General features: G+C 39.9%; 4 protein-coding genes, 1 long non-coding RNA gene, 2 other non-coding genes and 1 pseudogene across 17 annotated transcripts; 5 read left to right on the plus strand and 3 right to left on the minus strand.

The window, feature by feature from the left end:
* Window positions 1–81,938: 81,938 nt before the first annotated feature.
* LOC111181485 (uncharacterized) lies at window positions 81,939–105,220 on the plus strand. The gene is made up of 3 exons (XR_002646506.2): window positions 81,939–82,237; window positions 93,627–93,761; window positions 99,788–105,220. It is a non-coding gene; the product is annotated as an uncharacterized LOC111181485 (long non-coding RNA).
* A 5,586-nt stretch (window positions 105,221–110,806) lies between these two features.
* On the minus strand, window positions 110,807–186,961 carry SS18 (SS18 subunit of BAF chromatin remodeling complex). Of its 6 annotated transcripts, none has more exons than XM_022586869.2 (11): window positions 186,794–186,961; window positions 183,851–183,927; window positions 175,000–175,084; window positions 149,405–149,558; window positions 145,167–145,388; window positions 132,671–132,838; window positions 131,888–131,992; window positions 128,955–129,047; window positions 128,118–128,240; window positions 125,682–125,815; window positions 110,807–112,583 (listed from the first exon to the last, which is right to left on the minus strand). In XM_022586869.2, the coding sequence occupies exons 1-11, from the start codon at window positions 186,860–186,862 to the stop codon at window positions 112,557–112,559; spliced, it is 1,257 nt and encodes a 418-aa protein (XP_022442577.1). In that variant the 5' UTR covers window positions 186,863–186,961; the 3' UTR covers window positions 110,807–112,556. The 6 variants fall into 6 exon arrangements, with proteins under 6 accessions (XP_022442577.1, XP_089751142.1, XP_089751145.1 ...); XM_089895016.1 differs by lacking the exon at window positions 186,794–186,961 and adding an exon at window positions 186,114–186,202; XM_089895019.1 differs by lacking the exon at window positions 131,888–131,992.
* PSMA8 (proteasome 20S subunit alpha 8) lies at window positions 185,600–230,087 on the plus strand. 2 transcript variants are annotated; one of them, XM_022586873.3, is made up of 7 exons: window positions 186,409–198,729; window positions 212,638–212,764; window positions 217,399–217,568; window positions 220,956–221,078; window positions 226,466–226,585; window positions 226,701–226,763; window positions 228,993–230,087. In XM_022586873.3, the coding sequence occupies exons 1-7, from the start codon at window positions 198,628–198,630 to the stop codon at window positions 229,095–229,097; spliced, it is 810 nt and encodes a 269-aa protein (XP_022442581.1). In that variant the 5' UTR covers window positions 186,409–198,627; the 3' UTR covers window positions 229,098–230,087. The 2 variants fall into 2 exon arrangements, with proteins under 2 accessions (XP_089751146.1, XP_022442581.1); XM_089895020.1 differs by lacking the exons at window positions 186,409–198,729; window positions 212,638–212,764 and adding an exon at window positions 185,600–186,171 and having other exon boundaries at window positions 217,444–217,568.
* LOC115802326 (U6 spliceosomal RNA) lies at window positions 205,536–205,637 on the plus strand. The gene has a single exon (XR_004022753.1). It is a non-coding gene; the product is annotated as a U6 spliceosomal RNA (small nuclear RNA).
* Window positions 230,088–241,318: 11,231 nt separating the features above from the next.
* TRNAA-AGC (transfer RNA alanine (anticodon AGC)) lies at window positions 241,319–241,390 on the plus strand. Its single transcript has one exon. It is a non-coding gene; the product is annotated as a tRNA-Ala (tRNA).
* An 8,500-nt stretch (window positions 241,391–249,890) lies between these two features.
* TAF4B (TATA-box binding protein associated factor 4b) lies at window positions 249,891–375,154 on the plus strand. 4 transcript variants are annotated; one of them, XM_022586876.3, is made up of 15 exons: window positions 249,891–250,721; window positions 261,646–261,791; window positions 263,271–263,378; window positions 268,403–268,564; window positions 268,672–268,794; window positions 270,654–270,743; window positions 273,568–274,182; window positions 282,342–282,474; window positions 283,137–283,239; window positions 302,618–302,787; window positions 306,766–306,896; window positions 311,780–311,905; window positions 317,409–317,465; window positions 343,364–343,474; window positions 374,490–375,154. In XM_022586876.3, exons 1-15 carry the CDS (start codon window positions 250,379–250,381, stop codon window positions 374,496–374,498), a joined length of 2,427 nt encoding a protein of 808 aa, XP_022442584.1. In that variant the 5' UTR covers window positions 249,891–250,378; the 3' UTR covers window positions 374,499–375,154. The 4 variants fall into 4 exon arrangements, with proteins under 4 accessions (XP_022442584.1, XP_089751148.1, XP_022442583.1 ...); XM_022586874.3 differs by lacking the exon at window positions 374,490–375,154 and adding an exon at window positions 361,863–364,905 and having other exon boundaries at window positions 249,893–250,721; XM_089895022.1 differs by lacking the exons at window positions 268,672–268,794; window positions 374,490–375,154 and adding an exon at window positions 361,863–364,905 and having other exon boundaries at window positions 249,892–250,721.
* A 46,419-nt stretch (window positions 375,155–421,573) lies between these two features.
* On the minus strand, window positions 421,574–511,010 carry KCTD1 (potassium channel tetramerization domain containing 1). 2 transcript variants are annotated; one of them, XM_022586879.2, is made up of 5 exons: window positions 510,839–511,010; window positions 465,741–465,919; window positions 441,923–442,067; window positions 425,712–426,017; window positions 421,574–421,756 (listed from the first exon to the last, which is right to left on the minus strand). In XM_022586879.2, exons 2-5 carry the CDS (start codon window positions 465,902–465,904, stop codon window positions 421,598–421,600), a joined length of 774 nt encoding a protein of 257 aa, XP_022442587.1. In that variant the 5' UTR covers window positions 465,905–465,919; window positions 510,839–511,010; the 3' UTR covers window positions 421,574–421,597. The 2 variants fall into 2 exon arrangements, with proteins under 2 accessions (XP_022442587.1, XP_022442586.2); XM_022586878.3 differs by lacking the exon at window positions 510,839–511,010 and adding an exon at window positions 508,682–510,832.
* A 289-nt stretch (window positions 511,011–511,299) lies between these two features.
* On the minus strand, window positions 511,300–512,897 carry LOC149747614 (uncharacterized; annotated as a pseudogene).
* Window positions 512,898–576,716: the final 63,819 nt, after the last annotated feature.

Genomic DNA, 576,716 nt, shown 5'->3' on the forward strand with positions numbered 1-576,716 from the left:
TCCTCCTCTGCTGAATATCTTTGTACCCTGGTCACTTTTCTGATGTAGTAACTCTCTTAGTCCCCCTGTAACAAGCAATATGCACGGCTATGTTTCCTTTCCCCCTTTTTAACAGTCTAGCCTGGTATTTCAGGTGCTTGCCAACATCTTTGAACAAGACCCAATGTGTTTCTTTTAAAACAGTCAAGGACGCAGACATTTCAGAAAACTAGTAGACATAGAGACCACAGACCAGTCTCTATAGGTCTGAACCACTGACTGACTCAGAGACCAGTCAATACATGGTTTGTTACCACCATCTGTCCTTGACTCTACACAGACTACACAACATTTCAATATTACTCACGGGTTTTGGCCTTTTGCTTGTGACATGAATGCTTTCAAACACCCACACAGTCTGAACTCCCTGTTCTTTGAGGGGAGCAGGCATGGAGGCCTGGTCTACATACAATCGACCACTGCTACAAAGCAGGGCAGCAGGTGGGTGTGCTTTGGTCCTCTTAATAAAATTTCTTGGGCTAGAAATGATTAGCAATGATGACAGTCAATCATTTGAGGTAGGTTTTATAGACTGACCTCAAAGATCAAACTACTGCAGTTTTTGAATACATGGCCAACATTATATAGTTTATATGTTGTAATGATATAAAATTTCTCTTCTGGGAAAAATACACACAGATTTTGATGCGACTTAACTTGAGAACAATAGCTACCTCTCCCAGTGTAGCACTTCTTTCTTTCTCCACAAAAAAGGGATGACTGAATCATCAAATATATGGTGGGAATTAGGGGGGTATCAAGCCTGCAGAGGAGAATTTGAAAACAACTAAACAACTGGCCTCCAGGATCTCAACATCTTTCCTCCTTTCAGATCTCTCTTACCTGGCCTCCAAGATCCCAATCTTTCCTTATGATCTAGTAGATCTCATTTTTCCCTTTCCCATCTCTGTAGCTTAAGCTGTTCAACCTCAATCTTTTTTTTAAGGAAATTCTTCTTTTCTTCCGTGAGTCGAATCAAAATGGCTACTGTTCCTACTTCAGATGAAAGCCTCTGCTTTGAATCCTACCCAGTTCCTCCAGGAGAGTCTCAGCAAACCTGATTCCCAGAGATCTACATAAGGTTTTTTAATTTTTTCTTATTAAAAAGATGAGATTACAATAATTATATTAATTCCACTGAGTTTTTCTTCCACCTAACTTAAGAGGATGACCTCCCATTCTTCTTTACAGATCAACTAACAAAATTCTGCCTGTGTCTGAACTACACAGGCTGGACTCATGAAATCTACAAGCACAACAGGAGGTTACCTACTTAACAAAAGAAAGTCAATTTCAGACCAAGCTGGGTAAGGAAGGCGCACTGGCTTCAATAGCTCATGAACAAACCCCATGATACCAAGGAGATGGTCTTGCCACTGCCCCCAGTTTGACCCTAGAACTGGTTACAGGGCAAAACAAGTTAAAGAACAGGATCTGAGATAGCCAATCAATGACTGCTCCCAATCCCTTTACAATTTAAAGGCAAGAACCATACACACCAGTGTTGCAAAATCCTGGCCTGCAGAGAAACATGTCAAGAGAACAAAGATGTTTCCATTTATCAATGCCAAAAAACCTGTACAAACCCAAAGATGCTTTTATTTTATACCTAGTGCAGCTGCTAAGGTCAAAAACAGCAACCCAGCTACCATAGCTTGTGCCTGATAAAAATAGCCACACAGCTGTGACTACCAGCAGTAAAGATGTCACAGATAGTAAACAGAAACCCGAGAGACCCACTCTTTCCAAAGACCTCCTCCACACCGCACCAGCATCCTTAATCTCCTTGAGCAATATTTAGGTTCCTGAATGGATGTCCAGTATCCGTTCTTGAAGTTTCCAGACTTTACATCCTACATAGCGATTTGTGGAGGCTACTAACTTGCACATCCTCTCTATTCTGAGATCTAAATCAATGTAAGAGTCAAAGATGAAAATACCAATAATTTTACAGTACAAAGAATGAGGCAGCCCAATATTTACTAAAAAGGAGCAAGCTCCAATACACATAGTTAAATTTTAAAAGCTAGGTGTATAATTGTACATGGTATATGTCACCCTTATGTGTGCATGTACGTACACATGACCAGAGACCAAAACAGGCTTTCTACACCATCCCATGAAGTCTGTATTTTAGACTCTTTACATGGGAAATTTGGGACAACAGAGTAGATAATTTACTAGGCAGTCACTTAAAAAACTATGGCTCAATTTACCCCCTGTTGAGCACAAAGTCCAGAATTAAGAGAAGCCATACATATGTAGCCACCTGTAAGCTACGTGAAATAGCTTCCATTAGTGAAAGAGTGGATATTACACCCTTGCTATCTGACCATTCACATGTATCTATTATTCCTATGGAAACCCACTAGTGAGAGGGATGGAGAGGAGACAAGGTTACTTCCCAATACTGCTACTTGCTACATAGGGGAGCTAAACAGGTGTGTAATAACAGATATGAACTTAGTTGGTACAAACTAGTCCTTGACACGAGGAGCCAGGTACAGGCATCTCCGAACAAGCATGGTGGTTCAACTGATGCCTAGCTATACAGTCTAACCCAGGGATGGGTGAATTTTTTCTTAAAGAGCCAGGTAATAAATAATTTAGGCCTTATGGGGCATTCAGCCCCTGTCACAACTACTCAACACTGTCATTATAGGGTAAAAGCAGCCACAGATAATACATACACGAATGGGTGTCGTTCTACTCCAATTAAACTTGATTTACAAAAACAGAAAAGCAATAGTTTGCTGACCCATGGTCTAACCTATAAAGCAAGGCAACATCCCTTCTTAACCAAAGTAATTTGGTGCAAAAATACAAAAAAATAAAATTGCCATAGCCTGGGCCCTCACCATCTCTTACCCAGACTACTGTAGTAACTTCTAACTGATTTCTGGCTTGCTTTTTACCTACTCTGATTTATCTTATGCACTGCACCATAGTTTTATCTCCAAAATTCAATTCTGATTACATGACTACCCTGCATAAACACTTCCCATGTCTCATAGTCTCTTCAAGAATGAAATTCAATCTCTTCATCATGGCTTAGAAAACAATCCCTGTCTGGTTCCAACCCACTCATAAAGTCTTTCCTCCATATGCTAACCTGCAGCTCTACTGAAGTGGCAAACATTCTCTAGATATGCCAGACTCTACTACTCTCCAAATCTTTTCCCATACTACATTAGTCAGAGTAATTAATGCCAACTACCACAACAGACAGGCTTAATACAGTAAAATGTTTCTCTCTCCAATGAAGCAGGATGCCGGTCTGAGGAGGCTCTCCTCCGTCCAGTGACTTAGAGATCCCAGGTTACTCCATCTTGTGACTCATCCATTCCAACACGTTACTACCAAGTATGTGGCAGCAGGAGAAAAGAGAAACAGAAGAGGCACCACAAGTCTTAGGTGCCTAGCATCATTTCTGCTTGCACTCTCATTCACTATGATTCAGTCACATGAATCCAATCCAACTGAAAGCAATCTGAGAAACACAGGGTAGCACAGGACAGTTAGTGAGTACAATTTGTCTCTGCCATGTATATATCATGTCCTTTGCTTAGGTATCTTTTCACTTCTTCTCTTCCTAGTACACACCGTCTCATCTTCCAGGCTCTGATCATATGTCACCTTCCTCACCTCTTAAGGCAATATTTCCCATCTCCTGTGCTCCCATAAGTAATATAAATATCTACTGTGTGTGTATCATCCTACTTTACAATTATTTGTCAACACATTTAACTCCAATTCAGAAGATAAGATTACCTTTCATCAGTGACTTCCCAGCACCATGCCAGGCACCTGTAACACACATACTTAATATATGAATGAATGAATGAATGAATGCACCCACCAAGATGGGCTCTAGAAACATTTTCCCATGGAAACAAAAAGAAAGCAAAGAAAATTTACTTTCTCACAAGTCCTTGTCATGGGTCTGAGTTACTAGTTAAGTACAAAACTGCCTATGGTAAATGAGCTCTCATAAGGATGATTCCTGGACCAAATTCATTATAGTTGAAGATATCTAAAAGAGCCACATGATTATAGTGTACCCTATAAAGTTTAAAATAATATAGTATTTTGGCTCTGGAACTGGAAGACTTGACAAGTTTCCAGCTGGGAACAGGAGCTGTTGTTGAGACTCACTGTCCTAGGGCTTTCCTCTGAGAAAACGGGAGAAGCAGATGGGTGGTGCCAATATTTCCAGGCGGCCAGCCAAGTTAGTAATCCAGGCATGTGTGTGTTGTGAGACACACTGTCCTTCTCTCAAAGCTGACATTCGAGTCCCCTCCCGTGTCTAATCAGGTCTTTCTTATATCTCTAAAATAAAGACCAAATTCAGAAAAAGACAGTGGAGTCCATCCTATTTCCAAAGCAGAGAAATGTTGGGAACTGGAAGTCTCTGCCTTGCATTTTTGGTAGCCTGCTGCATTCTGATTGAAGTTAGGTAACCATAACAAAAAGCAAAACGAATGACTTCAGTGAAAAGTTTGCCCGGGGCAAAGCCAAGAGGTATAATATTTCTCTTGGATTACAATCAACCGAAGCACTTAAACTGAGGTCGGTATTGTTCAGAATTCAGGAGATAAGTGTAATACATTTAAGACTTTTTAAGTTTTTTTCCAAGTTTTTGATATTACAGTTGAACAGTTTGCTTGGCTGGCTTCTATACCCCCTACCCCAAAGAATTCATTAAGGAATCTTAGTCATGAATTTAGGTCTAGTGCAAAACAGCTGCCTTAATATCAGTGCTCCGTGGTTTATAAGCTCACCATTTTGCTGGGAGGATCTAGAATCATATTAGCTATGACTCTGCTAAACACATCTCTCAATGAAACCCTGACATTAGCACCAAAAATTTCAGCCAGCTGACTAGCTGTGGGCAACATCTCATCTCGCTGACAAAATCTGCCATCAGCCTCGATTAGTTTGGAGAGCCTGTCTCATCAGAAAAGCTCCATGACAAATCTACTTCTGGTGCCGACATTAAGGCGCTGCCATCAGGACAAAGGTCAAAACACATTTGAGTTCTGGACTCGTGTGAAAACTTATTACTGAAGTAGACTCCTTGCTGAAGGACAGGAGATGCCCTGCACTGAGAGTGAAAATTGGCTGCGTGGGGAAAGCTTCAAAGCCATTTCGGCCGTTAAAATGTGACTGCACATATCAGGAAAACAGGAGGGGTTGAAGCAGAGTGTGGCGATGCCATGGGGAGCTGGTAAAGAACTTGCTCGAGAAAATGGCCCAGTGACCATGTATTCATTCTTGGGAGCAAGAAGCATTGGGGCCAGAGCCTCATTACAGATAGGCTGTTTAACACAGCAGTTATTGGTGTATTTATAACATTTAGACTGATTTTATGTCAAAAGTTAGTAATACCAAAGTGAAATGCTGTTCTGAGATGTGCTAAAACTTGCTACCCAGAAGGAAAATAAAGATTCTGTAACACTTTAAATCTGTTCATCAGAGTGAGAAACAGAAGCTGCTGGAAAGCTTTGTAAAACGAGAGAAGGCTCAACTGCTTCCAGATATAAGAATGGCTTATCCAATGCAGCAGTTCTTGGGGTGTGGTCCCCGAGTCAGCAGCATCACCATCACTCACAAACTTCTTAGAAATGCAGAATCTCTGGCCACAGCCCAGACCTGCTGATCCAGAATCTCTGGCAGTAGGACCCAGCAATCTGTGTTTTAAGGAGCCTCGGGGTGGTTCTGATGCTCAAGTCAGAGAACCATTGCTCTGGAGAAGAGAGAGGGATCTTCACAGTCAGCTCCTAACTCAGCCACCCATTCAACTGGTGACCTTACGGAAGTCACTTAACATTGCTATCCTTCCATCGCATTCCATCTAGAACAGCAGTCCCCAACCTTTTTGGTACCAGGGACCGGTTTCATGGAAGACAATTTTTCCATGGACGGTGTGGGGGGATGTTTTCGGGATGATTCAAGCGCATTACATTTATCGTGCACTTTATTTCTATTATTATTACATTGTAATATATAATGAAATAATTATACAACTCACCATCATGCTGACAGCAGATGGAGCTCAGGCGGTAATGCAAGCAATGGGGAGCTGCTGTAAATACAGGTGAAGCTTCACTCACTCGCCTGCTGCTCACCTCCTGCTGTGCGGCCCGTTTCCGTTAACAGGCCACGGACCAGTACCAGTCCATGGCCCAGGGGTTGGGGACCCCTGATCTAGAAAGCAGTCATTTCAACCACTGTGGTCTAAACCTGCTACTTCCCTCCATGCCCCTGGCTAGACAGTCAGAACACCTCTGTTTCTTCTGCAAAGGCTCTGGAGTTGCCAAGATGTATTCAGACCTCATTTTGTGTAAATCTATGTCCTCTGAGGAACTAAGAAGAACATTTTTTTTTTTTAATTTGCCCTGGGTTTGGAGGTGGAAAAGACTAAAATATTCCAGGCCAGAGTCTGTCTAGATCAAGGATTGACCAAATCTGGCTATATGCCTATTTTTGTAAATGACCTCTTATTGGAGCATAGCCACGCCCACTCACTACACACCGTCAGGAGCTACTTTCCAGCTGCAACAGCAGAGTTGAGGAGTTGTGACAGAGACCCAATGGCCTGCAAGGCCTAAAATATTTACTCTCTGTCCTTTTACTGAAAACATTTTCAGACCACTGGTCCAGATACATAATCAGCCCACATTGAAGCAGGAGAAGAGGAGATGACAGTTATGGGGTTGTGAACTGGGGAGGAGCAGGGGCTTCAGGGATGATAGCAGAGGGGTCTCCGCCGGACAGTTCTCAGGTGACTGAGAGCCCCAGGCCTGACTCTAGGGACAGGTGCAGGGCCTTCAAAAGGTAGCTGACTTATAAAAAGCCCCTCTGGTGATTCCACACAAACTAGTCCACAGACCACACGTTGAGAAATGGGGAATGATCTGGCTCTTCAGACGCATGAAGGCATAAACCCTGGTACTCTTAGAAAGTTCACCAAATAAAAATCTGGTTTAAATCCTCGGTTGCAGCTTTGATTTTTTTGCACTTTCTAACAAATTTGGCAGAGGGTGGGAGGATAAATTTAAACTTCCAGGCTTGTTTAATTAATTTAGCTTGGAATGTGTGTGGTTGCTTATTTAATCTTCAAATTTATACTGCTAATACTCTAATTCCATACCTGTAAAAGACAATTTTAAATTTATATAGAACTCCACTTCCAGTAGACCAGAAAGCTCAATGAAGTTTTAACTGGTATCATCACATAAACAAATGCTTGTTCCAAATGTAGCCTTCAGGCATTTTGGAATTAGGAAGTTCTAATCCCTCAAAAAAGCAGATGGGCGGAGAGCTTGCACATGTCAAGGGAATTTTCAGGATATAGTGAGAAGACCAATTGATACTTCTAAGACGACAAAGGAAATTTTGAAAATTGTCAACTTTACAAACAAATGCAAAATTTTTTTAGAATTCTAGAATAATTCTAAAAAGGACTTAAACAAAACAAAAAGAACTTTTGTTCCAAATCTTAGATAATTTTAATGTCTTCTTTTTATTACAAAAACTACATAACCCCATTATAGAAAATGTATAAAGAAAATTCACCCATGGTCCCTAACACAATTACTAACACACATCCTAACACAACCACTGTTACTAAAAAAAGAAAACTCTTGAAACTTAAAATTAGAAAGAATCTTTTTTTCTGATATGGAAGTAACTGTTTCTAAATTGTTGAAAAGCTAGTAAGAACTTCAAAGGCCAGTGATAACAGGGAACCAGTACCCAACTAAGTATTAGTCCCTCATGGTATCATCAACATACTCTCCACAAAGCCTTCTCCTACCTCAGCCTTCAAGATTTATCCCCAGTCCTTTTCTTCCATTCTGTTTCTTCCCCCAATTTCTCTTTCTCTCTTGCTTTCTTAATTAGTAGTAATGCAGTATTAATTACTGCTAATCCTATGCTGAGCACTTTACATGGATTATTTCATTTCATTTTCATAAGAATCCTGCAAGTAGATACTATGATACCCTCATACTACCCATGAGAATCTGGGAACTTAGAGAAGTAGTGTGGTGGATTGTTGCTATTACGGTCTTAAATTTGGTCACAACTCCCTACATGCATGCCTGTTCAAGAACTAGAGCTTATGCTCTAGTCCCTAAGCTTTAAATTGGGGCTTGGTCACGTGACTTGTTTTAGTCAGTGGGACAAAAGTAAATATGATACAAGTCAAGGTTTGAAATATGCTTGCTCCTTGGAACTTACCCTCTCCTGCTGCTGGGAACTTTCGGCCACTGTATGAAGAAACCCAGGCTAGTCTGTTAGATGAAGAGAGATTACATGGAGATTACATCCAAGGCCCCAGACATATAAGTGAATGCAGCCAATATTATGAGGAACACACATAAGCTGTCCCAGCTAAGCCCAGTAGAATTGTCAACCCATCAAATCATGAGCAAATACATGATGATATTTTTAAGCCACAAAATTTGGGGATAGTCTATAACACAGCCCAAGCTAACTGACACAAAATATTTTGCCCAAAGTCACAGAGGCAGGACAAAGATTCAAACAGATGGTCTTGACTCTATAGCCCAAATACTTAACCCCATGTTATACTGTGAAACTCCCAAGAAACTTGTCGGCACCACTGGGTAAAGTTAATGCTTAATGGTGATACAGTATCCCCTTAAAAATAACCAGAAAGATGAGTTATCTGTCAAGCTGGGCACAACGATGGGCCCTTTCCACATGTTGCCAGTAGTAGCTTATTTCTAAATTCAGACCAGAGGCACCTGGGAAATAATTAGGTCCTGTGTTGCTGTCCTCCCATAACAAATTTGAGGGCAACTCTATTTTTGCTCAAGTTAAACAGTTTGTGGCACACATGTTACTTAACACTTTTCTAGGAATAGAAATGTATTTACTTTTAATCAGTTGGGGACTCATTAGTGAGGCTGTCTTTATCTCCCTGAGCTTTTGCCTTCTTTGCTTAGGTTTTTTTTTTCAGCCCTGTATTAGTGTTTTGTTTGTTTTCTACAGAACTCTCAGAAATAAATTCTGATGGGCTGAACAAATCAGGAGGAGAGTAATGTCAAATGCAACATAAGAGCTAACCCTTATGACCTACCTCTTTTCACAATCCTTCCCTAGGCCTAACAGAAATGAATAACTGATTATTAAAAATAAAAGGCAGTTATTCAACTAATCGAGCTATACAAAGCACTAATCTGGTGCAGAGCTACTAATGAACAATTCTGGTGAAGAATATATACCAAAGCATTTCACAGGAAGCTTTTAAAATATTTCTGACAGTAACAGACTCTTAAAAGATTTGCAGATGCATGACTAAAGTAAATAAAATATTTTGATGCATAATAAACAAAGGTCATATAAAAAGCATATCTGGGATACCAAATTTGAGAACAATTTTCACTGCAGTTGAAGTAACTACTTCTAATATTTTCCTCTTATTTTCTCCACTTGTAAAATGGGTCCTGCAGCCTTTCTTTTGTGGAATGATCAGTAACAGTGTTTCAGATAGCATGGCTTAGAAAAAGTATTTCTTTGAAATTCCAATGGTTCTTAAGCAGTTATGAATTCAGGGTCTGCCCAGAATCCTACCATCTACCTTGCCACACACAAACACTTTCAGCGGCATCTGTCACCTGCACAGAGAGCTCCCCTTGGCCCCTGCCTGATCAGAGAGCCAATTCTGGTGGTACATTTGAGGCCTTTCCCATCAGCAAATGAAACGTGAACATAGTCTGTAGCTCTGGGCTCATCTGGTGTGCCTTGAGGCAACCAGGCACTTTGGGGAACATCTGGCGAAGCTTCCTCTGCTTACCCCCTCTGTATATGCCCTAACTAGCCCTTTTGCCCTGGTTTCTGGTGTCCAGTTTTCCCTCTAGATCCCAGGGAGGAACTAGAACCTACCCCTTCACTGCAAATAGTAGGCTGAAGTCTGACCCTCTTACTGGGTTCTTGCAGCCTCGAGCTGGTCCTCATCTTCTTATTCACATATAATCTCTGATCTCCTTCTGGGATGATCTAGATGGGTTCCCATCAGATGGTAAGAGATGAGTCTCTCATCTCTCAGAAGTCTTTCTTTTTCCATCAAACCCTTCTCCCCCACCTTGGATTTTAATGTGCTCCTACCAAGGACTTAAGTATGTTCCACCCATTGGGATTCAGTATCCTGGATAGTCAGTCATTCTCTGGGAGGAAAATTGGGGCTGGACCCATACAAATTTCCCCTGACCTCTTCCATGCACTGGTTCCAGTGGTTCCAGCCTCATCCACTCCCACGTGTCTGAGAGGTGGAAATGTTACACCATTTAAGGGGGAGAAATCTGTTCAGAAACCCTAAGAACTATAAGGATTGTCTAATGCAAGTGAACCACCTCCAGACTGTCAACAAAAAGAAAAGAGTATTATTTACCCCTTGTTTCTTTATCTTAATTGTCTCTGGCACTTCCCAAGGAGAAAAGGCTATTTGGATGAGGAAGAAACTTACTTTTTCTCTTGACAATTTTTCTTCTGACAGTCCTTGCCAATCATGTGTTTCTTTGCATCTATATATTATACAGATCTTTCTTATGCTCTCCCTCTCCCTCTCCCTCTCCCTCTCCCTCCCCTCCCCTCCCCCTCTCTCTCTCTCTCTCTCTCTCTCTCTCTCTCTCTCTCTGTGTGTGTGTGTGAGTGAGTGAGTGTGTATGTGTGTGTGTGTCCCCAGTAAACAAGAGAAGGTAGGGGCCTGGATTGAAATCTGCATTGTATTTAATCATAAAACTGCATTGTTTGCATTCCCTTCCATCACTTGTGCATCTAAACGAGATGGGTACCTTTCACTGGTTTATTCTTCAAACTGTTATCTCATAATCAGATTGTACATCTTTTAAAAGAGGATAGTTGAGTCATTAAGGATACATCCATTTTTCTTACCCCATTTTCTACCTTTCCCAGTCTCATTCGGAAATGGAAGATGGATGAGATCAGCTTGGTCATTGAACTGCCTGGTCCTATCAACTGTGCTTTGTGCATTTTCCCTACAAAGTAGGTACACAGATCCTTTACACCTTAAAACCCAGAATCTAATACCTATTTCTCAACCATAACCTATAAAATACTCAAGAAACCATCATCTTGTCTTCTCACTCAAGCATACCTTGGCACTAGCAGAAACTCTCTCTTAGAGACAAATTTTCCTTTAAGCTCAATTTACATGGAATGAAGAGCCTTAGGCAGAGGGCTGTTGGAATTCATTCAGTACCATGTTTGCCTGCAAAAGGGCATTTACACTTGACATTTTTGAAGATACTCATTTTACAACCCAATTTTCGCACTCAAATAATCACCATCTGTGTTGTCCAGTTTAAAATGATCATAGAAAGCAAGTTGTTTTTCTCTGCATTTAGTTGTTTTGTTTGTTTCTTACGTTTTGTTCTAATTGATGGGAACATAATTAAACTTAGGCCTTCATTTCTAAGTACTGTTGATTTATACAAAAAGAGGGAGGGAGGGATAAAGGGAAGGAAGGAGGAAGGGAGGGAGGGAAGAAGGACACCTGGTAAAGAGTAAAATGCACTAAGCCCTAGCAAGCTTTTTCTAATAAAATATTATCATTATTTCTGTTGTGTTACTGTACCACTTTTGTATGCATTGCACCATAATCTACCAAGTCAGAAAGAGAATCAATCTTTATCCCAATTTGAGATTCTTTAATGCCTGAGAGTCAACTTAATCTACATATTACATTTAGTTTATAACTCAGTACACTTTAAAAATACTCTACTAGCATGTTGATTTTTGTAACATTCCTGAGTCCTCCCAATCTGAGGAAGACATCTCCAAATGAAGCAACAGATATCCTAGAAGCCTGTATGTAGAGTCCTGAATTTCTCCTTTTGTGACACTCATCACATGTAAAATTATTTGTTCTTTCTACCTGTTAAGTTGTATTATAGCACGTGCCATGTCTGTTTTATTTCCTTCTGGAGGTACAGGGCTGCCTCACTTTATGTTTTACACTTTCAATGTGCCGTAAAAGCATTTATTAATTGAATTAAATCAATGAATGAATGTTGATTCCTCTTCCTTTTCTTTCATAAAAGGGAATCTGAGCCCATCATGCCAAAAAAATCTCCATCACATGAATTATTATCCCTCAAAGTCCACAAAAGGAGAACACACAAAATATTTTGTACAAAAGAAGTCAGAATGGTTTCCTGAAAAATACATTTTTCATATTAAAGTTCATACTGAAAAAAAAAAGCATAAAAGTCGGGGGGTGGGGGTGGGGACTGATATTCCAAGCAATTACAGAATTTCTTGAAACTTTTCTGTCTCAGCTAGTCTGATAGTATTTAATAAGCTCAGTCTGGTCAAAAATATTCTTCAATGACTTTGTGTTTATTTTAAGATGGTGCTAACACAAGCTGAAGAGAAAAGAGCAAATATAAAATTCAGTCTATTACCACTCTGCAGGTGTTCACAGGACGTGGTGCCCATTCCACAGTAAACAGATATCACACCAAGGCAGGCAAGACGGAGACGGAAACCATATGGGTTGGTAGTAGAATAACACAGTTTAACTCCGCAGGTGAGAGGAAGTGCCGATGGGGGTAAATACTGTATGCCACTAAATTTAAACCAAATACATATTAAGAGCTCTGTTTTGATCTTTGTTGGAAGAAAAACAAAGATGTTGGACAACTGGAATAAGTAAGCACCTCTCTGTTCTCCGAGGGGGAGCATACTGCTCCATTTTGATAGACTCCTGTAGGAGCACATCTGGAGAGGCAGAGCAGTTTAACATCTGTGCTTCTGAAAATTGGAGTTATTGTTGAAAACACTCAGTGACCATGCATGGGTTTCTATTAACAAACCACGTGACTTATTGAACTATTATTTTTATTATCTTTTACCTAGGTCAAGACTTCCCTCCCAAACGCAAACTCTGGTGATATCAGGTCTCTAAGTAGTACTGGCACAGGTACCAGCTAAATCTGGAAAAGTATAAAAGATTCAGAGGAACTGGAATTTGTAGCATTCCTTCATAAGACAAAAGCAAATGCCTCAAGTTGCAAAGTTTGGGCCCATACTGTACTAATTCCATACAGACATTCTACACATGGACTCACAATGTCAACCTCTGTAACAACACAGACATCAGAAAAAATGCATGGATGCACTAGGATTTTAAAATACAAATTCTTACCATGAAGAAGGTATCCATTTGCCAGTTTTTATCTGCCATTTTTAGGGCAAGATGAAGATAATGCTTAAGTGCAAAGGTGACAGTATGGAAATGAAAATAGTTGACCACTATTTCTTAAATTAGGGTCTGATGGTCTCAATAGCCTTTTAGGACAGTCTATACCATCTTGTATTATGAATGTTCACAGTAACAAAATATCTATGCTTTTTTCCTGAACTATTTATTCATTTAAGATATAAAAATCAGACACTATCTTATTGGTGTATTAGGGTCATGCTGGCTATTGTGATAAAAAAAGTTCCAACATTTTAGTTGACTGGACACAAAAGAATTTATTTCTCATTTATCTAACAGTCCAGTGAGGGATCTGTTGGTCATTTGGGTGGTTTTCCTCCCCACGGTGATTTAGGAATCCAGGTCCTTCCTTCTGTATTGCCACCATCACTGAGACCTTGGCTTTCAGACAGAGTAAGAGGAAAAGAGAGAGCAGAGAAACCCCTATGAACTTGAAAGTCTCAGCCTGACGGTGACTGCATATCCCCTTTACTCATGTTTTATTGGAGAGAACCAGTCATGTGGCCACTTGTGGATACAAGAGAAACTGGACAGTGTCTCCTGGTGACAACTCTGCATTATCAAAGGGAAGACACAGATATTATTTTGATAAACAGTCTACACTATGGTGTCTAATGTAAATCAATCCTGGTCTCCTCATTAATTCCCAAGAGACTTACATTTTGGCAGAGTCACTTGGGAGCAGGGACTCTGGAGTTTTTTGTCTCCTGTTCCTCTACCCACAAAATGTCTTGAGGACCAGATTCATTTGGAAACTGGTAGTCTAAGTAATGATTCAGAAAGTGATCAGATGTCCAAATGTACCTTTACCAATTTCTGCTTGGCTGCTCTTTAGAACCCTGGAATAACTTCTGTAGTTAAAGTTATAAATTTTACATTGTTCTATACCTGAACTTGGAAGCCCTTGCAATGACTACTTCCTGTAAATAAAAAAGGCATCATTATTTGTTGGTTTAGGGTCACTATACAGAAAAGGTACTTGCTTTTACATGGTTCCACAAAAAGGCTACTCAAGCCCTAATGTCACTTGGCCCAATTAAATATGTAAATGACAAGGGGCCAAGTTAATTATAGCTATAGGGACTCGGACTAGGCCAGGCTAGAAACAGAGCAGCAGGAAAAATGGCCAAAGCTTACACTTTGCTTTGAGTCCAAACAAAGCCTTTGCCTTCACTTTCCCTTGAGGGGAATATTCTGATCTGGATGTAAGGTGGAAGCATCCTGAAGAGCTTTGGCTCTTGATCCTTATTATGGAAAAATTGGATGAATATTAACCAAACCCGAAAAGAGGGCAGGCTGAAATAAGGCTCGTTGTAGTGTTTGGAGAGGGAAATACAAAATGTTAGCCATTCAAAATCTTTTTTTTTTTTTAACTATTTTTTTCATGATTTTAACTGATTTTATTTATTTTTAATTTTTATTTTGTATTGGACTATAGTTGATTAACCATGTCGTCTCAGTTTCAGGTGTACAGCAAAGCGATTCAGTTACATACATACATGTATCTATAAACTCTTTAAGCCCCCAAAGAAAGGTCTCAGAGAGTTTCTGAGTGAGCCCCTCTCCTAGAAGAGTGTAATGATGTATAAGGGATATTTACATTCAAGCAAACACTGATCCTTTCCATCTGGCTAAAGGCTCCTGGAGAGCAACTTGGAAGTCCTGGCCCCCACCCCTTCTGCTGATTAGGCTGCTCTGTGCATCAAGAGCTCTGCCCTGGAGGAGTGTCAGCAAAGCAGTGACTGCGTCCAGATGTGGACACTTCCTTAAAGGTGAAGTACAACAGGGGGAAGAGATTAATCTGCAATGTAGTAAAGTCAGACTCTCAGTAACCTGCAATGTGTTAAATGAAAAGGAAAAGATGCTGTTGAATTTTATCTCCAAGCGGTATCATTATTTCCCACTAACATACTCCTTCAGGCAACCCAGATAGTTTGTTTTCCTGAAGCTCTTTTCCTAAAGTTGCACACGCCCTCCTCTTGTTGGAACCCAGAGAGGAATGACAACAGCTGAAAAAACATTCCAGTCCCGGGGAAAGGGAAAGAAGGGCTGGTGATTACTGAGCGGGTAAGGCTGGCAGGTCGTCACACGAGGCGCTTGGCTCAGTCTGCGTCGGGGATGGGGGATTGGGGTTGGGGGCGAAGGCCTTTTTCCTGGTTCTGTGAGTCACAGGGGGTTAAAGTTCAGGGAGATTTTCTTGGAAAAGCAGAAAATAAAATTCTTAATGCTATGTATCGTGCAGCTGGAATGTGATATTTCCTTCCACTTGTTAAATTGGGATTTTTGCTTTACGTGCTTCGGATTTAGCTCCTAGGTACTCTCAGCTTAGTTTAAAAGGGTTTCCATCTCCACATTGTCATACATGGAAAAAATATACTGAGGCAGTGCACCATATCTCGTGACTTCTATTTTGCTGTCAGGCTGCAAGTTACAATATGCCTGTGTGCATCAGAGACTCAGGGGCTTTAAAAGGGGGAAGGATCCCTTCACATGTCCTACAAAGAGAGATACAGCCCTAGAGGGAAGAGCTGGAAACGGCCGCCTTCTTACGTGCATCAACCACATATCCCAGGTTTCAGTAACAGTTCCAATCGCCTGTCACTACATTCCTTTCAATAAAAGGCCATTTATTAAAAATACAAGTAAAAAGTTTTTGGCCGACGGCATGGACTGATTTGGGGTTCATTCAGAAAACATACTCATCATATGTATGTAACAGCCAGCCATAAGTTTTGAGTGGCTTGGTGGTTTTTTCAGGAGCCAGGATAGACTTTCCCGGTCCATTGACATTTAAGGCCCTGGTTCCCCATGAGGCCAACAGCAGGTTTGCCCAGCAGCTGTCACAGAGAGGGGTGCTATCAGACCCCAGACCTAACGCCTAAAACTCGCCATGTGCTTACCACCAGAACAAACGGCTCCACATAAACATGGCATTGTGTCTGGGGACTTGACAAGATGCTGCCCAAGTCTGGAATTTTTTTTATTATTCTAAGCCTTATACTAGCCATCCACTTAGCTCCTGGGGTAAGCAGCTGTGTTGAAGGCCAGAGTGCTCACTGACACCCAGAGACACTGCAGAAGCTGGAAACTACTCACTCCTCACCAATGAACTTTTGGCCTCTTCCCTCACAACAGGTAGAAGTAAAGGCTCAGTGTGGACTTCAGGCAGCCAACCAGGGAGTTTAGTCAGAGATACCATAGACAGGGGAACAATACAGACAAAGCAGATCCCTGGCCACTGTGTGGAGACTCACTGGTGTGAAAATGAGGGAGTTAAGGGAGATGAATTCAGAGTTTAAACAAAAGAACGGGCCATCTGTCAGTCATCGAAGTTCATAAAGCCAACGTACAAGTAAAGATCCATGTCAGCTAGCAAGCTACAAGTTTTCTGTTCTGTAATAAGGTTTTCAGGAAGATAACTATTTGTAAGGAGAGACTGAGAGAGAGAGAGGAAAGAGAGAGAAATGAGAGAAAGCCCAAGTCAGCTGAAGCAAATGGAATAGTGAGTGGCAATGGGAGGAAAATATGGGTTTTAAAAAACTATATTTATTTATACTGAAAGAGGGCCTTAAACTTATTTTATACATCTTTCCTTTGGCTTTGGATTCAAAGGTATGCAAAAGAGAGAGCAAAGCCTAGTGCAGAGCTGAGAGTAGTTTTATTTACACCACCAGGCTGTTTAGAACTCTCATTTTATTCTTGGTAATTTGATTGTTTGGTCCCGCCTCCTAATAAGTGAAATGTTACACTGGAGTATTTGTTTAAACCTTGCAGCTTCAGATACAGTAAGTTGCTGAATGATGTTTGCTAATGGCACACATTCGATAATTCCTATAATGTGAAATCTCAGCCAGATTTAATGTTTAATTTCCCTGGGATTCACTCTGAAATTATTACAGACATTATGTATTCCACTTCCTGGACTTGGAATTAATTTCAAAACAGAGTAAAAGTGCATCCATTTGGGTGCCTTGGGGGAGTTCAGATCGGTAACATTCCATTTATCCTGAAGTTTCTAAAGTTTAAAATACCTTTTCACTTTATTGCATTTGATCTGGGTTCAGTAGCTACATGGCACAGTCGCCCAGCACCGCATTTTTTTTGTTTGTGATCTTGGATGTGCCACTGCTTGAAGAGTTCATACTCTTGCAAAAACTATACTGACCTTCCAAGGGTTTATCTGCCTAACTAGAAGAAACCTTTGTGTGGTTATAGTGATAGGAAACTACTGCTAACTTGCAAGGATCTGGTTAAAAACGTCATTCAACAGCTACATCTACATCTTCTTTTTATGAATATCTGCTACAGAAACAGAATTCATGACATGCATTGCTTTGATTAATCAATCAATGCATTGGTTACGCTTCCAATACCTGGCCCAAGTAGAAAGCTCAGTGGCTGGAAAACCTCCAAACATTACAGAATAAAACAACCAGATCTATGTTAGGTTGTGATCCAAAAATTCCCAGACAATAAATCTTTAATTTGCTATCCTGGCAACTCTCACCAAATTTGAATTAAAAGAATATTTTCCACACAAAGCTTTGAAAGGATCTGCCTCCTGAACAGTTTTAAAAGTTTAACCTTTAGCTGAGGCACACTTCCTACAATCCAAAAGGAAAGCAAGTGAAAAAAAGACATCAAGGGATTAATTCACAAGTTTTACCCCAAAATGAATGACAGCTGTTTGGGAGTTCAATTGCACTGACGTCCCATTAGGTTCAAAACATCCTGGGTCTTGCAATTATCTCAAAGATTTAATAAAACCTTGTTAATAAAAACTTCAACTCCCCAGTCTGGTCTCAGGCACTGAACTCACACACTTATCCTATGTAGAAGTTCTTCGAATGAACTCCTAAGCAAGAAGGGAAGGCAAGTGGTTTGTTCTTCCCAGAATTTTTCATTTTTGTCAGATAGATCTTACTTTACCATCTCTCCCTCTCTCGCTTCATGCTGGGGGTAAGGGGATAAAAGGTGATGTCTACGGTTTTAGTTTCCAGGGAGCAGACCAGTGGATAGAGTGTGGCCCAGAAGCTTGCTGGAAGTGACAGAAAACTTGTAACTGCTTTATACCCACAGGCCTTAAAATGATGGAAGAATTTTAAAGCCTGAAGATACTTAGAAGTCTAATCCTCTTATTTCTCAACTAAAGGAAGAAAAACTGGTGACCAAAGTCGTGCAGCTGTGAGAGGCGGGGCAGGAGGGCGCTGGGATGGACGTGAGGGAGCAGTTTCCCCTGGCTGCCACTCAACCACTCTGTGTCTAACATTTCACTCAGTCCATTGGATGATTCCTATGTCTCGACTGTCTCCTCGGTGAGACTGAGCTCACAGACGGCCAGAACCATGTCTTTGTTGTCTCTGTATTGTCAGTGCAGTAACGATTTTTCTTCCTTTCTTTTTTTCCCAAATAAAAATAGCTTTGTCTTTCTCTTACTATATATATGCCTTATTAACATACATTCTCATAGTGTTTTTAAAAAAAGAAGAAAAGTTTAAAGAAAAAAATCAAAACTGCTGAAAAGTTCATCAGCCATATATGCCCATTGTTAGTGTTTAGGTTTTGAAAGGGCTCCCTGAATGCTGGATGCCTAAAAGTTAGGGATTTTCAAAACAGGGAGAATAGAGACAGGGCAATGAGACTTGAGAGAAATGATAAAGGGAATATATATTTAATGAAGACTTCCGTTTACTGGACATTTGGCTAGTTGTTGTGTATACATGGTATTTAATCCCACCATTCCAGCGAAGCAAGATTATTCCCAACTGACATTCATTCATTCAACAAATAATTATCAAGCATGAACTATAAATGTGTGGCACTCTTCTTGCTCCTGGAAATACTGCAAAAATCAAAACAGACAAAGTCCCTGCTTTCGTGGTGCTAACTCAGGGAACTTGGAGACAGATAACACATTATTAAAATGAATATATAGTTTAGCAGATGGTGATAAGTGCTGAGAAGAAAAGTAAAGCAGAGTAAGGGGATAGCAAAATATGTTAAGATCATACAGCCAGCAGGTGCCTAAGCTAGGACCAAACCCAGGGTCTGCCAGACTCCTAAGCCCCCGCTCTTCCCTGTAAGGTACTGCCTCCCTGGAAAACACATCCTACCTGACAATTCTGCCTGGTGTTACCCTGCCAACAATGCCCAAATACCCTAATGGGTAAGCCTTTGGTAAATTTAGCCTACTGTGATCAAGTAAAATCTATTTACTGGTAATTGTTCAGCATAATTGGGTTTTTGTTTTTCTCCCTTTTTTTTTTTGCCGTACGCGGGCCTCTCACTGTTGTGGCCTCTCCCGTTGCGGAGCACAGGCTCCGGATCCGGAGGCTCAGCGGCCATGGCTCACGGGCCCAGCCGCTCCGCGGCATGTGGAATCTTCCCGGACCAGGGCACGAACCCATGTCCCCTGCATCGGTAGGCAGACTCTCAACCACTGCGCCACCAGGGAAGCCCTTTCTTCCCTTTTTAAAAAAATTTATAATTTAATTAATTTATTTTTGGCTGCGTTGAGTCTTCGTTGCTGTGCGCGGACTTTCTCTGGTTGCAGCGAGCGGGGGCTACTCTTCATTGCAGTGCTCGGGCTTCTCATTGCGGTGGCTTCTCTTGTTGTGAAGCACGGGCTCTAGGCGCAGGCTCAGTAGTTGTGGCTCGCGGGCTCCAGAGCACAGGCTCAGTAGTTGTGCCTCGGGGGCTTAGCTGCTCTGTGGCATGTAGGATCTTCCTGGACCAGGGCACGAACCTGTGTCCCCTGCATTGGCAGGCGGATTCTTAACCACTGCGCCACCAGGGAAGTCTCAGCATAATTGGTTTTTGCTTACACATGAATTCAAAGCTCCTTCAATTGTGATGACTTTCAAAAACAAAAAACTCAGCCCATTAGTGAAATAGAATAACTATCCCTGAAATTTTTGGAGCCCCAGACTCCACTAAGCAAGATCCATTTCCATTTCTGTAAAAAAGAAAACAAAAATTTGAACACACTGTAAACCCCAGTCTTATGAGGTTTTTGTTTTCCTTCTCCTTTTTTTTTTAAAGTATTCTATTAAAATAATTTTTCCCTATGCTAGGGGAAAAAAATTTTTGTGTAAAGACTAGGGAGGAAAAATGAAGTAAATGTTGGTATTTTGTTGTTCAATGCATCTTTAAATGCCTATAAAAATCCATCGTCAAAACAGCTCACCTACTAAATACAAGGCATTCAAAATACATGGTTTAAACCCATCAGTGGCATAATACCATTGAAAGGTCAGCCCACCTGGAGTTTCCAGCTTCTTTGTGGACAAATATGGCCTGATCATGAGCTGGGTGAAAGAATATAAGCCTCTACTGTATCTTAGCAAAGAGAAGAGCAGGGGCAAACAGAGAGAATATTAATTTTCATCAAGAGAAAATCAAACTTGTCCAAGAACTTTATTGGCAGAAGTGAAATTAGTTTTTCTATAGCAAATAGTTAGTGGAGTTGAGGGATTAGTCTATTGCCCAAGAAAGAAAGTAAACTCACAGGAATCCAGAAGCATCCTTGTTCTCTATAATGCATTTAACTCTCAAAAACAAATAAGATTTGTCTCTGCACTTTCACTTAAAAAAACACCTAAGACTAGATGATCTAAAATTCTCCCTTGCTAAAAATCAAATTATTAAAGCAAGTTTCCTAAACTCATAAAGCTCAAGACAATTGTTAATTTTGAATGTAAAGTGCCAGCCTGGGCCAAGTCTACCTCGATTTAAACAAAGTTCAATGTAGACTGTAACAGGCACAGTACTTTTCAACTGACACACTGCAGAATTTGGTTACTTTCTACTGTGGTCCAGGGGCCCAGTACATAGCAGCTATTTGTGTAGGGAAATGAAATAGGATTATTGTAGTAACTGAAAACTCTCAGGATTAAGCTGGTAGAAATGCTGTTGTAGAATGCCATGGCTTTAGACCACCTTGTTAATATTCCTGCAAAATATACCATCCCAGCTTTCGGTGATTTGAAGTACAGCGGTGGCCAGGTAGAAAGCAGTGTCAATTAAGTGGGTGGGGGAGAGAATGTAAAACCTTAATTGCCAGATTTCTAGTTAAGAGAGTCTGTGGATTTACCTGTAGTATTTTATGAGCCAGTGCTCCAGCCAATTAAAAAGAGCAATCATTAGACTCATCATGATATAATTATGGAAAATCTGAACTTGTTCTGAACTTTAAGTAAGTTCCATCAGAAAATCTGAGATCTCTACATTTCTTCTTTGTATCTCCCCTCATCCAAGTAGGTGACTTATTTGGGAAACAGGACAATGGCAGACAGAAAGGATCAGCAAATGATACACAGCTTGTTCAGTTAAAGAAGAGAATCTGGCCAGAGCTCTATTCTGTTAAGGGTTTTGCCAATTCCCTGGTGAAAAGAGATTGGAGTTGACTTCATAGTTACTTGATCATAATTGTCATTTATGATATATGTACTTAACTTTAAATTAACTGTTTGGTAATCTGTACACTGTGCACTCCAGAGAATGGGCTCTGCCAGTTTAAACAAATCCTTTTTCTCTTTTTCAAAGTTAGAGAACTCCTTCAGCTATTGTTAAAGGATTGGTTTGGTACTCCAAGTGGGCCATCAGGTTAGTAAGGATCTTTGCAAGGTGACTTAACATCTTTTTTTCATGCTTCTGTGTGCTACACTGAAGGGTACAGCTAAGATAATACATGTGAAAGGATTTTGTAAACTATAACAATACTTAAATATTGTTGACATGTTACTAATCCTCCTTCACAACATCATTTCCAAAGCTACCCAATTTCTGCTAAGAGTTGTCACATATTAAGGGACCTTACAAGCTCATCAACCAGATTCACCTTCCTGTAAATCAACCCCAATCACAATACTGTGTTTATATCTATATCAACTGAATATAGCCTGTCAGGGTAATATTTACTGGGGGTTATAAAAATAATAATGTACCCATCTGCAGTGACACTGATTCACCTTGAAGAACAGGCACACATAGACACAGACACACAAGTGCATACCTTTTTTTCAAAAAGAAAACCCTGATAATTTGAAAGCAGGTATTCAATAACTGCTGTGGGTTTTTTTGTCTTTATTTTCAGCTAGTTTCCTGCTTTAATTGCCTCCAAAGCAGTGCTCTTGTTTGATTGCACAGTTCTACCTAGCAAGGTTGTCCTGATAAATACAGCTGAAAGCAGTGGGCAGAAGTAATGAGTATGGGAATTCCTCATCTTATAACTAACCTCTTCTGTTCCTTTCTTGGGGTTTGAGATGATAGAATAGACCCCCAAAACTACAGAGAATAAATCATTATGAATGAACATATTAGTTTTGTTGGTATTTCTAGCACTGTGATCCACCAGTTACCCACAGTGGGATTTTTAAAAGTTTCTTCCAATAATTTCATTCTCCTTTGTCTCCCAAATGACTAAAGTGCAGTGCAGAAAAAAGTGCAAATGGGATTTTGAAATTTGTCCCCAAACCATACGATGAGAACAGCTCCCCTTTCCTTTGGTAAGCAATAGTCTTTTACCCCAGAGCAACTTAGGAGGCATGTGTATGTTTTTTCTCTCATGTGAAATGTCATTTTAACTTGACCTCATCTGATACGATGAAAAGGAATAGTAATTTATGGTCTGTTAGCGTAAGGAACACTGTATCACAGTAAAGACCTATGTAACTGTGGTCACACCTGCCCAGGGACAGAGTAGCTGATTAGTTTCCAGTTTCAACATGCAAGTGGAGGGAGAACAGCTGACTGTTTTTATTAGTATCACCTCTCACATTTCTGATTCCTTAAAATCTATCATCTTTATCCTAAGAAGGCAACATGCAGGCATACGAACTACATGTAGGTAGTAGAGTCTGGCTCCCGGGAGCCAGCCCATGTTGGATTCAGGAGAAAAATGTTCTCTCCAACTAAAAGGGAAAAATATATGAATATATATATAAAATTTAAACATATTCTACAGGAGTAATTTTAGTCCCATCCTAATCCCAACTGCAAAGAAAAAGATTTTTCTATTAAAATCCCAAATCTCTCTTCTAGAGTTGATGTTCAACTACTTTCCTTTCCTCACCAAGAGGTCAAACTCCTTAGCCTGGCGTTTAAGGCCTTCCATGATATGTCCCTAAATTTTAGTCCAACTTTATCCAACTCTTTCCCTATATGTATCATAATTCTAGTCAAGCTGAATTATTCAGGGCTTTAAAGGAAACCAAAGTATTTCCAAGTCTTTACACAAGTCATATTCACCACCTATCAGGTTCTTCCTTCTAGCTTTTCCTGTTAAAATTCTACACAAACTTTAAGGTGCAATTCAAATTCACCTAGTTGATGAAGCATTCCCTAATTCCCTGAATAGGAATTTTCTTTCTAAACTCCCATAGTAAGGCAAACAGCATCTTTTCTCAAATACATTTCCTCCTTTTTGCACGAGGTCAGACAAAAACAAACCTTGACATTCAGATGAAGAAAGGCAACAAACTATAGTTCTGTTCGTTGTTTTACAACTATCTCATTTAATCCCCATACAATCCTACAAGGCACGTATTATTATCTTGAGACTCAGTTTTTTCCCAACTTTCTTGAGGTGTGGTTGACCATACAGGTGGCATATATTTAAGGTGTACAACTGATATTTTGGTGTATATATATATATATATATATATATATATACACACACACACACACACATACATTGTGTAATGATTACCACAATCAAGCTAATTAACATATCCATCACCTTATGTATTCCCATCTTTGGGTTTGTGATGAAAACAGTTGAGATCTACTTTCTTAGAAAATTTCAAGTATACATTATTAACTATAGTAACCACTCTGTACATTAGGTCTCTAGAACTTATTCATCTTATAATTGAAAATTTGTACCCTTTAACTAACATCTCCCCATTTACCCCACACCCCCCCTGCCCCTGGTAACCACCATTCTACTCTCTGGTTCTATGAGTTCAATTGTTTAGAGACCACATACAAGTGAGATCATACAGTATTTGTTTTTCTGTGTCTGGCTTATTTCACTTAGCATAATGTACTCCAGGATCATACATATTGTCACAAATAGCAGGATTTTCTTCTTCAAGTCTGATTAACATTCCATTGTATATATGTGTGTGTATGTGTTTGTGTGTGTGTATATATATCATCTTCTTTATCCATTCATCCATCCACAGACACTTAGGTGTTTCCACATCTTGGCTATCGTGAATAGCGCTGCAGTGAACATTCAGATGCAGATATCTCTTCAAGATAGTGATTTCAATTCCTTCAGTTATCTACCCAGAAGTGGAATTGCTGGATCATGTGGTAGATCAATTTTTAATTTTTTGAGGAACCTCCATACCATTTTCCATAGTGACTACATCAATTTACATTCCACCAACAGTGCACATGGCTTCTATCTTCAAAGAAATTCTTTGAATGAAACCTTTGCCTGTCAGACTTAAAAGCACATATTTTCCACCAAACAACCCTGTATCACATGACTCATATTTATATGCTTTTAGATTATTGATCACATACTGCCCTGAATCTAGTTCTTGGCAAATATTTCTTTTCTCTTACTGGATCAGAAGTTTGTGGTGGTGGTGTTGTTATCATTGGTGGTGTTGTTGAAAGAAGACGCCATCTCTATTTCACCTCTGTTCCCCAACCCCCTCGCACAGTAAATTTCTTGCTCAAATATTTGTTTAATTAACACACAATCTTTCAGGGGGGAAATTTTTCAAAAGAAAAGTTTAAAGATAATATCTCTTTCTAACTGCTCATCTTAAGGATAAAGAAAAAAATTTAATAAGAAGAAATCTTAGAAATTGACTACTTTGACATTAGAAAATGAGGCAAATATTTTTGGTAATAACAGCAGCATCCATTTTTTGAACAACTGATTATGTGCCAGATGAGGAAAAACTACCCTCTTCCGCCGTAGAGCGCAGTAGAGTAATGTGACTGAAAATAAAGGAATTCTTTTCTCCGCCTGTCACAGCAACAACACCCGTCCTACAATCGGTACTTCCATGGTGTAAGTAGCCTGACCCCTAGTGGGTACCAGTGGTAAGTATGTAGATATTAGTACCAATACAAATACAAATACAGTGGTTCATCTTTAGTAGGTAGATAGAAAAATAAATGAAGATGTTGTAATAAGAGTTATATTAATTCATAAGGGCACCTATTTTTGTTGTCTATTAAACATGAAACAAAGCAAAGGTAACAAAATATTAAATATATTTTAAAATTATTGATATAGTAATATAATATATTAAAAATAGTAATATATTAAAATATAATATCTAGGAACCAATTCTAAAGTGTGTTTTTATATTTTCTTTCATTTACAACCTTTGGCTTCTATAACTCTTAATTAAATTCTCTCAATCTCTGACAACGTTTCTTCAACAAAGGTAACTTGCACAAAAGTGCTTTCAGGAAAGGATTAAAAAACAGTGAGGTTGGGACATTTTCAGTTTGTCTAGATAAAATACTCTCATGAATCCATCATTTTAAAACATCCCAATTCACACTCAGTGTTACTTGTAATTTCACCAATGTTTAATTTATTTTACTACATATTATAGTTTAATTAAACACCAGCATGAACTTCACTGGGATTGCTCCTTCTCTCTACCCAGCAGTGTTTAGGTCTTGTACTTTGAAGTCTAGCACCAAAAGTGGTAGTCAAAGGGAGAGTGAACTAGAGTGTGAACTCATTTCAGTAACTGGGCCATATTTATTTCCTTTTTATTACTGACAGACAATTTATATTAGTCCCACATCTCCCAACTTTTTTTCAAAAAAGTAAATAGTAATTCTTATTAATGGCAGTGGCACCTGCATGGAGTGGGCAAATCTGGTCACCAGCAGGTCCCCCTGCTGTTTTACTCAACTGGCAACATGCTCTCGACCCTGGCAGCTGCTCCTGTTTTGTTTTTTCCTCCCAGGCAAAATACGAAAATAGGAACTTCATGGACATTTAGAAATTCTTTTTTCTGAACCAAAACTTTGGTTTCAGAAAGTAGCAAGGAAATTCACAACGGATGATAAACTTGTATATATGCATTTCATTACACAAGAAATACATGAACACACTCCCATAAAAAATTTAAATATAGAAATGTCTAAACCATGAACACTCTTTCATATCCCAAGTCCCCTCCCATCTCACTCCTCCTCCCCAAGGCAAGAAGAAGTCGGGGCAACCCTCCACAGAATTAAGTATAAAATTGTATTAAAAACAATCATTTCTGATCGCCGGGAAATGACCAAAGACAAAAAGCAACTCACAACATTTGTTGTTTCCTTCTAATCCTTCAGTATATACACAAGTAAACAGTTTGGGTTTGTTCCAATTTACAAAAAAGGAACCCTCCTAACTGTGTCCTGCTGCAATTGTGTTTTTGCTTAACATTATATACTGACGAGAGTTCTACATTGGTACCTATATACCTCTCTCATGCTTTTTTTTCTGGGTCAGCCCAATTAATAGTTTATTTTTTTTATTCTCGCTTTTTAAAAAAATTTTTATTGGAGCACAGTTGCTTTACAATATTGTGTTAGTTTCTGCTGTAGAGCAAAGTGAATCAGCTATACATATACATATATCCCCTCTTTTTTGGATTTCCTTCCCATTTAGGTCACCACAGAGCATTGAGTAGAGTTCCCTATGCTACACAGTAGGTTCTCATTAGTTATCTATTTTATACATAGTAGTGTATATATGTCAATCCCAATCTCCCAGTTCATCCCAACCCTCCTTCCCCTCTTGGTATCCATTCATTTGTTCTTTACATCTGTGCCTCTATTTCTGCTTTGCAAATAAGTCCATCTGTATCATTTTTCTAGAGTCCACATCTCATGCTTTTTAATTGTTACACAGCATTGAACAACCAGATGTATCACCATTTCTTGGGTCATTTCCCTATCAAGTTAAGGCTGTTTCTAAACATTTTCTTATTACAAACAACACTATAATGAACACCTTGAACTATCCTGTGAACATATTCAAGTATTTTCGTTGACTAGATATGCAAAAGTGAAACTCTTGGACTGGAGGATGTGCTAATATTAAATTTTGGAAGATAGTGCCAAACTCTGTCCAAAAGGCAGGAATATTTAAGAAGTTATTGGGTCTTCAGAGCTAATCTTACATGTTGACACTGGAAGGATTCTTAAAATTGTCCAGTCAAAAAACTTTTATTTTCTAGTACAATAATGAGGCTTCTGGAACTGGTGTCACTGGTCTGGGGTCATGCAACCAGACTCCAGTCCAGGTTTCCTGGTTTCACAGCCCAATACTTTCTTTACTATAATATGTCTTACAGGGCAAAAATTAGACTTGAATTTTGGAGTAATCCTTCCCAGCAAAATAGAGATGTTTTACAAATAATCAAAAACATCTTTTCTTCCTTTGGATTTTTCCATAGTATCGAGAACAATTAGGATTTGTGTTATGCATCAAACATTCAGAGTGGAAATATAACTCTCAAAGCAAGCAGGCAGTTTCTATACAGAATACAATGCTGTAAGTGAAACATGCAAACGGAATCTGATTTCCTTATTAAACGATGTTAGAAAAGGAGGCTACAGTTCTATCCTCAGATGCCCACTATTTTACAAAAAGTATTCCAATTGCCATACTAAGCTACTCAAATTATCTACCACCACATAACCATCACCTCTGATTTAGAGGGAAAACACATCATTTTATTATATCCCCAATTCAGTGGGTCAGGAGTTTGGAAAAGGTACAGCAGAGGTATCTTGTCTCTGCTCTACAGTGTCTGGGAACTCATCTGGGACAACTCAACAGTGTGGGTGACTCAGCAGCTGGGCCCAGACCCATAGAAAGAAAGGCACACTCACTCTCACATCCGGAGGTGGGTGCTGCCTGTCATCTGAGATCCCAGCTGGGGCTGTTGGCCAGAGCACCCACACGCGGCATCTCCAGATGGTCCCTATGCCTCTTTACAGCATGGTGACCGGGTTCCAGAAGTAAATGTCCCAAGATTTGCCTTCTAGTAATGGTAGTGTGAGAGGATCAGGAGAGTCACTTCCACAGAAATAAGTATAAAACTGGACAACCTTATCAAAAACAACCATTTCAGGTCACTGGAAAGTAACCAAAGATAGACAAAAACTTGAGAAGTGTTTACTCATGAAAACTGTCACTGCATTGGGTAAGTTCAGTGACTCTTGGCTTTCTTGCCTAAGGGTATCCCCAGCTCAAGTAATAAAACCCTCAGCTTTACCTGCCGAAGGTGGTGGTCTGGGTTCAAGTTGGGCAGTAAACCAGCTAGAACAAGGCAATATTAGAAGTAAGAGAAGCTTAGAAAGGTAGAGATAAGTCTCCAACATATCTCTGGCTGACTGCTAACGCACAGATGCCCCCAGAGCCCCCATAGAGCCCAGCAAAATCTGCAAGCCCAGGGGATGTGTACAAGGACACAGGTAACTGTAGTGGGCCCTTAGAGACAATCTGAGCACCCCTCACTAAAGGAACAGATAACATAGTGGAGAATACATGTTCATGGAAGCCACAGTCTAGATGTACATACCACAAAACAGAGGAATCTTAAAAGCCTATATGAGGGATAATAATAACATCAACTAACACTTACATAGAACTTAGTAGGAGCCCCATGAGTCGGGGACTTTTCAAACATATTTCTATATATTAACTCATTTAATCATCATAACCCTAAAAGGAAGTGTATCAGCCCAGGTTCAATCAGAGAAGTATAACCAACAGGAGATGTAGTTATTAAAATATTTTTTACAAGGAACTGACTTACACAAATGTGGTGGCTGGATAAGCAAGTCTGAAACCCATAGTGCAGGCAGTCACAAAGGGAAGACCATGGGCACAGGAGGAAGTTCTCATCAACTGGCAGGTGGGAAGGGAAGAGCACAAGCAGGATGAAACTTCAGCTGTCATTCACAGGCAGAATTTCTTTTGTGAGTGTGATAGGCATAATTCTAAGAATGACCCCCAATGACCTTCACCCTTGAACAATCGTCTCCCTTCTGAATGAGAGAGATATGACTCCCGTGATGATATGATGTTACCTTATATGGCAAAGGGAAGGTTATCTGGATGGGCCTGATCTAATCACATGAGACCTTTAAAGACAAAGAGTTTTCTCTGGCTGGTAGCAGAAGACATTTTTGTTTGTGTTTTTTAGTTTTTGGGTTTTTTGGAATTTTATTTTACTTATGAAGTAAGACATTTGAAGTGTTAAGTGCTGGCTTTGAATACAGTGCAGGCCACATGCCAAGGCATACAGGTGCTCTTTAGGAGCTGAGAAAAGCTCTCATGCAACAGCCAGAAAAAAAGTGAAGCCTCAGTCCTTTAGCCACAAGGATCTGAATTTAGCCAACAATCTGAATGAGCTTGAAAGCAGATTCTTGCCCACAGCCTCCAGGTGAGACCCCAGCCCTGCAACACCTTGACTTCAGCCTTGTGAGGCCCTGAACAGAGAATCCAGTTGAGCCTGCCTGTACTTCTGACCTAAAGAACTGTGAGGTAATAAATGGGTGTGTTTTAAGCTGCAAAGCTGTGATAATTTGTTTGGCAGCATTATAGACTTAATGTTTGTGTCCCCCCCAAAACTCATATGTTGAAGTCCTAAACACTAGTGTGACTGTATTTGGAGTAAGGGTATAACTGAGGATAAATGAGGTCGTACGGGTGGACCCCTGATCCAATAGGGTCAGTGATCTTATAAACACCAGAGAGCACTCTCCACCCACCCTTCTTGCTCACTCCCTCTCTCCCATGTGAGGACACAGCAAGAAGGCAGCAGTCTGCAAGCCAGGAAGAAAACCTTCATGATGGTTAATTTTTGTGTCAACTTGACTGGGCCATGGGGCACCCAGATAGTTGGATAACCTTATTCTGGATGTGCCCGTGAGGGTGTTTCTAGATGAGATTCACATTTTAAGCAGTAGACTGAATACAGTAGGTTGTTCTCCCCAGTATGAGTGGGCCTTAGTCAATGCATTGGAGGCCTGAATAAAACAGAAAAGGCTGAGTAAGGGAGAATTCACTCTTTCTACCTGACTGTCTTTGAGAAGGGACTGACTGTTTTTGAGCTGAGACATTGGTCTTCTCCTGCCTTCAGGCTCAGACTAAGGCTGTAACTCACACCATCAGCTCTCCTGCTTCTCAGACCTTCAGTCTAGAACTACACCATCTGCTCTCCTGAGTCTCCAGCTTGCTGACTGCAGATCTTGGGACTTTTCAGACTCCATAACCAAGTGAGCCAATTCTTCATAATAATCTCTCTATCACTCTGTCTTTGTGTATGTATGTATGTATGTATGTATTTATAATTTAAAAATGCAAGAGTGGACCTCCGTGTCTTTTTCCCGATCTTAGAGAGAAACATTCAGTCTGTAATCATTAAATATGATTTGTTTTTCATAGATATTATTTATCTCATTGAGGAAGTTCCCCTCCATTCCTAGTGTCTTGAGTGTTTTTATCATGAAAAGGTGTTGAATTTTGTCAAATAATTATTTGTCAAATAATTTTTCTGCATCTTATAAGACAGCCATGTGGGTTCTGTCCTTTATTCTACTTACTTTAATTGATTTCAGATGTTAAACTGATCTTCCTTTCCTGGGATAAATCCCATTGTATTCTTTTGTTATGTTGCTGAATTTGGTTTACTAGTATTTTGTTAAATTTTTTGTGCCTATATTCAATAGAGATAGTGGTCTGTAGGTTTTTGTTTTCATTTGATGGCTTTGTCTCTTTTTTTATATCTTTTTTTTAATATTAGTCTCATAGAATGAGTTGGAAATCTTTCCCTCTTCTTCCATTTTTTGGAAAAGTTTTGGAGAATTTGTATTACTTCTTCTTTAAATGTTTGATAGAATTCACCAGTGAAGCCATCTGGACCTAGGCTTTCTTTGTGAGGATTTTTAAAATTTAATCTCATTTCTTGCCATAGTTCTACTCAGATTACCTAATTTTTTCAGTCAGTTCAGTAGTTTGTGCCTTTCTAGGAATATGTACATTTCATCCAAGTTACCTAATTGGTTGACCTAAGTTTATTTATAGTATTCTTTTATAATATTTACTTCTTTAAGGTTGCTAGTGATGTTCCCTCTTCCATTCCTGATTTAATAATTTGAATCTTCTCTCCTTGATCACTCTAGCTAGAGCTTTGCCAATCTTTTTATCTTTTTTCAAAGAATCAACTTTTGGTTTTATTGATTGTCTCTATTGATTTTCTGTTCTCTATTTCATTTATCTCTGCTCTATATATTCCTTCTGCTCTTCTTTTCGTACTCCTTATGGTATAAAGTTAGGCTATTGATTTGAGATTTTTTTTAATATAAGCATTTAAAGCTATAAATTTCTCTTTAAGCACTACCTTAGATGCATCCCATAATTCTGGTATGTTATGTTTTCATTCATCTCAAAGTATTTTCTAATTTCCATTTGTTATTTACGAGTGTGTTATCTAATTTGTATCTGTGAATTTTTCATATATCTTTCTGTTACTGATTTCTTTTTTATTGAAGTATAGTTAATTTACAATGTTATGTTAGTTTCAGATATACAGTAAAGTGATTCAGTTATATATATATACACACACACACATATATATACATATATATATTTATTGTTACTGATTTCTAATTTCCGTGTGTTTAGAAAACGTACTCTATATGATTTATTCCTTTTAAATTTGTTGTAGTTTGTTTTATAGCCCAGCAGGTCGTCTATCTTGAAAAATGTTCCACATGCATTTGAGAAAAACGTGCATTCCATTGGTGCAGGACAGAGTATTCTGCAGTCTAGTAGGGGTAGTTGGTTTATGGTGTTGTTCAAATCTTCTATTTCATTATTTATTCTGCTTACTGTTCTATCCATTAATGAAAGTGAGGAATTGAAGTCTCCAACTACTACTGTTGAAATTTCAATTCTGTCAGATTTTGCTTCATATACTTTGGGGCTCTGTTGAGCCCCTCAACAGATATACTGATCTTTCTATCATTAAAATATGTGCTTTAATTAAACATAATTATGTTTAATTGAACATAATTTAAAATGTCCATCTATCTCTCTAGTACCTTTTTTTGTCTTAAAGTCGGTTTTGTCTGATATTAGTATAGCTACTCCTGCTTTCTTGTGATTGCTGTTTATATGACATAAATTTTTCCATCCTTTTACTTTCAACTTACTTGTATCTTGAGCCTAAAGTGTGATCCTATATACAGCACGGAGCTGGATCTTGTTTTATATCCTGCCTAACAATCTCTGCTATTTGATTCTATTGTTCAATTCATTCTGATTTAATGCTATCGTTGATATGTTTGGATTTACATCTGCCACTTTTTTTGTTCCTGTTCCTTCTTTACTCCTTTCATTTACATTAAATAAACACTGTCTGGTGTAATATCTTAATTTTTAATGTTTTTCACTACATTTTTAGTTTTAGTTTTTTTAGTGCTTGCTCTAAGGCTTATCATATACATCTTAACTTATCAGAATCTACTTTAGATTTATACTAACAATTTCAGTGAGATACAGAAATATTGCTCCTATATATTTTTATTTCCATTTCCCCTTTTTTGTACTACTATTGTTATACATATTACGTTTTATATGTTCCAAACCCCAAAATACATTGTTATATTACTTTATATAATTTTATGTTTTTTAGAGAAGCTGAGAGAATAAATGAGAGCAAGTATATATTTATAGAGTTTGTTACATCAATTTTTATTTATCATTTCCAGTTCTTTTCATTTGTTCCTTTTGTTTGAATTATCATATGGTGTCATTTTACACCAACACAACTTCTCTCCCACCTACCTTCTTTGCACTATTATTGTTATATTACATCTTTCTATGTTATAGGCCCCATAATTCAGTATATGTATAATTTATACAACTGCTTTTAAATTAGTTAAGTGAAGGAAGGAGAAGAAACACACTTACAGTGTCTTTTCTAATTACCTACATAATAACTTTTACCTTTCTCAGTACACTATCTTTTTATGCAGAATTGAAGTACTGTCTGGTCACTTGCTTTCAACCTTAACAATTTTCTTTAGCATTGCTCTTAAGATGTGTCTAATATCAAATGGTTTTTGTTTGTCTGGAAATATCCTTCATTTTTGAAAGACAATTTTGCTGGATCTATTTTTGGTTGACTTTTTCTTTTATTGCACTGAGTATGTCATCTCACTGCCTTCTGGATTCCATTGTTTCTATGAGAAAGCAATTGTAAATCTTATTGGGGCTCCCTTGTATATGACATGTCATTTTTCCTGTTGCTGCTTTCAGAATTTTCTTTGTCTTCAGCTTTCAACATTTTTACAACAATGTGTATTGGTGCAGATCCCTCTATTTATCCTACTTGGAATTCACTGCTTCTTAGATGTGTAGATTGATCTTTTTCATCAAATTTGGGAAATTTAAAGCCATTATTCTTTTGAATATGTTTTCTGTCCCTTTCTCTTTGCCTCTCCTTCTAGTATTTCCCATTTTGCATGTGTTAGTGTGCTTAATGGTATCCATGTTTCTCTGAAGCTCAGTTCAATATTATTTGTTCTCTGTTCTTCAGATTGTGTAATCTCTATCAATCTGTCTTCAAGTTCACTGATCCTTTCTTCTTCCATCTGAAATCTACTGCAGAGCCCCTCTTGGTGAATTTTTCATTTTGGTTATTGTACTTTCAACTCCAGAATTTCCATTTAGTTCTTTTTATATAATTTCTATTTAAACTTCCTATTTGATAAGATCTTGTCATTGTACCTTCCATTACTTCTTTAACCACTATTTTCTTTAGTTCTTTAAACATATTGATAATAGTTGATTCAAAATCTTTGCTAAGTCCAACATCTGGGTTCTCTCAAAACCCAGATGTTGCCTGCTCTCTCTGTTGCCTGCTCTTTTTTCCTGCATAATGAATCACACCTTCCTTTTTCTTTGCACATTTCATCATTTTTCTTTGAAAACTGGACATTTCAGATAATAGATTGTAGTGGCTCTGCATATTGACTCTCCACCAACCCCTCTCTGGGTCTTGTTTTTATTGTTGTTTGCTTGTTTATTTGTTCAGTGACTTGACTATTTCTATGAAGTCTATTTCCCCCACAGTGTGCAGCTATTTCCCCCACACTGTTGCAGTGTCAGACACACTTACAGTCACCCTGTAACGGTTGTTTACAACAACTGTTAAGTGACAGTTGTTTTACCAGGACTCTCTTTAATTGTCTCCTTCTTTGGTCTCTTTTTTAGCTTCCTAGTCATCTGCCTCTGTTTGTATCACACCCAACTCTTAGCCTCCACAAACTGCTAGCTGATTTTTCTATTATGTTCATCAATACCCTGTGTCACAAATTGCTCCACAGCCCAATCCAATTAAAGTCAGACCTCTTTGCAAGGACAGTATTTGAGGTCAGCCTCTGAAGCTTGTTTCAATCCCAGGAGGGCTCTTTTAACTGTCTCTTTTTATAATTCTTTCAGTTATACTTCCAGCTGTTCTACAATTTAACTTGTTGCTATCATGGAATTACCAACCTCCTCATAATTATATACTACCAAAAATCTGTACTTTTTTTTTTGGCCGCACCACACAGCTTGTGGGATCTTAGTTCCCCAACCACGGATCAAACCACCCAGGGCCCCAGCAGCGAGAGCACTGAGTGCTAACCACTGGACAGCCAGGGAATTCCGAGAAGTCCATTGTTTTTGATAGCACCCTTAGGTTTGAACTTTACCACACTCTATTCCAAATAAAATCAATGCTCTTAGGGAGAACTATGGAGCTCTCTGTTCTTATAGCCTCTCTCTCTCTGGCAAAACCTGTGCCACTGCTCTTGAATTGGGACAGTGACAGGGGTTTGCTTCTTCTGGAGTGATATCCCTTCTTTGTGAGTGGGCCATTGGGAGAGAACAGTAGCCCTGATCTTCTTGGCTTGCTTCTCCTGACATGGAAACTTGAACCTATGAATGAGCAGGGGTAAAAGCCCCACTATTCTTGACTTGCCTGAGTTAGAGCTTCTGCAACCTGAAGCCAGGGATGGAGGATGAGAAATTCTGGCAGCTTGCTCCTCCAGGGAAGAAACTATAGACCTAGACTGGGGTCTGGCAGAAGTGGAGGCCCTTGTTGGCTACCCCCACCTAGAGTAGAATTTCCATCGCACAGAGCTGGGAGGGGAGGGATGGCCCATGGCTCATGTGCCACAGATTCATTGTTCTTACAGCGATTTAGTAGATTTTTCTCAAATAAATGTTTTTCCATTTGCTATGTACCCTTAGGAAAATTTCCAGAAACTTTAAATGGTTGTTTATTTAATGTTTCATCGGTTAGAGATTTGTAGCTGAGGAGAAGATCAGTGGAGCTCCTCAAACTGCCATTTTAGAAGTGTTCCTTCTCTATTTCTTTAACAGATGAGATTTGCCCTAAGGCTAAGACCCAGGAGAGACCCTTAGAAAAGGAACTCTGCCAAACCAGGAGACTTGAAGAGGAACCTAAGGTTGGAGGCCACCAGGACTAACCTACAGCATTGTGAAGACTGTATACTGTGCTCACCAAGCCATGTGTCCATGGAGCCCATGGAGCCTGTCAATTCAGAAGAAGTAGCACATTTTTCTAACATGTACAGGCAGAGGGACATTTTTTTCTAATTCACACAAAGGCACCAATGTACTTGCACAGCTCTAGAAGCTACAGAGAATCCAGCTGACAGGTTATGTAGGATGAGTCGACCATCCAGAGCAGCGGTTCCCAATTTTGGCTGCTCATTAGGCTCACTTGGGGAGCTGTTGAAAAATATCAATGTGAGGGTCCCACCTAGACCAATTAACTCAGGCTCTCTTAGGATGGGGCCCAGCCATCAGTATTTTTAATAGCCCCTCAGGGGATTCTAATGTACAGTCAGGATTCAGAACCACTGATCTAGAGCCTGGAGCCAGGGGAATGGGATTCTTTGTTCCCAAACACCTCAAGAGGATGTAGGCTGATGATGGAGTTCCAGTGCTGGCAGCTATAAAATGCTTTAATAGGAAAATTGGCAGAGCAAAGTTAGTCAAATTATAGTGAGTAATTTCTGTCCTGAAAGAAATCACTAAATCACTGTCCCCAAGCAGTAACAAAAACAGACAATGACACTGTAAACATAGTTTCCACACCCCCCACCATAGGTCCTAATTGCTATGGCTCTCCCAAGCCAGGTCCATTATGTCCCCTTGTGTCATAATGATGTCTACAGTGGCAGACCTTGCCCACTCCTTTGGCCACACTCTACTCCATGCTGTTCTTGGCATAGATATGGATCAGAGGCTGTCTTTATAAAGGCATTAGTTCCCAAATGACAGAAAATATGGTAACTTATCCCAGGGACAGACTGTCATGCTTTAAGAAAAGGGACTCTGCTTAGTTCCCAGTATTTTTTAGCCCCCCAAAAATACTACTGCATAGAAATAAATTTATGAAATGTTGAGGGGATTCTCTAGATCATTTGTGATTTCTTCTTCAAATCTTGGATGTTCAGGCTTGGAGGGAGTCCTCTCTGTGCTCCATAAATATTTCATTGCCTCTCTTCCTTCTTTCAGAGACTCATGACTCACTCCCAGAAAAATCATAGGACAGTAAAATTGGAAAGCTTGGTGGAGGAGATCTTCTAAACAAGGGAAGGCAGATACATGGCTTATATGACCCACTCCCCCATCCTTTACTGCCTCAAATAAAAGAGACAAATTCACATTGCTCTTTCCTGGGGACCCACCTCCAGGCAGCCACTCCAGAGTGGAAAAGTGACTAGAAACTTCTTTACCTCTGAAGCAAGCCAAAGACAACTTAGTACAGCGGGAAGAGTTTGTCCAAGAATCAGACATGGGTTCAAATTCTAGCCTAACTGCTCTAGATGTTGACCTTAAAAAGTTACTCCATCTCTCTGTATCTTGTCTGTGAAATGGCAGAACTAATGCCTACCAGGGTTATTGGATTAGTTGATCTCAATGATCCACCTGGCATATATCAGATACTTGCCCTGGTCTTGCCCCCCACCTCAACACACAGACACTCACGTGCACGTGCACGCATGCACAGACACACAACACACACTCCTTCCCAAGAGAAGAAAATGAATGAAGCCCTAGGGATGAAGTGACTTGCTAGTTAGTGACACACAGGTCAGTGACAGTTACTAGTATTCAATGAAGGGGACTCAGTTAATAAAAATAACTACCTCAACTCAGGATAAATGGCTTTTAAGTGTTACCTGGATTGGTCTAGTAAAAAAAAATATGTTCTTCCCACAAAACTGCCCGCTCAGAGAAGAAACACACTAGAGGCCATTGTGTGCGAAGATTCTGGACTAGGCAGGTTTTGCCTGTACAATACAAAGAAAAGCACTGGATTCCTGGGCCTGGTGATGAAGCTTCTTGGAAGGAATGTGTCACTCTTTAAACAATTAAAAAAGACATTTCTCTCTGTGGCCTTAGTTGGGTTTCCTCTCTTATCTTTCAGAGTGCCTGACACATAAGGAAGTGCCCCCAGGAATTTTAAAGTCATCAGGAGACCAGTGCAGATCTGACAACAGCCTTCCACCCTCATCCCCTGACTTACCCCCTGCATTTTTCCATCTCCCCAGCCCTCCTGTTTTCTGCATTTTTAAAAACTTCTTTATATTTATTCTAGTGGTAGCCTGCCATGCAATAAAAGAATGGGGAAAATCTCATTAAAATTATATCAAAAGGAAAAAGATGGAGTAGAGCTTGAAATTCCTGCAATCTACACACAATAACCTAATCAACTAGAACACACAGGTTAAATGGAGTCCACCCTATGGTGAGCCTGGATGATTAAACCCCCTCCCAGGGAACTGTAACCTTCAGGATACCTAGTGATGAGCCATATTAAAATGCAGCCATGAAAATACCTCACATTTAAGAGCACTTTTAACCTTCCCACTCACTTTCACAACTATTTATCTTACTGACTTCTGCACAAAGGCCCTGGGGGGGGCGAGAAAAGCTATTGCTATTATTCTGTTTTGATAGTTAAGGTAAAGGAGGCAGCGAGGTTTCTCTGAGGTCCCCTAGTTAGTTATGGGGAAGCTAGGCTAAGAGCTCAGTATTGGTTAAAACAGACCCAGGCCGAAAAGATTTCAGATGACTGACTTGAAAATTATCCTAGCATCTTCCTTTCCCTTGGCTTCTCATTTGAACTTGATATGAACCTGAATAAGTGGGAGAACACAGCATTTATCCAAAACTGAAAGTCAAGGGTCCTTAAATTCATCTTAGCCTGGAAACACAGGAGTAACAGGAAGATCAGAAACCCATATGCACACTGCCACGGTCAGTAAACTGAATAAATATACCTCTTAATAAATTTGTACTGATTTCTCTTAAAGTTAATTCATACTAGTTTCAGTCAGGGCAAATTTTCTCACAAAAAATATTAAAAGTAGAAATGTGTGGGGCAGTGGGGGAAATTTGAAAAAAAAATTTAGCCTTAAAAAAAGGCCCCAGGTTCTAAAGGGCTAGAAATCACTTCAGACTATTTCTTTGCCCACCCTCCACTCAAAATTCACCATTTCTGATTACCATTCCTACAGGGGTCTGCTCTCTGCTTTAAAATGATAGTAAACTAATATGATAATATAATACATATTAATAATTTAATGCTTACCCTTCCTAGGTAATATATGTGCATTTTAAATGGGTCTTTTTAGACAACACACTTTAATCCGAAGCAAACTTCCAAACCCATCATTCTCTAGCTCTGACCTCTCACCTGAGTTCCAGACTGTATATTCTTAGCTTACTAAACATCTCCACTTGAGCCTCCCACAGGCACTGAAACTCAATATGTCCAAAACTGATCCTCCACTTCCATTCTTTATCTCAGTAAGTAACAACACCAACCATCCATTTATCAAAGCCAGAGCCCTGGCAGTTATTCTAGGTTCTTTACTACCCCACCCCCAGTGTATAGCTGGGTCAATCCACGTAACTCAGTATTTCCCAAACTGTGTTCTATGAATATCCTGTCAATAGACAATGTAGTTTCCTTGATTAAATAAGTTTGGAAAACACTGAATCAGACAAAGTTAAACCTTTATTATAAGACTTAAGAGTTTCTAATACGTTGACTTACATTACAAATATTCAAAAGGAAAATATACCACTTAGTGTTTCCCAAACTCATTTGCCCAAGGAACACTTATCTTCCTTGCAGAGTATCTTACAGGATCTGTGTCTTATAGAACACACTTTGAGAAATACCATGATAAGATATATTCAAAATGTGTTTTATTATCATGAACTGTCTCGGGCAATGTCTGTGATGTAGATGAGTAATGTATGTATTTAAAAAAAAATCTGAAAGGCTGAGGCATTTTATGATTTGAAAGCCAGAAATGTGAAAGAAAATATGTCTTTCCAAATATTTATTGGGAAATTGTAGCCAAAAGAGCACCGATATTTTGAGGGCACTTCTTCACGAAATGAGTTTGTACCTAAGAATGGGAGAAAGTACGAAAGGATGGATACACAACACAGAGCAAATAGAAGTTACCTCTGGGCTGTGCTGTTAAAGAGGAAGAGGGACTTCCCTGGTAGTCCAGTGGTTAAGATTCCACACTTCCAATGCAGGGGGTGCGGGTTTGATCCCTGGTCAGGGAACTAAGATCCCACATGCCGTGTGGCCAAAAAAAAAAAAAAGTGAAGAGGAAGAGAGGGAGGTTGTCAAGGCATATTCTGCACCTGTCTATATGGTTTGACTTTGTTAGAGCAATCATATGTTACTTTTGTAATTTGTTTTCCTGAAAAATCAATACAGAAAAAAAAACCCAAATAAATGAAGTGCTTGGGATAGTAAATACTATTTTTAAAAATCAATCTGAAAGAATAAAAATGCAAGAAGAGCCAAGACGTTTCTTAAAAAGTAAAATAATTTGCAAGAACTTGTATTACTAATTATTTTAATGTCTTTAAAGTCACAGTCATTTTTAAAATGAGAGTGGTAAACACTCTCATAGACAAACAGATGAGTGAAATCAAATATAAATTCCACAAATAGAATCAAGGAGGTATGAAGTTCAGTGTAAGGTTAAGGTGGCATTTCAAAGCAGTGGAGAAAGATAAACTCAGTAAATTTTATTAAAACAATAGACTGCTATTTCCCAAATAAATATGCCTATATTCCTAAATTTTTATACCAAAAATGAATTTGATAGGTCAAATATTTTAAAGTTATCCATGAAGCCATGAAAATAATAGAAGAAAATATGTATAACTATTTTTATAATCTTGGTTTGAAGGAAGCCTCTTTAAACTTACAAAAAAGCCAGACATGATAAAAACAAAAGATCTTATTTGCATTCAAAAAATTATGCAACAACAACAGAAAAATTCTATAAAGCAAAAATCATGGCAAGGTTAAAATACAAATACTACATAGAGGAAAATGCAACATATATGACAGAGGGCTAACATCTTAAAGCATTAAAACCCCCTTTCAAATCAGTGAGAAAATGATGACTACCAGCAGACCCAAAAATTATAAGCCCCAATTTCTTAAACTTAGCTTTAATTAAAAGTAAAGTTAAAATCAGAAATCACAAGCTTTTCATAGCAGGAATATTGAGAAAATGAATCACTGAGCAAGGCTTTAACATTTTATTAAAAGGAAGAAAATTTAAAACTCTGATACTTATATTTAAAACTTAGATACTTATATTTAAAACTCAGGTACTTATATTTAAAACTCAGATAAAGATAGGGAAGAAACTTCAGGATATTTAAAACTCAAAGAAATTAAGAATAAAAATACTACCCAGGTTGGAGTGAAGTTGCTTTCTTACCATCTTAATACTTAATAAATAGCTTTACATTATAAAATTGAACCCTGGATAAGTCATTTGCAAGAAGCTCTCCTGTGAGGTTCTAGTTTATAAATAATATTTTATTATTATATAAACCTTTAATACTGAGATTAATAAGTATGCTTATTTGCTTGTTACAGGAAACTATTTACTCATTGTTCATTTGTTGTATAAAAAATGAATTTAATTCATCAGTGTAACATTTAAGTCACTGATTTTTACTGACATTTTAAATAATTCAAATAGGAAGGAAGGAAGGGGAGAAGGGAAAGAGAGAGAAAGGAAGGGAGAAGGGAGGGAAGGAGAGAGAGAGGAGAAAAAGAAAAAGAAAGAGAAAAGAAGGAAAGTCTGTTCCAATTTTCCTAGAGTTAGAAAATCAGCTTTTTTTCTTCCTGCATAAATTATAATGCAAATAAAAAAGAATGGTAATTACAGTTAGAACAATGCAAAATTTCAACTTTTTCCTCAACATGCTTTAATACAAAAATTGGCAAAGAACATTGTATCAGTCAAGATTGTTTTTGGCTGAAAGCTACAGAAAACCTAACATTGTCTAAGCCATAAATACATTTAATTACTTCAAAGCACAAGAAGTCTGTGACAGAAAATTCTAGGGATTGATTCAGCCTTTCACTAATGTCAACTTTCTAATCAATATCTCTAGAATCCTCTTGCAAAAATCACCTCCTTAAAAAAATCCAAAGCAACTAGGAAGCTTCTCCAGCTGGGAAGCCCCTGCCAACCCCTAAAGGCTGAATCATGTCCCCGCTTAAGCCCCCAATACACACATCTATCCTAGCACTTGTCACAGTGTCTGATGCTCACTTTTCACATCTGCCTTCACCAGGCAATGAGGGGGCTTCCTTCTGATTTCTAGGACCAAACAAGTGCCAGGTACACGTAGAGGCCCTCAATAACTGTTCTTTGGATGGATGAATACTAGAGACACCCTCTTAAGCAAGTGGAAACAGTTCCGGAGCCCATGGACTTTGATCATCCCTCAGACACTGTTCTGAACCTTGCAACTAAGTGGGACCAAACAAAAGGCAACCATGCCATTTAACAATAGGGAATTCTGTAAAGACGCAGACGTAGAGAATGGACTTGAGGACATGGGAAGGGGGAAGGGTAAGCTGGGACAAAGTAAGAGATTGGCATGGACATATATACACTACCAAATGAAAATAGATAGCTACTGGGAAGCAGCCGCATAGCACAGGGAGATCAGCTCAGTGCTTTGTGACCACCGGTGGGATAGGGAGGGTGGGAGGGAAACGCAAGAGGGAGGGGATATGGGGATATATGTATACATACAGTTGATTCATTTTGTTATACAGCAGAAACTAACACACCATTGTAAAGCAATTATACTCCAATAAAGATGTTTTAAAAAATAATAATAAGGGAATTCTGAAATTCTAAAGCCAAAGGCAATGGGATCGTTCAGAACATCAACTGGCAGGCCACACACCATGAGACTAGAAAGGGCAGAGAGACACTGGCCCTGCCAGGTTGGGTCCAGTTCTAACCCTGAAAAATTGAGCCCAAAGTTGCCCCTGCTGCCAGCACCACTTCTCACGTGCAAGAGAATGTGTAAAACATTTAGGGCAACCCTTCATTCTTTTCCTTCAGGTTTCACAGGAAATCCCTTTTCCCCAAAATTAGGCTTTCTCCCTTTTACTCCCCTTTCTTCCTTGCTAACCAGCCCAGGGGAGCCCTTTACTGACCCTCTTGGAGGAAATTCTCGCATCTTAGTCAGCATTGCCTCCACCATGAGAACTTTGCTCCTGAAGGTTTAGCACAAATTTAGACTTTGGAAACACAAAAACCAGAGACTAGATTCTACAGCAGATGGGGAGGCCCTGTCAGGGTGAGAAAGATGGAAATAGAAATAAACATTGGGGCAAAATGAGTCTCACTGCGTTTGTTGTTCTAGTAAGTCTTTGCATTCCTGCAAAGGAAGCTTACTCTTCCTCCAGGTGCCCCCAGCAAACTGGATCTCTGTCCGAAACTAGTTTTTCAGAATAGTAATTCCCTCAAGTAAAATATCCCATGGTAGAGTGGGCACTAGCTTCCTCGGGCTCGAGTTGCTGAGCCGCTTTTCAGAGCACATCTCTTGCCTCACTGAACTGGAGGTCACTTAATCTAGGAGACCCTCAGCTTCTCCCTTCTGCATCTACAGCCCCATCCACCAGAGGGAGTCTGGCCGCAGGTAAGACTATTTCATGTCAGAGTTTGGCTTCAAGACGGTGGGTACTGTGGCTGGCGGGTTCCCCAGCTCCGTCTGCTCCCTTCCTCCTTAGCTGAGTCTGGGAGGGTGCCTGGTGCAAGAGGTGAAGCAATTCTCACATGATTCTCAAGTCTCATAAGTCAAGAAGCCAAGAGTCAAGAGTCAAGATCTGAATCTGTCTCTCCTTTCTCAAGACCCCCTCAACCCTACCTTAGTTTTGTCATTATCAGCTGTGGTTCTCTATTGTCTGCCATGAAAAGTTCACTTATATCCTACAAGAAAAGGAAAGAGAGGGGAACTTGTGTTTCCCAAATTCTTGGAACTATTTTTAAAGCATTGCACTTCCAAGGCTGGGCAGCGTTCTGCAGACAGGGCACAGTCTCCCCCAGCTCATGGGCCCCAGGCTCCTGCAGCAAGCTGTGTGCCTGTTTGTGTGCTGTATGCTGGGCCAGCTCTGGGAAAGGGGAATTCTACCTGCCTTTCCAAAAAGCCCCAAAAGTGTCCCTTGGGACTTATCTGTTGTCCCCACCAGCCTTAACTGTCAGGAACTGTGGTGGAGCCATGAAGTTCACTTCTCCTTTCCTTTCTAGAAGATTCTCCTGAATATCAAATAATTTAATCTCTTCTGTGGATCCCATTAAGGCACCCTCCTTCTGCTTTCTACCCACCTCAACTCCTCCTCCTCTCCTTCTTCCCTCTGTTACCTTCTCTGAGTCTGTCCCTGAGGGTTAAAGCACCCTGTGACACTCTTAAACTCAAATTCTTCACAATCCACCTCAGACTCCATGGTTACTCCCAAGAGTCCACCTCATCTTTGCCCACCAATTCCCTGCCTGGGTCATGGCCTGTGCCTCAAAATGGTTATCCTCTAGTTTGAGGGAAAAAACAGTCTCCCATGAACTTCCTCAAGAGGCTTAGAAACCCTGGATTTGGCCCTACTCATGGCAAGCACAAATCGTAGTTTACAACTCTTTATTTTCATAAATTCTTTACTTTTTATATTAACTCACTTTATTTCTGTATTGATACCACATTCTTCCAGGCTGGTAGAAATTCAGTCTCACTTATTTTAGAATCCACCTTCTTTCCCCAGGGTTGTGTTTAAATTCTAAGGAGACCTCAGACAGTGCTAGCATGTTTAGTCCCCACAGGAAGCCATGACGTGTCTGTTCTTTATTCCTTTGTGCCCCCTTGGGCCCAATGGCTCTCTCCCCAGCTTCCATGGCACTTGCTGGGGCACAGGAACCCTTTGTTCTTTGGGTGCTACTTTGTGGCTCAGGAATTTCTGCAAAGCTGTGCACAGTCTTTGAAGACTGGCTGTCTCACCGCATCCCCCTGGAACTGTCCAAATCGCAGGGCACACAGCCCTCCTTCCAGCACCCATCAACATCTCTGCTCTCCTCCCTTCCCCAAGCAGTCCCCTCCACTCCCTGGCCCAAGGGAATCTTCCTTTAATCAAAGAGAAAACTCTCTCTCCTCAAACCCTATTCTACCAAATTCTACCTATATCTCAAATCTTCTGGATTCTTCCCAGGGCTTAGATTTTAGAAACCAAAGCTACTTCTTCCTTCTCTTTGACACATTTTCACATCCCTCCCTTGTGGCAATGACCCTAGAGGACTTACTTAATCAGGTGGGGCAATAGAAGAAAAGGGGAGAATAAAGTCAGGGAAGAAAGAAAGAGAAAAACATCAGTTAATATTTTTAAATGCCGTCACGTTTGCATCTGCTTTTACCTGATTTGGAACTGTCTTGTTCTTAAATCTCAGGAGATGTTAGTAATTGAAAGATGCCTTCCCTACAGGCTATTTCCCTTGTTCTCAGATCATGAGCCTTGCTCTTTCCTTATCCCCAGCCTGAAAGTATGTTTTATACCTTCACCAAGAAGCCCAGACCCATATTTATAACAAATACTTCTCTCTCTCCATTATTACACTAAGGCATTCTTCTCAGCTCCTGGACCACTTCACATTTCATTAGGTGCTTCATCAGGAAAGGAAGAAAGAAGTAGGTGAGCTCAGAATGACTGCCTTCATTTTCTGATTTCTTTGTTTTGTACCAGAAAGCATTTCTGCATCTCAGCTGGCATATTCAAGCACAGTCAAGAGAAACCCCTCCTGTCAATTCCAATTCCACTCCATTTACTGGCAAACACAGTTGAATGAGCTGTTTAAATGTGGTTGTTATGAAAAGAAATGAATTTGAATTTGCATTTCATATTCTTTCAATTATTTATGGGTTGGGGTAACCCATATCTATGACTTTTCCCCTCTACCCTCCTGAATCACCAAGAGAAAGCAGAAGGAAAAGTAACTCAGCACTTTCTTCAAAGCCTGATGGTGATTACTGCTTACTGTGCTGAATTGATTTTCATTAAGGACTCATACCCTGGCTTCTTACTATAGCCTTCAGACCTTTGAAGGTCTTTGGGTCAAGGGCTACCACTCTACCGAGCTAGAGGAGACCAAGTGTGATTTGAGAGGCCTCACCAGATACCAGGTGTTCTACCCTTCTGAAATCCCAAATATTAAAGTCATTTTTTAGGCTGCTTTCAGAAAAAGTCTTAATTAGTCACTATTTGAGTGATTCTTTGAGGGTTTGGAGTAGGCCCCTTAAAGGTCACTGTTAGAATGTTTATTTGTGACCTGTCTGCCATGGGGAGTCTCCCCTAATTTTCTCTCATTATCAGCTTAACTAACCATCACCTAAGAAGGCTCAGAGAATCTGGCCCTGCAAGGGAGACTTTTTGTAAAAACCTCAGGACTATACCAGGAACGGTGAAAGGATAGGGGCTGACTATACATTATTCAGCCACCTGACTATTAAGTTCATGCACAGACTCCAGGAGAATGTGCAAAACAGGCCCTTCCTCTAGAAAACAAACAAAATGTCTGCCTCTTCAACTAAAACTAGGAGGCTAAGCACAAAGGGGTCAAGGTAGTCACCCGCTCATTCCAGGGCTGGATTTAGTTACCAAACCCATATTGTTAAGCCAGTCTCCTCCCGATTTAGTCCATTCTTATACCACTTATTTCCACCAAAGTTTATGCAGCCATTTTGGTGATTTTCTTAGGTTGTTTTTGTTTGTTTGTTTGTTTTTAATAAAGAAGGGCTATATTGGAAAATGAGGGTGGTGCATCACTAAAAAACAAATACAAGATTATAAAGAACTGACATGGTAACTAAAAGTATATTACAGAAAAAAAGCCTAGAGAAAATGAACATAAAATTAAAGGGCAGCATTTGGAGGTCCTTTAATGGCATGGTAATTGCGAGTCAAAGCAGAATCTATGTAGAATCCACAAGGTCTATTAGGAGTCCAGAGGACCAATAGCAAGTCAACCAAAATTAGGAAAAGAAATCAGACTTTAATTGTAAACAGAAGACTAATCATTAGCTGTTCCCTTTCCCTAGAGTAGGTCATGGATAGCTGCCTGACATTTTACATTTTACTTTAAGTACAAAAAAAATTACACAAGTGGCCTGCTCATTAGCAGGTTTTTCTGTTAGTAGCCATCAGAAATCTAGCTAAAGCCCAAAATTAAAACACATCTTCCCAGTTCCTCCACAATAGTACACTCTTCAAATTGTCCCGTACCCACCCTAGGTCTACAACTGTGGACAGGGGACCACCTCCCCACTGCATGCATGCATGCATGACAGCTCACCTGTGGCTTCATGCCAAGTCACCGCCTGATATGCAGACCAACTACATGTATGTTGAAAATATAGTCAGTCAACCTAAAGACTTTTAGAAATGTGTCTCACTGCTAAGTTGCAAAGAACTCTATTCAACAGCTGACAGATTCATATGATAGAGGTAAATAAGGTCAGCATAAGCCATAATTACATACACATTGACATAGCATCAGTGAGCCTAAAGCTGATTACATCTTTTAATGACCATGCTTATTATATAGACAAATATGATTTTTAATACTTAATCTAGCCATAATACTTTAAATGTATTAGGGTTCCATTAGCCTAAAACATTAGAGCAAACTGTTGAGTTAGAAATGAAATTATGACATTGTTTAAATGGCAGATTATGCTGAAAGTTACCAACTGCTAAAATATGGAAAACTACCCCAATCTCTTACCTTTATTTGGTTTTACTTTAATACCCTACCGTTCGTTTGTCAGATCCATATACTAATCTGCTCTGTGTAGGTTCTAGGAACATTTCTGTGGTGTTAAAAAAAGTAGAACTAGGTCTACTTTTTAATTTTAGTTTACTAAATATTAAATTATTTATTAATTGGATTTTTAAGCTTTTTAGGGATCCCATGAAATTCATATCCCAAGGGCTTTTGTGTTACATGGTTTTAAAAAGACTGAATTAAGTCTTTCATTCATTTAATAAGCACCTGTTAGATATAAGGTACCATGATGGGCATTGGAAAGACTACAAAAATGTATAAAGTGGCATAGGACTAATATAATAAAACAATGCCATAGGAGCTCAAAGGAACAGAGATGGTTTCCAGGGAAAGGATCAGGAAAGATTTCATGGAGGTGACAGAACAAGAACTAGGCTGAGAAGAGTGAAAAGAATTCTGTTCGATAGCTGAGCAGATACCTGAGCAGATACTCCATTCATTTATTTAGTATATATTTCTTGAGCTATAACCTGTGCCCCAAAATGTCATGGGTGAAGAGGCAGAGGCAGATACACTCAAGAATACTGGCATAACTACCAGCAGACTGGCCATTAGGGCTGTGGTAAGAGAAGCTGCTCTCGAGATACTGATTGGACTTGAATTGACTCATGAAGGGCCCCGAATTCTGAGTCTGGGCTTCACTTCTGGGCAACATGAAGCCATTAGATAACCATAATTAGATAACCTAACCTCCTGGTTAGATTTATAACAGGGAGAGGAACGGTAGTCTCAGGTTTAACTTGGGTAAAGAGAGAAAGGAGTCAAGGAAAGAAGGCGTCTGCTGGAAATGCTTCTGGGCATGAAGATGCGTCAGAACTAGTGTTACTGATTTGGAAGTCACACAGAGATGGTATTTAAAGCCACCAATTTGCAAGAGATTACCTAGGGAGGATGACTATGTAGACTAGAGTGACAAGAGAATAAGATCAAAGAGACCACACTAGAAAATAGGAAACTGAAGGAGTGGACAGTGGTCAGAAACAGGAGAACTGTGGGGCAATGGTGTCTCAGGCATCCAGAAAGCAGAATTTCATGAAACAGGGAGTAAACAACCTACCTTATGCTAGAGAGAGGTCACATAGAATGGAAACTGTAAGTGAGCAATTAGGAGCACTTGATAAAACAAATGTGAGAAGTTTTGTAGTTTTGTGGGAGCCAAAGCCAAAATACTGTGGCTTTTGAAGAGTGAGTGAAAGGGAGGAAGAGACAAAAGCTAGGCAGAATACTCTTTCAAGAAATAGAGCTAAATGGGCTCTAGCAAGGGATAGCAGTATCTTGGCCAAGGAAAGAATTATTTAAGATAGGGGCAATCTGGGAGCATTTCTATGTTTTAGGGAAGGAGCCAAAGAAAGTGAAAAATTAAAGATACAGGTAAAAATTGAATAAACTGATATAGTGAGACTGCATAATCTAGGAAGTACTTTATAAGAAGCAATAAGTAGAGAACAAATGCCATGGTTTTCCCAGACCCCTAAAACCCACCACCACAGACTCAGGCACATGTTGAGAAAAAAAGACAAAGGAAAAAAATAGGAAACTCCAGTCAGGACCAGGAACATAAGAAATGAAACACAGTTGTCCAGCACTTGTGAGGAGAATCCTCACCCAGGGGGACCTGAAGAACATTCTAGGATGACATCTCTGTACATGCCTATTGCCTCTACTGCCAAAGCATTTTAGTTGTTCCTGGCAATCCAATGAGTCCTGAGAGGGATGTCAGGCTCTGTTTTCAAAGACTGGTGCTTGCAGGCACCTCTTGAAAAGGGCAGGAGGGATTTCCCAGCTGTGGGTTTGATGGATTCAGTGAAGTCTGTGAAAGTGACAGAAGAATGAGGAAGGGTCCCTTTATACCAAAAAAGCAGTAAAGGGTAGGCTGCCTTGGTTCACCTATTCTTGGCCAAAGCGGTATAATTCTTGATGGCATTTTAATTAGTTAAGTAGAGGAAAATTAATTAGAATGAGCAAGTAAAATTTAGCACATTACGTAAACGACTTCCAATAAATTCCTCAGAAAACAACCCCAAATATTTCACTGAGAGGTGCAGCAAGTTTACTGTTGAATTTCTAGGGTGAACACTTTGAGGAAAGCACAGGTCCCTACAAAATCTCCAGTTGCTCCCACTTTCTAAAGGGCATCTCCCTGCTGACCACAGAGCAAGATTATGTTGTAAAAGACTCAGGCTGAGGAGAGGCCTACAGAGAGGGCTACAGGTGTTACAAATTATCCCAGGGACTCTTGGTTTAGCCTATTAGAAGGTTAATCCTAATTCCTGTAAATGAACCAGATTTGAAAACAGGTGTTTAAGGAACAGAAGCAGCCCCAATGCCATGGCTCACAAAGCAGCCAGGCAAGTAGCATGTTCGGTGCACCGTTCAATGGTAATAGGTTTACTGATCGAAATGAAGCCTAAATTGGGGATAGGGGAGAGCATTTTACCCTATTTGACCTCTTAGGAATGTCACCCAGGGTGTCCTGGGGGAAGCAGAGCAGATAGGAGGAAAATGCGGACATGGCCCTCCCCCCACCTCCCCATCTGAGGTGGCTCCCTGTTAGGGAACTGAAATAGAAAAAAGAAAATATTTCCAATTACTTTTGCAATTATTTTATTTGTCATTATTTTATGTATTGGAGTAGGTCAATATTTGTCAAGTTCTCCTGCTTGGTCTCCACTATTAGGTCAGAGTGGAGCCCACAAACACTACAGGGGCAGCATCGCCTCCTCCAAATCTCTCCCAGCCCATATCCCTGAGGCCACCCTCTGTCTCCACAGACCACAGATACACAGGGACCCTCCCTAAAATGCTGACAACTCTTCTCAAGCATAGGCTGGGTAGGAAGGATGTGGGTGGAATATATCACAATTTTGGAGGTCTAAAGTTCCACATTCTATGGCATTGTTATTTCACCAACCCTAAATTTCTTTAAAAAAAAATATTTAAGTCAATCTGTCTATGGACAGAGAAAATTACATGGATTATTAATTCTGTTTATGCTTTTTTGCACAGAGATCATTGGGTTTTCAGACCACGGGTTCTGCACATACATACACACATCACATTTTACCAGCCTGCATGTGCTTCTTTACAAATGCTAATATGTCTTTGTTAATGGGAATTCTTGTATTGGGTGTATATATATGCACTATATACAGTTTTTGAGCGATTTTTGCCATCCTATTTCCCATTATTTTCTAAAATAACAGTTTCCCTACTTGAAAATGAAATACTTGTTTATTATAGAAAATTTAGAAAGTAAAGGAAAGCACAAAGGAGAAAATAAGAATCATTCATAAGCCCCTACCCAGGAATAAACACTCTCATTTTGGTATATATACTTCTAATCTGGTTTTCTATGCATAAATACACTTTTTTTTCCTCCAAAATAGTATTATACTATGTATACTATTTTATAAAGAGGTTTTTTTCCACTTAATATGTAACAGACATTTTTCTATATCATTAAATATTCTTCAAAGCATAATTTTCAGGGGATGCATAATATGCCATACTATGCATATGCCTAAAGTTATTCAACCATCCCCGATTGTTGGCTATTTAAGTTATTGCCAATATTTTGTTATCATTAGCCACATTATGTTGAACATCCTTTTATCCGTGCTTAAATCCAGAATTATTTCCTTAGGGTAAAATCTTGTAAATTAAGTTGCTGAGTCATTGGGATTAGTCAATTATTAAGGCTTTCTATATATTGTAAAATGGCTTTTCAGAAAGATTATATCAATTTACATTCCTACCAGTGGTGTATCAAAGTGCATTTTCCCCTATTTTCCAACACTAGTTTTCCCACTATTTTGACATTATATCTTTTTGGAATAGAACTTTTTCTGACCGTTGTCTCTAAACCGGTAAATGAACGGCATTAGACCTGTCAGGCAAAACTGGCAGTCAACATATTAAATCTGATCACTGACCACTGTTCTAATGCGCCTCCCATACTCTCACTTTCTATGGCTAATCTGTCCTTTTTCATCCACACAAAATGTTTCTGATCATATATCTAAATGCTCTTAAGTAAAAATAAAGGCAATTTCAAACAGTTGGGGATAGAGATTCCAAATATGGTTCTATAAAATGTAATGAGGTTTTGAATTGTAAAACTCTCAGTTGAGGGGAGAGTTCTCGGCAATGACTGTGATACTAACAGGAAGATCTAAAAAGTAAACAGCTCAGATCCCTGAACGGACCTCTGAGGAATGAAAGCTGGGTAAAAGCTAGCAGGAGTGAACAGAACAATATCAGAGTAAATAGACTGTACCGATTCCAAGAGATAAGACTGATGAAATCCAGTGTAGCACTAATATATCCCACCCACACAGTTATATAAATAGGATTGTGGAAGAGAGCTTATGGAAATGTGTGCCTTAGGGAAAAAAAAAGAAGGAAAGAGAAAAAAAAATGCAGGCTGTGTCAGGTCAAGGCAGTGGGCTTGCTTTGTGTAATGAACAAACTACCTCCCCAAAGAATCCTCCTAAAACTGGATCTGAGCCTGGTAGGGTAGTATAAAATAGGGTGTATTGAAAATAATTTCTTTTAACTAGTAATGCTAGTCCATATGAAGTCATGATCTACATCCAATTTCTCGTCTAAAATAGTTTGGAGCTCAATAATTAGTATGAAAGGTAACTTCTAGCAATGTTTGACAGAGAAACCCATTATTTCTGTGTGAGACTGCCACCTGGCCTCCACATCCACCAAAGTAGTAAATGAGTCCCAGAATGCTTAGGAAAAGCTGACACACTGAACTAATCTTTAATTTATTGATTTGCTACCACACTGAAAAAAAGTAGGATATCAATAAATGGCTTTTGTTAAGAAGTTAAGGTCCAAGAAGAAACAGTGAGGGTTTGCTGGAATACACTGAGTACAACAAGGTTTATAGAAAATAAAATCAAGGGCTTCTGGGAGAAAATTGATGTCTGGTAAGGACACAAGAGCATCAACCAATATAAACTTTAAGATCAACAAACTTGAAGATCTATTTTATTATGTCCTTCCTTTTTTTCTGCCCTCTTATTTGTACAAAATAAAAAACAACAATAAACTGGAAATTTTCAGATGAACTAATCTAAAGACAGTAAGTGAAATGAATAATTTAGAACTCTAGGATCCCACAAAAGATGACTTTGTAACTTATGACTTTATGCTTAATTATAATTATCAATTAAAGAAATCTCTGTATGAAAATTAAAAATAGGGAATCCTAAAATGATAAAACTAAAAAGGAAAGTAAAAGAGAAAAGGCAATGATGTAAAATAAAAATAATCCTTAACTCTGAAGTTGAAAAGGGCCCCTGAACACATTTAAATTACTTCTTGCTCTTGCAGTCTTATATTACTCTTTCATAAGAAGAAATTGTAAAATTTTCATTTATACACAAGAGAAAATGTTGTTGAAACATATTCTGAGCATGTATATGACATTAATAATTTGGAAATGTGCAAAATTATTTCTTTTTAATAAACATGGAAAGTTGATTTTGAATAAAATTTTAGGTAGATTTTATAATATATATGTGGTATAACTTTTGAGAAGTTTTGATTAATGAAGAGCAGACTGACTCATGATGCCATCCCTCAATACAGCTATGAAAATTTTTGTATGTTCCTTTCCAACATTTTTTATTTGTATTAATGTTTATTACATAGTTACCATAGGTTTCATAAAATTGGGTATCCTTTTTTCATTAACAGTATATCAGAAGCATTTTTAATATTGCTATATGAGAGCTACCAAATAGTTCTCCCAGTGTGTCATAATTTTTTATTGCTCATATTGGACATTGAATTACATTTATGTATTGCTACACTATAAAAACCATGGTGATGAACATCTTCATGCATAATGTTTTGATTGCCTATGCAGATTGATTGCAAAGATGACAGCAGTTCTTCCCCTTCTAGTATCCATGCCTCTTGCCCTGTAACTGTGAGTGCAGTGCCCCCTGCTCTGACTCTGAGCTCAGCCATGTGACTTGCTTGGCAAATAGGACATCAGAAACCATGATGCATGCAGGTGCTTTCACACTGGAGCTTGGCTCCCTTGCTCTCCTGGGAACTCTTGTCACCATATCAACAAGCCCGAGCTACCTTGCTGAATGATGAGACACATGGCCAAGTTGCTGCCATCCCTTCTGCAGACCTGCGAACCATCAGACATGTAAGTGAAGCCATCCTAGATCACCCAGCCACCAGTCAACTCTCCAACTGAACACTGAGATTTGAGCAAACCTTGCTGAAATCAGGAGAGCTGGCCCAAACAAGAAGTAACACCAGTGACCCAAGGAATCATGAGACATTATGAGTTATTATTTCAAACCACTTTGTTTTGGAGTGGCTCGTTATATAGCAAATACCATTAATATAGATTTTTAAAATTTCCTTATGCTACATTCCCAGAAATGAATTTACTAGGTCAAAGGGCAAGTACACTGACTTTAGTGTGATAACTTTAGTTATCACATTCAGTGATAACAAATTATTGTAAACAGTCTACCTTCTCAACATGCAGTAGCCCCAAGAATGAATTAGCCATCATGTAACTATTGTCTGAGTGGTTCCTAAAGTCTTCAAAGACTCTTCTTCAGTGAGCCAGAATGTGGTATTTGAGGTATTGATGGGCTAAAGGAGAACCCCTTGCCAGGATTTCCTTAACACCCAAAATTTGAACCTCCAACTCTGATAAAGAGACATGTCCCAGGTCCCAAATCTGCTAGTAAGGTGGGAAATTTCCTGTCCTTGGGCATCCTTACTCTTAGGCCTGATGAGGTCCACTCTAAAGCAGTGAAGCCATTCTATCTCTTACTTTCTTTCACTCATTCATTCAAAACATATTTACTTAGAGTTTATTAGATAATGAAGCAGGTGTTGGGAGGCAGCAAGAAAATGCCTCCTACCTTCAGGATGCTTAGTCTTCTAGAAGAGAGGATACATGTCTAACCACAGAGATCCTGGCAGCAATCTCCAAACTTTCTATTAACATATAACCTGAAACAATCTGCTCACAGCCACCCAGTTCCTACCTTGATCCTAATTTAATTTCTTTCAGCTTCAGTAGTAGAGTAAAAGTGATTTAGAATAAAAGTAATTTTTATATTGATTACCTGGTGAAATGATAATATCTTGGATATACTGAGTGAAATAAAATATATTATTAATTTCACTTGTCTCTTTTTTTAATGTAATTATCACTAAAATTTAATGTATGGCTCACATTTGCAGCTCACATCATATTTCTGTTGGACAGTGTTGCCCTAAATACTTTCAAAGCCTGGATGAAAAGGATGCTGATTTAAACCGAGCATTAAATAAATTAATTGAATGAAGTTAACTGCAATCTGGATAGGGGTGAAGACTCACATGAAATAACAAGAATGGGTCCAAGTGTGGATTTGAAGTTCTCTCCTTGATGTAGAAACTTGGAAGATTAGCTAACCCTTCGGTTGGTAATACGGAATCATCATAGATGCATGTAGCCCTCAATCCCCACATCCCATCTCTCACCTCTGATCACATCCTGGCCATGACTTGTTAACCCAATAACCAACTCTGCTCACCCACTAGAGGAAATATTCTAATGGGTAAGTATCAATATATTATCCAGATTGGGAAAGGTTTGAATGAAATAGAAATATAATGAAATAAATCAAGCCCATAGTATTAAAAATTTTGTGTTATATTCAGGAAAAAGTTCTACCATTAGGACAATCAGTATGTATATGTTATTGAAGTATTTTTAGAAGATTTGGTATATTAGGGATTCTGACAGGTTATTAAGCTTTGTGATTCCAACATAAAAAATGTGTAAATACTTTTAGAATTGTTTTGAAAGGATTAAGAGAATTTTTCAAAACATGCTAAATAATACTAGAATGTTTCAGAGAATTCTTCATGCTTATCATTTGTTTTACTATGCTTCCAAGTTAATGCAGTAGATTTACAAGAGTTTTTTAAGTGCTTGAAAAGTTTCCCCTTGTTAGAGTCAATCATTTGCCCTATCAGTATTCAAATTTGTATAAAAGAAAATAAAATCTATTAAATAATTGGTGCATTTTTAAATGCTTAAGAATTTGTTTAAGCTGGATTTGTAGATAGGACTTGTTTAAAGAGTCTCTGTTCTTTTCAACTTGAGTTAATTAAATAATCTAAGAAAAAGTAGAATTATTTGTTCTTATTTTAATAGATTTTTATTTTTAAAAGTTTAATAAAATATATTTCATTTTTTAAATTTTTATGAATTATTAATTTAAAACTCAAGTATTATAAGTGGTTCTTTCTATGCACAAAAGCCCTACTCAGGACATGAAAAAAACATGCACAGCAGCAAGGGAAGGTATCCAAAATTCTTGGGGGAAAGCCAAGTTCATCCTTGTATACAAATTATACTTGTTTATTGAGTAATATTTCCACTAGAGATTAAAAAGCCAATCTTATATGAGATAAGAAAGTTGTGTTGGATATCAACTTAGACTCCATATCTGCCCCAAAAGGCCAAACATCTCCATCCTTGGAAGCAGTTGCCTGGTCATGCCCAGGAAATGGCTGTGGGTTGTGGGCAAGCCCTCTGTGAGCAACCCTTCAACCAAGAGGACCACGTTGGTTCAGGGGTGCTGGATGGCTCGTACCGTGAAGCATTCCACTTTTGGCAAAGGCCTCAAACAGTATCTTCATATTGCCTGGAACTGGGAGTAGAAGGACAATAAAAACCATGTGAGGGGTCTCTTAGAGCCCTGAAATTGCTATCTCATTGTTATTAAGAGAACCAAAGTTGAGCCTATCCCAGAAAGAGGACTCATTTCTAATTACAACAATCCCTAAAATATATTCTGTATGCCCACCCTGGCAACCATGTCAAAATGCTGGTCCACATATGCCTCATTTGTTGATGCTCCATACTTTCCTTTCAGAGAGAAGCAGGAAATAAGACTGAAAACAGTTTGAGGCCACATTGTGGAGGGCCTTAAACAAAGACCAAAGAGCATTTACTCTGTTTAAAAGGCAGTGATGGGTTGGTGACGGTTTTAAAGCAGAGGATCAATCTTTTCCAGTAAGCACACATCCAGGGAGAACCTAGAGGGAAGAGGCCAGTTAAGAGGTATTGCAAGAGGGACTGAAGATCTGATCTAGTGCTGTGTAAGTTGTAGGGTGACTGTCTCATGGTCCTAATCAGGACACTTTTGTGAGTTAAAGAGGGTGTTAACAGGATGGGATACTGGGCGGGTGTAAATCCAAACTGTCCTGAGAACACTAGGGTTTATGGTTACTCTAGCCAGGGGGAAGGTAAAGGAAGAAAGATGAGAGAGAAATGTGAAGAAAAAAAGCAAAAAGGGTCTTCCCTGGTGGTCTAGTGGTTAAAATTCTGCGCTTCCACTGCAGGGGGTGTGAGTTTGATCCCTGGTCAGGGAAGTTCCACATGCGGTGAGGTGCAGTCAAAAAAAAAAAAAGGCTTAGTGATTTACCAGATTCAAGAGGTGAAGAGGAAGAGAAGAGTCAAACATGACACTGAACTCTGGATAACTTGGAGAATACTGGTACCGTTAACATAAACAGGACATACCTGGGTGCTGGGTAAAGGGTGGAGGTAATCAGGTAGGGATGTCAAGCAATCAACAAATGCTGGATTAAAGCCTGACCAGGTCTGGGTATAGAAATATGGGACTCAGCTCCATAAGAAGGAAGGTAAAAGAAGACAGAGAAGAGTTTTGGAAATATTGTCGGGGGAGAAAAGGAAGGGTAGGCAGTGAAGGAGTGGACAAAGGGGTCAGAAATATACAATGGGGAAAACTGAGCGTGATCATTACAACAAAGGCTTCCAAGCAAGTTTGGAGAAAACAGGAGAACAATGGTACGAGACACTACAGGAAACACCAGGCTGAGAAGAACTGAACCAAAAACTACTGGATTAGGGATCAGGGAGTTACCAGTGAATGTCAAGAACATCTCTTTAGAGAAATGGGAACTACAGCTAAATTGCAAGAAAGTAATGAATGGTGATGAGAAAATGGAAACACAGAGAATAGGCTATTCTCTCTTAAATGTTTGATAATGAAAAGAAGGATAAAGACAGAAGGGTGCTGGAGCATAATCCTACCCTGTACAGAAAACATATTTCCAACAGCTAAATTCAGGTTCTCTACCCAGGTAAGACCTACATGAAAACCACCTGATTCTCTTGGGCTCTGTATATTCATTTTGGAGAGAGCCCAACAAAGCCCATATAATAACCTACAGCATGTTCACTTCTGTTTGAAGTCTCTCAGTGACTGTAAATTCTGGATCAATTGTTTTGGTTGAATTCAAGTCAAGTGGTTCTTTGTGTTATTGGAATTTTGTCAAAAATCTTATATCTCATTCAAATTTCCATGTTATTGCTATTTAGAAGACTGTCAATTTAGGAATATTCCATCTTCTAAATACAATTTTAATTTTCAAGTTACCAAAGTAAAGGTTTACTTTCACCTTAAAAAGGTGGAAAGAGGGGACAGGGAGAGGAAGGTGGGAAGAAAATAGAGAAGAATGGCAGCTCACTATACTTTATTTATTTGTTTATTTATTTTATTTATTTATTTTTTTTGCGGTACGCGGGCCTCTCACTGCTGTGGCCTCTCCCGTTGCGGAGCACAGGCTCCGGACACGCAGGCTCAGCAGCCATGGCTCACGGGCCCAGCCGCTCTGAGGCATGTGGGATCTTCCCGGACCGGGGCACAAACCTGTGTCCCCTGCATCGGCAGGTGGTCTCTCAACCACTGCGCCACCAGGGAAGCCTCTATTTATTTTTTATATACTGTATATATGAAAGTAAAATAAGGTAAATAAAAATCTCTCTAGATTTGCTCATTTGAAGGCTGGGTCATTAATCAGGGCAGTACTCCAAGAAAATTTAAATTTACTTATATTACTTATTGTCCTGCCTCCTGCCCACCCATCCCCAATCTTTAGCCCCTTTTCCCATCCCCTTTCTAGCTCATGGTCACTTTCAGTTTACAGCTGAACACCACTCCCCATGGCCCTTCAAACTGGGTTAGGATAACATGACATATGTCACTTTCATAATCCTCAACATCCTTTATCTGCAATTATTTGTTTACTATCTGTCTTCCCACCAATCAATATTCTAAGAAGGTAGGAACCATGGCTGTCTTGTGTAAGCTGTGTCAGCACTCAGCACAGTGCCCAGCACAAAGTAGGTGCCCAATAATACTTAGCAAATGAGTAAACACCTAAAGCTCTGAAAAAGGTGATCATCTATTAAGCCTGGTTCTACCTCCTATTCCTGACAGGCCACAGTATTATTTTTTTTAATTCACAGAATCAAAGGTCATAGTACTTCCAAGCAATAGTGATACTTAAAGATGATCTGGTTTAAACATTTATTTTAAGCAATAGATCCTTTTAAAAAAACACACCATCTTATATAGGCTCTAATCTCTAAGTGAAGTAAAGGAGAGCTGCTCTGGTTGAAGCATGGTTGAGGGAACCAAGAGCCCTGCCCATTCTGCCTTTCATTTTCAGGGAAAAACACTCAAACACCTCACACAGCTCCATAGAAACTTGGGCCTCCATAGACAACAATTTGAAAACCACAGGACTAGATTAATACCAGTATATTAAAAGCACCTGGAAATCAATAAGAAAAATGACAAATTAACCGATAGAAAAAAGTATGCAAAAGTTATGAAAAGGAAATTCACTAAAGAAGATATACTAATGGTCAATAAAGATATGTAAAGATGAGGAACTTCTCTGCTAATTAGGAAAATGTAGATTGAAACAAGGAAAAAGACTTTACCCATAGCACTGGTAACAATGCAAATATTATCAGGAAGGTGAGAAACACTGCTATGGAAGTGGAAATTGGGCAGCAATTCTAGTTTTCAATTGTATTTGCCCTTTTACCTAGAAATACTACTTTTAGGAATCTATTCTACAGAAATCGCAGACATGTACATAAAGATAAACATCCTTGAACATATCTTTGTGCATTATTGTTAATAAAGAGAAACTGAAAACAACCTCAGTGACTACAGCAGAAGAAGATTTAAGTAAATTATAACATTCATACTATGGAACACTATTAAATTGTTTTTTAATGGTAGATAACAACAAAAACAAATAACGATAAAAGTAAAAGCTGATATAACACTATGTTAAATTGGGAGTTTTAACTGAGGCACCAAGATGCAGTGAATATAGTATACCAAAGTCTGATACCAGCCTAATTTTCAATGCAAATAATCCAAAAACTTGTTACTGAAATCTTAAAACATCTCTCCCTATTCAAAGATACAAAAGGATTGAGTTATGGGAAATTAAAAGGATCTGAGGAATACTTCTCTGAAAGGAACAATTTGCTGGAAGCCATTGATATACAATGAGTATACCACCAAGGGGGGGAGGGTTTGACGTGCTCCCTGTATATCTCAAGTTAAGAGGCAGGGACTCCAGAGAGACTACTTAGAGAAAGAAACAAACATCCCCTGAAGTTAGGGGGCAAGAGGGAGATACAGTGAACTCATGTCTGATCCCACCTGAAAAATGGCAAAAGAGAGACAGGCTGTCTCGCTACTGATGGATGAGCTGAAGGAGTGGTGGCTGTGCTGGGGGTGGCCCTCACTGCCAGAGCTGATGGAAGCAAAGAGACTTGAGCGATGCCCATGAGCCAGATGTGGGCTGCAGGGGAGAAACAAGCAGCTTGATGTCTTCTCGGGGCCTATCTAATTGGGCCATTTGAAAGGGTGGACCGACCTCAGCTGAAAGTAGTAGTGTATTTCTAGGAACTACATAGTGGGAAAGAAGTTCATCATTCTTATCAAGGGAAATACAGGTGGGAACTCCCTAGTAGCTGGGGATATCCCAAAAGAGCCCATGCAAACACTCACAGGAGAAAGAGTCCATTGTTAAAAACTGCCAGATTCAGAAAGCACAAAATCATCCAGTAACTTTCCTACCCCCTTACTGCTCTCCTTCCCTCTCTCCCCTCTCAAAGTGTCAGGGATCATAAAAGATGCCAGAAGAGGGATGGAAGGGGAAGATGGAGAAAGAACTTCAACTCAAACCACCTTTCCCTGGTTAAGCTTCCCACTTATAGCAGGTCCTAGCTGAAGGAGGGGAGAGGTTTGAGGTTTAACTGTAAATCATTGATTACATTTCAAAGAGATGGCTCCCAAGTCCTGAGGAAGACATTCCTGGGTCATAAAGAGACAGACAAGAGACTTATTTAGCTTCTAAAATGATTTACATACATTTCAAAGAGATTGAGAAAGAACTTCAGTGACAAGTTTTCTAACATAAATGCTCTAAGAGGAAGAAGAGGAGGGAAATCTCTTATGAAGGAAGAATTAAGCCTCTTATTTTTAATTTCTTCTTTGTCCTTACAGATTGAATGTTTTTACTTAGTGGTTTGTTACCTTAATTTATAACCTTTAGCTATTTAGACATACGTCATGTAGACCTCATTTTTCCTGCAGGAACTGCAAATGTTAGAGGCAAGTCTGCCAGCATATTGCTTGTATTTATTTTCTAACAACTTTTTTTGGTCATTTTTAAATGATATTTTTAATTTTTAAAAAAGGAACTGATCTAGGTTAGCTATTTAGTTTACAGATGAGGAGACTGAGTTTCGGAATCAATGAGCACCTTGCTCAGGTCACTCAGGAAGTCAGTGAGAACTAACCAGACCTCCTGGTAAAGCTCTGCCCTCTGTCTGTTGAATCATGCTGCTTCCCAGTCACTCAGATCATTTACTATCATTGCAGGCTATCCTGGCATATCTTAATTAGTCCTGATATGGCCTAAGAGCTAAACAGCTAAACAGGGACCTGAAGAAAACTGTGTTGAATTTGACTACTTGAAACTTGGTGGGGGGAAATATGTTTTTAGCACATAATTGTTGTCTAGGAAGCTAGTCTGAAATCAATATGTCAGAAGAGGTCATTTTGCACTTCCAGAATTAAAGATTTTTTTAAAAACTGACATGTCAGCTGCCCGCTCCCCATGCCCAAGATTCCTATAAATCCCTGAGGCTCACATTCCCCCAAGCTGCCTCTGGCTCTGACTTGCCTTCCTCTAACTCTCCGTTTCACTTGCACTGCTCCTCCCCAGACTGAACCGGGAGCTCATCCCACATTCAGTGAAGTCTTCATACCAGACTTTCTCGTCTTTCTCCTTGAAATCCAGCTCCCCCTCCTATTTCTCATTCCCCATTCACACACACAGACAAACACATACCTACTCACATCTGGGCTCAAGATTCTCATCCTCCCTCCCTGATCCTCCGTACTCTGGCCCCCTTCTCTCAAAACGAAAATCCTTTCATTTCATTATGTAAAGCAACTTAGGTCTCACCCACACCCCAGCTACCACATTTGCACTTCCAAGACTCTGGCAGGACTAGCTACTCTGGGATCCACAGTCACATAAAAGAAAGAGAAGAGACTTTGTAATTTCAATATTTTCTTTCTCCATCAGTGGAAGGGAGTACTAGAGAGATTTCTTTTTCCACTGTATAAATTAGAATGATTTCAGCTATAAGTATTAGATGACACAATTCAAACTGATTTAAATAAAAAGGGTTTATTTTATCATGTAACAAGAAGTCTAGGGTTTGGGAGATTTGGGGATTTATTTCAAGGACACAAGCCCCTCCATCTTTTTTGCTCTGTCATCCTCAGTTTACTGGCTTGACCCTTAGAGCTGTCTCCCTATAGTCACAATATAATTGCCATGGTTCCAGAAGTCAAATGTATACACAACGTCAGATTGAAAAACACATATATTTCCTCCCAGAAGTCTCTTTTTAACTGTAAGGAAATGCCATCCAGCATCTCATTGACTGAACTGGTCAAATGTATCCCCCTAAAATACTCTGGCAAAAGCCTTGAATTACCAAAATTGGCTTAAACTAATCATGATTCACCTCCTGGGACTGGCAAGGGGGCCATTTCCCGAGCACATTTATTCTCATTATCTATTATTACATGACAAAGTATCCAAAAATTTAGTGGCTTAAAATGATTTACTATTATCACTCATGGTTTTGTGAGTTGACTGGACTCAGCTGGGCATTTCTGGGGGCTCTTATGTGGCTACAGTCAGATAATGATGGGCTGGAATCTCCCGAAGGTACAACTGGGCTAGATGTTCTTCAAGACGGCTTCCTTGCTCACACATCTGGTTCTTCAGGATGCTTCCACACAGCCTCTCTTTCTAGCAGAGCAGCCTAAACTTCTTACATGGCAGTTATAAATGACAGGAGGCAGAAACTGCCAGTCCTTTTTAATGGTAAGTCTGGAACTAGCCATATTCTATTATGTCATACTCTTCTGCCATATTCTATGGGTCAAACCAGTCCAGCCCAGATTCTAGAGACTCCACTTCCAATGGGAGAGTGGCATTCCTGTACAGGAAGGGGAGAATTCATGCCAGCCATCTTTGGAGTCAAGTTACCACAGGATTTCTGACCAACATTCAAATAAAATTGGGAACCTGTTGACAAGGAAAAAGTGGAAAAATAGTTGAGTAGACAACCACTTTAGCCTTTCTTTGGGCAAACTGTCTCTGAGAAGAGGTGTGTTTGCAATTCTAATCATGAGTCTCTAAAGCCTAATCATAGGTCTCCATTATGAATCTCAAACCAGAACGACCATCCATGAAATAACTACATAGATTCCTTGGATGTGTCCAATCATTCACTCAGTTTTAACTATCATAATTTTTTTTTAGATCATAAGATATTTTAGCTGATAGAAATTCAGAGATCATTTTATCCAACAAATCATTTTGCAGGGATTACATGAAAATTATATGCTATGTCTCAGTAAATGGCAGAACCAGGACATTGACCACCAAGCCTTGGGCACTTCTCAGTCCCCCTCTCTGCCACTACAATAAAGTTCACATCTTCAGTTGGGTAGTAGAGTTAAAAGAGCACTCAATTAGGAGTCAGAGACCAAGTTCTATGTCTAACTTTGTGTGATATAGACTGTTCGTGCCTCCTCAATATTCAGCCTCACATTTTCCATAGTGAAAGACCTCCCAATTTCATTTAGAGCATGGGCTTGACTAAAAACACTGCATTTCCCAAACTTCCTTGGCAACAGATACAGCTATGTAACAAAGTTCTGGCCAGTAAGATTTAAGCACAAGTGTGTGCCTTCCAGGAAACCTCTTAACAATCTAACCTTCACCCATGGCCTTTGTTTTCCCTCTTCTTCCCCTTTCTCTGTTATGATGTCTGACTCCACCATGATAGCTAGAGCACTGGCAGCCCTGTGGACCACACAGACAAGGGCCACACCCTAGGGAAATGGAAGGAAACTGGGCTTCTGACAACTCTGCACAACCACCCACAAATGATTTTACTTTTCCCCCCAAATTTTCTTCCTGTCAGCTTCCAGTCTCCAGGTACAGCAATACTGCCCTCCTAGACACAAAACTACTCATAACTTTGGCATCACTTTCATCTCCCTTATTTCCGTCATCAGACAGCAAATCCCTCACCACATCTTTCTGATTCTTTCATCACTGCATGCTTTGGCCCTTCCCTCCTGGACTGGATCTGCCTGAGCAGCTACCTGATTGGTATTGATAGTGACAGCAGCAACTAAAGCTACTTGCCAACCTCCTAAGATGATGCTTTGCTCACTGACTCAGCTGTATCCTCTGTTTTTGTCAGTCACTGTCCATTTTGTTCTCTATGGGCAGTGCATCTTGTAAGCAGAAAAGAAATGTCAGGGTTAAGATTTTCCTCCAATGAATGTACAGTCCTACCAAAGAGAGTCTGCCATTCATTCATTCACTCAGTCAACTTTTATTATGTGTTTGTTTTGTGCTAGGACCTGAGCTGGTGCCAGAGGGAAAAAAAAAGGATGACTGAGACATAGCCCCTGCCCTCAAGGACCACAGCTTCCAGAGGAGAAGATAGTTTTATATAAACAGAAACCAGAAACAAATAACTAGGTGAAAATTTATTTTCAAGAAGAAAGTCCCAAAGCCAAGTTTCTGTTTGCTATTCAAGGAAGAACAATGCAAACACCACCCAGAGTCTCTTAGGCCCAGTCTACACATTTGAAAGAGAGTCCCATAGAGTCCATGCAATAACCTACAGCATGATAACTTCTGTTGTAATCTCTTAGTGGTTGCAAAATGTCCATCTATCGTTTTAGCTAAGTGGGATTTGGGTGATTACATTCCTTTCAGCTCTAAATTTCTATGTTCTATGAAATACATATCTAATGACAGTTATGGCTACCCACACACATATACATGAGTGCTTAGAGTGATACGAGTGTCTTGAGATGAGCAAGTTAATCTGTGAGGGTTTAACAGAGGAACTACCCACATAGGCATTCCAGTAGGAATGAGTGCTTTCCTGTCAACAATACTTCCAAGTGAATAGCAGCCACAATCAGAACCCTCCCCTATGCTTAATACAAAAGTTTACACATATATGATTTAGAAAATGAGGCAATATTATTAAATAAAATGTTATGGTTTCATTGCACATTTTTTATACTCCCACTGTTTCTAAAAACTGGATTTGAAATCACTTGTAATAAAATATATATATATATATATATATATATATATATATACACACACACACACACAATAGGAGAATTTTGTAATGGGTAAGAGAGCAAGAGACCTAGAAAACTAGAATGATGGAATTGACCAGAATACTGACCTCTGAGCTTCCTGATAGCTAAGGTAAAATGTAAAACATCTTGAGTTACATCATTCTCATTAACTGAAAAAAAGAAGGATATCAGTTTATCAGGATCTCTTTTTAATTTTTGAGAATTTATTGTATAGATCTTTATGAAAGGGACAATGAACAATTTGCAAAGAATATATTCAAGAGCAGGTTTTAAAATACCTTAAATCAACACTCAATAAAATACCAAAGCATGGAATCAAATTATATCCTGTGTAGGACAACCTAATATAAAGTTGCTGCTAACTACAGAACCCTATTTTTAGAAGGAATGAAGGTCCTGTCCTAGACTCTTGTGTAAAACTGAATATCCTAGGCTCAAATGCCCACCTGGATGAGCTGTCACTTTGCACAGACATACTTCTGTGTGACCTGGAACTTTGCAACAGGAATCCCCAACAAGGGTGTTCTCTGAATTCTCAGTCAGTACTTGCTGATCACTTGACCAAAGTAAGCCAAACCAGTCCACCAAGTCCTAGTATACAGGATCACAAAGAATTCTCTGAAACAGCCTTCATTCTCAGTGGGTTCATGCTGAACTCTGAGTGCCCTGGACTTCACTGAAAGCCACTGGCAGCACCAGATAACCTTCCCAAATGGACCAGGTGCATTTCTACAATGACAAGTGACCAACTAGGGCTGCTGATGCTTCTTTGCTTTCTTTCCAAAAATTCAAGAGCATGGATTCCTCTAGTCTGCTGGATGGATACTGGTTTGTCCCTTTGACATCTCAGGCTTGGTCCAACCTTGATCACCAGACATCTGCCCAAGGGCTACCTAGCTTCTCATCCCTAAGAAAGGAGCAGCAGTGCTCAGCACGCAATGCAGTTCAAAGAACAGGGACTTTGAAGACCATAAGCAGATGCTCTGGAGTAAGACAGGACTCCAACAACTACTTTCGAAACTCGGTTACCCAAGAGTTTTTTTTGGAGTATTTAGAACCCACTTCTTGCTCTGAAATCTTCAGACTCCCCTAGACCCACAAAGCAGATGCTGAAAGCCCCAGCAGGCTTTAAAGGTCTTTTCCTAAATCACTCTGGATCTCAAAGATCCCAAGTGCAGCCAGCAGAGGAAGGCAGGGTAGAAGCCTGGGACAAGTCCCTTTGCCTTTGCACATGCTCCTTCCTCTTGGATGGACCTGCCTCTCTCTTGTTCATCTGTCAGAATCCTATTAATCCTTCAAAACCACAGTCAGGCCTTATCACTTCTGTAAATATTTCCCTGACAACTCCATCTCTCCATGAGCATTAATCACTTCCAGCTCTGTACTATTTCTTTATTTGTATGGGCTTTACTGTTGCCTGTCTCATTCGTGTGTTTATTTCTCATGTTCAACTCTAAACTCCATGAAGGCAGAGATTTTTACCCCTCTTTGTAATCCTCAATGCTAGCAGAAAATGTTCTAGGGGCTTAATTAGGGTTTGTTGAACTATCTGAACAAGAGTTTTAAGCATGATTAAAAATTCCATGTGTTACATTAGGGATTTTTTCAGTCTCCAGGACTGCCTGGGTAAGGTATTCATATGTCCAGTGCTGTCTACCATACTTCACATTAGATTCTTAAGAGTTGTTAGAGTTCATCTTTAAAAACTCAAGACCTGTACTGGTGACAAGTTGGGATATGGAGGGATTGTGTGCTCAGTGAGGTTACAGAACATGCAGAAGGAAAATGTTTTGAAATGTTTGCCTCTATTGTTCCCTGTTTCTCCCCTTTCCTACCATGGGGAATTCTTCCACTTATATACTGATAACCTCTTTTCTCCTCAGCTCATGGTCAAAATTCTCTCACTCTTTGCCAGCTAAACTTTAACAAAGACAAACTTTAGTCAGGATCCTGAACCTTCTTGTAAGCCATCTGTGCACTTCTTGTAAAGTCTAGTTTGAGCAAGAACCCTGCTAAGTCAGTCTAATCAGAGGCCCCTCCCTCGCTATCTGAGCACCCTTGATATCTGATCAGGTTCCTCACCCTCCACCATCCTCCAGGTGATGTCTGATTACCCTGGCCTGTCTTCAACAAGGATCCTATCAGGTCGGTTTAGCTAGAAACCCCCATAGCTCTGATGGTTCCTCCTAGTAACTTTCCATCCACTGACCCCCACTCTGCTCCTTGGCAGTAAAATCCCACTGGTTTGAAGTTGAGCCCAATCTCTCTCCCCAATTGTAAAATCCCATTGCATAGGAATTCCCTGGCAGTCCAGTGGTAGGACTCCATGCTTTCACTGCTGAGGGCCCAGGTTCAATCCCTGATCAAGTAACTAAGATCCCACAAGCTGCGTGGCCAAAAAAAAAAAAAATCCCATTGCAGTGGTACCTATACCTATCACGATGGTCCTGAATAAAGTCTGCCTTAACATCTTTTACGTGCATCATTGAAAATTTTTTTCTTTAATAGAACCAGAAGGAAAAGCTTCAGGCACTTAACTATTTTGGGAAAAAGAAAATCTACTAACCTAAATCCAAGGAGAAAGATTCAAATGTATACTTGCAAGGTGTGTTTTTCTGTTCTTAGAAATAAGAAAATGTTCCCTTCTCAGCTTCGAATGGAGAGAATAAGGGAAAGGGATCACGATGGGGGGAGGGGTGGCAGGTTGAAATGAAAACTGCTGGAGCCAAGAGCACAGAGCCCACCCTCTCCCTCCTGTGTCTGAGGACCTGTAGCTGACAGCAGCCAACCCACTGCCCAGGCATTCTCTGGGTTGGAGTGACTCTCATAAAGACACCAGAATTTTCCTTACCCTCTTTTCCCCACCTATCCTCATACCACCCTCACCCCGTGCTGGCCTGGGACATAAGCTCCTCTCAGAATGGAGAGTGAATGTCTTCACCTTCAGGTGATGGCAGGAAGAGAAAGACTCCCAACGGGCAGGGACCATACGGAACCATTTGAAATCAGCCACCCATCAGCACAGTGGTGGGACACATTATCCCCATTACAACAGCCTTATAACTGTGCAATGTTCTGAAATATGGAACCTTCACACATGTGACATCAGGCAACTCAGATGTCAAGGTCCCTTGGTCCCGGCATGATTCTAATTAAATGATCTATGGTTTGAGGAGGGACCCATCGTCTGTGTCTCCAGGCCACATAGTTAGCCCTGTGTTTGGAATTACGAGGAGTCTTTTGGATCCTATCTTCCAGCTTCCAGCTAACACCCCAAGTGGTAACATTTTTAGTACTGGAGCTCACTACAAAAATGTGCTTAAAGTTAAAATCTAACCTAAAATATACATTTTCTTACGTGGTAACTGAGGCATGAAATGGATCATATGGGATAAGGAAGCAGCAGAGTAGAACAAAGAAAAAATACCAATGACACAGAAATTAGTGTTTTCTGAGCCCTGGGAAACACATGTTTGAGAAAGCTAATTCCCCAGGAAGTACTTGCTTCTGTGTTGTAGTTTTTTTTTTCTGTTGTACTCTACCACTTCCTTATCCCATGTGATTGTGTTTCATGGCTCAGTCACTGAAAAGAAAATGTATATTTTAATTCTGAAGTGCGAATTCTGAAACATCTTTGAAGTATGCGTTGGTGCAACAAAGCTGAATCCTAGTAGGCCTGACAGCTCAGCAACAGAGGTGAGCCGATTGAAAAGAAAGTTGAGAGCTCAAAACGTTGATTCAGCAAGAAAATTTGGGATGACATTAGGTGGCAAGAAGTAAAGAAGTGCCAAACTAACCTACTGTTGCTCAAAATCAGGTATATACTGAGACAACCAAAAAAATAGTTCACGTGCCTATGGAAGGCAGGTGGTAGCAATTAACAGGAGAACAAAGGGTTCTGTTTTTTTTCTGCATTGATTTTTCTGGAGAGAAGCATTGCAATGTTTGAGCCCAATTAAAAGAATTCTAATATTAATCGCTTCACTTGTAAAGAAGAATAAATCCAAAGGAAAGGTGTATACAATAGGTTATTGTTGTGTTTTTAATCAGAAGTACAGCATTTTAAGAGTCCAGTCACATTTTTTAATGGCAAAGAGGGCTACAATTGTTTTTCCAAGACAGTTATTCAATAATTCTTACACTGTTTGCTGTTATAGAGAAAATCTTTGGAGAGAGGGAATTGATGGTTGTAGAGGGACAAGACCTGCAGAAGTTCCAGCACAAAAATGCTCCTAACGTCCAGTTAACGGTTCTATCAAAGTCAACAGCCATCTGGGGCTTGAATGTCATTTGCTATTTGTGTTTCTAAAAGTTATTTATCATCATTTCTTTCTGCCTTTCTAAAAAAACAAAGAAAAAAATCAACTTTTTGTATCCTGGGAGATAAATTTCACCCTCAGTGGAAAAGAGCTTTATGCTCATATGTTTTCCTAACAATAACAACATTTGTGTTACCCAAGCAGCCTCCTCCTCAGCTCTACAATAAAAATCTATTGTTCAAAGAGAGACATGATTCCTGAGATAGTTGTCATGCTTCAGTTTATTTGCTGCACTGAAGGAGAAAGAATGCTGATCCCTCAAGTCCTCACTGCACTTCTGAGGGATCTCAAGGTTCCAAAACTTCAGTTGATGATTGAAAAAAAAAATCCTACAATGTTGTGTGTGGAAAGTCATGTTTACCTAACAGGCCTGAATGTTATAGAGTCACCAAAACAAAGACAAGACTGAAGAAGAGAAGTCTTGCAATAAAGAGACAAAGAATCCCTGGATAGCGATGGGCCAGCTGTCCCTCAAAAAAGGCCTTCAGTTCATGGCATATCTTTTTGGACTTTTTCTATAAACTAGTTCAATTATCTACTAAACCTCTCCTGAACCTTTCACTAGCAACTTTTCGCTCCTCTCTGTTACTTAAGACAAAGTGAGACAAATAGCCCAAACAGGAAAAAAAAAAAAACAAATCTATAGTAATGCTCTTACTAAAATCAAGAACTTAGAGTTTTTCCCTTAAAAATGCATTATAAATTTTTCAAGTCATGACTTTGGCCATTTACTATTTTTATTTCAGAACAAAGTGTACAGAGTCTGAAGAATGTACACACACGTGTACATTCCATGTGTGTACATTCCATTTGGCTCAGGAACCATATGTATAAATTCAGATTAAATCCCTTTAGTGTTTCACATATTTGAGCTCACATAAGTCAATAAATTTTGAAGTTATGGGTTTCTAGAACAACAAGAATTTTCCAACTCCTTCAGAGTAAATATTTTATACTTTTAAAAATATATAAGCAAACCCAAACTGAGAGACATTTTACAAAATAACTGAATTGTATTCTTCAAAATGTCAAGGTCATAACAAAGACAGACTGGAGGCTGTCCCAGATTGAAGAAGACTAAAAAGACTTGACAGTTGACTGCAATGCATCATCTGGGGTTTTCTCTTGCTATAAAGAAAATTATTGGGAAAACCAGCAATTTGAATAAGGTAGATTAGATAACAGTATTACATAAATGTTAATTTTGTAAAAGAATGTCCTTGCTTTAGGGAACATACAAGCATTGAAGAGTAGAGGGGCATCATGTCTGCAACCTGCTCTTCAAAATACAGTTCAGAAAAAACTAATAAAATGTATATATGTGCGTATATATACGCTATACACACATACACACAGAATAGGGGCAGTATAAATAAAGCAAATGCAGTAGTATAAAAATATGGAGACTGACTAAAGGGCATACAAGAATTCTTTGTACTATTCTTCTAAGTCCTCTGGAAATCTGAAACTCTGACAAAATGAAGAGCAAATAAAAAATATTTTTAAATAAAAATATATAAAATTAAAATTTTTACTGTAACACATGCACTCTTATACAACCTTTAGAAGTAGTTAAAAAGAGAAACATATTAAGGGGTCAAGACTCCTACTAGGGTGTATGAGGGAGCACTGTTTCAAGAAGGAAATATCTAGCAATAAGTTAAAAAACAAAAAGCTGGGATCATTACATTCAAAGCCTGATATCTGCAAAGAGACTTTAGAATGTGGACAGGTTACTCACAGGTTAGCAATAAATATATTTTAAAAGCTGAGGCTTACTTATTTCAGGAAAGGGAAAAATTATTGTCAAAGGAAAGAATGATCCCCCCCCAAAAAAATCAGTACCTTTTAAAAGAGGAAGATCCCCCCCTAATCCCTACTATACTAAATGTAGAGGAAGTTTGGGGAGAGGAAATTGATGGGAATGGAAGTAGCAATACCCACCACTGATAAAAGTCCCTGTGCAAATTGCTCTAAACTGGGTCCTAGGCTTGGGTTCACTGAATGATTGTTTAACAAATGCTTTACCAGGAGCATGTACGAGTTCTTCACCTTCTTTTACACCAATCAATGGATCCCTCTCTCAGAAGGATGAGATTCACTCTCCCTTTTATTTTAACTGATATAAAGAAAAATATCAGTGCAGATGAAATGTAGTTGGAACAAGAAGTCAAATAATGGCCCTAGACAATCTGTAAAATCCAGTGGCAAAACCAAGAAGAGCATATGCCTCCTGCATTATGTTTAATGTATTTAATATTAGTAATTTGGTCAGAAACTTAATGAATTTTTCAAATGTCCCTAGGCTTTTGTTTTTGTTTTTTAGGTAAGAAGTGGATTTATTTAGAGAGAAAAACACTCTACAGACAGGGTGTGAGCCATCTCAGAAGGCGAGAGGTCAAATGTCCCTAGTTTTTAGATTAACATCTAGGAGAGTGGGTTGCTCTCCTCACCCTCTTAGAAAAAGTTCTCTAGGCTAAAATAAGAGGAAATCATCATAAAATATGAATATTATGGCTACATTACTAATTTTTTTTTCAATTTCAGTAAAATTTCAAACCAAAGTGATTCATTTTCCAATCTAAACATTTTATTAACATATATATTTGCATTTAATTTTATGAGTATGAAAACTCCTGAGCAGAAAATAAAGCAAAGTTAAAAGTTAATGTGAATAGTGCCTTGTTTTAGCTTAACCTGGGTCTCTCTAAAAAGTCATATGAATTATCATGAATTGTCTAAATGTCTGGACACAGGCTTAAATTTTTAATATTCCCATCTAAAAAAACATGAACCATTTTTCTTCTAATCTGACTCCATTTTCTTTGCTCAATGAGAATGCTACTCACATTCAGTTTGAAGTTTATGGCTTCAGCTGTTTAAGTTATATAAGCCTCAAAAGGTCAGAGCATTTTTTTAGAGAAGAAAGTACGTTTTTTCACACTCACATAACTCAAATATGGCTAAAGTGACCCAGCAGAAGCTTTAAAAAGACTCACATACCTGTTGATTTGGAAAGTTTTGACCTAAGAGAACGTAATCCATAACCTAAAATGAGACTCTTCAGTAGCATGTGTCAGGGAAGGGGAAATTTCCCCTTCTACCCATGTTGAGTTCTTGTGGTTGGACTAATAATAAAATTGACACGACAGATTAACAGGGGAAAAAGTAACAAATTTTAATTCATGCACATGTAGGTCTTATAGATGTGGGACTTAAGAAGTGGCCATAGCAGGCAGCTTTTATACTTTTTAGATAAAGAAACAGTAAGTTTGTGAGAAATTGACAGGACAAAGAAACTTAGGTTTTGGGTGCTTAATGAGTGAACAATCTAGACAGAGTCTGGACTTGGAGTAGTAAATTAAAGAAATCACAAGGTTTGTTTATAAACACCCTATCTCTGGTGAAAAGGATATCTTTCTACCACCAGATTCAGGCAGTGCACTTTTCACATGAGAGATTTATTTCCTGCTTTCAAGGAAACAGAGAGGAGGGTCAGAGTGTCCCTTTTGCACTGACTGTTTCTTGAGTAACTTTAATTCAAAATAATCAATGCCATTAAGGCATATTTGGGGGCAGCCAAACATGTTCTCATATTACCTTGATTACATGTTCTGTAGTAACATATGCAAAGTCTTAAACTCACAAGGTTTAAGAACTTAACACAATTATTTTTATTTGGTTTTGCAGTACTTTTTCTAGATGTAAAAAGGCAATTTATTAATAGATTAATAAATTAATGTATTAAGTTAAACTGTTCATTCGAACAAATAGGACTGATGGGCATAAAACAACTATGTTGTCTCCCACTGTCCTTCAAATTAGCCCTGTCTGAAGCTAGTTTCTCCCACCTCCTTGGATGAAAATTAGGGCAGGTTCAAGAGCTTTTCTCGATACTCTTAGGTAAGAAACATTCCTCTGGTGATTCTGGTCCCCCCATCTCAGTTCATTAATAAAATGTTCACTCTCTGATACTTGTTAAATTTTCCAACAATGCTTAAAGTTACATGTTCTTCCGTTCTGCAGCTTGGCCTGATTCAGGCTGGACACTGACAGTGACAAAGATGAGCATGATGACTTCTTTATTACCCTACCAGCACTATCCCTTTCCTCCCCACCATTCCCAACTCAGCTCTAGCTGGGCCCTCAGACCTCTCAGGGTTGGAGGGGAGTGGGAGAGTAAGAGAGGTAGGAGCAGCAATATGGTGTGACACTGTTTTCTGGAAGACTTGCATAGCTGACTCCCTCTCCTGGGCTCTTCAGTGGGTTCTTGGGCAGTAGAGGACCTCTTACCTGCAATGCCGACATTCTGGAGAAGGTATCATATTAGGCTGAGAACTTACACCTTCTCCCTCAACTGCTATCTGTCTGTACTCCCCCAGAATCTTCCTGCCAAGGTCTCCTCGCCCCTCCAGCTGGACCTTTGGGGCAGATCTTGGACAATCCTATACCAGTTCTATTTTGCGGCCCACACTGGTTCCAGAGAAACCAATAGCATTTGTTGTTTCACAAATTCTGAGTGTATAGCCTGTCTCCTGCCCAGTACCAATATTCCCCCTTCTGCCAAAGCAAGCAACTAGGGTCAGTCCTGAGGCAGTATCATTCCACAGGCATGAGATGAGAGTAAACACCCCTTCCTCCTCTCCCTTTCTAACTTCCTAACTTTTCCCAAAGTTTCCTATTTCCAACTCTGCTCTTAGTCTCTTCAACAGCTCTTACAGGTTGGAGATGGGTGACCAGCTAAGGGTTACCAAACCAGTTCTCGGACAACCTCTTTACAATTCCTCCCTTGGTAGTCTGGAATTCAGTTGGTACCTATTGTCATGGGACCTGAGCCAGAACGGATCACAATTTTTAACATCTTGTTCTTAATACTTTTGCAATACCTGCCAAGATAATAATTAAGACACACTGGAATGTAGAAAAGCCAAGATTGGAGAATGCAGTAGTAAGCATTCAATTTATACTGTTTTAACACAATAATTTTAGACCCAGTATTACACATACAAGTAAATCTAAAAGGAAGGGAAAATACACGTTACATTTGTACACCAACATTAACGTGCCTGCAAGTTCCTATCATAACACAAAATTCTAGTGAAACTGTTAAAAGTGGCATATCCAGGTTTATGACTTCTATCTACAATTATCTCTGGGACCAAACGCATTCACATTCCTCCACATAACTCCACAAGACCACTTCATAAGGATTCATGGGCCCCAACATAGCACCAAATGAAAAATTTCCTTGCCACCAAAGATTCAGGGAATGAGCACAGAACTCCAAAAACTACTCTGAAGATGACTCTCTTTATGTTTATTCTCACCATTTTCCAATTTGTTTAGATGTAGCTAAATATGGTCTACAAGTACCTACAAAAGAAGCTGGCCATAAAATTACTTATAATAACACAGCACAATTTAGTTCTCTGCAAAATAAGTTAATATAATACTATTTGTTCCCTCCCATAGATAACTTTGGATTTGTAATATTTAATTTCCTTCACTTCTATTTTAAAAGAAGAAGAAACATACAATAGGGGTAGCCAAACTATTGCACGGAAATATTTATCCCTTACTTTCCCTCCACTTTACAAAACAAATTGTATGATTCTAACACTTTTAAAACAAAATAGACTTTAGGAATAATTTGTTCTAAACTACCTGTATAAGTTTCCTGTGGCTGCTGTATCAAATTACCACAAACTCTATGGCTTTAAAAGAAATTCTTTTCTCTCACAGTTCTGGAGGCTGTCAATCCAAAATCAGTATCACTGGGCCAAAATCTACATGTTGGCACGTCTGTGCTCCCTCCCAGGCTCTAGGAGAATCTGTTCCTTGACTATTCCTGGTGGATGCCAGCATTCCTTAGCTTGTGGCCACATCACTCTAATATCAGTCTCCATGGTTACCGTGCCTCTTCCTCTTCTGTGTGAAATCCTCCTCTGCCTTCCTCTTATAAGGACACATTTATAAGGATTACACTTACGATAATCCAGGATAATCTCCTCATCTCAAAATCATTAATGTAATCACATCTATCAAGACCTTTTTCCATTTCAGGTAACATTTACAGTTTCCATGGATGAGGACTTGCTATCTTTGTGGGCCGTTATTCAGCCTAATACACTGACCATTTTAGAAATGAGGAAACTGAGACCAAGAGAAGAGATGTACCCTAAAAAACATGCAATGAGTTAAAGTCAACATAAGAATATAAATGTCCTGATACCCAGCTGAGTGCAGCCTCCTTCATTACAATGGTTCCATGATATTTTTTTTACTTTTGCAGAATTACAAAATACATGTACACACGTATTTGTTTTTCAAAACTGGCACCATAATGTATATACTGTTTTTGCATAAACCCCTTTCCATGTCAATTATTATTTTTTTCACCTCATTTTTAATTGCCACGTAGTATTCTGTAGTAACAGTTCAGCAAAAAATGGTGAGATATATATATATATATATATATATATATATCATCATTCTTGTTGAAAATTTGGATAGTTTCTAGTTTGTTTTTCCAATGAATATCTCTGCACTGCAATGAATACGCCTTTGCATCTTTGCATTTTTGTATATATTTCTGATTGATTTCTAATGACAAATTTTAGAAACAGAATTGTACAGTGACAGAGTGTGCATGTTTTTGAGGTTGCCCTCCAGAAAGAACAAAAACCAGCAGTGATTTTGAGTGCTGTTTCCCAACACCCTTATCAATAACAAGAATTGTCATTCTTCTTAAACTTCACTTATCTGAAAAATTTTAAATTGTATCTTACTATTATTTTAATTTGAAATTAACTAATCTTTATCCATTTGTGTTTATTATCTGATAAACTGCCTACTCTCTTTTGCCTGTTTTTCTACTGGAATTTATCTTTTTGTTATTGATTTACAAAGCTTCTTAAATAAGTATATTAACCCTTAATCATATAAATTGCAAGTTTTTCCCCCCAAGTTTATCAAGGTTTTTTTAATGTTATTTAATGTGTTGCTTTTTTTTCTGACACAAAATGGTTTAAATTGTTTCTTGGTCAAATGTATCATTCTTTCCCTTTAAGGTGTTCACAGTTTCACTTGGTGCCCACAATTCTTAAAAGAGCATATGGCCTGATGTATTTGGAGGAAGAAAAGGGAGGAACTGGCTCCAGCAGAGCCATAGAGATTTCATAGTGGTGTTACTGAACTCAGCTTGGGTCTGCTTTGCCCAATTGGCAAAACAAAGCCAGTCTACTGACACCAGGTTGTGGTGAAAGATTCGTTGCAGGCATCAAGAAAGGAAAACGGGCAGCTCATGCTCAAAAAACCCAAACTCCCCAGTAACTTTCAGGGAAGGATTTTTAAAGGCAACATTTGGGGTGAGGACTGCGGGGTACATGACTACCTTCTGATTGGTTGGCTGTGAGGTAACAATGATATTTCAGGAATCGTAATGTCACCAGCAAAGTCCATTAACAAGTCCCAGGGAATAAAAATAGAATGTTGGTAATAAAATAAAGTCTCATCTTTCTTTTTCCCTTTATGCTTAGTCTAGTTTCACTTGCTCACAGGAAGTCGAGTGCAGGGCCTTTCACCCAGCACTTCAGATCACAGTTCCTACTGCAAAATGGCCACACTGATATCTCAGCTCAGCTGGCCAAGTTCAGAAGGCTGTGCAAGACACCTCGATTCAAATGGTGGTGGTGGGCTGTGTGCAGAGAGGCTGCACCTGGCACTGTAATTCCCCACCACCACCCCCATCCCCACCACGAGATCCCTATAAAGCAGCCCACACCTGTTGGGGAGAGCAAGTGTTCTAGCTCTGGAGCCAGCACCTCTCCATTCTTTGCTTTCCTTTGTTTCTGAGCTGAACCCGGTCTCGTTCTATCGGCTCAAATGACACTGGGCAAGGGGACACTTGATGGTGCCCAAAAGGGTCAGTAACAAATTTTGATGCCCCAGATGGGACAGACAGTGGCTTTTTCACCTACACCTATCCACTAGGCCTATTCACTAGGTTCTGGGCTCACTCCAGCTCTAGCAGGAGGACAGTGGAGGTTTGGGGCAGTTCGTGTAAGGATGATGGACTCTGGTCTTTGAGGACACTCTGACAGGGTAGAACAGGGGCAGCCTTCGGCTGAATTCAGAGCAGCTCTGCCCAGCAACTCGATACTCAGGTGTGGAACACACAGAGTGTAGCCCCCAGAGTAATCTGGATTGTATTCCCTTGAGGGGATTACACTGTGGCATCGCTGGGGATCCGAGAGTGAAACTCACACATGTCGTCCCGCTGCCTCTGGCTGGCCTTCCCACAGTACCAATGCCCGGGGACGGTGGGGATCTGTGGATGAGAGGGAGCCACGGCAGTCCTGCCTGCTGTCTTGCCATTAGTGCTGTTCTTTTGACCCTTGTACAAGGCAGTAACGGCGGCACCAGGGCTTTTGCCCTCCTCGCTGACCTTCAGGCATCATTATCATTATTCTCCATTGTCACTTTTGGTTTGGTAAAGTGGCCAGCCCCATGAGCCAAGAGGCAAGACCAGGAAAAGGCCCAGGTCATGAGGCCACCTGACAAAACGGAACGAGGACGCTAGATTCAAGTTTAGGAAAAGGCACCAGAGGACACCCGGGGACGAAAAGATCCCAATGTAGGTACGTAACCAGTGACTTGACCTCTGCTGGTCAGCACTAGTTTCTCTGAGTTGGGCTGGGGAGCCCTCTGAGCTCCTTGAAAGACCAGGAAGCCCATTATCGGGAAGCCCTGTGAGCTGCTGGCAAGAACAGGAAACACCCACCGCCCTTACTCTCCTCCTCCCTCTGCTTGTGAGGGGGACCTTAGGTGATTCTTTATCAACCGAGGTTCTGCAGGCTCTCCTCCTGAGATCAGCACAGAATACCAGCTGCCCCAATGATCTAGTGAGAACCCCACGGGCCTCCCTCGTGCTTCTAGCTCTCAGCCAGTAGGAAGTCCAAAAACTCCTTTTCAGCCAAAAGCTGTCCTGCCTCAGACAGCAATGCCACTCCCTAATGGACCAAGTTAGTCGGGAACTAACGTGGCTAAGCTGCTCTGGCCCAGAGGCCATCCTGTCTAACCTCCTGTGGGACATTCTGACTGAGGAAGGACTATGTCAACCACAGGCTGTTATAACTTCAAGGGAAACCCCCAACTGTATCAGAGCCCATGTCTATTGGGTCTCTTGAGGAATCCATTAACAGTTTGTTGCTCGTGCCAAATTTCCCAAATCAGAAATCTTATTTGAGTCAAATCTTGTGGTATTTGTATGCCAACAAATCACTCCAGTGACCCGTTCGGTACCCGGAAACAAATCCACAACAGGACATCTAAGTATAGGAAACAAACGTTCAACGTACTGAAGGATAGCCCATGAGGATGCATCTTGCAGAACTGGAAGTTTTTCAGGTATCATTGCCTGACCCCAAAACATTTAATCTTCCTGTATAACACAGCTTGGCCCCAATACCAGCTGAAAGATGGGGAAACGTGGCCCGTCAATGGGTCTACTAATTGCCAGCCAGGTCCAACAACCCACCAGGAAAAGTACTCCCTTTGAGGCAGGTCCCCAGTGGAGAAGGAGGGCTCATCCAGGTTTGTATAACTGGAAAATTCATAGTAAGGTGTTGAGGGAAGAAGATACATCCAGAGCCTCATGCTATTTTCAGACTAGGGCATCAAGTGATCCCAGATAACAAACCCAACTGGGACCACTGAGACAATGGAGAAGGGAGTAGAAGACGGAGGCCAACCCATTATAAAAATTTGATCCTAAAAGGGAATCTAGGCAGCAGGAAAGAAACTGTCGATTGGAATGAGATAAAGGAAATCAATCAGAAGCCAATGGAAACCCTTTGGCAATCCTAGAGCACCTAGGGAATGCCTACCACTGACCCTGAGTCATTGGAAGGGAAAACAATCCTGAGGTCATATTTCATTTCCCTAAGCACCCCCCCCACCCCGATATCAGGCATAAACTTCCTACCTCTCGCCTGGTCAAGGCTGCCTACCAGGTATTTAATAACAAGACATACAATAGCCAGGACATGGAAGCAACCTAAGTGTCCATTGACAGATGAATGGATAAAGAAGATGTGGCACATATATACAATGGACTATTACTCAGCCATAAAAAAGAACGAAATTGAGTTATTTGTAGTGAGGTGGATGGACCTAGAGTCTGTCATACAGAGTGAAGTAAGTCAGAAAGAGAAAAACAAATACCTTATGCTAACACATATATATGGAATCTAAAAAAAAAAAAAGGTTCTGAAGAACCTAGGGGCAGGACAGGAATAAAGACGCAGACGTAGAGAATGGAGTTGAGGACATGGGGAGGGGGAAGGGTAAGCTGGGACCAAGTGAGAGAGTGGCATGGACATATATACACTACCAAATGTAAAAGAGATAGCTAGTGGGAAGCAGCTGCATAGCACAGGGAGATCAGCTCAGTGCTCTGTGACCACCTAGAGGGGTGGGATAGAGGGATAGGTGACCACAAGAGGGAGGGGATGTGGGGATTTACGTATACATATAGCTAATTCACTTTGTTATACAGCAGAAACTAACACACCATTGTAAAGCAATTATACTCCAATAAAGATGTTAAAAAAAAAAATAACAAGACATAGAGGAGGATAAAAAAGCCCAGAGGCAAGCCTACCCACTGGCTGTTGCCCTCCAATGTCAACCAGTCAGCACGTGAATCTGGACTAACCACCCACAGAGATTCTTGACTCCAGTGAGTAATTCCTGGCTCCCATCAAAGGAGAGAAGCCAAGGAAACTTGGATCCAATCATGCGCCATATGTAAACAAGAGGGACACTGGGAAAGAGAATGCCCTCGCCGACCCGAAGGGGGATGTAAATGACAGATCCCAGCCACTACACTTGAACACAGATGGTCCAAATAGGTTAAGAGTGACGGGGCTGGGGGCTCCTAAGCTGGCACGCCAATTGACCTCCAAGGAGCCCCAGCTGACACTGGACGTAGGGGAAAGCCTGTTGAATTCTTAGTCGACACCAGTGCCACTTACTGGGTTCTGAAAACCAGATCGAGCAGACCCAGTCACAAGGGTTGTAAAACTAAGGGGGTATCAGAGAAAGCGTAGGAACAGGCATTCTTAGAGCCTTTACAGTGCCATTCCTTCCTGTTTGTACAAATTGGAGATTGGTGTCCCCTTCGACAAAGGGCACAAGATGATAACATTAATGGTTGAGAGCAAACCTCCTCAGACAGAGCAAGTCCATCTCCCTGGAGGAAATCCCGAGGTCTGAGCCCAGGGACGGGCGGGCTGAGCTGCAGGAGCCAATCCCATGATAGTCCATCAAAACCCCGGACATATATGGCCAACAGAAAAGAGCACCCCCTTTGTCAGGAGGCCTTATTGGGCACTGCCTAACTTACCAGGACCTTGTTAGATCAGGCCAGCTTGTCATCTCCCCAATCTCCCCGTAAAGAAATGTACTGGGGAGTACCGGGTGGTAAAGGACCTCAAGGCAGTCAGTGAAGCACCTGAGGATATACATCCAGTGGTCCCCAATCCCTATACCCTGCTGGCCGCTCTACGTCCACAGGACCTGGTATCTGTGTTTGATTTACCTGGAGCTTTTCTTCTGAAAAACAACAAGATAACAAAAACTACAATACACCAGGGATATTCAGGCCCCGGCAATGAGCCTCGACACCAGGGCACACTCGCGTACAGGCGACAAGATCGAGATACCTGCATTTTTAGGAAAAATTTGACATGTGACCATTATTCCTTTCCTAATATTTGGGCCATGCATCCCAAATTTTCTGGCATCCCCTGTCGCCAAAACGTTAGACAAATGGTGGTCGCTCAGAGAAACAAACAGTGAGGGCTGAGGTCTGGGGGCAAACAAACAAATCTAAAGGCAGCTGAGAAGGTCGGCTCCTCCACCCGCGGTTATGACGACGCCCACACTCAGCAGGCAGCGGTTACATAAGACGCACCTGCGCCCCTCAGCGTCCCTCGAGAATGAGGAGCAGGGCAAAAGGCAGAGGAGAAATTTGTCACCAGCAAAGATGATTAACAATTTCCGGGGAACAGAAATAGAATCTGGGTAATAAACTCTAACCTTTTTTTTTCCTTTGCGCTTAGGCTAGTTTCAGTGGCTCATAGGATGCTGCTGGCAGAGGCCTCGCACCTGGCCCTTCAGACCAGACTTCCTCATGCAAAATGGCTGCTCCGACAGCTCAGCTCAGCAGACCGTGTTCAGAGGCCGTGCGCGAGACACCTCAACCCAAGATGGCGGTGGCAGGCTGTGTGCCGAAGCACTGCACCCGGCACTGCAGTCTGGAGCCAGGAGCTGCGCAGCCGCGCCCGCCCTGCGAGAACCCCCTAGCCCCGCGAGAATCCCCTAGCCCCGCGAGAATCCCCTAGCCCCGCGAGAACCCACTAGCCCCGCGAGAACCCCGTTCCCCTGCCACGAGATCCCTATAAAGCAGCGCCGCCCACCCCTGACTGGGAGAGCGTGTGACCCGGAGCGAGAGTTTGCATCCTTCTGTTCTTTGATCAAGGGATAAAGGTTGGCTTGAAGGATACCTTGAAGGAGGACCCTTGTTGGGTCACGACTTGAAAGGTTTGGTAACATTAATTATCAGCCTTCTGTTTCCAACCAGTCTGGGGTCTTCCTGCTTGTTCTCAGCATGTAGCCAGCATCCTCCACCTGCGTGGGCGTCTTAGTTCTTACAGAACAACTGAAAGGTATGTGTCAAATTGTTATGACTATCCCTTGAGGAGAAACTAGGTCCTTGTTTTATCACTGAGCTCGTTTCTTGACTGCTTTTCCTTTGTTTCTGCATTCCCTCACTTCCCTAGAGAGTAACTCTCTTGCCTGCTCTTTGGTACTCAGGAAAGGCCTAGGAGACTAAAGGCTTTTTCCTGCAAACAAGAAACAGGGTACATGGAGGGGCTTTTGTACCCAGGAAGGTTCCCCCAGGGTCCTGCTCAGTTTCAGTCCCTTCTTTGCTTTGACACTTCTCAATCCTGAGGGGAACAGGGGTGGGACAAGAAAGGGAATGAAGTTTTGGATGGAGAGGTTCATCATCAACTCAGCAGGGGAACTTGGTTTTAGGGGGACTCGGTTTCAGTGGCAAGACACATAGACAGTTGGGGAATGTTAAAGCTGGCAGTGTCAAAGGTGACTATAAATATTATCAAGTTCAATTCTTTTCAAACTTTGGAAACGGAATTCCGAAGAAATGCGACCAGGAGTAAAGGGGAGACCGAGCATGTGACTCAGAACTTTCCACTTCAGCTTGAAATGGAACAGCTTAAATTTAATGTTTCATTATTAGGCTTCCGCAAAATGTTTCATAAATTGTTTAAAGGGTCCTCTGGGAAACAAAACCCTGCTCAAAAGCAGTATGCTTATTTACAAAAGCCACTAGATGGCCTTCACTTTCTTATTGCCCTCATCATCTTGGTCTGCAGAAGCAACTCCATAAATGTTGGTTGAATTAAGGCACTTGCCCAAGACAACACTGTTGGTCAGTACTAAGCTCAGACTGGAACCGAGGTCTCCAGATTCCCAGCCCAGGGTTGTGACTGCCATTGTCACACTGCTTTCAGTTATTGGGGTCCTAAGTATAATAAATACTTGCCGAATAATTGCACTAACCTGCTTCATGTAAAAATTGATGCACACTTCCAGGAAAATATATTCAGCTCCATCGTCATGGTTGGTCATGGCTTTTACAAGACCTAGCTTTGAGTTGAGATGGGACAGAGGGTTCCCTTGGTGGTGCAACTTGGAGAGGAGTGGCTATGGCAACACCATAGAGAACCCAATTTCCACATCTTTTTATTTTTTTAATTAATTTTTATTGGCGTATAGTTCCTTTACAATGCTGTGTTAGTTTCTACTGTACAACAAAATGAATCAACTATACGTATACATATATCCCCTCTTTTTTGGATTTCCTTCCCATTTAGGTCACCACAGAGCACTGAGTAGAGTTCCCTGTGCTATACAGTAGGTTCTCATTAGTTATCTATTTTATACAGAGTATCAATAGTGTATATATCCTGTTTATCACAGACTTATGTTCTTTCAGTACAAAATTTTGCATCATCAGAAGTCCCTTTTTCAAATGCAAATGTTCCTGGGTAGACCAATTCATTCAGTCCTTATCAAAATGAATTAGAACAGTGATTCAGAAAATTGTACACAGCCTTTATCTTGGGCTCTCCTTACAAAGCAACTTCTGCTTCAGTCATTCTGGGGTGAGGCCTGAGCTTCTGCATTTCAAACAAGATGCAGGTGCTGTGATGCTGCTGGCCTGAGGACCAGTCTTTGAAACTAAGCAAACAAGTGTCCAAAAAAGACCTAGGGGGAATAGAGCACAGGCATAAATCTGGTGGCAGAGCTTCTGCATGAGTTCCACATTCAGGAAGGCCAGGCCTTGGGGGCTTCTAGTGTGGGAGATTCTAAAAATTTTCTAAGAAGGGCCTGAGTGTGGTCACGAGGCGCAGAAAAGGCAGGGCACCAAAGACTGTTTTACTGGAAGCTGGCTAGTTTGAAAAAGAAAGTACAAAGCTGGGTTCAGCCAAGGGAATGGGTGAGTCTTATAATGAGCCATCTCTATGCTTAGCACCCACCTGGGCATCCACAAGAGCCTGGAGTCCTGGATTGTTTAATAAACCCCCTTCCCAGGCTCCCTCGACTTTCAGGTTAACACCTCACTGAGGTGACTAAGCTGTAAGCACGCACTGGAGTCTCACCTAGCTCTGCCGCAGCAGCAATATCAGGATTGGAGATGATCTTCATAAAGGCTGGGGGACGGGAGCACTTGCTAAGTTGGTTTCAGTGAGACTTTCACAAAACTCCTTAAGCAGTTTGCCTCGTAGCAGGCAATATCCAGTCTTCCTCCCTCTGTGGCGTTATGCAGGGGCTTGGAGTTTCCTTAGCCCCAGCTTAATTTTTACCAGATCCCTACTGAGCATACACAGAAGCAATTTTTTTAATTGGGCTATTTTTTTTAATATATTTTGTACTTTTCTTTCTTCTTCTTTTTTAAAATTTAAGCAAATACTGTTGCAAAAGGGAGATGAGTCATGGGTGAAGTTTGAAGTTTTGTCAGGATTTTTTCAAGGCATTATGGTAAATATCCTTTCTCTTTTAGACCTATACAATTTAGAAATATATCCATATTTTTTAAGGGTGGGGGATATCTTTGTATAACAAAATAAAAACTAGCTCTAAAATAATTTCCCAAACTAAGTTATATGTAAAATTACATCATTCATTCCTTTGCCAAATAAGGTGTAATTTTAATTTCTAGAAATGATAGTTATGTATTTTGTCCTCATCTTGAACACATCTTTTCTCTTATTGAACACATCTTTCTCTTATTTTATTAAAAAGAAACACCCCAGATTATCTTACTTATTTGTCAGCCACAAGCTTGAGACAAGCTGGAGCTAATCTCATTTTTAACTTTCTGAGTTTGTTGACACCACTTTGCATTCAATTAGTTAGCAGTTAGCCCTCCTTCTCCCAGAAAAAGAAAATTTTCTTGTTGGTGTTCAGTACGTTCTGCAGGGCTGTCTTCCTAGTTCTCATCTGCACTTACCATGTTGAGGAGTCTTCCTACTTCTTTTTTCTATCACTGCAAAGTTAATGTTATTTTAAAATGTCCCCCGTCAGAGCCTGGATTCTCCTGAGGAGCATATTCCTTTCCATGGAATGGGCATTTTCACAACTTAATATCTTATATTTGATTACCATCGGTGCATATTTAAATGTTGTCTTGCTCATCTTGTTTATTACATATATGTATTAAAAACTAATAAGAGCAAAATAAGACAAAAAATGAGCATTTCATTTTGGCATCCTCCCTACTACAAAACCCTGCAGATGTTTGGCTGCCTGTGATATATTTTGGAAGATGGAATTTGCAACTGTTATAATTAAGCAATGCCATTAAGTCACCCGAGAGTACATTAGAAAGTAAACTGGTGCTGTGTGCTCAGGAACCCAAGATTATAGGCTGAGATCTCTATTCAGTGTCTGAAGTCAGCTCCCTTCAAATTGATTCTGAAATAAAAGGTGTTATTTCTTTTCCCTACCTCCAGAATACATAAGTGTATTAAACATGTCCCTTATATTGATTTGGCATGCCAGTTGTAATCTTGAATTGTAGGGGAGGTTTTCGTAAACAGTGCTATTTCTATTTTGCTACTCCTGTTTCAGTGGTAATGGGCAAGAGAAATGCGTAGGTCTGGATTATTTCCAGGGATTTGGCTGAGATCCATGAACTCAATAGTGGTTTGAAAAAAAAGGAAAGAAAGAAATCAAGAGAAAGAAAGGAATCCTAGCACTTCCCATTGCAGTTAGAATTAGATGAAGGTAATGTCACATCTCAGACTTTTCCCTACATAATACCATCTGGAAAGAGACAATCAAATCCCAACAACCCAAAATACAAATCATCAGCAATCTGAATAGAACATTGATACAATAGTTGTTCTCCAAAGCAGCTTGAACAATCTATAATCCAATAAATTTAGAATATTAACAATTAAAAACTTGTTAATAATTACCTAACAAAATTAAGCTAGATAATCTTGAACATAGCACCATGCTAAACTCCTCTTCGACAGCAGTTTAAGCTGACTAAACTAAGACAGGTCCAGCCCCTTGCTATTAGCTACGCAAAGTGTGGTCTTAGGAACTCGCCCCTTGCTACTCCAGGTATGGTCTTTGAAGCAATATTATAAGCACAGTTAGGGAGCTTGTTGGAAATGCACAAGCTTAGCCCCACCCAAGACCTACTGAATCTGAATCTATATATATATATTTTTTAAATTACTATTTATTTATTTGGCTGTGCCGGGTCTTAGTTATGGCATGCAGGATCTTTAGTTGCGGCATGTGGGATCTAGTTCCCTGACCAGGGATTGAACCCGGGCCCCCTGCTTTGGGAGCGTGGAGTCTTAACCACTGGACCACCAGGAAGCCCCCTGAATCTATATTTTAACAAGATCTCCAGATGATTCATTCACATATTTAAGTAGGAGAAGCACTGATCTAAATCCTTGGCTTCCTACCTGTTTTCAGGGACCCAGGTCAGCCCAAATTCACAAAGCCTTTTAGTCGCAGGACAGGTACCACCTTTTTCTACTTCCCCACTGGTCAGTCATTTCCTTGACTTTAATGATGTGGCTGATCTCCCTAAAGTCACACTGCATTTTGGCAGTTTCCAAGAATGCTTTACAAATACCACCCGTCTAGAGGATTGGATCCCCCCTCTTTTCAGTAGAGCTGCTTTTACTGAGCTCCTCACAGAAACATTAACAAGATATCGATGCTATACATTTTCAATTTAGTCCTCAGACTGATCTTTCTGTACCTGAACTGTTGTCAGAATGGATTGCTTTTCTGCCCATACCTGACATACGCCTCCCCTGATCTAACAATCTGTTGCAACTTGGCAGCCTAAGTTTATCAAGTTTTCTATTCTTCTTCCAGTTTTTCTTCTATAGATACTACTCTGCTTTTCTTCTTCATTTGTCTGGGTTCAATTTGGTTTTGCTCTGATAGAATTGATGCAAAAGGAAACTCTTTGTAAAATGACATTGTCCTTTATAGATATGGCCTATCAGGAATGTGTCCTCCCTACAATGACTCCAAAGACCTGCTTCCATGGCCTTCTCAGGCTCCCACTTTTTCACTCTACCCATCAGCAGAGGTGGAACAGTGTTCCCATTGTGTGTGATTTTGTTGGAAGATTGCAAAGGATCTTGCATATGACCTGAGGACATATGCCCTCTAATGAACTTTAAGAAAAAGGAAAAACAGGAACTTTAAGAAAAAGGAAATACAAACCTAGCTACATGAGGTCCATTGCATCATGCTCATACAGATACAAAAAGATTTAACTATGGCAAAGTCCAATCAATCACTATGGTAACTAGTATATCAACCAAAAGGCCAAGGTCCGCTTTGTGCTCCAGATAGCCTCTAGATTCTTCTCCTCCCCCACATATACTTGCTTGTCAGTTGCCTTCATGATTACATTTAATCCAAGATTTTGCTACATAAGGTTTGCTTTTATTTCTACTTGGCAATTTTAGTTTTGCTTTGACTTCCAGAAACTCAACATTATGAATCACTTGAGCAAATAACGAGCCAATAAACACAAATCCAAGGGAAATTTCTACAAAGCTGTCTGACTCTATTTTCACACAGAGTGAAATGTTTCTTGTCATGGGATAATAATCTGAGAAACAACATCTGGCCAGATCCACAACTTCATTTCAAATTGCATACTATTTTAATATGTTAGAATAAACATTTCTTTATGCAGTCAGTATCTATTCAGTGCCTACTAGATGCAAGAACAAAAGAACAAAGGAAAAACTCATACAGTTAAATGATTTTTTTTCTTATTTCTTCAAGCCTGTTCTTCTCAAATCCATCAAAAGGGCCTCCTAGCTAATTGAAAGGTCTCCATGGCTTTCCGTACTCCTAAACAGCTCACATCAGCCCTGGGAGCACTATCAATTCAGAAGAGGCCTTGAACACTTTTCAACTCCCCATGGAGGCACTCTCGCAAGCATCTAGAAGAGAGAGCTCTTGATGGCAAATCAAACATAATTTTAGTTAATATGTTTCTTAGTCATCTCAGTTTAATTTTTGTCCTCCCCCCACATGAACCATTTTTCATACTACTTCCAATGGTAACAATTTCCCAGCCTCTTGAAACTACGTGCTTAGCACTGTGGGACCTAATCAGGTTTTCTAAGCAGCTCCATGCTGTGCTCTCAACACTCTGGGACAATGGAAGACAACTGAAATAAACTGGGGGAAATGTTTTTCTTTCCCTCTTCCCAAGTATGCAGTTGGTTCTCAATAAGTTTGCTTCTGATATAGTAGCCAGGCATAAAACCTTGTGATCATATTGAGAATCACTGCCCCCAAGATGCATCAAAAGGTGCTGAGAGACTTCTGATACCAGATGGGGGCTTGCACAAGACCAAGGAGGGGGCACTCAAGAGAGCAAGTCTCCATGCTGGATGCTGGATCTGTATGTCATTGGCTGAGCAGAGAGATGTACATGAGCAAATAAAATCTCATTTTGTTGAAAAGCCCTATTTGTTTCAGCTACCTGCTCCAATTTGGGCTGTTTTCCAATTGAGATGTCCTTTAACTTGGAAGAACTCTTCCTTCTATTTTCCTAAACATTCCCTGATAAATTCTTCTCTTTTGCATATGGTAAGTTTTTTGTCCACAAGGCTTTTCCTTCTAAGCTTCCCTGGAGCTTCACACAGCCTCTTTTAGGAGATACCGTAAGAGAAAAGGCAAACAGAATTATAAAGTTGAGACAAATGCTGCCTGATTCTAAAACTAAAAACAAGATTCAGCCATCACTATCTAGAAAAACAGACCCTATTAATAATAATATGATGCTTCTGATACATCCCCTACTTTATACTTTGTAAATTAGCCTGCCATTCTCATCAGTCTCCCCTCAGGGTTGGCGAGAAGAGCACTGGCGCCCCAGGTAATATTTTTTTGGCAACCCCTCCCCAAAACAACAAAGCCAGTCCCCCACTGCTCTCTCCTCTACAGTCCTCAGGTTGCCCCATCTCTCTAATTGGTATTCATCCAACGCGGAACAGTAGCTATCAGTACTTGATGATTAACAGCCTTGTGAGACCTTGTGGTAGCAGCAAGAGTTGGCTCTTGTATCCACCATTTAAAAGGGATACTTGAATGTGAGATTCTTGTTTCAAAGAGGTACAGATGGATGGCATTGTGTTTCCACCACCTGAATGGGTCATGGGAGCGAGGGATGTGTGGTGGAGGACGTACACCAAAATCCCTCTGTGCAGTGTCCCTCCCGACATGGCTATATTCTGGGGAACTTTGAAAGCTTGATCTGATTCTACAATGCTCAGACATTAATAAATCACTTGACTGTTTAGTCTTGAGACACCTGTTTGTATTTCAGAGGGCCTTCTGATCTTTATGTTTTCTCCGTATTTTTTTTTAATAAATTTATTTTATTTTTGGCTGCGTTGGGTCTTTGTTGCTGCGTGCGGGCTTCTCATTTCAGTGCCTTCTTTTGTTGCATAGCACGGGCTCTAGGCACGCGGACTTCAGTAGTTGTGGCGCACGGGCTTAGTTGTTCCGCGGTGTGTGGGATCTTCAGGTATCGAACCCGTGTCCCCTGCATTGGCAGGTGGATTCTTAACCACTGCGCCACCAGGGAAGTCCCCTCCCTGTTGATTTTTGTGCAGTCCAAACCTCTTGACCCCCGCCTCCCCCACCAACCCCAGATTTAGGATTCCTGACTCTCTGCATTCTGCACCAACTTCACTGAGTCATAGGAAATTGGATATTCATCTACATTTATGCTAGAGAGTAACCCAGAGTCACATATAGAATTAAACTCCTTTTCTGAAGGATCCTAAAGGTCTCTAGTTACAAAGAATTTTGCATGTCAAAATGATGATCCCACCATGTGGGGCTCTTGGCTTTGCACTGGACTTCGGCACTGGATTGCAGAAACATGTTTTGGGTCTCATGGAACTACCAAGTATGTTTAGATGGCACCAGACTTTATAAGCCACAGAGAAAATTGTAAATACTTTTGGATACTGGTGTACATGTTATAAATAATTCTGGCAGAGTTTTAATTCTTTAGGACTTGGGGGGTTTGTTATATTCCATTTTTCATTATTTGTTCATTTCCATGTGGCCTTATTTCTGCAAACACAATTTCTTGAGAAATGGAATTAGGTCCAGATTTAGCAAATACAAAAGGATGATTTGTGACATTTCTCTCATAAACTGGTTCTGAGCAAAGGCAAAATGAACTCATTTATACTTAGTGGAACATAATTGTAAATTTACACATAAAAGTTGAAGGGAAAATTGATACTTTGAATTTCACTGGTCTCTACAGTTGCTCTCCTAACCGCTTTAGGGTGATGAGGCCCCCCTCTTTCGGTCAGTCTTATGCCCAGAACCCCACAGGGCCCATCTACTGACTAGAGGAAGCAGTGACTAAGTGGCCCCGGAGACAAGTTCCTCTCAGTAGAACTATTTCTTTTTCGAATGCTTCAGACTCACCACTGTGCATTGGTTCTATAGAGTGACTCAAGGAGAAAGGAAATGGCTAATGTAAAAATAACTTTTTGAGCTATTCATATAATTATGTTCCCTCTGCCTAAAATACTCTTCAAGCAGCTTACAGGACACAATGGCTCACTCCCTCACCTCTTTCAGGTCACTCAATTGCCACCTTTTCAGGTAGGACCTCCCTGACCGCCTGTTTTACATTGCAGCCCCTCCACCCCCAAACCCTTATCCCTCTCTGCTTTTTCTCCAGAACCACTGTGCATGCACACAGACCATCAGACACACACACACACACAGGCACACACACACACACCCCACTAGGATGCAGGCGCCATGAGGAAAGGGATTTTTGGTTTTTTGGTCACTCCTCTATCCCCAGTTCCCCGAATAGTGCCTAGCGCAGGAGAAACGCTCTGTAAATATTTGTCGAATAAAAAAGGAATACAAATCCATAAACAACATACACATAAACACAATCTCAGCCACATTATCTGTGTAAAGTTCACACTATAATATTCACTTTTCCCCTAGACTTTGCCTCATTAGGACTGAGCCTGTACCTTTTAACCTGTTTTCCTCTCTATAGAAAGGTTTGAAGTGAGAGAAAATGCATTTCCTAAACTCTATACTTTACTGGAAGTAATTAGTTGACCTCCTTAAATGACTAGTCTATGCCTTTATTTCTTCAACAGGCTCCCTCTTCAACTCCTGAGTGCTGAATTCAGTCCCCACCACACCACATAACAACCCTGAAATTCTTCTCACTCAATCACTAAATCCAAGTGGATGAGTTTTCACTTTTGTGTGTGTCTCTCTCTCATGGAGACTAAGTGGCCTCCCTCATGGAGGTTACATGCTGGTGGGTCTTACCTCACTTTAATTCATTCTCCACAATGATGTCAGAAGGACGTTCCCAACTCTTTACTCGTCCTTCAGGTCTGAGCTGAAATGCCACGTGCTCAGGAGAGATTTTCCTCATCCTACAGACTGGGTTGGATGCCCAGGTCAGATGTCTTCCTGGTGTCCTGCCTTTCTTCATTATGGTCCTTACCACTCTTAAAACTGCTTAAGGATGAAGTTAAACCAAAGTATAATATGTGGCTTTTACTGCTCACTTCTGCCACGTGCTCACAATTCATCCCCATCGTGGCAACTTATCAAACCCCCCTCTCCCACCCAGTGCACTGCATGCTCTCAGCTCTCTGGGCCTTTGCTCACAACAGGAACTGGCATTTCTTGAGGCCTGTTATGAATCAAACATGCTAACAGGTGCTTTTAATATATTATCTCATTCAGGACTTAAAACAATCTAAGAACTTTTGTTTTAATGGCAGGCGACAGAAACCCTCACAGAAATTGACTTATGCATAGGGAGATTTGATTCATAATAGTAGAGTGCAGAAGCAAAACGGGGGTCAGGCCTGACCTCACTGGGGTGACAGTGAGGACCTTGGCACTCAGTTTCCCTGTTCTCACTTCCGAGATCTGCTTTCCTTATATTGGCATTTCTGTGGGATTCAGATGGCTGTAGAAGGTCTAGCCCAGTATAATTCTAGGTTCAAGCCTCCCCAGAAAAAGTAGCGAATCAAAAAAAGACTCAAAATTGAATCTTGCTGGCCCTCAAGTGCCCATTCCTGGACCAACCATTGCCATCGGGAGGACACAAGGCATTGAGTGGCCCAGGCTGAAGACACACATGTCTCCACTTGAAGCTGGGAGTGAACCCTGCCTCATGAGTCTCACCCAAAGATGAGAGACGGGTGGTTTCTCCAAAGCAAAATTAGCATACAGTTATAACAAGAAAAGGAGGTAAATAATAAATAACAAAAATAACTAACACCCAGTATACAACCCCATGATCATAAATAATGCTTCCCTCTTTTTTTTTTCTTTTTTTTTTTTTTTTTTACAGTTTTGGCAATAAAGGTCAAGCCACTTGGCCAGGATCACAAAGGCCAGGTCTCTCTAGTATGACCAATGCTTCCTAACATCTGTCTTCTCCCTTCGCCTAGAAGGTTCTTACCCTATTTCTTCACGTGCCTAACTCCAAGATGTGCTTTGAAACTCAGCTCAAGTGTGACTCTCTTTTGGAAGCCTTTAGAGATGCACCTTCTCTCCTACCCAAGCTGATAAACTGAAACTCCACTGAGCAATCCCCCTCCTCCCATAATTTCCTCTCTGTTCTCCTTAAGCCTTGACTTCTTATTTGTCTTCACCAGAAATCTGTAATTTATTCATCTGTAGAACCCAGTGCTTGGAGAAGTGCTAAGTTTGTTGAATAAAATTGAGCTATCAGGGTACTTTAAGTGTCACAAAACCAAATGAGATAGGTTATCAGCTCCATTCTATAGGAGGAAACTGGAGGCTCTGACAAGTTATGTGTAACTCACATCCTCACAGGGTCTTGGGTGAGCCAGAATGGGAACTAAGTCACCAAGGATTGGTGCTAGGGCTAGATAACTTAGTTCAAAAAGGCTAAGATTAAAGTGAGTTTGAATCTAGGTTCTAAAGAATGCTGGGAGTTAAGAGGGGAAAAAGATAGAAAATTAGGATACTTGGAAGCACATGGACATAAACCTAGCAAGAAGGGGTCTGGGTAATTGCCACACAACAACAGAGCTGTTCACATTATCTCCAAGATTTATATTTACTGGCGGTTGTGTGGGATTGGTATGAAAATGTTGAGGAAAGGACTCAAGTGGAGGTCCTCTTCCTCAAAGTCAAATGCCGTTAACATTGTTTTTTTATGTTATAAAGCTTTTGGTTTCCTTAATCCATTTTATGGATTGTAGATGTCATTCTCATCTAACAGCTTAATTAATAACTTCCTTGTGTAGCTCAATCTGGAAAGATGATTAGGAATCAGGAATATTTACTGAAGTAATTCATCTCCATGTTCATGCTAGTAGCAAAAGGGCAGGGGAGGAAGAAGAGAATTAGGATGTGTATGGCTTCAAATACCATGGCTAACGGGGGCACCCTGTGTTTTCTGGAATTCAACAGGGCCATCCTTTGCTGTCTAGTCTATTTCTGGAAGAGCCGCTGAAGAGCTAGCTGCTAACGTCAGGTGCATTAGTCTTACCAGGCTTTCCAAGAAGGCACTGATGCAGTGGGCAAGAAGACTGCCTTCCAGGAACGGTGAGTTACAGAGAGAAATGACCCTATGTTTCCTGGGAGAAGGTAAAAATGAGGGGAAACATGAGTAAATACAACACAACAATATTTGGGCCCACTAATAATGTGACTTGGAGGACTTTTATATGATTCCTGTTTTGGGGAAACTGTTTGAAAATCTTTCACTGGCCAAGGCAGACCTGGTACTGTTAGCTAGACCGGTTAATTTTACATCTGTTCTAACACAAATAGCCAACAGGCATATTATTTCCAGATTCCTAAAATTTGGTGAACAGCAGTGGAATTAATTCTTGATTACACATGAGAACATGCTCTCCCCCTACTTAAATCCCATCGTGTTTTTCTACTATAGATGGCACACAGCAGAGCTTCTTTCACACTCCTTGATTTCTTACTAAGAAAACCTGATCCTTTTGAAAACTTGAACTAAAAAGTTTTGGAGTTTCTATTATATGATTGCTATAAAAATTGTGGAATTCACCAAAACTGTGATCCTGGATTTGATTTAGATAAGCTCCCAATAACAGAGCTAAAGTTATTAGCTCTGTTAAAGTTTGGTTTTCCTCATGGAGTTTACTCTGAGACTAGATTCTCTATCCAAGTCTAACCCAACTAGGGGAAGGGGATATATATATATATATATATATATATATTTTAAGTATTTCATTTTGTTAGTTTAGCATTGTATTGAACACTCTTCAGATTGTAAGAATAGCAGAATATCACTGGAATTTAGGCCTTCAGAGAATATGAAGTTGAATTAATTATAGTCCCTGCCCCCAAGATGTTTATAATCCAACAGGAGGATAAGACAGCAGGCTTACATAAGAGAGCTTCAGACAAAATATAATGTAGATTCAAAAGAAAAATATGGGTTGAGAGCTAGAGGTTGTTGCATTTGAGAAGGTTCTTGAAGGATTTTATGAGGAATATATTGAGGTGAGGGAGAGGAATACAGAGTTGTGGAGGATATCTCAGGGAGCAGGAAAGCATGGATACTCCCGTCCCATTGCCCATGGTCCTGAACATTGATCTATAAGAACTGCATGACTTATTCTTCTCTGAAAAACCAAACTGAGTGTTAAAACTGCTCCACAGACTTTTAAAATTTTACTCTGTTTTAATCATCACTGCCTTTGATCACCAATCAGTAAGCAAATTCTTAATGTGCTCTGGGCATAACAATCAAAAGAACCAGAATAAATCAAGCTAATTTAATGACTAATGTAAATATACTGGATCTTCTATTCATGATTCACTTTGCTATTTGCCAGTTGACTCCAAAGTTGTGGTCCAGGAATAGACAACAGGTAAGGAGATCTCAGAGTCAGAACCTGGCTCTCAGGCCATGCAAAGGTACTGTTACATAAGGCCGCTGCCTCAGCTTGACCAACAGATGATGCAGCAACCGCTCCCTTAAGAAATATTTGGAGTGACTATTTGTGAAGTTCTGTCACCTGATGTTCATCTTTCCTTTCCCACCGATATATCTTTCCATCAGTAATGTGCAGAGTAAAAGCAAGCATAACATAATATACAAGATCGTAACCCAGCAGAACTAACTATAACCAAGGAGAGGGGCTTCATCTAGTATGAGAGATGCAAGGGCTTAACACTTGAACTCTGAGATCCTCAAGTGACCGCCTTCTATATCTCTCTGTGTTGCCCTGCCTATAAAATGGGGCTAACTCAGCTCACCTAGATAACTCACAGACATGAAAGGAAGATTAATTATTCAGGGTTCATTGACTGCTTTCAATATGAAAAGCACGATGTATGTCACAAACAGAGGGCTGTAACTTCAGGGGAGGGGAGACAGTCAGCAGGCACAGATGAACATTTAAAAAACAAAGGCCCTATTCTCATGTAAATACGCAATAATAAAGGCTATGGAAAGAAAGCTGCAGGAAATGTAAACAGAATATTTTCCATGAGGAGTCAGCAGATTTTATCAAGTTAATAAATTATTACAATAGAGTATATAAAATCAAACTCATGCAGAATCAGACCAGAGAATATCATGTGTGGCTGCTGGGATTATCTGGTGGGAAAGATCTCATTGATTTTTGTAGAGCATTGGATCTGAGAGATTTTTAAATTAGGTAAGGATGATGACCCAGTTTGGGTGGGAAAAGCTTAGAGGTTCCCAAGGAAGAATACAGCCCAAGAAGTAGTCTCTGGAGGTACAGTTATTTTTAACCTTTCAGACCTGCATGACATGAAGAGAATTCTGAAAACTGAATGCAAAAAGGAAACATTTTAAGAACTTCTGTATCCATTTCTCACTGTCATGATCTGAGCAAAGATTTTAAAAGGACAAAGTTTATTTACAATTAAATAGGGATTTAAGGAAAATAAAATTCAGGTTGCTTTTTTTATATTTACCAGTATGTGAGGGAACAAAGTTGGGTGAATTTTCTCTTGGCCTGTGATTTGACTAAGAAAGCCCTGTAGGAAATAAAGACTATAAGCATCAAATACAAAACGAGGTAAGTATGCCAAATTAAAAAATCAGTGGAGACATTACAGGAACACTAAAAACTTTAAAAAGACATTATTTATCAGTTAGCTATTGCCAAAATAATGCTGCATGACAGACAACCACAAAAACTAGTAGCATATAACAAGCACTTGCTCTCATGGTTCTTGGGCTGGTTCTATTTCACATACGAGGCTGGCCTGTTCCACATGTCTCTCATTCTCCTTAAACCCGTGAGCTAGCCAGGGCATGTCCTCCTCATGGTTCCAGACTTCAGAACTGAAACTTCCACTCTATTCTGCCAGCCAAAGCGAGGAATATTGCCAAGCCCAAAGTCAAGGAGCAGAATATTGCCAAGCCCAAAGTCAAGGAGCAGGGAAGCACACTCTTTGTGTTATGAGGAGCCAGGATGTGAATGCAAGGAAGGATGAAGAACTGAGCCCAAGAATTCAAGTAGAATTTTGTTCCAAAGTTATATATCAAAAAGCTCTGGAAACAAAAGAAGTCCAGAGACAGAGATCAAGGTGGACCTGAGATACAGAAGTACAACTTTTAACAAAATATTTATGAAATGATGACGTGTTCAATTTCTTTTCCATCTATGTGTATATGTTCACTTGGGCATATAATTCTAATGGCTGACATCAATCAATTCTCTTCTTACTGATAAAAAGTCTAAGGCATTTTTCTTTTTAAACTTAAAGAACTTCATAATGGCTCTATAATATGGAGAGCTTAGCTTCTTTGAGAAGCATTCGCCACGTACTGAAAGGTTTTGATAGTGTCATTTCTGTATATCACAAGTAAACTCTCAAAAAGTGTTCTACCAAGATACTGTCTTCAACCGTAGAGGTGAATTCCATCTCCACGAATTTTGGGAGAGTTTCAAACTAATGAGGAGTGGAGGTAGCAGCCCCAGATTTTCTAAACCATCTTCATCAACTCAATAAAATGTCCAACAGGCTCTCAGAAAAGTTAACTACTAAACACATTTTTAAACTCAACTACTGAGAGAATATTTTCCACTTGCAATATCAACTGTCATAATGTCAGTTTTCATCTTTTATCACCAGAATTGGTTTTTTAACCTTAAAATATAACTTTAACCCATCAGATAGAAATAGTGATAACGTTTTGTGTGGGTAAAGAAACAAGCACTCTTGTACACAGTTGACTGGGAAATAAACTTATGCAGATTTTTGGAAGGCAGTCTGGCAGTGTGTATTAGTTAATTAACTGGTATGTAAAATTATCAGGCCCTTTGACACAATAATTCTAGGAACTTACAGATAACTTTGATAACTTCTAGGAACTTACCTAAAGTAATTAACTAAGTAGAAAAAGGAGTATATATTGGATGTTCTTTATCATATTGTTTATAGTAATAAAAAAGAATCTACTTAAATTCTTATCAATGGGGAATTTGTTCAATATCATGAAATATTAGGTAGCTATTAGGGTAAAACTCATCATGTTAAAATATCCAAGATGTAGTATTGACTGAAAAGTAGTAGATTAAAGACCAGAATATTACATATAATATTTTGCACATATTCATATATACATGTAAATTCCATATGTGCTTACGTATGCATGAAAACTTACATACCAAACATTTACCAGTGATCGTCACTAGGAGGAAAGAGTTGCTTTGGTGCAATAGGAAAATGGTTACCTTTTGTTTTTCTTCACACACTCCTACGTTATTTGAGTTAGTATGAAGAATATGTATTACTTTGATAGCCGTATTCAACCACAGAAAAACCTTTTCAACTTTTTTTTTTAATTATTTATTTATTTTTGGCTGTGTTGGGTCTTCGTTGCTGTGCGGTGTGCATGGGTTTTTTCTAGTTGCTGCGAGCGGGGGCTACTCTTCGTTGCAGTGTGCGGGCTTCTCGTTGTGGTGGCTTCTCTTGTGGAGCATGGGCTCTAGGTGCACAGACTTCAGTAGTTGTGGCATGCAGGCTCAGTAGTTGTGGCGCACGGTCTTAGTTGGTCCGTGGCATGTGGGATCTTCCTGGACCAGGGCTCGAACCCGTGTCCCCTGTATTGGCAGGTGGATTCCTAACCACTGCGCCACCAGGGAAGTCCCCCTTTTCAACTATTTTCACTTTCTCTGGCCTCAAAAATGCCTTTTCTAGTGGTTTTCACTTTTTCTGGCCTCCATGCCACCTATATACAGTCCACCAAAATCCCCCATTTGCAGAAACCAAAATATTCAGTTGAGCAAAATGTGTTACTGTAAAGTTAATGAAAGGTCAGTGGAGCCTGCACAACTAACTAGCCACCAGTAGTTCTGGGTCAGGTGCTGAACCCAAATGTGCTTTGGTTGAGGTCTGGTTTGTCTACTAGTCTAGACAGTGTCTACTTTTGGTTTAAATATCAATAGCTACAATTCTGGGTTCATGTCTGGCTCGGATTTCAAAGGCAGTGCCAATAACCCCAGTTATCTCCTACTTAATTGGTATCCATTTCACAGCCACGGAAATAAGTCTAAGACACTACTGGGATGTGGCAACACACTCTTTTTACCACCCTGCTTCCAAAGATGAGGTTACCTGCCACTCCCCTGGCCAGGTCTCCATCCCAAACCATTGCCACCCTCTTGCCCCAGTACAAGAGACTTGGCCTGCCCCTCTTTGAAAATGGGGCTGAGTGAGGACAAAAGCCAATGCCAACCACTCTACCTGATTTTACTTACTGTGGGTACCTTGTTGCAGGCTTTACCATACTTCTAAATCACAGGTCTCTAACCAGATTGTGTTCATGCATTTTTTTCTCCATGCTTTTCCTACACTATCTCCTTTCATTTTCCCTCAGGGAGGTTTTTCTCCCCACTGGCCCTTCAAGAGGCAGTTCAAATGCAGTCTCGTTCACGTGAAAGTCTTTACTGAAGTTGTAAAAATTTACATCCTTAACTCTAAGAAAACGCTTCACTCTCTTCTCTGATCTTGCCCATACTTTCTACTTCCGTCATTGCGTGAGAACACACTGTCTCGTCCTGTAATGTATTGTGTACATTTGTGCCTTCACAAAAGGTAGTAAGAGCCTTCAGTAACTCTCACCATCATCCTCATGCCTCACCCTCTTCTGCTTGCATTACACTTATGCAGCAAAATCCCAACACTGGGTCAAGCCAGCCACCTGCCCTTGCACTCCTACACTGAGACTGCTGAGGAATGGTTAAATAGCAATGCAGAGTGCTGTCAGGGTCCAGTGCTGTCTCCAACAGTAACTGGACCCTGACACTGCCCAGGGCAGCCTCTCTCATACTGCCTACATGTAGTAGCTGCTCCAAAGCTTCCCACCCTAGTCAAGTTCTCTGCCCCCACCAGGATCCTGCCTACCCTCAGCAGTTAACTTGGATTGCTCTTAGAGAGAGAGCCCACTCACCAGGACCTGTCTCAATCTCTTCTCCCTGCCATCTCTCCCCACCTTACACCTATGCATGGATCCACACTACAGTGGAGGCTGTGGTGCCCAGATCCCCTTACTGGCAGGTGCTTTTGTCCCTCAGCTGCTCTGAGAGCTGGTTGTTTAAAATTCACAGCTATTGCCTTCCCTGGAGAACTGCCCTCGGACCAACAAGACACACCTAGTCTGGAAGGCTATGACCGACTCCCCTGGTGGGCAGACCTTAACCGATGAGTAACTGGCACAGGGGGAAAGGCCAGTCCCCTGCCTCAAGGTGGGTAACCTTGTGCTGTAGCCCCTCCTTCCATGATCAGACTGACATTAGTTTCCAGTCAAGATCACACTCTTGCTTAGCTTTCTTCCCTACCCCATAGAGAAGATGCAGAGTAGTATCAGAAGAGGAAAAGATCTTAGGAGAAAAATGAGTTCTGTTTTTGACATGTTAAGTCTGAAATGCCTATGGTATTAAACTTCACATGTTTAGTAGGCAATTGATATTGAAGGTTTCAAGAAGTGATGTGCTGGTAAACATATAACTGGCTCTTGGTGGGGAGGGGGAATACATGCACACATATGTACATTAGTTTTTATACATTTTCCTGATATGAAAGATGTGTGGTGCCTAATTTACAAGTAATAATAAAGTATGTAACACTCTATTGTAAATTCCATACCACCAATCAGTACTCACAAAATGTTTTTGTTGACTTTTACCAAGTGCTTGTTGTATCATAGACAGCCTATAAGTGCAATTGACAAATGACTGCAGTTATGGTCTATATTTATGTTTATTTTATTTTATTTTTTTTGTGGTACGCGGGCCTCTCACTGTTGTGGCCTCTCCTGTTGCGGAGCACGGGCTCCAGACATGCAGGCTCAGCGGCCATGGCTCACGGGCCCAGACGCTTCGCGGCATGTGGGATCTTCCCGGACCAGGGCACGAACCTGTGTCCCCTGCATCGGCAGGCGGACTCTCAACCACTGCGCCACCAGGGAAGCCGTATATTTATGTTTATTTTAAGAGAAAGTGAAACAATGAAGATGTGGGTCAGAATTTCTCTTGTTCATCAATGATAGGAGTAATTTCTTTGCTGAACTGGATAATAATTTTTGAGTATCTCAATTTTTTGGTGTTACAGCTATAGACATGACACACTATTAAGTTTAATCTGCATTAACATTTTCTCAATCACCTTCTTAAGTCTAGACAATCAACAAAACAATAAATTAAGCCCTGACTTGAAGTATTTCCCAATTTCCATGGCATAAATATTCTCACTGTGGCAGTTTTCAAGTTACCGAGATGGTATCACTGAATGCGAGTTGGAAGAGATGTGCAGTGATACACCACTATCGAGTCCTTTCAATATACAAATACAACAGACATCCCAAATCTCAAGAGCATTAATAGTTTTAAAATGTAGAAAAATTGTTAGGAAGTAATGAGTTTTAAGTATTTACTACCTCTGTTTTTACTATAATTTATTTTATCATAAATTTACAATAAAGGCTGGGTTTAGCAGCTGGCTCACAAAATTCCTGAAAATTGGTAGTTCCCTGGCAGTCCCGTGGTTAGGATTTGGCACTTTCACTGCCATGGCCCAGCTTCAATCCCTGGTCGGGGAACTGAGATCCCACGAGCCACACGGGTCGGCAAAAAAAATAAAAAATAAAAATAAATAAAATCCTGAAAATTTAACAGTCGGCTCTCCTGAGGTAGCACAAGCTGGCTGCCGCACACCACTGGTTTAAAGTGAAGTTGAGAGGTCCGGGCTGAGACGTTAAGTGTATAGATAGTCGTCAGACCAGGGATATGGATGAAATTCCCCCAGGACGAATATATTTAATAAGAAGGTAAGACAAAGTAGTGAGGATGAAACCCTGGAGGAAACCAGCGTTTAAAGGCAGGTAGTAAAAAGTGAGCATGGGGAGGAGATGAGAAACTATGAAGGAGTAAAAAGGGTAGGAAGCAGAGGGCGGTAGGGGCAGGGCAAGGGCGAAGAGTGACATAAGAAACGGGGTGGTCAGCGGTACGAGATGATGCCAACAGGTGATCACAAGGAATGAAAAGTACCCATTCATTCACGGGATCATTTGTTCACTCATGCACCACTGAGAATTCATTTTTGCTGAGCACTCTGGAGTGCTTGGAAATCTAATATATTAAAGTGGGATCTGTTAGCCTTACTTGAGGCTGAGGACCAAAACACACTCCAAATAAGGTGCTAGCCCCCTTAGACACGGTTGGGGGATGTAGCAGCCTGGTGGCTGACTCACGCCAGGAAAAAAGAGTACACGTGAGAGGCGGGCTCAAGTGGTCTACAGCCAGAGCAGGAGGCTATGTTTGAGAAGTAGAACCTCAGAACCATTGAATGCATCCTAAGAAGGTTCTGCCAGAGGGCTAAGCGGTCTCTGCAGAAAGGCTGGAGGTGTATGTTTGGATGCAGAGATTACAGCTACCCATTTACTGTATAAAATGTTCTTTCCTTAGTTTCTGTGACATTTCTCACATTGTCTCACTAATGCTCCGTATCCACCCACTCCCCCCTCTGCTTACCTCTTTAGGAGTTCAGTCCTCCTTATGTTACTGAGACTCCTCCATAAAATTATCTTCAGAAAGAAATACTACTTCCTAGTTTGAGCGGAATATACTATTTTCATCTAATCTAAGACTCATCTTAGATCTGAGTGTCCAAACTGAAGTGATGTAATACGGCTTATCCTTTTCAGCCTGAATTTGCATACATCTTCCTTTCTCCACTGTGGCAAACTTATTGATGCGTCAGCCCAAATATGAGTGTACAGATCCCACCCATGCTAACCGAGGTGCTCCAAGGAGCTCTTGCTATCTATTTTTCACAGAAGACAAATTATAAATAATAATAAAGCCATGTCAGAAGCCCATCACCCCTCATGTAAGGGAACTGTCTGCTAGAGGAAATGCTTAGAAGCCAGAAAATGTTAATAAAGGAAACAGGTCTAACAGGCAACTGGATTGAACATGGTTGAGTGAATATTACGCAGTAAGGAAAGCCATTTGGAATGTAACAGTATGTTTGTGGAGGGTGATACAGAGCGGGGGAGAAGCACGAGGAAATAAAAGGAGCATTGTTAAGGTAGAATTGCCATGCAGCCAAGGCTACAAGAGAGATGTGAAGTGGAGAGGCCGAAGGAACACATGATGATAAGATCATTATATGTATCATATAGTTGGCTGTATGGGTGAAGGAGCAAAATAGCACATATTTTCCTAGCAAGTTGTAGAATCCTAATGGTTTAGCTCTGGGCACAGAATAGAGGATAACAGAGACCAGTGAGGAATATTGTCATCAGTGTCATCATTCTTCCCACAAAAATAGACTCTCCTAAGGAGACTTTTTTTTATTAACAAGGGGAAATAAGACAAAGTTAGCTTTGCTTACCATTTTATAACTACAAAATTATTGCAATACTCTAATTCATTAATAAATCACCAGCATAACCAGGCAACTACCCCTAGCCTACTTAAAAATGAAATGTATCCTTCTGCTACACATCTTAAGTATAGACATTGAAACAGGTTCACAATCCCTTATCTGAAACTCCTAGGACAACATGTGGGCATATACAGTATCTTACATTGGCACCTCAAGCAGAATCTGAGTCAGATAAAGACAGACTATAAATAACCTCACCATAAGTCAGGCCAGGTTTTGCAGCCAGATGACCTCAGGATAGGTCAGGATGGGGGAATTGTGGAGAAGGCACTGTGGGTCTGTTAAAAACCTGACTTTTATTTTAACCCATCTGTTTTATCACTTCATTTATGATTCCTTAATTTCTGCATACATCCTAATTCATAACCAAAATTTCTGATACTCTTTCAACTAATTTTTATGGAACGCCCATTACATATTAAGCATTATTCCACGTACCATGTGACCAGCAGTAGATAAAACCAAAGTCTCTCACTTTGGGGAGCTGACAATGACTCCCTTTGGGCAATAGGAAAATTCATAGATGAGCTATAAGTGATTAAAGAATTCAGTTTGATTGTTAAATCTTGTCATGGCTCCTAAAGGGGCCAGAGACCACATCCCACATCACACCCATCATATTTTGTGGTATTAATGCCAAAAGTAAGAATTTTATGATTAGGCTTGCTATACAGCTTTTTTATAGTTTTAGCAAACTATTTGGAATATACACCACATTTGTAATCATACTTCTCTCTTTCTAAAACTGCTTCTTGTGCCTTAGTATTTTTTCTTTGTCAGATTATAGCTTTATTTTCAAGAATGCAGATTTGGTTCTTTTAGATCATCCTCTATTTTTTGCCTTATTAGTTTATGATCTTATCTTTATTATTCCCTTCAGAATTCTTCCTTATAGTTATATTGTTTTATCTGCATTTAGTTTTGGCTTCCTCATCCATATTCCTGAGTTGAATTTATTTTCCATTTTTTTTTGTTTTTACATGAAGGCACTTAAGGCTATCAGTTTACTTCTAAGAACTGTTGTATCAACACCTCACGAGTTTTTGATATTGACAGCTTTTATTATAGCTCAGTTCTAAATGTTTTAAATTTCCACTGCAATATTCTCTTTAACTACAGATGTTTATTAATAAATTTTGAAGGCTCCTGGCACAGGTACTGTTGTCAGATAGTGACTTCTATAATATTGATTCTTTAAAATTTGATCAGACTTTTGTAAATTAGCCTAAGGTCAGTTTTTGTAAATATTACATGTACTTGAAAAAAATGTATACTCTGTCAGGTATAGGATTTTATATTTACCTATTAGATTTTCTGCATCAAGACTATCCAGCATGGTAGCCACTAACCAGCTGGGGCTACTGACCACTTTAAACGTGGCAGGTGATGTACTGTAAATGTGAAATACAATCTAGATTTCTAAGACTCACTATGAAGAGAATGTAAAACATCTCATGAATCTCTTGAAATAGCATTTGGGGCAGTTTGGGTTACATAAAATATATTATTAAGTTTTCCTGTTTCCATAATTTTAAATGTAGCTACTAGAAAAAATTTTAATTACATATGGAGCTGACATTACATTTCTATTAGACACAATCGTTCTCTATCCTTATTGTTGTCTGTCTGAGCCGAGATTAAAATCCTTTCACTATGGTTTTGGAGTTTTACATTTTTGCTTGTAATTCTCGGTTTTTGCTTTATATATTCCAAAGTTATTAAATCTTAAGTGGTTTTCCTATTTAATTAACTTCAGATCCTTTTTTATTCCTATTATTGCTTTTGCTTATAAATTCTACTTTGATATCAATATGCCTGTTTATTTTCTACCTTTTTGTTATATTTTAGTAATATCTCAGTAGGAGTTTAGCAGGGTTTCCCAATTTAACGTCTTTTTTTTTTTAATGTCTTTATTGAATTTGTTACAGTATTGCTTCTGTTTTATGTTTTGGTTTTTTGGCCACAAGGCATGTGGGATCTTAGCTCCCTGACCAGGGATCAAATACGCACCCCCTGCATTGGAAGGCGAAGTCTTAACCGTTGTACCGCGAGGAAAGTCCCTAATGTCTTTTAATAAATAAGCTTAATCTGTTTATACTTATCGTGATTGATGTATTTATATCTAATTCTATGATATTCTTTTGTGACTTTTTGCCACTCCCCCCCCCGCCCTTTTTTCTTCCTTCATTCCTTCCTTCCACTGAATTCATACATTTTCTCTATTTCTCACTTTTTCCTCTTCCTCCTTCTTTCCTGGCTCTTAAACTTATAAAATATATTTGTCTTTTTAACATGATGACTCATATTTTTTATACTAACACTTTTAACATTACTCTTACAATTTCACCTTAAAATTTTCCAACAAAGTCTAAAGTTTTTCAGTCTTTCTATTCCCCTGAACATGAAAACCCACTTGCTTCCTATCTTGTATCTTGTTTTTGTATCAGCTACCTATTGTTACAACAATGCTGCCAAACAAAGAAACACACACACACAGTCAGGGGCATACAACAAAAAACATTTACGTAGCTTAAGAGCCTGTGGGGTCTAGCTGGTCTGGACTAGACTTGCATCTGTGGTCAGCTGGCTGGTTGGCTGGGGGTTCGGGGTTGTTGGCTGGTGTTGTCTATGTTGATTTGGCTTTGCCTCTTATGTCTCTTACATTCCTGGGCAGGTTATCCTGGGCAGATTTCCATGGCAAAGGTAGAGGTATAGAGTGGAAGCAGAACTGCACCAGTGCTTTTACAGGACTCTGCAAGTTACATCTGCTAACGTCCCACTGACAAAATCAAGTAACATAGCCAAACTCAGAATCAAGGAGGAAGAAAATTAACTCTGCCTCTTCAGTGAGGAAGTGCAAAATCACATGGCAAAGGTGCATGAACTCAGAGAGGGGTAAAGAATTGAGATCATGACTGCAACCAACCTATCACATTGAACTTTACCTTTCCTTTCCATCCCAAAAAGGGTGATGTGTTTCCTATGAATAAATATTTGACAAATTTTATGTAATCTTTTTTTTCATCCCACACCTTCTTCTGAATTATTTTTTTGCTGAAGTACATCTTCCATGGATGATAAACTCTCTTGGTCTTCGTAAGTCTGAAAGTGTTTCTATTTTGCCTTCACTAAAGAATGCTAGTTTTAGCTGGGAGTAACATTTAGGCTGACTTATTTTCCCTCAGTATCTGACTCCTCTGTTATCTTTTGATTGTTGCAGATAATTCTCTTGTCTAAATTTTATTTCCTTATAGGTAGTAATGTGTTTTTTCTCTCAGGTAGTTTTTACATGTTTTGCTTTTTGAACAGGATGATAATGTATCTGAATATGGATTCATTTTCCTCTGTCCTGATTGGATTTAGGGAAAATTAACAATCTGAGTATTAACAGACTGAATTGTGGAAAACTGTCAGCTTTTATTTATGTATAGCTTTTCCAGCAATCCCTCCATTGTTTTCTTTTGGAGCTACCTTATTAAAACTCTGCATTCACTTTCATATCTCGTCAATGTTCCTTCATTCATATATATTTCAGTGTTTTTCTTTCTTTGTGTTTTGGGTATGAGACAATTTCTCACACTGTCATCTAATTCACACATTTCCTCTTCAATTGTGTCCAGCCTACAGTTTACACCAGTTGAGCTTGTTTCAATGATTATATTTTTTACTTGTAAGATTCCTCAGTAGATTTTACATATGTTTCATTTCTCCATGTTTTTGTTTTGTAATTTCATATCCATTTCATGATGTGACTGGATATATTTCCTTTAGCATCTTAAACATTCATATTTTAAAATGTCAGACCGGTATACAAAATTTAATTTTATGTGCTGGGAATACATGTTCTGCCAAGAGATCCTGACATATTTTGAAATTTTAGTTCATGGGCTTAAAGTAGGTTTTAGTTGTATTTTTATTTTTCTCTCTTCCCCACCCTTCTTCCTGTACTTCCATTTGTACACCTGGACCCCTACAGGGAGTCCAGAACCGAATCTTTGAGAACTTCTTTCCCTTCAGTGATTGTTTTAGGACTATTTTAGACCTAATTACCAAGCTTTGGAATACCTTGGTTCTGCTCCATATTAAGATGCTAAATATGTATTTTCTAGCATCATTATACTTAGCTTCCTCAAAAGGAGGCCCTAGGTAGTGGTCAGCAGCAGCAAGCCTTTATGTGTGAACAGTTGGGAAGAGTCACATTCTAGCTGCCTCTGATGTCAAGCAGTTAAACTTGGCTCCAGTACCCAATCCTGTGTGATATTTCTAGTTTCTACTACTTCATAGGAACCAATTTCTTAAGTACCGCTATCTGCTTCTAGACTCAGAACCCAGGTTGTCCATGGTTTCAGCCTCACTCACCGATTTACATTTTTATTCTATTTTTGGTTCCACAAGATGCTTAGTTTGTTTGAGCCTGGCTGTCTCTGCTTCGGTTCACTTTTTTATTTAATAGTAGTAGTAGTACTAGTGTGTGTTAGGAGATAGTACATCAAAGCATGAACTATGCCTTCTTGATCAGAAGTCTACATGGAATGTTCAAACAAACACAAACCCACATATACTCACACACCCCAAAACAAACCATAAAAAACCCCATACACATTCTTTCTGGCCTTGAGTGACTGATCTTGTTCATTTTCTATTTCCGAAGAAACTTTTAAGTCAAATGACATATTTAGTGATACTAATGACTAAACATAAACTGTTACCTTCCAAAGACTGCTGTAAATTACGGTTCAAAGCCATTTAATCATGGGAACGTTTAGGTATATTTTATGTCAAAGAACCAAAGAGTTAAGTGCCACTGATTTGCAGCTTGGAATTCAATTTCTTCTTATGAAAATCCAGTTATAAGTTACTAAAACTCAAAATGCTTTTGGGGGGGCATGGAGGATGAATGACTTTCAGAATAGCCTGAGAGTCGTGAATAAAGAAAAACATTGCTGTGTTTATTTAGAGAGTATTACCCCTTGGAGCCAGCGTTTGCAGTAATGCATTTTACATTAGCGTGCCACATCAGGAAATCCTGACTTTTTTTGGTGCCAAGGGGGTAATTAATATCAGTTCATGTTCTCAAAATAGTTGTGTTTATGTGGGAATGAGGACTGAGCACTAACATGTTGAGCTTGAAGTATGAAAGCTTGCTGTGAAGCAAAATCTTGGAAAAGAATGGAATACTGAAATTAATGAACAGGAAATAGGATTTCTATGGATAGAATAATATTAGGACCGAAAAGAAAGCCACAGCCACACTTCCTTGTTCTTAATTTACTAAGCATTAACAGAAATAACTCCCTAGTATAGTCATATCAATAGAAGATAAAATCCTTGATAGCCATGAACAGTATTTTGATCCATGATATCAGGAGTCTTAAAAGTGAAAAAATTTGATGTGTATGAAAAAGTATATGAAAAACGATCACTATTCCAAAATATCCTTCCATAGCTAATATAGTTACACCTCCTGTAGACAGTAAATTCTTTATATTTGACCTGAAGCTGAATAATAAGAGCTACTACAGGTGTAAAATCAGAATGCTTTTACTATTATACATCTTTTTTTTCCCCCAAAAGAAAAGTTGGCATGGAAATTAGAATCAATGTACACACTTCATATAGTGAAAATCAGAAAACTAAGGAAATATCAAGAAAACATTAGAGAAAAAAGTCCGAAGAACAAGTTAAAGCAGAAGAAGCCAAAATAAAGTTAAAAACCCAAGAGATTTTATAAAGCCCTACCTAACGTAATTCTCAAAATAAGTACTTAGAAACTATAAAGATGCCAAAAAAATAATAGTATGTATATTTTTCCCAGTATTTTAAAATTAACTAAATCTATTGTTAATAAACATAGCATTCAATTAATTCACGTGATGGAAAGCAGAGGATGATCTTAAAGGAAATATAATGGATTCTGTCCTATTTCATTAGTCAAGAATATGAACTGAATGACCATGAAGTACACACCACACACAATACACTAATCTGTCATTCCTAAAAACTGTGACCCCAGACAGACTATGTCGTAGGGTAGTATGAACTGGCCCTCCACTACGTGACCCTACGTTAGAGTATGGGGTTTGCGGCTGTAACAAAGAGCCTAATGTGACAGAAGTGTTACTTCTCTCATGTCAACATCCAAGCAGATAGGCAGTAGGGAGATTCATGAGGATGGCCATTCAGGAGACTTTTCATTCTATCTAGCTGCACTGCCATTGTCTGGAGTATTTTTCTAATCTAGAAGGCCAGACCTCCCCATTAATATGTCATATGCCAGCCCTTGGGAAATGAGAAAAAGAATATGGAGCACACTTTTAAAAATGTAATCTAGAAGCTACACATATCACTCCAGCTCACATCCCACTGGCTGAACTTAAAGTCATGACCACACCTAGCTGCAAAGGAGGCTGTAAAATGTAGTCACTGGGTAGGCAGCCATGTGCCCACCCAAAACCTGGGGATTATTTTTAAAAGGAGAGGAGAATATTGGGGAATAATCAGTATTCCCTAACAGAGACCAAATATATTTGATATCTCTCAGAATATTTCAAGGTTCTTCATTCAGGTATTTTAACATCAAATAATTATTTATAATGTACCATCTCATGAAAAACCTCTCAGTAGGTTATCACAGTTAAAGATTATAGTCTAAACATAAATGCACTGATCATATCTAAGTTCTGAAACTAAACATCTCTATCAGGAAACAGATAAAAAAGAATGTACAGGCAACACAAGATTGGCCATGAGTTGCTAAGTGCATAAATTAGGTTTCTGGTACATGTGGATCTTTATACCATTCTCTCCACTTTGATGTATGTCTGAAAATTCCATTAAAAAATTAAAAACAAAACCGAAAACAATCTGTCACCACAACTCTACAGAATAATGCTAGCATCTTCTCAAACAACTAAACTAGCACAGTTAAATACTTTTAAATGTTGATCAATAATCACCCTGCTCTCTTCTTAGTAATATTTTGCTTCTGAAATTTCATGGGATGGTATGATACTTCTTCGTAATAATACATTTTGCTAAAATGAAACTTCCAGCTTTGGAATATATATAGTCTATATGGCAGTGTCACACTTGGTAGAAAGCTATTGGTAAAGTTATTCTTCTTACGAGGTGTCAAAGGAGTAAGGTAATTTTTGTCACCACCAATTAAAAACTTTTACGAAACAGGACTGTTATAGAACAATTAAACCTTGCAAATGCACTAGTCTCCAGGAAGAAAGTCCTGGAGGAAATTCTGCTTATTAAAATTGCAATTTTAGTTTCCATTAAAAGAGAATAAGACAACAGAAGATGGGCTGGCAAGACAAATTATTTCTTAATGTCAGTTGAGCTTATTTCAAATGAGATAGCATATCTACACCAGGTTGGGTTCAGTACAATTTTGTCTCTTCAACTCATTTGTCTAATTCAGTCATCTTGATTATGGCCTCATGGACTTCATTTTCAGAGAAAGAATTCTGTAACAAACAGCCCACACACATGCTGATTACTGAACAGTTAATTCTAATTAACTTGGGCATGACAGGAGAATTTTGATAAAGTCCTAGAATACAAATATAGTCTGCTTATACTAGGCTAACTTATATAAAAAACCCACAGCATAGTCTCCAGACAAAACAAGAGAGTCAAAGAGATCTAATTTAAAAAAACAAATGAGAAAATTAAAATCACAAATAATTTATTCTTCCGTTAGAGTTGATACAGTTTTAAATAGCAACAAAGTACACAGTGGTGGAAAATTGGCACAGAACCTAAAAGCGTTTCCATCACAATAAGGCTGTCCATGCTTTATGTGTTCAAACTTGATGTCCATTTTCTACTGACCATGTTGAAAAAAACCCTATTCTGACCTTAAAACACACACACTCTCTTTCATACACACACAGAGACACATTAAAATTTCTCCTTTTGATTACAGTATGTTGAGAACAGTACATTTTGCTTATTCAGATTTATCGCACCCCTTCTGTTTTGTTTCCAGTTAGAAGTGGGGAAAAAACAATTCAATTATAAAGAATATACCTTATTCCCTGGGCACAGGCAACTGTGATGAAAATAGCAACTTACCTTTGGGCTAGATCTTTTCAGATTATGCTTAAGTAACTGTGGTTATAAACTTCTCAATGCATGATTTCCTGCCCAATGCAATATCCCTGAAATCACCTAAAACAGTCAGGCACAGGACAGCCTCAAATATGATTTAAGTATACCATGCTAATAAACAAAGGGATCTGAAATGCAACCTCTGTGCTTTTAATACAGATCAGAATAAACATCATCAATAAGCGTTTTCCTAAACATCTCTATGTTATATTAACCAACATAAAAAAGGGAAAAACTTAGAAGTGTTCCTTCCTTTATAAATGGCATTATTTCCAGTCAATAAAGATTTGTAAAGTCTCCTGAACTATTCTTATCATACAAACCAATTATCCTTCTAATGTTAAAAAATAAAATTACTGAATCAACGTTGACTCTTCTTTGACATCATTTATAAAATGTTTTGATATTACTAAGTTCCCTGATGACTCAAACAAGGTAAAATTAACACTTTTCATTTTCAGTTATTGCTCTTTTAGGAGAGGATTACCACTTCATTTACATGAAACTGTTAGCAAGATTCTTCAGATCCAATATGAAGTAATTCTTATTGCCTCACATTTTAAAACTGTATTATAAATGATCTTTTATAAAAAGGTTTTAACCCACAAAACTGGAAAGCTTTTAAAAAATGTCTCTTTACTTAAAACTGTATCACAGTGCCCTTGATTATCTAACACATAAAAGGGATCCGAATTTCCTCTAAAGAACATAGCAGTGGACATATGGTGTGCTTTGCCTTCTCCCTCACCTTCAGCTTCACGGAACACCACTTTGAGACCAACACAGTCAAGCATCCACCATGCTCCAGTCCCCATTAACAGAGGACTTCTGATTCTGTCCAGTGTGTAGTGTACCTCCTTGCATATTCACCACATGAAATAAACATAATATACAAAATATTGCTGCTGTAAAAATTGTACATTTCCCTCTTCCCCTTACAAAAGAATCTGTGGAAAAGTATTAAATCCCCTTAACCTTCATAAACATACAAAGCTGTTCACACCTTTCAGTCTGTAACAGTCCATTTGAAATACTGTTCCGAAATCATTGCAAATTGGTTATGTCATTCTATTTTCTGTCCAATGTTGCCATCTAGAGTAGACATGTGAAATCAAGAGTATTTTTGCGCTACTAAAGCCTTTTATAACTAAGCCACAAAGGCTGTTTACTGATGAAACAGCCACTTATCCACAAGGTTTTTCCAAAAACTAGATGGAATGGAAGGGTCTCTTCACAGGAAGGTGTCCACAGTGCTGAGGCGACAATATGGCTGCTAACAGATTCTGGCTATTGGAATGTAAGTACTTTTCACTGCTGGTAATTTCCATACTGTCCCTAAAAGATAAATTTAAAAATATAATTAGATCATAGTTTGCCCATAACAGTTTGGCACAGAAAATTACAAATCAATCTTAACACTGTCATACTACAAAAGCAACTACAATCACAACAAACAAAAACCGTTACATATAATATTTAGGTACAGAGTATCTCTGTAATTTCTTCTGATATTACAGTCAACTGCAAATGGATTTCAAAGTCTATGAGCCTAGAACAGCACCTATCAGAGTGAGAACTTAGATGTTTGGTGAATTTTATTGAACGGAATCAAGAATGAGTGAAGTTCTGGTTCTAAATGCTGGCATAGCATATACTAAGTGTGTCAATTATATTCTAGTACAACAAGTTTGTGACTGTTTAGATTATTATAGTGAGTTATGAATTAACACCAAGGGTATCTGAGATAAGTAGCAAGGATGGACAGATATCTGGGAGATAAAGGAAAAAGAACCTTCTAGCCACACTATGGAATTTGGGCCTCTTCCCGAGGCCAATGAGGTATTCGCAGAGGTATTCAGACAGGCAGCTGGTACATAAAATCAAAGAAAGATTGTTTTTGATTTTGTTGCTTTTAGTAAGGTAGACTTGAAGGGCCTGTAGGCTGACAGGAAGGGAAAGAAAATGAAGCACAGGTATAAAAGAGGTAATGAATGAAGTAACAAAATTCTACAAGGGAGGTAAACAGTGTCCAGTATACAGCTGTTAAGGCTAGCTTTTGGAGAAGAGAAGGAACACCTTTTCCTTCAACAGAGAAGAAAGGTAGAAGAAAAGAGGAATGTACTAGAAAAAATTTATTTTAATAACAAAAATGTCTTAAATGTGTTTAAAATAGATGCTCATAAAAGCACTTGGGCACATAATCAGTTAACTGTTTCCTTTGGCTAAATATCCCCCTCTAAGTCAAATTAATTATTTTATATCAAGAAAGTATTCTATAGTTGAAAGCCTTCTGTACAATAAGAAATAGTACCCTAAAAGTTTACACTTCCACAGAAGTAAGATATACTTCAAAATCTGTTGAATACCACTGTATCTAATGGAATAATGCACTATAAGTAGAATTAAGGTATTTAAAAAATATTGATGTACTTAATTATATTCAGAAAAATTTTAAGTCAATGCTCATCCTGAAATATCTGTAGGTAAGACTTGCTTTAAAATACTCAATAAAATAGGGTGCGGGTATATAAAACAACATTGGTAAAATGCCGATAATTGTTGAATTTGGTTGGTGGGGTACACAGGGATTCATGATGCTCCTCTTTTTGCTGTCTCTGTTGAAAAATTCCTATAATACCAAGTTTAAAATAAGAAATGCTTAGCATACAGGAACTTACTGTTCAATTGTTACATTATCTAAATACTGAGTTTAAGTCCCAACTCTACTGTTGCCTTTTCATTTGAGCCCAAGGAAAGCTCTTTGAGATTTTCTTCACCTATAAGGTGGGACTGTAACATACCCATCCCTGGCTCTCAATTTTCTTTCTGTTTAAGGTTACACTAGTTCTACCTCATTTATTTGTTAGGACACTTAAATAAGAGAGGACATGAGAAAGAGCTTTCAAAAATTATAAAAAAGTATAAATAAGCAAGCCTCAATGCTGGAAGGAAACGCTCCCACAGTGAGTATGTGTGATGAGATATTAACGATGAAAGCGAGTTGCACATATTATGAATGATGTGAAAGCACAAGAGAGGTTAAGAACTGGTGTGCTATATAAATAAAAGCTATAATGTATCTACTATAGCATGAATTACTTGACGATAGGGACTAGGTCTTATCCATTCTTACGCCCCAAGTATTGAAGAGTGCCTGACACATAAGACTTCTTCAATAATGTACACCAAATATGATATTCAAGCAATTACAAACATTTATTGAGCAAATACTATATGCTCATCACCATAATAAATTTGAAAAACAGGGAAGGTAAGACTTACAAATAAAGTATAATTGCAGAACAATGTCTACAAGAGTTCAGAAAGGAAAAGGCTATCGCGGCTAAAATAATTTGAAAAATATTTCAGAGACTGTGAGAGCCTTAAGAAAATAGTGAAATTTGAATGGCAGAGAAAAGAAAAGGGGCACTTCAAACAGAAGAAACAGCTAAAGCAAAAGAATGGAGAAAAAATAGGTAAAAAATGCTTAGGGAATTGGAGAGTAAAAAAGAATATACAACAATCAGGACTAGAAGCTATTGATTATTTGTTAGCACAGAGCTTGAAGTAATGGATACGAGAAGTCTGGCTAATATCAACAATAGCCGACTCTTAATATATCTCAATAATATATCTCAACAATATATCTCAATAACTCTTAATATATCTCAGTAACTCGCACCATGTGTCAAACACTGTAACAAGTGTTTTGTGTCCATCTGTTACCTGTGCAGTAAATATGATATCCATTTTATGGATGAAGAAATTGAAGCACTGAGAATTTAAGTAACTTGACCCACACCGGATCACTTTGCTAGGACAAAATCAAATCACAAGCAAGCCTAAAAACATACTGTATATCTGCGACCATTAGCAAATTCCAGGGTTAAAAGTATGGGTTTGGGAAGCAGAAATCAATGCCTAGTTTTAATTCTCCCACTTACCAGTTTCTTGTCCTTGAGGCAAGCTATCTACCTTCCCTTTCTTGACTTTCTCATCCAACAAGTGAGGATTTCTGCTTCAAACAGTTGCTCAATAAGAAAAGCACGACAGCACTCTGCAAAGTGCTGGTGTGGCTGGAGGCAGGGGTGTCGTGAAGGGCCCAGTCCCTGGGTCTTAGCCACTCAGCTCGGCCCTGCTTACCCATCATCTTGGGTGGATCACTCCAACTCTCTAAGCCTCGGCTTCTCTCTCTCTCTCTGCTTCTTCAGCTTCTTTGTTTGTAAATTACAAAATTCCTCTGACTAGAGTAAAGAATAAATGGGAAAGGAGGCAAGACAGCATGGGAGGATCCTTCATCCCATCATGAACTTAGGAGATGTTAATGGTCTAAACAAAGATAAGGCAGTGGTCAGAGAGAAGTGGATGGATTCAAGAATGTTGAAGGACGTCAGGCTAACAAGATTTTGTCATTTATTAGATGGGGAGAGGGAGGAAGACTTAAGCATCAAATGTGGCACATGGCATTCTAGCTTGGCGATAGTGCCCCTCTCTCTAAGAGAGAGCATAGAAAGGAGGAATGTGTGGGTACAAAAACTATGAATTCGTTTTGGTTATGTGAAATTGACATGATATTTCCAAGTGCAGATGACTACTAGGCACCTGACTTTCAGAAGAGAAAGTGAGACTAGAAATAGAGGTTTGAGAGTCAACAGCATGGTAAATGAAAACCATGTGCGTAAATGAGATTTCCTAGGGAGTGTATGGAGTGAAGAGTCCCTAGACTGAGCAATAAATTTCTTTCTTTCTTAAAAGTATTCTGTCCCAGTACTTTTTAGGGGTTTCTTTCTCTATTCTTACAATCACCATTCAAATTTAGTAAGTGAAGGCCCTACGTATTCACTCACCAGTATTTATTGACTACTCAATGTGTTCTACTAGGTGATGGAGACTCAACAGTGATAAAAAACAGATGTGGTGATGTCTTTAAAGAACTGACATCCTAGGGGAAGAGGGTATGATAATAAACAATACATAATCTGTCACATGGAAATAAATGCTATGCTGAAAAATAAAAGCATCTAACACCATATTTCATGAAATTTTCCTTCTAAGATCAGGAACAAAGCAGGGATGTCCCCTTCTCACCACTCTTTTTCTACACTGTACTGAAATTCCTAGTTTATGCAATAAGAAAAAGAAACAAAGGTAAACAGATTGGAAAAGAAGAAATAAAACTGTCTTTGTTCACAGATGACATGATTGTTTAGGTAGAAAATCCCAAAGAATCAACCAAAGAAACTCCTGAAACTAATGAGCAAGGTTGCAGGATACGAGGTTAACACAGAAAATTCCCCTATACACTAGCAATGAATAAGTCCAATTTGAAATTAAAAACAATACCATCTACATAAGCACCCCCCAAAATTGAATAATTAGGTATAAATCTAACAAAATATATAGAGAGAACTGTATGAGAAAAACTAAAAAAGTAATGAAAGAAATCAAAGAACTAAATAAATGCAGAGATGTTCCATGTTCATGGATAGAAAAATCAATATTGTTGCGACGTCAGTTCTTCCCAACTTGATCTAAAGATTCAACACAATCCCAATCAAAATCCCAGCAAGCAAGTTATTTCTGGATATTGAAAAAGTAATTCTAAAATTATATGGAGAGGCAGAAGACCCAGAATACCCATACAATATTGGAGGAGAAGAACAAAGTCAGAGGAATGACAATATTCAACTGCAAGACTTAGTATAAAGCTACAGCAATCAAGACAATGTGATATTGATGAAAGAACAGAAAAATAGATCAATGGAACCGAATAGAGAGCCCAGAAATAGACCCACATAAATATAGTCAACTGATCTTTGGCAAAGGAGCAAAGGTAATACAATAGTGCAGAGATAAGTCTTGTCAACAAATGGTGCTAGAACAACTGGATATCCGTGTACAAAAAAATGAAATTTAGACACAAATCTTAACAATTAAGATTTTCTTCATTCAGAACATAAACTCAAATAGGACATTTACCTAAATGTAAAGTAGAAAACTATAAAACTCCTAGAAGATAACATGAAAAAAAATGTAGATGACCTTTAGTTTTGGAGTGACTTTACAGATACATCACCAAAGGCATGATCCATGAAAGAAATAACTGATAAACTGGACTTCATTAAAATTGAAATCTTCTACTCTGAGAAAGACAATGTCAAAAAAATGAGAAGACAAGCCAAGAAGACAAGGCAGTATTTGCAAAAGACACGACTGATAAGGACTGTTACCTAAACTATGCAAAGAACTCTTACAACTCAACAATAAGAAAATGAACAACCCTATCAAAAAATGGGCCAAAGACCTGAACAGACGCCTCACTGAAGAAGATATAAAGATGGCAAGTGAGCATACTGAAAAGGTATCTACATCACATGTCACTGGGGAAATGCAAAGTAAAACAACAACGAGATACCCCATAAACTTACTGGAATGGCCAAAATTCTGAACACTGATAACAGCAAATGCTGATGAGGATGTGGAGTTAACAGGAACTCTCATTCATTGCCGGTGAGAATACAATACGGTACAGCCACTACGCAAGACAGTATGGCAGTTTCTTACAAAACTAAATATACTATTACCATATAATCCAAAAATCATGCTCACTCCTTGGCATTTATCCAAATGAGTTGAAATTTTTTATGTTCACACAAAAACCTGCTCATGGAAGTTTATAGCAGTTTCATTCATAATTGCCAAAACTTGAAAGCAACCAAGATGTCTTTCAGTAAATGAATGGTATATCCAGACAACAGGCTACTATCCAGGGCTAAAAAGAAACACTTTATCAAGTCATGAGAAGACTTTAAATGCATATTATTAAGTGAAAAGCCAATTTTGTCATGCACATGATTCCAAGTGCATGACATTCTGGAAAAGGCAAACTATGCAGATCAGTAGGAAGGATAGAGGGATGAATAAGGGGAGCACAGAGGATTTTTAAGGAAATGAAACTCTTCTGTATGATATTATAATGGTGGATACAGGTCATTATATATTTGTCAAAATGCACAGACTGTACAACACCAAGAGTGAATCTAATGTAAATTATGGACCTGGGGTGGTAGGTTTATTGATTATAACAGATGTACCACTAGGGTGTGGGATGCTGATAATGGAGTAGGCTATGTATGTGTAGGGGTAGGGAGTAAATGGAAACTCTCTGTACTTTCTTCTCAATTTTGCTGTGAACGTAAAACTGCTGGAAAAAAAGTCTATTTTTTAAAAATTAAGTAGGTTTCTGGTCAAGACAGATTTATACTCCAGCCTGAAAAACACCCCAGGGCTTCCCTGGTGGCACAGTGGTTAAGAACCCTACTGCCAATGAAGGGGACACGGGTTCGAGCCCTGGTCCCGGAAGATCCCACATGCTACCTTGTGCCTGTGCGCCACAACTACTGAGCCTGCGCTCTAGAGCCCGTGAGCCACAACTACTGAACCCGCATGCTACAACTATAGAAGCCCATGCGCCTAGAGCTCATGCTCTGCAGCAAGAGAAGCCACCACAATGAGAAGCCCGCGCACCGCAACGAAGAGTAGCCCCTGCTCGCCGCAACTAGAAGCCCATGCGCAGCAATGAAGACCCAACGTGGCCAAAAAAAACCCCCAAAACTACAAAAAATATATGAAATACTTGTATTCAGGACACGGGACAGAAGGTAATAAAGAACAGCAATCTGTGAGAAATGGGAAACAAATGAGGCGAGCACTCTGATTACTGCATCTTACTGCACTGAGAGTTTCCACACTGCAGCATATGGAGAGGAAGTAAGGCTGGGTCTGAGGTAAGAAGATAAAGCTTAGAGTCTGAAGAGAAAAAAAGGAGCTAGAGTTCACAAGCCATAGTACCAAAGAGGAAAAAAATGCACAGAGAAAAGAAATGCACTGTGGAGATCTGCAGAGGAAACCTCTTGAGTATTCAGCATAGCACTGATATGCAAATGCATGCAACGAAAATACCCAAGTCCAAGGAAAGAAACACCCCAACGGATTAGAGGAAACAATTCCTGCACTCACAGAGGAATGGAAATAGTGTTTATTCCCACCAGCCAGAGTGGAAAACCTCATAATTCCAGGGCACTGGGTTGAGTACCCAAAAGGGTCTTATCTTACTAGTGGGGATATTTAGCCCAGGACTAAACACTGTCTGGTCCTGCCTAACAAATCTTCAAAGCAATCCCCAAAAGATCAAGCTGTTTTCAAATTACTAAACTGCATCCCAAAACAGAACTCAAGAATGTTTGTAGGAATACAAATATATCCATCACTCAACAACACAAAAGTAATATTTGCAATTTCTGGCGTTTAATCAAAGATCATTGCACATGGAAAGGATGAGGAAAATATGACCCAAAGCGAGGAGGGAAAAAAAACAGTAGATCAAAACTGGCCCAGATGTTAGAATTACCAGAAAAGGATAGTAAAGCAGTTAACGTACTTGTATTCCTCATGTTCAAAACTTTAGGCAGAGACATGGAAGATATGAAAAAGACCCATATCAAACACCTGGAGATGAAAAATACAATGTCTGCAATGAGACACATCTGGGAGTGGATTAAAAGCTGGTAAGACAATAAGCAAGATAAGATTATTGAACTTCAAAACACAGCTACAGAAACTACCCAAAATGAAACAGAGAGGAAAAAAAGACTTAAAAATTAAATAAACACTGAATTATGGCACAACTCTAAGCGGTCAAATACACATGTAACTGGAGTCTGGGGAAGAGAGATAGGGGTACAGGTGTAGAGAAAGGAAAAATATTTGGTCAAAATTTTGGTCAGAATTTTTCCAAATTTGATGAAAACCATAAAGTCACAAATTCAAGAAACTATACAAACCCCAAGCATAAGAAAACACTCAAATAATTTGATAAGGGGAAAAATCTTAAGAACAGTCAGAAAAAAACAAAATACACTAACAGTTTATCACCAGAAGACCTGCATTACAAGAACTGTTAAAAGGAAATCCTTCTGGCAAAAGAAAATGATACCAGATGGAAATATGGATTTATCATAGAATGAAAAGTACAAGAAACAGTAAGTACATTAGTAAATATGTGACTCTTTTCTTATCATTTAAGTATCTTTAAAGGATAATTGATATTTTAAACAAAACTAATTCCACATACTATGGGGTTTGTAATATATGTAGAAGTGGAAATTGTAACAATAACACAAAGGTTGAGAAGAAATGAAACTAAACTATTATACTTTATATGAAGTGGTATAATATCACTTAAAGGTACTGATACATGATACAATATGGATGAACCCTGAAAACATTATACTAAGTGAGAGCAGCCAATCACAAACACCACATATGCATGACTCCACTTAGCCTAAATGCTCAGAATAGGAAATTCCATACAGACAAAAAGTAAATCAGCTATTTCCTAGGGCTGGGTGTTTGGAGGGAAATAAACATACTTTAAAAAAAAAAAAAAAGAATGGTACATCTTAAAATGATGAATGGTATGTGAATTATATCTTAATAAAAACCATTTTTTAAAAACAGAAAAAAATTTAAAATAAGAAAATGAGGAAAAAGGACAAAGAACAGAAGGGACAAATAGGAAAAAATATCAAGATGACAGACTTAACCATTATCCATATTCACATTAAACATAATGTTCAAACCCCCTCCATTGAAAGGCAGAGGTATGGGCTTCCCTAGTGGCACAGTGGTTGGGAGTCCGCCTGCCGATGCAGGGGACACGGGTTCGTGCCCCGGTCCAGGAGGATCCCACATGCCGCGGAGCGGCTGGGCCCGTGAGCCATGGCCGCTGGGCCTGCGCGTCCAGAGCCTGTGCTCTGCAGCAGGAGGGGCCGCGACGGTGAGAGGCCGGCATACCGCAAAAAAAAAAAAAAAAAAAGGCAGAGAAAGATTGGGTAAAAAACAAAAAAACGCAAGTCCTAATTATACACTGCCTTCATGAAACAAACATAAAAATACAAATATGTTAATAAAAGATTAAAAATATATTATCATTCTAGTACTAATCCAAAGAAAACGATATTACTATTAGACAAACATATTTCAGAGCAAAGAATATTACCAGGGATAAAGAAAGTTATTACATAATGATACAGGAGAAAATTAATCAAGACATAAAAATCTCTAAAGCATATGCACCTTAAAAATGTAGCATTGGGACTTCCCTGGTGGTGCAGTGGTTAAGAATCCACCTGCCAATGCAGGAGACACGGGTTGGAGCCCTGGTCTGGGAAGATTCCACATGCCGTGGAGCAACTAAGCCCGTGCGCCACAACTACTGAGCCTGCGCTCTACAGCCCGCGAGCCATACCTACTGAGCCCATGCGCCACAACTGCTGAAGCCCACACACCTAGAGCCCATGCTCTGCAACAAGAGAGGTCACCGCAATGAGAAGCCCGTGTACCGCAGCGAAGAGCAGCCCCTGCTCACTGCAACTGGAGAGAGTCTGTGCGCAGCAATGAAGACCCAATGCAACCAAATAAATAAATAAAATAATTTTTTTTAAAAAAGTCACATTAAAATACATGAAGCAAAAATGAATAGAACTGCAAGAAAATATAGACAAACACACAGATATAGCCAGAGATTTAATATTTAATATCCCTTTCTCAATAACTAACAGAACAGAAAATCAGCTAAGTCATAGGAGACTTGAACACCACTAAGTGGCTTGATCTAATTGACATTTACAGAACATCCCCACAGACCATATTCTGAGCCATAAAAGAAGTCTCAATAAATGCAGAAGAATTCAAGTCATACCAAGTATGTTCTATCAAGATGATGAAATTAAATGGGAAATCAGTAACTGAAAACTATCTGGAAAGTCCCCAAATATTCAAAAACTATATACACTTCTGAATAACTCTTGGGTCAAAGATGAAATCAAAAGCAAAATCAGAAAATATTTTGAACTGACTGCAAATAAAGACACAACAGAAGAGGGAGCGGTAAATACAAAGGTTCTGAGGGAGAAACATGCTGGAAACAGGCCAGTGTGACTGAAGCAGAATGAATGAAGGCGGCTATAAATACAGAGGTGAGGTGGTGGGGTAGGGGCTGGGGACGTGAGCTGAGCATGGCCTTCTAGGCCATTATATTACTCTGGGCGGGAATGAAGTCGCCACACAGTTATGCGCGGAGGGGTGGCCTAATTGGACTGACGTTTTTAAAAGATCAGTCTAGGTCCTGTGAGGAGCACATCCTGTAGAGGAGCCAGGAGGAAAGCAGGAGACCAGGAAGCAGGACAGTGCAACAGTCCAGATGAGTGAGAGTTATAACTGTGACTTGGGTAAGGGCAGGAAGTTGTGAAAAATGACTATAGATACGGCATGTATTTTGAAGGAAGAGGTGATGAGATTTGCTGGCTGACTAGATGTTTGATTTGCAAAAAGAAGGGAGTCAAGGATGACTCCGGGTTTTCCGCCTGAGGAAGTGGAAAACTGAGCTGCTGTTCATGGAGATGGAAAGACTGACCCGGGTGGGGGTGGGGGTGGGGGCACAGCCCCTAACAGGATTCTCTCTCAATGCCCCTCTTTTAATTCATCCTGCATACTGCCACAAGAGTCACCTGCCTAAACACCACTATAATTAGATTTCTTTTCCATTGCCTTAACTATCTTGAAGAGTTGAACAACTTTCCCTAAAACGAAGAAACCAACAGGTGTTTGGGTTGGGGGAATCCATGAGATAGATGTGGGGAGGCTACTAACACTAGAGTAGCTAGAATGGTCCCCTCCTCATAGCCTTTTCTAATGGGGAAGAAGATGTGGCTGGCAACTACCCCAACATCACGGGTCTTTTTCTACTGTATAGTCCCCAAATTCCTGAGGACTTTAAAGGGTGGAATAATTATCATGATAGAAGAAACATATTATATATCTATTATATATGCCAGCCACTGCTATATACTTTAGATATACCATTTAAAACACTTTAAAGGCTCCACACTGTTATCAGGATAAAGCCCAAGCTCCCCAACACAGCTTACAAGAGCCCTCCTAATCTGGCCCCAATTCACCTCCACTCTTGCCTCTTCTTCCCCACACTCCTGCTTTACTGAGCCACACATCTTAACACGAGTCGTTTGTGAGTGCACTTCTTTCTGACCAGAATATCCTTCTCTCCTCCACAACCAGCTGGCTAATACCTACTCATCCTTGGGCTCTCACACTTATATAATACTTCCCAAGGAACACATGTCTGGGTTAGGAGCTCCCTTCCACAAAAATCTTGCCTTTCCTCATCCACGTACTTCTCACACTATATCGTATCATCTGCTTACTTGTCTGTTCCCACCTAGACTTAAGTTCACAAAGGCAGAGTCCATGTCGATCTTATTTCCCAATATAGCCCCATCTTAGGTACTTGGCATATAAATGTTGCTCGAGAAACATGTGCTTAAGGAATGATGTTAAGTTTAGGAGACTTAGAAATATGCTGATTTAGAGAGAAAATGATGAAGCTGAGGAAAATGACAAGACGTCCAAAGAGAGATGTTCTGCTCACAGCTGGAAAAATGGAGCTGAAGTTGGGTTGAGAAGAGTAGGCTAAGGATACTGAAAATGCAAGACAGGGTGAATATACAGACTGCGAAAAACACTAAGCCAAGGATTGATATCTGGGGAAAAGAAAGATGAGAAACAAGTAAAAAATAAAGAAGGAATCACTGAAAATGTAAGAGGAACAAAATAGTACAGTAATATAGAAGCTAAAGAAGACCACTTAAGAATGAAGACAGGAACAGGTGTCAAATGCTAAAGTGAAGTCAAGGAAGATCCAGATAGTTGCTCCATAAGCCATAAAGACCAGGTCTGTTTTACTCATCTAGGACATAATATAGTATCCAGCACACACAGAAAATTAATAAATATTTGTTGAATTAGGGAGTAAAGGACCACTTTTCAGCAGTTAACCTGTGGATGTGAAGGAGCCTACATTTTATCTGCTCAGGGATCTTGTCCTTAGATACTCACTAGTCAACACTTATTTTACTTTTAAAATTTAGATAAAACTTCTGCCTACTCCTTTGATTTAGTTCTAGTGTATTTTTTTTAGTATTACTTATCTGTCCATACATTTTTTTTTTAATTAATTAATTAATTTATGTTTGGCTGCGTTGGGTCTCCGTTGCTATGCGCGGGCTTTCTCTAGTTGTGGCGAGCGGGGGCTACTCTTCATTACGGTGGGTGGGCTTCTCATTGCAGTGGCTTCTCTTGTTGCGGAGCACAGGCTCTAGGCGTGTGGGCTTCAGTAGTTGCAGCACACAGGCTCAGCAACTGTGGTGCACAGGCTTAGCTGCTCTGCAGCATGTGGGATCTTCCAGGACCAGGGCTCAAACCCGTGTCCCCTGCACTGGCAGGCAGATTCTTAACCACTGTGCCACCAGGGAAGTCCTGTCCATACTTTTAAGCCTCTTATATCTCTTTTATATTTTCCACTTAACTAGAACGTGTCAGTACAGGGGGTTGTAGACTTGAGAGAGCATCGATGAGAGAGCTGCTTATGCCTTAGAGTCTAATCAGCACTGCATACACGTTGTTTCTCAAACCAGATCATCCCCACTGGTCCTGGAACCCTAACATTAAAAAGTAACCTATTTTAGGTAGCTTAAGCAGTGAAGAGATCAGATTCTCCTCACTAGAAAGTCATCAGACAAACCTGAAGTCAATTTAAAAAAACCTGCCAACATAATAAATCATTTTAATAATAATTTAGAGTATGTATGAGAAGATTCACAGAACAATGACTGTGGCACAGATTATTAAGTCTGAGAAATTTACTGATGAAAAGCAGGTAACACGAGGTTCAAGAGAATATAGTCATCTTAGGACGAGACACACTTATAGATTTCGGAAGGTAGTAGAAGGAAAGATAACAGGGGAGAAAGAAAGATGATTAATATCTGAGATAATGGATATGTGTATGGAAGGAGGCAACAGAGACAGGTGGTGAGTATGAGTTTAAAGAGAAGGGATATCGTGCATGTGAGGGGAGTAGGGTGAATATGCTGGAGTGAAGACGAGAGCCAGGAAGAGCACTGCCTCAGATGGACTCCACATTTCAATAGGTCAAAGCAGAGTCTTGAACAATAAACGTGAGGGACATCAGAGAAATTAAGGGCTTCAGAACACGGAATAATGTTTGGGATAGCGAAGGGAAGTATGCCTAGGGGGTAAAGCCCAGGGAGAGACTATGAATGAACAAACATGAACGAATGCTGGCGCTTAGAGATACGCCATGTTTTGCAGGCTACAGCAACGATGATTAACTGTGTCAGCGTTCTATGAAGAAGACTCAAGAGTAAGTAACCACTTTTTTTCGGTTAACACTATAAACAAGAGGCGGGAAAAATGAATCTTCAGCTGAGAAACGTGCAACCTAGTCGAGAGTGAGCAAACAACAGGGCAGTCCCGGCCACCCGGGTAACTCACCTGGTCATACCCGTAAGGCCTCTGCTGCGGGGGCTGGGGTGGCCCAGGCTGGGCTGGTCTGTAACCTCCATACTGCTGCCCTTGCCCCTGTGGGTAGTTAGGGTACTGAGGACCTGGACCACCCTGCGAAGGACCTGTAAAATAATCGGCACACACAAAAGCCCAGGAGAAAATACAGTAAGTCCCTAGAATTCCAGAAGCGGTTTAAGATTAGATGTTACCATATTCCCTTGCAGTCTGGTATCTCGATTTTTCTCAAATGCGTGTTGAAATACATTCCAAAAGTTATAAGAAGTAAAAATACCGTTAAGGACACTACCATGTACCAATATGCTCTGATTCAGTATAACTATTGTGCTACGTGTTAGCCATTAAGATTTTATATGTCAAAATGAGTAAAAGAGACTCAGGAGTTGTAAAGCAAGTTAACTCCATGATGTTAAGGAAATTCATCTATACCTCTAGTAGGAAGTTAACCAGTATAATAAGCAAGCGGTGGAAAGAAAAGGCAAGAAGCAGACTCAAATTGAAATACTGAAGTAATTTCTGAATAAAGTTTGGAAATCAGTGATAGTTACAGCTGTATAACTCTAAGATTTATACTTGCAATCACTAAAAGAATCACAAAGAATGATTTTACATGTAACTTCTAGATTTGCATTTGCAATCACCAAAAGAAAGCTTTATGTTCTGCACTGACAAACTCATTATCACAATATTTTCAAACAGAAACTAAAGAAGACTTGAAAAGCCACAGGCTGTATGTGGAAAAAACATGATTCAAAAGTTACACTCTCTGTACCCATCACCTTTAATATTAGCCCATATAAATGAATGATTTCAACTTCCAGAGATGACAAGGGACTAATTTGGCTTGCCAAACAAATACGTCTATTTCATAAACTCTACTCCTGTCTATTGTAAAGAATGCTTTATAAAGCATAAGCTGAAAAGCTTTGATACTTAAATATTTTCTATCACAGCCATTCAAATCCTGTCATAAAAAACACTGCAGAGAAAGATGTCAAAGAGAACAAGAAATTTTCAAGCTTAAATTCCACCAGTCTATTATTTTGTTTATTTAGTTATTATGCATCCAATTATTAAAACTGTATTTTTTATTAGAAGCAAGTCTGACAGCTGAAACCTACAGATAAGCAAAATGGGAACGTCTCCTTTAGGGTGCCCAACGATGTCTGACAAAACAGCATTTAACTACTTAAGCCAAAATCACTAAATTTCTTTTACTCTCTCTTTCCACTGAAAATAATATTTCCCTTAAATCAATAAACTTACCTGACTGATCCACATAATATTTGTTTTCATGCAAACACAATAAAACCAGAATACTCTATTTATTCAATGTACAAATATTTAATGGTCATGAAATGGAAATGCCGTTTTGAGAGGAGCAAGAAAGTCCCTTTGTAAAGTCAAGAAATGCATGGAGTATTTCTAAAGTCATAGCTGGAATTTGGGAACCAGAACTGATCATTTTGGGGAAAATTCCTGACACCCAATACCTGGCTGAATTCCAGTGCTTCTGTTGAAGATGCAAGAGAATTTCAGCCTGATCCTGGTTCTTAGATTTGCTATCACAGGTGGAAAGAGGTGCCCATAATAACAGCAGAGTTTAAACCAATGAATAAAAATAATAAGACATTACTAATGTTAAAAAAGAGGCCATGATGCAAAAGATGATGTCAGATTAAGCAGCTACTTCTCCTATCGTAGGAATCATATTTTCCTATATCTAAAATAGTTATTATAGAAGCTGAAAATTTAAGACTGAGACATCAGGTCTGTATTATTCCCCCCCTTCCTATCTCACAGTCAGATAGCCAACTAGCAGACATCATAGTGAGTATATAATAAGAAAAGATGGCTATACTTCTCCCAAAGTGTAAGATACATACCTGCAATAAATATACTCCTATGAATGTGTAAACTGCTATTTTAACAGAGGATGGCAAAGACATTTTCTTTACGCATTCCAAATAGATCTCCCTTGTACACTAAAAGATCAATGTTACTTTTCATGGTAACAGTCATTAGTTTTAGAAACAAATTTGCCAAGCAGATTATGTAGATGTTGTTAATTATCACCCAACTCATCAGTTTTCCAAGCACATACAAAGCTACTGGCTGGTTGTGGATGCCAAATAGGTTTAAGAATTCATTAAGGATTTCATTTTGAGTGACTACATACCTTACCTTTGGTCAATGAACCATCTCTAGTTTATGTTTCTTTTTAAATGGATTACTAGTTTAAGAACAACACTTTAAATATAAACACTCCAGTAACAAGCTAAGCTAAAACTGTGAATTTTCAAAAATAATTCTTAGAAAAATAAACATTAAATATCCACTTCTGTATTATGAAAGAGTAATCATCACATTTTTTGGTGACAAGAATAAACTGCAGTAAGCCATTACCATAGCCCTGCTGCTGTCCTGGGTAGCCCTGCTGCCCTGGGTACTGCTGCTGCTGGGCTGGATATCCCTGTTGGGGAGGTGGTCCTTGGTAAGCATCTTGCTGTTGGCCATACTGTGAATTCCCTACAGGATAATTGGAGAAGAGGAAAAAAAAAAAAAAAACTGAGAAGTTTGCTTAATTAACATTTTTCCTCTAAGATGCATAGCCAACAACACAAGAACAAAATAAAATGCCATATTGATTTTTAAAAGTTAACAAAACAAAGAAAAAACTCAAACCAAACAGAAGGATTTCGGCCAAACAAACTGCAGTTAAAGCCAATTGTGCAAGGTTGAACTGCAGCATTTTCAGCGTCTCTGCCATACGAGCATTACATTTACTGGAACATCACAGTCATAAGATCATGACTATGCTAAATAAAATAAAAAAGACAAAATTAAAGACAGCTACAAGAGCACACACTAGCTACACAAGATCAGCAAGCTGTTTCCTAAAGGCACTAAACTTATATGTAAAATTATACATATGTAAACACACACAAGAAAAAAAATTGGATTGATGGATTTATGTTCAAATAGAAAATTTCCACTGAGGAAAAAATTATTTTAAAATGTTTTAGTCTTTTTATTGTTGTTAGAAATGGCAAGTCATGGTTATACATTTTAAATATTTGTAAGGAAATTATTTTGATTGTTCTAGGCTCCCTGCAACTTTCAAGACAGCCAGCAACTAGTATTCTACGAGAGCTTTGCGTGGGTAGAAGTTGCCTTATGCAAGAATTTTCGTTCCTGTAGAAGGGGATATATATGTGTATGTGTGTGAAGGTATATAGATACCTCCTTCGTAGTAATGTTGTGAGGAATCCTCATAAGGCCTATCGTAGCCTTGTTCAGGATACGACGGTTGCTGATAACCGTAATCATTATGACCTACATCAATTCGACAAGAGACAGGAAGAAACGTTAATGGCCACTGAGTGAAAACCCTAAATATATTTAAACTTTCAGATAAAATTGAAAAAAAAGAAAAAGAAATGGAAATACATAAAAAATAATTTCAATTGCATTAGCCAAATATTTACCAAATGTGATTGTTTTCATATTGAGATAACGTGCAAATTTTTTTTAAAGCAAAAAACAGTTTTAGAAACATTACACTTAGTCTTAACTCTGACAATCCTCATCAAGGAGGGGAAAAAAAACTTTATCTTCAATTAAAAAAAAAGAATGATAGCATTTAGGACTTTCACATGTAAATAACTTGAATTAAATTAGAACGAACAAAGGAAGCAATTATATTTTGTCAAACACCTGTTCTGCTGGTCGCCAATTCCACGGCATATGCTAAAACAATGCAAAATATAAAAGAGCTCCATAAGTTTTTTTCCCCTAAAAGAAACTGAAACAAATTTTTCACATTTTCTATTAACTTGCTTAAAGTATATGTATCTCAAAGTATTTTCAGATGCAAAAATATATTGCTTAATCCTGCCATTCTAGGAGCCTTTAGAAAATATTTCTAGAGTATCATAAACATACACCTTCATAAAATTAATACTGTGTTAAGTGCTAGAGTACACCTTTAATTTTAAGGCACGATAAATTTACACCTGCAAGATGACCAGACTTTTAATGAAATCAATACTCTAGTCCTTTTAACTAAGATGCTCAAAGAAATCCCAGGAAATAACTTTTCAGTTAGGTAAAATCTGAACTAAATTTTAGAAAAATACCTAATTAAGTAAGGAGGAATATAGTTATAAATAAATGTAATACTCATTGCTCTAGTATTCCAATGTTCCCAAACCACCTCATAAATATCTATATTATGGATTGGCAAACTATGGTCTGCAGTCTAAACACAGCCAGTGGCCTGTTTTTGTAAAGAAAGTTTCACTGGAACAGTCATATCCATTCATATCTTCTATAGCTGTTTTCATGCTACCACAGGAGTTCAGTAGTTTAGACTGCGACCACATGATTTGCAAAGACGAAAATATTTATTTCCTGGCCCTTTACAGAAAAAAGTTTGCCAACCCCTAATCTACATATTTATTGACATAGTAGCTAAGCATAATAACAAAATATCCAATGCTGTTTAAGAAAAATAATTGTTGTTATAAATGGAATAAATACTCTATGTAAATGTCAGACAAATATATTAATACACAGCTATGCAAAAATGATACCACTGAAATTTTAAAATTCCATTATGTAATAAAATGAATTATTTATAGCAACCTTAAAGTTCTGCTATTTACAAAAATAACATCTCTATTTTGAATAGAAAGTTCATATTTATAACAATACAAATTTCACATTTCAGGAAATACTCAGGACCAAAATAACAGTGTTAAATTCAACTCAATTACTTAAAATGTATTTTTAAAATAAAAGTCATTTATTTTCAGCAGACTTCCTAACGTATAATATTTAACAACCTAGAGTTCATTTCTTTAAAATATCTATAGTCTATAAATGTAACTAAAGTTTTTCATTAAAAAAAAAAACTTAAATAATGTCTACATGTGAAAGGAAAAAGAAAAAAACCTCCAACATTCTAAATAATTCAGGGCAAGTAAAACATTAAAAAACAATGTTGTCTTCTAACCAGAATTATCCACACATATCACTGCCACTAACAGAGATTTTGTGTGCAAAATTCTACAGGTGTTTGTTCTGCTTGTGTAAGCAGAATCTTTGCAGGAAAAAGCCAACGTCCCTATACCACTTATGCTTTATACACTGATAAAAAGTGGTGGACAAAATTATTTTTTAAATACACCAAATTATATCTTCTTGCTAGCTTACATTAGCTTCTAGTCAAATGGTCCCAACACTTTAGCTTGAAGTTCTTAGTTTGCCCAAGTTTTCTGTTAAGCAGTTTACCTTAAATACATCAAGGGAGCTTAAAATAAATGAAGATTTTGGCAAGTCCTTCCAAACAAGAAAAATCTAACCACCTCTATATGATCAATTTTATTTGTTTGTATTATTTTTTCTTCAACATTGTATCATAAAGTTTTCAAACATACAGGAAAACAAAGAACTGTATGATGAAAGCCTGCTTGTATGCTTGTATTACTACTAAGCACAGTATATGTTTTACTGACCACTTTTTCACAAGCCACCTTCCCACTAAAAAATAAACATACCATTAAACTAAGTAACTAAAGTTAAAATCTGGTTTCCAAATGCCTTTCTATTCTACTAACTCTATTATAAACAGCTATATTATGGATATGATTCAGTCTCTAAAATCTTTCTCAAGTGCAAATGCTAATGTATATAAACATAGTTCTGTTCTTTGAGACATATGCAACATTAACGAACATGATGAAATTTGGAAGAATACTCAAAACTATATTCTCTTCGTATTTATACAATGCATAAAAGTAAACCAGTGGGTGAACTTTACGGTATATGAATTACCTCAAAAAAGCTTTTATTTAAAAAAGTAAATCAGTAACACTTGCTTTGGTTCAAATGAACAATTCCAAATATAAAAGGATCCTCTTTTATATAAGAAAGGATTCCAATGACAGAACATGATTCCTGATGGTACTAATATGGAATAACCAAACAAAATATACTTTAAAATAGATTATAAACGAATGCTACCGTTGATGCTTTAGATTACTGAAGTGTTTCTAAATTTGGAAGAAACACATTGTTAGTTTCTTCATTCTGATTAGAATGTTTTGAGTAGCTACCCACATTAATACTGGGCAGGGATAGAAAATGGGAAAGTTAACATTAGGAGAGATTACCATCAGGGTAATACTGCTGGTTCATGCCTTCTGGAGGACCTTGTCCACCATGACTGTACTGGTCCCCATAATAGTCTTCCTGGCCTGAGTACTGCTGTGGTGGGCCTGAAAAACCACAACCAGTCAAGATGTAAATAATTTGTTCTCCAGGTCATTCAAAGGCTTTCCGTCTAATCTGGTGTTATGAGAGATGATTTCTGTAGATTCCCCTCCCATGCTTTGGGGCATTTCAGATACTTTTGACTATTCGTATACACACACATACATAAACACACAGCAACACCACACACCACATTTCACAAAAATTAATGTTAAGACCATACATGCAGTATCAAACAATACCAACTCAAAAAAACAAACATTAACTTCCTAAAAAGAGATTCAAACTGGAAGAAAATTAATTTCTTTTTTATTTTGATATTAGAGCAGTTTGAAATAAATTAGGGTTTGTTTCTGATCATATATTTAGTAACTTCTCAAATTTAGTAACTTCTCAAAAATAAAACAGTATTTCCTGCTGTAAATTAGTAAGCTTTCAATATAAAATTTTGACGTAAACTTTTCCCAGAAAAGAATAAATAAAAGAAAGCTATAAACCAGGAAGTTCATATCCACTTTCTGTGACCCTTTGTACCTACTATACCCACTACCTTTTAAGAAAAATAATAAAATATGATTTTTAAAAATCAAGCAACAAAAAGCTCTGACTTTGCCTGTATGAAAAGTTCATTAAAATTTAAAGCCTTTCGACTACTGTTAAAAATTTTCCAAATGGAATCGTACCCTGTTGTGGTGGTCTATAGGGAGGAATCTGTCTCTGTGCCATCATATGATTGCCCTGGTTAACTTGACCCATCATTCCCATAGGTGGCTGCTGGCCTTGGTAATGCTGCCCACCTCCCTGCGGCATATTGTACTGTTGAGAAGGAGGCTGCTGGTGCATCATTGGACCTGAAAACAGACAAAACATTATGCACGTAATTTTTTGCATATAATTTTAACATCTTAAGAGAAATACAAAAATCTTTTATCATATAATCCCTAAACTATATAATTTATTGCAAGATAAACTGACTTCAAGTAATAAAAACAAATCTTTGAACTACAGTTCACATGCCTAAAATAATCTGCAAACAAGGGAAAACAAGTAATCCATGGTAGCTGATTTGAATTCCACTGGAGGAATACTGTAACAATTTCTAAAAAAAGAGTGGATACAATATATGAACATCCTGAATGTATATATTTTTTTATTATGTACTATATAGTATTTATCTATGCAATCTTTCTAGGAAAGATAGAATCCTTATGCTACATAAGAACATATGCCAAAACAAAGTAAACCACAAAATCACACAGCAGATCAGTAGTCGAACTAACGGAAAGAAATCTAATTTCAGTGTATCCATTTTTTTTTTTCCTTTTTCAATGCCCAGTCATTATATAATGGTAGACAGGGAAACTACAAACACATTTATGAATATACTCCTTATATTGGTGGAATTTCATAAACAATTTTAAAACAAAAATCTAAAGGTCTTCTTTCCTTTTTCCAACTTTAAGATTTATAAACTAAAAAGGTCTTCCTGAAATCAAGACTATACAATGCTTCTTAATAAGCTCTAACACACACATACACACTCAAAAACACCTAGGCAGAGAACTACAATAAGCCATAGACTTAGAAATCAGAACTATGCGGTTTCCAAAGTGAGTAATATCGAGGTAGCCCAACGACCACTGCTATAGTGTCACATTGGCAACAGTAAAAATATATCATATGATATAATGAACAATGGCCATAAAGTTCTGTGTTGTCATGTAAACATGTAAGCAGCTCTTCAGAGGTTCCCCAGGCTAAGTTATGGTATGGGGAGCTCATCATTCTACCATTATAACCATTACTATCTGAGAAGTATGTATGAGTCATCCCCCAGTTTACTGCCTAAAGAGGTACATACTCCCCGCCTTTACTGACTTGGGGAAAATTTAAGAAGAAAGTACAAAAGGCAAAGAACTAGAAAACTTTTACAGCCAAAAGCTCATTATTTATATAAAAATTCAAAACAAAACATGCCCACCTCTTTAAATATGTTGCTGACCTACAATAGCAGCAACAATGTAAGCAGAAAGAACTCACTCTTCCAGTTTGAAGAACTGGTTATCTAAAGAAGTATTTTATCAGAGCTAACTCTTTTTCTCCTACTTGCCTTCTTCTGTTCTTCTACTTCTTTTTAAATTCCTTTTTCCTTCTAATTTTGTCATAAATATAAACCTTTCAAAGGTTACTCTGGGACTTTTTTTTTCAACAATAAACTCCTAATAGTAGGGATAAGGTGGCTCAGTGGAGAGTGGAGGGGAAGAGAACTTGACACAGAATGCACTTAACACTACCAGACACGCTTTCACATTTATTTAATGTAAATCACTAACAACTACCAAAGGCAAGGATACTAATTGTCAAGTTTTTAGCCAAAGAATCCAAAGATCAAGATCATATAAGCTAATAGATATCAACTGGGAATCAGGCATAACTCAAGTTTGACTTCAAAAGCACATTTATTCTACTGTTCTTCACTGCCTCTACTGAAGCTATAGCAAACTTAGTAGTTCAGAAACAAATTATGCAATTTAAAAAGTTCCAAAACACTACTTTAACTGAGGTTACAATTTTTTAAACGTATTTTGTATATAATAAAGTACTGAATACTAGCATTCATAATATAGTAGGCAGCATGATTGGCCATTTATAGAATTCATTTTTAGTAAATGAAGGTTTTGCCTTGTCTTTCTTCTCTATCACTGATTAAAGACCTCTTGTCTTAACAGAAGATAACTATAAAATTAAAGCATATAATATGCACTGGAAGCAAAATTAAAAATAAAGGAGAAAGAAAGCAAAAACACAATAGCTGGGGGAAAATCCCAAAGGATACAATAACAACAAAATTCCAAGCTCTGCTGTAAAGGAGAAAAGTAATTCTAGTTTAAGCCCTAGATAGAAAAGACCATGCCACTTGTGCTTTATCTTTGGGGACTGTCAGCACTTCCAATCCCAAAGAGCTCAATTACCGCCCTTCTTTTATTCTCTGTCACTTCTCTCCCTCTAAGGATCCCTGACATCATTCAAGATCAAGCCTAAAACGGCAGAGAATGGAGGAGGAGAGCACTGCTAAAACATGGTACTTTTCATCTTTTCCCTTGAAGCCTTATCCATTAAAAAAAATTTCGACTTCAATTCTGATTGTTTAGGAAGCATATTATTTTTCTTACGATAATGAAATATGCTACACTGGCAAATAAATGTATGTTATCTCTTGAGATACTAATGGAAATAAGAGAGCTAAATCTCAAAAGGTTACCCCCAAAATAAGTTCTAAAAATTTGTGCTACAGAGTGAAGATTATAAGTCTATTAAAATCATTTTCTACAAATAGTGACCTCACACATTACTGTATGCTTAAAGGTTACTCTTTATCTTTTACATGAATCATTCTGATGCTAAGATGAACTAAAAAGTGTGATACAAAGATCCTACTAATGTCTTAATTATAATATGGTTTTGTAAAAGTGTTTTAAAAGGACATGTCACAAATGTACATCACCACATTATTTCTTTCCATTTTGAGTTTCACACCCTAACAGATATTCTATGGAAACAATGTCCTATATCTTAAACAGATGTAAAATATTCCCAAATCACCGTATTTTACATTACTGGAATTCTTTGCTCCAATGAGACAGTTAATACTTAGTTTTGTCTCAAGTTACTTGTTCAAAAAGAAGAATTTTTTTAAGACTCAACTATAAAGATAACAATAAGCTTTGCACAGCAATGGAGACCCAAAGCAGCCAAAACTAAACTAAAATAAATTAATTTAAAAAAATAAGCTTCAAATAATCTGTGAAGAATTTAGAACTATATAATTTTTAAAATTCTATATACATATAATATATACATACATGCATATATATTCATATCTTGAGATGCAAACCAATACACTAAAACTCTGTAAATCATACCATTAATCTATGAGTTATTTTAAGTGAAGGTTAAAAATGACAGCTAACAGTTAATGAGCACTTATTAAGGGCCAGGCATTAAGCTAAGAGCTTTTTTTTTTCTTGTTGCAGAGCACGGGCTCTAGGTGTGCGGGCTTCAGTAGTTATGGCACATGGGCTCAGTAGTTGTGGCGCACGGGCTTAGTTGCTATGCAGCATGTGGGATCTTCCCAGACCAGGGCTCGAACCCATGTCCCCTGCATTGGCAGGCGGATTCTTAACCACTGTGCCACCAGGGAAGCCCAAGCTAAGAGCTTTATGTCTATTATTTATCCTCCTCAAACCCTATGAAACATGTAGTATTGTTATCAACTTCACTTTACAAGTAAGAAAACTTAAGGCATACAAGCATGAAGAACCTTACCTAAAGTTGCATAGCTAGGAAATGGTGGTGAGAACTCTAAAGCCATGCTCTTAACCATTACGTGTACCTCTTCTTCGAAGTCAAATCATACTTCTCCCATGTAATATCTCCCAGGAAAACAGTTCTATGTAACATCATCACTCTAATAATAAAATCCTAGAATACAAGAAGTTTCTTCACTTCATCTATTATCTCTGTTATAGTGACCACGAAACCGCGTAGATAATACCTACTCCAAGCCTATTTTCTTGTTCATGTTTCATCATCTACTGCTCACATTTTACTACTTGTTCCTTAACCATTCAGTCTCAAACTAAACCACTTACAGCTCTCATTTGAATGTATTACTAATGGTTTATTTGCAAGAAAAAAAATCCCTGTATTCCAGTAAATTCAATTAGCTCACCCACCTATTAAATAGCCACTTAAAGCGAATAGGATTCTTTACTTACCAAAAACGTACATCTGTGCTTATCAAGAGTTTCAAGCAGTTCATAATAAGACATTTAGATATAACACCAAGGATAAAAGAACATGAGCCAAGTAACTAAGAAAATCCCAGCAGCTTAGTAAAGTCACTGTTAACTAGTACAAACTTAGCTGAATTTCCTAGAAACCAATGAAGAAATAGAACCATGATAGATTTTATCTAGTAAAAAGAACAGTCCATTAAGAGATGCAAACTTTTCATAACATGAAGTTTTTAGAGAAATCTCATGAAAGTATTCAAAAGTACTGAAACATAATAGTATCAATCAATAACTTCTGTTATTGTTAGTTTCTTCAGTAGCACAGACAATCCTTACATGTACTTCCTTACAGTAATTATTTCTTAAGGCTGTGATTTTCAACTGTGGGTGATTTTGTCCCCAGGGGACATTCAGTAAAGTTTGGAGCCATTTTTGGTCGTCGCAACTGGTGTGGGGGGTTGCTACTGTCACCTAGTGGGTACAGGGCAGAAATACTGCTAAATATCTCACAATGCACAGGACAGGCCCCAACAACAAAGAATTACGCAGCTCAAAATGTCAATAGTGCTGAGTTAAGAAGTCCTGGATTCTCAAGGGCATAATTCTAAATCACAGGCATCTCTACAAACTAGTCTGAGAATTAGATTATGTATTCAGTTTTCTGGTGATTGAAAATTGGAAAAGGGATGTGTTGTGGCTTAATAAATCCAGCAAAGTAAAAAGCTAGGCAATCTCTTAGCCAACTTCTCTTAATAGTTTCAACTATACTATACAATATTAATTCGAAAACAAAGTCACTGTTAAACATCTATTGTAGAATGAAAGGCATTCCACAAGCTCTAGATTTATGGGACACAAGTGACAATCTGTTGTGAAAGTAAGGTCCTATCTTGTCCAAGTAGAAAGCCATGGAGATGGGCTATATTAGAACATATAGCTTTGTGTCACTTAGCATGAAAGCTGAAAAGTTATGAGCCATCAGGTGCAGAAGAAATGATCCTGCCTAGAAAAAACTTCTGAGGGAATGGACTGTAAGTATGAACTTGGAATGTTTGTAAAACGTAATTTCCAAAATTTACCCCCAGAGTTTCTGATTTAGCAGGTATGGGGTGGAGCAGACAAATCTTGTTTTAACAACTACCCCAGATGATTCTTATCCCGGTACTCTTAGGATCACACATTGAGACAGAGGTGTAATGGAAAAGAAGTAACCAATTGTCCCCTTTTACCATAAAAGCAACCAGATTATAGTTCATGCAAAATGGTTAAACTGGATTAGAACTGCATCCCATAAGGGCACCTAGGATGTCAGCTGTAAAATGAATCCCAAGGAGTAAATGTTACAAATACGTCAAAACCCAGTGAATGACACACTTAAGATTGGTGCACTTCATTGCATGTAAATATTACCTAAAGAAAAAACTATTAAAAGAAAAAAGAAAAATTTTTAAACGTTGAGCTCTAATGATATGCAGACTAAAGTATTCATGGGTAAAGTGTACTAACATCTGCAAGTTACTCTGAAATGCATTCTGAAAAAGATGCTATTAATGGATGAGTAGATGGATGGACAGATAGACAGTTAAAAAATAATTCAACTAGAAAACGGGCAAAAGACATGAAGAGACATTTCACTGAAGAGGATATAGAGATGGCAAATAAGCACATGAAAAGATGTCCAGTATCAGTAGCCATTGGGGAGATGCAAATCAGGACCACAATGAGATGTAGCCTACTACACATTTTTAGAACAGCTAAGATAAAAAAGAAGAAAACTGACAATACCAAATGCTGGCAAGGACTTGGAAAAAGCAGATCTCTCACTCATTGCTGGTGGGATGGTAAAACGGTAGTTACTTTGGTGATCACTTCGGCAGTTTCTAAAAAAACTCAATATATAACTTATGATATGACCCAGAAATAGCACTCCTGGTTATTTATCCCAGAAAAATGAAAACTAATGTCCAAACAAAAACATTATCATGTACACGACTGTTCAGAGCATCTTTATTTGTAAAAGCCAAAAACTAGAAACTGAAATGTCCCTCAATAGATGAATGGTTAAACAAACTGTGGTACAGCCATAACATGGAATACTACTCAGCAACAAAAAGGAATGAACAACTGATACATGCAACAAGTTGAATAAATATTAATCATGCTGAGTAAAAAAAGCCAATCTCAAAAGGCTGCACACTGCATTATACCATTTATGTAGCATTCTGAAAATGACAAAATAATAGAAATGGAGAGAAGAGCAACAGTGGTTGCCAGGGCTTAAAGATGATTGAAAGGAGGATACACAGGATCTCTCTATATTACCTCTGCAACTTCCTGTAAACCTACAATTATTTCAAAATAAAAAATATTTTAAAATGAGTCATAATGAAACTAAGTTTATAATCTGTTGAATAGAAATTCATCTGGATTCTGTCTCCCAAACCGGAAAGGTTTTGGTATAACTGACCATCATCTGCTTCCTCTGACAGTACCTGACAGGTTCCCTCTTCGGTTCATTCATGGAATGACAGCCAATGGGTGACAATACAACAGACAAGGATGCTAGTTTTCTAATTTGTTACAGCAGCAGGAAATCTAGCTAATCTATCAGTTAACAAATAGGATAAAATAGTGAACAAAAACATGACACAGTTCCTGAATTCACAGAACTTAAAGAGTCTAGGGAAAAATAATAAAACAGATATTTACAAATAATTATGTAATTACAGGTACTCAAACTGTTGCTACAAAGAGCCTAAGTACAGGTTACTTACTATCCATAAGTGGACTGTACCCTGTCTGTGGAGTAATTTAAAACTTATAGTGCAAGATTATATAGGTGATTTTATTTTATGCTCTATGCTTTTCCTTCTTTTCCAAATTTTTCATATTAAATATTTTATAACCAGAAAAATGTCATCAGTGGGGGAAAGATTACAATCTTGAAAAACCCATCCAATATAGGAATAATGATCAAATGTTTAAACAAAGCATCTAGTCTGAACTACAATGTAATGGTTGTGTATACCTAAACTGTAACAAAAAGAAACTTGCAATATTACCAATGTTGATTTACCAATTTTTTTTTTTCCCCCGTACACGGGCCTCTCACTGTTGTGGCCTCTCCAGTTGTGGAGCACAGGCTCCGGGCGCGCAGGCTCAGTGGCCATGGCTCACGGGTCCAGCCGCTCCAGGGCATGTGGGATCTTCCCGGACCGGGGCACGAACCCGTGTCCCCTGCATCGGCAGGCGGACTCTCAACCACTGCGCCACCAGGGAAACCCAATTTACCAATTTTTACAGTGAAGAAAGATGAGTGTATGCACAGTTCTCACTCACTCAAATCCACTATGGAGGTACACATGATATTTCTATGGAATAAAATAGTTGAAATAATTCTTTCATTTGTAGATATTCTATGTTGTACTTGAAATTCAGTATAATATCACAGTGCTTTTTTATATTGAAGATTTACTAAATTTATTAAACTGAGGATTCCTAAAGCTCCTGAACCTGGTTGGCGGGAGCTCTGAATCATGCCCAGAGGGACCAGAGACTGGACACTGAGACAGACACCGTGAGCAATCAATCAATCAATCAATCAAATCTACATAATGGAGCCCCAATATAAACTCTGAACGTTGATGGAGGTTCGGGTGAATTCCCCTGGTTACCAATCTCTGTGTGTCACACACTGGACCAGGAGAGCAAAGCATCCTGACTGCATGGGAAAGAAACTCTGCATTCATACGTCTTCTGGATTCTTCCCTTGGCTGACATTAATCTGTATCCTTTCACTGTAATAAATCATAACTCTAAGTATAACAACTTTTAGTGAGTTTTGTGAGTCTTTCCAGCAAATCACTGAACTTGAGAGTAGTTTTGGGAACCCTAGACTTGTAACTGGTGTCAAATATGAAGCCAACCTTGGGGACTGTTCCCGGTAACTCTGCAGTGGGCTAGACTCAGGTGACAGAAGTCTTGGGGACTTTGACCTCAAACTCCTCCCAGCAGCTCAAATACATTGCTCCTGCAATTGTTCCTTTCCTCACTCTCTTGCAGCATCAATTCCCCTCTCTCCAATGGATCATTCCTATCAGTATACAAACATGATTTATTATCTTCCCATCTTTAGTTCAAAAAGATGCTAGCTCCAAATTGTCATGATGTAACTGATGATTCGGAGCTAGCGTCTTTTCTATAGCTTGGCAAATTGGCATATTCCTTTTTAAGTATAGACCAACTTCCAGGGCTTCCCTGGTGGCGCAGTAGTTAAGAACCCACCTGCCAATGCAGGGGACAAGGGTTCGATCCCTGGTCCCGGAAGATCCCCCATGCTGCAGAACATCTAAGCCCATGCACCACAACTACTGAGCCTGCGACTAGAGCCCGTGAGCCACAACTACTGAGCCCACATGCTGCAACTACTGAAGGCCACGTGCCTAGAGCCTGTGCTCCATAACCAGAGAAGCCACTGCAATGAGAAGCCTGTGCACCACAACGAAGAGTGGTCCCTGCCCGCTGCAACTAGAAAAAGCCCGCGTGCAGCAACGAAGACCCAATGCAGCCAAAAATAAATAAATTTTTAAAAAAGAGTGCAGATCAACTTCCAACGTTTTATCCTTTGCGCTTTCAATGTTATGAAATGTCTCCAAGACTTTCCTTAATACAAAATATTTTGCTAGTCTCGCTTTCTCTGGGACATCTTCGTTCTTTCATCACAGCCAGTTTCCTCATTTACATCAGCAAGTTCACCTTCACTGAGGACCTGCAATGCAGATCTAGAGTCTCTCAAATGGCAGCAGTGTCAACATTCCCAAGGTCAGCAATTCCTTCTCTAATTCTACTTACAAAGGACTTGGATTTATTTCCCGCAGTATTACTTTTCATTTCTTTGTTAAGACTTTTTTTTAATCTTTGTTGGCCAAGGCCCTCTTTGAATTATCTATTTTTATAAAATAACATGTATCTCTGGGAGCCAAGGAAGCAACACAACTCCATGCTTTGCTGTTATGTGCGTAACGGATGGATGCACAGTGATCAATCACTGACAGAATCTGAAAGTGACGTGAATGGTCCTCGATCATGACAATCATAAATACAGTGATTTGTGGACTGAGGAGACAGCAGCCAAGTCTGTGCTTTATGCAACTACTCACAGTTAATACACCATGGTAAGTGAACTCTGAACCACGCTGTTCGGCAACAGGTGTTATTTAACTAAATTGTGGTAACAGAAGTTCATGCATATCAGAACTTTGCAACAGCAGGCCTGCCTGTATTTCCAAAGGATGTGTTTCCTCATGCACGGAATGAGGATAATAACAGTAGCTACTAACCCAAAGATGTGTACAGCTCTGATCAGATAATAAACCACTGTATAATAAGAGTAAATATAACAGTCCTGGCTATGGTAATACATACTTTTTGCCCTTCATATTTACAATAATAAAGGTACTGAAAGAAAAATTTCCCACTACTCTAATTCCAAGCCTCTAGATCAGATCATTATCACTTGCAACTTATTAGCTAAATGAATCAAAACTTTCTTAATACTATTCAAACAAAATTAAAGCCAGAAATAAATTAGATCTTATGGTTAAAAAAGACAACAGCCAGTAAACTGATCTTGAGTTTTTATTACAAAAAAGAAAAACTACCTTGTTTATTCTAACTGATTTTATGTAAACTATACAATTACCGAATTAGGATTTTTAAATGCTATCATCTCACTTAATCTTACTTAAAGAAATTGAGTGAGTGAGTCAAAGATCCCACACACGGTAGTCTGTGGGGCCAATACTTGGATCCAAGTCTGAAGAATTATATACCATACCCGGAACTTGTGAAATACATGCTTTAACACAAATATAACAATTTGTGAAAATCGTTATATTTGAATATGGAATAAGTAAGTAAAATGGTGTTAAATGTGGAAAGCGATAATCAGTAATGCCTGGGAATGAAAACTGCTGATTCTACCAAATGCTATCTGTTGGTCCAGAAAGCCTTACTATTCCAATTTGACTTTTAAAGAAACATCTTTAAGGCACTAACTCTGTCTTTCCGGGTTATCATATAACATCTGGTTTCAGTTCCTATTCACTGAAGAGACAGATTGGTATGCCTACCCTCAGGTTTTGTTCTAGGCACCAGAACAAAACAGTGTGAACAAAAGAGGCAAACTTCTCCCTTTCTGGAGCTTTCTGAATTCCAGTGGAGCTTACGCTCTCTCTCCATGAGTGAGTAGATCCAATACATAAGAAGACAGTGATTCACTCTGAACACAGGTCTTACTCCTAAAGTTCAAAGTGATGGTCACTGAACTTTATCTGGGTAACAGTGAGAATAACATGGAAAGTTTGCTGGATTGACTATTTACAACATTTTCCTAGCAATTTAAGAAAGAAATTAACATTAAAAACTTGCTAAACGTTTCACCTAAAAGCAGTAGTCCTCATAAGAAAACTTAGAGGGAAATATTCTGCTAAAATAATAAACCTAAATGCTGAATTAAAAAATATTTCAGTTTTCTCAATTCACAGATATGTATAAAACCACAACTAAAAATAAATAAATAAAACTACAACTAAAAGTAGGCACCAATTACAATGCCACTGTCATCTAAACTCATTTTTCTTTTAAAGCTAAAAAAATAGTAACTGTTGAAATTTTTATAATGACCATGAACATAGTAATATATAATCAGTAAATTTAATAGGGCCAACTTTTTGAGCAGCTTTTTGAAATGACATGTTTTGTGTGGTAGGTCTACATGTTTTTATTATATTAGCCTTTGCATTAATACGTTTTTTTTTTTAATTTTTCACATAGGGAATACAGTCAATAATATTTAACCATTTTGTTCAATGACAGTTGGTAACTAGACTTATCATGGTGATCATTTCATGTGTGAAAATATCGAATCATGATGTTGTACACCTGAAACTAATATTGTATGTTAATTATAACTCAATAAAAGAAAAATAATTTTAGTTAAAAAAAAAATAGAAAGACTAGTTGGTCCCCATGTTTTGAACAAAAAATTCCTATAAACACTTCAAGTCCTTTCTCCAAAAACAGTTAACTATTTTATACATACACACTGCTGCATGCATTATTTTTTCTTCTTCAGATCTTATAATGTCATATCAAACCATGCTGCAGCAACATCCATTTTTGCGCACATCCCACCTTTCCTTAACTATACTTTGTAAGAAGTGTACCATAACTACGGCGGTTGCTGTAAAGAATCACTATCGATTTTTCTGCTTTTTCCTGGTAACCAAACTGTGCAGAGGAACATCTGAACCCCCTTCTGATCTAGCACTGACTGGATCTTGCTGTTGTTTTGAACCTTTAATTGACAGAATAAAAAAAAATACTCCACCATGGGCACTGAACAACTTTTGCGGGGAAAAATGGAGCAAGTGCCAGTTTTGTGAAGCTGCATCCATTGACAATTTGTTCTATTATCTCCCTTTGTCTCCGGTGTATTTTATCTAAATTACAGAAAATATCTTTATTAATATTTTAAAATTATAATATATTATTTCATCAAAAATCATGATCAACAGATTAACTTCCTTTTTCTGGGTGTACTCTGGTGATGTGTTTTTCATAAGCAAAATCTAGAAAATTTTATTGCAAATACATTTAATTCTGACTCTTAACCTCACCGCATTTAGTAACTGAAGTAGCTTTAGGCTGGCAACAGGCCAAATGTTTTCCCAGGCAATTAGCAGAACAGAGCACCACTTACTGGTTTTTAGTTATTATTCACAAGAATACTTAAAAGAGAAACATGATAACAATTTCATTCTCTGAGGCTGGTAATAAACTTTAATAGACTTCACACCACTCTAAGAATATAAGAATACAGCAGCACCTCCACTGAACATTCTAATAACAAATTATGTTAAAATTACCTTTAATGCTGAAACACAGCATCAGAAAACATTAAATCAAGGGAAATTCATAGAAATTAATATATTCTTCACAAGTAAAATGAACCACAGAACAGATGTTTTTTAAGGACTGTACTTACAAAGATAAAATTGTATTTTCTCAGTTTTCTAGCTCTAACCAAATGTTTGGTTATTCATTGATTAGCTTAAAAATCCAAAAATATAAAATCTCAAACTGTCCAAAAGACATAAAAATAAATAAGCTTAAAAAGCTAAATTGAGCATTTTAATTTCTAAATGTAAAAGGAAAAAATTATTTTAAGTTGGTTTCGAACTTGATGTTCCTTTTCTATGGGTATTATTGTTCCTCACTTCAAACTTGTAATTTTGCAAATCAGCTAACATTTTGAAAAAACTGTTTGATTTTCGAAGGCTAATGGAGCATCCTAGTCAAGAATTTTATAAAGCTTACTTACCTTGGTTTGGTTGAATATTCATATTTGGTCTGGGGCCATAGTTTCCCATTGGCTGCCCTTGACTCATGGTCATCTGGTTCTGTACCGGCATGCTCTGGGACGATGGCACGGAATGGCTGTAACCTCCCATGGACCCGTGGCTACTTGAAGGCATATTCATGGAACTGTTTGTCATATTGAGTTGATTGGGTCCAGGTCCCTGCATAGGCATATGGTTAGGCCCTTTGAAGAAAAGTGATCAGAACCAAAATATGAAAGTTAAACAGATGATCTATACAAAAGTACCTTAAAAAGCTTATTTATTCTTTTGCATTAATGTAACAAGAGCACAAACAATAACTTGAGTATTTAATCAATAGCAAACAAAGTAAATGCTTTACATGAATGATAGCAAATACTGTGAGGTAGACATTATTATCATTTTACAGATTAAGAAACTGTTGCTTTTGAAAAGCCAGGAACATCCTGGAAAAAAAAAAAAAAGAGTAATGAAGGAGGACTTGTTTTGTAAGAGACCAAAACATATAAAGCTGAATTAAAACTATGTAGTATTAACACATAAGTGAACTGATTAACAGATCAATAAACCTAGAACACAGTCTGAAAGTGATGGAAATGCATAATTTGGTAAATGACAATGGCACTGACATTAAGTATCAATGAACAAAAGAAAAGATAATTCAATAAATGATGTTTAACAACTGAGTAGATATCTGCAAAAATACAGGTTGGGTTCCTACCACATTCCTTCTACCAAAACTAAGTCCAGATGAATAAAAAAATTAAACATTAAAAAGAAGAAAAAGCAAAGAAATCATAACAGAGTATTGCAAAACGGAGAATTTTAAAAATAATCTTGGACTGTAAGGGCCTTTTTAAGTATGCCAAAAAACCCAGAACCATAAAAGATTTATAAAGTAGAGTACATAAAAATAAAACATTTGCACATGACCAACAAAAAAAAATTAAGTAATAAAAAGATAAACTGGGAAAAAATTATTTACAAGAAATATCACAGACCAAACTACTTACTTAACATATAAAGCAAGTAAAAGACCACCAGCAGTAAAAGGGCCAAGTATATGAATGATCACTTCACAAGAAAACTACAAAAGCGGTCATAAAACATGAGAAAATTGCTTGCTTTATTTAATATAATAAAAAGGCAAATTAAAACTATGAGATCCACTTTTCACCTTTTAGATTTACAAAGATCAAAAGTTTTGTTCCAATTATATTATGAAGAAAGAAGCACTCTCATACTTTGTTGAGAGAATATAAATGTATAAATAAGTCTACTATAAACTGGTCTACTATTTTTATGTAAACCAATATGGTAATAACTACCATATTTTAAAATACATATACCTTTAGGGCTTCCCTGGTGGTACAGTGCAGGGGAAGTGGTGCTAATGCAGGGGACACGGGTTTGAGCCCTGGTCCAGGAAGATCCCACATGCCTCCGAGCAACTAAGCCCATGCACCATAACTACTGAGCCTGCATGTCACAACTACTGAGCCCGTATGTCACAACTACTGAAGCCCGCGCACCTAAAGCCTGTGCTCCGCAACAAGAGAAGCCACGGCAATGAGAAGCCTGCGCACCGAAATGAAGAGTAGCCCCCTGAAACTAAAGAAAGCCCGCATGCAGCAACAAGGACCCAGCGCAGCCATAAATGAATGAATGAATGAATGAATGAATGAATAAAAATAAAATGCATATACCTTTAACCTAGCAATTTCAGTTCTAGGAACTTATCCTATAAATATACAAGTTTTTGTGTGTGTACGTATATGGATGCAAAATTTTAAGTTTATCTGTTTACTTATTTATATTTTACAGGCATAGTCACAAGAGCATAATTTTTAACACCAAAAGACTAGAAATAACCTATATTTCTATCAGAAGGGAACTGTCCAAGTAAATTAGAGGCATCCATAAAAAAGAATGTAATGCAGTCATCAAAAGGAATGAGGCAGCTCTTTATATACCGACCGGTCTCCAAAATATATGTTTATATACTCATGGTCTCCAAGAGAAACCTTTAAGAGGTAAAAAAATGATATCTAGTAATATCTACTATATGCTACCATTTGTGTTTTTAAAAAAAGAATAAGAAAATAGAATGTATACATGCATATGCATATGTTTTTCAAGGATAACTGGGTACCAATGCCTGTCTGGAACAAAGAGTCTGGGTAGGTAGGGGCTGTATGCGCCTTTTTGTACCTTTTTTATTTTGGTGCCATAGATACGTATTATCTAATTTTTTTTAATCCATTTTTTTTAAAAGGAACCTAAGACTAAGAGGATATACGAACAAATCAAACAGCATATAAGAAGCACTACAACTTACATTATAAAATAAAATATTAAGAACAAAACTAAAATCGGAAATTAAAAGCCTAGTTACAAACTTGTGTGCATAAAGAGGTTGGCTAAATACTATACAAAACTTATTAAATAAAGACAATATAAGTAACTGGACTTCCAATTTCTCCTACACCTAACTGTAAACTCTCTAATTATAAATTGTTTTAGAAGCTCTACGGTATTCTGGACAATCTAGGTCATAAGTGGTTGAAAATCTCTGGCTCATAAAGAGTATATCTTATTCCAGACAGCCTTACACAAAAACGAAAATGTCACGTTAACAATAATTATATTGCTGCTGCTTGCTTCCTCAGCCTTAGGCTTGAATGTTATTTGGAGAAGTTGAGTCAAAATCCTAATTAAAGATACCACCGGGCTTCCCTGGTGGCGCAGGGGTTGGGAGTCTGCCTGCCAATGCAGGGGACACGGGTTCATGCCCTGGTCCGGGAAGATCCCACATGCCGCGGAGCGGCTGGGCCCGTGAGCCATGGCCGCTGAGCTTGCGCGTCCAGAGCCTGTGCTCCGCAACGGGAGAGGCCACAACAGTGAGAGGCCCGCGTACCACCAAAAAAAAAAAGGTACCACCATAAAAAGTCACAAAACTCCTCTAACATGCTAACCTGCATTAGCACTACCCCACCAGTTTTAAAAACAATGTGTCCTAATGAGCTAGATGTGGATTAAGCAAGAAGCTTGCTTCTGACCACAACCAGACAAGTAGTTACCTCTTTATTCCTACCTCCACATGGTGGAGGGCCACTGGGCCATGACCGTGGAAGCCTTGGCAGGAAAGAGAAGGTTGCCACCAAGACACCACAGCCCTCCTACATGACCCATCACACATCAATCTCCTATAAGCCAGGCTATCTGGCCTCTTTTGCTCTGTGCTCTCTTTTGCTTCATTTTTTACACCCATAGTCCCTGGACACCAATGCTACCAACCAACATAATCAGTTAAGACAACACTATCCTAAGGATGCTAATATTACTAATTTAAAAAATAAATTGCTCTGTTATTTTAACTTACTCTCTTTATTGCTATTTGTTTAATACTTTCTTTTTGTTAATGAAAACAACCTTTGTCTTTAGAAAGTAAAAATATGAATTATAGGTATGGGTGTGACTGATGTTACAAAAACAAAATAGTTTAAAGATACTGATACTTTTCAGATTAAAAATTCAAACCAGCAAAAGGTAACTAAATAAGCATCCAATGGTCTCAAGGATATTTTAAGCGGCTCTAAACTTAAAATGGATAAATAGTAAATGGTTCATTATATAAGAAACCTGACACTTTTCAGCTTTTAATTTTGCTTCAATATCAATTTCCATATTTCTACTATACTATAAACATGTATTCATAAAAATGCATACTCAGTTTCAAAAGACCAATGAGGAAATACTAAATACATGAGCACTTTAGAGCCTGTTTTGTTTTTTCTCCCCATGTGTCTTTTCCAGCAATACTGTTTCTGAGACCAATAAATTTTTAAGTAAATACAAAACTCAGAGAAATGTTACACATTTTTATAAACAGATCTTAATTCTTAAGCTATGGCACAATGCCTTTTTCCCCCCAAAAGCTTCTAAAGCCAGCTGTATTGCATAGTTTCAGACAGACTAAATTTAGCCAGTTCTGTTCATCAGAGGAATGCTGTGTGTCAGCTACATCAAAGCCCAAGGGCAGCCTGATAAACACTGAATACAGGTCACGTAGCTCTGTAGCTAACAAACTCTAAGAGAGCTTGGACTCGGGGGCATTCAAAGCAGTTTTGTCATCAACAATCTAGTATCCCTTGAGCCCCCACGTCGTTTCAGTTGCTAAGCAACTCCGTTGTTAATGTCTTAGAGGAGAAAAACTTACCAGGCATCTGGCCGTTCATCTGGTTCTGCATGTGTGGTGCAGGAGGACCCCCAGCTACCATTCCATCTGAAGGCATGTTGTGTGAGCGTGGAGGTGGGGGAGGGCCGCTCTGATTCATCCCTCCAGGACCCATAGGCATATTCTGTGTGGGTGGCTGAAAGAAGACAGTTTAGTAAAATAAGAAAAACAGTCAGACTAATATACTAAAGATGCATATGGTATAACAGTTGCCTATACTATTCAGTTGAATAGGGACAAAAACACAAATGCATTTCAACTTTTTCTAATGCATTTTAATCATGGACTTAACCACATCATATTTAATATGCTTCACAAGATTCAAAAGACTTCACAAGATCGTCAGCATGAATATATCATCCGACCACCTTACACCAAAAGAACACCATGATTCAAGTATATTCTACTTTACAGTGAAAATTAAAACTTATAACATTCTATACAAAAAGAATTCTTATTTATTTATGTATAAGGATTTCTAATGTGCCCACTATTGTTGTTATTTAAATTATGTTTTAAAAATTAAGTCTCCTTTCATTATTAATATATTTGGATATATTTACTATTAATGATGAATTTTACCTGAAAAGATATAGTAACAAAAGACTAAGGACCAGAAGCTTCAAAATGTGATATATTTTATACTGTTTGAGGAGGGGGAGTGGTTTTGGAGGGGGAATGTTTTAAACCGCAAAGACTCAGCTCAGCCCAACATTTTTGTGCCGACTACTCCTATGGATTGGAAACATTACTGATGGCCTCCAAGGGTACAGAGACAGCTGCCTCAAAAGGATGCCTTTGGCAAATTTCCTAATGAAAGTGTGAAAAAAATCACTGACTAACCTTGAGAGTTCACAAAAGGGCGAAAGGAAAAACACAGATACAAGGTGCTCTATAACACCTGGCTCCCTTCTTGGGAATATTTGGGTAGAGAAAGCACATAGTTTCTTTCCAAACCCCAGTTTTTTAATCCTACAAGAGGATAGGGAAGTATTGTTCTTTATAAATCTATTTCTGCCTTCTTTCTCTACTTGTCTACATTTTAAACATAATGTCCATTCCTAGAACTTCAGTCATTCTCTTCCTCCGGTATGTTTACTGCGTCTACACCCAGATTTTGTGTTTACACCCAGATTTTGCGAACGCAATCCTCCCGGGCATACTTACCAGATATACATTGTTCTTTAGACATCACAGTAAACACTCAAATCTCCAACCACCTAATAACCACTAACATTTACAAAATTAACCAAGTACTACTCTAACAGCACTCGTTCCAAATTCATAATCTTAATTTCTTCACTACTAAATCCAATCCAATAATTGCTCATTAAATATTTTCTCTTCAATTCTTATCTTAAATTCTTCATCCAATTTGTATTCTTTAAACACTTTGTTCCATTTTCAAAAAACTTACTAAATATCAACTTAGTGTCACATATCTCACTTTAAATCATCCTTTACCATCCTTCAATATGGCTGACTTGGCCCTCTTGCTTGAAAATAAAATTCCTTTCCCCTATATCCTTGTCCAGATTTTCTCTTGAAAATTCATGCTCTCACTCTCAATAGGTATTAGTTTTTCATTTTCTTGTGATTCAATTCATGAAACATCAGTATGCGTGGTTCCCATCATAACAGACTAGCTTGTACCAAACCAACCCTCTTGCTAATAAAAGTTATAAAATCTAGACAAATGTAGAAACCATTTGAAGGCACTGAAGAGTAATGTACACAGAGAGGAACAAGAGGGGCTACAACTCTTTAAAGAAGGGAAAAATAGAAAATCAGCCCCATAATCAACTTGGCTTTTCCTTTACTTTGCTGTATAACAGGAAAATAGAGTCCAAGTAGAAAGTGGCAGTCCTACTAGACGGAGAGAAGACAGAATTTTTGGCTAACAGAGAGCTGGAAATTAAAGAACCAAGTTCCAGAGAGGAAGAAACACAAAGAGGGGTAAATTCAAGAAAACGAGCAGAAAACAGCAGTTTGGAAGCAAAAGAGCTGAAAAGAGATTTCAGCTTCTGCCCAATTCGAGGGAGACAAAGATTGGAGTGTAGGCCCCACCAAATCAGAAGGGCCTTCAAAAACAATTCAGTCTCTCTGTTGAGACTTCAAAAAAGCCTCTCCTTGGACTAAAGTAAAAATTGAAACAGATCAGCCCTAACAAGTCAATAAGCCCGCAATTAAAAGTTACAAGGCATTCTAAAAAAATAAGAATAAATGGCCAACACCCATTAGGATGGCTATAATAATTTTAAAAAAAAAAGAAACTACAGAAAGTAACGTATGTTGGCAAGAATGCAGAGAAAATCTCTTGTACATGCTGATGGGATTGTAAAAGGGTGCAACTATTGTGGAGAACACTAGCGGTTTCTCAAAGAGTTAAACATAGAGTTACCGTATGACCTAGCAATTCCACTCCTGGTATAGACCCAAGAGAACTGAAGACGTACATTCACACAAAACTTATACGTGAATGTTCACAGCAGCACTATTCATAATAGCCAGACGGTAGAAAAAAACCTAAATGTCCTTCAGCTGAATTGATAAACAAAATGTGGTAAATATCCACACAATGGAATATCATTCAGCCACAAAATGGAATGAAGTAGTGATACACGCTACAACATGGATAAATCTTGAAAACACTACGCTAAGTGAAGAAGTCAGACTCAAAAGGCCATACATTGTATGATTCCATTTATATCAACTGTCCAGAATAGGCAAAGCCGGAGAGACAGAAAGTAGACTGATCAGTCTTTGCCAGGGGACGGGCAGAGGGGAGAATTGAGGTTGACTGTCAATGGTCATGAGTTTTCTTCTTTGGGGTGATGGTGTCCTAGAATTAGATAATGGTGATGGCTGCACAGCACTATGAATATACTAACACCCACTGAATTTGTATACAGGGATTCCTCATTTTATTGTGCTTCACAGATACCATGTTTTTCTACAAATCAGAGGTCTGTGGCAACCCTGTGTGGAACAAGTGGATCGACACCATTTTTCCAACAGCATCTGCTCATTTCGTGTCTTTGTGTCACATTTTGATAATTTTCACAATACTTCAAACTTTTTCATGATTATTATATATGTTATGGTGGTCTGTGAGCAGTGCCCTTTAATGTTACTATTGCAAAAAGATTATCACTCACTGAAGGTTCAGATTATGGTTAGCATTTTTTAGCAATAAAATATTTTTTAATTAAGGTATGTACATTGATTTTTAGACACAGTGCTACTGCATACTTCACAGACTACAGTACAGTCTAAACATAACTTTTATATGCTCTGGGAAACTGAAAAATTTCTGTAACTAGCTTTATTGCAATATTCACTGTACGGTGGTGGTCTGGAACTGAATCCACAATATCTCTGAGGGGTGCCTGTACTTTTAAAGGTTAAAATGATGAACCTCATGTTATGCGAATTTCATCTCCATTTAAAAAAAACAAAAGAGCAGATGGACAACAAATAGAAATAATAGAAAACAGGAGAAGACACATAGGTCATTCACATTTTAGAGTTATCTGAGAGACTTTAAAAATGACTGATTGATATATTCAAGGCAAAAAACAAACAGGACAAATGGAGAATTTCAGCAAAGCCTAGAATTCTTAAGTCAAAGGGAGCAACAAACATATAGAAAATACAACACATCAAAAAGATATAAAGGAGAGAAAATATGAGCAGAAAATGTAAAGAAAGACATGTACGTCATGGTGAAAAGGCCTAAAACACATCTAACTGGAGTTACAAAAGTAGAAGAGAGGGAATTCCCTGGAGGTCCAGAGGTTAGGACTCCGTGCTCTCACTGCCAAGGACATGGGCTTGATACCTGGTTGGGGAGCTAAAATCCCACAAGCCATGCAGTGCAGCCAAAAAAAGAGAAAAAATGTAGAGAAGAGAAAATAACACATAAGCAATAAGAATACTGCTCAAGAATTTTCCAAAGCTAACAAAAGACATGAGTCTCTAGCAAACGTATGAAGCGCTACAAACCTCAGCAGGATATGAAGAAAACCATGGCTAGATACTTCAAAGTCCTAAAAACCAAAGTCAAAGTGAAAATCTTAAAAGTAGCCAGGGAAAATAAAACACATTACCTTCAGGTGAATGGCAATTAGACTAAAAACCTATTTTTTATCAGAAATAATGGAAATAGAATATTTAAAAAATGACATCTATAAAGTGCTAAGACAGAAAAAGAAAATAATCAACAACCAACCTAGAATTCTATACTAAGAGAAAATAACCTCCAAACACAAAAATGAAACAATAATAGTTTCAGATGAACAAAAGCTAAGATAACCTGTAACAAATGAAGAGAATTCATCCAGCTAAATGAAAATGGCACAGAACTAGAGGGATTAATAGGAATGGAAAGGTAAATATGTAGATAAATAAAAATATTAACATTTAAAATAATAGTGGGACTTTCCTGGTGGCACAGTGGTTAAGAATCTGCCTGCCAGTGCAGGGGACATGGGTTCGAGCCCTGGTCTGGGAAGATCCCACATGCCGCGGAGCAACTGAGCCTGTGCGCCACAACTACTGAGCCTGCGCTCTATAGCCCGCAAGCCACAACTACTGAGCCCACGTGCCACAACTACTGAAGCCCGTGTGCCGAGAGCCTGTGCTCCACAACAAGAGAAGCATGCGCACGGCAACAAAGAGTAACCCCCGCTCGCCACAACTAGAGAAAGCCCACGTGCAGCAACAAAGACCCAACGCAGCCAAAAATAAATTAATTAATTAATTTAATTAAATAATAGTAACAATGAATAGTATAGTTTAAACATATGTAGAAGTATAAAATATGACAAGACTAACATAAAGGACAGCAGAATTCATGAAGTTATATTGTTGCAAGTTTCCCGTATTTTTCAGCAACTGTTAAAAGTACAAATTTGAGCGGAATCTAATAAACCAAGGATGCATATTGTAATCTGTTAGGCAACTACTTAAAAATGCATATGCACCTATAAAAAATGTATAACTAAAAAACTAGAAGAGAGGAACAAATAATGCTTGACTAATTCAAAGAAGGACCAGAAAGAGACAAATAGGAAACTAGTATCAGGGTGATAGACGGAAAGCCTACTATATCATGTTCAACGTTAAATGTATATAGACCCCTCATTTCAATAAAATAACAAAATTATTTTTTAAAACGCTCAACTATATTCTGTTCACAAGAGATCCACTTTAAACTTAAGGACACATATGTGTTACAAGAAAAAGAATACTATGGGGGCTTCCCTGGTGGCACAGTGGTTGGGAGTCCGCCTGACGATGCAGGGGACGCGGGTTCGTGCCCTGGTCTGGGAAGATCCCACATGCCGCGGAGCGGCTGGGCCCGTGAGCCATGGCCACTGGGCCTGCACGTCCGGAGCCTGTGCTCCACAGCAGGAGAAGCCACAGCAGTGAGAGGCCCGCGTACTGCAAAAAAAAAAAATGAAAAAGAATACTATGTAAACTCTAATCAAAAGTATGGTGATGGGGCTTCCCTAGTGGCGCAGTGGTTGAGAGTCCACCTGCCAATGCAGGGGACACGGGTTCGTGCCCCGGTCCGGGAGGATCCCACATGCTGCGGAGCAGCTGGGCCCGTGAGCCATGGCCGCTGTGCCTGTGCGTCGGGAGCCTGTGCTCCGCAACGGGAAAGGCCACAACAGTGAGAGGCCCGCGTACCACAAAAAAAAAAAAAAAAAAAAAGTATGGTGATGTAACCATACATTAGATAGTTGACTTAAATCAAGACATATTACTGGGGGAATTCCCTGGCAGTCCAGTTAGGACTCTGTGCTTCCACTGCAGGGGGCACGGGTTCAATCCCTGGTCCCTGATTAGGGAACTAAGATCCCACAAGCCACATAGTGTGACCAAATAAACAAATAAAATAAAAAGGAATACTACTAGAAATACTAAAGGGATAGTTTATTATAATAAAAGGATCAATTCAACAGAAATGTAACAATCATAAATTTGCATACATCTCATAATTGCAGTTTCAAAATCTATAACGTAAAAGGAAAAACGGAATAATCCATAATAATGGTTGGAGATTTTAATATACTTCTTCTAGTAACTGACAGAACAAGGAGACCAAAAAAACAACAAACAAATGAAAAAGAAACCCTGAGAATATGAAAGATTTGACATCATTAGTAACAACTCGATGTAATTAACATGCATAGAGTACTATATTCAACAATTGCATAATACACATTCTTCTCAAATACTCAAGGAATATAGACCAAACTAGGTCATACACAGGACCACAGGGCAAGTCAACAAATAACAAATGATTGAAATCTTATGCTGTATGTTTTGAGCACAGTGAAATTAAACTAGAAATCAATAACAGAAAACCAATAACCTGTTAGTTAATGAAGAAATAACAATGGAAATTAGAAAATATGTTTAACTGAATGGTAATGAAAATGCAACATCAAAATTTGTGAGACGCAGCTACAGCTATGCTAAAAGGAAAATTTATAGCTTTAAAATGCATATTTAAAATTCATTTTTAAGAAAAGTTGAAAATTAATGATATAAGCTTCTACGTGCAGTAGCTAGGAAAAGACATCAGTCAAACCCAAAGTAGTATAATGAAGGACATAAAATAGACAAGTACTCAATGAACCATATACAATCTTCCAGAGAACACAAAAACGCAGAACAATTCCCAATCCTTAATGAGGTCACCAAAACTCTGACACCAAAACCTCAAAATGACATTACAAGAAAGAAATTTACAGGCCAATATTTCTCATGAACAGACACAAAAATCCTAAACAGAATTTTGCAAATCAAATATAGACTGTATTAAAGATGATACATTATATAACCAATGGAATTTATTCCAGGAGTGCAGGCTGATTTAACTTTTGGAAATTGATCATTGTAACTCACCAAATTACCAAAATAAAATTCATATAATCATCTCAATAAAGGAAAATGGTGTGATAAAATTCAATACCCACTAAAGACTTTAAAAAATTAATAGGAGCATCCTTAATCTAACAAATCTAGTTTACAAAAAAAATGTATACTCAATATCATCTTACTGATGAAATGCTGGACTTTCAGGAAAGAAAACAAGAATTCAGGAACAAGACAAGAATATCCATTAACACCAAGACTATTCAGCAAAATAAATAAACCAATAAACAAATCAGTAGTATAAAAAAAAAGTAGGAAAAAAATAAGAAGGAATAAAAGATTGGAAAAGACACAATTATTATTCAAAGATGACATGATTGAATGCATAGAAAACCCCAAGGAAATCTGTAACAAACTATGAGAATCACTAAGGTAACTAGAGACAAGGTCAATATATAAAAATCAACTGTATTTCTATATATTGCCAATAAACTAGAAAATTAAAATTTAAAAGATGATACCATGTATAATAGCATCCAAAAAAACTGAATAGCTAGGAACAAATCTAGCAAGATATGTGCAATACTTCTACACTGTGACAATGTTGAGAGAAATTAAGGAGTTTACTAAACAGAGGGATATGCCATCTTCATTGACTGGAAGACTAAATATCGTGGAGATATCAGTTTCTCCAATGTTGACTTAGAGATTCCATGTAATCTCAACCAAAATCCCAACAGGCTTGCTGTAGAAATTAACAAGCTGACTGTAAAATTTATATGGAAATACAAAAGACAAAACAGCCAGGACACTCAAAGAACAACACTATCTGCTGCTATAATTAAGATATTGGTTGGTGCAAGGACAGATAAACAAACCAAAAGAATAAAAAGACCAACAGAATACAGTTGAGGAACAGTGTAACACATACAGTCACGTTACAACAAAACGACTTATATTCAATGGGTAAAAACTGATCTTTCCAATAAATGGTACTGGATAAGTTGAATATCATATGAACAAAAATGAACCCTGACTCCTAGCTCAGATCATAAACAAATTTAATTTGCAATGAATCATGGATAGACAAACTTTTAGAAGAATGCATAGGCATATCTTCATGACCCTGATACAAGAAAATATTTCTTAGACAAGATACAGAAAAGAAATAAAAAAGATTGATAAACTGGATTTCATTTAAATTAGAAACTCTGTTCATCCAAAGACATCATAAAGAGAATAAAAAAGCAACTTTCGAACTGGAAGAAGGTATCTGCAATATATATAGCCAATAAAAGATTTGTATCTAGAATAAAGAACCCCTACAAATAAATTTAAAAAAAGAAAACCCAATGGAAAATGGGCAAAAAACAGGCATCGGAAAACTTTTCTGGAATGGCAGCATTGTTCTATATCCTGATTGTAGTGGTGGTTACATGGATTTGTCAAAATTAATCCATCTATACAATTTAAATGAATGAATTTTATTCTCTGTAAATTATACCTCAAATGTCATTTCCTCAAGGAAGACCACCAGAATCATCAGCCCCCATTATCTGCTCCCTTAGTCCTAGATGCCCTTCCTTCATAGCATTTACAATTGGCACTTAAAATGTTTGTGTAATTACTTAATGTCTGCCGACCACACTGTATGTTAACTTCTGTTAGGACTCAGTCCATAATTATATTTGCCTATCACTGTAGCCCCCAATCATCTAGTGTAAAATATGGTACTCAATAAAGATTTGTTAAATGAAAAAATGATTTTAAAATATAGCATTTCAAAATTAAATCAGAGGCCAGTATCTTTGTGGTAATTTTCATGTTTTTTAATTGTCAAAATTCCCTATTCTACCTCATCTCCATCTGGAAGTCTATCAGACATCTCAACTTAAAATCTACAACACTGACTCCCTGATATCTCTGCCTCAGCCTCAAATCCCTTTACCCAACAGTATCAGCTGATGGCAATTTCATCCGTCCAGTTGCTCTGAAAACCATGGGGTCATCTTTGACACTTTTCTTCTTACACTCTGCCCCCTACGTCCAATTTTCAACATATCCTTTGATCTCTACCTTTAACATATACTCAACAGTTTGACCACTTCTACCACTACCTCTTCTGCTACCACCCTGCTACCAGCCACCATCACCTCTCTCATGTTGATTACTGCAAGGGCCTCCTTACTGGATTTCCTGCTCCGACCCACGCTTCTCCATAGTAAATTCTCCACACAGTAAGCAGAATGAGCTTATTAAAATATACCAATTTCACTCTTCGGCTCAAAATCCTCCAAGGGCTTCCGATTTCAGAGTGAAAAAGTCCTTACAATAGTCTACACAATAGGTTCTGTTCATATAAACTCCTTATTCTGTCCCAGCCACAACAGCCTTCATGTTGTTCCTTCAACAAGCCAGGCACAGTTTCACTTCAGGAGCTTTCCACTGCTTCTTTCCTCCGCCTAAAACATTCTTCCTCAAGTCTTAGCTCAGATGTCACCTTCTCAAAGAGGTATACCCTGACCAGTCTACTTCATATTACAAATTCCATCCCCTGCCTCCAGTATTCCCAATACACCTCTCCCTCTCCTATTTGTTTTCCTTTTCCTTAGCTCTTTCCATTGTCCAACAGACTACGTGATTTAATTATTTGTTATGCCTGCCTCGTTTGCTAGAATATAAAACCCAAGAGAGCAGGAATGTTTTGCTCACTGACGTTTCAAAAACTATTGCCTGACACACAGTAGGCACTTAATGCTTAGTAAATAAATGAAGAAACCATCAAATTTAAATGATTTACTATAAAACTAAAAATAATTTTGACTATAAAATTATCTTCAATATTTCTTTAGAATATAAAAAAACTGAAAAATACAAATTTTAGTTTAACAATTCTTCATCTGTATAACTATCATTAGTATAGCTGTCATTAAAATAGTTCCCCAAAGGAGGCACTAAAGTGACATGTAGAAATAGGAGATTTAAAAATAAATTATTCAAAACAGGCTATACATATTTTACATATATAGATACATATACACAGATAAAATACTTCCAAAAGTTGATAAAGAGATGATCCCTATACACACACAAGACTCTTGATTAGTCAACCAAGACTGGATCCAAAAGCCCCATCTGTATCATATTTGCCTTACTTCCTAGTCCTAAAATCAGTCTCCCCAAAATGAATTTTACACATATCTGAAACAGTTTAGGAAGGTCTCCTCGATTCCTCATTCGTGCCTACAAGAAATTTCAGGATGCCACCATGGGTAGCCTTGAATTTATGCTGGCTTTTGACCTCACCAATTGATTTCTTCAATTTAACAATCTCATAAATTGTCATATGGCACCTTGTTCCAAAAAAGATAGCTAATATTCAGTCCTATCGTAAAATGTGATCAGTTTAACTTTCATAACTAATAATATCTCCCAGTTATTTTCACAGCATTTTGATTCTTCAACTGTCCTAAAGGCTTAGGCCCCAGAATGACTGACCTACTAAAAATACTCTCCCCAGTTTTGTACTAGGTTCCCCACTAAATTCAACTTTATGAAAGAGCAAACATTTTTACCATAACAAATCCAACATTACACTTTGTCTCAGCTCTGAAAAACCAAGTCTTCCAGACCCTGATGATGTTAACCACTAAACAATCACTCCAGAACCATATAATCTAAAGAACAAAAAGTAAATGTCTTTTTCTTCACAGACCAGAAGATTTCTCTAGAGTATTCTTTCAAAAGAAAAGAAAAAAATAAATAAACTAATCTACTCCGGAAATACTGGGAGATAGGACCCTAAGCCTTTCTCTTTTTTTTTTTTTTTTTTTCGGTCTCTCACTGTTGTGGTCTCTCCCATTGCGGAGCACAGGCTCCGGACGCGCAGGCTCAGCGGCCATGGCTCACGGGCCCAGCTGCTCCGCGGCATGTGGGGTCTTCCCGGACCGGGGCACGAACCCGTGTCCCCTGCATCGGCAGGCGGACTCTCAACCACTGCGCCACCAGGGAAGCCCTAAGCCTTTCTTAAAGTTGTAATAATACCACCCATTAAGAAATATATATTTGGCTTGGGACTTCCCTGGTGGCGCAGTGCCAATGCAGGGGACACAGGTTCAAGCCCTGCACCGGGAAGATCCCACATGCTGCGGAGCAACTAAGCCCATGCGCCGCAACTACTGAGCCTGTGTTCTAGAGCCCACGAGCCACAACTACTGAAGCCTGCGCACCTAGAGCCCGTGCTCCACAACGAGAAGCCACTGCAATGAGAAGCCCGCACACCGCAACAAAGAGTAACCCCTGCTCACTGCAACTAGAGAATGCCTGTGTGCAGCAATGAAGACCCAGCACAACCAAAACTAATAAATAATTTTTTTTTTTAAAATGAAGAAATATATATTTGCTTGATCTTGAATTTTTTAAATATTGTTTTTGTATCTATACCAGTCTGGCTAAATTACAAAAATAATGTGTAATCATTATAAAAATAGAAACAATACACACGGGAACCATTGCTAAAAGCTTGGTATGCACATCTCCAGAATCTTTTTCAAAATTCATATATATAAACATATATTTAGTTTTTAAAAGTAGGGTCACACTATCCTGTTATTAATTCTACTGTAGGTATTATCCTATATCAGCATATAATTCAATCTCATGCAAAAGTACAGAACTCAACTGAATAAGATATAACAGTTTTTAACCCATCCTCACTACTGACAGTTTTTCCTTATATTGTTTCATTATTTTGCCAATAAAAATAATGCTTAAACAACCCTGTACAAATACTTTTCTGTACTTATTCTGTGCAAATAAGAATAAATTACTTAATTTCCAACATTTAGGTTCTTTACTTTCTTAGCTATATGGCAAACAAATTCCGCTCTTTATAGAGGTGAGCTAGATACATTATTTTCAATTAATAACAAAGGGACAACCTTTAGGTTCTCTAGTACATTTATAAGCTTCATTCACTAATATAGTTCTGCAATAAAATTACACACACATTTGTATTTCTCGCAGTAAGATATATCCAATTTCTTTACATATTTGGACTCAGACAGTCTTCTGAATTTTATATATGCTATCCAGCAAACAGTTAACATGATTTTTCCTAGGATTCTAAAAAGACAAGATAGGCAACAACGTTGGCAAAATGCTCCCTATCATACATTAATGTAGAGAAATGTGTCCCCATAAATCAATTCTCTATGAAATACAGGGTTACCTCCTTTATGAAACCTTCCCTAATCCTCAACAGAACTAATTACTTCTATGTTTCAGATGTACTTTAAATATACATAATTCTAAAATAGCATTTAAGTGTACTATAGAATTACTATCTGCTGTCTTTAATATCATTTATAGAACTTTTTGGCATATAAAATACACATTTCAAAAGGCCATCTCACCTGTAGTCTTGCTTCTGTTTTTAATACCAAAATGTCTTAATTAGACACCTTTTATTTTGCAGCACTTTATTAGGTAGAAGAGAAAGAAGACAGCTGTGGCTGGTGAAAGAAAGGGGAGTGGTCTGAGATGATCACTATGTTTCTGACTAAAAGAACTCAGGGTTCCCACTACTCACTTGAGACAGGAAATAGCAAAATGGCTCTGCACTTTTTTTCCCTTTAACAGCAGGGAACAGAGGGGGAACTGAGACGGATGACTTTTGCCTACATTGTGTGCAGAGGCCTGTAAAATATCCAAACTGGTTATGTCAAGTGGAAGCTACATTCATGGGGCACACTTGGGCAAGAAGATACATATTTGGGAGCCAAGAATATGGAGGGGAACATCAAGTCAAGAATATAAAAAACCAGGAGTGTGGGTGAAATCTCCCAGGAAGAGTGTGTATAGTAAAAAGTTGTTCAAGTACAGATCATCAACATTTGATAGGCAGGTAAAACATAGGGAGCCGAGCAGCTAGAAAGGTAAAAAAGAAAACTATCACAGAAGTTAAAGAATACAAGTTTCAACATTATCACACTGACCAAATAAATATGATCATGTTCATCAAACACTTAAGACGTGCTGAAAATGATGACAATATTGAAGAAAAGTTCTTTCTATTAATTCTAAATAAGAACTTAAACCCTTTCATTAAAAAAACTGTAATAAAAAGACAAGGTACAGAACAGTGTGTATGGCAAGCAAGGTTCTACCTGCCTAGAAAAGAAGGGGAAAGTATGTATTTACATTGGCTTTTATTTGCATAAAAAGCAGGTATAAGACAGAGGTGGGAGTAGGCTTCTGTATGACTTTTTGTAGTTTTTAATGTTCTAACCACATCAAAGTATTACCTGTGCTAAAAATTAAGTTAAAATTTATAAATGAAATAAACTCTGCTAATCTTTAAAATGTTCCACAACGCTAACCACGTGTTCCTTCACTTCACTTGGATCACACCTGTAAACAGTAAATCCTATAATATCAAATTTTAGTCAGTGAAATACCTTAACAGATGGATGCTCTGCCAGCACAGTCACTGAACCTGAAGACAAATATATTATCGTTTTTACTGACACTTGTGTAAGGAAAGGCTGATCAAGTGCCCAATGCTAACTCAAAACATCAAGTGTGGTATCACCAAAAAATGAAATTTAGGAAATAAAAAATATATAAAATGTAAGGCTACTCCCTCTAACCAATTTTCATTAATAGTTAAGACTTTTATTTTTTGGACAGAACACCTATTAAACAAAAATGATCTTTAATACTTTTAAAATTCAAGTGTATCTGATTAAATTAGAGATTTCTTTAAACAATGCTCATAATGAATTAAGTGAAAAGCAAGACAAGTAATTCCAATCAACTTTCAGCCTTCTTTTAAAATTAAATGCATACCATAAAAAGAAATGAAATTGAGTTTATTTGTAGTGAGGTGGATGGACTTAGAGACTGTCATACAGAGTCAAGTAAGTGAGAAAGAGAAAAACAAATACCGTATGCTAACACATATACATGGAATCTTACCAAAAAAAACGGTTCTGAAGAACACTCAGGCAGGACAGGAACAAAGACGCAGACGTAGAGAATGGACTTGAGGACACGGGGAGGGGGAAGGGTAAGATGGGACGAAGTAAGAGAGTGGCACGGACATATATACACTACCAAATGTTAAATAGATAGCTTGTGGGAAGCAGCTGCATAGCACAGGGAGATCAGCTTGGTGCTTTGTGTCCACCTAGAGGGGTGGGATAGGGAGGGTGGGAGGGAGACGCAAGAGGGAGGGGATATGAGGATATATGTATACATATAGCTGATTCACTTTGTTATACAGCAGAAACTAACACACCATTGTAAAGCAATTATACTCCAATAAAGATGTTAAAAAAAAAAAACTTGATTCTACAAATATATGCTTTGCCTTCTTCCATACTGACAAAAGAAAATTAAATGCATACATACTCAATCTTAGGGAATGGCATTAATGTCACTCGAGTCTCCAAACTCCTTCCTTATCCTGCATATGTATTCAGTAACTGAAACCTGCTAATCTTCTTTCAAATTCTCCTTAATCGGACTTCTCTTTCCATTTACACATTCCAATTGCGTACTACCTTCATCTTCATCACCATCAATATTTACTGAGTACCTCCTATATACTGGACACCATGAATTGTCTGAATTAATCCTTCATTTAACAGCATTACAGAATAAGTATTATCTTTCTCATACTGTAAAAATGGCCATGGTACACATCAAATGAAGGTGATACTACAGAAATAGGAATCATATTTTTCCAAAGTTTTGCATATCCTCAAACATCACTGGATATTCCATTTAAAATGCGTAGCAATATAAAATCCTCAATTCCTAGTTACACAATAGAATCACCTGAAAAGCTTTCAAAATGTGCAGCCAAGGTAAAGAAACTAGTACTAGACTATGTGATTATCCAAGCTCCTTCCAGTTCTAAAACTTTTAATTCTGTAGAAATATTTCTAGACTGTATGCCTTCAAAATGAACTACCACAATAAAAAGACTATTTTCTCCCCCAAGTTTTTCCCAAAGAAAAATTAAATCAATGGATAAAAGCTTTTTTTTTAAAATTGTTCTCTCATAATTCTTTCTTAAATCAATGGTGCTTACTACTTCATAATACTAGCAGATGACAAAAATAAACTAACAATAACTAATATTAGCCTAAAACTTAGAAATGCAATTTCTTCAAAGTACATTTGTAGGAAGGACTTACATACACATAATATAGTCATATTTTCTACTGGCAAAATTGTTCCTAGTTCATATAATGAAAATAACTATGTCAATAGTTTATGTTGTTTCAGAAAGTATACCAACTCTGAAAACCAACATTCTAATCATGCCTCCAACAGTTACCAAGGTAGATAGGACCCTATATGCCTCTACTAAATGGAGTCAGAATAGTGTAAATTTTGAATTATGTCAGTTTTGTACAAATATTTGGTCTCTTTCAATGCCACCTCAGCTGTCAGGTACACTGCTTGTAAGTATGCCTGCCTATGGAATACACTCTCCAAGTTCTGATGTGTGATTTGCTGCTTTTTGGCTATGGGCTTAAAATTGAAAAAGCAAACTTGTTCAAATATGTGTAAGACTAAGAATAGCTTCTGTTACAAACTTACAAGGCCTTTGAAATAAGAAAAGAATACCCAGGGCCCAAACTAAGAAGCAAAATGCCTAAGTGTTAGTACACTGGCTTTATAAATTGTTTTTCTCCTTTTAGGTCTTTTTCCATTTATTCCTGGTTTTTTAATTCTTGACTTTCTTTCAAATAGGAGAAGTTTGCTAGATCTGGTCTTGTTCCAGATACATGAAATATTACTATAAATATATAATTCCTCTTTTGGGAGGACATTAAAAAACGTAAAAGTTGAGCATACGTATAATCATGAGCACATTACTAACCAGTTAAATAAAGTGAAAAACGCCGTTCTGGAAAACTTCAGTAAAATCACCCTAAAACATACAGTCCTTTTTCAGGGTCAAAATTTCTCAAACTACAGTTAGTAAGTAGTATATTTTATCCCTTTTGGCAGATTGGTAGTATGTATTCTACTATTCTAGTTTTCTCAAATTCACCTTTCTTCCTATTTCATTTCTAATCCAACTGCTTTCCTTCTTGCTGATTTTCCCCCTCTTTAGCCCCGCTTTTATTATTGGTCCAACTCTCTGTTGTTACCCCTACTGTGAGGATCTATTTATTTCTAGGCTTTCTAAAACCCCTCTTCCTTTGTTAACTTAGCTTCCCAAGCAACCTAACCTTCAAAATACCCATTTTTTAAAATGAAAATGTGATCACATATTTTATTTATTTATTTATTTATTTTTGCGGTACACGGGCCTCTCACTGTTGTGGCCTCTCCCGTTGCGGAGCACGGGCTCCGGACGTGCAGGCTCAGCGGCCATGGCTCATGGGCCCAGCCGCTCCGTGGCATGTGGGATCCTCCCGGACCGGGGCACGAACCCGTGTCCCCTGCATTGGCAGGCGGACTCCCAACCACTGCGCCACCAGGGAAGCCCTGATTACACATTTTAAATAAAACTTTGACCAATATTAAGAAGGAAAAATTTTATTTCAAAATACACAAATGGCAATAACTATATTCTTTAGTAAAATATGATGTAAAATAGTAACTGTGTTAAATGAATCTGAAACAATGGTAGGTTTGTAATGAAATGTGTGTCTTTCCTTTGTAATGGTTCTTAACCAGGTGACGGTAAAATAACATAATACTTTCCCTGAATATAAATAATAATAATTTTTACTGTCCTATTTGATTGGTAGGGAAAAATGTAAACTCTATAAAAAACAAATGAAAAAAAATTCAATAACAGTGTATAACTTAGCAACAGATGAGAATGGAATAGTAAATTCTGAGTTAGAGATTTTGCAGTACCTTAATGAATATCTATGGGAAGCTAAATTTTACCACACTGGCTTCTCAATAATTACTACCTCCTTGAGGAAGGGCAAGAGAAATGAGTAACTAAATCTCAAGATGTGTGGTATGACCCAACATTTTTGTGTTCTGCATAAAAGCTGGAGAGAATATGGGACATATCTGAGAAACTGTAATGCTTAAGACTTTAAGACATTTCCATATATTATGAAGACAATATTTCAAATCAAGACAAACTGACAAAATCCAGAATTGCACAGTACTATAAGTCACATAGAGACTCTCAACTGGTTGGGTAGAAGGGATACGGAAGGGTTAACAGAATCACCTGAGAACACTCTGCAAACTACCCTCATTCCCCAACCACCCACGAGACTCTAAGACTATCTGGAGGAGAACGTCCCCTCTTCACACTCAGTTCCCCTCTTCACACTCAGTGCCCTGACTTGAGAACCCCTGCGCAATGCGTTACTCTTTTGATGAGAACATGTTCACAATGTGTCACATCTTTCAGATGTACTAGAACAGGCGAAAAAAAAAAAAAGAGAGGGTTTCCCGGGTGGCGCAGTGGTTGAGAGTCTGCCTGCCAATGCAGGGGACACGGGTTCGTGCCCTGGTCCGAGAGGATCCCACATGCCTCGGGGCGGCTGGGCCCGTGGGCCATGGTCGCTGGGCCTGTGCGTCCGGAGCCTGTGCTCCGCAACGGGAGGGGCCGCGGTGGTGAGAGGCCCACGTGCCGCAAAAAAAAAAAAAGAATCACTGAGTTATAGGTCACCATGGTGATAATAAGCTAAATTCTTTTTTTTTAACATCTTTATTGGAGTATAATTGCTTTACAATGGTGTGTTAGTTTCTGCTGTATAACAAAGTGAATCAGCTATAAGTATACATATATCCCCATATCCCCTCCCTCTTGCTTCTCCCTCCCACCCTCCCTATCCCACCCCTCTAGGTGGTCACAAAGCACCAAGCTGATCTCCCCGTGCTATGCGGCTGCTTCCCACTAATAAGCTAAGTTCTTAACCTGCCTCTTAAATCTATAGTATAGTCCCCAAACTATAAGCAGACTCATTCATTTAACTTTATTTTTTAAACTTAACACCTGAGTACAGGAATAATGATAGACAAGAAAGAAACAAAAATGATCAAGGCATTCATTTCCGTAACAACACAGTAGAACAATCAGGACACTGCAGGTTGTAAAATTTAGATTCAAGCTCTTGAAAAATCTAGCCACGTCCTACCCTGATACACAAACTTAAGAGCAAATGGGTCAGACTTTAATTTCTATTCCATCCTAGTAGCAACATGACTTGGTATCATAATGCATGAACTGCTTTCAGTAAGGCCTGGGTTCAAATGCCATGCTACCACTTAGCAACTACAAGTCCCTAGATGCATTAATCACCCTGAGACTCAGTTTCCTCAACCATAGAATGGGACTAATATCTTAAAAAATTCTAAGGATGAAATAAAGTACTGAAAGGACCCAATACTTAGTAGTCCTTCTGCAAGTGTTTGTTCTCTCTCCAGTGAAACAGTCATATCTAAGAAGCCTTAAAAATAACTAATATTCTATGGATAGCAAAACAGAATTCTATTCCAATACTAAGGAATCACAGGTTAACAGCAAACTAGGTCATTCAAACCCTCCACTGCGGACAACAAAAAAAGCTGAAGAAAATACTTTTAAAATATGTTTAAAGATATGGAAGAGCAAAGTAGTTAGAAATGAACAGGCCAAGATCCAGAAGAAAAAAATTCTAGAGACATGGGCCCAAACTTGGGGGCTACATTTGCTGTGGGCATGTTAGCCAATATAGAAAGCCAGTTGAGAATCTTCCAAAACTGATATCAATCCACAGATTTCAGAAATCTCAACAAACACCAAGCAGGATAAATAAAAAGAAACGCACACCTAGAGAGATCATAGTAAAACTGCAAAAAACTCTAGACAAAGCAAAAAATCTTCAACACAGTCAAAGAAAATAGTCAAACTGCCTTCAAAATAGTAACGTTTACACTGACATTCAACTGTCAATAGATAAAAGCCAGACAACAGTAGAATGATTAATTTAATGTGCTCACATGCCAACCTAAAACCTGTCCCTGGCAAAAACATCTTTTAAGAATGATAGTGAAAAGGCATTTTTAGATCACCAAAAAAACAAAAACAAACAAAAAAAGACCTGAAGGTATCTGTCACCACCAAACCAATGCTAAAAGGAAATACTGAAATATGTTCTCTAGGGAGGAAAAAAGAAATGATCTGAGAGAAAAGGTTGTAAATGAAGGGAGGAATGAAAAGCATCAAAAATGGTAACAATGATAATCATCTAATGAAGACTAACTTTAAAAAAAAGTAAAAATCACTTGTGAGTAAACATCCACAGATTTAAAATGTGTAACACAATGGATAAGTCATTGAGGGAATGAATTGAAATAAAGTATCTGAGGGTCCTTGAATTGTTAACTATATAGTAACCTCTAAAATAAGTATGTAAGTATATAATTTCCAAACTAGTGGGGAAAAAAATTCTTTTAAATAATTATCAAGACAAAAAGAACAGAAAAAAAGGAATATAAACAGATGAGACAAAAATAAAGTGCATTCTATGATGGCAGGTTTAAATTAAGATATATAAGCAATTACATTCACTGTAAATGGATTTGATGTTTCAAGTAAATAACAAAGATTGCTGGATTGGATTTTTTTTAAAAAAACAACATGCTGTTCATAAGACACATATCTCTAACACAAAGAAATGGAAAGGTGGATACACCATGCAAATGCTAAAGAAAGCTGACTCAGCTACACAAAAACCAGACAAGTAGACATTAATACCAAAAGCATAATTAGAGATAAGGAGGGATACTTCATAATGACATGTTACAGAGAACCAGAAAGCTATAACATTTCTAAACATACATGCACTACAGTGCCTCAAAATGTAATAAACTCGAAAAGAGTTACAAGGAAAAACAGTCAATCCACAACTATACTTGGACATTTTAAACATACACCTCTCAGTAACTGACAGAACAAACACACAAATGAAACATCACAAAGTTAAAAAAAAATTCAGTAAGGCTATGCAGAAGATTCAAACAAGATTAACACTCTTGAACTAGTGAACATATACAGGACTCTGCACTCAGGGGCTAAAGAATACATGGAACATTTGTAAAAACTGACCATATGCTGGATTGTAAAACAAATCTCAAAGAATTCCCAAGAACTGAAATCATACAAAGTGTTACCTACCCACGATGCAATGAAGTCAGAAATGATTAAGAAAAAGAAAACAATAAAATCTCCCTATGTTTGCAAACTAATATATTTATCAACCTATGTAAAAAGAAGAAATAACAATGGAAATTATAAAATATTTGAAACTGAATAAATATGAATATACTACATAACAGAACTAATTAGACAGAAATTTACACCCTTCAAATGCATGTATTAGTATGGAAGGATTAAAACTGATGAAGAAGGCATTCATCTTAAAACTCAGAAAAAGGACAGCAAAATACACTGAAGGAAAATAAAATGAAATAATAAAGATGAGATCAGAAATTAATCATATCCAAAAACATACAAAAGAGTAATGGTCACAAACTCTGCTTCTCAAGATTCTTTTAGGGAATCTAAAAGGTCAAAACTATTTCCATAATAATACTAAGATGATGTTTGCCTTTTAGGCTATGTTAATATTTACAACATCATGGTGCAAAAGCAAAAGTGGATGTCACTGATGGAGCCTTGGCATATGTCAAGGTATCAAACTCTACTATAAATCATCGTACTATTGACTGCCCCAGACTAGCAGTTAAAGAAAGAAAAAGTCATTTTCACTTAAGAAAGTCCTTGACGAAGCAGTAAAAATTATTCATTTATTAAATTCTCCGTGTCAGTTAAATATTCTGTGTGACAAAATGTGAAAATAATAAACATATCTGCTGCAAATCAAAGTAAAATGAAAACACTTTGTGATTGTGCTGCTTGCTGATTTAGGCACTGTTTTCATGGAACACCAATTTTACTTAAAAGAACAATATCTAGGGCTTCCCTGGTGGAACAGTGGTTGAGAGTCCACCTGCCGATGCAGGGGACACAGGTTCGTGCCCCGGTCCAGGAAGATCCCACATGCCGCGGAGCGGCTGGGCCCGTGAGCCATGGCCGCTGAGCCTGCGCGTCCGGAGCCTGTGCTCCGCAACGGGAGAGGCCACAGCAGTGAGAGGCCCACGTACCGCAAAGAACAAACAAACAAAAGAACAATATCTACACAAATTATACTTATCCAGGCTTGGGTATTTGGCAGACATTTCCTCAAAACTGAACACCATGAGCCTGGAAAACAACTGATGGCATTTTCTGCGAATGATCAAATTTGACTTTTCAAGGAAGAATTGGGAATTTGGCAAACTTATATTTACTGTCTTGAGCTTGACAACATCCCAGTACTTAAGAGACCTTTCTGATTAGATTGGTGGTGATTTCAAAAAATCACCAATTTTTTGGTATCATATAATGAAATATATCAGTATTTGGAAAAGGTGCATAACTAAGTGAACTTATTATTTTCCAAATGACCAAAGCATGATGTTATGAAATCACACATGAGTAAAAGATCCATACAGAATGCAAAACAGACCAATGAACTTTAATGTACCAGAATAAGAAAAATGTACTGATATAATTTCAGATTCCATACTGCAACTAACCTTTAAAAAACACTTGCTGAGATCTGCTATACTATCACAGATTATCCACAACCTAAAAAGGCTAAAAATATTCTTCCCTTTTCAAATTCCACATCTGTGTGAGACTGGATTTTCTTCTACTTCAACCAAAACATGTGCTAGATTGAATCCAGAAGTAGATATGAGAATACAGATGTTTCCTATTAAGCCAGTTAAAAGAAATTTGCAAAATTATTAAAGTGTCATTTAACTCACTAAATTTTTTTTCAAAGATACAGTTATTTTTCCTTTAAAGAATGTTATTTATATTAACACGCAATGGGTTTACTGTTGTTCATTTTAAATGAATATTAGCATAATAAGTAAAATATAATCAATAATATCAGTGTATATAACTGACATGAAACTCCTCAGAGCGCTCAGTAATGTTTAAGTATAATATAATGGGGTTCTGTGAACAAAAAGTTTGAGAAATGCTGCAACAGGGAAAGATCAAAGTCAAAAACTGACGCTTTAAAAGAAGAAAATACAATAAATACGTGGCAACAGTGATCAAAAAAATTTTTTAACATGGAGACACAAATAAACCACATTAAGAATAAAATAAACTATCACTACAGATCCCACAGACGTTAGAAAAAAGAGATTATTTCACAAACTTTATGTCAATAAATTTGAAAATCTGGAAAAAATGTTAAAAAGCACAATTTACCAAAATAGCTATCTCATAAGATATAGAAATGTATAAACTGTTCTATAACCATAAAGAAACTGAGTCAGTAAATAAAAGCCTCACAAAGAAAATTTCAGATCCAAATGGCTTTTCTAAAGAATTACACCAATCATTTAGGAAATGGTTATACTCTGCAAATTCTTCCAGATAAGACAAAGTGGGAAAATTCTGCAGGTCATTTTATGAAGCCAGCATAACCTCAAAATAAAAAACAGACAAAGGCATTATAAGAAAAGAAAATTAAAAATCAATGACACTCATGAACAGCCATAAAAATCTTGATCAAAAATTTAACAAACCGAATACAGCAATTTTTTTAAAAAGACCATGACCAAGTGGGTCATGAAAAAGTAGGTTAATTACAAAAATCCAAGACTGACTGAGCATTGAGAAGTAAATCAATGTAATTCACCACATTAACAGATTAAAGAAAAAACTATGATCACCTCATTAGATGTAATAAAAGTATTTAATAAAATTTAACATCCATTCAATATATAAACTATTAGCACAACAGAAACGAAAGGGAATTTCCTTAATCTGATAAAAGGTATCCACAAAAAAACCTACAGCAAGCATCATACATAATGGTCAAACAGTGAAAGCTTTCCCTTTGTGATCAGGAACAAGATTTAAGATGTCCTCTATCACCACTTCTATTCAGGAATGTACTGGAGGTCCTAGCCAGAGAAGTAAGGCAAGAGAAAGAAATAAAAGGTGTAAGGATTGGCAAGAAAAAACAAAACTCATTATTCACAAATATGTTCGTGAATATAGAAAACTGGAAGTATCTTCAGAAAAACTGTTAGAAGTAAGAGTTGAACAAGGCTGTGAGATTCAAAATCAATTGAGTTTCTATGTAAACTGTAATCACAGTTACAAAATAAAACTTAAAAAACAACGATTCCATTTCAAATTGCCTCAAAAATACGGGGTACTTAGCAATAAATCCAGAGAGATGTGTAAATCTCTCTGCAGGAGAGAGATGTGTAAATTTCCTTTTCAGGAAAATCACAAAACTTTATTGACAGATAGTAAAGGACTAAATAAATCAAAATACATGCAATGATCATGATTTGAAAGACTCAGTATTGTAGAGACATCAATTCTCCCCAAACTGATTTATAGTCAAGTTCACCTTAATGAAAATCACAAGTGGATTATGTTGGACATGCTGATGTTTAAGTGTATATGGCAATGCAAAGGATCAGTACACAAGATATTCTTGAAAAAAATAAGGAATATAAGGAATAAGTAAAGAACTTCTCTAACATACATCAAGACTTACTGGACTATGACAACTGTGACAAGATAGTGGAATTTATAAAAACTGGCCAATGGAACAGAATAGAGAGATTAGACACAGACCCGCACATATATGGACACTTGATATATAATATCAAGTGGCATGACAAAATAGAGAAAAGATATTTTGTTTTATTTTTCTAACAGATAATGCTGGGAGAGAATTATCTACCTGGAAACCAATGAAATCAAATCTATTGCTCATACTAGCTGATAATGAAATCCATGGCAAAAAAATCACATTAACATTCTTTCAGATTCAAAACTAAATTTATTCATTATATATGCCTAGTGAGATATATCTAAGGACAAGCATATTATTGTTAGCGGCAATCTTGGTATTGTTATATTGAAATTATGTTACATATATAGTAGTATAAAGCAAACAAGTGACTATAATAATGTCATTGAGGTATCAAGATTTTTAGAGTAAGACAGAAGAGATACTAATACATAAAATCAAATAAAATCAAATCCGGCAATATCACTAATTTAATATTTTCTTTCTTTTTAAAAAGCGTGTTTACTACCTCTGTCTGCTGAAAATGCCAAGAAAAAATGAAAACTCAGTAATAATGAATGCCCAAACCACAATCCAAATTGTGGTTTCTAAATACCAATTCCCATAGGAAAAAGGCTGGTTGGAAAAATAGTCGGGGCAGAATAGTTCTGGGGCAGAAAACATAATCAGTCTGATCTCTCTCACAAATTCTGAAGCGAAGAAGCTATACAATACCGAAATCATGTCAGAAGGACACAGGAGCCAAATGAAGGGGTACCCACTGACCACAGGTGAGAAAACTTGAGTATCACAAAGAATGACTCAATGGATTTAAACACATTAAAAATATAAAAATGTGTAAGTTCAGATAATAAAAAAAAGACAAAATCCTTGGTCATCTTTTGCAGGTTGCTAGAGACCAACTGGTTATTCCGAAAATTGATAAAGGAATAGAATCAAGCCTTTATCATGACTTTCCTATAGAACTCTCTATTTCAGGATAACCAAATATTTGATTAAGGGAAATTTTCCTTTTTAAAAGAAGTACATTGCAGGAGGAACTGTAAAGTTAGAAACTCATTGTTCTTAGATCCTAAAATGAAACAACGAACCTGGTCAACAAGCACCAATGACTGCTAAAACCACTAACTGAAAGGTAGATGGGGAACTTTATAATGGACTGATCAGACCAGTACCAACTGTGTGCACTGATCAATCCGGACATCACTAAAAACGGGACAACAAAATATGTCCCTGCTAACGAGATACAACAGGCAACACAAACACGGGGCCACCAATGAAATAACATAAAACTAAACCTAATTCTAATGGAGCCTCTCAATCTATAAATTATCAGTTTAGAGGAAACAGAGATGAGATGGAGGAACACGTTAAAGAACCAGGAGGATACAATCAGCCAAATCCAAAATGTGAGAAGTTCTGCAAAATATGTGACCCAGTTTCTTCAGCAAATAAATGGAGAATAAAAAATATAAACTGATACAGATTAAAAAAAACTTAAGACACAGATCAACGAATGCAACAGGTGGACCTTGTTTGGATTCTGCGGCAAACAATCATTAAAACATTCGAGTTTTTTAGATAATTGGTGAAAACTGAAAACATCCTGGGTATTATAAGACATTAAGAGATTCTGGTTAATTTTGTGGTGTGGGATAATAGTCCTTATCTGCCAGAGATGCATATTAAATTACATATATGATGGCTGGGGATCTGCTTTAAAATATTACAGATTTGTTCCTAAATAATTTGTGCAATTACACATTTAAATAAATAAATAAATAGGTGGGTTAGTGAATAGATGGATGGATATAACTTCTTCAGTCAGGGAATCAATTCCAGGTGAATTAATTCAAATTAAATATGAAGGCAAAATAATAAAGCTTGTAGATCATATAGGAGAATATCTTCATGTTCTCAGAAGAGGGCAGGATTTGCTAAACAAAACTCAGAATCACCAAACAAAAATGTGTTATTCTGTAAAGAACTCTATAAAAATTATCTACTTCACACTATTTTAAAGGTACTTACTGCTGGTAAAAGAGACTGCATGTTTTGATTAGAATCTGCTATTGTAGCAAGGTAGACCAAGTTTGTATGCAGCATCTGTTGATACCTATTAAAACAAAACAAATATCAATATTAAAAAATAATTTTCTTCCTATCTGCTTACATATTATACAAACAGCATTTTATTCCTCAAGTTTAATAAGCGATTTCTGTTACCTGAACATCAACAGCACTTCAATTTTTCCTAGTTCCTCTGCAAAATAATTCCAAATAAGTATGTTCAAAGACAATAATAAACACGGAGCTCTTACCATGTGCTAGATATTGCTATAGTTGTTTTACATAAACATCCGATTTAATCCTCAAACCAACACTATGAAGTGAGGATTCTTATTTTCTCCATTTCACAGATGAAGAAATTGAGGTTTAGAAAGGTTAATAACTTGTACAAGATTGTACAGCGTAGTAAATGGAATAACTGAAACAGGTACTGGCTCCCCACATATAACATATGCAAAGAGATCTAGAGTGAAGGAATCAACAAAACTGATATGCTTATTCCCTTCCCTCTGCCATTTTCCTGTTGCCAAAAACCTCAAAGCCAAGTACAGTCAACACACTCTGCTAAAATGTCAGAAAGGAGGTGGAAACCACACATTTTTTCCCTTCTCATTCCTGCAGCAGTGACCAACAATCTATGCCTGCCGTGGTTATGCTGCCCATCTATCAGGACGTATAGAGAGGACAATAAAGAGGCATCTCCAATTACACAAAAAAGAAAAAAGTTATACGCTAAAGCACCGGGATGGAGGAAATAATAGGACACCAACAACACTGCAAATTAACTTTAAAAAATAAAGCAAATTCTCATTATCAGAGTCAAGTGGTTAAACATGTTTATTGTGATCTTACTTACCTATGAATTAGTTTTGCTAAGCCCCTCTTCATAATTTAAAAAATTAACTCAGATGAAACCAGATTGAAATTAGTAGTGATCCAATAACTAGTGCTGGTAAACCCACAAAATAATACAAATGTAAAACGTGCATCAAATTAAGCTTTTAGAATTTCATTTACTAATAAATACTATACAAATTAAAATAATGAAAATAAGTCAAAAGAACTTTATTCAGCTAAATAAAGTCTTCTAATATGGATCCCAAATGAAGTAATTTTCTAAGACAGACACCGTTAAGAGGAATCCTAGTAAATTCTTCGCTGCATTATTTATATCCTGCTGGAAAAACTGGTATCACTACTGTTTTCTTATTAGGGAGGAAAAAACTTATTTCTCACTGAACTTAAAGTTTCTTCACCAACAAGATCATACTTTTGTAGTTTGCTTGTTTGTGTTTTTATAAATTTATTGAGATATAACTGATATATATAAAGAACTTCACGTATTTAATGTGTACAATTTGATGAGTTTGGACATACATGAACACCAGTGAAAACATCACCATCATGGAGGTAACAGATATATCCAACACTTCCCAAGGTTTCCTTGTTTCATTGTTTTTGTTTTTTTGTTGTTGTTTAAAACCAAGTCTAAGTTCTTAATGCTCCTCCTCACATATACACTATGTTGCTCAATCAGACATGACATATTGTTATAGGGATCCTTAAACAAACAAGGACCAAGAATTATTATTTTGCACTGAATTATTCATAATGGTTAATTATGTCATTGAAATTCTTCAAACAGCACTAACAGGCACCACTAGCTGGAACTACTTCATTATTCCATAGACATCTTGAATGGAATTTAAGATACAGGATTCTACAACCTTGCCATTTTTAAAAAACCAACCAGCCATTAGAACATGTAACCCATTTCAAAGGCTGCTCTTTCAAGTTTTTCTTTTCTTCTGAATATTAGTATGGCTCTATCACATGTACTCAGATATGAGATTTGCTGACTGCCCTATCAAAAATAAAATTACCAACTTTACTCAGAGACTATGGCTTACTCATGACCCTTTAAGAAAATTCTAGTCATGCTTATTGGTCCTCGGTAAGCCAATGTTAAAATACTGTTTAATCTGCCACACGCTTGAGGCCTCATTTATAAAATAATGGCAGGAACTTCCCTGGTGGCACAGTGGCTAAGAATCCGCTGCCAATGCCTGGAACACGGGTTCGAGCCCTGGTCCGGGAAGATCCCACATGCCGTGGAGCAACTAAGCCCCTGCACCACAACTATTGAGGCTGCACTCTAGAGCCCGCGAGCCACAACTACTAAGTCCGCGTACTACAACTACTGAAGCCTGCGCACCTAGAGCCCATGCTCCACAACAAAAGAAGCCACCGCAATGAGAAGCACGTGCACTGCAACAAAGAGTAGCCCCCGCTCACCCCAACTAGAGAAAGCCCGCGCCCAGCAACAAAGACCCAATGCAGACAAAAATAAATAAATTTATTTTAAAAAATAATAACAAAATAAAATAAAATAATGGCAGTGAGGGTAGATCTCTAAAGTCCTTGTGGTTCTAAATATCTATAAATATAGCAACTTTTATGAATACTTTAAAGACATTTCCCCAACTATCAAATCTTAATTTTTAATCTTGAAATAATCTCAAACTTACAGTTTCAAGAATAGTATGAAGAACTCCCAAATATTTTTCTCCCACGCTCCCCAACTGTCAGCATCTTACATCTGTCTTATACTGTCTCTAAACACCTACACCAACATACACGTGCATGCAACGACACACTTTTTTCCAAAACCATCGAGAGTCAATTACCAGCATAATACCCCATTACTCCTAACACTTCAGTGTCAATTTCCCAAAAACAAGGACATTCCCCTATATAACTACAATACAACCATCATAACAAGGAAATGAATACTGATACAATATTACCATCGAATCCACAGAAACCAGTCAAATTTATACAATTGTCCCAAAAGCCCCAAATCTTTTTACCTAATGTAAGGGGGTAAGTAAAAATGATCATTTTTAATGGTCTTTTGTAACTTCAGTAGGGTTTCTTTTTGTAAAAACTGCATTCTTTTTACAGCACTCATCAAATAAGCTTATTCTAAGATTCTTCTACAAATATTAAACATTTTCCTGAGAAACTTTTTTTAAAATTCTATAAATACTATTAATTTGTCACTGAAGCAGTTTTTATATGCTTATTATTTCTAAAAAGTATACGTTAATAAAAGAAAACAGTATGTAAGCAAAGGGAAGATATAAAATATATTCGACATTTTATATTTCATGATGGTAACTTCCTCATAAATACTGGCAGATACTTCCAGATACCCTTAATTATTAACCTATTAAATGAGAGGCAGTTCACTTCCCAAAGATTCCACTAAGAGCCAATACATGAATTACCTCGAATAAAGTAAAATAACCACCATTAAATTTATTGATATAATTACAAAATGAATCCAAAAAAGTCAGATTTCATTTTGAAAAAGAAACTTTTACCTAGAAGCTATGAACAGTGTATTTTTAGGTCAACACAAATACAATTTATAGAATAAAAGTTAACTTCCTAACTAGAGATTTAAAACTAAATTCATTTACACTTTGATGAACAAAAATTTTTCACTTGATAACTGTTTATAACACACTCTGAAATAGGTGCACTCACCCTGAAATACAAAAAATAAGGGCTGATTTAAGCAAATACATGGGATGATTTAGAAAATGCTCAAACCAAACACCACAAGAGAGCAATAATATATTCTTACATATAAGTTGTCAGAATTTAAAGGGAAGAGGATCTGGGCATATGAGCTCTACAAGTGATTCACTGACTTATATGAGAGTGAGTGTGAGTGTGAGCGTGTGTGTGTGTGTAGATAAGGGTAGAGTAATATATCCAAAGATGTTACCAGTGAAAAATCTTTGGGTGGTGAGAATATGGTGTTCGTTCTCTAAATTTTAAGTATCTGTGTTTTCTAATTTTCTACAATGCCTATACTGCTTTCATCAAAATAAAGTTACTTTCGATTTTAAAAAACATTGCTTCAGGGCTTCCCTGGTGGCACAGTGGTTGAGAGGCCATCTGCCAATGCAGGGGACACGGGTTCGTGCCCCAGTCCGGGAAGATGCCACATGCCGCGGAGCAGCTGGGCCTGTGAGCCATGGCCACTGAGCCTGCGCATGCGGAGCCTGTGCTCTGCAACGGGAGAGGCCACAACAGTAAGAGGCCCACGTACCGCAAAAAAAAAAAAAAAAAAAACAAAACACTGCTTCAGGCAGTTATCACATCTTAAGGAACTGTTTAATTAAAGTTGAAATCGGGCTTCCCTGGTGGCGCAGTGGTTGATAATCTGCCTGCCAATGCAGACGACCTGGGTTCGAGCCCTGTTCTGGGAAGATCCCACATGCCACGGAGCAACTGGGCCCGTGAGCCACAACTACTGAACCTGCGTGTCTGGAGCCTGTGCTCCGCAACAAGAGACGCCATGACAGTGAGAGGCCCGCGCACCGCAATGAAGAGTAGCCCCCACTCGCCGCAACTAGAGAAAACCCTCGCACAGAAACGAAGACCCAACACAGCCAAAAATATAAATAAATAAATAAATAAAATTGAACTATCAATTCCCAGATGGCTGTCATCGATGTTTCTCTTTATTCTCCTTTCACTTCTCCTGTGAGAAACAAGAACATTTATTAATGTTGAGAGGAGAAATTTTTTTTCTTCACTCACAAACCAATTCTGACAACTTGAGAAAGAAAGAGTATATGAAGAACTCTAAGAATGAAATTAAATACAACAGAAAGGGCAAAATTTAAGATTCTACCTAAAGCAATTTAAGCCCCATTTATACATATATGTGAGCAAATGAGGTCTATGTCAATAGGCAGAGAAGGGGAAAATGATCACATACACAAAAAAGCTAAGACTATGAAGAATAAGACAGTATAAACTTTTGCCGTCAAGTTGGAAAAGTGGGTTCTACATCTGAACATGTCTTATCCCTGTCACGTACTGCTAGGGCCTATAGGAAATTGAACCAGTCCTATGCCCGTGGCTTTACCTGGCATTTTAAAACGCCACAGGTGTGATGACCACTTTGTAACATATAGATATGTCAAATCACTATGTTGTGCACCAGGAACTAGCATAGTGATGTAGGTCAGTTATACTTCAAAAACAAACGGACAGGGACTTCCCTGGCCGTCCTGCAGTTAAGACTCAGCGCTTCCACCGCAGGGGGCATGGGTTCGATCCCTGGTCAGGAAACTAAGATCCCACATGCTGCACAGTGCAGCCCCCCAAAAAGAATAACAGAATAACAAAAACAGACAAACTCACAGAAAAAGAGATCAGATTTGTGGTTACCAGTGGTGGGGGGAGGGGAAGAGGAGGAGCTGGATAAAGGTAGTAAAAAGAAGAAAAAAAGCCGTAAGTGAAAATAATTATTCTAATCAGTGCCTCTCAGTTGTTATTCCACGGCTGACATGAGGTAGTGATCTCCTAACCACTGATGATTATCCACAGTTGTAATTTCTTAAAAGAAATTTTCACATATAAAAAGACAAGATTCATCAAAGAAAATATACATAAAAGAAGTGGCAATGGTCACATAAAATGCAAAATGTACAAGTGATTAGAAATTAAGATATCCTAGCATCCAGATCTTAATTTCTAAATATTATTCTCCAAAAAAAGAACTAGGGCTTGGAGAAATGATTCCAGACTGGGGCACAAAAAAGTACAAGAGGAGCCTGGAACATTCTGTCATACAAGAAATTTTTTAAATGCTCAAAAAATAAGAGACAAGTCAAGAAACCAGCATGAGGGGCTCCCAGTGGCCAACATCTGGGACAATTTGAAAAAGAAAATAAATAAATAATACACTAACAAATTAAAACCCAGAGAATACAGTAAGAATCCATAAGTTCATTCAGATATAAATCAATGAATGAATGAATGGGGCAGGGGCTGGGAAATTTGTTCCTTACAGTAGGATTCCAAATAACTGTAGAAGGAAAGATGGGTTCAGTCACCTTCTGGCAACTGCCACAGTAATAACTGTTTTAGTCCAGAATCACTGGTGGATGTTAAAACGAATGTGTGGAAATAGGCTAAGAAACAGGGTTATGTGTGTCTCAAGGTATCTCCCCAACACATACACAGAAATAACAAAGGAAGAAATAGTAACTTTACAGTAGAGATCCTGGCAGGCACCACCTTAACAAAGTAGCCAAAGTTACCCTGAATATTGGGACAAACTGCTATCACATGGTTACTGAGGATGCACTGAGAAGGACGCAACATCTTGTCTGTGGTACTCCTGCCAAAAGTGTATAACATGAGTCTAATCAAGGAGAAACACCAGTCAACCCAAAATGAGGGACATATAACACGACAACTGGTCTGTACTCTTCAACAATGTCAACATCACGAAAGATAACAGAAAAACTGAAGGACAGTTACAGATTAAAGTATTCTGAAGACACAGACCTAAATATAACATCTGATCCTGCACTGGATCATGGAACTGAAAAAATACACTAACGGGACAATTGGCAAAATTTTTGAAAGGTCTGAAAATATGATAACAGTATTTAATCACTGAAGCACCAGGGAAGTCCCTGAATTCTTGATTTTAACAATTAGACTCTAAGAATTTGTGCTTGTTTTTATGAAATACACATGGATGTTACAAAGATAAGAGAGAATCATGCCTGCAACTTTTTTCTCCAATATTTCAGAAAAACGACATGGGGAAGAAGTGAATGACATAGTGGACTAATATGTTAACATTTGAGGCATTTCAGTGAAGGGCATACAGCAATTTCTTCTACTATCTTTGAAACTTTTTTATAAGAGTGAAATTATTTAAAAATAAAAGGTTTTAGAAAGAGATACCGCTTTTCACCAATCAGATGTGTAAAAAAATTTTAAAAGATGGCCAGTATCCATTGCTGGAAGATATGGTTGAAAACCAGGACTCTGAAACCTAGTGGGAGGAAAGCAAACCAATACAATCTCTTTGCAGGGTAATTTGGAGATTTAGAACGGTCTTTGACCCAGCCATTCCATTTAGAAAACCTTAATCTGTGAAAACTAAAATACCTGTCTGAATGTGTTTAGATAAATGTGAGCACATATTTGTAAATGCACAGAAAAATGTTTTGAAAGATGGGTACCAAACCATTGTAAGTAATTACCTCTGTGGAGAGAAGAGAGATATAAGAGTGAGAAGTAAAAAAGCGACTTTTATCCCTACAAACTTTTATGGTTTATAAGTTTCTTAATTCAAAAACAATTTTAAACAAAGGGGAAAGAGAAAAAGTCATGGAGAGGGACTCAAAACTAGGTAAAGAGTTAATCGGATGACAGCAGGCGACCAGCACAGCATGAAAGCCACGCAGAGAAAGAGCCAGGGTTGCTGAAAAAATCTTCCTGAGAGCAGACCAATGAGATCTCTAGGAAAGATAGATGTGTCCCAAAACAATGGTGAGAGTAAAATATTCAGAGCTGAGTTGTCCAATACGGTAGCCACTAGACACACTGAACTTGTGGCTAGTACAAAATGACATGTTAGTAGGGTAAGATGCACAATAGATTTCAAAGACTTATTATGAAACAAAAGAACAAAATAACTCATTAGTATTTTTATACTGATTACATATTGAAGAGATATTATTTTAGAAATAGTAAGTTAAATAAAATATATTATAAAAATTAATTTCATGTTTCTTTTTACTGGTTTAATGTGCCTACTAGCAAATGTAGAATTACTTATGTGGCTCCCAATATATTCCTACTGATAGTGTTGTTCTAGAGACTTTTGATAAAATATTCAATTTGTTCCACGATACCAGATTCTATTAGGGGATACCGTTTACTTCTGACACATCATCACTTCAGAGTAAGAAGTTCGGTTCTTATGAGTGGTAATCAATTCTGTACTAGACATAAACTTTGCGTTCTCAACCACATACAGCTGACCTTTGCACACAGTGGTAGGAGGGACTGAGCCCGGCGCAGTTGAAAATCTGAGTATAACTCTACAGTCTGCCCCCAGTATCCATGGTTCCACATCCACATATTCAACCAACCGCAGATCATGTAGCACTGCAGTACATCTTTACTGAAAAAAATCCACATGGAAGTGCACCTGTGTAGTTTAAACCCATGTTGTTCAAGAGTCAACTGTACATGGATGTAACTAAATACCTTATAAATGTGAAGATCTAACTTTTCCACAAATCAGACTATGCAAGTTTGAAGTCATTATTTTATAATGCAGGATAAGAAGTATTAGAAAAACACTGATATCCACTCCATCCCAAAGAACAAATTTTTTTTATAAAAAAATCAAGAAAAGTCACACAAAAAATTGCACACGAATGTTCACAGCAGCATTATTCATCATAGTCAAGAAATGGAACCAACCCAAACAACATCACTGATGAATAAATAAAATGTGGTATAGCCATGGAAGATTATTCAGCAATAAAAAGGAAGGAAATACTGATACAAGCTTCAACATGGATGAATCTTGAAAACGCTATGCTAAGGGAAAGAAGTCGGTCAAAAAAAACCATGTATTGAATGAATCCATTAATATGAAGTGTCCACAATAAGCAAATCTACACAAACAGAAAACAAATTAGTGGTTAACAAGGGGTGTGGGATCGGGAAGTGAGAACAGGGAGTGACTGCTAATGGGATACGGTTTCTTTTGGGAATGATGAAAATGTTCTAAAATTGATTAAAGTAATAGTACAACTCTATGAATATACTAAAAACCACTGAATTGTACACTTTAAAATAGGTGAATTATATGGTATGTGAATTATATCTCAATAAAGCTGTTCTTAAAAAGAAAAGTAAAAAATTAACCAACACAGAAAAACAAATACAAAAAAATTCATATCAGTCTTACTGAGAACACTCTGAGGTCTTTCCTTTATTCTGATAGTCCATTATACACTGAATAAGATGGTTATTTTCATCCAACATCTGAAATGAGAAAAAGTTTATTGTAAATCTAGTGCAACAATTAATAAAAAATTCAGATTTCTAGAAACATTTATCTCTACAGGAACTGAATTCACAGGACTTTTTTTATACATAGTATATAGCTCAGCACAAAAGATCTTATTTTATACCTTTGGAATGTTATCATGTTTAATCAACATTTTTAAATTTTTTTTTGGCAGTGCCGCCCGGCTTGCAGGATTTTATTCCCTGACCAGGGATCGAACCCACGTCCCCTGCAGTGGAAGCGTGGAGTCTTAACCAGTGGACCACCAGGGAATTCCCTAATATTTCTATTTCAATTATTCTCCCTCTGAATTACTACCTGAAGCTCAGCACAGAAAATTTGGAGTTTCTTTTCTGTTCAAACATTTAATTACCTCTACTATCTGAAATAGAAGTTTTAGCCTTACTAAGACTAAAAGTTAAGAGAGAATTCCCTGATGGTCCAGTGGTTAGGACTCTGAGCTTCCACTGCAGAGAGCACAGGTTCAATCCCTGGCAGGGGAGCTAAGAGCCCCCAAGCCGTGGGGTACAGCCAAAAAAAAAACAAACAATAAAGACCGAAAGTTAAGAGTCCAAGTTGGCTTTGCATCATTGTAATGCTTTGCCTTAGTGAAAAATAAATCTGTCTTTATCCAGAATAAGCTCATGAAAACTTCAACTCAGGAGGCTTAAGGAGATAGCTGGCTAGTTTCCAAGTTTTATACGGCATGGTTTTGTGATTCTCCAAATATGCAATAATCAATTACAATAATTTCTAGGTAAGTACTGTAATATTTATCGCAGACTCTATGAGCCTACCTTATAATTTAATTGTACCAAAAGTTTAAAAATAAGAAGCATATCAATCTATCATACTATCATCTTATAACAATTCAAAGCAAAACTAGCTTTAAGGGTTAAATAATTCATCTAAGCAAAGTGGCACTGAGGAAAAAGCACTGATGTAGCAATTAAAAGGCCAGTTAGTTTTAGTGCCAGCTTTGCTACCCTGTGAAAACCACTTAAGATTTCAGGGTCTCAGATTTATCAAGTGACAGGAGTAGATGTTCCTCCTAAAACTGCCCCACCCTTCCAGGATTCAATGAAAGCATGAAGTATACCATAGCCACTCTTTCTCACTAATTTAGTTAATGTAATTCTTTTAACTAAACACGAAAACCCATTGAACAGTATGACTTTTCTGCATATGAATCATATGCAGAAAAAAATACTGTGCATATGATTCATATCGCTGGAAAAAAATATTAACATGCCCTTCTAAAAAATGTAGTTTTCTTCTTAATCATCAGATGCCAAAAAATTTGTCTTTAAAATGTGTTAATACAATCTCCACTCTAACGGTTTCACAACCTATCTTCTCGGATTCTTCAACCTAATAAACTTCACCATTAGAATATTTGTCTCATACCTAACATCAATCCCTCACACTATAGAATGAGGCACTTAATTTGGAATCCTTTTTCTCTCCTCGGCTGAGGATGAAAACTTTAACTGATCAGCATCTCCTGAATTAATCACCCATGATAAATATCTTTAGATGTATGTAAGAAAACTCTTTACAGAAAAAAAAAAGAAAAACTCAGAACTTTTCTACAGGCCAAAAATAAAAAGCGAAGCCTTCCAGAAACACGTTTTGCCTATGTGTACTTGGAGCTGTTTGCCAGGCCGCAGACTAATGTAGCCCAGTACGCTACAGGAAAAGCACTGCATTTTCAGGCACTGCCAAGCCGGTTTGTTCATAAAAATAAAGCAACAGTTGGGCAAATGTCAAATGCCACACTACAAAGAACCTGAGAGTCAACAGAAGCCAATTAACATAATCTACCGGGCGTAGGATGGTATCCTGAGTGGTACTAGAAGTTGACTTCTCTTCAATTTTCACCTTTGTTCCGGTGCATAAAACAAAACCGAAATATTTAAGGTAAACTGAAAAATTTTCTAAGTAACTTTTCAAAGTCTGGTTAACTAAAACTCAGAACGCTGCCTTGCTCATAGGCAACAAGGGGTAGAGAATAAAGAACCTTTGTGTCCCCAACTGGCAAGTAACAGCAACGACAGCACAGCTCCCTGTGTATTTATCACTACTTCTGCAATTGGTCACGAGAATCAGACTGTCTTCACTACTCGACTGTAAGCTCCGTGAAGGCAAGGACCATGCTCACCACTGCAGCCTCGGCGCCTGCTGTAGGCGATCAATGAGTATTCGCTGCAGCTGTAGAGGTAAGGGGTGCATCCGGAAGGGAGGAGGGACTCCGAGAGAACCCCGAAATCCAGAGGGTTCTCCCTCGCCCGCCCCTGAGCCTCGACTAAGGTTCCCTGCCGCGTCCCCCAAGTTCTGGTGAGAGCTCCCCAACTCGGCCGGAGTTTGCAGCTCTGCGCGGGGAGACAGCAACGCTCCGGCTTCCCCTCGGGCCCCCGGCGACCCTAGGTGAGGTCTGCACAGAGCCGCCTCGGCGCGCGGGGCGGGGCGACGCCAAAGTAACTCCGGAGCGACGCGCGGGGGGCGCGGGCCGCGGAAAACAGCCCTTCTCGCGCGGCCGCCACCGCCGGGTGCACGCGCCCCGCCGCGCGAACGCCGCCCCATCCCTAGAGAAAACGGGCGCCAGTTGCTTGGGCTTTTGTGCCTGTAGGAAGGAGCCCAAACGCGCGCAAGACTCCTCGAGAGAACCGGTTCGCCCCCTTCCGCCACCCACTCGGGCGCAGCCCGCGGCTCGGGTTCCCACACCCACCCGCCTCCCAGCAGGCCCGCCTCCGCCCCCAGCCCGGCCGACTCCCGGCCCGGCCCCCGGGTCCCTCCCAAACGCGGGCAGGGCCTGGCATCTCCGACCCCACGCGGTTTCACCTTCTGAATCGCAGCGGGAGTGATCTCCCCCTTGCCGCGCTGCCTCGGGGCCGCGAACGCCACGGACATGTTGCCGCCGTCACCACTATCGGCAAGTGCCAAGCGCTCCGGGTGAACGGCAAACTGGGGGAAAGACGCCGGTCTCTCGGGCCGAACCACGTCGAGAGCGCGGGGAGGGGGGATGCTCCAGCGCCCGACGGGCAGCCGGCCGGCTCAGCCTGGACGGGGAACTCTGGCCCGTACTAGTCCAGTTTCTGCGCGGTACTTTGGAACCACAGCCCCGGCAGAACTTCCCTGCTCTTGATCGTCCTCCCGTTCCTCCACCTTTCCTTCCCCGCCACCCCCCGGCCCCCTGCGCTTGTGGTAGGGCCGCACCCCAGCCCTCCCTCCGTTTCAGCGATTCAGGAAATGGTCCCGCCGCCGCGGGAGAGGGAGCGGCTAGGGCAGCCCCTGTCACAGGAAATGCGAGCGCCCGAGCCGGCCCGCCCCTTTCGCGCGGGGCCGCTTTCCTCCCGCTCCGCACGCCGGAGCGTCCCTCCGGCTGCGTTTCGGCGCTCTGCTGTAGACTGCGTTTAGTTTTTCCAACTTCATCCTTACCCCCCTCCGGGGAAGAAGTGGCCTCCCCGAGCTGTCCGGGTACCCCGGAGATGGGAGGAGGGAGATCAGGACCCGGGACTTCGTGCCAACCCGTGGGGCATCTGCCAAGATGAGGCAGAGTTGGGAGGACGAGGGGAACGCGGATTCGCTGGTTTGAATGGCTCAGCTACGCCCCCAGTGCGCACCTCCGAGTCCACGGTCTCGCGCGCACACACAGTCGTTCTTAACAATTGGAAAGTAAGCGCGACGCAAAATTGGGAAACGAAGGTTGTTTCTTGCACTCGGGGTCAGTCGGCCAAGTTGGCTGGAAAGGCCACAGTTGAAGAGTTCACCTCTTAGGATAAACCCTTGTCAGAAATGTGGGTCGATTTCATCTGACTTGTATCTTCGGAGTTAACTTTTGAAATAGGGCACCCTTGCTCTTTTCTTTTGCAATATTTAGTGGCTTGTAAATTAGGCCCAAGCTACCAGGCTTCCAATCAGTGTGAGGCAAAAAGCCATAGCTTTCAAATTTTGTAAGGGACGTGGGCAAATGTGTGTAATGTGTTGGCGTGGGGTTTACTACCATGGTGTAAATTTAGACTTCCATGTAACACAAAGGAAAAGTTTAAAAGTGTTACCCAACATTAATGAGGCTCAAAAATCAATCCCTTAGTTTATGTATAAACTATATCAGAAAAAATAAAGGAAATTTTCATATTTTAAAATTTATGTTTCAAATAAATGCTCTTCACAAAAAGGTCATGAGTTTCATTCATTCAGCAAATTTGGGTGCATTTTATGTGCTAGGCTTTATGCTAGGCACCTAGGGTACAGCTGTGATAGAGCTGAGAGACCAGAAACAAGTAAACAAATATGTACGTATGTAAAGCACTAACAGGGACTTCTTTGGTGGTCCAGTAGTGAGGATTCTGCCCTTCCACTGCAAGGGGCACGGGTTCTATTCCTGGTTGGGGAAATAAGATCCCACATGCCACATGGCACAGCTAAAAAAAAAATTAAAGTACTAAGAAAGACTAGCAAACAGGGAACTGAGAGAGAGTGACAGAGGCACTCGTGTGGGTTAGGGTGGGAAGTCCCCTCGGTTATATTTAAACTGAGGCCTAAAGGATGAAAAGGCTCAAGCCATCCTAAGAATAAAAGTAAGATGATTTGTACTCCTACAAATAGTAGTTACTCTTAGGAATTTAATTGTCTTTCACTACCCTAAGCCTTGACAAAAATACTCTGGTATATTTGGACATAATGTAACACATCAATTTAGAAAACCTATACCTATTGAATTCAGAACAGAAACGAAATCCATCACTAAGTCTTTCAAGATGAAAGCCTGGCTGCCATCGTCTTGTCTTGATGTTTACACAAACGTGCCTTAGTAGTTAAAAACAATATTTCAGTAGGAGAAATGAAAAATACTCTTACTGCTTCAGTTCTGTCTGCTAGGCAGATAGCACAGAAATTTTAGAAGAACGACATGAACCAGTAGGAACACTGTCTGAATTACTAGATCCCAGAAAAAAAAAAAAAGTGCCAAGGGGACTCCTATTCCAAGGAGGTACCCAGAGATGGGTACATTTTTTGTCTAAATTACAGTTTCCCAACAGCAGGAAAGGAAATCAACAGAATGGGTAAGAGATCTGCTTAAGGTGTTTATTCCTTCAGAGTAGCATGCTAGAGCCTAGGGCACCCCGAGCCTCTAGGCATGGACCACAGTTTTCTCTGATACCATGTGTGCCATAAAAATACCAGTATTTTCTATGTGTCCATCACATGAAATCAGAGGGGTAGCACTGGTGTAAAGATCCATCCAAAAATACAAATGATCTCCCCAAGAGAAGACACCTTTTTTTCTTTTTCAGAAGACACTTTTTAAAAGGGACTTTATCTTACTCCTAAGCGTCCACTGTAAACCAATCAATCAGCTTGACCTGGAAAAGTGGAAAATTCAGAAAGTGAATGGAAAGTTCCTTATGGAACGTTGTAGCCTGGAGGAACTTTCTTAGAATTTTGGAGTCTTTATACCTGTAAAAGCCCTGAGTTAGAAAAAAGATAGAAGCATCTAGTAAATCCTGTCTCACCTCGCCATTAAGAGAGAGGAATCCCAAGGTACAGATTGAGTGGTATCAGAGCTGGAAAGAAAAGAATAGAGTCCCCAGCATTTAGTTAAGGAGAAAACAGAGAAAGAATACGAGCAGTTGGCCCAAGTTTGAGAAATGACTCTGGGAACTTAAAAATGAGCTACCCAGGCAACCAGAAAAATCAGTCCCATTATTTAAATTGTTCTTGGATTGAGACATCTGAAAAAGGAATTGAGATCACATAATGAAGATGTGAAAGGTTTTTTAGAATATACAAAGCTCAGAGTAAATAAAATAATCTGGATGAACAATTAAGTGTTGATTATTCACACTAATGAATGTAGTACAAACCAAAAAAAGGTAATAAGGAAATTATCCATGCTTGATTTTCAAATATGCTTCAATTTTTTATTTGTTTTACATGAATCTGTATTCCTTAAATGTATTTCACTGAAGTGATAGCTTGAAGTGCTGTAGGAATATGCTCAATATTTAGGGAAACTATATAATCATGGCATTAGAATTACCTTAATCCACAAAACAAATCATGAATTTGCACATAATTGAGATTACTTTCATACAAACATTTCTTTAATACTTATTGTTTTATAATTAGTAGAATCTCTGTACTATCAAATTAGCTGATATTTTAAGCCCCAGTGCTGCCATAAATTCTTATAATACATTGGGAAGGCACAGACCAAGCCTGTCTGCTTGTAATTGGGCTCATAGCAAAACCCCTCAGGTAATATCTTTCAAAATATTTCTCTGCTTACTGTCACCATGGCATTTGATGAGTCATTTTGAGTTGTGGCTTCCACAGATTTCAAGACTATAAGGTGAAGAGCATACATCTATATATATAATCATTATTCTAGGCAAGAACAAATCACCTTTTCCAATTCTTCATAAAAGACTTTATTTTCAATACTCCAGAAGATTTCATTCAAAGTAGACTATAACTTAGGCCTCTCTGGCGCATTTCCATTTCTTCTTATAGTATCAAATATTTAATGAATTAAGAAGGAGCTGAATCAATTGTATTGGGGGATTTAATGTCATAAGAAAGTATTGCTTCAAAAAAATTAGTTTCTATGGGAAGCTCTATGCAATCGTAACTCACTGTGATGGATGCCCAAGTTTGGAGTTCCCAGTTCGTCCACCTGTGGTATGATACTGGACAGGGCATTTCTGTATCTCATTCACCTTTCTAAAAAACAGTCGCCCTATTTAAAAGGCTATTAGAAATAATAAATTGTTTAATCATTTAGTTAGCATTTATTATGCACAGCCACTGTGCTAAGTGATAGTCTTACCTTAGATTCTTTAAGATTGTGTCAATTTTAACAGGTAAAATATGCAGAAACACGTGATATTGTAAATTACTAAACAAGGATAAGATTTGTACTTAATAATCTAATAAGAAGAGAAATACATACTTCAAGGCTAGAAATGGTCCCAAACACTTGGTAGTCTATCCTTGAGATAGTTTCTGGCAATAATTTAGAGACCATATGATTTTTTTTTCCTGTTTAACATGTTTCCTGACCTTGTGCATGATGTGCAGTTACTTTACCTTTAGTAAAAGAATATAACTGTTGAACTACTTCACAATTTATAGGATTTATAATTTCCCTATGAATTCATAGCTACTTTCCCTATGAATGGGTATGATAGGCACAATAATTTCATCCTCACAAAGATGACTACTTCCCAATCTTCAGAACCTGTGAATATGATAGGTTACATGGCAACATGGAATTAAGTTTCCAGATGGAATTAAAGTGGTTTACCAGCTGACCTTAAAATACAAAGATTAACCTGAATTATTTGAGTGAGCTCAGTGTAATCACAGATATCCCTAAAAGGAGAACAGTGAGGCTGAAGAGTCGTAGAGAGATGGCACCTTGAGAAAGAATTGACTGGACATTGCTGGCTTTGAAGATAGAAGGGGGTTATAAGCCAAGGAATGTGGGTGGCCTCGAGATGCTGGAAAAGGCAAGGAAGCAGATTCTCCCCTAGAGCCTCCAGAAGTAGCAAAACCCTGCCGACACCCTAATTATAGCCCAGTGAGACCCTTTTGGACATCTGACCTCTAAAACTGTAAAGTAATAAATTTGTGTTGTTTTAAGCTTTAAGTTTGTGATAATTTGTTCAAGTAGCAATAGGAAACTAATACAATGTTTATTCCCCATCTAACATTGATGGTTGAATTATGCAATGTGCACTAAAATATTGATGTTATTCAATACGTTACAAACTACTGTCCTAATTATATACTAAGCTAACTTATCAATCACATTTATTGTATATTTTCTATAAAAGAAAAATAATAGCATAATATTATAGTGCAGTCCTGTAGACACCATGATTTCAGCCTTCTGGCCTCCAGAATTGTGACAGAATAAATTTCTGTTTTAAGCCATCAGGTTTGTGGGAATTAATTATGGCAGCTATAGGAAACTAATACAGATGCCAAGGTAATTCAATAGAGAAAAGGTTGTTTTGGAACAACAATCCATGTTTCATCCATGTTTTTAAAAATGAACTTTGACCTTTTCCTCACATAGACACAAAAGTTAACTTGAAAGAGATTGTGGACCTAAACGTAAAAAATAAAACTATAAAACTTCTGAAACAAAAAATTGGAGAAAATCTTCATGACCTTAGGTTAAATATTTCTTAGACATAACCAAAAGCAAGAAGCATAAGAGAAAGATTGATAAATTGGATTTCAATAAAATTAAAAAATCTGCTCTTCAAAGGATTATAAGAAAATGTAAAGGCAAGTTATACTCCATGAAAAAATGTATGAAAACAAAGAACCTGTATCTAGAATATTTAAAGAACCCTTACAACTCAGTAAGAAGACAAACAACCCTATTAACAAAAATGGACAAAAGATTTAAAGACTTCATAGTAATGAAGTGGCCAATACATACATGCAGGTTTATTATGGGTTTTCTAAGCTGAATTTCTTTCACTTATCCTGCTTGTTGTTAATAGTTTTTCCTGAATCTGTTGCTTGATTCTTTTGTCAGTTTTGAAAATTTCTAAACAAACTATCTTTACGTGTTTCTGCCCTATTTTTCTATCTGCTATTGTTCTGGTACTGAAACTATACAAACATTAGGCTTTTCAGCATATCCAAAATGTTTTAAATTCTTTTTCAGTGTTCTCTATCCTTTTACCTCTCTCTACTTTGATATGGAGGGGGTTTTTTCTTTGTTTTTTTTCGGTGCATCCATTAGTTTTTATTTTCTATTTTTTTACTTTTTTTTTTACATCTTTATTCATTAGTTTTTATTTTTAATCATTCTTACTAGTAATTCACAGAGAAAACTTTGAATTTCCAAGATATGGAGATTTTATATACATATAAAACTATCTTCTAGTTCTCCACTTCTCTCTTCAACTATATCTACGCTGATTTTAAATCCATTTATTGAACTCTTAATCTCAATTAATGTAGTTAGTTTTCATTTCTACAATTTCCAGTATGTGCTTTATTGATAGTTCTAGTCCCTGCTGAAAATCTTGATCTTGTCTTTAACCCCTTGAACATAATTATCTTATTTGTTTTAAAAATCTGCATCTGATAACTCCATTATCTAGATGCTATATTGTCTGCTGTTTCTCTTGTTCTTTGGTCACACCATTTTTTGTGTGTGCCCGGTTATTTTTGATTGAGCACATGATATTGCAAATGAGAAAGTGTAGTAATTATTTGAGCTTCTACATGATCTTATCTTCCTCTACAAAGGATTTACTTTTGCTTCTGGCAGGTAGCTAATCATCTAGGGGCACTAGCAATGCTTTTTCCCAGTGCTTCCCAACTTTTTGGCCTTAGGAACACTTTACCCTCTTAAAAATTACTGAAGATCTCAAAGAGCTTTTGTTTATGTGGGTTATATCTATCAATATTGATCGTATAAGAAATTAAAACATTTTATTTATTAATTCATTTAAAATAGTAAACTCATTACATATTGACATGTATGTTTTATATATTTCTATTAAAAAAGCTGTATTTTCCCAAATTTGAAAAATTAGTGAGAAGAATGAGATTGTAAGTCTCATTCATGTCTGGCTTAATAAAATATAGTTGTATTCTTATATCTCTTTCTACATGCAAACTGTTGCAATATGTTATTTTGGTTGAAATATAGGGAAAAAACTCACAAAGATATGTATTAGAAAATAGAGGAGTATTTTTTATAGCCTTTTTAAATCACTGCACATCAATCATTCAGTGAATTTCAATCATTGGGTCTCCTTTGATACTAGTCCAGTGCTCAAAAGGTGATAGTTTCTTAAAGTTGGTTGAAACACAATTTAGAATCCTATGAGTGAACTTTGATTATTACATTAAAATCCATTGGTCTACAGCAATTTGAATGTCTTTTTTTAAAAAACAAATTTTATTTATTTATTTATGGCTGTGTTGGGTCTTCGTTGGTGTGTGCAGGCTTCCTCTAGTTGTGGTAAGCGCGGGCTACTCGTCATTGCGGTGCGTGGGCTTCTCCTTTCAGTGGCTTCTCTTGTTGAGGAGCATGGGCACTAGGCACATGGGCTTCAGTAGTTGCGGTGCATGGGCTCAGTAATTGTGGCTCGCAGGCTCTAGAGCGCAGGCTCAGTAGTTGTGGTGCTTGGGCTTAGTTGCTCCTCAGCATGTGGGATCTTCCTGGACCAGGGTTCAAACCTGTATCCTCTGCATTGGCAGGCAGATTCTTAACCACTGCGCCACCAGGGAAGTCCCAGTAAAGTTTTTAATTTTTTAAAAATTTATTTTATTTACTTATTTTGGGCTGTGTTGGGTCTTTGCTGCTGCACACAGTCTTTCTCTAGTTGTGGCAAGCGGCGGCTACTCTTTCATTGAGGTGCGCAGGCTTCTCATTACGATGGCTTCTCTTGTTGCAGAGCATGGGCTCTAGGCACACAGGCTTCAGTAGTTGTGGCACATGGGCTCAATAGTTGTGGCTCGTGGGCTCTAGAGCACAGGCTCAGTAGTTGTGGCACACAGGCTTAGTTGCTCTGCACCATGTGGGATCCTCCCGGACCAGGGATCGAACCCGTGTCCCCTGCATTGGCAGGCAGAATCTTAACCACTGCGCCACCAGGGAAGTCCCAGAAAAGTTTTTAATTATGGGAAAGTTGTCAAGTTCATGGTGATGTATACAAGTCTTCCAAAATTCTAATTTTTGCTTAAAAGCTTGAATTTTATCTTTTGAAACACATAGTGTTGTTTTCTTGAAATGACAGGCTAATTTTGTTCATTTTCAAGAAATGCCTGCCCAAATTATAACTCTGAATAACCGCAGTGTGTCAGTCATTCTTTCAAGTATAAATGGTGTTCAACAAGAAAGGGGGCTGGTTTGGTTAGCAACTCAAATATTTTAAAAAATGCTTTTTCTCAAGCTAACTATCTTACTTTGGAGGCAGCAGAGGTGCTTTATGAGTACTGCCCATTATGTCATTCTGAATATTAAAAAGACAGGTACTCAAGAGACAAGATTTAATAAAATTAATAATTTACTGCTTATTCAATGATACTCTCTAAAATGAAATTGGCATTTTTTTCCATAGGTGCTTAGTGGTAAAAAATACAATGTTGGGCTTCCCTGGTGGCGCAGTGGTTGAGAGTCCGCCTGCCGATGCAGGGGACACGGGTTCGTGCCCTGGTCTGGGAGGATCCCGCATGCCGCGGAGCGGCTGGGCCCGTGGGCCATGGCCGCTGAGCCTGCGCGTCCGGAGCCTGTGCTCCGCAACGGGAGAGGCCACAACAGTGAGAGGCCCGCGTACGGCAAAAAAAAAAAAAAAAAAATACAATGTTTACTAGCACAGTTTGGTACTACTGCCTTGATTTATTCTAAGGCTCTAGCAGTTTTACCCATTTCTTTTGCACTGTGAATGTAAATATCCACACTGTGAAAGGGCAAATACTGTTTTAGTGTTATCACTATAGGCTTGACATTGTGAATCCCTTGAAAGTTTTCTGGGTACCTCCAAGATCTCTGAACCACAGTCTGAGAAACACTGCTTTATTCCAATCATGGATTGAGATGATTCAAAGCTCAATGTTAGTCCCTGTGAGAACAGGTCTATTTTTGTTTCACTCTTACTTCGGGGCTGTGGCCCCGAGTCCCAAGCAAAAGCCTAGGTGTTTTTCATGACCTCTATACCCTGACAGACTTTGAACTCCAGTTTTTGTTTATCAAAGGTCTCCTCATCTAGTGAGTGCTTTGGAAATAGGCAAATACCTCCAAGGGAAGATGCTAGGCTTACTCTCTACGAGTTTTCCTTCTCTTCTGAATCTTGGCACCACAAACCCTAGTTGGAGTCAGCATACATAATTTTAAAAAAATACTTTGTTCAATATTTCTAATTGTTCTCAATAGGATATTTGGCTCAAACCATCAAGGCTGTCATTGCTGGAAGCCTCTAAGCATTAAACTTTCTCAATGTTGTTTTTATTGTTTAAGTATAAACTATGCTTGCTGTAAAATTTTTTAAATAATACAGTTATACATATAAAGTTTAGAACAGTAACTTCTCTTTCCTTACCATGTCTCCCCATTCTCCTTCCAATCCCTGGCCTCCTGCAAAGAAAACCACTTTTGTCAAATTGGTGTATGTTCTTTCACTCTTTTTTGTCTGTATACTTACAAATGTATATTTATACATATATACATGTTAAAAATATATAAATGGGTTCATGCTACATTTTTTTACTTTCCTAATTTCTCTCTTACAGAATAATCTTAACTTTTTAGTTAACTCAATGATTAGTAACAATAGTTAACATTTTTCAAGTGCTTATCTGTGTCAGGCACTGCCCTATGTGCACTAACACATTATGTCATTTGCTCTTCACAACAAGCTTATGAAGTATTATTACCCTTGTTTTACAGATCAGGAAACTAGTTTTTTTTTTGTTTTTTTTTTTTTTGCGGTACACGGGCCTCTCACTGTTGTGGCCTCTCCCGTTGCGGAGCACAGGCTCCGGACGCGCAGGCTCAGCGGCCATGGCTCACAGGTCCAGCCGCTCCACGGCATGTGGGATCTTCCCAGACCAGGGCACGAACCCGTGTCCCCTGAATCAGCAGGCGGACTCTCAACCACTGCGCCACCAGGGAAGCCCAGGAAACTAGTTTTTTGTGAAGTGAAATTTACCTGCCCAAAGCCACACTGTTAAGCTGCAGTGTCAATGTGAATCCCAAATGGGTCAATGAATCCTTGTCAACATTTTAATGCTATCGTATTTGTGAAATAAATGCTAAAATACATCATAACACTTTCAAAATGTCTTTCAATCAAAGCTATATACATATTTTCTACCAACATCAATTTCCTCATTCTGATATTGTACTATAGTCAATAAAATGTAACATATTGGGTAAACTAAGTGAAGGGTACAGGAGACCATTCTGTATTATCATTGTAACTTCCTGTGAATCTACAATTATCTTGAAATAAAAAGTTACATACTGTATGATTTTATTTATATAAAATTTTTGAAATGACAAAATTATAGAGATGAAGAACAGATTCGTGGTTTCCAGGGTTGGGGGAGGGAAGTAGGATGGGTATGACTGTAAGTGAACAGCACAAGGGAGCTTTGTGGTCATGGAACAGTTCTGTATTTGATTGTGGTAGTGTGTATACCAATCTACACCTGATAAATTGCATACAACTATGCACACATACACAAATGGGTACATGTAAAACTGGTAAAAGCTGAATAAGTTTGTACCAATGTCATTTTCCTGGTTTTGATATTGTACTATAGTTACGTTAAAATATTACCATTGGGGGAAGCTGGGTGAAAGGTACAGGGGACCTCTCTGCACTATTTTTGAAATTTCTTGTGATCTATAATCATGTAAAAAGAAAAAGAAAAAATCATATTATTCAGCAAGGACACCAAGACACTTTTTAAATAATAGCTTCTTGCAAATGTTGGTTTACCATAACATTGTAAATTTCAGAAACTCTTGAAACGTTAGCGTGAATTGGTTTGGTTAGGAATTTTTTTCTTTTTTAGTAAAACCAGACTTTTCAAGAGTTTCTAATATTAAAGAAAAAGATGGGGGGCATGGGGGGCTAAATACAAATTGCTTTTAGTAGTCAACTAAAACTCTGAATTAAGTATTTGGAATTGAGGGTATGGAGTTCTCTTTTGTGGGCACCCTTTTTTCTTTTTTTAGTTAAGGTTGGTTTCACCAAGCTTAAGATCCTCCCCGATGGAAAACAACATGGAAAGTAATAACAATACTTAAACTTACCTGGCTATTACTATCCACTAGGCACCATTTTAAGTTATTTATACCTATAAATACATTAAACCTCAGACGAACACTTTTCTACCAGTTTTTAAATATTCCCATTTTATTGATGAGGACAAAGAGACAAGAGTTGTTTCACAGGTAGTAATGTTGTACCAGATTATACAGACTTTTAGAACAGTTAAATTTGAAGATATCTTTCAAGTTAGCATAATTTGGGCTTTTAGAAAATTTCTTTGGTTAAAATAGTATTATCTTAATTCCTATCATTAACATTACTTTGATGGACTATTTGCTCATTTGCTCTATTTTGATCACAAGGCAGAAATGGACGAAAAAATTAAAAGAGAGAAACAGCGTGAGCAAGTGCAAGGACAAATGAAAATTCGAAAATTATAACTTATTTCTTTGGGTTAAAGTAATGTAAGATAACCAAGGATGGAGGGGAAGAGAAAGAGAGAGAAGGACATTTTAGAATTTGAATCCAAAAATAAGAGGTTGAAAATTAACTTACCACTGGTTCTCTAATAGGTTTGTGAAAACAAAAATACCTGATCTTTGAAGTTCTCACTATTAAGCCCTAATCTTTGAGGGTCATTTTAATAACCCCACTCCTGGAGCAACACCAGCGTGGGAAAATTGGGACACACGTGCCACGCACTAAGGATACCGGAGGAACACAGTCGACTCGCACGCACAGCCTCGAACCATTAGAAGGCCACGAGGACCCCTGAGCTGTCCCCGTGATCACTTCCGATGGCGTCTTGAGCATGCGCAAGCACTTCCGGGTAGCATGTGGCCGCAGGTGCGACTCCTCTGACCCCTCGACTGAGGCAGTGTGGGACTCAGCGGATACTGCGGTAGCCCTGCGCCAATGGCGTCTCAGTATGACCGGGCAATCACTGTCTTCTCCCCGGACGGACACCTATTCCAAGTGGAATATGCCCAGGAAGCGGTAAAGAAAGGATCCACTGTGGTGAGCGAGCAACTCTTCTTGACCACCCTTCTCTGCCCTCAGGCCTTCCTTACCCCGCTGCCCCAGCGCATCACTCAGTGTAAGGGGACAAGAAAAGAGTCTCCCACGTGTGAAAATTGCCCCCTTCCTTTATTGAGGGAGATGCGGTTCTGAAATGTGGGATGGAAGCAGTGGAGTTAAAAGTTGGTAGATTTCATAGGTTTCCGTTGTGCAACTGCCTTTAACAGTCACTGTAAACGTTTAACTAGGGTGTGTGTGTGTGTGTGTTGTAGCCTTGACTGTAGAAGAGAGATTAATGCTGTGTCTGACTTGTAAAGAAAGAAAAGACTTCTTTCAGCCTGTAACAGCCTGCCTGAATGCACACTGCCCACTTCCTCAGGATTTGGCAGACATATAGAAAAGTAATAATTACAGTAAAAATCAAACATGGCCGTCCCTGAAATGTGGCTTAAATCGATGTAAAATTAAATCTTTGTTGAGAGAATGGTTGAAAATACTAATCTACTCCAACACTTTCACCTTTTAAAAATAATTGTCCAAAAATTTACTCCTGAATATTTAGCAGCCTCCTAGAGGCTTTAAGCCCAAGAATCTCTGCTCTTTTGCCATTTCCACTTGTTTTGGTTTGGTTTTAAAATAATACTGGAATTCCTTGAGAGATTATACCCTCCTTTAAATTGATATATCCATATTTCTGAAAAACTTTAAAACATTCAGGGCAGCAGTAATGCTCCTGCCAAGTTTTAATTATATTTAATAATCTTGGTGATTTATAAAAATTTAAAAGGACAAAAGTGCCCTGGTGACCAAAGATATATTACCCCAAATCGTCCAGATCCTAGCCTTTGAATTCAGGAGGATCCAATTTTTTTAAATCTTTCAAATTTCATGAGCATGTTTGTTATGTATCTTGGAAATTGAGACACTAGCTATGACAATACGCAGTGCATTTCTAAGTCTAGTAGTATCTGTATTTTCTCTCACTTTCCATACCAACTTAGTTATGAAAGGAAGTAATTCACTTTTATCATAAATCTATCAAATGTAAAGCGGTAAAAAAAATAACACTAGAAAGAATCTTACCATTTTTTGAAGTATTTTTCTATTTAATTGGGCCCTCTAGTTTTACTTCTGTTTTGTAAGTAATTCTTTTGGAATTGTAAATTTAAGAAAAGCCTGATGTAGCTTAAACCAAAAGGGTACCATTTTGATAAAAACAAAAATTATATAATCCCCAGCATGCCATGAAGCATATGGTTAGAAAATAATGCCCGAGTTTTAGAACCTAAAATAAAGGGAGTAATGGGAGAAGACTGAGGTGTAATAAGAAACCACATTGGCTATTTAAAATGTTTTAAGAATGCTATAGAACTGATTGATGGTTCCTTTGTAATGAACTGTAAGAGGGTAAGGATATAAAAATACCTATAGTGGGCATTTTTAAAGACACATTGGAAGGATGAGACAGTTTTGTCTCAGGATTCTGAAATTATAATTTGCATCTTTGTATGGAGTTATTCATTGTGTTTCCTTGAGGGCACTATGACCTTTCACGTGGGGTAAAGTTTACAATGGCACTTGTTTATTAAAATTTGGCACAAAATATTCTGTCTATAAATGACAGTTGATATGATGAGTTATAAATAAGCTGAGGTTGGCCAGCTGTGACCAGTATGTAGATATGATATTATTTGGTAATACAAAAAGTTATATGGGCCACAATTAGAGTCCTTGGGTTCTGCTGCTTTCTTTTTTTTTTTGCGGTACGCGGGCCTCTCACCGCTGTGGCCCCTCCCGCTGCGGAGCATAGGCTCCGGACGCGCAGGCCCAGCGGCCATGGCCCACGGGCCCAGCTGCTCCGCGGCACGTGGGATCCTCCCGGACCGGGGCACGAACCCGTGTCCCCTGCATCGGCAGGCGGACTCTCAACCACTGCGCCACCAGGGAAGCCCAAGTTCCCTTTTATATAAATGAAAAATATGTTTGAATAACATTTCGAAGAGGTAATACTTTCTTTCTAGGGAAGAAAAAAATGAATCCTTCACAATATTCCCATGAAAAGGTTAAGGTTTATTATCCTTCCTCATTCTGTCCTTTCCCTGACCCCAAACTGTTATTAGCTCCATATTTCCTACTTTATCAAATCTCAGCTCCACAGTCTGGCCATGAACATCTTACATGATCCACATCCACGCTCTTTAATTAAGGAAGCAGTTTCATGGTTTTACCAATATATGCTTCTGCCTTGTAGGTGGGGAGAGTGAAAAACACCTCTCTGTCACTCTCCATCTTACTTATCCTCTAAGAGTCTCTGCACATTTCTTTCCTTTGTGGCCCTGTCTCTGATCCAGTCTAGTTATCATGGACCTCTTTCTTCTTCTGAATTTACCATCTGTACCACAGAGCAGTGTAGAGTATTTACTATTTAGCCTCATAGTCTCTTTAACTTCAGGTATTCTTAATAGTCTTCTCACACCAACTGGATAGTAAGATCTTTGAGAATCTAGATGGTGTAATTCCTTTTGTGCTTCTACTGCAAGATATATAGTGGATGAACTGACAAGGAAGTAAACTACCATTTAAGTAATACCTATTTTATACCATGTATTTCATGTACATTATCTAACGTTAAGAACAGTATTTAATCCCCTTTTTAATGTATGTGGAAACCATGATTAGGATGCTTCCATAGCTTGGTGAAGGTACCCAACTAGAAAGTGATAGAGTCCGTATTCTCACTTAAGTTTTTCTAGTTCCAAAGCCTCTGCTCTTTGCATTGCACCATGCAATTTATTTCATAAATTTTGTATATTACTTATCTGTCGACATCATGAGTGTGGAAGCTAGATATGTATCATGTAAAGCAATTCTCTAAGCTTCAGGGGTTTTTGTTTGTTTGTTTTGCTTTTTTTAATGTTGAGCCTTCTTTTAATTTATTTATTTTTATTTTTGGCTGTGTTGGGTCTTCGTTTCTGTGCGAGGCCTTTCTCTAGTTGTGGCAAGCGGGGGCCACTCTTCATCGCGGTGCGCAGGCCTTTCACTGTTGTGGCCTCTCTTGTTGCAGAGCACAGGCTCCAGATGCGCAGGCTCAGTAGTTGTGGCTCACAGGCCTAGTTGCTCCGCAGCATGTGGGATCTTCCCAGACCAGGGCTCGAACCCATGTCCCCTGCATTAGCAGGCAGATTCTCAACCACTGCACCACCAGGGAAGCCCAGGCGTTTTTTAAATAGTAAAATAGGCCTCGAAATAGTGCCTGCTTCATAGTGTTGATGTGATAAATGAATGAGGTAATAATGCACGTTCAGCGTCTTGCGCAGTGTCTGGTTCACAGCAAGTACTTAATAAATGGTAGGTATTATTCTTTACTATCCCTTTGTTTTCTCCTTTTCCTTCAATTGGGTTTGTATTTCTTCCAGCACTTTCATTTATTATTTCAAGACATTTTTGTTGAACACTTACATCTGCCAAATGTGGTGCTAGGTCCTAGGATTTCACAGTGGACAAAATAGACTCAGTCAGTGGCCTCAGAGAGCTTACTCTCTAGCAGGAACGTTAGATGACTATGAGTAGATAGTCCTAACAAGGCCTATCTGAGTATTATAATGAGAGAATATGAGGCATTGTGGGAACTCTAGGTGTTAGGTCCCCATGAAGATGTATGTAATATTTAAGTAGACACCTGAAAGAGGAAAGTTAGCCAGGTGAAAAAGTGGAAGGGGAAAGAGAAGAGTATTTTACACAAAAGAAATAGCGTATGGGAAGACCAAGAAGGAAAATATGACTATGGTTCACAAACTGGAAGGCATTCAGGATTGCTGAAGCAGTGGAAAAATGGGAAGAGATGAAGCTAGATACAGGAGCCAGATCACGGAATACTTTTAAAGTAATAAGAAGCCTTGAAGGCTTTTGATGTGACTATTGCTGTTCTGTCCTTCTAATAACAGACTGCGTTTGTCCCACCAAAGAGGTACTCACATGACCCGAGCGGAATCATTCATAGTTTCTGTCCTCCTGTGATGAGCAATGACAGAAATCTGGCAAATAAGTCCATCCTCAGGGCTTTTCTAGCTAGAGATAGTGGCAGCTTTTTTCCTCTGGGAGAACTGTTGGGATATGAGTCCAAGGTTGCTGGTGGCCATCTTTTTTTCTGTACAGATAAAGCCTCTCTGCATCAAGAGAGCAGGAAGGCTGATATGCAGAAGTAAATATTATAGTCCCTAGATCCTTTTGCCCCTAATCCATCTCTGTGTTGTCTTGGTTCGCCTAGTGAGAAATGTTCCCTACTAATACAGGTTTTAAGTAGAGGAATGCCACATTCAGATTTTCTTTTCTTTTTTCTTCATATTTTTATTTTTCAAAGACTTCTCAGACTGCATCGTGGTCAGTGGATTAGTGAAATCAAGACTGGAAGCAGGGAGACCACATGGGAGTCTATGGAAGTAGTCTAGATGAAAGATGATAATAGTTCTCCCTAAGGTTGGGCCCAAAATGGAAATAAGGCAGATTCTGGAGAAACTTAAGCAGCATAGTTGATACATTTGATGATTATTTGGCTGGTACTGGGGGTGGGGGAAGGAGAAGAGGAGGTACTGAAGAAGGAGGAGTTAGAGAGGGTGCCTCCATTTCTGGATTTAGCCTCTTAGTATATGGCACTGCCATTTTTTTAGGGAATATGAAGCACTAAGTATGAGGACAAGATAACTGAGGTTTGGACTTTTTGAGATTGAGATGCTTATAGAATCTGTAGTAGGCAGCCTCTAAAATGGCCTCTAATGATCCCCACCTTCTGGTGTTCATGCCCTTAAGTAACCCTCTCCCCTGGATGTTGGCTGAACCTAGTGACTTGCTTCTAAGGAATGGGATAGGCAAAAGTGATGGAACATCACTTCAGATATTACATTACAGATGGCGACTTGCGTCTTGTTCATCCTCACTCCCTCATTTGTTTACTCTGGTGGAACACAGTTGGCATGTTGTGATTTGTCATTTGGAGGGTCCTATGATGTAGCAAGGAACTGAGGGAAGCTTCTGTTAAAAGCCCAGTATGGAGCAAAACCCAGTATGGAACTGAGGCCCTTAGTCCAACAATCCACAGGAACTGAATCTTGTTAACAACTATAGGAGTGAACTTGTAAATGGATTCTCCCCCATGAACCTTGAGATGAGTGCAGTCCTGAGGGACAACTTGGTTGCAGCTTTGTGAGAGACCCTGAGCCAGAGAACTTTGCTAAACTGTTTCCAGATTCCTGATCCACAGAGACAGGGAGGCAGCTGAATATACACATTTGGAACTCAGGATATTGATCTGGGCTGGAGATAGTTATTGGTATTTTGAAGTGTATCCTTTCTCTCCCTTACTTAAAACCTATGTTGGGACTTCCCTGGTGGTGCAGTGGTTGAGAGTCCGCCTGCCGATGCAGGGGACGCGGGTTCGTGCCCTGGTCCGGAAAGATCCCACATGCCGCAGAGCGGCTGGGCCCGTGAGCCATGGCCGCTGAGCCTGCGCGTCCGGAGCCTGTGCTCCGCAACGGGAGAGGCCAAGACAGTGAGAGGCCCGCGTAGCAGAAAAACAAAAACAAAAATAACCTATGTTGAAGGTCAAGTAAATGAGTATTCTTGAGAACTCTTCTAAACTAGAGAAGGCAAAATTTAGACTATAGACTATGTAGACTGGGGTAGACTGCAACCTTAAGGGACCTTAATGACCCTATGTGTAGTCTACCTTGGCAAAACACTGGGAGGAGTGGGGTAGAAAGCAGGTTACTATAAGCTAAGAGTTGATGACAGTATTTGGCCTTGAAGTTGAGAGAGAGAAGCAGAATTGAAATGAAGTGGTCTTTAAGATTTTGTTTAAGATAAGAGAGACTTCAACATACATTTAAATGTTGGTGAGAAAAAGCCTGGAGAGAATGTTGAGGTTGATTTAACTTCAAAAGGTTATTTAAATGGCATTGTACAGTATGAAACCTTTTGGAATTTGGTTTCTTCCCTTGAGATTCATCCAAGTTGTTGCATATTATTGCAAGTAGTGTTCCATGGTATGGATGTACCACAGTGTTTAACTATTCATGTGTTGGAGAACATTTCAGTTGTTTCCAGTTTGGAGCTGTTATGAATAAAGCTGCATTCATAGCAGGCTTTTGTATGAACGTAAGTTTTTATTTCTCTGATATAAATCTCCCAAGTGTACAATTACTAGATTGTATGGTAATTGCATGTTTTATAAGAAGCTGCCAAATTGTTTCCCCGAGTGGCTGTACCATTTTACATTCCTACCAGCAATATGTTAGTGATCCAGTTTCTACACATCCTTGCCAGCATTTGGTGTTACTGTTTTTCATTTTAGCTATTCTGATAAGTGTGTAGTGATACCTAAGTGTGGTTTTAATTAAATTAGCCATTAATGGCTAATAATGTTGAACATATTTTCATGTGCTTATTTGCCATCTGTATACCTTCTTCAGTGAAATATCTTTCATGTCTTTTGTCCATTTTCTAACTAGACTGTTTAGTTTTTTTACTGTTGAGTTTTGACAGTTCTTTATATATTCTAGATTCTGGTACTTTGTCAGTTAAGTGGTTTGCAAATATTTTCTCTCACTCTGTACCTTGTCTTTTCATCCTCTTCACATGGACATCCACAGAGCAAAAGTTTGTAATTTTAATGAGGCCAAATTTATAATTTTTTTCCTTTTTATGGTTCATACTTTTGGTGTCAAGTAGAACTCTTTGCCTAGATCCCCAAAATTTTCTCCTTTTTTTTTAAGAGTTTATAGTTTTACATTTGACTCTATGATCCATATTAAGTGCTCACTTTGGCAGCACATATACTAAAATTGGAACGATACAGAGATTAGTGTGGCCCCTGCTCAAGGATGACATGCAAATTCATAGCATTCCATATTTTTCTAACAAAAATTAAATACAAAGAAAAATATTAAAAGCAACAAGGGAAAAGCAACAAATAATATACAAGGGAATCCCCATAAGGTTATCAGCTGATTTTTCAGCAGAAACTCTGCAGGCCAGAAGGGAGTGGCATGATATATTTAAAGTGATGAACAGGAAAAACCTTCAATGAATAATATTCTGCCCAGCAAGGCTGTCATTCAGATTTGACGGAGAAATCAAAAGGTTTACAGACAAGCAAAAGCTAAAAGAATTCAGCACCACCAGACCAGCTTTACAACAAACGCTAAAGGAACTTCTCTAGGAGGGAAACACAAGAGAAGAGAACAAAAGAGGAAGGGAAGAAAAAAGACCTACAAAAACAAGCCCAAAACAATTAAGAAAATGGCAGTAGGAACATACATATCGATGATTACCTTAAATGTAAATGGATTAAATGCTCCAACCAAAAGACATAGACTGGCTGAATGGATACAAAAACAAGACCCTTATATATGCTGTCTACAAGAGACCCATTTCAGACCTAGGGACACATACAGACTGAAAGTGAGGGGATAGAAAAATGATTTGCATTTCCATGCAAATGCAATTCAAAACAAAGCTGGAGTAGCAATACTCATATCAGACAAAATAAGCTTTAAAATAAAGACTGTTACAAGAGACAAGAAAGGACACTACATAATGATCAAGGGATCAATCCAAGAAGAAGTTATAACAATTGTAAATGTATATATGCACCCAACATAGGAGCACCTCAATATATAAGGCAAATGCTAACAGCCATGAAAGGGGAAACACAATAACAGTGGAAGACTTTAACACCCCACTTACGCCAATGTGTAGATCATCCAGACAGAAAACTAATAAGGAAACACAAGCATTAAATGGCACATTAGACCAGATAGACTTAATTGATATTTATAGGACATTCCATCCAAAAACTGCAGAATACACTTTCTTCTCAAGTGCACATGGAACATTCTCCAGGATAGATCACATCTTGGGTCACAAATCAAGCCTCGATAAATTTAAGAAAATTGAAATCATGTCAAGCATCTTTTCCAACCACAATGCTCTGAGATTAGAAATCAATTACAGAAAAAAAACTGTAAAAACCACATACACATGGAGGCTAAACAATGTTACTAGAGAACCAATGGATCACTGAAGAAATCAGAGAGGAAATCAAAAAATCCCTAGAGATAAATGACAATGAAAACCTATGGGATGCAGCAAAAGCAGTTCTAAGAGGGAAGTTTATAGCAATACAATCCTACCTCAAGAAACAAGAAAAATCTCAAATAAACAACCTAACCTTACACCTAAAGCAACTAGAGAGGAGAAAACAAAACCCAAATTAGTAGAAGGAAAGAAATCATCAAGATCAGAGCAGAAATAAATGAAATAGAAACAAAGAAAAGAATAGCAAAGATCAATGAAACTAAAAGCTGGTTCTTTGAGAAGATAAACAAAATTGATAAACCTTTAGCCAGACTCAACAAGAAAAAAAGGGATAGGACTCAAATTAATAAAATTAGCAATGAAAAAGGAGAAGTTACAATGGATACCACAGAAATACAAAGGCTCATAAGAGACTGCTACAAGCAACTATACACCATTAAAATGGACAATCTAGAAGAAATTCTTAGAAGGTACAACCTTCCAAGAATGAACCAGGAAGAAATAGAAAATATGAACAGACAAATTACAAGTACTGAAATTGAAACTATGATTAAAAATCTTCCAACAAACAAAAGTTCAGGACGTGATGGCTTCACAGGCGAATTCTTTTTTTTTTAAATAAATTTATTTATTTATTTATTGAGTTTTGTTGGGCTGTGTTTATTTGGCTGTGTTGGGTCTTTGTTGCTGCGTGCGTGCTTTTCTCTAGTTGTGGTGAGTAGGGGCTACTCTTTGTTATGGTGCATGGACTTCTCATTGCAGTGGCTTCTCTTGTTGCGGAGCATGGGCTTTGGGTGCAAGGGCTTCAGTTTTTGTGATGCGTGGGCTCAGTAGTTGTGGGCTCTTGGGCTCTAGAGTGCAGACTTAGTAGTTGTGGTGTATGGGCTTAGTTGTTCCACAGCATGTGGGATCTTCCTGGACCAGAGCTCGAACCCATGTACCCTGCATTGGCAGGCGGATTCTTAACCACTGCACCACCAGGGAAGTCCCCAAGCAAATTCTATGATCCATATTGAGTTAATTTTTGTATATGGTGTGAGGCTGAAGTTGAAATTCATTTCTCAATGGAGTATTATATTATATTTCCCCTGTAAATATTTCAGTATTTATCTCGATTGAAAAGGATGTTTTTTATTTTTATTTATTTATTTTAATATTTATTTATTTACTTCAGCTGTGCCGGGTCTTAGTTGCAGCACAGGGGATCTTTGTTGCAGCATGCAGGATCTTTAGTCGCGGCACGTGGACTCCTTAGTAGCAGCACGCGGACTTATTAGTTGTGGCATGCGAGCTCTTCATTGTGGCATGCGAACTCTTTGTTGTGGCACACATGCAGGATCTAGTTCCCCAGCCAGGGATCGAACCTGGGCCCCCTGCATTGGGAGCATGGAGTCCTACCCACTGGACCACCACGGAAGTCCCAAAAAAGATGTTTTTTTAAAACCATGATCACTCCCAATGAAATTAACAAAAACTCCTTAATATTTTGTAATAGTCTACATTCTAATTTTCCTTATTGCTTACAAAATATCTTTTTATAGCTCTTTTGTTTGAGTCTGAATCTAAAATCCAGGCATTGCAGTAAGCTGTTAGATATCTCTTTTATTCTTGAACAGCATCCCCCTTTATTTTCCTGCCTTGGACTTTTTTTTGTGTGTGTGGTACACGGGTCTCTCACTGTTGTGGCCTCTCCCGTTGTGGAGCACAGGCTCCAGACATGCAGGCTTAGCAGCCATGGCTCACAGGCCTAGCTGCTCCGTGGCATGTGGGATCTTCCCGGACCGGGGCATGAACCCGTGTCCCCTGCATTGGCAGGCGGACTCTCAACCACTGCACCACCAGGGAAGCCCGCCTTGGACTTTTTGAAGAGACTGGATTAATTGTTCAGTAGTATCCCCCATCTAGATTTGCCTGATTGGTTTTTTGGCCCTCATAGATTTAACGATTTGGAGAGGTAAGTATAATGAATAAATAATTATATATGTGTTGATTGCACGAACAGATACGTTGTTTAGAGAATAATACAGAAGGACTCCTTGAGGTGAGATTTAAATTGAGACCTGAAATAAGGGGAGAAGCATTCCAGACAGTGGGAATACCACATGTGAAGGCTCAGAGGAGGGAAACAGAATTGTGTTTGAGAAGTCTTGAAAGAAGGTAGTGTAGCTGGTGCTTGGTTAACAACCATTACATACTATTGTAGAAGTAGGCAGGGGTCAGATCATGCCCAGCTCTATTGGCAAGACTAAGGAGTTTGAAAAAAGTTTCTAAGGGCAGCGGAAGGATATTCAACTGGGGAGTAATCTGACCTTGTTGATGTTTTTAAATGCTCATGCTGGCTGCTTTGTGGAGACTAGATGGGGGTACAGTGAAGGGTGAGGCTGGAAGGAGGAAGGTGGGGAACAAGAGAAGAAACTGGAAAACCTATTAGGATATGCAGTAGTATGTAGTCCAGGCAAGAAATGATGGTTGCTTTTACTAGAGTGGTGATAGGAAGAAGTGGATAGCTTTTGCAGGTAAAATGGACAGAAACTTGGTGATTGCTTGGAAATGGATAGTGTGGAAGAAGGAATGATAAAGGATGTCAACCAGATTTTTGGCTTGAACAGTTGAATGGACGGTGATTCATATTCTGAGACGAACCTGGCTGCTGGTTTGTGATACTTTTAACAAGCTTTGAAATAGTTTTCACAAATAATCTTCTTCCTGCCTTTCTAGTGTTATTTTTAATTTAGGTATGGATGTTGAATTTTATCACGTCTTTGTAGTTTTATCGTTTACTTTTTATTTTTACTATTTGATTGTTTTAGTTTGTACTATTTCAGTTGCCAGTATCAGAAATTCAAATCAAATTAATTTAAGCAAAAAAAATAAATCTGTTGAGTCAAGTATCCAAAGGGAGCAGCGGTAAACCTTGCTTTCAGGTTCAACGATATGGCTGCTAGGGTATCAAACGATGTCAGCAGAACTGGTGTGTCTCTTCCTCCCTTTCTCTCTTTCTCTCTCCCCTTCTGTCTCTTACTTCCTCTCCCTGTTACTTTCACCCTCAGACATAACATCTCTACGTGGTGGCTCCCAGAGAGCCCTAGGCTTCAGGCTGCCAGCTCTAGGTACAGCAGAAGGAATTATCTTATCTTCCAAACACTTCCAGTAAAACTTTAAGGATTTATCATTTGGCTAGGCTGGGTTACATTATAGCCCCACCTAAAGACTCAGTATTTTTTCAAGAACAATTGAAGTTCTGTTCTCATCAGAAGGCCAAAAATAACAGATCTCCACTTACCCAGTGTAACATTTATATTAAAAGATTTACTTTTATTGATGTTCCTAAAACTCCTGGAATGAACCATACTATTTATGGTATATTGTTATTTTTCTGTACCTCTAGATTCTATTTATGAATATCATTTTGATTGGGCATCAGGTTTCCTAAGTGAAAATCATTAGTACTTTTTGCCAGATTTTAACATTGTTATGTAGCTTTCCCTAAAAGTATTAGGGGGACTTCCCTGGTGGCACAGTGGTTAAGAATCCACCTGACAATGCAGGGGACACGGGTTCGATCCCTGGTCCAGGAAGATCCCACATGCTGCGGAGCAACTAAGCCCGTGCGCCACAAATAATGAGCTCATGTGCTCCAACTGCTGAAGCCCGGGCGCCTAGAGCCCGTGCTCCGGAACAAAAGAAGCCACAGCAATAAGAAGCCCACACACCACAATGAAGTGTAGCCCCTGCTCGCCGCAACTAGAGAAAGCCTGCGCACAGCAACGAAGACCCAACGCTGCCAAAAATCAATCAATCAAAATAATTTTTTAAAAGCATTAAGAATATTTCAATTTTGATCTGCACCATAGAATAATTTAAATAGCATAGGAAGTACCTACAACAGATTAGAAAGAATTTATCCATGAACCTTCTAGGTCTGACACTTGCTTTTGAGAAACAGTTTTTTCCTGAAATTATCCCATGTTGGTTAGTGAGAGTGAGACTTCTATCTTTTCTTGAGTAAGTATGAGCAACTTTTAATTTTTCTAATCTGTCATCTTTTTTCAGTCAGGTTTTCAAATTTATTAACTAGGGTTTTTAAATTCCTACTTTTTCACATGTGCATATATTTATTTTATCCTTTCCTCCTCTTGGCTATATTAACTGTAATACTGCTTTTAATTATTTTTTTAAAAAAACATATCTTGAGGAGTCCGCTGGTGGTCTAGTGGTTAGGATTCAGCTCTTTCACTGCCGTGGTCCAGGTTCAATCCCTGGTCAGGGAACTGAGATCCTGCAAGCTGCTCAGTGCTGCCAAAAAAAAAAAAAAATTTTTTTTACATCTTAGTATTATTTATCAATTGTATTGTTTTCTCCCTAACCATTAATTTCTGCTTTTGCCTTACTTCGCCTCTTAAGTTTAGCTTAAGTATTTTTATTCCTTTTTGATCTTCTTGAATGAATTCTTAGTTTTTACTTGATTTTATAAAGTGAGATTATGAATTTTCTTCTGAGCTTAATTTCATCCACAGAAGACTTTAATATTAGGATTTTCATTATAAACATTTTCTAAATAGTCTGTTTTGACAGTTTTAATCACTTTATCAAGTCAAAAATTATTTAGTTGAGAGCTACATATTTTGTTCTCTTGTGACCAATGAATTGAATTGGATTTATTTCAATTTTGGGAAAACATTGAGATTTTTTTTGAGTCCTAATATATGTTAAAGTGTTATAATGTCCCATGGCTTGATAGAAAGGCATATTCCCTGTAGGGTATAAAGTTTGACATGTGTGTATTAGGTGAGGGTGGGATGTGGGGGGGGAGGGTAGCTGATGTTGGATAGAATGGTAAGAGAAGGACTATTGGATAAACGGACAGACTTGAAGTAAGGGAACAATAAAAGCAAAAGCCTTGATAAATTGTCTGTGTTTTACTTAACTGGAAGATGTAGTCTCAGATCTACTTCTATATATTTAACTTGTTCTATATTTTTACTTCAATAATACTAATTCAAGCACACCTTTTGCATAATTATATTGTATAAAACAGTACTAATACCACATTTGGTCACAAGGCAATCATAAAACACAAATGCCTCTCAAAATATTTACATTACCATTGTAATACAGAATTAAAATTCTCATAGATTACTCTTGAACCCCTGAGAAAAGGGTCATGTTTCCCAGAAGTCCCTATCTGAGAGCTACTACTCTTATACATTATTCTTTAAACTTTTTCCCACTTCCTTCCCAAGTGAAGGACTGGAGAGTGGAGCAATAGTGATTCTTCTTGTTATATTCATGTTTGCATTGAGGTTTTCCTTATCACTGATGTAGCGTGAGGGCATTTGGTCTTTCTCTTGGCTACTTATGGCCCCTATTCCTTATCCCTCCAAATTGTGAGATTCATGGGAGAGCTTTCAGGATTTTTTCTACTTGACTTTCTATACTACTTCTCCTACCACCAGCACTGGTACTACCCATTCCATAAGGAATTCACATGTATTTCCAGCATCTTCTTTCATTTGGGTTAATTTTTTTCTTTATTGAGATAGTACTTCTTTAGGTGTACTGTATGAGATTAGGACACTCACGTAGTTTCAGCATTGGTGGTATATTCTTCTAGTTTATACCTATTTGTCTTTGCTTTGAGTTTGGGAAATGAACTTCAAGTAAGCCTATACCTATGCATCTATTTTCTTAGAAGTCTCCTTTTCTCATTTTTATTGAAGGTTAAGGAAAAGCCTTTCTCCATAAGTCATATGTTAGAATAATTTGATTTTAGTGTTAAAACTGACAACTCGTTATGTTTTTTTAATGACTCAACAGGTTGGAATTCGAGGTACTGATATAGTTGTGCTTGGGGTCGAAAAAAAATCTGTTGCCAAGCTTCAAGATGAAAGAATTGTGAGGAAAATTTGTGCCCTTGATGACCATGTCTGCATGGCTTTTGCAGGTACTTAGGGACCTACAATAATGATAGAGTATCTTGGTGTAGTAGGCTAACAGTTGGCCCCTCTGTAGCTGTTATGCAATATTTATACAACATATAGAGCTAAACTCCATTTCTTATTAAACATAAACAGTATGCCTTATATTTTTTGGGAAATCACAACTCTAAACCAGCATTTCTGATAATGAGCTTTAATAAAACATAAATGTTAAAAGAAATATATTACCTTAATTATAACTTTAGGTACCTGTTTTCTTTTTAAACTTTTTACTTTGAAATAATTATACTTAGGAAGTTACAAAACAACACAGGGAAGTCCCCTTTACCCAGTTTCCTCCAAAGGTAACATCTTTAAAAACCAGTAAATTGACATTGGTACAAGCCACAGAGCTTATCCAGATTTCACCAGCTCTGTGTGCATTTGTGTGTGTGTGTGTGTGTGTGTGTGTAGGTTTAATAGATTTAACATGCGTACATTCATGTAGCCATCACCAAAATCAAGATATACAACTCTTTGGTCATCACAGGGCTACATCATGCTATTCCTCCTTCTTGTGTCTGACATCTGGCAACTACTAATCTATTCTCTATCTGTGTAATTTTGCATGAGAATGTTGTATGAATAAAATCACGTGGTATATAACCTTTTCATATTGGCTTTTCTTGTTCAGCATAATTCCCTTGCAGTTCATCCAAGTTATTGCATACGTCATTACTCCATTGCTTTTTATTGCCGAATAGTATTCCATGGTACGGGATATACCACACTTTGCTAACAACTCACCAATTAAAGGACATTTGGATTATTTCCAATTTTTGCCTATTACAAATAAAGCTGGTGTGAACATTCGTGTACAGTTTTTTGCGTTTTCATTTTTCTGGGATAAATGCTTGAGCACAGTTGCTGGGTCATATAATAATGCATGTTTAGTTTAATAAAAGACCGCCAAATTGTTTTCCAGAGAGGCTGTACTATCTTGCATTCTTGCTCACATTGTATGAATGATTCATTTTCTCTGCATCCTCATTAGCATTTGTGTTATTACTATTTTTTATTTTAGACATTTGTGTAGGTGTGTCGTGAAATCTCTTTTTGGATTTAATTTGCATTTGCCTCATAGCTAATGATGTTGAACATATTTTCATGTGTTTATTTGCCACTGTATAGCAAACAAGACATGTTTCTTGTCTTTTTTTTTCTTTTTGCTCCTTTTCTAATTGTTTTTTTTCAAAACCAAAATTTTGTATTGAAGTTTAAAAACTTTATTGAGCAAAAAATAGCTTTTACCTTACTATCTTATAAAAGGAATCATTTTGCCACAGAACAAGTCTTAATACATTTTAAAAGGTTGAAATCATACAAAGTATTTTTTCTGACCAAAATTGAATAAAACTAGAAATCAAGAGCAGAAGAAAAATGGAAAAATCCACAATATGTGGAAATTAAAGAGTACACCTAAAAAAACCCCATGAATCAAAGAAGAAATCACAAGAGAAATCAGAGAATATCTTGAGACAAATGAAAATGAAAACACAACATACAAAACTTACGGGATGCAGCCAAAGGATTGCTAAGAGGAAAATTTATAGCTATAAATGCTTACATTAAAAAAAAGAGGGCTTCCCTGGTGGCGCAGTGGTTGAGGGTCCGCCTGCTGATGCAGGGGACACAGGTTTGTGCCCTGGTCCGGGAGGATCCCACATGCTGCGGAGCGGCTGGGCCCGTGAGCCATGGCCGCTGAGCCTGCGCGTCCAGAGCCTGTGCTCTGCAATGGGAGAGGCCACAACAGTGAGAGGCCCGCGTACCGCAAAAAAAAAAAAAAAAAAAAGATTTCAATTTAGCAATCTAACTTTACATTAAGAACTAGTAAAAGAAGAACAAACTATAAACCCAAAGCCAGCAGAAGGAAGGAAATAATAAAGATTAGAGCAGAGATATGTAAAATAGAGAACAGAAAAACAATAGAGAAAAAGCAATGGACCCAAGATTTGGTTCTTTGAAAAGATCAACACTATGATAGTATTTTCAAGTTAAAGTTGTATAAATTTAAAAGCAACAGACTGAGGACTCATTTCTTCTATAGGTTACCTATTTATAAAGAAAGTGAAATCGCAATTTTCAATGTATCTTTAAATAGAAGTGGTTCTCTTTTTCCTAGCCATTTAGTATTGATTTGTATAATTGTTAGTTCTTATGTTAAAATCAGACACATATACACAACTATGTTACTCGTATGGTTTGACAAATTTATCACTTATTTTTTTCCTTGAAGTAGTTACATTACTACTTTCTAAGTATGATACTTTTATTTTTCTGTAGTTTTGGACCATATTTACAATGTAAAGGGGAAAACTGTACTTCAAAATCTCCTTTCTGATCATATTTTTAAGTTGAGTGAAGCTTTTAGTCTATAGGGTAGGATAAGTCAATCTGTTCCCATTTCTTTCTCTCAGATAACCTTTGCAAAGAGAAGAGAATCAGTTTCTCTTCTTTAACTGAGTATCTGATTATAATTCACACCCTACTCATGAATGTTAGAGTGTTCTTAACAGCGGCATATTCTGACAACGTCTTCATTGTTGGTTACTGTTAAGTATCTTCAGGAGCTGACAGTTCTTCCAGGTTTGTAGAAACACGTTTTGAAGTGGTGTGGAAGGGAAACAAGAGTCTGCGACTGCAGAAGACTGATGGTTATGTGGGAAACGGCTGTTTCAGAGATTTTGTGAAAGAATTTTTGGGGCAATATGATATTAAGAGAGTGGAGAAAGAAAGAAAATGGTGATGGAAATGTCAAATGCCAAAAAAGTTTTTCGTAGAAATGTTTGTAATTATTAGAATCCATTTTAAGTTTTTGGTCAGTTTGTTTTTCTTTTGATAGGAACACCTTCTATCTCCTTATTAGAAGTGTTGAGAATTCATCACATGATGTTTTGGTATGACAAAAGCAAGATGAAGTTTTTTTTTTCTTTCTTTCTCTTTCTCGGCCACATGGTTTGTGGGATCTTAGTTCCCCAACCAGGGATTGAACCCGGGCCATCGGCAGTGGAAGCACAGAGTCCTAACCACTGGACCACCAGGGAATTCCCTTCTTTTTCTGTTTTAACATTCCTGATTTTCAAACCCCTAATCTTAGACAAAAAGCTGAGAAGTGACATGTCACAGTTATACTGAATGCAGATTGAATTCTGTTTGTTAATGAAGTAATACTCATTGTTTTCATAAGAAGAAATCCAGCTTACTTCATGGTTTAGGTAATAAGTATTTTGGTTCTGGAATTAGGATAGACCATCAACCTTTGAACAATCTGCCACTGATACCTTCTCAAAAAAGTTTTAAAACCTAATAATCAAACCAGCTACAGTAAGTCCCCTACATATGAACCTTCGAGTTGAGAACTTTCAAAGATGCAAACGGGTCTTCACATGTCCAATCACATAAGTTAGTTCACGTGTCTGGCGTACATTGTCATGTGCGTGCATCCTCTACAAGTGGTTGTGCTTTTATATACTGTACAGGACTGTATAGAGTACAGTAGTACAGTGTCTTTATTTCAAGCCCAGGATATCTGGAAGCAAGGGTAAAAGCAGCAGTGATGTAGCTGGTACTGCTGAAGAACTGAAGAGATTCTCAATGCAAGAAATGACAAGGGGATTTTCTTTATTTGACAAGGCGCTGTTAGTTTTTGAGGACAGGACCTGAACATAGAATGGTACACGAAGGTTGCAGCAGCCATTCAGAATGCAGTCCAGTGCTACCGTGTCATCTATGACGAGAAAAAAAAAGCTACTACCCAGACATCACTGGATTGTTTTTTCAAGCATGTAGATAGAATTGAACCCAGCAAGGAACCAGAACCTGTGCCATCAACGTCAGGCATGAGTGAAACTGCAGCTTGCCCTCCATCTCCTATTGCTGACGATCCTTCAGCTCTACCATCTCCCACCTCCTCTCCCTCCTCCACTCAGTAACTCTTCTTGCCTGTTCACTCGATGGCAGCCCCTGTATGCCAGCTGTTGTACTGGACTACTGTACTTTTCAAGGTACTGGACTGTAAGATTAAAAATGTTTTCTTTATTTTTAGTGTTTTTTATGTATTATTTGTGTGAAAAGTATTATAAACCTATTACAGTACAGTACTATGTAGCCAATTGTGTTCGTTGGGTACCTAGGCTAACTTTGTTGGACTTAGGAACAAACTGGACTTATGAATGCACTTTCGGAACAGAACTCGTTCGTATGTAGGGGACTTACTGTCCTGTGAATTAAACCGTTTTGATATTTGGGAAATAGCTGACTTAACATTAGTGTTTAAACATTATTCTTTAAAACAATTTTCTTTAAAAAGTAAATAAGAATGGATCAGGGCTTCCCTGGTGGTGCAGTGGTTGAGAGTCCGCCTGCCGATGCAGGGGACATGGGTTCGTGCCCCGGTTCGGGAAGATCCCACATGCCGCGGAGCGGCTGGGCCCGTGAGCCATGGCCGCTGAGCCTGCGCGTCCGGAGCCTGTCTCCGCAACGGGAGAGGCCACAACAGTGAGAGGCCCGCGTACCACACACACACAAAAAGAACATATATTGGAAAAAACAAAGGATGTTACAAGAAAAATATCATGGTGGCCAAAACCCTTTTGACAAGAAAAAATGTCATCCTTTTTTTCTAATGTATCGACTACTTTTATAGGACTGACTGCTGATGCAAGAGTAGTAATAAGCAGAGCTCGTGTGGAGTGCCAGAGTCATAAGCTTACAGTTGAGGACCCAGTCACTGTAGAATATATAACTCGCTTCATAGCAACCTTAAAGCAGGTAAGCCAGTATTCCAACAGATTTCTTCAAGTTTTCTTCTTTTCCATCTTTATGGGTCCTGTCATGGGAATACTACAGTCACTCCAACCATTTAGTCTATTAAAACATGCTAAATTCCTTATTATTTCTCACACTTAACTTCAAACTCACATTCTTATTCCAGTGGAGTGGATTGATTTGATATCAGAAATCTCAATCAATGTCAATTCTGAGAATTATATTAAATTTTAAAAAATGAGTAACCTTTTAAGGAGATTTCTACAGTTGTACAGATTTCTACATCAGAGATGTAGCAGTAAAACACATGTTTTAAAGTTTTCCAAAGAAATACCCATGATTGTTTCACCTACAAAGCTAAACACAACTGATCAGGTTTAGATATGACTTCTTCTGAGTCCATGTGTAGAAACATGATTTGACATTTAGTATAATCATGATGTATACAAGTATTGTTTCATTTATTATCATTTTCTTTGTTCTTTAAATATGGCAACATCTCCTTATAATTACCATCCTTACGAACTATATAGTACTGTTTCTAGTTGCTATCTGGTAATTATTTAGGTTGTTTCCAGTTTCTTTCCTTTTCTCCTTTTCTCTCTCTCTCTCTCTCTCTCTCTCTCTCTGCCTTTCTCTCTGTCTCTCTATTTGCTGCTTTAATAACATTACTCTATCTTTGTCACAGCTTTTGTTTTTCTTTTTTGAATTATATTGTTAAATTAATTTTCAGTATGGAATTACTAGATTAGAGATTGTAATTAGTTTTAAGACTCTTGTTATACGTAGCTAAATTGCTTTCTAAAAAGATTGAACAAATTTTTATTGTACAACTAGCAATGCATAAATACATCCCTGAAGAATCATCAGCATTGGGTTTTTCATTTTTCTTTTATTTTGCAAATAAGTATAACATAGTACTGTAATAGTTGTTTTAATTTGTATTTTATAATTAGTAGTAAGGTCAATTTTTTTCCACATGTTGGTATGCTATTTTCATTTCTCCCAGTGTAAACTATCTTTCCTTTTGACAGGCACTCTAGTAGTTAAGAATGTACTCCCAGGAGCCAGAATTTTGGGATTTAAATGCTGGCTTTGCTACTTCCTAGTTAATGCCTTGGGAAAACTATTTAGCCTGTTTTGCCTCAATTTTCTTATTTATAAAATGAATGTTACAATAATGTTTGTTGAATTGCAGTATGGATTAAATGATTTAGTACATTTTAATGCATTTAGAATACTTCCTGGCATGGATTTTACCATTTGTCTACACAGAGATTTTTTAATAGGTTCTATATATTCTAGATATTAAAGTTTTAGATTACATATATGTATTTTTAATTTAATTCATGTTTCAAGAAAGTTCAACATTTTTATATTGTTCTGTTTTTCTTTTTTCTTTGCTTTGATTTCTCAGTAGTTAAAAGGTACTCACCAAAAAACAAGGTGTGGAACATTGTATATACAAGGTTCTCAAATGTGGATTTTAGGTTTTCTTTTGGAAATACAAAAGCTATTATGCATGGAACATTTATAGAAATATACATTGTGAATCTGTAACAGTGGGGTTGCTACTGAGGAGGAGGCTGAGGCTGTGGGACAAAAGAGTTATCCCCATGTACACCTTTTGTTCTTTTAAATTATTTTAAGTTGTGCATATGTTACTGTTTCATTAAAAAGTGGTTGATTAGGACTTCCCTTGAGGTCCAGTGGTTACGACTCCACGCTTCCAGTGCAGGGGGCGCGGGTTTGATCCTTGGTGGGGGAACTAAGTTCCCACATGCGGCACGGTGCAGCCAATACAAAACAAAACAAAAAAAGTGGTTAATTAAGCAAATAAGGTAAAAGTTTCTCTCCTCTAAAGTATATTTACAAAACATCTACTTCATACCTAGGTGTGAACTAGGAACATTAGGAAATACAGAGAAAAAAGACAAACCCTATTCTTTAAGAGTTTATATTGTGGACTTCCCTGGTGGTGCAGTGGTTAAGAATCCGCCTGCCAGTGCAGGGGACATGGGTTCGATCCCTCATCCGGGAAGATCCCACATGCTGCCGAGCAACTAAGCCCATGCGCCACAACTACTGAGCCTGTGCTCTAGAGTCCGTGAGCCACATCTACTGAGCCTGCGTGCCACAACTACTAAAGCCCACGTGCCTAGAGCCTGTGCTCCGCAACAAGAAAGGCCACCCTAATGAGAAGCCCATGCACCGCAACGAAGAGTAGCCACTGCTCACCACAGCTAGAGAAAGACCGTGCATCAACGAAGACCCAACGCAGCCAAAAATAAAAATAAATAAATTTATAAAAAATAAAAGTATGTTATTAAAAAGAAGAGTTTATGTTTTAACTCACTATTTGCATTCAAAATTTAAAGTGGTTTGGGATTCCCTGGCTGTCCAGTGGTTAGGACTCCATGCTTCCACTGCAGGGGGCCCGGGTTCAATACCTGGTCTGGGAACTAAGATCCCACAAGCCATGAAGCCAAAAAAAAACCCCAAAAAACCCCGAAACTTAAAGTGGCCTATAAATATAGATATAATACAATTAAAATTTAAAAACAGATATGTAGACAAGTCCAAGAAGAAAGCTAGTATAAAGCTATCTCAAGCCATAGAGTTATATACAGTTCCTACAGTTGCCTACAAATGTAGTCCTGAGTTTTCTGCCAGGGCTGCCTCTCTGCACAACTTCTGTGGATGCCAGTCTCAGAATTAGTGTGAATTCCACTCCCTAGAGCACAAATTCAGAAAGTTCCTGGCACTAAAGTAAAAAGAAATACCATTGGTTTCCAGTGCCCCACTGTCAGTCAGGAAAAAACTTATTTTTTCTTCAAGAGAAACAGAGGTTCCTTGTCTTGGTACTGAAAGAAGTGTCTTAGTTGGGTTTTTATATAGAGATAACTTGGTATAGTGAACAGAATATACCTGATACTAATAGTATCAAGTAAGAATACTTGATAATAACAAAGTGTCCCTCAAAGTAAACCAAGGACACGCTTCCAAAGCACAGCTCATTGAAATCAGCTTTATTGGGAACGAAAATGGTATGACACGCACAGTTCTCTGAAGTAAGAAAAAACCTTAAAGTCTAGTTATGTTACCAAACTTACATAAGGCAACGAGAAAACAAATTTAAGACCATACATAAGAAACTTACGATTTTATTTTACATATCGTGTACATTTATTTCTCAAAATTTTCATCATGGATTGTGGTTAGTACAAAAAAAGGAAGAGGATCTTGAAGTTATACACAATAGGAATTAATAAAGATCATATTATCAGGAATACTTTACTATTGGAATTTGTTATTTGATAAGTAATAGTGTTGTCCTTTCTTTAAAAGGCCTCATATAGAAAGTAGTCATGAAAACATTTTATTTTTCAGAAATATACTCAAAGCAATGGACGAAGACCTTTTGGTATTTCTGCCTTAATTGTAGGTTTTGACAATGATGGTATCTCAAGATTATATCAGACTGATCCCTCTGGTACTTATCATGCTTGGAAGGTGAGTCATGAATTTGTTAATGTATTTTAGAATTTGAGTAGGTGCTTTATCTCTTTCAGGGACATGACAACAAATTATGTTGTACTAAAATATTGATGGTAGTATAAACTTTATGTAACAATTTAGCTAGTCAGAAACTATGATGGTTTTTGATGGATAAAGAAACACTTTGGTTTATTAATCACAGGATCTTTACTTTTGAAAAATGTGACAAACCAAAATGTATATAAATGGCAAAGTAAGATAAATACCCAGTTTCTTTTCATCATTCATTCCTCCATATTAGTAGGATGCTTGCTTTGAGTAGAAATAGTCTTTTTGTTTTCAGTAAAGAATTAAATGAGCTTTTAAATCTCATGGTGAAATCTTTAATATATCCTCTATTCTAGGAGAGTCAAAGCACCCCAAACTATGAATCTATACCTATGTGTCAGTACCTGGCAGTTGTATCCACATAATTCCTGGAACATAGTTTGTTTTCCAGATAAGTTGTTACTCTTGTTTTAGTACCCAACTGCTAACTTTGTTTAATGGTAAACTCAAATCTAATACAAAAGTCTAGGGCTTAGGGAAACTAGTGACAGCTTGCAGAAGTGAATTTTTGTATATTCTCATATATAAGAATAAGACTATATATTATAGAGTCTAAGTGATTTTGACTTTATTAAAAGTTTAAACACTCAGGCTTTAAATAATTTTATAAAGAGCTTATTTTACTGTTATTAAGGGCCAAATAAATTCATGGGAAATACTGCCTTGGTCTTTAAACCTGTATTAACTAAAGGATTTGATTTTAGCTGACCATACTCATAAGACGGTTATGAGTTAACCAGGCCAGTAAAACAGTGGATTATATTCTTGCCACAAAGATCTGAATACTTGCGTTATTAACTGCACATCTTAAAAAGCTATCTGGACAATCTAATTGGTAACCAGAAACTATGAATTTACCTGATGCAAATGCCAGACTTTTTTTCTGCCGGCTAGAAATCTTTTACAGGTACTAGATTTCATGTGCCTCCCAAATCTATGCCCTAAACAAAACAAATTATTACACTCAATCTTTCTTTAAATATTTTGAAGTCTGCCATCTTCTGTTTACATTTATCATTACATCCTGACCTTTAATTTCAATATCATAACAATTTCCAAGTTTACATAATTTTCTATTTTAATTTGGTTGCTCCCTGGGGGTTATATAGAGAAGCATTTTTATTTCACTTCAAGGTCAGTCAGGAAAATTATGGAAATTTTTTTAATTGTTGGGGATTTCATTTATCACTCAGGTCTGAAACTGCTGCTGTGGTACTGCAAGCCCACGTGGTGGTGGGGAGGGTGTGAACAGCGTGAGCATGTGCACACACACACCTACACCCCGTTATCATCACTTTACTGATTTTACATGTTGTACTTTCTTATAAGATTTTGGTTGAATCATCAATAACAAAAAAGTCTTGAAAACTTTAATTTTACGTATTTGGTAAGACTCAGGAGTTAAGTGATTTTTTTTTTTTTAAGTTCACTAGTTAATAGCAAAACTGGAATTAGAACTCAGGGTCTTCTGCTTGTTAGTCCAGTATTCTGTCCACTACTTCATGCTACTTCCCTAGGCCAAAGGATTCTCTATACATTTTATATAAATTCTGATATTCAGTCTTTAAAGGTGGAGTAAAATCTTCCGGTTTTATTTTTATTTCTGGGGGGGCGCGCTATGGCACTTTAAACATAAGATCAAGTTTTTTTGTTTGTTTGTTTCTATGTTTTGTTTTTTTACTCTGACCTACTATACCACGTAGCCTGACAGGATGGTATAGAGGACTTGAGAACACAGCTCTGGTACCATGAGATGACAACACTGCAGTACTAGGCTGTAGTCTTACAGGGTACACATAGAGGACATGTGAAATAGATACTAGAGATTTTTGCTTATTAGAGTAACATGATCTGATTTATATTTTAAAAGTATCTCTCTTTTTTTTTTTTTTTTGCGGTACGTGGGCCTCTCACTGTCGTGGCCTCTCCCGTTGTGGAGCACAGGCTCCGGACGCGCAGGCTCAGTGGCCATGGCTCACGGGCCCAGCTGCTCCACAGCATGTGGGAACCTCCCAGACCGGGGCACGAACCCGTGTCCCCTGCATCCGCAAGCAGACTCTCAACCACTGCGCCACCAGGGAAACCCTAAAAGTATCTCTTTTATTGAGAACAGATTGTAGGGTAGAAGCAGGCAAACAAGTTAGGGGACTCTTAATAATTCAGGCAAGACCAGATTTAGATCAGGGGCAGTGGCCAGTGAAAGGTGGGGATAGATCCAGTCTATTCTGTAAAGGAGGAGAACCCAGAAAGCAATATCCTGGATCCTAAGTGAAAACAGTATTCTAAGAAGAGTTGATCAGCTGAGTCAGTGCCACTGATGGATCAAGTAAGAAGAGGACATGAAATGATTTAATTTGGTAACAGGTAAGTCATTGGTGACTTCGGCAAGGACAGCTTGGATGGAGCGATGGTGAAGAGCTTATAAGGCCAAGTGTTTTGCTGTTGTAGGTAACACTTTAAAACAGGAACAAAGTTAATATGTTGTATATTTCAGAGCAGTGTTTCTCAAAGTGTATTTCTTTTGATGTTAATAGGTGTAATGTAAACAAGCTCTTTAAAGCTAATTAACTTTGAGAGATGTTTTTCTAAAGAAATTTAATAAATTTTGTTACGTTCTGCATCTTCTAAAAGGCATTATAAATATTCTAGAAGCAGCTAAAGTAGTAGTCTCCAAGATTACTTGAATTTGGAACCCTTTTATCATAGATCCTCTCTCCACCCTGGTATTCTTTGGAAAATATTTTAAAGGTCATTTAACCATCATTTTTAGGAAGTATATTAGGAAGTGCTTTGGGGATCAGCATTTGTTGAAGGGAAGGGAACCAGATTAGGCTGAGGGAAAAGTTGGACTGCAGTGCAATCTCAATAAAGGCCTCATCAATCCCATGGGAAGCCCTGGATCTGGGGTAGCTCTTCAAAGTTGTTCCAAGTTGGGGTGAGGGGACTGGACATTAATAGCTCTTCATCAATCAGTCATTGGACTTGGGCCAACCCTAGATAGTACAAGACCTTAGATGAGGCAGCTCTTGTTAACAAAGGCACCTCTTAAAGAAAGTTAAGAGCTGAGGGCTGTGTGCCATTGGCACTTCCAGCAACTGTAGGAATAAGGCTTTCATTTCTGAAGGGGAGTGAGGCAGTATGTCACAGGATCTACTCAAAGGTGTATTCGTGAGTTATTGTTCTTGGCTCCTAACAACAGAGATGCGATGATTCTTCACACAGAAGGATTTATTTCTCCCACATAACGAGAAGGTTGAAATAGGCAGTTGCTTGTGTTTGTCTCTTTTATTATCTTAGTCTTTTCTCATGCTCTCAAGGTAGTGACTAGACCTCCAGCCAACATGTCTGCATTACAGGCAGCAAGGATTACTAGAAGTTTCACCCAGTTACTTCCACTTGTATATACCTTTTGGTAACAGAGGGTAGGACATGACATTTTTCAGCAGGCACATTGCCTAGAGTTCTGTTACAAAGGAAGAATGGACATTGGGGTTGGCAGCTCATATTGTTTGCCACAGAAAATCGTCATTAATCTGGATAGGCAGGCAGGAAAAACACTGCAAACCCATCAGAGTCTGTTGAAGTGAGCTGGAGTGGGTGATCGGGTTGCAGGGAGGGTAGGGGCATGAGTGTGGCAAGAAGCAGCTAGATTTTAGGAAACCAGTCAAATAGGTTAAGAGTTAAAGGATTTTGACATCAGCAATCGGAAGAGGTGGACAGGAACGTCACCAGGAATTTACAAGGTGACTTTTAAAGGCTCAGTGAGATTCTTGGACAAACCACTACCTTATGTACTTCCTCTCTGGGCAGCAACCAATTAGTTAACCAAAACAAACTAGAAGGTGATAAACTCCAAAGTCATACCAGGCTGAAGTCTTTACCTTTGATCTTAATGAAATTTCAAGGCCACAAAATGTGATTTAAAATTTCACAGCTATTTAGTTTAATCTTCTGAAATATAAAGGTATCAAAAAAGTTCTGTCAAGCAGCAGAACTATATACTCATGTAGTACAAAAGGTGTGTGTTCATTCTCACTTCCTGAGAGACTCCTTTGAGATCTCTTTCCAGTAATCATAATACCTACCAGTTGGAACTGAGACATCCCCCATTTCGTGCCAGAATCCTTCAGTGAAAGGATGGGCCTTTCTGCTGGTTCTTTTCTCTCTCTAGAGACATCACAGCAAGGGGCATGTGGCAGCATGGGGTATAGAGTTCAAAGCTTGGATTGGTGATTCCGTCTACTTGGTTTCAAAGCTCAGATCTTCTACTTACCCGCTATATGATCTTGGGCAAGATTACTTAAGCCAGTGGTTCACAATGGGGGTGATTTTGTCCCATCTAAGGGACACTTGGCAATGTCTAGAGACACATTTGGTTGTCACAGCTGAGGCCGGGGTGCTGCTGGCATCTAGTGGATAAAGGCTGCTAAACATCCTACAGTGCACAGGACAGCCCTCACAAGGGCAGAGCTATCCAGCCCAGGATGCCAACAGTGCTGAGGCTGAGAAGGCTCTTTTAACCCTGTATGAATTAGAGTAGTAACAGTTCCTATTTAATCGTTTTTGTGATGGTTAAGATGAGATAATCCATGTAAGGTGCTTAGCATAGTGCCTGGCACGTTAAGGGCTCTGTTAATATAAATTACTGTTATCATCATTATCATTACTAGTACTGGATACTGAGACTAAATGGAAAGAACATGCCATATACTACTTGTAGTCATGCAGCCAGGAAAATGCATTTACCTCTTCCCTTCATTTGATGAAAATTTCCAAAGAACAAAGAAAAATGGGGCATGGAACAGAAGCAGCCTTTCTTGCTTATAGTCGAAGGATATAATGAATCAGTAATTAGTATACTTATATTCTAAGTTCTAAGAAAATGATGCGCAGTCCTATCCACAGAAACAACTTTCTTCTTCACAGTGATGTCCTTTTTTTTCTTTTCTTCTTTTTTCATCATATTGCAAAGTTATGTCTCCTTTCCTCTTCACATCTTTTCGAGTTTCAACTCTTTTAATCTTTTCTGACTACTAAGGACTTTGGAGCCATTAAGGAAATAGAAAGCACTGGCTAGGAAAGCATTGGTATATTTGAAAGTCAGGCATGCCATCACCACAGATTATTCATATAGTAATCAGATGAGCTGTTGAAATGTTTGCTAAATCTTCGAACCTACAATCTTCATTTAGTAATTACGCTAAGAAATATTGGAGTAAGCTCTAAACCTCACTTAGTAACCATAAGTTCATTCATATTGCAGTGATATTAATAATTATCTTCTATCTTTCAAGGCAAATGCAATAGGTCGAAGTGCTAAAACTGTCCGAGAATTTCTAGAAAAGAATTACACAGAAGATGCTATAGCAAACGACAGTGAAGCTATCAAATTAGCAATAAGAGCTTTGCTGGAAGTAAGTGATCTAATAAAGCATATACAGAAAAGCATGATTTTTCCCCTCATTCAGTCGCCTTTTAAAACAGAGACTTTCCTGAAGTAATTCTAAAATTGCACTTGTTTTACATTAGGTTGTCCAATCTGGTGGAAAAAACATTGAACTTGCTATAATAAGAAGAAAGCAACCTTTGAAGGTAAGTCATTAACCAAAGAGGAAAAAATATCTGTAGTATAAAGTATTTTGACAAAATTTAATATGTTGTTGACACCTGTGAATCTTTTATTATAAGCCTGAAACATCCATTAGCATCCACTGACACTATGATGACTTCTGTTTTGTTTCTGTAGCCTAATAGTCACTAATTTGTACATGCTTATTACACAAGCAGTTATCTATTCCTAGCCCTCTGGGAAGACCTAGATGTGCTGAGATCTATATATAGGCCTACCCCATTTAGTATACGCTCTTATAAGTAGGAACCCCTACTGAGTCAGTCCTATATAGGGTCAGTGTAGCATATTCCTTACAAAGATTCATTCCTGGCACCATATAGAGAACAGTTACTCTTCCTGTCTTTACATCTTCTGAAATCAAGATTAGCTTCTAGCCAGTGTCATTCCGCTGCCATTTATATAATTGTTGGCCCTCTAGGCTTCTAACACAATGTTATCCTTCATTATGTCAAAAAACCACCCTTGGGCTTCCCTGGTGGCGCAGTGGTTGAGAGTCCGCCTGCCGATGCAGGGGACGCGGGTTCGTGTCCCGGTCTGGGAGGATCCCGCGTGCCGTGGAGCGGCTGGGCCCGTGAGCCATGGCTGCTGAGCCTGCGCGTCCGGAACCTGTGCTCCGCAACGGGAGAGGCCACAGCAGTGAGAAGCCCGCGTACCGCAAAAAAAAAACACAACAAAAAAAAAAACCCCACCCTTTCTTGATTGCCTACTGGTTTTTATCTATTTTCTCTACTTTTCATTTATGAGTGCCTTGAGCTTATGTAAGACTTGCATTTTAATATCTAGTGTGATAATCTTTCCATATTTCTTTATGGCAAGTCTAGCATTATTATTTGTACACCTTTTGTCAGCCATTATGTGTTAAAACTGCTAGACAGCAAAATAAAGTATTCAGAATGCTGTGATAAATTGTTCCAAATATTGTGATAGAGGACTCATTGGCTAAAGAGCATTTGAAATGTGTTTCACTATTGTTCATTAGGTAGAGCTTCACACTGTTTGCTAACTAGCTGTCCTTTAGCTGAGAGTATACAAAAGCACTTGCATGGGAAACTATATGAAAAGTGCGCTAAAAAGGATTATTTTACATATAACTTCTGTTTTAAAGAAAATATTTCAAGGGGAAATAATGTTAAAATCAGTGCTGTGTGGAGTAGTGGTTTTTGCTTTTGTTTCTGTTTTCTTGACAGTTTTTTTGTTGTTGTTATTGTTGTTTTGACACCAATGGATGGGGATGCAAGGAGAGTGCAGGAGCAAGTTTCAATGAATAAGAGAAATGGGGACAGGGTAGTTGGGTCTGCCTCTGCAAGGCTCCACATAAATAACCAGGGTGCTGAGCACAGAGTATGGAGATAGGAAATGGGTCAGGTTGTCACCCCTGCTGCCAAGGACTCAGGGACAGATGTGCCAACACCACAGGGACACAGAACCACTGAGTCCAGAGATATGTACACACCTGGACAGACACACACACACAGATATACATATAGTTTTATTTATGAGTGGTAGAATGGTATGTGTACTGGCACCAAAGTTACACTATCTTTCCACATATTTCACAATAGGCTGTGTAGTGAATAGAGCCTGTGCTTTGGAATTGGATAGATCTGGGTTTAATTTCCAGCAGATACATTTGTTTAACCATATGATCTGGAGCAAGTTGCTCCCAACTTTGATTTCAAATAAAATAAAATTGATTTAAATAAAATAAAAACTGTTTTGCTCTCTACTCAGTAGCTGTAAACAAAGCACAGTGTAAATCATCATTTTCCTGCCTTTGGCTAGTCCATGAGCTGATAAAATAGACAAACCTTTTTAAGAATCACACAGTGGGGTAGGGATAGGAGTTCAGTAATGAGTTATTTGCTCATGAATAGAATAAGCCTCGCATAAAAATGTTTTCAGAGTTATCATATATAGGATATGTAATGCAATGTTGCATTTGCCCAGCTTTCTATATTAGCACACGAGAGTGGAAATGTCATAGAGTTCTGGTTTTGTCCATAATTGTTACAAGTATGTTGCTTTTGAACCTTGTGAAATATTTCATTATATATTTGAAGTTATAAAATATAATGTTATAAATAGAACATAAAAATTTATAAAATATAATTGGGTTCCTTCACATTATAAATATTTAGAAATTATTGCTATAATTGAAATTTGCTTTTTAAATTTTTTTCTCTTTTCAGATGTTTAGTGCCAAAGAAATTGAATTACAAGTAAATGAAACAGGAAAGAAAAAGGAAGAAGCAAAGAAGAAAAAATCAAAGAAGACTGCCCAATTCTTAGGATAAACCCTGGGAGCTTTTAATATTTTGTTGTGCTCCTTAGAATTATTTAGTGAAATTTTAAGGAAATAAGTTAATTTGCAACATTACATTTAGTAGTTACGTGTTGTTTTGAGAGTGCCATATTTGTGGCTGTCTTCAGTCTATTACATGGACAAACATACATTAATATGAAGATTTTCTTTGAAAAGAGAGTTCAGTAATTGTTGAAAGCAGTCAAGCCCGAGACTATATAACTTGCCTTGTATGTTACTTTTTTCATACATGCAAATTTAATTAATAAAAATGTTTAATTAAAAATTAATAATTTGGTGCCATTTGAGCATAGACTGTCAGTTAAAGATAGCTATTCCAAAATAAACTGAATATACTATTGACTTGCATTTCTAGATGAATGATAAAAACATCCTTGTGTTGGTGAATTGCCAAAATTTTGTCAGAGCCTTTTAAAGAAATTTTAAAATATTTTGTTATATTTATTTTACCTTTGTTATTTTATAAGTTGCAGTACAGTCATCCCTTGGTATCCAAGGGGGATTGGTTCCAGGACCCCTTGTGGATACCGAAATATGCAGATGCTCAAGTCCCTTATACAAAATGGCACAGTATTTGCATTAACCTATACACATCCTCTTGTATACTTTATATTTTCTTCCACTTTTATTGAGATATAATTGACATACAGCACTGTATAAGTTTAAGGAGTACAGCATAATGATTTGATTTAGAAACATCATGAAGTGATTATCACAATAAGTTTAGTGGACATCATCTCATATAGATGCAAAATGAAATAAACAGAAAATAATTCTATTTCTTGTGGAGAACTCTTAGGATTTACTCTCTTAACAACTTTCATATATAACGTACAACAGCATGAATTATATTTACCATGTTGTACATTACATCCCTAGTACTTATTTATCTTACGCCTGGAAGTTTGTGCCTTTTGACTGCCTTCATCCAATTGCCCCTTCCTCCAACCTCTGCCTCTGGGAACCACAAATCTGATCTCTTGAGTGAGTTTGTTTGTTTTTTCTTTTTTTTTAAAATTTATTTAGTTTATTTTTAGCTGCGTTGGGTCTCTGTTGCTGTGCACGGGCTTTCTCTAGTTGTAGCAAGCGGGGGCTACGCTTCGTCGCGGTGCACAGGCTTCTCACTGCAGTGGCTTCTCTTGTTGCGGAGCATGGGCTCTAGGTGCATGGGCTCAGTAGTTGTGGCTTGCGGGCTCTAGAGCGCAGGCTCAGTAGTTGTGGCACATGGGCTTAGCTGCTCCATGGCATGTGGGATCTTCCTGGACCAGGGATCGAACCCGTGTCCCCTGCATTGGCAGGCGGATTCTCAACCACTGTGCCAGCAGGGAAGCCCCTGGAAGTTTGTACTTCTTAATCTCTCTCATCTATTTCTTTCCTCCTTGTACACGCCCTCCCCTCTGACAATCACCTGTTTGTTCTCTGTATTTATAACTCTTTCTGTTTCCTTATTTTTTGTTCATTTGTTTTGTTTTGTAGATTACATATATAGGTAAAATGCACTATTTGTCTCTTCTGACTTCTTTCACTTAGCGTAATACCCTCTATGTCCATTCGTGTTGTTACAAACGGCAGGATTTAATTCTTTTTTATGGCTGAGTAATATTCCGTTACACGTGCGCGTGCATGCACACACACACGTGTGTATATATTTTCCTTATCCATTCATCTACTGATGGATACTTTGGCTGCTTCCATATCTTAGCTACCGTATCAGTAAATAATGCTGAAGTGAGCATAGGGGTACGTATATCTTTTCTAATTAGCATTTTTGTTTTCTTAGGATAAATACCCAGGAGTGGGGAATTCCCTGGCAGTCCAGTGGTTAGGACTTTCACTCCAGAGGGTCTGGGTTCAATCCCTGGTCGGAGAACTAAGATCCCACAGGCTGTGCAGTGTGGCCTAAAAAGAAAAAAAAAATACCCAGGAGTGGAATTGCTGAATATACGGTACTTCAATTTTTAATTTTGTTGAGGAATTTCCATACTGTTTTCCATAGTGGCTGAACCAATTTACATTCCCACCATCAGTACACAGGGTTCTCTTTTCTCCACATTCTCGCCAACACTTGTTATTTGTTGTCTTTTGGATAATAGCCATTCTAACAGGTGTGAGGCGGTATCTCATTGTGGTTTTGATTTGCATTTCCCTGGTGATTAGTGATGTTGAGCATCTTGTCATGTGCCTGTTTTCAATCTCTATGTCTTCCCCAATGTCTTTGGCCCTTGTTGAACATTATAGTGATGGGAAGGCGCCACATAATTGTTGAATATATACTGCATGCAGGGTCCCTGAAAGTGGATTCAGACACTGGTTAAGTAAAAATGGGGGGACCTCCGGGAAGCGAGGGATGTGTTGCGATACCACACATGGCCCTGGGAAGCCTTCTCACGAAGGTGCATTCACCTACTCCTCATCCTCATAGAACGTTCTTTTCGTGCTAAGTACCAGAAACAAACGATATGGTCCTTGTCTTGAAGACATGTTTCCTATATGGGGCGAAATAGGGACACACCATCCAAATGATACGGTTGTAATTCCACCCCTTATTTTTATTAAACAACCACTCACATAGTGCTTACTACATGCCAGACACTGTTTTGAATTCTTTATAAACGTTAACTCACTTAATTCTTATGAGACACATTGTATAGTTTATGCCCGAAGTGCTGATGCTTATAGTGTTTACACCACGGCTATCCATCGAAATGGACACATTTCTGCCCAAATCTTCCTCACAAGGCTGTATCATAGGAGGCAGAAGCTTTTCTATCTCATTGGTTTTATTCTTCCTGTAACTGGCATGAGAGTCAGATTATTTTTGACTCAATTGCTTTGTTTTACTTTGGAAATCTAAGTATTGTTTTGGTCACGTTTCGCTGATCTATACAAAATGATTTTTTATTTAATGTGAAGTTTTAGCCAAAATATATTCAAACATTATTGCTATTTAAAATGTCAGTTTTACCTCTTTTACTGGAAAAATGCAATATGCAAGCACTTTGTGCTTTACTGGAAAAATGCAATATGCAAGCACTTTGTGCTTTTCCTCCCTTGTATCCTCAAGGTGAGATGATCACAAACATTTGTTTTTGGGAATCAGCTAAACAACTTCTCTTTCCATCATTAGGTTATCATTAACTATATAGTCTGCAAACAATCTCTCACTACAAGCAAAGAAATGCTGGATAAGATCTAATAAACATAACATATGCCCTTTAAATGCATAACTGAACTCACAAGAAGTAAGGGAAATCCCCAGAGGCCAAAAACAGAAAGGGGTTGAGAATCAGAGAAGGCATTAGAGCAGATGCCGGTGCTGCCCAGGAGAAAGCTGTACTGGCAGAATAACCAAAATAAGAATGAGACGATAAAAAGCCTAGAAACACAGCCACCCTCATTGGGATACTTGGGTTATGGCAGCTAGCACTGCGTATCTGTGGGTAAAGAATAAGTGCTTCAATAAATGGTGATAGGACAACTGGTTATCCATTTGGAAAGAAAGAAAATAGGACAACTGGTTATCCATTTGGAAAGAAAGAAAATGGAAACTCTACTTCACACCATTTTTTAAAAAGTCAATGTCAGATGAATTAAAGACCTAAACATAAAAGGTAAAACGTTTAGAAGACAATACAGGAAAATATCTTTAAGACCTTGTACCTAAACAAGCTACAAAAAGTGCTAACACTTAAGGAAGAGATTGATAATTCAACTCTGAAAATGTAAGCTTCTCTACATCAAAAGATACCATAATGAAAGTGAAAAGACGGGCCATAAATGGGAGAAGACGTGTAACATATAACTGATAAAAGGTGTGTGTCTGGAGTTTATGTAGGACTGTTGGTTCAAAGGAATAAAAAAAAACAATGCAAGAGAAAAATGGATGGACCATTTAAACAGGCAGTTCACAGAAGAGAACACCTGGATGATTTTCTCTTTATGAGGAGCTTATTAAGTAATGCTCTACCACACTAATCCAGGAAACACATATTAAACTATGATAAGACACTACTTCACAGCCATCAAGTTGGAAAAAATTTAAAATGACTGTGTAAAATTTTTTTTTAGACTATATAAAATGTTGGTGAGCATCTGGTGCCCAAGAAACTCCTATACTGCTATTGGACTTTAGGACACCTGCTCTGGGCAACAAGGTAGTGAGATCTAGAAAGTCAAAGAGGCAAGTGTCCTTCAGCCAGTAATTCCACTCTGAGGTATACAGCCTACAGAAACTCTAGTATATGTGCATAAAAACAATCACCTATAAAGGCATTGCTTGTGATAGCAAAAAAAAAAAAAATTGGAAGTAACCTAATATTCATCAACAGGAAAATGACTGAATAAATTATGATTTATTCATACAGTAGCATACCATATAGCAGGGAAAAAGAAGGCACTACAGTTACATGTACACAACAGGTATATGTCTCCAAAACACTGAGCAAAAACTAAAGCCAATTGTGAGAGAGTATACACAAAGGAATGTTTATAGCAAGCTTAAAGACCTACAAAGCTAAATATAGTGTTTAACAGATACAGTGAGGTAAAACTGAAGAAAAGCAAGGGAATTAGTTGTTGCAAAAGTCAGGACATGAGTACTTCTGTTGGGAGCCGGGGAGAGAAATGCACAAGAAAGGTAAGGCTTTTATAAAGCTGGGTGGTGAGCATGTGCATGTTCACTTCATTATTCTCTAAACTGTACATGTCAATTATCTATACTTTATTATGTATCTTACAATTATAAATCCAAAAAACATTCAATGCAGAAAAAGTGTAAGAAAGTTTAAACATGCATACCTTGCCCTCAAGAAGCACACTGCTTAAGAAAACTTAAAAGCATGCGTAACTATAATGTATTGTGTTGTCTATGTATGTATCCATATGTAGTAAAAATAAAAAGCAAAATCAGGACGGTTGGAAGAGAAGGGAACACACGGGGCTTCGACTGCACTTGACACATCATATTTCTTTATTTCTTGAATAGTGGATGGTATAAGAGTGGTCATTACAATATTCCCTTGTCTGACAGAGCCAGAGACAGCTTTGCTTCATTACTAAGGTTAGCACTTATTCCTTTCTAAAAGTTTTTTCCCTCATTCCTGGTCATCTTGAGGATGATGACCAAGTGAGTGAAGTAATGAAAGACATGACAATCTCACCATCATCTGAAGTGAAGTCATGACTAATTCTCTTAGGAAGCAGATCTGCAGTTTGCACAGTAAGTTTTAAAAGACACTTGGAAGCAAGTAAATTTCTAATTGATCTTTGGAAAAGGATGTGATTGAAATAAATACTCTCCAAGTTTGCAAAAAAACCCACTTAATCTCATATTTCATATTTCCTTAGGGCTCTTCATTCCAAGTATTCCCATGCTTTGTCTTGTTTAATTGAATACATATATAAGTATATCTATACATGTATATATATATTTCATACATTGACATTCCTTTAGAAAGAAATTAAGCAGTTACTTTATCATAACTCCATATAAATTTTCATTGGTTATTGAGGGGTCATAAAAATGCCTCATCTAATTAAAAATTATAAGAAGGTTTTTCACTGTTTTTTGTTTTGTTTTGTTTTGGTTTTTTTTGCGGTACGCGGGCCTCTCACTGTTGTGGCCTCTCCCGTTGCGGAGCACAGGCTCCAGATGCACAGGCTAAATGGCCATGGCTCACGGGCCCAGCAGCTCCACGGCATGTGGGATCTTCCTGGACCGGGGCACGAACCCATGTCCCCTGCATTGGCAGGCAGACTCTCAACCACTGCGCCACCAGGGAAGCCCTTCACTGTATTTTTAATAGAGTTATAAAGGTATACTGTGCTTCACCTATCATAGAGAAAACAGGTCACAAGAATATTTTCTGTAAGATCTTGATTTCAAGAAGCATATATCAGAAATAAACAGAAGAAATGCATGTAACAGCCTCATTTAAAGGAGACTCTCATTTTTAATAACTGATACATTCACGTGGTACACAAATTTTTAAAAAATTGTATAAATACTCCATCTCATTTTGGTCCCCCAGTAACTAAGTTTCTCTTCTTGAAGGTAACGGATGTTATCAGTATGTTTCTACTGGTATTTTCAGTATACTTCTATTGATATTCCATACATATACAAACATGAATATATCTTTTAATGCAAGTGGTAGCATACTGTACACTGTTCTGTATCTTGATTTTTTCACTTAACATATCTTTGAGGATCTTCCCATGAGAGGATCATTCTTTCCAACGTACAGATATAAGGTTAAATTCTTAACCAGTCTTCTACTGATGATCATTACTGTTCATGGTGTTGCTACTGCAAATAATGTTGCAATGAATAAACTTTTGTTTGTCATTTCCCATAGTTAGAAGTATATTCACAGGATAAATCACTAGAATTAGAATTTCAGGGTGAAAAATATGTTATACAATTATACAAATTTATGTTTCTCCTAACAGTGAGTGAGGGTCCCTCTGCTATACCTTTCCCATTGTAGTTGCATTGGCTTTGTATGGTATCAACTCAGCTAACCTTGGAACTATTTCCCAGAATTTTCTTTCCTATATGGCTGCAAGTTTGAGTTGGCCACAAGAGAAATTTGCACAGTATTTGAAAGGCAGAAGAGAAGTAGCTCCATATAGGGCACCAGCACTGTAGCAGCTCACAAAGGATGTTGGTTTGCTGGCTCACTTTATTGGTGTGGGGAGGCATCCAGGCCCATAGCTACTCTAGTTCCTCCAGATCTTACCGGATCTCCTCCTTCATATTCTTTGCTAACAGATTCTTTGCATGCAGCTTCATGGCAAAGGACACCAGCTTTTCCTGTAGGTCACCAGCATTGCCAAGGTTGCAGATGGTGAAAGATACATGAGGGCACTGTTTGTCCCCATGGGTTACAGTTTATTCTCACCCTCCCCACTTCACATCCAACTTTCCTTCCTGACTACCAGAATGAGCTGACACCAGCGACAACAACCTTGCACAGACTTCTCCATCAACTCCCACAATTGTGTGAGGTCTAATTCCTAGAGGAAGAAAATTGCTTATTTGATACCACAGTGGTTTTGCTTCTCTAATTGAACTCAAACTAATAAAACAGTGCTTCAAACTTTTTTGCCAATAAATAGGTGAAATCTCAATATATAATTTCATAGCTATTTACTTTGTATTTTTAAAAATTTACCCAAATAATTTTGATTTGCATTTCTTTTATGAATGATGTGGAACATCTTTATGTTTGTTTAAAAGTCTTTTGAATTTTCCTCCCATTGATTGTTCATATCCTTTGCCTAATTTTTCCAATAGGTTTTGGTTTTTTCCCACATAATTTGTAAGAGCATTTACTATATTTGTGAAATTACTTTTTGCTTACATGTTAAAGCAATGTTAAAGCAAATCTACTATAGTAGATGAGCCCACACAGTTTGCTTCTCTTTTTAAATTAAATTAAATTTAATTTAATTTATTTGGCTGTGCTGGGTCTTAGTTGCAGCAAGTGGGATCTTTGTTGCCGCGTGGGGGATTTTCAGTTGAGGCATGTGGGATCTAGTTCCCTGACCAGGGATTGAACCCGAGCCCCCAGCATTAGAAACGCAGAGCCTTAGCCACTGGACCACCAGGGAATTCCCCAGTTTGTTTCCCAATAACAAATCCCATTGTTGATTGCAATCCTCCAAGCGAAAATCTAGGAACTAAAAAAAAAAAAAAAAAGTCTAGGAGCCAAGACTCCTCCCATTTTGTGTCTCTGCCATCTTCAACATGCCATTTTCAAACACTCCCAAGACTTCTGTGTCCATTTAAGCTACCAAATGCGAAAGAATCTGAGGTATCAATTGTGATTTAAAAACAAAATACTCAGTATACTAGAAACAGAAGGGAACTTCCTCAACATGATAAGAACCCAAAGTTAACATCATATTCAATGGTGAAAGACAGAAAGCTTTTCCTCTAAAATCAGGAACAAGACAAGGACACCTACTCTCACCACTTCTATTCATCAGTGTATTGGACATTCTAGCCAGAACAACTGAGCAAGAAAAAGAAATAAAAGGCATCCAATTTGGAAAGGAAGAAGTAAAATCATCTTTGTTCACTGATGTTTATTAGTTCTAACATTTTTTAAATGGAATCTTTGGAGTAGAAAACAAAGTTCCAGGATAAAAAAATCAACAAACAAAAATTAGACGCATTTTATACACTAACAATGAACAATCCAAAAAGAAAATTAAGAAATTCCATTTACAACAGCATCAAAAAGAATAAAATTCTTAGGAATAAACTTAACCAAGGAGGCAAAAGACTTGTGCACTGAAAACTGCAAAACATTGCTGGAAGAAATAAAAGAAGACATAAATAAATGGAGAGACACCCTGTTTTCATAGATTGGAAGACTTAATATTGTTAAGATGTCAGTACTACCCAAAGCCGTCCACAGATGCAATGCAATCCCTATCTAAATCCCAGTGATTTTTTTTGCAGAAGTAGAAAAATCCATCCTAAACTGAAAATTAAAGAAAAAGTGCTGATTGTGGTTTCCTATGTCTTTGCTGACTAACATAAGCTAAACTAGTGTTTCTCATGCTTTAATGTATATATGAATCTCTGAGGATCTTTTTAAAATGCAGGTTCTGATTCAATCAGTCTGAGGTAGAGCCCATGAGTCTTTTCTGTCAAGCTCCCAGATGATGGATGCTTAGGATGCACTGGCATCACCTAAGTACTTGTTAGATCTCATTAACTAAGTATTTAGGAGACATCTACACGTAGCCCCTACTACAGTCTGTGTGATCTCCCTTCCCCCACCTTCCCCATACCTCTTTGCTTCATCTCTTGCCATTCCTGCCATTTCTGCCATCCTTCATTCACCTCAAGCCACGCTGGCCTCCCTGCTGTTCCTCATAAACACTAAGCAGGCTCCTGTCTCAGAGCTTTGAAACTAACTGTCCTCTGCCTGCAGTGCTCTACCCGTACTCTATGTGGACATGGCTTGCTCCTGTACTTCCTTCCATTTGCTGCACAAATGTCACCCTATCAGAGAGGTTTTCTCTGACCATCATTTATAAAATAGGACTCCCACGCCCCAAACACCTAACACCTGAAATATGTGTTTGTATGTGTTTACTGACTGCCCCGCCCCATTAGAATTGTAAGTTCCACGTCTATTTTGTTCGTTGGTGTATGGCCAGTGCCTAGAACAGTCTGAGCTTACAGTAGGTAGTTAATAAATACTTACTGAATGAATATTAGAGAGCCATTCATTTATATTACAACTTAAAAATCCAAAATCAGATACCAGTTGTTTCCATGTTTCTTACTTAAAATTACTGACTAAGATGAGATTGTTCTTTGCTTATCTTATTCTAGCATAATATCATATTTGTTGATAATGGATAAAGTAATAGGAAAGAGGTTTTGAAAAGTTCTCCAAATGATGTGTTTGGTGAATTATAATTCTGTCTTTGAAATACATATAACATGTGAGTGGATCACGTATATAAGGCTGGCCCACCTGCACTAGGAATTCAGGGACAATTCAAGGCCACCTTTTTTCAGACATGATATTTGCATTTTGATTGTGTCATGTTTTCTCTATGCCCACTTCAGTTGAGATCTTTTGGTTAAAAGAAACAAAGGTTCACTCCAGAAAGGATTCAAAGAAACAAGGGCCCTCATGGGGAATTACAAAACTGGGAACAACAACATCATTTTGCCTCCTAGGAATGGCAGCGTTAGAAATGTCAGCATCAGGAACTTTTGGATCTTAACTCTAACGCTGAAGCAGTAACAGGATCAGTTCCTTTCAGCACATCTGTTCTTCTCTCTTTACTGTCTGACTTTCTCGGTCTCATTTTCTTTCTTTAACTCACGGTTTATGCTAACTCATGGTTTCTTTTCCCTTATAACCTTCTAGCTCATACATGTGCATTATGGCCTCTCTAGCTTCTCTTTCCATTATAATCATGTAGCTTCAGCTTCCACAGTTAACTTCCCTTCTCTTTCCAAGGTTCCCAACTGCAATTCTACACGAGTAAATATGTTTGGACCAGCTGATATTTTTGCATCAGGCCTGGGTAGGGTCATTGTCGCCAAAGGAGTGGCTGCCCTTGGGCCAGCTTCCTGTTGCTTGTCCAGTCTGTGGTGGCCAGCAGCTTGGGGTCAAGTGGTTCCACCCCATGATGCCCTTTTTGTCAGTAAAGCAGCTCTATTGCAAGGGGCTGCGTATGTGACTGACCTGGGGAGCACACACATGCTTCCTCTCACAGAAAAGACTTTTCTCCTCCTCCTTTTCATCGATTGAGCTGACTCTGGAAACTTCTTATGACTCACCACAGGTAGCCCTCTCCAAGAAGCCTTTCCTCGGGCTTGATTAGAGGCCCAACCTCTGTGTCTCCAAGGTTCTTTGTTGTGACCTGTCTCATACTGTCTATAATTGTTTCACACTTGTATCTCCTACTAGAATGTGGGCATCTCTGGCTGAGAAAACTATAGTTATTTTTCATTTAAAATATTTATGGTATTATGTGTGCTAATTATCAATTTCTTGACTCTCAGCTACAAATCTGCCTTTCTTTGCCCTCTTTTGTGATAGCAGAGCTGGACCCTGGTAACATTTCTCCTTTGCCAGCTAATGAAATGTTACACTTCGCCAATAGAGGGCACTGAAGTCACACTGCAGAGCCACAGCAACAGGTAACTAACTATTTGGCTTACGGATTCTGGTACTCCGCTGTTATGAAGTACAGATCACTCCAGTTACACCCGCAGGCCATGCTTTCCCCACCTTCAGGGGCTTTATAGACCAGCAATGGCCCATTTCATCTGGCAAGTTTCTTCATCCCTGCCAGGCTGTGTGCTCCATGCCCCCTTGGAGGAGGTCTGAATCTCAGCCATGGGAACTGTCCCTCTCCTAATCCCTGGTTCTTTTAATGCCCACTCTCCCTCTAGCTGGAGGGTATAGATGCTTTTTTGCATCTGCTACTCTAAGGATGCCTTAGAGTCAGTCCTCTTCTACTCCTTTCAGTATCTAACCACCTTCTAGTAGCTAACAAATTTTTATATTAAATTTTAGCTCTTCAAAAAATTGATGTGGTATCTGTCCCCTGAATGGACCCTGGCTAATATAACATGTAGTGAGGCTTTTACTGGTATTTTTAAATGGACCCATAAATAAATAATTTATACTTTTCTCAGTTTTCATTTCTAACATGGCAAATATTGATAGATACAATCCACACAGACAAAAGATTTTAGGGGTCCTCAGTAAGTTTTAATAGTATTAAAGTTTCCTGAGATGAAAAAGTTTGAAAACAGTTGCTTTATTGCAAGTCTTCTAAGAGTTTTGATATACAAATGCACATTGCAAATCTGAATTTAAACCCAGATCTAACATACCTAAAGCTTTAGGAGATGGTGAGGTCGACAACTTTTAAGTCCTGAAAACCTGAAACTTTTTTCTCATTCAGAAGTTTCTTAAAAAATAAAAAAAGAAAAGAATCACACCTTATCAGTTAACAATGTAATTAAAATGAAATACATTAGTTGGGATTACTTGACAGTATAGGAAAGATATAATGAAGAATTTGTTGAAACTTAGAAGACAGAGTCTGTGGGAAGAATACCTGGAAACAGAGAGGTGATGGTGGGTGAAAGGTTTTAGCTGTTTTGCCTGGGACCTTGACTTCCTTCCTTCCTACCACAAAACCTCACGATACTGTGTCAGAAACTGCAGGTTAAACAGTAAAATAACAGACCTTTCTGAAAGAAACTTATAGAGTCTCAAGAGAAACAGGGAAGTAAGGAATATACTAGGAGAATCTACTAGGAGGATCACCCAAGAGGAAAACAAACATAATGGGGGGTTTTGCTGGGGAGGGGGTCAAAGAAGACTTCCTTGGGAAAGTTCTTCCCCCACCTCTTTGCCTGGCAAGAGGAGCATGGCACCACAAGAAGATGTGGGAAAAGGGAGGTGGTAGCCAGAAGTGATGCCAACCAGCGGTCACATCACGATGGGACCTCTATTCTACATTTGGGTTACTCCGGAGACACTGGGGGAGAGGAGGGGCATGTGGTGACGGGGTGGGGGGCATGGAAACTTACTAATGACGCAAGAAACCACAAATTTTTGTTTTGGAGAGGCAAACATCAAACAATTAAACCACTTGAGGAAACATTACATCAAGAACAAGACTAGGAACTCAAGGGGAGGTGTAGCTCAGTGGTAGAATGCGTGCTTAGCATGCACAAGGCCATGGGTTCAACTCCCAGCACCTCCATGTTTGATGGCAGCAAAAAACAAAAACAAAACATGGCCCTGAGCTGATGTGATGTCAAAGCCTTCATCTTGGGACTTTCCTGGCAGTCCAGTGGATAGGACTCCTTGCTTCCACTGCAGGGGGCACGGGTTCAATCCCTGATTGGGAAACTAGGATCCTACAGATCTGGCATGCTGCATGGCCAAAAAAAAAGAACAAGACTAGGAAGCATACCATTGTTATTATTCAACATTTTCCTGGACATTATATCTAATCAATGTGATAACACTACAGAAACACATGATCTACAAATTCATTCATTGAGTCAAAAATATTTATGAAACACCTACTATGGGCCAGGCATTGGCCCATATATATGGGTATAGCAGTGAACAACAACAAAAGATCCCTGTCTTCATCAAGCATCATTCTAGAAGAGGCAAATTGAAATGTGACCTCTCAGCATTTCACCTAGTTCAACACTTTTATCTTGGCTTCCTGACTTCACCTGTTTTGATTTTTTTTGCCTTGGCTTCCTGACTTCACCCTTTTTGGTTTTTCCCCCTATCTCTCCAGCCTCTCCTCCTTCTCTAGTTCCTTTTATTGGCTTCTTTTTCTATGCTACCATGAAATGCTGAGGTTTGATATGGGTTCTTCTCTCTTTACTGCACCTGCTCTCCTTCCATCATAACATTTACTCCCATTACTTCAAGTATAATCTATACTGTCAAGAAGTGCAGGTAGAAAGGTAATATAAAGCCTAGTTTTTGTTTCACTTTCAAGTTCCATTTGATCTTTCTTGAACTCTTGATCTTTTCCATCAGAGCTGCTCCATCTCCAATCTTCCCCATGACTGTGAATGCAATCACCATCCACCCAATATCTCAAGCTAGAAATGTTAGTCATTCTTAACACCTTCCACTCCCTAAGCTACTTTACTCAATTTACCACTAACACCCACAGATTTTTACCTCCAAGATATACTTCAAATCTGTCCACTGCTACCAACTTATTTCAAGCTGCCATCATCTCTCACCTGCAAGAGCCATCCAACTAGTTTCTTTGTTGCTTCTTTTGCCTTCCCCAAGTCCATTCTCCATATAATAACTAGAATGGTGTTTTAAGAATGTACGTTACTCAGAAAATGATGGGGGTACATCAAAAGGATACAGGAAACAACTTAAAAAGGAGTTCTCACTGTCCAAATCTCGGACAATTTGAGAATCAAAATAAGTCATGGCAATTACTGATCATAGCCCATTGACTAAAACAGAATGCATGAACCCATGCTGATACATACATGAGAGAAATGGGAAAGCTATTTCTTTCAGTAGAATGTCAAACAATAATGTAGAAGAAATGAGTTTTAAAAAATCACTATTTTGCGGCCACCATAGTAATAACTGATTCAGCCAAGTCATTAATGGATGCTAAAATTAATAAGACAAAGCTTGATGAAGAACAGCATATTTATATAGTCTCAAAATATGTCCCACCACATTACTTATTAAATACAAAGAGGAAAAACAGTTAACTTTATGGTGAGAAACTTGGCGTATACCAACACAGACAAGTGATCAAATTTAAGGTAAACAGTAATAACGTAAACTTACATAATGTATCTCCTAATGTGACACAGAGGACATAACATCACTCATGCAGTATTCCTGTCAAAATGCATAACCTGAATCTGATCATGAGGAAACAACAAACAAACCCAATTGAGGACATTCTACAAAATAAAGGGCCTGTTGTTTTCAAAAATGGCAATATCATGAAAAAGAAAGGCAGAGAACTGTTCCACACTGAAGGAGACTGAAGAGATATAAAACTGTATGCAATGAAAGATTCTGGATTGGATCCTGGATTAGAAAAAAATTTGCTATAAAAAACATTATTGGGACAAAATGGAAAAAGATCTGTTGATTAAAGATCTGCTGACTAAATAGTTGTATCAATGTTAAATTTCCTACTTTTGTTAGTTGTACTGTGGTTATATAAGTCCTTGTTTTTAGGAAATATAAACTGAAGTATTTGGGGGTAAGGGGTAAGTCTGCAACTTGCTTTCAAGTAGTTTAGGGGAAAAGTGTATATAGAATTGATTCTCATTATTTGTGGTGATTGTGTTCTATGAAGTTACAGAACACTGAATTAGCAAATACTAAAAAATCGTGACTAGGGAAATACAGAGTTAGGTTCCTCTAAGCCTCTGGTCATAACGTGTTTTTTTTTTCCACCCTTCAATGTATCAACATGTCTTATGTGTTTCTGTTTAAAGATACCTTATTTAATATATATTGTTGATTCATTAACATTGAACTCACAACCAATAGCACTACAACTCATGCCTGAAAGAAGCGTATCTAACACATATATTCTCTGTAAGGCATGTAACCTAGGAACACTAGACAGCACTTCAGCACTGTGCCTGAGCACCATTTTAAACAGTGACATCATCAACAAAAAGTACAAAAATATGAAAAACATGGCACTAAATAGGCTGCAAAAAGGATACTTGTTTACAGTATGAGAGCTAAAACAAGAAGGCAGAGCCTTGTTTGAGCTCACTTGGGAATGTGCACATTTGGCAACTAAAATTTTCCCTCCTCTGCAAATGTCTGCAAAAGACCTTGCAAGTACCACAGGGCATGAGGGGAGGAACAAATATATTTTAGGTAGGGGGTTTGGTAGGGGGTTTGAATTTGAATTTGCAAATACAGAATGTGTGAGTAATGAGGACCGAGTGAGTATGTTTACTATATATGCATACACACACACACTTATACACAAAGAGACAGAGCAAGTGATGAACAAATCAAAATGTTAAAATTGGTGAATCTGGATGGAGAGAATATGGGAATTTTAAGTACTATTTCTTGCAGCTCTTCTCTAAATTTGAAATTATTTCCAAATAAAAAGTTTTCAAACGTAAATTGATTCATTTTTACTCCTCTGCTTAAAATATTTCAATTGCTTTCATTTACACATCACATGACCTTTAAGCCCTGAAGGTGGTCAAGCCCCTTTTGGCCTCTCCAAAGGTCATTTAGGCCACCCTTCCCCTAGTTGTCTCACAGGCATTCTTTTAATTCCTGGAACACTTCCCTATCTCCATAGCGAAATTAGATCCTATCCATTACCCTCTTTTGAAGCACCTTGTTCTTTTCTTTCATAGCATTTATCATAATTTGTAATTATACATGCAAACAACTATGTGTTTGTATTTCATAAACGTGTAAAATGATCATTATGAAGACATTTTAGAAGTATGGAACTATGCAAGTGACTTGCTTTAAATGTTTAAGCATGGAAAATTATTTCGGCAAAGGTAAGTTCTATAAGTTATATACAAAATCATACTTCACAAGCAAACAATGGACAAGGATTAGAAAGTAATATGCAAAAATTAGAATTCAGCCAGAATGATAGAATTACAAATGGTTAAATATAGAAATTGTTTTCTTTTTAGGTTCCTTTCAGTAAGAAAGAAAAATAATCCTAAATCAAAGAATGATGATAATAACTCGCATGTTAGTGCTTAAAGGAACATTTTGGGAAAAAAAAAAAGTCTCTCTAATTGCAGACTGCAGAATAGAATGGAGGGGCAAGGCTAGAAGCATGGACACAGCACAGTTAGTATAATTTAAGTGAGTGCACTTGGGTTGAACTAGAAGAGTGATGGTGGGAATGAGAGAAGTTGATGGATCACAGAGATATTACAGATATGATGCTGGGATTGACAGGATCTAAGACTGATTGAAACAGGTGAAAAAGAGGGAAAACTCAAGGTCAGTTCCTAATTTTACATCTTAGGCAACTGGAAAGGGGTTCATTGGTTCACTGAAATAGGATCATAGAAGAAAAAGCAGGTTTGAAGATGGCAGAATAAGTTTAGTTTGAACCTGTGGGACATCCAGGTGAAGACAGTAGGCAGCTGTCTACATAAGTCTGGAAACCAGGAGAGAAACTGGGCCAAAGATAGATAGATCTGGAAGTCATAAACATATAGATAGAAATTAAGCCATGGAAGTGAATGTTATCACCCAAGGAAAGTATAGACTGAGAACAGAAAGCTGAAATATTACCCTCCTATTAGACACCAGGAATACACAGACAAGATAGAATTCCTGCCCCTGGTAGCCAGTCTAGAGGTTGGGATTGGAATAGGAGTCGGAGAAGTACTCTTTGTCTTTCTACTATGTATTAGATTCTCTCTTCTGGTTCTGAGATGAACATGACACAGTCTCAGCTATCAGGAAGTTCACAATTTAGTGAGAGAGGACAGACAAGAAAAACAACTCAGATACTACAGTGTGCTATGAGAGACGAAAGAGGCACTGAATTCATCCAGTGCAGGCTGTAGCCTGTTGAAGGCCAAATAGGAATTGGCCAGGTAGAACATGTTTCAGATGCGGAAGGTCTTTGAAGGGATGTGAACCAATGTATGAAAAGGCATAAAGTTGAGAGAAAGTTTGGGGGTATCTGGGAAATTCCCGTAGTTACATATGGGCCAGTGGAAGGTTCCCAGCTTGGTGAAGTTCAGTGAAGTTTCTTGGATGCTATGCGAAGGAGACTAGGGAGTACTTAGCTGTGTTTACAGATTTCAATTGTTACTAAGAATACATATTTTAAGAAAAAGCTTGTGTTAATTTTTGACTATGTAGATACTATTCATTCATTGTTAAAAGAATTAGAAAATACACAGAATTTCTTTTAAAAACGATCACTTAGTTAACTAATGAGAACCTACTTCATAGTACAGGGAACTCTACTCAATGCTCCATGGTGACCTAAATGGGAAGGAAATCCAAAAACGAGGGGATATATGTATACTTATAGCCGATTCACTTTGCTGTACAGTAGAAACTAACACAATATTGTAAAGCAACTATACTTCAATAAAAATTAAAAAAAAAAGGATCGCTTAGAGTATCTCCAAATAGAGATGTCCTCTGTTAAGGGTTTGGTGTATAATCTAGATTTTCTTCTGAGTATATATCTAATCTGCTTATTGATTAAAAATTTGTTTTAATTTACAAAAAAATGGAGTCATACTTTGCATACTATTTTATAACCTTTTAAAAATTTTAACAGTATACCATGATCAATTTTCCATAAATATACCTCTAAATGTGTAAATCTCTTTTTTTTAAAAAATAAATTTTATTTATTTATTTATTTTTGGTTGAGTCGGATCTTTGCTGCTGCGCGCGGGCCTTCTCCAGTTGTGGCGAGCAGGGGCAACACTTCGTTGCGGTGCGTGGGCTTCTCATTGCAGTGGCCTCTCTTGTTGCGGAGCAGGGCTCTAGGCATCTGTAGTTGTGGTACATGGGCTCAGTAATTGTGGCCCGCGGGCTCTAGAGCGCAGGCTCAGTAGTTATGGCACATGGGCCTAGTTGCTCTGCAGCATGTGGGATCTTCCTGGACCAGGGCTTGAACCAGTGTCCTCTGCATTGGCAGACGGTTTCTTAACCACTGAGCCACTAGGGAAGTCCCTAAATGTGTAAATCTTAATACTAATTAATATTCCATAGTGTGAATGGATCTCTTATGTTAGGATCATTCAGCTGCATTCACTTTTTCTAAGAGCAAGATTTCAAACACTAAAAATGTTAAAAAGTGTCTCAAACTTCACTGAATCTTTAATGAAGCCACCAAAACTGGAAATCATTCATAAAGTCAAAACTCTTTAAGAGTCTGGACCACAGGAATTCCCTGGTGGTCTAGTGGTTAGGACTCTGTGCCGGGAGCCCAGGTTCGATCCTTGACTGGGATCCTGCAAGCCACGTGGCGCAGCCAAAAAAAAGTTCGAGTCACATTCCTTTAAGAGGAAGGGAATGACAGAGTGGTGTTCTGTTGCAGAAAGTATTTAAATGCTCTGATGCAAAACACAGATACTGGGACTAGGTTCAAGGTATAGAACTTGAAGGCACACAGTTGTTCCTGGCTCGTTTTGAAGCTGAGGCCATAGCCATCTTAGTCAAACAGTTATGTTTTCTCCGGCAGATTTTTCAGCTGGTCTCATTTCACTGATAAAGAAGGCTTCCTACTTAAATTCTAGAGTAGTAAACTTTTATTCATTTTGTGAAGAGACTGTATGTACTTGTAAAATCAAGTGGACAATAAGAAAAACTTACATTGTCCACTCGGTAACTGTACCCTAGTTAAATTATGTTTGTGCGTTTGTATGTAAAATAGTAAAATATTCAGAACATAAATTTTATATTTGTTCAATTTTGTTTTATTACCTGAGTTGATAAGCAGAATATTTGGACAATTAATGACTGAGTCCATCATTTAGAAGTCGCTATAATCTGAATGTTTGTGTCTCCCCAAAATTCGTATTTTGAAATCCTAATTCCCAAAGGTGATGGTATTAGTAGGTGGGGCTTTTGGGAGGTGTAAAATTATGACAGTGGAACCCTCATGAATGGGATTAATACTCTGGACTAAGACAGAAGGTAAATGGATAAGTATTTTTCAACATCTTTAATTTTACAAATATTTTAACAGATAAATCTAATGAAATCAAGATATAATCTTCCCCCTACATTTTTTCTTTTCTTACATGGAGACAAAATGCATTTTGCCTTCCTATGTATCCTATTTTATTCTTATAAGTTTCTATAGGAAGGAAATGTACTAAACATAATTATTGCTAAACTCCAAATATCAGGACAAGTGCTGGGTAAGGAGGAGTATATTTTTTTCAACTAGAAAATTAAAGTTCCCATTAGCAAGGCAAATTATAAAGCAAACATAAAAGAAAAATGTTCAAGGTCACCTTAAAAAGAAAGTATACTTCCTCAATTCAAGCCTCTTAGTAACTTGATAGAGGTTATTTACATACCTAAATAAAGTATGTGAGTTGGAGGTGGGGTTTAATGGAAGTTTAAAAAAGGGTAGTTCTCAGAGCAAACGTCCGGAGCCTTCCTTCCTCTAGCATTCCCTGAACTATACTACACGGAGAGAGAAAAACCAAGGCTAAACAATTTGCCTATCTAGTAAAAAGCAGGTCTAAGATTCAAATCCACTAGATGGCTTTGCTTCACTGAAAATGTTGCATGGCTCCATTTAATTCATTCACTTAGCAAATTATTTATTAAATACCTTTTCTGTTCAAGGCATTTTGCCAGTGGCAATGGAGGATATAAGATGAATCAGACATTTGTGGAGTAGTGGAAAGAGATGTACTTTGGCTTCATACAGACTGGTTAGATTCCCAGCTTCATGGATAAATTACTCTTACAGTTTTTAAGTCAGTAAAATGAGGTGGTAAAGAAAGAAAGAGAGGGAGGGAGAGAAAGAGAGAGAAAGAAAGAAATAAAAAAAGAAAGAAAGAAAGGAGAAAGAAAGGTATCTCCTAAGACCAGCACGCAAAAGGTGCTCAATAAATTTAGTTTTCCTCTCTTCAACTCCACTTGGAGGGGTTTTCTGTAAGGTAAGTGATCAAGTAAGTCTTCATAAAATGGGGAATGTTGCGATTGATTTGGGTCATGAGATGGGTTCTTGATTTGGACTGGCTGAGATGTGGGAGATGGCAAATGCAGTGACGTGTGAGGACTGTGAGTAGATCCTGTCTGTTGGAACATACAGGGAGGGACAGAACTAGAAGCCGTAAAGGTCACGTTGCCTGCCTACCTGCATAATCTATCTCATTCAGTATAGTGTCAGTTCCTAAAATATATAATATTAGGACACCAGCCTTAAATCAAGGCATCTTCTCTGATTAGATCTCTAAGGGGCAAGTTTTCCCATATTTTACTTGTATTATTGATTCATTTGCCACACTCTTTTCACTTATTCAAAGAATATCTAGCATTGCACTTAAAATCTAAGCGCTAGAATCTGAGGATGTAGGAATCAAAAGACACTGTCCCACTTTTCTAGCAGACAGACATGTAAACAACTTAAATAAGCTCAGAGGTGACGGAGACATCTACAGCAACGCCAAGGAAGAAAGAGATTTTCCCTTGGGGCAGCTCAACCCTAAATTAATTATACGAAAATAGGCACATTTTACAGACTGTAAAATTATACGCCATGCTTAAACATTTAAAAGAAAGAAATGGAAGGTTTTTTTTCACAGTGTCAAATGCAATGCTCATTCTAACGACGCTATACAGCCAAGCCCGCAGAAAAACAGTGAGGAAGCGTGATTGAGTTCTTACTTTGTTACCGTTCTCTGAAATCGGTCTTCCACACTGTTTCCTTAAAAAGTAGAAGCCTGTGGAGCGTATAGTCCGGGCTCTTCAAGGAACACGCAACTGGGGATACCAAGGAGAGAGCAGAACGCGGATACCGCAGTTTTCCAAGCGCTGTCTGGCCTCACCACGTGGTAGATTTTTGGCAACTCGCCCCTCTTTCCTCAGGATCCAGAGGCGGATTCTAACGCCCTCTGGAGCCGTCCCTACTGACGTCACGAGCGCGATTCCAGTCTGTGGCCAATCACGCGGCCGGATTCTGGGGGAAGCCCGGGGCAGCGGCGGCAGCTGGTGCGCGTGCGCGGGGTCTCCGCGTGGCTATATAAACATGGCTGGCGTGGTCGCGCAGAGGGGCCGTGCAGAGCGCGCGTAGGGGGCTTTGGGGCACTCTGGGTTTGTAGTTTTGAAATTTCTGGCGGGGGAATCCGCCGCGCAGAGTTTTGGTGGAAGGTGGGAGCCGAAGTGACGCCCTTCCGGGAGCCGCGCCGCCGGGCTCCGCTGCATCTGGTCGCGAGACTGAGGGGCCGGGTTGAGCCGGCGCACGTGTGAGCGCCGCTGAGGAAGCGGCGAGCGGCCGAGCAGGTGTGGCTGCCGGCGGGGCCGCGCTGACTGGAGGAAGGTCCGGATCGCCGGGGTCCCGCTGTCCAGCCGGCGCCGGTCACTGACTCGTGTGGCGGCCCCGGCGCCTCTCCCTAGCGATGCTGTGGAGCCGGAACTGCACTGGAGTCGGCTGCCGCTTGTCAAGCGTCCCCTCGCCTGTGCTCCCGGAACGGCGGCGCCTCAGCTGCCGCTGATCCACCTGGGGATGCCCGCGGGCCTCACAGAACCGGCCGGCGCTGCTCCCCCAGCTGGTGTGGGCGCCTCCGGGACCGTGACCATGGCCCCCGCCGCGGCTCTGCCAGTCCGGGTGGAGAGCACTCCGGTGGCCTTGGGCGCCGTGACTAAGGCTCCTGTCAGCGTCTGCGTGGAGTCCACGGCGCCCCAGCCGCTGCGGTCCCCCGTGGGGACCCTGGTGACTAAAGTGGCTCCTGTCAGTGCTCTTCCTAAACTCAGCAGCGGCCCTCGTCTGCCAGCTCCTCAGATTGTCGCTGTGAAAGCACCCAACACCACAACAATCCAGTTGCCTGCTAATTTTCAGCTTCCTCCAGGTATGTCGCTCACCTTTTCCGGCTTATCCCTCGGGCCGGCCAGCGGTGACACGGGAAACGTCGCAGCCCGGGATTGCGCCTTTTCGCTGGGAGTTCTAAAAAACTCAGCCAAGAGAACCTTTCATAATCTTGACTTTGCGGGGCAGTGATTTGGCGTTACAATCAAGATAGCATCTTTGAGTCCTTACTGCATAGTTTTTCTTTTCCTATTTAAAGAGAGCATCTTTTCCCTTAAGTGACACAGGAAAAGCTGGAGCAGCCTATTCAGGAGGGCCTTTGAGGCACTGGCTCTTAGGTGCGGGAGGATAAAGAGTATCGCTAAAGTTTATTTTCATATGGAGAAAGGATCAATTTTTATATCCACACGCTTAGATTACTATGTTAAAAAAAAAAGTGTTTTTAAAAGGCTCTTGTGTGTTAAGACCGAAAGTGAATTTTAAATTTAAACAAGCCTAAGTAAGTTTACTGCTTAGAAATGAATAATGTTGCTTCCCGCACAATTTTCAGATGGGTGATGATTGTAAGTAACTTTGAGTTAGAAGGAGCCCTCTCACAGGGAGCAAATGCCAGAGTTGACAGGTCAGAGCCATGAGGTGGTTATTTGTGAAGCATTGTGTGAATGCTACCGTTAATGAGCCTGTGACTACTTTTTATACTAGAGTGTACTCTGTGGGGCTGTTTTTCATGACTGAGACAAAGGTTTTGCTTTGTGATCATTTGCATATTATAAATATGCAGAATGGTGTTGGAGCGTTCTACCTTGTTTTCTTTCCTCAAATGAAAGTCACTTGGAATTTCAGTGGGGAAAAAAAGCACGTGTTATCTTCTTCGGGAAAAAACTCTACTCATAATTTGATTATTTTCTATGTATTTTGCTGAGCAGCAGTGGGAACTCTGACCCCCAAAGGTGGTAAAGAAGTGGAAGCATTTGGTTCACGTGATGTCAGTTTCCCCTAGCAAAATGAGGGTGCCTCTTTTGTACCTAATGTTCTGTTGTAGCTGTGTTTTAGTTTTGTATTGTACACGAGGTACCTACACTTAAGGCTGTGTGCACCACTGGATACATTTTCTGCTGGTTCTAAATTGTCCTCCTACATGCACTCTTATAAAGTAGCTATGAATGTGTTTGAATGAAATTACTCCTAATTTGTTAAAAACAAAATTCCTATCTAGTCAGTGAAGTTGGTTTAGAAACAATCAAAAAAGTATTAAGAGAGAAGAACTTTCAGGAGTGGAAACTTGCTGGTAAGTGGGAATGGATCACTTATTGAGGGCGTACTGTGCTAAGCCCTTTTTTAAAAAATTGAGCTACAATTGACATACAACATTATATTGCTGGGCACTTTTCATCCATTATTATTTTTATACATTATTTATATTCTTTTGTTTGCTGGTCATAATAGATAGATAGCAAATAAGGAAAAAGGTCTCTGAAGGTAAAGAATTTGCCCAATGCCAGACAAGTCATAGATGTCAGAGGGAATTTGAATTCAGGTCTGTTTAACTCTATTCTTTCCGTAACACTGTGCTTACCACTTGGTGTGTGTACAATATGCCTCCTTGCGTAGCAATGTTAAAAGGCGATTTATAGCATTTTAGAACCTGATCTTTTTATTACACAGAGAAACAAAAACTGAAACTTGCTAGAGCAAAACAGCAGCAAACCAGGACCACAGCCTAAGTATGCACTACACTATAACTTGTTATGCTGTCGACCATGGATAAACTCCCACAAAATAGAGGGGATAAATTGCCTTTAGTTGTTATTTAGAGAGGAGGTGAGAAGTTACCTTGAAGAGCAGCTTTTGGAATTTCTGCTGAGGTGTGGCAGAAGGACATACTCATATTTGTGCTCTCACAGATGCACAATAAGATAACCAATACTTGAGGAATGACATAGAAACACTGATTAAAATAACATTTTAAAAAGGTCTTGTTCTACTTCTTTTATATACTGAGGATTAGCAGAGGATTGCTCAAGGATGCTTAAATTACATAGGAGTCAGCTCTGATTTTCCCAAGGTAATGAATACTTTATTTGATTTCTCTTTACTTCAGGATTTCCTCTGTGAACAGAACTAGTTTTTAAAAAATATGCATATGCACCACAGGTTTTTCCAGGGAGCAGGAGCTGGAAACAAAAAGGGGGGCATTGTGAGGAAATGAAAGAAACTGTAGCAAAGCCCTGAAGATTATTCTGTTGAATATTTTTGGTAATCTCTTCAGTCTTCTTTTTTATGAATTTGTGGGATTTAGACCAGACTGTGGCTCTTTCCTTTTTTGGTATTCTGTGTCTCTTCTATAATGTATTTCAGAGTGATGAGTAAGGACTTGATTGCTTCTTTTATATCATAGACTGTGCTTCGTAAATTCTGCTTCTCAGTCTTACTGTACAGAAGTTTGTGAAAAGTTGCTTGTGAAATGGTTCTGGTCCTTTTTCATCAACTCCTTCATGCTGAGACATGGTATAGGTTTTGCATTTCTCAAATTCCTGAATTAGTTCCTGGATAATCTTCGTGGTTCTTGTTTCCACCCTAGCTTTATCAAAGGAATATTACATGATCATCTGCTCCCACAGTTGTAACAGTGCTCCTGGACGTCATGAAATGAGAGGCAGTTGTCTTCGGTGCTCACCATATGCGCCCTCCACAGTTTGGATTTCAAAGGCTGTGAAGTCGCTTTAACTCATATTTGAGTTAGAAAGACTCAAAGGTTGTGGACCTTAAGGCATTAATAACAACTACCACCAATAACTTTAAAATTCATAAATTTGCTCATATTGTCTCATTTGATCCCTTTAACAGTCCTACAAAGCAAGTATAAGTCTCTCAGTCCACAAACATGGGATATCTTTCCATTTATTTAGATGTTTAATTTCTTTCAGCAACAGTTTGTAGTTTCCACAGTATTGCTTTTGCACTTATTTTGTTAAATTTATTCCTAAAGTATATTATTTTTGATGCTATTGTAAATAAAATTTTTTTTCTTAATTCCATTTATAGTTAGTCATTGGAAATGTATAGAAATACAGTTGATTTTTTTAAATTGATCTTGTATCCTCTTCCTAGCTGAACTTGTTTATTAATTTTAATGGCTTTTTTCGTGGATTTGTTTGGATTTTTATATAGAAGATCATAATATATGTGGATAGTTTTACTTTCTATTCTGGATGCCTTTTATTTTATTTTCTTGCTTAATTTCCCTGGTTAGAACTCTCAGTATAATGTTAAATAAAAGTGATAGTGATTGTAGGCATCTTTGTCTCATTCCTCATCTCAAATGTTCCTGATCTTAGGGGAAAAGCATTTAGTCTTTCACCACTAAGTATGGTGTTCGCTGTGGGTCTTAAACCAACCTTGCATACTGAGATAAATATCACTTGGTCATGGGGTATAACACTTTTTAAATGTTGCTGGATTCAGTTGGTAGTACTTTGTTGAGAATTTTTGCATTGGTATACATAAGACATTTTGGTCTCTAGTTTTCTTGTGATGTCTTTGTTTGGTTTTAATATCAGGGTAATACCGACCTTACAGAATGAATTGACACATGTTTCCTCTTCTGTTTTTTAGAAGAATCTGTGAAGGATTTATTTTTCCTTAGATGTTCGGTAGAATTCATCAGTGAAGCCATCTGGAACTGAGCTTATCTTGTGGATACTATTTTTGATTATTAATTCAATCTGTGTTTGTTAGAGATCTATTCAGGTTGCCCATTTTCTTAAGTTAGTTTTAGTAGTTTATGTGTTTCTAGGAATTTGTCCATTTCATATTATTTATCCAATTTATTGGTTTATAATAGGTCATAGTATTCTATTATAATCCTTCTTTCTGTAAGATTAGTGGTCATATCCCCTCTTTCATTCCTAATTTTAGCAGATTGAGCCTTCTCTCCTTTCCTCTTAGTTAATCTAGGTAAAGATTTGTCAATTTTGTTGGTCTGTTCAGAGAACCAACTTTTGTTTTGATTTTTCTCAGTTGTTTTTGTTTTTCTATTCTCTATTCTATTGATCCCTGCTCTAATCTTTATTAATTTTCTTTCGTCTTCTTGCTATAGTTTTTATTTTGCTTTTTTCCCCAATGTCTTAAGATAGGTTAAGTTATTAATTCAAATAATCGTTCTTTTATTTTTTTTTTGAAATGCAAATATAATAATGTCTCTCCTACTTGAAATCCTTCAGGGCTTCCCACATCTCCTCAGATCTTTTTTTTTTAATATATAAATTTATTTATTTATTTATCTGTTTTTGGCTGTGTTGGGTCTTCATTGCTGCACGCGGGCTTTCTCTAGTTGTGGCGAGCAGGGGCTACTCTTCATTGTGGTGCGCGGGCTTCTCATTGTGGTGGCTTCTTTTGTTGCAGAGCACGAGCTCTAGGTGCGCGGGCTTCAGTAGTTGTGACTCGCAGGCTCTAGAGCGCAGGCTCAGTAGTTGTGGTGCACGGGCTTAGTTGCTCCGTGGCATGTGGGATCTTCCTGGACCAGGGCTTGAACCCACGCTCCCTGCATTGGCAGGCAGATTCTTAACCACTGGGCCACCAGGGAAGCCCTAATCCTTCTTTTAAAATAGAGGGATTTACAACAACAGTTGACCTGTGTACAACACAGGTTTGAACTGCACAGGTCCACTTATACTCAGATTTTTTTCAATAAGTGCATACTATGCTACTACATGAGCTGCAATCAGTTGAATCTGTGGATGCGGAACTTCAGATATTGAGGGCCAACTGTAAAGATACATGCAGATTTTCAACGGAACAGGGGTGTGGGGCGTCAGTACCTCCAACCCCCACGTTGTCCAGGGTCAGCTGTATAAATTTTCCTTAAACACTACTTTAGCTGCATCACATAAATTTGGGTATGTTGTGTCTTCATTTTCATTCATCTCAAAGTATAGTCCAGTTTCCCTTGTGATTTCTTAACTGACCAACTGGCTACTTAGCAGTAATTAATTTCTACATATTTGTGAGTTCCCCTAATTTCTTTTTGTTACTGATTTCTAATTTCACTCCATTGTAGTTGGAGACCACACATTGTATGATTTCAGTCCTTTTAAATTTATTTAAACTTGTTTTATATCCTAGCATGTAGCCTATCCTGAGACTGTTCCACATACACTTAAGAAGAATGCTGTTGTTGGGTGGAGTATACTATTGATGTGTTTTAGGTATGGTTGGTTTATAGTGTTGTTCAAGTATTTGATTTCCTAGTTGATCTTCTACCTAGACATCTATCTTTCATTGAAAGTAGAGTGTTGAGGTCTCGCAAGTATTATTGTTGAATTCTCTATTTTTTTCCTTCGTTTATGTCAACTTTTCTTCATATATTTTGGGCTTTGTTGTATGTATGTTTGTAATTGTTAAATCTTCCTGATCCATTGGCTGTTTTATCAATTATAAAGTATCCCTCTTTATCTCCAGTGACACATTATGTTTTACTCTATTGTCTGATATTAGTATGGCCACTCCAGTTTTCTTATGGTTGCTGTTGGATGATATGTCTTTTCTGTCCTTTTACTTTGACCTTTTTAGTGTCTTTGAGTCTAAAGTGTGTCTTCTGTAGGCAGCATATAGTTGAATCCTATTTTATAATTGGGTATGACACTTTTTGCCTTTTGATTGGATTATTTAATCCATTTACATTTAATGTTACTGATATAGTTGGGTTTAAGCCTGCCATTTACTTTTGTTTCTATATATTTTCTCTTTTTTGTTCTTCCTCTGTTCCCTCTTTCCTTTGCATTAAGTGAATATTTTCTAGTGTAACATTTTAATTCCTTTATAATATTTTTTAAGAATATATATACTTTGGGCTTCCCTGGTGGCACAGTGGTTGAGAGTCTGCCTGCCGATGCAGGGGACACAGGTTTGTGCCCCGGTCTGGGAAGATCCCACATGCCATGGAGCAGCTGGGCCCGTGAGCCATGGCCGCTGAGCCTGTGCGTCCGGAGCCTGTGCTCCACAACGGGAGAGGCCATAACAGTGAGAAGCCCGCGTACCGCAAAAAAAAAAAAAAAAAAAAAAAGAATATATATTTTTTAGTGATTGCTGTTGGGCTTACAATATACATCTTATTAGAATTTACTTCACATTTATATTAACTTGTTTCAGTGAGATGTAGAAACATTTTTCCTATTTAGCTCATTTCCCTCTTTTTTATTTTTGTGCTATTATTGCTCTACATATTGCATCTAGATATGTTACGAAGCCAACAATACCTTGTTATAATTATTACCTTATGTAATTATATGTCTTTTAAAGATGCTGACAGAAGAAAGGAGCACAAGGATATATTTGTAGCATTTGTTTTATTACCTTCTTATTTACCATTCCTAGTTTTCTTCATTTGTTCCTATAGATTCCAGTTACCATCTGAAGTCATTTCCCTAGTGCAGTACAACTTTGCTCCTGACCACTTTCTTTGTGTTATTGTTCACAAATATGTTACATATCTAATATATTATAGGTTCAAGAATACAATTATATATATTGTTCTATATAGTTGTTTTTTAAACCCATTAAGACAAAGCAGTAATATGCATATAAATTATATAATTAACTTTACCAGTGCCCTTTTCATGTGAATTTGAGTTACTTTCTGGAGTCTCTTGTTTTCAGCCTGAAGAACTTCATTTAGTATTTCCTGTCTGGTTTGTCTGCTAGCACTCAGTCCTCTAAGGAGGATGTCTTTTTTTTTTTTTTACGTTTTTATTGGGGTATATTTGATTTACAATGCTGTGTTAGTTTCAGGTGTACAGCAAATTGAATCTGTTTTACATATACATATATCTACTCTGTTTTTAGATTCTTTTCCCATATAGGCCATTACAGAGTATCGAGTAGAGTTCCCTGTGCTATACAGTAGGTTCTTATTAGTTATCTATTTTATATATAGTAGTGTGTATATGTCAATCCCAGTCTAGGATGTCTTTATTTTGTCTCCTTTTTTGACAGATATTTTCAGGGAATGTCTGATTGTTGGTTGATAGTTGTTTTTTTTTTGTTTTTTCCCCAGCAAGTGGAATGTGTCATACCCCTGCTGTCTGGCCTCCATTGTTTCTAATGAGAAGTTAACTGTTAATCCTATTAATGCAGTGCTCTTGTACATTTTTCTCCTGGTGTTCTCAAGATTTTCTCTTTGTACATTTTTATCATATTGTGTCTTGGTGTGGATCTCTTTGCATTTATCTTACTTAGAGTTTGTTGAGCTACTTGGATGTTTAGATTATTTTTCATCAAATTTGGGAAATTGTCAGCCATTATTTCTTTGAATATTTTTTCTCTTCCTATCTCTCTCTCTCTCTCTCTCTCTCTCTTTCTCTCCCCCCCTCCCTCCTTCCCCTCCCTCCCCTGCTCTTTCTGGTACTCACATTATGCCTACGTTGGTGCGCCTATCATTGTCCCGCGTTTCTATGAAGCTCTGTTCATTTTCATTCTTTTTTCTCTCAGTTCTTTGGATTGCATAATCTCTATTGAACTATATTCAAGTTCACTGACTTATCTTCTGTTCATTCAAGTCTGCTGTTAAGCCTCTCTAGTGAAATTTTTATTTCAATTATTGTACTTTTTTTTTTTTTTTTTTGCGGTACGCGGGCCTCTCACTGTTGTGGCCTCTCCCGTTGCGGAGCACAGGCTCCAGACGCGCAGGCTCAGCGGCCATGGCTCACGAGCCTAGCTGCTCTGTGGCATGTGGGATCCTCCTGGACTGGGGCATGAACCCGTGTCCCCTGCATTGGCAGGCAGACTCTCAACCACTGTGCCACCAGTGAGGCCCTCAGTTATTGTACTTTTTAACTACAGAATTCCTTTTTTTATGATATTTATTTCTCTAATGTTATTCTCTATTTGTTGAGATCATCATCATATCTTCCTTCTTTAAGCATGATTTCCTTTAGCTTCTTGACATATTTATAACAGTTACTTTGATGTCTTTGTTAAATCTAACATCTAGTCCCTCATAGGTGGTTTCTGTTGCCTGCCTTTTTCTGTGTCACACTTTTCTTTCTCTTTGTATGTCTTGTAATTTGTTGAGCAAAACTAATATATATATATATATATATATTTTTTTTTTTTTAAAGAAGATGTTGGGGGTAGGAGTTTATTAATTAATTAATTTATTTTTGCTGTGTTGGGTCTTCATTTCTGTGTGAGGGCTTTTTCTAGTTGTGGCAAGCGGGGTCCACTCTTTGTCACGGTGCACAGGCCTCTCACTATCACAGCCTCTCTTGTTTCAGAGCACAGGCTCCAGACGCGCAGGCTCAGTAGTTGTGGCTCACAGGCCTAGTTGCTCTGCGGCATGTGGGATCCTCCCAGACCAGGGCTCGAACCCGTGTCCCCTGCATTGGCAGGCAGATTCTCAACCACTGCGCCACCAGGGAAGCCCCAAAACTAATATAGCAAGTCTAGATACTGGTCTTTACTCCCCTGAGTGGGTTATTGTTATTTGTTTGTTTATTTTTTTAAATGGCTGTGTTATTTTAGTGAAGTCTGTTTTCCTCACAGGGTGCAGCTTTGGGCATAAGCACAGCCACCCTGGGATGACAGTGGTTTTAGCTGTTTTTGACTGTTTCTTTCTCTGATCTCTCTGTTAAGATTTCTGCTTCAGCTGGTGTCATGCATAGCTGTTAGGCTCCACTCACTGCCAGCCAGTTACCCTCTTGTTTTCAACAGTGCCCTAGAGCCTAACTTCCTCCATAGTCTGACTCAATTAAATGTGGACTCCTTTACAAGGGGTAGTTTTTTGAGGTCATTGCTTGAGGTTCTCATCCCAGAAGGGCCCTTCTTAGTTGTTTCTTTATCTTGTTCTCTCTGATAAACTGGAGATATGCCTGTGACTTAGCTTATATCTGTCATGAAGATACCAGAAACCTTTTAATTGTTCTGTTGTACTTGAGAGTGACCTTAGCCTTGACCTTTCCCACACTCTGTTGGAAATAAAGTCAGTTTCTTTTGGGAGATGTTTGAAGCAAGTACCCAGGGCTGTGGCATGTTTCTTTCTGAGTGATATCCATGTTTTAGAAGTGGGGTACTGGGCATGGTGGTAGCCTCTGGTCTTCTCTGCTTACCTCTTCCAGTGTGGGACCTCCACCCTATGAAAGAACTGGGGTGAGGGTGATTGGGCCCCAAGTATTCTCTGAGCCATCCCTGGGGTAGAGCCTTCCCTTTCTGAGTAGGGATGGGTGAAACAAGAAGCCTGGAAACTCTTGGATGCACTTATTTCAAATTTGTTCTCTTCTGTATGCAAGTTGGGGTGGCAGAGATGGGAAATGCTAGTGGCCTGCTTCTCCCAGGGAGATACCATAGCCCTCAACTGGGAGTTTGGGAAAGACGGAGGCCTTATGTTGTCCACAATGCCTGAACTGAGAAGGGAGAGGGAGTGGGTCATGGTTCAGATGCCACAGATTCTTGCTGTTCTGAGTTTTAGTAGATTCTCTTTAATAATTGTCTAGTCATTTTCTGTATGCCTTAGGGCATTTCCAAAGACTTTAAATGGTTGTTTTTAAAAATAATTTTCACATTATGCTTGTTTTGCTGGGGAGTGGCTTTATTGAGCTCTTCATGCTGCCATTCCAGAAATGGAACTCCAGCTATGAATATTCTTGTTTGTACCTCCTACTTACATGGACAACAATCTCTTTACGTTAGAAATACTGGGTTAGAGAGTATGCAAATTGGAACCAGTTTGGCACAACAATGTAGAGTTGAACAAAGCAGTTGTACCAAATTACACTACCAGCCTAAAGATGTTGAGAGTTTTTGTTGCCACACATCTCTCTAACACTTAATATTGTCACTGGACTTTTTAATTTTTTTCTCTCTAGGTAGATATAAAGTGATATCTCACTGTGGTGTTAATTTACCTTTCCCTGTCACTGGTATCTGTGTTTCTTTTTTGCATTTTGGATATTTGTTCTTTGAATATACGTGAACTAAAATTTTCTCCAATTTTTTTTTTAGTTTATTTATTTTTAAAAATTTATTTATTTTTGGCTGTGTTGTGTGTTTGTTGCTGCGCAGGGGCTTTCTCTAGTCGCTGTGAGCAGGGGCTACCCTTTGTCGCAGTGCGTGGGCTTCTCATTGTGGTGGCTTCTGTTTGCAGAGCACAGGCTCTAGGCACGTGGGCTCAGTAGTGTGGCGCACAGGCTTAGTTGCTCCACGGCATGTGGGATCTTCCTGGACTGGGGATCGAACCCGTGTCCCCTGCCTTGGCAGGTGGATTTTTAACCACTGCGCCACCAGGGAAGTCCCCAAATTTTCTCCAATTTTGTGGTTTGTCTTTTTACCTGAAGATATCTGTTGCTGAACAAAAGTTTTTAAAATATAGTTGTATGTATCAAAGTTTACTTATTTAAGAAATTTTTCCCTATCCCAAGTTCAGAATGACAGTTTTCTACATTGTCTAAAAGTTTTTACTTTTTATCCTTGTATCCTTAATGCCCTTGGGTTTTTGTGTATGGTGTGAAACTTTTCATCTTTTCCATTATTCAATTGAGCAAGCTCTATTTATTGAATAGTAGCTCTTTTTCTCACTGATCTGCAGTGATTTTAGAAAAATTTGATATGACGTATCTGCGGGCTATTTGGGGCCTATTTGGGGGTTTTCTATTCTACTCCATTGGTCAGTTTGTGTAGTCTTTTGCTGTTACCATACCGTCTTACTGTAGCATTATAAATAGTTTGATGTCATGAGGAAAAGTGTTTTGCCTTCTTCAGGAGTATCTTGTTCATATGTTTAGACTTTTAATATTTTAAATAGCTTTGAGTGACAACATTTTTTCCATATTATATATCTTAATTAGTAGACATGGAATTCAGTATGTACTAACTAACCACTTATTCAGAACACTTTATAGCACTGAAAGAAGGGGAAGAAGAATATGTGATGATTATACTTTATTAGCTCACATTTTGTTTTCTTTTAACTATAGGAACAGTCTTGATCAAAAGTAACAGTGGTCAGTTGATGTTGGTATCTCCTCAGCAAGCTGTAACAAGAACCGAGACCACAAGTAACATAACTTCAAGGCCAGCTGTACCAACGAATACTCAAACAGTCAAAATCTGTACAATGCAGGTAATGTACATTAAAGTTTTTTTCATCCTCCTCAGTTTTCCAGCAGTTATCTTCATATAAATTTGTATGTATTTGCCAGTAAAAATATAGAAGAGATGATTCTGCTCGACTTTTTGAATTAAGCTACTTTCTTTGAATATGTTAATTTAATCTAGGTGTTTGGTTTTGTCGTTTGGCAAAACTAATAAGTTAATCTTCGTACGCAAAGATTTTGTCGTCCTCAAGGGGATGTTCAAAGGGCTATGTGCATCTCTAAACGGGAAGAAAATAGCCATTCTGCTTCAATTTTAATTTGTGGTAAAATATTAACACTACAATTTATAATATTTTTTATCCATATCATATAGGAATTACCTTTAAAAAAATTAGAAATCTGCTGTAATATTTCATTAACTTGACATTGTTAGAAGATGATTTATTTTACATACGTGATCATCTTTCTAGGTAACTAAAGCTTATCCTGTGTGTGCCAGAGTTAAAAAGTATATTTTTATGAGCATCTTTCTTTGGTTAAACAGAAAATGTGGAATGTAGTATAGTATTTTCTTGGTGAAGCAGGCTCATCCTAATAAAAAGTTTCATTGTATTCTGTGGTAATATCATTCTTTGCCAGTTTCCCCCAACCCACTCTCTCATAATTTGATTCTAGGTTCTCAGCCAGTCATTTTCTCTATTTCTGTATCTGTCAATGATAGCTGCTCCTTCCCTTTCTTGTTTGCTATGGGTTGAGGAGATAGATTAGCAGACTTTTGTTTATAATAATATATTAAATAAGAATCTAAGGGGGAGGGGCAAGATAGAGGTAGAACATTAAGAGATACAAACTACTATATATAAAATAAATCAGCTACAAGGATATATTGTACAACACGGAATATAGACAATCTTTTAAAATAACTATAAATGGAGTATAACCTTTAAGAATTGTGAATTGACATGTTGTAAACCTGAAACTTATAGAATACTGTAAATCAACTATACTTCAATAAAGAAAAATGATAATTATGTGATGTGATATAGTTGTTATGGTGGGAATCACACTGCAATATATAAATATATCAAATCACATTGTACACCTTAAATTTACGCAATGTTATATGTCAATTATATCACAAAAAATAAAGTTTAATTAAAGTTATTTTTAAAAAAAGACTAAAAGGATACCAGCAATAGAAATGACCAAAAAAAAAAAAAAGTATCTATATGTTTTCTGTGTGAGCCAAAGAGTAAAATTCAATATTTTAATGCAGAAATACTGTGATATTTATCTGTTTAATCAGTTGCCTCTTTAGGAATAAGAAATGGCCAATTGACCAGTTAGGTTAATAGTAGAAAATATGCATAAAATTCATGAGGTTATAAAACCAGTTATAACAAAGAAGTTTGCTGTGGTAAAGTGTTTTGATGTTTGCCATAGTACCGATTAATTTTAAATTACTAATGCTGATGACTCTGTACTATCTCCCCCTCCCCCCCAAGAATTCTAGTTCACAGTTAATCAAGAAGGTGGCAGTGGCACCTGTTAAACAACTGGCACAAATAGGAACTACTGTGGTGACCACTGTTCCGAAGCCTTCCCCAGTGCAAGTAAGTTGTGACTTGTGGCCATGTGCGCACTGGTTGTTTTCTCATCTTTTGCTATTATTTATTGTTAGCTATTTCCTGAAGAGAGCAATTCAATGATATATGAGGACACTTATTAAACTGGGAGCTGTTAGAAGTATGGGAAACACAAGATGAACATGGTGTATATTCTTGGAATATCAGATTTATTTGAATGTATTAAATTAATACAAATGCATCTAATGTTCATGTGTCACAGTGTCTAGAAGCAGGTGCTGGGACAGAATTTTGGTGTATGGGATATTTATTAGGGATTCATACCTGTGGAAGGGAAGGAGAGTAAGAGTTTGAACTAGATGCAGGTCCAATAAAGCCTCAGCCAACCTGATGGAGAGCTTTGGAGCAAGTGTAGCACGTCAGAGTTGTCCCACTGTGTGCCAACATGGTTGGCTGAGCCATAATTTCCCCTCTGTGATCAGTCGTAGGATGTGGACTCTCCAGGGAGAGTTGTGCTCATGGGCAGGTAATTCTCTGTAGCTGAAGCAGACTCTGAAGGAGCTGACAATTGTCATCTGTCTAAATAGCATTCCCAACAGCTAGGATAACACAAATCTCTCTTTGTGATGGTGTATCACAGTCTACTCCTTGAATTGCTGGGATCTACTTCCTCATATGTGTTGGAAACCAGCTCTCCTTGGATTTCTATAGGTTTCTTCCTTGGAGAAGCAAAGAAGAGGTTAGTAGGATGAACTACAGTCCCCAGTGCTGCAGCTGATACCATCATTTCCTCCTCCACCATCCATTCTAGATTCCTCCCACACTCAACTACCAACTCTTCTGGGTCTTAACTGGTAGTGTGATCAGACTTTTATCCCTGAGGGATCCAAGGTCCAAATTGCCACAGTCCTTTGAGGCAAGAGTTGTGTCACTTGTCCATTTATCATCACAATTGGGCAAGGAAATACCAAGAGGCACTTAAGTGGATCACCTGGATTCACTGCATAAACTCCTCTTGGCCTTCATTGTGTAAAAGCTACCCTACCTATTCCAGTTGTCAGGTCAGTTACCCCTGTCATGATAATGACTCTTCTCTTTCCTGTTGGTCACTGGACGCAGGGACCCTGAAGTGTCCAAGAGGCAGCCATGGTGTCTAAGTTTATAGGGACTCTTGCTATGTTCTTTGGTGAAAGTGTGCCCACTACTGGCAGGAATGGGAAGCACAGGATCCCCCAGTGGATCTTTGGGAGTAATGATAAGTGGAGCCATTCTTCCTTCTACTCTTTGATTCCTTGGTTCTTCATATATTTGTCCTGTCGGGGACATAGTACCATATAGAATTTTTTGATTCAGTGAGTATGCACTAAGTCTTAGAAGATGGAGGATAGAATTCCATCTTCATAGAGTATTGTCTCTGAGTTTGCACTTCACCTGTGTTTTCTGAACACTGTCCTAATACTTTACTAGGCAGGCAGCTTCTGGATCATGCCATATTTGATATAATCAGTGGATCCCATGATCATGGGACCACTGTTGTACTTCCTTTGCTGTATAGAAGGTACATCTTCTTGAAGCATGTTATGTGAAATCCCATGCTGTGGATCAAACATGGTGTTTGGTGTTTCAGAATTACTTAACCGTATTACTTCCTCTAACAGAGATGGTGATCAGTGAACCTGATTTTAAACATAATTTTTGTTGTTGTTGTTTTGTTTTTGTTGGGTTTTTTTTGCTAATAATGGCTACCATTTATTGAGCACTTAATGTGTTGGACACTTTTTAAGTGCTTTACATCCCTCATCTCATTTCATTTCATCCTGTGACTATTCTGTAAGGAAGTGTTATCTCTATTTTATGTAGGTGAAAATCAGTTTAGAGAAGTTAAGAAATTTGCATGATTTCTGCTAATATGTAGCAAAGGGGGCATTTGAACCAAGGTCTCTATCTGACTCTGTAAACTATATTCTTAATGACCTCTGTGCTGATTGTCTCAAACTCTAGGTTCCACCTCCCCCCTGCCCCCCTGCCCTTAGGTTATTCTGGGGAGATCACTGGGCCAAAGGGTATGAATTTAGGCCTACTGATAGCTGCTATGTGTTGTAAGAAATAATTATGTTTCTTAAAATGGGATTTTTTTTTTTGTTTTTGATCAGTCAGATGTGGACACCAAATAACACCACAGGAAGGTATATGAAAGTGAAAGAGACGTCCTATACTGACAGGTCCTAGAAGAGGGTGGCATGGAACGACATGCAGGGGGCCATATGGGAGGAGCACCGGGGCAGACTCAACCAAACAAGTGGGGATCTGAGAGGGAATGAGGACCTGGGGGCAAGTGCCTTTGTTGAGGGTTGGTATGGAGTACACAAGTGAAAGACGTGAGGGGATTTCATTGGTGTGTTTGAATGTCATTATGTCACAGTTGGGAGAGCAGAAAGGGAACTTGTGGCAGGGACCAGCCTTATCACACTGGTGCACCTGGTCACCTGGGCAAGGCGTTCACAGCCTGTTTGTAGGGATGTTGAGGCAACAGAAAAATACGAAGTTTGAAGAATTTACAATACAGTTATTTTATGAAAGGGGTTTCAACTTCCACAGTATTTTGAGTAAATCAATTTTTTTATTGTATCTATTTATTAAAGATTTAGTACATATAGTTGTACTAAAATGGTATATATGTGTTGTTTAATTCTTTTCCTTGGGTTATTTTTCCATATATATGTCTACAGTTGCTGTTTCCATGCAGGGTGTGTATAACTTTTCTTAATTTAGATTGATGCATTTTTTAAGCTGAGTTGCTCCTTAGTGGTAGGCTAAGGCAGCAGAAATTATCAGTGAAGTTAGTGAATAATTTCTGTGTCCACTTTGAGAGGTAAAGCATCTCAATTTTAGGCATTTCTTGGAAATAAGGAGCTAGAACTTGGATGACTCTCCTTAAAAGGCAATTTAGTCTGTTAAGTTTGTATACAATTAATTTCACTGACTCTTGTGTATTAATATAACTGATTTTCACAATTTACTTCACATATACCCCAGGTCTTTTCTCTCCTGTCCCCTAGACATGCCTAATCAGTGCCAGTGCAGCCTTGCAAAGCATGGAAATAGCGTTGCCTGGTCTAGAATATTGAGATTTATGATTGAGTTTAAAACAGTCCGTCCATTACGGCAGTGTGATTATATACATAGAGTAAGACCAGGATTGTGTATTTCTCCATGCCTCTTAAGAGTTGCAGGTATCTGGTAAGGTACAGGTAGTAGCTCTATTAAAAAGAGTTATGAAGGACAAATTTTGTGCTGGAGACAGAATAAGATATTGACAAGGAAAGTAGGAGTGCCACAAATGCTTCTTCTACTCACAAAAAATAGGACTTTTTTCCTGAGCTCACATTTCGCTGGGCCTTATTTTGCTTCATAAGGAAGAGGGACAGTACTCGCCTGAGGAACCCCTCCCATCAGTCCTGCGAGGTAATCATAGTCAACAGCTAAAGTTCGACATTACTTTCTTAAATATAGTAGTACAGAGAATTAATGGTAGTGTATAAAACATACTCACTGAAAAAAGAGTATGTGTTTACTGTACATAAACCTAAGAATGTTTATTAGAAGATCTCCAAAAGGATTCAGAGGGAACTGTACAGTACTTGTCCTTGAAGAGCAGGACTAGGGATAGACTAAGAACGAGACTTCATTTTCATTGTTGTCTTTGAGATCTGTTAATATTTAATAAAACTACTAATTTAGGTATGATTTTTAATTTCACCTTTTTTGCTTAACATTTCATACGTTTTCGTCTTCATCATTAATCAGTGTTTTAAACTTCTTTCCCATTTTTTTACCTCCAAAACATTCTTGTCTAATATATGCTTCAGTCTTTCTAAAGTGGAAATTATTTTTTTTTTTTTTTTTTTTTGCGGTATGCGGGCCTCTCACTGTTGCGGCCTCTCCCGTTGCGGAGCACAGGCTCCGGACGTGCAGGCTCAGCGGCCATGGCTCACGGGCCCAGCCGCTCCGCAGCACGTGGGATCTTCCCAGACCGGGGCACGAACCCGTGTCCCCTGCATCGGCAGGCGGACTCTCAACCACTGCGCCACCAGGGAAGCCCTAAAGTGGAAATTTTTGATGTATATTTGAATTCACTTATATTAATTGTTGCAGAAAGAAAGTTTCTTGAGGGTAATAACAACCTGACCTTTTTGTGTTTTATGCCTGTAGAACACAAGTATTTAAATTAAAATGATGGTGCACTGTTCAGTTTTCTGTGTGAATTGTAAATGCTATTCTCTCCCCTACCCTCAAACTTTGCTCATGTTCTGTAACTTTTAGTGTTTGTCTTTAAAGTAAGATTGTTGCTTTATCTCAATCTGCTTGTCTAAATTATTACCCAATTTGCGATTTCTTATATTAAACTTTTTATCCTGCAGGTGGTGCTATAATCACACCTCACTTAATAGAGGATAGAAGAAACAACCGGAATTCTTTTCAGTGTGAAAATAAGATAATCACATTTTGTAATATTTGTTATTACAAATTACAAAGCTATTACTGTTTTTCTAATAGTCTACATAAAAGCAGCTTATCTGAATATGAGACGATCAATAGATCTCTCAGATTTATACTTAATAAAAAGCAGAATATTATAAAATAAGAAATTCTATATTTTCTTACAAAAACTTACTATTTCAAATTTTTCTGGAGAAGTATTAATAATATTTGAGGACTACGTGCTTGGCACTGTTTTTTAAAAACAATCCCAGGATAGTAGGTACCAATGCTGTCCTTGTTTTTTACAAACAGGAATCAGAGGGTTAGGATAAAGTAACTTGCCTGAGGTCAACACTTGGGTGTCAGTGATAAATAGGTAGGTAGGTGAGAATGAAACCCAGAGCTGCCAGAGTCCAGAGCTGGTAAATGGTGTTACATTGCCTTAGACTAGTAGAGCATAATATAAAAGCAAGGATGTCAAGATCCATTTGTAGTCTGTGAAATGAGGCACTCGCCATGATGCATATCATAGTAATACATCTCTCGATATCTACCGCTTTTACTTTCAGTCTGTGGCTGTGCCAACCAGTGTTGTCACAGTGACCCCTGCAAAGCCGTTGAATACTGTGGCTACCCTGAAGCCTTCAAGTTTGGGAGCGCCACCCACCCCCTCAAGTGAGCCCAGTCTCACAGCAGAGAACTCAGCCACTGCTCAGACTAGTCTTTCTCCGGTAAAGCTCTCCCTTGTACCTTACATAAATAGAACTCTTTACAAATTTTCTTTAAGTATATTTTCTAGCTAACATTTGTGAGTGTTTGTTTATACTTCTATATTTAGACGATGCTAGAAAATGTGAAGAAATGTAAGAACTTCCTCGCAATGTTAATAAAACTAGCGTGTAGCGGATCACAGTCCCCAGAGATGGGGCAGAATGTGAAGAAGTTGGTGGAACAACTTTTGGTAAGTTGGGACTATAAAAGCTCTGTAAGCAGCCGTAGAACATGTTTTAAATGAGAAATAAATATTTTTAAATGAGGTTTATCTTAAGTGCATTTTTGGATAACCTTTGCTTTTGCTTATTGAAAGCTTTGTAATGATTATAAATCTTAGACTAGTAAATCTAGTCTATACAGTCGTCCCTCAGTATCCATGGGGGTTGGCTCCAGGACCGGCCGAGGATACCAAAATCCATGGATGGTCAAGTCCCATAGTTGGCCCTCCCTATCCGTGGGTTCCGCATCTGTGGATTCAACCAACTGTGAATTGTAAATATAGTACTACACCGGTCCTTAGTTGGTTGAATCTGCTCATGCAAAACGTGGGGATACGAAGGGCTGACTGTATTACTTTATGTTTGCTAGTCTTGCTTCACTTAGCCTAAAAAGAGCTTTGGAGAGAAGGTTGACTACTTGGTCAAATAAAAACTTATTAGTATTTGGAGAATATTTGGCCTCATGAAAAGAGGTGGTTGGAAAAGTATTTTAAGAGCTTTTCTCCAGATCATTATGGATATTCTTTAGAGTCCACTGGTTTGTCTTATACCCTGAATGGATCTTTCACCCAAATGTAACAGCTCACATTTGGTTGTCTGGAAAATAATTGGTTCGCTGAGTTGTATAGATCTTCCAAATGTTGACAGATTTGTTCATTAAGATATCAAAAAATCATACTTGTAATGTAACAATCACATCAGAAAATTTTTTCAGTACAGGGAAGCTGTACCGAAGCTTCAGGATTGTGGTTACAAATTTTCCAAAATTCTAATTTTGGCTTGAGAGCTCTGATTTTTATCATTAGCAACAAAAACCATCAGTTGTTTTCCTTACAGTGACAGGCTTCGTTCGTTTGTTTGTTTTTTGAGAGAGTGTCTCTCAAAATACCCCAATGTGAAGAATAACCACAGCTGGTTTGATATTCTTTCCAGTAAATGAAAAAAAAGCAGCTAGCTCAGCTAGCAACTCAATCACAAAGTGCTTTTCCTTGAGTATCTTACTTTGGTCTACTGTATGTACGGTTCCCATTATTTTGCACATAGTATTTTTAAAAGATGTCTACTAAAGGGTTAAGATTTAGTAAAATTAAATTTTACTGTTCTGTGAAGGACATTTTAAAGTGGAACTGGCTCTATTTTTTTTTTCTTTGCCACACATGCATAGCAATGCAGAGTATGACGACAACTATTTAAATTTTTTATCAATTGCCTTTCTTGCCAGCAGTTGCGTACCATCAGTGCAAATCTCAGCACAGTGAAAAAGGCAAAAAAATGATTAGTATTAATGTGAAAATAATTTAGACCTCATAGACCCCTGCAGTGTTTAGAGTCCAAACCAGTATGGAAGGGTTCCTAAGTTCTTTGGAACAACAGCATATCTATTATTGTGGCCTTATAATAAAATACAGTCTAACCTCAGTTAAAGTAATTTAAAAATTGAGAAAAGAAAACAAAAAAAATCCAAGGCCCCCACACCAAATAACTTCCAATTTCCTACCCTAAGAAGTGTAGGACTCCTGTGTCTTTACTTCTTAATTGTTCTTAACAGACTGTAGTACTATCACCTTATCCAGTCAGCCAGCTCTTCTCTCACTTTGCTTACTGGGATCTTAAAAAATAATAATAATAATCTCTTCGTTGTATTCTGTATGAAAAAACATCTCTATGTTTATTTTGTAGGGGACATGAAAAAACTGCCCCTATTTAATGATAGACTTTGACTTTATTACTGTTCAAAGTTTGCTATGTCTACAATCATGAACCACACACTTTTCCTCTTGTAAAATATTTGTAGACCTAAAAGTGTTTTCTTTCTTCCATTCCTCAGGATGCAAAAATTGAAGCAGAAGAATTTACTAGACAACTGTATGTTGAACTCAAGTCTTCACCTCAGCCTCACCTAGTTCCTTTCCTTAAGGTAGAGTTATGTGTTACTTTGAAGAAATAGTTTGAATTAGATTACTTTAAAGTAATTTAAAATCTGAATATTTCAATATGACAGCAATTTAATGTGAAGATAGTAACAGTAGAAGAAATCTCTCAGGGCTGTTGTAATCTGTAAAGCACATTCATAATTCATATTCTTTGCATTGGAACACATTGAGAAAACAGAAGTAACATCTCATTCATGAACATAGCTTAATGATTATATTATTTGATGCTTGTATTCTCAAAGATTCTTAACTTTAAAAAAAAATAGTGTCTCTGCTTTGTCCTGATGACTCTTATTCTCTTAGAAGTAGTAAACCACATGGTACCAAATTTAGTGGGAAATCTATTATTATTATTTTTCTTGGAGGGAGGAAGCTATTATTTTTTTAAATTAATTTATATTGTTAGTAGACACACTCTTCTCTAAGATTTATTGAATTAAATAGATTTTGATGGAGAACAATAACTTTGATAACAAGAGCTTTGTTTGGCAGGCTGAAAAAATATATTCCTTTTGGATATTTTGAAGCTGAAAAGGAATTGAATTGAAATTTATGAAGTTATTAAAGACCTGAGATTTTAGTGAACCAAACACTCATCCCATATATTTTGAAATAATGGAACGAAGAGTTGCCTTTAGAAAAATTTGGCTTAATTATCTAGGGGAGATGAAAGAGACTTCATAGAGGAAGACTCTTTTTGATGCCTCATGAAAGAAGAGTGGGAAAGGAGATGGGGTACCACATTTTCAGAAGGCTATTAAAATAACTGGAAATTGTCCCTAGGAGGCTGACCATGTTGATTAGGAAGATGCCAATCATGTGATATAAAATGTGGCTAAAAAACTGAGAATGTTTTAGCCAGGGAAGACTTAATCTGGGGAAGGGAAGATTGAAGGGTCAGTGCAGTACCGAACATCAAATGACTAGAGGCCTGTTTTCGGGTGACCCTCTTGATTGAGAAGTTAGCTGCAGTTCTTCTTGGGTCCCTTTCAATGTAAAAGCTCTGTGAGCTGTAGGTGCTCTACGTGATACTGACAACTCTGTTTAGTGTATCTATGTTTCATACTCACTGGAGACACTGGGGGGGAGAAGGAGGGAAATAAGAAAGTACCTACTATGTGTTCTGTGCTTTGCTAGCTACTTCACTTATAATTTGCATTGTTTGGACTTAATTTTCATATCAGTCTTTTGACAATAGGTGCTAGATGGTATAGTATTTTCCATTTTGGAGATGAGAAAATTGTTTAAATTGACTTAACTTTTGATCAAACACACAGGTCTAGAATTTAGCCTGACTCTACTGGCTATGTAACACTCCCTTGAAGTTACTAAATATTACCATTAAGTACTTGCATTTTGTATCAGTTTTCTAAGGAGTATTATTAAGCCTTATGTTATTTTCTTGAGAATATTTTTTTCACATCCTTGAGAGCTCTGGAGGTTGGACTTTGCATAGGGATAAGGGATTCGGCATTTAGACTTAACTCTGGCCAGGTGATCAAGAGATAATTTAACATACATGTTTTTATTGTTGTCTCTTTAAGTCTTATTACTTTATCATTTCTTTCCAGTTGTGTTTTTCTCAGGTCTCCCCCATCTTAGATTTCTTGCTTAAATTTAATTAATCAAATCACTTCATTTGTTCATGTATTTCCAAAGCAGCTTGTTTTCTACCTTTTTTTTTTTTTTTTTTTTGCGGTACGTGGGCCTCTCACTGTTGTGGCCTCTCCCGTTGTGGAGCACAGGCTCCGGACGCGCAGGCTCAGCAGCCATGGCTCACGGGCCCAGGCTCTCCGCGGCATGTGGGATCCTCCCAGACCGGGGCACGAACCCGCGTCCCCTGCATCGGCAGGCGGACTCTCAACCACTGCACCACCAGGGAAGCCCCTGTTTTCTACCATTTTTAAAGTTTGGGAAAAGAGCGTGAAAGACTTTTTGTTTCTTTCTTTTGATACTATTTATAGATATATATAATTGAAAACCTTCAGATTAAAATATTCTCAATCTATTTAAGTAAAAAAAAGTAAAAGAAGTAACTAGAAGGAAAGGGAAGAGAAGCAATAGTTCTCATTTGCTTCTTAAGTAAAGGCAATCTGACTGAATTTAAGTATCAAAACAAGGAAATCTTCCAAAACAGCTCATGAATTCGCTGAAAGATAACCTACTAACCACCTCCTTTTTCATCTTGTTTTCTTACTCAAAAACAAAAGTAGATAAAAACCCCAGGGATGAAAAGGCAGAACCTTCTTTATAGGTTAAGCTGTTTTTATTTTTTTAGCAAGATACAAAGGTAGACTCCAACTTAAAACCCAGTCAGAAAATATTCTAGCTCAATTAAGGAAATTGACCTTCTTTCTATTAATTTTATTTTGATGTAAAGGCTGTTTCTACTCAAAGTTTGGAAGTTATTTGACAAAAACTTTTTTTTTTGATTCTGCTGTCCTGTAAACAAACTTGTAAACACTGAAGTTATGGATGATCTATTATGGGGTTTAGATAAATACAAATAAGTAGGATACAGTGTTTTATTTTACCAAATTAATATTTGATACCAATTTGATACTGAAGTATATAAAATAAGTTTAATACTGAGACATAATAATTATGAATTGAAAAATGAAGCACTTCGGGGCTTTAAATTATATCCTGGATATTGACAGAATGTAAATGATTGATAACAGAGTTCCTCAACTGAAACGTTGGTATACTTTTAATTTTATGTTGTAAAGATATGACATACAAAATAGTTCTGTTTTACTAGAGCTCATTTATTTAGTTATCAGTGTTTTTTTTGTCCTCTGTTTCTAGAAAAGTGTGATTGCCTTACGACAACTGATGCCTAACTCCCAGAGCTTTATTCAGCAGTGTGTTCAGCAGACTTCTAGCGAGGTGGTCATTGCTACCTGTACCACAACAGTAACGCCTTCTCCTGTGGTGACAACAGTAGTTTCCTCAGTCCAGCCTGAAAAGCCCATCATTGGTTCTGAAGCAGCAACATCTGGAACTGTGTCAGTGCAAACTCTGAATCCACTTGCTCCAGGGGGAGCAAAAACTGGAGTTGTGACACTTCATTCTGTGGGTCCAGCTGCTGTGCCAGGAGGAACAACAGCTGGAACTGTTGTGCTTCAGACTCCAAAACCGCTAGTGACATCTCTGCAGAACACAGTGACAGCAGTCTCACTTCAGCCTGAAAAGCCAGTTGTCTCTGGGACAGCAGTGACACTGGCCCTCCCCTCGGTAACTTTTGGAGAAACCTCAGCAGCAGCTGTATGTCTTCCGTCAGTGAAACCTGTTGTTACTTCTGCTGGGACCACATCTGACAAGCCTGTCATTGGCACTCCAGTCCAAATCAAACTTGCACAGCCGGGCCCCGTGCTTACACAACCAGCCAGCATTCCACAGGCAGTTAAAGTCAAACAACTAGTGAGTAACATTTCATTTCTTCCTCCATTTCTTCTTTTGAAAATTTCAGACATTCAGAAAATTGGCAAGACTAGTAAAATGAACCCCTGTGTACCCTTGACCAGGGTTGACCAGTTGTTAACGTTGTATCATGTTTGCTTTGTCTCTCCTCCCTCTATTCACATACACAAACACACACGTAATTTTTTCCTGAACCATTTAAGAGTTGGTTACAGAAATTGACTTTGTGCCATTAAGTACTGTGTATCTCTTAAGGAAAAGGATTTTTTTTAGCATAACTGCAAACGTACTTATTATCACACATGGGTAGTTAATATTGGCACAATATTTACAGTTGTCCCAACAATGTCCTTAATAGCTAATTTTTTTCCTGATGTTTCTGGTAAAGAATTGCATATTACACTTGTCTTTTTTTTTTTTTTTTTTCAGGCTCCGTTAATCTAGAACAGTTCTCAGCCTTTTGTAGTTGTTCATTGTGTTGTACTATTTTAAGTGCCTGGGCTAGTTGTTTTGCAGAGTGTCCTTTATTTTGTTTTGTCTAATCATTTCCTCAAGACTAGATTCAGATTAAATATGTTTGGTAAGGTTATTACATAGGTGATATTATGGTAACATTTCTTTTAAAAATGTGCTGAAGGAAGAGAGAAGTGAGGGGAGTAGATGAGTAAGAAGTTGTGTTTCTTCCTAAACCCTATAGATTGGGAAGTTCTTGGGTGGAAGAAACCTGAAATTTTAGCTGTTTATCTGTTAGTGTTTAGATTTACTTCACTCAAGACGTGTTTTATCGGAAGACTGAAAGTACTGTTAACCTGTGGAAGATAGTACATGGTGAATTAATTAAAAATCGCATTTTTAAAGTAAAGTTCTCCCCTACCTTATACTGTAACAGAACTAACTGTTCTTTTGATTTTTGGTGATTGCCCTTGTTCTTCTTTGAAAACCTTCATGTTAAAGGCTGTGTTTTGAATCTCTTTGTTTTAATTTTTTCTGCTTTTTGGAACAGTAAAATCTAAGTAAACTTCCCAGCCTTGTGTACGTGATCAGGAGAAGACATTAGTATCTGTGAATGATTGTCTTTGAGGCAGAGGGCAAGCTTTAGGTGTAGAATGAAAGAGGAAAGATCGGTTTGGACAACAGTCAAAACTCTTGGGTAGGTGGGAAGTAATAATCATTTCCTGGGCGTTGATCTTTTTTCATCCCTTCCTACTCTGCGTCTGATTTTCAAGTGGAGAAATGTAACCTGCCTTGTGGCGTTTCTCTTGGCCGTCTGCATTTAATCTCAGAGACGAACCTTCTTTAGAAGCAATGATTCTTAAACATCGATCTGAGTAGCCAGGTTTGGGAACCATTGTAACTGTAATTGCCTTGGTGAAAGGTCTCTTTTGGTAGCACTTAAGAGTATTGAAATCCTCTTTATGGGTCATAGCTGATTCTTGAATAAATGCTAATCTTTATTGAAAATCTATAGCATATCCACCCCTAAGTGAAATAATACTTTATAGCTACATAGAGTCTTAAAACATGTCTTGTATGCAGTATGGATTTTGAAATAATTTTGATGAAGACAAGGCAGGGAGAAAACTAAGAATCCCAGAAATTGTAAGGGACCTATCCACTGGCACTCAACAAGTAATAGATCTCAGCCTAGAACCCAGCGTCTTTCCCATTAGATTCTGGCACTTATGGCAAGAACTTCTAGGTTTCTAGAGGGTCCTGAAATGGAAAACTGTCAGGTAATAACATCTTGACAGCATTTACATTTTATAGGCTTACCTTGTTAAACATTAGAAACAGTTTCAATCAAGAAAAACATGTAACAAAATCCACTGGTAAATTTTAGGGATTTTTAAACTTCCTGCTTTCATTCTTAAAAGAATGGGGAATACATCTTCCTTGTGAATTCTGTTTTCTTGTTTGGCCTTTGTTTCCATTTTAGTCAACAAATTTGATGTCAGTATTCATATCTTCCTGTTTAAAATGGCAGAAACAGAGCAGCTAGACACTGAAGATGCATTGTAATCTGTTTTATAACAAATTTTTACCTGGGGCACAAAACAACATAAGCTGTTCTATGGTAATGCCACAGAGAGGATTGAACTAGGACGTTCTTTCAAATCAGCTAATTTAGAAAATTAATGTTACTTAAGTTTGAATTAGTATTACTCAAGTAATTTAAGAATATCATCAGTGAGTTTATTATAAACCATAGTCCAGTTTAATCCTAGGTCTGTCTAAGTGAGGAGGAAAACACTCCGGGTGCTAGAAACATAAAGTATTCAATGCAGCTTGTAAGAAATATGGTAAACAATTATTTAAAATATGAGAATTGCCACGCTAGTTCAAATCTGTGGTCCATGTAACTCAGGATGCAATCTCCAAAAGTGGTCTGAACAGTTAGAAGTATGGCTGTGTTTTTCAATGTTAGGTATAAAATTTGTGTGATTTATTTCCTTTAATAACCATGAATTTAAAAATCCCTGTTAATACTTTATCTTTTTCTAGCTTGTCTAGTTTTCCTAAAGAGTTGTATAGGTTTCCTGCCTTCTTGATAAGATGTTTTAAATATCACACTTTCAAGGTATGAGAATCCTCTTAATCTGCCATTGCAGGGTTTAGATTTTGTACAGTTATTATTTTATGAAGTATATGTTTTCATTCCAGATTAAAGAGACCCCCCTCCCAATTTTTTAAAAAAAATTTAGATTTATGACCACATGTTATCTTTTCTATCTCATGGATTTTTTTGTATGTTACCCTCTGGGGATCTGCTAAAGTTCTCATCAAGTAAATTAGCTAGGATTGTTCACACTTTCTTTAGGTGTAAATTTTTCATTTTGTACCAGTAGTTCAACATAGTGCTTTGTATATCTTGGTCCTCAAATGCTTGAATTGTTGAAATATGGACCTATCCAGTAGTTCCCGGATTTCGTCTAAGAATCTAATTCTTTTAAATGATTAATCTTATTGGTTGTCTACCAATTCTGGCATAGCAGCTATTATAGGATGTTATATACTACAACTAAGCAGAGCTTGACATTTTTACCTTTTTTAAAAAGTTAATGAAAGAGAGTGGATGAATTGGATTAGAATCTACCAGTGGTGGATAGATAATAAGTAGAAGCTTTCAGGAGTTTTGATGCTTAAAATTTTCCTTACGTTATTGGTGAAAAAATTATTTTACACATAATTGAGCAAAAGCTAAATTTAATTTAAATTAAACATTGTCATAGTAATTCAGTTTCAATGTAATTAGAAAAGTTAATTTAATTTAAAAGAGCTAAATTTTAATGTCTCATCATTTTTTAAATTAAATTTTGATAAATTTTAATAACTAATTTTAACACAAAAAATTAATAAGCTTCTCAAATCCACATGTGTGAACAAAAATCATGAATGAGAAAGAAAATTCTGGGTTTCTGTTTTTAGAAAAAAGGTGTATAGTTTTAGAGAGTAAACTGAATACTGTTACTCTTAGTAATCGTGTGTGTGTGTGTGTGTGTGTGTGTGTGTGTGTGTGTGTAAAATCTTTAAAAAAATTTTTTGATTTGGAGATAGGGCAGGAAGTTGTAGTATTATCATAGATATTTTCCTTATTTCAGATATATATTTCCCCAGGTGACTATTACTTGCATTTCTTTCTTAACAGAATTGTAGACATTTGATAAGTAAGTGGCCAAGTACGTTCAACAGTCGTTCTCCAACTATTACTGTTTTGTGGATATAAGAGAAAAACAACTAATTATCAGTATATTATTAATGTAATTTTCAGTTTCATCGAAGTAAAACTGATCTCCTAAAATAAATTGACCCAGAATATTAGAAAAAATTTGTTGTTGTTGCATCATATTTTTGTCTCGTACCTAATTATTTTGAAGTAGGGAATCATTAAAGAATTTCAGAATACACATTTTTATATGAAATGCTCTGTGAGGCTTAACTCTGCTGATTGTCTCTGTCTTCACTTCTCACTGAAGAAGGAGAAACATTTTCAAGGTATAAATTTCAGTCTCTGAGTGTGCTGGTGGCCAGTATTTTTGTTAAAGAAGTTGAAATTAAAATTGAGTGGGAAACAAAACAAGGATTATTGTTTTATTGGGTCAAGTAGTTCACTGTCAGTTTCATATTGGACTGATCTACTACGATCCAGACTTAAGTAATCAGTTTGTCTTTTTTTTCTTTCTTCTTAGCATGCTGTTAAGAGTGACAGGAGAGGTAGAATTCAGTTGTTGATTGTCAAATAGGACTAATGAAAGATTTGGTAAAGAGGCTGAATCCAAGTAAGGCCTACTACCCTTTATTTTCCATATATAATCAGGAGTTGCGTCGAAAAATCTTCATGGACTATAATTTAGTCAGGGTTCATATAGTAGTCTTAATATATAGGTTGATTAATGCCAGTTCATTTAAATTTAATTGAAGAATATATTTTTTTTAGGTTTTAGTTTGATGAGGATACATTAGAATTTATGGAAAATAGACTATTTAGAGACAATATTTACAGTGTGTATGTTGTCTTATTTTTGCCTTATTCAAGAAAATGTTTTATTATGAAAATTTCCAAACATAGCAAAGTTGAAGTTTATAGTGAACACCCATATACCAACCACCTAGATTCCACTATTTACAGTTACTATACTTGATTTATCCACCCATCAATCTTAATTTTTGATACATTTCAAAGGTTTCTTCCTTAAAAAATTAAACATTAATTTTAATGCATGCATATCATTAACTACCAATCAATATTTGTTTACTCTATTCTTCCTTTTAACTAAAATTTATATTCAGTGCTGTGCACAAATTTTAAATGTAACATTGGATAAGTTTTGACAATGCTTACCTCTGTGTAACTCAAACCCTTTCAAGATATGGAGTGTTACCATCACCTTGCAGTTAGTTCCCTTTTGTCCCTTCCCAGTCAGTCCCCACCTGTGTACCTCCAGAAGCAATGACTCCCACAGATTAGTTTTGCTTGTTGTTAAAGTTCATATAAATCATCATACAAATAAGCACATTTAACTTTTTTAACAGAAATTTATAGGTTCTCGATTTGAAGCAGCATTTACTGATTTCTATAAAAGCTGGTAATATAATTAAGAATTCATTTGGGCACATTTTAAAAAGTGGTTAGAAGGCCCTTTGAAAAAACAGCATATTCTGAGGTTGCCAAGGTTGAATTTTAATCTAGATTGGGCATGGCAAATACATTTCAACTCTCATTATAGGATTTTACTGGACCTCTGTGTTAAGAAAGATTCTAAGGCTGCGTGTGGGTATATAGAAATGGTGGTATTTAGTGATGTATGCTTGTCCCAGAATATGAGTAGTGGCACAAGAACCACACATTGGCTGTTCCTAAGAAATAGTGGCAACTAACATGTATTTCCTGACTTTTGGCGGGGGGGGGGGCCCATGCTGCGCAGCTTGCGAGGTCTTAGTTCCCCGACCAGGGATTGAACCCAGGCCCTCGGCAGTGAAAGCACAGAGTCCTAACCACTGGACCACCAGGGATTCCCTATTTCCTGACTTTTTATACTACAGTTTTTGTTCATTTGGGGCCCTATGTTTTCTAGAACTCAACCTCAGTGAGTGTGTGCCAGTAATCACATATTGAATACTATATAAAAATTAGAGGAGGTATTACCCTTTAGTAACTTTGTGTGCATGTACTGCTTGAGTTATTTAGAGCTAAGTATTTGATTGCTGTGTATTTATGAACAGAGGAGTTGGTGGGGTCGAAATATAGAGAAAGCAGAGTGTGAAGGGTGTTTTCATCTACTAGTTTAATCTGTACTTGTGTTTGTTTGCTTCCTTTCCTTATGGAATTTAAGAACAGTTCCATGTCAGATATTCCAGATCATAGTTAGTGTAAAAATCATAATTAATGTAAAAAAAAATAGCTGTCACCTGAAGAATATTGTGTAGCTCTAGACCTGCAGTTTCTATAAACTATAGAACATTAAATTAACATCCTAGGGCTTCCCTGGTGGCGCAGTGGTTGAGAGTCCGCCTGCCGATGCAGGGGACACGGGTTCGTGCCCCGGTCCGGGAGGATCCCACATGCCGCGGAGCGGCTGGGCCCGTGGGCCATGGCCGCTGAGCCTGCGCGCAAAAATAAATAAATAAATAAATAAAATAAATTAACATCCTAGTAAAACATCAGAACTTGACTTGTCAAGAGAAAAAGCTAAGGTATGTACTATTTACTCTTCTTCTTTTCTAGTGGTTTTTTTGGAGGGAAAGTAAATAAAGGACATGTTTTTAAAATATAATAGCTCTTTGTTTTGCTTGCCAAGTAAGAGCAGATGTATCATCTTTGGGCCAATTTCCATCTCTCTAATTTCAGTGTCCATAAGATGCCTAATATTGTGGTCTAAAAATGGTACTTTCTTTGAAAGACTACTGAACTGTTTTATACTTTCTCATTGTATTTTATTTTGCTCAGCAAGTGTGCAGGAATATGCTGCACATGTGATCCCAAGTGTATTAGGTGCACTTGGTAGCATACATCCTCATTGGTACATCCTCATTAGGATGAGGAATGATGGGTATCCAGGATTATTAAATCAGTTGCCACATTTGCCTCCTGCTCCCTGCATGAACTTGCCCTGGAGTGGGCTGTAGGCTGAGCCACACACATCCCTGGCCTGGGAGCCCTCCTGCAGGCACCAAGGCTTGCCTTCCCCAGCTTGTTCTGTGCTAGGGCCACATGCTGATGCTGGGGTCTTCTGGCCTCCATGCCCCCACCCCTCCTGGCAGGACCCCAGGAGGCATAGAGCCTCCTTCCACCTCAGGGGCTGGTCTCTAGGCTGTTACTTTTTTTTAATATTTTTGAGTACCCATCAAAAATGGTATGAAGACTAACTCATAAGCAAATTTCTAATAACATTTTATTACTATCTTTTGTAATTAAAATACTGAAAAGAATACCAAATAAAAGATCAAGGAAGAAAATATGAACAACAGGGAGGTATGCCAGAATTGTTAGGAGTGTTTCTGTTTTCTTTTGAGTTTCAATCTGAATGCATAAATGGGACTCTGAATGTGTATTACTTTATAGAATTTAAATCTGTTTCCTAGGACTTTACAATACATAAGTATGATCTCAACTGAAATATATCATTGTTTTCAAGAGTTGTTTCTCTCTTTCAAGAGTCTATTCTCATAGAATCATGGCAATTGAATTATTCCAACTTGTATTTTTTCTCTAGGAACATTGGTTCCTATGAGATTATTTATTGGGACATTTTGGATTTCTTGTAAGTTACTTTTGTTTAGTAATATGCACTAGACAATTTTATTTACAAAAAATTAGAGTATAGAACAAATTATACCTCCAGAATTCCATTATGAAGTCTACCTCCTAGATCATTTATATTAGCCATATATGAGTTTGAGGACTTATAAATAGTTCGCTCTCAGTAGCTGGCTCAAATACATGGTGACTGTTTTTTTTCTTTGAAGTGAAAAAATGAAACTCTGCTATTCTGTTTTTTCTTCTTTGAAGCTAAAAACAAGGCCCTGCTATTACTTTAATTTCTCTTCCTTTATCCCCAACCCTCACCCTCTGGATTTCTTGAACTGTTATCTTGGAGAATGCCTGTAGCATTGTTATCTTTCAGATACTTTTAAAAAAACAACCGATTGAAAGTCATCATCTTCTAGAGGTATATTTTGAAATATTTATGGATAAAAAGATATATCTGGGATTTGCTTTAAAATAATTGAGAGTGGGGAGAAGTGGGTAAGGATATAGATGAAATAAAATTGGTCAAGAATTAATCATAGTTGAAGCTGGGTAATAATGGTATAGATGGTTTCATTTTATTGTTCCCTATGCTTTTGTATGTGTTTGAAATTTTCTGTGTTAAGTTAAAAGATGAAAATAGGGTCTATTTGGAGATTTAAATTTAGCAGAATATAAATTTGAATTACACTCTGAAAATTATAGTGTGAGATAGTCATGTTTTTCACTTTTGAGTAAGATAATTTTGCTACATACAAATTTAAATTTTAAGTAGGCTTTCTTGTGATGCTACGATAAAGCTATATTTAGTTAGGTGAGCCTAATCATTTTTTCTATTGTTACAATTGAAAGCTTGTTCTTTCCTAAAGCAGGTCTAGTTGAATGACTGTATTAATAATTCTCATTGTTTCAGGTAGTCCAGCAGCCTTCAGGAGGCCTTGCAAAACAAGTGACCACACTTTCCCATTCCTCAGCATTGACCATCCAGAAATCTGGACAGAAGGTGACAGTGGGCACTGCAGTACCTACCAGTCAGTTTTCTCAAGGTAGACTCTGGCTCATCCCTTGGGTTTGGAACACGATGGGTTTCCGTACTTTTCTTTTGCACTGTTAAGAGAAGAGAGATTTCTTTTAAGTTGAGACCTGTGAGAGAAGACTGAAAGATAACTTTATTATATTCTTTGTACATAGCCACTTTTTAAGGGTGTATGTTGTTTTAGATTAAAGAAGCACCACTCATGGTGTTTTGTAACTAGATAAAACAATCTACTAGTAAATAAAGTACTTTTTTTAACTTATAAAATTTGCTATTGTCTTATTTCTTTTTAAAATGTGCTTCTTTCCCTACGTTTGGAAGTCAGTCTTACAAATAAAAGAGGTTTTATGTATTTTTTAAATCTACCAATATAAAGGATATATTATTAACATGTTTCTGTCACCTTTTCTGCATAATATTTTTATAATGCTGGTAATTCTCTAGCCAGTTTGAGGACCATATAAAAAGAAATGGGAGAGGTCTTAATTTTATGATTTCTTGTGCAGGGAATAAATCATTGTCGTGTTTGAATTTAAACATAGTTCTAGGGCAGCTTGAAATTTTCTTTGATTATTCTATATGCATTAAACATAACTTGTCCTGAATTTTTCCTAATGTAGTGTGATTGCTTTTTTTTAATTTTACCTTTTCTTTCTTCTTTTGATTTTATAGCTTCCATTCTAAAGCAAATTACCCTGCCAGGAAATAAAGTTCTGTCACTTCAGTCATCTATTCATAAAAGCAAAATAAAAGAGAATGGAACAGCATCCTTCAGGTAAAGAAATTAAATAGCTAAAACTTGGTCTGGTTTAAGAAATTAATAATTTTTTAAAAAACAGGAAAGGGATGACAGAATAATACTTATATAAAATAAATTTAATGATGCCTTTAAAAAAAGCTAACAGTACTTTATTGAGTATAATTTATAAGCAGTAAAGTGCACAAATCTTAAATGTAGAGCTCAATGAATTTTGACGAACATATGCCTGTGTAATCATAATTCAGACCAAGATGCTGAACATATCCATCATCTCTATGCTCCTTTCAAATCAATGACTTCCAACCCTTGCCTTTGGCAGCCACTGTTCTTATGTCCATCACCATAGATCATTTTTGTCCATTCTTGAACTTTACATAAATGGAAAATTACATTATCTACTCTTTTGCATTTGAATTTTTTCACTCAGCATTTTTTTGAGATTTATCTACATCATTTTGATTATTAGAAGATTGTTCTTTTGTACTGGTGAGCAGCATTCATTGTCTGAATGTAAATTTGTTTATCCGTTTTCCTGTTGATGGACATTAGGATGTTCCCGGTTTTTTAATGATTCTATATAAAGTTGCTATAAACATTTACATACAGATTTTTATGTGAACATAGGTTTGATTTCTCTGTAGTAAATATCTAAGAGTATTATTGCTGGGTCATTAGGTAAGTATGTGTTTTACTATTTAAGAAACTACCAAAGTTGTTTACTTTGTTTACTTTGCATTCCCACCAGCAGTGATGAGAGTTCCAGTTGCACTCCAACTCTGTCAGTACTTGTTATTGCCAATTCTTTTGATTTTTACTATTCCAATAAGTGTATAGTGGTTGTTATTATTGTCATTTTAATTTGCACTTTCCTAATGACTTAAGATGTTGAGCATCTGTTCTTATGCTTATTTGCTATCCTTATACTATCTTCTTTGGTGAAGTGTGTATTCAGATCTTTTGCCCATTTTTCCTTTGAGTTGTTTTTTTTCTTATGATTGAGTCTTTAGAGTTCATTATATATGCAAGATCCAAGTTCTTTGTCACATAGTGATTAGGAAGTATTTTCTTTGTGGTGTGTTTTATCATTCTTTTACCAGTGTCTTTCACAGAGCAAAAGTTTTTAATTTTGCTGAAGTCTGGTTCATTAATTTTTTTCTCTTATAGGTTATGCTTTTCATGTTTTGTCTAAGAAATATTTGTGTAACCCAAGGTTTCAAAGATTTTCTTCTGTGCTTTGTTCTAGAAGTTTTACAGTCTTATGTTTGTCCTTGGATTGATATTCTTTAATTTCTACCAGTCGATTATTTAAAAATCAGTGTGTGGATATTCTATTTTCTTTTTTCTCTATCTTCTCCCATTTTTAGTTGCATTATTTGTCACAATATATAAATATTTGTACATTAGTCCTCCTTCCTCATCCCCACCTATATTTTAGTTGTAGTTCTACTTTTATATTAAAATGCTCACCTTCAGTCTGTTCTCTGAAGTTTTCCTAGTCATCTCTTGTTTGGATGAAATTAATTGAATGTAGTCCATACTTTGATCTACCAGGACAACCATTATTTCATCCTTATGCCTGCCACTAGTTCTCTGGTCTCTCTTCTGCAGTTTTTATTCAGTCTCCTTTTACCCAAAGCCTTTGAGGTGGGGGTGAGTGGGTTGGGAAATTGGTCGCAATAGGACAAGAAAGTATGCACTGGGAATTGTTTTCCTTTTTCACTTATTCTTGTTTTGAAGTTTGGGTATTCTTTGTCTTCAAGTTATGCTGAGGCTGTGGTTTCTGTTGTTCTGTATTGTTTTGGGGAGTAAATGTTGGAAGATGGTGACCTAGGAAGTCATCATTGTCTTCCAGTGCAGTGAGTTTTGACAAAAGGCTAAATTCATGTACGCAGTACCTCAGTCAAGATACATAGAATACTTTCAATACCTCAGAAGCCTCCTTTGTGAGACTTCCCAGCCAGTCCCCCCATTATACCTTAGGCAGCCACTGATTGGCTTCTTATCATTGTAGATTTGTCTTTCCTGGGGTTTCAAATCAATAGAATCATATAATTTGTATTCTTATGTTTGGTTTCCTTTGCTCAGCATAATGTGTTTGATATACATGCAGTGTTGTTGCATGTATTAGTAATTTGTTGCTTTTCATTGCTGAGTAGTATTCCACTGTATGGGTCTACTGCATTTGTTTGTACTGAATTGTCTCTTTATCCATTGGTGGACATGCGGGTTGTTTCCAGTTTTTGGCTATTATGAATAAAGCTGCTAGGAACACCTGTATCCAAGTCTTTGTATGGACATAAGTTTTCCCTTTACTTACATAAAGATATGAATGAAAATGCTGAATCATTTAGTAGGTGTATGTTTAACTTTATAAGAAGCTGCCAAACTGTTTTCCTTTGTGGTTGTACCATTTACAGTCCTACCCGCAAAGTATGAGAATTTGTTCCATATCCTTGCTAACAATTGATAAACTGCAGTTTTTAAAGTTTTAACCATTGTAGTTGGTATTTAGCTGTACCCTCATTCTTCAGTATCTGCGATGGGATTGGTTTTAGGACCCATTGCAGATGCTCAAGTTCTATAGTCTGCCCAGCATATCTGTGGTTCTGCATCCTCGGATTCAACCAGCTCCAGATCATCTACTACTGTGTGTATTTACTGAAAAAAATCTGTGTATGAGCGGACCCGTGCAGTTCAAACCCATGTTGATCAAGATGCTGAGTGTATTTTCATGTCCTTATTGGCCATTTGTGTAGCTCCTTTTGTGAAATGCCTGTTCAAATATTTTGCCCATTTTTAAATTGAGTGATTTTGTCATGCACTTTTTCTTCATCTATTTAAGATGATCATTCATTTTTTAAATAATACAATGTATTCTGAATTACACTGATTTTTTAAAAAATAGTTTGAATGTTAGTATTGCTGAAGTATTATTATCCTTTTTATATATTGCTGCATTTGATTTGATTAATATTTTAAGGGTTTTATATGTATGTTCTTTAGGGATACTGGTGTGTAGTTTTCTGTTCTTATGGTGTCTTTGCCAGATTTTGGTACGTGGTTATGCTGGTCTCAAAAATGAGTTGTATCATGTTTTTCCCTCTCCTTCATTTTAAACCTTTGAGTAGAAATTATTTCTTCCTTAAATATACGAATGAATTTACCCTTGAAACTAAATAGGTCTTTTGTTTTCTTTGGGGGGAAGGTTTTGGGTTTTTTTGTTTTTTTATTTATTTGTTTGCTCTGGGTCTTAGTTGCGGCAGGTGGGCTCCTTAGTTGCGGCAGGTGGGCTCCTTAGTTGTGGCTTGTGGGCTCCTTAGTTGAGTCATGCAAACTCTTAGTTGCGGCATGCATGTGGGATCTAGTTCCCTGACCAGGGATCGAACCCAGGCCCTGTGCATTGGGAGCATGGAGTGTTATCCACTGCACCACTAGAGAAGTCCCCTGGGGGAAGGTTTTGATAAGAAAGTCAGTTTCATCTATAAATGATTTTCTCTGTCATCTTAATGTCAATTTCAGAAAGTTGCATTTTTTAAGGTTTTTGTACATTTCATCTTACTTTTAAATTTGTTGAAATGAAACTGTGCTACTACTTTCTTTTCCTTTTAATATTTGTAGATTCTTTAGGGTAACATAGTATCATGCTTTTTTTTTTTTTGAAGGATTTTGTGTATTTTATCTTAGTTGTTGACTTTTTTGGGCATATAGCTGTTCATTTTATTCCCTTATCCTTTTAATATCTGTAAGATTTGTAGTAATACTCTCTCTTTTCATTGATATGTTTCTTTCAGTTTTGTTTAGTGTTTTTAGAAAGTTAACTTTTGATTTTACTTTTTTTTTAAATTAATTTATTTTGGCTGCACTGGGTCTTTGTTACTGCACATAGGCTTTCTCTAGTTGCGGCACGCAGGGACTACTCTTTGTTGGGGTGCACAGGCTTCTCATTGTGGTGGCTTCTCTTGTTGTGGAGCACAGGCTCTAAGCACATGGGCTTCAGTAGTTGTGGCACATGGGCTCAGTAGTTGTGGCACCCAGGCTCTAGAGCGCAGGCTCAGTAGTTGTGGTGCACAGGTTTAGTTGCTCACCAGCATGTGGGATCTTCCCTGACCAGAGCTTGAACCCGTGTCCCCTGCATTGGCAGGCGGATTCTTAACCACTGTGCCACCAGGGAAGCCCGATTTTATTGTTTTTATCTGTTCATCTTTTGTCTATTTTATTGACTTATAAAAAATATTCCTTTCTTTTCCTTATGTTGGGTTTTAGTTGCTTCTCATTTAAAACTATAAACCCCCTAAGTACTGAGTTAGCATCCAGCCAATTATAGTGTTTCATTTTCATTTTTATTCATGTCAAAATATTTTCTCCTTTTCCTTTTATTTAATAGTACAAATACTTGGGGCTTCTCTAGAGATTTTATTCATTTTTTTCTAATGTAATTTTGTCCTGATCAGAGAATATACACTGTAAAATATCAATCTTACTAAATTTGAGACTCTTTATTGTGGTCAAACTTGATGAATATCTCATATGCCCTTGGAAAAAATGTATTACTCAGTTTGGGGGAGTAGTTTTTTGTAAGTGGCATTCTGGTGAAGGTAGCTAGTAGTGTTTATATCTATTTCCTGGCTTTCTTTTTTTGGACTAGTTCCATCAGTTACTGAGAGTGGGTATTAAATCTCCAACTATGCTTATAGATTTATTTTTTCCTTTAGTTCTGCCAGTTTTTACATTAATTATTTGAAGCTCTGTTATTAGGTATACACATATTTATAATTGTTATGTTTTTCTAATAAATTGGCCCTTTTATCATAATTACATGTCCTTTTTTATTATTTTTAAAATTTTTATTTATTTATTTTATTATTATTTAAAAAAAATTTTTGACCATGCTGCGTGGCATGTAGGATCTTAGCTCCCGGACCAGGGATGAAACCCGGGCCCCCTGCAGTGGAAGCACAGAGTCTTAACCACTGGACCACCAGGGAAGTCCCCACATGTCCTTCTTTATTTGAAAATATTTCTTGTATTGCTGTGTATTTTATCTGCTGAATATAAACACTTCAGCTTTGTTACTGTTTGCATATTCTATCTTTTTCCTTCCTTTTTTTCAACCTACATGTGTCTTTGTATTTAAAGAGTGTCCTTTATACATTGCATATAGCTAGGTTGAGCTTTTCTTATGAAATTCAACAGTTGTTTCTTTAGGTTAATATTTTGCTATTTTATTCATTTGTTTTTTGTCTTTTAGGGTAAGTGATTATTATTTTATATTTCATTTTAATTCCTCTGTTGGCTTCTTATCTATATCTGCATTTTTTTGTTTTTGATCAACAGGGATTACAATATGCTATAACATGTATTTTTAGTATACACTCTATTTGGAGTTAATATAGTACTACACATAAAATATGTGAACTTTGCAACAATATAAGTCCATTTACCTCACTCTCTTCTTCTGTGCTATATATTTTTATTTTCATATGTGTTAGTTACATCAGCATGCATTATAAATGTATGTATGTATCCACAGTGTTATGATTTTAGCTTTAAAGTCCTTTTTTTTTTCCTTAAAATATTCTTTCTTTTCTTTAAAACATTCCCAGTGCTCTTCTTTTTTTTCTGTAGAGTTCAGTTTTCAGTGGTATTTTTTCCCTTCAGCTAAAGAGCTTCCTATAGCATTTCTTGGTCTGTAATTCTGGTGACAACTCTTCTGTTTTCCTTTTCCTGAGAAATATTTTTGTTTACCTTCCCTTCAGAAGGGTAGGTTTTTTGGGGTTTTTTTTTTTTCCAATTAGAAATTGTAGGCTGACCCAGTCTTCTTTACTGTGAAGACTTAAAGATGTTATTCCATTGTTTTCTGGTCTCCATTGTTACTGATGAAAAGTCAGTTTTCATTCATATCATTATATATATTCATACCATTATCTCTCCTGTCCTTTTATGAATCCAATTATATATGCATTAGACTTTGATATTTTCCTGCATATACCAAGGCTCTGTTATTTTCTTTGATCTTTATGCTCCTTTAAATCTGTCAGCATATTTGTATGCTTCCTTAAAAATCTTTGTCTGCTAATTGCAACATTTGGCTCATTTCTGCCAACTTTTTTTTTTTAACTCTAGGTCCCATTTTCCAGTTTTTCATACGTCTTATAAGTTTTCATTGTGTTCAGAACATTCAGTGACTTTCTGTTTTTTCACATATCTAGTAATTATTGACTCTGGATTCAGTTATGTTCCTGAAGACTGATTTTTAATTTAGTAGACTTTATTTTAGTTTAACTTGACTGTTCTTAAATTCCAAACTTAGTCTTTCTTAGGTTGAGTAGCAGCTGAAATATTCACTCGGTTCTTTCCCCTTCCTATTGCTGTTTTTGTTAGGCTGCTGGGGTGTCCCCTGGGGCATATGTAGTTCTTCCATCAGTCAATGATTAGGTCAGATTTATATGCAGATTTGAGGGATTACTGCTCTGTGGAGGCTTACATTCTGGTGTATCTTCCCTAATTGTCCAAGTGCTCTTTCAACACTGAAATCTGTCCTCTGACACCAAGAATACGGCTGCACAGGCTGGAGAGTGCTTTCAGGCCAAAAGACATAAACTCACAAATTTTACCCATCGTTGTTACCATATTTCAAGGGTTGACTTCTCTCTAGTTTCTGGTTGCCTTTTTCCCATTTTTTAAAGTGGTTGCCTTTTTAAAAAGTTGTATGTTGATTTTGTAATGATTAATTAAGCTACTCTGTCATTACCAGAAACCACACCTCCATTTCTTTTTAATAGATTTTTGTTCTCTATTGGAATTATCCTCTGCATTCTTGAACAATTAGTCATAGTTATATTAAAGTTCATACCTAATATTCCCAACATCCAGGTTGTCTGTAAGTCTGTTTCTGTTATTTGGCTTTTTAGTCCTATTTCTTGGTATGAACTTAGTAATTTTTGAGTCAGTGTCAAATATGTGTAAAAAATAATTATAGGAGTTTTGGATTAATTACCTCCAGAAAGAGAATTTATCCAGTTTGCTGGTTGGCAGGAGAGGAGCAGATTGCCTTCATCTAGTCAGTAACTGAATTCAAATCTAGGCTGTAATCTTTCCAAGACTCCATGTCCCTTTGGTTCTCCCTGACTATAGGATGTAGTACCTCAGGTATTTCAACTAAGACTTAGGGTACTTTTCTTTGCTGGATTCTGAACCCTAATTTTAGGATTTTCAGAATGGTAAATGAGCATTGGCTTCAACTTAAGATCATAAGCTGCATTAATCCCTAACAAGAGAGTCAGCCTGACCTTTGAAGCTTTGAAGCCAGGGGTTGACTTCTCCTCTCTACCTATGAAAGTCCTGATGGTATCTTCTTCCAGTATAAGCTGTTTTGTCTACTTTAGAAGTATGTTGTTTAGTGTAGCCACTTCTATTAATTATCTTAGGTAGATCTTCTGGATAACTTGCAGTAGTTTCTACATCAGCACTTTCTGCTTCACCTTGTACTTTTATGTTACAGAGGCAGCTTTTTTCCTTAAACCTCATGAACCAACCTCTGCTAGCTTCAAACTTTTCTTCTTCAGCTTTTGTAGCAATAGAATTGAAGAAAGGTAGGACCTGACTTTGAATTGGGCTTTGGCTGAAGGAAATGTTGTGGCTGGTTTGATCTTCTGTCCAGAACCACTAAAACTTTCTTTTGTATCAGCTTTTCTATCAATAGAATTGAAGAAAGGTAGGACCTGACTCTGAATTGGGCTTTGGCTGAAGGAAATGTTGTGGCTGGTTTGATCTTCTGTCCAGAACCACTAAAACTTTCTTCATATCAGCAGTAAGGCTGTTTCACTTTCTTATCATTTGTGTGTTCACTGCAGTAACACTTTTAATTTCCTTCAAGAACTTTTCCTTTGCATTCACAACTTGACTAACTGGCACAAGAGGCCTAGCTTTCGGCCTATCTTGGCTTTCTGCAGGCCTTCCTCATTAATCTTCATCATTTCTAGCTTTTGATTTAAAGTGAGAGATGAGTAACTCTTCCTTTCACTTGAACACTTAGGAGGCATTGTTGGGTTATTACCTGGCCTAATTTCAATATTGTCATGTCTCAGGGAATAGGGAGGCCTGAGGAGAGGGAGAGAGACTGTGGAATGGCTGGTTGATAGAGCAGTCAGAACACACACAACATTTACCTATTAAGTCGGCAATCTTGTATGGGCATGGTTTGTGGTGACCCAAAACGATTACAATAGTAACATCAAAGATCACTGATCACAGATCACCATAACAAATAAAATAATAATGAAAAAGTCTGAAATATTGCAGGAACTGACAAAATGTGATGAAGAGTCACGAAATGAGCAAATGCTATTGGAAAACTGGCGCTGGTAGACTTGCTTGACCACTGGGTTGCCACAGACCTTCAATTTGTAAAAAACACATTATCTCAAAGCACAATAAAGTGAAGTGCAATAAAAGGAGGTGTGCCTGTATAGGCACGGTCTTTTCTGGGCTTATCTGTTCTGTTAATCTTTTTTTTAAATATCTATTTTATCTTACTGTTTAATTTATTTCCAATAGCATACTGCTCAATTTGCTATAACTTCAAAATAAATTTTACCTCTGTTAAGGCATGTCTCCTACCTATCCCTCTTTATTTTTTTATTTCCTCTCCTTCCTCTACTTTTACACCCTCCTTCCTCCACTTCCATACCCGCTTCCCCTGCTCTTCTTGATTTTTTTTGCCATTCTTGGGATTTTGCTGTTCATATAAATTTAAGCATCAGTTTAAATTCCACAAAAAACCTGCTAGAATTTGACCAACATGGCCCTGAGCCTATAGGTCCATTGTCCTTCAGCTGATTTCTTTATAATTTTGAACCTTCTATCTATGAACATGATTTATGTCTCCATTTATGCATGCTTTCTTTAACATCTTTCAGTAAAGTGATATAATTTTATCTATACAGGTTGTACACCATTTGTTTTGTTTATCTGTTAGGTTTATTCCTAGGCACCTTTTTGTTGCTATTATAGGTAAAATTTTTGGTAATTGCCTTTTCTGTTCCTAGTATATAGAAATGTAGGTTGTTTTTTATTTATTTATTTATATTTATTTTTGGCCACGCCACGCACCTTGTGGGATCTTAGTTCCCCAACCAGGGATTGAACCTGGGCCCACAGCAGTGAAAGCCCACGTCTTAACCACTGGACAACCAGGGAATTCCCTAGGTTGCTTTTTTTAAAAAAATTATATGCCAACCCCCTTGTTAAGTTCTTATTCCTGATAATTTTTAAATTACGTTGTTTATGTAGACAGTGATGTCAGGAGTGAGATTAGAATTATAGGTTGGCTTTTCTTTTTTTGCTTCCAGCACTTTAATAATGTCATTTCATTCTTTTCTGGTATGTATGCATGTGTCCACTTTCAAAGATAAAGCCTACAAGGAAAGGTCACCCCAAGCAAAGGAAACATCAACACAATTGGAATGCCACTGACTTCAAACATTGGGTGATCAAATATTCAGTATTAAAAACTCTCATAGGGCTTCCCTGGTGGCGCAGTGGTTGAGAGCCCGCCTGCCGATGCAGGGGACGTGGGTTCGTGCCCTGACCCGGGAAGACCCCATATGCCGTGGAGCGGCTGGGCCCATTAACCATGGCCGCTGAGCCTGCACGTACGGAGCTTGTGCTCCGCAATGGGAGAGGCCACAGCAGTGAGAGGCCCACGTACCGCAAAAAAAAAAAACTCTTATAAAATGGTTAAAAATAAAATGTGGAATCACAAAAAATGAGCAAGTAACAATTATCTATTAAAAAATGAACATTTTTATTCATATTTGATAAAGAACCAAATAGGACATTTAGAAGTGAAAAATGTAATTGTTGAATTTAAAACCTCAGTGGATGGGTAAATCAGATTAAATCTGGTGACCCAAATTGAGTTTGCTTTACTCCAAAGAAGATTTGTGACTGTGTCCCATAGGAACCAGGGATGACTATTGACTTGGGACCACGTTAGTACCTGTTCTAGAGAACCTGACTTAAGAGTTTCTCCACTTTAACAGAGGTCCGAAAACTAGTGCTAGCCACAGGCATTTGCCCCTGAAGCAGTTCTACTTTTAGAATGTGCTCAGTGCTTATTTTTACTGACACCTTTTTGACAACTTCTGTGCATCCAACACTGGAATGAAAATAAGCTGGTCTAAATTAGAAGAATGTCATGTAATTTCTCATGGATAAATCTAGTCCAGTTAATGCCTGAAGCAAAAGTGTCACCATTAGTATTTTCTTTAGGTAGTTTCTAGCTTACTACTTTTGCTCATTTAGCTATTGAGTGCTTATTGCTTTCTAGACTTGTATATTGGAAAATAGTTTTTGTTTTTTTTTCCTGGCCGCACTGTGTGGCTTGTGGGATCTTATTTCCCCAACCAGGGATTGAACCCGGGCCCTCAGAAGTGAAAACACAAAGTCCTAACCACTGGACCGCCAGGGAATTCCTGAGAGTAGATCTTCATTGTGTATGTTATAAATATTTTTCTCCCAATATTTTGTTTAACTTGTAATTTTGTTTTTAGTGTCTTTTGTTATTTGAAGATTTTAAATCACAATATTAACTTTATTAGTCTCTTCCTTTATAGCTTTTGAATTTTGCATTATTTTAAAAAATCTTTCCCTATCCTTAGCTCATAATGATGTGCTCCTATATTTTCTTCCAGGTTATCTATACACACCTCATATATGCAATAGACCTTTACAAAATCTTCAGCAATTCTTGATTCTATCTTTGTAAATACCTTAAACAGAAATTACCTTTTCCCAGTTGGGTTGCTCATCTTAACAACAGTTACTGAAGATTTCATCATCCTTACTTTTCTGATTTGAAATGCTACTTTACCTTTTAGTAAATTCTCAGTTATACAAGGGTACATTTCTAGATTTTCATTTTAGTGCTGTTTTTGTTTTATTTCTGTGTTAATATTTTTGCATTTTCAGTTATCTTTCATTATATGTTTTTATATCTGTTCAGATAAATCCTCTCTCTTTATTCCTTTTTCAGTCATATCTGCTGTCTTGAGGCACTATCTAAAGTTACCCTATTCATTTATTTACCCTTCTTTATGCGCCCCACTCCTTTTTAAATCTCTGAGAGTTTACAATAACTTTACCATTGTATATCTAACATTTAGAACAATGCCTTGTTCATAATAAGCATTCAGAAATTTGTTGAAATAATGAATTTTGAAAAAGAGAACAGGATTATCTATAATCTTAGATATAATCTATTTTTAAGATATATTTTATTTTTGCACAAAGATACACTTTTCATTTTTGTATAATATGTTCTAGTTATTTGGGTTATATGTGGTTTTATGCATATCTTTTTATAGTAATGTCTTTCAGTTTTCTTTCTTGGATACTTAATATCACTTCAGTTATTGTTAAAATGAAGCTTAAAATAGACCCTTAATATTGACTCTTGTTAAATAAGAGGAGGTAATAGTGTATGGCATTAGATCCTGTCTTAACTGGATGAGGTTTAATAACATAGAGTGATATCTTCCTGTATTTTCATAACTACCTGTTTAACTGAAAAGAACATTTTTGTGACTTTTTCCCAGTGTAAATCATATTTTCTGTTGTGCTTGTCAGTACCTCTGGGATGAATAAGGGAAGCTATATAGTGTTTAAACACCAGAGGGTGCCAGAGATTTGTGTTTTATTCTTCGTACTTCAGAATCAGAAGTGATAAACATTACAGTACCTGCATGTTTGTAGAGTTAACTCTATTTAAACAGACTGGCTATTTGATTATAATAAGGAATTATCGTTGATTTTTTGAAGAGGTGATAATGCCTTATGGTTAAGGTCTTCGTTTAGAGTCCTTATATTTTAGAGAGAAATTATAAAATATTTATGGATGAATAATATATATATGTATATTAATATATACTTACATAACTTAGAAGGTATTTTACCAGCTAGGAATTAAGAGGTTTTTTAAAAATTTGCTTTAAAAGACACTTAGAAAATAATATAGGACAAGGTTACATGCCGTTTGCACAGATAATATTATTCCACCAACTTTAATGTCCCATTTTTTCATATTGCAGGAATCAGATTCTCTAGTGTAGATTAAACATATGCTCTACCTTGATTCATATGTAATTAATTGTTTCATTATGTATTTATTAAGAGTCTGTCCTTATATATACAAGTGTATCAATGATATATACTTGTTATATAGAGTACGACATAATATAGATGATTAATCATTCAAGTAAGGACTTAAAGAGAGAGAAAACAGTCTCTGGTGACAAAATCTTGGAAAGTCAGGAGACGGAAGAAACATCCTTCTGAGCTGTGCCCAGATAAACTCTAACTCTAGGGTTAAAATTCAACAACAAAAAAATCTTCTTGAAGGAGTTGCTTTATGCTAAATCTTGTTAGAAATTAGGTTCTTAAACATTCCTCACAGCGAAATTACATGAATGAAGACTTAGAGATGAGATTGTGAAGTCTTTCATAGTTTTTAGGCAGATTTTTTCATAGTAAAATGCGATTTAGGAAAAATTATCTTTGTGCTTACATGCTGAATGAACTGCAAAGGAATATACTCGTAAGTAGTTCCTACAGTCACTGAAGTTTGAGAAATACTGCAATATCCTATGCTGTGTTTGAGTTAAAAAGAGGAAAGGGAATTTCCCATGAGGAAAGATACCTTTAAAAAAGTCATAGAAGGAAGAAAGCAGGGTTTGTAAGCTGGCTGTGGTAACATAGCGAGGTTATGCCCAAGGGTGGTGAAAAAAGAATATTGAAGGTAATAACCTTATTTAACCAGGGATTAGTAACCTAAAGGAAGAACTTGATCTTCTTAAAATAAAAATTTTTGTTTATACCTTTTAAGCGAATTATTTATTTATTTGACTAGATAATACATACATTTTGTATAGCATTCGAAAGGAACAAAAGGATATACAGTGGGAAAAAAATAAGGTTCTCTCTTGCATCATTTTCCCTCTGCTACAGGTTCTCAGCCTAGAGCCAACCACTGTTATCAATTTCTTGCATATCTCTCTAGATAGAATCTTTTCAACATAGATGGCAGGATACAATATATGATGTTTTATTGGGTTGGCCAGAAAGTTTGTTCGGGTTTTTCCGTAAGATGTAATGGAAAAACCCAAATGAACTTTTTGGCCAACCCATTTTGATATTTACAACTTAGTAGTAATAAATCTTGCAGATTATTCTATATCAGTATATAATCATTGTGATTTGATGTTTTAAACAAAGTTACATAATGATAGATATTTAGGTTGTTTCCAGTGTTTTGTACTCAGAAAACAGAGTTGCAATGACTATCGTTTCACATAATTCCTAGAAAGAGCAGTTTATTCATTTTAAATTAGATAATGTCAAATAACCCTCAGTGGAGTTGGCTTAACAAATTATACTCTGAGCAACAAAGCTTAAGGTATCATATTTCCACATGTTCTCGTGAACTTTACCAATCTAACAGGTGAAAAATTGTGTCTTACATTTTTCTTATGAGTAGGGTAAAACATCTTATATTTGAGTCATTTAAAATTTTTCATTAACTGAAGATTTCTATGTTTTGTCCATTTTTCCATTGGATTTTAGGTCTTTTCCTTAGTTATTGGTAGGAGCTCTTTATATATTAAAGGCACTCCTTTTTTTCATGATATGATTGCTTCCTTCAATCCTCAGTCTCAGATGTGGGGATTGTTATTGTCTCCATTTTACTGATGATGCAGGCCTAGAGAGGTTAATTAATTTGCTTTATTTCATATAGACAGTAAGTGGCAGAGTCAGGATTTCACGGTAGGCAGTTTGACTCATCTTTTTTTACCCACCATTCTTCTACTTCCCAATACATTGTCACAGATAAACAGCATGCTGTTCTGAGCACATACAAATCCCTCAAATATTTAAGTACCATTTATGACTACTCTGCTAGAAACAATAGGTGATGAGAGTGATTAATATGATCAATAAAATTAGTCTGGTTGAAGTATAAGGCAAATAGTTGACTATTGGAAGACAGAGTAAGACCTACCATAACAGAGACAAAATGTACCCTTGGAAGTTCAAAAGATGTAGCAATTGGACAGATGCTTTAAAAGTATAAAGATAAGTTAAACCAACATTTCCAAAGTAGGCATTTGAAATAGGTCTGGAATATAGATAAGGCACTGACAGCTGAAAGATAATAAAGCAAGAGGAGCTAAAGACTAGAACAGGAAAGCCAGAATCAGTAGGAGCTATTTTATGGTGAGGAATGGGAGGTAAGAGTGCTAAGTTAAGGTCATTACTTGGAAGGCCTTGAATATCAGGTTGAGCTCATAGGATCATGAAATGTTTGTTTTTTGTTTTTTGTTTTTTTTGCGGTACGCGGGCCTCTCACTGTTGTGGCTTCTCCCATTGCGGAGCACAGGCTCCGGACGCGCAGGCTCAGCGGCCATGGCTCACGGGCCCAGCCGCTCCGCGGCATGTGGGATCTTCCCGGACCAGGGCATGAACCCATGTCCCCTGCATCAGCAGGTGGACTCTCAACCACTGCGCCACCAGGGAAGCCCCATGAAATGTTTTTGAATAGGAAAGTAATGTGATTTTCTCTACTATAGAAAAATTAGTCTGGTGCTATTATAGATCTTAAAAGGGTAGAAGAGATTTAAGAAGGTAGGTACAAGCAATGGTTAACTTTATAAAAAGCTGAAGAATTAGATCAGTTTCAGAAACCAAAATGCAAGGTATTAATGATAATTGGGTAATGCTACTTTAATTTTTGCATATTAACCTATTACTCCCCACAAAATCTTGAGTTGGAAGCCTTTTTCTACTGAGGCACTATTAAACTTCCTTTTTGTATGTCTTTTAAAATGAAACAGGTTATCTTTCACAGCACCTTCATTAAAAGACATACTGCATTAGACCAGAAGTCTTGAAGATGCGATTTGGAGGTTCTCACTTTCTTTTCCTTTAAAATTGAGCCAACCCAGAATCACAAATACGCCTCAGCGTCAAAGCCTTTATTACTGCCTTGGCCTATCTTACAATATTTAGCCTTATCAATAATGCTGCTACAACATTGTGTTGTCTTTGCTTTCCTTTAGTCTGTCTCCTTTCTTAGAGGAAGTTTTAAGTGGTTCGGGTACTGTTTATTGTGGTACCTTTTCCTCTTCCCTCAGTAGGGGTCTTCCTCTATTCCTGCTACCCGCTGTAACCATAGCAACTGGCAGCTGAAGTAGAGGGAGCTGTGTTCAGCTTGGGGCCAAATTGGGTGGGTGGGTAGGCAAGAACAAATCTTATTGGGTGTTTAGCTCCCTTCTTAGTTCAGAGAAGGGCTGCAAGAAGATTCTAAAAGACATGGGACAGTCCCCTCATTGAACATTGAGTTCTGTTCATTTCTAGTACTGTGCATGGTACTGGTAGTAAGGAGGCCTGGTACTGGCCTCTCCAGTCTGTATGTGAGATTTCAGCAGGGGCTATGTGGGACCTCACCTATGGAAGCAGGGTGCAGTTTACAGGGCCTGTGTACCTAGCAAACAGCTGAGATTGTGAACAATCAGTGTTGTGTGCATGTGTGTAAAGGCCATGTGCTGTGTACCTTATACAATTCTGATTTTTTTTAAAGGAAAGATGAGGCCATATGTCTAAACTTCATAATATTTTTCTGTCTCCGGTTTTCTTTCTCTGTTTATTTATATATTATTTTTTAAAATACCACTAACCATTTGATTGGGTAATCTGTGTATATACTACAACATTCAAAGGGTAGAAAGGAGTATGATGTGGTATAAATGAAATCATCTTCCTATCCATGCTTCCCTGTTTCCCTCTCCAGAGGAGAATTTCTTGTGCATCCAGAGATATGTTATGCCCGCGCGTGTGTGTGTGTGTGTGTGTGTGTGTGTGTATTTTTTTCAAGGTGCAGTCTGTTCTATACCTTGTTATGTTTTGTTTAGTTTTTTTCCCACTTCACAATACACCTTGGCATTTGTTCTGTGTCTGGCCAAAGAGAGCTGCCTCATTCTTTTAAGTGGCTGAGAGTGACCTTAGAAAATACCTAATCTAAGTTATTCATTTTTTAAAGGAAGAAAAATTTGAGCCCTAAAGGTGTTAAGTAACTGGTTGGTATTCTCTTTTGGAGTGACCTGACTTTTCATCGATTTGTACTTGGCCTTTTTGTTTTAAATAGACTGTTTCTTAGAGTAGTTTTCGGTTCATAGCAAAAAATTGATTTGGACGTTGTAGAAAATGGCAGCACATGCACAGCCTCCCCCATTATCCACATCCCCCACCAGAGTGGTCTGTTTGTTACAATTGATGAACCTGCATCGAGACATCATTATCACCCAAAGTTCATAGTTTACTTTACAGTTCACTCGGTGTGTGGTACATTCTGTGGGTTTTGACAAGTGTGTAATGAGTCCTCTGTTTTCTGCATATTCATCCCTCTCTGCTAACCCCTGGCAACCACTGGTCATTTTATTGTCTCCATAATTTGCGTTTTCCAGAATGTCATATAGCTGGAATCATCAGTATGTAGCCTTTTCAGATTGGCTTACTTCACTTAATAATGTACATTTAAGGTTCCTCTAGTCTTTTCATGGTATGATACCATTTCTTTTTAGGACTCAATAATATTCCATTGTTTGGATTTACCACAGTTTATTTATCCAATCACCTGCTGAATGACATCTTGGTTGTTTCCAAGTTTTGACAATTAAGAGTATATGTGCTATAAACATCCATGTACAGGTTTTTGTGTGGACATAAATTTTCAGCTCCTTTGGGTTAGTACTAAGAAGTTTAACTGCTGGATCATATGGTAAGAGTATGTTTAGTTTTGTAATAAACTGCCAAACTGTCTTTCATAGTAGCTGTACCATTTTGCATTCCTACCAGCAATGAATGAGAGTTCCTGTTGCTCCACACCCTCATCAGCATTTGGTGCTGTCCGTGTTCAGGATTTTGGCCATTCTGATAGGCGTGTAATGGTATCTCATTATTTTAATCTGCATTTCCCTGATGACATAGGATGTGGAGCATCTTTTCATGTGCTTGTTTGCCATCTGCACATCTTTTTGGTGAGGTGTCTGTTAGGTCTTTGGCCCATTTTTTAATCTGTTTGTTTTCATATTGTTGAGTTTTAAGAGTTCTTTATATGTTTTGAATAACAGTCCTTTATCAGATATGTCTTTTACAAATATTTTCTCCCATTGTGTGGCTTGTCTTTTCATTTTCTTGATACTTGGGGTTTTTTTAAATATTTTTTACTCAGACCTTTTAAGATACTTTTTTTACTCAGACCTTGGTCCATCTTTAGGTTTATGGTTTCTACTGTTCTTATGCTTTAGATTTTATTTTTTTAACATCTTTATTGGAGTATAATTGCTTTACAATGGTGTGTTAGTTTCTGCTGTATAATAAAGTGAATCAGCTATACATATACATATATCCCCATATCTCCTCCGTCTTGCATCTCCCTCCCACCCTCTAGGTGTCACAAAGCACTGAGCTGGTCACAAAGCACTGAGCTGATCTCCCTGTGCTATGCGGCTGCTTCCCACTAGCTATCTGTTTTACATTTGGTAGTGTATATATGTCCATGCCACTCTCTCACTTCATCCCAGCTTACCCTTCCCCCTCCCTATGTCCTCATGTCCATTCTCTACGTCTTACACTTTAGACTTTAAATGTTTAGATGTTTCTGGAATACTTCTTTGTTTTCATAGTTGGTAAATTGATTCTTAGAACCATTCTCATACCATCCCTCTGACAGAACCTCTGTGACATTTGATGAGGTGGAGTCCAACCATTTTCATATAGATTATTGTGTTTTTTTTTAATATTTATGTATTTGACTGTGCCAGGTCTTAGTTGCAACACGTGGGATCTTCATTGCGGCATGCAGGATCTTTAGTTGCGGCATGTGGGCTCTTTAAGTTGTGGTATGTGGGCTCTAGTTCCCTGACCAGGGTTCAAACCTAGGCCCCCTGCATTGGGAGCACGGAGTCTTATCCACTGGACCACCAGGGAAGTCCCCATACAGTTTATTTATATTGCATGTTTCATTTGGTTGATTTGAGATACTAATTAAAATTTTTTTCTTTTCTCCATTACACAGACATACCTTTTAATGTTAGGTCTTTAAATATAGTGTTCAGATTGTGAGACCTTTGTTCTTTCTCTCCACTTGCAACTGCTATATCCAGCACTTAACTTTCTTTCATTTAGTTTGAATCTCTCATACCTGTGTGAGTAGGGGCTCTTTCCCTCTCCCTCCTAACATGCTGCTTTTTAAAGCTGAACACCAGAGGCCTTCGTATCTTGAGCGCTTGACAGTTATACTTTATTTCCCTTTTTTGTGCATAAATGCATTACCACAAGGAGGTTCATAATTTAAATCTGTTGACATGAAACCACATGATATATCTTTCGGCCCGTGCAATAAATAGAAACAATATGTTTTTTATATAATCATGTTTGTGTAAATTATGTTATGCATTGGTACATGAGTTATGATCAGTAACATGCTTGTTATTACAGGGTGTTAAGAATGCCATTAGGGAATTTTAGGTTTTTGTCTCTCACTTCTCTATCCTGAAACATATATACTCATCTTAGTACTGTAGCCATGTAGCAATTCTGTTAGATAAAAGCAACTATTTAATTTTGCTGGAACAATGCAAGGAGCTCAAACATATTTTGTGTTTTTATATGTATGTCTTTTGCATATGTGTGTATAAAATAATTTTATATTTTAAATATAAGCCCTTTGCAGCCACTTGCTTGAGGAGGTGGTTTAATGAATTCAATTGGTACAGGTGGAGCACACCAAAAGTCTGAAGCGGAAAAACAAAACTACTTTTAACCATATGGTTTCAGAATAGCTAGTCTAGAAAGCTTCTTTTCAAGGGCTTTTACATGGGTATGGACCTTTCGGGATTGGGGGATTTCTCCTCCTCAGTGGAACAGTGGACTGCACTGGGGATATCTGAGGGGTTTTTAAATCATCTTGGATGAAAACAAAGAAGTCTGTTTTTATTTCATTCTTTCATTACCCGCAATTTGTGGATAACTTAGTATAACTTCCAAATCCCTCTTAGACTATCTTATTTACTAAACTGAGAGTGGGAGAGATGGGCACTAGGAGACAAAAGTTGCTTCTGATTCATCTTTCTGATATTAAATGTACACTAGTGGTTAGAAACACCAGTGAATTTTAAAGGCTGACAGGGAAAGATAGCCATGCTTTACTTCTCTTGCTTGGATAAATTGAGTAAAATAATGTCTTTAGTTATAAGGAGAGATCTATAATTCTTTGCTGTCTTAAATCACTCATTCACATACCACAACCACTGAAAGCTTTCTTTTTCTTTTCTATTAGAGATGAAGATGACATCAATGATGTGACTTCCATGGCAGGGGTCAACCTCAGTGAAGAAAATGCCTGCATCTTAGCAACAAACTCTGAATTGGTTGGCACACTTGTTCAGTCATGTAAAGATGAACCGTTTCTTTTCATTGGACCTCTACAAAAGAGAATTTTAGACATTGGTAAGTATGATTATTGACCTGATAGGACTGTCTCTTCCAAGGAAAATGTTACCAAAAGAGATAGCCTGGGTTGGTTTTTCTGGGAATTCTGAGGCTTAAAAAAGGCTCTGGAAGTAATCAAGATTTCATGGGTGTTATAGAAAAAAGTATTTTGTTTTAAAAGTTATTAATGTAACTTAAATCATGTAACCTATGGTTTCTGGTGTAGATAATAGACGTTAATATTTTATTCATCTTAATGGGAGAATAGATGTGTAAAAAATGAATATATGCTTATGATATACTATTTTTTTCTGTGCTGTTCTTCCTTGGTTGGGCTTTAGGCATGTAACTTATTACAAGTTTGTTTTTATGAAATAAAGAAACAACCAATGAGAGTTAGTCCCTTTTTCCTCATCTCAACACTGAAATTCAAACCCATCCTTACCATAAAAGAACTGAGCTAGAATATCAGAGTTCTCTCTGGCCAGGAGTAGTTGCTGGGTGGCCTGAAGTATGTGAAAGGAAATGGAAGAGAACATACCAGTTTTATTCTGGAGGCAAACAGCTTTTTTGTTGTTGTTTAATACCAAACTTGCAGTGATAACTGAAAAAAGAGACAGATTGGAGAGAGATTGTTGCACGTGAGTTATCTCACTTCTTGTGTCCTGACACAGGGACTTATTGGAGTCTCCTCTAGCTCTCTTCCTTCACCCATGTCCAATTTGAGGGGCCAGTACCAGTGACCTTTTAGTATGCTTGACTAAGAACCTTTACATTCTGTGTTGAAGGCCTAACACAAAAATGTGAAGGTTTCAGATTTTTGATACATCCATGGTATATTTAAGAACTTCAAAATGCATTACTATTACATATTCTAAGTTTACTTCACAATTACTCAATAAAGAAATATGTGAGCTCCTACTGTATGTTATTCAAATTATCACTTTTTTCACCTCTAATTTAAGTTGGTTATATGTTATCATTCTTTTATCTTGAAAAACTAGAATTTACAGTAGTTCAAAGGGATAGAAATTCAGAAGAGCTAATTGTAAAATGTTTGTTTGCTGTTTGCTTGTGTTTTGTTTGATTTCTCCCTCCTCTTCCTCCTTCCCTCCCTCCCTCCCTCTCTTTCTTTCTCTTTCGTTTTCTTCTTGCATTGTATTTTGTATTGTATAGGAGACGGTTCCTTAATTTTGGAATAAGCCTAAGCAAATATCTTTCTGTGATGGCTTGGGAAATTTACTGGTGTTTTAACTCCTTTTAGCCATATAATTATTTAGAACTGGTGGAGTAGAAGTAGGTTCATACTTAGTTTTAGCAATTCCCTGCCCCCCTTCTAAATTTTATTTCTAGCTTGATTTAAACCTTGATTATATGATAGGAAAACTTTTAGTTTGACAGAGCATTTTCCATCATTTAGGACAGGGATTGACAATATTTTTTCCTGCAAAGGACCAGATCGTAAATATTCGCCACTTTGTGGGCCATATAGTCAGTGTTGCAAATGCTTACCTCTGCTGTTAAGTTACAGAAGCAACTGTAGACAGCATATGAACAAATAGAAAAGACTGTATTGCCATCAAACTTTATCTATAAAGAGAGATTAGATTGAGTTTGCTAACCTCTGCTTTCAAGGAGAATTCTGGGGAGAACTCTTTGTATTTTCAGTTCTTGATGATAAAACACCAACTTGTCATTTAATATGATGGAAAATTGCAAAACTTCTTCCCTCTAAATTACTTAAGCTTTTAAAACAAAAACAAAAACCATAGAGTGAATGGAGTTATATATTTCTAGGAATTTTTTCATTTACAATAAAATGTTTTTTATTTAATACAATAAAATTTTTTCATGTACAATAAAATGTTCCATGTTTACAGAACAGATCAGAACCAAGACCATTTCTTAATAACAGGAATTATAAAGTAACCCAAAGAATTTGGGGAGGAAGATTTTCTTACTTGAATATGTTAGGGGAGTAAACATGCCAATGTTCTTCCTTTTTTGCTAATTACCTAAATTAAATTGCCAGACATTCTGTAAAAATCACATAGTAAGCTTGCAAACACCTACTAGATTGCCTTAAACAGTCAATGGTGACTTTACTAAAGGGAGTGTTTTATTTTAAAGTGAGACTTTAACTTGTAACTCTCTTATGTTTTATCATCAGTTTAGTGAAGATATTAGAATGTTTGATTGTTCACTAAGCCCTGGAATTGATTGCAACTCCCAGTACTTGTTTATTTTTAGTATTTTAAAAATATGGATATTTCTTTAGCGTAGGTTTCTGTTTTGTAAATACATATGAAATTATTTTCAAAGTTTCTCCCCAAACACTATATATTCTTTTTTTTTTTAATTTATTTATGGCTGTGTTGGGTCTTTGTTTCTGTGCGAGGGCTTTCTCTAGTTGTGGCAAGCGGGGGCCACTCTTCATCACGGTGCGCGGGCCTCTCACTGTCGCGGCCTCTCTTGCTGCAGAGCACAGGCTCCAGACGCGCAGGCTCAGTAGTTGTGGCTCACGGGCCCAGTTGCTCCGCGGCATGTGGGATCCTCCCAGACCAGGACTCAAACCCGTATCCCCTGCATTAGCAGGCAGATTCTGAACCACTGCGCCACTAGGGAAGCCCAACACTATATTCTTAAATGTTCACTTTCTTTAGGCATTAACTGGCATGTCATCCTCTATATACTCTATGTTTACTTATAATTTTAATCACTGGATTGTTTTGAAATTGCATTATTCCTTCTGTAGAAGGCCCCCACTATTTGTTTATGCTGATGTTTTAGTAAAGTAGATTTGACTTTTCAGTGTTTTTCCCCCCCTTGAATCATAACTTGGTGATTAATTCATTTTTGCTACAAAGTAATGAACTGCTTTATTTTGAAGGTTTGTTATAGGAGAAGCTGAATCATTTTATATCGTTTTCCTGTGTGATTTACTATAGCCCACGTTTTGAATTAAGTTGAACATTTGTTATAGAATAATGTCAAAGAATGTGTTTAAGAATTGTTAGCTTTTAATTAAAGCTTGTTTTTTGCAATACTCATTCACACTTTGAGTATATGAGTATGTTTCAGATAGAGTGCAAAATCAAACAATAATATATTTTAAATTTCTATAAATGCATATGTTAAAAACAAACACAATAGCACTATTTAAAAGCTCATTTAAATGAGATTACCTAATTACCTGTATCTTTAGAGTTAGGTCTCTGATGATACAGGTAGTTTCACTGAGCTGGAGAATTACTATTTAAAAACTGATAAGGTTGATTTATAAATGAGCTTCTGCTTTGGGGTATGTGGTCCAAATTGTTTTCTTGAAACTTTCCTCCTAGTTAGCAGAAGGAAGAATAGAAGTTTGGTTTATTTATGGAAAGAGATATAGTGAAAGAGAAATTTTTCAAATTGATGGGTAAAATGATGAGGCTTTGAACCCATTTCAACTTGTAAATTAATTACAAGGTCAGCTTATGGAACATGAGTTAGTGCAAAATAAGCATGATTGGTAATGGACAAAAGGTGTATAGGTGTGTCATGCAGACAAGTTATTAACAGAGACTCACAATCTGAATTAACTGAAATAAATGTCATAAATTGTTAACAGTGTCAAACGGCAAAATGTAATTTTCTATTTTTTTAATGACTAAAATTAACAGAATATAGCACTGATTTCTGCAGTTACCATTTTCCTCCCTGAACACTAGACTTGATTTGTGTTCTTATTAACTTTGTCCTATAAATGACCTTGCAAGGAGAATGAGTCTAGAGGCTAAGTGAAACAATGTCTATATTTTCTGAGGCTTCAGGCTAGGTTTTATTAATGTAATGTCTAAGATCTTTGAAGTTGTGACTTTACCAGGAAAATCATAATCTCCAAACCTTTATTCATAATGGGTATGACTTCCAGGGGGAACAGAATACCTGCTGTGCTAATTATTTCAATTATCAGCCACTACTAAAACACGTAATGGATTTTCTCTGCTTCCACAGGTAAAAAGCATGACATTACAGAACTTAACTCTGATGCTGTGAACTTGATCTCCCATGCAACACAGGAGCGATTACGAGGCCTTCTAGAAAAACTGACTACAATCGCTCAGCATCGAATGACAACTTACAAGGTAAAGGAAATCCTTAAAGAAGAACAAACTCTTCTGTCTCTTCTTTGTTGTGTTAAAGGTAGTTTTTTGATATGGATTCATATTCTAAGTATATTTTTTCAAGGAAATGGTTGAGACATATTTCATATTGGTAGAAAATAAAAGTCTCATTCCTAACTTGCCTTATTTAGATACGCTTACATGACAAATAAAATAGGGTTTCAAATGGTATCCAAAGCTTCTATGTCACTGTACATTGAAATTTGCATCTGTTCTGCCTGAGGCTTCTCCTCCTAAAGCTCTTGACTGGGAGGGAGGATATGTTAGAAGGGATAATGTATTGGATAGCTGTGTTCTCTTCAGTGATCCGTTCTCTGCTAGCACTCCTGTTCCTTTTAATAAGTTAAATGATTGCATTGAGTGCTAATATTGGTGCCACTCATTATTTATATTGACCACTTTTATAAAAAATTAAATACAAGAATAGCCTATCTTATCCCTAGTAGTGTGAACCAAATCACTTGCCATCATCAAGATGAAAGCATTAGATTTGTTTGCATTATGGTTTGGATGGAGAACAAATGTATTGGGTAATGAGGGTTGAAAAAGATAACCTTTTCCCCCTATATCAAGAAATGTTCATAGGTAGATTTTGTACAATGTGGTATATGGGTAACCTTATAAGGTTTTGAGTTTGCAAGAATGATCACTGTCATGATGTCCTACACATAGGTTAAAAGCAATCTAGGGAAGATCAGCCACTCTACCACCGGTAAATTTCCTGGAGGAAATCATTCTGTTTTCTCTCCTTTCTGCTTCATTTAGAACTTTGGAAGAATTATTTATAGTTGCTGAGGTCCTCACTTGTATAAATCTTTGTGAGAATTTGCTGGACTGACTTAAAAATATATGATCATCAGAAAAAGCTGTGAAAAAACCCCTACTATCAGTATTTATTTTTGTGTGCTTTTGGAATTTGTCCATTTCTTCTAGGTTATTTAATTTGTTGGCATACAGTTGTTCATAGTATTCTCTAATAATCCTTTTTATTTCTGTAAGGTCAGTGGTAATGATCCTACTTTCATTTCTCATTTTGTTTCCTGAAGATATAAGGTTGGTTACTGATTTAAGATCTACCCTTTTAATGTAGGCATTTATTTATTGCTATAAAATTCTCTCTGAGCACTGCTTTTGCTGCATTCTATACGTTTTGGTACATTGTGTTTTTTGTTTTCATTCATTTCTTAGGTATTTTCTAATTTCCCTTGAGATCTCTTTATTTCATTGGTTATTTGAGAGTATGTTGTTTAATTTCCACATATTCGTGAAATTTCCAGTTTTCATTCTGTTGTTGATTTCTAGCTTCATTCCATTGTTGTCAGAGAATATTCTTAGCACAATTCAATCATTTTAAATTTATTGAGGCTTGTTTTGTGGCCTAACTTATGGTCTGTCTTGGAGAATGTTCCATGTGCACTTGAGAAGAATGTGTATTCTGTTGTTGGGGAGGAGTGTTCATATATGTCTGTTAGATCTAGTTGGTTTATAGTGTTAGGTCCTCTATTTCCATATTGATATTCTGTATAGGTATTCAATCCAGTATTGAAAGTAGGGTATTGAAGACTTCAACTACTATTGTAAAACTATTTCTCTTTAGTTCTGTCAGTGTTTGCTTCATATATTTGGGGGCTCTGTTGTCTAGTGTGTATATCTTCTTGTTATATCTTCTTGGTGAATTCACTCTTTTGTCAGTATATAATGTCCTGTCTCTTTTAACAGTTTTTGACACAAAGTCTGTCTTGGCTGATATTAGTATAACCACCCCTGCTTTCTTTTGGTTATTATTTGCATGGAATATTTTTTTTCCATCCTTTGACTTGCAGCCTATTTGTGCTTTTATCTAAAGCCAATATCTTTTAGACAGCATATAGTTGGATTTTGCTTTTTATCCATTCTGTCAGTCTCTACCTTTTGATTGAGGAGTTTAATCCATTCACATTTAAAGTAATTACTGATTAAGGAAAAACTTCTGCTATTTCTGTTTTTGTGTGTGTCTTACGGCTTTTTTTGGCATTCCTTTACTACTGCCTTCTTTTTTGTTTGATTTTTTTCGTTGTATATTGTTTTGATTCCCTTTGAGCATGTGTGTGTGTGTGTGTATTTTTTAGATATTTTCTTAGTGGTTACCTTGGGGATTACAATTAGCATCCTGAATTTGCAGTAACCTAATTTAAATTGATAACAATTTACCTTCACTTTTGGGATGTGGGGGGATTAGTCTTCATTTTTGTCTTTTTACTGTAACGTTTTAAAGAGCCTTATAATTTTTCACCTCTGGATTCTCCCTTTTTCCTGCCTCAAACACCCTGTTGTTTCAGATATACATGAGTGCACTTTCATTTACAGTAGGCAGTTTCTATACAAAATGTAGTATGTGCATTTAGTATGGAATAGAATTTTTCCAAGTAATGTTTACTATCCAGAATGCCATCCAAAGCTCTATTATGTATAGCCTTCAGGTGGAGTAGTTCTTCTAGTGTATATCAATAACACATATTCCAAGGATTTAGTTGCCCCAGGCAAAATGGATAGTATCTACCCCACTTAGAAACTCAGTAACTTAGCTTAAAGCTAACACCTTCTTAACCTTCTGTCTTGACACTGCCTATCCTGATTGATTTTCCCCTGTCCGCCTTTCCCCACACTTATTCCTTAATACAGCTAATTCACAGCTGTGTGAATTTGCACATATAGAAAAGCAGCTACACGATCATCCTTCTTTAAACAGAAATAATAATCATTTAATTATATTTGGATCTAGTTCAAAATTATATACTTATTTTGTAGACTTTGATTGTAATAATCTTTGTGTCACAGATTGAGCCCTGTCCTTACATTTCAGTTCATCCCTGATAGGATTTATTTTTATCTGTACAGTATGGGAAATTTTACTCCATGAATTTCACAAAAGTGAGCTACTTTTATTAAAAGCAAAATCCCACCATCTCTTTCCATTTGAAATCCCTCTACTTTTGATAATCTTTCACCTGGTTAGACATAATTCTCTAATTAATCATAGTCCATAAACTGAGATTTAAGTAAACAAGTAGAAAGTGACACATGTGATACAAAGCTTTTGATCTTGCTGCCAGGTTTTTTCCCACTGAAGATATGTTAGAGTCTTCTACGTGCCGGTGGCTGTGGAGAAACTTCATGTTTTCCAGTTGAAAGGGGCTGTAGTACTTTCTTTAGATGGGATTCACTTGATGATGTTATTGTTTGGTCTGAGTCCTTATATTTTCACTGCTAAACCACCTGACTCTGTGGTGCAAGAAGACTTCAGTTAGACCAGCTGGGTAGACAGGAAGCATCATGATAAGATTGGGGTACTGTTGTTTAAATAAAGTTGGAGACTCAGTAGAAGTAGGGAAGACACTCAGTTGTTTAGGACTGGAAGAGTAAAGGAAGGATGCATTAAGCAAGAGGCAGTTGTACTGAGTTGGAAGAGAGAGAAGGAATCTTAGCATGGAAGTGAGATTGGGTTCAAATTTAGAAAGTCTGTGTGCCTTTTTAATTTAGCATTTGCTGTCCTTTTAAATTAAATCCTGTCAGTAAATTATCTCCAGGGTATATGAACACAAAAATGGTAAAAATGAAGTATTTAAGAAACCACTGGTTATTATGTTTATGCCTGTATGGTTGGCTTATAATGTATTCCATATTCTATCTTGTATTATTTAACTTTAAAAACATTTGAGAATTCTTTTTGTATTAAACACAAAGTAAAATAAGTAGCACTAATACATCCTTGTTCATTATTCTATGTAATACTCTTTTGATCTAGTTAAATACCAACAATAAAAATTTAATTTAAAAAGAATCTTGGGCATATGAAATCTCTCAGTCCCAGTTAATTGAATCAACCATAAGCATGGGATAAAACAAAGATGGGAATGGTGCTGTACCCAGATTTCCAAGCCACACACTGACCGTTGGGCTAAACGTTTAAAAACATTCAGTTTTCCTATTTTATAGTCTCCCTCCTATAGCTTGGATGTCTGAATTACTGAAATGAGTAGATGGCAGGAAGTCACCCCACCCCCAACAAGCATACATGTATTAAAGGAGGAGAGATAGGTGGTCATATCAGATAAAATTACAAAATATTTAGATTGTAAAGCACTGTTTTACACTGTAGAATATCAGAATAAATGAAACAGTATAAATTTTATCATTTTATGGAACATTGAAGATGAATAATTATATTTCTCTGTTATGACTCATTTATACATTGTATACTTAATTTCTTTGACTATAGTTTCTGCCCAAGTCCATAGCTTAAGGAAATTCTTACAACAGCGTTTAGGATTTTAATGTTTGCCATTTTGTCTTATGTCGTATTTTGGTAGAAGTTGTCTTCACTTGGCATGGTTAGACCAATTCAACAATAGAAACAAGGGTGATAACTTTCATCTTAGGTATATTTTTCAGTGATATGATTGTTTCTTATTTTTTGTCTTTCACAGTCCTACGATTTAATTAATCATTAAGGCCTGCTGAGATGGACGATAGTTTAAATAAAAAGATTTAGATTATAGGTAAAGGGTGCACTGTCTTGCTTTCTACTTCCAGTTATTAGAATCTGCTTGGCTTAATTCCTTTTTCCTCCCCTCTGGATGAAGCTTACTAGGAAAGCTCTTTGAAATTTCAATGCTTAATCACCTCTCAAATTTTAAGGATGATTAAAGTTCTTATTTTGTTGTTGTTTGCTTAACAGAAATAAACATATTACCTCCTGTAAATTTAGTTCCCTATGTTTGTGTTACTGTCTTTAGCTGATTTATAACAAGACTTAATGTAGAATGTGTTGCCTAGGATCATCATAAAACTTTTTTTTTCCCCAGGCAAGTGAAAATTACATCCTGTCTAATGACACCAGATCACAGCTCAAATTTCTTGAAAAGCTAGATCAACTGGAGAAGCATAGAAAGGATGTAGAAGAAAGAGAAATGTTACTTAAAGTAGCCAAGGTAAGGTCCTATGTGATTTATGAGTGAATATGGCCTGGCAAGGAGGTCAGAATTGGCTTTATCATTTGTTGACTATCTTGGTTTTGTTAGGCCTTTAGATTTCTCTGAAGGATTTCTTAAAATGAAATTACTAATAAATTCTCTCACAGCCACAGGATGGTGTCGTACAGTGGCTTTCAGTTAATTTAGTTTAATGAGACATAATCTTTTGTCTCCTCATTCTCAATTCCTGTGTGCCTAGCATCATACCACTTCCCCCTCCCCAAGTAAAAATGTTTTAAAATTTTTCAAGGTCTTTTCAGGGATATGATTTAATATGTGCCAAGTTGAAGTTGAGAGAGGAAACTTTGGAAAGTGGACATGAATGTTATAGGTAAAAATTAGGAATAATTAGGATTATATGAAACAAAATAGAAGATGAGCAGGAATGGGTTAGAGAGATACTAAAAGAGAGAACAGGTAAGGCTATTATTGATTTTCTTTCTCCCTCCTTTAAGCATTTTCCTGGACCATTAGTGCCAGATGGAGTGAGAGCTAGTTCCATTATAGTTTGCGTTTTGTTGCTGCACATTTCTTTGTAGGCCTTGGGGAGCAGTCTTAAGGGTTGGATACTAGTGTTATTTTTTGTTTTAAACGCTTCAGTTTTGATTTCCAATGTTACTGGAATCCTCCCCTTTTAGAATATTTGTTCCTAGTCACATACTAATCACTTTTTTTAAAATTCATTTATTTTGAAATGATTTCATACTTACAGAAAAGTTGCCAGAACTATACATCTCCTTTTCAGTTGGGGTTCCCCATTTTTAACATTTTACTGCATTTCCTCCATCTCCATCATTTCTGTACACAGGTGCACACTCCCGTTATCATTATTCTCTTTCTTTTGTTCTTTCTTCTTTGAATTCAGAGGTTTCTCGTACATTCACAAAGTTATGGAACTGTTGTCTCTAATTAGTCTTTCTCTGAACCTTTTGAAAGCAAGCTTCAGACATGATGGCTCATCACTCCTAAACATTCTGGCATGTATTTGCGAAAGCAAGGCCATTCTCCTGTATAAGCTTCCAAGTCAGGACGTGAATAACATGACACTACCATCTAATCCACAGACCCTATTCAGATTTAACCCGCTATCTCAAGCCTCTTTTTCCTTCATGGTCCATTTTCCCATTCAGGAATGTGTGTCTATTCAGTTGTCATCAGATTCCTTCAGTCAGATTTTCTCACTCTTTTTCTTTCATGTCTTTGACAAGTTTCAGGAGTACAAGAGTACAAGCCTTACCTTCTGTAGGGTGACTCTCAACCTGGGTTCATCTTATGTTTCCTTACAACTTGACTTGGGTCATGCATTCTTGGTGGGAATGCATAGAAATGATGCTTCATTCTTCTCAGCTGATTCTATCAAAAGGCAACCTTGATCAATTCTCTCCATTTTAAAGTTTCCCTTTCCCCCTTTGTAATCAATTAGTTTTCTGTAGGAAGGTATTATAGCATTATACTAATATCCCATACCTCATCAAACTCCACAGAGCAACTTTAGCATCCATAGATGATACCTGTGAATCAGATACCTCTGTGATGGCTGCCAAATGGTGATTCTTTATTCTCATCATCTCGTCTATGTTTATTAGTACTCTACTTTGTGAAAGAGCTTTCCTCTCTCTCATTCATTCATTCATACATTCATGCATTCATTTATATCAACATGTGCTCGTGGATTTCTATTTGATGCAACAGGTTGTAACCCATTACTATCATTATTTATTTTGTTGCTCAAATTGCTCCTGAGTGGGAGACCCTTCCAGCTGGCACTTCTGTCCTTTAATCATGTTTCCATCATTCACTGAGCATGTCCTTACTTTCAGGCACAAGATACTCCAGGCCCAGCTTTTACTCATCCTTTCCCAGCCCTGGAATCAGTCAGTTCATCAAGGAACCATATACTTTTTAGTTGAGGATGATATCCAGAAATCAAGATTAGAGCCTACAGTGTGCTCATTGCTAAGAGAGTATCATTACATGTAGACCCTGTCAAATGGACAGATCTAGGAAACATGTATGGTATGTGATATGTACACATATCTATATAAACACACAAACATAGATCTATAACTATTTTACTGTGTGTGTACATTATAAAACTATAAATTTATATGAATATCTCCGTGATATCTTAGGGTTCTTCCTAGCTTTAACCTTTCCATGTTTATAAGTACTTACTCTGAAGTCAGAAACCTGACTCTCATTATCCTCGATATATTTACTTATGTTCTCAATTTATTTATTTGATCAATGTAACTAATCTCCCAAGCAACCATGCTGACTGACTCTTCTGTCTGCTACCACTGTTACCCCTGCCCTCATTTCATTGCCCATGTAACTGGCCGCCATGCCCACTGGCCCATGCCTTGGTGGGTCTTCCCCAGCCCTTCATCACCCTGCATTCTTGACCTCTGTTCTATACCTTCATGTGCCAAGGTGCACCACAACCTTGTCACTGTGCAGCTTCTCACTGTCCCACGGTCTCAGTCCCCATTCTGACCCCTCTTGCACTGGGAAAGGCTGCTGGGACAGGAAGATGCTCTTTCTCGAGCCCTTGAGTATTATAAGCAAGCACACAGCCAATGTAACGAGGTGGTTTATTGGCATTTTATTCCCAATTACTTTGCTGTAAACAAGGTTATAAACCTTTAAATACTTGTTTAGTTATTATCCGGTGTAGTATATTATAGTTGCTCTCACTTTCTCGTAGTTTTACCTTCTACTCTTACAGATTTTCTAACTCAGTAAATAACATCATTATTCACCCAGATGTTCAAGCCAAAAAAACCTAGGAGTCATCTTTAACTCCTTTTCCTCTTTTCTCTCCCTACATCCAGTTCACTTTCCTATTCAGTTCCCAAAATGTATCCACCACCTTCTCTTCATCACTGTTGTCATCACCCTGATCTGAGTCATGTTTCCCTTGGACCTTTATAATGTCTTCTAACTAATGTCCTTTTCCTTCTACAATCCATTTTTCATACTGTTGTCAGGATAGTGTTTTCGTAACAAATCATGTGTGTCTCTGTTGCTTAAAACCCTTCAGTGACTTCCTCTTGCCTTAAAATAAAATCCAAACTTACTACCAAATTTTTAAACGCACCCACCTCTCTCTCTGAACTTTCCTCATGTCCCTCCCTTCTTCACTCATTCTGCTCCAGTCACAGAGCAGACTTTCTTTGTGCTCCTAGTTTGTATCCTAGGCTACTAATGAAGCATCTAAAACTGAACACTGAGTTCCCTTTCCCCAAATCTGCTCTGGTCTTTACCTTCTCGGGAAGTTGGAATTTTCTATCCTTCCAGTTACTTAGGCCACAACCCTAGGCATCATTCCTGATTCCTCTCTTTACTTCACACCCTATATCCAATCCATCAATAAATCTGGTTGGCTCTACCCCCAACATGTATTTCAATCTAGTTATTTATCATCATATTCTATGATGCTGGTTCAAGTTGCCCTCATCTTTTTCTCAGTCTTGTATTTACAGCAGTTGTTTTAGAACAGCTTCCTAATTGCTCTGTGTGCCTGTGCCTCCAGTCTTGGATCCATACAGTGCATCGTCTATACGGCAGCCAGAGTGACCTTTCGAAAGTGTCCTGCCAGTGGCATCTCACACCTGTGCTCCAAACCCTCCAGTGGCTTTTTGTTACAACTAGAATCAAAGCCCCACTCCTCATCATGACCTACAAGGCGGCACATTGTCTCCAGCCTTATCTCTCAACTTTTCTTTATGCTCCAGTCACACCAGCCTTCGTTCTTTCCTCAAGTATGCCAACCATATTCCCATTTTTTGGCTTCCGCAGTGACTGCACCTTCTGCTTAAGAGTGTTCTTCCCCCAGATCTTTATATGGCTGCCTCCTTCTTGTCATTCAGATCTCTACTCAGTTGTCACTCCTCAGAGATGTCTTCCATCCCGTTCTGGCTACAGAAGTACGCCCCTCTTTCTATCACATTATCCTATTTTATTTTATTTATAGTACTTATCACTATCAGTCATTGTTTTTTATTTTTCCCCATCATAAATGTTTTACATTTCACAACTGTGTTTAATTTCTATAAAATTATTTTATTTTTCTCTTCTTAAAATGTAAGTTACTCGAAGGCAGAGACTTTGTCTTGTTACCTCATTTCTATATCTCCAAGGCCTAGAACAATGGCACAGAGAGTAGAATATATACTATGGATAGTCAATAAATATTGGTTGACTGACAAAGACTTGATACCCAAATGTGCCCATTTTATACTGTGGCAAAAATTATATACACACACATATACATACACACATACATATACACCCGTATTTTTATGTGAATACACATATACTCATTCTCTCCTAACATAAGTAGAATGACAAGGGAGTTTTCTTAGTTTGGGCTAGAGTGAAATTGTTTTATTAGATTGGAGACAAAATTAAGAAAAAATGTATTAGCTTTCGGTAGAATCTTATGTAGGTATTTAATTAAGGTGTTTAAAATTAGAAGGCACTCAGATATAAACAGTTTCTTCCTTGTGTTTTCCTTTAACAGAAGTACTGATAAATCAGTAAAAACGTTATCAGTTAAACTAAGTAAATAGGAAAATACTTTCTGCTTTTATTTTGTTAGCTATCTTTAGTTAGCTGCTATTGAATGTTGTGGAATATTCAGATTTATAAGGAGTTAGGTAACTTTATTAGAATAAGAAGAAGAATACACCTATCTGCAGCATATTTTTCAGTGGACAAATGTCTGTAGTGTCAGAAATATAGTTCTTCCCTTACCTTTGGTTCCATCATAGCATTACATGTAGAATGTAGCTCTTTTCTTATAGCAGTCCTGTAAGATTATTCATTTTTTGAATGTTAAACTGAATCAGTATGGAAAGTGACATTCAATAAACATTTATTGAACATTTTCTTGGGCACAGCATTCTGTTAAGTGCTATAGAGGACCCAAAGATGGTAAGATACTCTAATGAAAACATGGGATGTATTTCTTAATTTTAAAAAATTACACTTTTGAAGAGAGAGAAATTTGGTTCAAAGTTCATCACGTTCTTGTTTTTAATAGTCCTTGAAATACCATATTTTTTACCAAAATGGCTTCACCTAAGGATTAGCCAATGTTGATTGTTTTCATTCATTTGAGCCAACAGTTATCCTTTTCTTTTCCTTCATCTCTACCATCCATTTTTCAGTTTTTAGTGTTCCAACAGGACCAACGTCATGCCTCAACTGGACCTGACTGACATTGTTAGCATCATTTTCTCTATAAGCTTCCTCCAGGCTAGAACTGCAGCAGCCAGCCCAGATGATGAGAGGGAGGGGGAGGTGGGAGGGAGAGCACGAGACTGGATTGAGGCATTTTCCCCTGGAGCTAAGGTTTTCAATCACAAGAGAAAATTGTCATTTATTAAATATTTAACGGCAACTATGGTGTTTAGATGCTAGTAATTTCTATTAAAATTTTCTTTTCCTTTGATAGAGTCGTTCCAATAAAGAAGATCCAGAACAGCTGAGATTAAAGCAGAAAGCCAAAGAGGTAGGACTTTCAAGTTACCATGCTTGTCTTTGTGTTTGAGGGAAGGTTGGCAGCTCTCTCCTGGCAATTAGGTCAGGGTTTATTTTGCTGTTGCATACCATTTGCCGAAGCCTTGGGGAAGGACAGGAACTGCTGAAGGCAAGGGCAGTACTTCAAATGAGGTCAATGAGTTATGTGCTCTCTTTTTAAAATTTATTTTCAAGGCTTAGGCCTGTCTAGAAATGGCTCTTTGTAAACTACAGCAGCACACTTGGAGGAATATAATGTGGGATTAAAAAAAAAGAAAGAAAAGAAACTTCTGAGATTTAGCATCTGGGACTGTACAATAGGCTACATTTTTCCAGGGTAATTGTTCGTTTTGTAAATCTGATACTGCTTATAATTCTTTGGCTGGGAGGTGGTACTGGGATTTAGTTTTAAATGGAAAACGCCTCTGGCTTTTAATTTTCTGGGCCCAGCAGTTTTCTGTTCTGGAATGGAGCCCTTGTTTCACACAGTTCATGTTTAGCTGCGGGGGTTTTAGTTTATAGCTTAGACTGGTTAAGCTTTTACTCCCAGAGGCCTCTGCATAGCAACTGTAGAAATCAACAAATAAGTTCATTTATGTCTGCAGCCTCCTCTCAGTAGCTGACTTTTTACATTTCCCAATATCCATTTCCTGACTTTTCTAGCCCCAGAGAAAAAAGCTCCACTAATTGGAGCTTATTTTAATTGAGCCTTAATATTGGATCTCACTGGAGTTGCCCCCAGAGCTGCTGAGAACAGAAGGAAATGAAAGTACCTAAGGTTGAAGACATGGTGTATGTATGGGTGTGTGTGTGAAATTTTTCACTTGACCTACAGATTCTTTTCCCTGCTGAATAAATCATCAAGCCTGTTCACATTTCTGATTAAGGATCTGACAGCAGACGATAATAAAGACAATTGAGGTGTGAGACGTGTGATATGGAGCTGAAGAAATTGGTTTCTATAGTTACTTGACTGATTTCATGCAATTTTTAAGGATCTTTGTGCTAAATAAGAGTGATTTCCTGAGCAACCTTTTTCCTTAACTGTGCCTCTTGAACTATGAAATTTGTTGTTGCTTAACATTGCTGCACTCGGCTTCTAGGTGCCAGCAGCAGCAGGTTATTTATGAATGTTTTAAAGGCCCTTATTGTTTGGATTAATGTAGGAGCTGAGGCAAAGCAAATGGAAATCTAGTAAGATTCTTACAATCAATGTGGTGTGTTTTCACTAAAATAGAAAAGGAAGAAAACATGAACTCTGGATGGAGGGGTTTCTGGATTGAGGTGAAGAGAACTGGGAAAGGAGAATATTAAAAAGGATTTGAAACCGAACCATTTTATTTCAACAACAAAAAATTTCTGTTACTCATTTCCAGAAAATTTATCTAAAAATATTATCTAAAAAAGTTAACATGAGAACTGTACCTATAATCTTACAGCAAGCCTGGCTTGATGATAGATTGATTGGTTGCTTTGAATCATGAGTGTCCCTCTTTGTTTTCATTTAGGACTGATAGATGCTTATCTTACTTCTAATCCCACCCACTCTTTGGAAAATAAATATCAGAAAACTTACCGCTTTATCCTTAAAGGTCTTACCCTGTCTGTTTTTCTTTCATATACCTTCACAAACATCTGGATCATAGATTAATTTTTCCTTCAGGTTTGTATGGAATGCTTTTGTTTGTTTGTTTTTCTTTTAATTGTGTTTTTTATTCCCTGAAGGATGAATAGGTGGACAGCATTTTTTGAAGAAAATTCTAAGAGCAAATGTGAAAAGAAAAAAAAAAAAACCTCTCAATGAGAGCAGGTGTGCTGTAGCAAACCTGTTTTTTTTTTCCCACTGTTTTTGCACCTCCATTTATTTATTTTTCCTAGCAAGATTAAAAAAACTATATTTTCCTTCCAAAATATTTCAAAAGTTTTCTGGTTGCTTCCTATTCTAAATCATCTTTGATTTAAAAAAGAGTCAAATACATTGGCCCAGTTCCAAGAACAGAGCCACTCTCTATTAGTTGCAAATGTTGGATGAAAGTAAAATATTGTCATTTTTGTCATCCCCATGCCCCCTAGAGCTCTTAATAACTTTAATATTCTAAGGGGCTCTAATTTAGAATCAAACACACCATATTTTGTTTGGTTGCAAAATCATTGACCCTATCTTTATATAGAGTTGAATTGTTGTCTTATATGGTAATTTGTAAGGTTATCATTTGGGATATACTAATTGTTATCACACTGCTATAAACTATAAAGCTTTGGTTTGTGATTTTTTGGTATTTGGCTATTTAGGAAATTTTCTTTGTCCGATTGTGAAAATTAGTACAGATTCCTTACTGTTGCTCAATATAAAACTGCTTTGCTTTCCTTTTTCCGGTAACTACCTACCTACCAAGCTGGGCATAGGAAACAGATTAATGACAGTATCTTACAAATATAGAACTCCAAAGAACTGTTTAGAGAAGTTGTAGGCTTTATTGATCCTGAGGAATGTTTCAGCAGTGATGTTTGTCATATAAATATTAAATCACAACTTGAATCCCCTTCATACGTAGTCTTATAATCCATGGTTGCTTTCAACTGTTAAGAACTAGAGTTTTGGGGGGTTTTGGGGGTTTTTTTTTTTGCAGTACACGGGCCTCTCACTGTTGTGGCCTCTCCCTTTGCGGAGCACAGGCCCCGGACGCGCAGGCTCAGCGGCCATGGCTCACGGGCCCAGCCACTCTGCGGCATGTGGGATCTTCCTGGACCGGAGCACGAACCCGTGTCCCCTGCGTCAGCAGGCGGACTCTCAACCACTGCGCCACCAGGGAAGCCCAGGACTAGAGTTTTGATCTTGGTCATTTCTCCCATGGGTTTTCTTCTCTCTAATACAGATTTAGAGTCTGTGCATTTCTTCTTTGCATTCTGGTGTAAAGCCAAACTGTTAAATTGAGCAGGTTTTTATAAAGATGTCTAATTTCTTTTCATCCTTCCTATTGACTTCTTCCAATTTTGTCATTCTCACTTGGCACTTAAGAAAGTAGGCTGCCTTTGGGTTTGCCTCCAGCCTAGTCTGAATCCGTTGAAGCAGCTCCTGCTGCATACTATTCTTATTGATCTGACAGGTTATCCATCTATTTGAAAACATTGTTGTCTGGCTAAAATGTCTGTGGATATCAAACATTTTAGTTCCAACTTTGGGGCCATCTTTTTCCTGTTTTCTATCTTTGCCTTTAAAAAGTCATAAGTGTTCTCGCTCTCTGTATTGTAAGTTTATATTTTAAATATGGACACTTTTAAATTGTGATGGCTTTTTTCCCCTAGATACTTTTACTGAAATGTAAGTACTGACATTCTTCCATTTCACCATCAATGTGTGAAAGGTTTTAAATAGATTACTAATTGCCAAATTCTGACTTCAAACAAGCAGGCACGTTTTTGTTTAATGCATCTGCAGACTTGTCTGAAATGTGTGCTGTGTGTCCTAGATTACCATCTAGCCTTCAATGTTTTCCTTTCTTACCACATCATCCAGAGTTCTGCAGAGCAAACCATCTGACCTTGGAGTTCAGACATCCTGATTCCTTAAACATTTGTTATATATATCGTGACCCTTATTTCCTTTGAATATCTTCTTTCTCCTTTGGGAAATGTGAGTTTAGTACATCTGTGCAGAGTGAGACAAAGAATTCATTTACTTTCTTTTTAACAATTCCTAGCATCCCCACTTTCATTTTTTATCAGACATTAGAAGAAAGAAAAAGGAATGCATGACATGTACCTGCTGGCACATTAGTTTCACAGTGCATCCTGTAGAAACTGAGCAAAAATAAGTATTAAATAATTAAAATGCATAACAGATTAGAAAACTTGTACCCTGAAGGACTTTGGATTTTTGTTTAAAGAAAATATAGGATATAAAAACTATAAGTAATACAACTCTCCATGAAGCATTATTGTACAATAAATAAAATACTGACTCATAAGGCTCATTACTGATTAGAAGATATATCATTTAGGTACAAAAAGGGCAAGGGATTTTTTTTAATGAAATTTTAAAAGATATGGAGTCAGTGAAATATAGTTAAGGCTAACTATTAAATTTATAACAACTTGTATTTAAACTTTATACTAGTTCTGCATGAGCCAAAACTCATGGAACACTGAACAGGGAAAATTTAAGTTTTTCATTAAAAGTGCAATCAAATTAATGTAGTATGGAGAAGATGTTCTTAAAATGGCAAGTTATAAAGAGCTTGTATACATAGCAGAGAAACAGAAATGCAATGTTTTCAAAGCATTGATAGTCTAATAAGATAGTAGTTCTCAAACTTCGATATGCATAAGAATTATCTGGAGGGCTTGTTAAAACACAGGTTGCTGGGTACCACCCCAGGAATCTATGACACAGTAGGCCTGGGTGAAGTCTGAGAATTTGCATTTCCAACAAAATTTTCGGTGATTTTTCTATTGCTGTCACTGTTCTGGAGATCACACTTAGAATCTAGGAGGGGAAAGAAGGGGGCCTTTAAAATCTATCACTTTTGTTTTCCCATTGACTAAATGTTCATAGAAAGTTAAATAAAATACTGTGATTTGGGAATCTGAGAATTGGCATCTTGAACTGGCATAGTTCAGTTACCATCCAATTACCATTCACTAGGTTCTCTCTTTGGAAGCAGGAAAGCTACACTAGGTTTTTTAATGGATATTTTCTCAAGAGACCTTTATTGGTTGTATCTCTTGATAGGTGGACCTTACATAGAAAATATAACATTTTATTTAGAGCTTCTTCAGAAGGTTGTACTCATTCTTTAATTTTGATGTATAGGATCTGTGTGTCTTGAGATATGTATTATCCTTTTGATAGAAAAGGTGTGTATTATAGAGGAAATAGCATTGAAGTAGAAGTCAGGAGTTGTGGATGCTAGATTCAGCATGCCATTATCTAGATTTCACTTTGGGAAAGTTACTTGACCTCTTTGAACTTACCTGTTTCCTTGTATTTAAAATGAATGTAACAATACAATCTCTGCTTGTATTACAGAGCTGTCATAATTTAGGGAAAGGTGAGGTATTACAGGGAAAACCAGTAGCTTAAAACCATTAGCTAAGATACATTTAAGAAAGATGCCATCAAGCTCTTAAATATAATAATCTTGAGATTGCCCATGGGTATGTCAGTTTCCAAAAACTAATATGTCAGTTTTTTTGGTTTCTTTTTTTCCTTCCAGAGGAATGAAAAGAAGTTTGGGAATAAAAAAAAGGATATAAGAGTAAGAACTAGAAAAAAAATTATATAATCTAATATGAATACAGCACATTATATTTCTTTTTAATAATACATAAATCAAGTATTATGTTTGCATGTAAGGGGAAAAGTGTTCAAGTGAGATTATGTGGAATATACTATTTTCCTGAAAGGTAGAGATGGATTAGAACGGCTGACCAGCAGGTATACATTTCAGATTCCAAGTATATCAGGTGGCAACAAGGATTTACTGTATAACACAGGGAACAATATTCAATATCTTGTAATAACCTATGATGGAACATAATCTGAAAAAAATATATATATATATGAACCACTTTGCTATACACCTGAAACTAACACAGTATTTTATTTATTTATTTTTTAAACATCTTTATTGGAGTATAATTGCTTTACAATGGTGTGTTAGTTTCTGCTGTATAACAAAGTGAATCAGCTATATGTATACATATATCCCTGTATCTCCTCCCTCTTGCATCTCCCTCCCACCCTCCCTATCCCACCCCTCTAGGTAGTCACAAAGCACCAAGCTGATCTCCCTGTGCTATACGGCTGCTTCCCACTAGCTATCTCTTTTACATTTGGTAGTGTATATATGTCCATGTCACTCTCTCACTTCGTCCCAGCTTACCCTTCCCCCTCCCCTTGTCCTCAAGTCCATTTTCTATGTCTGCGTCTTTATTCCTGTCCTTCCCGTAGGTTCTTCAGAACCTTTTTTTTTTTTTTTAGATTCCATATATATGTGTTAGCATACAGTATTTGTTTTTCTCTTTCTGACTTACTTCACTCTGTATGACAGTCTCTTGGTCCATTCACCTCACTACAAATAACTCAGTTTCATTTCTTTTTACGGCTGAGTAATATTCCATTGTATATATGTGCCACATCTTCTTTGTCTGTTCATCTGTCGATGGACACTTAGGTTGTTTCCATGTCCTGGCTATTGTAAATAGAGCTGCAATGAACACTGTAACACAGTATTTTAAATCAACTATACTTCAATTAAAATAATTATCAGTGGAGGAAAAAACTTCAAGCCAAGCATCTCAGGTGTTCTGGACAGTGTCCTGATATCATTAGCCTTAATGGTTGGGAGAAAAATTAATCAGACCCTGTGACTGTTTGATTTGGTAGAATGCCTGCTTAATAATTGTCTTTAAGGGGTTAAAAAGGATTCTGTGTTTGAATTGTGGTATCCTTGAATTTATGTAAGGTAGGGAGATGATTTTTTTTGGAACTTGTTCCAAAATTTTTTTCCTTTGGTTTAAGATTATGTTAACTGTAATTATGAAATCTAAGCAGGACATTCTTTTTTAAAAAAATTAATTTATTTATTTTTGGCTGTGTTGGGTCTTCATTGCTGCGCGCAGGCTTTTTCTAGTTGCAGCGAGCAGGGGCTACTCTTTGTTGTGGTGCACATGCTTCTCATTGTGGTGGCTTCTCTTGTGGAGCACGGGCTCTAGGCACACGGGCTTCAGTAGTTGTGGCACGAGGGCTCTAGAGCACAGGCTCATTAACTTACCTCTCAATTCCTTCCTTTGCTTTATACCTTTACACTTTCCGAACGTATGTAGCAAAATCAGACTGAAGGTGACACTACTTCATAGTTTTGGATCATTTGTTATGAAGGACAGCTCTGCTGTCATCTTTTGTACTCTCTGTGCCTGCATTTTCCCCCTATATCTTGCCTTCCTTGAGCATGAAAAAGAAACTCATTTTTGGATTTCCCATTATGTCAGTGTCATAATTATCTAGATAATTTAGCCCTTTTTGTTAAATATGTCCCTATATTTGTTGAGGGAGTTAGCTGTAGGACACTAGCTTATTCATTCTTCATGTAACTCCTCTGATTCTGCCTAATAAGCTTTTGGTTTCTGTTTTCATTAATTTTCATTTTTTCTATATCTTTTGTTTTTTTAAAATATTATGTCCTTAACATCAAGAAGTACCTCTACTGAGTTTTACCTCTGAGAGCTTGTGTGATTTTTTAAGGTAATCTGTTAATGTGGTTTGGCCCTTGATTAAAGTCAGTACTACCATAGTTATACTTTTAAGGAACAGAGACAAGTACTAAACACCAGAGATAAAATAATTTTCAACCATGATTGCTCTGTTGCTCTCTAGGGCACTGACTTGAATTTTAGGGGACTTCTACTTGATATCAGAGAGACTATGATAAGGGAGATGAAGACTTCTGCCTTTTTCATTAGCCATTAAGGAAGGAATGAGGGTGCCCTTAAAAGAAAATCTGCCAAGCCTGTTAGGTCCTTTTGGACGAAGTTGAGAGAGTTTGCTGGTATAGGTGAGCAAGCAGGCTTAAGTTTTATGAAGTAAAAGCTAGTAGGAATATAGTATAACAGAAGCCTCCTGTCAGAATTCTGATTAAACTAGCTTTTAATGGTTTCAGTTAAGATGGAGTAAAAACATTCCATACTGTTTCTGCCACTGAACACAGCTATAAACGTGGACAGAATGCATGGAGCAGCTATTCGAAGGCTTTGAAAAGTAAATAGTAGGCAAATTGGGGAAGAAGATGAGAATTCAAACTGACTTCTGAACCAGCAGTGAGGTTGCCATCTCACTTTTACCCCACTCCCCACCCCCATTTTTTCTTGCTCCTTGACCCTAGGTATGGATGTAGTCACAGAACTATGTGGCAAAGAGGAGTAACTAAAGCCCCAGCTTTCTGGCCAGAGGGCCAAAGGGAGGAGCTCAGGAAACCAACCCCATATTACTATGTTTAATTCTTATTACCACTCTTGAGCTACAGGTTTGTTATATGTGACTCTGATCTAATCAGCATACCAACGAACACTACAGACCAATATGCTTCATGAACATAGATGTAAACATCTTCACCAAAATATTAGCAAATCAAATCCAGTGATATATAAAAATAATAATATATCTTGACCAAGTAGAGTTTACCCCAGGGATGCAAAACTGGTTCAATATTCAAAAATTAGTCAGTAAAATCTAACATCTTAATAGTCTAAGAAGGAAAAACCATGTGACTATATCAATTGATGTAAAAATACATTTGGCAGATTTCAACATCCATTAATAATAAAACTCTCAGCAATCTTGGAATAGAAGGGACTTTCTCAGTCTGATAAAGGGCAGCTGTTAAAACCCTACCACTAAAAATCATTCTTAATGGTGAAAAGTCTGAATGCTTTCTTCCAAAGATTAGGAAAAAGGCAAGGATGTCTGCTTTCTTCACTACTATTCAACATTATATTGTTGGTACAATAAGGCAAGAAAAAGAAAGGCATATAGCTTGTAGAGAAAAATTAGTTTGTTCTTTCATTCTCTTAACTGTGTCCTTTACAGAGCAAAAGTTTAATTTTTATGAAGTCAAATTTGTCAATTAAAAAAAAAATAGACCTGCCTTTGGCTGTCATGTCTAAGAATTCTTTTCTGGGTCCCAAGTCACAAAGATTTTTCCTTAAGCTTTTTGCTAGAAGTTTATAGTTGACATTTTGAGTTAATTTTTTATAAGGTGTGAGGTTCAAGATTCATTTTTTTGCATGTGAATGTTCAATTGCCCCATTTGTTGAAATGACTGCTTTCTCAATTGAATTGTTTTCCACCCTGGTCAAAAATAAATCGGCCATATTTATCTGGATCTATTTCTCGATTCTCTATTCTGTTTCATTAACCTATGTGTCGATTCCTTCATCAATAACACATAATTTTGATTACTGTAGCCTTATATAAGTAATTCTTAAAACTGCATGGTGTAATTCTTTCCATTTTGTTCCCTTTTTCTCCCGAAAATTGATTTAGCTTTTCTAGTTTCTTCGGTTTCCATGTAAGTTTTACAATCAACTTATCCATATCCACAAAAAATTTTTTTTGGAATTGTGTTAAATCTGTAGATGAATTTGGAGAGAATTGAGATCTTTACTATGTTGAATCTTACAATCCATGAATGCAGCATGTCTCTCCATTTATCTGTATTTTCCTTTATTTCTTTCATCTGTGTCTTGTGGTTTACAGCATACAGATACCTGTACATGTTAGATTGATACCTAAGTATTTCATTTTGGGGAAAGCTATTATAAGTGGGATTTTTAAAAATTTAAGTTTCAGACTTTACCTTAATGATATTTAGAAATACGATTATTCTATGTATTGACCTTGAGTCTTGTTGCCTTACTAAACTCATTCATTGGTCCTAGGAGGCTTTTTGGTTTTGTTTTTTTTTATCTACCTTGAGGTTTTCTGTGTAGATAAGCATGTCACTTGCAATCCCTTTTCCACCAGCAAACCTCTAATTCAATGGCTGTTTTTACTGAACTGAGCTTGCATGTCATTTTCACCTACTGTGTATGCCAAGTCCACATTAATGCCCAGAACATCCTCCTGTTCCAGTTAAAAGTGCATAGTTTTTCAGAGACCTTCAAGATGGCGGAAGAGTAAGATGTGGAGATCACTTTCCTACCCACAGATACGTCAGAAATACATCTACATGTGGAACAACTCCTACAGAACACCTACTGAACGCTGGCAGAAGACCTCAGACCTCACAAATGGCAAGAAACTCCCCATGTACCTGCGTAGGGCAAAAGAGAAAAGAAAAAACAGAGACAAAAGAATAGGGACAGGACCTGCACCTCTGGGAGGAAGCTGTGAAGGAGGACAAGCTTCCACACACTAGGAAGCACCTTCACTGGTGGAGACAGAGGGTGGGTGGCTGGGAGGCTTCAGAGGAGAGCACAGCAACAGGGGTGCAGAGAGCAAAGCGGAGAGATTCCCACACAGAGGATCGGTGCCAGCCGGCACTCACCAGCCTGAGAGGCTTGTGCGCTCACCCGCCGGGGCACGTGGGGGCTGGGAGCTGAGGCTATGGTTTCGGAGGTCAGATCCCAGGGAGAGGACTGGGGTTGGCTGCGTAAAGACAGCCTGAAGGGGGCTAGTGTGCCACAGCTAGCCGGGAGGGAGTCCAGGAAAAACTCTGGACCTGCCTAAGAGGCAAGAGACCATTGTTTTGGGGTGCGCAACGAGAGGAGATTCAGAGCACAGCCTAAACGAGCTCCAGAGACGGGCGCAAGCCACAGCTATCAGCGCAGACACCAGAGATGGGCATGAAAGGCTAAGGCTGCTGCTGCAGCCACCAAGAAGCCTGTGTGCAAGCACAGGTCACTATCCACACCTCCCCTCCCAGGAGGCTGTGCAGCCGGCCACTGCCAGGGTCCCATGATCCAGAGACAACTTCTCCGGGAGAACATCCAGGCACACCTCAGGCTGTTGCAACGTCCAGTCTCGCCCCGCATTCCATACCCCTCCCTCCCCACGGCCTGAGTGAGCCAGAGCCCCCTAATCAGCCACTCCTTTAACCCCATCCTGTCTGAACAGAAACAGATGCCTTCAGGCAATCTGCACGCAGAGGCGGGGCCAAATCCAAAGCTGAACCCCAGGAGCTGTGCAAAAAAAGAAGAGAAAGGGAAATCTCTCCCAGCAGCCTCAGGAGCAGCAGATTAAATCTCCACAATCAACTTATGTACCCTGCATCTGTGGGATACCTGAATAGACAACGAATCATCCCAGAATTGAGGTGGTGGACTGTGAGAGCAACAAAATATATATTTTTTTCCTTTTTCTCTTTTTGTGAGTGTGTATGTGTATGCTTCTCTGTATGATTTTGTCTGTATAGCTTTGCTTTTACCATTTGTCCTAGGGTTCTGTCTGTCAGTTTTTTCTTCTTTCCTTTTTTTAAATTACATTTTAATAATTTTTTATTTTAACAACTTTATTTTATTTTATTTTTTCTTTCTTTCTTTCTTTTTTCCTCCCTTTTCTTCTGAGCTGTGTGGCTGACAGGGTCTTCGTGCTCCAGCTGGGTGTCAGGCCTGTGCCTCTGAGGTGGGAGAGCCAAGTTCAGGACATTGGTCCACCAGAGACCTCCCAGCTCCACGTGATATCAAATGGCGAAAGCTCTCCGAGAGATCTCCATCTCAATGCTAAGACCCAGCTCCACTCGAGTGCTGGACACCCTATGCCAAACAACTAGCAAGACGGGAACTTAACCCCACCCATTAGCAGAGAGGCTGCCTAAAATCATAATAAGGTCACAGACAGCCCAAAACACACCATGGGATGCAGACCTGCCCACCAGAAAGACAAGATCCAGCCTCATCCACCAGAACACAGGCACCAGTCCCCTCCACCAGGGAGCCTACACAACCCACTGAACCAACATTACCCACTGGGGGGCAGACACCAAAAACAACAGGAACTACGAACCTGCAGCCTGTGAAAAGGAGACCCCAACACAGTAAGTTAAGCAAAATGAGACGTCAGAGAAACACACGACAGATGAAGGAGCAAGATAAAAACCCACCAGACCAAACAAATGAAGAGGAAATAGACAGTCTATCTGAAAAAGAATTCAGAGTGATGATAGTAAAGATGATCCAAAATCTTGGAACTAGAATGGAGAAAAAACAAGAAACGTTCAACAAGGACCTAGAAGAACTAAAGAGCAAACAAACAATGATGAACAACACAATAAATGAAATTTAAAATTCTCTAGAAGGAATCAATAGCAGAATAACTGAGGCAGAAGAACGGAAAAGTGACCTGGAAGATAAAATAGTGGAAAAAATTACTGCAGAGCAGAATAAAGAAAAAAGAATGAAAAGAATTGAGGACAGTCTCAGAAACCTCTGGAACAACATTAAACACACCAACATTCAAATTATTCGAGTCCTAGAAGAAAAAGAGAAAAAGAAAGGGACTAAGAAAATATTGGAAGAGTTTATAGTTGAAAACTTCCCTAATATGGGAAAGGAAATAGCCACCCAAGTCCAGAAAGGGCAGAGAGTCCCATACAGGATAAATCCAAGGAGAAACATGCCAAGACACATATTAATGAAACTATCAAAAATTAAATACAAAGAAAAAATATTAAAAGCAGCAACGGAAAAAGAACAAACAATATACAAGGGAATTCCCATAAGGTTAATAGCTGATCTTTCAGCAGAAACTCTGCAAGCCAGAAGGGAGTGGCAGGGCATATTTAAAGTGATGAAAGGGAAAAACCTACAACCAACATTACTCTACCCAGCAAGGATCTCATTCAAATTCGATGGAGAAATTAAAACCTTTACAGACAAGCAAAAGCTAAGAGAATTCAGCACCACCAAGTCAGCTTTACAACAAATGCTAAAGGAACTTCTCTAGGCAGGAAACACAAGAGAAGGAAAAGACCTACAATAACAAACCAAAAACCAGTAAGAAAATTGTAATAGGAACATACATATCGATAATTACCTTAAATGCAAATGGATTAAATGCTCCAACCAAAAGACATAGACTGACTGAATGGATACAAAAACAAGACCCGTATGTGTACATGCTGTCTTCAAGAGACCCACTTCAGACCTAGGGACACATACAGACTGAAAGTGAGGGGATGAAAAAAAGACACTTCATGCAAATGGAAATCAAAAGAAAGCTGAAGTAGCAATTCTCGTATCAGACAAAATGGACTTTAAAATAAAGACTATTAGAAGAGACAAAGAAGGACACTATATAATGATCAAGGGATCCATCCAAGAAGAAAATATAACAGTTGTAAATATTTATGCACCCAACATAGGAGCACCTCAATACATAAGGCAAATGCTAACAGCCATGAAAGGGGAAATCAACAATAACACAATCATAGTAGGGAACATTAACACCCCACTTTCACCAATGAACAGATCATCTAAAATGAAAATAAATATGGAAACACAAGATTTAAATGATACATTAAACAAGATGGACTTAACTGATATTTATAGGACATTCCATCCAAAAACAACAGAATACACTTTCTTCTCAAGTGCTCATGGAACATTCTCCAGGATAGATCATATCTAGTGTTACAAATCAAGCCCTGGTAAATTTAAGAAAATTGAAATCGTATCAAGTATCTTTTCCGACCACAACACTATGAGACTAGATATCAATTACAGGAAAAGATCTGTAAAAAATACAAACACATGGAAAATAAACAATACACTACTTAATAACTAAGAGATCACTGAAGAAATCAAAGAGGAAATCAAAAAATACCTAGAGAAAAATGACAATGAAAACACGATGACCCAAAACCTATAGGATGCAGCAAAAGTAGATCTAAGAGGGAAGTTTATAGCAATACAATCCTACCTCAAGAAACAAGAAACATCTCAAACAACCTAGCCTTACACCTAAAGCAATTAGAGAAAGTAAAACAAAAAACCCCCAAAGTTAGCAGAAGGAAAGAAATCGTAAATATCAGAGCAGAAACAAATGAAAAAGAAATGAAGGAAACAGTAGCAAAGATCAGTAAAACTAAAAGCTGATTCTTTGAGAAGATAAACAAAATTGATAAACCATTAGCCAGACTCATCAAGAAAAAAAGGGAGAAGACCCAAATCAATAGAATTAGAAATGAAAAAGGAGAAGTAACAACTGACACTGCAGAAATACAAAGCATCCTAAGAGGCTACTACAAGCAACTATATGCCAATAAAATGGACAACTTGGAAGAAATGAACAAATTCTTAGAAAACCACAACCTTCCAAGACTGAACGAGGAAGAAATAGAAAACGTAAACAGACCAATCACAAGCACTGAAATTGAAACTGTGATTAAAAATCTTCCAACAAACAAAAGCCCAGGACCAAATGGCTTCACAGGCAAATTCTATCAAACATTTAGAGAAGAGCTAACACCTGTCCTTCTCAAACTCTTCCAAAATATGGCAGAGGGAGGAACACTCCCAAACTCATTCTACGAGGCCACCATCACCCTGATACCAAAACCAGGCAAAGATGTCACAAAGAAAGAAAACTTCAGGCCAATATCACTGATGAACATAAATGCAAAAACATCCTGAACAAAATACTAGCAAACAGCATCCAACAGCACATTAAAAGGATCATACACCATGATCAAGTGTGGTTTATCCCAGGGATGCAAGGATTCTTCAATATACACAAATCAATCAATGTGATACACCATATTAACAAACTGAAGGATAAAAACCATATGATCACCTCAATAGATGCCGAAAAAGCTTTCGACAAAATTCACCACCCATTTATGATAAAAACCCTCCAGAAAGTAGGCATACAGGGAACTTACCTCAACATTATTAAGGCTATATATGACAAACCCACAGCCAACATCGTTCTCAATGGTGAAAAACTGAAACCGTTTCCACTAAGATCAGGAACAAGACAAGGTTGCCCACACTCACCACTATTATTCAGCATAGTTTTGGAAGCTTTAGCCACAGCCCTCAGAGAAGAAAAAGAAATAAAAGGAATCCAAATCAGAAAAGAAAAAGTAAAGCTGTCACTGTCTGCAGATAACATGATATTATACATAAAGAATCCTAAAGATTCTACCAGAAAACTGCTAGACCAAATCAATGAATTTGGTAGAGTAGCAGGATACAAAATTAAGGCACAGAAATCTCTTGCATTCCTATACACTAATGATGAAAAATGTGACAGAGAAATTAAGGAAACACTCCCATTTACCATTGCAACAAAAAGAATAAAATACCTAGAAATAAACCTACCTAAGGAAACAAAAGACCTGTACTCAGGAAACTATAAGACATAGATGACAGAAATTAAATATGCAAATAGATGGAGAGATATACCATGTTCTTGGATTGGAAGAATCAATATTGTGAAAATGACAATACTACTCAAAGCAATCTACACATTCAACGCAATCCCTATCAAACTACCCATGGCATTTTTCACAGAACTAGAACAAAAAATTTCACAGTTTGTATGGAAACACAAAAGATCCCGAATAGCCAAAGCAATCTGGAGAAAGAAAAACATAGCTGGAGGAATCAGGCTCCCTGACTTCAGACTATACTACAAAGCTACAGTAACCAAGACAATATTGTACTGGCACAAAAACAGAAATATGAATCAATGGAACAGGATAGAAAGCCCAAAGATAAACCCATGCACATATGGCCACCTTCTTTTTTTTTTAATATTTTAATTTTATTTATCTTTTTATACAGCAGGTTCTTATTAGTTATCCATATTATACATAGTAGTGTATATATGTCAGTCCCAATCTGCCAATTCATCACACCACAACCCCCAGCCCCCGCCTCTTTCTCCACTTGGTGTCCATACGTTTTTTCTCTACTTCTCTGTCTCAATTTCTGCTCTAGAAACTGGTTCATCTGTACCATTTTTTAGGTTCCACAAATATGCGTTAATATACGATATTTGTTTTTCTGACTTACTTCACTCTTTATGACAGTCTCTAGATGCATCCACGTCTCTACAAATGACCCAATTTCATTCCTTTTTATGGCTGAGTAATAGTCCATGGTATATATGTACCACATCTTCTTTACCCATTCATCTGTCAATGGACATTTAGGTTGCTTCCATGACCTGGCTGTTGTAAATAGGGCTGCAGTGAACATTGGTGTGCATGTGTCTTTTTGAATTATGGTTTTCTCTGGGTATATGCCCAGTAGTGGGATTGCTGGGTCATATGGTAATTCTATTTTTAGTTCTTTAAGGAACCTCCATACTGTTCTCCATAGTGGCTGTGTCAATTTACATTCCCAACAACAGTACAAGAGTGTTCCCTTTTCTCCACAACCTCTGTAGCATTTGTTGTTTGTAGATTTTCTGATGATGCCCATTCTAACTGATGTGAGGTGATACCTCATTGTAGTTTTGATTTGCATTTCTCTAGTAATTAGTGATGTTGAGCAGCTTTTCATGTGCTTCTTGGCCATCTGTATGTCTTCTTTGGAGAAATGTCTGCCCATTTTTGGATTGGGTGGTTTTTTTTTTTTTAATATTGAGCTGCATGAGCTGTTTATATATTTTGGAGATTAATTCTTTGCCCATTTATTTGTTTGCAAATATTTTCTCCCATTCTGAGGGTTGTCTTATCGTCTTGTTTGTAGTTTCCTTTGCTTTGCAAAAGCTTTTAAGGTTCATTAGGTCCTATTTGTTTACTTTTGTTTTGATTTCCATTACTCTAGGAGGTGGATCAAAAAAGATCTTGCTGTGATTTATGTCAAAGAGTGTTCTTCCTCTGTTTTCCTCTAAGAGTTTTATAGTGTCCGATGTTACATTTAGGTCTCTAATCCATTTTGAGTTTATTTTTGTGTATGGTTTTAGAGAGTGTTTTAATTTCATTCTTTTACATGTAGCTGTCCAGTTTTCCCAGCACCAATTATTGAAGAGACTCTCTTTTCTCCGTTGTATATCCTTACCTCTTTTGTCATAGATTAGTTGACCATAGGTGCATGAGTTTATCTCTGGGCTTTCTATCCTGTTCCATTGATCTATATTTCTGTTTTTGTGCCAGTACAATATTGTCTTGATTACTGTAGCTTTGAAGTCAGGGAGTCTGATTCTTCCAGCTCTGTTTTTTCCCCTGAAGACTGCTTTGGCTATTCGGGGTCTTTTCTGTCTCCATAAAAATTTTAAGATTTTTTTTTCTAGTTCTGTAAGCAATGCCACTGGTAATTTGATAGGGATTGCATTGCATCTGTAGATTGTTTTGGGTAGTGTAGTCATTTTCACAGTATTGATTCTTCCAATCCAAGAACATGGTATATCTCTCCATTTGTTTGTATCATCTTTAATTTCTTTCATCAGTGTCTTATAATTTTCTGCATACAGGTCTTTTGTCTTCCTCGGTAGGTTTATTCCTAGGTATTTTATTCTTTTTGTTGCCGTGGTAAATGGGAGTGTTTCCTTAATTTCTCTGTCACATTTTTCATCATTAGTGTTTAGGAATGCAAGAGATTTCTGTGCATTAATTTTGTATCCTGCAACTTTACCAAATTCATTGATTAGCTCTAGTAGTGTTCTGCTGGCATCTTTAGGATTCTCTATGTATAGTATCATGTCATCCACAAACAGTGACAGTTTTACTTCTTTTCTGATTTGTATTCCTTTTCTTTCTTTTTCTTCTCTGATTGCCGTGGCTAGGACTTCCAAAGCTATGCTGAATAATAGTGGTGACAGTGGACATCCTTGTCTTGTTCCTGATCTTGAAAGAAATGCTTTCAGATTTTCACCATTGAGAATGATGTTTGCTGTGAGTTTGTCATATATGGCCTTTATTATGTTGAGGTAGGTTCCCTCTATGCCCACTTTCTGGAGAGTTTTATCATAAATGAATGTTGAATTTTGTCAAAAGCTTTTTCTGCATCTATTGAGATGATCATATGGTTTTACTTCTTCAATTTGTTAATATGGTGTGTCACATTGATTGATTTCTGTATATTGAAGAATCCTTGCATCCCTGGGATAAATCCCACTTAATCATGGGGTATGATCCTTTTAATGTGTTGTTGAATTCTGTTTGCTAGTATTTTGTTGAGGATTTTTGCATCTATATTCATCAGTGATGTTGGTCTGTAATTTTCTTTCTTTGTGACATCTTTGTCTGATTTTGGTATCAGGGTGATGGTGGCCTCATAGAATGAGTTTGGGGTTTCCTTCCTCTGCAGTTTTTTGGAAGTGTTTTAGAAGGGTGGGTGTTAGCTCTTCTCTAAATGTTTGGTAGAATTCAGCTGTGAAGCCATCTGGTCCTGAACTTTTGTTTGTTGGAAGATTTTTAATCACAGTTTCAATTTCATTACTTGTGATTGGTCTGTTCATATTTTCTATTTCTTCTTGGTTCAATCTTGGAAGATTATACCTTTCTAAGAATTTGTCCATTTCTTCCAAGTTGTCCATTTTATTGGCATAGAGTTTCTTGTAGTAGCCTCTTAGGATGCTTTGTATTTCTACGGTGTCTGTTGTAACTTCTCCTTTTTCATTTCTAATTATATTGATTTGAGTCCTCTCCCTCTTTTTCTTGATGAGTCTGGCTGATGGTTTATCAATTTTGTTTATCTTCTCAAAGAACCAGCTTTTAGTTTTATTGATCTTTGCTATTCTTTCCTTCATTTCTTTTTCATTTGTTTCTGCTCTGATCTTTATGATTTCTTTCTGTCTGCTAACTTTGGGTTTTCTTTGTTCTTCTTTCTCTAGTTACTTTAGGTATAAGTTTAGATCGTTCATTTGAGATGTTTCTTGTTTCTTGACGTAGGCTTATATTGCTATAAGCTTCCGTCTTAGAACTACTTTTGCTGCATACCGTAGGTTTTGGATCGTCGTGTTGTCATTGTCATTTGTCTCTAGGTATTTTTTGATTTCCTCTTTGATTTCTTTGGTGATCTCTTGGTTATTTAGTAACGTATTGTTTAGCCTCCATGTGTTTGTGTTTTTTACGTTTTTTTTCCCTGTAATTGATTTGTTATCTCATAGCATTGTGGTCAGAAAAGATGCTTGATATGATTTCAATTTTCTTAAATTTACTAAGGCTTGATTTGTGACCCAAGAGGTGATCTATTCTGGAGAATGTTCCATGCACACTTGAGAAGAAAGTGTAATCTGTTGTTTTTGGATGGAATCTCCTATAAATATCAACTAAATCTATCTGGTCTATTGTGTCATTTAAAGCTTGTGTTTCCTTATTAATTTTCTCTTTGGATGATCTGTCCATTGGTGTAAGTGAGGTGTTAAAAAAGTCCCCCACTATTATTGTGTTACTATCAATTTCCTCTTTTATAGCTGTTAGCAGTTGCCTTATGTATTGAGGTGCTCCTATGTTGGGTGCCTATATATTTATAATTGTTATATCTTCTTGGATTGATCCCTTGACTGTTATGTAGTGTCTTTCCTTGTCTCTTATAACATTCTTTATTTTAAAGTCTATTTTATCTGATACGAGTATTGCAACTCCAGCTGTCTTTTAATTTCCATTTGCATGGAATATCTTTTTCCATCCCCTCACTTTCATTCTGTATGTGCCCCTAGGTCTGAAGTGGGTCTCTTGTAGATAGCATATATATGGGTCTTGTTTTTTGGGGGTGTTTTGGGGTTTTTTTTTTTCTTTTGCTGTATGTGGGCCTCTCACCACCGTGGCCTCTCCCATCGTGGAGCACAGGCTCCGGACGCGCAGGCCCAGCGGCCATGGCTCACGGGCCCAGCTGCTCCACGGCACATGGGATCCTCCCGGACCGGGGCACGAACCCGCGCCCCCTGCATCGGCAGGCGGACACCCAACCACTGCGCCACCAGGGAAGCCCGGGTCTTGTTTTTGTATCCATTCAGCAAGCCTGTGTCTTTTGGTTGGAACATTTAATCCATTCATGTTTAAGGTAATTATTGATATGTATGTTCCTATTACCATTTTCTTAATCGTTTTGGGTTAGTTTTTGTAGCTCCTTTTCTTGTCTTGTGTTTCCCACTTAGAGAAGTTCTTTCAGCATTTGCTCTAGAGCTGGTTTGGTGGTGCTGAATTCTCTTAGCCTTTGCTTGTCTGTAAAGCTTTTAATTTCTCCATCGAATCTGAATGAGATCCTTGCTGGGTAGAGTAATCTTCGTTGTAGGTTCTTCTCTTTCATCACTTTAAGTATATCTTGCCACTCCCTTCTGGTTTGTAGAGTTTCTGCTGAGAAATCATCTGTTAACCTCATGGGAGTTCCCTTGTATATTATATTTCATTTTTCCCTTGCTGCTTTCAATAATTTTTCTTTGTCTTTAAGTTTTGCCAATTTGATTACTATGTGTCTCGGCGTGTTTCTCCTTGGGTTTATCCTGTATGGGACTGTGCGCTTTCTGGACTTGGGTGGCTCTTTCCTTTCTCATGTTAGGGAAGTTTTCAACTATAATATCTTCAAATATTTTCTCACGTCCTTTCTCTCTTTCTTCTCCTTCTGGACCCCTGTAATGTGAATGTTGTTGCGTTTAACGTTGTCCCAGAGGTGTCTTAGGCTGTCATCATTTCTTTTCATTCTTTTTTCTTTATTCTTTTCCGCAGCAGTGAATTCTACCATTCTGTCTTCCAGGTCACTTATCCGTTCTTCTGCCTCAGTTATTCTGATATTGATTCCTTCTAGTGTATTTTTCATTTCACCTATTGCACTGTTCATCTCTGTTTGTTCTTTAATTCTTCTAGGTCTTTGTTAAACATTTCTTGCATCTTCTCGATCTTTGCCTCCATTCTTTTTCCGAGGTCCTGGATCATCTTAAGTGTCATTATTCTGAATTGTTTTTCTGGAAGGTTGTCTATCTCCATTTAGTTGTTTTTCTGGAGCTTTATCTTGTTCCTTCATCTGGTACATAGCCCTCTGCCTTTTCATCTTGTCTATCTTTCTTTGAATGTGGTTTTTGTTCCACAGGCTGGATTGTAGTTCATCCTGCTTCTGCTGTCTTCCCTCTGGTGGATGAGGCTATCTAAGAGGCTTGTGCAAGTTTCCTGGTGGGAGGGACTGGTGGTGGGTAGAACTGGCTGTTGCTCTGGTGGGCAGATCTCAGTAAAACTTTAATCCTCTTGACTGCTGATAGGTGGGGCTGGGTTCCCTCCCTGTTGGTTGTTTGGCCTGCTGCGACCCAACACTGGAGCCTACCAGGGTTCTTTGGTGGGACTAATGGCGGACTCTGGGAAGGCTCACACCAAGGAGTACTTCCCAGAACTTCTGCTGCCAGTGTCCTTGTCCTCACGGTGAGACACAGCCACCCCCCGCTTCTGAAGGAGATCCTCCAACACTAGTAGGTAGTTCTGGTTCAGTCTCCTATGGGGTCACTGATCCTTCCCCTGTGTCCTGATTCCCACAGTACTTTGTGTGTGCCCTCCTAGAGTCTAGTCTCTGTTTCTCCCAGTCCTGTCGAAGTCCTGCTGTCAAATCCCGCTAGCCTTCAAAGTCTGATTCTCTAGGAATTCCTCCTCCCGTTGCCAGACCCCCAGGTTGGGAAGCCTGACATGGGGCTCAGAACCTTCACTGCAGTGGGTGGACTTCTGTGGTATAAGTGTTCTCCAGTTTGTGAGTCACCCATGCAGCAGTTATGGGATTTGATTTTATTGTGTTTGCGCCCTTCCTACTGTCTCATTGTGGCTTCTCCTTTGTCTTTGGATGTGGGGTATCTTTTTTGGTGAGTTCCAGTGTCTTCCTGTCTATGATTGCTCAGAAGTTAGTTGTGATTCCAGTGCTCTCACAAGAGGAAGTAAGAGCACGTCCTTCTACTCTGCCATCTTGAACCAATCTCATGGTCACCTTATTTTTGATGAAGGATCAAGAATATACAATGGAGAAAAGACAGCCCCTTCAATAAGTGGTGCTGGGAAAACTGGACAGCTACATGTAAAAGAATGAAATTAGAACACTCCCTAACACCATACACAAAAATAAACTCAAAATGGATTAAAGACCTAATGTAAGGGCGGACACTATAAAACTCTTAGAGGAGAAAATAGGCAGAACACTCTATGACATAAATCACAGGAAGATCCTTTTTGACCCACCTCCTAGAGAAATGGAAATAAAAACAAAAATAAACCAATGAGACCTACTGAAACTTAAAAGCTTTTGCTCAGCAAAGGAAACCATAAACAAGACGAAAAGCAACCCTCAGAATGGGATAAAATATTTGCAAACGAAGCAACTGACAAAGGATTAATCTCCAAAATTTACAAGCAGGTCATGCAGCTCAATATCAAAAAGACAAACAACCCAATTCAAAAATGGGCAGAAGACCTAAATAGACATTTCTCTAAAGAAGATATACAGATTCCCAACGAACACATGAAAGAGTGCTCTACATCACTAATCATTAGAGAAGTGCAAATCAAAACTATGGTGAGGTATCACCTCACACCAGTCAGAATGGCCATCATCAAAAAATCTACAAACAGTGCTGAAGAGGGTGTGGAGAAAAGGGGACCCTCTTGCACTGTTGTTGGGAATGTAAATTGATACATCCACTATGGAGAACAGTATGGAGGTTCCTTAAAAAACTAAAAATAGAACTACCATATGACCCAGCAATCCCACTACTGGGCATATACTCTGAGAAAACCAAAATTCAAAAAGACTCATGTACCAAAATGTTCATTGCAGCTCTATGTACAATAGCCCAGAGATGGAAACAACCTAAGTGCCCATCATCAGATGAATGGATAAAGAAGATGTGGCACATATATACAATGGAATATTACTCAGCCATAAAAAGAAACGAAATTGAGCTATTTGTAATGAGGTGGATAGACCTAGAGTCTGTCATACAGAGTGAAGTAAGTCAGAAAAAAAAAAGACAAATACTGTATGCTAACACATATGTATGGAATTTAAGAAAAAAAAATGTCATGAAGAACCTAGGGGTAAGACAGGAATAAAGACACAGACCTACTGGAGAACGGACTTGAGGATATGCGGAGGGGGAAGGGTGAGCTGTGACAGGGCGAGAGAGAGGCATGGACATATATACACTACCAAACGTAAGGTAGATAGCTAGTGGGAAGCAGCCGCATGGCACAGGGATATCGGCTCGGTGCTTTGTGACTGCCTGGAGGGGTGGGATAGGGAGGGTGGGAGGGAGGGAGACGCAAGAGGGAAGAGATATGGGGACATATGTATATGTATAACTGATTCACTTTGTTATAAAGCAGAAACTAACACACCATTGTAAAGCAATTATACCCCAATAAAGATGTTTAAAAAAAAAAAAAAACAACTAAAAATAGAACTACCGTATGACCCAGCAATCCCACTACTGGGCATATATGCAGAGAAAACCATATTTCAAAAAGAGTCATGTAGCACAATGTTCATTGCATCTCTGTTTACATTAGCCAGGACATGGAAGCAACCTAAGTGTCCATCGACAGATGAATGGATAAAGAAGAAGTGGCACATATATACAATGGAATATTACTCAGCCATAAAAAGAATCGAAATTGAGTTATTTGTAGTGAGGTAGATGGACCTAGAGTCTGTCATACACAGTGAAGTAAGTCAGAAAGAGAAAAATACCGTATGCTAACACATTTATATGGCATCTAAGAAAAAAAGGTTCTGAAGAACCTAAGGGCAGGACAGGAATAAAGACGCAGACATAGAGAATGGACTGGAGCACACGGGGAGGGGGAAGGGTAAGCTGGGACGAAGTGAGAAAGTGGCATGGATTTACATATACTACCAAATATAAAATAGATAGCTAGTGGGAAGCAGCCGCATGGCATAGGGAGATCACCTCGGTGCTTTGTGACCACCTAGAGAGGTGGGATAAGGAGGGTAGGAGGGAGACGCAAGAGGGAGGAGATATGGTGATATGTGAATATGTATAGCTGATTCACTTTGTTATAAAGCAGAAACTAACACACCATTGTAAAGCAATTATACTCCAATGAAGATGTTAGAAAAAAATAAAGTCCATAGTTTTTCTATATTGTGCTGGCCAAAATACATTGGGTTTTTTTGTTTGTTTTTTTGTGGTACGCGGGCCTCTCACTGTTGTGGCCTCTCCCGTTGTGGAGCACAGGCTCCAGACGCGCAGGCTCAGCAGCCATGGCTCACGGGCCCAGCCGCTCCACGGCATGTGCGATCTTCCCGGACCGGGGCACGAACCCATGTCCCCTGCATCGGCAGGTGGAGTCTCAACCACTGCGCCACCAGGGAAGCCCCAAAATACATTGGTTTTAAGGTAGTTCATTGTAAATACAACCAACCTATTGTCAGTTTCCATTTTTGTTAATAGTTTTGCAAAATTTTCTTAAACGTCTGTGAGATTTCTGAAAACCAAAGTGTAATTTGCAGAGTGAGAGAAAATGTTTTCCTGTATAGGTAGTGGAATTTGATGACAGAGGTCAATTTTAAAACTATTTATTTGGTGTGACTATCGTGCAGATGCCATTTCTCTACAGGGAAAGACTAAAATATAGCTTGTTGTTTGATTTGTGCTGCAGGGTAGATTAATTAAAATTATATTTTGTCACCTACAAGTTCTATGTTGTGACAGCGTCAGACTCTAAAACTATATATTTTATTTAAAAGGCCAGCATTAACAAAAGATGGTTTATAACTCCTGAAAATAGTTTTCTAGCAATTTATATATAAGTAAATATACAATTTAAATGAAGGATTTCTGCTCTGTTATTTGGGGAACAAATGGAAAATGGTTCCTAGTTCATTTTCTTTAGTTAAGTGTTTTCTGCTTTGCTGGATTCAGTTACCTATGGCTTATTCTTTGTCTTTCCTCTGATATTATAAAATAATTTGAAGTGATCTTTACTTTGTGTCTCTCTGAGACTGCCTATTTCATCATAAATTGTTTGCTTCTTTCATCTAGGCTTTTTTTTTTTTAATGTTAAAAATTTAGTTAGTGTTCTTTTAGAAAAATATTCTCCGGATACCTTTATGCTTCCCCAATAGGTTACTTTCAGTTGACTATCTTGGAGTCTGATCTTGTTTGAATATTTATCTAGCAACCAGTGCCAGGTTCTTTCTTCCTTCTTCTCCACACTAATAAGATTTCGGTGGGAATTAAGCCTGCTTCCTTTTCCAGAAAAACTTAGCAACCTGTGTAGTGATATTTTATTTTGACTTCTTCACCTTGTTTTTTTTAAAGAATACCATTTGACACTTACTTGCCTTCGTGAAATGATGCTATGTTTCATGCATTTATTTCCCAGTTTTAATATCTTAAATTTATCTACCTTAATGAGGCATCTTTGATGGGTGCCCCTGAATAGTTTAGTGCCCAAATACTAAAAAATTATACCTTGTAGATTTGGTCATTTGGGTTAGGCATAATGAAAGCTGTACAACAAAACAATACTAACTCACTTTCAATTGTTGACATGAAGATAGATACAGAGTAAATCCATAAGAAAGTGTGATATATTGAAAAGGTTTATAATGAGAACACTTGGCTCTGCGTTCTGTTTCTACCACTTATTATTTGTGTGACCTTTATGAAGTTTTCCCAATTTCTTAAAACCTCACTTTCTCCCTTAGTTATTAAAAAATATATATATGTATAATTTTCATGTTATTATAGCAGTTAATATATAACTTTCAGTGTCGTTGTAAGAGTTAACTGAGTTAATTTTAAGGAAGTGCTTTGTAAATCATACGGCATAGAACTGTTTCCTATAATATACAGAAACTATTTTTAAGTACCGTTGACCTTTGAACAACACAGGTTTGAATTGCGTGGGTTCCCTTTTATGCATGTTTTGTTCACTAAGTACCTACTACAGTGCTACACGATTCTCAGTTAGTTGAATTAATGGATGCAGATGCGTGGATATGGAGAAACCTCGGATGTGGAGAGCCAACGATAAGTTACATGTGAACTTTCTACTGCATAGAGGGTCTGCACCTCTATCCCCCACATTTGTTGTTCAAAGGCCAACTGTAATTCTCTCTTATTCCAAAAAGTTTGACTATATTTTGGCCACTTTCCCTCCAATTTACCATTCAACTTATTCTTCAGGCATTTCTTAACCTGTGCTTAAACTAAGGAGAGCTTAAGCTCTAGTGGTGCTTCTTTTCTTCTTTTTCTTTTATTCCATACTTCTTCCTTACCTAAATTCTGCCTCTTCTATTTAGAGATTCAGGAATAAAGAATTTGTTAGAGGAAAGGGATCAAGAAATGATGCACTGTTGGCTGTTAGGGAAATCTGATATTTATTTTACACTGTCACGTGTTTAGTAAAGAACAGAGAAGTGGGCTTAGTGATCAGTTTCTTTCCCCCTTTGAGCATCACTGTGTGTAAACGTTGATATTTTTCTCTTTTTTATTCCATCTTCTAGTTACAACAGTTGGAGCTCGCGCAGATACAGCATAGAGATGCTAATCTCACAGCTCTTGCAGCTATTGGACCAAGGAAGAAGAGACCACTCGAATCTGGGTCTGGAAGTGAGGTATTGAAATAACATTTGTTTATTTTATTTTTCATGTCAAAAAAGCAAGCCTAAAGGAAGCAAAGAACGCAAATTTACTCTGCCTTGCACACTGTTGCTGTCAAATACTTGTTAAAACTCTCCTTTGCCTCTTTTATAAAATCTTAATTTTTGCTTGGTTTTTTTTTTTGTTTGTTTGTTTGTTTTTGCCGTACGTGGGCCTCTCACTGTTGTGGCCTCTCCTGTTGCGGAGCACAGGCTCCGGACGCGCAGGTTCAGCGGCCATGGCTCACGGGTCCAGCCGCTCCGAGGCATGTGGGATCTTCCCGGACCGGGGCACAAACCCATGTGCCCTGTATCGGCAGGTGGACTCTCAACCACTGCGCCACCAGGGAAGCCCAATTTTTGCTTGTTTTTAAAAATATGTATCACATTGAACTTTACTCCTACTAATTACTTATTTTATACTTTTTCCTATCCCCCATCTCTAGTTATACTGAATCTCACTATCGCAGTTTCTTCTGTACACTCTTTCAGGCAGTTTTATGTAATTTTCTCCCCGCTGTGTATCTAAATCCAGCTCATCTGTTAAAATCAAGTCTGCCCTCTCATTTCTATCATGAACCTTGACTCTACATACCCATACTGACTTCTCCTTTTCTCAGCACATAATGTGTTTGCACGGCATTAATCATTCTCTGCTCCTCGCGTGCGTGTTTTCTCTTCTGTGAGATTATGAATTTCTTGAGCAAGACTATAATCCTTTTCCTTTGTATCTCCCACAGGACCGGGCACATACATATTCAATAAATATCATTAATGTTTGATTAACACCAAGGAAGGATCTTACTTACATCTTTAGAGCAATTATTTGCTGTAGTGATAGATTTTCAGATCGGTTATCAGGGCTGAGATACAGGTTCGATAAGAGCCCTGAGCTAGGTCAGCAATAAAGGAACCACGGCTCGGCTCGTCTGTTCTGCTCTGTAAAACTTAAATGTGCTTTGAGACAAGCTCCTCCCAGTGCTGACCCTAAACACTGATGTTTCCTAAATGAATGACAATCATCTCAATAGAAGAAGGATTTTAAAAGTCTAGTTCTTTTTATTAATAAAAGTGTAATGAATGCAATATGTTCACATGCAAAAAAAATTCATAGTATAAAAATGTTTGAAAAAAATAAACGTTTCCTCCTCACAGATTTCTAGTCCCCCATCTCCTGCCCAGCCAGATGTAACCACCATTAAGATTCTCACATATCCTTCTAGAATTCGTTGTGAATATGGGCATGTATCTCATGTGCCTTCACAAATCCACATTTGATTTTGTTTTTACTAAATGCAGTCAAACTGTGTCTATTGTTCTGCTCTTGATACTTTTCCCCTTTTCCGTAATACCTCTCATATAATTTATCTCCATACTTTTTAAAGGTATATGACATTACTGTGTTTAGATAAATAATGTATTCAACCAGTTCTCTAATGGAAATGTAGGTTGTTTCCGGGTCTTTGCTTTTATTGCCTCAGAGAACATCCTTGTACTTACCTTGTTGTGTGCTTGTCCAACGTAGCTATAGACTAAATACCTAGAAATAGAATACCTGGGTTAAAGGGTGTGCATTAATAGGAAAACCTTTTTGGAAAAATTCAAACATACTCAAAGCTAGAGTAGTATGAATCCCCTACACACCTACCATCCTGCTGCAACTACTATCAGTTTATGCCTAATTTTGTTTTATTTATATCTACACCAACCTTCTCAGGTAAGTTTTTCACTCCTCAGGTTATTTTAAAGTCAGTCCTAGGCTTAATATCATTTTACCCATAAATATTATTTGTTGCTTTTCATTTTTGATAAATATTTTAAAATTACCTCCTGAATGAGTTGTATCAGGCTTTATATCCATTAGTGCCTGTTTTCTCACACTCTCATTTAACACTGGGGATTCTCTTTGCCATCTGATGGTTGAAAATGCAATTTTTAATAGAGTGTTTAAATTATGAATGAAATTGAGCAATTTTTTCATGTGTATATTGGCACTTTCAATTTACCTTTTCCCCACTGAGTTATATTTTTTAATAGATTAAGAAAATGGAACACTCCACACCTCCCTCCACTTTCCTTTCAGTTTGTCTGGGCTTTATTCATCTAAAAGTTTGTATTTTCTTAAATTAAAAAAAAAAAATCAGTCTTCTGCTTTTGTCCTCCTGGGGTTCTATTGTGTTTGGAAAGCCCTTTCTTAATAATTAGACTTATGTGTTAGTATTTTATCATTTCAGCTTTTAAGTATAAATCTTTGGTTCACTCAGAATTTGTTTTGAATAAGAGTTGAGATCTGGATTTACCTTTACTCCCTCACTTCCCCCTCATTCTCCCCCAGGCTAGCAGATTGTCCCAACACTGTTTACTCAATGATTCTTTCCCCACTGATTTGAAATGCCACCTTTATCACAAACAATTTTGTGTCAAATACAAATTCCCATATTTATTTGAGACTGTTTCTGTATACTCTGACCCAGTGCTAGCTAATAGAACTTTCTGTGATGAGAATGTGCTGTCTGTGCTGTCCTCAGCAACTACATATGGCTGTTGAGCAGTTGAGCTGTGGCTAGTGTGATTGAGGAAATAGTTTTAATTTTTTTAAATTAATGTAAATTTTAATAGTCACATGTGACTAGCAACTACCATATAAGTGCAGCAGGACCAGTCTAGTGATGTATATCTGTTTATGGCTATTTATGTATTAGTACCAAATCTTTCTTTTTAACCATCTTAACCATTTTTAAGTGTACAGTTCAGTAGTGTTGAGCATATTCACATTGTTATGCACCACACCTCCAGAACTTTTTCATCTTGCAAAATTGAAACTCTATACCCATTAAACAACTCCCCATCTTCCCTTTTCCCAGCCCCTGGTAACCACCATTCTACTTTGATTCTATGAATTTGACTGCTTAGATAGCTCATGTAAATGGAATCATTTAGTATTTGTCTTTTTGTGACCTCAAGTTTCCAAATCTTAGTATATTTTAAAATATGGTAACACTAGTCCAGTAGAGTTTTTTATGTTCCTACTTCTCTAGCACAGGACAACCCACTGCCCTTTATTTTTGGTCTATTTGTATGTAAATGTGTAAATATTTTATTAAAAGTGGGGCATGCTATTTCATCATTAAGCGTATTCCTATAAATATGGCCTAGTTAGCATAGTTTTTTCTTTTTGGCAAGAACAGTTACTTGGAATTTTTTTTCATCCACATAAAGTTATTCTTTATAATATTATAATTCCTTTGAGAAAGAGCTACAGGGATGTCTAAGTTCCTGCCCTACTTTTTGATAATGGTAGCTTTATACAACAAATTCTGTTAAATGTTTGCTTCGTGGGGAAGCATCATAGCATCATAAGTACATAATAGTTTGGACTCAGTCAAATCTGGGTTTGGTTCTTGACCATTAAGTTTTGTAACCTTTGACAAGTTCTTTAAACCTCTTACCTCAATTATCCCCATCTGGAATATGGGTGTAATACCCGCCTTACAATGTTTTAAGGATTGGATTATGTAAAGTGCTTAATTAGTTCCTGGCCTCAAGTACAGGCCTAATAAATTGTCGTCTTTGTCATCATAGTAATAGTACCATCATTTTAGCTTTTAATAGAATTTTATAAGTAGTATTAATGACCCATAGTGAATTTGAACTGTTAATCATTAATCTCTTCAAAGCTTCATTTTTATGTCTCATTTGAGTTCGTCACAAATCTCAGAAACATTAAATGTTCCCTGGTTTCTAATAATCAGTGATTTTAAAGAATTCATCGATTGTATGTTTGAATCTGAGAAAGTCCATAGTTACAGGGGGGAAAATGAAATGTACTGTTGATGTTCAAAACAGTGATTAAAAAAATATCAGTTAATGTGATTTATCTATTAGCATTAAAATATAAGCTTATTTAATTTTTAAATTTCAAAACAGATGTGTTCTAACTTGGCTATAAATATACTGAAGTGTGTGTTTGCTTGGTGCTTCTTCAGTTTTGAGAACTTAGGCCTGTATGTTTTCCCCTTTATTCCTGGACTTTAAACTTCGATCGTTGTCAGACTTTTACTGAATTATAACAGCGAGTACTTTTAAGTAATGCCAACCTGAATTGAAAATATCCATTTCTTTAATGAGTTGGCGACATTTTAGTACAATCCTTATTTTGAAATTAGCTGAAAACTATTTTTTTGTTGATTTTTTTTTATTCATGGTGTTTTAACTTCAAAGGTAATTTTCTTTGAAAAATGGGAAACTAGAGAGAACCCTGCTGTATGCTCTTTCGGTGTTTACATATACTGCTGATTGATTTGCCCCTCCAGTCACTTAAATTGCATGAATCAGGATTGTTAAAAACCCTTTAACGATTCAGGTTTTTTGTTCTCTCACAAATAACACAAAATTGATGTATGAAACCATTTAGATTTTTAATATTCTATACCTTGAAGACTGAGGGTCTACTTTTTGTCTGCCTCTTTCTTTATAGATGGGAACCTGAAATCTTACCTGTTTGATTAGAATTTACTAGAATAAGCATATAATCCCAGAGGGGAGTGAGGTAGAGTCTTGCTCTTTGAAGAGTAAAATCCTTAGTTCAAATGCAGGTTTTTAGTACTGAAGGGAAGAGGTTTCAGCTTGGAATATTGCATAAAACGGTGATTTTAAAAAATGTAAAATTCAGAGAATTAAACGTTTAGCATTCATAGATTATAATTTTTGTTGATAATAAATCAACAATAATAAATTTGGAGAAATTCGTTTTAGACCTTCTTCCTTTAGTATATTTTTCTATTATGTAAAACAAAGCAAAATTGGCTCTTATCCTTTAAAAAATCTTTCTAGTTGTACAATTTATACATTAAACTGTCCTCTGTGTAGATTTACATTGATATTCTCAGAAGTCTTGGTAGAGTTGAATAGCATCAGCTCCTGTCTCCTCGTGTTAACCTGGCAAAAAGCAACAAGTACCAATTATCATTTAGAACCAAATTATTTGTTTCATAAGCCTGTTGGCTCTGAGTGGGGGGGGACTTAAAATTTACTACTTTGGAGTATTTACTTTGTCCTTAATTTACTGCTGTGTGTTAAAGTTATATATAAGAATATATGCATATGAAATTAGTTCTTAAATTAACATAGGCTGCACAGATACCTATGCAGTAATCTAGAACCTACTTAAAGATTTAGAGTGTTTCCATGTGTATGTCATGTATGTATACGCTGAGGTGATGTGTTTGGGGTTCTTTGGAATGTTAGGTCATTAATAACTTTACTTCCTGCATTGATTTTAGGTCCTTGGATTATAAAGGCTCTATCTTTTCTGTATTAGCAATACTTTCAAATAGTTCACCTAACTTAATGAGCCAACCATCATAACAATATTTCTTTATTTTACTGAAAATAAAGATAGGTTTTATTTTAACCTTATAACATATTGGCTTGAAAATGCTGATATTTCTTTTAAAAGTAAGTGGTTACAGTGCCAGATCAACTACATGATGCTTATAGTATTGATATACCTGGTATGTGTTGCTTAAAATAGTGTTCATTTGCTAACCAAAACAAAGAAATTATTACTATATAGATAAGTGTATGTCCTTTCTATCTAGAAGCAGGTTAAAGTACTACCCTGTAAAACTGTAAGAATTTTAGAGGAAGAGAATGAGGAGAAGGGGCTTTTTTGAAACGTTTCTTAGCAATAAATAGAAAATTTGGTTGAATCAGAATTGCTTTCAGACAAACATTTTTTTTTCCCACAGCTGAATTCTAATTCAGAGATAAATGTTAGATATTGATAACAATATTGCTGTATCTCCCTACAATTAAAGGTGCATTCCTAAAATTCATTTCTTCTTTATTGTACTTTTAAAATTTGTATACCTTGAAAACAAGGCATTTCAGTTAGGCATACTTGTAAATATTTTTAAAACAAGCATTCTTTAAATATTATTAGCCAAGCAAATATTATTTGGACAGAACCTATAAAATGATTCTACTGCAGAACCCTAAATCTATATTCTTAACCATTTATGTTTAGTGGTCTCACTATAACATTAATAATAGAAATTATCACATTGCAGTATTTTATGAGTAGGCTTAAGAAGGTGAGAAAGGACCATTTTAGAATAATGTGTTGAATTCCATTGGCAAGAATATTTCATGCTACAGCTTACAGAAGAGTGATTTCTGAGAAAGTTTCATTAATTTTTACATGTATTTAGAGATGAACTTTTGAAAAAATCCTGTACCTCAAATAGTATTCCACAGCAGTTTGCTATAGATATTATTAGAACTTCTCTATATAGAACTTGAGGGTCTTGTGATACATCTATTGTAGCAACTTACCTTTCCCTTTAGCTCCAATTTGATGTTTAAAGTATTAGAGTACTTTGATTTTGGGGGGACAAGGTAGGGAGAGAGAAGGCAGTTTTCAGAAGACTGTGGGCAAACTGCAATAAAAAAATCAGGATAAAGAAATAAATGATGTTGCTATAAAGGAAACAATAGAGCTTTAAGAATCTTTCCATATGTTTTCTTTGTTATTTTAGCCTGTGTGTAGGTGCCCTAAAACAGAATGTCTCTACTCTGCTAGATGCCTAGTCCTCTGAAGGGCAAAGTACACCATTAGGGCCTAACCTGTTTTAGGTTAAAGATATCTTAGGGTTTGAAAATTCATTTATGTGAATTTTTTGGTACCTAGTATACAACTTTGAAAATCAGGTGGGAAATAAAGGTTTTTTTTAGAAACTAAACTGAAATTGTTTGAAGAAAAATCACAAGTTACTATGAAGCAGTGTAAAAAGTAATAAAACGCATTGTGTTTTGAAAAAAATTTTTTTCTTGAGCTGTTATAATTTTCTTCTTATGAAAAAGAAAAATAATTGTAGTTACTTCATAGACAGCCAGAAATCACCTGAGCATTCTACTAATTTGAAAATATCTGAGAAAAAATTTATCAGAGTCATAGTAGCACAAACATTTGCCTGTCCTCATGATTTAATACTATATCCTCAGTGTCTTAGGATGTCTTTGAGCATTCAGGAAAAGAATTGCTTACTGGAGTCCAAGAACTATCTCTGAGATGCTGAAGAAGTCTGTGTGGTGGGTAGCCATTTTTTTCCCTCCATGCTAATCCTAACAACAGTATTCTCTGTCCCTCTCTCATTATTTCTGTTCTTTGGTGGTGCGCCCCTTCAAGGAAGTGGAAGTTAGCAAGTTAAGTGCCAGGTAATGATGTACCTGTTTTTTAAAACAAGCACTCAGCATTAGCTTCCTGCTCATAGACAAAAATGAAGTCTGGGGAAGATGGGATGTCCTGGAAAGGCAGTGATGGTACCAGAGAGTGTTCTGTCCAAGAACGGTTGGAACTTTGCTGGTTTGTGTTTGTCTGTATCAGATAAGAGGAAATATCAGGAGGCACAGTTAAGATGGATTCCATTGCTTTGCCTTCTTCAGAGGAAGATGATTAGGGAATTTCTGGACTTAATTATTTCCCCCATTATTACTTTTCCAAGAATCTTCAACATGGAGCAGGCTAGGGCTTCCAAAGCACTAGACGTGTGGTGGTCTCAAACACAGACTCCCCCACACGTTTCTTTGTTTTTTCTTAATATTTTCTGCCAGAAAATATTATTTTGTTCTTATTTCTTGACTTTTCTTCTCTCTTCCCACCCACCTTTATATAAGGATAGTTGTATAGAATTATTAAAATCAAAGCTCTTTGGAATATAATATTTAGAATAGATTTCAGTGATAACTTTCTTCCATTGTTTAAACTAGTATGAATTTACCTAGGTATGGTAAGATCCTTTCCAATGCTTGCAAATTTCTTATGAAGTCTAAATTTCTCTGAAATGAAGAAGACTCAGTTTCTAGAAGAGTACTATCAGAAGGTAGATTATACATTCAACAAATGATTATTGATTTTGGGGGGAAGAAAAATGTCTGTTATACTTTTAAGATAGTACTGCTTAAAGCAAGGGGAATAGAGTAGATAGCTTTTCATTTGGGAGAGAAGAGTGTTTGTTAACTGATCATGTTGAAAATGTCAAAATAGTATAAAAGAGTATTACAAACAGCTCTTAAGTTTCTTGGGTTATCCTTTCCAAAATTATCCATGCATGTATTAGGTTAAACCATATGAACTTGCCGTTTTCATAGGTGAAAAACTATCAAGTATTGGCAATTTTTTATAGTTCTACCTAATATAATCAAATATATATATATTTACAATTGCATATATAATAATAGTTTACTTTTAGCGAGCACTTAGAATGTATTATCTTGGTTAGTCCTTGTAACTCCTTTGTAAAATCATACTATTATTTTCCCTAAATGAAAAAGTTGAGGTATAGGGAAGATGACTTTTCCAGAGTTCCACAGTTAGTAAGTGGAGAAGCCCAGATACACGTCCAGAGAATTTGATGTTTGTCTGTGCTCTTAATTACTATAATGGGATCATCCTAAAAGTACTGTTTTACAATTTGTGAAGCACTGCATCTTGGACATTTTTCCATACTGGTACATACTTCTGTGCCGTAATTCTATGATCCACTGATAGACATTTAGAATATTTTCATTGGTTTATTATAAACAGTTAACATCCTCTATCTTCATGCACCCATTTATTTTGCCAAATTGATTTCTAGAAATGGAACTTCTGGGTCAAAGGGTATGCACATCTTAAATTTTAATAGATATTTCCATAATACTTTCCAAAAACTTTGTGCCAGTTTCCACCACTGTGTGAATGCCTATTTTCCCATTCCCTTTTAGCAACAGATAGGATCAGTCATTTCAAAATATTCTAGTTGCTACAATTTTTCCTTTATTGTATCTCTACCATTACTATGTGCCCTCTTCAAGGGCTGAGGTTCTATTTCTGTATGGAAACATGGTGTCGAAGTGTGAAAAACCTCTAAAATACCTTATGAGGGAGATACTTGGGTTTTTTCATTTTTATTTAAGCATTAAAATTATTTATGGACTTTTTTTCATAACTTAGAAATGTGTGTATTTTGAAATAGAGAACTGAGTTGAATTCTTATGGGTATTTGAATGATTGATCTTACATAGATGTCATTTTGTTTACCGTATTTACTAGTTTTCATTATTTGAGGATCTGAGTAGATTATAATTGAAATATTAAGCCGAAATGATTTGAGGAAACAGAGCAGCTTAAAATCTACTAGGGAACAAACAGAATTAGAGATTTCAGATTTCAGATTTGTTGTCATCTAACACCTTCTATAAATATCATATAGATTCATTAGAATTTAGAGCATTATTACTTTAGATAAAGAAGCAGCTTTTTTATGTTTTGAGATATATTTTTCACATTTTATTTTGCTCACACTTCCATAAACAAATATGCCTCTTTTTTATAAATGACTTAAACATAAATCTGAATTTTAGATGGATCTTTAAAATTTTCCAGAGATTTAAAGTCTGACACCTTGTCAGCTATCTTCAGGGGCCCCCTGTGAAATAAGTTGAATTGCACATTATGGGTTTATCTTCCCTCCTTCCCAAATCCCCCTTAAATGTTTGTAAAGGAGTGAAAATGACATAAATACACAAGAATAAAGAAGAGAGGAGAAATCAGCAATAAAATTATTTGTTAGTTTAAATGACAGTAAATTTCTCTCTGAAATATTCCGAAATAAAATGTTCAGATTTTCAACTAATGTTACCAGTGAAAATCCAGGTTTACATGGAAAACAATGTATCTGCCTTAAGCATTGCAACAGTACCTATTTAGAGTATGTTGTTGAATTCCTATTTATGCATTTTTTCCTAAGAATTGTGGAGAGTATTGAAAAGAATAAATATAAGTTGTTTTTGAAATGTTTATTTGAACTTGTTTGTTTGACTTACCAGACTGTGCCATTATTTGGATTTTTGTTGAGATAAAATTCACATACCACACCTCATCATTTTAAAGCGTGCAAGTCAGTACAGTTGGCCCTCCATATCTGCTGGATTCCACATCCATGGATTCAACCAACCATGGATTGAAAGTATTTGGGGAAAAGAATTCCAGAAAGTTCCAAAAAGCAAAACTTGAATTTGCTAAGTGCTGGCAACTATTTACATAGCATTTAGATTGTATTAGGTATTATAAGTAATCTAGTGGTGATTTAAAGTATGCAGGAGGATGTGTGGAGGTTATGTGCAAATGCTATGCCACTGTATATAAGGGACTTAAGCATCCACAGGTTCTGGTATCCATGGGAGGTCCTGGAACCAATATACCTAGGGACAACTGTATATTCACATAGCTGTGCAACCATCTGTCTCTATGGATTTACCTGTTCTAGGCATTCATATAAAAGGAATTATACAATATTTGGCCTTTTGTATCTAATTTCTTTGACTTAGCTTAATGTTTTCAAGATCCATCCATATTGTAGCATGTATCAGTACTTCATTCCTATTTATGGTTGAATAATATTCCATAAGTTTTCTTTTCTTTTAACTATAATTGTACATTTGTCTATGTTTACCTGTCGATTTTTGCTTCTTTTATTTGATGGTCTTACTAAGTGCAAACACATTATGTCTTTTTGATGAATTGCTCCCTTTTGTCATTGTGAAATTGTTCTCATTTCTAATATTCCTTGTCTTAAAGTTTACTTTGATATTATTATAGCTACACCGGCACTTCTTATGCTTAGTATTAGCATGATTTATCATTTCTCCATTCTTTTACTTCCAGCCTATCTGTGTCTTTATTTAAAGCTGGTTTCTTATGAGTAGCATGTAATTGAGCTTTGGATTTGTATCCAGTCTGAAAATTTATTTGGACTGTTTAGTCCATTTACATTTAATGCAATTATTACTATGATTAGATTTGAGTTTACCATCTTACTATTTTCTGTTTGTCCCTCTGTTTTTTTGTTTCTCCTTTCTTGTCATCTTTTGAGTTAACCAAGTAGTGTTTTAGTATACCATTCTATATCCTCTTTTGGCTTCTTAACTATACCTCTTTTTTTTTTTTAATGGTTGCTTTACAGATCTGTTTAAAGGTACAATATGTATCCTTAACTAATTATACTCAATCTTGAATTAATGCCACTTCATATATCATATAAAAACCTTTTAACTATATAATTCCATTATACAAATTCCTCCCATCCTTTGTGCTATTGTTGTCACCTATTTTACTTATGCATATGTTTTAACCTCCATAGTACATTGTTATCACTTGGTCATATATCTCTTAAAGAACTTATGAAAATAAAAACAGCTTTTTAATGTTTACCATTTCTAGTGCTCTTTCATTTTTCCTGTAAATTCATATTTCTTTCTAGTATCATTTTCCATCTGTCTATATGCAATTCATCAACTCCAGAATTACCAGAGTTTTAATTAAATAAACCTAAAGCTACTATTAATACATTTAAATATACTGGTAAATCTACCTTTAGTTGTGAGGCACAGCAATCCTTACTGATGTTGTAGTTTTTTTTAACATTTACAATCCTTCAAGGATAAAATTAAAGTTGGCTCTGAAAGAAAAATCTGTAACTGGCAGTCCTTTAAAGAAGTTAGCATAAAATAATAGATAAAACTTAGTTCTGGACATAGGTTACTTGAGTTTTCAAAGGACTTTGTGTCTTAATTAAAGGTAAAGAAAATTACGAGAGTAAAGAGGAAAGTCCTGCTGACACAGGCTTTTCAACTTGCAGTAAGTTACTGCTTTTCAGAATTGACATTTATTTGGTTATTTGCTGTTCTTGTGTGTTGTATTACTTGGTGGGTTGAAGCACTTACCCACTGTTTCGAGAAAGTGGCATAAAATAGCCTTTTGAGCAAATCCCATCTGGTGGCAGCTTGGTGGGGATGAGTAATGCTGAGGAACAAGTCATCAAAGGATTTTACCTTTCAGCTTTTCTCCCAAATTTATTTGGCTTAAAGCTAAGAATGACAGCAGGATCTTGATTTAAAATGTCCAAAGCCCATAATATGGCTCATTTTCACTATTTGGTCATTCATATAACTGATGATATTGGGTGACACTTGATGCATAATTGTACTACAAACGTTGATTGGATACCAGCTAAGTGCCATATATATAAAATATTCACAGGTACAAAATCCTTCCTTTCCAGTGAGTGAGAAAGTTAAAGAGGTTGTTGCATTGCACTGAATACATGTGACGGTAAAGTAGAGAGTACAGCTAAAATACACAGGAGTTGCACCTAATCTAGACCTGGGGTGAGTCTGTGTTTGTAGCATTGGGGAAACAGGTTACCTGAGTTGAGTCTTAAAGGACTTAGTCGAGTGATGTGATGTAAGGATAGGACAGAGAGATTGGAGAAGGAGTTCCAGGAGGAGAGAATTAACTGTCTGGAACAAAGAGGAAAAAACATTCTATGGCATGATCAATAGTTTGAGATAGGAAGAAAGGAATGAGAGATGAGAATGTGGGGAGAAGCTTTAGTATGCTCATGGTTGACTGTATTTGTCATGCTTAAATACTTGGACTTGGTCCTAGAGGAGGTTTTTAGCCACTGGAGCATTTTAAACAGGAAAATGGTATTATCAGATTACTTATTTTAGAAAGATCATACTCACAGCAGTGTGAAGAATATTAATACTGGAAATAGTTTCTTAGAAGGTTGATGAAGTCATCTTAGGCAGAAGATAATGGAAGTGAAAATGTAGAAGGATGTAGATGATTTGGAAACTATTAAAGAGGTTAGAACTGATAAGAAGTGATAGATGGGATTAGAAGAAGAAAGGGTTGAGGATGACACCCAGTTTTCTGGATTAGGCATTGGAGGTGAATGGTATTACCATTCCTTTAAATGAGAAAGAGAAGAGGAGAAAGGCAGGAGTAATGATTTGAAACATGTTGAATTTAGGATACATACTTTGTTAGGAAATTGAACAATGAGGCCTAGAATTTAAGAAAGTGTTCTTTTGGAGATAAAGACGCGAGTGGTCATTAGCATAGGACAACCAGTATTGTCTTTACAACTCTCATAATCACACAACTAGAATTAGAACTCAAAGCCCACGATTACACATCACATCAGTCTATTTAGACATATTACTTCTATAAAGACTGTTGAAAAACGGATACTTAGAGGTGACAAAATTCTAGGGTGGAAGTTAATATGCAAGGTTGTCTGTATTCTGAAATAACTCAAAGGAATGAAATGAAGGTGATAGAGGTGAGGGATGTGTTACTTCATAAATTCTGCTTGTTGACCAGCAGAGGGCAGGCAGTCTCACAAGTCAGTATTTTCTGCTCTGTGCTGCCCTTGAGGCCTAGAAGCTCAGGTCTTTCAAACATAGATTTTCAGTGATCTTATTACATTATTACACTAAGGCCAGGCATCCAGGACACTTTTATTTATCTTTGCTTCCAAGACTTAGAAGATGTTTGATTTTTGTTCTGGAGCCAGATTTTCTTTCCACCCCCTGTGCCCTATGTCTAGTTCTTATTTTTCCTTAAAGTTTGAGACTTGAGTCATCCCTTAAGAGCTGCCATGGTGACATGGGGTTAGAATAAATCAAGTAGAGAGTCTGAGAAATATAAAGGATCTTTGCCTTTTAGAGGTTAAAATGCCCAACTCTTGTTCCTGGTCGACTGTTAAGATTCAGGGACACGTTTGTGTTTTCTTGGTCTTATGATTCAGGGACTAGAATGGAAGGAATGAACATCAGCTCCTGCAGACAGTACTGATAAGTGTGGTTGGTCCTCCACTGTTTGATCTGAGGAGCTTGTGAAAACCTTCCTGTCCCAGGATACATCCCTCATCCATTTGCCATATGTCTGTAATGCCCATTAGTTTACTTTTTAGCTTTAAACATTCAAAGCTCAACTAAAATTTAAAAATTTCTCTAGGAGGGACAAGGTTAGTGTGGCAGGACAAATTATTTAAATTAGCCAGGACTTACGAGAATAGGGCATTTAAACTAGGGGATGGAAAAAAAGATCTGGAACTAGGATTATACTGTTTCCTGTTTATAAACCTTCAATGCCTCCCAACTGACAAATGACATTTATAGACTGTATACTGTATGCCAGGCATTGTTCTCATTTAATCCTCAGGCCAACCCTGTGAGATAATTACAGTTACTGTCCCTATTTTGCAGATTAGGAAACTGAGGCACAGAGAAGTTAAGTAATTTGTCTGAGTTTCCTTATGGAGGAGACAATGTGTACTCACCACCATTCAGTCCCCCTGTATATCTTATGCTGCCAGAACAGTTCCTTTGCCCATAGTAGGTGCCCAGTAACCCAGATAACTTTTGAATTGAATCAGTACATGGGCTAGCATGAACTAGTTAGTATAGCAGTAACATAATTTAAGGAAACATGGAAAAAGAAGTAGAGACGCTTTTAAAAGTTTTACCTCACAGCACCTGCTCTATTAAGTTGGGGGGAAATGTGAATAATTGGTTATTTTTAATTACTTAGTGTCATTCTTAAAATGGTGTCATTGCTCTGAAATTGGTAACTGACAGTGTTCAAGTTTTCCTTATTAGAGCAAAAGCGTTTCTCAGAAGTTTCATTATAAAAATATGAAACTTTGTTTAGTGATATAATTGAACAAATTGAGGGCTAACTTAATTGACCTGGCAGTGTTGAAGAATGTTTACATTTAGGTTCGGTTTCGCTTCCGAAAACATCTGTTGTACACTTAGTAAGTGAATTATTTCTTTCATCTTCACTGAATTCCATCTTCTATTTTACCCTCTATTCATCTAAGTGAAGAATTCAGATTAAGGAATACCTTCACGTAGAAAGTCGATTGGGAAAATCCTCTATTTCAGAAACAAATAGTACATTGTCCCAACAGGTTTTTTTTTTCTTCTTACAAATGGTCTCCTAACTACATTTGTGTTCTTTGGCACTGACAGTATAGTGTAACCAGAAATCAGCCCTAGGTGACTTTGGGCAAAGGACTTGGTGAGGAAGAAAATAAAAACTGATGGTGAAGGCAGGTTCGAATTTTTATGGCTCTGAGTTCCACCCGCTTTACCATGGATAACTGAGATGTAGCTGATTATTCTGGCCAGGTCAGTATGAAGCTGAAAAGTCAGATTGTGGATTTTTTCAAATCATAAGCATAGCAATAAAAATGCTATGTATTTGTATCTAAGTTCAACAAAGATTAACTTTCCAAGCCAGTCACTATTTGGGGGAAGAGAATGCTGTCACCTTCATGAAGTTGTGAATTATAAAAGACATTTCTGTGGGATTACTGAATGTCCCTTGGGGTTTGTTTCATTTATAACATTGCCTCAGGCCTTCTGCTGCATCCTGTTGGAATGACCTCCTTTTCAACCCTGTGCTGGCAGCTGTGATGTGGCTCTTTCCCTGGGATCCTTCAGGCTTGTCACATGACAGACATGAACTGTGACCCCTTTGTTCCTTACCCAGATGGTTCGTTCTCCATAATTTTTTTCTATTTAACAATTTTGCCTTATCTTCTTTCCTCTTTTCCCTCTTCATTTCCCTTTGTATTTCCTACCTACACAAGACTTTTTTGGTAGCAGTTTAATTTTTTTTTTGAAGTAGGACATCAATGCAGAAAAGTACACAAATCATGAGTAAGCTCACTGAATTTTCACAGCAGAGCACACCTATGCAGACAGTACTTAGGTCAAGAAAGAGAACATCACCAGAATCCCAGAAAACCTCTACTATCCCCTTCTGGTTACCACTCTTCTCCCTTAAGGGGAATCATTATCCTGACTTCTATAGCTTTGCCTGTTTTAAACATTATAGAAATGGAATCAAGCCATATGTATTCCTTTGCATCTGGATCCTTTCATTTAATATTTTGTGACATTTGTCCATGTTACTCAGTTTGTTACTGCTGTGTAGTATTCCATTTGTATGAATAGTCCACAGTTTATTCTGCTCTTAATGGGCGTTTGGATCGTTTCTAGCTTAGGGCCATTATGAATAGTAGTGCTAAACATTCTCATACATGTCTTTTTATCAAAAGACATGACATATTTCTGGATATTTACGTAGAAATTAAATTGCCAAGATATAGTATGTCCAACTAGTCATTTAATTTAAATATTCATGTAAAACACTAAACGAGTGATTTTTGGCAAACTTGGTAGGAAAGATCTATAAACATATATAGATTCAGCTTTAGCATAATATATCTAATTTTTGGCTAAGAAAAATGCCTCTAGTTAAATATACTGTAGTTTTAAATAGATAACTCCTATATACAGCAAAATTGCTGCTCAGTGCCTGGGACATTAACTTTCTTCCTAATTTGTCCTTTTATCCAGTGTTCCAAAGCTGAGTTGGTGGGCCCATTCTGTAAAAATCTTATGAGAATATTTTGATGATTATAATTTACAAGAGTTAAGATTATATCTGTGTTACACCACCTCTAAGTTAGTCTTTTTGTCCTTTTTTTTTAAACATGGACTTTCCAAAATTTGCTACATGGATGCTTTTGAATGAGTCTGACCTAATGAGTATAGAAGTGGGATTGTGATATCATATCCCTTCAAAAGTGAGTAGTATCTTTGAAGGACATTTTATTCTACTGTGAGGTAAAGTCGAATGTAAAAACTCCCAGTCATTCTGTGAACATGTATGGAATTAAGTTCACTTGTTTTGACCATAGGGTTTTGGAGACCTTAAAGGGGATTTCCTTACCCTCCATCAAACTAAAACAAAGCAAAAAGAAAAAACCAGAAATGTAGAGGGAGTAATTAAAATTTGAAGGTTATTAAAAGATAGTAATGGAACCAGAAGATTCGCTTCCTGTGTTAGATAGATATCTTTCCTTGTGTAAGTCTTTTGGGTAGGGAAAGGAGGGTTGCCAACTCAATTGAGATGTTTTTGAAACAAAGTATAGTTAAAAAAAAAAAAAAGAATAGAAGAATAAAGGATTCATTTTTGCCAAATTATTCTATATCTGAGTTTTCTGTATTTTTATTTCTTCTTCCAAATCTTTTTTTAAAATAGTGGTGTATAGACATATTGATACCTAGGAAACTTAATATCTTAATACAGAAGTATTGGGTTTCATTCAATTTTGAATGACATTTAGAACTCATGTTAGTTGTTATGTTTTAAACTGGTGTATTCAATTGAGAAAATATTGCTGATAATCTGTGTTGTTCTGTATACTTTGCTAAGCCATAGAAGGTATAGAAATGATAGTCTCTGTCCTCAGAAAGCTTACAATCTAGTGGGTATGTGCTGGTGGTGGTAGCGTATACAAATTACTATAATACGATGTAAGATAGTTACCACAGTAAGAATTCTTATGGGGAAGGGGAGGGTAAGTAGACCCATTTGAAATGGGTCTTAAAGGTTGAGTAGGTTGGCCTGGAATGGGCTTTTGCTGATCTCTGCAATGGGAAGTAAGGCTGAAGAGAAGCCAGGTAATGAGTTTCTACCTGATATGATGTATAATATAGAACAGGCTAAGAGCATTCACTTTATTATTTTTTTTAACATCTTTATTGGAGTATAATTGCTTTACAATGGTGTGTTAGTTTCTGCTGGATAACAGTGAATCAGCTATACATATACATACATCCCCATATCTCCTCCCTCTTGTGTCTCCCTCCCACCCTCCCTATCCCACCCCTCTTTGTGGACACAAAGCACCGAGCTGATCTCCCTGTGCTACGCGGCGAGCATTCACTTTAGATCAAACTAAAAGTTGAGTCCCAGCTCAGTGTTGCTGTGTGACCTTAAACAGGTTGCTTTAACCTGTCTAAGCTCAGTTTCCTCACTTGATAAATGAGGACAGCACCCATGTAACGTGCTGCAGTGTTGTATGAAAGAAAGATCATGTGTGGAAGGTGCTTAACGTAGCTCTGAAAGTATAATAAGTGCTCAAGTAGCTACTCTGGACAGAGAGGAGCCATTGAAGGTTTTTGAACCATGGAGTGGTGGGATCTGAACCATGTGAGGCTTTCACTTTTACTTTTATAATTGACAAACAAAAGACCGCACACATTTAAAGTGTGTAATCTGACAGGTTCTTACATATATACACACCTGTGAAATCATCGCCACAATCAGAATTATGACCACAGTCATCACTCCCGAAACTTTTGTCTAAGACCTTTAAAGAGGACAGTCTGCCCTGTGATGTGCAGCAAAGAACGGATTGAAGTGGAGAAGTCAGTTAAAAGGCTGTGGCCATGGTCCAGGTGAGAGAGAGTGACTGAGGCCATGAACTAGGTGTGCTGGCCATGGGCCTCCCCCAAGAGCCTGGGCTGCTGGAGGACAAGCTGCATCATGCTATTACCTCCAGCACCTACCCCAGGGGCCAGAGGCTAGCAGGCTCTTGCTGAATTGACAGGTTCTCTCTTTATGAAAGATTGCTTATTTTAAACTTGCTTCTCCCTTTACTTTGTATAGGGTTTAAAAGACAACCTTTTTGCTTCTGGGACATCCAGCCTGACAGCCACCAAACAGTTGCTTCGTCCAAGAATCACAAGAATCTGCCTCAGGGACCTGATCTTCTGTATGGAGCAGGAGAGGGAGATGAAGTATTCCCGAGCTCTGTACCTGGCCCTTCTGAAGTGACCATGGCCCTCTCCATCCAGATCCTTGCTACTTACTGCCAAAGAAGATATAAAGAGCGGTGTCACATGGTCCTGAGATTTCAGTTTCTGGAAAATAATCACCGATAGGGAAGACCATTGTTTACAGTTATATACTTTTATTAACTTTTATGTATTCCATTAGGTTCTTAATGACTAGGAATCAGCTTCTAAAAATAGGTTGTGAAGTACGGTTTATTTACACAGAAGTAGGCATATGCCTACCTACGTGTTTAATTTCAGCAAGGCTCTGTTTGTTACTCCCTGCTTCATTTGCCAAACTATTAATAGGTAAGGCGTCTTTCCCTAGTACAGCCTGCATTGAGATGCAGGGGGAAGAAAAGAAGGGTCACCACTTACCAGGAAACTATGTATTTCATCCTACATGGAACCTGACTCAAAGCATTAGGTTTTCTGGACTGGAATCAGAAGTTGCTTAGCAAGTTATGACAGCTGCCTTCTGTGGTTGAAGGTGACAAGCCACAGGGTAAGGCCAGTGGTGGCTTTTGTCGTCTGAGTCCCATTGTTGTTAAAACATTGACAAATGGGGATAGTTTGTGCCTGAAGTTGCTGTTCCCTGGTTCACCTCACCACCAGCGATGGAGGGAAAATGAAAACGGAATCATAAAACAGGAAATATGCTGTATACACCTAAGAGGGGTCAGTGGACGAATTGGAACTCCGAACCAACCAGTACATGTTTTGTTGACAGGAAAAAAATCACAGCCCAACCAAAAAGGAAAATGTATCAAACATTTTCAAATTACAGTATTTCAAAAGGAAGAAGTTATTCTTTGTTTTGTGTACTGCTTTAAATCTCAAGAAGGATAGTTTTATAAACTCTTTTAGTTACCCTAAGTTTTAAGCATCTTGTTGCATTAAAAAAAATCGTAATTGATGATTAGAAATTTTTAACAATGGGATTCCATTTTGGATTCTGTACTCAAAAGGTAAGGTCAGCATCTTACTCTTGGAAATCTTGGCTCTACATATATTATGAGAAGCATGTTATATATACTCGTCTGAGGAAGCTGACATTTTGCAACGCAAACCCTCTTTTTTTTTTTTTTTAATTCCACTTTTGTGGTATGTAGCTGGTGAAAAATAATAGCTGTAGTTAGAATCACATACAGAAAGAATGCGTAAATCCTCCAAAGAAGGCTAAAGAAAAGAAAAAAAGGGAAAGCTGTGCTTCTTAGAAAAAGAATTCAGGGGAATAAAACCTCAAGTATGTTATTCTTCATCCTGTTCTTCCCATCGGGACTGTTATGGCCATATTCTATACTGTAGTAAGTTTCAAATTGGCCACATTTTCTGTTTCAGCGAGTTATTATGTAAAAATGCTATAAATTATGTGTATGTTAAAAGAGTCCTTTAAGAAGAGATCTATACCTAAAGTTGTTTTTGTATATTTAAATGCTTAGCTTTATTTTTTGGTAAAGTGCAGCACACTCCCATATTTGTGTGTAATCTTATTGATCAGATGTTTAAAATTATTTCAAATACTTCATTAAAATAATTATTTTATTATAAGAATAACTTTGCTCAGTCACTGACTTTGGAAATATCTCTGGAAGTTGGCCCCTGAAGCTGGGGGCAGGGCAGTAGATCTTTCTTGGCTGGGATTGTTACCTTGGAGTGTGAGCATTTGGGTTCCAGAAGCTCACTTCACATCCAAGTTCCTGTATCACTTTCTTTGAAATAGTTGTAAACTTGCATGGTATTTGACTCACAGTGAAAGCTACACATATTCATTACAAAAGCTTCTCTTGCCCATCAGGGTTTTCTTACAAAGGTATTCTTTTTCAAAATTTATCCTTAATATACATTTTAAAACTTTGTGTCCTAAAGTATATCTTACACACAAAAGAACAAACAGTGGACCCAAGGTATTCTTCCACTCAGTTTGCAAAATGATGGCCTTGGGGCCGATTTGATCTCTAAATGTGTTCTCTGTAACTCACATGGTGCTGCCAATATTTTAATTCACAAAAATCTATACTTCCACTTCTTTTGAAAAATTAGAAGATCTGGAGTCACTAGGTGTACCGTTTGTGTGACAGTCTGCTGGAGCCGACCAGTGGCTGTCCACTTCAGATGTGGGAGCGTAAGTTCACCTTCCCTTGCCTGATCCCTTTAAGCACTGAAGTGTGAGAGTCTGCCTTCAATGTTGATCTTAAGTGATGAACACTAAAAGGGGAAAGTGCCAGAAATTCTCCATCTATTTACTGTTTTTTAAGCAATTTTATTGAGGCATGTTTTACATATAAAATTCACCATTTTATCCATTTAATTTTAATATGACCGATGGACCTTTTAAATTGTTTCCTCCTGAATATCTGTAAGATTCTTCTCCTCTTAAAAGAAGCGAAGTTTAACATTCTTGTAAAGCCTATATTTCTTTTTCTTTTTTTTTTATTGAATGAAAGATTCTTTAAATTCTCTAGCGCTTTAGTGCTTTACAATTTTCAAAAGTTTCACACACATGATTTCATATAATCCCATACTAACCCTTTTTTCCCTACTCCTGTAATGCCCCTCCCTCCTTCCCTCTCCCCACTGGTAACCACTAGTTTGTTCTCTATATCTGTGAGTCTGCTTCTTTTTTGTTTTATTCACTAGTTTGTTGTATTTTTTAAATTCCACATATAAGTAATATAATACAGTATTTGTCTGACTTATTTCACTTAGCGCAATGCCCTCCAAGTCCATCCATGTTACTGCAAATGGCAAAATTTCATTCTTTTTTATGGCTGAGTGGTATTCCGTTGTGTGTGTGTGTGTGTGTGTGTGTGTGTGTGTGTGTGTGTATACCACATCTTCTTTATCCATTCATTTGTTGATGGAAATTTAGGTTGCTTCCATACTTGACAATTGTAAATAATGCTGCTATGAACGTTGGGGTGCATGTATCTTTTAAAATTTGTGTTTTTGGTTTTTTTTGGATATATACCCAGGAGTGGAATTGCTGGGTCATATGGTAGTTCTATTTATAGTGTTTGGAGAAGCCTCTATACTTCTTTCCACAGTGGCTGCACCAATTTATTGGGTTGGCCAAAGAGTACCTTCGGTTTCTAAGTAAAAATAAAAGACACATTTTTCATTTTCACCAAGAACTTTATTGAACAACATATTCACCCTTTTGTTCCACTACCTTCTGCCATTTTTCAGGCAAGTTCAAAATTCCATCTTCCCCAAACCTTTTATCTTTTTGAGCAAAGAACTGTTCCAGGTGCTTTTTACAGTCTTCCAGGGAATTAAATTTTTTTCCATTAAGAGAATTCTGTAACGACCTAAATAAATGGAAATCCGAAGGTGCAACGTCTGGTGAATACGGCGGATGAATCAGAACTTCCCAGACAAGCTGTAACACTTCTTGTCTGGTCATCAGAGAAACGCGGTCTTGCGTTATCCTGATGGAAGATGATGCATTTTCTTTTGACTAATTCTGGATGCTTTTCATCAAATGCTGCTTTCAGTTGGTCTAATTGGGAGCAGTACTTGTCGGAATTAATCGTTTGGTTTTCCGGAAGGAGCTCATAATAGAGGACTCCCTTCCAATTCCACCATATACACGACATCACCTTCTTTGGATGAAGACCGGCCTTTGGTGTGTTTGGTGGTTCATTTCGCTTGCCCCTCGATCTCTTCCGTTCCACATTATTGTACAGTATCCACTTTTCATCACCTGTCGCAATTTGTTTAAAAACGGAACGTCTTCATTACGTTTAAGTAGAGAATTGCATGCAGAAATACGGTTGAGGTTTTTTTTGCTTAACTTACATAGAACCCAAACATCAAAGCGATTAACATAACCAAGCTGGTGCAAATGATTTTCAATGCTTGATTTGGATATTTTGAGTCTGTCGACTATCTCCCGCGTGGTGTATTGTTGATTGTTCTCAGTTAATGTCTCGATTTGATCGCTGTCAACTGGTCTGCCCAACCGTGGAGCATCATCCAGCGAGAAATCTCCAGCACAAAACTTCGCAAACCACTTTTGACATGTTTGATCAGTCACAGCACCTTCTCCATATACTGCACAAATCATTTTTTTGCATTTCGGTTGCATTTTTACCTTTCTTGAAATAATAAAGCATAATATGCCGAAAATGGTGCTTTTTTTCTTCCATCTTCAATATTAAAATGCCTACACAAAAATTCGCTAATTTTGATGTCATTTTTTAAATGCATGCTGATATGACAGCTGTCACATACAGTCTAACAAAATTGTTTTGAATGAAGTTAAAGACAACTAAGTGCTACTAGAGCCATCTTATGCAAAGCCAAATGAACCTTTTGGCCAACCCAATACATTCCCACCAACAGTGTACGAGGGGTCCCTTTTCTCCACATCCTTGCCAACATTTGTTACCTGTGGGTTTTTTGTTTTTGTTTTTTGGATGATGGCCATTCTGACAGGTGTACAGTGATATCTCATTGTGGTTTTGATTTGCATTTCCGTGATAACTAGTGATGTTGAGCATCTTTTCATATGCCTGTTGGCCATCTGCATTTCCTCTTTAGAAAAATGTCTCTTCAGTTCTTCTGCCCATTTTTTTAATCAGGTTTTTTTTTTTGATGTTGAGTTGTATGAGTTGTTTATATATGTTGGATATTAACCCCTTACTGGCCATATCATTTGCAAGTATCTTCTCCTATTCAATAGGTTGTCTTTTCATTTTGTCAGTGGTTTCCTTTGCTGTGTAAAAGGTTTTAAGTTTAATTAGGTCCTATTTGTTTATTTTTACTTTTGTTTCCTTTGCTTTAGGAAACATCCAAAAAATATTGCTGCGATTTATGTCAAAGGGTGTTCTGCCTCTGTTTTCATCTAGGAGTTTCTTCTATGTATTCAGCCTTACATTTAGGTCTTTAATCCATTTTGAATTTATTTTTGTATATGGTGCTAGAGAATTTCTAATTTCATTCTTTTACAAGTAACTCTCCAGTTTTCCCAGCACCATTTATTGAAGAGACTATCTTTTCTCCATTGTATATTCTTGCTTCCTTTTTCATGAATTAATTAACCATAGCATTGGGTTTATTTCTGGGATTTCTATCCTGTTCCATTGATCTAAGTGTCCGTTTTTGTGCCAGTACCATACTGTTTTAAGTACTGCAGGTTTGTAGTATAGTCTGAAGTCAGGGAGCATGATTCCTCCAGCTCTGTTATTCTTTCTCAAGATTGTTTTGGCTACTTGGGGTTTTTTGTGTTTCCGTACAAATTTTAAAATTACCTGCTCTAGTTCTGTGAAAAATGCCATTGGTATTTTGATAGGGATTGCATTGAATCTGCAGATTCAATGCCTTGGGTAGTATGGTCATTTTAACAATATTAATTCTTCCAATCCAAGAACATGGTATATCTTTCCATCTGTTGGTGTTGTCTTCAGTTTCTTTCATCAGTGTCTTAAAGATTTCCGAGTACAGGTCTTTTACCTCCTCAGATAGGTTTATTCCTAGGTATTTTATTCTTTTTGATGCAGTGGTAAATGGGATTGTTTCCTTAATTTCTGTTTCTGATAGTTCATTGTTAGTGTATAGAAATGCAACAGATTTCTGTATATTAATTGTGTATCCTGCAACTTTATTGAATTCATTGATGAGCTCTAATTTTCCGGTAGCATCTTTAGGATTTTCATGTCATCTGAGAAAAGTGATACTTTTACTTCTTCCTTTCCAGTTTGGATTCCTTTTATTTCTTTTTCTATTCTGATTCTGTGGCTAGGACTTCCAAAATTTTGTTGAATACGAGTTAAAGCCTATATTTCTTGAAATCTGATTTGAGGTAAATTTTGTCTTATTAAAATTTTGGCAAAAGTTTATTTAGAATTAAAACCATTTATACTAGTTATGTCATAGTTGCAGCAAAAAAAACACAAGCAATATTAGGACATATTCTTCAGAAAAATAAGAAAGCAAGATCTCAGGGGGATTAAGTTGGACTTTATACCTAGTTGTACAATGAACCAACTAAATGTTTATGACACTTTAACCTCAGCAAGACTCAGTGATTCTACAGGAAATAAAAGTATAATATATCCTATGTTTATATATGACCTAGTAGCCAGTTTTTACCTTGTTGTTTTTAGCGTTATTATCTTTTCATATACTTTCATATGCCTTGCTGCCCTGAAACAACTTTTTTTTTTTTTAACATTTAGGCACAGTTTACATCTGATATCAACTTCTTTTTCTCTGACTTTTTAACAACCTCTTGGTATTTTCACATGCATTTTAGCTGTATGGCATTGGTGCAATTACGTTTTCACCGAAGTTATTCCATCAGTTAGAAATTGTTCCAAGTAGAATATATTTGCCGTAATTTTCTTTGGGAAACTTTGAGAGACTGCTGTGCATGCAAGAAACCTAAAGTGTTGGGCACTGTGTACTTGGACACTGACTGGTTGGGTGAGAGGAACAGATAATGTTAACAGTTATATGTTTAGAATTTGTGTAGACTTTGCACATTGAATATTTGTGGGAAGAAAATACTTCCAAGGAACTCACTTGAAGACTTTTGACTTTGTTGGTAAAACATGATGAGAGCAATTTTAATGGCAGCTCTTCTCCTTTCAAATAATAAGGTCAGTTTGATATCTTTCTAAGTTCTCTTATAGGCGGTACTGAGGCAATGTCGCCCTGGCTGACATTGTCAACATCTCAGTCTTGCCTCTTACCAGTTGTGTGACCTTGGGTAAACTATTTAATCTCTCTGCCTTTGTTTCCTCATCGGCAAATAAGAGTACCTACCGGTGAGGTAGTTGTGAGAATTTAATGAATTCTTAGAACAGTGTGTCGCATGTAGTAAACACTGTATTTGTTAGTAACGGTGGTTGTCACGGCTGTGTCAATTCTGAAAGGCATAGTTCTACCTCCCACCCACCTCCAGTACTAGATTGTATTGATAAAAGTCACTAGTTGAATGCCTGAACCTAGTATCTTATTTTAAATAGAATAATCTAAGCTCATGCAAAAGTCTAATGTATTGCATTGAGGATTGGAGGATGGGAGGCTAGAAGGAGAAAAGTATGATACTATAGTGGAGCCATTAAGCAGAGTAATTCTTATGTCCCTGGCTTTGCCTATTAAGTTTCTTGTAGGGTTGGAAGCAGTAATGAAGCCGTGCCGTTATTTTAAAATTTTTAATTGAAACTATTATAGATATTGTGAACAATCAAATCACATAACAGGGCATACCAAAGTAATTCTACTCACAGACCTCCTGAGGTCCTGTGCTTCCCTCCCTAGATTCACCCACTTTTACCAGCTTCATATATCTCTTAACAGACATAGTTTGTATACATATAAGCACATAGTTGTAGGTTCCCCCTTTATTTGCATACGGGAGCATACTGATCTATCCCTTGCCATTCTCACGGTTTCATTATTCTTAATTCAATTTATACTGTGTCCCAGGCCAGGGGTCCTAGTAGAATCTTCCTGTAAATCTTTGGGAAAACAACACTGAATTTTTCCTTGAGGGATTTAGTCTCAGATTTTCTTACTGTTTTGTAAATTTTCTTATTTCACTAGAAGAATTCAGTCATACCTGAGTGTGTGTCAACAACGTTCCTCTACCAAACAGGCATCATGAAAAGCAACAAGGGGAGTAGAGGTTTCCTCTGGGAGGAAGTGGAGAGAGGGAAAGAGGAAAAATCATTTAAAGGAAGAACTGAGTATTCTAGTTGTAATTATAAAGTTTCACTGACAGAACCCTCCCACCGTGAACACTAGCATTGGAAGCCAACCTGAATTGAGGATCACTCCAACCTCTTTTTTGTAAGATTGATATTCTTCATTTAAATGTAATAAGTAGATCATAATAGGGATGATCTAAATTTGGGGTTCCTGAGAATGATCCATGAAGGAATGCCTGATATCAAAATATTCATTTGGCAAATTTGTAAAAATTTTCTGCACTATGGGGAACAAAGATGCATAAGACACAGTCCATGGCCTGGAGGGGTTTTCTAGTCAGAGAGATGGACTCTAGACACATAAACACAAAGTAGCATATACTCCTCCTAAAGAGAGGTATAAATAGCAGTTTCTTGTAGGTGCCTTTAGAAAAAAAGATGTCGCTTCCAAATGGAACAATCGTATTCAATTTCTCACAGAAGAGATAGAATTTGACCTGTGCAATGAAAGGAATGGATAAGATTTTTTCAAGTCGTATGTTTTAAGGCCTTCTAAGGCAAAAGGTTGGGAAGCAAAAAAAAAAAAAAAGGATAGAGTACTTTTAGGGAAGTAAATATCTAGATCTAGTTTGGCTGATTATGAAAGTCATGTAAGGGAGAAATGGAAAATAATTTTGGAAATTAAGATAGCGACAACTAATATTTACAGTGTCCAAAATTCATAGATACAAAAGAATATAAGTTCCCTACCTTTGTCTTCTAGATAAGTTATTTATAATTTTTATTTCAAAGTGATTATAGAGAAAGAGAGTGGTAAGAGTTCCCTGAAACCAACCCCCTACCCACCCAAAAGATTTTCCCTTGATTATAACAATGATATATTCACACTGTATAAAATTTGGAAAATAAAAGACTATAAGGAAAATGAAAAATATAATAATATTCGGTGCATTTCTTTCTATCCTTTTTTTTTCTGTGCTAAATCTGTAGATAGATGTTTTAGATCATGAAGTTGATCCAGCTTTGTATCCTTACCTACACACCATTGGAGACACTAGGGAAAATGAGAAGAAACACAGCTAGGAGAATAAAACATCACTTTTTTGAGTTCTGTCTTTTCAAAGTGATGTTGAGGCCATGTTTCTGGTGCCCTCATATAGCATGTGGATTTGTTTAAAACAATTTCAGTCTGCTGCACTTCGGGGTGAAATGAGAGTACCTTTTATGTCTCATCATTACTTGCATTGGGCCTCTACATGAGAAGGTAATGTGGAGGAAGAATTGCCATAATTCTCTGTAAACTATTGAGCAGATTCAAAGCTAGTGTAGGAATGTTATCCATGAGGTTTAGGCTATAGGACTGATAACCTTCCTATTTGTAATCTTAATGGAGGCTCTGCCTGAAGATGAGGGGAAGGTAAGGATTTGCTGGTTGGCTTCTTGATGAAATCTCATGCCTTCGGTTTTCATGTCCCTAAAAAGAAGTGTGAAGTTGTGCCAGCTGGTCGTCAAGAAACCTTTAAACTTTCAGATGGTATGAGTATCTCACTGGGAGTTTTAATTGCTATCAGAGTAGACAGTGGTTGCCTCTGCGGCTGAGGAGACCAATTGAATAAATGGTGCATCATGCCTTTTCCGTGTCTTCTGCCATTATCAAAAAGTGTAAGTTGTGCATGGTGCTGGGCCAGACCCCAATCAAAGAACAATCCAAGCATCCTTCTTGAGGTATATCGAGCTAGATGAATTTCCCATGGCTTCCAAAGCAAATTGCCGCGACTGGGCTGCTTAAAGCGCAGTTAAATTCTCTCACGGTTCTGGAGGCCAGAAGTCTGAAATCAAGGTGTCAGCAGGGCCAAGCTGCTTCCAGAGGCTCTGGGGAGAACCTTCTTTGCCTTTCCAGCTTCTGGTAGCTTTTAATGGCCTTGACTGTGACAGCAGAACTCCGGTGTCTGCTTCCATCTTCACATGGTCTTCTCTGTGTCTTCTGTGTCCTCTCCTCTTCTTATAAGAACACCAGGCATTGAATTCAGAGCCCACTCTAATCCAGTATGATCTCATCTGGACCCTCAACTAACATCTACAAAGACCCTATTTCCAAATAGGGTCCCATTCTGAGGTTCCAGGTGAACGTGTATTAGGTAGGGGGACACTGTCCACCCCACTATAGGAGCATACTGTATATGATTATATATTCCTGATACTTTATTTTTTACCTCTGACTTCAAAAGTAGTGAAAAACTTAATGGTTGTTAAAATGTAAAGGGGTTGATTTTATGTCTCCCTAAATGGGTATCTTAGAATCTTGTGGTCTGTCAAGATACCTGTCCTCCACTTCTCCCCGCTTCTCTCTTTCAGCTCAGAAGTTCCTAGTAGGTGGCTCTGTTCTGAGAAATGTGTCTTTGATGTGGTTTAGACTGTGCCATCCTGGTGTTTACAGAAGTATATTCAAGTGACTCTGTCTTCAGAAGCCTTTTGAGATTCTGAATGCTATGTACATGTTGACTGTTCTTAAGGAAATTCTCCACACTATGAGCAAATCATAAGTTTATTTCTAACAAGGGTCAAGTATTAGAATTTTTTTAATAGAAGTGGACCCAGGTCCTCTCTGCAAGAACGTCAAGAGAGTACAGGCGTACCTCATTTAATTGTGCTTTGCTTTACAAATTGAAGGTTTGTGACAACCCTGTGTCGAACAAGTCTATTGGCACCATTTTTCCAGCAGCATTTCCTCACTTCATGTCTGTGTGTCACAGTTTGTTCAGTATCTCGCAATATTTCAAACCCTCCACCAGCAAAAAGATTATGACTCGCTGAAGGCTCAGATGATAGTTAGCATATTTTAGCAATTAAGTATGTTTAAATAAAGGTATGTACATTGTTTTTTTGTTTGTTTGTTTTGTTTTTTTTGCGGTACACGGGCCTCTCACTGTTGTGGCCCCTCCCGTTGTGGAGCACAGGCTCCGGACGCGCAGGCCCAGCGACCATGGCTCACGGGCCCCACTGGTCCACAGCACGTGGGATCCTCCCTGACCGGGGCACGAACCCGCGTCCCCTGCATCGGCAGGCGGACTCCCAACCACTGTGCCACCAGGGAGGCCCCTACATTGTTTTTTTAGACATAATGCTATTGTATACCTAATAGACTACAGTATAGTGTAAACATAAGTTTTACATGGACTGGGAAACCAAACAATTTGTGTGACTTACTTTATTGTGATATTTGCTTTATTGCAGTGGTCTGGAACCAAACCCACAATATCTCCAGGGTATGCCTGTCTAGTCCTTAAATGAGAATGTGCCAATATATGGAAAATGTCAGTAACTGTTCCTTTCACAATCTGCTTCCCAAGTGCCAACTGTGGACCCAGTCCCATTAAATCAATCAAGTCAGTTGATTTGACACTGGCAGTCTCACTTTTGAGGTGGGAATCTGTATTATTGGAAAAGGAAAGGAAGAAGCAAAGCCCAGAATTACTGGGGAGAGATGCATCACTGAGGAGACTTAGAAATTGGAGAAACATCAAGAATAGTTTTATTGATTTCATCACAGATGCCACCATCAGGCATTAGCCTCTGGACCTGGGAGTTGATAGCAAGTTGTAAATCTAGAGTGCCTAACAGGCAGTTCAGGTTTTTATCAGATTTCTTTTGCGATAGAATATTGAAAAGATCCTAACTAACTTTTTAAAGAATGTGTATTTTCCCTACTGCAGCTTTCAAAGGCCATCCTCTGTCTACTTCTTATGGATTTACTGAATAACTAGGCAAACAGTTGGCAGGGGTTTGGGGAAAAGGCCCTTAGATGACGTCTGCATATATTCTAAGCAGAATCCCACAGAAAAGTCTATCGAGTGCAGTCTGTAAAGGTCAAAAAACAGCAGGCTGTGCCTAAAATGCTAACATAGGCTCAATCATCTACCAGATTCTCAAACTTGTTTTCATGACATAGTCTGTAGTTATCTCAAGGGAGGACTCAGATCTCAGGTTCCCCAGATTAAGTTTTAATCCATCTGTTTGATAGATGCAGAGGCAGATGCAGAGGCAGGCATGGGGATAAGGAGAGAAAGACATCAAATCAAGCAAAATGATAGGACGTTGCATCTTCTCTCTGGTTACATCTGTTTCAGTGTTACTGAGAGATGTCAATTGCTGAGATGCAGGCTAGGTCACAAAGATGAGTGTCAGCAGAACAAGAGGTGATGTGGTCTAGTCTACCACAATTGAGTACAAATCCACTTAGAATCAAGCCACTTACTTGCAGCCCAAGGTTCTCGATACTTCTAAGGCTATCGGAAGGTTAGCTAGTCCAACATTCCACTAATAAAGGAATTCCCTTCAGCATCCCTGAGGCCTAGGTCCTCTACTTGAATAGCTTCATTGATGGGGACCTTACTATCTTATCATGGAATTCATATTTGAACTATTATTTCTTTGTTTGGTCTTGGTTTGATTTGAAATCTGCCTTCCTATAATTTAACATTTGGGGCCTACATTTGTTCTCCGAAGTTACATAATAACACAGGTTTGTTGAGCACTGACTGTAACGGAGACTGGACCAAACTAAGCATTCTACTGGTGCTGTCTAAATCATCACTCTCACAGTCAGAAAGTGGCTGGCTGTGCACTAAACCCGTTTCCTCCTGGGCACGCGGCTAGACCATGTTTCTGAGTCTCCCTGTTGAAAGTGGCCTTGTGCCTGAGGTCTGGCCAATGACATGTAGGCAGAAGTGATGTGTGACATGTCAGAGCTGGCTCATGACAGCCTGCCATGTATGACTTGCGTGCTCTTTCCCTTTCCACAGAGGCCCTGAAAGACTCGTGAAGATGGCCGAGCCACCAGATGGAAGGAGCTGTGGTCACTGAATCATGGCTTGGAGCAAAACTGCCTGCTAATCAAGGACACCCATTTTGGACTATGCACAAGTGAGAAATAAACATCTAATGTGTAAATCACTAATATGACGTAACTACCGTAGTAGTTAATTGCTAATAACTATATATGTAATATAACTATGCTGTACATATTATGATGTGTAATATAACTATAGCAGCTAAATCAACTAACCCAGATAGCTACTGCTACTATTATTTCTATCTTACAGATAAACACACCGGTGCCTTAAGAGATTAGACAATTTAGTGGAAGTCACAGAGAAAGTCGTAGAGTTGGAGGTCTAACTCCAGAGCCTACACTCTTGATCCTTACACTGAGCTGGGGGGTTGTTGTGTCTTGTTTTGTTTTTGTTTGTTTTTTAATGCTTCAGAGCTCATCTCTGTCCCATGTGACAGCACTTTAAATATCTAGGGATAGCTACCGGTGTCCTTTCCTACACTTGGTATTCCCTTCTGTCAGCTGAAGCGTCCTAGTCCTTTCCATTCTCCCCACATAGATTCCAGATGTCTCAGAATTTTCATTGTTCTCTTGGTCACATTCTACTCTGCTAAAGGCCACATTAAAACTTGGTTTCCTATGCTAAATGCAACACAACAGAAGGGGCTGGGGGCATCGGAGGAGAGCGGGCCCATTCGTACGCTGGAAGTCAGATGGTGGTCGTGTGAACTTGTGGCTGACTAATCACCCCAGGGCTTTTTCACCCTTGCTACTCAGAGAGTAGCCAGTGGACCAGCAACATCATCTTCACCTAGGAACTTGTTAGAAAGGCAGGAGCTGAAGCCCGCACTCCAGACCTACTGAATCAGAACCTGCATTTTAGCAAGATCCCCAGGTGACTCCTGTGCTCCCTGCAGTTTGAGAAGCACTTGTCTCTCAATTGCCTCTATCAGCTTAAAGAGAAAACATTGCTATGTTCTGCTTTCTTCATTTTGTTAGTTTTGGCCTGTTATGATCATTTAAATTTGATTCTGTCACTCAGTGAGCACATTTGAGTTCAAGTGACTCAGTCAACTCTGCAACCCATTATCCTGCTCAGCCTTGCATCACCCACACGTTTCGTCAGCATGCCTTCTGTGTTCATTCAGTTTGCGCATGAATGTGTTGAACAAGACAGGGCTGCTAGGACATAATGAAGCACGTTTCTGTCTCCACCATCAGCCTGTTAATCAGCACTGACCCTGCTCTGGCCGCCCGGGGTCGCATCTGACTGACAGTGCCGCTGCAGGGCCCCCAGAGTCTTCACGAGCAGCTCCGGCGGACTCGCTCCCTCGTATGCACCACCCAGCGCGTGCTGGACCAGCCTGGCAGGCACCTCAAAGAACATGATGATGGTTTGGAAGGTCTTCACCTGCTAGCAGATTCCTAACCCCCAGCACTTCAGAATGTGGCTGTATTTAGAGATAGGGTCTTGGAAGAGGTAGTTACAATGAGCTCATCCGGGTGGCCCTAATCCAATGTGACTGGTGTCCTTATAAGAAGGGAAGATTGGGACACAGGCACAGGTACAGAGGGAAGATCATGTGAGGACGCAGCAGGTAGGCAGTCACCTGCAAGCCAAGGAGAGAGGCCTCAGAAGACCCCAGCCCTGCCAACACCTTGATCTCTGGGCTCCAGAATCATGAGAAAATATTCTGTCGTCTAAGCCCCCCAGTTTGTGGTTCTTTGTTACGGCAGCCTTGAGCAATCTACCATCCCGTCCCCTCCCCTCTTCTGCCACTGCGTTTTGGTAGAATAGATCATCTGGCTCTGGTAAGATGATCTGAGGTGGTACCTTTCTGTGTGTGTGAGAAACGTGGGCATAAAGGATGCTACCTTTAAAATGCCTCAGGGCTGTTTGCTCCAGTAACGTCCTGGGTGAAGTAAAGGATTGACTCAAAGGGCAAAATCACTTCTAGGGTTACAAGGTACAGAGGAATGTTCAAGGTGTCTGCATTCATGGGCTTTAATCAAAGCTTACTGGGAATCCCAGAATACAACACCCCTGAGGTGAAGCTTCTGGGAGAATGAAAAAGTCATCACCATACAGCACAAACTCCAGCAGCCCTGTCATCTTGTCCCCTCGACGTCAGAATCCCTTTCTCTTGACTCTGGTGCTTCTGACATTAGTGCCTCAGCTGCTCAATCCCTGCTTCTCCTGCTAACTTTTCTGCTACTGCTTTTGTTCTCTGTTGAGTGCTTTCTCCCTGCACATTTTTACATCTGGGCACAAATCTCTGTGTGTCACATTCAAACCTCCCAAGAGAGAAGAAGTGCTTAGATGGATTAACTGTTCTTCCTTTTGGATATTCATACATTTTGGATAATGATTTTGTGCTAAACTATCTCACAGGTGACTGACTGGCTGGCCTATAGATAGTTGCTCTGGGGTCAGGGGCTAGTCCCTGGGTATAATGTCACAGGTGTAAAGCAAGACAAGATCCCATGTGAGGAAGCGCCCTTGGCAGTGTTGTTTACTGGAAGACTTTAGCATAGCGGGCACACCCTTGCTACTCAAAGTGTGGTCCATGGACCAGCAGCATGGGCATCACCAGGAGCTTGGTAGATGAGGAACCTTGACTCCACCCCAGCGCTGCTCAACCAGAATTTGCATTTTAACAAGACCCAGGGGATTTGTATGTGTGTTATAAGTTTGAGAACTGCTCTACCAAGCCCTGCCCCCACTGATTTTTGGTAAATTTGAACTTTTCTGAATATTAGCCTTGCTTAAAACTGCATACCCGTGTGGGTCAGATCAGATCCTAGGAGTTTTAAAGCTGTGCTGAGCCTTAGCCATGCAGTCAGATTTCAGGACGAGTTGAAGACCAGAGAGATTAGTTTTGCCTAAGAGCACAGCACTAGAATGCATTTAATTATGCACAATTGTGTGGGAACACTGGTAACATTAAAAAAAATTATTTTCTTATGAAACCCAGCAATACTGAGTCAGTTTCTGAGCCAGATAAACGTAAGAACTGGGCCTAAACTTGTTAAAGCAATGGACGAATTAGCTGGCTGCATACATGAACTGCATTCAGAGGGGTTAGTGCCGTGGAGGGTTGAAGAGAAGTTGGAAGGATTGTCTGCCAAAGAGAAACACCACCGTGCTTCCAGTTACAGGGGCCAACACTTGGCTTGGAGAATTACTCCATCTGGTCTTACCCTCTTAGGAGAGATTATTAAAGTCTATCCCATTTCTAAGCAAATTCTCCCACATCTTTTATATTTTAAATTTCCATTTTGATTCTCATCAGAATGCCTTTGGCCCACACACATTTTTCATCTAAACAAACACCATGGTAATAAAAGCACTTGCAGTAGTGGCACTGGTAGAAATAATAATTAGTACAGCATTTTAGATCTGTATGAATGAGCTATGTATGTCACACGGATATCTAAAAAAATGTGCCATTGCAAATCTTGAAGGTTTTCCCTGATGAATTTTCCATTTGATCCATAAATTGATCTTATAGTTTAAAATACTCTTCTTAGGTTTTGTAGTGGTCACTGCTCATTCAATATTTAGCTACAGAATATCCCCTTTGCAGAGCTTTTGAGGGGGTGGAATTATATACATGAACACTCAAAGGAATGTTAGAGAGCCTGGAACTGGCATCTCGTTTTACAGGTGAGGAGAATAATGTCCATAAATGGTCAGTGGCAAAGCAGAAACGGGCGCCCAGGGGGACAGAGGTTTGAATCATCCAACAGATCGGTAGGGTGTCCCATGTGGCTGTGAGCTTGGTCTTGGGAGCCTGTGAGCCTGATATTTGGGCATTTGCTTGGGCCGCCTGGCAAAATACTTACCCCTGCTCCCCAGCGACAGGTCTTAGCTGTGGTTCTTGCTTCCAGGTATATAGGTGTCTTGGTTGTGAGTTGGATATACTCCAATGCACTCAACCATTTTCCCTCAATGTGTAGGACTGCTGCTCTTGTCTATGGATTTCTTGCAATCATCGGTTTTGCCATGCATCCAACAGACATATATTTGGTGCCTACTGTGTACCAGGCACTGCATCTCATGCAGTGGGATTCCAGGATGAAGAAGACACGCTCCCTGCCCTGGGAGCTCCCTGCATAGAGTAAACAAGACATCTGGGAGGCAGGTGGATGGAACACAGTGTGGTGAGGGTGAAAGATGAACCAAGTGCAGTGGGAGGGTTTTCATTCTTGTTTGCATCAACTCTATTTCTTTCACTTTCTGCCTTTTCTTTCAGTTTCTCTTCCTTCTTGAAAATGACTAAATATCAAATAGCTTAAGGATAGTAATACCTGGTTTTATTTTATCACACGTCCATTGTACCCAAGCACTGTGATGGGTACACAGAGGTGAACTATGTCAGTGACAGGTGACACACTTGTCGCCAAATAGCTGCATGGGGTGTGCTAAGTGCTGGGACGGGGGGCGTGCAAGGCCCCTCCGGGTACAGGAGAAGGGCCTTCTCTGGGAGGGAGTTGGGAAAGTTTACACTGAAACTTGAAGAATAAATAGGAGTTGCCTAGACTCCTAGGAAGAAGATTGTCCAGGCAAAAGGCAGAGGTCCATGACCTGTCTATATCTGGGGACTTGTTTGTTTACTGAGGCTGGAGCATGTACAGAATGACAGCTTCTATAAGCCAGCTCAGGAGTACAGGAGTCAACCCTCCAATAGTGGCACAGGACACACGTCCCAGACTCCCCTGACTCTGGAGCCCTTTAAATGATAATACGTTGATGGTACACACACAGGCTTCCTGAGAGGTAAGGCCTGCTTGAATTTAAGCACGAGAGGCCCTCAGCTTTCACACAGTCTCCCTTTTGCTCACCATTCACACCCACACGCCAGCCGCCTCCATCCTTGGGCTTTGGTCTTTCACACATGGCCGGACTGATGGTGAAGCATCTCATGGCGGCAGGCACCATTACCGAGAGAACAGCCAAGGGCTGGCTTGCTTGCTGCCCAGCTGCCTGAGCCCCTGCCTGGTCGGACCCTGGAGCGTCTTTCTGGGGGCTCCTTGGCCCACTCCCACCCTCTCCTTCTCCGTGGTGGGATTGGTGGGAGTGGGTTAGGACACAGGTCCAGGCTGTCTGCAGACGGCCTCATGTGGGACTGGTCCACTGAGGCGCCATGTGACTTGTGTTGCGGTAACAAGCAGAAGAGGTGCCCCTTCACTGCAACCTCGGTTCTGGAAAACCCCAGGTCTGGTTAGAGGTTTGAAGGTTGAGGGAAGACTTGTGGGCCCTAGCAGCACTGGGCAGGCTCAGCACCAGCAGGGGTCCCCTCCCCAGGCACTGGCACCTGGGAGCTTCTTAGCTGCCTGCCAGGTAGTCTGAGCCTGGGGGAGGGAGTGCCTATAGAAGCCATAATTAGGGATTTTACTGTCTGTTTTTAGCTCCTCTGGAATGGAAATTCTGGAAGTCAGCAGGAGCCAAACTGGCTGGGCAGGGCCGGGCAGTGGTTCTCCTGACTGTTGATGGCAGCACAGCCACCTCTGAGCCACAGGCACGGTGAGAGGGCTTAGGTGGGTCCTCTGGGTGCAGAACCCTCGTAAGTCATCTCCTGGAAGCCACAGCCGGCAGGTAGCTTGTGCCATGTAGATCATGGACTCTGGTTAAGCACTTTCAAACGTGTTCTGTAATAGAGAGCCCAGCTGCGGCTCCTCTCCTGCTGTCGCCCCTTCTCCTCCTCTGGTCGGTGGTCGTGTGGTGTCCCAGCCATTTCTCCCCCACAGGGTTGGATGCTGTCTCTCCAGCTGGAAAACCGAGAAGAGAAGGTCAGTGTTTTTTCCCTTATCATCACTCTGTTGTCCTGGGAGCAAAGCCTCTGGCTGCACAATCAAGATGGGTCGACCTGTCTTACTTCCAGACCCTTCTGTCCCTAGCCAGAGCCCCGGGTTTCCCACTCGGGCACCAACTAAAGGCCTGTTAACCAACCATGGGCTCCCTGGTCATTTTATTTTTTGTGGGGTGGGAAGACTAGATTACTGCCTAGAAGCCTAGTCTGTCCATTGTAGGAAGGGCTCTCAGAGAAGAAATCCCTTCCAAATACCACGTAGGCTGCTGACTGAGCCCCAAGGGGATTACGTGGCGTCAGGTGTGCATTTATGGGTATGAGGGGCGAGGGAGATGATTATCCTGAGACTCGGGCAGCCCCGCTGGTGTGGCCATCACCATCCAGGCTGGAGGATGGGCCAGGGGATGTTACCTGGGGGGTGGATGCCAGGCGGACGGGCTCACAAACCCCGTGTCAGAGGCCACGGCTCCACACGGCTCAGAAGCACGGAGGTCAGGAGGGTAAAGATGCTTGTTCTGCACCTCACTGTGGGACAGGAGGCTGGCAGTGTCCCTGGGACACACTCCTGGGAGGGTCTCCAAGTAGAGCATCCAGTCAAAGGGCAGAAGGAGGGTCACTGTGACAGTCAGTGCCATGTCTCCCACTCAAAATTGGGATGGGTGGTTTGACACGGAGTTCCTGCAGCTGCTCTCTCCACAGTGTGAGAACCTGAGCGTCCCCACAGGGTCTGCCTCCAGGTCAAGTTCATGCTGCATTTCGTGGCTGCCCATGTTTCTCACAACTCACCCACCTGGATGGCGGAGGGGTCAGAGGGAGGAGAGCCAAATGGGTTATTTATGGTGGGAAAGAGGAAGAAAGGGGGGCAGGCAGATCTGCCTCCCAAGCCCTCAGTGACCAAGCAGCCTGTGCTCCTGGACACCTTCCTGCCCTCTCCGGCCTCTGCGGGTCCGTCTGTGCCAGGGGAGATGCCTGCCTTGCAGGGTCATTGGATGTCTCAATATGCAGATGCCCAGGGCCAGCCTGGGACGTGTGAGACGCCTAGTAAATGAAAAGGTAAGCGAACAAACAGACTTCCTACTAAAATCTGACACCCTGTAGATATTTCCTTCTGACCCAGGACAGCCTCAGCATCAATAATTGCAGCTTTCGGGAAGTTTGATGGAAAAGAATTTGTGACACCCTTCCTGGCAGGAAGCATGGAGTTTGGAAATGTGTCTTTGCACCGAGATCAGAAAGTGTGTGCGGTTCAGAAAGAACTGCACGGGGAGGGGCGGGGGGTGGGGGTTGTCGCCTCTGCGCTGCCCCTCTGCAAGCTTCCCGTGTCTACTGCCAAACCTCTTCAGGGTCGAAATAAGCGAGATCGAGCGTGATATATGAAGCAGAACCATGGGAGTGTCTTTTCATCCTGGACTGAACAATTTCAAACTTTCATCTGATGTTTTTTCAGGGGAGGGGTGGGGAAGGGTCTTAACTCTTAATAAAAAATCAGACGTCAGCATCTCCTGTAGAGCCAAGGCCTCCGGGTACTGGACCTGGAGCCTTTGAGCTCCGAGAGTTCATTGTAAACATCAGTGTGGCCAAAACCCACAGTTGAGTGCTGTTTCTGGAAAGTGAGTGGAAGGATGATTTTTTTTTTTTAATTCAGCAAATAACATGGCTTCTCTCTGTATCTTTACTTATTACAGGCTCTGGCTTTACCAAGCCGGTCAGTCTCTTTTATAGATAAATATGTACCCGTTTTATTAAAACAAAAGCCTCTTAAATGCAAATGGTATGCTTCCTGTTTGCTAGTCCTCGCAGATTCCTTGTTGCAACTGAAGCGGGCGTGTTACTTTGATAGTCGTATGAAATAACCTTAACTTTGCCTGGGGATATTTATAACAAAACATGCAGAATTATTGCACCATAAAGCCTGCTTCACTGATTCTTGCTGATTAAAAACTTTTTTTTTTAAGACTAATGTAATAAAAACCAAAGACCCAACAGCTGGAGCTCTGAGCACAGCCCAACTGGAGCCAGCGGCTCCCCCTCCGCCTTTGATTCAAACCCTGTGCCTGGGAAGCCAGGCCAGCACGGTGGCCCCTTCCCAGAGGCGCTTCATGCATCACCAACCTTCCCGCCCCAAGTCCAGGCGAGGAATGAATGGCCTGGGCCTGGGAGGGACGGGCTTGTCTTTCTGCCACGCTGAAGGCCAGCGCCTGGTATTAAGCAAGGCCATTGTACCTCCCCTGTGCCCTGGCAGACAGGCCCAACAGGAGAGAGGCATTTTTAACTGATGGCAGGACCTTGCAAGGATAAGAAGTTGGCAGAAACTGACACAACCCTTTCTTCCTCTTTCCAAGGTGTCCATTTACTGGGTACATCCTCAAGGGCACTATGAAATCAGATCCAGTGGGGTTTTCTCCCCTTGGCTGTTGGCCAGAATCAAATTGGTTTCATCAGACTCTGAGTGTAGATGCTACGTGTGTTAATTGGTGCGTTCAGCGTTAATCCTCACTTTCTTTGGGGACTACCAGAAGCTTTCCCATAACCTCTCCCATTGGGTGCCTGTCTTTGGGGCCCGAACCACCACCATCACACTCTTCTCTTTTCTCACTTTCCCTCATCCTTCTTCAACCCCTCCCTGGCCACCTACGCATTCACACATGCATAATTCTTAATCCCTCAGAGTCAGAGGTTTCCCTGAAGCTAGCTCAGGTGGAAAACCTGGGCTTTTGCTTTTTTAAAAAGGCATTTTCTTATTTTTGAGGAGCGACCGAAGAGAATTACAACACATTCCTCTTAAGGCCAACTGTCTGGAAGCTGGGGCTAAACAGGGATCTCTGTCCTGTAGTGGCGCCTCTGGCCACCAATCGCCAATCCTGGGGGACCTTCGCTGTTTTTAATGAGACGGAATAGAATAAGAAGACTCGATTTAGGGAACACCCATGTGCCCAACCCTCACCCTAAATAAAAGGCCATTGCTCTTGCCTGTGGTGTGTCCTGTTGGCTCTCCATCTCCTTCTCTCTCCCCCAGAAGTGATCAATCATCCTGAGGTGTGTGTTCACCATTCCCTTGCTTTTCTTTACGTTTTCATGTATATTGAGTATCTCTAACTAGAATATTCAGTTTGCATGTTTCCGGACTTTACATGATAGAATAATATTCTTCTGCATCTTCTTTCCGGCAACATCAGTCTCCCGAGAAGCATCCTTTTGGCTGCAGCTGTGAAATTGTTCAGTGTCACCGCTCACTGAGTCCCATCGTATGGTGATGTTGATTCCAAAGGACATTTAGGTTGTTTTCACTATTTCAGACTTTCCTGCTGTGGTATGTACATTCTAGATATGTCTCCTTGTCCGAGACTTGCTCTGGAAGTAAAATGACTGGTTCTAGAGTGTGTACATCTTCAGTTTTCCAAAAGTGGCTAGGTCAGTTTCCATTCTGCTCCAGTGTAGTAAGTGTACCATTTGTTTCCTTACCAACACTTGATATTGTTTTTTATCTTTGCCAGTCCAGTGAGCAGAAAATGACGGCTCACCGTTGTTTCAGTTTGAATTCCCCTGTTGGTTAATGAGGATGGGTGTCTTTTAATTATGCCAATTAGCCATTGTGAAGCACCTATTGAACTATTTTGCCTGTTTTTCTTAATGGATTTACAGGTGTTCTTTATATGTTTTGGATGTCCATCCTCAGTCAGTTATGTGTTGTGCAAATATATACTCCCAATTTTGGCTTATCATTCCACTGTCTTTGTGGTGCCTTTTGATGAACAGAAGTTATTAATTTTAACATAGTTAAGTTCTTCAATCTTTCCCTTTAGAATTTGCGTAACTGTGTCTGGTTTTAGGAATCCTTTTCAACTACATTCAAGTTCATAAGGATAGTCTCCTAAATTATCTTTTAAAAGTTTAATAGTTTTATCTTTTGCATTTAGCACTTTAGTCCACCTGAAATTCTTTTTTTTTTTTTTAATGGTGTGAGTTCAGGGTCCAGTTAAAATTTTCCCTTCATATGGATACAGCATTATTCCACCAATTTATTGAATAGTCCATCCTTTCCATTGATCTATAATGCACCAAATTCATATCAATATTGGTCTCTTTGAGGCTCTCAATTCTGTTGATCAGTTTGTTTCTCTCCAGTACCACACTGTTTTATGCACTATGGCTTTGAATAAATATTGATACCTTGTGATGTTAGTTCCACACTCCTCCTCCCCCATTCTTCTTCAACAGTGTCTTGGCTGCTAAGCTGTCTTGTCCATGTAACTTTTAGACTCAGCTCATCAAGGTCCACAAAAACTCTATTGGTATTTGACTGGATATGAACTAAATCTGTAGATGAGTTTGTGAAAAATTGGTATCTTTGTTGATTAAAAGATTTTGATACTACTCTAAACTGTGTTTTTAAAACAAACTTTCTAGCATTTTTTTGTTGATAGATGAAAATGAAATTGATCTTTGTATGTTGATTTTATACCCATCCAGCACCTTTGATAAAATTTCATCAATACTTATACTCTTTCTGATAGATTTTTTTTTTTTTTTTTTTGTGGTACGCGGGCCTCTCACTGTTGTGGCCTCTCCCATTGCGGAGCACAGGCTCCGGACGCGCAGGCTCAGCAGCCATGGCTCATGGGCCCAGCCGCTCCGCGGCATGTGGGATCCTCCGGGACCAGGGCACGAACCCATGTCCCCTGCATCAGCAGGCGGACTGTCAACCACTGCGCCATCAGGGAAGCCCTCTGATAGATTTTCTAGGGTTGTTTTTGAAGACAATTGTATCATCTGCAAATAACGACAGATTTGCTTTTTCCTTTGCAGTCTTTACAATTCTTACTTCTTTTTCTTGCCCTCCTCTATTGGGTTGAATCTCCAGTACAAAATGGATTAGAAGTAGTGAGAGCGGACACATTTGTCTTGTACCCGATATTAAAAGAAATACAGACGATGTTTTACCATATGATGATGTCTGTAAAGTGATGTCTAGGCTGAAGAAGTTCCTTTATGTACTTAGATTACTAAGAGTTTTTTGTTTTTTTTAAATCATGAGTAGTACTTTAACAACTACCTTTCTTTTTACTTTGAGAAGATGACTATTCTCCTTTAATCTGTTAATGGAGTAAATTATATTAACTGATTTTCTAATATTTATGACCAACTAGGTCATAAATGATTTTATACAGTACTGGAATTTGTTAGTGTTTCTGTTTATCTCTTGTTGCATAACAAACTACTTCAAAACTTAGTTGATTAAAACAATATTCATTTTATTTTATTCATAATTTTGCAGATCAGAAATTTGGACAGGACTCAGCTCAGGGATTTTCCTGCTTCATATGGACTCCTTGAGGTCACTTGGTGGATTTAAGCTGGCAGATGGGCTGGTCTGGCAGGTCCAAAACAACCTCATTCATGTGTTTGGTGCTTTGACAGAAATGGCTGAAAAACTGGACTCATCTGGGACTGTCAACCACAGTGCTCTCATGTTGCCTTTCCACCTGGCATTCTCACAGTAGTCTTACTCCTTACATGGCTGCTCAGGGCTTCCCAGAGGAAGTTTCTAAGAGACTAAGGCAGAAGGAGGTCATGCAGTGGCACATCTACCACATTCTATTGATGAAGCACTTTTCTAGAAGAAAACGGAAGGAATTAGACTCTACCTCTGAATGGGAGAAGTCACACAAAAAAGTGCAGCCATCTTTAATCTGCCGTCGTTAGTTAGCCATTTACTATTTTTACATCCATATTTCATAAGTGAGATTGTAACTTTCTGCTACTGTCCTTGTCTGCTTTTGATACCAAAGTTCTGCCAGCCTCATTAAAATGAAATGGTGAGTCGTACCTACTTTTCTCTATCTTAGCATAATTTGAAACTAGTTTCATTTCTTGAATGTTGGTAGAACTTGCCGGTAAAATCATCTGAGCCTGGTGTTTCCTTTTTGAAAGATTTTCAACTATTATTTCAATTTATTTAATGTTTAAAGGACTATTTGAGTTTTCTATTTTTTCTTGAGTCAGTTATATAAAATTATACTTACCTAGTAATTTGTCCATTTCGTGTACATTTCCAAGTTTATTGGTATGAAGTTGTTTATATTAACCTCTTAAATTGTTGTAATGTCTGCAGCATCTATAATTATGTCTCATTTTTAATTTCTGATATTGTTATCTGTGACTGCCCCTTTTCTTGATTAATCCTGCCAGAAATGTATCCATTTTATTAGTTTTGTCCAAAAACAACTTTCGGCTCTGTTGATTCTCTCTGTATTTTTGTCTTCTATTTCATTAATTTCTCATCTTTATTTTCTTCATCTTTCTTTGGGTTCATTTTATCTTTTTCTGTCTTCTTAAGTTGTATGCTTAGCTCATTAATTCTATTATAAATTGTTTTCCTTAGCTTCTTTGAATCACTGGTTATAAGCATATTTTAAAATTTCCAACCATTAGGAAGTTATGTTTTTGTTATTGCTTTCTCATTTAACTGCATTGTAATCAGAGAATGTGGTCTGTGTGATATCAATACTCTAAAATCCATAGAGACATTTTTTGACTCAGTGTGTTATCACTGAAAATAACTTACATTCTATAGTTGTTTGGTATAGTTCTCTATAAATATATGTTAGATCAATCTTATGGTGCTGTTCCAATCTTCTATATTTGTATATGTTTTTTGCTTTTTTTGTTGTTGCTTTGTTTTGCTTTGTATTCTTTTTTTTTTTTTTTTTTTTTTTTTTGTGGTACGCGGACCTCTCACTGTTATGGCCTCTCCTGTTGCAGAGCACAGGCTCCAGACACGCAGGCTCAGCAGCCATGGCTCACGGGCCCAGCCGCTCCGCGGCATGTGGGGTCTTCCCGGACCGGGGCACGAACCCGTGTCCCCTGCATTGGCAGGCGGACTCTCAACCACTGCGCCACGAGGGAAGCCCTGCTTTGTATTCTTGATGTTTCAATTACTGGGACAGGTATGATAAATTTTCCTACCATAAGAGTGGATTTACTTATTTCCCCTTGTAATTGTGTATATTTTTTCTTTTATATATTTAGAAGCTATATTTTTAGGTTACACATGTTTAAAGTTGCTCTATTTTCCCAGTAAACTGAAACTTGTATCACTGTATAATGATTCTGTTTATTCCTAGTGGCGCTTCTTACCTGCATGTCTATTTTGTCTACTCTAAATTTAGGTACACCAGCTTTTTTGATTAGCATTTGCCTGGAATATCATTTTCAGTTCTTTTTACTTTCACCTTTTATGTTTCTATGTGTTACCTATAAATAGCATATAGACAGATTTATAACTGAAACTGTCAATTTGTATTGATTGTGATTACTGATATATTTGCCATTTTATCAAAAGCTTTCTATTTGTCTTGCCTTCTTTGTTTCTTTTTCTCTCCTTACTTGCCTTCTTTTATCTTTTTAATATTTATTTTCTTATTTTAACGTTTTATTACAGAAAGTTTTAAACACATACAAAAATGGAAAAACCATCTCTCAGCTTCACCAAATGAATTTTTTCTCTCCTCTATATTTTCCCCACAACCCAGCATTGGATTGTTTTTAAGCAAAACAAAGCCATCATATAATTTCATTCATACATTCTTCAGTGTGTATCTATAATATTTAAGAGGTCTTTTATAAAACAAAACCACATTACCATTATTACATCTTAAAAAATAGTAACTCTTTAATATCATTAAATATCCAGTTAGTGTTCAAATTTTCCTAATTGTCTCACATACACAATTTTTTTTTTTTTTACTGTTGTATTGGTTTGCTTGAATTGGATCCACTAAGGCCCACCCATTTCTTTCTTTTTTTAGAGTAAAAATTATTTTTCTTATCTCCTTTTCCCCCTTACTAGCTTAAAAATTATATAATTTTTTCCCATTTTTTCTTACTATTCTAGAAATTCTAACATCAAAGTTAATCAGTATTTTCTCCCTCTGAACAATACATGATTTGAGGGATAGTTTAACTCCTATCAAAAAACCCCTCCTCTAATCTCAGACTATATGCTATAAGGTTTTGTATTTTGATCCACTAATTCTCTCTTCAATTGTATCCAATCTGCTGTTAAACTCAACTACTGAGTTTCATGTTATAATTATCATTTTCATTTCTTGGGTTTTTTGGTTCTTTTTCATATAGTCTCTTGTCTTTACTCATATTTAAAATTCCTTATTTTATCTTTTAAATCATATATTCTTTATCTGATAATTCCATGGGTCTGATTCTTCTTCTTCTTTTTTTTTTTTTAAATCCTGCTTGTACCCACTCATGCTTTGTTTCCTTATGTATTTTGTGATTTTTGACTGTGAGCTGATACCTGTGGGAATTATTTGAGGTTCGGTTGATGAGTTTCTCTTGGGAAGATTTGTGTTTGCCTCTTTCAGGCATCTGGGGCACCTCCTGTCATAAATATCTTTAAACTAAATATTCAACTTGAAGTTTTTCCTTCTTCCTCAGTTCTAGGTTCACAGAGGCAAATTCCTTGCACCCCCTTGGAGGAGGGAATAGATGAGTTTATTTCTCAGTTCACTCTTACAGGAAAGATATAACCCAGTGAGTCTCTAACTTTATGTAGGGGGTGTTCTATTAGACTCCTCACCTTGATTGGGCCCTATTTCCTTCACCCAGCAAGGCTGTGAAAAACAAAATTCAAGTTCACTGTTGCAGCAAATGTCATCAAGGTAAAAGCTGGCTTTAGAAGTCTACACATCTCTCTGGTTTTTCACTTTCACTTAATTTTCAGTCTCTTGCCATTTTTCTGGCCAAACTCAACAATGCTTTTTATAGATCAGCATTGTTAATCGCTTTCCATAAGAGGGTAGGCCAGTGTATCTCTTCCATGCTTCCAGAAGTAAAAGTCCTCCCAACAGTTACTATTCCAGTTCCTATTCCCAGAGAGCTGACTTTTGTTAGACAAAGTTTTGGGAGTTTCTAACTTCAGTAGAACAAGCCCACCTGGCTGCTTTGCAGTCTGTGTTTCCATCTCTTTCAGATGCACCCTTTTCTTCTTGACCTTGACCCCTGATCCTCTGCTTTCAGAGGCTCCTCTGCTTGCCAACCTTACAAAGTACAGTGAGACCATCAGGTATGAGTACTCTTGTACTCCCTCCTTTCTGCTTTCCAATACCTCTTTATCCTATTTTTCCTCCCTACTTATTCTTTCCTTAAGTCCCATTTAGAGAATTTTTCCTCTTTCCAGGGCTACCTCCTCTGTCCTTGTTCTGAACACCGTCTTTGCATCTGGAATTCCTCCTTTCTCACACACTTCCTCTGCATCTTTGTCAGTCATATTATTGCTCATCTTCTGAGGCTGAATATGGTACTTTCTCTTCTGTGATACCTGTTGAGCTGTCCCTTTCCTTTTCATCCCAAATTTCCTCTCTGAACCTCAAATAACACTATATTGCTAAATGAACATAGGGCTCACACTGCCATGCAATAATTCTATTTGTTTATCTGTCATCTCTCCTACTAAACTGTGGGCTCCTTAGAGAAAGCACTGTTTTTCATTTTATCCTTATTATTTCTTACTGTCCTGAACACAGTACTTTGCATATAATGGCTCATTGTCACTTAACAAATGAATCCCTTCTTGCCTTCTCTAGAAATCAGCTTTTCCAATGATCTCTTTTCCTTACTCACTCTCCATCTTCACTAGATTCCTCCCTTCTCTAGTCAAACACACTCAAGTATCCGACTTGGAGGGGAAAGAAAAATCTCTTCCCTTGGTCCTGTGTTCCCTTTTTTATCGTTTCCCTTCCAAGTATCTTAAACATGTGGTCTATGACTTCTGTCTTCTTTAGTCAGATCCTCCAGACTAAAAAAAGAAGTCTTTTTTTAACCATCTATAATCTGACCTCCACCCTTACCTATCTACTGAGATTACGATCTTAAAAAGGAAAGCTTTCCTTCTATCACCACATCCTTCCCTCAGCTTTGTGTACCAATTCTGAGCACTCCTGCTGGGAAAGTGTCCCTTCCCTAGGGTGGCCCTGCAATGCCTTGTGCTCCCCCTGCCCCGTGACCTGTGACCTCTCCACCCAAGCCTCTCTCAGCCCGCAGCCTTCCTCTCTGTACTGGGAGGTCCCCTGCCTTCGTGACTTTAGCCTTAATTAATGCGGCTGCTTTTCACATCTTGATTCTGCATCTAATCTCTTCTAAATATAAAATCTTGTATCCCTAAATTCCTTCCAGACATTTCATTTACTGTCCTGATGCTCAAGATGCCTCTCTTCTCTAAATTTTTTACATTCATCTCTTCCATCACCTCCTGGGTCATTTAGGTTCAAAAATCTCAATTTAGTAATGGTCCCTCCCACTTCCTTACTCTTCTCCCCCTTGGCTCCTATCAAGTTGGTTCAGCCTTCACAACACCTCTGTCCCCTCCAGTTGCTGTTACTCTGGTTTAGGATCTCTCACTCTGGACCAGTGTGCCAGGCTCTGCTATTGGCCTCTTTCATTTCTCAGCTATCTTGCCTACTATTCCAGAAGTTCCCGCCCCTGTCCCAGGATATGATGGAGGGCTCTCGAAAAAGAGTGTGAATTTTGGAATCAGACAAACCAGAATCGGAACCCCAACTCCACTCATACTGGCTGGGGAATGTCAGTTTCCTCAACTGCTGTGAAAGTTGGAATTTAATTTTAAGGGAAACGATATAATAAAGTTACCTTCCATACTAAAAAAAAATTTTTTTAACAGATGAATAAGCAGTTTCAGAGCAGTTAAGTAACTTTCTCAAGGTCACAGTTTATAAAGCAGAGCATAGCCTACCTATAAAGAGATTTTCACACATCTCACAGGTCAAGGTGAATATTAGCCTTTAATTGCCTTATATTAATGAGTCCATATTCCCAACATCTAGAAACAAATTCTGGACTCATCTGATTCTTCAGGATCCAAGAGAAGACACTGACTGTGATTGGGCTGGAGCAGGTCAACACTGATGTCAGGGGCCGAGACCAGGGGTAGAAGACCAGGCTGTGTGGGGTTAGTGTGGAGGCCAGCACGTGGACAGTGGGAGGAGGGCACGGTGAGGGGAGAGGAGATCATGACCAAAGGACCCCTGCCCAGCACGACTGTCACTGGAAAATGAGAAAGGATATGGAGCTCATTGTGTATTTTTATGATGTTCAGTAAATTTAATCCTTTTCTGCCTAGGGCGATTCACTCTTTATAGGGGTCCTAGGGATTTGGCCAATTGTGAGAATGTGGAGATATTAAAGCTCATTTTATGAGGTTGGCAGCCATTACTTTCAAACCATAAATTTCATCCTTTAAAACAATGAGAATGACTGCTTTGAAAAAGTCCATTTGATGGTGGAAAATACAGTCATAGAAAACACAAAGACAAAACTCAGGATCCCCACCTCTGTCTCAGGCCTGGCTGGGACTTGGGTCAGCTGTCCGGGCCATGTGAGGGACTGGACCTCCCCCGCCCCTGGCTACTCCCCCACACCCCCCGAGCCTCTGTGATGGATGCTATGATGGAGCCAGGAAAACACCCAGGAGCGTGTACTCAGAAAGAAGGGAGAGCAAAGGAAGGGGAAGGCCCTTCAGTCCACGACAACCTCCCTTGGCTTGGCTGCCTGGGGTCGTGTGTCTGGTTTCTTCAACATGGCGGCAGCGTGGCCTCAACTTGCTTGTCCCCTCCTGTGTCTGGGAGCTGTGTCTTCTCTCTTTGCTCATGTCCCTAGAGCAATGGCTTGAGGGAGCCATTCCCTCAGAACTCCGTGAATAAAAACGTTTTGTGGTGAGTTCTGTTTTGGAAAGGATGCATGTTATTCTCTCCTTCTGGAGGTTCAGTGACCACCAGCAGTTGGAATTAACTCTTCTTTAGCGAATAACCTTCAGGGCCAGGTGACAGTTCTTGGGGTGTTCCCAGGGCCCAAGTCATGCTCTGTAGGAGTTACAGAAACTCTCACCTCTCTGGAGATTTCCACCTTGTCCGTGCTTTTTGGTGGTTGCTCCCTGGCGAGCTGGCGGGCACACTGTGGAAGAGAGGGCAGAGTCTCCTTCCAACCTGCTCACAACCAAGAGCTCCTGGTTGTTCATTTCTGAAACCCCTTTAAGTGATTTGCTTCCCCATTCACTCCTCTCTCTGAAAGAAGGAGGAAATCCACTTTTCTGCGCTGATGGATACTCTGTTGTTAGTTTAAACACATAAAGTATGGTTTAGGGATGGAAAAACTTGAAGCTGTGTACTGGGGAGCAGCTTGCGTTGTTACGGCAACTAAAGCCATCAGCTGGCGTGCACTGGGCATGGGGCAGCAGGGGTGGGGCTGAGCTCAGGAGCATCACTGGGAGTCCCACCCATGGCCATTACCAGAGGTCAAAGGCCACAGATAAAATCCAGGGCAGTGGGTTCACAGGAGGAAACTTGTGCCTCTGGGTGGGCATCCCACAGGGGTTATTACGAGGGCAGTGAAGACAGTAATTTTATGAAAAATCAGCCTTCCATCCAGACCGTTTCTAACAGCTTGACCATTCTCAACCCTCCAGATTGAGGATATTTGCTTTAGGTAACTAAAGCAAACTTCTGTTGGGCAGAAGTCACAGCAGTCAACATTTATTAGACTCTCACTGTGTGCGGGTGTGTCCATCTCCCCACTTCATACTCATGGCACCACTGGGACTTGTGGCAGCAGAGTATTTTTATGCTCATTTTACAGATGAGGAAAGTGAGGCTTAGCAGGGCTGGGTCACACCCTCCGTGAAGCTGGGTAGGAAGCCCAGGCTCCCACTCCACGTGTTCCACTTCAGGGTACAGCTTGGGGTCTTCTTGGAAACCTCTTCACATTCCAGGCAGAAATTCAAGGACCAGAGAAATAAGAACCTAAAAAAAATCACATCTATATTTGAAAGTTTGTTCCTTCACGTGCCGTCCACTTGGAGAGGGTCTGGGTCTCTTCTCAGCAGGGAGTGCACAGGTAGAGCTTTCTCTCCACAGGGCTCCCTCCTGTGGGACATGGAGTCTGACTGTGAACCTGGACAGGATTCAAGATCCCTTGGGGCCTTGCCTTGATGGACGAGCCCAGGGCTTGGGGGAAAAGGGCTGTGAGGCTCCCCAAAGGAGGGTCCTCACTGGTCCTTTAAAAACACGATTTCTTCTCTCCAACTCTACCTTCTCCTAGAGATATAGTGAGAGAAATTCTTAGGGAAACTCAGAGAAATTTGGCTGGCTTTGATGTAAAATACGTGGAAGGAGACAGACCACTGTTGCCAGAACTTAAACCTTAGGTGTCGCTGCCCTGTTTTCGAGGCATTGCTGGCTCCTGACCCCAGCAGCAAGTTGCATGCCAGCCACAGGGGCAACCCTGATGATTTACTCCAGCTGTCCCTCTCTGGAGAAGAGAGATTCTCAAAAAATTGTCTCTGAAATGTTTCTATTAGTTGAATAATTTGTGTATTTAATGGCATATAACATTTTAAACATCTCATAAAAGATTAAAAATTATATTTTAAAATTTTCTATTTGAAGAAAAACTACAGGCACACCTTGGAGATATTACAGGCTTGGTTCCACACCACCACAATAATGCAACTATTGCAATAAAGCAAGTCACACAATTTTTTTGGTTTCCCAGTGTGTAAAAAGTTATGATTACACTACACTGTAGTCTATTAAGTGTGCAATAGCATTGTCTAAAAAAATGTACATATCTTAATTTTAAAATACTTTATTGCTAAAAAATGGGGACTATCATCTGACAACACAGGGTTGCCACAAACCTTCAACTTGTAAAACAAAAATACCTGTGAAGTACGATGAAGTGAAACCTAATAAAATGAAGGTGTGCCTGTAAAACAGCATATTGCAAAGACAGACAAGTGCAAGATTTCCCTGGCCGAGACTGGGAGCTGCCAGCTGTTGGGTCTGGATTCATTCCCTAAGCCATACCCACAGCCATCTTCCCAGGGCTGCAGCCTGGGTGGTCACATGGGGCCTGCGCTCAGGACCCTGGACTTGGTACAATGCTCTTTTGCTGCTGTCTTGAAATTGCGAACACTCTTTAAGCAAGGGGGCCCCACATCTTCATTTTGCACTGGGCCCCTAATTATGTGGCCGGGCCTGCCTCACTGGTTCCTCATCCATGCAGAATGAGGTGTGCGCCTATAAGCTCCCAGGCCCGGCCCCGCACCCCTCCCAGGCCTCCATCTGTTCTCTGCTCGGAGGTCAGGGTGGCTCTTCCCAGCCTCAGGCCCCTCAGCGCTCCCCGCACAGGCTCTCGCTTTGCTGGGCTGACCCTGACCTGGGAGGCCTCCCTCACCTCCTCAGGTGTCCGCTCCTGCCTCTTCCCTCGTCAAGCATCCCCCCTGCCTGCCACTGGTCCAGCTCGAGTGCTCACATCTCTGTGCAGTCATTCATCCACCACACCCACTGTGTTACACTCACATCCTGCGTGTCTGCCCCTTCCACCCCGTGAGCCCCTCCAGGAGGGCGCTGGGCCCAGCCCTTCCCACTCCAAATGTCAGATGTAATGTCGGATGAATTGTTCAATGGATGACCCTCAAGTTGCCTGGCAACAGGGTCTCTGGGACCAAGGTGGGAGGGCTGTGCACAGTCTCGACTTGCTCCCTGTCTCCAGATCCTGGGCACCAGCACTCCCATCACCCCCTTGAACAGCCCAAGTCTATGTTCAGACCTCCTAGTACCCCCACCTGACTTGTCCCTCACCCTCCAAGGCTCCTTTCATGGCCAGTAGAAAGATAGATGTCTCCTCTCCTGGAGCACAGGCATGGGGCACCATGCCGGGAGAATACAGCACCCAAGCACTGGCTGCCCCTTCTCCCTGTGTGTTCCAGCCTCTGCCCCAATGACCAGTGCTATTCCCTGTGTCCATTAGCATGACCAAGGTAAAGCAGTGTTCCCAAGGTCACACAGCCAGCAAGGGGCTGAGACGGGACTTAAGCCAGGCTGAGTGATTCTAGAACCTGTGTGCTAAACCACTGTTTTCTACTTAAGCACTGTTTCTTCATCAAAAACAGCCTAAATAAACTTTGCTTTTTCACCAGGTTTCTGGGAAGGTCAAATGAGTTAATATATGCAAAAGCACTTTATAAGTTAACAGTGCTATGCTTCCTGGTTTAATACCACCACCCCCAACTCATTCACCCCTCTTCATCCTCAAATTCTTTAGTCAACAGTTGGTTTTGTTGTCTTGATCTGGGGCAGGAACGATTTCTGAAAAGCAAAGTTACTGCCATGTGCAAGGTCAAAGCTCTTTAGGTGGCTGCATTTCAGGTTGGTGTGGTGATGGGAAGAGAGAAGGCTGATATCAGGATGTCTGATTTCTAATCTTGGCAATGTCATTGTCCTTATCTTCCACCTTTAAAGGTGGGCACCATCCTTTCATTCTTGAACACTCTACTATAACCAGGCTCTGCCAGACACTGGGGCAAAGGAAAAAAGTCTCAATTCTGCCCTTCAAGAGGTTCAGCATAGCCTTTCTGGCAACATTTGGACTGTGGTAGACCATACAGTTGTTTGCAATTATTTGCTGCCCTTCTTCTGAGAGTTTTGTTTTTCTCTGCATCATTGACCTTGGCTTGGGTGGACGGCTTCCACTGGCCAATGAGATGTGAGTGAAAGTGGCATTTGCCACTTGTGAGTCATTGCCTGTCTCCACCAGTCCTCTGGATCTTTTTTCTCTGCCACGAGACCAACTTGTTCCAGAGAGGGCTGCACCCTCAGCCTTGGTACTAGAATGGAAGAAAACCTGCAATTGACTTGTAGAAAGTGTGAAATGTGAGCAAGAAACCTGTTGTTGTATGACACAGATTTGGGGGGACATTTGTTATGCAGCATAACCTAGAAAAAGCTGAGTGATACAAAAGGAAAGACGTGGCCTTTACTCTTCTGTTTCTTTGTTTCATCAGTTTGGTGATAAGAACAGTAATCCTTGTTGACTAAATTAATAGATTTTATGTAGCTCAAAAACTTATTTCATTCATTTCTTGTCTTTAGAGCCTTGGAGTCCAGGCAGCCAGGGGTCTAGGCAACCGGGACAGGCCAAATCCACAGAAGTTCACTACCCACTTCTCTATGGCCTTGGTGGCCCTTGGATCCCAGGCTTCAATGTTTCTTTGCCACTATTTCTGGTGAGTGGTTGGTTCTTTGTGTCAAAATCGCCCTGAGATGCTTCCCTGCCCATGAATGTAAAGCGGGATCCTGGGGTTATTTGGCATTCGTGTTGGGTCAGGACTTTACTTTGGAAAGAAACTCCCTATTAGACAGTCCTGGGTGCATAAGATGGAACTGCCTGTCTACTTTCCTGGGCCCCCTCTCAGAGGGCACCCTGAGTCCCTTCTCTGTTTCATCTTCCTGTTTTCTTTTGTTTGCTCATGGTTACTTTTTTTCTTTCCCATTGGATGGAACTGAAGGGACAGAGCCAGTTCCTTCAGACTGTCAAACCTGGAAGACAGATAAACTTTCCTGGCACTGATGCTGAGTGCCTCTCACAGCCTAACTTCCTGTATGATGACACTAGCCAAGGCCCGCCCTGCCTCCTGCCTTCCTTCCCTCTTTTCCTCCTTCCTTCCCTCTATCCTTCCCTCCTTTAATTCCTTCATCTTTTCTTTCATTTCTTTCTTCCAGCAAATAGTTATTGAGTCCCTATGATGTTGCAAGTCACTGCACCGGGCACTGGAGAGACTTCAGTGAATAAAACAGATCAAGAAGCTCCTCTCAAGATCTGGGGGAATGTATAGGGTGAGTGGGCAGGGAGGACAACCCAACCTGTCGTTCTTTTATAGAGAAAGCTGCAGTATTGCTGTAATCTGATTATTTTTTCAGTTATTCTAAATGCAGACCTCCGGGTAGAGATGAGATGGACAGATAAGGAGATGAAGGAAGAACTGGTAACAGAAGGTCACTAGCAGTTTCTCCTGGAAAACTCTCTCTGTAGGTTTATCAGGCTGGGCCTTGGTGTCTTCTAAAGACTGGACTTAGGATGAGGATAAAAGATCATTAAGTCCAGTGCTCCCCAGAATTTCCACCAAGTGGCCCTAGGGGCAGAGCACCGTGAATCACTGTCCCTGAAGGAGACAAACTTACCGTGAAGCTGCCAGATTTAAGAGAAATTTTTTTGAAATATCTTTTGTGACTTAAAAATGAATATGATTTTTTGCTTGCTTTTCATAACATAGCTGTTTGGTTTCATATAAAAATTACCCTCCCAAGACCACATATTATATGATTCCACTTACATGAAATGCCCAGAATAGGCAAATCTGTGGGGACAGAAAGTGGGTTAGGGGTTGCCTGGGGCTGCCAGGGCTGGGTGAGATGGGAGGAAATGGCTGAAGGGTACAGGCCTTCTTTTTGGGGTGATGGAAATGATCTAAAATTGATTGTGTGATGGTTGCACAATCCATGAATATACTAAAAACCATTGAATTGTATGCTTTAAATGGCTGGATTGTATGTGATATGAATTATATCACATAAAGCTCTTAAAAAATAAAAAATTGTCCCTCACCATCTTCATGTAAAGTTGGCATTCCAGGAAGATAAGAAACTTGTAGCTTTTCACCAGTGGGCAAGATTTATAGAAGCCTGAGGAGGAGACATGACTTGCCCAAGGCCCCCAGAGTAGGGAGCAGAGCCAGGTTTCCGGAGTCCAAGTCTGGGACCACGGGGTAAGCCTCCAAATGTACTTTGCACTGAACTTCGCATTCATCTTGTTTCACTTCCCTACATCATTTACTTCCGCGTCAGTTCAGCCACACGTGTTTCCCGGTCCATGTCATTAGCCCTCTTCTCTTGGCTTTCTCTGGCTTTCCACGTCCTGATGTTCCCCAAATAAGTAGCTATGCCTGTGGATCACTCACACCCACCTTCCTCAGGGGCTGGATGGGAGCGTCGGGTGGAGGAGGGGCCCCAGCCATTCTTGCCTTGGGCTCCACTGAGCCAAAGACCAGCTCTGCCTTGGAGAAGCTGAGGGGAGTAAGATCCACTATCTGTGTAACCATGGAAGAACCAGTGGTACCTGGATGGAATCTCAGCCAGGACACTTTCATCCTAACCTGCCTGGCATTGGGCAAGCTGTGAATGTGAGCTGCTCTGATCAGATGTGAGGAGGGACCGTGTGGTAACCTGCAGCCCCCACGGCCCAGCCCTCTCCAGATCACCCCACGCCCAGGGACCCACGTGCGTGTCCAGAGCAAGGCCCCCCTCTGCCAAGCTGGACCTTTTCAGGGAGGGGCAGCTCAGAGGGTCTCTGTAACCTTGGGGCTTCCCTTCTGTGTAGTTCTGTGTGCTGCTTGTATCCATTCTTTCATGAGATCTTTACAAAGGTCTGTGGGGTGGGCAAGGCAGATATTATTTGCCTTAATTTTTCAGATGTGGAAACCAAGGCTCAAGAATGCACATTATTTGCCCAAGGTTTTTAAGCCAGCAAATGAAGGAGCTGGGTCTGCTCCGGACTTCTAGGCCAGGCTATTCCACCATACCCTGAACCCAGATTAGCAGCAGCCATGGGGAATAGTGCACAAGACAGCCCATGGCCTCAAAGGACAGCGTGAGCCTTAATCATCAAGCATTTGAAGACCACCTCCAGAATAGCTTCATTTTAAATCCATGCCCAGGGTTGAAATTAGATAGAAAAGACGTGAGAGACAGAAGTACCCAGAAGTATTTCCTAATAACTACCTCTCCCTTCCTCCGTTTCATGAATGCGACAGTTTGGGGGAATAAGCAGTCGTAGGCAGAGATGGCAGTGTGAGATATTTCACCGAGGAGAGGTTTAACCACCATTTGTTCAGCAGAGGAGAGACTGACGCTGGAGGTTACTCTAACAGGGAACTAGTCCTTACAGAGCCCAGTGAAGGAAACTTAGGAAGTTTGGGGTCTGGAGTTCTGGGGCCAGGCCGTCACACTCTCCCTGCCAGGTGAGATACCCCCTCCCCCCGACTGGAGTTCCAATGTCTTACTATCTTTTAATTAGATTCGTAAGGTTGAAATTTATCTGATTATCCAGTCCAGAATTTTTCAAGCACTTTAAAAAAGCCTTAGAATTCTTTTTTCCCAAAATAAATAAAAATTCATAAATCTGAGAAAAGCAGAGCTGAAAAACAGAAGCATCTTGGAGGGTGAGCTACCTCGAGCCCCATCCTCTAATAGTTCTGGTAGCCCTTCAGAATTCTAGAATTCCTCTGAAAACTACTGATTTAATCTCTTGTTTCACATATGGGGAGACTATCAATAAATATAATAGTAGTCATCATGGTTATATTTTATTGAGTCTTACTGTGTACTCATCTTTTTATTCTCCCAATGGCCCCACAAGACAGGTGTTATGTTCTGAAATTATCAGAAAAGGAACTTGAGACTCAGGACAGTTAGGCAACTTGCTTGGAGTCACCCAGAGAATGCATGGGGGACAGGAGACTTATGTCCAGGACTGCCTGGCTGCAAAGCCAGCACTGGGCCAAGTCCTCAAAAACACAGATTTCCCACTAGACCCAGACTCTATAGGAACAAGACCTTAATGGAGACTTGACGTAGATTTGTTTTTCTACCCCCAAAAGCGCCAGCTTTCGTGATACCTACTTTGAACAGTGGAAGGGCCCTGATTAGTGATCTTAGATGGGGTACATGGCTTTTGTTGTCCTAAAGGAAGTATTGGCAGTTTGTCAGTGACTGAAAGTCAGACCAAGTTCCAAAAGTCACCTTGAAGCTGGGGCAGTAGGGGTGAGCTGCCTCCATCCCTGACACAGAATCATGTTGTCACTTGGAATGACTTCTACCTGGCAGTTGGCATTTGCACAAGGAACTTGGCATTGCAGAAGGCTAAGAACTTTGGAAGCATGTGGTCCAATGTCCTCATTTTACAGATTTAAAAACTGGGAGATGGAGTGGCAAAAAAGGAAGGGGAGGAGGAAGAGGAAAAGGAGATGGTCCATGGAAGCCAGAGCCTCCAGCAATATGGCTGTCATGGGCTAAGAGCACCTGCATATGGGGAGAGCGCCAGTAACAGCAGCCGTGGCTCTTCCATCCAACAACTACTGAATGAGAACCTATCACGTGCCAGGCACTGCTCCAGGGTATGGGATACATGTCTGAAGAAACATAAAGACCCCTGCCCTCGTGGAGCTCACAGCCCGGTGGGTAAGCCAGACGCTATAAAGTCATCGCAATGGTGGCCTTCAGAGTGTGTTGACCACGCAACCCAGGAGCACAAAGTGTTTGATACTGTTCCTCCTCTGTAAGTTTATCGATTTATAAATTATGTACATGTGCATTTATACTATTCTATATTATGTGCATTTAAATCTATCCCCAAATAGAAAAATTTAAAGAATGAATTCGAATAGATACATAGAAGTTCTAGTATGTTTTTCCCTCTCCCCAGTTGAATTGTATTAGGAATGGATTTGGAGCATTCACTTTGGAGAATTCTGGACCAGCCACCCTATAAGCTGGGAAAGTTAGAAATTCTGAGCTCAATTTTTAGGTTATATTTATTCTGAGTTGCAGCCCTCTCTTATAATACCAGTACTTCATTCAACTTTTTAAAAAAATTGTGGCAAAATGTACATAACACAAAATGTACCATCTTAACCGTTTTTACGTGTACGGCTCAGTGGCATTAAGCACATTCACACTGTTGTGTGACCATCACCACCATCCATCTCCAGAACGTTTTCATCTCCCCGACTTGAAACTCCATACCCATTAAATATAACTCTCCATCCCCCGGGAGCCCTGGTACTCACCATTCTACCTTCTGCCTCCATAAATTTGATGACCCTAGGTCAATAATTATTTTTAATCTCCTATGATGACTCAAGAGGTAGTTTGGCACGTGGGATTCAGTGGTGAGCAAAGCAAATGAGGTGTCCGCCCTCCAACCTCCAATAAAGTCTGCTTTAACTAACCTAACCTAGTACTGCTTTAGATCGGTGTCTTTGGCAAGGCCAGAAGGTGGGCTGTATCTAAACATGTGGCCCACTGTGGTAGACAGGGCAGGTGAGCTAAGAAGGGGTGGGAGTGGTGAGGCTGGAATTGAGTGAGATGTGACAGTTGACCACCTGATAAAAGAGAAATACCTTCCCAAGGAATTCCTAAAAAATTGGGGGAGAGGTGGGGCTTCCTGCGTTATGTAGGTTGAGGTTTGTATTTATCTTAATTGAATAACACAGGAAAGGTAATCCCAAAAGGCTGGTGGACATGAGAACATTCAGGTGTCATTTATTATCAGTAACCTTCAAATGACTCAGGCTTCAGGGCTTGGGAGGATCAGGTTTCCAGGAGAGAGACCCGGAGAGGGATGCGGGCTATCCTCCCAGGGTGAAGCTTGGCTGGGTGGCTGAAAGCCTCCCATACTCTGCCCCTCTGCCTGCCTTTACCTTAGGATAAAATCATACATTTCCAATTACAGGGCTGGTCAAAAATCAATACAAAGTTGGGAGAGAACAGATCATTTTTCTTACGGAAGTAACCGTTTTCATTAATTTTTCATTAGTGCTGGCTTTGTTTTGCTATCCATCACTGGTGGAGCCCTAGCCTGCATTTCAGCCAGTGTGCATGTTTCTTGGATTCAGGAGATAGTGGTTGATAAAACCAGCAGGTTCCTGCCAGGATTACTGCCTGTGGAACCGGTTTAGGTGACTGTTCTAAGACCATTATGTTGGTTAAGATGTGCTTTAAAGTACCAGGTTTCCACTCAGCAAAACTCAGTCCTAACTCTATCGTGGACATTCTATCTATAGAATAAGGTTCAGCTTCTGTTGCATTTATTCTCAGGGGTGTATTTGTCAGTCTGTTCGTGGGCACTTTTGGCATTGATTGATGTGATGGGTCCATTTGGCTGGTGCACTTGGCTAAGGGCTGCCTTTGGGGCCTGGGGTCTTGGGTGGGGAGCGGGGAGGGCAGGGTCCTGTGTCTTTGCACATGGGCTTCCCCGGGCTTTCAATGCAGTTATTTTATTCTTCAACTCCTCCCTCATTTCCCCTAACCTCAGCCCGCCCCATCCTCTCAGAAACTTAAATATCTTCTCTATGAAGCCTTTGCAACCGAGCACCTTAGCAGAATTGCTTGACCAGTAAATCTTATCCCCTCTCCTCTTAATGCTTTTCACACTACAGTGCGTTGTCTATTCCCGTGGGTCTCCCCTAACCAACCTTGCATTACCCGAGGACAGGGGCAGTGGCTTTTTATTTTTAGATTTTCAGCACCTAAGAGCACCTGGCCAATGGGAGGTGATTAATGAATGTTTATTAAATGAAAGAAATGACGGGAAGTCCTTCCTTGCTGTGTGTAAGCCAGGGTCAGAGCCCTCATTACCAGTGGAGGTGAGGTAAGCCCTACACTCCCCCAATTGACTTATCTTATTGATGCTTAAAGAACTAAATGCTAATCCCAGCTCTGGCTAATTAGCTGTGGAACCATGAATAAGTCACTAACACTGGGTCCTTATCTATAAAGAGAGGATTCTCTACCAGCCCTAACATCCTTAACCCCAAGAACCTCTGCCCTTGGAAAAGGATTCTCCCTGTGCTCACTCGTGCAGCTGAATGACACAAAAGCCTCGGTTGCCAATCCCCCAGCTGGCCCCTGCCCAGGCCCTGGGCTGGCTCATTCTCCTTCTCAGCCCTTAGTGGCTTGTCTGGAGCTAAGCCTGCATCTCTGGTTGTGAACCCAGCTCCGCAGCCTGCTCCCCAGCTTTGCTGCATCAATTAGCTCTGGACCTTTTCCTATTTTCTAAAATGTATTTCGATATGACTAGATTTGGGATGACCACCCTCGCAAGAAACATTTTCATTACCCCAGAGAGTTCCTTCGAGCCCCTTTCTAGCCACTAGCCCTCACCCCTTTGCCTCCACCCTAGAGGTGACCACTATTCTAACTTCTATCACTGGAAACTAGTTTTGCCAGTTCTGGAACTTCACATACATGGAACCGTACAGCATTCCTTTGGTTGCTCGATTTTTCATTCAACATAACTTTTTTTGAGATTCATTTGCGTTGTTGCATGTACCCGTAGTTCATTCTTTTTGACTACTATATTTTGTTGTTTGAATAAATCACAATTTGTTTACCAACTGTCTCATTAGAAGACATTTGGATTGTTTCTGGTTTTGGACTTTTTGTGTTTTTAACTTCTTTTACATTTAGCTGTTTTCCCTTAATTCCTAAATGTAATACAATCATTTTTAAAAATTCATTCCCACTTACATGTGACCTTGAGCAGGTTACTTAGGTTCTCTGAGCTACAGTTTCCTTCCTTATCTGTAAAATGGGATAATAATAGTATCTTTTTTATAAGATTTTTTTTCAGGTATTGTTTCGGGCAATAGTATCTTTTTCATAAAATTGTTTTGGGTATTTTTTTTTCCTTTCAAGGGTAAAAATTTTATTTTTGAGGAACTTCATACTGTACATTTTCAAAGAAAGTCACATAAGAAAGGAAAAAATGTTATCCTCCCCTCACCCTAGGAATAAATAAGAAGGATATAAAATTTATTTTAAAATCATGATACTTGGAAGATTAGTACCAGCATCTAAAATGAAGAAAAAAGGGGAAAAAAGCATTTACTATATATTTCAGATTTCTTTAGTTGGGGTTCTTCCTTTGTGGTAGTAATATTTCTTCTTTCAATTCATATTACCAAAATAGTAAAAACCAGGAAACATATATTTCATATATTCATATGAATATATACCCAAGTTATAATTATTAGGTTTATATACTGAAGCACTTAGGATACTGCCTGGAATATAATAAGCACTGTATAAGTGTTTGCTATTATTTATATTATTACTGAACTGTTGTGAGGATTAAATGGGTCATACTCTCTTCATAGAAACACATCTGTGATGCAAGAGTTACGCAAGGAGCATGGATTTTGAGCCTCATTCTTATCACTTACATCCCTTCTCATAAATATCATGTAAGATGTAAGCTCACTTGTAACCCTGGTATTAATTTTTTTTCACTGCAAGAATATGAGATGACATGCATAGATATGGTTCTCAAATATTCCAGCTGAAAAAATAGTAACACCCCAACCCGCTGAGCCTGTACCCTTTGCAAAAAATACATCATTAGGAATTGCTGGTGTAGAAAATATTTCTCATAATTCTTGGTCTACAGAATGTAGAAAACAATAATTATATCAACTGGCTCGTGTTAAGGCATGCCATTTTAATAAAGTAAAAAGTTCAAAAAAGAAGAGGATTTGCATATTTCACTCTGCCTTTTCCTTCTGGCTGCTGCCCTGGCTCTCTTTTCTTTCACAAGTTCTTAAAAAGAATAATGGACAGGGCTTCCCTGGTGGTGCAGTGGTTGAGAGTCTGCCTGCCAATGCAGGGGACGTGGGTTCGTGCCCCAGTCCCAGTCCGGGAAGATCCCACATGTCACGGCGCGGCTGGGTCCGTGAGCCATGGCTGCTGAGCCTGTGCGTCCGGAGCCTGTGCTCCGCAACCGGAGAGGCCACAACAGTGAGAGGCCCGTGTACCGCAAAAAAAAAAAAAAAGAAGAAGAATGGACAATCACTGTCTTTACTTCCTCGCCTCTGATTCCCTTCTCAGCCTGCCGTGGTCTGGTTCTGGATCCCAGCACTCTGCAATGGCTTTCTCTAGGGTCAGCAATGGCCTTGCAGTTGCCATAGCTGCTGGACCTCGCTCCGGCACTGAACATGCTCATTCTTTCTTTGAAATTCTTCCTCCACCCCAATTTCCCACCCCATCGTACACCGGTTTTCATTTTTCCTCTTGACTGTTCCTTCTGGGTCCCCAACCACTTCTAGGTGTTGGTGGCCTCTCCATGTGGGGACCACGCCCCCTCTCTACGCTCTCCCTGGGCATTGCGGGCGCTTTCTTGGCAGTCACCACGCCAAAGCCACGTGTTTAAGTGCAGCTCCTCCCCCTAGAGCCTACCCCTCCTGCCCCGAGTCTGGACATCTTGTTTCCCACAGACACCTCCCCGCCACATGCTCGAAACCAAACCCGACTGAGTGTCCTCTTTACCTGCCCTACAAATGCACGCTTCTGCCTGGCCTCCATTGCCTCTTTCTCTTAAGGGCTCCCCAACCCTTAAGAGCCTGAGATAGAAACTTTGGAATCATTCTTGATTCTTTTCTCTCCTTCACCACCCACATCTAATTGCTCAAGTTCTGTTGTTTCTACCTTGGAAATAGCTCATGAATTCACCCCCCCTTCTACCTTCCAATTGCTTTCATTTATCATAGCTCCACGAGACAGCTGGAATAATCTCCCAGTTTATTTCTCAGTCCCTGTCTGTTTCACTTCCTTCTCCATTCTGCCACCAGAAAATAGTATTTCTTAAAAATAAATCTAGTTGCTTCACTCTTGGGCTTTAAAACGTCACTGATTCCTTGTTGCCTATGGCTGGTTCCCACACAGGGTGCCTGGCCCCAGGGTCACCTGGAGGTAGATTCCTGGGGGCCCAGCCCAGGAATTCTGAGTCATTAGGTGAGGCCTGGATACCTGCAGTAAAAAGGAGCTCCTTTCCTAACTTCCCTAGGCGGGTCTGGAAGCTGTCTTCCCCGCACCTGCTCCTGCCCCACGGGGAATGTGCTATTCTTAGTACACTGGCGTCTTGCTTGTTCAAGCCTCTGTGCTTTGCAGCCTCTCTGCTCTGCTCAGGCTGTTGTCTCTGCCTGGAACACCTTCTGCTTGCCATTCCCCCTCCCTTGTTTTCCTGGTGGGCTCAACCTACAGGCTTCCGTGAAGCCTTCTCTGGCTTCCCTGGGATGAATGAGTTGTCCCCTCCTCCGTGTCCCCAGGGCAGTGTGCACACCCCCCGTCAGGGCATCTATCAACCCTGCTGCTATATGAGCAGGCCACCTGCCTCTCTTGCTGGATGCATCTTCCTCAAAGGCAGGACGACGTCTCCTTCTGCCTGTGTCCTTGGTGCCTAGCACAGTGCCTGGCACATCAGCCCCCCTTCCGGTTTGGCCAACGAGTGAAAGAATGAACGTCCCTTCCTCCTTCCCCTTTCCTACTTCAAGCACTGCTTGTTAGATGGCAGTGCTAATAGTTAGGAAAAACCCAATGTGAGTTTGTAAGTGTTGCTTTGGTTAGGACCTCCAGTTTCTCCAAGTCATTTTGGTAAATTTTATTTCTCTTCTCTCTTTTTTTTCAGTAGCAGAAAATTAAGGAGAGATTGAGGAGGGGCAGCTTCTCAACTCTGCCGCCTACCAAGGCTGTTTGATTTGGGTATCATGAGAGAACACCCCTCCCCTGCCCATGTCACTGTAAAGAACTTCCAGCCTGAAAAGCCCCACTGAGGTGGTTTCCCTCGTTGCTGGGCGGTAACATTTATTTCTTTAGCCAGCAGGGCACTGCCTTCTGTGGCCGGGGAGGCGGTGGGGACCGGGGGGTTGTGGTCTCCCAGCCTGGAGAAGGCAGCAACAGCAGTGGGGTCCGAGTCCTACTGAGGGTGACGTCTGGAAAAAGAAAAGCCGTCAGGAAAGACAGCTGACCCAAAGAATACTGATTAATGGACTGGCCTCATGCTGGAGAGAGAACTTGGATGGTGCTTCAGTTGGACAAGTACATCCGTGGCTTGGGGGGAAACAGGCCAGGATCACAGAATTCTCAGACCTCAGACTGGACAGAGAGTGAAGAGCTTCCTGGAGGACAGATGCAAGACTCCCACGGCACCTGAGAGGCGGGGATGAAGGACAGACACCAATTCCACGAAAGTTCACTGGGACTAATGCCAAGTTCTTCATTTGGTTACAAACGATCAACTGCTCGAGGGATGTGGGATACCTGGCCTGATGGAAGTCAAGCTCAGGGTGGTGTCTGTTTCTTGGGCTGCACTAAGCTGCGGGTAGTGTTCACACGAAAATAGGGCTGCTGGATCTGGTGAAGACAGTATGAAGGGTGGATTCAATGCCTTTCTTCAAACAGCGGAGGCCAGTGGACCAAGGTAAAGGTGATCCAGGTGACAAGAGCATGTTGCACCTGACCGCGGCGAGCTCCCCATAACTGCGGCCACTTACACTCGTGCGGGGCTTCGCTGTTCCACATTCTCTTTCTTATTTGTTCCCCACACAGCCTTTGGGTAGAGTTGAGACAGAGGATGATGTGCTCTCGTTAGAGCCAAAGAAACGGCATGGCTAAAGAAAGAGCATTTAAGCGACCGGCCCAAGGTCACACAGCTCCCAAGTGGCAGAGCTAAGACTGGAAGCCAGGTGTTCTGGTTCCCCGTCTGATGGACTCCCTGAGTTTCCTATGATCAAGGTGTTGAAGGAGAGGCTGGAAGATCATGGCAGGGGTGCCGCGGAGGTGAGTCCTTCCGAGCCCTGGCTCTGAGTGTCTGTGATCGCCAGGATGCCCCATGCTGGACATCAGACTCTTCTGCAAACTGTGTTCATCACTGTGCACGTGATGACAGGATGCAAGCAACTGACGCTCTTATGTCCCCCACCAGCCACCCGGCAAACACCAGCATGGCTGTGAGCGGAATGTTCGATGTTCGCTGCCTTTGCAGCACCATTTTCCAATGAGTTATGTCACTTATTCAAAAGCATGATTTAATGAAACAGCTCCTTCTGCCTTTTGGAATCGTGGGTCTGGTATCAGGTCTTTACTTCAAGTGTTATTACTTCCAAATTAACTGCAAAATCAAGCTTTCATTATCTGTGACTCCCTAATGGGTGGGAGTGGCAAATCAGACAGACACACTTAGCGTGGGTTAGAAAGTGCTTGGCAATATGACAGCTACATGTAACGTGTGAGCCTTGATTGGTTCCAGAATCGCAAACCAAACAAAACAGTTCTAAAATAAATTATTGGGACAATTGGGGGAATTTGAATATTGACCCTGCACACGTGGGTGTGTGCATATGAGATATTATCCCATCAATGTTAAATTTATTGAGAGTTATGTAGGAGTATGTTCTTTTTCTTAGGCGATTACATGCTGAAGAACTTAGGGTTAGATTGTCGTGATGGTTGCAATTTATCTTCAAATGGTTCATCAAAAACCATACACACGATGAGACCAGCGGGAAGAGCAGACATGGTAAAATGTTAACAACTGATGAATCTAAGAGGAGGGTATTATTTGTACTATTGTTTCAACTTTTCTGTAGGTTTGAATATTTTCAAATGAAAGCTGAGGCAAGGGTGGATTAACATTGAAATTAAGGCAGATTTCAAGAAATACTTTTACTGTGTTGTAAGCCTAAAAACGAAAAGCTCCGGTGGTAAGTAGGCAAGTTGGGGCAAACCATGTTACCTCTTTTCTTTTCTTAGCAGTGTAAAGCCAGTAAACTACAGAATAAAACAAAGGCTGTTTTGTGTGGTAGATGAACTCATTTATCAGCTCATTCAGACTTGAGAGGCAGAGGGAAAGATCAGCCTCTTTTTTTTTTTTTTTTTGGCGGTAGGCAGGCCTCTCACTGCCGTGGCCTCTCCCACTGCGGATCACAGGCTCCGGACGCGCAGGCCCAGCGGCCATGGCCCACGGGCCCAGCCTCTCCGCGGCACGCGTGACCCCCCCGGACCGAGGCACAAACCCGCGCTCCCCACATCGGCAGGCGGACTCTCAACCACTGCGCCACCAGGGAAACCCGAGATCAGGCTCTTTAAGTCTCTTTTCTCCACCGCTATTCCATCACTCTGATTAACCCTATAGTTACTTACTGATGCTTATAAGAAGAGGAGACAGTCCTACCTCAAACCAGTATAGCCAGGGTTCCAGCATGTTGCCGTACGTAAAGCGTCTTTGAAATACAAGCCATAATTATTTTTGCTTTTCTGGAAAACACTTTTAGTTTGAAAGATGTACAGAATTTAAAAATCTATTTTAAAAAATTAATTTTGAAAGTCAGATGAATTGCCAAAATAAATAATGTTTTAAAAATTTTTTTTACAAAATATAAATTTTTTAACATAAAAGTATTGCTGTGAAGTGTTTGGGTTGCAAATGTGTAATTTGGAGGGTTATTAAACTTGTTAGAGATACTTTTATGGGCCCAGAAAAAATTTTACACAAGCCTCGCCCAACCTGTTTGCCAATCTGGTGTGCCTCTCGGAACTCTGAAGAGTCCATGGAACCTGGGCGTGACAGGTGGTCAGACCTGGCTGGAATCTGGGCTCCTTCATTGCTTTACTCTTTGCCTTATCCCTGTTATTTACTATAAGTGTCCTCTTGCTTTTTGTCCCTGATCGATCTGGCTAGGTTTATCAATGTTACTGATTTTCTCAAAGAAAACTTTTGATTTCATTGTTTTTCTCTATTGTTTTTTCTTTCTTTTTTTTGTTGATTTTTATTCTGATCTTTATTATTTTTGCTCTTCTGCTTACTTTGGATTTCATTTGCTCTTCATTTTCTAGTTTCTTAAGGTAGAAGCTTGGGTCATTCACTGGAAACCTTTCTTCTTTTCCCATATAGATGTTTAGTGATATAATTTTCCCCCTGAGTATTCTGCATTAGCAGAATCCCACACTTTTTGATATGTTGTATTTTCATTTTCATTCAGTTCAAATACTTTCTAATTGCCTTTTTGGTTTCTTCTTTGACTCATGGGTGGTTTAGAAATGTATTATTTAGTTTTCAAATATTTGGGAATTTTCTAGAGATCTTTCCGTTATTGATTTCTAATTTAATTCCATTATGGTTAGAGAACATCCTTAGTATGACTTAACTCATTTCTGATTTATGTTGTTAGGGTTGTTCAAGTTGTCTCCATTGTTAATAATATTCGGTCTACTTTCTCTATCAGTTCTTAAAAGATTTGTGTTGAAATCTTTTGTAGTAAGTATAATTTGCTTATATCTCTCAGCAATTCTATCATTTTTTAGTTCCTATTCTATTCTACTCTAATGCTCTGTTATTATGTGCCAAAAAAAAAAAAAAAAGACTAGAAGTATGTCCTCTTGACCTCTTTATAATTATGAAATGACCTTTTTATCCCTGGTAATATTCTCTGCTCTGAAATCTTGTTTACCTGATATTAATACAGTAACTCTAGCTTTCTTTTGATTGGTGTTAATGTGGTATATTTTTTTCCCATCCTTTTACTTTTAACCTATTTCTTATTGAAAGTGGGGTTTCCTGTAGGCATCATATAGGATGGATGATGTATTTTCATCCAATCTGACATTTGTCTCTTAATTGAGGTGTTAGGCCATTTATATTTAATGTGATTCTTGATATGGCTTAATTCTAGTTGGGTGTTCCTTTTTACTTATTCCATTGCACTTTGTTTGCTTTTCTTCTTTTTTCTGACTTATTTTGGATAAAGTGAGTGTTTTTAATGATTTTATTTCATCCCTGTTGTCTTATCAGCTGTAACTCTTTGTTGCATTGATTCTTGGCTATTTTATCGTTTATATATAGTATCATCTTTCAGATATCACAGTCTGACTTCATGTGATATGATATCACTTGACAAGTAGTGAAGTGACATGAGAACCTTGTATTTCTCTCTTCCTTGTGCTATTGTCATACATTCTACTTCTACATATGCTATAAATTTATAATGCAGTGTTGTTATTTTTCCTTTACATGGTCGGTTATCTTTTAAAAGTACTTAAACAATAAAAAATAAAGCCTTTTATGTTTACCCAGGTAGTTGTGATTTCCAGTGCTCTTCATTTTTTGTATAAATGCAGGTTTCCCTCTGGTATCATTTCCCTTCTGCCTGAAGGACTTCCTTCAACATTTTTTGTAGAGAGGTCTGCTGGTGATGAATTCTTTTAGCCTTTGTATGTCTGGAAAAGTCTTTAGTTTGCCATTGATTTTGAAAGATAGTTTTACTAGGTATAGAAATCTAGGATGACAGATTATGTCTTTCAGTACTTTAAGGATGTTATTCCAATATCTTCTGGCTTGCATTGTTTCTGACAAGAAATTTGCTATCATCCTATCTTTCTTCTTCTGTTTATAATGTATCTTCATTCTCCCCTCATGGCTGCTTTTAAGATTCTTTTCTTTATCACTGTTTTTAAGCAATTTGTTTATGATGTACGTTGGTGTGTTTTTCCTCCTATTTCTTTTCCTCAGAGTTCATTGAGCTCCTTGGATCTGTGGGTTGATAGTCATCTTCAAATTTGGAAAATATTCAGCCATTGTTTCTTCAAATACTTTTCAGTTTCTTTCCCCAAACTCCTTGAGAGAGACTCCAATTACATGTATATTAGGCTGACTGAAGTTGCCCCACAGCTCAGCAATGATCTGTTCATTTTGCTTTGGAAATCTGTTTCATTTTACATAGTTTCTATTACTATATCTTCAAGTTCACTAATTTTTTCTTCTCTAATGTATAATCTGATATTAATTCTATCAGGTGTATTTTCCAGGCACTGGAATTTTTATTTCTAGAAATTTGACTCTGTTCTTTTTTATATTTCCCGTGTCACCAGTTAACACGTCATTCTTCACTTTAGCTCCTTGGACGTATGGAATATAGTGTAATAGCTGTTTTAATGTCTTTGTCCACTGATTCTATCATCTTTGTCATTTCTAGGTTGATTTATATAGATTGATATTTCTTCTTACTATGGGTTGAATTTTCCTGCTCTTTTGCATGCCTGGTAATTTTTTATTAGATGCCAGATGTTGTGAATTTTACCTTGTTGGCTGCTGGATATATTTGTATTCCTATAAATATTCTTGAACTTCGTTTTAGCATGAGGTTGAGTTACTTGGAAATAGTTTGATCCCTTTGGGATTTGCTTTTAAGCTTTGTTAGGTGAGATCAGAGCTATGTTTAGTTTATGGCTATTTTTTTCCTACCACTAAGGCATTCTGAGTATTCTAGACAATGCCCCGTTAGTTATGAGGTTTTCCAGTCTGGTGGAAATAGGAACTATCGCTGGCCCTGTGTGAGCAATAGTTTTTCTAATCCTTCTACTTAGTTCTTTGCCTAACCTTGGGCAGTTTCCTCAGGCACATGCACTGATCAGTACTCAGCTGAAGACTCCAGGAAGACCCTCTTCAGTTCTTTGGCCTTCTCTCTCTGTGTGCAGGTCTCACCTCCCCGTTACTCTGTTCTATAAACTCTAGATGTCTTGGCTTCCCTGGACTGCCAGCTCTGTCTCTCCAACTCAAGGAGACCACTGGCTTCTGCCTGAGTTACTTTTCCCTGTACCATGCCTGGGCAAATGTAGGGATCACCCTGGTTTTTTTGGTTTGTTTTTTGTTTGTTTGTTTTTAAATTTATTTACATTTTTGGCTGCATTGGGTCTTTGTTGCTGCATGGGGGCTTTCTCTAGTTGCAGCAAGCAGGGGCTACTCTTCATTGTGGTAAGCCGGCTTCTCATTGTGGTGGCTTCTCTTGTTGTAGAGCACGGGGTCTAGGCACGCGGGCTTCAGTAGTTGTGGCACGCAGGCTAGTTGTGGCTCACAGGCTCTAGAGTGCTGGCTCAGTAGTGTGGCCCACGGGCTTAGTTGCTCTGCAGCATGTGGGACCTTCCCAGACCAGGGCTTGAACCTGCATCCTCCGCACTGGCAGGCAGATTCTTAACCACTGCACCACCAGGGAAGTCTGATTACCCTGTGTGTTATCCACCTCTCAGACATCACTGTCCTCTGTTGCCTGATATCCAGTGTCTTGAAAACCACTGTTTCATATATTTGGTCCAGTTTTTTAGTTGTTTCATGTGGTAGAGTAAATCTGTTATTCCATACTGGTCAAATGTGGAAGTCCACCATAACTTTTAACTGGGCAAAATCCAAAGTACACATTTAAAAACCTACAGTGCTTGAGGGATTTAATATTACTAGTAATGGATTCCCTATTGTATGCCTGTTCCTTTAAAAATAATTTACATTTAATCTAGTGCTTATGCGGATAAACAGTCTCTCCAAGTGATGGGGTTCATAACATGAAAACACAGACTCTGCCTTTTCTAGGAATAATAGACTTCATTTGTTTATTTCATCTGTCACAACAAATAATTTCTTTAGCACCCACTAGGTGTGACAGAAATAAGTCAGATTTCTCCCATTGACGATCTTAAGTTTGGCCATTCGATGTAGACATGTAAATAAATATTTCAGTATTATGTGATCAGTGCCATAATAAAAGTACAAATAGGATGCTTTAGGACCATAAAGAAGGGTCGCTCAGCTGAAGGGCCCATGGGAATGTGGCAATAGGTAAAGGGAATCTTCAAGGATGAGGGGAAGGTGATTAAGCAAATAAGATGATAAATATATTTCAAAGCAGGAAGACTTAAAACAATAAGACACATGGGGGAGCTAAAAGCTCCTGTACTTATGCAGGAGATGAGGCTGAGAGTTAGGTCGAGGAGAGCCTTGGATGCCATACCAAGGAAACAAGATGATTCTGAAAGCAATGAGGAAACATTGCTAGGCTTTTAACAGGGGAGTGAGAGGCTGCAAAGTGGAAGAAGCATTTGGGGGATGACACACCCAATTCCTGGCAGAAAAACCAGTTAAGATCTTATGGAAATAGTCCATGGAAGAGGAGTTGATAATATGATATTGAGAAGTGGTAGTAGGGATGGAGAGGAAGAGACTGATTTGAGAAATGTTTAGGAGATACTTTCTGTAGAACTTGGTGATCAGCTAGAATGGAGAGGGCAGGAAATGGATGCCTGGTTTGGATGGAAGAGAGCATCTTGAACTGAGATAAGAAATTTAAAAGGAGAAAGGACAGGGCTGGGGCTAAAATAAGTTCAGTTCTGGATAGTCAAAGGGAAACATTGTACAGACCCTACATCTGTCATTGCTATGACAGAATATATTGGAGTGATCTGATTACATCTTACTCACTTGCCTAACTAAAGTCGAATGGCAGGACCATAGCTTACTTGTCGCTGTGTCTTGCAGCTGCCTACCCTGCCTGAAGCTCTGGAATAAGTTGGGCCTGAAGCATAGGTGATGGGGAAGCCATCAATGGATGAGATCACCCAGGGAGAGACAGGAGCCCAAGAAGAGCAGTGACACACAGAAGAAGATGTTCACACCTTGGGGTGAGAATTTGAGAAACGAGTGACCTGGCTTCACATTGCCATAGGGCTTTCCCATGGACCCCATGAAATACCACCTGCTTTGTCAGTGTTTTGGGTTTAGGTAAGTCATTTCCTTTGCATATTTTAAATATTAACACAAAAGCTTTTAGTGATTGTATGGACATATTTTGATCCATCACTTGACTATCTCTGCTTGGAAGAAAATATCTAAGGGGTGGGCAGGGGGATGAAGGATGGTTAATGCAGACTGGACAGAGGCAAAAAGCTACAGGAAGGAAGGATGTGGGGATGTGTATGTAGTTCCCCTGACTCTGGAGCTATGAGAAATAACTCTGATTTGGCAATTATGATGCCAGTAGGGAAAAGATTATATAGGTCAATGTTCTGTTGTAGAAATACATCTACTCTGCTTAAAGTAAGAGCTATAACTGAATTATTTTCATGAATACGCAACCTACTTAACAGAACTCTGAATCTTCTGGTATTTATATATATTAAGAGACCACATATGTGAAAATAAGACTATAGGACAACAGTATTTTAAATAACACAATTCCATTTCAAATACAGAGCAATAACGGATGCAAAACTGAAACGTTAAGGCCCACCAGCAATCCATCTCCCATCATTTTCTCTTGCCAATCCAGTTGCCCGTTATTGCTGACTAATAGGAAAACCAGTGGAGGGAATTCCCTGGCGGTCCCGTGGTTAGGACTCTGCGCTTTCACTGCCAAGGGCAGGGGGTTCAGTCACTGGTCAGGGAACCAAGATTCCGCAAGCCACTTGGTGTGGCCAAGAAAACAGTGGCATCAAATAGATGTCTCAAGCTGCCGATCTTTAAATGACCCTTTTGGGCCTCCTCAGTTGATTTAATCACCTGTCCCTACTGATCTTGCTTCTTTTCCAACTAAGGTGAGGCTTCTGTGACAAAGATTTGGTTTTCAGCTTCCAGAACAGGCTTTCTGAGTCAAGTTCCAGAGCTTGAGTGGAATGCACAGCAAGCGTTGCTCTGGCTTTTGTAGTCCTGTTAGTCAACAGTATAATTTCATACCTGTACTGTCTGTTCTGAACTCTGACAAGCACGATCTGATAGATTGTGAGGAGTGATGAAACACTGGGGTTTCACCCTGAGAGTGAGGGAGAAAGAGGAAGCTGAGGGGGTGGGGAAAGAGAGAATGAACTTGGAGTCATGGGAAGTACAGTCAGACTGAGCTCTCTGAATCTAGCATTTTTAAAGCATATGCAAAGGACTTTTGTGTTAAACTGGTTAGGGTTATAGATTCACATACCTCTTCAAACTCTGAAGGTTGAAAAATCATCATTTAAATTTCAAAGAAACTCACACAAATTAAAATATACGGGAAACGTCGGATTCCTGCACACCTGTAGTCAGCTGTTTTTACACGTGGCAGATGCTGCGGTAATTCTCTCCTGTAAGGTTTCTGTTCATTCAAACCTCTGGTAGCTTGTTAAGAGGAGGTGAAAGGATTCTGTAGCTGATAGACTGTTTCCGCAGGATCAGGTAGTTCTCTCCCTAATTAGGAAAGGGTGAGGGCCCTCAGGTTAAATTTCAGTTAAGTACTTCTCCACCCTCACTAACTCCATTGGAAGTATTCAATCTGGCCTTCAAATCAATGGAAGGGGCCAACTATTGTTTAACCAACATCAACGAAGTCATAAAAAGGCAAGTCACAAAAGCACCCGCAGAAGGTTCTCATCTACTATTCTTAGTCTAGGTTGAGGGACACAGTGATATCACCCAGTAATTTCCAACCTTGCCTGATCGAAATTTCACCTGTGATGGGCATTTTTAAAACACAGCTTCCCGGGCTCTTCACTTGGAGACTGAGATTCAAGACATTGGTGGGGAGATGTCGGGGGGGCTGGGGAGAGGGACTGGAAACTGTAACTTTAACAAGTGCCTTTTGTGTGTCTTAAGAGCGGGCAAGTTGGGGGAGCTGGGACATAACCAATATAAACTTTTATTGAGAAGAGTTGCTTGATGGTTACAAAGTCAGAGAAAACACTTCTCCTCAGGGCTTAGTAACTCCTACCCTAGAGCCAGTAAGTTACTGCAGCGACACTTTTGTCTAGTGCCTTTATGACGAACTTACTGAAGTTGCCAATGACAGAGAAAAATCGTTTTTTGCATGAATTAGAAAACCAGAAAGAGTTGAGTCCAAGGTATTCATCAAACGTGTGTGTGAACGTGTTGTTCCAAGTGTCTTGTGGAGTTTGGCACATTTTTTTTTTAACATATCAATGTTCTCCTCTGTAAAATTGGGATAATAATGCCGACTCCCTTGAGTTTGTATGAGGACTGAAGAACATCTGTAAAACCCTGAGCACAGTGCCTGGCATGTAGAAAGCATGGAATGAAGGTAGCTTATAATCGCTATTGTTATTTATACACCAGGATTTAAATCTTTATGATCAAATGATATATGACTGAAAGCTTGCCTTAAATTTCCATATTTCATAAAAGTCATGTTCTCACACAATTTAGTTCTGGTGCCATTGCTTATGAGTCTACCCAAATGGAATTTTTCTAGAATGTCTAAAACTGTTTTTATTATTTTCATAACTTTCAGAGCTACAAACTCTGCAGATGTCTTGCTTGGTCTGTACACTTGGGGAAAAAAATGAGTTTATTCTAACATTCACAGCTAGAGATTTCACACAAAAATCTGGATTTCCAGGTTTTCTAGAAAAATGAAAAGTTGAAGGATACAGGCTCCTTGTTCTCCTGCTGGAGTACCTGCTGGAGTGGAGGAGGGGCTGCCCCTCTGAATGGGGAGCACGTGTTCCTGCTTGTCTGCTTCCTAATTTCTGCGACTCACCTGGCCCTTGTAGGCATCTGAGTTTGTCACCCTGACACCCAAGGTGATGTCTTATTTTCTCATACATCTTTGTATTCTCAGCTCTTAACCTGGTTAGTAGTCATAAATGGATAAACTGGAGAAACAGCCACTTAACTGCCCCTCACACCGACACTGTTCCAGCCACTCCAGTCCGCAGACCCCGTAGGTGAATATCCACAGTACCTACCTCCTATGATCCTCCAAAAGCTGCTGAATCAAGTCCACCCCCAAGCCTGGCACTCAAGATAACCCCCAGTCCACTGTCATTTTCTGCCATGTTTCACATCCCAGTTAAGCCAGCTGCATCCACAGCATTCTCTGAACCTGCTTCCTGCTTCCCCAGCTTGGAGCCTCCACCCTCCCTCTATACCCCTTCCTCGTGAAAGCCTACCCATCTTTCAGGTGCCACCTCCCCTGTGATGCTTTTCTAATTTCCCCAGCCAGATGTGAACCTTATCATCTGGCATTTCTATAATCGTTGGTTTGTAAATGTGACACCCATCCATAGTGCCTTGTACTGTGGTTAGCTGGGTACAGGCCCTAATTCTGCTGCTTGATATGTGGGAACACCCCCCTCCCCCATTACCCCATGGCAGAAACCATGTCGCAATCCTCAGAGTATCACCAAAACCAAGAGCCCAATATATTGTGAGGGATGATCAAAATATTTAGATATAGGAATACATCTCCATTCTAAGGAGAAAATGCTGTTAACTAATAATCTACTTCCCTCATCATCGTACTGCAACATGAAGACTTACTCTTTCTCAAATATTCTGTTTTTGGCCCTCCTTAGAGAGCTTAACTGAACATTAGCCTTTATCATATCATTTACTTGATGGCTTAATAGTTTCTTTAACTGAGAAACGGGGATACTACAACCTCTAGTGTGGTCATAAGGATTCAGTGAGTTATGTGCAGGTGACGTACTTAGCAGAGTGCCTTGGGCAGAGCAAACATCAAGTGCATGGCGATTATTATTACTATGTGAAAGCTCACCTAATATTTAGAAACCAGTTAAGAACTGGCTTTGCTTCATTCTACTTTTTCTAAAAATACTTCTTAGTAAAGAGCAGGTCAAAGATTATAGTTTGTGTGACTTAGACTAAAGAAATGTATTTCGCTCAAAAAAAATGGTTATTTCAAATACCAAAGGTTCAGGCAACAGTAGCTTTTTTAAGAGTACACTTTTATAACCACCAAGGTAATGACTGATTCAGGAAAAGATTACCAATGAATGTTAAAACCATCAGGTGAAAGTGTGTTGAGGTACAGGGTATTTACAATCTCACAATTTCATCCCATAGATTAGTTATTAATTACAAAGGGACGAACTGCTTTTACATTGGAGAAATTTGGTGACTGTCACCTCAATTGAGTGGTCAGAATTACCGCCACCAAAGAAAAACCACAACTGACATGCAATAAGATCTACAATAACAAAAAATAAAAACAAAAAATACAAATAAAATTATCATCACTATTATGGGCCAAACAGACCCTTGTGATGTGATGTAATGAGGAAATAACATCCCTATGCAGTATTCTTGCAAAAAAAATTAACTTGACTCTACCAAGAAGATAAATCTAGATTGTGCAACAAACTCCAGAACAACTGACTCTTACTTTTCAAATAGACCAATGTCATGGAACACAGGAAAAGAAGGAAAGAAAGAAAAAGAAAAAAAAAAGGGGAAATCTTTCTAAATTAGGGTCTAAAGACATTAATAATCAATGCAGCGCTGAGCCTTGATCCCATCCTCTGTGGGGAAAATAAGCACAGCTATAAATATCCTTATTTGGACAACTGGTGAAGTATGGATAACCCTATATACTGGATAATTAAACGTAGGGGAAAAAATAAGATTGTAACTCAATTATATTTTGATTGACCAGCTCTTTCCTGAAGTACTTTGGTGTCTGGGAATCTATTCGTTGTAAGACCTAAAAACATGAACATAGGGCTTCCCTGGTGGCGCAGTGGTTGAGAGTCCGCCTGCCGATGCAGGGGACACGGGTTCGTGCCCCGGGTCCGGGAAGAGACCACGTGCCGCGGAGCGGCTGGGCCCGTGAGCCATGGCCGCTGAGCCTGCGCGTCCGGAGCCTGTGCTCCGCAACGGGAGAGGCCACAACAGTGAGAGGCCCGTGTACAGCAAAAAAAAAAAAAAAAAAAATCAACATAACATCTGACGTGTTTGCTCTGTTGAAATGGATTGGAGTTTCTGTAGAAAGAATGCACAACTGGGTTGTAGTTGTATAAATGGGCATAAGAGCTCAGAAGAGAACAAAGTACACATAACTCTGTGGAGTGTTTGATTGGGACAATACTAACTGCCCAGAGAGAGGGCTGGGTAAATGTTCACTGATGACAATAACCAACAGAAAGTCCCAAAGTGGGGCCCTTGCTTTATTGCTTTTAGGAAATTTTACCCACTGAGAATGGATTACCAGTAAAATCATAGAGCAATTTTGTTTTCCTTTCAGCAGACGCGGATGACCAGGCAGCCGGTGGGAGCAGCCCTGGCTGTCTCCATCTGATACAGTGGTGTGTATTAGTCGCCAATAAGGGGAAATTATACAACCACGTGAAAGCCTGGCTGGCAGTCATTAGAGTAATTCAGTGTTTGGGCTGCCTCTGTGTTTCAGGGGGGTGATTGGAGCCATTAACAGCTTACCTGTAGTTTCAGAAGCCCCAAATGTTTTTATTACTAGTGTCCTCAGGCATAGACTTTTTAATTTAAAAAAAGAAAGTTCAGGATGGAAATAGTACATCACCACAGGAACATCTCTGCCTCAGAAACACATTATAGTTTACCTGTCAATCTTATCGTCATGCCAGGTTTATTTTGAGTGTCTGGAATGAGGAAGAGGAAGTAAGGAAGAAAGGTGGTGGCAGCACTGACAGAGGAGTCTTCAGAATCACTAATACCCTGGAAAAGCTGAGGGCCTGATTCCAAACTGGTACTGACATCTCCGGTTTCTCGCCTCTTTGGCTAATAAGAAAGTCATCATTCTGGCCCTGAGATTTTCCCCTACTTCTTCCAAAGCCATTAATGCCTTACTTTTTGGATTTTTTTGAACAGGTGTTATGGTAGATTCAATTTGGCTACAACTTCTTTGGCACTCTCCCCTACAGGAGGTGTGTTTTTATCCCCTGCCCCTCCTTGAATCTGGGCTGGCTCTGTATCTGCTGAACTAACAGATTCCTGCAGAAGTGCATTGAGTAGCTCCAGGCCTGGCCTTCCAGGGGACCGTGTCTTCCTTCCTTCCTCTTGGAACCTAGCTCCCATGCTGGGAGATGCCCAAACCACATGAAGAGGCCCATGGCCAGTGGGGACTGGCGCCCCGGCCACGCCCCAGATGACATCACACGCAGGCCAATCCACACAAGAGGATCACAGAATCAAGAGAGAGAAGAAAATGTTGTAAGCTGCTAAGTTTGGGTGTGGTTCGCTCTGCAGCAAGAGAGAACTGAAATTTGTAAACTCACAGGAAGGAAGGTTTATCTTGCTAACCAATGCAGAATAACAAAGCACCCGACCTAACACTGAGCAGTAACAGAACTGTTCAGAAGGAGGGTCGACATCCTTATCCTTTAGTGGGTTTGGGTCTCAACAATGGCCTCAGCTTTTAGGCCTCTTTTTAATGTTCGACACAGAAAATTTTAAAATAGAAAAATTTCGTTTTAATACCGCCTCGCCCCAACACGTGTGTTTCACACAGACCTTATTTTTTAAACAGAGTTTATTGTATTTAATACATTATAAAATTTGAAAAACTGTAGGAAAGCAGCAGACTCAAACTGGAGCAACTCTAACAAGTAATAATTCTGGCCCCTTTGCAAAACTGATCGGTTTAAAAACAAAGTCATGTTCACATCTGTGAGGCGGACAAAAAAGTGTGACTTCTGTACAAACTACATTTAAAATTTCATGTCTAACGTCTTTCGAATGCAGTGTGCTCGTGAGAGCTGTTTTTGAAGTCCTGCCCAGTCCCCCGTCTAAAGAGAGACATGAAACTTCCATATGCAAAGAAATGCGATTCTAAGTGTTCTTGTTTTTTTAAAAAAGGAAAAAGAAGGACAAAGGAAAAAGAAAGAATGGATGGCTGTTGGCAATGGAAACTGTAAGGAGACGCGTCCTCACTGCTCGTGGCTTGTTTATTGGTCAGAGGCCTTGGGAGGCCCAGGACACTTCACGGCCATCACAGCACCAACTGTAGCTACCACCTTTTTTTCTTTTTTTGCATTTCCTACCTTTTGACATATATATATATATTTATATATTTTTTACACCTTGAGGATATCACTATTCCAATTGTTCCCATATGAATACAGGTGTGGTCTCTATTGGATATAAATGTGTCTTTTATTCAATTTTAGGTCCAGGACTTGGTTTGCTGTCCCAACTGCACATAAATGTCCCTTTCTTGTTTGCATTATTTGTTGTGTATGTTTTCTCCTTTTTGCATAAGAAATATGTCCACTTAGTCCAGAGGCTCTTGCTTTATCCGGATGACAGAGGGTCCACGGGGCGTCCGCCTCAGTTCCCGCCGCAGGACGTATTCGCTGAACTGAGATGAGTCCACTCCTCCCCCACAGGAGCCCACGATTTCAAATCCTCTTTGCTGCAACCTCTCAAGGACCTGTGAGGGACCGATACAAGCAGGCAGTTAGGGGTGAGCTAGGTCCTTTGGCCACATAAACAGCCCAAAGACTGTCCCCAAGTTTGAGATCATGTGCAGCTCTGGTTCATCTTATCCAACCCTTAAATCTCTGTTTCTCTGCTTTCAAACAAAACTCTGGATTACAGGGCAGAAGGGAGCGAGCAAACGTTTTTAATACCTAAAATGTTCCTTCACACGCTAGCTTTACACATGCCAAGTTCATTTACTCATTACAACCACCTTGCATAATGGGTGGAGTTAGTCCATTTGACAGATGAGAAAACTGAGGCTCACTCCTAGTAAGTGATGGAATTGGGTTTCCAACTTAGGTCTCTTTGGCCTCAAATCCCATGTTTTTTGCAATGTGCAACTCCACCTTCTCTGCAGAAAGAGAGGGTTCACATTTCAAAGCTCATTTACCACTAACATATATTCGATGAGATGATAAAGACTATGGAGAGACAGTGATATTATCTGAATTTACTCCATCGGTGATTCAGCCTCAACTCATTCACTCTTGACTGGGCCATTGTTCAAATTTCCTGAAACTGAGTTAATATATTTCAGCTTTAAAGACTGACGCAATTTCAACAGCAGAAGAAATGGACTATTAAAGACAGTGGAGGTTTATCTACAGCTTTTCAAGTTTGTGGCTTTTGAAATAGTTCTATTGCCTTGAGTGTATCCAGGGAGGCAAGAATAAATGCAATGGTTGTATATGATCTGTATTAGAAAATATATCCAAAAATAAAGATGTTCTAAACTTCTCATACAAACATAACCCATATAATCTCTGATTTTGAAATCAAATACCTAATGCCAGAAAGATCCCTGGGTTTGTCACTACTTGTCTGACACACTTGAATGCAGGAAACATTTCCTGCAACTCTTAGATACGCAGAAATACAGGAAACTGATCTACAGCATTCTGTTTATTTAGGAATCCAACAAATATTAGATTTGCAAATGTTCCCTGCTAGGATTCTGGATGTAATTAAATTATATCTACACCACTCTAAAGGCAAGATGACTCAATCATAACTTTAGAAAAAATGCCTGGCTCAAATTTTTAAAATTTTTGGAACAAAGTGAAATGTTACCAAATAACTCTCAAAATGTAATTACAGTGAATCCTTACTATGTCTTTTTTTGAATTATTATTTTTTGGTTGGCTACTTTTGCATGTAATATAATCTGCTATTTTGCAAAAGAGCTAACTAGATGAGATGGGAAAGCAAGAGTATGCATTCTAAAAATTAAAACCTCAAATGGTGGCAAATTAAAAAAAAAAAGCCCTTATGGGAACAAAATGAACACTCTTCCCTGCAGTTGTCTACTTCTATACATAAATTCACAATGCATATGCACACCAGGCAGCAGAAGGACGCTATGAAGAAAACAATCTCTAAGTTCAGAATCAAGCACATTAAGATGTGCTTTGGTGGCAGGTGAGTAAAAAGGTGAACAGCTCACTCTCAGGAGATTTCCCCAGTAGAGGCAGGAATGTAGCTTGTCAGCAAGGAGCACCCCAGCCTGCTTGGCCAAACCACTGCCTTGGAAAGGATTTTTTTGCCTTGATCAGGAGAGAAATTACAAAGGTAGAGGAAGCTGAAGAATAAAGAACTTAACTCATACCGTTTGTCTTTCAGTGTTGTTAGGTCGCTAAATTGCTAATATAAGGAAGTCCCTAAGCTTCCTCCCCAGAGGGTCTAATATGCATATGATAATTATTCAATATGATCCAATGTTACCTTGAAGATGGTAAAGCTTATCCCAGTGTAATGCAGATAGCTTATGTATGCTTCTTGACTGTTCCTTTTTAAGCCACAACTCGTTAATAGCAAAGTTCCTTAAAGTTAGTGATCATTTGGGAATATTAAAATCACTTGGGTAGCTCTCAGGGCTCCTGTGCCTTATCCCAAAGCCTCTGAACGCCTAGAGGACGGTGCCTGCCCTCTAGATGGGGCAGGAGCTCGCATGGCCATGTCACATGACGAAGTTAATCCAGGTGGAAATCCACATCTGATCAGACTCGAATGACTGGGAAACGTGTCAGGCTTGTGAATTTCTGATAGTTATTCAGTGGCCCTAGGGATGGGGCCCTAGAGAAGCAATGAAATGCTGTCTAGAGAGAGCTGGGGGAGGGGGGCGGGGCAGGGCACGGGGAGGAGGGCAAAGGCTTTCAGGGCTCTAGAGGCTTTTCTAAATCGCTGAGGCCCCGCTCAGGAACTGCACAGGGCGGTCCAGGGTGCGACTCCAGGCCTGCACAGCCCAGGCGCCACCCGCTGCCTGCTGGGGTGTGTGCCTTCCTCTGGCATGCCCAGGGCTCAGTGTCTGCCAGCTTCCTGCTACTCTGCTCTCAGACACCTGATCACAAAACTTTAAAATGATAAATAGCTGTGAAACCATCCTCAAGAGGCAGAATGGTAGAGTGGGTGCTTCTAGTCTTGGAGTTTGGGGAGAGGTTTTGTTGGCTCAATACTGAATAAAGCCATGGACCCGTTCCAACTAAAAAGACAGAGAAAAGCCCCCAAACCCTGACTCCATTGACTTCAAATCGTTTTGAATCACACAGACCTGGAGTCAAGACCCAGGTGCGCTTCCTTTTTCTCATCAGCAAGACAGGGAATTTACAGTGCTTACCTGTTAGGGTTGGTGTAAGAAGACAAGCACGGACAACGCTTGGCCCAGGGCTGGCACGCGTCAGTTACGACGGTGACCACAATCACCATCATCTAAGGCACGTGGCCCCTCACACCTTGTCAACCAAACTTCTGAATTCTGCCCTTAAGTCTTCTTCTCCCATAAACTTCTCTATCTCAGAAAATACTAATTCCATTCACCCAGTTCCTCCATCAAAAATCTTAGTCATCTTTGCTTCTGTCCCACAACCCAGAGCCATTGTCAGAAAAACCTTGTCAGCTCTACATTCAAGATATTCAGGGCAGTCCAGTGGTTAGGACTCTGCGTTCTTACTGCCGAGGGCCCGGGGTTCAATCCCTGGACAGGGAACTAAGGTCCCCCAAGCTGTGTGGTGCCTCCAAAACAAACAAACAAAATTACTTTGGAACTTCCCTGCCAGTCCAGTGGCTAAGACTCCGTGCTTCCACTGCAGGGGGCACGGGTTCAATCCCTGGTCGGGGAACTAAAATCCCGCATGCCGCGTAGTGCAGCCAAAAAAAAAAAAAGATATTCAGAGTCAGAAACTTCTCAGTTATTGCTTGGACCAGCTTTCTAACTGGTCCCCTTGCTCCCCCTGGTTTCCACCTGTTGCTGGAATATTCACTTTCAAATACGAGTTACAACGTGTCAGTCTCTTGCTCAAAATCCTCAAATGGCTTTCCATTTGACTCATACAAGCAAGGGAACCAAACCCCAAAGAAACCAAAACAAAGAATCCCAGAGCTCTTCCCACCCTCTGTGGGGCACTCCACCATCTGTCCCTGGGGGGGGCTCTGCACTACCCACCCCACCTTTACTCGCTTAAAGCCACGCTGGCTTTCCTGATACTCCTCATTATGTCAAGCACGTGCTCCTACCCTGGGGGCTTCAGAACTGCTGCTCCCCCTGCCAGGATACCCTGCCCTAGGCATCCTCTTCTCACTACCTGCCCATCATTTAGGTTGGTTATTGTTTGCACCCTCCCACCCCCATTCCCATAATATAATTCCCTCTTTTCCATGAAAAGAGGGCTGTTGTCTGTTTTCTTCCCTTCTGTATCACCAGTGTTCATACCAGCACCCGGCACACAGTAGATGTTCAATAAATGTTTGTGGAATGACTGAATGACTGCTGTAGAGAGAGGGGTGAACAGTTTACGCCCCCCAACCATGTGAGGGTTCTCCAGCTCTCTGGAGGAAAGGTACCACATGAAGGCAAGATAACAGCATTAAGAGCAACATTCAATGCCACACAGTGTGTGATGACACTATACCTGGACTGAGTTGAGGTGACAGTAGCCATTCAGTGGAAATCTGATGACGTGTGTCGAGTCGTGATTCCAGCCTGCATTGACGGAGTTACACATCACGTCGCCGATCTCTGGAAACACTTCTTCTATCAAGGATTTGTCACCACTGAGCGTGATCCTTTCTCCGAGGTCTGGGGCAACACGTACCACGAGGCACTCACAGGGCCTAGAAAAGCGACCGGTTTCTCTGTCCTGTTTCCATCTTTCCATCTCCAACAACATGGGCTGAAGCTGAAAATATTTTGCCTCTTCATATAACAAAGTGTAGTCCTGAAAAAACAAACAAAAAAGGTATTCCACAGTGTAAAATGCAAACTTAAGGTGCCAAAAATGTCCACATATGAGAGGTGAATTTTTCACCCCTGTTACTTCAATAATCAAATCTGGGTGTAAATTTTTCACTTATATAACACTTTGGTACAGACTCAGTTTGCATTCATTCATTCATTCATTCAGTGATTATAATAGGAGCTAAGGGTATTAAGGGGCAGGTGGGACCGTTCTAAGTGCTTTCATGAAATCCCCATAATTGCCCAGTGACTTGGGAACCATGTTTTTATTCCCATTTTGCGGATGAGAAAACTAGGATGTGAAAGGATTCACCAAGACTTTTCTCTTTTGTAGAAAAATGCCTTTGGGTGTTTACAGTTTGTGTCAATGAGAATCCACTTTATGGCCGCTGGATGGAACGCCTATATGGGTCAAGGCGGGGGAGGCATAGCTGTGCACCATTCACCAGGAGCCTATGCTCCTTGTCACCTTCAGTGGCAGCTACAGAACGTCTCACAGGAGGGGGAGGGGCAGGGCCATGGTGGAGGTGGGGCTGGAAAACGGGTGGATGGGCACCTGGAGGGCACGCATGCTGTTTTTACCTAAACTTGCGGGATGGGTGATGGTTTGGGGGAGGCTGATGGAGGACGCACTGCCCTCCACCAGCCCTCGGTGCCGCCATCACAAAGTGAGAGAGGCAAACAAAGTGAGAGAGCCTCAGGCCTGGGCTGCTGAAAGACAGATGTGCAGGAAAGGAAACTAGTCCACTTCTGAAAATGCAGTCACCCAGTCTTCGGGCGTGGTTTCTTTTTCTCTTGTCTTAAAAAAAAAATCTATTAAAACACACACAAGCCACTGAATGGGAGGACAAAAGAGGATGACGGGGAGGCAGCAGCTCAGGAAGAATGTTATCAAGCAGGTCAATATTATGTCTAAACGTAGCTATGGCCACAATCATCTCTGGCTGTGAGGTACATGGACACTTGTCCAGACACGCTGGTTGAGAACATTTTAATCAACCGACACGCATTTCTCCTTCCTTCCACGGGCTGGAGCTGGCAGGCGGTGCCCCGTGCCTGCAGGAGAGCCAATGCCTGAGCCCAGGGCTCGAGGGCCGCCAGAGGCCTCGGGACGGAGCATAGGAGGGCACGACTTCAGGAGAGCTGCTTTATTTGGCACTTTGCTTTTTCTTGCAAATCAACAGCTGGAGCATTATTCAAGGCTTCCACAGAAAACAGAGTTGGAGGGGCAAGAAAGTATGAGTGGGTCCCTAGCTGGATCGTCTACCTTCCATGCTGATTAACTCGGGCCAGGTGTTAAGACATGACCTGGACGCTGATCAGCAGAAGGGGCTGCTGCTTTACTCTGTCGTCTCCTAGCAACCCCATCACTACAGGAGCCTGGCTCCCTGCAGGAGAGCAGCCCACTGCTCCAAGCATCTCATTTCATCTACTTCGCCTCCTGTCTCACAGGAGATACTGCTCGGTTTGAGGTGTTGAGAACCAAGCTGCAGTGTGGTCGCTCTGAGGGCAGAACCGAGCCCCCAGACCAGCCCAGCCTGAGGGTTGGAGTGAGGGAACTGCAGGTTCCTCCTGGTCAACCTGGGGACCCCACTACCGTGCCCTGGTCATCTTTGAAGTCCACCAACTGTGACATACTGACCTTAATATCTTACTCATCAAGATGACAGCTCTCAATGAGATTTAAACAGTATTGAGAGTTACACAATGCTACTGCTTTTTATTCTCCTGTGAGATTTAATTACAAATTTTAGCATGAAAAAGAATCCGGACTCCAGTGAAAAACATGCCATCAAGTCTTCAGATCTTAAAACTGCTCACAGCAGTCTTCTTGACCAACCTTGACCCTTGGAGTCATGGAGGAATCCTTTCTAATGTCACTGAGTAGTGATCATTCAGCCTCTGATTGAATGCTTCCAGAGGTGGGAAGCTTACTCTTTAACAAGGCACAGTATTTGCTTTGTTTGAAGCTGTGATTGTTGTAAATGTCTTTGTTAGAATGACCTGAATTTCCTGTAACTTCAACTTATTTGTTCTTAATTCCGCACTCTGGGGTTTCAGTGATCTTAATCTTTGACGTGTTAACCCTTCAAACATTTGAAGACAACTGTTATGTCTAAATATTATTCAGGCTGAAAATACCCAATCGTTTCAGCTCCCTTTCATTTGTTATGACTTCGAAGTTCTTCAACATCTAGTATGTACAGCTGACCCTTAAACAACACGGGTTTGAACTACACGGGTCCAATTACATGTGGACTTCTTTCACTAAATAGGTACCACAGTGTGACATGATGTGCAGTTGGTTGAATCCGCAGATGTGTAACTGCAGACACAGAGGGCCGATTAAATCATATGCAGATTTTCAACTGCGAGGAGGGTTGCCCCCCCAATCCTTGCATTGTTCATGGGTCAACTGTACTTGAATTTGTCAACATGCTGCCTAAAACCCAAACCAGAATGGAACCTAACATTTCAGATGCGATCTCATGAGTGCACTGCACCACCTTTGCTTGGCTGGACACTGTAACTGCTATGAATGCAGTCTGTATTAGTTCTCTGTTGCTGCTGTAATAATTAGCACGGGTTTAGTAGCTTAAAACAACATGAACTTATTCTCCTGTAGTTCTGGGAATCAGAAGTCCAAGATGAATCACTAAGGCTGTTTATTCTGGAAGCTCTAGGGGAGAATCCATTTCGTTGCCTTTTCCAGCTTCCAGAGGCTGCCTGCACCACTTGGCTTCTGGTCCTGCATCGCTCCCCGCTCTGCTACCATTGTCACATCTCCTCCTCTTACTCTGACCCTTTCCCCTCCTTCTTTCACTTGTAAGGATCCTTTGAGTATGTTGGGTCCACCTGGATTATCCAGGATAATCCCCGCATCTCAAAATCCTTCATCTAGTCACATCTGCAAAATCCCTTTTGCTGTGTGAGGTGACACAGTTATAGCTTTCAGGAGTTAGGACATGGACGTCTTTGGGGGGCATTACTCTGCCCACCACACGGCATAAGGTCATATCAGCTTTCCTGCCTTCCCCACAGTCCCATTACTCTATTCACATTCTGCTTAGGCTCACAGTGAAATCCCTACGCCTTTTCCACAAAGCTTCTGTGGAGCTAGGTCTTCCCCATTCAGCTTTTGTGAAAAATTTTAAGTCCTCCATTATTTATCCCTCTTTAAATTACATACTGTAGGTTCTGAGTTTGTTCCAAGGTACTGAGAAAATTCAAATTCTTTCACCCATGTTCTCGGTCTCCCTCTCGTTTTTGTGTCATTTTGAACTGGGTGTCCTATTTCTATGTGTGAATCATTTCTAAAAGTACTGAGAGGACAGGGCTACATACAGGGCTTTGTTCAGGCTGACAGTCAGCTAATAAATTAAGTCTCTGGATTCTGGCTGCCACCTGGGTATACAATCTGTAATCCAGCCCATAACTGTGGCATTTGTTAGATTCTTGTTGAAATACTGTGTGTTTGGGTGGGACTCCAGGGGAAAGGCTGGAGGTCTGGGAGGGGCTCCAAGTCACCATACTGCCAGCTAGTCCCCTTAACTGTTTAGGGCTCCAGTGTACTTACCTGTCAAGCGAGTGGAATCAATCGCATTCAAGTTGCTTCCAGCCCCGCTACTGTATGAGCCTGTGTCCGTGCAAACACCCTGATCTACCAGTTTGTCTACCATAACCCCGAAGTAATGAGACTAACAGGGCCTGGGTTACAAGTCCCCCCTACGCTGACTCTGACCTTCTCCTTCTTTCCTCTGAGTTCACAAAGCAAGTGTGTAATAATCCACTCTGAAGTCCGCCATGGACTGAGCCCCTCCCTACGTAATGTTGTTCACATTAACCGCTCTTGGAAGGTGAGGGGAACACTGGCCTTGCCAGCCCTCTGGCCCTGCTCAGGGCGGCTCAAGGACCCTGCTAGTTAGGGGTCAGTAAAGTGAAGGATTAAAAGGGCTCTCCCGAAGGTCATCCTGCACCTGGGACGTCATCTCACAGGCCTAGCCTTGAACTACCTCAAGCTGCCAGGTGTTCTTTTACTGTCTCTTGACTATCCTGGCTCCACTTCTTCCTTTACCGCCGCACCATCTGGTCTGCAGGACGGGGCCGCCCTCTGCGCTAGGGAGGGAGGGCTGGAGAACAGCTGAGCGCGTGCGCTTGGCGTGGCCATTGGCTCCCCACTCTGACTCGCCTCCCAGCATCGTCCTCCACCAGCCCGAGCACCAGAAGGGTCACTCTGTAACCATTTTCTGCACAGCTAAGCTCACGCTGGCTGTTCTTTTCACGGTAGGCTCCTTTACATCCGTCCTTCTCTGCTTCCTAACGCCCGCCTCCCGTCTCATCCGAGAACTCCCTGCAGAACAGACTCAGTCTCCACGGCCACTCTCTCCAGAAGCCTCATCCTCCTTTCCTTCCTCAGTCAGGATCATATAATTTTACTGTCTACATTTCACGTTGTTTAGGGTTTATCCTGTTTCCTTTTAGATTTTCTGGCCTTGTGCTCATCTCTTCTGGTATCTCAATCTTTTGAAGTCTTTTTCCCTGAAGACTCAGTTCCTATCTGAAGACGCCCGCCTTCCTTTCATTGGCTTTTTACAAACTCTAGACGACCCAGCCTCTTGTTCCCAAGGGACGAGGTGGAAATGGGCAGGCGTTTACGGGGCTGAAGCAGGTTTGGCCCCAGTTCTTCTTTTGAAGGAAGTGAATCCAAAGCATCCGTGTCTGCTTTCAGCAAAGCAAGTCCAGAATGTTCTAGTAGCCATTACTCTTCTCTGCTCCCACGCTGACATTACCTTCTCTTGTTAAGACAGCATCCACCCCATCTCTTGCTTAGCCTCATATTCAGTAAAAGATAGGTTATTCACAGATGTATTATCCTGTTTAAATAATTTAACACCCTAGAATACATATTTTTAAAATAAAAAGGAATTTTTTTTTTTGAGATTTGCAATAATTCTGAGAGGCAGAAAGATGAAGATCTCATTTTACAGGTGAATACATTGGGCTTCCCTGAGACCTTGGAGAGAAGTACACGAAACAGGAAAGTAAATGTGCGTGGACTCCAAAAGGCAGATGGGCCGTTTTCCCAAAGCTTATTTCTTGATTAAATATTTGAATTCAGAAGACACTTTTCATACAGGGAGGAAAGTGATAAACACAGTGTATTGGTTTCCTACTGCTGCTGTCAGAAATTACCACAAATTTGGTGGTGTAAAACAGCACAAATTTATTCTCTTGCAGTTCTGGAGGTCAGAAGTCTGAAACGGGTCTCACAGAACAAAGACGGGGTATTGGCAGAGCTGCCTCTTTTTCTGGAGGTTCATGGGGGGAATCAGGTTCCTCGTGTTTTCCAGCTTCCAGGGGCTGCCCACACATTCCTTGGCTCATGGCTAACCATCACACCACTTCCTTCCTGATATCTTCTCTGACTCTGACCCCCCAGCCTTCCTCTTTCACTTCTAAGGACTCCCGTGGTTCTATTGGGTCCACCTGGGTTATCCTGGATAATCTCCCCATCTCCAAACCCTTAAACTTCATCACATCTGCAAGGTCCCTTTTGCCACGTAAGGTGACATTCACAGGTTCCTGGGGATTGGGATGTGGACACCTTTGGGGGCCATTACTCAGCCTACCACACACGGCTTCTAGTTCCACAAAACCATTGAAAGGCTTATTTCACACCTAATGTACTTGAAGTTTCACAGGTCCTTCCACTCAAAAGGCAACTCAGCCACTCACTCATTCATTTTAAGACCTGTTTATGTGCATCGGCCATGCTAGGTACCGTGGGCACAAAGAGGGTTTTTCTACGAGGAATGCATCCGACTCCTCCCCGGAGCTCTAGCAGCTCTTCTCCCACCCGCGCTCGGGACAGGGGGTCCTGCTCCCGGGTCTCTCGGGCCGTGCTTGGTTCCCCAGAAGGCAGGGTATGTATGTATCTGGGCACCTGCAAAGAGGAGGCGCCAAGAAAATGAGGGGGAATGAAAGGATTTTATATTTTACATTTCAACAATAGCATCCATGTAGTAATCATAAACAAAAACAGATCCTTAGAAAACTTGGCTTTAAAAACATGTGTTTTTTAGGGGGAGGTGGGCCATCACAGTTTTTTCAGTGTTTGAGGTTTGGGACCTCTAAGGTTCTTAATTCCCCTGGCTCTGTAACCCTCCTTTCCTCCCTCCTTTCCTTCCTTTTTTCCTTCCTTTCAATTTTCTTTTTTTAGAGCAGTTTTGTTCACAGCAAAACTGAGCAGAAGGTAGAGAGGTTTCCCATATGCCCCCTCCCCCCACCCATGCACAGCCTCCCTGGCTATCCATAGCCTCCACCAGACTGGTCCATTTGTTACAATCTATGAACTTACACTGACACATCATAACCGAAGTCCTCACGTTAGGGTTCACTCTCGCTGTTGAACACTGTGTGGGTTTGGACAACTGTCTGATGACATGTATCCAGCATTATAATATCATACAAGGTAGTTTCACTGCCCTAAAACTCCTCTGTGCTCCACCTGGTCTGCTTTCCCCGCCCCCAAACCCCTTCCTTTTCTTCAAAGCCCAGGAGGACTGGCCCACTCACTCCTTTTGCCCTGCTACCACTTAGTACTTCCGGCCAGGAGTCTTCTTCCCTGTTCAGCACCATCTGAACACCATCTTCCAGCCCCTCCCGACCACTCCTTTTCCTGGGCCAAGGATGCCCAGCCCTGATAGCTACTGAAGGTAACGTGAGAGGTGGCAAGGTCCCTTCTCTACCCGGCCACTGTCTCCACACCCCACCTCTCTGACTCTCCCAGAGAAAAGCTAAAGTGTCCACAGGTGACAATGACAGGGTGCCAATGGCAGATCCATGTGCATCTGGAAGCCACACCCTGGCGCAGCAAGTCACTGGATCACGAGGCTGCAGGAGTTAGGGCTGTTGTGCAGGATGGCGAGGGCCAGGGCTGGGATGCTATCTGACAGGGTGCCGAGGGCAGAGCCCAAGGCAGATCCATGAGCATCTGGAAGCCACACCCTGGCGTGTGGCCAGGGCTGGGATGCTATCTGACAGGGCGCTGGCGCTGGTTGCTACCTCTGGTTACTGCAGCTTGTCCTGCCTCGGAGGGAGTGTCCTGGGGAGAGGGAGAGAAGTGGGTCTCGGCAGGCGTACCAGGAGCAACAGTCCCTCAGCAGGGACGCAAACTCTAGGTGGCAGAGCTGAGACCGTGGGCGGGGGCCGACATCCTGAGTGGGCACTCTCTCAGGTGCTAGGGAAGAAGAAACTTCCGGCGGGGTGGGGGGGAAGGTCTCCCCAGCTCAGCACTCTGCCTCCTCTGAGAAAGTTCGTTCCTCAGGAATGAGTACCTAGAAGCCATGTCTGTGTTGCCACAGCTGATTGGCTAAAGCACCAGCATCAGAGCCAAGTGGAGCCAATCAGATGGTCTCTCTGTGGAACCAAAAAAGGGGAGAGAGACCCTGGCATTGCTGGGGCAGAGCCAGGTTAAGGGCAGCAGTCTAGAAGCCCACAGACTCCCACAACCAAGGTCCTCAGAGCTGCCCTGGTGTTTCCACCCCTGAGAGAATGTTCCCACTAATTCTGTGAGATAAACGAGAATCCATCCCATAAATCCTTCCTTCCTCTTTTCCTTAAGCTAGGACATTTTGCAATGTCTGGAGACATTGTTGGTTCTATAACTGGGAGGGGTTGGGTGCTACTGGCATGTAGTGGGTAGAGGCCAGGGATGCTACTCAACATCCGACAATGCATGGGACAGCCCTACCACAACAATCATGTGGCTCAGAATGTTAATACTGTGAGCTGAGAAACTCTGAGCTAGACAGGAATCATTTTTGTTGCAACTACAGGAACACGGAACGTACCCTGATTGAATGGTCACTCCTAGGATCATTAGTGGTGACTCAACCACATGTGTTTGCTAATGTGACGTAATATGAAGTACCCAACATCACTGGAGATGTATTCTCACCAAAATATTTAACTTAACCCTATCAAGTCTTTAGATACAAGTTGCAGTTTACAGGAAATGAGAGGTTAGCGTAATGAGCTCACGTGACAAAGCAACCAGACAAATCCAGATGGTGGGACATTGTGTAGGGCAAGTGGCCCGGTCTCTTCAGCAAGTCAGCATCATATAAAAAGGGACTATGCTAGATAATAAAAGGAAGGGACATAAAATAACTAGGTTCATCGAGGTCTCGGATCAGATACCAGCTTGGAAAAACCACACAGAAGGGACTTTCCTGGTGGCTCAGTGGATAAGAATCTGCCTGCCAATGCAGGGCACAGGGGTTCAATCCCTGGTCCGGGAAGAACCCCCATGCCGCAGAGCAACTAAGCCCGTGCACTGCAACTACTGAGCCTGTGCTCTACAGCCTGTGAGCCGCAACTAATGAGCCCGCGTGTCACAACTACTGCAGTCCGCACGCCTAGAGCCTGTGCTCAACAAGAGAAGCCACCACAATGAGAAGCCTGCGCACTGCAGTGAAGAGTAGCCCCCGCTCAGCACTAGAGAAAGCCCGCGCGCAGCAACAAACACCCAATGCAGCCAAAAATAAAATAAAAAATAAAGAATCCCTGTATCAAAAAAAAAAAAACCACATAGAAAAGACATTCTGGGGGTCTACCAGGGAAATCTGAATATGGTTGCAGTATTAGAGGAAATAAAATTTTATTAAAATGGAAAGGTAGAGATATTGTCTAATAAGCATAGCAAAAGACCCAGAAGCCTATGCACTGAAGTTTTAACATCGGCAATCTCTGAGTGGTGGGAATATACTGTTGAAACTTTTCTTTTTGCTTGTCTATTTTTCCAGGTTTCCTACAACGTAGATATACTTCTTCTGCAATATTAAAAGGTTATTAGAAATAACTAATAGACTTTTGAACTTAAGCCAGGGAGAGGTAAGCTGGAAGCTGTCTGCTAGCAAATTTTTCTTTATCTAAGAAGGGGAGACATCTATCCAGAGACCACAAAAGATGTTAGCAACATGCGGGCACTTACCAAAGGGGTTCAGAATACAAGCCTAGAGAGGGGTAATTTTGTGGTTCCCCATCAAAAAAGGAACCAAAGCTCTGGACTCCTGATGTGCTGGGAATTCCAACTGTGTGCATGCGTGTGTATATGGGTGTGTGCACACACACACGCCCATGCATGCCTGGGAGTGAGCAGAAAATAGAGCAACAGTGAACAAATCAGTATAATTAGGGGTGAGGGGAAAGGAAGGGAAGTTTTATTATTATCCATAATAAAACACGGCAGAGAAGTTCTACAATCACTTATCTAGAGAACAGATTCCAACGCCTTTCAGTGGGAGCAGCGCACAAGCAGCTGCCACTTCAGTGGTGTTCTGAAGTATGAAATTATCTAAATTGTTAAATGGGTATCTAGCTCAGACAGCACATTTGCAGAACGAGATTTTCAGGGTCGTAGGATGCTGTGATTTCAAGATTTCATGCATTTGCTCAACCCAGCATTAAATAGCTGGAGAGGGGAGCAGGTCATCAAGGAATGCTTGCTTCCCTGCAAACCCAGTGAGAGAGATTCTCTCCACAAGCCAAATGCCGTGTCCCTTTTCCAAGGTCAGGAGATAAACTCTGCCAAGGAAGAAAGCACTGTAGTACTGCTCAGGGATGGGCAGACAGAGCCCATCTGTGTGCGCCCACGTTTGTGATTTGCACAGACTGCGATGGATGCACCTCCATCATCACCTGTTCTTTGGCTGCTCTGCCAGGTTCCAGACTCTGTAATTTACAGCCTGTCTGTCACCCAGAGGTTCTGTGGGAAACGCTGCAGGGCCCTGGGATACGTGAGTTTCATTTGACATGCTTTTTGTCTTTTTCCCCAAGTGTGGGCTACAGTTAAAACCGTAGGCAATTAAAGGGTGTGTTCTGTGCTTGGAGGTGACGAACAGCAGGTCTTTCAGAGCTCTGGAGTCCCAAGGGAGCACCAAAGGTACAGAGAAGCACCCATCCCAATCCTAGCCAGGGGTAGGGGGCTGGGGGTGGTGACTGGGTGAGTCCTCAAGGGACTGTCCTCTGGAATGGGCCACAGCTTATCTCCCATGCAGTTTTTCTCTCCCCAGCATCTAACCTGAATATTCTTGGAGGAAAAATAATGCCTGCCACATTTAAATGTGTTTAAAACACCTAGCTCTGTTTCTGGAACATACTGCAACTAAAAACAAATGGCTATTACCATTTTCTGACTGTAATTCCCCATAAATTGTTTTATATTCCCTGGAGTCTGCATCTCTTTTTTTTTTTTTTTATTTTTTGCGGTACGCGGGCCTCTCACTGTTGTGGCCTCTCCCGTTGCAGAGCACAGGCTCCGGACGCGCAGGCTCAGCGGCCATGGCTCACGGGCCCAGCCGCTCCGCGGCATGTGGGATCTTCCCGGACCCGGTCATGAACCCGTGTCCCCTGCATCGGCAGGCGGACTCTCAACCACTGTGCCACCAGGGAAGCCCTGCATCTCTTTGAATCACGGAAATTATAAGTTAATATATTACCCTGACAAGTAGTTTAAGATGATGATATTACATACATACATGTTGTATAATTTCCATTTAGTCCTATATGATTTTAAATGGAAGTGTAGTGCCTACTTATAGTTAGCTTCTGGTCGCCTATGATTCTTTTGACCTTTTTCGGCTGTGTTTAAATTAATTAATATTAAGTAATTATTACGTGTCCAGCACACAATGTCCTCTAGAAAAACCTAAAAATGATCCTGTTTGTGAGACTCTTACAAAGTAGTTAAAGAGTCAGGATATACATACAAAATATCCAAAGTTCAAATATAAGGAAGTATATGACCAGGTATGAATGAGAATCTGGTTTGAATGTGAGACTCACTTCATTCATTTACTCATCCATCCGTGTATTCATTCACTTATGCCACAGATATTTACATGTTACTATGTGCAGGGCTGAGCTAGTGTGACAGACACTGCTGGCTAGCTTCCCCAATAGCTATGCCCAACCCTTTAGCTTTTGCCCATTTCTCTCACTGTAGAGGTTGAAAAAGAAAAAAATTCACTTTTTCAGCCTCCTTTGCAGCTAGGGGAGGCTCAGTTCTAGCCAATGAGATATAAAGAGAACCTGGGAATCTTCTGACAAGGACGAAGTCTTGTGAGTTATAAGCCTTCTGTCCCCTTTTCCTGCCTTGAATGAGGATGTGATGCCTGGAGCTGTGGCAGTCACCTTAAGACCCTGAGGTGACAAGCATGAGGCCAGAACGTCAGCACTGAGGATGACAAAACAAAAAGAGAGAGTCCTGTCCTTGATACCATCACTGAGCAGATACCACTGCCAACAGCCATGGACCTCTGATTTCTTATGTGAGAAAAATAAATCTCCATTAGTTTAAGGTGCTGTTGATTGGCTATTTCAACACTTGTAGCTGAAAGCATTTGCTAACATACAGCTGGGTACACAGCGCTAAACAACAGAGACAAACCATTACAAATACACTGTGCGTGACCACGGAGAAGCGGGGATACAGGCAAATCTAAGCTAGAGTAGGCACACGATGGCTTAGTGATGAATATGATGAGCCCTAAGTGACAAATTAAGGCCAGGGAAAGAGCAGCAGACAGACAGAGTGGGCTGCTCTGAAGGGGAACAAGAAGATGGTGTGGCACATGTGTAGGTTAAGAGCCGGGTGAGGTAGGCAGGGGCCTTGGGCACTCTGACAGGGATGTGCTGCTTTGCTCCATGAACAAGGAATGGGAAACTCCTGCAGAGTTTGAAGCAGGAGCAAGTCACGACTTTTTTTTAAAAGTGTCCCTTGGTGAGGGATGGGGTGGGAGATGGAGGAGTGGGAGGGAGAGGAGGGCATAACTATAAAAGGGCAACAGGAGGGATCCTGGCCATGATGGAAATGTTCTGTACCTTGACTGTGACAATGCTGACATCCCAGTTGTGAGGTTGTAGCATAATTTTGCAAGATGTTACACTGGGGGGGAACTGGGTAACACAGGATCTCTCCATTATTTCTTACAGCTGCATGAGAATCGACCATGATCTCAAAATAAAAAGTTTAATGGAGGGCTTCCCTGGTGGTGCAGTGTTTGAGAGTCCGCCTGCCGATGCAGGGGACACGGGTTCGTGCCCCGGTCTGGGAAGATCCCACATGCCGCGGAGCGGCTGGGCCCGTGAGCCATGGCCGTTGAGCCTGTGCGTCCGGAGCCTGTGCTCCACAACGGGAGAGGCCACAACAGTGAGAGGCCCGCATACCAAAAAAAAAAAAAAAGAAAAAAGTTTAATGGAAAAAAGTGTCTCCTGGTTTCAACATGGAGAGTGGGTGAGAAGGGGTAAGGGTGGGAGGCGGGACACCAATTATGAAGGGACCCTGAGTCATCCAGAGAGTTGCCGGGCCTTGGACTAGGGAGGGGGGATGAGAGGGGTGAATTGATTCGAGAAGTATCCGGAGGGTACTCTAGGCAGAGCCACCGATGGATGGATGTGGGAGGGTAGGGCCTGGAGCAGGACGGTGGATTCTGGCATTTTCACTGAGATGGATAGGACGCAAGGGGAGAGGAGCGGGTTTCACGGTGCTGGCGGCGGGGAGGAGGCGGTGCCCCCCCCCCAGCCCCTGGGTGGGCAGCTCGTTTAAGGAGCCAGTGAACTATCCAGGTCACTGTTCTGAGTGGGCGTCTGGAAATGCAGTCACCTTCAAATAGGACTAAAGGTGAAATTTCTCTCCTCCACCCACTTTCCCACTCCTAGTGCCTTCCTTCTAGGAAAACACCAAAGAGGAAGGAACCCTTGGCTCTCATTCTTTCAGCCCTTTCTCTACTCGCCGATTGCTCTCCCAGCCCTAGCCTGGGAGCCAACGCCTGCCACCCGCGGCGCCGGGTCTGATGAGAGGCTGGGGTCCCTGCCGAAGCCCCGCCCACGCGCAGCAGGCCTCTCCCCCTCCCCCACTCCTTCCTTCCCTTCTGTGCCCAGTGCAGGACTCAGCCGCGCTTCGCATCTCCACGTAGGGCTTCTGCCTGCTTTCTAGAAGACTTCCCTCCGAGCTCCCGTCCGCTGCAGCTGGTGTGCGAAGCGGCCGGCTGTCAACTCTGCAGCTGGGGGGTCCCTGCAGCGAGGGCCCCGCTGTCTAAACCCGTCGGCTCGCTCTGCCCTCGTGTCTAAGCAGGTGGGTCCCCAGCCCTACACTGAGGGCTGGAGCCCGGAGAGTCCCCTGCGGCCTCTGCGGACGATGCTCGCAGATGAATGGCGTGGCACGAGGGGAAGGCAGGAAGGGGCAAGTAGAGAGAAGAGTGTATACGTTGAAGAGCATCCTTGAACACCGTCTAGGAAGGCGCCGTATTAGAGACTCGCAATACGTTTTCCTTCCTGAGTTGGAAGAGACCATCCTTGGTAAAGTTGCCGACTTTTGCATTTAGGAGCCACGTTGCACAAACCAACTTCCAATGTCTGTAAACCCTGGAATCCTGCTCAGCACCGTGAGAGGCCTGCTCTGAGAGGCCCCCGGGAACCCCCAACTGGCTGGGGCGCAACAGAGTCACAAGAGTTCCTCCGATTCATTCCAGGGCTGCGGGGAACTGCACACACTCGTTACAGTTATTATTCTCTTGTTTTTCTGCCAAATGTATATTGTTTTCATGTAAGAGAAATGCGTACATGATATGACCCTTCTACACTCTCTTTTCCATATGGCTAGTCATCCTTGGCCCATACCCTACAGGTCAAAGCCCTGAAGGACAGGATGGATGAGAGCCCCCCCGAACCCCTATTAATTTGGGATCTATTCTTCTAGATCTTTTTCTATCTATTTACACATACATACCCATAAGTTTTTACATAAATAGAAACATACTATACATATTCTGCAACTTAACGCTTTCACTGAAAAAAATCTTGGTGATTTTTTCCCCCATACATCAACTAATCCATAGTATGAATAGTGTGTAATATTTGTAACCATCTGCCATTGTTGAACATTTTTTAATTGTGTCCAATTTTTACTATTACAAATATAATTATAATAAACATTCTGTGTACATATATTTTTGCATATTTATGTGTTACTTCTAGAAGATAAATTAATAGACATGGAATTGCTAAATGAAAACTAAATTAAAACTACCACTAAATTGTCCTCCAAAAATGTTTACTAGTTTTCACTCCCAACCACACTGTATGTTCCCCAATACTATATATTACCAATGTTTTAATCTTTGCCAATCTGATGGATAAAAGGGGGTATCTCAGTTAAGTTTTGTTTCTTAGATACTAGAGAGATTGAATATCTTTTCAAATGTTTATTGGCAATTTCTATTCTCTTCTTTGAGAAACTTTTGTTTACATTTTAAAATGTTTTCCATTGGGTTGTTTGCATGTTTCCTACAGATTTTTAGGAGCTCTTTTATGATGGATATTAATTTTTTGTTGCAAATATTTCAACTAGTCCGACACTTGTCTTTTATTTGTATATGGTATCTTTAGTTCAACAATTTTTTTCTTTTTTTAAGGATGGCTTCTGGGTAGTAAGTCTTGCTTAAGTAGGCCCTCACTGCCTGAAAATTATACTTTTGGAAATTCCTTTTTATTTTCTTCCAATACTTTTTATAGCTTTAATTTTTATGTTTATTCCTGGAATTTTGGTGACCTTATGACAGAGATAGGGCTCTGGCTTTACATTTTTTCCAAAGGTCTTAGTGCCAATTGTCTCACTGCCAATTACAGACTATTCCTTTCTTTTCCCACCGATTTGAAATACCACCTTTATAATATATCAAATTCCTACATACACACACATCTGTCTCCAAACCCTGTTTTTCTCCATTGATCTATGTGTATAATTTAGCCCTGTCAGGATCACACTTTCTAATCAATGTAGCGCTATAGTATGTTGTGATGTCTGGTAGGACACTTCCACTATTGCCCACCATTACTATCACCACCAAATATTTTTTAGCTCTTCTTAAGCATTCTTTTCTTCTACAAAAACTTTATAAATGGGTCATATTTCCTTTAAAAAAAACTGTGACTTAAATGGGTTTGCACTGAATGTATAAGTTAATTTGGGCATAGCTGACATCTTTACAATATTGAAGCTTCCCAACCAGGAACAGAGAATGTCTCTTCATCTATTCAATTCTTGTTTTAAACTTGTATGTAGAGATTTGCAGTTTTCTTAATCAGGCTTTGCATATTTCTTAAGTTTATTCCTGGGTGTTATAATTTTTGTTGTTACTGTTAGTGGTACATTTTCCCATTACATTTTATAATTGGCTTTTGCTCTTCTATTGGTAAGCTGTCGATTTTAATGTATTGACCCTGAATGTGGATGCTTTAATGAGTTCTTTATTAGTTGTAATAGTATTTAATTGATCCTTTAGAATCTTCTATTTAGAGAAGTATTAACAGTTGCAAAGATAACATTTTTGTATACACCCTTCTAATATTAACATTTTCTATTTGTTCTTGTCTAATTTCATTGCCTAGAGTTGCCAGCACCATGTAGGACTAACTTTAACACTTGTTAGTAACTTTAAAAGGGAACGCTTCTAAAATTTTACTGGTAAGTATAATTCTTCCTTTAAATTTCTGGGAGAAAAAGTCTTTATTAAGCTAAGGAGGTTTCCTTTTATTCTCTACCTAAGACTTGTCAGAAATAAGCTTTGAATTTAACCAACTTATTTTCAATCTATTAAAATGAGTTGTAATTCTATTCTTCACATAAAAGCTGTCCTCTTTTGGCCATGTAAAACTTTAATGACCATATACGCTATTTCATTAAGACAGTATAACCATGTCAGAAACCTGATGCCATTAGAGTTGGTGTATGTTAAAAATGTAGAACTGGAAATATTTTTTGGAGCATATCAAAACAAAGCACATATTTATGCTGTTGGTAATTTAATATGAATCCCTCACCTTGAAATCATCAGGAATGAGGAGTTTTGATGTTCGTAGAAAATTCAAGATATATCTGAACATCTGTCCATCTCTGTCAATGAAATAGTGCTGTTTGAGACTGTCCAAAACAATGGGCTCTGTACCATCAAAAAGTCTTCCGATTCTGTGATAGGAAAGAGGGAACAGTGAAGACAATTAGAATCAATTGTTCGGCCGCTAAGACTGAGAGCTACTGTTTTGTGTCACTGTCAAAGGTATCACTTTTGAAGATGGCAGTCCGGGAAAATCACCCACTAAGTAGTTATGGCTCTCTGAGAAATACTGGCCCCTGCTTGATAAATATCTCAAGACCAGACAATTCAAAACAGTCTCAGCCTTTCTCAAGTAAATTCTATTATTCAATGTCTTTTACCTGTAAAGAAGATGTCCTGACATGGTGATTATGGCTAAGTGCTTTCACTGTAATGGAAGATCATTTCTTTCCCTCTGTGTTACTTAAAACAACCCTCTCTGCCATTATAATACATATATATATATATATATACACACACACATATATATACATATATATGTATATATATAATTGCTCCAAAGTGTCTTTTAAACAGATTCCACAAAAAAAGCAATTTTGTTTTTAAGAAATCTGTTTTCTGAGCTTTCCCTACCCATAACTCCCAAATTTTCTAAAAATAAAGCAATGCCTATATGCTAACATCTACATTTAATTATAAAAAACAATAATTGAGAATATCACTCATCTAAGAGAATATGTTTTCCATTAACAATATGCAGTCTAGTTTCCTAGGTCTCAGCAAAAACCATCTGTAACAGCCAGGAATCGTTATAAAGTATAAACATTTGACCACCCAAAAAGTATGACCTAGTGCTGAAACATAAGTGGCTATGGGTAATTTTTAAAAACAGGAATCTATAATATGTTTTTCGTCTTACAGTTAACATTTGAAAAGCGTGCTACAGTTAAAGCATTTTGTATCCATTATCATTTATCTCTTTAAGGAAGGCTGAAACTATACACTTCAGTATATACTCAGTTAATAGAAAGCAGTCACATCTATAGTATGAACAGGTAGAGTGTTGGCTAATGACAAATAAATATCCTGTATCAGAAAATAGAATTTACACACTTGAAATCTCTTCCTTTGCCAAGAGGTGCATTTGATTTTCATGAACAGTGTAGGCAAGAAAATGGTTCCATTTTTTAAGAAAAGATTTTGTAGAACTCATAACAAGTCTCTCTCTGATTTGGAACACCACTTTATTGCTTTGATGATGATTTTGATTTGAAGATGATTTTGAAATTTTCTAATCTTATTGTTGAAATGGAACAGATGTAATGGTAAATCGACAATTCCATCCCTCTTAAAATACAACAAACCAATCAACAAATAGGAAAGCTGCTCCCCTCCCTCCCCAAAAAGAAAGACTTGTGAATCTGTTTCAATAAAAATCTTTTAAAGATAATTAGAAAACTCACGTCCTACCTGAAGGTAGTAAGCGCAAAGAAGAAAGCAACTAATTAGTCAGATCATATTTTTAAAACTCAATGTATTTTTCTCAACTACTATTTTCATCCAACTTTCCACGAATTGAGGGTGATCATCCAGGGTGTAGGTTACAACCATCCTGGGATTCTTGCACCACATGCTACCTTGTCATTCATTTCTCATAAACACATCAATCAAATGGTAGACTATAGAAAGAAGAGGCAGCGAAACTAAAACACATTTTGTCACGCATTTATAGGTTTCCAGGACAGTTTGGTGCAGGATGGGAAAGAATAAGACTTCTTTGCCTATTATGAAAACATTCTACTCTTCACTGTTAATGATAAATTTACGGTTGACAGGGGAAGAAAAGGGAACTATATTTATTGTTTTCCAGATAACTTACACTCACCTAAGCACTTTATGTATGCAACAAATCCATTATCCTCCTTTTAAAGATGAAGAAATAGGCTCAAAATGATGAGTAACTTGCCCAACTAGTTAAGTAGCATTGGGGGATTTGGGCACAGTCTGTTTGATCTTAAAGGGGCCTCCCTACAATGATTGGAATGAAAAGAATTACCACTGCTGAATGAAAGCTTTCGGTCTAGAGTTTTCATTTCTGCCTTACATTTGTTCAGCAAGAGTTTTATAATGAAATCCAAGCATGTACACTGATTATTTTTGTGGCCTGAAATAAATTAATATCAAAGATTACAAGTCACTTCACTAATGAGATGAAAAGTAAATATTTTATTCTTAAATAAATCCCAGGCTTTTAATTTTTAAATACTCAATTTCAAAATCTAGACTTGGAAGGTCACCAGCACAGAATGAGTGATTAAATAAATCTTCACGGGCTTCCCCGGTGGCGCAGTGGTTGGAAGCCTGCCTGCCGATGCAGGGGGACACGGGCTTGTGCCCCGGTCCGGGAAGATCCCACATGCCGCGGAGCGGCTGGGCCCGTGAGCCATGGCCGCTGGGCCTGCGCGTCCGGAGCCTGTGCTCCGCAACGGGAGAGGCCACAACAGTGAGAGGCCCGCGTACCGCAAAAAAATAAATAAATAAAATAAAATAAAATAAATAAATCTTCACGGAGTGAATGGTGAAAGCAGTGACTGAGTGAGGAGGGGAATGAGGCTCCGCCAGTTACTAGCTGTAATCTGGGTAAATCAACTTCTCTGCGTCTCCATTTCTTTTATAAAGGTACCCTTTTTCTCAGGGTTGATGAAAAATACAAAAAGAGTCATGGCACGCTCAAAAAGAACACAGCAAAAGAAGGTACCCCAAAGGAGCAAACGAAAACTACAATGTCTACGAAAACAGTTCTTAGAAGCCTGCGGGCACTGTAGGGAACAGGACTGAAGGAATAAAAGGAAGAATCTTGGCTTAAGTGTACTGATACAGACCTTTCCAAGACAGGAGAAACGTGTTGTGTAAGCGGCTTTTAGGATACCATCAAAACAAAACAAACAAAACCCACCTCCAGCAGACACGGGAAATTGCGCATAGTTGCAATCAGAAGCCTTCAGATCTGACTTGGATGACATAGGAAAAGAGGCAAAGGAAAGAGGAGGGAAATCTGAAAGGAGACCCAGCGCGGGTGGGGTAGGGGGTGGGGGGGGGTGGGGGGCGGGGGGGGGCAGGGAGGTGACTGCGACCTCTGGGCGAGGCAGTTGGAAAAATGGAGTCTGTAGGTGGAATCATTCAAGACGAAAGGGGGTGAGAAGCTGGAAGGACTGGACTCCCCGCGTTAGATGAGAAACCCACCGAAGCCCCGGAACCTGCGTTGGCCCGGAACCTTCGCTTCGAGCTCGCGCCAGGCTGGGGAGGGCGCGATCTGCGGACCAGAAGGTGGGAAGGGCGTGGCCTGAAATTGGTGGGAAAACCCTCCCGCCTTCTGCGCGGGGCGGAAGGAGCTGGAGAGGAGGAGGACGGCGGGATCGGGAAGGAAGAACCCGTGGGCACATGAATGCACATTCCTGGCTGCGGTGAAAGGCCCCTGGGAGAAGAAAGAGTCCCTGCGTTTGGGTCAACAAATGTTTGAAGTAATAAAAAAGAGACACTGCTGCAGATTTTTGCTAACTTTAAAAGGAGGAGGTTTTGAATTTGTGAAAACAATGCGGAAAGGCAGGGTGGTGCCAGTGATCGTAAAATGGGGTCCTGGGTCGGTTTCGAGATTGAACGTGCTATGGAAAAGCATTGTTTGGCTAAGCAAATAGAGGGGAACATCGACACAGGCTGTATTTCTTGTGGACATATGAATGGAGTTACAAATCAACTGCAGTGACTTGTAAACTCTGGTGCCTGAAAACTATGTGGAACTGATTGCAGTTTGCTAACCTTTGAGAACATTCCTGTTTTTCAACTGACCAAGACCAAGCTTGCTCCGGATGATGTACAGCTGTTTTGTTTTGTTTTAACACTCATTGAACCTTCCTTCCACAAGTTTTTTTTTTGACATTTATTTTTTAACATTCTACTTTGGACAGTTTCAAACTTTATGCCAAAGCAGAGAAAATAATATAATGAATCCCCATGTGTCCACCCAGCTTCTAAAGCTATCAATTCTTGTCCAGTCTTGTTTCACCTGTACCTCTATGCCTCCCTCTCCCCCTCTGGAGTTTCTAAGTAAATTGCAAACATACTATCTTTTTTTTTTTTGCGGTACGCAGGCCTCTCACTGCTGTGGCCTCTCCCGTTACGGAGCACAGGCTCCGGACGCACTGGCTCAGCGGCCATGGCTCACGGGCCCAGCCGCTCCGCGGCATGTGGGATCTTCCCGGACCGGGGCACGAACCCGTGTCCCCTGCATCGGCAGGTGGACTCTCAACCACTGCACCACCAGGGAAGCCCCCATACTATCATTTTTATCTGCAAATATTTCATTAATTAAAAGAATTATAAAGGTTCACTAAAAAAATGCATTAACAGATATTAAAATACATTCCTCTTTTTTGCTTTTTAGTATTAACTCTGTTGACTACTTTTGTTTATGGTGGAAATAATGCAGCCCAAATCTCCAAGGAAATTAAGCTCCTTTTGGTGGAAAGTTAGTCTGCTTCCTCACTGTGGCTCCCTCTCTCCCTGGCATTAAAGAATGGTCTTAAATAAAAGAGAATATAGGGATAGGACCTGACTTACCTGGCTTAGTGTGAATCAATCACTGAGAATTTTTTCTTGTGTAGTCATTCATTTAGAGGACCTGGTTTCTCTAATTTACCATGACTCAGTTCCTTAAGAATTGCTCTTTCCTTTTTTCTTGTGTAGTCATTCAGTTATTCATCCATTCTTTCCACCAGTATTCACTCAACCCGGCCATGTGAAATACAGGGGGCGCAGTGGAGAATAACTGCACTCTTGACTTGTGTGGAATTTAACAGTCTGTGGGGCTGGGAATTGCAGGTCAAGTGCAGTGTGATTGAGTGCACCAGTGGGTATGCAGAGTGGGCTATGGGAGTATACAGGGAAGAAAAAAAGTCCACTGGAGAACCTGAATGATACGCAGAAGTTGGCCAAGTACAGGGGTGGGAGGTAAGGTTAGATAAGAAAGGAGAGGGGTAGGGAAGATACAAACGCTTGAAGCTGGAAAAAAAACAGACATGTGATTATTCTCCACTGGGGCCAACTGAAAAATGAGGCTGGGGCAGCAGAAATCAGCTTAAGTCAGATCACAAAGAGCTGTGTAAGCCAGGTCAAGGAGTTTGGATTTGGTTCTGAGGGCGATAGGGACTGATGTCAGGCTATGCTCTCAGCGATGTTAAGGAGAAGAGCTCCTTTAGAAGTGAGACAATCAAAACACTTTATCTGAAATCACAGCTCCTCACAGATGCAGCTTGTAACTTATCCAAGTCCTGCCTCCTGGCTGCACAATGGAATCACCTGGGGACCTTTTAAAAAATACAGATGCCCAGTGCCACATATTCTGATGTAATTATTGGTCGGGCTTGGGACCCAAGCATCTGCATCTCTTAAAAAGCTCCCCAAGGAAGTCTAATGAACAGCTGAGTTGAGAACCAGTGCAAAGGCGGATGAGCAGAGACACTAGAGAGGAGCAAGTCGACGTTGTCGACTGGAGATGCTCTCAGTTAGTCATTCTGTCACTCTGAACTGTCACAGCACTTTTTCTTAAATAGCCAACCACACTTTTAGAGGTGACAATCTCCAGGATGGCCTAGATCAACGTCCCGTTTTACAAATGGAGAAATGTAATGCTCTAGGATGCACAGCTGGCTAGACAGAGAGCTGGCGAGACAGAGAGCTGGCTGTAAACCCTCCATGCTGCCCCTGGGGGGATGGGCAGAAGACGGTCACATTGAAGCCCATGGAGGACACCCTCCCACGAGTCCACCAATCAGTAGGATGTTACTTTTTTTAAAAATCTGATTTACAGAGTACTTTTCTATTGAATAATTTTGTTTTCAGAAGCACTTGTGGCTTCATACTTTTTCATGTCTACTAACTCAAGTTAGTAGATTGCCAACCAAGTTTCTGTCCTAATATACCTAAGGAAGACGGTGAATGAGGTAGAGGGCTTGGGTGAAGGTGTGTGCATTTGTGTTGTGCAGTTGCGTGTGCGTGTGTGTGTGTGTCTGTGTTTGTAGGTGTGGGTACACAAACGAGAGGTGTGTGGGGAGCTGTCACTGCAGTGGAACCTGGACTCGGAACAGCAGGGAAGGAAGGAGATGGGGACAGAAAAGTCAGCATTGCAACCAGTGGGTCCCCTTCCCTCCTTTCTGCTGAGATGGGAGAGGAAGGATACAAAATGGGTGGAAGGGAAGAGAAGTGCTAGGTTGATATCTCAAACTTTTTGAAATGTGAGGGTTCAATATTGTATTCTGTTTTTGCATATATATATATATATTTAAATTTATTTATATTTTTGGCTGCGTTGGGTCTTCGTTGCTGAGCGCGGGCCTTTCTCTAGTTGCGGCGAGCAGGGTCTTGTTGCAGAGCATGGGCTCTAGGAGCGCACGCTCTAGGCACATGACGCGTAGTTGCAGCACGCAGGCTCAGTAGTCGTGGCACACGGGCTAAGTTGCTCCGTGGCATGTGGGATCTTCCCGGACCAGGGATCGAGCCCGTGTCTGCTGCATTGGCAGGCGGATTCCTAACCACTGTGCCACCAGGGAAGTCCAAGCATATATTTTTAAATGTCCATAATAAAAAGTTTTTCTTAAAAAAAGGGGGAGATTGGGGCTTCCCAGGTGGCGCAGTGGTTGAGAGTCCGCCTGCCGATGCAGGGGACACGGGTTCGTGCCCCGGTCCGGGAAGATCCCACATGCCGCTGAGCGTCTAGGCCCGTGAGCCATGGCCGCTGAGTCTGCACGTCTGGAGCTTGTGCTCCGCAACGGGAGAGGCCACAACAGTGAGAGGCCCGCATACAGCAAAAAAAAAAAAAAAAAAAAGGGGTGGGGGGAGATTGCTAAGCTGGGTATTATTATAATGTTAAAAAAAATCACCAGTTAACTTACTGTTATTGAAACCTTACTTATCACACAGCATTTAATTCATTTATAACTGTTAACAAAATTCTAGAAATAGTTCTTTATAGTTTCCAGACTTGGGAAGTTTCATCTATATCTCATGAACACAGATAAAAATGAATTCAGAGCTTGTTATAGAAATGGATGGAAGTAATTTAAGAGAAGGAAGAAAATACCTTCTAAGTAAAAGCAAACAGAACAAATTATATCTACTTATGGGGAAGTAGCGTTTCCAGTACCTGTTCCCCGTGGCAACATCATTTTCTTTAATGATACATAGAGCTGAAGAAAGTAGGGGAGAAAGGAAAAGCAAGTTTAAAATATAAGAAAATGTATGAGAGCGCCAACAATCGTGGAACCCGGCGTTTTGGAGAATTGATCGCTGACGGCAATACTGATGACTCAGAGGGAGCCCAGAGCCACGCAGGGGGCTGCTGACCCTCCAAGAATCTCAAGGCTCCTCCCCTGACTCATGGGGAAAGTTGTTTAAATTAGGAGAAATTACATTAACTGCTTATTATGAAAAATGTATTATAATTAACTTGATTTTTTTTAAAACACCAGAATTTACAAAAGTAGCCTTTTTATTCCTACATTTATTGAATGCCGACCATGTTCCTGGTGCTCTGCCAGGCCTCTTCAAATGAACATGATGCGCTCCTGCTGGGTGCTATGGAAGGACAGAGGACAGACACCTAGCCAGCCCAGGGCAGGGAGGGAAGGCTTCCTACAGGAGGCAACCCTGTGCTGGGTCTTCAGGATCACCAGGTGTAAGGGGAAGGGCACAGGGCCTTGGAGAAGGGATTTCAGGCAAGAAAGAGCCTGTTGGGTGAGGTGGGCAACACCAACAAGTGAGAAGCATCTCTCTCAAAGGGTCAACCTGAGCAGAGCATGTGAGGGCACAAGAGCTTGGCCGTGGTGCCTTCAGTAATATCTCGGAAGCCCCTGGATGTTCAGCTCTGACTCACAGGCCTGGGTTGGAATCCTGGCTTTACCATCTTCAGGACCAAATCGGTTTGAGTTTTGATTTCTTCATCTGAGGAATGGGATAATACCCTGTCCAAAGAATTCTTACGAGGAATAAATGGATGTCTAATACGAGCTACATTTACCGAGTGTCCACCACATGCAGGGCACAGTACTGAGCCTTCACAACAACTCTGCTAGGTAGACACCATCACCCTCGTTTTACAGGTGAAGACACTGCAGCCAGTCCACCAGCGCTGAGGCAGTGGGACTGCAGAGCCCAGCTCAGGGCCACTCCCTTACTGCCCAGTGGTCGCTCTGCCTCTCGGTTAAGCCTGGGCTCCGTAAATGTTGACAGATTTTCATCCTTTGGAGATGACATGCAATGCCCAAACAGAATCCGATGGTATATAAAATCCTGTTGTGCATCTTAAATCGGAAGACTTTTTATTTCTTTGGCTGTGCCCCCGGGCATTCGGGATCTTAGTTCCCAGCCCAGGGAACTTGCGCCCCCTGTGGTGGAAGCACAGAGTCTTAACCACTGGACCACCAGGGAAGTCCCGGAAGACAACTTTTTACATCACCTGGTCCTGCTCTTTGGTTTGAGCAAGTGTCTGTTTTAAGATGATTTCTAGGGCAAAGGGCTACTTTTTAAGGTCAGTCCTGGATCAGAGCATCATGGTGTCCCATGGGAGCCCACTTTGGTATTTTCGGCTCCAGCGGTTTCTGTTTAGGCTTCCCCTTGCTTTCTCTGTGGGCAGGCAAGCCCGCACGTGTGCACCAGTCAGTACCCCAGGTCACCCCCACCACTCCCAACGGGCTGTTCTATATTTGGAGGTATTTGTGACACACTTCTTTTTTCTCTTGACTTAAAACTCTAGAATATGTTTTCCATTTTACAGTAATAATTACTATTCAGAGAAAAAATGTTATAAAACATTTTTTGAGTTTGTGTTAGGCACTCTGCTAAAAACTCTATGGATTATCTGCTTTAATCCTCACAGCAACGGTAGAGTATTTACAGGTGATACTTTGATGTTAGTGATGGAGAAACTGAGGTGCAGAGCCACCAGGTCACTGCTGAACTATGCAGCCTCCCGTCCTGGAAGAGGGAGGGCCAGCCCAGCCTCGACACTGTCTCCAACTCTCAGTGTCCGTCTGTCCCAGAACACTTGCTCCTTTCCCACTCAGACACCTCCCGCCAACCTTTCTGCATCTTGCAGCTGCACTCCAGTTTTCTTGTTTCCAGTTTCTTGTTACCTAAGCAAACCCTTTTGCATGTGTTCCCGTTGAATTTAACTTATTTTTGAGTGACTGTTCTTATTCCTGGGATTCTGAGTGTTAGCAGCCCCAGCTGTTGAAGGAGTGCCTTCCTATATGATGAAACATTCCTGCCTCTTCCATTTGTGCCCTCCATCTCCCTCATAAATGGCATGAACTCAGCCCATCCCCGTGTGGCTGTGCTCCCCCAGTGGCCCCACTCTCTCCACCATACTTTGAGGCTATCAGTAAAAACAGGATGTGGAACGGAGCCCGTCCCTATTTCCTCTGGTATCTCACTAGCCCAGGCTGTTGGGACTGGCTTACAGTACGTCACAGCAGTCCTTTCACATAAAAGCATCCAGTTAACTATATGACACTAGGAGAGGGCTAGGGCGAGCCAGCTGTTTTTTCAATTTAACAATTTTTTTCCTACTTGTAATGGAGCCAGCAAAATAGAAGTTTACAGGGAAGTATTTACATATTTTGCTTAGTACCTAGAAGTGAAAAAACCAGAGGCTTCACACAGCACTTAATATAAAAAGAAAGAACAAGAAAAATATAATTTACTTAAAGGCGAGGTAAATGCTTTTTGAAAACCTAACAGAAGATGTATGGAAGAAAGTAAGTGAATCTATACTGTCTCCTTTGTACCCCTATCCTGCTACACACACACACACACACACACACACACACACACACACACACACACACGTCATTACCGACACCGTTCAAGAGTCTTATGAGTATCATTCAAATACTCAGGAGTATTGAAAGGTGGTTGGATGAATGAAAATGAATTATTCTGTCACTGTATGACTTCAGAGTGACTAGGAGGCTTAAAAACACTTTCAGAAACTAGGCTTTTGGGTTTGAGGTGACAAAGACAAAGGGAGGAGATTTAGCCCCAGGACTGTGAGTTATACCTCCTTAGAAGAAGGAAAGAAAGTTGCTAATTGGACAAGAGTCATGTTTACAGAGCTTCAGAAGGATCTACACATTTGAAAGAATATAAAAAATGTCCACCCTACCCTTCTGTTGGAAACACCGTCTAATTGCCTCTTCATGATGTACCTGGTTGGCATTGTACTCTGAGAAGCTTAAGATTTCGAATTGATGTCGCAAGATTATTTACATAGTCACCAAATCAAAAGTGACATGTGAAAAATATGAAGTTTGTATCAGCTCGTGATTCAAAGACAACATTCTCGGGTGTGTGGGGTTGAGAAATAAGGAAAGTGGCTGTTCACAGCACCTGCCTTTGGCTGTACCACGGTCAACGATGTGCTGTCACAGGTGTGTGTCTTGTGTAACCGTCCACGCCCTTCTGGGGCTCAGGCTTGGTTTACCACAGTTTAAGAATTTACCCAAAGGCATCAAGCCGGTCCATACACTCGCTGGGCGGTAGGTGTATCTATCGATGTTTCTTCCTGTCCCTTCCAACAAAAACCAGAACCAAGCCCTGACCTGCAAAACATTTGAAGAAACAAAAGTATCCCAGCTAATGACAAGAATTTCTCATGTTTCTTCTTCCTTTCTGTGATCATATAGAGAACGGGACAGACTGCAGGAGTCATTTGATAACCATTTGCTTCCCCTATCTTTTGTTCACATAACTTTTCATTTGCAAGTCCTGAGTGAAAGTACACTAAAGCCAAATCTTCTTTTACAAATAACTACTTTCTCGAAGCTTTTAAATCTCCATAAAGGATTACAAATGGGTTCTTCAAGAGCCTGTCAGGACGTGTGTTTGGAAATACAGACTGTGTCGTCACTGTTGGGTTTTTGTGGTCGTCACAGATGTCTGCCAGAGTGGAGACCAGAGCTTCATTCACACTGATCATGGCTCCCCAGGTTTGCTTCACTGTTATAACCTTTATTCCAGCCCATTTTAACGTGTCCAACAATTTTCTCTGAATTCCACCCTTCATGCCACCTTATTCCTTCTGTAACGTATCATCAAAATGGTGATGTTGTGATGAAGTACCTTAAGTACCACTAAGATTATGGATCGGCAGGATACACTTAAAAGATCCTTCTTTTTTTCTTTGACATTAACTCTCTTGCACCGCTTTGAGACTAGAAAGGTTTTCATTTTTTAGGTAAGCTCTGAAGCCCTCAGGACCTTCTAAGCTGTTTTTTAAAAAAAAAAAAAAAATCAATTTTTGGAGGGGTGGCAGGCACCTAGCCAAGCCCTAATGAGGCTGGGTGGGAGTTATGGAGCACGTTCAGCTCAAATCATGGAAACAGGTCTGGGTGAGTTCAGATTCACCTCTCGGTTACGAAGCCCTCTGAACCTGGTGAGTTCCGCCACTGTTTGAAAGTGGTGGTTAGCTGTTATGCACAGTTGTAATTTATCTTCTGAATATGGGGAACACAATAAGAAAAGTTGCACAGGAGTAAAAATAATCATTACCACCAAAAAAGATAAACAGCAAGGTCATTACTAAGCAAACCGACACGTGGCGTTTATGTGGCAGCAGGAAGCCATTATCCAAGTGACTGTGTCATTTCTACTGACACTGAATCTTGATTAGATTCAGACAGTCCAGCAAAAAACTGTTATAATTGTGGGACTGAAGAAAGTTTTGGGGTTTTTTTTAACTTTTTTTTTTTTGCAAATGGAATTGCCACCCAATTGGAACTTCTGGGTGTCTGCCTTTGGAGTATGACCACATGAAATGCATACGCCTTGTAAGAGCACAACTGACTTCTCATCCCTCACCACCTCTCACATCCCTCATCCTCCCACCAGGACCACCCTGGGCACATTCAGAAGCCACACGTCAAGCATTATGCACCTACTTCAGCTTGCTATTTTGGAGACAAATTGTTGCTACTTTCTATCTCCAGGCACCTTGAGAGTAACCATTCAGAAGCATAATATTGATAATTCATCAACCTGAGTCAATAAATCCTGCATTTCTAATGAAAAGAAATGGCATTTTAATGGGTTATTTATATACTGATAATAGAACAAACTGGCAGACACGGCAGATGCAGTGAAACGGACTCTTCTAAGACCACAGCTCAAGTTTCAGCAGACGGCATCTGGGTGTTCAGTGGACCCATAAGGGATCCTTCAGTGTGACTTTCAGAGTTTTAAGTCCTCAGAGTTTACATGCAAATTATAACATCATGTGATTTTGTTTTGAATAAATGCTTCTCTTCAGAAATTAAGGGAGGGGAAGTTTATTTTCTGCATTGGCTTAATAAAAAAGACTCCCCCAACTTGAGAATAACTTGTGCATTGTTTTATTCCAGGCAAGAATACACACAGCATAGACACCTCGCTGTATCCTGCACAGAGAGATACGGAGAGATTTCATCTCTCTGCAAAGTAGACCATAGCGGTCTGGGAAGACGAAATTAAGAGCTACATGGTAGACACAAGCTCTGGGGTGTGATATTCGGCCCACAAAGCTCTGTACGGAGCCAAAATGCGGTTTGTCTTTTGGAAATTCACCTAAAATTAATGTTGGTTCTCATTTGCCATAAAAAAGCTCTCAAACGAAGCACTCAACCAGAATCAGAGTTATGTGACCGACAGAAACTACAGGATTTAAGGAACCAAAGTCATAGGAGATATGTGAGCCGGGTTGTGGAGAATAACATTGTCAATTTTAAGCCCTTCTACTGGAACTGTTCTCGAGAACACAGTAAAGTGGAACATATTTTTCACATATTAACCTTGTAGGAAATTACCAGAATCTTCTACGAAATACCTATGAATTAACTTTTTCGAACAAGTAAATAGGACATATAGTTTATTATCAAAGTACTTCTTGTATGATGAGGCAGGAAACATGAAAGTACAATAACGAACACAGGGCAAAAACAACGCTGGTGTCGCCCAATGACACCATTTATCACGACAGATCGAAATAAGCACAGTCCGTATTATTGTCCCAAGTGCTGAGAATCAAGCCAGAAGCACTAAGAAAAGCCTCGCTCTCACACTGTGTCTCTAGCCACACCACCGCTGTCCCCACCATCCTGCAGGGGGATGCATTGCTGTTTCACTGCCCTTATCTGCAGATCTGTGGCCCAAACTCAGAGATGCAGGTGGATTACCTGGATGCCAATGAAAACTGCTCATTTCCCTCACATCCTGGGATACAGATGGCAGCCGGAGACAAGGAATCTGCATTCTTTCAAGCATCCGGAGATGATCCGAGGGGCTCAGGGAGGAGATTATCAGTTGGAGGAAAACATTCTGAAGGCAGGTGTCACCCTTCTGTTAATCTGGCTCATTGGTCTCTGGGTTGTGACTGGATTGATTTATTCCCTTCTCCTTACCTTTTCCCTTCAGCGTAATTAGCCTAGAAAATTCCTTTCTGGTCTCTCTCTGCCTTGAAGGAAAAAGGATGTTAATCTTTGCTGCCCAGGTTGGACTAGGCTTGCCGTTACGATCTGACATCACTGTTAGCACTTGATGATTCAAAATGTTTGACCTTCACACTGCAGCAGCCCTGTGATGGCTGAGCTGCTCCAGGTCAGAACAAAACTCACTCAACTCAACTACGCAAAACTCATTCAACATTCGACAAATATTTACCAAGCATTGCCAGGCACAGTTCAAAGCACTGATGACTACCGGTAGATGTATTATTTGTTTTAAAACTTAAAGTGTAAGCTTAGAGGGCATGTTTTAGAAATAAATTTAAAATTTTTAAAAAACAACTTTTCTGATTGGTGCAGGCACGTGTGTTTTGTGCAGTGGAGTGAACCTGCGATAGTTTGCTACATCACGGGGCACTCAGGTCCACTGCTCCAGTAGCAACGGGAAAGGGAGGAGGCCAGCAGAGAGGCGGTGACTAACACATCAGTGGACCTAGACACCCCTAACCTGATTAGCAGCCCTACCTATCCTGGCATCCGGTAGACCACTCTTTCCCGTGGGCACAGCGTGCTGGGGCCGAAGCTGGTCACTGAATGTTGTGCTAATGATTTTCTCTTCACAGGTCAACCCAGTGGCCATCAGCAGGTGGCAAGATCACTGGTCCAAGGCCAACTTTGTCCCTTGCTGTGGGACGACTGTGTGCACTGGACATGGGGGGCATGAATAAAAGAGCTTCCTGAAACCCACAGGCAAATAAGAACAAGATTAATTTATCCCATTGCCCAGTCTAAGGCGGTGCTTTGCAGACTTTTTAAAGTCATGACACACATAGAAAATGATAGCACTGTATTTGTATGACACTGGATGGCAGGAGACCAGGCCGGGAGCTCCGGTACCACAGGGGCGGCAGGGCTCACACACGCCCCAGCGCTGACCCAGAGTTAGGTGAAGGCCACCTTGAGAATAAAATAGCTTGAGATACTGTAGATGAGCTGTCCCCTTGGCTAAAGCTCACCTTTAGAACACAGTTCCAGAAGGTGGGAAGATGGACTGCATAGCTGAACACGGGAAGCGTTAGCAAATCCCATGCCCAGGTCCAGACCAATGAAATCAGGAACGTTGTGGGAAGGACCAGGTTGTTTTTTGAATCCCAGATGATTCTAACATGCCCTCAGGATTGAGAAGCATGGCTATAGAAGAATTAAAAAACCAAGGCCCTGGAGTCAGAGTGGGAGTTGGAATCCTGGCTCTTCCCCATTTGCTGAATAAGACTGAACACGTTGCTGAGCCTCGGAGAGCTGCGTGTTCTTATCTACAACAGCCCCTCCTATAAATAGCTTATGGCGGCACACGGAATGATATAGGTATCGAGCCCAGTCCAGCTTTAAACGTAACTTTCTATTTTGAATAGCTTTATTCAATTACTTGACCTTCATTGTTTTGAGGATCTGGCCTCTGGGTACAGAATCTTACCCAGTAATTAATTCATATATCAAGCAAACTTGTGAATGTCCCCTGTGCCAGGCCCGATACTAGGTACCAAGAACACAAGGATGAGAACTAAGTAAGAAAGAGTTTTTCAGGAAGAGGGTTTCTAGCTAAGCTGAGGCTGAGTTCTCGGCAAGTGAGAAGTTAATAAGAATCGAGAACGTGACCTACAGTCCTGTCCTGAGTTGTTTCACGCTGAATACCCAGTGTTACTGCTCTGCCATCAAAGGCACCAGCACCATGTGGGGGGCGCAAGGCGGCCCTCACCTTCCTGGTCTAAGGATCAGGCTAAGGGAGCCGCTGGCCTTGTTACTGTTTACCTCCAAGGGCCTTCTGCCCACATTTATTTTAACATCTGTTAACTCTCTACTTTGGTCAACACCAAATCTAACTTCAGTCACCACCAACTGCAAAATTACAGAAAATGTACCAGAAACAGTATCACGGTTGGGACTTCCTTGGCGGCGCAATGGCTAAGAATCCACCTGTCAATGCAGGGGACACGGGCTCGATCCCTGGTCCAGGAAGATCCCACATGCCGCGGAGCAACTAAGCCCGCGAGCCACAACTACTGAGCCCGCATGCTGCAACTACTGCAGCCCGCGGGCCTAGAGCCCGTGCTCCACAACAAGAGAAGCCACTGCAATGAGAAGCCTGCGCACCGCAACGAAGAGTAGCCCCTGCTCGCAGCAACGAAGACCCAATGCAGCCAAATAAAGAAATAAATAAAATAAAAAGAAGTGACATTTGAACTGAGTTAATATAAAAAAATATCATGGTTAATATAACTAGCAAGGTGATCTGAAGATGATGGTCTGGCCTGGAGCTGTTCCACACCCATAGCCCAGACAGTAGACTTCACCCTGTACTTCCCTCCTGCTGAGATGAAGGGTGAACATATGTATTTGCCACACATCAGATAACAGGAGGTGAATCACAGAACTCAGAAGAGGCCGTTGATAAGGTGTGACCTGTGATACTGAAGCAACAACAATCTGTTTCTACATCAACTCTAAAATGTAAACTAGATTTTGTCTTGAAAATGTAGACCAACTAATAAAGATGTATCCTGAAGAAACAAACCATAGAATAAAATTATCTTTAGACTTAACATAGGAAGCAAACTACATCCCAAGGCTATTCGTCCTGTTTTATTTTTCTTCCTACTTTACTTACTACCAACTCAAATATTGTTAATTGATTGTTTACTTGTTTATTGTCTGTCCTCTCCTGCCCCCAAGTAAACGACAAGAGAGCAAGGACTTTTGTTGGCCAGTATATGCCCTGGTTGACAAGGAACACAGAATAAATCTGTAGAATGAAAAAAAAGAACATGACAGGGAAAACTACAGGCCAGTACCTGTAATATGGCTGCATTTTTCTTTAAATGATTGTCGAAGATAAGACTTGATGAGCTAGATTACTTTAAAAGCTAGGCCCATGTTGTGCCCAAGTGGCAAAGAAAGTTTGCTGAATCTGCCAGCAATGCAGCCTAAGTTACTGAAGCTGGACTTTCAACACTAAACAGAAAATCCAGTTTCATCGTTTTGAAAAAAAAAAAAAAAAGTCTTTTGAAGCTGGTTTCATTTACTCTTTGCCTATATAAGTGAGGAGCAGTTTTGGAAAAGCATTATTGTAAGATGAAAAGAAGAAACAGAGCAGAGGAAAACTTGTCCCTATAATCCTGGAGCAACTATCCATTTTTCATTGGCCAAGTGCTTTTCCTCCTTTTAATCCCTCTGTAAACTAATTTTCTTTTTTTTGTTTGTTTTAAGATCAACCAGTCAGAACTGCTCACCACTAGGCAGTCCTCATTGTATGCATTTCCACAGGCGTTTTCCCAGCAGCAGGGATACGTTCTCTTTTTCCATTTGTGCTGAGACTGACTATATATGCCAGGTTGATGTCCACTCACCTAAAAACCCCCAATAACCTATTCTGTGATTTTTTTTTAAAAACTTGAGATAGATACTGAATTATAAATCATGCTGATCTAAAGAGCAGGTCATAATAAAAAGCTTTGTATTCAGTGCCATGCAATCATTCTGAAAGAAAGTTCAGGGAACTGTTTGGCAAACAAACAGGATGCATTAATTTGGGGGCATTTTTGTTGAGATCCTGAAGCGTGAGCCTGTGTGATGACAACGTGGGACACACCACGTGTGTCTAGGGACCGTAGCGTGACCTGGAACTGTGAAGTCAAAGCCAGAGCACGGAACCCCCAGCCCTGACACGGGATTACAGAAAACTCCCGGGGCTGGTGCACAGCAGTTACTCGGAAATCCAGACATTAGAATTTAATTGTCCTGAGAGTGCGGACCAACCCCTTAACGTTGCAAGTGCCCCACTTTTCCTTCAGTGCAGCTCCACGGAACCACCCTAGAATGGCCGGCACATCGGGGGTGAAGCCTGCCAAAACCAGATCTCTACTGGCAAGGCACACATGCCTGGCATCGCCATGCCGAAGCTCCAGATACACACACCCCTTGGGTGGCCCTGGGTGTCGACTGCAACGTTGAAAGCTGAGTCTCTTGAGTTTTGCAATTACCTACATATGCCAGTGTGCTTAGTAACCCCTGCAATTTAGGAGAGACCAATTCAGCATAATCTCCTTGTGTCGGAGTTAACTCATATACTTGGTTTAAAATATACAAAAGCTCTGTCAAGCAGGCAGATCGGATGGCTCAGGGGATTGTAACAGGAGACTGTGTCTTTCACCTCTAGGTTAGTAGCTCTTTTAGCTAAGATCCCTGCCTCACTGCCACCCCATGGGTGTGGTTTACCAGCAGTATCTGCCCACTTCTTGGTTTTAAAAGGTCCACATCTGAATAACCATCAATATAACTGCTGTTAATATTGTTTTCGTTCGAGGTGACAGTAAATGATGACACAGACCTAACTTTGAACTCAGACTTATGTCTTCTTTTAAAGCATAGGACATTTCTTTAATATCACACACACGTGTGGCTAAGAAGATATTTCACTGTCAACAGTGGGAGATTTTAAAGAGGCCATGTACTTTGGTACCAATATTATTTACTTATGACAAATTAGATACCTAGATTTTTTTGTTACCAATGATGTTAGTGGGTACCTTGGATTTCTGAGTCAGATATGATCAGGTCTGTCCTTAAAATTTGGGGGGCTCAGGGCAAGAGTACAAGTGAGGTCCACCTCCCATATGCCTAGATATTTACAACTTAGAAATCAGGGTAACAAATTGTTAAATATCTTCTATCTTCTTTGTATATCTATTTAAAAATATATATATATTTTTGGTTTTACTTATTTGATGTAAAATTATTGCAGGTCTGAACTGGGTGTTTTTCTTGGTGACTGCAATTCAAAATAGCAACCAAAATTGGAGACTTGTAGGCTCCCCTGAAAGGGAACAGTGTTTTTCACTGAGGTGGTGTGGCTCAGCCTCTGTCTCATAAACACTTCCAAAGAACTGTTTTGCATCTCACACGAAATGTCGGTAAAGACAGACCACACCACGGATGTATGCAGTACTTCAGTTAATTTGAAGCCTTTATGTCCAGTCCTGTTAGCTAAAAACAACTCAATAGGCTTCCCTGGTGGCACAGTGGTTAAGAATCTGCCTGCCAAGGCAGGGGACACGGATTCAAGCCCCGGTCCGGGAAGATCCCACATGCCGTGGAGCAACTAAGCCCATGCACCACAACTACTGAGCCCACGTGCTGCAACTACTGAAGCCCGCTCGCCTACAGTCCATGCTCCGCAGCAAGAGAAGCCACCGCAATGAGAAGCTCGCGCACTGCAACGAAGAGTAGCCCCCGCTCGCCGCAACTAGAGAAAGCCCACGCACAGCAATGAACAGCCAACACAGCCAAAAAAATAAATGAAATAATAAATAAATTTATAAAAAAATAAAAAAAATAAAAACCACCCAGTAATGGAAATGAATAACAACATAAGTAATTAACCTTGTTGTAAAATATAAAAGTCAACTTGCATATTGAATCCGTACTCAGGGTGTATAAGCCAAAAAAAAGAAAAAAATAGGGCATGTGGGTGCACAGACAGTGGAACCAGGTAACCTTGCTAATTAAAGAAATGAAGATCAAAATGTATTTTCTTTGGTGGAATGGCCATTATGATATAGCATGGGAGATTCATTAAGTAAGAGGCCTATGTTCAGTTGGAGGGACCACACAAAGCCATATGGTTAAAATCAGGATCTCTTAGGAAAATCGCAGAGTTTCCCGTTTCACTGGTCTGGGGCATGGCCTTTCATGGCCTTTTGATGCTTTGCAGGTGCTTCTAATGTTTAGCTGTGTGGTCCAATGTACCACTTTCTGGGGACAATGTTCTAAAGGTAGCCTTTAGCCCAGAGGACAAGAAATAGAAACAGAATAAAAAATCACCCACAATATTTCAAAATGGAGTAAAGGCCCTTTGCAGGACCTTTGAAATTATAGAAGGACACTTTTAGGGTCACTTGTTACAAACAACTTAGTACTTTTACACTACAAATCTCCCCCTGAAATCCTAGAAAAGAAAACCAAGGAAAAGGCCCTTTTCCCCACTGGGCTACACCAAGGAAAGTGTGAGCGAGAGAGGAACCAGGGTGCTCTAAGAGGGAGCGTAGGATCCCTCATCCAGTAGGATGAGACGTATTCAAGACACCCAGAATCTAGAGAGCTCAACTTGGAATTACTTGTAATTCTATGGTCAGGGGCAACCTAATGTCCTACAATTTATTCCCAAAAGGTTGATATATGTGAGAGATTTTCCCAGAAGTTGGAAGGAGCATCTGACATCTGCGGAAAAAGCACGAAGGACTATTTCTTCCCTATATCTTTGACTACTAAAAGTTGTGGATGGGTCCCATTAAACTGACTGCTGCTTTGAAATGAACATTTAATTTCTTTCCAAGCACCACCCCCCCCCCGCCCCTTTCCAAATCCAAGAGGAAGCAAAGCAACACACAGTGGTCCATTCAACATCCACAGCATTGTTTTCCAGCCAATGTCATCAGTTTTAGGTGTAAGCAACAGAAACGTAAATTACTTGTAGGGCTTGTTTCCAAAAGTTTGGACATAGGCTTAAAAATATCTCCTAACAAAAAAAGATGATCTTGGAATAGCTCGGCAGTTCCAAGACAGGTGGGGACATTAAAGATAAAGGACCAGGGCTTCCCTGGTGGCGCAGTGGTTGTGAGTCCGCCTGCCGATGCAGGCGACACGGGTTCGTGCCCCGGTCCGGGAGGATCCCACATGCCGCGGAGCGTTTGGGCCCGTGAGCCATGGCCGCTGAGCCTGCGCGTCCGGAGCCTGTGCTCCACAACGGGAGAGGCCACGGCAGTGAGAGGCCCGCGTACCGCAAAAAAAAAAAAAAGATAAAGGACCAGAAGGTGCAGGCAAGGAGGCCCTTGAGCCTTTATAAATCCAGGCAAGTATCCAGAAGCGAGGCTGTTTCTGTGGTCTAGGAAATGAAGGAATGGGATATATTTGGAGTTTGGAAGGCAGTTGGAAAAGAAACAATTGCTGGGTTTGGCAGAAGATTAAGTATAAAGGCAATACAACGTGTTGGGCACAGGGCCATGTCGTGCTTTCCATAATCACATTTAATCCTCCCAATAACCTTGGAAGAAGACATATTTGTGTCTATTTTACAAGACAGAAGACAGGCACTTAGAAATTGAACCTATCCATGGCCAAACAACTATTAAATGGGAGCGTCAGCGTTCAAACCTGGGACTAATGAACCACATATTATTTTTGATGTTGCTCCCAGGACACTGGGAGCATAGAGGTGACGGCGAAGCATAGAGAAAGGTCAAGAAAGAAAGATGAACAATTTTATCTTTTCTAATTAAGTTGGTGAAAGAGAAATTCAACTTATGATGCATGTAAGAATCAGGTTTCGGGAGGGGGAGGTTTAATGAGATTTTTTTAAAAATCTGTGCATATATATAGTTCAGTGCTGTGCAACAGCAATAAAGAGTGAGACATGTCTGTAATTTTGTGTTTTCTGGTAGCCACATTAAAAGAGTAAAAAGACGGGCTTCCCTGGTGGCGCATTGGTTGAGAGTCCACCTGCCGATGCAGGGGACACGGGTTCGTGCCCCGGTCTGGGAAGATCCCACATGCAGTGGAGCGGCTGGGCCCGTGAGCCATGGCCACTGAGCCTGTGCGTCCAGAGCCTGTGCTCCGCAACGGGAGAGGCCACAACAGTGAGAGGCCCGCGTACCACAAAAAAAAAAAAAAAAAAAAGAGCGTAAAAAGAAACAGGTGAAATTAATTTTAATATATTTTATTTAACTCTATTATTATTTATACGACTCAATATATTATCATAGTATCACTCCAACATGAAATCAATATAAAATTTTTGAGATAGTTCACATTTGGGGGGCACTAAGTCTATAGAATCCAGTGTATATTTTACACTTAAAGGACATTTCAGTTTGGACCAGCCACACATCAAGTGCTCAAAGCTGCACGTGGCTAGTGGTTCCCATATGAGACAGTACAGATACCGAGAGTTCTGAATCCGTACTGAGATCCATGAAACGTGACGCACGTCTCAGGGGGAAAATAGTAAGGGACAAAAAGGGGACTCTTAGAAATACCCATGGAAAGTTGGCCTGAGGAAGGCTCTCCAAATGAGACACTATCAGAGGTCTTTAATACTGCCAAGCATCAACACGATTGAAATGGCAAATGACTTGAGAGAGAGGAAGTGAATTTACAGAGTCCCTCACCGTCTATCTTATATCACTGCCAATATGCCAAGTGACACCGGTGAGCTTCACAAAAGCCAAAACCCTGGTGGGCCTTAGGCAGTGGGAAGAGACCCACCCAGCTGCAATGAGCACGAGAAAACCTACCATTTACAACCACATGCAAACAGTGTAATGACTAACTTCCCTCCTGTATCACAGTCTAATAATCAGACTGAAGGAAAAGGCCGCCAGATCAGACCAGTGCATTCTGCTATCGTCGAAACTTGCTTTTTGACTTATGTTTGTTTGGTGACGTGCCCCCTAGAATTAAGTGTTCATCTGAAGAGGCACAGTGATTTTCTACTGTCAATGTTGGTGTTAGAAGATTAGAAGGAATGGAAATAGAATTTTTTTTAAAAAAAGAACCTCCTTATATAATGATACTCTTAAGAAATACAACCATCATGTAACAATTTTGTAGCATCCAATAACAATGCATTTAGGGAGGGTGGAGACTCAGTAATACTAACAACTGACTGATATGATAATTTCATTTTAAAATATACATTTAAAAAAAATTTTATTTTTTTGGCCATGCTGCACAGCTTGCAGGATCTTAGTGCCCTGAGCAGGGATAGAACCCATGCCCCCTGCAGTAGGAGCATGGAGCCCTAACCATTGGAACACCAGGGAATTCCCAATATACAAGTGTTTTGGGTAACTGAATTTATAACATCTGCTTTTTAAAAATCATTTCATGTCTATTGTAGAAATGAAATCTGGAAATTGAGAGGGAAAATATTTCATCTTTTCTCAACCTTCACATTCCTTCGTAAAATATCAGATAGTGAGGTGAGACTAACAAAAACCACAAAAGCAGTCTTTGTGCAGTTATGACAGCGATTCGTATGTCAGTGCTCTCTTCTTAGGCTGTAAGTTACCTGATACCTGTCATATTGTAGGAGGTTCTCAGAAATGCAATGAGTGCTTTTCTGAAGCCCAGGTGCTGTGTTTCCATTCCATTTGAGCAGAAACAAGCAGAGAAACACCCTTTCTCCTGACATCAGCCTACGTGAGCTCATGCCTCTTCCTCTACCCACCAGCCGAGTGGCCCGAAGATAAATTCCCTAATAGGATCTGCCTCAGCCCCCAGATCTAGGTGGAGCCAGGAGGGGTGTCCTGGGGCACAAAGTAAATTGTTTCCTTGGAAACTCCTTTAGAAAAGGCTGGGTGGCGGGACTTCCCTGGTGGTGCAGCGGTTAAGACTCCACGTTCCCAGTGCAGGGGGCCCGGGTTCGATCCCTGGTCAGGGAACTAGATCCCACACGCGTGCCGCCACTAAGAGTTCATATGCTGCAACTAAGAGTTCATATGCCGCAACTAAGGAGCCCACTTGCCGCAACTAAGGAGCCCACCTGCCGCAGCTAAGACCCAGCCCAACCAAATAAATAAATAAACTTTTAAAAAAAGAAAAAGAAATGGGTGAGTGGGGCGTGGGAGGGGAGTTCTCATCAGCGTGGTGTACACACCCATTTATAAACCACTCTCCCCCTTCATACCCTTTTCCTATTTCCTTATCTGCCTCGAGTGTTCATAACTTCCACTGCCCTTCATTTTCTTTTCAAACAAGGCTATCTTTCTGTACTTCTGCCAACTGTTCTAAATATACTGCCCTACTGATAAGAGTCTCTCTCTTTTTTTTTTTCTCCAGTTCACAAGTTGGGCCAACTATAAAATTCTAAGACTCGATAAGAAAGCGTGTTTTAGAAGAAGAGGACAGAAGAAAGGTCAGGGGTAGAAATCATCATCCCTTGTTTACTACGCTGAGAAACGTGAAGCTCTCAGAGGAGTGAAATATCACAGAACCCCATTCTCAGTGACACTTTCACACGTACTCGGCTAATCTCTGGATCAAACCCTGACTCGTAGATTTACGGTCATGTCCCAGAGCTGCCTCCATAACAGGTGGCCCACATGATGCTTTCATGTCCTACCCCTGGCCCTGGCGAGGCTGCACTGCTAAGCTGGTCAAAGGAAAAACAGTTAGATCATCAAATACATGCACTCTGGAGCGTGACTTTGCGGCTTTTCGGATTACCTTGATTCGGGGTATTTGGTGAGGGTGGCCAGGCTGCTGGTGTACATGTGGCCGCCCACGTCGATGTGGACGGGTGCGTTGGATTTTGTGAGTTGTGCTGGAGTAGGAATGCCTTGGTTGTTCAGTGGAGATGCAGGAGATCTAGTGATCAGAGGTCTTGACATATTGGGCCGACTGTCCTATAGAGAGATAAGCAAGTTTAGACATGTCTTCTTTTGTGGAGAGAAAGGAAACCCATACATCCTACAGAAGAAGCCAGTGACTAGTGTTGATATTCGTTTGGCAATAAAATCTGGAAGATCAGCAAGCTCTCGCTTTTGTTGTAATGAATATCAAAAAGCCCCCCAAATCTGTAACAAAGAAAAGGAAAACTTCCCATGCTCAGAATCAAGGAGCTGAGCTAATGTTCATTTCACATCATCCCACACACCGTGATGGCTTATTTAACTAATGAATTCTCACATTTAACAACTGGTTAATGGCATGTGGAGAACTACTATTCATTCCAAATGAAAAGATAACACTTAAAACAGTCCACTCTAAATAAAATACATATGCTTTATCCTTCTCTTGGAAAACGTCCTTACTGCTGTGGGCTCGGGACAAATTCAGACCTTCGGCACTTGGGTTCTACAGAATGTTTTCTTCAATTTCTATGTTCCAAATCAGGAAAAAGAGGGCATGACTGGTCTAGCCACCAGCTCACATACTCAAAGCAACCTTGCAAATAGGCACCAGAAGTTCATCAGTCAACAGATGAAAAAAAAAAAAAATCAACCCACACTCTACCCGTCTGGTTCCTGTTTCTCTCCCTATGAGACTATGGAGCTGAGGACACTTTGAAAAGAATGTCCCCTCCAGTGATTAAGTATGTGCTTGGGAGCCACGAGCAAGCCGCTCTTCTGCATGCTGGGCTCCTGGAAGAGATCAAGTTCCCAAGGTTGGGCTGAGGCAGATGTTCGTGTACAGTGTACTGCCCCACAGGCAATGGTACCACGGGAGCAAACGGAGCATCACGTGACGGCAGCGAGAGCGTGCTAAAGAAACTGTACTCTTGAGAAAATAAAATATGACATCCTTTCCATGGATACAATATAAATATTTCAAACACTATTCAGACATGGTTGATTGCTTTTAAATTAGAGCCCAAACCACAGACAAGTCAAGTCAGGTCTCTGGCACTCAATGAAGGGGGTCAAGTATTTAGAATCTACGATTGAGGAATAAGCTAAAATAGCACTTCTGTCTGAACTCTGCTAGGCGAACGCCACAAGGATACTCGCAGATTTATAACTTAGCCAGAGATTGTTTGCAAACATGCAAACAATGTGTGGTAGCGCCAGTGATAAGGCATAATAAAGGGATTTTGAGAAATGCCTTTGATGGAGATTACAAACGGGAAGTCATCTAGTTTTTGTGCATAAAGCCCAGCATGATGAAATATAAATTTGCAAAACATCCTAGATTTTATGATCCGAAACAGCTTTAGGAGTTACCTGGGGCACAACTGTTAGACTAGTTAGCATTAACCACATGTCCAGGCAAGACTGGGAACGCACGTGCTTCCTGAAACTCCGCATCTACTGTGGACAGGGTGGTGATTGGGCCTTTACACAAAATATTGACCACCTGTGTGGTGCTTTTCTCCAGGCTGAATTAAACAGAGCTCAGGAACAGTCACAGAAAAAAGAGCTAATGTTTTATTTCTTAAATTGGGTGGTGGGTTCGTGGATGTTCACTGTGTTATCCTTTATACATTCCTGTAATTTTTAACAATGCAAAATAGATATTAGAAAACACAAGGAATGTTTGCAACACAGAGAGAAAAGTGAAAGAGGTACTGGATAGGGGAAAAAACTAAAAAACAAGGACACAGTTGGTAGGAAATATAAAACAGTTAAGGCTGGGAAATATTCAAAGTAGCATTTTAAAATTTGGGTGTCAGAAAATGAATTTTTCCTTTAAAAATACAATCATATAACCTCGACTTTTAAGAGCTACGTACTACCTGACTTCCTTTTAGAAAATGATTTCTTGGCTAAAGACACACACACACACACACACACACACACACACACACACACACATCCCCATCTCGGTTACAATTCAGTCCATCACAGCACTGCATCTTCTGTAATAGTTTTTCAGTTGGACACATTCTATATCCTGCCTCTGGGTGTTCGGGCAAAAATGAACAGTTTTGCAGGGTTAATACTGTAGTTAGACTGTGACCTCACTCAGCACAGCTCTAACTCTGTGAGGTCTACGGAGAAGGAGGAAAAAGCGAAAGCATAACTGATCGGTTGAAGGATTCCTGATTTCTCAGAATATATACCATGTACGCTGAAAATTGTGTACGTATAGATATTACTAAATTTAAAATTAAACCAGTGTTTCCTCAGTTGGGGGATGAGGGGTAGTGGGGGGATTAACCCTTAAGGGCAAGGAGGAAGTTTCCTAATGGCTTGGCTCAGGCAGACTAGTAAGACTTTTTTTTTTAATTGAAGTATAGTTGATTTACAATGTTGTGCTAGTTTCAGGTGTACAGCAAAGTGATTCGGTTATTTATATGTATATACACACACACACACTTTTTCAGATTCTTTTCCCTTATAGGTTATTACAAACTATTAAGTATAGTTCCCTGTGCTATACAGTAGGTCCTTGTTGGTTCTAGAAAGACTTGTCGTGTTATAATTGGTCCTTGGTGAGCCTTCCTACCTCTTCTCCGAGGCTCTCTCTTCCCATCCTGTGAGCTTTCTGTGTTCCGTATTTGTCCCGTTAGTTAGATCATTTCTAAAGCATTAACTGCTATTAGCTAATGGAGTTAAGGGTTTCCACTCAGTATTTTCTGCACTGATGCAGGCTGAAAGAATGCATAGGCTGGGGTGGGGGAGCATATTTGGGCCGGTGGTCTTGGCACTTGTAGGAGACCCTCGGATCTATTGCATCTCTCCCTCGGATCTATTGCATCAACTCCAGATGCTTCAGCGACACAACTCTGGCCACCTTCTCCCCTCACCAGTGACCAGAACTGAGACTTTCTCTTTTTTATCTATAGATGCTGAGGTCCCGGATGGGATGCCTGAGCCTACAGAAGCCACTTCCCTACCAGCCTAAGGATGAAGCCAATGCCCAGGATGGCTGATCTGGGTCCTCCCTGGCACTGCTGAGACACCAAATCAACCAACTCTCAGCCTCCAATCTCTTGATTTCCTGATACTTGGGAAAATAAGTTCATCTTTAAAGCTGGTCTGAGTTGGGATTTCTGCTACTGATCCTGATTCCTACCCTTCCTGGATACAGCCACCTCCCCAAGAGGTCATTCGGCTTGGTGAGACTTGGCCTGTAATGCCAAGAACAGCTGCCTGCTGCCAGATGCAGCAGAATTTTCTATCATATTATCACCATTCTTCAACTACACTTTCCCATTTTTAATTGCTCGCCCAGCACCATCTCAGTTTGTATATGTCTTTTAGCATCTCACTTTTGATGAGACGAAAACCATGAACTTTAACCAGAGAGAGTGCAAGCGTCTTAGATGTGCCATCATCACTGCTGGAGAAACAGCTCAGAGCACTGAGGTGTATTCGGAAGGGTGGCCAGACAGAAATGTTTCTGATAATCCCCCTTCTGGAACAGACTCCTCATCCGGGTGGTGGGCCGGGGGAAGGAACCCCACTCTAACATTAAGTTACTTGGTTATTGCCCCTTCCTTGTGCAGCCCACTGTTCCTTCCCTCCACAGTCCCAGGCAGTGTCCCCGGGGATGGACATACACCAGTGAACAGGACAGGCTGGTCCTGTTCAGTGGGAGAGAGAAGCCAGGAAACAGGTAGGGGAAGGCCAGGAGTTTACTGTGGCAGCTTAACTGCAGGGATACATAACCCAGTCTTGGGGGCTGGGAGGTGGGATGTGGAAGGCTCCCTGGGGACAGTCTAAGCTGAGATCTGATGGATGAGAAGTCAACTCACAGTGGGATGCAGGAAGGAGAGCACATGGTATATTCTAGAAATTAAAATTTCAGTACACTGTGAGAATTCTTCCACTTGTTTTCTTCCCAAGTATGGAGGGAAAGTGCAGGAAACAGAAGCTTGTAAGACAATGGTCTGAGGACCACAGAATTAAATGGTAACTCACAATGAAAACATAAGTAAACCCACCATAACATCCTTATGAAGGAAAAGGGGGAAGAGGAAGAGCAAGGAAGCTCATAGCCAGCTTTCTAAACAGCGCTGTCCAACAGAACTTTCTGCAGGAATGGAAACAATGTTCCATATTTGCACCATTTAGTAGGGTGGCCACAACCTCATGTGGCTATCTGAGCCCCTGAAGTGGGGCTAGGGCAACTGAGGGACTAAATTTGTAATTTTAAGTAATTTTAATCAATTTAAATTTTAAGGTAGGTAGGCCAAGTGTGGCTCGTGGCTGTCATATTGGACAGCAGAGTAAACCCTGCTTGAACTTTTCTTAATCTATGGACGCCCAAATCATGATAAACTTGAACTTATCACTCAGGGAGAAGCAGGGACATTTTAAAGTGAGTACAAATGGTCTGTGACTGCCCCCCCACCCAAAACATGCATTTCCCTCTCCCCTTCTAACAGTATTTCTCCCTATTTTACTGATTTTATGAAAATAAAAGAGATTAGTAACCACACAGTGGGGATGCTGCACACACATCTCTGGATCTCAGAGAGCCAGTCCTGAGACATAAAAGCACATCCCGAATGACTCCCTTCCCCTGAGGTGACAGACAGCAAAAGGAATCTGTGATGACAAAGCTCAGAACACTGGCCACCTTTTCTGGGGGGTGGGGGGTAGCTGGCTAGGAGGGGATAAGAACAAGCCTTCTGGAGAGCTAGAAAAGTCCTGAATCTTAATCTGGGAGGTTAAACAGTTGTACACGTATGTATGCCTAAGATTTATTCACTTGACTTTTTTTTTTTTTTTCGATGTGGACCATTCTTAAAGTCTTCATTGAGTTTGTTACAATATTGCTTCTGTTTTATGTTTTCGGTTTTTTGGTCAGGAGGCATGTGGGATCTTAGCTTCCTGACCAGGGATCGAACCCATACCCCCTGCATTGGAAGGCGAAGTCTTAACCACTGGACCGCCAGGGAAGTCCCCTATTCACTTGACTCTTACATTATACTTAAAAGGAAAATAAACCAAAAATAGTCTTGGAAGAAACTCCTCCAATCAAAACACTTTCCTGTTCAGATGGTTACTCATTTAAATTTCTGTGAAATACAGTCTTCTTTTAAAAGCCAAAAAGACGTTTATTATTCCCTCTCGTAGGATTCACCAAATCTGACTCTAATACCCTGACATGAAACAGCACCTGAAATTCTATTTCTAATTCTACTTTCCCTCATTGCTATCCTGTAGAGATTTTCCAGGCATGTTGATCAGTTTATCTTTAAAATTTCCATTTCCCAGCTGCTTTCAGTCTGCGGCTTCCTTGTAGCTTCATCATCTATCTCACCTATCCAACAGAGCGGCAATGATTTTGGGGGGGGATTTGACTTCAGGCATCTTTCAAAAGAAGCTAATGAAAACTTTGCCTCCTAAATCTAACCTTGCTGTGTGCTATTCAAACAGGAGCCCCAGGGGCACCACCTAGAACAAATGAGCTAAAGTTTAAACTGAAAGTTTTAATGACTTTATTTGTTAAGAATGTATGCCCCTGTCTCATGTCACGTTTCACTATCAAGTAGGACTATATTACCTCTATCACTGGGAAAAGAAACAGGTTTCTTAGGGATACTTCCAGAAAAGCATGTCTATAGTAAAATATTTACCTATATTATTTGATATTATAATTCATAACATTCAATAGAGCAGCGAAGGAATTCAACACAAATCATAACTGTTCCACATATTTCAGCCTGGGTTTAAAATACATGTATTTATATCACACACACTCTCACACACATACTCAAGTAGCTTCTAAATTATATGGAATGCATGGAGAATGGAGTGTTCTGATTGATTCTGTTTTCTGATAATTGGCCAACCATTTAGGCCATGAGCCTGTAATCAAAGTGTCTTAGACCAGGATCCTGATTCCTAGGATGGAAATCTGTGATTACCTTGGGAGGGTTAGTTTAGAGCTGACACAATCCTGTTGGACTCACAGTAAAGGTTTTTTAGAGAGAAACATCCCTTCACTGTTATAGTTATTCAATCGGGTAGTAAGACTCTCAACCATAATGCCAACATATTTTGTAAGGGCCCTCACTGTTCCTTCATTCAAGTAGTATTGATTGGGCTCCTACTATGTGTCAAACTTATGGTCTCTTCTGACTTTAAATAGCAGAATGACCCTGGAGAGAGAGAGAAAAAGAAATCTTTTCTTATAATTTCATATAGGTTTAAAAAAAAAACCAACCAAGCCCTAGCATTATTTCAAAATTGAAGATTGTTTCTGTCAATCTCTGAAGTCAGCAGAGAATTAGGCTGAAAAGTCTTCTGAACATCCAAATTTGATATCAAATCTTCCATTCACTTTATTCACAGGAACTCCCTTCAAACTCATAGATCCTGCTTACTCTTAATTCAGAGACGCATAACAAGTGTGGTCATTGGTTTTCTAGCCTATACAAGAATCATCCAAAATTAAGTCATCCCCAGGTCAAACCCCAGACTAACTTAGATTGGAAAGTATATAATATATTGAAGAAAACTTTCTGCCCAAATATGATAAAGAAAAACTTTTTTTAAAGGTGAGACAAATTTCAAAAGTTTATATAGCTGGGAAAAAAATCACCTACACAGAACACCTCAAGTGTACAGGAGAAAGAGCCCTGGTTTTGGGAATCGGAAGACCTGGTGTGAGTTCAGGTTCAGCCTTTGTGTCATCTTGGAGAAGTTACCAAACCTATGGAACTCTATAGTTTCCTAATCTGTAAGACAGGATGAATCTTCCCACCCCACAGAGAGATAAAGCTAGCAGTGGGTGAGATGTTTGTGAAGGCATACAATACAGTGCATGGCACAGAGAAAGACAAAGGAAGTTTCTTTCCTTCTGCAGTGAAAAATGAAATTTAATACACCAGTACGCCCGATGTACAGAGAAGATGTCTATGGATCCAGTGAGAAGTATAGAGAAGTTTTAAAGCAGTTGAGGAAGTAAGGCCCATGGGTGAGAAAGACAGCGTTTTACACTGATAAAGTACTACATAGTGGGATACAGATAAATAAAAACAAAATAGGACAGAGCATAACAACATGTGAGTTACGTGCTTTGGACAAAGCCTATAAAAGGAAGTAGAGAATGAGATCATCCCAGTAGGTTCATAAATGAAATGGCACTTGAGCTGTATTAATATTTTTTTCAGATCAAATCTTAATTTCACAGATTGAAATAAAAAATACGAGACTTCAAAGTTGTTTCAAAACGACTGGCAACTGTGTTAAATTAATCTGCAATTACTTCCTAATCTGAAAAAGCAAAATGTTACTCTTCTTGCCTTGGGCCAGGAGTGGGGGTTACTATTGTTTATCTATTTTAATGCACAATCTTTGCCAGATACGGAGTGAGTGCCCTCAATGTGCCTTTTTCCCCTCCAGTAATGAAATACACATCCAAGAAGTTCCTGTATTAGATTATCAAGCTGGGACCATGAAAAGAACAACTATTTGCCAAGATTTCTCTGTTGTTTTTTTTTTCCCAAAAGCAAAGCGAATTTGTAAAAAGGGAACATTTTGATAGAATTTTTCTGTGTTTATTATAGCTGGATTAATTTTTAAATTAGATTTCTTAGATATTTTTAAATGTACTTAAAACATCACAGAGTATTTTAAAATAGACATTGTAGCTCAACTATGGATATTACTGCTTTTTAAAAATTAAAACATAGCATTAAAGCAAAAGCAGGCTCTGTCACAGTTCTATAGGGAAAGGCCACTTTTTGCAAAAATATGTGTACGTACCATGAAAAAATTTGAAATTAAATGCACCAAGATATTAGTAGGGGGCAGGAGTGGGGGATGATGTTACAAGAAAATTTTGTTTTTGTTTTTTTCTCTGGTGCTTTATGGTGTTGAACATTTATTACTTTTGAAATTAAAAAAATATTATTTTAAACAAGGAGAAAAACAGCACTAGTTTGCTCAATCAGATCCATTAGTACATACTCTTGGCACACTATTATATCTTACTTTCATAATCAGCTTTTTTTGGACGTTTTTAAATGAAGGACTGAATGAAGCAATACAGAAATGGAACAGAACTTAGGGGTAATGCTTCCCTTCCCTTTATTTTCTCGCCAGGGAGGAAATGTGCGGAACAGAAAATTAAATGGGCCTCAGGTCACGGTAAGCCCATATTTAGCTGACACAAGTCTATTTAGTTTGATCCTGAAAGAAAGGGGCAGGGGCCTATGATTTCCACACTCTTGGGAGCTATCTGGTCATCTGTGCCCTCCCCTAGGTCCCCTCCATTCCCAGATCTAAAACCCAGCAAGATGATAAAAGCCGCACACGCACACCTCCTGTGTTTCCAGAAGTCGGTTCTGCACCTGCTTTCTTGGAAGGAAGATGCAGATGGCAGCAAAGGTTGACAGTGAAACAGTACCTGACACTCAGAGAGGGCCTAGTCTGAAACCAGAAACCTCTGCACAATGTTAAGTATTATCACCATTTCACAGAGAAGGAAGTTGACTCTGAGGTCAAGTGGCTTAGCCTATAATTATCTAGTAATGAATTTACTGTGATATTTTACACGCTAGCCATTGTGTACCAGGATACGGTTACCACTCTCTACTACGAGACGATCCATGCCCTGGTTTTCACAAGAGAAGGGAGAGATTTGTGTTGCTCCATCCACATTTTTCCACTTGGTCTGTTTTGGGATGAAGACAACTGGCTGGAGAGTTTGAAGGATGGATGGTTAGTGGTCAGGCACAAGGCAGGAGCCAGCTGGTCTAGGAAGTGGACACCTTCCCCCCAGCTCCTGACTCTGTTTCCCCGGCACAGAAAATTGGCATTTCATTGATTGCTCTAACTGCTAGTCCTAGACGTTACCTACAGGACACATCTGCCTCTAAATAAACAATAAGCTTGACTTACTGTCCTCTTCGATGTGGTCATAAAAATTCCTTGTCCGGTAGAGTGTCAAAAGCTAAATGGGTGCCTTCTAACCTTAACTGAGTCCTTAGAAATCTCCTCTTAAGATGCCTATTTGCTTGACCTTTATGAGAAACACTTTTTCTTTTGTTTTTGGCCATGCCTTGTAGCATGCAGAACTTCCTTGACCAGGGATGGAGCCCGTGTCCCCTGCATTAGAAGCGCAGAGTCTTAACCATTGGACCACCAGGGAAGCCTTGCTCGACCTTTATGCATTAAAAAATAAAAAATTAAGATACACAAATTTGTAAGTATGCTGACTTACTCTCATTTACATAATAGGTGTGTTCAAAAAGTTCATTTGCTCACTTGTTCATTCGCTGAGAAAATGTTGGCTCACTAACCTGTTTTGTGCCGGGCTAGGGTACTGTGGAAATGAACAATTCAGGGAGTGAGAGTCTGATTTAGGAATAAACCATATACACAAGGAATTCCTGATGACAAGAGAGCCCCATGTAAAAAAAAAAAAAAAAAAAAATCAAATTATATTTTAAATGTCCCGAGAACTACTTAAGCGAATCATTTGGAGGGCAAACAATACTTTGGTACAGTAAGGAATGAATCACTCTTGGTTTTATGAGTCCAGAGTACATTATTTTTAAATAAGACATACCTGTTATTTAGTAATTCCACATTACAAGGATCATACTCCTAATTTTCGACCCAATTACCTTTTAAAAAGGAAACCAGTCACAGTGTTTCTAACAGTGTTGACATCGACTGAAGTTTCTAAACTCAGAGATGTTTTCCTGAGGATGTGACAGAGTGGAGGCCCAAGTTTTAGTCTGAGCTGTGTTACTGATGAGTTATGTGGCCTTGGCAAATTATTTCATTTCTCACTTCAGTTTTCTCATTTGTAATAGATGCAATTGAACCAGCTGGTCTATAGTGCTTTTTTCAATCCTGATTTTTTTAAAAATAATTCTATGATTTTTAAAAATATAAACCATAGAGATTCAAATGTTTTAAGAAAGTTAGCATTTTAGGAGGTCAGAACTGGAATTCAAAATTCTTTTGAAAGAAAGAAGAACTGGTCATGAAATGAAAGGCATTCCAAAACTATGAGGGCAAAAAAGAAGAAGAAGAAGCAGCCAACACAGAGCGATTTCTTAACGATCATGGCATTTTCTCTAGCTGATTAGGAAGATTAAATTCTAATCACTACTGCTTTTTATTTGCCTTCACTGACAGGAGGAAATGGCCAATAAAATATGGTGCTTAATGAGCAGAATGCCTACTTCAGAGATATTCTTTCCTTGGTGCAATATTTTACTGCAGTGTTGTTTATATATTTATAAACAATACTGTTCTAAAATACTAGAGTGGTCTGAAAGCAGCTTATCTGAGATTCCCTTATAGAATAGAAAACATTTATTTGAGTGATAGAAAACAAATGCTTTTTAATAAAGTAAGAATCTCTTATAAGCAGAATCAGTGTCATCTTTTCAAAAAGCCATATTGAATAATTTTTAAAAATCAGGGCAATTGAGAGTAACAGTCTCGATGTTTCCACACTAGAACCAATGGGTGGCGTGTCATATTGACAGGCATGCCAGAGGGCGAGTGGCTTGCCAAAAATGCTTCTCCCAGGTGACATCTCGTGCCAGGTGGAATATTTGTCCTCAGAAGATGGAGACGGATTCTGGCTGTTTGGGTCATCCTGATTCTTAGTTCCATGAGTCCCTGGTATGAAGTAAGAGTGGAGGTGACTCTATGGATGCTCTGGCTCTGCCCCGATGACGTGGTTGAAGCCGGATCTGGCAGCAGCCAGCTGTGGCCAGTGACCCTGGGAGGCACAGCAGTGCCTGCAGCTGAACTGCTGGTCCTGGTATGAGAGTTGTTTCTCGGGAAATTTTAGAGAGGACATTGATGAAACCTCCTGCTTAGGAGCAGATGGATGAGGAGATAGCACCGAAAGCACAGACTAAGAAGAAAGTGAATGAGCAGTAAAGGCAGCAGCAAGGCAGTCACCCTCCTCCGGATTTTATTGCAACAAGCTATTCCTTACAGTTTTCACACGATAAAGGAGGAGACGTCTGTGTTCTTGGAGAAGTATCTTAAAATAAATACCAACAAGAGTAAAAAAACTAACTTTTTAAAGATCAACCTGATTGGCAAGAAAAGTATGGTACAAAAATGGAAATGCATTAGAAAAAAAAATCATACCTGGAATTTACATAATGCCTTATGCCCATTAAGCAGTTAACTTATGAGATCCCAGAATTCCAAAGACCTTATGAACAACCACAACCCATAAGCCTTCCAAAAGGTCCAGAGAGGAAGGAAGGAAGGCCGATACTGTCTTTTGCAAAGAAGAGAAACTGAAGCAGGAATATTCAGATGGCCCAATAGTTGCCCGAGGTCATAAAGAGTTAGTTGATTAAAAAGTCAGAAGCAAAATATTCCAGGATCTAAGCTTGCATTTTCCCCTCTCAAACGTGCTGCCTCGGTCTGGGGCAATCTGGTAGCTCCTGACCCACTAGGACTTGGATCAGACTCAGGTGGCTGGGAAATGAGGAGATGAAACTAGTCCGAATCACCCCACTCTCCGAACACACACACTTTTCTTCCTGTCTCTATGGCATTTCCCTTTTCATCAATTTCTCTTCCTGTCTCCCTCCCACGTCACTGGCCTTTTCTCCCTTCCTGCCCCTCCTCCATCCTTTCTTGCCGTCTTGTTTGCCTGCGAGCAGCAGACAGCACTGCACTGGAGCATTTCCACTTAAGGAAGTGCAACGTGCAGCAGAGTGCCTTTGGTAGTCTTAAAAGCCCCGGTTTAATTTTGTATATTAGATGGTTATTTAACCACAAGATGCTATATAATGCCACGGCAACGGAGGGGGTGGCGGAGTGAGGAGGTGGGTAACGAAATGTCGTCGAAGGGGAAAAGCGGTCGCCATTAGGGCCGCAGGAAAAGAACAGAAAATAGCCCAAGAGCAGAAGCCAAGAAGAAATGAGGAGACAAGGATGGAGGAGGGGCAGGAAGGGAGAAAAGGCCAGTGACGTGGGAGGGAGGCGGGAAGAGAAATTGATGAAAAGGGAAATGCCACAGAGACAGGAAGAAAAGTGTGTGTGTTCGGAGAGTGGGGTGAATCGGACTAGTTTCATCTCCTCATTTCCCAACCACCTGTTCACTTTTCTATTCAAGAGGTCAGTTTCTAACGCCCGGCTGCTGGCCCACAGGTCCTCTTATTTATTCCACAGTACATCTTACTTGATCCCTCTAAGTGGGGAGCAGCGAGAGAGGTTTGCGGGGAGGGTTTGAAGCGTTCTCTAGGTCCTACAGTTTGCATTGGTCTCCTTCCTAACCAGTCTGAATGATCCCACCATGTACTGCTTCCTTCTGAAGATTGTGGAGATGAAGCCTAATTTTTAGAGAACCAAGCAGATAGATCCTTGACCCTGATGGAAAGCTGGCCCCATATATGAGCTTGCAGATCAACGGCTCCAGCCCGCAGGATGGAAGATCACAGGCATCCAATGAAAGCTTACAGCCACAATAAGAGTGAAATGAGGGGGGTAAGCACTGCCCAGTTACTTTTCCTACCAACCCCCCACAGTACTTAATGAAATACTTTTTTATTTTTGCACACAGTAGAAAATGAATAAACAGTACTGATGGGGTGATGATGATAAAGCAAGTCTATAAGGCTCCATAATTGAGGGCTCTGCTCGCCTTCCGGTAAATGACCTCAGTGATTTCTCCCTTTGGGCCGGGGCCCCAAACACTTTTGGATTTGTTATTTACCCATCCCATTCATCAAATAAAAAAGAAAAGACAAAACCCACCATCCCATGGTGTTAATAGGCATAAATGTCAATTAAGGAAAAATTAAACACTAATGAGGCGATAGGGATTTTGTGGAAATAAAGTAAACGCATACTTCCCAAGACAGAAGCTCGATGCTGCCATACTGCACAATAAAAACACCGGCGCCGGGAGGAACCTCGGGGGTTAGCAGTCCACATTCGGAGAAGCAGGGCATGAGGAGTCTTGGTTTTGCTGAGGTTTACATAAAATGACAAGGTGACCAGCTCTGTGGGGGTGATTCTGGGTTCCTGCAGCTCCGACGTACAGACTCGGGGTCGGTGGGGTAAGGCTGGACAAGAGTGGAGAGTCAAACGCCACCAATTCCCAGTCCAGGGTGAAGCGTTTCACAAATGAGATGTTCTCAAAGTCACCCCTGGAAATCAACCAGGCTACAGGTTCCGTGGGGACCGGAACAGTGTTTTGTTGACAGTCTCCAGCACACAGCCCGGCATCTACCAGGCACTAATAACCATTTGATGAATAATTTAATACTGAATTCCAGGAGGGGCTGGGAAATGTGGGAGCACCGTGGCTGCACTAACCATTGAAGGGACTGGAAACCACTTTAGTATAGAGAATAGAAGCAGAAGGGGAAACAAAAAATGAACCTGGGGCTGGAACAGGCAGAACGCTTCAAGCAACATAATAGAGCAACATAGAGCTGCACGTTATTTAAACACAGACACTATGAGAAATGTTACGAATAACTTAGGTGAACGTTTATTCGGTAATAGAATAACATTTTCAAATGAAGTAAAATATTTTACAGTATAATCTTATGAATTGACAGCTATTCTTTCTAAATTCTATTTAGAAAAATATTACTAACACATCAGCAATGGTGCACAGAGGCAGAATGGAATGGAGGGCTCCAGGGCCAGAGCGCTGGGCTTCCATCCTAGTTCCATCACGTGCCTGCTGTGCAATTTAACCACTCTTGCCTCAGTTTCGCCATCTTTAACAAGGCAATAATAATGCTTTTTGTAATTATTGTGAAAAATCAATAATTCATGTATAAGAGTAGACAGTTATGAAAAGCACTTACCTAGTGCCTGGAATATAACCTTTAACAAAAGTAAGCTATTTTTTTTTTTGTTTTCTTTTTGTGGCAGCACCTCACAGCTTGTGGGATCTTAGTTCCCTGACCACAGTTCAAACCTGTGTCCCCTGCAGTGGAAGCGTGGAGTCCTAACCACCGGACCGCCAGGGAAGTCCACAAGTAAGCTATTATTTTTTATGATGGTTTTAAAGATCTTACAAATGATGTTATTTCTAAAGGATTTAATGATTATTTTAAGAGATACTTACAAAATACCTGTCTACACATATGTCGCTCATACAACCTTTCTCATTCCCTCTGTTTAGTGGTTCTGAACTTGCTGTGAGGTCCCAGCTTACATTATACTGTATAGTATGCAGTACTATCCAAATACCCAGAAACTTAAACTTTACAAGTATTATCTTTTCTGATAAGAAAAGTGAATATACTCTAACTGATTACCCATAGTGTATATTGATGAACTTCTGATATTATTAACTGACAAGAATAGTAAGCAGTAAAAATTCATTTTTTCCTGCTTTTAGTTTATTTTTCATTACTTTATCACTTTTATTACTTTATTCTCAAATCTGTTTAAGTACAACTTCTAGCTCAACGACACTTGGTTAATGAAAACTTGCCCGACTTTCACAATTATGTTATTTAAATCCCACAAGATTGCTTTCCACATGTCTTCAGAAACTCCTCACTCTGATGAGGGGCTTAGTTAGCCGCGACCTAAAGAATTCCCATGTGAATTAAGTGCCCTCAAACATAGATAACATGCCTCCTTCTGCAGCTTGTATGTATGACAAACAAGCGAAAGATGAGAGTCTGGTATGAGAGTGATGCTAAAATAGTAATTACTTGTTCGTAAGTCAGTCCAGTATTGTACGGGAAAGTGTTATGTTGAAACAAATATTCTAAATCTTTACATTTAAAGACGTGCTGGCCTTCTAATGGAAATCCCAAACTAAAAGGTAATCAAAGGAAGTTAGTAATAATGGGGAAGATGATCTCAGTATTAATATTCACTCAACCATTTATATAAAATAATACTCAAAATAAATTTCATCAGTGGAATTATTTTATCTGCTTATAATGTACTTGATATATCTGTCGCATGTAGTTGGACTACGGAAATTAAAACGTTAAATTAAGCAGTGACTACCACTTCTCTCTCTAGATAAATAATAATAAATTTAGTTGGATGATAAAAAAGGAGATAGGAGGTAAGAAATTAGCATCCTTGAAATGTAAAAAAAATAACCGTCGTGGAGAGGGACTATGGCTGTTCTAGATAAAAGTCTATATACTTGGAGCTGTCATTTGTTACTGTTAATTTAAAAATCTGTAAAAAAGCATAAAAATCAATTCAATTCTCTCTCTTAATGAGACAGCTCTAGCAAGATCCTATTCACTGTACCTGTTCTAATTAGCATGACTATATCCTCACTGTCAACTCTGACAGTACGCTTAACTAAATTACTGTTAATCTCGTAACATGGGATCATATTTGAGGTAGCAGCTCTAAAACAGAATTTGTACATTACTACTTTGATAATAAATAGTAAATGACCTCAGGGCTGGAAAAGAGCTGGTATGTGATTGTTTTCCCCAAAAAGGGAAACTGAGGCTCAGGGACACTTGGAGACTTGCTCCAGGCCCACAGCTAAGAAGCATCTGGTGAGCAGGGCTTCAACACGGCTCTTTTCTCTCTGCCATCTCCCCAGAGAGAAGTGGCACCCTTGGTAACCTTGTAAAACTACGTGGAAGTCACAGGCTATCCCGCCTAAATTAATTATGACCAATAGCATTTGTTGAGACGCCACAACAGAAGACCTCCGGTACCCCCGCGGAGGTTATTAAGTGTAATTCTTTGCTTTTTAATTGCCACTTAAGCTGAAATTACCACCTCTTCAAGATGGATACGAAGATAATTCGGAGATTTAGTTGGAGGTGGGTGTCAACACACACGCTAATTGACCTTAGTTCACACGTATTTCAAAAGTGATATGAAGGGTAAGGGATGAGGAAAATATGACAAATTAGAACTAAAAAAACAAAATGAAAATGACTGCTAAAAAGATGGTGTCAGCCAGTTCCATATATATATATATATTTTTTGGTGGTACGCGGGCCTCTCACTGTTGTGGTCTCTCCCGTTGCAGAGCACAGACTCCAGACGCGCAGGCTCAACAGCCATGGCTTACAGGCCCAGCCGCTCCGCGGCATGTGGGATCCTCCCGGACCGGGGCACGAACCCGCATCCCCTGCATTGGCAAGCGGACTCTCAACCACTGTGCCACCAGGGAAGCCCCAGCCAGTTCCATATTTTAGCTCTAAAATGTTTAATACGTCCCAAACAAGAAACTGTAAGGTGAGTAACTTCAATATGTATGCCTATCAATGTTTACTCCAGCCTGGCTGGCACGGGAAATGCTGAGATGGGTAAGAACAGTCCTCGTTTTGAACTGGCACAATGTTACAATCTCAGTGTTGGGTTGGCATTGCCCCTGTTTTAATTTCCTAAAGGCTGGAAGTTTGGAGAGCTCAGTTCAAGTGCTCCTGCCGTAAAATGAGGAGGCTGAACTTCAGGGGAGCGCCCACATTTGTTCACGTGGAACCTTTACTTTTCAGAAGAGAGCTTACACTTGAGTTGCAGTTGAAAAGCAGAAAAAGGCAGTGCTGCTGGGGGAGGGGGGAGAGGGAGGGGCACAGGACCACCCTCTGTCCACCAGGCCCACCCCTCCCTGGGCCCTGAAGGGTAAAAAGCTTGGGCCTGGATTATCATAGAGGGGCTCCAGCTGTGACAGCCCCTGAGCCCACTAATAACCATAGCGACAAGGAGCGCTTGGGGACCCTCACTGTGTGCCAAGCACTATACCCAACACGTGACACGTACTATCTCACTTAATCTTTATAATGACCTTGTGACATTTCACTAAAATTGCCATGACAGGGCTTCCCTGGTGGCGCAGTGGTTGACAGTCTGCCTGCCAATGCAGGGGACACGGGTTTGAGCCCTGGTCTGGGAGGATCCCACGTGCCACAGAGCAAGTAGGCCCGTGAGCCACAACTGCTGAGCCTGCGCGTCTGGAGCTTGTGCTCCACAACAAGAGAGGCCGCGACAGTGAGAGGCCTGTGCACCGCAATGAAGAGGGGCCCCCCCGTCGCCGCAACTAGAGAAAGCCCTCGCACAGAAACGAAGACCCAACATAGCCAAAAATAAATAAATAAAATTAAAAAAAAATTCTCCTTGTAAAAAAAATAATAAATTAATTAAAATGCCATGACAGCCATATTCCAATATTCTGACGTTCGACTTCCCTCAACTAAACACATTTTCCAGGTAGCAGTAATCAAAGACAAAAAAAAAAAGCACCAAGAAACTGCCTCTTTTAAAAATGAAGAAAGGAATACTTACCTCACAAGACTGATCTAAGGATTTAATGAGGGTATAAGGTCTCTAATAAAGAACCACAGGCATAGTAAGGAAATAATGTTTTTTTAAAAAGATCTATCAAAATTGTGCTCCATCTAGCTACAGAATTCTAAGGGCTGGATTTATAGTTATTAAAAACTTCTACACTAGATTCCTGTGGATTAATGGTTCACTTCAAAAGCAGACACAAGCAAAAAAGCCAGCACAGAAGAATATATATACTGTAAAATTTCATTTATGTGAAAGACTAGAAAAGATACAACTATAACTAATCCACAGTGGCAGGAAGCAGACCAGGGATCAATTGCCTAGGGGCTGGGCTATGGCAGGGGGCTGACTGGGGAGGGACCAGAGGAAACTTTCTAGGATGTTGGAAATGATCTATATCTTGACCAGGGTGGTGGTTACATAGGTGTATACGCTTTTCAAAACTCACTGAACTTACACTTAAACTGGATGCATTTTGTTGTATGTAATCCCACCTTAATAAAGGTGATTGAGGGACTTCCCTGGTGGTCCAGTGGTTAAGACTTCACCTTCCAATGCAGGGGGTGCAGGTTTGATCCCTGGCTGGGGAGCTAAGATCCCACATGCCTCAGTGGCCAAAAAACCAAAACAAAAAACAGAAGAAATATTGTAACAAATTCAATAAAGACAAAAAAAATGAAGGTGATTGAAAAAAAGTTGTTCCAAGAAAAAAAGAAAGCAAGTATAAAATTTCACAACCAAATATTTAACCAGATCTCTTTCGTCTTGCACGTTCTCAGTGGGACTGACCTACTATGTTGGTGTTGAGGGTTGAATTGTGTCCCCCAAACATTCATATGTTGAAGCCCTAACTTCAGAATGGTGCCTCAGAAGGTGACCTTATTTGGAAATAGGGTCATTGAAGGTGTAATGAGTTTAGATGAGGTCAAACTGCAGTAGGGTGGGCCCTAATCCAGTATGACTGGTACCCTTAGAAAAAGGGGAAACTTGGACACAGGCAAGCACACAGGGAGAACCCCATGAGAACACGAAAGCAGAGATCGGGGTGATGTGACTATACAGCCAAGGAACACCAAAGATTGCCAGCAAACCACCAGAAGCCAGTAGCCCTCAGAAGGAACCAGACCTGCTGATACCCACCTTATCTCGGACTTCTGGCCTCCAGAACTGTGAGATAATATATTTCTGCTGTTTAAGTCATTTAGTTTATGGTACTTTGCTATGACAGCCCTAGGAAACTCAACTGTAATTTTCTCAAGCTTAATCAAATCTTGATGGCATCTATCCCCCAGACAAGAGTCTACCAGACTCTGCTGAAGAGCAATCTGTGTGGATCTCAGGAATAATAAAGGCTAGTGTTTTCTGAGCACTTACTATGTGCCACGTGCTCTACGTGAGTCAACTCATTGAATCTCTGCAATGACCCTAAAGTAAGAATTAATATAACACCATTTTCGGACAGAGAAACTGAGGTTTAGACAAGTTCAGTAATTTGGCCAAGTCACAAAGCCAGTAAGTGGCTGAGAACTAAAGGAGATTTCAAGCATCTCCCACAGCTTGTCCACTGCTCCTTGAATCAGAAAATACTAGTGGTGGCTGATAGCCACGTGGGTATCTTTTGCAGTTTCTAAATTGTTAAAGTTAAAATTATTTTAAATATTAAAATAAAAATATTTTAAATAAATTTACAGAGATGCATTTTTTTTAAGTTGCAAAAAAATTACATTTTCCCTGGTGACGTAGACTTGTGTTTCCCAAAATGTTATAAAAAGTAGTAGTGCTAGTTATCCCAGGTGGGCGAAGATGACGAGTTAATTCAAATAAATCCGGAAAACACTGAATTAAATAGGTGTCCTTACATAGGGTTTCAAGATGATGGCAATGTTCTCCCAAACGCACCTGACCTGGAAACCTTACTTTTTAGGAACCTATTGTAGAACCAGTGTTTCCCTTCATTTCCTCTGGGGAAAGTCCACTGTGTACAATGTCTTACTTTTGTTCAAACTTGCTATGGGATTTGGCTATTACAAGACTCGATTTTTCCATCTATCAAAGGAGGATAATAATGTTTTACGGTCACAACGGGTTGTTGTCGGGGTCAAATTATATAATATACATGAAAGGACATTAAAATCTGAAAAATCATAAACTTAAGGCAAGCCTTGAGTGGTTTTGTGAAAAATCTTACTTACCTGCATTTAACCCAGTTTTTGAGTTTGGAAAAAACGTGGCGGGGAGATCTTCCTTTACCTACTGCTGATTCTTCTTTGCTAATTTAAGAAAAGCTGCCGGCAGACTGGCAAAGGCCATTTGTGGAAGAAGGATAAAGGTTTAGGTGATGGAACTGTGGCTGGCCCCATTCAGAACCACTCCTGGGCTCCGGGGTCTGCCCACTCTCACTGGAACCCAGCTGTAGCAGGGTGGTTCCAAGCAGGGAACAGAGTGGAAGCTGCAGTCCTGGAACACCTCGGCCGAACAGGATTTGAGGGCTTCAGGAGCTGCACTGGACACAACGCTGGGGGGCAGGGAGGCATTAACTCACGAGCTTCCCAGCTGTTACCCTGGTGGCTTCTAATACCCCTAGGAGCTACCAGGAGATGAGGCGCTCACCCTAACACCTGTATGAGGACGCTGGTCCTCACCTGCATAGACTGCCTGCTTTCCAGCAGGGGGCCTGAGGACAGCTCCCAGGCCCACACCTCCACCTTCTCGTGGACCACATTTGCCTGCTATAGGCGCTAACATGAAGGCACTCACAAGCAGCTCAAACACTTTCAGGTTTTGGTGAGAGAGAGAAGAAAAGACTCCAAAAGATTCCCCAAGAGTATACATAACCAGAATATTCAAGGTTCTGTTTTCTTTCCAGAACAATCTGTCTCTACAGATAGAATGAGCTCCATTGTACTGTACATATGATTTTAATTTTTTCCCTTAGCAATGATTTGTATTACTTATGTGAACCCCCCAATTCACTCATGCTCAGGAATCAATATCCCAATGACATTATTCCATCTTCTTTCTATGTCGTCTGATTTTTCCCCAAACCTTTAAGTAGCTGCCATGCACCCAAACGTTTAAGAAAGCACTACCTTTCAAAACACATATGGGAAGATGCATGCAATATATTTGAATATGCATATTAAATGGTTGAATCGTAAGAATTTGTAAGAAAATATAACAGTGGCTGTCTCTAGGGAGGAAAGTGGGGAACCGGAAGTCAGGAGTAGGAGGCACGGCCATTTTCCATGGCATATTTAAAAAATTTAATATGCGCATGTGTTAAACTATAAAACATTCTTTAAATTAAGAAAAGAATCTAAAGACACAAAACCACATATGCCCTTCCAGACTTATTTGTTAGAGCCACGGCTTTTACTCTTCCCCAAACAAAATGCATTGATCTCACTGTTTATACGTACTGCCTGGATAAACTCTGCCCAGAAAGGTCCTCTGGAAAGAATGCTGAATATCAAAAGAGTTCATTTCCCTAAAAAAAAATCCCTCTCCTATAAGACCCAGCCAATACCAGCCACTCTTCTCCAGAGCCTTCCTTTGATGAGGCTGGCAAAGAGCAGAATTACCCAAACAACTTTTAAATCTTGGCTTATTTCTCACCAGGCATGTCTTTCTACCCATAAGGACTTTCCACAAGGCCTCCGGGGTTGAGAGGAAGATTGGGCTAGCAAAACCTTTGCAGCTGGGTACTTCAGTGTGCCAGGCCTTGTGCCAAGCGGGGTACAGACACCCCTGCATGAGGCAGCGCTGCTAGTAAGCATCCTGGACAGATCACGCGCAGTTTAGAGGTCAATAACCTGCTTCAGGCCGCAGACACTGCACCAACGCACGTGTGCTGGTCCGCTTTGCAATCTGCTTCGTCCCGTGCCAAATTCTGGGACATGATTACCCTGTATAAGCCGGTGCCCCTATCTCCCCACTGCCTCCAGTAAGGCCCAACCTACTGTCCACCTCATTCCCTTCTTGGCAACCCAGAATTAAACTAAACTAACCTGCACTTCCCAAAGATTTTCCAAAACTTTTGCACACGCTGTTCCCTCTGCCTGAAACACTCTTCCCAGGGTGGGTCTCTTTGTGCCCCATCTAAGTAGGCCCACGTGCCCATAACCACCTGTCATGTCCCCAGGGTTTCATGTTCTGTAGAACATATCCGACTATATGCTACTATATTGCTACTATATCCCATTTTCTTGTTGTTACCTATTTCCCCTTTTTGTCTGTCTCACCCCCTAGACTATATAAGCTCAGGAGAGGCAGCATCCTTGTCAGTCTGACGGACAGTTGTCCTTTCCAGGGCCCACGCAGCACCTGCGGATAGGTGTTTAAGCGTAGTTGAGAAATATGCAAACAATTTAGGTATCTCTAAGCTCCACCCCCCCCCAGGGTGGGGCCCTCCGTTTACACAATCCTGGATGCTGGAGACCAGTCTTTAAGAGCATTTTCCTCTGGGTGGGAAGAAAAAAAATCCAAGAATGCACATAATTGCGAGTTAGCCAAACGTGAGGAGAGACCAGCAAGGAAGCAGCCCTTCCTTGACACTTCTGGGCACCGGGGAGCGACTGGACAAGGGGGACCGTGCCTCACATGCACGATGAACCTCCGGGGGGGCCTCGATTCATGGGCTTCAGGAAATCCGGGGGGGAACTTCCAGCTCTATGAGGCTGTCGTCTACACCGGTGTTCCCGAACAGGGCACCGTGCATCTTCTTGCTTCTAAATAGTTCTGGGTGTTTTAGTGAGTATTAGAATATACAGCTAGCACATCAAACCTGTGATTTCATGGCTACTGTCACTTGGGATGAGTGTGAAATAGTCAAGAGAAAATGCCAGGTAAACATGAACACTGGCGAAACGAGAAACATCAAAAGTCACAACGTCCTTGCATTGCGACGTCGGAGAAGCCATCCCCACTTTACAGCCCCACCCCGTCTCCTCCAAGGCATCCAGAGGGATGCTGGAAACTGAGGTGACCTGGGTAAAGCCTTGGTAATGGAAACACAATGCGAGGATCAAGAAGCTTAACGCCCAGGGGGCTCTGATCTGAAGCATTGGTATTTTCAGTCCAATTCTCCCTGCACATTTTGGGATTTTTTTTCCCAACAGTTTTCAAACCGCTTAATTTACAATGACCAGTTTCCCTAGGCTTTAAAGCAACATATTTTCTGCACAAAGTAGCAATGAGTAGAAAGCAGGATGCTGAATGCTAATGCTTTAACTCCCTAATCCCCAAACTACCTTTCTCCATTTCTTAAGGCCCCTGCTGCCAACATTGTTGCCAGTACCTTTAAGAAGTGCTGCTTCTCTGCTTCTCCTCTGGCCCTTTAGGAACAGAAATCTACTCTGCAAGACTCAGGAGAGGCCCACAACACTTCCTCAGCTGGCTGCCCTGTGGTGGTTTGGGAGGGTCAAGGGCGAATCTCTCTGCCCTCCTGGCCACCCCGCAAAGAAACAGGGGGAAAAAAAGTTTCCTTGAAATGTTAACTACAGAGAGCTTAAAAAGTAGGGCAGGGAATACTTGCAGAGAGGAGAATAAAGCCGGCATTAGATGTCATTGCTTTAAAATCATAATTCCAGGTCAAGGACTGAATTTTTCTTTTAGGTACAAAAGTACTCAAAACCCAAACAAAGCTGTGATTAAGGTTCTATCAAGATCTTCAGAAGGAGAGACTGAAAATCTAACTGCTACGCTTACATGGAAGAAGAAGGCTGCAAACAAGCCAAACGCACATGGAAATAAACAGAGGGGAGGGTGGGATGAACAGGCAGAGCACAGAGGATTTTTAGGGCAGTGAGACTACTCTGCGTGATACTACCTGGTGGACGCAGGTCATTGGACATTTGCCAAATCCCATAAAATGTACAACACCAGGAATGAGCCCTAATGTACACTATGGAGTTTGGGTGCTCAGGAGGTGTCAGTGGAGGGTTACCAATTATAACAACATACCATCAATAGTGGGGCAGGCTGTACTGTGTGGGACATGGTATCCATGGGCACTCTGAATTTTCTGCTCTGTTTCCTTGGGCAACTAAAACTGCTCTAAAAAATAAAGTTTATCGATTAAAAATAACAAATTTAAAAAATTACACTTGCTGCAAGTCACAGTAATTTCTCCCCCAGAAAAGAAGCCAGCGAATGGAAGCCTGAAATCTAGAAAGTCTCTCTGCACAGACACAATACTCGACATCAGTTCAAGTGATGCCAAAAAGCGCCCATCTTCATGCTATGAAACTTGAGACCCAGCATGTTCATTCCCGTGCAACTTGTTTGTTCCCTCCCTGGCTGAGACACATTTTCGGAGAGTGTTCCTTTTTTGTTTTTTTGCGGTACGCGGGCCTCTCACTGCTGTGGCCTCTCCCGTTGCGGAGCACAGGCTCCGGACGTGCAGGCTCAGCGTCCATGGCTCACGGGCCCAGCCGCTCCGCGGCATGTGGGATCTTCCCGGACCGGGGCACGAACCCATGTCCCCTGCATCGGCAGGCAGACTCTCAACCACTGCGCCAACGGGGAAGCCCGAGTGTTCCTATTTTATCTAGCTTTCCTTTCGATAAAATGGGCCCCTACCTTGAATGTGATCCTCCACTTTGTCACTGACTCAATTAAAACACAAAGGATGTTCTCCGGTTGAATGAGGAACGCCCTTGAAGTGGGAGCCAGGATCTTTTACGACCAGGATCCCAGACTCCCTGGGGAGCACGCTGGGCCAGATGAAGGAGGAGGGGCTTTGAGGGCCGGCAGGGGAGCTGAGGTCGCAGTGTCATCTGCGTCTAACCTGGGTCAGTGTTTTCCTTCTGTGATTTTAGAAAAGTACATAAAATATTAACAAGACCACCCCAAACCAGCCACCTCATCTGTCCTCGGGGACCCCCCCGCCCCCTCCTTCCTGCTATCGACTCTCCTCCCCATCAGCATGTAAACATGCTCATGTGTCTCCCATGTTAAAAATATATAAAATCCCCCACAAACTCGTCTCCAGCCCCAGCTCCCTCCAGCTCCCGCTCTCCGGACCCCTCTCCTGGACAGTCAAACCTGAAAACAGCCCAGCTGTTCCCCTTTCCTCGCCTCTCTCCCCTCCCTCAGGTCCCTCCATATGGCCTCTGCCCACTGCCCACCACCTCACAGAACTGCTCTGCAGAGAAGCCAGAGGATGTACACCGTGGTCTCGTCTTACCGGCAATCTCAGCCGTATTAACAAAGCCCACTACTCCCTCTGGTCCCAATACACTACAACCTACCAGTGCCCTCCGCCCCCCTGGCTTTATGCCAGCAAGCCCCTTCTACCCAATATTCAAGTTTCTTAGGGCTCTCTTTTATTCTCCAGCTAGGATTTCTTTTTAAAGCAAAATAATCCACCCCAGGTGGCTTCAATTATCATCCACAAACTGGTGAACTTCCAAATATTATCCTCCAGACGACTTTTGCCAGACCTGTTTATCTACCTGCTTAGCCAACATTCCCCTCAGGTGTCCCAGAGCCTCTCAAATCCAACACCTCCCAAGCAGAAGTTACCATCTACCCCCAGGGCTCCCCCCCCCCGCCAGGGGCCCCTGTTTCAATATGTAGCACCACCATTCACCTGTCCATCACCTGAACTCCTGTCCCCCCGACACCGACTTCCATGTCCTGTGGAGCACACCACCCATATACTTCTGGGAACAATCTACTACTTCTCCCCCTCCCGCTACTGCTATCTTAGTCCCTGGACACCGTCACCTCTCCCTTGCTCTAGTTCCTCTGCAATCCAAGGTCCACATCTCTCAGCCAAAGAGAACTTGTTAACAAAACAAAACAAGGCAAATAAGTTGAATCCTGTCCTGCTTATAGCCCTTCCACAACTGCTTACAGCCCTTCCACAACTGCCCAGACCACAGATGAGGTTTGAAACCTTTAACACGGTCTAGATGTCACAGCGCTGGAGCCGAGCCCTTCAGCTTTCTCTTTCACCCCTTCCCCATCACTCTATGCACAAAGCCCACAGACTTCCTTTCTGTTCTGGAACATTCTGGAATGAACCATGCTCTTTCCCATCAGGGGTGTTTGCTCACACACCTCCCTGTGTCTACCACGTCGCTCAGATCAAACTCCTTCTTCCCTTCTCTGTTCTCTCTACATCCCCTTGAAGTGAAAACTGAGAGTAAAGCCCAAGGGAGAATAAGAACCAAGAGAAATAGGTAAGTTGAAAAAAAGCACCAAGAAGGAAAAACAGACAGTTTGGTTTATATCCCTTTATTAACTGTACTTTGCCCTCTCAGACAGTATTCTTTAAGTTTAAAAGAAAACGTAACCCAAGGAGGTCGTGCCTAAACCAGAACAGATATAAGTTCTCAAACGGAATTAAATAACTGTGAGGGCACTGATTTTATTTTCTGTAACTGTGATGAATCAAAAGGCATCTGGAGTCCACGATCAAATCTCATAAACGATAAATGGGACTTCCCTGGTGGCACAGTGGTTAAGAATCCGCCTGCCAGGGCTTCCCTGGTGGCGCAGTGGTTGAGAGTCCGCCTGCCGATGCAGGGGACATGGGTTCGTGCCCCGGTCCGGGAAGATCCCACATGCCGTGGAGCGGCTGGGCCCGTGAGCCATGGCTGCTGAGCCTGCGCGTCCGGAGCCTGTGCTCCGCAACGGGAGAGGCCACACAGTGAGAGGCCCGCGTACCGCAAAAAAAAAAAAAAAAAAAAAGAATCCGCCTGCCAATCCAGGGGACTCGGGTTCGATCCCCAGTCCAGGAAGATCCCACACGCCGCAGAGCAGCTAAGCCCGTGTGCCTCAACTACTGAGCCTGCACTCTAGAGCCCTCGAGCCACAACTATTGAGCCCACACGCCACAACTACTGAAGCCCTCATGCCCTAGGGCCCGCATGCTGCAATTACTGAGCCCATGCGCCGCAACTACTGAAATCCCTGTGCTCTAGGGCCCATGTGCCACAACTACTGAGCCCACGTGCCACAACTACTGAGCCCATATGCCGCAACTACTGGGGCCCATGTGCCACAACTACTGAGCCAACACACAACTACTGAGCCCACGTGCCGCAACTACTGAAGCCCCTGCGCTCTAGGGCCCGCGTGCCGCAGCTACTGAGCACACACGCTGCAACTACTGAAGTCTGTGCACTCTAAAGCCCATGCTCTGCAACAAGAGAAGCCACTGCAATGAGAAGCCCGCACACGGCAATGAAGACCCAACACAGCCAAAAATAAATAAAATTAAAAAAAAAAAAGAAAAATGGTATTAGTGACAATAGTCATTGATATTTCCTAATACAGTATATGATACATCCTAATATTGACAGAATTAACATAGGAGAGTAAGAAGAGGCAGAATAACCACAAAAGCCCAACGTAGACAACTGGACAGACAGACAAGCAAAAGGAACTCTTTTCCCTAAATCCAAATTATAACATTGACCCCCTAAAGTTGGAGTCCCCTAAGAATTTCGCAGTTGTGCACTGTCAACTCTATAATTTGAGCAAATACTACACATTGGATGATTCTACGGAATCAAACGGATTCCTCTGTAAAAGGGTTTCTCTCAGTTGTTATGGGGTTGGAGGTTGAGCCAGGGAAAGGCAGAGGAGAAATGGGGGCTCTGGGGGAAAAAAAAAAGAAAGAAAAGAAAACCTGAGTAGGCCTGAGGTGGAGAGGTGAACACTAGCCCAGACCTAAAGCACAGAAGGGGCTGAGGTCCAGCTGTGGTGACCTCGGGGCAAGTCCATCTTCTTCTCGCCCCACCGTCATCCCCGGAGGGCACAACTCACCAACCAGACCTGCACCTCTACGAGGACAGCACAGCTACCACTACCGCATTTAACCCAGCTGCTGATTTATTTGGCTGTATGTGATTCCTGTCGTGTGCTAAGAAATCAACAGAAGGGAACAAACTGCTTCTGCAATATAGGCAGGACAGAACTCGACTTAACCTTCAGTGCACTGTCTTAATCGTCTGACCTTCAGAGCAGAGCACAGTGCCAGGCACACAGTAGGTGTGCCACACATATTTAAGGAAACTTTTTTCCTTATGTGCCATTGGAGGAGCTTTTTATTTCTAACCTTCACAGCTGAAGAATCAGTTTTCATTTTTTCAAATGAGAGTAAAATATCTAGACCCGTTCTGCTCAAGGCTAGCAGGGCAAAGATCATAAACTCACCTTTATTGTTATTACAAGATATTTTTATTCATTTCTACAAATACTTTTGAGCACCTAAAATGTGCCAACCACTGTGCCAGGCACTGAGAATAGAGCAGTGAGAAAAGGAAGCAACGTCCCAGGAATGGTCCTTATGCAAAGGGTCCAATGAATAAAAATCATGAAAACGTTAACTCTCACTTTTAAAAATATTCAACCATTAGTTTTTGAGAGGCTACTCTGCATACAGCAAATAAAAGAGAAAACAACCCTAAATCAGTAAGAAAATTTCAACCGCAGGTTGAGATACATTAAATCAGATACACTACTTTATACATCACATTAAGTTGAATATTGTAGAAAAAGACATACATCCTTGAAACATAAATCCCAACCAGAAATGGCAACAGACACTAGAAAGTATACCAAGGTATGGTTAAGGTTAAACAGCCTGACCCAATAACGGAATTCACATCGAGGACAAATGAGGGCTCCAAAAAAGAATTCACTCAGTGTCTTTCAACTGCGATCTAATTTACAAACATTTGATTTGTAAAATTTTGATTTGCAGACATTTTTGCCACGATGGAATCATAGGTTCTTAGGGCAGAAGGGATTCTCAAGGTCACCTGACCAGGTATTCCGGTAATGCCTGTCTCATCAAGAAGGACGTCTCATAAATTGGTTTAGGTAAGTTAGACTAACACCAGTGAGGTGACAGCAGTTACCAGCAGCCATGCCAGGTGACCTCACTCTCAAATGCTAATCCCACGATCCCTCAGCATCACAAATATGGACAAACAAGTGCCCACCCATGTTGATATTTTCTTTTGATTCCATCAATAATACCTTGGCTGCTTTCTAGTATAGAAGTGGGGAGAAAAGCACAGATTTTCTGACAGATATCCTCAGTGAGGCAGTGTGGGGAAGTGTGTCCCTGAGAGAAAGACCCCAGTCCTTTGAAGGCATGGGAGGACCTTGCCCGGGATGGGAATCAACTGAGTAAAGTCTGAAACTGTCACATCGTAAGGGTTACACATAACCTAGCAAGTGAGAAGAGGGGGCTTTGTTGACCAGGAAGGAGATTCTGAGCCTATGAATAAGGAGCGCTTCCTGACTCTGGATCAGATTCTGCTACCCATCTCTCTGGCCTTCCGTATCCTCTCCCCGCCTAACAAGCTGAGGTGCTCAGATGTGCTGTCCACCCTGAGCTCTTAAGAAACGACACTAAGACCTGTTCTATACAGGTTACCGTCCTTCCCCTAACATTGGGTTGGCCAAAACGTGCGTTCAGGAAAAACCCGAACGCACGTTTTGGCCAACCCAATATTTTAGTTCGGGAAACTGTAAGTCTGATTTAAAAGTGCCCACGTGTACCTGGAAGAGTGGACAAGACCAGTCACGGGTCCATCTGCTCTGGGCTCATGCAGAGCCTCCTCTGGGATTAGGAGAGCCCCTGTGCTCAGTGTGTGTGGCCCACTCCTCTGTGGGTGGGACCCAACTGATGCAGTCACTTCAGTCTATTTCGATGATAGTTCTGTTGGTTTTAATGTCTGTCTCTCCCACTTGAATGTCAAGTCTATGAGAAATGAGACCTGTCTTGTTCTTTACTGGGTCATCTGTGACTAGCACATAGTAGGTACTCAATATTTGTTGATGGGAATCCCCTGCCGGTCCAGTGGTTAGGATTCTGCGCTTTCGCTGCTGAGGGCCCGGGCCCAATCCCTGGTCGGGGAACTAAGATCCCACAAGCTGCGTGGCGCAGTCAAAAAAAAAAAAAAATTAATATTTGTTGAATAAATGGTCAAGTGAGAGCCCTGGGATACGCCCTGAGTTTGCCATTTACTAACTGAACTTCCTGGGGCAAGCTACTTAATCTTTCTAGGGTACAAGATTGTTATGCGATTGGATCGAATCATGTATGCTGAGTATGTACGGTAACAAGTTCCAGACATATGTGTTAGCTCCTGAATGGATCATGGGGATGAATCCTTCAGGAATGAGATGTGTATCTTTAGTAAAGGCAATGCATTGAAGGCTAATCTTCTAATTATAGTTTGTGCTTCATGATGCAAATAATATTTACTGACTTCATTTCTAAACATGTTGGTATAAACTAAATTAAGACTAAAATGTGAAATATTTGATGATTTATGTCAGTTGAGCAAGTACTTTATTGCCACATCGGAAAAGAGAGTTAAAAGCATGACATAATCTCTCTCAAATTAGCACTTTGACACAAAGAGTGCCACTGTTCTATTTAATACTTGCCAGAAAGTTTCATATTCTTTATTGTATCTGGATGAGATATTTTCTGGTTGTAAAGTGGCCATGAGAATGTTTTTAAAACTATTATTAAAAAAAACAAAAAACAAAACCTGCAATTTATCATCTGGTCACATGTATTGTTTTTAATGATAAAAGTTTAAAAGATCTCAGTTGCATATTCTATACGATTAAGGTATTTTGTTTATTCAAATCAATTTTGAATATACTTTACTGGAATCATGACACTCTAATGAAAATTATAAATAAAAAGAGATCAATTTCTATAAATTTACTGCTTATAATTAAAAGAAATCAAATTGTGTATTTTTTAATGAGATGGATAATTTTATTGAACACTGAAGACATATTGTCAATACTTGTAAGTCATTTCAACTTTTTTCTAAGATCTACTTAAAAGGTAGTCCAAAATTAATCTGTTAAACATTTTATATATATTTAAATTAACCTCTTCATGGTATAAAGGAGAGAATAAAAGCTTGCAGATTTAATTTTATTTTTATACTTCAGTGAGTTATACACTGGCTCAAACAGGGATACCTAGAATTTAATACGCATTTTTCTCTTTTATTATTTGCCTTTTGGTTATTGTTATTTTGTTCTTATCATAGATGTGGGTCCTCCAGCTGGTTTCTTTGCATATTTCCATTCTATCACCTGTGTTTATAAATATTTTGTGGGTTTTTTTTTTTTTTGGATCCACTGTCTTAGCTTTAAAAGAGAATATTGAGGATCAGCTGGAAATTGTATACAATCCCTCTGCTTTTCCTCTAGCCTGTCAGCAATCTCTAACCAACTGAAATTTTTTAAAGCTCTCAGTTATTGAGCACTTACTATGGGCTTTTTCCACTCACAACTGGAGTGCAGTCAGCCCTCCATATCCATGGGTTCTACATCCACAGTTTCAACAAACCGCAGACCGAAAATACTGGAAAATCATTTCAGAAACTTCCAAAAGGCAAAACTTGAATTTGCCATGCACCAGCAATTATTTACATAACATTTACACTGTATTTATAATAGTATTTGTGTTTATAACTATAACAATACATTGTATTTACAACTACTTACATGGCATTTACGTGGTATTATGTATTATAAGTAACCCAGAGATGATTTAATGTATAAGGGAGGGTGTGTGCAGGTTATATGCAAATACTACAGCATTTTACATACGGGACTTGAACATCTGCAGGGGTCCTGGAACCAATTCTCCAAGGATACCGAGGAACAAATGGATTCCCATTCTTCCCATCTAACAGCTGGGAAACTAAGTAACTTGCCCAAGGGTAATTCAGAGTTATTGTTCTCTTAGCTTTAACTTGGTCTGCCCTTTGGTAAGTCTAATTAGAACTGATGAGAATGCTGAGTTTGCTCCAAATGTCCAGTAAGCTTGGAGGTACCTTGGCTACTTCCCTCCCCTTTACTTTTCTGATCCTGTGCCTTTTCCCTGTCTCCTTTTTGCTCCCGTGTCACAAAAGTATCCTTGAAACCTTGTGTTATCTGCTGTCACCAGCGAAAAGGGCTACATGTCAGTGGTGGTCACTTCCCAGTGATGTTCCTGCAGGGAGAAGTCGGGTGGCCCCAGGTCGGCAGAGCCCGGGCAGCTCGCCTGTGCAGTCTGGGTGGGAGCTGGCGGCCAAGGGCCGCTGTGAGGAATAGCCTCCGTGGGCAGCCTGTCGTCCTGTGCCAAGAGGTACAGACTTGCCCCATGAAGCGCCTTAGTATCATTAACATCTTCCATTTGGCGGGCACTTCACTGTCATTTTTATTGGTTCTTTTTACTAGCTATACCTGCATCAGAGCTGTGTCCACTTTTTGTTTAATTAAGTGCTCTGGCTGAAGTGGGAAAGACTGAAGGCCTTGGGGAGCTGGTCTTCCAACTGCCAACCAGTCAGGGATCAGACGGAACCGCGCAGCTCCCCGTGGGGGTCAGCCCTCAACCACTTGCAGAAAGGGTTCCAGGAGCTTGGGCTTCACTGTAAGGAAAGATCCCCCAGTCAGTCTGGCTACAGCTGTCAGCCACTGACGTCTGGAGCCTGTGCTGGGCCATTCTATTTCACCCTAATCCAGAATGTTCCCTTGGATTTTCCTAAAATACCAAAAGCATGAAAATCACATTAAGCCTTTTAGTTTTTAAAAGACACATCCATCTACACGCTTGTGCTTCAGGGTCCTTTTCTTTTCTTTCTTTCTTTAATGCCTAACTGCACTGCTTTTATAACTTCAGCTAGGGAATTCCCTGGCGGTCCAGTGGTTAGGGCTCTGTGCCCTCACTGCCGAGGGTGCGGGCTCAATCCCTGGTTGGGGAACTAGGATCCCACAAGCCACACAGTGCAGCCAAAAAAACCAACAAAACAAAACTTCAGCTATAAATGACAGCCCCCAAAGTAGCACTGTATAAGAGCCCTGGACCTGGACTTGGAACTTCACTCCTCAGTGGTGAGGTGAACTTGAGAAACTGCCTAACCTCTCTGAGGGTCAGTTTTTCTCACCTAGGATGGGTATAATCACAGTGCCTCCCCTCCCCCTTCAGCTTGCTTATACTGTGTGTACAGAGTATCACAGGAGTTATCACACATCGGAGTTTATCTTTCAGGTTACTTGTCTGCCCCCTCCACGAGACTGAGTCCTCCAAGGACAAGGAGTTTATCTATGTCAGCACCATCTATCTAACCCAGTACTGACACTACAAAGGGCCCTGCAAAGCTTCCTTAGAATCAAGTCACATACAAGAAAGCCATTTGCAAATCGTTAAGCACTATTCTCATGTACCTTAGTAATTGATTACTCATTGTATGGTCCCGGACTCAAGATGTGAAAGAAATACTGCTGGGTACCAAAGGAGCCAGGCTTTAGTAATTCAAAGAGCTGGAACTGAAATGTAAACTAGGACACAGTACCAGTTCTGAATTTCTTTGGGTTATTGCATAAATACTCAGTCTTAAAACACGTGGATTAACACAGGGTGAACATTTAGAGGGGCTGATACGGAGAGAGATGTGGCAGCCTACGTCGTGCTGGGACATCTAAAATAGTATACTAAGGCCTTCCCAAGAGAGATCAATGTCACAGCAAGGAAAAGGCTTACATTTTGACAAGGCAAGATTTTATTTCTTCTGAGTTTTTACATTTTCTCTTCACACACTTTTAAGGCTTAAATGTTTAGTCTTTCAGTTTGGTCGGGCCACCTTCGGTCCCATTTCTTAGAAAGTAATACACACTGCTTACTACCCAGGCTTTACTTGTGAACAGTCATTAGATGGTACAAGAACCTCATCCTCTCCATTGGGTCCTCCTTCTGACTTGCCCCAGGTATTGCCACTGTCGTTTCTCCAGCATCTTCTCTTAACTATTTCTAAGTTATTCTTTACCTCCAAATTCCTGCCCTTGCACACAGTAAGTGCTCAATAAATGAATCCTATTTTCAGAGTTTTTCTGTATAGCAGCAGTCTCCTTCATCTTGACTTTTCTCAGATCACCACTCACATCCCAAGAGGTGGTTCTAAAATACATCACTTGAGATAGTAGTTAAATACTATGAATAGGATCTAGGATTCCATGATCCTCTTCTTTTTTTTTGCGGTACACGGGCCTCTCACTGCTGTGGCCTCTCCCGTTGCGGAGCACAGGCTCCAGACGCGCAGGCTCAGCGGCCATGGCTCACGGGCCCAGCCGCTCTGTGCATGTGGGATCTTCCCAGACCCGGGCACGAACCCGCATCCCCTGCATAGGCAGGCGGACTCTCAACCACTGCGCCACCAGGGAAGCCCTCTTCATAAGTTTAAAAACATAAACCCGAGAAACATACCTTGAACTTTACCACCCCACCCGTAAAATAATCCTGAAAATAGTGAAATCACCAGCACTATGAATATCCTACTGTTAATTATAAAAATTCAACGTGTGAATGAACACCACATTGAGAAGAAAAGAGAATGAAGCTAGCATAATCCGTTTTCTAATATTCTTGTTACACTTTTATTTAGGTCTGTGTGTTTCTGCAGCAACATGCTTTCCACTGTAAAATAAATTTTCTGCCAGTCTCTTTTTTTCTGGAGTAAAAAACAATGAGATATTTGTTCAAGATGGAAAGAAAATATCTAAAATCTCTTTATATATAACTTTGTCAGAAAAAAATGTCACAAAATAGAAACCAACATTCCAGATGAGCTGGCTTAATGAAATTAATAGAATTATTAATTAAAGCTATTATTAATTTATTTAATATAATTCTCAAACCCACAGACTTATACTACTGGGAATATGGTGGCTGAATCCTGTGATTATTTGAAAAGCAAACTAAATTAGAGGTGACAGATCCCTGCATCATCACAGCCATCGTTTCTATTTTATACGAGTGCTCGCTTTGTCAAATTAAGAACAAGTCAGAAGAGGTCATTAACTGGTCAGCAATGCTGCATCAGAACACCATCCAGTTACCCTGATTCTGCAGCCTATTCAGAGCATATATTAGTACACATCAACTTCAAGTAAAACTTCTACTGATTTTATATAGTCTCCAAGACAGAAGTCAAGAATTAGAAAATTTTAAAAAAAAGAATTAGAAAATTATAATCCAATTATGCATTAGGGAAATGCAAACAATATACCAGAAGATCTAGCCAAATACAGGCCCTACTTCTAGAATACTGGAATTAAAATTTAAGAAAGTCATTACAAAGAATAATGCTAGTTAAATGCCATTGAACTATTTTTACTCTTTTTATACGAAATGTACAAATTTCGGAGGGGGGGTGACAGTGGCAGCGGTGCCTCTTACTACCTTATGTAAAACACTTGAACATTCTCATCAATATTGCCATCACCTGTTTAATACTTCCAGTATATTTTCTCAACGTCTGTTTACTTAAAGTTGTATGGAATGACATAATAAGCAATACAATCTGAATTACACCCCCCCAAAAAATTTACTAAAGTCATTGCCATGACGACCTTCATGATGTTTTAAGAACCCCAGTATTATGACTGCTCCCCTAATCCCAAACCATTCCAAATAAAATTTACTCTTGTGAAAAGCTGTCAATCTCCTTGTAAGCCAACTTTTGTGAATCCCCTGGAGTTTGGGCAGCAATTATGCCCCTCAGAGAGTGCCTCCTACCCCCTCTAGCAATGGGAAGGGTCTGCAGAACAAACTTAGAAGAAGCTGTGGAGCTGAGTATCAAAGGAAAGTAGAGGGGAGAAAAACCAGCTTTGGTGTAAAGCATCCACCTGGATGGGCTGTCTGAGGTGACAGTGAGAGGGAGGGGGCCTGGGTGAGCCACACTGCCAGAGGCCTCCTGAGACTGCCCATCTCCTAGGAGCCCAGAGGGGGTGCTACTGGCCCAAGGCAACAGACACCCCAGAAGGAGACACGGCAGAAAGGCCCCTGCACAGCACCTGGACGACCTATTCACAAGAGAAACACTGAAGACGGAGACTGGGACTTTATGAGCACGATCAGCCGTTTTTCATACGTCAAACATTCTGTGCTAAGATAATAAAATGATAGAAAATGTTCATCGAGCACACCTGTTTTAAGCACTTCTTAAACAGTAATTCATTTAACGCTGACGACCCTAGGAGGTGAGTATGACCAATGTCCCCATCTGACCCAGGAGGAAACTGAAGACCAGGTTGGTTCTGGGCAGAGCTGAGCTTTGGCCCCGGCAGTCTGGCCCTGGAGTCTACTCTTAACATGTTCTATGTGATGGGGCTTCTCAAAAGAGGCTGATAACTGTCCCCAGACTCGTCAGAGGCTGGGACCACACACAGCAAAATGGAAGCATGTTAAGCACTGGAAATATTCTTCTGTGTTCCCAATTTTTTTTTGCTGTATTTTAACAAGTTCGCTCTTCTTAAGTTGCTCCAGGAAAGCACCTCAGGCAGTGATATGAATCTAATGTTATATCATCTTCTCTTTAATGGATTCTTTTATTTGAACAGCTAAGAATTTTGGAATCAACAGACCATGGTTTTAAAAGCAGACTCTGAAATCTGACAGTTCTGGACTCAAATCCCAGCATAGTCACTAACCAGTGGTTGGACCTTCAGTAAATTGTCAACATCTATTAACAGACTCCTCCTTTGTAAAATGGAAGTAATAACCATAACTCCTTGAAGGACTGTGTGAGGATTAAAGGAGACCAAGTAGCCCACTGCTCCTGAGCGATGCAGAGGCTGCCAGTCGGGGGACCACTTTAAAGCCCTCTGTTCGTCTTGGCTATTATTCATGATGACATTCTACTTCCTAACTACAGAGTCAGTTAGAGGCTGGGACAGTTGACATCAGACTCTTCAAGGAGGGAATCACGTTTGTCTCTGGACTGCAGCCCAGTAAAGTGGAAGCCTCGGGGCCACACACTCCCTCCCTTCACTCCTGCGTGGATCTGGTCCAAATGTCCATTCCCTGACCCAGATCAGTGAAGAAGCCAGGATGGTGAAACAGTTCACCTGTGTAAGTTCCTTAACAACCACATGGCAGGGCCTTCCCGGGCAGTCCAGTGGTTAAGACCACGCTTCCAATGCAGGGGGTGCGGGTTCGATCCCTGGTTGGGGAACTAAGATCTTGCCTGACACGCCGCAGCCAAAAAAACCCCCAAACCAAAAACTACATGGCAAAAGCCACAGCAAGTTTAGGTATCAAAACTAATCCACAAGCTTAAGAAACGTGGTGGAAAGAGCCCTTATGGGACCCGGTGCTAAAAATAACAGTTCCCTTTGTCTTGTGTTAAGAGAGGAAGGATGGGGACTGAGTGGTGAGACCGCGGGCTGAACCGGGTGAGTTACCCTGGACTGGGGACATGTAGTTAAAACTAGAAATTGATAATTACAAGCTTCCAAACTAGTCTTGACATTCGGTAACCCAATTAATCACAAAGGAAGCAACACTTATCTCTGTCATTCTCCAGCATTCCTTTCCAAATTCCTCTTTCTTCCCAGAAGCCTACAGCCTAACCTCTCTTAAATCTGTCAGCCCTTTGTAGGTAGCACATTTTTGCCTCCTTCCTTACAGACCGGATCAAACCGCCCATCTGCCAGGGTTCACTGCCAGGTGATCAGGGGAAAGCAGTAATTCAGGGTGTGAAGGAGTCTAGACACTCCCAGGAAAGGCTTGCATTACAAAGATTAGTTTCAAATGTCTATACTCAGGTGGAGATGGGGCTGGTGATGGGGGAAGAACTGAGTGGCCCTGGATGGTGCCCGGGGCTTCCCTCCAAGGCCTCCCCAGGTTCCCGCAGTTTCCCAGGGTTCCAGAAATGGACTCGACACAGGAGACCCTTACCGCCCCCCCATCCCCGCTCCTTCACGCCTGTGGGACTTCCCTGTACTCCCCCCCACCGCACCCTCTCCCCCCCCCCGCTCCCCTCCCCCTTCGCTCCCCTCCCCCCATATTAAAAACAATCGAACTAACTACCTGGAGGGCCCACAAGAGCTGAACTGTTTCCAGTTGCTAAACACAAATCACAAATCTCAGAAAGTAGTGGGTTTCCAGAAAAAGGAAGTTCCCACTGGGGTTTGCAAAGCTGCCCGAGAGCAAACTGCTGTGACAAAAACTACAATTAAAGCTCAGACACTCTGGCCTTCCAATACTGGAAGATGGTTCCCACTTCCATTTGTTTTGAAAATTCTGTGACCCAAGATGCGGACAAATTTAGGATAGGATATGAATAAAAAAAAAAAATTCAGTCACAAAGGAAAGTTTGCTGTCAGATATAAATGGATCTTTTTTTTTTAAGGAAAAAAAGGCTCCGTCAGATTGTTATAGCAAAAGCTGAAAGGAAGAAAGTCTGACAGTAAAAAAAAAAAGTGTTGAACAGAATTACTGAAAACTTAAAACACATCTAATTAGGTTGGGCCTCCTGTAGTCTGACAGGACGTGCTGGGGTCCAGTGTCTAGTTCACAGCCATGGGCACTAGGTAATAGCCCCTCACATGCAGGTTCAATCTCAGCCCATAGGGGATATTAGCGAGATATCCTGAATGGCTTAAATGCCCATTTATTTCTAGACCATACAGAAGCTCAATCTCTGTTATAAAGACTTGACACCATTCAGAGACCATCCTCTCTTGAAAGAGAAGGCAAAGAGAAACTTTCACAGATCTGGAAACCCAAAGGGCCTAAAACTTGACAAGTTCATCTGTTTCCCTTGTGATGTTCATGCATCAAACAGAGAATCACTTTAGCTTGGAAGCCCGTCCTCTGCAAACCCTGACCGAGGGCAAAAACTGAATCCTGTTCCTCTTGGCACTACTTAGCAGGTAGCGAGAGGTTCAGGTAACAATGGTTGAGCTGAGGGACTTCCCTGGCAGTCCAGTGGTTAAGACTCCTTGCTCCCACTGCAGGGGGCACGGTTCCATCCCTGGTCAGGGAACTAAGATTCTGCATGCCCTGCAGTGGGGCCAAGAAAAACAGCAACAAAAAACAATGGTTGAGCTAAATTCAGCTTCTTTAGAATATTACTAGTGTTAAATAAAAATGTTTATCAGCACAAGGTTTCAAATTCTAAAGCTCCATTTTCTTTCATTTTCATTTATCAAAGTCAATCAATCTCCCTTTTTGGACCAATTAATTCCCACTACCTATCCCCTATCTAAATTCTCCAAAGAAGTCTTTCAAATAGCATCCTGACTAATTGGTACAATGCAGTGAATGATCAATCAAGAGAAGTAAAATACGTTCTAGAAATAAAAGTTCTAGATTACTAGTTTATGTCTGGTCCTAAGATTTTCAACATACGTAACCACAAAGCAACTCCTATATCGATTCTGCTTTTGAAGTGGCAGTGGAGATGCCAAAAGATAACTTGAAAGTGAACTTTTTATTAAATCACTGAAGTGGAGCTTTGGCCTAAATCAAGGTGAAAACCTAAGGGGTCTCACACACAACTCACAGTCCTATTTGAAAAAGGGGCTCTTCTTGCTTGAAATCCATCTACAATGACGAGAGGATGCCCTTATAGGTGACATTTGTTAGGGGAACCAGATTTTAAATCAGGGTTTACGTTCGAGATGAATGGCATCCACTTTCTCCTTTGGTGGCAAATACTTCTCTTTCTATTTCCTGGATCAGATATGATAGATAGTGAGCTGACATATATGTAGGTTCATATCAATTTAAAATAATACACCTGAGTACTCACTGCAATATGAATATGCAAGAGTAAAACTACAGATTTCTTTCGTCACCTTTTAACCTTCTTTATTTTAATCTCGTTTTAATATTTAATGAGGCCAAAATCTTGCCAATGAGACTACTTGCCAAGTGGAAAATGATTAGTTTATAAAGATTCCTGGTACCCAAGCCAAAATAGTAAGTGCTCAGTAATTGTTTCCTGAATGAATGAAAAAAGTTCCACACTTATGTTAATGCCATTTAGTTTCTTCACCAATTTGAACTTTCTGTAAAGGAGAGCAAACATTCCTGCATCAGAAAAAATAATACAGCCACAAAATATTATTAAAAATCAGGAAAATACCCATTTTAAACAAGGTGGTTAATCCTAATTGCTCCAGATAACCCATAATTGCCATAGCTGTTAAACACACTCTTCTGTCACGTTTACAGAAGTTTGATTCCATCTTTAAGAAAAAAAAAAAAGTGTATCCCTCCCGCCTAGTCTCCAAATTCAAAATAAGATTTTGGTGATAATTTCAATAATACAGAAAATGCATGTTTTTTCTAGTAAGTAGATAGAATGAATATTCCTTCTCCCTTCCCACAAGACAGCACCTGAATGAAGACTGGTTTCCCAAGTGCTATTAGTATCCGGCTTCTTCAAAGGCAAGGTCATGAACCACTGGGCGTGCCTCACAGGGAAGCTGCTCTAATTTTCATCTTGGAGACTCTAAGGACAGACTCTGGCCCCTAGTGAAGTCGATGAAACAGAAACACTGGACGTGCACCACCAACCCCAGAATCTCTCCACTAACAGGTTTCCTACTTACAGAATTCCTTAAAAGTATTTCTGGAAGTAATCGGGGTTAGGGTCAAGTAGCTCCAACTGAAGGCACCTTTGTCACAAGCTTACGAATGCTGCCAAGTATACTTTAGGGAGCTAATTTTCACATTTTCGTTTGGTACCAAGAAAGGTACAGTCCATAAAAGCTTTAGCAACAAAACTATGATATTTAGAATCTAAACTCCTACTAGTATTCTTTTTTCTGTAAATGATAAAGACTAAAGTTACAGATCTCTATCATCCCACCTAGGCTGGAGTACTGTTGACTGAGGCAGGAAAAATGCTGCATTTTCATGCAAAGAGAACAGCTATGAACAGGTAGGATATGGGACGTGCTAAGCCTTTAAATACCACGTTATCTCCACCTGGGAGCTAGATGTTGTACTAGTAACTGGATCATCTTAAATCACAACAGCCTTGGGTGGGGAGGGGAGGGAACTAAAACCATCCCTTACTTTGAATACAGACCTTCAAGAGAATTCATGAATGAACCAGTTAAGGTAACCAACACAACCACCAAGCCCTCCACCCACTCCAAAACCAACTAAAACCAGGCACTTCACATGAGTGAAAACATCACAAATTCCATAATCTTCATTAATCCTTGAGTGCATTCATTTTTCAACCAGTCCCATAAGTGATACACTTATGAACACCCTCAAGAAGTAAAAACAGTAAATGCATTGATAGTAACAGGCTCTTCATTTTTTTGAGAAACTTGCAATGTTACAAAAGAATCAAACATCAGGGGGGGACTGTGGCATCAAGTGGTCCTTAGTGGAATTCAGCGCCACTCCACTTGATGAGGGTCTAGCCTGTATTAAAGTTAGACAGCCTATGTTTATAATTAAGTGATAATGACCGAAGTTCGAGGTACACAGGGCATTTCCTGGGGATTAATGACCAGCCAAAGGAGTTGCCGACCTAAAGCAAAGCCTCCGGTCAGTAACCCCAGCCAGTCCTTAATCCCCAGGAAATGCCCTGAACCTCAACAGTGATTTTAGTAAATACAGGAGGAAAAAGTTTAATATCAGCTTTGTACTTAAATTAAACACCTGTTTCATACTTAGAATGCTCAGACTTCATAAAGTGAGTTCTACAGGAGTTACTAAAGAGTTCCCTTAAACTTCTTAAGGCTGATAAAAAAAATGTTCACTCTAACATTAGTGAAAGCAAAGAGGGCAACTTTTTGTAGCGTTTTAACTGCAAGAGACTTAGCTAAGATACTGTTTGAGAGGCATAATGATAACATAACCAACATATGGACCCTCAAATCTACATTTAACCTGGGAGTTACCTGACAATCACTCAAGACTAAAAGAATCAGTGTTCAGGTTTACAGAAATGATTTATCTCACTCAGTTAAAATGAAAGACTGTGACAGAGTGACTGCAATTCTTAGAACAAAACCAAACCAACTAAACAAGCCCCCCTAATCTTTCATGGATCTCATGTCATTATTCTATGTGACACTGGTGTCAAGAAACCAGTAGACAAATGCCAGGGGACAAACTGCTTCATTGTTAAATTCAAGCAGATAGATACTTTAATAAACTCTCTTAGGCTTTTAACTCTTAATAAATCAGGTGCTACTTGAAACCAGGGCATCTTAAGGGTTTTTACTTTATCAGAAGAATGTGATCGTTTATTTCTGCTTTCAAAGAAAAAGCAAACCCAAATTCTCCGAAGAGGAGAAAGAACTCTCCTGTCCATCCTTACAACGCCCTACAACCACCTCCCGGTCTGTCAGAAACTACGGTGCACGCTACAAGTGCAGAAAGACACGTCAGCCTCTGGTCTCGTGTATTTTAGAGAGCTTTGGTGTTTATAGTACCTTTCACAGCCCCTTTCTCGGTTGGCCTTGAGGCTTAGCTGATTAGCAAGTAAACGTGTGAAAGGGTCAGTGTGTCCAGAACTGGAATTTCCACTTTGGAAAAAGCACAGAGGTACCTGACATCTGTTCCTTGAAAAGACCTGCACTACACCTCCAAACTTAGAGCTGAAATTCCTACTTCTGCTTGATGGCAGGGAGGGCAAAGCTGTAAAACCCCCTGTGGCTACTCCTGCCTGGAAAATAGAGCAGAGTCCCCAAGGACCTCTGCTTTCTGGCTCCTACAGCACAGTACCCACAAGATGAATACAGTTTTAATAATATGAATATATTCCTCCAGGAAAAATAATAAGACAAGCATCCAATCGAATCCCCAGTCTCCACCCAGAATTCTAAGTGCTTAGAAATAAATAATTTTTGTGTGAAAAGTTTCCTTATCTTTGTTGAGGATACTGAAGTCCAGAGAGGTGAACTGACTTGCCCAAGGTGGCTCAGCTTCTGGGCTAGCACTCTTACTTTGGTGTTCTTTCCACTCTACTGTGTTGTTATCTCAGTAGTCTATCTTCCCACCACTTATCTGCCCCCTAGACAGAGAGCTCCATGGTGCCAGGAAAGACAGCAATGTTTCAGTGCCCACTCTGCTGGGCACCATGGGGCACACTCCAGTTGGGAGCCTGGCTGGCAGTGGAGATACTACCTTTCCATAACTTTAACAAGTGACTTTCGTTTATGAAAACTACATCCCAAATGTTGCTTTACATTCAACTACACCTTATTGTATAAACTGGCACTCAACCGCCAGTCTCTCCAAAACCCGCCCCTTTACAGTAAGTAGGATTGGCATGTTTTCTTTTTAAATAATTTATAACTTTTTCTACCTTCATAAGTTAGGGCGAATATGTCATACAGTATTTTAATGGTTACTTTATTCAAAGATATTTTAAGTAACTGCTTCATTTATATGCACAGTATTCCTGCACTCTTTGCCTTATAAACTCAGGCATTCAGTGGAGAGAGGCTGCGAGGGTTGAGCTGACCCTTTTGTTCTGAGAACTTTGACGTTTTCAGCGTTACTGCGCAGCAGGGATTGTTAGGTAGCTTGCCCTCTCACAGCCTTTAAGGTTAGGTGTAAACTGTCCTGAAAAGCATCAAGAGAGTTAAGCTTCTAAGGGTGAAATCAAATCCGACTCAGCATATTTGCTACTTTGAAAAACTTCCCCCCAACCCAGACCTGAGTTAGCACAAGTTAGTCTCGAAGTGGTACCAGAGAAACATTTCATGCATAGAGTTTGGTTTGGTTACCTGGGTGGGGGAAACAATAGCAGGTGAAACTACTGTGGGAGAATTGGTGCTTCTGTGCCCATTGGCTTCTGGAAGAAGAGGCAGGGGGTCGTGTTTCACGGAAACCACCACCACCGCATCCACAGGCTCCGAGGAGGGGCGGATACAAAGTCTTTTAGGGGAAGAGGGGCCGCAGATTTCCCCCGACCCGAACACGGACTCGTACAGGGCGCGCTTGGGCGCAGCCTCCGATTTCACGTCGGGCCCGACCTGGCTGTCTCTGGGGAGGATATAGGTGTTCCCCAGCGAGGGCGGCTGGGGGCGGTGGTGGTGAGAGGGATGGGTGGGGGGATGGGGGGAGTGGTGGCGAGCCGCCCCGTTCAGAGCCTCGGCGTAGCAGCCCTGCGGGGCGGGCGAGCCCAGTTTGGTGCCGATGCCCGCGATGCTGTTGAGCGTGGCGATGGAGACGGCGCCGATGCAGTGGTTGGTGTAGGTCTTGGAGAGCTTGGCCGCCTTGGACAGCATCTGCATCCTGGTGCCCAGCAAGTTCTTGCCGATGGCTTTGTTCTCGTACCAGGTCACATCGCCCTCGCTGCAGTGGTCCCGGGGCCGCTGGAAGAACGCCTTGCAGAGGGGGTTGCGCTTCGACAGGTACTTGACGAAGCTGGCGTAGGGGCAGAACTCGGTGCCCGTCTCGTACATGCGCGGCAAGTTCTCCTCGTCGCTGCTCTCGGCGCGCTTCTTGCTCCACGACGACGAGCGCGACTTGTGGTAGGGCCCGAGGGACTTGAAGTAGACGAACTTGCGGCCGTCCTCGTCCATGGCCAGCCCGAAGGAGTCCTCCTCCAGCTCGCGCTGGTTCTCGCGGCCGCGCGTGCAGAAGTACATGCACGTCTCGAACCAGACCTTGTTGAGCAGCCCGAAGGGCGTGTTGGTGCTGAAGACGCTGGAGGTGTAGAGCTTGCGCAGGTCGGCGCGCGTGATGGCTTGCTTCTGCACCACCGGCCCGGCGCCCTGCTCCTCAAGCTTGCGGATGACCGCGGCCAGCGTCAGGTTAGCGCTGCGCAGCTCCGGGTCCTTGGTGAGGTCGAGCGTGCGGCAGTACGGGGGCTCGTTGAGGTAGCGGTTGAGGGAGCTGCGGATGCTTATGAGCGACGACTTGCTGTAGAGCTGGCCGCTCTTGGAGCGGGCCTCGGCGTAGAAAGAGCGCAGCACGCGGCACAGCGCCCCCTTGTCCATGGTCTCGAAGTCCGGGCTCTGCGCCTTCTCGCTCAGGTACTCCCGGAAGATGCGCACGGCGTAGCGGGTGGCCAGCCGGGTGTTCTCGCTCAGCCGGGCCCGCTCGGGGCGCTGCAGCACGTCGGGGTCCAGCTCGGCGCCGTCCCCAGGCGGCCCGCCGCGGGCCCGGGGCGCCAGCAGCCGCGGCGGCGCCTCGGGCTCCAGCGCGGCGCTCTGGTCCATATTGATCATATGGACCGGCTCCGGCTCCAGCTCCTCCCCGGCCGAGTCCTCGGGCTCCAGGGGCTCGTCCCAGTCCAGACCCATCTCTTCCTCCTCCTCTTCCTCCTCCTCCTCCTCCTCCAGCCCCCCACCTCCGTCCTCCTCCTCGTCCCCCGTTATCTGCACCTCCTGGATCTCGTCCTCCTCCTCCTCTTCCTCCTCCTCCTCGCCCGCGCTGCAGTAGTGCGGGCGGCCGTGGCGGCGGCCTCGGCCCCCCGCACCGCGCTCGCCCTCGCCCCGCTCCCCATTGTTCTCGGCGGCGGCGGCGGCGGCACTGGCGCTGCCGCCCGCGCTGGTGTTACAGTCCCCGCTGCCAGGCATTCTCGCCATATTGCCGTCTCTCTGCCAGTCCTCGGGCAGGGCGCATGCGCTATATTGGACCGCAGCGCTGAGAGCTTTTGTGTTTAATGACCTTCAGCTACCGGGAGGCAAAGCCGGGCTCTTAAAGGAGCCGCGCTCCAATTGTCAGTTCGGAGCGCTGCTCCGGAGGGGCAGCGGCGCGCAGGGGATGGAGGGGTAGGGAGGCGGGGGGTAAATTAGACAGGGAGAGCGTAAGGACCGAGGCTGGCTGGACCCTCTTCCTCCCCCACCTCTCTCCCCACTCCGAAGAAAACTTTGAAGGGAAAAAAAGGAAGGGGAGGGAGAGCTGTCGGTGGGGGTGAAACACTCCCAACTTACCCTCTGGCTGAGTGGCGCGCGGGCCCGGGCGAGAGAGAGAGGGAGGGCCGGCGGGAGGGAGGGGCGGCCGCTTCTCTAAGTAATGCCCGAGGAGCAGTGCCCCTTCCACCGCCCCCTCATTGCCCCCCGGAGCCGGGGGTTCCGGGAGGCGGCAGCACCCGGTGGGCCGCGGATGCTACTTCGAGAAGCCTGTGTCTGGGGCCGCCCGGAGCGGAGCGGAGCAGGCAGGTTAATGAGTAGGGTGGAGGAGGCACGGCGGGGCCCCGCACCCTCTCTGCGCCCGCGGCCAGGGCGCAGCGGGCGAGGCTTGGGAGCGGGATGGGGCTGCCGGCCGACTCCCCCACCTACTTGCTGCGGGCGAGGCGCGGGGGCCTGCGGCCAGCCGCAAGGCTCCCAGCTCCCTTTCTGACTCTTGCAAAGGAGCGAAACACGCCCCACGTCAGCCTCATCCCTTTCGACTTTTCCAACAGCCACTTTTAAGCTGTCATTAAAGACCGGGGGCGCTCCCCGTAGGTCTGGGGCAAGTCCGCGCCGGTCCAGTCAGCCTGGGGAAGGAGCGAGGAAGAAAGACTGGGAGGGGCGGGTGGGAGGGGAGACGCGGGAAGAGGCGCTGGGGACCCCAGGGACCCCTCCCCACTCGCCCAGGCCACCGCCCTCCTGCCTCGGAGCAAACTGACACAACTCCCTCCGGCGAGGCGCTCCACCTAGTTGGAGCGAGCAATGCCGGTCCCTAAGATCCGTCGGGCAGGAGGGCGGAAAAAGTGAACTTGGGTCTCGGCCGCCCCCGCCGCCGCCACAATTCCGGCAATTGGGATCCCGAGCGTGCTCTAGTTCCAAGTTTGCCAGCTGCCGTTCGTTTGCCCTCAGGGCTGCGCTGCCTTCGGCGCGCGGGGGCGGGCACCTCCGAAACTGGAAAGGCGGCCAAAGAGCTCGCCCGGGTCCCGCTTTCCCATCGGAGACACTGTCCCACTTCCAGCCAAAGGCCCGCCCCCGGCGCGCCCAGGCTCCGGGCACGTCCTCGTCACCGCCTCCAGGTCTCCCAGGGGCAGCGCCCCCAGAGCCTCCGGAGGCCTCGACTGATTTCTTTGGACGTACAGCCACGGCCACCTACGGATTTCGCCCTGTATTCTAACTTTCTCCTCCTCGGGCAGCCTGAGTGTCCCCCCGGCGCGCTAGTCAACTCCGAGTCCCTGGGGCTAGGGGAACCTACGGAGTCAGGTACCAGCAGCGCGCGGCCCAAGCCGGCCAGCCTGTGCGGCTGCCTCGCCAGCTCCTCGAGGGCGTCCTCGGATTTCCTTCCGAGTCCGAGTTCTCAGCAGTTCCGCTGTGAGAGTCTTGTCAATTGCCGGTCCCCCGAGGACCCCCTCTCCCCGGGGCCCTCTGTCTTGCTTTCAGGGCAGTTTATAATTTTGCGCATCAAAAGTAACCCATCTGTCTATTTGTAAGAAGGAAGGGAGGAAGGAAGGGAGGGAGGGAGGGAGGAAGGAAGGAAGGAAGGAAGGAAGGAAGGAAGGAAGGAAGGAAGGAAGGAAGGAAGGAAGGAAGGAAGAGTAGGTCTCTGGGCCGCATGGGCGTCTAAGTGGGAGTTGACTGTCTCCACAGCGATGAGTCCTCGCTCTCCGTGTTCCTCCTCGGCCCTGGACGTTGCCGAGCTTTGGGGAAACCGTGCTAGGTGTGAACAAGTTAGAGCAAGTCCCTGCCTCGCGGGCCCTCTCCCGCTCTTCGGGGAAAGACATACACACACACACACACAAACACACACACACACACACACACACACGCTCTCATCCGTCCTCCTCTCCGCAGATAACAGTCTCGGGACGCGAGGAATCCGGAGGTGGCATTCCTCGGGAATCGTCCCGGAGGTGCGGCCCGCTTTGTTCAAAATACATTGTCCCCCGGAAATGTGTAGAAAGGAGCCCAAGGCAGTAGGCAGCTAAGTTAGTCGCATACGCGGGCCCGCGTTGGCACACACCAGTAGCACCGGCTACTTCCGGAAGCCTCTTTGTCCCGGGATGTTCCCAGGTTTTTGGGCCGCCGGAACTCTCCGGCGGGGCATTTCAGCGGTTCTGAGAATTCAGGTGGGCGCCCGGCAAGTTACCTACCAGGGGCTGCTCCCCGGCGGCCCTCACCGCCGATGCAGTGAACCTAGGGGCCTCGTTGGCTCAGGGCTGCGCTCCCGGCTCGGCCTGGGGACTCGGACCCGCATTCCAGTCCAGGAGCGAAGCCGCTTCCCAGGTCTCCCCACTTCTGCAGGCGGCGGGGGTCCCCCGCTCCCTCCTCCCCGATTCCCCTCCCTGCTGGGCGAGCTGCTTTGAATTGCTTGCAATTTGCCGAAGGCAGTGTGCTGGGTTGGACGCTCCGGGAAACAAAGCAACCAAAAACAGCTCCCAGTTGACGTCAACTTATTTCCAGGAAAGAAAATGGTTTTGTGCTCCCAGGACAAACCTCCCCCCCTTCCCCCTCAGGGCAGGTCTCTACTGGCAAAAGCCAGGGGGCGGGGTTGGGGAAAAGCAGAACCAAAAAACCCAAAGCACAAATAACTTTTTAACGGAGTTGGAAAAACAGCAGCTTCAGATGCTGCCTGGATATTTTGCAAACAACAGGCAGGACCCCCGCTAATGTTAGAGACGAAAAAACGCACCTTGGGAAGTACGCCTTGACTGATTATCGGGCGACTGTGAATCTGCTTTGTGGCACCAGCTCCTGAAACGCTACCAGAATTCTTTCCCCGTAATGATACTTCATCAAATATTGGAAAAGACCTCTTCAAGTTAGTACCTACAATATTTACCAGGAAGAACACCCAGGGAAACCAAGCAATTATAAACCTGTTCACCTCCCCCCCAAACACACACACACACACCAACGCTCCCCACCCAAATGTTGCTTAATTTTAAAAACCCAATAACACAGAATTACAGTTGAGTTCATACAGGAGTTCAATTCCAGCTTTAATAAATGGTTCCTTAAAAACATCCTGTGGTTCCACGCACTCAATTCCAAACTGACAGAATCAAAAGAGCTTTCTTCTAATTATTTTGGTAGACAGGCAATATTGGTTATCTTCTGCCTGTCAGCCCAGCCTGATTCCTCCACTTTGATTTTGCCTATCATGAAGTCCCTTCAGCTCACCACTTGAAACTGACAGCTGTCCCTCACTCCTTTGCAAGGACAGTTATTTCTTGGGTAGAATAGCTTCTGCACATATAAAACACATATCTTCTTTATATAAAAATGATCCCAGTACTGTATGGCACACTGACTGCAATGATGTAACTGTCAGAACTCTTTACTGTAAGCGACCCTAAGAGGTTTACAACTTCAACAATATGCTCCACATTTTTTGTCTCTTTCATTATCATTATAAAGTACCATCTGTGCTTCTCCATTTCTAAGATTACTTGAAAGTAGTGACATGGTTATTCTGGAAGGAAAAACTCCAAATGTTTTTTCCTCATTTTATAACCCCCCCCTACTTACTCCCATTCAGTTCACACTTTATGAAAGGTTACGCCATAAAGAAGCAGATTCAGCTCTTCCTCCTCTTTGATTGCAGCCTTCTGACCTCATCTGTTACATAATTGATGTAGTTGCTTTTGATGTTTCCTCTCCTAAACCGATATACCTGTGTAGTTTAGGCTGGCCCGGGGACGTGGTGAACACTCCAGTTGTTTTTCATGAATGAATGTGTGAACAGGATCTGTGTTTAGTTAACTCCTATTTTAAGGAAGAAACATGTAGGGGAAAAATCAGAAATATCAAGCATCCGAACTTATATATTAAAAAAATTTCGTAGGATGAAAAGTAACCATAAGGCAACGTTACTGTTTGCAATAATGTTTACAAGTTAAAATGAATGTAATGCCTGCTTTAATATTTTCCTGCCATTAGTTCCCTCTCTAGAGGACCACATTATAGGCAGTTATTGGAGGAGCAAGGGACCAGGGAAGGGAGGTAGCTATGTATCAAGAGATGAGAGTTGGGGAGGATTTAGATGTATAAATTCAAGAAATTTTGTGGGCTCTTGAGGGCAGAGGCCAGAAAAAGCATTTAGTTCCTCGTCTAAGTCATGTTTTAGTTCATCACTGTTTTTAGTTCGTCACTTTTAAGTCATGCTTTCTTGATTTGATTACTAAAAGATTCATAAAGAACTTTGGAGGTTAAATATGAATTCAAATTGAGGCTGTTTTGACATGTCTGTTTCAGAGTATTACTACTAAATTCTGTTGAACTTAATCGAAGATCGTCTTGAGTAATGTTTTTTTTTGAACTCAGATGAAAATAGAACCCATGTAATCTAACTACACGAGGTGGAAGAAAACTCCATAAGAGCAGAAACTGTGTCTTATTTATCACTTCAACTCTGGTTCATTTCCAGTACAGTTCGTTCACATATTTTAGCAGAGTGGCAGGTACATAGTAGACACTCAATAAACGTACAAATATTTATGTGTGGGGAGAGAGCTAACCACCACAAAAGGTCACGGAGCAGAGTGCTTAATAATTGCATCTTTGAGTTTGAATCCTAATTTGGCCTTACCAGCTGCCCTCATTATTTTATTATCTTGGATTATAATAATAATGACCCCTAACTCACAGGGTTGTTGTGAGAATTAAATGGGTTAATATGAATAAACATAATACAGTGTCTGGAACATCGTAAACATTCAACCGTTAGCTCTTAGTTATTAAGACTCTAGTATTTTCCAGGCTTGATTATAAACAAGAATACCAAGGCCAGAAAGGCTCACAAAAGTTAAGCCACTTCCCCAAGGTCTCCCAGGCCTCCTTAGGGCAGGGAAGTTTGGCTCTGTAGCCCAAGCTTAGCGGACCACATTCAGTTTCTAGAAACCAAAGGATGAAAAAAAATAAAAATCTTCAAGGGAACAGTTTCCTACCATTAAAATGCTTCTGTGTGTCATTTGATTTGGGAATCTTGGAAAGCTAGAACAGTACCAAGCCACGTCCTTGGACTGTGAGTACAGCAGAAATAGCCTAAGACGCTGTCACCTTTGTCATTTGGCACCAAAAAAACTGGGATTATTTTTCTGGGCTATTGGAGGTAGAGACCCATTTGTGTCTTAGAAGAAATGATGGTGAAGATTTTAGAGGCAAAAGGAACGCCCACAAACTCAATCAGACTAGAATTAAGTGTTTTCTGTTGAAACACCCTGGGCTGTCCTGCATAACTCTCCTGGGGGTAAGGAGGGCTTTACCTATTTTTATCTTTGATGTTTTGTCAGAAAACAGGTCAGAGTGAACTTACCACACAGATTGGCAGGAGTAGAATTTTTAGTTTCTAATTGCCACCTGGTAACTATAATTCTTGATCTTTCCACCTAATAATCACCTACCAGTCTCCTACGCTGTTTGTAAAACGAATACGTATGAGAAGAATGCAGTTTTGCATAAGAGAATCGTGTTTTTGTAGAGCTTAAAAGTGTGTTGTTATTTCTCTTTGTTATAATATTCTGACAATGAAACTCCTCTTGGCTAATAAAGAAGTCAAACCTAAAGGCTGTCAAAGTTAAGTCAAACATAAAATTAATAATGATAGTCATTTCTTTCTTTATCTTCTAGTCATATATATTTAAAGAGCATGTAGGACTGAAGTGGATGTTAGTCCTAGTATTAAATAACATTTATTTCAATGCCATTACAATACTAATTAAGGTGGAAAAGGAGATAAAGATATGTGTTAATGTCATGTAACTAATACATGTATTTTACGTAATGGAAGAGCTATTTACAGTTGTCTCAGAAGATAAAATATTCCTGAAACTATTAGCTACATGTCAAAAAAGCAACCTATTAAATTAGTAGAAGCAAAACAAAACAAACAACAAAAATGTCAAACATCACTCTACCCCCAAATGTTGATATGAAAATGTTATTCTTATATATTTTTATTGTCAATATCAGTTAAGATAGCCTTTTAAGAAAGCAAGTAGGCAACCTCTCAAAAGCCACAAAAACGTTCATATTCTATGACCCAGAAATTGCTTCTGGAAATTCATCTTAAGAAATATGTAATTGTGTTTTGGTAAAATTTGGTTTATTGCATCTGGACCACTCGGACAAATGAGTTTTGCAGTACACGTCATAAAGTGTGCTCTAGAGCTACATTTCATTGTGTCTTGGGCACTGACCTTTGTTTATAGACATTTAGAATATTTGTTGAATGAACAACAAATATTCAACAGAATATTTGTTGAATGAAGGAAGGAAGAAGTTCAATAAGGGTAGAATCTTGTCTTCTCATGTTCTATAGCAATGCCAAGCACCCTTTGACAAATAACAGTAATGAAGGTGAAGATAAAGTATATGAACTAAAAGGGCAAAGCAAGATACATTTTTAAAGCTCATATTTCAATATCTTCTGGTTTAAGGACCGATTTTAAAGCTCTAGATATCAGAAATTAGTATCTAGGTATGTCATGGCAATTCACAGGATGTGCTGAGGAGTAGGTATGTGCCTGCCCCGTGGCTGTTTCTAAATGAACTAAAAAAGAAAAAAAAAAAAAATCCCCTTTTAAATACCCAGAAGCACTAACCCACATTTTGAACTAATTGACTTACTTTTTCTTAGGAAAGCTTAATTTAACCGATAGGGGCACATGGGTTTATCTGAATATTTAAAGAAGCCCTGGGATGGGTTTGTTCTAGTTCTTTAATTTGATGCTGGAAATCCAGGCTTTGAACCTGATGTTAGAAGACTGCCTTGGAGAAGGGTGGGGAAACAGGAAACATTGTGACTTTACCCCTCTATTTTGGGATCTAAATTTGTAGAGCCAGGGCATGGGAGATAACCAGTACAGAACTCATCATTCTTGGTGTTTACTCTTCCTACAATCTGTGCTTAGATTAGGATACCCCGGGGGTTACATTTTGTCACTACTCCAAACAAAAACAGACTCCTCTGACTGTGATAGCATCTGTTTGTTTCACTATCCTTTCTCTCTTTACGGCTCATTGTTACTTTCAAGTAAACAACAACAACAACACAGCAAAACTGTGGTTTATCATTCTTTCCTGATTGTAAAAGCAGTGGGTCTTCAGGTTCAGAAAGTCTAGAAATCTGGAAAAATGCATATGCACCCTGTTTCGTTCTTGTTGAGGTTTAGACAGTGCTCGCTGCAGGTCTGGTTTTTTATATTAACACTCTCAAGTCATTCTCATGAATATGTGTGAGCATTGTTTCCAATTTCCAGATGAGTAGAAACCCAGAGAGTTTCAATAACTTGCCCAACATCACACAGCTAATGAGGGTCAGACTTGAGCACACACACTTTCTTAATCCACCAGAACAGGTCCTTCAGTTCTGTTTTCCATTGCCCAGAAAAAAACACTCTTTTTACTCGAGTATATTTCCATGGATTTGATCTTATGTGGTTTTCTGTTTAAGTACTACATATTTCAAAATCTATAATTCAAAATACGTAATCAGTGCATTTTTGGCAAACTGCCAAGTACATGCTACGAGGCAGGATAAGCAGAAGATTCTCTCCAGGAACATGACTGGCCTGACTGCAGGGAGGGGTGAACCTTCAGTAGGTCCCGGTGGTCAAGAGTTTTCCTTCTGCCTTATTTCTACCTGCCACAGAAAAAACACTTCTTTCTTTCTTCCCTTTCATTTTTGGCTGCGTTGGGCCTTCGTTGCTGCGTGTGGACTTTCTCTAGTTGCAGCGAGCGGGGGCTGCTCTTCATTGCAGTGCGTGGGCTTCTCATTTCGGTGGCTTCTCTTGTGGCGGAGCACAGGCTCTAGGCACGCGGGCTTCAGTAGTTGTGGCTCGCGGGTTCTAGAACGCAGGCTCAGTAGCTGTGGAGCATGGGCTTAGTTGCTCCACGGCATGTGGGATCTACCCGAACCAGGGCTCTAACCCCTGTCCCCCGCATTGGCAGGCGGATTCTTAACCACTGCGCCACCAGGGAAGTCCCTAAAACACGTTAACTTATTCTTTATCCAACAGTGGGAAGTTGAGTTGGACTCAGAATCTCACTTCAGATCTTTTTTTGCCATCCATATAGTAATACACATAGAGCCTAGCTTTATTTTATTTTATTTTTATGTATTTTTTATTTCAAATTTATTTATTTAAAAATTTTTATTTTATATTGGGGTATAGTTGATTAACCATGTTGTGTTAGTTTCAGGTGTACAGCAAAGTGATTCATTATAGACATACATGTATCTATCCTTTTTCAAATTCTTTTTTCATTTAGGTTATTACAGAATATTGAGCAGAGTTCCCTTTGCTATACAGTAGGTCCTTGTTGGTTATTTATTTTAAATATAGTAGTGTGTATATGTCATTCCCAAACTCCCAATAGAACCTAGCTTTAAATGATCACTGAACAGCCCAGGAAAATCTTTGCTCTGGCTACTGTTCCCAGTTCTGTGGGACTGTGGGCATTGTAAGACTTTTTGTGCCTTAGCACCATGCTTTAATGGCTCACATGCTTTCCAAACTCATTATTAATTTAGCTTTCCTAGAAGTATTTGGCTTTTGAATTTAAAGCCTGAAGCAGTTCATGAACCTCAGAATGCATCAGAATCACCTAGGGAACTTTTTTTTAAATGCAGATTCTTGGTGCCAACTGCAGAGATTCTGATTTACTAGGTCCAGGATACAGCCCAAGAAGGTATATTTTTAACACACAGCTCGGATAATTCTAACACTAATCTGACCATGCTTTGAGAAACACGGCCTCAAAAGCTAATATAATTTAGCAAGCAATAAAATAATTTCCTCTCTATAGCAATGATTACTAAATCATTTGGGGGCCATAATTCATCTGAAAATTGAATGGAAGTTATGAAACCTCTTCCTCAGAAGATGCACATTCACACTGAATTCTGCCTACCATTTCGGGGGGGTGGGGGCCACCTGCATTCTGAAAACGCTGTTGCATGGTCTCCAGCACCATCTGAGTACTTTTCCTCCCCTGGTCAAAAGTCTTCATGGCTCCTTCCTGAGGTTAGTTTCAAGTCCAAATGCCCCATAGTCTTGCCCCAGGCTAATTTCCCAACGTTCTCCAGAGAGAACCGTGCTGGAGATGTGGCTGGAAGTCCCCAAGACACTGATCCTCAAAGTTGAGTGTGCATCCGAATCCCCCGGAGGGCTCGTCAAGACAGATTTCTGACCCCGCCCCCCATCCTTCCCGTGTGTCTGATGGAGCACGTCAAGGCTGGGACACAGGAATGTGCTCCCGGGTGCGCAGATGCGCTGGTTCCCGGACCCCACTTTGAGAACCGCCGTCCTAGGAGAAGGTAGATCAACATTTCTAAAGGGAAGAATCAGTGCAGGAAGGGAGGAAAGATGGGGTTAGAGGTTGAAGGCGTGGAACGTGGTGAGCATCCCTGAGCTGATTGGGCAGGATCAGGGGGGAGGGAACCTCTCATATGACTCCTATGATTGAGCCTATAATGGGAGAAACAGTTAGGAGGCTTGAACCAGCCCTAATTACTAGCTTCCTTTCCGACTGGGAAACTCCTCTTCTCATCCCCTCTGCTGATCTAACTTGTCTGGATTCTTTAAGGGCCACCTCCAAATCCTCCTTCCCCATGAAGCCTTCTTTCAGCCTTGCAGCTTGAAGCCAGCTGTCCCTGCTTTTGACGCTCCTGGCTGAGCCCTTTTGTCAGTGCCACCCACAGGGGTATTGCTCTGCTCGTTGGCTCTGAGTCGCAAGTTCTCAGGGTAGCATTTAGCTTTTCTTCCTTCTACTCTCATTTCTTGGGGTTTCTTCTCTTTGGGAGGCTTCACAATGCACAGTGATTATCAACGTTGGCTACACCTTAGAGTCACCAGGGGCAGCTTTTAAAAAGTAACACCACCACTGAATTATTTGAGGGAGAAGGGTCAGCTCTCACCCACCGCCGCCCTCCCAAGAACAGAGCAAATGTGCAAATTTCTAATAAGTGTTCAATTTAGGTCATGTGGGTGTTCAGGTTCTCTACTTTTGTGTACGTGGAACATTTTCTCAGTGAAAACATATGCATCAATGCCAGGTCCTCGTGCCTCCTTCCCCCCACACCGACCCATGAAAATAAAAACACCTGCAGTCAGGTCTGAGGTCCCTAGAGCCCCTTGTAGACTCTGGTTTTCTGTCTTCAAATGACTTCTTTTTATCCTTCTTTAGGCCTCTCCTAAACTGAGGTGGTTCTTGCCATTAAGCGTGTGTTAGAATCACCTAGAAAACTGGCAAAAAATTTTACTAGTACCTAGAGCTTTTTCTAGAGAATCTGATTGACTTGGTCTGCGAAGTGGCCTGGGCATGGGGAATTTTCAAAGCTTTCCAAGTGATTCAAATGTGCAGCTAAGATTGAGACTCACTGACCTAGACTGGGAGACCCATTCATACATGTCCATTCGGAGGCCCTTAATATGAAGTCTTGGGATTCCTGGGTGGTCTTCAGGTGGTCTGTGAACTCATAGAAATTGTATGCAAAATGTTCTGTATAGGGACATCTGTGTATTTTCCTACAACAAGGATTCATAGCTTTCAGCAGAATCTAAAGGGGTTTATGATTCAAAATAGTTGAAGAAACGTTCATATGGATGTGGAGAAATAAGCACATGCATGCTGTGTTGCTAGAAGTATAAACTGGTACAGTGTCTTTTGAGGACAATTTGGCAGTAGTTATCAGCATGCAAAATGCACATCCCTTTCAACCTAGCAATTCATTTCTAGGAATCTAGGCTGCACACAAAGAAAAATGTACAAGGATGTTCTTGAAGCATTGTCTGTAATAAAGACTCATCAGATACAATCTAACTCTAGAGGTGGATGGTGAATAAAAAAATTTATGTCTCCATAGATTTGTAGGTTCTGAGTGGAAGGATCTCCAAGACGTTTTCTTAAACAAGTAAAGAACATTAATGTAAAGTATGAGTTCATTTGTTGCAAAAACTGAACTCAAATGATATATGCACATTTACCTAACAAGCCTGAAACCAAAATAATGATCTTCTTACTACCCACCGCCCCCCCCCATTCTAGATGTTTCAGTGACACTGCTTGGCATACCCCAGACCTTTCTAAAGGATGCTGCTTTGCTCACAGCCACGGATGAAGGGACAGATTTGTCAAGCCAAGTATTCATTCTGTCACGTGACCAACAGCCTTAACAGATTGGATCAAGGATAGGTCCCTATACAACCAATCCCTAAGCTACCTAGAAGCCAGCATTGAAACTCCTGAGCCAAACTATCTCTCTATCTCTCTAGGAATTATGACGAGAGTAAGTCAGCCAGCAGGGAGAAGACAGACCATTGAGGCAGCCCAGTCCTGCTCGTGGAGTGAGCATCTGCTGAGAGCCCAGAGCTGCTCTTTCTCCAGACTCCAGGAGGGTGACCCTACTGGAATCCTGACCTTGGGTTTCAATGAACTTCCATTTCCATTACAAGCACACTACATCCCTACAGTTCATCACCCCTGACTTAATTTCTCGTGCTTACAACCAAGAAATCCTATCTACACCTTCACCCTCTGCCCAGGTCCAGCTCCCAAACCTCAGACTCAGAAAGTCACCACAATTCATCCTATCCAAGATTGCCACCTAGACCACATCCCTTCCCCCTCTTCCTCCTTTGTGCTCTGTCTCACTCTCCACTTCCGGCGAAGCACCAAGACCTGCTAATTCTAAGTCACCATTGGCTTTAAATCCATCTTCATCCAAGTGTGGATTAATTGTCTTTCCCTCTATATCAGTCAGTTCAGGCTGCCATAACAAAATACCACAGACCAAGTGTGGATTAAACAACAGAAATTTATTTTCTCACAGTCCTGGAGGCTAGAAGTCCAAGATCAAGGTGCCATCAGGGTTGGTTTCTGGTGAGACCTCTCCTCCAGGCTTGTAGACTGCCGCCTTCTCGCTGCGTCCTCGGCTGGCTGCTTCTCTGTGCATGTGTGGAGAGAGAGAGAGATGGAAATCTCTGGTGTCTCTCTCCCTCTTCTTATAGGGACATCAGTCCTATTGGATTAGGGCTCCACCCTTATGACCTCATGTAACTTAATTACCTCTTTAAAGCCCCAATCTCCAAATACAGCCACACTGGGAATTAGGGCTTCAACATATGGCTTTGGGGGCACACAATTCAGTCCATAATACCTTCCAAACCTGCTCTTCCTTATATTTCTTGTCTCTGCAGTGCACCCAAGCTAGGAACCCAGCGATCACCATCACTGTTCCCTCGTGTTATCCGTCTCATTCAGCCCGTGCTCTGCAGTTCCAATGCCTTCATCCTAATCCAGGCATCTCCTCCACAGTTCTGTGATTTAGGGAACAGAGTAGAAGCCAAGACTGAGGCAGTGCCAACCACGGAAGAGGGAGCAGCCTCCACTGGAGTCCAGGCTGGGATTAGTGCCTTTTCCATAGATGTCCACGGGATACCTTTATATCCTTTAACTTGGCTTATTTGTGTAAGCTTCTCTTCCTTGAAAACCAAGAAATGTGAGTGGCCCCCCATTCCCCAATACCTGCCTCCACCCTCCACCTACCAGGAAGTAATTTTTTTTTTTTTTTTTGTGGTACGTGGGCCTCTCACTGTTGTGGCCTCTCCCGTTGCGGAGCACAGGCTCCAGACGCGCAGGCTCAGCGGCCATGGCTCACGGACCCAGCCGCTCCGCTCCGTCCAGCCGCTCCGCATGTGGGATCTTCCCGGACCGGGGCACGAACCCGTGTCCCCTGCATCAGCAGGTGGACTCTCAACCACTGAGCCACCAGGGAAGCCCAGGAGGTAATTTTTTGAACACACGCTTGTCTCTTCTCCCGCATACCTTAGCTCCTCCTCCCTTGGCCTCACGTCTCTTTCATCCCCTCCCCCAGTGGCTGAACTCCCAGAGATCTTTTGGGAATGATTTCACATGTTGCCCCCTCTTGGAAGCCTGCCGTGACTCAGCAGGCTTGGGTTTTCTTTCTCTGTATCAAGAGAGTGTAGTGTGGGTGTGAAGTGCTTGGGCTCTGGTGCCAAACGACTCAGATCAGATTCTGGCTCTGCTGCTTACCTGTTATGTGATCTTGGGCAAAATTCTTCACGGTTCTATGCCTGTGTCTTTGTTTGCAGAGTGGAGGGTTGTTGTGACATTTAAATGAGTTTATATGGGCAAAGTGCTCAGAACAGTGGCTGGTACACTGTAAGTGCTTAATAAATGTGAGCGTTGATGGTGACCCTGCGCAGGACCTATGGCCCCGTCTACTGAATGGCGAGCCTTCCAGTCCCAACTCAAGTCCTCCCAGGCACCTTCTCTGACTCCCTACGCTTCCTGATATTTTGGACAGACCTGTGGTTTAGCAGTTGCATGTATTATGATTGCTATTCTCTCCTTAATCAGACTCCTTGCCTTCATTAAAAGAAAGGAGCTTGATTCTTTTATTTTTAACTCACTTTGCTTGGCATAGTTATGGCACATAGAAGATATTCAATAGGTGTCTGTTGCATGTATTATAATGAATTTAACTTAATATGAATTTACTTGGCTGCATCACCCATTAGTCTGTGAGCTCCCTGCACCTATTTTACTCTTTGAATAAGGAGGGGCGGTGAGGCATAGGTTAGAGTGAGCGTGGACTCAGAGCTAGACAGCCCACTTTAAATCGTGGCTACGTCACTTCCGAGCTGTGTAACCTTGAACAACTCACTTTTCCAGTCTCATTCCAATGAACATTACCCACATCCACAGCCTGGGCTCTAGCTCAGTGCATTGTGCCTAGCTCTGGGTCTTTGTGCAACTCCGCCCTGCCTAGGATGCCTTTCCCTCATACTTGACACGTTCCCACTGATCTGTACTTATCTGACCCAACTCATGTCTTAGAGGCTTTTATGAAGCCATCTCTGATCTCTGTTCTATGCTGATACTTGCATATTATTTTATTGTCAGAATAATATCTCCACAGAGAGGCTCCAGTGTGCCTATATGTGTGTGTATTTTTTAAGAACAGTCTTAACACCGTCATAGACTATATAATATCTATTCAAAACAAGCCAAAAGGCAACATCACAGAACATCAAAAGGAAAAAGAGATACTTGTAACTGTATCCTAGAATGATATGCTAATGAGAGTCAGGTCTGCTAAAAAAGTTAGACCAATTTTCTTGAAAAAGTAGCTATTTTGGGAGTAGATAAGAGGAAAGGAGGTGAAGAATTCATTAATATTGGTCCGATCCTTTGAAGATAAAGACTGCCAGGTGAGGGTGCTAAGTATCAGTTTACTATGTAATTAGCCATCAGATCTGTTCCAGATCACCTCCATCTCTGGCAGCCTCTCACTTTATTTCTGCAGACAATTGAACTCTTTCATTCATAACCTTTCCCTTCATATGAACATGTTTCTAAGGGGACCCATCAAAGCACTTGGAGATCATCAGCTGAATCAGGTTGCCTCTATATATTATGTTATGGAAATGAAATCTTTATCTTCCATTCTGTTTTTAAAACAGGAGGAAGCAGTCCCCTCTCTGAATATGGAGCAAGACTTCTCAGAATATACTCAGGACCTTAGGTCCCTGAGAAATACAGAGAGCCCAACAAGAATGTCTAAAAGTACATTAAAGTTGGTCATTTCCATCTGCAAGAACAATTTGCACTCCTTTTTCCAGTGACTTTCATTTTGTGGGCATTGGTTTGATTCTTCTGAGTCCCAGCTTACTTTTTTGAATAAATTAGACTATCTTTAATTCGCTGCTTGATGCTTTTGTGGGGGTGAGCGTTCTTTGTTTCCAGAACTTCTTCCCTGTGGGATGTTAAGTGTTAGTGCCAATTTTTTTTTTTTTTCAAAAGAAAATGGAAGAGTCAGGTTTAGCACTGAGGATTAACTCAGCAGTGGTGGCTAAACCCTTTGAAATCATTAGATGAAAGGCAAAATTAGATCTGCACTAAGTGTACATGTCATTGCTGTTTTTGTTATTATTGTGGGAATTTGCCATTTAAAGAGTATTTTATTACTGAATAATTTCCTCTCCCGATTTCTGACATCTTAAGTTCTATTTAGGAAAAATATGTTTCTTTCACAAGTATTCTTTGCATTTTGTACCCAAAATAGCTTTTTATCTTAGAAGTGTATGAACCCCATGGGATACAGTCTGTTTCTTCATTTCCTACCCAGTGCCTAACATAAAACCAAGCACATAGTAGGGACCTACAACCACTGGTTGAACTGAATTGAATCTGAATGACTTGCCATTTTGAAATGTGATCAAATAGCTGTAATTAAATGTTGTTTCCTCTTCCATTAAGTCAACTCAGAAGTTTGGCATTTTAAACTATTTTTCTTCCTGAAATTCCAATTTTCAAGCTTGCATAGTCTGTCCAAGGATCCCAGCGCTATATCTATGGCCTGGGTAGGGAACTAGGAAGCCGGATTCCACTAGGACAGCTGCATCTGCCCAGTCTCCTGCCCTGAGTTTTCTCCCTGGCTGCACTTCCAATCCCCCTCCCCGCCCATCCAGGTCCACACCTGCACTACAGAGGCACCAGACCAGTTCCACCGAGCTCCTTCTGGCTGTTCCAAAACAAACCAACAAAAGCTTGCCACTGCGGGTGCACTGCCGGACTCTGAGTTGGTTAACAATTCACTGAGAAAGACAGCTCTGAAATTGCTCCTGCCTACAGAGGGTGACAGTGGGTATATGTAGAGATTTCCAACTCGACGAATCTGCTGGGGAGGTCTGAATTTGCATTTGGGGGAGGGAGCTTGTTCGTGGAGCATCTGCAGGAACATTCTGCTGGAGCAGCCTCTGTGCCGAGATCCACAAGGCTGGCACCGGGGGGTTCACCTGGACTCTGCAGGCTCTGTGGTCTGCTTCCAAAGTCACAGCCCGCACAGCTGCCATTGCCCGTGGTGGCTTGCAGAATCTTAGACAATAATCCCCAAGTGCTGTTTTGGAAGCAAGATCTTGAAGGGGAGATGGTAGGGTTGTGACGAAGCCATCTGTTCCTTTCCGCCCAGGAATCTGTGCCCCTGTGTCCTCGGGCTGGTCAGGCAACAGCTTAGAGGTTGGTGCCACAAAGGGCCACTTCCTGAGGCAAAAGATCAAGGGAACGTTTTCCCTGCTGCAGGAGGCCCTCTGGGAGCCAGGGAAGAAGGGGAATGACTCTCCCAGTGGAGTTCAAATGCTGTTGAGGTTTCCCTTGACACCAGTTGCCTCGTAGTCCACAAGCTATTTTACAAAAGATGTGTCCAAACATCAGTGTCTCTAGAATTGGATGGTTTCTGCTCATCTCTGTGTAAGGATGAGAAATGTCCAGGCATTCCTCTTTGTTTCAAGAAATGAGTTACTAATTCTAAAATGTGAACATTGGAGATTTGTTTACATACAAGTTACATAACTACAACCCTGGAATCTATTTGCAATTCCAGCGTGCTCTCTTGAGAGTCAGGGGGCAGAGGCATTGTCATAATGCCAAAGGAAGACTTGTCTTAGGGGTGATGAGAGGGAACTGCTGTTGTTTTAGAGACACAGATCTAGTACTTCTCCGTTTAAAATACCCATCATATCGGGCAACATAGCGGAAGGGGTACAAACCTCCAGTTATAAAATAAATAAGTCACGGGGATGTAACGTATAGCATAAGGAGTAGAGTCAATAATGTTGTCATAACTTTGTATGGTGACAGATGGTAACTAGACTTCTTATGGTGATCATTCTGTAATGTATGAAAATACCAAATCACTATATTGTACACCTGAAAGTAATATAATATTGTGTGTCAATTATAATTTTTTTAAAATCCATAGCAAATAGGAATTGAATACACATGTTGAAGATAATGATTAAGATTTCATCTAATCTATATAAAAGAGCAGTTGTCTGTGTGTGTGTGTGTGTTACGACCCCATGAGAAGAAAACCAACAATGAAGTGATATCTTTTCAGAAACATATTGTTTATGAAATCAAAATCGAGATAACCAAGGCCTTACTTTCTTAAACATTTGTAGGATTTTAAGTTAGAATATTTTAGATCGTTTTCTTCTCTGACCACCTGAAAATTCATTCTGTACCTGTTTCCTCTCTACTTAATAAGGCATGATTAACAGATTCCAAAAGGTGGTGCTAAATGAAACCCCAAAGACAGCAGAAGTAATATAAGTAGAATTATCAAGGGGGAAAGAGTAGAGACGTTAACAATATAAATGAACCAGCTCATGCGTTTTTAAATGATTTTTTTCTTTCAAAGTAAAAAAAAAAAAAGGAGGTAGGTAGGTAGGGTGTAAAGGCAGTCCATTTGTATACTCATTCCATCTAAAACCATTACACCATAGAATAATACAAGTAAAAAATAGAGTAATTAACAGGATCCATTGAGAGTTTAACCAAGGCCAACACTGGGTTTGCTCCCTATTAATTTGTAACTAATTTGCTGCCACTGATATACTTTTGAGACTGAGCTCAATAGAATGGACGCTGAACCCTGGGAGCCCAGCAAACGGCCCTGATATCTTCTTGTGCTAAAGGGGCCTTTGTTGGTACTGTTGAAAAACCAAAAGTTGCATTCCAAATGTATCTTCTTTGTGAAAATACAAGTGTTATTTTTCTTTTCGACATAAAAATTTGCTTTGGGTTGGGGGGAAGGGAGAGGAATTACTGTTTAACATTTAAAAAAGGCAATTAGCCTGTTCATTGATCCCACCTCCATTGTATAAATAGCATTTTATCATATGGACTAGACAGAGCTGAGGCACCTTTAATAATGTGTCATTGATCTTTGTCTGATGTGTTAGAGTTTACAAAGCACTTTCATATGTTTTTTCTCATCTCAACTTCACAACAAAGAATGGAGTGCTTTTTTTTTTTTTTTTTAGTTTTTTGGTTTTTTTGGGGGCCATGCCCCGGGGCATGTGGGATCTTAGTTTCCTGACCAGGGATCGAACCCGTGCCCCCTGCAGTGGAAGCACAGAGTTCCAACCACTGGACCGCCAGGGAAATCCCAAGGAGTGCTGTTGTTATTCCCCACTTGACATAGAAGAAAACGGAGGCAGAGAGCATTTAAATAGTTTGCCCCCAAATTATTTAACCCAGGTATTAAGATGCAGTGGCCCCAGTACTTCGATCCCAAATCCTGTATTCCTTCACTACTACAGCTACCACCTAAAAAAATTACAGCATCCCGTGGGCTCTGAGAAATAAGCTTAGTGCTTTGAGCAGAGCTTCACTCAGTGATAAAACCCACTCAAGATCTCTTTCTTCTTGACAATTCACAGCTCAAATGTCAGGGAGAAGGAACACTTCCTACCCCTCTCGCCTTTCTCCCGCCCCCGACAGCACTCTTCTCTTCAATTTAGGCTGTCAGATTCTTCTTGCAAAGCATTTGGGACTCCAATCAGGGAGGAGAGGGCACTTTGCCTTGATTCCCATGGCAATGGCAACTAAACTTGCATTCATTGTTGAGGGGGAAGTAAGGACACAGATTATTCACAAAGAACAGAAAATTCCCGACTCACCTCTGGTTATGAAATAATTCCTCTAACTGGATCTCAACCCTCTCCTGGCTCAGACCTGAAATCACCGATTGGAACTTAGTTTTGGACAGAAAGACACATAGCTTATAAAGTTATTCACTCACAAATAACTGAGTAATATATTGACTGAGAAACTAAATTCATTAGATATTAGCAGTCAGTTAAGGAAAAGATCATGGAGATTTGGCACCAAGGTCAACCAAAGTCACATGCAAGTTAAAATTATGGGAGAAGCCAAGGGCCCATGAGTCAGAACAGACAATCCATGTGCAGTGAGAATTTTTTTTTTCAAGATTTTTTTTGATGCGGACCATTTTTTAAAAGTCTTTATTGAATTTGTTACAATATTGCTTCTGTTTCATGTTTTGGTTTTTGGCCGCAAGGCATGTGGGATCGTAGCTCCCCAACCAGGGATTGAACCCACACCCCCTGCATTGGAAGGCGAAGTCTTAACCACTGGACCACCAGGGAAGTCCCTGTGTAGTGAGAATTTAACTTCTCTGAAACCAAAGATCCTTGACAACAATACTGAGAAAAGACATATTAGTAAAATCACTGACCCACAATACCAGTCAGGCTGTACTCACATGCTAGGTAGTAAAGCAACTCAGTTCCAAATAGGGTGAACTAAATACACTTTTGAATAACCCGGGAGGGCTTCATGGAGGCGGGGAGGGCTTTGTGTTACTCTTCCAGGAAGTGTTTGCTAAGGTCACTGTAGATATCATACTAGGGAGTGACACAAAGAAAGCTGTGTTCCGGGAGTATTAATTTTGTAGGAATGTGCAGAGAAATTTGGAGGAGAAAGATGCTTAGGAGAAGCAGAGATGAGGAAGAGCAAAATCTGAGGAAGATTGCAAGGAGCAGCTTCTAGAACAGACGATTGATTAGAAGGAATCCAGTGAGGACATCTTCGTCAGGGGAGCTGGGCTCTAGCATGAGCGCTTCTCCCTATTTATGATGTGACCTCTGACTTCGGGCAAAAAATCAAGCCTTTCTGGACTTCATCTGAAAATGACTAAGTTGCCTTCTTTCTCTAACAAGAAAGAATTCTATGATTCTGGTGATTCACACCTTGCAGACAGGGAAAATGGTGCTTCACTTGACTGAAATGAGGAAATTCGAAAAAAAGCTTCTCATCAAGGGGACTGTATAACTCCAGTCTGTCTAAGAATGTTCTAGTCTTACTAAGATTATAACCCTCAATTACATTTTGAGGATACCCTGTAGGTTCTGAGCATATCGTTCCATTACTCTGTGGGGATGGCCCAGTCATTGGTAGCTCCTTCCTCTGTCAGGATGTCTTAATCATCCTCTGGGTAACTCCATTACCTGCGAAGATGTCCAGTCATACTCTGGGTATAAGTCCATTACGCTCTGAGTGGGCTCCAGGCACTACCATGGTTCAAAGGATATTTTTGCCAGATGAAATTTCCAAATTCTTTGCTTCTATTGCTACTAATCATAAACTATTTTTACTGTTGAATATCCATTGCATCTAAAATTCCCTGGCTTTCCTTTACAGAATGTAAGGGCTCAACAGTAAATTTTCAAGTAACCACTGAATATGAAAACAAAAATTCTTTCTCTCACTGGTTGGTGGGCAGGGACTGAGTCCCATTCATTTGTGCAGTAACAGGAATGAATGTTGTTGAAGGGAGGAATAAATAAATGAGTGACAGAGATCTGATATTCCAAACTTTGGGAAAACTGGCATAACCTTAACAAAAAGAGGAGACACAATCAAGAACACTCCATGTTGCAGTTTTTAAAAATGCCCACATCTGAATGAAAAAGTTAACGTTATATATATTGGTATCCTGGAATCATTTATGGTAATCATGCGTATTAACTGGCAGTCATAATATAACCCAGAAAAAAATCACAGGATAGGGGCTTCCCTGGTGGCGCAGTGGTTGAGAGTCCACCTGCCGATGCAGGGGACACGGGTTCGTGCCCCGGTCCAGGAAGATCCCACATGCCACGGAGCGGCTGGGCCCGTGAGCCATGGCCGCTGAGCCTGCACGTCCGGAGCCTGTGCTCCGCAATGGGAGAGGCCACAACAGTGAGAGGCCCGCGTACCGCAAAAAAAAAAAAAAAAAAAAAAAAAAAAAATCACAGGATAGCAAATGTAAGCTTTGCTAAAACATACCTACATATATAATGTTCCATATTGTTTTGTTTTGTTTTTTAAAAAGGGCATGAAATGTTTGATGTAGTAGCCAAGAAGAACAAATTAACTCACTGAGTTTACACTGAATGCAAAATAGTAGATGGTACTTACTTCGGCAACCATTTAAAAAAAGCAAACCTCATGCTAGTGGTAAGGTTTTTTATTCTTAGCTGGCGCCATTAAAGAATGACAAATGAGATTTCTCTCTGTGTGAGAAAATTATCTCAGGTAATTCAAAGAGAGTGAAGTCACAGGCATGGTACAAACCAGTGCGTGAGTCAGATTATACCAAGTTCTTTTTATTGGTTCTGGGTGGTAATTTATTAGAGCCAGAGTTATCAGAGGGCCTAAGGGATGTCACACCAGGATGACTGAGGCAGTACGGTGCTCCTATTAAAACTGATCAGGGGACTTCCCTGGAGGTCCAGTGGTCAAGACTCAGCACTCCCATTAAAAGGGGCGTGGGTTCGATCCCTGGTCTGGGAACCGCATGCTGCAAGGCGCGGCCAAAAAAAAAAAAAAACAAAAAAACAACAAACTGATCAGTGTGCTGCGGGGTCACAACACAAGGAAGGCGGGAACTGCGAAGTGGGATACGGATTGATACTGATGAGCCTTTTGGGTTAGGGCTGCCAAGCACTCCAGTTTTCTTCTCTTTAAAATATCTTTCAGTCAACCACACTGCAATTGTTTATTCAGGAACGGCTCAGTATGCTGGAGAACCCCGAGGTACTAAATAAAGTAGACCACAGTCTAGGCAAGGAGTTCCCATTTTTATTGATTAAATTCAATTTCAAGATGGTTGTCATTTCAGATCATATCAAGCTAGTGTAGGAATTGAAACAATATTGGAAAAGCTCAAGTAAACAAAGGCCCTCCTCAAAACAGCTTAGGTTTGGAGGAAATGATTTTATTTTATCTTAAACGTGTTACTAAGTTAAAGGTTGATTTTCTAAGATACAGACCATGCAAATGTACTGTTGGCTGATTCATAGATACTGGTAGTTCTAACCCTATCAGACTCAATGCCTCCTTTCTGTAACAAATATCTTGTACCTCCTCCTTACTGTCCTGATGCAACACAAGTCATAGATACTATAACTTATCTACACACAGACTCCGAAAAATTATACTGTGAGTACTAGAGTAGTCAAATTCATAGAGCCAGAAACTAGAATGGTAGTTGCCAGAGGGGTAGGGGAAGGAGGGAAAGGAGAGTTATTTAATGGGTATAGAGTTTCAGTTTTGCAAACGAAAGGAGTTTCATGGATGGATGGTGGTGATGGTTGCACAATAACGTAAGCGTATTTAATATCACTGAACTGTATACTTAAACGTAGCTAAGATGGTAAATGTCTTTTACCACAATTTAAAAATATATCATTATGTTGACCTACTTGTAATGTACAAGAGAAATAAAGGGAAAGTAATTCATTTTGAAATTATACAAATAACAAAAAGTTAATGCCTGGCCACAACTATGTTAGAAAACATAAGGAGTTGGTTAGAAGCTGGCTATCCATGGAATCATCATGATGTGAGTGGTACAGATTCGGTCTGATATGTGCGTTTCCAGAGCAGTGACGCTGAGGATGGCATTTACCAAGTGGTGAAGGACTCTCAGGAAGTTTACAAAACAAAGCACAATTTTCTCTCGATGTATGTGGGAATTGCATTTTGGGTAAATTCAGCATATTTAGAATCATGCAAAGATACATTGTGTTTATATGTAAAACAAGTTGGATCCTTGGATAATTATGAGCAGATTTTTCACTTACATATTGGGTTGTGAAGGACACAGGATAAGTCTTTGTGGTTTGAGACTGTTCCTAGAACTGCAGGACATCTCCCATCCCTGGCCCCTGTTCACCAAATACCAGTAGTGCCGCACAGTCATTGTGACAACCGAAAGTCCCCCCAAATTTCATCATGCCTCTTCTGGACAGCCACTGACAAATGCTGACCATCCTCTGTGCCCCAGACCCAGTCATGCTCTCACTGATGTTGTCTCAAGATTTCTCATTCCACTATGATTTCCTCCTTCTTGGAGCTCATAATTCTCTTTTCTCTTATCGATCATAAGTAATAAAATGGCTTTTAAGAGCATTGCCCAATTAGCTGAAAACCAAATAATAGAGAATCTTAAATAAACACTCTCCTTTCTACTTTTATAAAAGATGACCAACAAGCCAATATCAGATATTGGTTCTCAAAATTAATTCTTGGTGCACGTTGCCAAGGGACTCCTCACCACTGGCCTTTGGGCAAGTGCAGTGACCTGAAGTACCTCCAGTCATTTAAGGAAGACTAACTCAAATTCAAAATGGGTCTGAGTTAACACAAACTTTTACTGTTGTCTCTTCACTTAAAAAAAAAAAAATCATAATTCTCAAGAATGCAAATGCCCTGCAGTCAGGCCTTCTCCATTTTCTTGTTTCTCACAGTGCCTCCCATGTAGCCTTGAACCCAGAAGGCACTCAATAAATATTTATGAAAATGACTAGAATTTGCCCACGTAAGATATTTATAGTCACTACCAATATGAAATTAATCAAAACACCCTAGCTTCAGTTCCTCCAGATAGAGGGAACTTTAATGTACGATTCACTTTCAAGTACATCATCATCTTACAGTCAGTGAAGACAAACATGGGTCAGTTGTGATGAAGATCAAAACTCTTCATGCAGGTATTCTGCCAGTGATTTCATTGCAGATAAAACGAACTAACCTGAAATCTGCAGATTAATTATGCCAGATAGCCTCACGTCATCACTTCTTCATTCCCAGGATAAAACTATTTCTCCTGGGCCCTACAAGAAACAAGTTCAGCTAAGGCAAGCAACTCCCAATTATAGTGATATCTTTGCTGCGGAAAAAAATAAATAAACCTGTGATTAAATTTTGCAGGTGCAACACTCCTGCCACCGCGAGCCATGGAGGAAACCTGTGAAATTATCCTGAGCAATTTTCCCTAGTGTAATTTGGAAATTAGCCCACCTGGAGACATAAACGCCCAATTTCCTCTGCCATTGTCTTATCACGTTTATCTTGTCTTAAACGCCGAGACTCCTGTTGCAAAAAGAAAGGTGTGAACACTGAAATCTCAGCAACAGAGTCAAATATTTCAGAACTTTGAATTCCAGGCCCAATGACTTTCTTGGTGGCTTTAAAGATCAGAAAAGCCAACCGAAAGTACTGCAGGGCATAACTAACCTGCCGGAAAAGCCTTGCCGATTGTGGCGACTTGGATGCGCGTGCAGACTTGAAACACTAAGTGCTTTGCCCAGGCCTGCCTTCCTCGGAAACCACACGCGCCGTGTCCTGAAGAACTAGGTGTGCGTGCGATCAGGGTTCAGGAAACACTTGTTAACACCAAATTCTGTGACCACCCCCCTGAGCAGGACCACTTGTAACTTTCCTCTCCGTGTCTTCAGTGGCGGAGGGAGGGGCCTGATCTCAACACCAGAGGGAAGCCAGAAACGGTGTGGTCTGTTGTGACTTGGGGAAATGGATTTTTTAGCCTCAGGCTCACCATCTGTAAGAGGAGAGTCTTTATTTGCAAAAGTGCTTTAGGATCTTCAAAGGGAAGACTCAACCATTAAGAAAACATTTGTTCGTTTTTTAGGCTGTGCTGGTCATACCTCCTCGTGGGCCCCAAATTTCTCAGGGAGTTTGGAGCACTTGGAAATTTGAGAATTTATCTTCTCTCCCTTAGACCCTCCCCAAAGCCTCACTGAACACACCTATTTTGGGGTCATTGGAGCTCCTAAAACAGAGCCAAGTGTTGAGGCTCTAATGTCAGCCATGGCAATATATGGAATCACCCTGCTGTTGGCATGGCTTGCTTGCTTTTACTTCATAAAAATACTAACGCATAAAATACCTACAGAATTGCACCCTCCATGTGTGCCTTGACTCTCATACACCTGTCCTCCCTTCGGACATCCTCACTTTCAGGAAGCCTTACTAACACTGCCCCTCCCCCCTCTCCCCCCATCTATCTTTAGGGTAGATATCCCTTTTATACCCTTCCTGAGCATTCTGCCTACATCAAAGCACTTATCGCCATATTGTAATTGTGTGTTTGTTGTCCTTTGAGCCATTTGACTATGAATTCCTTGAAGGCAAGAGATTGTATTGTTCATTGCCCTTTCACCTGTGGTTAGTACAATGCATAGCCCACGGTAGGAATTCAGTATACGATTTGTTAAGTGGGGTAGGAATTCAGTATATGATTTGTTAAGTGGACGAATGGATACATACGTGTGTAGACCTATATTAAGATTTTAATGTATTTTTGCCATTTTCTTGACTAATGTATTCATTTTAATAAATTGTTTTTGAGCTTTCAAGAGTTACAGAGGCCCCTGATAACCATTTCAAATAATTCGGAAGTATATTAAGAGGAAAAAATGATTCTCCTTTCATCTCTTCTCATCGATCCCACTCCATTCCTCCAGTGAAAACCACTGTTAAAGATTTTTCTTTGCATTTATAAACATATATTTAATATAACAACAAAAATATTCTAAGAAACACAACAGGGTTATATTTCAGGTATTGTTCTGTGTATTGCTTTTTTTCTACCTAATATATAAAATATCTGATTCTTGTTTATTTTTAAACTCAGAATATTTCTTTGTTCAGGTATTTATCTTCTTATTTGTTCATTATAAAAATGTTCAGTATACTTGCTTGAAAAGTCAAACAGTTCAGAAGGCATAAAATGTAAAGTAAAACTGTCTTTATCCTTTTGGCCATTCCATACCTCAGAGGCAAACACTTGTAATTGTGCTTAGTTTTACTACTTCTGGTGGTTATCCCAACAACTCCAAATTACTTCTTGATTTCTCAACATCAGATAGTATCTATCAACTCCTTGATAAGAAAGTTGAGGAATTTAGTGCTTTCACTCCATCTCATTCCCCCTTCCACCTCCTGATTTTCTTTCTGTCCTTGTGTTTAGTTATTTTAGTGGTTATATTGATTGTCTTATATAAACTCCTTAAAATTCTGTCTTGCTGCTTGAACCTTAGACAGCAAGTACTGGTATTCTGCTGGTGCTTGGCAGATGTTAGAGCATCTGTACTTTCCTCCCCCTCCACTCCTTCAAATGTCTCTCACCTACAGCATTGCTGTCAAGGTCTATGATGTTTATATCTGGGCTTTAATGGTTTCCATTTCTCCTGTACTCTGCTTTTGGCATCCAGAAATTAAATGAGACTTTTTATCTGTTAATAACACCTATCTTGTTGTTAGAGTTGTTAAAAACCAATTCTTTTTGGGATATCTTTTTTTTTTTTTGCGGTACGTGGGCCTCTCACTGTTGTGGCCTCTCCCGTTGCGGAGCACAGGCTCCGGACGCGCAGGCTCAATGGCCATGGTTCACAGGCCCAGCCGCTCCGTGGCATGTGGCATGTGGGATCCTCCCAGACCGGGCACGAACCCGCGTCCCCTGCATCGGCAGGCGGACTCTCAACCACTGCGCCACCAGGGAAGCCCTTAGGATATCTTTTTTATTATTTCATGGGGCTCGGAGAGGTAGCAGAGATAAATACTTGGCCTGGGCTCTTTTGAATGCAATTGTTTCTTTCAGATAAATTCATTAGCATCCCTTAACTCTAATTGCCCGTAAGTACAATTGTGTATGTGATTTGAATTGTGTTAGAAAGAATTTAAGGATTTGGAAAGATGTCAGTCAAGATGATTATTTCCATGCCATCACTGTACTCACCACAGCTTCTCCTATTTATGTCTACTTTGCTTCCTAATAAGCAATAACAGCAAAGCTCTTCTATAAATAACGATGCATTTTTCCTCTTCCATAGATCACTTGGACAAACTTTGGTGGCATCATGTTGCTTATAAAAGACCTGAACTGGCTTTAATGAAGCATAGTTACACTAAAATTAAAACTCTATTGAGAATTCCCTGGTGGTCCCGTGGTTAGGGCTCCAGGCTTCCACTGCATGGGGCACAGATTAGATCCCTGGTTGGGGAACTAAGGTCTGGCATAGTGCAGCCAAAAAACAAAACAAACAAAAACAAAAACAAAACAAAACAAAAACTCTACCAAGGAACTGAACTATTGTCACCAGTTTTTCTTATGTCCTGTCTTCCCAGATAGATAGTAAACTCTTTGAAGAATCACAAAGAACTTTTTTTGTTGGTTGTTGCTTTATTTTTATTTTTTTAACGAAGTATAGTTGATTTACTATTGTGTTAGTTTCAGGTGTACAGCACAGTGATTCAGTTATACGTGTGTGTGTGTGTGTGTGTGTGTGTTTTTCTTTTCAGATTCTTTTCCCTCATAAGTTATTACAAAATATTGAGTATAGTTCCCTGTGCTATACAGTAGGTCCTTTTTGGTTATCTATTCTATATATAGTAGTGTGTATATGTTAATCCCAACTTCCTAATTTATCCCTCCCCCCCCCACGAAGAACTTCTGAAGCTGCACCTTATTAATTTTGGGGGAGGGGGCTGCACCGTGCAGCTTGCAGGATCTTAGTTCCCTGGCCAGAGATTGAACCTGGGCCCCAGCAGTGAAAGTCCTAACCACTGGACTGCCAGGGAATTCCCAATTTTTTTTTTTTTTTTTAATTTGAACCTAGCAAAGTGCATGCCATGTATTTGGTGTTCGACTATGTTTGTTGAACTTAATTGAACTGATTCAGTAGATTCTCCACTGCAGACTTCTGGCCTCTATGCCATGCAAATAGCAAGACTTCACCCATTTCTTCCTTAGGTCACTGTATGAAGGAGCCCTTGAAATGACTGACAAATTCCCTTTTAATCATAATTATACATGACTTCTCTTCCCCTTCTTAGTATGCCAATATTAAATGCAACAGGGAAACTGATTTCAATTACAGTGGATGCCTTACCCTTCCAGTTCATCAAATTCCACACACACCACTTCCGTGGAGGTTATCCAGTGTAATTCTTAGTTCTGGGGAGCATGAACAGGGTGCCAATTACTCAAGAAGTGCTTATTAGGAATTAGAAAGCAAATATAATTACCACATGCCAATTGCATAGGAAATAAGAATGCCTTTCAACAAAGCCAGGCTTATTTTATGTGTCCCCTATAGCTCCCACAGGATCTGTTCTTACTTGTTTTTTTTTTTTTACTCCACCAAATACTGAATACATATGGAAGACAAAGAAATAGGAAATAAGGAACATACTAGACCACAAACTCCTTATTTGTCTTATTCCATTGTACCTCCAGCACCAAGCTATGCACACTGTAGGTGCTCTAAATGTACTATTGGATTTTTTAAATACCTATAGTAGAAATATAGTAGAAAGGAAGTTAATTTTTTTACAGTATGATTTTTCATGCCATCACACACACACACACAAAAAAGCATCCAAAGGCCTGAATATGCTAGGGTGGCATTTAAATTTATAAAAGGTTTTAGAGTTGGAAATTACTTTTTTTTAAATATGAATTTATTTATTTATTTTAGTTTTTGGCTGCGTTGCGTCTTCATTGCTGTGCGCAGGCTTTCTCTAGTTGCGGCGAGCAGGGGCTACTCTTTGTTGCGATGTGCAGGCTTCTCATTGCGGTAGCTTCTCTTTGTTGTGGAGCATAGGCTCCAGGCATGCGGGCTTGGTAGTTGTGGATCACAGGCTCTAGAGCACAGGCTCAGTAGCTGTGGGGCACAGGCTTAGTTCCTCCATGGCATGTGGTGATCCCAGACCAGGGCTCGAACCCGTGTCCTCTGCATTGGCAGGCAGATTCTTAACCACTGAGCCACCAGGGAAGTCCCTAGAGTTGGAAATTACTTTAATGATTAACAATCTACTCCCCTCCCCGCCACCAAATTTCACAGTGGGTATGGATAAGGCTCAGTGTGACAATGTGACTACAAGGCCAAAAAGCCCCTTTCCTAGGTTTATGCTCTACAATCTCCACTTGGCTATAGTCACCCTGTAGGCAAAGACATCATCAAACATTACTCTTGTATCTGCCCTGGACCTCACCTATATTTACTCCCAGTTAGTCTCCAAAAATGTCTTACACACTTGGCAATCACAAGCTATTTGGTGATAGGTAATTGTTTTATTTTTTGGCATGAACTTAGGAACTAATTAAATTGGACAACTGTTTTGCAAATGACTATAGAGAAAACCAAACTGTACATTTGTCTTCAATAACTGTTGTCTGGAGTGTCCAACCTGATTTACATAAAGTTTACTTAGGGTTTTCTGTACTGCTTCCTCTAGGAAGCTTAATTTTCTTCTTCAAATTTAGTTGTGTTCTACTTAAGATATAAATATTATATAGAAATATTTTGGAAAAGAGATTTTCCCATAAATTACATGCAAAACCCAGAAGTTATTTCCCATCATCAAAATTTCATATTCCCAATGATACAAATGAACTTATTTACAAAACAGAAACAGACTCATGGACATAGAAAACAAACTTATGGTTACCAAAGGAGACTAGGGGAGAGAAGGATAAATTAGGAGTTTAGGATTAACATATACACGCTACTATATATTAAATAGATAAACAACAAGGACCTACTGTATAGCACAGGGAACTCTAATATCTTGTAATAACCTGTAATAGAAAAGAATCTGAAAAATGAATATATATATTATATACTGAATATAATGTGTGTGTGTGTATATATATACTGAATCACTTTGCTGTACACCTGAAACTAACACAACATTGTAAATCAACTATACTTCAATTAAAAAAATAGGTGAGCAAGACAAAAGAAACTTCATATTCCCATTCTTTATTATCATGTGAAAACATTCAGTAATGATGAAATAGTCCAGAAATTGCCAAACCAGAGCCTGAGAACAATAGGTAGGCACCAAAGTGCTTTGTTTTTCACTATTAAACTGAAAGGAGAAAAGCTAAGCAGGGGCCCAACCAGAGAAATTGCTTTGGTTTTCTCCTTCAAGCTTAAGAGTCAAAACAAAGCACTTAGTTGCCTACCTCTTGTTCTCAGGCTCTAGTTTGGCCATTTCTGAACTATTTCATCATTGGTGCTTAGGTCTCTGGACAAGGTGAGGAGTGTTGTCTATCCTTTGAGTCACGGAGGAAGTGTAGGACAATAAAGAAAATGTGAGCTGCCACCATTTTTCCCTCTCCTCCTCTATCCGGCTGTCTGGAGATACCTGCCGACAGTAACTTGGTCCTCAATGATTCTCTCTGAAGCAGATAAGTTCCATTTATAGCAAGACTTTCTGTGTTTACGAGAGTTCCGGCTCCACCTGGCCAATGCCAAGTGGGTGACTTGCGAGGAGAGGTGATTCATTCAGTCAGCAAATTAGTACTGAGCACCCACCATATGCCAAGCCTGTTCTAGGTTCTGGGAATCAACAGCGAGTAGGGCAGGCAGAGTTCTGCCCTCTTTCTGGTGGGGGAGATGAACAAGAAACACGTGAATATATAATGTACTGTCAGGTGTCAATTGTATTCATTGCAACAAGCAAAAACAAAGCAAGGTTGGTGGATAGAGATGAGGGGAAACAGCTAGGGGTGGGCAGGGCTTGCTTCTGGAAAGGAAGGACCCTGGGGTGCCCCGTGGCCACAGGTCTCAATGAACAGTGATTCCGGAATGAACCTGGCACCTTAATCATTTAATCAGATCTACATTTTAGTAAGGACAAGGCACACTATGACAACCAACACTGCAGGAGAAGCAGTGGCTGGGAACAGGCCTTTGTTTTCTGCGGTTGAGGATGTGATTTATTACTATGGTTATTACTACAATGATTGTTCTTACCACTGTTGGCTTAGAGCAGAGATCAGCTAACTATAGCCCATGTGCCAAATCCAGCCCACTGTCTTTTTTTATGTCTGTTTTATATGGCCATGGGCTAAGTTTTTTTATTTTTAAATGCCTGGGACAAATTTTTAAAATATATTTTGTGGGCTTCCCTGGTGGCGCAGTGGTTGAGAGTCCACCTGCCGATGCAGGGGACATGGGTTTGTGCCCCGGTCCGGGTGGATCCCACATGCCGTGGAGCGGCTGGGCCCGTGAGCCATGGCCGCTGAGCCTGCGCGTCCGGAGCCTGTGCTCCGCAACGGGAGAGGCCACAACAGTGAGAGGCCCGCGTACCGCCAAAAAAAAAAAAAAAAATATATATATATATATATATATATGTAGATGATGTGAAATGCAAATTTCAGCAGTCATATTGTTTATTGGAACAGCCATGCTCATTTTTTAAGTATTGTCCATGTCTGCTTTTATGCTACAACAATAGAACTGAACATTGTGATGAGATTGTATCACCAAGCCTAAAGTCTTTGTGATTTGGCCCTATAAGAAAGTCTGCTGACCTCTGGTTAAGAGTATGGGCTCAGCAAGGAACTGACTATAATGTTCATGGTATATGCTAAAAAAAGAACACTATAACCATGAAAAGGAATGAGATAAATCTCTATCTATTGCCACAGGAAGATGTCTGTGATACGTTAAGTAAAACAGACCGAAACAATTTGAGTGCAATACATTTGGGTTCTCCAGCAAGTCCTTGGTCTGTTTTGTTCACAGTTGTATCCTCAGTACCTAGAAGCTTGTGATCCATGGAACACTCCCAGTAAATATTTGTTGAATGAATAAATGAATGAATATAATGCAACATCTAGGGAGCTACAAAAGAAAAGATTTATAACTTTGGCTACATAAAAACTTAAAAAGTAAGAAATATACTTTTTGCATGGTGAGGCCACCATGAGCAGTCAACAGACTACTGGTAAACCTCAAAAAAAGCACCAAAAAAAAAAAAAAGCACCAAGAATCTATTCCTTATTGAACTCCTACAAATCCATAAGAATATCAACAACCCAATAGAAAAGGTGATGAAGAATATTAACAGGCAATTCCCAAAAAAGGAAACAGCAAATCGATGATCAAGCTACTTATAAGAGAAAAACAAATTTAACTAAAAATTTCCATCTTATCTCTCAGCTAATTAAGACACATTGTACTAGTGGAATTGTAAACTGGCAAAGCTTTCTAGGGAGTTCAATTTGACATATCTGACCAAAATTTAAAGTGCATATCCCCTTTGACCTATTGACTCTAATTCTAGAAAGTCATCCTGTAGAAACAGTCACATTTAAAATGATAAAATTACACATTTTAAAAAATTGCAGCATTGTTTGCAATCCCCAAATATTGGAAATAACCCATCAGTAGGAGAAATAAATGAATGTTCAGGCTAAAAAATACCAGGCAGCCCTAGAAAAGAATGAGGCAGCTTTTCATGTACAGATATGGAAGGATCTCTAAGTTATATTAAGGGAAAAGATATAAAGAACATGTATAGAATGATACCAGTTGTTTAAAAAAAGAAAAAAAAGAAAAGAAAAGGATTTATATGGAGTTCCTTGCATAGACTATCTCTAGAAAAATACAGAAGTGGTAACAGTGGTTGCCTTTGGAAAGGGGAACTGTTTGGCTGGGGAACAGGGAGGAAGGAAGCCTCATTTTACTTCATACTTTTTGATCCTTTCATATCATATTTACTAAATGTAATTAACATTGAACTATGAATTGTATGAATTTAATTTTGAAAAAAATAGCAAATATACATAGGAAAATCTGAAAGAATGTATACAATTAACATTATAGGGAACTTTCACTTTTGAATTATGTATTTCTATAATGTTTAATAGTGGATAGATAGTAATAGTGGATAGTAATTTAAAAAATAAGTCATAATGAAGATATAAGACAGCAAAAGTGAGCACGGGCTTCTATTTATTCAAGTACTAAATCATAAATATGTAAATCATATTCAGAGTATATTCATATACTCTGAATACAATTTACATATCATCTAAAATATGTAATCTGGCTCCATGTGACTTTATTCTATGCAAGTGGGTACTATCTAATGCATTCTGCTTTATCTTATAGGAATTCACAAGCACTTGGCCGTTGATAAATTGAACTAAAATGGATAAAATTTCTCTCATCTGATCCTGTTATGTCTCAATCTTTGGCACAACAAAGATACAGTGAGGTCACCAGTCAGTCACATCAGCTATTATTTTGATTACATGACATTTTCTTAACGGTTGTTTTAGGAAATTTAGAAATATCCTTTCTGTTTAAGAAAAGTTGTCGGACTTCTCAGTCTAACAAAATAAAAATCAGCTCAGAAGGATCCTGGGGGAAGATTATGATAATCTCCATAACGGTGTCTACTTTCGCACTGTACAGGACAGCACGCCGCCCAGTTTCCCTCCAAATGAATATCAGGCTTTCCTCAGTTTTGAGTTTAGCTTGTTTTTTACATCCTTGAGTTGACATGAGTCCAAAGATCAAAGGGCAAGTCCTATACAGTGGCCTCTCTGTATTTTTCAGATGCCAGATGGGTCTGGTGCCAGCCCAGAAGGTTGAGATCATTCCTGGTCTGGAAGACCAGGATTCTGAAGCAATATTGGGATTGGAGGGAGAGCTATAATGGGCCATCAGTATCCTGGAAATATCCTAGGACAGAACGTTCTTGGAGTGGATCTACCTACGTTGTCCAATAAAATAGCCACTAGCTTTGAAATATGGCTAGCATAGATTGAGATGTGCTGTAAGTGTAAAATACACATGAGGACTTAAGGCCAAAAAAAGAGCCCCAGCACCCATATGGGAACAACTAGGGCTCTTCCCATGGTGTCTGCGTGGAGTTCTGAAGTTGGGAAAGAGCTTAGTGAGGGTGCATTGTGTGTGTGTGTGTGTGTGTGTTCATTAATGACCAGTGAGAGACTAGTTTGTGTTCATAAGCTCTCTCGGTGTTTGCAGAGTGACCACTATTTACCCACCACTCGGCTAGTAGTTTGAAAAGAAGCCCTGGGGGAGGGGAGGTATCCCCTTTCTTTATCTGCCCAGAATACTTTTCTTTAACATACTCATCCCTGTGAACAAGGGAGCAGACACAGAGCCCAGGATGGGCCAATCATGGTACACTCGCCACAGTGACTGGTCCGGGGATGGGCATGTGACCCAAGTCCAACCAATCAGGAGGCTTCTCCAGGAGGTTTCTGTAGAAGCTGAAGAAACCCTTATCACTTCTCACTTGTTAGGAGCTGTCCATTTGTGACTTGGAAGTGGCCAGCAGTCATGTTCCCAGCCAAGCAGGGAAACGTGAAGGCATAATGTTCAATGGAAAGCCTTGTGAGTTGCAGAGAAGCCTGACTGTGTACGAGTCACGAGCCAGTCCTGGGCCCATTCATGCATGAGGTCAGCTTCACCATTCTTGTGGTTTGGTTACAGGAGCCAGAGCTTCACTTTTCACCTTTCAAGTTAATTCACTATGTGTTTCTATCACTTGCAATAAAAAGAAACTGACAAATATAGATTTATGGAAAAACAAGACATGGGTGCTGCCCTCAGAGAACTTATGATTCATATGGAAATATAGGGACAGTACAGAAGAAAATACAAATTATACTTAAGCATTATGTTGTACTTACTGCACATCTACCTGTGCAGTGGCTAAATCTATTGTCAAATGTATGAAGAATGTGCTAGAGTAGACAGTTGAGTGGTTTAGAACAATGGCCATTGTTTCGTTTCCCACAGGACTCAGAAGTTTCTAGCCCTTGTTTTAAACAATTTCACATTCTGAAAAATAGTAGAATGAAGTGGAAAGAACACAGGCTTCAGAGCCAGACCTGGGATGAAATCTGGGTTTGCCACTTCTCAGCTACATGATGAGGTCACTTTTGATGTCTTCATCTGGAAATACCACCCTGACTCAAAATGCTTAGGACAATATAGGAACCTGCTTTCCAACCTGCTAAGTCTGGAGGGAGGTAGGGTAACTTCGAGGCTAGTGAATCCAGTGGCTCAATCATGTCATCATGGGCTCTGGTTCTTCAGTCCCTCCACCTTGTCATTTCAGGTCACAAGATGATGCACTTATTCCAGGCATCACATCCAAGAAACATCAAATCCAGGGATTCTGTCTTTTCCGATGCCCCTTTAGGAGTTTGAATGAAAGCTTTCTCAGAACATCCAACCCAGGACTTCCCTGGTGGCACAGTGATTAAGAATCCGGCAGAGGACATGGGATCGAGCCCTTGTCCGGGAAGATCCCACATGCCGCGGAGCAACTAAGTCCGTGTGCCACAACTACTGAGCCCGCACACCACAACTACTGAAGCCTGCTTGCCTGGAGCCTGTGGTCCGCAGCAAGAGAAGCCACTGCAGTGAGAAGCCTGCAACGAAGAGCAGCCCCCGCTCACTGCAACTAGAGAAAGCCCGTGCGCAGCAACGAAGACCCACCGCAGCCAAAAGTAAATAAATAAATTTATTTAAAAAAAATACAGAAAGAACTTCTAACCCCAGCCCACCTGCCCTCTCATCTCATTAGCCAGAAGAGAGTCACGTGTCAAGCCCCAAGCCAATCACTGAAAAGGGAACAACCCTACTCTGATGGTTTTAAATTAATCAGGACTTAAATTTGAAATGTGGGCTAGGATTGCCTTCCTCTGAAGCATGTAAGGGGTGGGGTGAGGAGGTGTGTTATATTTTCATCACAACTGAGGCTTCTGATCTAACTGCAAACCATCAGCAGAACCGGTAAATACTCTTGAGTGTCTGGTCCAAGGCTCCCCTCCGCTGAGCCCGTGTTGGGGGGAGATAGGGACAGGAAGGCTTGGAAGGCAGGCACATCTATGGGAGGCTACATCACAATTAAAGGCTCCGACTAGACCCCTGGCTGCGGGACTGGAGCTGGGAGAGGATAGGATGGCAACAGAGAGATGGGGCTCAGACCTGGGGCTCAGCGTTTGAGTCTTGCACCCTGGGCCAGCCAATTGGCCACGTGAGGACACTGTGAAGAGTGAAGGATTAAAAACAGTTAGGACTGAGAACTTTACTATATGCCAGGCATCCTGTTAGGCACTTTTCAAGGATGATCTTGTTTAACCCTCACAAAACCTCTATGTGGTTTTATTACATCTACATTTTACAGAAACTGAAGCTTGAAGGAATTAAATAACTGGAGCAAAGGCACACAGGTGTGAGCAATGGAGCCATGCTTTGAACTCAGTAATGGGATCCCAGAGCCCTTGTTCTTAAACACTGAGTTGTCCTGGTTTAGGAAGGATGGTGATGAACCTGCTGTTTCTACCATTCCTCCAACCATCCATTCAACAAACATCTGTGAAGCGCCCACTAAGTACCTCACAGGAGACAGAGTAGTGAGCATGGTCCCTGCCCTCAGGGAGCTCGGTTTTCAACATATAATCTTTAGTGTTTATAGGACATCTAATTGGAGGTGCCCTGAGTCAGAAAACTGAGAGCAGGATAGAGTCTGAGCTGGAGACACAGCTTTGGAAATGTAGTTAGGCCATAGCCAAGACAACAGAAGATGACTGTATGACAAATACTGCATGGTATCATTTATATGTGGAATCTTAAAAAAAGTCAAATTCATAGAAACAAAGAGTAGAAAAGTGGTTGCCAGGTGCCAGGGCGCTAGGAAAATAGGGAGAGGTTGGTAAAAGAGGACAAACTTTCAGCTCTAAGATGAATAAGGTCTGAGCATCTAATATAGAACATGATGATATAGTTGATAACACTGTATTGTATAATTGAAATTTGCTAAGAGAGAAAAATGTTCTCATCAAAAAAAACAAACAGGGCTTCCCTGGTGGCGCAGTGGTTGAGAGTCCGCCTGCCGATGCAGGGGACACGGGTTCGTGCCCCGGTCCGGGAGGATCCCACATGCCGCGGAGCGCCTGTGCCCGTGAGCCATGGCCGCTGAGCCTGCGCGTCCGGAGCCTGTTGCTCCGCAACGGGAGAGGCCGCAGCAGTGAGAGGCCCGCGTACCGCAAAAAAAAAAACGGTAAATATGTGAGGTGATAGATATGTAAATTAGCTTGATGGTGGGGATTCTTTCATAATGTATATGTGTAACAAAATATCAAATCGTCACATTAAATCACACTATAAATATATAACAATTTTATTTGTCATTTATACCTCAATAAAGCTGAAAAAAAAAGATTGTGACTAAAAAAAATTCTGAAGTGATAAGTGATTAAGGAAAGCCCTAGAAAAGCCATTTAAGTGTTGTCCTGGTATTTTAAATTATATTCTTAAAAAAATCAATATTCATATATTATTAGCACCAAGTTTCTGAAATCTTCAAGGAAAACAAGTCATATAAAGTCTTTCAGACTTTAAATAAACTTGAATAAAGTTATCAACGACATGGCAACAATGCTTTCAAAATACCTTGGTCATTCTAGGAGTTACTATTAATGGTCTACCTTTTGGCCATTCCCCTTTTCTTGCTAACAGAACCCCAATTTTATTCTGATATCTGGTGGCCATCAGATATCAAGGGAGGTTGGGCCCCTCCCTGACCCTAAAGGACCAACCTTGACTGGTTTAAGCCCAGCAGGGTGATTCCATCCCCTTGACAGTTCAGATACAGGCACACAAGGCAATTCTGGACAGTGAGATATGACGAGATGTTTCCTGGGGGAATGTTAGGCGCTCCTGCTGATAAATAGTTACATGGGAAGAAACAGCCCCTTTTCCCACTTCATGTAGTCATTCTACATGTGATACCCGGATCTGTGGCAGCCTTCTTGTGACCACGAGGGAAGCTGATCTGAGAAGGCAGAACTGAAAGCAGGCAAAGCTTTTGTTGTTGAGTTGCTGAATTAGCAAACCCTGGAACCACCCAACCTCTGTCCTTCTTAAGTGACAATACATCCTTCTTACTTAGAAATGTATTAGATCATTTTTGAGCCTTTCATTATTTGTAGCCCAAAGCATCCTAAATGACATGATTGCTTATAATATATTGCCCTATCTATTTAGAAAGGTAGCTGATCCAGCAATACCTTAAAAATATACATTCCTTTTGTTTTAGCAAGGTTTCTCTTAGAAAATATAAACTCAGTCAGGCTTTCTTTTCTGCTTATCTGATACCCTTGTACCTGCTGGAAAATGAACAGACATTTGCAGAGCAATGTTAAAAGGTTACATGACGCAGCTGCAGATATTCAGCTATTTAGTTACTATTTATGTTCCTTAACAAGTGAAAATTGCCTTCATGCATTTTTGGTAGTTCTCACTCCAGAAATCTGGATCTGTTATATCCATTTTGTCATGTGTGCAATAGATTTTGGCCAGATCCCATGTTTTCCCTTTTACAGGGACCAATTTTAAAAGAAAACAATCTAATTAATGATTAAAAAAATGTTTTTTCCACGTCCAACAGTCCTGATGGTAAACTCCAAGTCATTGCTGGTTTATTTGACAGACCGGGAAAGCTAACTGTTGATATCCACACTAAGGGGAATATAAAGATCAATGGTTCTGATTAAAGTATATCAAAATATTTTGAAAAACTAAATTATCTTGCAACCTCCTCTACATGTCTTTAAAGGCTTATTTTATCTTCTTTCAGCAAATGTACTTGAAGATGAAAACTAAAGCATATTGCCCAAGGCCTTCCAGCTGGTAAAGGAGAGGCCCTGAACTGAGACTGAACTCCAGGTTCACCTGACTGCAGAGCCCAGATGCACCCTAAACTCCATCCAGCATGCTAGATGCTCCACCCCCTTGCCTTCACCATGGTCTCCTGTCTACAGAAATTGTAATAAGTAGCAAACTGTTCAAAAGGAACACAGAAGGAGAGGGTAGAAGAAAGAAACCCCATAATCTCCGTACCCAGAAATCAGCTGTACTAATTCTCTAGTTACCCTTACATCCTATCTATCGAAAGCAATTAAATAAAGATCCTGGGACAATGAATTATTTTTAACATTAGAGCCTAAAAATCACACACTTACACAGTAACCATGACTACTGGTTACTTTGTTACTCCAGTAACAAAGGATTAAGCTCTCAGTTTCTATCTATTAAGAGTGGAATTATCTTCATTCTTAAAACCCATCCTTTAAAAAAATCTCTTATATTACAAAAACTTAGAAACAGGGTCCCCCCCCCCTCGCACCCGCTACCTTGGCTGGAAAAATGATTTAAATAATTCTTCAAAACTGTTTAGTTCTTCATTGCAGAACACGTTTAGTTCTCCTGCAATGAAGTAAATGAAGATGCCTGTGGTCCTGTGAGACTGAAACATGTCCTTTTCAGAGAAAAACACGAAAAGGATAAAATCTCCGAATTCCATGGTTACCTCGGGAGTGTTCATTTACAATATTTCCACGGCTACCATATCACCAAGCTGTAAGGGGTTTGTGCCCATCATTCCGTGCTTACCAAACTCTAATTCCCTCCTCAACATACGTTTGGGGTTTCTACCTGACATGTTACTCTGTCTCTACTTGGACAAGCCTCCTAGGCTGATTCACCACAGTCCATTCAACATGAGCCATCATGGTGACCTTCTCTACTCCAAAGAGCTTGACCTTGACCTCCACTCCACTTCAGCAAACCACCCCAAGGCCACACCCTTGAGTTTGTCTTCACTGGAAACTGCTCCAGCTCTGAAAGCTTAAACATTATAATCCTCTTTTCTCTGCAGCTTCCTATTTTCTAGTTTTCTCATGTCCCTGGAGGCAGCTGATATAATGGGCAAATAAAACAATAAAACAGGGCTTCCCTCGCGGCGCAGTGGTTGGGAGTCTGCCTGCCGATGCAGGGGGCGCGGGTTCGTGCCGCGGAGCGGCTGGGCCCGTGAGCCGTGGCCGCTGGGCCTGCGCGTCCGGAGCCTGTGCTCCGCGACGGGAGAGGCCGCGACAATAAGAGGCCCGCGTACCGCAAAAAAACCCCAAAAACAAACAAAAAAAATAAAACACGGGTTTGGGAACCAGAGAGAAGAGGGTTTAAATATGGGATCTACCACTTGCTAGCTGTGTAGCCTCAGGCGAATGACTTTATATTTCTGAGCCTCACATTCTTTATGTGCAAAAGAGAAAAGTCCGATTTTGCAGCATGGTGATGTGGGTTACAATCCTGGGACTGAAAGCACCAAGCAAGATACTTAGTTGGTGCTCAGTAAAGTTGGTTTCTCCCCTCCCCTTCACTCTCTGCAGTGCTCACACCTACAACTTTCTTCTTTGATCTCAAAGAGAAAGCAGGTCCTGCGACCCTTCCAGTCTCTCATCCCTCCCTGGGCTTCAAAGTCAGTCATTTTATTCCCTCTCTCCTCTGATGTCTCACCACCCGGTCCTGGTTAGCACTTACCCCTGGGAAGATGCCACACTTCCATGGCTCACTCTTGCTTCCTGGCTGCCGAGGGCATTCAGCTAGGCCAGGAGGTCCTAGGCATTTCTGTGTTTTGAAGCTTCTCATATATTTATTAATGGAGAGGGGGAGGGGGAGAGAGAGGGAGGAAAGGGAGGGGTAAAGGGAGGACGAGGCGGGAGGGGAGGAGGAGAGGAAAGCGGACAGAGAGGAATAGGAATAGGAGACAGAAAAGTCCAAAGATTGTGGACTATTTAAATGTTTACATTTTGGGAAAATACTCCCTCCTTGGTCCAGAAACCCCATTAACATAACAAGTGGCCATTTATCAACTAGGAGGGTTTGGAAGCAGTTCCTCCTTTTCTGTCCTCCAGGCATTTCCCTGTGCTCCTTCAAACCACCACCTTTTTAAAGGGGTTGCTTCCACCCACTCCAACTGGGGAAGGCCTAGGTCAAGTGCTGCCAGTGACAGCGTAGGTAAATTTGCCTAAAAGACATCAGGAAGCTTATTCACCTGTGGCTGCACGCTGCATTCCCCGACAGACGTGTATTCGGCAGTAAAGGTATAATTTTAGCATCCATATGCTGACTCTTGTCGTATGCGGGCCTCTCACTGCTGTGGCCTCTCCCACTGCGGAGCACAGGCTCCGGACGCGCAGGCTCAGCGGCCATGGCTCACGGGCCCAGCCGCTCCGTGGCATGTGGGATCTTCCCGGACCGGGGCACGAACCCGTGTCCCCTGCATCGGCAGGCGGACTCTCAACCACTGCGCCACCAGGGAAGCCCCCTGAGTCTTGTTTCTTAATTGATGCTTAGTAGTCAGGTGAAGACTTCTAACTTCCCTTAAAAATCCTAAAGTTTGTATTTAACAAATTAGATTTTTTTAAAAATGTATTTACTTATTTATGGCTGCGTTGGGTCTTCGTTGCTGCGTGGGGAGCTTTCTCTAGTTGAGGTGAGCAGGGGCTACTCTTCGCTGCAGTGCTCGTGCTTCTCATTACAGTGGCTTCTCTTGTTGCGGAGTACGGGCTCTAGGCGTGCAGGCTTCCGTAGTTGCAGCACATAGGCTCAGTAGTTGTGGCTCGCGGGCTCTAGAACGCAGGCTCAGTAGTTGTGGCGCACGGGCTTAGTTGCTCCATGGCATGTGGGATCTTCCCGGACCAGGGCTCGAACTTGTGTCACCTGCATTGGCAGGTGGATTCTTAACAACTGTGCTACCAGGGAAGTCCCACAAATTAGATTTTTTTTTCACAAATTAGATTTTTAATGTTAAAAACATAGTGTATTATGTGGTGATCATTTTGTAATGTAGAGAAATATCGAATTACTATGCTGTGCACTAGGAACTAACAGCGTTGTAGGTCAGTTATACTTCAAAACAAACAAACTCACAGAAAAGGGGATGCAGGAATCGGATGAAGGTGGTCAAAATTTACAGCCTTCCAATTACACAATAAACAAGTACTAGGGATGTAATGTACAGCATGATTAATATAATGAACACTGCTGTACGTTGTAAGTTACATATCATTAAGAGAGTAAATCCTGAGTTCTCATCACAAGGAAAACATTTTTTTCTTTTTATTTTGTATCTATATGAGATGGTGGATGTTCACTGAACTTACTGTGGGAATCATTTCATGATGTATGTAAGTCACTTACACAGTGCTGTATGTCAATTATATCTCAATAAAACTGGAAGAGAAAAAAACACTGGCACCCGCCCCCAAATATATACACACATCGTGCATTATGATCGTGCTATCCATATACTAGATAAATTGAAACAAAAATCACAGTGTGGGACTTCCCTGGTGGCACAGTGGTTAAGAATCCGCCTGCCAATGCAGGGGACACAGGTTCGATCCCTGGTCTGGGAAGATCCCACATGCCGCGGAGCAACTAAGCCCGTGCGCCACAACTACTGAGCCCGTGCTCTAGAGCCTGTGAGCCACAACTAGCAAACCCACGTGCCACAACTACTGAAGTCTGTGCGCCTAGAGCCCGTGCTCTACAACAAGGGAAGCCACTGCAATGAGAAGCCCACGCACAGCAATGAAGAATAGCCCCCGCTCACCGCAACTAGAGAAAGCCTGCGGGCAGCAACGAAGACCCAACACAGCCAAAATAAATAAATGAATAAGTAAATAAAATTTTTTAAAAATCGCAGTGTACTCTAGGTTCTCTAGGTAGCAAGATCTGGAAGACTGCAGCACAAACACTGTTGAGTATTTCAATCCTGCCAGTGTAACCTCACTGGGATGGCTCATTGTCGTGTCCACTTGGCTGGGCTGTGGTACTCAGCTGTTTGGTCAAACACTAGTCAAGATGCTGGGAAGTTATTTTTTAGATGTGATTAACGTTTAAATCAGTGAACTTTCAGTAAAGCAGATTATCCTCCATAATATGGATGGGTCTTATTCAATTAGTTCCTTAAATGTAAAGACTAGACGGAGGAATTCTGCCTCCAGACTGCCTTTGGACTCAAGACTGCAATGTCAACTCCTGTTGAAATTTCCAGCCTACCCACCAGCCCCTCACAGTCACATGAGCCAATTTCTTAGAATCTCCTTCTCCCTCTCTCTTTCTCTCTTTCTCCATCAAATTGGCTCTAGTTCTCTGGAGAACCCTGATTAATACAGACCCTGTGTATGACTATAGACATAAAGTCTAAATTTGAGGCTCTTCATGATGATGTCAGGCCTGGCACAGGGTCTTGCCCCTCCCTGCTTCCCTATTCCTGTGATAGGCTCTGAGCATCTGTACATTTCTCATTTCCGGCTTCAGCTCAGCCCTCAGTTTCTTTAGGATTCCTCATTCCCTGATGTGGCAGGAGCTGCTAGTGTACTGCCAATAACCTTTCTCCATTCTTCAGTAGAAACAGAATCCTTACTTTTTAGATGAACACGGCCATCTAGAATAAAGACTGCTTTTCCAAGTGTCCCTTGCAGGTCTGAGTTGCCATGTTACTATGTTCTAGCCAATGGGGTGTGAGAGGAAGTGGTCTTTGCAGCTTGCGGGTGCTGTCTTCCTTCCTCCTTCTTTTTGGCATAATGCAGATGTGATGGCTCAATTTCCGTGGGGTGACTGGGACAATCAAGCCATGCACAGGGGAGCAATCACACACAAGAAGCCTGGGTGTCCAGCACTGTGGCAACGTCACCTACCTCGAGCTCAACACCACTGGACACCTTGGGCTTCCGTCTACTTTTAATTAGACCCTCTTAGTTCCAAGGTTTATGTTTTTTGTTTTTTGGAGGTTTTTTTGGCTGTGGCATGGGGCTTGCGGGATCTTAGTTCCCCGACCAGGGATCAAACCCATGCCCCCTGCAGTGCAAACATGGAATCCTAACCGCTGCACTGCCAGGGAATTCCCCAAGGTTTATGTTTAAGAAGAGACACCTTTAATATTAAAGATGCAGTGTAACCTAATCCTAACTATTGTACCTGGTAAGGGATTTCTAGCAAGAGAGTTTAGCGATTAAACAGCTCATGCTTTGAATTCAGGTAGAGCTACGTTTGGATTCCATTTTGTCTCTGAGAGTTGACTGACCTTGACCAAGTTGCTTTACCTTTTTAAGCATCAGGTTCTTCTTCTGTAAATTGGAGATAATAATTAATATCCAACTCACAAGGCTGTTGTGAAGACTAAATTAAATTGAAGTGCCCAGCACATAGGAATGGTTTAATAGATAACAGGTAGCCTTTGCTATTGTTCTTACTACTGTTCTTATTCTACATAATGGTTGTTTTAAACATTCTTCTCTCTTCAAGCCTCGATCTCCATCTCTCGCACCCTCACTCTCAGGAAGTAGAGGTGGTCATCTAGAGGGAGAGGCAGATTGGCGCACGTTGTTGGAGCCCAAGCAGGGTTGAGGAGGACACATCCAGAAAGAGGAAGCCTGAGATGGAAGCTAGAGCCTGGAGTTGGGGCAGGAGGGCAGCTCTGCAAAGGAGTGACCTGGTGTAGGTTGTCAGAACCTGAGCAAGGTGACAAGGATATCCGTGTGGGAGGGGTAGACTGCCTTGAAGTGCTGAAAACTGAGAGGAGCGTATCTATGCAGGGTTGGGCAGTAGTGGTGATTGGATATTGATTGCACATAAGGGGCTGATCACATAAGTAAATGCATTAAGGATAATGGGAGTTGATTCTCACCATCAGAGAAGGGAGGTAACAAATATGGGAAGGGAGAAAACTACCCTGAGATGAGGGATTGGCTACACACTTTTTAAAAAATTAATTAATTTTTTTGGCTGCATTGGGTCTTCGTTGCTGCATGCGGGCTTTTCTCTAGTTGTGGTGAGCAGGGGCTGCTTTTCATTGCTGTGCATGGGCTTCTCATTGTGGTGGCTTCTCTTGTTGTGGAGCATGGACTCTAGGCATGCGGGCTTCAGTAGTTGTGGCATGCAGGCTTCAGTAGTTGTGGCTCGTGGGCTCTAGAGTGCAGGCTCAGTAGCTGTGGCACATGGGCTTAGTTGCTCCATGGCATGTGGGAACTTCCAGAGCCAGGGCTCGAACCTGTGTCCCCTGCACTGGCAGGCGGATTCTTAACCACTGCACCACCAGGGAAGTTCCGAGATGAGGGATTGGGAATGAAGGTACCTGTATAATCTCAAGTTTTTCAACACAGGTAGATACAGAAATAAATATAGGTACAAATTATGTGTGTGTGTACATACATGAGTTCCCTCTTTCTATTGAGACTGTCTGGGAGCAACACCATTCCAGTAGTAATTAGCATACCTAGCACTGAGATCTTGGCCTCTAAATACTATTCGCAAGTGCAAGAAACCAGGACTCCTTGGAGAAATGGCTGATTACAAGACACTGTACCCATTAATAGTCACTCCCCATTCTCTGATCCTTCCAGCTCCTGGCAATCAATAACTTGCTTTCTGTCTCTATGAATTTGTTGCCTATTCTGGACTTTTCACATAAGTGGAATTAAACAACATATGGCCTTCTGTGTGTGGCTTCTTTCACTTAACAAAATGTTTACAAGTTTCCTCCATGTCACAGCATGTATCAGAATTTCATCTGTTTTCATGGTGGAATAATATTCCATTGTATGGATAATCTGCATTTTGTTCATCCATTCATTAGCTGATGGACAGACATCTGGATTGTGTCCACTGTTTTCTGTTATGAATAATGCTGGTATGAACATCTGTGTACAGGTTTTCGTGTGGACATGTGTTTTCAATTCTCTCGGGCATATAAAGTTGTGAGGTCATATGGTAATGTCATGTCTTTTTGAGAAAATGCCAAACTGTTTTCCAAAGCAGCTGCATCGTTTTATGTTCCCACCAGCAGTATCTGAGACTTCCAAAATCTCCACATCCTCACCAACACTTGTGATCGCCTGTGTTTTTGATTATAGCTATTCTATTAGGTGTGAAGTGGTGTCTCATTATAGCTTTGAATTGCATTTCCTTAATAACTAATGTTGAACATATTTCACGTGCTTATTGGCCATTTGTGTATCTTCTTTGAAGAAATGTCTATTCAAATCCTTTGTCCAGTTTTTGATTGGTTTATTTATCTTTTTATTGTTTTCTTAATCTGTTAACTGTTGAATTGTAAGTGTTCTTTATATATTCTGGGTACAAGTCACTTTATCAGATTATGATTTATAAATATTTTCTCCTATTTCGTGTGTTTGGTCTTTTCACTTTCTTGACAGTCTCATTTGAAGCAAAAACATGTTTAATTTTGATCCAATCCAATTTACCTATTTTTTCCTTTGTTTCTTATGCTTTTGGCGTCATAACAAGAAACCATAGCCAAATCCAAGGTCACAAAAATTTAGTTCTGTGTTTTCTTCTACAACTTTTACTGTTTTATTTCTTACATTTAGGTGTAAGAGTTAACTTGTATATATGGTATCCTGCATATGGCATGTATATAATTTTGTGTATGGTATGAGGAAGAATACCTTTTGTTTAATTTTCTCGTAACGTTCTTTTGCATGTGGATATCCAGTTGTCCCAGCAACATTTGTTGAAAAGACAATCCCTTCCCGTTGAATTGTCTTGGCAATCAATGAAATTCAATTGACCATAAATGTAAGGCTTATTTGTGGACTCCTAATTTTATTTCATTGATCTATATCTTATCCTTATGCCAGTAACAAACTATCTTGATTACTGGAGCCTTGTACTAACTTTTAAAATCAAGAAGTGTGAATATTCCAACTTTACTCTTTTTTCCCTATTCTGGATCCTTTGCATTTTCACGTGAATTTCAGGATGAGCTTGTCAATTTCTGCAACACAACCAGCTGTGATTTTGACAGAGATTGCATTGAATCTGCAGATCAGTTGGGGGGAAATTGCAATTTTAACAAAATTAAGTCTTCTAATCCATGAACATGGGATCTTTCCACTGGAAAGAAAATTTCCAATTTTGTTGTGCAGACTTGTTTGTGTACAAGTCTTATGCTTCATATGTTAAATTTATTTCTAGATAGTTTATTCTTTTTGAGGCTATTGTAAATGGATTCTTTTTCCTACTTTCATTTTCAGATTGTTCATCGTTAGTGCATACAATTGATTTCTGTATATTGATCTTGTATCTTGCAACCTTGCAGAACTCATTTATTTTGATAGTTCTTGGTGAGTTCCTTAGTATTTTCTATATAAACGATCATGTCATCTGAGAATAGAGAGCATTTTACTTCTTCCTTTCCAGTCCAGATGTTTTAAATTTATTTTCTTGTCTAACTGCCCTTGCTAGAACCTCCAGTATAATGTTAAATAGAAGTGGTGAGGGCAGACATTCTTGTTTTGTTACTGATTTTAGGCAGAAAACATCCGGTCTTTCGCCAATAAGTATATTGTTAAACTGTGGCCTTTTATGGATGTAGCCATAAAAATTTTATGTATCAAATTGAAGAAGTTGTTTAGTGTTTTTATCATGAAATGGTGTTGAATTTTGTCAAATGATTTGTCTGTGTTGGTTGAGATGATCATGTGACTTTTGTCATTTATTCCATTAATATGGTGTATCACACAAATGACTTTCATATGTTACACCAAGCTTGTGTTCTTGGGTTAAATCCCACTTTATTGTGGTTCTATATGTTTCTGGATTCGTTTTGCTACCATTTTGTTGTGGAGTTTTGCATTTATATTTATTAGGAATATGGATGTACTTTTCTTCTGATGTCTTTATCTAGGTTTGGTATCAGAGTAATACTGGCTTCATAGAATGAGCTGGGAAGCATTCTCTTTTATTTTTTGGAAGTGTTTGTGACACTTGATATTTATTTATGCTTAGGCAAAACAAGCAAATGCTACAAAATACATATCAGAGATACCAAAATGTTTTTAGCATCAGATAAATCTTTTCAGGTTCTCATCACACAATTCCTCTTCCCAGAGATAAAGACCTTTATCGTTTCTTCCTTAGGCATTATAAACTTATCAGCTACATGATAGAGCTCATGAACTTCCCTCCTCCTGGCCTAATAACCTCACAATTCAAACCTTAAATTCTCCTTTCCACATCTGTATCAGTTCATATTAGGCTCAGCTGTGAATAACAGAGACTCTAAATAATATATAGAAGCCTAAATGTGATAGTGGCTTATTTGTTTTTCATTTAAAAGTCAGAAAGTGGGCAGGCAGCCCAGGGATAGTTTGGTGGCTTCATTCAATTAACTCTTTAGATACTTAGGTTCCTTCTAGCTCACTATTCTGCCATTCCCAGGTGCAGCCCTCATCCCTTACCTAAAATGGATATTTGCATTCCAGGCAATAACATAAGGGAAGGAAAAAAAAGTAGGTAAAGGGCAAGCCTCAAGTGTCTTTTAGTAAAGGTTCCAGGAAACTGCTATATGACACACGTGTTTTTTTGTTTGTTTGCTTTTAATTTTTTTTGGCCATGTCAAACGGCTTGCAGGATCTTAGTTGCCTGACCAGGGATTGAACCCTGGCCCTCAACAGTGAAAGTTTGGAGTCCTAACCACTGGACTGCCAGGGGATTGCCATGACACACCTGTTTACATCTCACTGACTAGAATATATTCACATGGTCTCCTTTAGCTGCAAGGGAAGCTGGGAAATGTGGTCTTTATTCTGAGTTGACATGGGCTCACGAAAATTAGGAGGTTTATTATTGTGGGAAAAGAGGAGAGATAACAAGTAGTTCCTACCACACACTTAATCTGTCAATTCTGTCCCCAACATTTTTCCAAATTTGTCCCCCCATTTTCTTCTTCATTCCTCCTTCCCTTGTATTAAACCCTAGTCAATTCTCACCCAAATTACCACAGTAGCTTCTTTTGTGTTGTTGTTTAAACTTTTTATTTGAAAATAATTCCAAATTTACAGAAAAGTTATAACAATGAGGACAGCACATTTCACTGAGATTCACTTGCTATTAAGATGTTTAAAATTCTTTTTCTGAAACACAATGCCTACATTGTGGCCCTTTACCCTAGAATACTCCAGTGCATATTTGCTAGGAATGAGAATATTCTCTTACAGAACCAGAGTACTGATCAACTTTGGTCAAGTTAGCATGGATTAGGTACTTCTATTTAAGGTACTGTCTGTATTTCAATGTCCACAGTTAACCCAACAATAATGTCCTTGATTCTTTCCTCCAGGGTGGGGTGCAGTCTAGTGCCACGTTTTCCATCTAGTTATTGGGTCTCTGTTGTCTTCCTTAACCTGAACACCTTTCATAGCCTTCCTTTGTCTGGTGTAACATTGACAGTTTTGCAGAATAGATTTCACCCACCTTTAGAAACTAAGACAAGCTGTCTTCATTTCGTGCTCACTGCCATTTCGTCGTGGTCAGGAGGGAATTCAGTATTACCTACGTGACATGGTAACTGGCTCAGGGTGTCCCTCCTGGAGGCACCCAGTTCGTCTACCCCTCCCTGGTGGTGTTGATTGTGATCACCCCACTCCATCAAGGGGTTGTCTGATTTCTCCACCATATGAGTACTATTTTTCCCTTTGCAACCAATATACAGTCTGTGAGGAGACTCAAGGACGTTTCTCTGCCACTGGGAAGCACCAGTCATAGGGTGGAGGGAAGTTCTTCCCTCCCGTGGGAACGTGAGGAGCGTGGGATTTGTGCTCCATTCACCTGTAACTGGAAACTCTGCCTGCCTCTGAATTGTGAGGCTTGCAGATGTCACAGGGTGATCCCACAGTAGCTTCTTCTTCTTTCTAAAAAATTTATTTATTTATTTTTGGTTGTGTTGGGTCTTCATTGCGGTGCGTGGGCTTTCTCTAGCTGCAGTGAGCGGGGGCTACTCTTCATTGCGGTGCATGGGCTTCTCATTGCGGTGGCCTCTCTTGTTGCGGAGCACAGGCTCTAGGTGCGTGGGCTTTAGTAGTTGTAGCATGTGGGTTTACAGTAGTTGTGGTTTACAGGCTCAGTAGTTGTGGTGCACGGGTTTTGTTGCTCTGCAGCGTGTGGGATCTTCCCGGACCATGGATCAAACCTGTGTCCCCTGCATTGGAAGGCGGACTCTTAACCACTGCGCCACCAGGGAAATCCCCCACAGTAGCTTCTTAACTGGTCTTTCCAACTCCTGTCTTTCTTTCCTCTAGAAAATTGTGTATTATATTTCTTCTAAAATACAGGTGTAATCATGTCAATTGCACGATAACTTTCTAGTTGCCTTAAAAATAAAAAAATCCAAACTTCTAAATGTGGTTTACTTCTGAATGAAGTCCTTTTAGGATCTAGCTCCAGCTTACAACTTCAGCTTTGGTTCATCTCATTCTCTACTTGAACTTCATGCTCAAGCCATACCTAAACCCTGGCTTTCTCCTGAGTATACCACATCCTTTTACATCTTAGTAACTGTGGTAGATTGATTACAACACTTTTTAACACTTTCTGCTCACAACGTGACTTTGTAGTTCTTCTCATCAAGAGATGGGGGCTATTTCCCCACTTTTGAATCTGGGCTGGCCTTGTGACTTGCTTTGGCCGGTGGGATATATCTGAAATCACTGTGTGCCAGCTCTGAGCCCAGGCCTATAGAGCTGCCTGTGCACTTCTGCTGCCTCTTGGCTCTGTCTCTGCCATTAGAACAAGCCCGGACTAGCCTGGTGGATGATGACAGCCCAAGTGGCGTGATGCTGAGTCATCCCAGCCAAGGCTGCTTCTGCCATCCAGCCCTCAGTCAACCTGCCAGTTGACCTTAGACCAGTGAGCCAGCCCAGCCAAAATCAGCCAAGCCACACTCAGATCAGCAGAATGGCCTCACTGACATGTAGACTTATGAGATGGTTCTGTTTTAAGCCACTAAGCTTTGGGAAGGCTTGTCCGTAATGTTCATGTGGCAATAGCTCAAATATACAGTGCTTTGCTTGTGCTATTCATTTTCCTTGAAAGGCCTATTTCTTGAGTCCAGTAATCATCTAACTTCATCTATCAAGATGCAGATCAAATATAATATTAAGTGGGAATGCTTCCTGTCCCCATCTGGACAGATCTAGCCACTTTCTTTTTTTTTTTGCGGTACGTGGGCCTCTCACCGTTGTGGCCTCTCCCATTGTGGAGCACAGGCTCCGGATGCACAGGCTCAGCGGCCATGGCTCATGGGCCCAGCCGCCCCGCAGCACGTGGGATCCTCCCAGACCGGGGCATGAACCCGCGTGCCCTGCATCGGCAGGCGGACTCTCAACCACTGCACCACCAGGGAAGCCCTAGCCACTTTCCTAATGAGCTTTACACCTCTGTTATAGCATGCAAGATATAGTTGCTTGTTCTCACATCCATCTTTCCTTTAGGCTGAGCTACGAGGGCAAGGATGACCCATCATATGATGTGTACCAAAAAAATTTGTTGCATGAGTGAATAAACAAATGCTAGAGTGTTAAGCATATATAATTCTTTCTCTTTTCTATTTCTTTCAAACTATAAATATGCTTTCTTTTTTGCCTAGGTCCTTCCTTCTGTGATGCTTCCCCCAAATTTCAGTCATTTATCACATGCCAGCTGATGCGTTTATGCCTCTTTTCCTTTCCACAGGTGGCTTTTAAGTCTGTGCAGTGCCATATTTTCCTCATTTGGTAATTTCCCATATTGGACAGTCATGTTACTTACAAATACTCTCCGAAAACTTCAAATCCTTAAAGTTTCTCAATTGCTCAATTGAATTGTCAACCATATTCACCACACACCCTCGTAAATAGACTAAAAATGTACACATTTGTTTTTTGTGTTTTTTTTGCAGTACGCGGGCCTCTCACTGTTGTGGCCTCTCCCGTTGTGGAGCACAGGCTCCGGATGCACAGGCTCAGCAGCCATGGCTCACAGGCCCAGCCACTCCGCGGCATGTGGGATCTTCCTGGACCGGGGCACGAACCCGTGTTCCCTGCATCAGCAGGTGGACTCTCAACCCCTGCGCCACCAGGGAAGCCCACACATTTGCTTTTTTAATAAATTTATTTGGTTTTCATTGCGGTGTGCAGGCTTCTCATTGCGGTGGCTTCTCTTGTTGCGGAGCACAGGCTCTAGGCGCATGGGCTTCAGTAGTTGTAGCATGCAGGCTCAGTTGTTGTGGCTTGCAGGCTCTAGAGCACAGGCTCAGTAGTTGTGGTGCACGGGCTTAGGTGCTCCGCAGCGTGTGGGATCTTCCTGGACCAGGGATTGAACCTGTGTCCCCTGCATTGGCAGGCGGATTCTTAACCACTGCGCCACCAGGGAAGTCCCCACATTTGCTTTTAATGTCCCACCGTAAGCTTCTTTAAAAGTGATTAAAAGTCACCCTGTCTGTTTGCTTTCTCATCTGTTTTGCCTCACTAATTTTCTAAGTGAGAGTAGTGATGGTTGAGTAAGTTGTTCTCACCACAGATTTATTGGCAACTAGGTAGGATTTTGTGACCTGTGGTTTCCAATTCTTTAGGTTTCACCCCATTCCTTCATTTGTTATATGCCAGTTGGACATGGGTTGTCAGTCCTTAGTGCAAAATGATAAAGTTGTGACAGAATGGACCTGAAGAAAGGCATGAAAATGATCCTGCTGATAACTGTAGCATTCCTGGAAGGAGTCTGGGAGTAGATACCAGTCCACATCCAAGAAGGACTTTTGTGGGCTGTTCTTCTTCCTCTGTGCTGCCGGCCCAAACCACTGCCCCTTCATTACCCATGACTGTATTTTACGTGTCAGTCCCCAAACATCTGGACATGTAATTAATCTCGTCCTATGTCTTATTATGCAGGGATGCCTTTTTTTTTTTTTTTTTTTTTGCGGTACGCGGGCCTCTCACCGTTGTGGCCTCTCCCGTTGCGGAGCACAGGCTCCGGACTCGCAGGCTCAGTGGCCATGGCTCATGGGCCCAGCCGCTCCGCGGCATGTGGGATCTTCCCGGACCGGGGCACAAACCCGTGTCCCCTGCATTGGCAGGCGGACTCTCAACCAGTGCGCCACCAGGGAAGCCCCAGGGATGCCTCTTTGACTTTACATTGATCACAGTATATTTAATTATTTTGAAGAAGGAACTCTACTGGCAAGAAGTGTTCTGTGTGCCTCTTGTAAGATCTGATTTCACCAGAAACCTTTGCTGTCACAAGCCAATTGTTTCTGATGTCAAAGTTAACAATCATTTACATAAAAATACAACAATAGCATTTAATGCCTTTCATCAAACCAGACTGTAAACACTAATTAGTTATACTCCATGGTATTCTGGTGAGGCTCAGTAAATTATGATGCTTGTTTTATAGATACTGAAACACAGACAGGAGATGAGTGACTTGCCCAAGGCTGAGAAGATGATGTCAAAATTGAGGTGATGACTCCCTGTCCACTAGACCACTCTGGATTCATAGGATAAATTTTTAAATAGTACCAAGACGTCATATAATGCAATGAAAAAGTCCTGCCACATCAGCCGTTGCATTTTTGTCTGATACGTTCAAATAAAAATTTCTAAGCATCCAATATTTAAGAAGAAAAAAATTTAATGAAAAGAGGAAACATCTTAAGTGCCTGGCCCTAGTGCATCATGGCCTAATTCTCTCTAAAGGGCTGTGATTTTCAAATGAATTCAGCCTCTGCATCCCTGGTACAGTACATCACCATGCTGGGCAGATCGAGCCAACTGCATTGAAGCAAAAGGCTCCTTGCTCAAGTACCACGTTCAGCCCTCAGGAGGTTAATGGGGCCATATTTCCTAGTGATGGACCACCTTATCTAAAAGTGGGATCTCGCTAAGAGTTGAAGGATAGGGATGCCTCCCTGTACATAGAGTTCTTTGCTCTTTAAAATTTGGGATACAATTTACTTTTTAAATCATGGACTGATTTTCTTCCCATTAAGATTATTTCTCAGAATGGTATGGAAGCCTTGCTTTTGAGCTCTAAATGGGGTAGTTTGGATCGACTCCAGCGCTTAAACTGTTAACATGTCTGCCAATCTAACCACCAACAGGATATTCTGTTCTCTCAGTGGTTGAAATTCTAGAAAAAGCCTTCTAAATGTGACTTCTACAAGCATAAAACTAATTGCCTTTCATTTGGGATCGTTCGTGTAAATTCCAGAGGCTCCAATGACATAAACTTCTAAAATGGTATTGCCAAGAGTGAGCTAAATTTCTCCTCTAAAATACATATAAGGAGTCAACTTGCTGTTTTGGTCTGTAAGCTGCAAAATGGGGATATTTGCACTATGCCCACCTTGCGAGTATTTTATCTACTAAACATTGAACAACTCATTCAAAAGTGCTTTATTTAAAAATTTGAGAAGCCAAGAGAATGAGGCATGACATAAGATGTGTGTGGTTCCTGTCCCTATTCACCCTGTAACCCTATGTATGAGTAAATATAAATGTACATTGGAGAGTGTCAGGGAACGGAGGGTATAGTAATCAAAGATGATGAAGCGTTCCTTAGCACTCCTCCCAGGAAGAGGTGGGGTCTGTTTTCCCTCCCTTTGAATCTGGCCTGGGCCTCTGACCTGCTTCGAACAGAAGTATGCTGCTGCAGAAACTGCAGGACTTCTGAAGCTACATCAAGAAGCCTTGCTGTTTCCACCTGGGTTTCTTGACTTGTTTGTCCTTGAGATCCTCCGTCTCAGAACCCAGCTGCCATGCCGTGAGAAGCCCAGACCATCTGAAGGCACCCCAGCAGCCAGCCCTAGCTGAGCCTCCCGCCATGTGAGGGAGCCATCTTGAATGCCCCTCATGACCCTCAGGAGGAACCAACCCTGCCCACACGACTTCAGACTTGTAGCCTTTAGAACTGTGACCCATACATTTCTGTCAGCAAGCCACCTGTTTGTGATACTTCGCTAAGGCAGTGCTAGGAAAGTAATACCTCCTCCTTGCACTGTGCTCTAGAAACTCTTTCAAAGCAGGACACTGCAACAATCATAGGGTAAGTTTCCCATCTCTCAGGGATCACAGTCCTTTGTTGTCTGATAGCCAGTGCCTTCAAAACCAGCGTCTTTGATCTTTTGCTGCTGTTGTTCCAAATGGAAGGGGAACTCTGGTCCCCTCTTAGCTGGAAGCAGAAGTCCTCATTCATTTGATTCTTTTTTTTTTAATTTATTAATTTTATTTCTTTATTTTTGCCTGCGTTGGGTCTTCATTGCTGCGTGTGGGCTTTCGCTAGTTGCGTGCAACAGGGGCTACTCTTCGTTGAGGTGTGCACGCTTCTCACTGTGGTGGCTTCTCTTGTTGCGGAGCACGGGCTCTAAGTGCGCGGGCTTCAGTAGTTCTGGCACGTGGGCTCAGTAGTTGTGTCTTGCGGGCTCTACAGTGCAGGCTCAGTAGCTGTGGCGCATGGGCTTAGTTGCTCTGCGGCATGTGGGATCTTCCCGGACCACAGATCGAACCCGTGTCCCCTGCATTGGCCGGCGGATCCTTAACCACTGTGCCACCAGAAAAGTTCCTCATTTGATTCTTGATTGCGTGGTGCCCACTATCACTTTTTAATATTCTTGTGATCATATCCTTGCCAATGGGATCACAACCCTTGAGATGAGAGGCCATGTCTAATACTTCTTTGTACCAACCACAATGCCCCGCACACAACAAAAGTGCAACACACATCTGAGTTGACCAGCATATTTTTGGTTCCTCAAACTCAGCATACTGAGGATTGACTCATGATGGAAAATCAATAGATGTGAAATTTCTTACTCAACTTGCTACTTTTAGTGTGTGAAAAATAGCCTAAAATGAAAATATTTTTGTTCCTATTTTGTTTTCAAAGAAGTGACACTCTATTTCCTTTCAAAATTAACAGCCACATACATTAGAGCACAGAGCTGTGGAAGGAATTCTTGGGCCCAAGCCACACAGACTGTGAAGGAAAATGAACAGCCTGTCACTGCTCATCTGGATTTCCAGTCTATCATTTCTGTTTGTCTCTCAGCTCTTTTCAAAGAAGGATGGAATGCTATTTGGTACCCAGGCTTTCCCGGACAAGGGCATGAAAGGAACAACAGGGAATCAGATTTTTTGGTTTCTTTCTAGAGATTCAAAAATAACTCACTTTTTTGGGGGCTCCCCTGGTGGTGCAGCAGTTAAGAATCCACCTGCCAATGCAGGGGACACAGGTTCGAGCCCTGGTCCGGGAAGATCCCACATGCCACAGAGCAACTAAGCCCATGCACCACAACTACTGAGCCTGCGCTCTAGAGTCCGTGAGCCACAACTACTGAGCCCACGTGCTGCAACTACTGAAGCCCGTGCACCTAGACCCTGTGCTCTACAACAAGAGAGGCCCCCGCAACGAGAAGCCCTCGCACCGCAACAAAGAGTAGCCCCCGCTCACGGCAACTAGAGAAAGGCTGCACACAGCAACGAAGACCCAACGCAGCCAAAAATAAATAAATTAATTTTTAAAAAACCTCAGTTTTTTTTATTGTAATGCTAAAGGAAGTTGTACACTGAGAGGTAAAGATACACAAGAAACTGGTCTAAGATTTTCCAAGTATAAACTGAATTACATAGCTTTAGATTCATGGCTTTAATATAACATTTACAAGGCAGGCAGGAATTTCTGTCCCACTTTCAACAAAGAGAAAAGAGGCACTTTTATATGACCAGACTGCTGACAGAATGTGTTAATAACAAAATTTTGTACATTTATTCAAGAATCACCAAGCAGGTCTCTACTTCAGGGCCTTTACACTTACTGTTCCCTCTGGACTGTTCTTCTCCCAGATTATCTATCTACAAGGCTCACTCCTCCACGTCATTCAAGCCTATTTTCAAAGGTCACCTTCTCAGCAAGGCCTTCCCTGATGACTCTATCAAAAGAGCATTTCAGCCCCTCACTGCTACTCCATGTGACTTGTTTTTTCACTCACCCTGCTTTATTTTCTTCATTTACATTTATCACTCACCATCCGACAGTCAGAAAAAAGTATGTATGAGTACGCATACATGTTGATCCAACACATAAGCATTTATTTATTGTCTGTCCCCTGCCTGGCTAGGCTGTAGACTCCATGAGAATAGAAACTTTTTCTGCTATAGTCTCAGCTTCTAGAACAGTGTCCGGCCCACAGTATGCATTCAATAAATATTTGCTGAGTGAATGAACAAATATTTGCTGCTTTCCTACTCTGTGCAAAAGCACTGGAGGGACTATGGTATGAATCCCCCCAATCCCTAGTTTTGGAGACTTCATCTTCCAGGAGGAAGACAAGCACAAAACCCAGGACTATGCTACAAAGCAGAAGGGTGGATTAGATAATGTATTTTGGAAGCACAAAGGAAGGAGGCAGAATGGCTTTGAGATGACCCTTAACAATAGGAGTTTGATGGGCAGAGAGGGGAGGGCTGGGGAGTCCATCCTGAAGACACAGAGTGAGCGCTAGGCATTTGGAGTCCTGGCAGTGGCAGGCCTGTTTTCCTTCGGTTTGTGAAGAGGTAGCAGGAGATGAGGCAAGAATGGAGGTTTGGGGGCCTGATCATGGAAAGCCAGCAAAGGCTTTTGAATTTTATCTTAAAGGCAGTAAGTAAGGTAGGATTTTTTTTTTTTTTTTTGCGGTACGCAGGCCTCTCACTGTTGTGGCCTCTCCCGTTGCGGAGCGACAAGCTCCGGACGCGCAGGCTCAGCGGCCATGGCTCACGGGCCCAGCCGCTCCGCGGCCTGCGGGATCTTCCCGGACCGGGGCACGAACCCGTGTCCCCTGCATCGGCAGGCGGACTCTCAACCACTGCGCCACCAGGGAAGCCCGTAAGGTAGGATTTTAAAACCATCTTCAGCTAGTCCATCTCCTATCCAGGAAACCTGGGTGTTTATCAGCGTACCACTGAACCTGAGCTCATTAATGTGGTGACTATGCTTATCATGACACCCTACACATATGTACTGACATCTTTTCTCTCAGCAAGGATACACCATGAAAGTGTGGGACCACTGTAAGCGTAATTAAGGGCTTTCATTGGCAATTTGCTCATTGATTTATTTACTTTTTATTTTAAATAATAAACTTACCTTACATGGGATCTTCATTTATGTTTTGGCATAAAAATGAACCCGGCATTTTCTCAAGGAAGCCTCTGGATCTGGTTACATGTGCCCAATGAATTCCATGCAATCGATGTAAGAAGGACTGAACAGTGAAGGGGGACATAAATCATAGTATTCTCCCCACCTAAGCAGGGAAAGATTATGAGCCGATGGAAAATGTATAGACTATCAGAGCTTTGTCAATAACTTCCCATCCCTTCCCAACCCCATCCAGATCAAACCAACCCCATCACTTTATAGATGACAACCTAAGCTTCAGCTAGGTGGAATGGTGGGGCCAGTGGTGCCCGGCTGCTCAGAGGCTGAACCAAACCTGAGCCAGGTCAGAGCTCTTTCTCCCCTCATCTCTGTGGCTCAAGTGGGTTACGTCAGAGCTACTGGAAACCACAGCATGGATGCGATCACTTTTCTAGTCTGTCAGGTTTACTCAGAGTTCTGGGGAGGGGATCGTTAGTGGAGCAGGAGAGAGAGTTAAATAATTTAAGAAATTGGTAGTATTGAGCATTTTAATGTTCAGATGAGGACCTATTTGATTAGGAGTGCAAAATCTACTTGGGTTTTAAATCTGGATCAGGAGATGTCTGCTTTGGATAGGCTCTTCCAGGCTTACTACTCTGTCCCTTTAAAGTACTGGTCACTTAAAAAGTTTGAGATTGAGTATCCTACTCCTCTGTGACTGGAACTGAACACTCACCCTCCTATTTTTAAATGGGAGTGTTTTTGTTGGGTGGAAACAAAAGGAAATTCCATGGATACGCCCTGGACTCTAAAGAGAACATTACAGGGGACCTCCCTGGCGGTCCAGTGGTTAGGACTCCAAGCTCTCCCTGCCGAGGGCCCGGGTTCGATCCCTGGTCGTCGGGGAACTAAGATCCCACAAACCACACGGCGTGGCAAGAAAAAAAAGAAAACATTGCAGCACTAGCCTATAGCAGTAGAAATTGAAATCATCAATGTTTTTAATTGTCGTGGAAGACCATAATGTAAAAAAATTTTTTCTTTCTTTTGTCCTCTTCTTTTCCTAGTTGGACCTCAGGTGCTGAGTTGAAGTTAGTCGTACTCTTCAGTTCTTGGCTTACCATCGTGGGTCTGTGCCAGGCCCTCTCTCCATTGGGTGACCAGTGCATTGATTGAGCACGTTTTCTCTCCATCTCCCCCCCTCATCACTCCTCCCACCACAGACCACCTTCCTCAGGGGTTTTAAGATGTACTTCTTTGTTGTACACCTTCTTGCCAGACGTGGATTATGGATTGTTGTTTTATATGCCTATTTCTTTTTTGCACTCTGTATTATTCCTTCAAGGCCCATCCATTATATTATGTCTATGTCTAATCCATTACTTCTAGAGCAACCTAGAACTCCACCATGCCTTACTTATCCATCCTCCCAGTCATGACCTAGAGAATGCCTGGTGGGAACTCAATCCAGTCCAGTAGGGTTTTATAGAAATTCAATTCTTTGTATTTCACCAATGTGGAGAACAAGCAAAACTTGTCCTATTATTATTAGACTGTTATGTATACCCTGCCTGACCTTGACTTGGTGCAGGAAGGAAGGGAAAGAAGGCGGGAATTGCTGAGTTTGTCTTTCTCTGCTCACTTAACACCTTTGAGTGGTGGACCCATGCGTTGTAAACAAACTGGACATCCCAAGATAATCTTTCGAGGTCATTTCTCCAGACTGAGTCCATTCAAAAACACTGCTCAAGAAATAGATTATGTCTGGAGTACTGTTAATTCAGGGTCAAGGAACAGGCATTGCAATAACCCACAGAGCTAGTTATATCAGCCAAGAGGAATGTATGCTGTCAACCATTGTACAAAGATGCCTATCATAGCTGAAGCTCCTCAACATAATTCTCTCCCATGCTTTGTCCAGGGAGGAAAGTCTTGCAATAGGGTAACTAACAATTTAGCTTTTGAAATGTGATATGGGAAAGTCAGGATAAGTAAGTAAGTGTCTTTTGGTCCACTAGATACTTACAAAGCTAAAAATATGAGAAACCAAAGGGGATAATGTTTTATAAATAATGAGAGCTATTTTAAGGAGCCAACAATATAATTTTAATGTATTTAATTTTTCAAACGATGCCACAGTCTCCTGTGTGGCAGAGAATGGTTTTGGCCTTTAGAATGTGGTGTCCAAGTCTCCCATATGTTGGTTGTAATTGAACCAAAAGTTGGATGAGGCAATAATAGGGTGTGGGTGGAAAAGAGAACTTAGCTTAATGCATTTGTTTTTATCCCAAACACTGCAGCTCTGAGTTTGGTGTTAAACAATGAGGGACAAACAAGGAGGGAGGGAGAGAAGAGAAAAGAGAAGAGAAAGGAAAAAAAAAGTAAGAAAGGAAGAAGGAAAGTCTATGTGAACTTCTGAAATATAACCCTCCTCCACACAGTCCAAGTACCTAGTGCTTCTTTGTGGACTGGTTCCCTAAGTCTGTGTATCAAGACTGTGTTAATGAAGGAACAAACCCTGCACTTGGATGAACAAGAAAACCTCAGTTAAGAAGAATAGGTTCTGCCACTCAGAGCCATGTGACCGTGAGGAAATTGTTTTTTTCTTTCTAAAATGTATTTTTTCTCATTGGTACAAGAGGTGGGACAACTATCTTACAAGGGATTGTGCAGACTAGGTGTGCAGACTAGGTGAGTGCCCTCGGAAATTTGCAAGTGTTATACAAGTGTGAGGGATTCTCACAGGTTCAGAAGCTATACCTTCAAGGAAGTTAACTGAATGGATTAGGGAGATGAAGCAGCCTACTTCGTTTGGTCAATACTCCTTTATGATAAATTACGGTGTCTACGCTGCCCAGTGGACTGGAGCTCACGCTCCAGGAACTGAGTGTATTCCACCTACCACCTCTAACCCCATCTTTAAAGGACCACAAATCAAGGACTCAAGGAAACACATTATCAAATAAACAATGCCTCTATCTTCATCTTTTTCAGACACTCAGATCCTCTGACAAAGATAAATGTGAATGGAAAAGGACCTAAAGAAATTGTTTCAGGAATGACCCTGTGTACCCATTCTGTTAGGTCCTATGCAGGACTCGGTGTGCTGCAGATCCATTTAGCGTTTCAACTGTTCTCCAAATCAGGATTGTCATTATTTAGAATTAAAGTATACTTGCATTTCTATTGACGTTTGGGAAGTTATACATAGAAGAGGGGCATTTCTGTTTGGATGCTGACTTTTCAATTTTTTTTTAAGAATATGAAGGTCAGTATTTTACGATCCTCCATGAAAAGCCAGTGCCTATTTCTTCTTGCCATAGATGGGCGTTCTATACATCCTCTACTGTCTTTGGGTTCTTGCACAATTATTGTCCAGTTGCCATAATTAGCACAATTGATACTAATTTTCAGTACTAGAAAAAATTTAGCCTATATATGTTATAAATACATGCCTTTGTTGTTGTGATATTGTGATTTGTGAGAAATATATATCTGGTCTTTGTCCCCATTTCTGGCACTTAGCCTGAAACACTTGGAATTTCGTAAGTGATGAGAATAAAGGTGTCTTTTGTTATGACAATGAGGTGACTTTTGGGCCTCACCTAAGGATGGGGGCTGGTTGCCACGAGAACCAACCATGTGATTAGAGGGGTGACACTTTCTCGGAGGGGAGAGGGTCTGGAGGTTGAATATGTCACCGGTGGCTAATGACTTCATCGATTATGCTTATATAATGAAGCCTCCAAAAAACCCAAAAGGATGGGATTCGGAGAGCTTCCGAGTTGGTGAACATGTGGAGATGCTGACAGAGTGGTGCATCTGGAGAGACATGGATGCTCTGTGCCCTTTTCCCACATACCTTGCCCTATGCGTCTCTTCCATCTGGCTTGTTTCTGAGTTATATCCTTTTATAATAAACTGGTGACCTGGTAAGTAAAATGTTTCTCTGAGTTCTGTGAGCCATTCTAGCAAATTAATCTAACCCAAAGAGGAGGTTGACAACCTGGGTTGTGACTAGCGTCTGAAATGGGGGGAGGTTGGGGGCAATCTTGTAGGACTGAGCCCTTCATCTGTGGGATATGATGCTATCTCCCAGTAGAGTTGAGTTGAATTACAGGACACCCAGCTGGTATCTGAGAGTTGCTTGTTGGTGTAGGGAAATCCCCAAGCCCCACACATCGGAGTTGAGTGCAGAACCTTCTAGTTGTTACAAACAATTGAATTCCTTTTAGATAAGAAATATATCAGATGCTACTTGTGTTCCTACTCCATTCCTCCTGTTAGACTGTTTCCTTAACAGTTGTCCTGAAGTATTGCTTATTTCTTTACTTGACTTTTTTTTTTTTAACTTGACTTTTAAAATAGATTTTACTTCTGATTATAAAAAGACTGTACACTCACTTTTGGAAATTTAGAAATAGAAAAGTAAAGAGAAGAAAATGAAAAATTCCCATACTATTACTTCCCAGCAATATGACTGATAACACTTTGGTGCATGCCGTCTGCCTGTTTGTGGAGGTGATACAGATGTGATGTGGTTGATACTACAGGTTTTCTAAAGACAGCCATTTCTCCCCATTTTCATTGCTTTTGTGTTCACGTTTTTTCCAAGCTATGTGCTTGAAGGGGGCTGGCTGGAGCTACTCTCAAGTCTCCTGTTGCTGGGCCAACGATTGCCTTAAGGCCTGGGTGATGGGACCAGGGAAGACAGCTGCAGATGGGTGGAGGCTTGTAAAATGGAAGCATGGGAGGGGCACTCTGATGGGGGCACTCTGCATCTTCAGGTCATCAGGGAGACAATGTCAGCACTGCGAATGGCAGAATGGAGGAAGGAAGGGCACCTCCCTTCTTGATGAGCCACCAAATTCACAGGTTCCAGAATGACATCTCTGGACTTCCTGTTTTGTGAGATAACAAGTGGCTGTCTTGTTTAAGTCACTTTTAGTTGTGTTTCTGTTACTTATAGCCAAAGTCATCCTACCCGCCGTGCATTCACTCTCTCAATAGTATATTGTGCATACTTTCCTTGTCATAAAATAGTCTTCAAAAGCAGACCCTGCAAAATTGGAATGATTGGTTTGCTTCTTTCTCAAAGGACTTTGAGCTCTTTGAGTGCACAGATTAGGGGTTTCCTTGGTTTTTTTGTTTTGTGAGTTTTGTTTTGTTTTGTTTCGTTTGTTTTTGCCCTCAGGCTCAGACCCTAGTACAATATCTGGCACAATGCAGGCACTAAGATTTTGTGGAATGAGGAAATTGATGACCAAAAAGCCACCCTACAGTAGATGACAATTATTGAGCATGGACATAGAGTCCTCAGCTGTTCTACAGAAAGCTGTGCTTACCAAAGTCACACTGGGCCTGCATTTGCTGAAGGTAAATCTTAGGGAGAAACTACAACATGTTTACCTGAAACTGTGTGATGATCAGGATCAAAACTAAAACCTGAATATTAAAAGAAGAGAGAAAGGTCGTGGTGTGACTTTGTGTGCTGGGTAGCACTCATCCTTATGCCCATGCCTCAATGAAAAAAGAGTTCTTCACAAAGCTATGTCTAAGAATTCATTTTTTAAAAATATAAGGTTGACGGGCTTCCCTGGTGGCGCAGTGGTTGAGAGTCCACCTGCCGATGCAGGGGACACGGGTTCGTGCCCCGGTCCGGGAAGATCCCACATGCCACGGAGCGGCTGGGCCCGTGAGCTATGGCCTCTGAGCCTGCGCGTCTGGAGCCTGTGCCCCGCAACGGGAGAGGCCACAACAGTGAGAGGCCCGCGTACCGCAAAAAAAAAAAAAATATATATATATACACATATATATACGTGTGTATATATATATATATATATGTAAGGTTTACTAGTTTGGATGAATGTAGATGGGCCCCCTAATAACTGCTCCCCTCACCTTTTGTCCTTTTCTTCTCAGAACAGCAATCTTGCCAGTGACCACTTGTTCTGTGCATGCTTTCCCTGTTAGACTGACTGCAAGCCCTGTGAAGTCAGAGACCACATTTGCCCTCAACCCCTGAATTCAGCACTTTCTAGTTCCTCCACAATTTGTTGAATGATGGCTAAAAACTGAGAGGGGAATTCAGGTTCACACAAAAATCCAAGTTGTCCATGAACTGATTCTGTAATTTGGACTGTAGATGGAGAAACGGGAGGAGGAGGGTTGATGTGTGGGGAGAGGAGGCCCTGAAGGCAAAGGAAGAATCCCACTTTCACCCCCATCCCCTGTCAGCTGTTCTAACAAAATGCACTAATAAGAAACAGGCACAAGGGGGCAGCTCGGATAGGCAGTGAAGGCCAACCTGTTGAATTTTCTACAAAAAAATTTATTTAATTTTGGCTGTGTTGTGTTTGTTGCTGCGTGCGGGTTTTCTCTAGTTGCGACGAGCAGGGGCTACTCCTTGTCGCAGTACATGGGCTTTTCATTGTGGTGGCTTCTCTTGTTGCGGAGCATGGGCTCTAGGTGCACGGGCTTCAGTAGTTGTGGCTCTCGGGCTTAGTTGCTCTGAGGCATGTGGGATCTTCCGGGACCAGGGATCGAACCTGTGTCCCCTGCATTGGCAGGTGCACTCTTAACCACTGCGCCACCAGGGAAGCCCCTTGTTGAATATTTTGATCCTTGGTAATGTTATTTTTTAATAACATCTGTTAATCCAGAGTTGGTTGCAAATTCACCTTCTTTTATTAAAAGGTACTGGAACAGCCAAATCTTTCTTTTACAGTGTCATCGGGCATTCCAGAAAGCACATTTAATCCATGTTAAATAGGAACAAAATACTCATTTGAGGGTCCTCGTTTGCTTTCTGTGGCTCATTGTAGGAGAATTAAATTGGTTCCAGAAAGGAACCAAGAAGTCCATGGATTTTTTTCAGGCAGTCAGTTCTCAAGGCTTGACCTACACTTTTGTACTGAGCATGGAGTAATGAAAGGTCAGTGAACTGTAATTAAAAAAACAAAAAAGATTCTAGTCCAGGTTTTCTAACTAGCTGTGTGGATTTGAGTAAGTCATTTAGCATCTCTGGGACATATTTTTCTTATTTGCAAAGTAAAAGGACTTACTAGGGCCAACATTTCTCAATCCAATAAAACTATGGATTGCAAGCTATCTAAATTCTCTACCAAAGGCCACAGGAGTAAGAAAAAGAAAGAGGTGGGGAAGGCAAAGAGGAACCAAGTCCTGATGAGCTATAGGGGGAAGAGCAGACGAGGCGAGTGGGCTTGGGCTGAGAAAGATGTGCCTCGTTTGGGGAAAACCCTGGGCTAAGGTCTCTTCAAGCTCTACATTCTGACCTTCTAGTACTTCCTACTTCATATTTTCACTTAGATGTCTGCCAGAGCCTCTGCTTGCCCCACATCAAAACCGCCATCTTCTCCCCATAAACCGTCTGTCTTTTCCAGCATCCTCGCCTGGTGACAGCTCACTAAATTCCCTCCTCCTCACCTAGACCTAAACCCAGGCATCCTTCCCATCCACTGACCCTAGAACTAAAGTCTGGTGAGGGAGGACAATAAGAGGTTAGTAAACACATAGGCCATTAAAAATGGTTGTAAGTGGGTTTCCCTGGTGGCTCAGTGGTTGAGAGTCCGCCTGCCGATGCAGGGGACACAGGTTCGTGCCCCGGTCCGGGAAGACCCCACATGCCGCGGAGCGGCTGGGCCCGTGAGCCATGACTGCTAAGCCTGCGCGTCCGGAGCCTGTGCTCCGCAACGGGAGAGGCCGCAACAGTGAGAGGCCCGCGTACCGCAAAAAAAAAGGGGTCGTAAGTTCTATAAAGGTTAAAAAAAAAAGACTCAATTGAAAACAATGCTCGCGCATGCCTGCGAGCACGGGCGCCTGTGAGAGACAGGGACCTAATTTGGGTGGCCAGAGAAGGTTTCTCTGAGAAGGCGACATTTAACCTGACATCTGAAACAGGAGGATGAGGGCTGCAGAAATGGGAGAGTGAAATGTTTGCAGGGGCCCTGGGGCTGGAGAGGGGATGCCCGAGGAGCATCTGGAGGTGAAAGAAGGCCTGGATGACATGGGGTAGTGAGTGAGCAAGACAGGGACCAGATGTAGGTGCAAGAGGCCCTCCAGGCCACGGGGCCCTCCAGGCCAACTAGGGACAGTTTTGTTCTCAGGGACATGGCAGGTCATCTTTCATTTAATCCTCTTATTCATCATCTATATCTAAACAGTCATCAAATCTGGTTAATCTTTTGTTCTTACTTCTTTCCTATCTCTTACATCCTTTCATATTTAATTCTAGACCTGATTTTGATTGTAATTCCCTATGTAACATCTCTATGCAAGATTCTTTTAAAGAGTGGAAATAAATCTTCATATATATTTTTTGAACAACTTTATTACACATTGATTCGAAGTTTGTTTTTAGCAAATACCTTTTGGTTGACCAATAACTTTCACAGGCCTAGCCAGGCTCCGGACGCGCAGGCTCAGTGGCCATGGCTCACGGGCCCAGCCGCTCCGCGGCATGTGGGATCTTCCCGGACCGGGGCACGAACCCGCGTCCCCTGCATTGGCAGGTGGACTCTCAACCACTGCGCCACCAGGGCAGCCCCTGACCAATAATTTTTTATTGGTAGGGTGTGAACGCACCTCTTGTAGATACACGCGCGCACACACACACACCACACACACACACACTTTTATTA

Source organism: Delphinapterus leucas, chromosome 14, assembly GCF_059928025.1.
Source record: "Delphinapterus leucas isolate spDelLeu-1000000601 "Yukka" chromosome 14, BTC_Dleu_Yukka2, whole genome shotgun sequence".
NCBI classification, from domain to species: Eukaryota; Metazoa; Chordata; class Mammalia; order Artiodactyla; family Monodontidae; genus Delphinapterus; species Delphinapterus leucas.

What these genes read in the sequence shown, in the direction of transcription:
- SS18 (XM_022586869.2), bottom strand. Translation starts at nt 186,862, where the DNA reads ATGTCCGTGGCGTTCGCGGCCCCGAGGCAGCGCGGCAAGGGGGAGATC. An exon ending in CTCCCGCTGCGATTCAGAAG is followed by an intron (nt 183,928 to 186,793) that starts GTGAAACCGCGT and finishes TTCTCATTTCAG; the next exon opens with ATGTTGGATGAAAATAACCA. An exon ending in ACAACATTACTACGAAGGAG is followed by an intron (nt 128,241 to 128,954) that starts GTATCTATATAC and finishes ATTATCCTGTAG; the next exon opens with GGAATTCACAGTATGGCCAA.
- PSMA8 (XM_022586873.3), top strand. Translation starts at nt 198,628, where the DNA reads ATGGCGTCTCAGTATGACCGGGCAATCACTGTCTTCTCCCCGGACGGA. An exon ending in TCATAGCAACCTTAAAGCAG is followed by an intron (nt 217,569 to 220,955) that starts GTAAGCCAGTAT and finishes TTTATTTTTCAG; the next exon opens with AAATATACTCAAAGCAATGG. An exon ending in CAATAAGAGCTTTGCTGGAA is followed by an intron (nt 226,586 to 226,700) that starts GTAAGTGATCTA and finishes GTTTTACATTAG; the next exon opens with GTTGTCCAATCTGGTGGAAA.
- TAF4B (XM_022586874.3), top strand. Translation starts at nt 250,379, where the DNA reads ATGCCCGCGGGCCTCACAGAACCGGCCGGCGCTGCTCCCCCAGCTGGT. An exon ending in AGTTGGTGGAACAACTTTTG is followed by an intron (nt 268,795 to 270,653) that starts GTAAGTTGGGAC and finishes TCCATTCCTCAG; the next exon opens with GATGCAAAAATTGAAGCAGA. An exon ending in AAAGAGAATTTTAGACATTG is followed by an intron (nt 302,788 to 306,765) that starts GTAAGTATGATT and finishes CTGCTTCCACAG; the next exon opens with GTAAAAAGCATGACATTACA.
- KCTD1 (XM_022586878.3), bottom strand. Translation starts at nt 510,490, where the DNA reads ATGGCGAGAATGCCTGGCAGCGGGGACTGTAACACCAGCGCGGGCGGC. An exon ending in TCATTCCTGATGATTTCAAG is followed by an intron (nt 426,018 to 441,922) that starts GTGAGGGATTCA and finishes TTGTTTTTTCAG; the next exon opens with GACTACACTTTGTTATATGA. An exon ending in GTCACCTCAACTCAGTCCAG is followed by an intron (nt 421,757 to 425,711) that starts GTATAGTGTCAT and finishes GGTCCCTCACAG; the next exon opens with GTCCTTGAGAGGTTGCAGCA.